The sequence below is a fragment of the Dysidea avara genome, chromosome 1 (assembly GCF_963678975.1).
Source record: "Dysidea avara chromosome 1, odDysAvar1.4, whole genome shotgun sequence".
NCBI lineage: Eukaryota > Metazoa > Porifera > Demospongiae > Dictyoceratida > Dysideidae > Dysidea > Dysidea avara.
In genome coordinates this window covers 45,500,146-45,987,732 of record NC_089272.1, presented here as the reverse complement: position 1 = coordinate 45,987,732, position 487,587 = coordinate 45,500,146, and the positions used below count along the sequence as shown (strand labels likewise).

General features: G+C 37.0%; 6 protein-coding genes and 1 long non-coding RNA gene across 10 annotated transcripts; 3 read left to right on the top strand and 4 right to left on the bottom strand.

Moving 5' to 3' along the window:
- Window positions 1-3,624: 3,624 nt before the first annotated feature.
- Window positions 3,625-7,074, bottom strand: LOC136265756 (uncharacterized). Of its 4 annotated transcripts, none has more exons than XR_010705719.1 (8): window positions 6,949-7,074; window positions 4,783-4,885; window positions 4,523-4,691; window positions 4,324-4,416; window positions 4,153-4,267; window positions 3,989-4,097; window positions 3,878-3,935; window positions 3,625-3,824 (listed from the first exon to the last, which is right to left on the bottom strand). It is a non-coding gene; the product is annotated as an uncharacterized lncRNA (long non-coding RNA). The 4 variants fall into 4 exon arrangements; XR_010705717.1 differs by lacking the exon at window positions 6,949-7,074 and adding an exon at window positions 6,211-6,653; XR_010705716.1 differs by lacking the exon at window positions 6,949-7,074 and having other exon boundaries at window positions 4,783-6,165.
- Window positions 7,075-12,000: 4,926 nt separating this feature from the next.
- LOC136247072 (uncharacterized) lies at window positions 12,001-132,280 on the top strand. Its single transcript, XM_066038688.1, has 22 exons — window positions 12,001-12,189; window positions 38,128-38,593; window positions 40,725-40,825; window positions 44,963-45,060; window positions 45,592-45,679; window positions 46,874-46,959; window positions 47,030-47,086; window positions 47,148-47,263; window positions 47,835-47,944; window positions 48,005-48,100; window positions 48,155-48,326; window positions 48,379-48,522; window positions 48,641-48,673; window positions 48,728-49,969; window positions 54,564-54,818; window positions 54,868-54,986; window positions 64,600-64,722; window positions 85,200-85,487; window positions 87,221-87,473; window positions 123,052-123,089; window positions 127,436-127,561; window positions 132,266-132,280. The coding sequence occupies exons 1-22, from the start codon at window positions 12,043-12,045 to the stop codon at window positions 132,278-132,280; spliced, it is 4,173 nt and encodes a 1,390-aa protein (XP_065894760.1). The 5' UTR covers window positions 12,001-12,042.
- LOC136265732 (uncharacterized) lies at window positions 23,922-25,496 on the bottom strand. The gene is made up of 2 exons (XM_066060641.1): window positions 25,275-25,496; window positions 23,922-25,210 (listed from the first exon to the last, which is right to left on the bottom strand). Exon 2 carries the CDS (start codon window positions 25,168-25,170, stop codon window positions 24,118-24,120), a length of 1,053 nt encoding a protein of 350 aa, XP_065916713.1. The 5' UTR covers window positions 25,171-25,210; window positions 25,275-25,496; the 3' UTR covers window positions 23,922-24,117.
- A 5,572-nt stretch (window positions 132,281-137,852) lies between the features above and the next one.
- Window positions 137,853-350,380, top strand: LOC136265747 (uncharacterized). The gene is made up of 44 exons (XM_066060660.1): window positions 137,853-138,131; window positions 145,071-145,338; window positions 150,226-150,269; window positions 162,849-162,983; window positions 175,683-175,967; window positions 186,220-186,484; window positions 187,596-187,639; window positions 189,497-189,616; window positions 213,710-214,003; window positions 215,246-215,513; window positions 238,553-238,596; window positions 238,706-238,825; window positions 255,551-255,835; window positions 259,323-259,590; window positions 264,564-264,601; window positions 265,117-265,242; window positions 269,165-269,452; window positions 282,778-283,045; window positions 287,582-287,622; window positions 289,583-289,696; window positions 290,160-290,444; window positions 293,352-293,619; window positions 295,604-295,641; window positions 296,902-297,036; window positions 297,623-297,922; window positions 300,393-300,660; window positions 302,958-302,995; window positions 303,134-303,262; window positions 305,488-305,772; window positions 308,695-308,962; window positions 313,192-313,235; window positions 313,671-313,799; window positions 316,583-316,867; window positions 317,315-317,588; window positions 322,718-322,854; window positions 323,667-323,811; window positions 323,870-324,042; window positions 329,972-330,095; window positions 333,896-334,090; window positions 334,600-334,980; window positions 336,342-336,495; window positions 345,126-345,174; window positions 346,295-346,352; window positions 350,107-350,380. Exons 1-44 carry the CDS (start codon window positions 137,862-137,864, stop codon window positions 350,199-350,201), a joined length of 7,842 nt encoding a protein of 2,613 aa, XP_065916732.1. The 5' UTR covers window positions 137,853-137,861; the 3' UTR covers window positions 350,202-350,380.
- A 16,245-nt stretch (window positions 350,381-366,625) lies between these two features.
- On the top strand, window positions 366,626-367,081 carry LOC136247064 (uncharacterized). Its single transcript, XM_066038680.1, has one exon. It carries the CDS (start codon window positions 366,626-366,628, stop codon window positions 367,079-367,081), a length of 456 nt encoding a protein of 151 aa, XP_065894752.1.
- Window positions 367,082-378,960: 11,879 nt separating this feature from the next.
- On the bottom strand, window positions 378,961-430,773 carry LOC136265723 (uncharacterized). The gene is made up of 56 exons (XM_066060631.1): window positions 430,457-430,773; window positions 428,436-428,904; window positions 424,451-424,551; window positions 421,920-422,017; window positions 421,776-421,863; window positions 421,635-421,720; window positions 421,515-421,571; window positions 421,345-421,460; window positions 420,617-420,726; window positions 420,473-420,568; window positions 420,216-420,387; window positions 420,014-420,157; window positions 419,923-419,961; window positions 418,617-419,861; window positions 418,299-418,553; window positions 418,112-418,245; window positions 417,298-417,420; window positions 416,641-416,922; window positions 412,123-412,348; window positions 411,366-411,403; window positions 411,120-411,239; window positions 409,057-409,341; window positions 408,426-408,687; window positions 408,334-408,377; window positions 406,559-406,687; window positions 406,195-406,491; window positions 405,505-405,766; window positions 404,974-405,011; window positions 403,308-403,433; window positions 402,969-403,253; window positions 402,509-402,776; window positions 401,209-401,499; window positions 400,180-400,479; window positions 399,352-399,669; window positions 399,032-399,069; window positions 397,667-397,789; window positions 396,304-396,579; window positions 395,219-395,486; window positions 391,786-391,823; window positions 391,604-391,726; window positions 390,821-391,108; window positions 390,015-390,282; window positions 389,805-389,959; window positions 387,603-387,747; window positions 387,379-387,551; window positions 387,193-387,316; window positions 385,550-385,716; window positions 385,370-385,493; window positions 385,142-385,311; window positions 384,962-385,085; window positions 384,728-384,897; window positions 384,548-384,671; window positions 382,406-382,600; window positions 381,958-382,347; window positions 379,762-379,912; window positions 378,961-379,343 (listed from the first exon to the last, which is right to left on the bottom strand). Exons 1-56 carry the CDS (start codon window positions 430,589-430,591, stop codon window positions 379,217-379,219), a joined length of 10,800 nt encoding a protein of 3,599 aa, XP_065916703.1. The 5' UTR covers window positions 430,592-430,773; the 3' UTR covers window positions 378,961-379,216.
- A 10,032-nt stretch (window positions 430,774-440,805) lies between these two features.
- Window positions 440,806-481,661, bottom strand: LOC136265713 (uncharacterized). Its single transcript, XM_066060627.1, has 17 exons — window positions 481,410-481,661; window positions 468,505-468,976; window positions 464,844-464,941; window positions 464,115-464,203; window positions 463,974-464,052; window positions 463,842-463,927; window positions 463,727-463,783; window positions 461,192-461,307; window positions 458,589-458,698; window positions 458,434-458,529; window positions 458,215-458,377; window positions 458,016-458,159; window positions 455,280-455,311; window positions 455,074-455,193; window positions 443,548-443,832; window positions 441,719-441,977; window positions 440,806-441,265 (listed from the first exon to the last, which is right to left on the bottom strand). The coding sequence occupies exons 1-17, from the start codon at window positions 481,569-481,571 to the stop codon at window positions 441,030-441,032; spliced, it is 2,604 nt and encodes an 867-aa protein (XP_065916699.1). The 5' UTR covers window positions 481,572-481,661; the 3' UTR covers window positions 440,806-441,029.
- Between the last annotated feature and the right edge of the window lie 5,926 nt (window positions 481,662-487,587).

Below are 487,587 nucleotides of genomic sequence, written 5' to 3'. Positions count from 1 at the left end.
GATATCACAGAATTAGGATTAGTAGTAAAGCATAAGTCTAAAACATTTTGAGCTCTTGTAGGGAAGGTGACTAACTGAGACAGTTGGTAGTTGTGTGATAAGTCAATATGTTTTTCACGAAAGTGACCACTGCTTGAAGTTTCTTAGTTTACTACAGCGGTATATCCCCAGTATATGGAACAGTTAATTGTTTGGTATTTCAGTAGTTTTTCAGTAAACCCACATTCACTGATGTTTTACTGAGAGTTTAAAACTTAGTAAAACAATTATGTTCCATATACTTAAAGTTACTGACATTTTACTAACAGTATAACTGGGTACAACTACAGTAAAGCAGCTTAACAAATTAGTAAACTAAGAACCTTCAAGCAGTGGACATGATACATAGGAATTTATTAGTGTACTGTTTTCCCAGTCAATACCTGGACAATTAAAGTCACCTCCAAGAATGATTTGAGTGTGGGGATACTTTTGCTTAATCGTGTCTATGGAAGACTGCAAGTTGTCAAGTATTGTATCACTTGAGTGAGGAGGACAGTAAAAGGAGCCAACGATAAAGTCATTGTTCTTGTCAAGATGAACGTGAGCCCACACTATTTCAATAGTTGAATTGTCATTAATTTGTGTACATGGTATAGAGCTCTTTATGGAAATAAACACACCACCACCAGAAGTTTTTCTGTCTTTTCTGTATGTTTGATAATTATTTGGGAAAACCTCAGAGTTTAGAATAGATTCATTCAAATGTGATTCTGTCCCTATAATGATGTCAATTGCATAGGTAACCAGAAAAACTTCAAGTTGGGTTCGTTTGTTAGTAACACTACAGAAATTTACAATAGACAGTTTCAAATCACTTAATACATTATTTGAGTTTGGGTTATTAGTAGAGTTATTAAATACCTGTGAATTTGAGTCAGGATTTGAGTTAGTTATAGTGGAAATAGGGAGTCAGGATGACTCCATGCTTGTGGCAGAGGTATTATTAAGTGGCTGTGCTGATACAGTTACATACTCTAATTTGTTACCATCTGTATTCACTTTGCAGTGAAGCTTGTTGTTGAGGTATAAGGAATCATTTCTTATTTTGATGTATCTCCGTTTGGTACCATTGTCAATTAGGGATCTCCTTTCCTTCAATAATAAGCATTCCTTTTTGACGCTCCTGGGGAGTTAGATCAGGTTTTATGTAGATTGGAGCTTCAAGCTTAGACTTAGAACTTAGGATATCAATTGCTGTGTTTGAATGAAGGAACTTCACCAGAAGGGGTCTGGGACGCTCACTCTTTTGGTCATACTTGCCGAGACGATACAAATCTTTTATATCACTAGGTTCAATGTCAATATCAGTTGCAGACAGAGCCTCCATCACGTTTTCCATGTCCTTTTTCATTCGGAGTTGTCTGTTGGTATTTTGGGGATTTTCTGCTACACCATACACAACGATGTTGAATTTCCTATCAATGTTGGTGGAATTTTGATAAACAGTGTTTGAAACTTTGTCAACAACTGGAGCACGAACAGTTTGAGTAGAAGTCTGCTGTGGTTGATTAACAAGGTCTAGTTTGCGTTTAAGATCATTTAGAGAAGTTTGAAGTGTAGTAATGGTCGACATTAAGCTGTCTATTTCTGCCTTCTGTGCTTGGATCTCACAGTATAGACAAAAGAACGTGTGTTCTTCGCCAGCATCTCTTAATGTCGCGAAGTTCGTTGCTGATAACCCAGTGCATCTATGATGTACCCACGCGTCACAGTAGCCTTCACAATAGATTGCATCATCACCTTTCCTGTGCTTTGTAGCTTCTTTAATTACTTCATCGCATATTGGGCAAGTACTGTTTCTTTTGGATTTCTTCTAGCGCTAGTTTGAGCTGTCTTTAGATCTCGGTCGTTTCAACGGCAGTATAAACCTGGACTGGGAGTTGAAATTGCGTTCAACGACATTTCTGTTCACGAAGGGTAGGAAAGCACAACTTTTCTTCAGGAATATCTTCTTGGCAGCTTACTTTCAAGGAGACGACCTATATCGTTAACATCCATTTGTGCTAAGACTATGGAACACATTATTTACCACTCCATTATGAACCATCTTAACCAACATAACGTTTTAATTGAAAATCAATATGGCTTTCGATCACAGCACTCCTGTGTCACTCAACTCATCACTTTGACTGAAGACATATCCTACGCTCTTGACCATCAAAAGCAAATTGATATAATCCTTCTAGACTTTTCTAAAGCATTTGATACAGTTCCACATCAACGACTTCTGACTAAATTAAAGCATTATGGAATTGGCGACAGTACTCTTGCATGGATTGGATCCTGGCTCACTAGACGTTCACAATGTGTAGTTTTGGATGGTGAAACCTCAAACCCTGTACCTGTTTTGTCAGGAGTCCCTCAAGGAACTGTCCTGGGTCCCCTGATGTTTTTACTGTATATAAACGACATAGCAAATGATATTGATTCTCCTCTTCGGATGTTCGCAGATGATTGTCTACTTTACAGAATAATCAATAGCAGAGAAGACACCATCCAGCTCCAACAAGATCTGAACAAGTTATCTGAATGGGCTAACACCTGGCAACTGAACTTTAATGTCATCAAATGTGCTGTAGTGCAATGCACAAGGAATACTTCACCTATCACACATAATTACATACTGAACGGCCATATATTAGAAACATCTGAGCAACACTCTTATCTGGGCATCTTAATTAACAAATCATTATCCTGGTCTTCACACATATCTACCATAGCAGCAAAGGCGACAAAAACCCTTAACTTTTTGAAACGTAACCTTAGTAGTTGCTCACAAAGAGTTAAGAAATCTGCATACATCACAATGGTGAGGCCACAAATGGAATATGCATCAGCTGTGTGGGATCCATACTGCAATTCACAAATTCAGCAATTAGAGAAGGTACAACGTCGTGCAGCCAGATGGATTTATAATGACTATAGTAGATTTAGCTCAGTTTCAGCAATGTTAAATGAATTATCCCTGCCATCTCTTGAGACTCGTCGCAAGATATCTAGATTACAAGTCCTGCACAAGGCACTCCATCACCTGCTTGCCATCTGCATACCATCATATTACCTACCACCAACGAGAGAAACTAGATCATACCATCCATTGCATCTTATAATTCCATCATCATCCACCAGATCATACCAGAGCAGCTACTTCTCAAGAACTGTTAAAGAATGGAACACCTTGCCTGTTAACATCATTGAAACGTCTGATCCAGATTCGTTCACATCACTTTTACAATCATATTACCACACTAGTACTTAGTCGAACAATTGGTTTACTGTATGTTAAGTTAGAACTGTTTTTTGTTGTTTTTTTTTCCTGAGCATACCAGCAGGGCTGACTGCTCAGTACAAATAAATAAATAAATAAATAGACGACAAAAGTAGCTGCATACCACAATCGAAGGTACATGGTGTCCGAGAATACATAATTTACTCTACAATCATATTATAGACCCACACAGAGTCACACATACCTCAATACGGCTGCATACTATCCTCTATACGGCTGTATACGCTTCTGCTAGACCCACGCCTTGCCCTCAAGACGGCCCAGATCCCTTCCGAAATACCCAATTAATGACGTCACTTTCGATTTATTGTTGCTATTTCACGTGAGCCAAAACAAAGTACAGTTGTACAATAATGAAACTGAAAAAAGGTAAAACAACCTCATAGTCAATGAGTTTTCAGTTATAACTGTTCTGCCTGATCATCACTGAGCTGTGTAGCAAGAACCTACAACACTACCCAATCCTTGCTTTCTTCATACTGAGAACAATCATCTGCAAATAGTTAACATTAATGTTCATACTTCGCATGTTGTAAATATACTTACCAATGCCAGTTTCAAGGTGAGTAGGTACACTGAACTTGTGGAGTCATTGATGGGACTGCTGTAGTGCATGAGATAAAAATTAGCAAAACCATACAGTATAACTTTACTCACATCGATATCTCTCAAACTAGCTGCTCTTGGAGTGCTCTATATAAAAACATACATGTGACCCCCATCTTGCATGCCACGTACCACGCTGGGATATTCAGCACTTGTGCACCTTGAAGATTCAAGATTGTTAGAAACACAGGGTCAATGCAGCACAAATAACTTACTGAATCACCCAAGCAGGTACATCATACAGAGTTTACAAAGGAGTAGACAATATCCACTTTCCTTCAATGCTTTATTCAATGTTCCAACATTTCAAAAATGTAGGCAATCCAACGTCTATATTGCATAAGTGTACAGTCACCAATTATTATAGGGTACACATATACACATACTGTCAGATCTCCACAGTGGTTAGTAGGACGTGTAACACCTGATTACTTTCATCGTCCCTCTTCTCGTAGGTACATGTCCTGCATGTAATTCTTCTATGAAAGGACATATGCAGTCAACATAATACAGCTTGCATATTACAGTATCTGACTATCTAGTTTATGTGCACCTCTTTTTTAACTGTTTGAGCGATTCACTCACTCCTTCATGGTTGACGCTGTAAACGCTGGTGTCATAGTGTCGATGTGCCGCTCTGTGAACAGAATTAGAGATATAAGACAAAATTACAACTTAAGAAAATAGTCATCAGCTTTCTTTCTCATCTTGAGTAAATTCGTTAGCAAGTAATTGAATATAACAGTCAAAAAACCTATAATATTTATGAAGTTGTTGTAAATTTAAAAAATTGTGATAATTATAACATTGATTGGTAATGGCTCACTGCATGGATTTTCCCTTACTGCAATTTCATGTTGGTCATCTGACTTCACAGCTCACCAATGTCCTTCCTAAGAGTTAAAATTGCCTGTGTCATCATTTGGCGTTCTTGAGACCCACATGCAGCTATATAAGTAGAGGATATTGTACACAGGACATGGTATACACAAGTAAAATTCATACCAATACCTACAGTAAATTATTATTTATTCTTGCCAATACTATTAGCACACAAAGCTAAGGGGTATATATGGCCACATGTTGTCTTGGGCTTGGGCTAGGCCAGTCACATGCATCACACCCAAGAGAGATGAGACAAAGATGTAACAGTTACACTTTTGTCTGTAACCGTAGTTATTGCTGGGTACTTTATAATAACATGGTACAGAGATTTAAAATAAAGCACACTACAGGAATATCACAATAATTAATATTTGTATGGGACTCATCTGATACAGATGGGTCTCTTAATATATTGCACCAGCTCCCACAGATGCAGAGCATCCCACAGAATTCCCACGCAAGAGACCAGACAAGTATAACTGGTAAGTAAAGCGTGTCGACAGTTTTATGAGTACGTGTAAAGAATGATCCCTTACAATCCCACACTCAAGCAATCCCGTGCATACTACTGCATGTGTAAAAGCTTCTGTTATTCTTTTTGAGGGGTAAGCATTGCCAGACTGACTCAACAAAATTTAATTCTGCCATGGATTCACCTTCATTGACCCACTCAGAATTTTACACCTTTGTTCCAGGACCACAGAAATCAGGCCAGCCCAGATTCTATGCTGGGACCATTGGATTGACTCTACTAGTCTGTTGTGGCCATGCCACTTTCTCTTCAGACAACAGATGAAGTGTGCTGCCATATATGGATTGGCGGTGAACAACTAGTCTACAGCCAGAGCACTGTTTTGTCATTGGGTCAGCAAAGAAACAGATGTTTTACTAAGTGAAGCGGTGTTGGGCCACTACTAAATATCTACCATCAAGAATCTGCTAACGTTTGCTCCTTGAATCAAATTTACTAATAACATGATGCTGATATTTCGTACATCACAAAGAATCTCTCTGGCTAAAGTTTGTAAAGAGTGGCTAGGAATTCATATTGTCTAACCAAATTCATATAAACTGAAAATAATTATAACTAATATACAATCTGTAGCATTTAAGTCTGTTCCATGTCCACCGAGACTGTAGCTACATGACGGCAGCGTGTTACCCAAAGACTTTTTCTTCCTGAGTGTAGCTAGCCGCATGATTTTTCATCCGTTGTTCATTCTCTTTTCCGACCCATTGACAAAAGAATAAAAGGGACAAGCGAACAAGGGCGCCTGAGTTACCCAAGAGTGGACAAAACCAGTTCTTCCTTCTCGTTGGGCCGCTGGTAGCTCAACAAGGACGGCAGCTAACTGCTGTTATATTTGTACATACAAACTAGTACTCACTCGAAACATCTGAGTCACTTCTACCATCTGTGCTTCGGCTGCACGATACTGCCACTCGAGCGTCAGTCAGTCAGTAGCTGCGGCTGGTTCTTTGTCACAGTAGCGATTCGCCCCTGACGACGTTTCACACAATGCAGTCAGTCTTGACCACAATTATATGAACAGAAAAAGGCGTTCACGTATATGTAACGTCGTTCATTGGCAAGCTATACACCTGTACACGGCCTGCCATCTTGTTCCGTCTCTGTATTTGTCTGTATATTCTCCGTATACGTCTGAAAATGACTGTTTTGTATATATCCGTATATGCTTCCAGTTGCGCTGTGACACCTTCCTTACACGTGATAAATGCCAACTGTCAACACACGTGATACGTACTGTACGTATAACCATAGATACTTAAAAGGAATAGGAAACGTGACGTCACAAAATACGTACATTTCTATTGGAATTCCGTGCATTACGTCACGAACATACTCGTTACGCTTGCTGCGCTTGTATCAAAGAGAAACAAATTGTTGTAACGACAGAATTTTGTAACCAACGACTGTGAAACTTCGCTACAGTGAACTCAAGTATGTAATCGAGTGAACTAGGATGGTACCAACCCTCAAGGAAGTTATACGCAAAATTAAAGGAGATTGAAAGTGAAAAAACGGCCCAAAAATTACTTTAAATCACTTAACTTTCTTCGTAAATATATTCTATCCTTTTAACTGTGATAAACCTATTCCTTACCATTTAACAGAGGGAACCAGAGGAAATATCGGAGCAAAACAGGAACTGTTGCTTGAAGAAACGACTAAGTAGCTATCCTCCATTTTTTACCAAAAGTTTAAACCACCTTGCAGTACAACGCAACGGTAAAAGACTTTGTTGGTGACACGCCTAGCTTACCACAAGATTCGAAAGTGGAACCGGCTATAAAAGAATCGATATCGACGAGGCATGAAGGTACTATGAGCGAAAGTATGACAGCGTGTAACAATCAAGGTTAACGCGATACGGTTTGTTACAAAATCTACGGTCTGAATCCTCTCGCCAAAATCTCTCACATAGGCCTAAATACTTGCTGTAGTCTGTTGGATTACTATTTACGCTGCTTAGAACACTAATTCCCATGCTTGGGCACAAAACTGTCTTGTCCTTTCAAGTACTCGTAACGGAAATCAAACCGGAAATCGCTTGCGTTTCCTATCCCTTTACTCTATTATCTATGGTATAACCCACAATCATTTCTGTACAAAACGATACGAATGCTATGCTGTACTGTAAGGTAATTGGAGGTACTATACATGTAGTTCTGTGCTTTAGTTAGGCTGAGAAACTAGGTAACTACTCGTGTCATGCATTTTAACATTTGTGAAATGTACGTAGCTACATGTGAAGTGATCGTCCAAAGATTGCATGAGAGTAATATAGTTCGAGCTGGTCAGCTAGTTGGTTCAATCCAGATTATTGGTCCGGCTCAGGCCTGACCAACCGGACCGTCTCCTCCGGCCTTGCTAGGTTAACCAGTGTGTTTGTGTTGGTGAGTAACTCTGCTTGTGAGTACAGTGTATGTCATGAGCTGTGTAATCACCACTCCCCCCTCCATACAGCCAGCTACAAGGGGTACAGTTAATGGACAATCACTAGTAGTAGCTATTGGTAGAAGTACTGGACCGTTAATAGGAGCTCCATTATTTGCCTGGAGTGAGGGGAATGATAAGATAATATGTGTGTTCTATTAGAGTAGTTTAGTAAGGAGAGTGGGGAGAATTTCCACTGCAAATAAAAGAAATACCCCTTACTAATCACTACCATACCATATAGTACAACTGCAGTATAATTGCAATTATGCATGATGCTTTATAGGCAACTGAGAAACAGTTACAAGAACAAAAATACACATGCAATACAAAACTAATGCACAACACACGAAATTATATAAAATTACTAATTAGAACAAAGAAAACTCTACAACAGTTGCCTAAATGAGGCATGATGAGAAGTAGATAAAACATCCAAAAAAGATACAACAAACGAATACATATACGAATTTATAGATGATTGCATGTTTACATAAAAGAGAGAGCATGAATGTGACCTTAACCTTGTCGCAGCAGTAGACATAAAATGATTATTAAAAGATAAGGAGATATGTCGATGGAGCATATCACAATTTTCAAACACACATATTTACAGCGGGTTGACAGTGATGGCCAACGCAACTCATTACAGCATTCTTCTGAGGACTTGGACCATTTGTAAGTGTGAGGATTTAATCTGCTACCACAAATCCAACAGGCACCATGATTCTGTATCCTTTCTGATGCAGAAAATTTTAATATTTTTGTTGGTATGGGCATTCTATACAACACTAGCATCATAACTCAGGATAGGAAACACAAGTGCATGCTCTAAAGGCCTTGTGTTTTGAGGAAGCACAACAGGTGTACATGTGACAATGCATAAGGTTTAAACTTTGGTAGCTTTATCAGAAACATGTGAAATGTGATTGTTCCATGATAGTTTGCTATCAACAAAAACACCCAAGTATTTCACAGATAAAATCCATTGGAGATTATGGTTATTGATGTAATACACAATGGCATAACAGATGAATATTTATTGGATATACACAGAGGCTCACATCTAGAAAGATTCAAACCCATCTGCCATTTGGAGCACCAAGCAGCAATTAAGTCCAAGTCATGTTGGAAGACACTACAATCACTATTAGATTGAACTGAACAATGCATAGCTACATCATCAGCAAAAATCTTAATGGGAGAGCAGATAGCAGAAGGCAAATCGTTGATGTATAGGATGAAAAGTAAGGGCCCCAGGATAGAGCCTTGCATGTGGGACCCCTGATAGCGCTGGAGACCAATTAGAGGAATACCCATTGTTTATTTATTTATTCATTTGCAAATATGCCAAGGGCCTGCAAACGACTGGTGTTTGCAGCCCAAAATACAATTTTAATTAACAACTAGCTAAAGTGTCTGAAAGTTTGATGTTGGTGGTATTGTGATATTTGCTGCACAGACAAAGAAAATGGTAGGTACAGACAACTTGCTGTCTTCTGTTAGTAATGAATGAACAAAACCATTGAAGCATTGATCCACAAAATACCATACGCTTTAACTTCAAAAGATAGTGAGGTACAGAATCAAAGTCACCATGTAGAGAGTTCAGTTACAATTAAGTCATCATAAAGTCCAGTTTTAAATTTATAATTAACACATTTTTTTAACAAAATAGTGGTCTTTGTCTTGTGTTGATGATTACTGTAGTAAAGAAAAAAGTTTACCTCAAAACTGGCAATATAGGCTGGTTTTAACTTGCAATTACAAAACAAATACCACAGTTTGGCTGTTTGGTATAGACTTATAATAACAATAATTTTATAATTACTTTCAATGTGTATTTAAAAAAACCATATCAAAATTGAAAATAAGTCTAGTTATGCAAACAAATATACTTTCAACTTGCACACCCAGCTTTCAGTTTAAAGAAAGATCTAAGGTAATGTTAGTTTGGTTCTGGCATAGCTAGAATCTTGTAGAAACATAACATTTATACTTTGTGATACGTATCAAATGATTGTAGGATTTCGGATTTGTTAATTATAGCTATATTAGCTAATTTATACATTAGTTAATAGTAATAAAAAAATTGTGTTAAGTTTGATAAAATTAATTAATTATATGTAATATACAGAACTCGACAAGCGAGTGTAAACGTACATAAAAGGTGGGGTGTGTGTGTGTGTGTGTGTGTGCAAATACGTATCATTAATTGTTATAATTAGATCTTTGTGGTCAGCCGGAAACGAAATTATTATTGGTAGCCACGTAAGTCGGTGACACAGCCGAACCATTTACAATAGCTAGGTACCACCAAAAAATAATACTGTGTAGGTTTATAAAACACGTAGCGATAGCTATTTATGTATTTAATATTGCTTCCAGATAGCTAACTAGCTAGCTTTAAGGTTACAGTAATGGTTATGTACAAAACTAGTATATGTGGCTATTCGAAACAATAGCATGATTAAATTGTTTTGTTCTGTGCATTAATAATAACACAAATTATAGGTCTAGTCATCGTTGCCGTAAGTCCGACCGATCCACCTCTTTTGGAATGCATGCGCATTTAATTATAGTCGAGCTACTGCATGTAAGTACAGCAATTGGGTTTCTTCACTCGATCTTACCGAGTAATTAATTATTTGCTAAGGGTACGTATCTTCTTTACTGCAGCATTCGGTTGAAGCGAGCTAGCTATAATCTCCAGGCGTCCAAGGCCCAAGGGTGTTAAATCCTCCCTACACTGGGAACCCTTTAGAGTGTTGGTTACTCTTCATTTTTATAATATTGTACGTTCGCCAAGACGGAGTTAGCGTCTATACAGTAGCTACACTTGTAGTTATGCATTTGTCACCTTATTTCTAATGTAAGAGAAACATTAACTTTGTGAAGATCAAGCTATAGCTACTGGCTCCTTAGCTCTTCTCTACGGTACAACTATTACTTATATGCCAAATGACTTGTCTTGGTCCACACATATTACTAGCATCACATCCAAAACTCTATCAGTCAAAGCATTCCTACAGAGAAATCTTAAGTCCTGCCCAACACAAATTAAATTGAAATGTTATAATGCCATGATAAGACCAATCTTAGAGTATACCAATCCTGTCTGGTCCCCTCACATTAGAAGAGATATTGATAAGCTTGAAAGAGTACAGAGGCAATCTGCCAGATTCATTATGGCTGACTTCTCAAGTTTCAGCAGCATATCCAACATGCTCATTGACCTTAAAATTCCCAGTTTAGAACACCGCAGACAAGTATCTAGTATCACCCTCCTCTACAAAATTGTTCATGATCTCATTGATATATCTCCTGTTGATTTAATCCCTGTCACTTCTAACACCAGAGGACATGACCAAGGATTTCATCACATCTATGCAAGGACCAATCAGTACAGTAATTCATTCTTTTCTAGATCAATAAGACTGGAATTCACTCCCACCTGACCTAATCCAACAACAATCATTAAAAATTTTTAAGCACCACCTGAAATTATTATTACTTTCCCCTACAAATCAGCAATCCCATAATCAATCACATTGTAAACCATTTTGTATGCATGTTCCATATGTGCATTAATCCTCAAACTGAGGCTGCACATTTCTTAGAAAATATTTATAAAATTAATATGGCAATTGTACATTACATAGCTAACTAGCTTTTGCTACTGTAGCTATATGTAGCTAAATATTACACTTCAGTGGCTGCATACTGAAGAAAGACGGAAAGCCAGCAGATTGACACTCTTATCTAGAATTGTTCACCATCAAGAGCCAGCCATACAAATGCCACAATATTTTTTGCCACAGACCTCCACCACCAGATAATTCCACCAATTACATTTTATATTACCACCATCACACACCCAACATTATCAAGAATGCTTTTTTTACAGAACTACTAAAGAATGGAATGAGCTGCCACAATCTAGTTATGACAAACTCCTGGACCAACATTTATAAGTCAATTTATATTATTGGATGTATATCAGCACATTGCTGTCTTTCCATAATATAATCATAATCATACTGCATAACCTAAAAAACAAGCTTTCGTTGTTGCTAGTTGGATGCAGACTGACGATGTGTATAATAGCTAGCTATAATGTTACTGCATGCAAGCATATTAAAATTTATTGCGCACACCACAGTAATACTTGGTAGCATAAAATGTGCATAAATTTTATACAAGCTTGAGGCAAATTTGAATATGCATTAATGGAACAGCTAGTATATTGAAAGTGGATAAAATGTTCTGGGAAATCAAGTTTTGGTGCGTCCTTACACTCTGTGTGCAGTTGATTAATGTTTGCTCGGTAACTGGAAGTGCACAAGACAAAAGAACAGTAAAGCAAGTGCCAAGAATCGACAAAATGCCACCATGTGTTCATGATGAGGTAATTAAATAAAAGCATGCCTTAGCTAAATAAAAGGCAGTGGATATTCGTCCGGAAGCCGGACACGATTTTTTCACTATTTGTACGGCATAAAAAACTTAGCTAGCTACACACTAAGAAGTCAATAAAAAGAAGAAAAAAATCCAAGAGCGGAACCGAGCCTGGGAGCTTTCACACTCAAGTCCAGTGCTCTAACCTCTAAGCTACTGCGCTGGCAGCTACCTACCTTAGCTAGCTAGCTAGTTTCTATCATGTGTCATTCAAGAAACCTATAGCTAGCTATAAGAAAAGGAAGTAAGTGGTTACTGAAACGAAAGGTTTTTATTTTCTCGTCTAGTAGTTCCCCGAGCATTCTACTTCAGGGGACGCGTCTAGTAGTTTCCCCCAGCATTCGACTTTAGGGAATGCGAAAAGTAGTATTAGCGTTAGTCGGTTTCAGCTTTGGTTTCTTCTTCACCTTTAGGTTACGTTCTTTTTACTGTACTATAGTTAGGGTCCGCAACGCGAAAAATCGATATCCTCCAATCAACTATCTAACTATTGTCATGTGTTAGGCTAAATGTAACTTGAATAACACCAGCGTGGCAGCCAAGTTTGTCACTTTCTTCTGGTAGAAAACGATACAAATGTCTTAAAATCACGTGATTTTTCGTTCCAGCAGTTCGTAGGGTTCTTCGTATACCACGATATTCACTCTCAACATTGTTCAAGTAGTCTATTATCAACTCAAAGTATTGGTGGTTTGATTTTATTGGTCAGTTTCCGGTGGCAGCATGATCTATGCAGCTTTTTGGCGACAGACAAAATGTTTCTTGCTCTGGAGCACAGGACAAGCAGAGCAGCAACTGTGCCGTGGGTCAGCAATGACCAGTACTAGGTAAAGTACCTGCATGCGGAGTATGGTTATAATTGAAGCTTGTTAGCCATCTGGCTGAACCATCTATATGCTGAAATTCGGTCAAAATGACGCGATTTTTGCAAAAAAAATACCAGAATGGTTGATACATCAGTGAGACAGTCTCCAACAGCAAGGATACGAAGCTTATAAACACCTAACAATACGGCTATCTCGCCCAGTAAACGCATAGAGCAATCCAATGCATGAAATAGGCAATCACGTGATCGAAATTCAAATCGCGGAAATACCCATGAAATCACTTTTATTTCTGAATAGGAACCATGCAGTGTGTTCCTTCTGTAAATATTTGTGTTAATTGTTCACTCAGGCGTGGTCTGGGCCAGTGCGGGTGTTTCATGCTGTGATATGGCATCATAGGGAGTTTCAGACTGCTGGGCTAATCGAGATGTTGAACCTAATGCACACAAACTGATTGTCACTTGATTCCAAGTGATTTAATGTCATTGGAATAGATTATGATTGTATTTTTCGAGATTTGAATATTAATCACGTGAGTGCCTATTTCATCCATTGGATTGCTCTATGCATTTACTGGGCGAGATAGCCGTATTGTTAGGTGTGTATAAGCTTCGTATCCTTGCTGTTGGAGACTGTCTCACTGATGTATCAACCATTCTGGTATTTGTTTGCAAAAATCGTGTCATTTTGGCCGAATTTCAGCATATAGATGGTTCAGCCAGATGGCTAACAAGCTTCAATTATAACCATACTCCGCATGCAGGTACTTTACCTAGTACTGGTCATTGCTGACCCACGGCGCAGTTGCTGTTCTGCTTGTCCTGTGCTCCAGAGCAAGAAACATTTTGTCTGTCACCAAAAAGCTGCATAGATCGTGCTGCCACCGGAAACTGACCAATAAAATCAAACCACCAATAGTTTGAGTTGATGATAGACTACTTTACTATTATTATTATTACTATTGTTATTATTATTTGTTAATTGGTATAAGGAAGACAAAGTCTTATAAAAACCAATCTCAAATACATCTAAATAAAATCAAACCGTCGGTAATATAAAAATACATCTAATTAAGTTAGTCTTAAAGATCAGTGCATTAATAGGTGCAGATACAATTTCGTGGGGTGAGGTGTTCCAATCATTGACGATTCTCTGTGAAAAACTATGACCTTTAATAGAAGTGTTTTTGGAAAAAGACAACAGCAAGTAGTTCTGAATGGTGTAACTAGTGAGGAGTGTGAAGTTCAGGGGCGGATCTAGGGGGGGGGGGGGGGGGGGGCACAGGGGGCACGTGCCCCCCTCCCTTAAAAGAATGTATATAAGATCGAGATACTCTAATAGAGCATTCAATCACCAATCACTCTAATAAAGCAGTCACAGTGTTCATGGGGAAGTGTAGCTTATTTAGGAAGCTATAAATAGGATTTTATTTTACATAACATACGTGATATAATATATTTGGTAAAGGATAACTAGCTATTATTGTTGTGACCTTTTTTTTTTTTTGCTCTTCAACTTTATTTCAGCAAGGTGCCCCCCTCTTTCCAGACTCTGGATCCGCCCCTGAAGTTATCTCTGGCGTACCACAAGGTACAGTACTTGGCCCTTTACTATTTACTTGTTTTATTAACGACCTACCAGCTCTAGTGAACTCTCAGATACGACTCTACGCTGATGATATACTTATTTTTAGACCAATTTATTCAAATGAAGACACTTTGGTATTGCAGAGAGACTTTGGTGCCATAGTGAGGTGGAGTGAAGACTGGCAAATGTTTTTCAACCTTAGCAAATGTGTACGCCTCAAGATCACTAACAGGATATTAATAACTAACTCAACATATTTTCTGAAACAACATCAAATTTGTAGATCTAGCAGTGCCACTTACCTGGGAGTAACAATAGATGAACACCTGAAATGGACAAACCATATCCAACATGTTACCTGTAAAGCAAACTCAGCCAATGCCTTTTTGCGACGTAATATTAGCTCTTGCACTCAACAAACTAAGAAGCTGTTTATCTAGCAATGGTACGTCCTATCTTAGAGTATGCATCAACTGTCTGGTCTCCATACACTAACAGTAGCATCTACAAGTTAGAAATGGTCCAACGAAGAGCTGCAAGGTTTATTACAAACAACTATTCACCCTGGGCTAGTGTAACTAAGATACTAGATCACCTGAATCTACCAACTCTTGAACAGCGACGGAACAATTTGAAGCTAGTTATGATGTATAAAATGGTGCATAGACAAGTTCACATCGATAATGGAACCTATTTAATCCCAACAGCAAGCCAAACACGAGGTCACGATCAACGATTTTTGCAGCCACACTCCAGAATTGATTCTTACCTTTACTCTTATTACCCCTCTACAATTAAATTATGGAATAATCTATCTAGCAGTACTGTGGAATCACCTACCTTAAGCACATTTAAACAATGTATTAATTATACTTATAGCTAAGTAAAATCACTACAATTTATTCTTAATTTAATCTGTTATACTATATACTCCATATGGAGGTTTCTGTACAGTAAACAAATAATAATAATAATAGTGTTGAAGCGATTTTTGCACAATGTTGAGAGTGAATATCGTGGCATACGAAGAATCCTACGAACTGCCGGAACGAAAAATCACGTGATTTTAAGACATTTATATCGATTTCTACCAGAAGAAAGTAACAAACTTGGCTGCCACGCTGGTGTTATTCAAGTTACACTTAGCCTAACACATGACAATAGTTAGATAGCTGATTGGAGGATATCGATTTTTCTCGTTGCGGACCCTACTATATAGTGCATATAGTGAGACCAATTACTACGTGAGTAGCATAATAAGGTAGAAATGTGGGGGTAACGTGTAGTTAGCAACGATAGCACAGTGCCTAGTGCCTACAGTTTGACTGCCCACTACCTACAGTTTCAGTAGTCCAGGGTTCTAGCCCAGGTTGAGTTTTGTGTTGGTTTTTTTTTTTGCGTTTAGCGGCCTCTTTTTTGCCCTACATTTTTAAAATACACTATAGAAAGGATTGTCTGCAAGAAGTGAATAGCTACGTATTCTCAAGTGGATGTGGCTTCACGTACGTATTTTCAAGTGGGTGTGGCTCCACGTACGTACTATCAAGTGGGTGTGGCTCCACGTAAGTTACATGGCAAGTAGCAACACGGATCTGGTGGTGCCATGCATGCCCACAGGGTACAGCTGATACAATTTCGATAAGTGGGCGTGGCTCTACATACCCCGCACAGACAGCAAAACATATTCCTGAATGGTTTCTTGGGTGTTTACAACTGCATTTCCACCAATACAATAGAGCTTGTTAACTTATCGTCACCCGTTATCGCATCCGGATATTCAGTGAAGTGGATAACACCCACTTGATCCGGACAAAATGTGACCCAAATGATTCAGATAATGCGGATGACCCGGCCCACTTACAACGTTGTTCGGCTTATTCAACCGACTTTATGTTCAGTAACCACTACCATAAGAAATATACCTAGTGAAGAAGAATCCAAATCTGAACCGAACCGAGTCCTAACCTTAACGCTAACTTGAAGTTTAACTATTAAGCATAAATGATGCATGGATTTTACTGCCTGTACGAAGGTAAGTTTTTGGGTAAGTTCGAGGCAGGCTAGGGTTATATATATATATTTGTTAATGTACAAACTCAATCATGAGTATATTCGTACATATGTAGTTAGCTACTTATTTTTTGGTTGGATCGAGCAAAGCGAGTCTCCCAGCAACTGAAGCCATCTCATCTCAACTCACCCCAAAACTTAGCTTCATACAACTTGTGTGCTTGAACTCGAGTTATGGATGACGGTGTGACGCTTTCGGATGAATAGAAAAAAAAGTTGTGTTCGGCTGCTGGAAGAATATCTACTGCGTAAATACAACTCGTTGTGATGCGCATTAATTTACACAGTAAATTGATGGTATGACTCCTGCGGTTGCTTATAGTATGATAATCATGCATACTTTAAAGTGTGATGCTCGTACTTTTGAAGTATGATGATCATACTATTATTTATTTATTTATTGTTAATCAGCAGGACCCTCCAGGGGTATAATGCTGATGTGCAATTACATGTGTACAATTTCCATTAGTTACTTAACTATATAAGTATGTACAATTACGACAAGTTACTTAATTATATACATATGTACAATTACAATAATAAACTATAAAAATATATACAATTACGATAAGTTACTTAACAATATACATAGAAGGGGCTAATTTTTGCTTAAATTCTTCAACACAGTCAGTCTCAATAATCTCATCATCTAATCTATTCCATTCTGGTACAGTTCTTGGGAGGAAGGAATATTTATATACATCAATTCTTGGTTGGTAAGGTACTAGTTTAAAGTTGTGTGAGTGTCGGGTCTGTAATACAGTAGATTTAAATGGGAGATAACAGTTCGGTATAATTAATAAATCATGTAGTACTTTATATAGTAAAACTAGTCTAGCTGATTTGCGACGTTCTTGTAGTGTAGGCCATTGCAAGTTTTCAAGGATGTTAGTGATGCTGTCTCTATTATTTCGTCTCCATGGTTGACCTGTGACAAAACGAGCAGCTCTATGTTGGACCATCTCTACTTGATTTATGTTGGTTTGGTGATATGGATCCCATATTGGGGAACAATACTCTAAAATAGGCAAGACAAATTGTTTATATGCTAGCTCACGTAGATGGCTAGGACAATGCTGAAGATTTCGTCGCAGAAAACCAACAGCTCTGTTTGCCTTATTGCAGATGTAATCTATATGTGGCTTCCATGAAAGTCTGTGATGTAACTTTACTCCAAGATACAAATGTTGTTCTGTAACTGCCAGTGAGGTGCCATTCATTACATACGAAAATAAACTTTTGTTATGGTGATTAGAAATTTGCATTATCTTACATTTGCTGATGTTAAAAGCCATTTGCCATTTATCTGCCCACTTTGACAGTATTGTCAAGTCTTGTTGGAGTGTTTGATGGTCTGTTGAACTGTGAATAACTTTGTATATTAAGCAATCATCTGCAAAGAGTTTCATTTGGCTACTAATACCCTCAGTTATATCATTTATGTACAGTAAGAACAAGGTAGGACCCAAAACTGAGCCTTGTGGTACTCCCGATGTGACTTTACAATAATTAGAAAAGGAACCATCTACGACAACTTGTTGGTAGCGATTGCTCAAGAAAGACTCTAGCCATTGTAAAATCTTGCCTCTAATGCCATAGAATTCAATTTTGCTTAGCAGTCTTTTATGTGGAACTTTATCAAATGCTTTGGACAGGTCTAGTATACCAACATCTACTTGGAGTTTATTATTCAATGCTTTTGCAAAGTCATCAGTAACAGTAAGCAACTGCGATTCACAGGAATGCCTTGATCTAAAGCCGAATTGACAGGGGACTAAGATATCATGAGCTTCCAAGTGTTTCATAATTTGACTTGTGAGTATATGTTCCATTGCTTTGCAAATGATTGATGTCAGAGATACTGGTCGGTAGTTTTGTGGGATAGATCTTTTGCCAGATTTGAAAATGGGAGTGACATGTGCTAGTTTCCATTGTCTAGGGACCACACCAGCGGACAAAGATTGTTGAAAGAGATGGGTCAGCATCGGAGTAATTTCAGCAGCAGTTTGTTTTACTAAATGTCCAGAGATAGCATCAGGGCCAGGGGATTTATAGGGATCCAACTCAGATAGTATTTTGAAAACCCCATTTGGTGATATATCAATGTTGTTTATAGATGGATATGAGGATGCTGGCATTTCAGGGATGCTTTCCAAGTCCTCTACTGTAAAGACCGATTTAAACTGGTTATTTAAAGTTTCTGCAATTTCTTTGGGTGTAGTTACTTGATCAGTAGGTGTCTGTAATGTGCTAATGCCAGTTGTATCCTGCTTTTGAGACTTAATAAACCTCCAAAATGTTTTTCTTCTGTTATTGTCACAATCTGAGTTTAAACTACTAGTAAGATATTTAAGACGCTGTTGCTTTAAAGCAGATCGTACTTGGGATTGCATGTCTTTATATGCTTTCCAATCAGAAGGGCGTTTAAATCTTTTAGCTCGCTTATACAAACGTTGTTTTCTTTTAATCAGCCTTTTGAGTTGAGAGGTCATCCATGGTAAGCGACTTGATGTAGATATTTGCTTAGCTGGAATATGGTCTTTAACGATTTGTAGAATACTTTCATGAATAAAGTTCCAATTTTGTTCCACAGTTCTAGAGCTATTTTCATTCAAAGTTAAATACATGTCTGAAACTGTAGAGACCTCTTCCCTAATTATATCCCAGTTTGCTCTATTATAAAGGTATATTTTCTTCTGAACATTCTTGTGACCAACTTGAAGATTGGCCAGTTCTACAATAACTGTCTCATGGTCACTGAAGCCTGATACTGTTATACACTGGTGGATATAGTCAGGGTGGGTGGTAAAGCACAAATCTAAAATGTTATTACCTCTGGTTGGCAAATTAACAGTTTGCTCCAACATAAAATCATGAGCTAGTGTTATCAAGGATTCTCGGAAAGTTGATGTTACGTAAGAGTCCATAAGTGAACCAGACGACCAATCCACCCCAGGGCAATTAAAGTCACCTCCCAATACGATCATTGTGGTTGGAAATTTTTGCCTTACTTGTGTTAAGCTTTCAGAAAGCTCATCCCATACAGATGATGGAGAATTTGGAGGAGCATAGAAAGCTCCCAGGATGATGTCATGAGAATGTTGGAGATGTAAAAGGACCCAGATAACTTCACAAGTTGAGTCTATCTCTAGAATTGATGATGGTATGGAACCACAGGAGTCATACCATCAGTAGCTAGCTATAAACTTTACACTTCTGAATTTACACTGTATCTCCGCATGGTCATAAGTCCGTTTAGCTATGTTATTTGTGTCACAATCAGGGGCGGAGGAGGTAGTTGATACGAGGGGGGGGGCTGGGCTGACCCAGACTTAGTCTCTGGTTTTTATGGTGAGACCAAAAAAAAAAAAAGTCGCAACTAGCTGACAGTAGCTGCCCACCTCACCAGCTACGCATTAATAGCTGATAAACTACACTGAAAAATCCTTACATAGCTCGCTACACACTGCTCTAATTCTGTGACTGCTTTATTAGAGTGACTGCTCTATTAGAGTATCTCGATCTTCATCGCGGTTTTCAGCTTCACTCCAAGAAGGATAACTTGGGCATGGTATCATTCTGAGGGGGGGCGTAGTTACGCTCCCCCTCAGCAGACAAAGGAGGGCTTTAGCCCCCTGGCCTCCACTTTCCGCCACCTATGGTCAGAATGACGAATCATAAACTGCTAGTATTTTTTCTACAATGTCACAGGTATCGGACGGGATTACTTGAGCTACAACAGGAATTTTTTGACAACTCATATGTCTTTGGATAGTTCATGGCTGTGGGATTTTGGACACCAATTATCAGCTTTCTCGGCTTCTTTGTCTGGTGGCAGCAGCCCTGCAAAGTCATTTCCGATTAATACGTATATCCTGGAAAAACAGTTGATTCACGGACACCCACAGTTTATAAATAACACTTACATCCAATCAACAGTTTTACATATTCACTTGTTAGATGAACTCATCTACTTTCTAAATATTCCCAGTTTATTTTATCAAATCCTTTTAATAACGAATTACAAATCAAATAAAACGAGACGTCACTGGAATAATAATCGCACCATAAATTTAAGTATACGGAAACTTGATTAAGCATACGTTGTTTGAGAAACACTTACGGGAAAGGTACACCGTATACTTTTACAGACAACGTTCACTTCCGTATACTTAAATTCATAGAGCGATTATTACTCCAGTGACGTCTCATTTCATTTGGTTTGTAATTCGTGATTCAAACGATTTGATTAAATAAACTAGTGATGTTTAGAAAGTAGATGAGTTGATCTAACAGGTGAACATGTAAAACTGTTGATTGGACGTAAGTGTTATTTGTAAACTGTGGGTGTCCGTGAATCGACTTTTTCCGGAATATACGTAGAGTAAAGTATCAATTATTGGACAATATTATTATTATTGTTACTGAGCAGACAGCACAGCTGATATGCTCAGGAAAAGAAAAGCAATCATAAAATGAATTTAGCTACGTAGTTACAAAGATTACAGTTATTGAGTTCTATACAATGTTTGCAGTTCCGCTGAAAAAGAGTCAATATTGTTGCTCTCAATGGTGGAAGATGGTAAGTTGTTCCAATCCTTAATTGATCTGGAGAAAAAGCTCTGTTGGTATGAATAGGTGGATGAGTTTGGTAGAATAAAACAATGTGGGTGATATAGTCTGGTGGATCTTGTCATTGAAATAAAATGAGGAGGAATTGACAGTAAATAATATTGATGTATAATTTTAAAAAGTGCTTGTAATCTGGATATTTTACGTCTCAGCTGAAGGCTTGGCCAAGAAAGATGCTGTAACATAGCTGTGACTGAGCTGATTCGATTGAAATTATTTAGGACCCATCTAGCTGCCCTACGCTGTACTTTCTCTAGCTGTTGAATATTGTTATGGTGGTATGGGTCCCAGATGACTGCAGTGTATTCCATTGACGGTCGTACTATCATAAGGTAGGCTGTTGCTTTGATGTTAGACGAGCAGCAACTCAGATTGCGTTTCAAAAAGTTTAATGTTCTATTGGCCTTAGCAGCTATATTACTAATATGTGGAGACCATGATAGTTTGTTGTCCAATATAACACCAAGGTAGGAGTGTTGGTTTGATGTACCCAAGTTGTGATTGTTTAGCTTGTAGTTGAAAATGATTGGTGATAATGATCTGGTAAACCGCATAATAGTACATTTGGTTACATTGAATCTTAATTGCCACTTAGTTGCCCATTCGTGTAGTTGATCAAGATCATGCTGAAGTTGAATGGCATCCTCCTTGGTGGTGATAATTCTGTAAAGTAAACAGTCATCAGCAAATAACCGTAGTGGCGAATTTACATGTTCTGTTATATCATTAATGTATAGAAGAAACATCAAAGGCCGAGGACCGTCCCTTGAGGGACTCCTGAGTGAACAGCTATCGAGTCAGAAAAAGTACCATCCAAAGCTACTTGCTGTGACCTTCTGGTCAGCCAAGTATTGACCCACTGACAGATGTGATCGTTGATACCATAGTGTCTTAATTTAACTAATAGTCTTTGATGTGGGACACTATCAAACGCTTTAGCAAAGTCAAGGAGAATGACATCGGTTTGTTTCTGTTGGTCTAGAGCATGTGACAAGTCTTCTATCAGTGAAATAAGTTGGGTAACACAAGAGTGCTGGGATCTGAAGCCGTGCTGGGTATCAATGAGAATGCTATTAGAGTTTAAATGATTCATTATGGAATGATATATAATATGTTCCATAGTTTTGGAGCATACAGAAGTCAATGATATTGGTCGGTAGTTTGCGGTACTAGTACGGTTTCCTTTCTTGAAAACAGGACATACATTGGCCATGAGCCAATCGGAAGGTAGTATACCTGTGTCTAGTGATTGAGTGAATATAACTTGCAGTATAGGAGATATTTCGTTTGCACAATTCTTCAAGATATATGGATGAATGTTGTCTGGCCCACTGGCTTTGTTGGTATCTAATAGGGATAATTGATGGTGGATACCAGCCACTGAAAATGTAATACTTGGCATAGTAGGCTGAGCATTCACAGGGTTGTTGCAACCATTCATGGAAGGGATATTAGATAAGTTTTCTTTAGTGAAGACTGACTCAAAATAGTTGTTTAATGCATTGGCTTTACTCTTTGTATCTGAGATAGATTCACCATCTACAATTAGGGTGGAGATATTATGGTAGTCCTTACGTTTTGCTCTAATATACTTCCAAAATTGTCTACGATTTCCATTAAATGAGTTGTCAAACATTCTATTAAAATAATTATTGTGTGCTACTTTAATCTTGCTATTTATAGAGTTTTTAATCTTGCGATAGGCATTCCAGTCATTACTAGATTTGGTTCTTTTAGCTATGTTGTATAATTGTTTGCGTCTCTTCATATCCCTCTTTATTTCTCTGTTTATCCATGGTAATTTGGAGTTGGAACGTATAGTTTTGTATGGCACGTGCTTTGCAACACTGTCATTGATTACACCTTTTAGATCAGTCCAGTTTTGTTCGACAGTTTTACAGTAAGGATCATTCCCAAGAAAATAAGTTTGAAATTCAAGTAGGTCTCTTTTAATATTCTCAAGATTAGCTCGGTGGTATAAAGCAACTTTGTGTTCAGATTTAGTATTAGTATTTGTGTTATCTATATTATGATGGAAGACAACGGCCTCATGATCCGACATTCCTGGTGCAGTAGTTAAGTCCAAAATGGTAGATGAGGTAGAAAGTACAAGATCAAGTATGTTGTTGTTTCTAGTCAGAGTATTGACAAATTGATTAAGGCCAATATCATTAATTTGATCAAGAAATATATTATTTAGTTCTACTCCATAGCTAGGATTAGAGATAACCTGACCACTTCCATCTAACCAATTAATACCTGGAAGGTTGAAATCACCCATTACTATTATATTAGGTAGTTCAGTAAACCTACGTGTAAGAGTGTTCAAAGATAATCCCAATTGCAGTATGGGGTCAATGGACAGGTCTGGTGGACGATAAAATGAGCAAACATAAATGGGGGTCCTTTTAGAAGGAGTCACTTTTGCCCAAATGATTTCAGCATTTACATCCAATTCAGGTTCTTCAGATACATCTAGGCCTTCCTTAATGCATAAGAATACACCTCCAGCACCGTCTACTCGATCCTTTCTTAATACAGTATATGTAGGACGAAAAATTTCAGCGTTGTAATAAGAACTATCAAGATGTGATTCACAGCCACAAATAATATGAGGGTTGTGTTCATCAATTAAGGCTTGGAAATGAGCTCTTTTTCCGGAACTGCGTAAACTACAACAATTTAGACTCAAGATTTTTAGTTTAGTATGATTGTGATTTTGAAAATTTGAAGCATTGTAACTACTTGTAGCTGAGCAGTCATCAGGAAGACTGCTCCTGTGAGCGCGGTTGTTTCGTGTGTGTTATGTCCATTGGTTGAGCTGACGAATTCGAAGCTGTAGATGAAGAGTATTTAAAAACTGCATTAATAACCTCTCCATGAAGTTGGTTGTTGACAAAAATACGATTGTTGCTAAGTTTGATTTGTTTACGGTTATGACCAGCCTTGATTAGGGACCACCTTTCCTTTAGTAAAACTGACTCTATTGCTCTTTCTTGTGGTGACATATCAGGTTTGATAATCAATGGGGAAGGTAAGGAACTTTTGTTTGCTAAAATTGTATTTACGTCCATGGTACGTTGGAGTTTAATTAAGATGGGCCGTGGCCTAGATTGATTCTGTTTGAATTTCCCAAGACGAAAACAGTCGATTATGTGATCAGGGTTTATCTGAACTTTTATACTACTAAGGGTTTCTAAAACGGCTTTAACATCATTCTGTTGTCTTTCGTGTCTAGATGTTCTTGAAGAGCATTCATCGATACCATACAAAACAACATTGGATTTGCGATCAGGCACTTGTTGAGTAGGATTGGCTGTATGTCTATCAAGGGCATTTGACGTTGTTTGGATTTGGTCAACCAGCTTTGTCTCCTGCAACTGCAAGGTTTCTATTTTATTAGACAAATCGGACACAGCCTTTTCGATTTTGCAGTGTGCTGAAGCCAGTTGCTCAAGATCTGCTGATAAGGTTGAGACAGTTAGATCTGGTTGGGGTAGCCCAGCCTGGTGGATCATCCAATCATTAATGATACTTTTGAGACAAGTTAGACAATCATTAATATTGCAGTAGTACACACAGTTGTTGATTTCAGATAGAGTGTTAATTGCTTTGTACTGTTCTTGAGAAACATTATCACAATTAGTATGTACCCACATACGACATAAATCACATTGTATGGCATCATCATCTTCCTCACATTTCTTATTACATTTCCCACATACATCTAATTGCTTATTTAACACATAGTGGCACTTATCTGGTGAATCATCAAGTCCAGCTTTTCTCTTCTTGCTTCCAGCATTATCAGCCATTTCAGTGTATTAGGACTAGAAAACTCTAATTAAAGCCCACCTGCCAATGAAAAAAGGAAAATGCGTCAAAGTTGACTGCAATTAAATGGATAAAACCGACTGGCCTGTTAAGTGTACCGTTAAGGAAGAAGCACAGCCACGGTACCACAACTGGGTCGCTTCAGGGGTTGCTTCAGGATACTCCACTTCAGGAAATGCGTACTCACTACGCGGGAGACCTTGTAAATATCCAGTGGGAGCAATAGCAGACACTTGAAGTCTAAAACAAGCCCCAAATGAAGAGGACGTACGGAGCGAAAAGGAATCATCCACACGCGAACCGCAAATTTTTTATTTATTTTTTATTTATTTTTTAATATGATGTTCGGACAGCTGCCATTCACTTCCTGGGAATCCTGCAGCTTTGGTTATTGTACCAAAAGGTAGGCTACAATAAGCAATAATTATCCTCCAATAATCAGCTTTGCATGATTAAAAGTTTAAGAGTTACAGCCAATAGTATGCTTAGTCCGATAAAATCTATGGTCGGATAAAACTATCAGTTGTCGGACTTTGATTTTTACTACCAGTAAACAATCTCCAATTTATTTCAAATTTGTAGGCAATGTACCTGTACTCATTAGCTATTAATGGCCAAAAAATGGTTTCGTTATCTTTAGAATAGAGGGATTACGAGCCCCCCAATTTTTATCGGTATTGTTGGACGCCCTCCGCTTTAATTTAGCCATGCCCACCAACAGAGTTCATGCTTTTTGCAACAAATGCACCAGTGCTAAACCACAGAAGAAGGTAAATAAATATCTTTCAAGAGTAGAGGTGTGTTTTAAAGTTGATATTCAGGATATTTCTATTGGAACGCAGTATTTTTGGCTCCTAAATTAAGGAGATGCACGCTAGGTGGAAAAATGAAATTACGAGGCACAACTTCCTGACCAACCACATTTGTTAGTCTTGGTGCCTCAATCGCGAATACCACCTAGAAATGAAAAGATATTCCATTTTCTACCTTCTATGGATGCACAAAGTAACATTTTCGTCCTTTTTGTTTCACCCATATAAGGTAAAGAAAGAAAAGCCTTTCAATTTTCGTGACAGTATTTGTGATAGGACACCAAGACTAGCATATGTAGGTGGTCAGAAGGTGGTTTTGCATAACTTCATTTTTCCACCTTGCGCGCATCTCCTTCATTTAGGAGTCAAAAATACTGCGTTCCAATGGAAAATCCTGAATATCAACTTTAAAACACACCTCTACTCTTGAGAGATATTTATTACCTTCTTCTGTGGTTTAGCACTGGTGTATTTGTTGCAAAGCATACAAACTCTGTTGGTGGGCATGGCTAAATTAAAGCGGAGGGCGTCCGACAATACCGCTACAAATTGGGGGGCTCGTACTCCCTCTATGCTAAAGATAACGAAACCATTTTTTGGTCATTAATAGCTAATGAGTTCAGGTATATTGCATATAAATTTGAAATAAATTGGACATTGTTTACTGGTAGTAAAAATCAAAGTCCGACAACTGATAGTTTTATCCGAGCATAGATTTTATCGGACTAAGCATACTATTGGCTGTAACTCTTAAGCTTTTAATCACACAAAGCTGATTGTTGGAGGATAATTATTGCTTATTGTAGCCTACCTTTTGGTACAATAACCTAAACTGCACGATTTCCAGGAAGTGGGTGGCAGCTGTCCGAACATCATATTGTCCGATAATTGATACTTCATTCTATTAATCGGAAATGACTTCACAGGGCTGCTGCCACCAGACAAAAAGCCGAGAAAGCTGATACTTGGTGTCCAAAGTCCCACAGCCTTGAATTATCAGAATACATATGAGTTGTACAAAAATTCCTGTTGTAGCTCGAGTAATAGCGTCCGATTTTGGAGCCCGTCCGATATTATTATTATTATTATTATTATTGTTAATTAGCAAAGCCCACTAGGGGCAACACGCTAATGAGCATTACAATTACATATTATATTACTTACAGCGTTCTTAAATGTTTCGAGATCTATTGTGTCGATGTTAGGAATTTGAATAGAGTTCCATTGAATAATTGTTCGTGGGAGGAAGGAGTATTTGTACACATCAATTTTTGTTTGCAATTGAGTTAGCTTGAGAGGATGTTGAGCACGGGTGTAGGACACTGCAGTTGGTGACGGTAAACAATGATCAGGCGTTGCTAGTAAGTTCCTGATAATCTTGAATAGGAAGGTGAGACTAGCAATTGTTCTTCTGTTTTGAAGTGTAGACCATTCAAGACTGGTTAACATGTCTGTGATGCTATCATGGTTTTGGTTAGATCTTATTGTAACTTAGCCCTCACTGTAATTTAGTATTCATTGTAATTCTAGCACTTATTGTAACTTACCACTTACTGTAATTTAGCACTAGTTGTAACCTAGCACCTATTGTAACTTAGCACTTATTGTAACTTAGTACTAATCATTATTGTAACCTAAATTATAGGCACTTATGTTATTGTAACTTAAACTAGGCACTTATGTGTACGTACCTTGTACATTAGCGTAAAAACCCTGTTGGGTGTTTGCTAATCAATAAATAAAAAAATAAAATAAGATCTGTGCCAGGGTTTGTTTAAAACGAAACGAGAAGCGCAGCGTTGAATCATTTCTAGTTTACTAATACTAGTGTGATAATAGGGGTCCCAGATGGCTGAGCAGTATTCTAATGATGGTAAGAGCAATACTATTGTTTGTAGACGTGTTCTTTAATTTCTGATGGCGCATTGTATTAGATGAGTTACTCTATAACCCAAAAACCTGCCGAAATTTTTCCTCACAACGACGTGACAGTATTGGTTGGGTAAAACCAAGCCCAAAGTGTCTTCAGATCGACCCGAAACGTTTTCGTCAAGTTGTTACAGAATTAAAAAAAAATTCTAGTCAATGGAATTTTCTACTGCCTGCCTGCCTGCCTGACGTATTCATTCAAGCGTAGCAGAAAACTGGTTACAGCTACAGCCCTAATTCTTTCGCAGAAACGTTTCTAGATTGCTTAAGAAAAAACCTTTGGTATATTGATAAACATACAATGCTTGCGCTATTGTAGGGTCCGCAACGCGAAAAATCGATATCCTCCAATCAACTACCTAACTATTGTCATGTGTTAGGCTAAGTGTAACTTGAATAACACCAGCGTGGCAGCCAAGTTTGCCACTTTCTTCTGGTAGAAAACGATACAAATGTCTTAAAATCACGTGATTTTTCGTTCCAGCAGTTCGTAGGGTTCTTCGTATGCCACGATATTCACTCTCAACATTGTTCAAGTAGTCTACCATCAACTCAAAGTATTGGTGATTTGACTATATTGGTCAGTTTCCGGTGGCAGCACGATATGTGCAGCTTTTTAGCGACAGACAAAATGTTTCTTGCTCTGGAGCACAGGACAAGCAGAGCAGCAACTGCGTCGTGGGTCAGCAATGACCAGTACTAGGTAAAGTACCTGCATGCAGAGTATGGTTATAATTGAAGCTTGTTAGCCATCTGGCTGAGCCATCTACAGAGTAGTTAATTTGTGGAATTCTCTTCCAGCAGATGTTATTTCTGCACCAACCGTGGCATTGTTTAAGAAGAATCTTGATGATTTATGGAGAACAACAAGATATGGGCACTCTCAAAGGCCTGCGGCCTAGCTTGACAGTCTTGTACTGCCAAGCAATTTTTGTCCATTAATAATAATAATAATAATAATAATCTATATGTTGAAATTCGGCCAAAACGACGCGATTTTTGCAAACAAATACCAGAATGGTTGATACATCAGTGAGACAGTCTTCAGCAGCAAGGATACGAAGATTATAAACACCTAACTATATGGCCATCTCGCCCAGTAGACATATAAAGCGATCTAATGCATGAAATAGGCACTCACGTGATCGAAATTCAAATCGCCGAAATACCCATGAAATCGCTTTCATTTCTGAATAGGAACCATGCAGTGTACTCCTTTCGTAAATATTTGTGTTAATTGTTCACTCGGGCGTGGTCTGGGCCAGTGCAGGTATATTTTATGCTGTGATGGCATAATAGGGAGAGTCTCAGACTGCTGGGCTAATCGAGATGCTGAACCTAATGCACACAAACTGATTGCCACTTGATTCCAAGTGATTTTAAGGTCATTGGAATAGATTATGGTTGTATTTTCCGCGATTTGAATTTCGATTACGTGGGTACTTATTTCATGCAATGGATTACTCTATGCGTTTACTGGACGAGATTGCCGTATTGTTAGGTGTTTATAAGCTTCACATCCTTGCTGTTGAAGACTATCTTACTGATGTATCAACCATTCTAGTATTTGTTTGCAAAAATCGTGTCGTTTTGGCTGAATTTCAGCATATAGATGGCTCAGCCAGATGGCTAACAAGCTTCAATTATAACCATACTCTGCATGCAGGTACTTTACCTAGTACTGGTCATTGCTGACTCACGGCGTAGTTGCTGCTCTGCTTGTCCTGTGCTCCAGAGTAAGAAACATTTTGTCTGTCGCCAAAAAGCTGCAACATAGATCGTGCTGCCACCGGAAACTGACAAATATAATCAAACCACCAATACTTTTAGTTGATGATAGAGTACTTCAACAATGTTGAGAGTGAATATCGTGGCATACGAAGAACCCTACGAACTGCTGTAACGAAAAATCACTTGATTTTAAGACATTTGTATCGTTTTCTACCAGAAGAAAGTTACAAACTTGGCTGCCACGCTGGTGTTATTCAAGTTACACTTAGCCTAACATATGACAATAGTTAAGTAGTTGATTGGAGGATATCGATTTTTTGCGTTGCGGACCCTAGCTATTGTCTTACCTTTTATCCTTCATTACCATGGCCATCAGCCAAGGTTCTACCGCTGAGTGTTAATAGACTAGAGTACGGCTTCCATCTACCAGTGTATATTGCAGTAAATTATTCGAATACACGGTCGTCAGGTGTACCAAACTATTTTGAACACACACGTACGTGACTTGCTGTTGACATCGATCAGTGAGAGCAACTCGTGGCGAACTATATAGAGAGTTTGCAAGGGGTGTGTCGACCTTACGCAATTATCACGTGAATATTGACGAAGCCATGTTTGAGTGGATGAGTGGTCTAGAATCCAGACCACTCAGGCTTTTTGTGTCTTGCTTTTCGTGTCCCGTTTATTGTGTACAGTGATGGTGAAGAACTGTTGTGTAGTTGGCTGCCACAATGTATTCATAAAGGGGAAATTTTCATTCTATCGATTTCCTTCAGCCATAAAGTATCCTGTAAAGCGAAGTAAATGGATTTATTTATTTTTATTTATTTTATTTATTTATTGATTAGCAAACACCCAACAGGGCTTTTACGCTAATGTACAAGGTACGTACACATAAGTGCCTAGTTTAAGTTACAATAACATAAGTGCCTATAATTTAAGTTACAGTAATGATTAGTACTAAGTTACAATAAGTGCTAAGTTACAATAGGTGCTAGGTTACAACTAGTGCTAAATTACAGTAAGTAGTAAGTTACAATAAGTGCTAGAATTACAATGAGTACTAAATTACAGTGAGTGCTAAGTTACAATAAATACAATAAGTGCCAAGTTACAGTTATAAAGTAGGAGTAGTTGATTGTTTAAATGTTTCAAGATCAATGGATAGTGGCTGTAAAACGTGAAAACTGGGTTCCCAATCGTAATACTTGGATTTGCAGTGAGCACTTTGTGACAGGCCAGAAAAGCAATGATGCTTTGGCACCCAACTACACTGTTAAAATGAAGAGTAACCACAACTCTCAAGGAGTTCCCAGAGTAGGGAGGATTTAACACCTCTGGAGAGTAACCATTACTCTAAAGGAGTAACTGGGGAGTAACACATGCTCTGAAGGTGGTGTCAATTACTCCTCAGAGTAATAGTTATTCTCTTCAGAGTGTTGGCTACTCTCCATGGAGTGTTAAATCCTCCCTACACTGGGAACTCTCAGAGTGGTGGTTACTCTTTATTTTTAACAGTGTATATCCCTACAATATTTCCACAGGTTAAATCACCTGCAAAGCGAAAACTGGAGAATAGTGCTGCTGTATTTGAACGAAGACAGGCGACCAAACGCAAACGGCTCTATGTTGTGCAGCAACAAGCGTTGTCCAGTAGGGAAGAGAATGAAGGAGAAGCTGAAGATGGTAATGAAAGCGATGATGATGATGATGAAAGTAACACTGACCCTGATAATGCCTCAGACATTGCTGATGACCAAGTAGTTGCTGATGAAATAGTAGATGACACTTCTGATGACCTTGAGGAGGAGGAAGATGACAAAGCAATCATGATGCCTTTTTCTGAAGATGCTACAGATCATGAACCAGTTTTCAGATGTGATTTTTGTAAAGACCTGGAAGATGAGCTTTCAACAGCCAAGAAACATTGTAAACATCTTGAATTGGTCAATGAAAAGCTAACAGCAAAGGTGGTCAGCAGAGAAAGCTTGCGTAATGATGATATAAAAGTTCAATATTATACAGGTTTGCCATCATACGAGATACTGGAAATTGTATTTAAGTTTGTAACTGTTGGATTGCCTGATTCTTTTGCAACAAGCTCTTGTAGTGTTTTTTACCAATTTCTTATGGTTCTAATGCGTCTTCGACTAAATGCAGGAATACAAGACTTGGGATATCGATTTGATGTTCACCCCTCAACAGTGTGCCGATACTTTAGCAAGTGGCTTGATGTGCTGTACACAAAGTTGCATGTTTTTATAAATTGGCCAGACAGAGACAACTTGCTGAAAACTATGCCCATGGTGTTTCGAAAAGCTTTTCGAAGTTGTGCTGTCATCATAGATTGTTTTGAGGTTTTCATTGAAAGGCCAATCTCACTAAAGGCACGAGCCCAGACATGGTCAAACTACAAAAAACACACACACCGCTAAGTTCTTAATTGGCATCACTCCACAAGGTTCTGTTTCCTTTATTTCAAAGGGTTGGGGTGGGAGAGTGTCTGATGTACATCTGACAGAAAATAGTGGCCTTCTATGCCGCCTTTTGCCAGGTGATATTGTACTTGCAGACAGAGGGTTTACCATTGAGGAAAGTGTAGGTTTGCTGTGTGCAGAAGTTAAGCATCCTCCTTTCACACGAGGAAAGCCTCAGCTTAGTAAATTGGAAGTTGATACCTCAAGACAGCTCTCCCAAGTAAGAATATATGTGGAGAGAGTTATCGGTGCTGTTAGGCAGAAGTACATGATTTTACAGTCGACACTTCCCATTAGTATGATTACATGTACTGGAGATGACAATTTGTCACCAATTGATAAAGCAGTTACAATATGTTGCGCTTTATATAACTACTGTAATTCTGTAGTACCATTTAATTGAAATTAATTGTCAAAATAATTGCTGTAAATAGTGACAACAATTCATAGTAACACTGTAAATGACACTAGTAATTACCAAAGCCTATTATACAATTTACTGTAATCTATGTAAATTATGTAATTAATTAACAAAATGACACTTAACTCATTGATTAGCACAGTCAGGACAATACCATTCACCAGTGGGAACAGTTTCTTCTGTCAAGTCCACACAGCCCCAATGAAACCATTCAATGGCACAGTCCTTACCATCACATACTGTCATTTGATCATAATCCTCATTTTGTCGGCAATAGCACCACAGTCTGTCATCTTCGTCCTCTTCAACATCAGCAGTACTATTACTTGTACTACTGGTAGATTGATTTGCAGTATTATCATCCAGTGGTGGTAACTGGTCACCTTCACTCTCTTCATGTTGTTCTTCATTGGATTCAACTACAGGAGGATCAGGTGTTATCATTCCACTGGTGAAACAGCGACTTAGTAGTTCTGGCAGTAGACACATTTTCACAAAGTTTTTCACTTGTTTCAATGCATCATTGATGCATTCTGCATTATAATCAACTCGCTGCTTCAAAGCACCATCTTTTCCCCAAACCACAAAGTCACAAAACTTTGCCTGACACAGCTTCATTTGTAGCTGCACTTGAAAATAGTATGGATGATCTTGTTTAAGCAAGAAAGTATCTTCTTCCAAACAAAACTCCCTGTGTTTGACAGCTTCATCAAAAGACTTATCCCTGCATGAGAATGGGCACTTCACCTCTACAACCCCTTTGCCACAGCATGAACAGGAAATAATCCCATCTGGTGAAGCTCCAATAAAAGGATTCTCCCTGTCAAGAACTAGCCCACACTTTTTAAGCTCAAAAAATGCATGTGCAGCTTACATGCTATCTTTGTATATACGCAATGCATCAGCTTCATGGGTAAGTCCATAGTCACAAGCCTTGCTATAAAACTTTGTAGACTCGGGATAGCAAATGGTCTTTACCAATGACACTGAAGGTTTTAAAAAATCTGTATGAAGGACTCTACGTAAATTTGATGCAGTAACACGGCCAGCTCATTGTTCATACCACAGCTTACATTTGGATTGCTCCCTGGTTTTCAGTTCTACCATGTGGGCCTGCTCTGGAGTTATAGATACCATGTCATAAAAAGCATCACATGCCTTTACCAAATCTTGAAATGGTACTTCTTGATTATCTTTATGAAATAATGATGTCAGTGGTTCAGGAAGCAATCCCCTCACATACAATGGCACAAAATCATCATTAAAACCACTTACCAAGGATAACAAAAGTGGCTTGTGCTTAGCTTTAGAAAGCTTTGAATAATGCTCTTCCAACATTGCCTGTGTAGGCTTTTGAATTGTCATACTTTTCTTTGGAGCAGGTACAGCAGGCTCTAGAAAGCTTTTTCTCTTTTGTCTTGGTGTTCTAAAGTCAATTTCTGCTAATGGCAAGAAAAGCACAGTTCTAAATGCTGGTGGAAGCCATGTACAAGGCAGGGATGTGCAAGAGAACCGTTGCTTTACTAGGGTATTGGCTTCAGCAGCAAACAGGATGGCAGCAATGTGCGAGCAAGCTTCTCCACACCCTGCCATGCAGGTACAGTGTGCTGCCATCACTTCTCCATCTGATTTACAACACATCCATACCTTTAAAGGTGGAGCTGACAGCGTCTGTGAATGTTTCACTGTAGCAGTGTAGATGTATCTGTTGCTACCATCCATCGCAGTTACAAGAATGTTGTTGATCCAACCATTCATGAAGAAATTATAGCCATCCATGCTCTTGTAAGCCTTTAGCATTTCATGGGTATATTCGCTAGGCGTACTGATCAAATAATTGTAAACGTCGCCATAACAAACACTCGGCCAATCTACCCACTCTACGCTTCGAGTGCAGCCGCCTTTTCGTTCCATTCGACAGTAAGGATCTTCCTGACAACCCAGTAGCGATACTTTTTCTTGGTATCGTCTTTTATCATCGTCATTCTTTAGATCGGCGAAGTACTTCGAAAACGTCAGACAACTCATTTCACTACAATCCACTCAAAAATGGCTTCACTGTATTCACGTGATATTTGCGTAAGGCTGACACACCCCCTGCAAACTCTCTATAGCAATGTGTAAGCCAATATAGTTTATTTAGTAACAATGTTAAACCGAGTCGGGTCATCCAGGTCCCACTTTACAGATTATTCAGGTCTGACCCCACTTGCTAAACTAAATGTAGACGTGTTACTACACGTCATAGCGTAGCCCTACTTTTCGTGAGTCACGCCCACTTATGTAAATAACTGTCTGTAGACAAATGGTAGCCACGCCCATTCATCAGTCTGTAGGTATGCACGAATTCATGTCCATTATTGCCTGCAGGCTTATGTAGAGCCACGCCCACTGATTAGTTGTTATTGTATGAGTCATAATCTAGTAAAATAGTGCTGTGATTAACTCTTAAAGTATTGTGACTGGTTTTGTGAAAGCAGGTTGTTTTGTAGTCACGAGCTTGCAAATAAACTTCACAACCAAGTATAAGAAAAATAGGAATTTTAAATTAGAGTAGGGACAGTGTATAGTGCTGCAATAAAAAATACTGAAACGAGCTGGATCGGGCTGACTTGTTTGTAGCTAAACACCCTGTAGAGAGTTCAGCTACAAACAAGTCACCCTGTAGAGGGTTCAGCTACAAACAAGTCACCCTGTAGAGAGTTCAGCTAGAAGAAGTTACATTGTAGAGAGTTTAGCTACAAACAAACTACCATGTAGAGAGTTCAGCAGCAAACAAATTGCCCTTTAGAGAATTCAGCTACAGACAAATCACCTTGTAGAAAGATCAGCTAGAAGAAGTTACCTTGTAGAGAGTTCAGCTACAAACAAATCACCTTGTAGAGAGTTCAGCTAGAAACAAGTCACCCTGTAGAGAGATCAGCTAGAAACAAGTCACCCTGTAGAGAGTTCAGCTAGAAGAAGTTGCATTGTAGAGAGTTCAGCTACAAAGAAACTACCATGTAGGGAGTTCAGCTGCAAACAAATTGCCCTGTAGAGAATTCAGCTACAAACAAATCACCCTATAGAAAGATCAGCTAGAAGAAGTTACCTTGTAGAGAGTTCAGCTAGAAACAAGCCACCTGTAGAGAGTTCAGCTAGAAGAAGTTACATTGTAGAGAGTTCAGCAGTTTAGCTGCAAACAAATCGATCTGTAGAGAATTCAGCTACAAACAAATCACCCTGTAGAAAGATCAGCTAGAAGAAGTTACCTTGTAGAGAGTTCAGCTACAAACAAATCACCCTGTAGAGAGTTCAGCTACAAACAAGTCATCCGGTAGAGAGATCAGCTAGAAGGATCACCTTGCAGAGAGGTCAGCTACAAAGAAATCACCCTGCTTCATCTTTTCTTCTTCCTGTAGTAAAGAAAAAATGACAAGTTAAAAAGCCCTAAAGCCGGCCATAGGCCGGCTTTGGGGTATACAAATACAAAAAGAAGTGAAATCTAATCCAAAACAGCCAAGTTGTAAAAAAAGAGTGCGGCCCTGAGAAAGGCTATGATGAAAAAAGATGTGAAATCCAAGGTGGCGGCCAAGAAATGGCTGTGATGGTAGGTTAGTGGTAAAAAGTTTAATAACAATTCAGGTGAATTTGGTGCCGCTTGGTCTTGGCACAAAATTCACCTGAATTGTCGTTATTAAAATTTTTACCATTAACCTACCATCACAGCCATTTCTTGGCCGCCACCTTGGATTTCACATCTTTTTCACCATAGTCTTTCTCAGGGCCGCACTCTTTTTTTACAGCTTGGCTGTTTTGGATTAGATTTCATTTGCACTCTCAAAGGCACGAACTTTTTATTACTGTGAAGCATGTGATGCTAGACCTCGTGCTAGACTTGTTTTCACAAAGCAAGGAAAACCCCCACAATACTACTCTCATGTAGCTATTCTTTTGCTTCACTTACAAATTATGGACACTCATTATGATGTGGCGAAGCTGTTGAGCACTTCTAGAACTTTGCTAAACCCCCACACTATAGTTCATAAACACAAACGTCACATTCTTTCCTTCTCACCTTCGGTTGTATGAAAATTAATGACTAACCTTCAGTCACAAACAAATCAATAGCTGAATCTTTTAGCAATAATTTAATGCTTTATAAAGCCTGTAATAACAGTCTCAGTATTACTGCATTTTGTACACCTGGTAACATTGCCATGAGATGCAGTATGCATGGGTTCACCAGTCATAATAGATGTTACAAAAAAGTAGACAAACCAGGGGAAGGAAAAATAGGAATTTTAAGTTCAATTAAGGATCATAGAAAAAAGTAAGGAAACAAGGGAGGTCGCCTACATCTGCAAATATACTAGATCCCTAATACAGTCATGGGTATACACTGAAGGAAGGGTTAAATGTCAACTAGTATATCTGTAGGAATAGTCAGCCTCCCTTGTTTTTCCTACTTTATTTATTGAACTTAACATTCCTAATTTTCCTTTTACTTGTATTTATTACCCACACCACAAAAGCTGGTATATTTTGGGCATCAGAAACTTATACATCCTTATAATGATAGTTAATAGCATAATAGATGAATACTTGGTGCAAATTTAGTTTATACAGCTTTAGGCACTATGATGTTACTTCATATAATGATTACTTAAAAATTGCCATGTACAAACTAACAAAGCTTTGTGCATCAAAGCCAGTTTTTGTCAAACTTAGTCATATTAGATTCACTTTAAATATCTAATTATTACGATATAAGTAGGGACCCGCCGATTATGCTGGCATGATTATGAGCATAATAGGTGTCTGAAAGCATTGAGCATAATGCTAGCATAATAGGTAGAATATTTGTGTAATAGTATGAATTCTTGCTTATCAAAATAGCTATCACAGAAAGATCGATATACTCTAACAGAACAGTCAGTAACTCTAATAGAAAAATCACATAGCTGACTGTTCTATTAGAGTATATCGATCTTTTCTGTGATATGCATTTTGACAAGTAAGTTTGTGCTTCAGCCACTTATTATTTATCCATAAATTGGAAATTATTAGCAGAGCATGAGAACTGAGGCATAAATAATTGGGCATAATTTAAGCATAATAGGTAAATTTTTGAGCAGTGCAGCATAGCATAATAGGTAAAATTATGAGCATAATCGGCGGGTCCCTAGATATAAGTTTTCCTCCCTATACATGGTTTTCATTTGTACTTTATAGTAACCAAGATAATGGATCTTTCGAACCTTTATTTAATGAAACCCACGAAGCACAGGCAAATGGTTATACAACATGCTATTTTCTCTAATTGAATGATCCTTTTATTATTATTTAGCATCAACCGTATGTTCTTACTGTACATGGATATATAACAAAGGACTATAGTGTCTATAAGAACCCATTTATCTAGTTGCACAAAACATCCTAGTTGGTGCATACAGCTATCCTAAAGGAATGAGAATAATTGAACACCATTACTCTGAACAGGGACTACAGAGTTTATGTTACAGTATATAAATACACTGTCAAGTCTAGCTAAGAGGTATGAATTTTATGCATGTTTCTCTTATATAGATTGCTGAAATAAATCCTCACATAGTTGACCTTTCTAGTCAAAATAAAGGAGCAGAAAAGAGGCAGGCTCCATTGAGCTATTCCAATATCAGAATACAGCCTGTGTTTGCAAATGTGTCCTCTACTGCTGATCCATTTCTACGGGGAGTTGACAGTCCCTTGTCCCATGCTATTAAGATTCTTGAAAGTGTTCTTATGGTTCATCCAGTACAGGGTAATCTTCGCATACCACCAATGTGTAGTGAATACACTTATGGAGTCAATGAGGGTAAATGTAGATCACCTCTACCATCTCAGAGTAACTATGATTGTGGAGACTTTGGGACAATTCCCTTATCATACATTGGTGTTAGAGAAGTGTGTACTACATCTTATCTAAGCTCATCATGCACTCTACAAGGTCCAAATGGAGTTGGACTCCCTAATGCTGACTATTTGCTGTTTGTATCAGCATCATCTACTACTTGTAAGTTCAATTGACTTTATATTAATGTATTTGGAAATTATTAATTAAAATGACAAATTATCAGAAGGGATTCAAGTTTAAACAACAGCACTAGCAATGGGTCTAGGCTTTTGCTCAAGGAGCAAGAAAGTATTCTTTGGACTCCAACCAAGCTAGTGAACCAAATCATTTATTGTGACCAAACTTAACAAAACAAGGCTTCCACACACATGCTATTTTCTGAATGTAACCAATTGTAACTTGACTACCCAATAAGCTATTGGCCTAAAGTTTTCACACAGTTCTTCCATAACATTGTAAAATTCCAGGTCAAATTTGAAACTAATGGCATGTTCCTACATTGAGTTATGGCGCTCCAAAGTCATAAAAGTGGATGTGTGTAGAAGCCTTGTTTAATCAAATTCAGTCACTATCTTTCTTTTTATACAATTTCTATTTATGGCGATCAATATATTCCAATGAAAACTTCTGTTTAGTATCATTTTGATCCTCTACCACTTTTTGTAATTGACTAGACAAAGTAATGCATGTGTGGTTTCCTTCACAGACTATGATCTCACTCTGATCTGATACCTTCTCTATATACAACATGCTGATGTATGCTATCTATGCATGACATTCGCATTCTGTCAGTATACCCATGGTATGGCATGTTGGCTTCTTGGGCACACTATTACGTGTCTTAATCTAGGAAGTCTGCAAGCACCCTTTAAAAATCTATGAACGGTAGTATTAAAATTTCGCTGCCAAAGCCACAAACTGTGTTTTCAGTGTTATACAAAAATTGTTTAGACATTTTAAAAACTATCCAAAACCAGTGTTAGCCTATCAAACTTCTTTAAGAAAGCAATGAGTATAACAGTTCATAAATTGTAGCTGATTGCTCTTTAAATATTTTAATTTTAACTGTTTCAGTTTAAGCCATAATGCTTACAATGTAATTTAATCAACTTCTTTATTGACATTATAAAAGAACCTAACACTTCTCATTGCTTTTTTAAATTCCTTCATAGCCTAGCAATGTTAAAACAAAAGTGCTGTGATAAAACTTGGAGGTGCTTTTTGAAAGAAGCAGTCAACATTTAGCACTTTGAGGTGCTGACAACAAATAGGTACTACCATAGCACAGTTTTTTTAATGTGTATTGCATGTGCATAGCATACACCTGTACAATTACACCTGTAGCAATACTAGAACATCTGTCCTTCATTATGAAAATCGAGGAGGTGTTTCAGCACTCCAAGTACACTGCCTAATCCATCCCTGCAGTCAATGCATATGTTTACATTATTTCTTGGGTGTGATTCTTAGCAAACAGCAAGTCTTCCTGAAATATGCAATATTCATATAGATGATTAGAATTTTTTAGTGAATTGTAATACTTACTTGTAGCAATTTACTCTACTACTTATTTAAATTATTTCACCATATTTGTGTCTCTGTTGAATAGTATTTACCTTGTGATTTGAAATAGACAAGTGCAGTAGATACTGTATATCCGATTATCGAGACTTATCAAGACAAGGAAGATAGGCTCATTTATCAATAGTAAACTTCCGTAAATTACATGTATACCAAAGAATATGTGATGGTGTAGGCAATTAGACACCCCCAACTCTCCCACCTTTTAATGGGCACAATGCTGAACTAACATTTTTTCACATTTATATACTTTTCAGATTGTAATTTGCTGAGTTAACTAAACTACATATTTGATTTGATTATTCAAAATATGTAAGATAATCATGGTAAGTTCAAAAGGAAATATGTTATCCTACACCTCTAGTTTTCAATACATAAACAAAACATACCAAATTTGTCAAGCCTATAGCAATTACTTAGAGGTATGGTAACTACTAAGTAGTTTAGTGTACAGTGAAGCTTGTGTAATGTGATGTAGCATGGACTGTATGGTATCTCAAGTAATTATGGCAAATGTGCGATGTGGTATGACATCTGCTGTCAAACACCAAGAAATTGATTTTAGAAGTGCAGGCATTTATAGTATTAATTTAGCAGCAAAATGCTTTGGATATTAAGTACATAATATGTTCTCTTTTAAAATTAATGTTAACTTCATATGTTTTATGCATGAAGACTAATAGAATACCTGTATGTGCTATTTGTGTAGCATCATGTGTGAGGGGTTCATTGGCTCATGCCTTACATTGTGTACTGGACAGCAGTGATAACAACAGACCAGTGGCAGGACGTATTAATATATGTCCCTCGGTAAGATATGTTACTGTAATCTTTTATCTAATCCAAAACAGCCAAGCTGTAAAAAAAGAGTGCAGCCCTCAAAAAGGCTATGGTGAAAAAAGACGTGAAATCCAAAGTGGCAGCCAAGAAATGGCTGTGATGGTAGTTTAATGGTGAAAATTTTAATAATGACAATTCAGGTGAATTTTGGTGTAATTTGGTTTTGGCACAAAATTCACCTGAATTGTCATTATTAAAATTTTTACCAATAACCTACCATTACAGCCATTTCTTGGCCGCCACCTTGGATTTCACATCTTTTTTCATTATAGCCTTTTTGAGGGCTGCACTCTTTTTTTACAGCTTGGCTGTTTTGGATTAGATTTCACTTCCTTTTGTATTTGTATACCCCAAAGCGACCTATATGGCCAGCTTTGGGGCTTTTATAGCCTATTTTTTTCTTTACCACAGGAAGAAGAAAAGATGAAGCAGACGTTAAATACTTTAAATATTTCTGATTTTATCAGTAAATGTACAAATTATATATAATACATATACTTATTACAGAACTCTCTACATGGTGGTTTCTTTGTAACTGAACACTCTACAAGGTGACTTATTCTAGCTGATCTCTCTACAGGGTGAATTATTTGTAGCTGAACTAGATACAAGGTAACTTCTTCTAGCTGATCTCTCTACAGGGTGATTTGTTTGTAGCTGAACTCTCCACAAGGTAATTTCTTCTAGCTGATCTCTGTACAGGGTGAATTGTTTGTATAGGACTCACTACAAGGTAACTTCTTCTAGCTGATCTCTCTACAGGGTGATTTGTTTGTAGCTGAACTCTCTACAGGTGATTTTGTTTGCAGCTGATCTTTCTACATGATGGTTTCTTTGTAGCTGAACTCTCTACAAGGTAACTTCTTCTAGCTGATCTCTCTACAGGGTGATTTGCTTGTAGCTGAACTCTCTATAGGTGATTTGTTTGCAGCTGAACTCTCTACATGATGGTTTCTTTATAGCTGAACTCCCTACAAGGTAACTTCTTCTTCTAGCTGATTTCTCTACAGGGCAATTTTTTGTAGCTGAACTCTCTACATGGTGGTTTCTTTGTAGCTGAACTCTCTACAAGGTGACTTCTTCTAGCTGATCACTGTACAGGGAGAATTGTTTGTAGCTGAACTATGTACAAGGTAACTTCTTCTAGCTGATCTCTCTACAGGGTGAATTATTTGTAGCTGAACTCTCTAACTATTACTTAGCAACTAATAACATGAGATAGTTTAGTGCATCACGACCTCAGCAAGATCAAGGCAGAAGGGTCCACACATTTGTGATTATCACAGTATACTGTGTACTGTTTACAGACTTGTTTTACTTACTGGGAGTAACTTAGGATATACATATATATCACCATCAGACAGGCACCATATCTAACAAGTCCAAATAGAGACCTCTCTGTAACTGTTTCATATGTTAGACCTTGAAGGACAAATTTGAAACAGTCTCTTGTCCTCCTTCCGGGCCCTGCCACCCACCTTTTTTGGAACTTGCCTGATATAGTCAACCTTGGTTTACAACAATCTACGATGATGGGAAACCTAGCTGTTGGTGAATTCTCTGGAAGGTAAGAAATTGGTGTGAATGTGCTAAAATCTAGCACACATAGCTTTGAGCTACTACACACTATATACTTAAAACCGGCATTTCTCGGTACTTTTTAATAGGCGATAAGACTGGTGGGTCACATACAACTACAAATTTATAGCCAGATATATACTCCGGAACAGCTAATGTACCAATCTCAGCCATGAAGCATGTCCAGAAGTAGTGTTAGTCACTTAGAACAGCCACAGCTGCAAGGTTACAGTTTGGTATTATTGGGTGGATTACGTGATCTCATGTGACAAGTTGTATTAACTGGATCTGGGAAAACCATGTCAACAGATTTGATCTTTTACTAAGAACATAAAGCTACATGAATAAACTATCAAATTCCACAATCAAAATCAGCTAGACTTAACTTGAGTGGTCATGTATATGTTAATGAACCACTACTAGTAAAATCAACAGCTAACTACCAGGAAACAATTGCTGTAATGCTTATCTGTTACTCTTCGGAAATATAATGCCAGAATGATTCTCAGGCACTATGTTTTGTGTCTAGAGAATGGTGTAGTCTTTGATTAAGTTTTGTAGTTACTACCATGTAAGTAGTTAATGTAGTTTTAGTTGCTTATATGTAAGAAGTTTAGTTCTTGCACGTAAGGTAACTTTTGAGATAGACCATTTTAACAGTGGTACAGTCAGCCAGGGGTGGTTCTAGAACATTTGCTGACTGATTTCCAACTCAAAGGCAGAAAAGCCCATCAGGAGTGGGGTCCATTTTGAGACAGTTCATTTACAGCTATTTTAGCTAAATATGAATGAAATCACCCCAATAAATCATGTCACAGTTAAATCTTACCACACTAGCAGATTGATGCATTATGAAAGAGTTGCAGAAGTAAGCAATAATTATTTTTTAAGGCACTTAACATGTTTAAGGTTTGGGAGAAGTATTTTGTGCTGCAAAGAGCAGTTTACACAGTTCGATCACTAGAAGTTACAATATTTAATGCACCTTGTTTTACACTTAAATTTTGCTTACTGCTTTAACTTAATTTTTTTTCAATTAAAAAAACTGACTGGTTTCTGAAAATCGGTGAAACCTGAGCCTGCAGTCAGCGATAGTAGATAAGGCAAAAGATAACCAAACACCAAATGACTCGCAAACCAGGATAATAAAAGATTGTTCACAGTATGTAAATAGTGGAAGTCCTTAACCTCCTCACCGGAAAAAAGCAGCCACCCCAGCCTTAGAAGTAGCAGAGGAAATTAAAAGGCTGAGTAGTACATCTAAAAGAGAGATCAAAGTATGCTGGTTGAACTAGAGAGAAATCCAGGTTTAAAAATATCCTTGGATGGTCAGAATCTTTGATACTTTGCTCCCAGAGAATACCAGGGTGATATTGGAGTAGAGCATGATGTAATACTGTAGTAGAGTATCATTACGTTGGATACGCGATGGACCACGTATACAACCAAGGAGATGGTCACTGAATTGATCAATGGTACTGTAGATAAGCAAGTACAAAGTGATGACAAGGGAAACAAAGGGACGCCCAATTCACTGCATTGACAAAGTCATGTGGAGAAAAGGCTAAGCCTAAAGATGTTTGTGGGATTGCCTTCAGCCAGCCAGTGCTGGTATATATAACAGAAGAACACAAAGATGTGCTTGATCACGAATGGTTGAGGTATTTAAAATCTGTGCAAATAACCAGAGCTTCATTGTCGAGCTACAAAAAGCTAAATACTTAAAACCAGCATTTCTTGATACTTTAAAATAGGTGATAAAGCCAGACTGGATCACATCTATTCTTACCACTCTCCAAATTTGAATATAACATGCATTTTTTCATGTGTTGCAAACAGTACAAGATAAATAGGGACCAGCCTATTGTACTTATTTTTTAACCTATTGTGGCATGCTGCACCTCTAAAATTTTCCCCTATTATGCTCAATATTATGCTCACAATAACTTATGAAAAGTACTTAAAAATTAATGGCTTTGAAACCTGGCAATGGCAGCCAGTTAAAGTTACTACTAGGTTGCAGAATTTGCAAAATTGTTTTATGCACTGAAGGCATTCGGTTGCTGTATTAGAAAGAATGACTATTGTAATGGACTATATTGAACACTAAATGCATGCATACTTGAAAATTTGTTGTGGAAAATTGAAATTATTTAGCCTATTATGCTAGCATTATGCTTGGTGATTCCTGGTACCTAATATTCTCTAGCATAATAGAGTGGTCCTTAAAGATAAAGAAAACATGAAATTTAAAGGTGCATTATCTTTGTATGACTAAGCTGGAACTTGGAATAGGAGGTCCCCTACCCTGCACAGCACATAACTGTTAGCTTCTGTTTAGGCATGGATGCAGCATTACTTGCTTCTTGTATAATGCACACTAGTCTATCATACACCTGCACTGGCTATACTTAGCTGCATGACATATTGTATTTTGATTACAATGTTAGTATGTTTGTACTATACTATATTTCCAGATACTTTGTGCTATATACGTATTAATTTTATGCACCTTTATTCTTTACACAGTTTTTTGAAGACTATGGAGGTCAAACAAGTGTTGTTCTTGGATTATTGATGCATGAGATCATTCATGTCCTAGGATTTTCACGTCATTTATTTGATCGGTCAGTTTAATTTGTTAGTATATGTAGAATGGCTGGCTGTTGTAATTAGGATTATTAGTGCAAGCATTGCAAACAGGAAGGAAAAAGTAGTGCAAGACAAAGTTAAGCATTATTTCCTTCTTGTTTACAATGTGAGAACTATTACTTCTATATAAATACCACAACCACAGCCATCCTATTACGAACTAATCTGACAACCATAGCAACTGTTGCTTATTCAAACATAATTTTGCCGCATAAACATTGTTAAGTAACCCTATTTTTACTATTCTACAAGATATCTTTCAGTATGGTAACACTGGTTATCAAATCGGGCATGTGCTTCCAATAGAAACACACAATGCTATTTTACCCAGTCAAATTAGTCGTATTTTTGTCAAGGGATATTGACATGATACAAAATCTACTAGCTAATTGTTAGGTATATTACAGCAACTTTAAGCTGGTATTGAGGGCATCATATTGCAGCACATTCACTTGATAGATTATGTACTGTATTTACTGTACTTCATTGTGCTGCACACGTCACAGATTTGTCACAGAGAATGGGACTAGCTATAATCCTAGAACTGTAATTACTGGACCTTATGGATCAACAAGTATCTTTACCGGTCCAAAAGTAAGTTATATTCTAACCTTCAGTGTCACTTACATGATGTTGTATGTACTTACTCATTTACATTCTACTTACTGTGCAGTGTACCTATACCACTGTACTTTGTTCCATACTTACATGCCTGCCCGCCTATATACCTACATAATTGAGGTGTATGTATCTACTGTTGCAGTTACAGACTGTTCATGTCAACCTGGGTCTTTTATTCTCCATTGTGACTTTTGTACTAACAGCCATTTAACAGGTCACCTGCCATTTAATATTAAGCATTTATAACAGAATCCCATAGTAACTAGTACATAGTTACTGTAACTATAAGATGTTATGTAGAATATCAGAGTCCACCAACGTTCAGAAGCAGACAGAGGGGCTAAGCACTTTCAGATACATTTTGACAGGGATATAGCCCCAGTATTCTCCACTCAACTGTTTATAGAGGCAAATGTGTTATAGACAATCCAGGCACAGAACACATGACTGAAGGCATACAGTGGGGCCTCATTTATCCAAACCTGCTGGGGCCAAGCCCTGTTCATAACTTTGGATAATCCGTAACTTTGAATCATCCATTAATGCATGCGTAAATGCAGTTACTTATTCACTATAGACCTGTTAAATGATGGTACTCAATGCTACTAATGGTCAACAGCATAATAAGAGCACTTAGTACTTCAATACAAGTAGTGTGTTAAACCTTTTAAACGCCTTGTCGTTTTCTTATATGTGACCGAATTTTGGGAAATCACCCATATGGGTGCATTTGACACTTAAAATATTTAATGACCAAATAACAAACTTTATAGTGCAAAACTACTTCTTGAAGGTTCTAAGCCATTCTCAATACCTTAAATTACTAGAATATTCTAGAAATATTTTTATAACTCTCCTCTGCTCATAATAGTAACCTACTAAATATGAAAATTCTAATTATTTCACATGCACCCATATGGGTGATTTTCCAAAATTCAGTCACATATATGTTATCCACAATCAAAATTTACATGATCCAATATAAATACATTCATGAAGCATGCCTGCAGTCTCCCACACTTGCAGATGAGTCACCCAAATTGAATAAGACATATATGAGGATTCAAGCCTGTGGCCCTCATGCTTATGAGTATGTGTATATGTATATCAGAAAAATCGCCCATGTCCGTGTTACAACTATTAAAATCTTTTCTATATCATATACAGACCATTGAGGTTGCTAAGGCATACTACTCTTGTGATGATATTGAAGGAATTTTGTTGGAAAATGAAGGAGGTTCTGGTACACTGAGGTACATGCCTACAGACATAGAAAGTGTATATTGCATATCTTCATATAACTTGCTTTATTATATGCTGTAGTTCTCACTGGGATAAACGGACTCTACATCATGAAGTAATGAATGGCTTTATATCCAAGTATGAGTTGGTCTGATATTAAGACATTAGTTTTATAATTGTTGTAATATTTGCTATTCAGTGATTATTCAGTTTTGAGTGAGTTTACAATTGCATTACTTGAAGACAGTGGATGGTATAAGGGAAACTACACTGCACTGTCTGCATTAAACCAACATCCACTAGAATGGGGAAAAGGTATGTACATTTCAACCATAGGCATTATGTGTAATTTGGGAGACCAGAAGTCCTGCTATGTTTTTAGTAATGCTAATCTATACAACTTGCAAGTGAAGGATGCAGGCAATATAGTTTGAAATATGAAAGTTGCAAGCCTATTCTTGATTTGCTTTTATAGGTTAGGAACCTATGTACTTTAGTCAAAGTTTCTTCGAGATTTTAGAAACCAAGGTGAAACCAAGTTTTCTAAAATTTTTAGAGCATGGCATGCATATAGTACACTTTGATCTTTGATTTTAATGAGGTCTCTAATATCACTAATAAACCTCCTGACATATTAGAAACCACCTTGAGTTGGTTAAAACCTGCTGAGTAATTCATTTAGACTTCAAACACATTGAGTTTCACTACTAGTAGAATTCACTATAATTCACTTTGTAGTAGAGCTGTGTGTAGTAGTAGAATTCCATAATTAATTTTGTAGAATTGTAATGACTTACAGGATTCCTGACACTCAACTGGTCTCCCTGCAATATTATTGTGTAGTACTTCTACATACAAACAAATCACTTTTATTCTTTACATGTAGGGTTAGGCTGTGCATTTCTGACTGAACAATGTACAAATCATAGTGTTTACCCTTATTTGTGTAATCCAAATCCAAGCGAAATGATGTGCACTTATGATCACTTGAGTAAGGTATGCTTACTGCAAAATCTTTTTTATGAATGTAAAATAAGTATTATCACATTATTACAGGGTACCTGCTCTACTCGTTGGAGTGGTTTTGATGATTGTCCTGTTGCAATTGCTGATGAACCAGAACATTATTGTCGTACTGAACTGGAAATTCCAGTTAGTTTTTTTTTGTGTTATACACATAATTATTATGTTCAAATAATATTACAGGTACAAAGAGATATAGAGAGTTATACTAATAATTCCATTTGTATTGATGGTCGCACATCACTGTCCTCCCACTCCTGTGGTACATACATAACAGAAACTGATATACCTCTTTGTGTGGTGCAAGAATCATATGTGGTGAATGGCTCAAATTCATATGCAGTTTATTTAAATGGTAAAATATCCTACATTTTAAAACCAAATATCATTGTAGATAATTTGTGTAGGGAGACCATTTAGGTGCAAAGATGATGTTGCTCTTGTCACTGCTGACAATTGGGTAGTGCCCTGTCCTCCAACTGAGGATGTTCTATCACGATCTACAGCAATACTACCTGAGACTCCTGTATTATTACCAGTGAATGAAACAAGTGAATATATTCATTTGTATGTTTACTATTGCTGTATGTACAGCAGCTCATAATTCAGCTCTGTATAAATAGTAATGTTATTATTACAATTATATGTATATTACAATTATGTTTTTAGGGTTTGATGATGCATACAGGAATGTTCTGCCATGTAAGTTGCACCAAGCGTGTTGATAATTTTGTCAAGTGAAATCTTTATGCACAGCAAATAATCAAGAGCTTGTAACGTTTGGAGGTTTAATGTTGGATGGCAGCTTCAACTTTAATGTAGTGCTACAAGTCAACTCATTTTATAATGCCACAGTTCCATTGTGTCATCTTTATGGATGCAGAACTTGTACTGTTCCTGATATGGTATACAGTAATGCAACAATGCTGTTTGATGCTGATAAAGTATACTTGGCAAATAGTAGACTACTGGTAGCAATCTCAGTTTTTTCAAATACAAGAATACAATCAACTGATGTTAGTTTAGTGTTAATGCTAGATCCACATGCCACGTACTCCTTCGTACATTATGCAATCTCTATTGACTTTGTGAGTGATCATTTGCGAACACTACATTCAAATGACCATAGCATTTTTATAATATCTGCTTTATCAAATAATACTGAAGTCAGAATAGCTCCAAGCAGAGATGTTATTATCAATGGGTTTATAGAGAACTATGGAGAGGAATGCATATTGATTTTACATATTGGAGAGTCAATGATGGTTACCAGTAGTGAAGATCTTACTGGTTCTAGAGTAACTGCTAATAAAGCAATATCATTTTATTCTGGTCACTATTGTGCTACAGGTAGTACTGACAATTGTTCAGTTCTCATTGAGCAAATTCCTCCATTCAATTCATGGGGGAACAGTTTCATATTACACACCAATGTCAGTGGGTTGATAGGAAACATGTTCAAGTTGATGTCATCTGATATTGGTGCTAGTGTGTCAATTAACTGTACTACTGATGGAATCAACTATGAGAGTAACAACTACCATCTTGGCTTTAGACAACACCTTGTTTTATCCATTACTCATCATCACTGCATAGTTGATGGTGATGAAAGAATATTAGTTGTCCAGTTCAGCAATGGCAGTCAAATTCCATCAGATACATTCATGACCATTTTACAGACACCTGAACAGTTTGAGCATCATTATGTGTTCAATATGTATAATAACTTTTCCAACTATGTTGCCCTCACAGTTAAAGCTAGTAATCCAAGTTTCAATCATATCTTACTCAACAACAGTGCAGTTGGTGTTACATGGGAGAGGATTAGTCTAAATGGAAATATCTATTATTTTGGAGTTATAACATTATCTGCTGGCAAGCATATACTTGAAGCCAACTTTAAATTTGGTGCTATTTTATATGGATCAAATACAGATTATACATATGCACTTCCAGCTGGAATGATACTTAATATCACTGCAAAACCACCATCACAAGGTATAAATTACATATATACTTCAAAATTTAAAACCCAAAATGGTGTTTTAATGCATCTGTAACTGCTGTACATGGTGCCTGAATATAGTTAAACATTTTGCTGTAGAAATTTCTTAATGGTGGGGGAGGGCTGTGGTGGATCTAGGGTTTCTAAAAGAGGATTTCTGAAAGTTCATAAGGTATCTAGGAATAAGTCATTTGAGGAGATTTCTGCAGAATCTCAGAGATCAGATTTTAGGCTATGATTAATTGACAATTACAATAAATCCAATAATTTAAACTACAAATATTTCAAGACACACGATAGTGTGTCGTGCGGCCCAAGAAGCCGGCGCGCCACACCACGAGTATATTAACAGGAAGAAAGAAAACGCAATTTTCACACCTATGTAGCTCTGTGATCCCTTATCCGATTGGAACCAAATTTGCTAGAGACGTGCCGCCCAGTTAGGGGAGTCTACAATCCAAATTTAAAGAAAATCGCTCCAGCCATTTCCGAGATACGAGCGAACAAAATTTCGTTTTAATTTCTTCGTTTTTTTCTTCATCTTCATTTCGCACACTTGGCAAAATTCGCCATAAAACACGAATTCGTGCTCGGATTGGGCTGAAATTTGGCACACTTCAAGGGCTCATTAAGGCGGATCTCCGTACCAACTTTGGTAGAAATCCGATGAACATTCACCGAGTTATTACCGATTATTTGCGTAAAATAAGGTTGAAGGTCTGTCACGCCTACAGGGTAAACCCCTTGGAGGAATCAGTTGAACATTGATATGTAGATGGAGCAACCATCGTAGGAGTGTCTTTTTGTGGTTTTAAAGGAATCGGGGTAAATACCATGGAGATATGACACAAAACCCAACCTGTGTCAAAATTACGCGATCGATTTTTATGAATAAAAAAACTATTAGATTTCATGTCTACCAGGCAAACCGCTTAGAGCAATGAACTGAAAATCAGTATGTAGCTGGAATAATCATCATAGAAAGTTCTTGCAGTAGTACAGAAGAATCGGATTACAAATCACTGAGTTATGATTCGAAAGGCAACTACGTGCAGCAAATGCAAGATCGAGATACTCTAATAGAACAGTCACCCTAATAAAGCATTCAGCTGCATGTATAATTTACACAGTTATATTACATTGCAAGTTATTCTGTAGGGAATTCAGCTACAAACATATCACCCTGTAGTCAGATCAGCTAGAAGAAGGTACCTAATAGAGAGTTCAGCTACAAAGAAGCCATCTGGTAGAGAGTTCAGCTCAAATAAATCACCCTGTAGAGAATTCAGCTACAAACAAATTGCCCTGTAGAGAGATCAGCTAGAAGAAGTTACCTTGTAGAGAGTTCAGTTACAAAGAAACAATCATGCAAAGAGTTTAGCTGCAAACAAATCACCCAGTAGAAAGTTCCGCTATGAACAGATCACACTGTAGAGAGTTCAGTTAGAAACAAGTCATCCTGTAGAGAGATTAGCTAGAAGAAGTTACCTTGTAGAGAGTTCAGTTACAAAGAAGCAATCATGCAAAGAGTTTAGCTGCAAACAAATCACCCAGTAGAAAGTTCCGCTATGAACAGATCACACTATAGAGAGTTCAGTTAGAAACAAGTCATCCTGTAGAGAGATCAGCTAGAAGAAGTCACATTGTAGAGAGTTCAGTTACAAAGAAACAATCATGCAAAGAGTTCAGCTACAAACAAATCACCCTGTAGAGAGTTCAGCTAGAAACAAGTCACCCTGTAGAGAGATCAGCTAGAAACAAGTCACCCTGTAGAGAGTTCAGCTAGAAGAAGTTACATTGTAGAGAGTTCAGCTACAAAGAAACTACCATGTACAGAGTTCAGCTGCAAACAAATTGCCCTGTAGAGAATTCAGCTACAAACAAATCACCCTGTAGAAAGATCATCTAGAAGAAGTTACCTTGTAGAGAGTTTAGCTACAAACAAATCACCCTGTAGAGGATTCAGCTACAAACAAGTCACACTGTAGAGGGTTCAGCTAGAAGAAGTTACATTGTAGAGAGTTCAGCTACAAAGAAACTACCATGTAGAGAGTTCAGCTGCAAACAAATTTCCCTGTAGAGTATTCAGCTACAAACAAATCACCCTTTAGAAAGATCATCTAGAAGAAGTTACCTTGTAGAGAGTTCAGCTACAAACAAATCACCCGGTAGAGAGTTCAGCTAGAAACAAGTTACCCTGTAGAGAGTTCAGCTGGAAGAAGGTACATTGTAGAGAGTTCAGCTACAAACAAATCAACCTGTAGAGAGTTCAGCTAGAAACAAATTACACTGTAGAGAGATCAGCTAGAAACAAGTCACCCTGTAGAGAGTTCAGCTACAAAGAAACTACCATATAGAGAGTTCAGCTACAAACAAATTGCCCTGTAGAGACAAACAAATCATCCTGTAGAAAGATCAGCTAGAAGAAGTTACCTTGTAGAGAGTTCAGCTACAAACAAATCACACTGTAGAGGGTTCAACTACAAACAAGTCACCCTGTAGAGAGTTCAGCTGGAAGAAGGTACATTGTAGAGAGTTCAGCTACAAACAAATCAACCTGTAGAGAGTTCAGCTAGAAACAAATTACACTGTAGAGAGATCAGCTAGAAACGAGTCACCCTGTAGAGAGTTCAGCTACAAAGAAACTACCATATAGAGAGTTCAGCTACAAACAAATTGCCCTGTAGAGACAAACAAATCATCCTGTAGAAAGATCAGCTAGAAGAAGTTACCTTGTAGAGAGTTCAGCTACAAACAAATCACCCTGTAGAGGGTTCAACTACAAACAAGTCACCCTGTAGAGAGTTCAGCTGGAAGAAGGTACATTGTAGAGAGTTCAGCTACAAACAAATCAACCTGTAGAGAGTTCAGCTAGAAACAAGTTACACTGTAGAGAGATCAGCTAGAAACAAGTCACCCTGTAGAGAGTTCAGCTAGAAGAAGTCACACTGTAGAGAGTTCAGCTACAAAGAAACTACCATGTAGAGAGTTCAGCTGCAAACAAATTGCCCTGTAGAGAATTCAGCTACAAACAAATCACCCTGTAGAAAGATCAGCTAGAAGAAGTTACCTTGTAGAGAGTTCAGCTACAAACAAATCACCCTGTAGAGAGTTCAGCTAGAACAAGTTACACTGTAGAGAGTTCAGCTAGAAGAAGTTACCCTGTAGAGAGTTCAGCTAGAAGAAGTTACATTGTAGAGAGTTCAGCTACAAAGAAACTACCATGTAGAGAGTTCAGCTGCAAACAAATTGCCCTGTAGAGACAAACAAATCACCCTGTAGAAAGATCAGCTAGAAGAAGTTACCTTGTAGAAAGTTCAGCTACAAACAAATCACCCTGTAGAGAGTTCAGCTACAAGCAAGTCATCCGGTAGAGAGATCAGCTAGAAGGATCACCTTGCAGAGAGGTCAGCTACAAAGAAATCATCCTGCTTCATCTTTTCTTCTTCCTGTAGTAAAGAAAAAATGACAGGTTAAAAAGCCCTAAAGCCAGCCATAGGCCGGCTTTGGGGTATACAAATACAAAAAGAAGTGAAATCTAATCCAAAACAGCCAAGCTGTAAAAAAAGAGTGCGGCCCTGAGAAAGGCTATGATGAAAAAAGATGTGAAATCCAAGGTGGCGGCCAAGAAATGGCTGTGATGGTAGGTTAATGGTAAAAATTTTAATAACAACAATTCAGGTGAATTTGGTGCCGCTTGGTCTTGGCACAAAATTCACCTGAATTGTCGTTATTAAAATTTTTACCATTAACCTACCATCACAGCCATTTCTTGGCCGCCACCTTGGATTTCACATCTTTTTTCACCATAGCCTTTCTCAGGGCCGCACTCTTTTTTTACAGTTTGGCTGTTTTGGATTAGATAGTAAATTATAGGGCAAATGTTGTGACTAAGCTGTAGCTTTGATTGCTCTATTAGAGTAGTTACTTGATGGCTCTACTAGATTATCTCGATTGCTTTTAATGCAGTGGAAAGTGAGTGTTGCTGAGGGTTTAAAATAGCTATAAATGGTGTTAGTTAACTAAAGTGTAACTGTATGCATGCTGCTGAAATACATTGGTATATAGTTGTTTGCTATAACAAATTGTCAATACAACAATAATGAAGCCAGTTGGACTTCCGCTGAGCTAAATTTAAAAGGGGGTTCTGTTAAAACCACAGAAACCCATCTAGATCCACCACTTAGGGGGTATCTCTGAGTTAACCCAGCCATCAACTTTATGGAAGTCCATCTTGATTTCTTCATATTTTTCTACTTAATCTTTTTTTTCTTACTGCAACACTGACTTGCATGTACAAAATAATACATCTATCTAAAGCAGCTTAGGAATGTGGTCTTCCAAAAAATATGCTAGTATGAAAAGGATGGGATATCAAAGGGTGATACTGTATTAAAACAATTGCTGCAATGATATTAATGCTACATATTAACATTACAAATTTATTGACATTAATACTATAATGATTGTAGCCATATTAAATAAGCTTTTTATACAACCTATTAATTTTTTGGAAATGCACACTCTTTTTCACAGCTTGGCTGTTGTATTTTGTACCAATTTACATTCTTGTGCATTATTCTCCAGCTCCTTTGCCGGTTCAAGATGCAGTACTAACACTAGTTGACGGAATGATCAATGTCACATGGACACCTCCAGTTGTTCCTAATGGAATCATTTGCCAGTACATTGTACAGAGAGTCAACTCTAGTGGGAAATTTTATCATTATGTTCCAGCTAACCAAAACACAATATCACTACCGTATATCAATGATGGTCTTGTTTTTGTAGCTGCGGTTAACCTTTATGGGCAGAGTGATTTTGTGCATGCCAAGTCACCAGGTAGATACTTGTGTGAAATTCATTTGTAGCATACTTTATTTTTATGTAGTGCCTTGTCAGCCCTCTCCTTGCATTAATCATGGGATTTGTAATGTAGTAAATGGTAGCTCATTTAACTGCACTTGCTCTGACCCTTTTTTTGGTTTGTTCTGTGAAAAGATTTCAAAAGTAAGAAAAGTAATAAAAGTGCATACATGATATACAGTAATTGTAGGATTAAACTACATGTATGTAAGTGTAACGGCAACAAGAAGTTTCAAACTCCTAAGTATTCTTACACTTGTTTGTCAACTGCTTTTAAGCATAATTTATGATTCAACTCACACATACACATAACATTATAGTTAGAGTCCACAATCTGAAAAATCAACTTTTACAAATTGATTCCCCAACCATAGTGGCCATGAAAATGGAGGCACAATTGTTGTCTTCACAGAAATATTGATTTTAGTATCACATGAGCTACAATATTCATTTTTAAAATTTGTGCTCCATACAAAGGACCGGATGAAACTTGCTACTTAGCTAGACGTTATATTATTGTTGTTAAAAGTATGTACAGTAAAAAAATAAGCATGGGTTCCTGGCAGAGGGTTGCTTTAATTTAAACTTCAGGAAATTAAACATGAATTTTTAAATTCAAGCTACCCTACCTGCCAAGACAAAAAAGTCAACTCATCTTCATAGTAATGTGATAAGGTTGGATGCATAGTCTGTCTATGCTGTTAGTCTGGAAAGAACTGAGATCTCTCACCATCTGGGTGAAGAACGTCAAAGTTTTCATGCGTCATTCCCTCAATGGTGCCAAAGTCCATTCCAGTACTTCTGATGCAACACTGGTCACTTAATTGTGTTTAGAATGATTAATGATGATCCAAAATGTTTGGTAGTAGTAGCAGTTGGTGTTTTTGTGATTACATGTGATGCACTATACTAGCAGCTCGCCAAGGCTTCTACCTACATAGATTGAGATCTAACTTGAATCAAAAATAAAATAAATTACCTGCTCTTTTTTGGTTTGTTTGCAACATGTGTTATAATAGGGTCATCTAGTAAAGATTTGAAGTTGCTGTGGTGCATGAGACTGAGGTTATTGGATGATTTAGCTGCCTCCCATGATGCAGAGTGTAGAATGGCATGTGGAAGCTGTGAATGAAAAATATGATTTACAACCACTGGCACCAAATGTCCAGGGACATCTATTGACATAATTCTAGTCAATAATTGTGACCCAGTCTGACAAAACTGGGCTTATCGCCTATTTAAAAGTATTGAGAAATGCCGGTTTTAAGTATTTAGTGTGTTGTAGCTCGCCAATGGTTGAAGCTATGTGTACCAAATTTTCACACGTTTTACACCAATTCCTTACCTTCCAGAGCATCCACTGTGCAAGTAGCCAACAACTAAGTTTCCCACCATTTTAGATAGTTTTTAAACCAAGGTTAACTGTATCAGGCGAGCTGCAAATTGGGTGGGAGGTGGGGCCCTGGAAGGCGGGAAAGATGGTGTTCAAAAATTGAAAAGGAAGGCCAAGGGATGAATTAGGCCAACGGATGAATTAGGCCAAGTTTTGAGCCATTGAAGTCTCAAAACTGGCTAAAATGAAAGGAAATTAGTTATTCAACACCACAGAGCTGTACAGCCACATACAGTCATTCCCAGGCTGACCAGAACTCCATTAAGGCCCCACACCACACGTATGGATCACCACTGGGCTCGGGAAAAGCAGCCAGCAAAACCAGACCACTCAAGTCTAGCTGATTTTAAATGTGGAATTAGATAGGTTATTCATGTAGCTGTGTGTCCTGGGTGAAAAATCGAATATGCTGACATTGGCAATTAGACCGGTTTTCTCAGACTGGGTCACAATTGATGATTTTTTTAGCTGCAGAAACACTGGAAAAGGGCTTTTAACCACAATATAATTGCTTAATGCTGTTTTGACGCTTATCACCCAGATGGTGAGAAGTCTCAGGTCTTTCCAGAATAATAGCATATTGTAGATAGATTATGCATCCAACCATATTGAAACACTATGAGGAAGAGTTGGCTTCTCTTGCCCTGGATAGTTGAAATCAAAAAATTATATTTCTTTGTCTATTTTTTTAAAAGTAACCTTGTTCTGGGCACCAAGCCAATCATTTGTTTATTACTGTGCGTACTTTTTAACTAAAACGTAATCTGGCAATGTACAGTAGCAAGTTTCATCTGGTCCTTTGTGTGAGCACAAAATGTGAAAAATATTTTTCATCTTGAGACATACTGAAACATTCTTTTTGGGAAGACAACAATCACGCCTCCAGTTTCATGGTGGATCTAACAGTAGGATACTACAATAAACATCCCACAATGTTAGGGAGGTCAATTTGTAAAAGTTGATGTTTTTGGATTGCAGATTCTAACAGTATACAAATACAGTGTACACGTATCATACAGTACAGATAATGCTGTAAGGTAGAGATAATAGTGTTGCACCGTATCCCACTTTTAAGGGAAAACCAATATCCGATATATTTTTACCCTGTTTTACCGATAGTTATCCAATACCTGATTGTAGGTCTCTACAAGTTATGCTTGTGCATACTCCACTAAAAGTAGAGCTAGTAAAGCCAATGCTGTGAGATTGTACACTTACCTCAACTCAAAGTTGCTAGTCAGACAAGTGGGCTAGGGCCTGAACCATCACTGTTTATCTTTGTGGTTACTACAAAACATAAACAAATTACCTAAGTATATGCCAGAGCCTTTGACACCAGCCCTTCAGTAGTACTGCAGCTGCTGAAGCTGGGCATCTGGATTCAATGGAATGGAATGGTGGACTGGAATGGTGGAATGGAACGGTAATTAGGTAATTTCACTTAGTGAACACCTCTTTATAAAGACCACCTTTGACCACCTCTTTATAAAGACCATTTTACTTTAATGTCTAAATTGCTGTTTTAAAGTGTATATACCCCTATAGGACAGCCATATATATGAATTATGCGCCCACATGTTATGCCTAGAAAAGCCAGGGTGATATCTGATTTATAATACAATAATACATCCATACAAAAACAGCCCAGCTGCACAAAAAGACGTGTCCACAACTAAAAGTAAATAACCACAAAAACTAAGAGCTAATATCTGGTGAGGTCAAGAAATGAATGTTAATACTGGCAGCAAACTATAATGTACAATAATCTATATAACATTGATCCTTTATCATTGACTTGTGCAGTTTAACTGCATTCCTGATTAATTCACTGTAAAAATCTAATTGGCTAGTAAATTGGTACCTTTTCCAATAGTCATTGTAGAGGAGAAAAATGGTAGCCAAATTACTAGCCAATTAGAGTTATAAGGAATTAATTAGGAATGCAGCAAGACTGCATGAGTCAGTAATAAAGGATCAGATTGTTATAAATTATAGTTAGTTGCCGGTATTGACGTTCATTTCTTGGCCTCAACAGATATTAGCTCATCTAGTCATCAGTTACTTTTAGTTTCATGGACATGTCATTTTTGTACAGCCAAGCTTTTTTGCATAGGGTATTGCTGCATTACAAATCATATATCACTCTGAATTTTTCATAGGCATGTTAAAGACCAATCTGTGGGGATATACTCTAAAACAACAAGATAACAGCAATATAAACATTAAAGTATAATTAGCATAACTGCTAACTAGCTAACCAACTGATGCCTTCAGCTCGACTTGTAGTTTACTTGCAGTTTGCCATATGGTTTACAGTAGGTATAGAACAGTTATGTTCTACACCCTTACATTTAACAAGCTGTAAATAATGACTGACAGTATTAGCAGCATTATTAATTTTTTTTTAAATTGATGATGATAAATGAGCACTTTGTTTGAAACAAAAGTCACTTTGATGCATGCAAAAGCTGGTGAGAATAGTGGATAAGTGAAGAAAAAGGTGCATACTAAGGGGTAGGTACACTGTATAACAGTGGACCCAAGGACCTGTGGGGATCCAACTTTTCTGCAGCTTATAATGTTAAAACAGTAAAGCTATGAAAAATGGTGTGGACTGGATGAAAAGTAAAGGTGGTGGCCAAGAAATGGCTGCAATGATATTTAATTTTAATAATGACTGTGTACATTGTTAAAATTTATTAGCATTAACATGCAGCCATTTCTTGGCTGCCACATTTGATTTCACAGCTTTTCTCCCAGGCTTTTTTCAGGCCACACTATTTTTTCTTAGCTTGGATGTTTTGTGTGATTATACTTTACAATGTTTATACATTTGTACTTATACTAGATACCACTACAAATCGAAATGCGTAGTCTTGTATGACCAATGGCCAATCCACTCTTTCTTTGTCACAATGCCCCATATGTTGCCAACATCAATTAGAAATCAAGACACATGGTAGTGTGTCGTGTAGCCCAAGAAGCCGACGCGCCACACCGTGAGTATATTAACAGGAAGAAAGTAAACGCGATTTTCACACCTTTGTAGCTCCGTGATTCCTTATCCGATTGTAACCAAAGTTCCTACAGAAGTGCTGGCTAGGAAGGGGAGTCCACATTCCAAATTTGAAGAAAATCGCTCCGGCCATTTCCGAGATACGAGAGGCCAAAATTTAGGGTTTTTTTCTTTTACTTCTTTCGCACACTTTGCAAAATCCGCCATACAACACGAATGCGTGTTCTAATCGGGCTGAAATTTGGCACACTTAAGGGTTCATTAAGGCAAATCTCAGTATCACGTTTGGTAGAAATCCGATGAACATTCACGGAGTTATGACCGATTATTTGCGTAAAATAAGGTCGAAGGTCTGTCACGCCCACAGGGTAAACCACTTAAAGGAATGAGCTGAAAATTGCTATGTAGTTGGAATAACTATCGTAGGAGTGCCTTTTTGTGTTTTGAAAGGAATCCAGTTAAAGGCCATCGAGATATGACACAAAACCCAACCTGTGTCACAATTACGCGATCAATTTTTATGAATAAAAAACTTTTAGTTTTCACGCCTACCAGGCAAACCGCTTAGAGCAGTGAGCTGAAAATCGGTGTGTAGCTGGAATAATTATAATAGAAAGTCCTTGCAGTAGTACAGAAGAATCGGATTACAAACCACTGAGTTATGATTCGAAAGCCAACTACGTGTAACAAATGCGAGATCGAGATACTCTAATAGAACAGTCACCCTAATAGAGCATTCAGCCACGTTTATAACTTACTCCATTATAGAATTATATTGCATTGCAAGTTATTCTGTAGGGAGTTCAGCTACAAACAGTTAATCTTATAGACAATTCAGCTACAAGCAAGTCACCCTGTAGAGAGTTCAGTGACAAATATGTTGCTGTAGAGATTCAGATCATTATAAGTCACACTGAAGAGAATTCAGCTATAAACAAGTCGCCTTGTAGAGAGTTCAGCTACAACAAGTCACACTGAAGAGAATTCAGCTATAAACAAGTCGCATTGTAGAGAGTTCAGCTACAACAAGTCACTCTGTAGAGAATTCAGCTACAAACAAGTCACTGCATAGATGGTTCAGCTACAAAAAAGCTACCCAGTAGAGAGTTCATCTAGATCAGCTACAAACAAGTTACTTTATGCAATGTTCAGCTACAAACAAGTCACTCTGTAGAGAGTTCAGCTACAAACAAGTCACTCTGTAGTACAAACAAGTCACCATGTAGCTGGAGAGTTCAGCAACCAATAAAAAAAACCACTCTGTAAAGAGTTCAGCTATACAAACATGTTATAACTCTATAGAGAAAGTTATAACTCTATAGAGAGATCAGCTAGAAACAATTAGTCATCCAGTAGAGAGATCAGCTGCAAGACATCACCTTATAGAGAGTTCAGTTACAAAGAAACCACCATGTAGAGAGTTCAGCTGCAAACAAATCACCCTATAGAGAGTTCAGCTAAGAACAGATCACCCTGTAGAGAGTTCAGCTAGAAAAAAGTCATCCTGTAGAAAGATCAGCTAGAAGGAACACCTCGTAGAGAGTTCAACTACAAACAAATCACCCTGCAGATAGTTCAGCTACAAACAGGTCACCCATTAGAGAGATCAGCTAGAAGAAGTTACCTTATACAGAGTTCAGCTACAAAGAAACCATCATATAAAAAGTTCAGCTGCAAACAAATCACCCTGTAGAGAGTTCAGCTATGAATAGATAACCCTGTAGAGAGATTAGCTAGAAGAAATCACCTGGTAGAGAGTTTAGCTACAAAGAAAACGCCATGTAGAGAGTTCAGCTGCAAACAAATCATCTGTAGAGAGTTCAGCCTTCACACTGTAGAGAGATCAGCTAGAAACAAGTCACTCCTTAGAGAGAACAGCTTCAAAGAAACCATCCTGTAGAGAGTTCAATTGCAAACAGAAACTATAGAGAGTTCAGTTAGAAACAAGTCACCGTGTAGAGAGATCAGCTAGAAACAAGTCATCCAGAGATCAGCTAGAAACAAGTCACCCTGTAGAGAGATCAGCTACAAAGAAACCATCCTGTAGAGAGTTCAATTGCAAACAGAAAACCCTATTATAATAGAGAGTATAGCTAGAAACAATACACCGTGTAGAGAGATCAGCTAGAAACAAGTCATCCAGAGATCAGCTAGAAACAAGTCACCCTGCAGAGAGATCAGCTAGAAACAAGTCACCCTGTAGAGAGATCAGCTACAAAGAAACCATCCTGTAGAGAGTTCAGCTACAATCAAGTTACACTATAGAGAGATAAGCTAGAAACAAATCATCTCGTAGAGAGTTCAGTTGCAAACAAATCACCCTGTAGAGACCCTGTAGAGAGTTCAGCTACAAAGAAATCACCATGTAGAGAGTTCAGCTGCAAACAAATCATCCTGTAGAGTTCAGCTAGAAACAAATCACCCTGAAAAGAGTTCAGCTACAAACAATGAGAGTTTCAGGTAAAGTTCAGTTATGTAAGAAGTCACCTTATTAACTACAGTATGTGATAATCATCATTCAATGTTAAATATACAAATATTTCATCAGACAAAAGCTATACACACAATTACTTCCTTTGTTCCACAATTCCTGCAGTATAATAAAAAACAAAAAAAAACAAACAAACAAAAAAAAACAAGTTAAAGGGAAGCATCAAAGCCATATGACCAGCTTTGTGGCTTGCAATACAAAAAGAAGTGATATCTAAACCAAAACAGCCAAGCTGTAAAAAAAGAGTGCGGCCCCCAAAATGGCTAAGGTGAAAAAAGATGTGAAATCCAAGGTGGCGGCCAAGAAATGGTGTGATGGTACACTGTTAAAAATAGGGTGTAATCCAATCACCTTTGGGGGAGTTCTAACTGCTGTTTAAATTAAACTCCTTTGAAGGGAGTTGTAGTACTCCCCAGGGGTGCTCTAGGAGCAACTAAAAGGTGTTACAAGGGCATTGCAACACTCCCTAAGGGTGTTCTAGAATAGCTATAAAGGTGTTCTAGTGCTCTCCATGGTGGCATTTTGTTGAAAAGAAATGTAGGCTTGCTATAGCATTCCAGTAACCTTCATGTTGATTTCAATTTATACTCAATGACTACCAACAACAAAGCACATTAGCAGTACGCAATAATATATTTGCAACACCTTATACTTACCACATAGTTGTTTCCAAGTCACTCTTATAGAAGTTAGCAAACTGTACTTATAACCTAATTTTCAATAGAAGCATCCAATTGTGGGTTTCAATATACCTAGGTGTAGGCAAACACCCTTACAGTGGCTTAGCTATTATTGGGGAGTAAAATGACATTTGTGGTGTTCAACAACACCCCAAGTGCTACAATACTCCCCTAGGGTGTTGTAAATACCATGGGTGTACATGAACACCTTTACGATGGGTGTACCTGTAACACCTTGTTTTAACAGTGTAGGTTAATGGCAAAAATTTTAATTACGACAATTCAGGTGAAATTGTGTTGCCTCCTTCGGCACCAAATTCACCTGAATTGTCATAATTAAAATTTTTGTCATTAACCTACCATCGCAGCCATTTCTTGGCCGCCACCTTGGATTTCACATCTTTTTTCACCTTGACCTTTTTGGGGGCCGCACTCTTTTTTTTACAGTTTGGCTGTTTTGGTTTAGATATAAGCACCTACTCTGAAAAAGTCTGGACTAGTACTGCTTAGCATTCTTCAATATCTCAAGCAACTAGGGGTATTAATCAAGAGCTTGGTATTAATGAATTCTTGTAAATTCTAAATAGTCTTTGTCTTTGTGCATCACATAATGCAGGAAGTTTGGTTGTCAAGCTACTGGATGTATAACTTGTAGTGTTTGCTTCACTGAAGCTGTTTTCCTGGAATGTTTGTCTGTGCAAAGTTTCTGAATTTCAGTAGCTAGGTGACATAATAGAATGGTGTGCTCATCATGCAACATAAGTGGCCTGCTGAAGTCAGCTGCTGACCCTTTTCAGGATTGCTTATAATTTTTAATTGATACAAACATCATGTGAGACAACATGACAGCTAGAATAAAAAAATTATTGGTCATGTTAGACTATGCACTTTGACTTGCAGAGGTATCTAGTACAAGTATAGATTGTATAAAAATGTGACCTAATTTTAGAAAACCGTCGATATCCGCACAATTTTCAAAATGCATTTTATTTATTCTTTGTTTTCTACAAGGATAGAGGAATAGACTAGCCAAGTTTTAGCTTCCTAAGTTAAGCAGCGTTGGAAATACAGCACTAGACAGCCGGACGGGCAAATAATTTGATATGTACAGGAGCTATCGAGAAAAGAATCTACAGGCGCTTACATAAACCATCATAACTTACTGATACAATGACGTACGGACTTGAATCTTGGCTCATTGTATTCGCCATGAATTTGTGCATCCACCAAGGTGTAGTTTTTTCCCCAGGCATGTTTCTTGGTTCGAGAAGGAAGGCAAATTCACTGAAAAACGATTGTCGGTAAATTCTTTCGTCGCCGCAATGTAAACAAACGTCTGTAACTTTGGAATCTTATTGTGTATGGAGGTGAAACAAAGATTCTTGTACTCCCTATGGACAGGCGAACACGATGATTCCCAGGATTTATTCTTTGGCAGCTTAATTCGCCCACCAGCAAGGCGATAAAAACTAGCGTAATTTGTTTTCTAGAACTTGCGTTTTTTACCCATAGTTTTCGTTTTATTACAAAAGTACTGTTGTGCGTATATCGACGGTTTTCCAAAATTCGGTCACGAATTGTGAAGTATCGAGATCTTTACAGGTCTCCAAATCTTTTCTCCTTGCTCCCTGAATCCACTGTATAAAAACTTATGCCACACTAAGCTATAAGGTGGCAATTGCCTGGTCTTCGTAGAATGCTTAACCTCATTTTTACATAAGTATGTAACTGACAGAAAGTACACTCCCTGTCCCTTTAAAGTTATTTTTGTCTGCTCCTGTTACAGTATTTCACAATTTCCTCAGTTGTGAGAAGAGTCATATCCACAAAAGCTGTAAAGAAGTGATTTATAGTACCGTATAGCCTAAATATTTCGAGGGGGAAAATTTTCGCTGATTTCGCGGTTTTGGGGCTTATCAGCAAAAATTTTAGCCTTGAAATATTTAGATCTCCATGTAGTCTAATACATTTTGGGAGTGTTTGCAAATCCGCGAAAATTTTATTTTTAGCAACATTACTCAACCTCAAAATATTTGCCCCTCAAAATATTTAGGCTATACGGTATTTGTACTCTCAAATTGTGTCGCATACTGTACAACCACAACTTTGTTGTATATACAGTAGAGGATTAGAAACTATGCATGTATGCATCACTTTTGTATTTCTTTTTCATAAAGCTTTACCCATATGGCTACACCAACAATGATACTTCATTGTCCAGCTATTCCTTCAGAAGTTCAACATCCGTGAATTTATCTCACAACTTTATCTTCTATGGTCACCGCTACAGGAAAGTTTATGTATGTACATATGCCAATTTTGTATGCTTTTGTTGTGTATCAATGAATGCTGTCCAAATAAAAATCTAATCAAATCATTTCTACCACACTGTTCATTTTCAACTGCATTATACTTCATCACTATAATTATACAGTATGTGTATGTATATATAATCCAACACTGCCAAGCTGTAAAAAAGAGTGCGGCCCTCAAAAAAGCCATGGTGAAAAATGATATGAAATCCAAGGTGGAATAACAACAACTCAGGTAAATTTGGTGCTGCTAGTTTTTCACCATGGTCTTTCTTGGGGCAGCACCTTTTTTTACAGCTTAGCTGTTTTGGATCAGATATCACTTCATTTTGCATTTGTATACCCCAAAGCCACCTTATGGCTGCTTTGGGAACCTGTCTTTTTTTTTTGCTACAGAGAAAGAAGAAAGACATATAACTTTTTAATATAATAGTTTTATCAGTACTTACACAAATTTTGAATTTATTGTCTGCCATTTCTTTTCTACCAGATAACTTTATTCACTGGGTGAGCTGAATTCTCTACATGGTGACATTAAAATGTAGCCAAACTCTTTATGGGATTATTTGTTTGTAGCTGAACTCTCTACATAGTGACTTGTTTCTAGCTGATTTCTCTACAGGATGACTTATTTAAAGCTGAACTCTCTACAGGGCGATTTGTATGTAGCTGAACTCTCTACAGGGTAAATTGTTTCTAGCTGATCTCTCTACAGGGTCACTAGTTTGTAGCTGAATTCTTTACAGAGTAATTTTTTTGTAGCTGAACTCTCTACAGGGTAGGGGCGGACCCCCATAGTTATTTATGATAACTAATAATACAAATACTTATTTTACCCATCTTTCCAAAGTATCATCACTAGATGTATGCTAAAGGTTATGTAGTAAGGAGGTGGATCAGCATTGGAGGTGTACAAGATTGAGGTACTCTAATGGAGCATTCAGCTGAAATATAAAAGTTGGTTCTGCTACAGAATTTGTCAAATCTGTCTTCACCTATAGATGTATCTATACATACAATGAAGTGCATAAGTCTGTTTAAATGGCCTGATTCATCTACTTGTGTGTTGTCATCACATATGGCAATACTTAATTCAAGTACACATGTGCCACTGAAAATACTCTCAGATTCAATCCCGTATCATTCAAATTTCAAAAATTTTAATTACAATATTAATCTAAAATGTAGCTATTTTTGTGAAATTGTAAGAGGATGTATCATGTATGTATGTGCTTGGTTGTCTGAACCTACTGAAACCTTTCCATAAATACTTATGCTGTAGAGCTATACCTAATCTAAAAGGTAGTATATAAAATTATATATATATGTGGAATATAAGTATTTATGTGGAAATGTCTCCAAATTGCAGTATCTTGGCATCTATATTTTCAAAATTTTCCTGAGGGGGGCCTACTCCCAGACCCCCAGTTCCAACATGCTTTGCATGCTTTTAGGTGTGCTTTGCATGCCTCCAGCTGAGATATTAGTACCTTGAGTTACTGTAGCCCCCTTTTATAATTCCTAGATCTGTCACTGCAGGGTGACCTGATCTCTCCTCATGGTGACTTGTTTCTAGCTGATCTCTCTACACGTTGATTTGTTTTTAGCTAAACTCTCCACTGGGTAACTTCACTAACTTGTTTGTAGCAGATCTCTCTAAAGGGTGCACGTGTGTGTGTGTGTGTGTGTGTGTGTGTGTGTGTGTGTGTGTGTGTGTGTGTGTGTGTGTGTGTGTGTGTGTGTGTGTGTGTGTGTGTGTGTACCTACAGTGTACCTATCTATCTACCTATCTATGTTTGTCCATATGCACCCACGAGAGCAAAATCGTTAAATGGTAAAAGCAGCTTTTATGTAAGAACTGAAAGCAAAATGAAGGCTGTACTAAACTTCTGCACAGGTAAACTTTATTTTGAGGTGGTTTCTTTTTGGCAGTCTGAAATATGGGTGTTGCGACTCTCCTCGGACATTGTGAATTACCTTCCCTTCAGGTTTTACAGGTGCTTAACAATTGAGAAACAACAGTGGTAGCCTCGTAGACTACCAGGAATAGCCTATCCCTTCAAGTTGGGAAGAGGGCGTATCCCCTGCATACGTGAACAAAAATGAAGAAGAGCTCTGAGGCTTTATCGAGAGAATTTGTGAGAAAAAACACAATAGTCAAACTTTAAAACAGTTTAGAAGATACTTCTGTGTGCAATGCATTGTTAAAAACGGTTTGTTTAACAAGTACTTCCTTAGCAGTGCATAGCAATGTAATTGAAGAATTACATGAATTACAAAATCCAAGAATTACAATAAATTAATTATGTATTATTGCACAACCAAAATCCTATTGGTTAATTCCAAATGAGTTAGCTAGCTGCATGGTGCCTGGTTTTAGAAGTAGCACAACATCAACTTGTTTTTAGCTGATCTTTATACAGAGTGACTTGTTTGTAGCTGATCTCTCTACAGGGTGACTTGTTTCTAATAGGGGTGGGCAGTATAGATCAATACCATACCACGGTCCAAGGTATTTTTAATTTTTTTTAAATTTTTTTATCGTGAATCTCATACTCAACAACTACATACATGCAGGCGTACAGTCATTATTATTAAAAATGTCTTTGTACATCTTTAAGTATAGTTCTCCAACAGTCCCTCTCTCCACATAATAATAAATCTGCAGGAAATTTATTCCAAAATGCTACAGTTATAACCTGCCAGCTACGTATGAAAAGGACCTAAAGTCACAAGGGTTCTGAAATCTTAAATAGTTAGCAGGGTCATAATCATGAAGTCTCTGTGATCTTCTTGTGGTAGTGGTGACAAATTTAGGACAAAAGGTCAATAGATTATCTCGTTCTTCACCAACTAACAGGTGACATGCATACAAGGCCCATTATTGCAGCATTTCTACAGTTGCATAAGGATGGAAATTTAGAGGAGCTCATATGTTCAACGTGTGTCTGTAAGGCATCAAGATGATGTAAATTAGATGGTGCTGCACGAGAGTACAAAACATATCTATATTCAATTGTTGGTCTTACCCATGACTTGTAAAGGATGGATAAGTCACAAGAGTTCAAAAAGTGATGACATCGATGTCGCTGACCAAGTTGTTGTTTTCCATGAGTCAGCACCTTCACAATATGATCTTGCCATGTAAAGGTAGAGTCAAAAGTAAAACCAAGAATATTAGTTGAGTTAACTTCAGAAATATTGTTACCATTAAGACACAAAGGTGGATGTTCCGAAATATCTTTATTTAAAGAAATTATTAATGAAAATGTCTTGTATGGGGAAAATTCTATATTCTGAGGGTGGCCAAATTGATATAAAGCATTTAGATCAGCATTTAATTGAGCAAATATTGTGGTGTTACTAATTACCCACTAAATATCTATAAGCTTCCACTGCAACAATAGCCTCATTGTAGACTACGCAGTGCTTACCTTTCAAGTGGGAAAACAAATTGGAGGCATTAGCCAACAAACCTTTTAGAGAGAGCCAACAAACTTTCTACATAGATGTAACAAAAAGCACTCTCATATATTTGACTGGTGTCCCATTAGTATGTTACTAGTAGTCCCATGTTATGCTCTGCGCTCCACTCTTGCTAACAATTTCTACTGTAATACTTTTGAAAACTGGTAATTTCCGGTATTCTCCCAGTATTTTCGGTATTTCGGTATGCAATATTACTAAATGTTACATATTTGTGACCGGGCCTTCGAAAACAGGGAATGTGGGCACAAACTACACCCCAACACAAAAAATCTCATATCTCATTAATCGGAAGGAATATTTTTACTCTGTAACTTGTACGCTAAAGCCAACTAATTGTTTAATATATGCTGAAAATTTCAAGGCCAAGCAATAATGGAATACAAAGTTATGACAAATAAAGTTTGAAAAAGTAATCAATATTTTATGTGCCCACATGCCCTATTTTTGCAAGCCCGGTTACATTTAGTGATTCAGTTATAAAAAAAAATATTGTACAACAACTAAAAATTAGCATATTGCCCAATCCTAGTTTCTAGCTGATCTAACACAGTAATTTGTTTGTACCTTACAGTGTAGCTCTCTACATGGTGACTTGATCTCTCTACAGGGTTAATTATTTCTAGTTGATCTCTCTACAGGGTGATTTGATTGTAGCTGAACTCTCTACAGGGTAATTTGTTTATTACTGAACTCTCTAGAGTGAGTTGTTTATTGCTGAACTATCTAGAGGGTGAATTTTTAGCTAATCTCTATACATGGTGGCTTGGTTCTAGCTAATCTCTCTACCGTGTGACTTATTTCTAGCAGTTCTCTCTACAGGGTGGCTTGTTTCTAGCTGACCTATCCACAGGGTGATAGGTTTGTAGCTGAACTATCTACAGGGTGATTTGTTTCAAGCTGTTCTCACTACAGAGTGACTTGCTTCCAGCTGATCTCTCTACAGGGTGATTTGTTTGTTACTGAACTCTCTACAAGGTGAAGCTTGTTTTTAGTTGAACTCGCTACAGGGTTACTTTAAGTGTAGTTGAACTCTGTATAGGGTGACTTGTTTCTAGCTGATCTGTCTAGTTTGTGGCTGAACTCTCTACAGGGTTGCTTAATTGTGTAGCTGAATTCTTTAAAGGGTGATTTCTTTTTAGCTGAACTCTCTACAGGGTAACCTTTTTGTAGCTGATCTTTCTACAGGGTCACTTGTTTCTAGCTGATCTAAAAGGGTGGTTTGTTTTTAGCTGAACTCTTTACTTAGTTCTAGCTGATGTCTCTACAGAGTAAGTTATTTCTAGCTGATCTCTCTATAAAGTGACTTGTTTCTAGCTGACCCATCCACAGGGTGATTGGTTTTTAGCTGAACTCTCTACAGGTAACTTGTTTGTAGTTGAACACTTTCCAGGATGATTTGTTTGCGGCTGAACTCTCTAGGGTGATGTAGGTGTAGCTGAACTGTGGTTTGTTTCTAACCGAGCTCTCTACAGGGTAACTTGCTAGTAGCTGAACTGTGTACAGGGTGATTATTTGTGGTTAAACTCTCTACAGAGTGATTTGTTTCAAGCTGTCCTCCCTACATGGTGACTTGTTTCTAGCTGATTTCTGTACAGGGTGACTTGTTTCTAGCTGAACTCTCTACAGGGTGACTTTAATGGTCTGAATCTCTAGAATGATTTATTTGTAGCTGTACTCTCTACAGGTGACTGTTCTATTAAGATTATCTCTACAGCTGATTGTTGCATTAGGGTGACTGTTCTATTAGAGTATCTCAATCTTGCATTTGCTACACATAGTTGGCCTTCAAACCATAACTCAGTGGTTTGTAATCTGATTCTTCTGTACTACTGAAAGGACCTTCTATGATGGCTATTCCAGCTACATACTGAATTGTTTTAACCAGTAGGCATGAAAATTAATGATATTTACTCGATTGCTCAATTGTTACACACCTTCAATTTCGAGTCATATCTCCATGAGATTTACTTTGATTCATTTCAAACCACTAAAATACACTCCTACAATGGTTGATCTATCCACAAACCGATTTTCAACTCATTTGGTGAAGCAGTTTACACTGCAAGCATGACAACAAGTGAAATCTTATTTTATGCAAATGATTAGTCATAGCTCCTGAATCGTTTATCAGACTTGCACCAAACTTGGTTGTAGAATTTACCTTTGCACTCCCTTTATGTGTACCACATTTCATGGCAATCGAATAATTTGTTTGTATTTTATAGCAATTTTTGCAAAGCGTGTTAAAAGATGAAGAAGAAAACAAAACAAAGAAAAAATCTAAACTTTGTCCACTCGTATCTCGGAAATGGCTGGAGTGATTTTCTTTAAATTTGGTATGTGGACTCCCTATCTGGTGAGCAACTCTGCTGCAACTTTGGTTCCAATTGGATAATGGATTCATGTGCTACAAATATGTGAAAATTGCATTTATCTTCCAGCCAATATACCCATGGTGTGGTGTGCCAGCGTCTTGGACCACACAACACACTATCATGTCTGTCTGGATATTGATAAGTTGAGAGTAAGTAAAAAAAGCCAAGGAGAATTATTAAAAAAATTAAGAACAATGTATAATTTAGGAAAATGATGAAAGTTTGGAGTGAGTATAGTTTGGTGAATTTATGGAAATTTGCAAAACTTTATTTTCCAATCAGTTATCAAGACTCACAGTAGTGAGTCCCGAGGCCAAGAAGCACAAAACGCGTGCCCACAAAATAATAAACACGCGACCACTACTGTGAGTCATTTACATGAGGGATCGATTACACAATCTTTTAAAATCCGCATGGCGAAATCTCAGGCTTACTAAAAGATTCCACCTCGAAACCAGGGGCATGTAACCTTTGTATAATGAGTAACTACCACACGAAAAGTCAGGCGAATTGTTGGAGTAGTTTGTTCCATCGCCCACCCATTTACCATGCATTAATGAAATTATTTATTCAAATGTGCATCGTTCTTTTTTTCATTTTCTTCATCATCGCATCCCATTGAAGCGATTTTCTTTCAACCATGAAGTCGTATTGTAAAAAGTCCGCGGCTATCAGGGGCTTTTTACACAATGTATCTGTACATTTAATTTCGCTAAAAGTCGTTTGTTAGTTTATGAGATCGCTTTTGTGCTCTTTGAAGATTCAAACTTGCCGCCATGACGTCGAGGTGTGAGGCGCCGGCCTTAATTCCCAAACCCAAACAGTGTGGAAGTGGGCAAGGTCACTCATTAACCATAGCGAGCTGGCTGATTTGATAGACGCTGTGCTGTCAACTCTTGGTTTAATTGTGAGCAGTCACTGATTTGTTTTAATTTCGCCACGGTATGCCTCCACTGACTCGTCAGCGTGGCTCCGGCCCATGCAGGGCCGTACATAGCTATAGCCAGCTGTTGCATACCCGCTGTAGTGATACAGTTGAAGTAATTTACTGCTACATTACCCGTGCACGTCTCTTATCCCGCCCCAGCCCTTCAGTGCCTGTGAAACTTCAGTGTTGATTTAAAAAGCCAGCATCAGCACATCACCTTTCAGTCACAGCACTTTGTAGACCCTCATGCAACCACCCATAATTATAGATACTCTTTAATGATAGCATGATATATTGTAATAGTAAACATTTACATTATGATGATCCCATAAAATTTTTTTAAAAATGACTACAATAGCACAAGAAGCCAGATACACTAGCGTTTGGCTATGAAGTACCACCAAGAGTTCATAATATAGTAGTGGGGTCTTGGTACCACATATTATTCTTTCTTCACCATTTGTGTGATTTGTCCATTGACCATAAACTCACCCACCAACAGTCACAACATCAGTATCCACCCTGCATATACAGAAAGGGATACAGTATATGGTAAGGTACAGCTAACTAAAAACATGAAATCGTATAGTCAGACTAACATGTCAAATGTGTATAGTGTGTGTGTAGCATATGTGTGTACATATTGTTATTCAAGCTGAGTATGTGTCTAGGCCAGTTCTTAAAATCCAGAACCCTGCCATTGTCCCACAACTAATATGCACTACACACATACACCAACACTCCAATTATACTCATCACATGTTGTAGTTGGACTTCAACCAGTGTACTTTACAACAGTCTTTATGGTCAGGAGGTCCTACGTAGGTTCCTTGGGTTGATCAGATCGAGGCAGGTCTCGTGTGGGAGGAGATAGCAGATAAAACAGTGTGACTAACACCTATACAACATGAGCATTACATCATTTTATATACATTAAAGTGGGCATCCCATATAGCCATTCCCAGATGTATTATTCAGCATACTGAAGCTGGTAGCAGTTGATGACCAATTTTGTAATATTATATTACTTGACTTGTTTTGTGGTTCTCACCTATGCTACATTGTTGAAATAACAATTTTTGAAAAATAACTTTTATTGCCTGGCCCTAACTGGAGTTTGCCTGACACCTTCAGCAACACAAAAAGCTATCTAAAATGGTTAATTTAGCTTCAACCATTGGCAAACTATAACACTCAACAATTACATATCAGAGTATACATAACTCTATATATCTGTCCAGTTACTATATAGTAGGGTCCACGGTTGTCTGAGATCTGCACATATTATCATCACATCCATCGATTGATGCATAGTAATTATGGTATACTGTATGTACGCATTGAGCTGAACCCTCAAAAATATTAACTTATTAGTTATGTAGTATCGACTTACTTGATAAAATCATTCAAATGCCTGACACATTATTTATAGCCTAAGATTTCACCATACATTAGAGGAAGCCATAAATATAGCCTTATAGTCTTTCCTGAACTGTTGATGGAAGCATAGTTTGCTCTTGACAACTTCATTGTCATCATCACCAACCATCTGGTAGTCTGGCGGCGCCCGCCCCTTCGCATAGAGTAAGGGTCTGGTATGCTCAGTATAGTGGAGTTGTACCGGATTACCAAAAACTGGTACAACCAATCAGGATGCTCCACGTTTAATCAGCGCATTTTTGTTTATGTTACGTCAAAAGAATGTATCAAATGCCCTAACAGTACTGAAAGAAACAAAAGGAGTCAGCTAATAAAGAACAAAGAGAAGAAAGTGTTATTTCAGGAAGGGCTTTTCGCCTTGTTTGATACGCGAAAAGCCCGGGTTATGCTCTGATTTCCTAGGTGGGGAGACATGTGTATTCTATAAAAGTAGACCAATCTACTTTCGCCTGTGTAAAGGCAAAGAAAGGTCAATATCACTGCCACAGTTTTGGGTGAGGCACTTCCATTAAGACCATTTTTTTTACGTCATTATATTCAAATTAAATTCCTCCAGAACAACTCGGTGATACTAAGGCCATACCTATTTGAAAAGTTGTTGCTCAGACCCGACCAATCCTCTTTTTATAAAAGACCAAAAAAAATAAAATTCACGTGATTGTTATATTGGCGGGCTTGTAGCCGAAATGGCGGCTAATGCGTGGTTATCTGTTATAGCAAAGAAAGGAGCTGTTGTTGTGTACCCTCGTACAATTTGTTGTCAACAATGGAATGACACATTTGGAATGGTTTTTTTTTCTTTTTTTTCCCGACCTGCCGACCCTAACTTTTCCTTAAAAAATCCGAGCAACAATTTTTCAAATAGGTATGGCCTAAGCATACCAGACCCTTACTCCATGCGAAGGGGCGGGCGCTGCCAGACTAACCATCTATCTGGTTGGTTGAAATGTTGAGAAAAATCTTCTTTCATTTTTAGTTGTTTTCTCTCTAGGGTTCAGTGACCCACACAGCTGCTAGAACAAGCCAGCTGCAAGGATCTGGCCTACAAAAGCATAGATATATAATATCCCAGGAAGCTACTATGGCATGGGGGATTCCTGTCTAAAATTATGACGGTAGTTATATATCCGTTTACAATAACTTATACACGAACTTACTCGGCAATTTACTGGGAGGATAGTGTGATGCATTTAGCGCCTTCATGTCCATTCCGAGGCATACATTCAGCAACAACTCGCAGCCGATTCGCCCCCACTTGTTACGCACAAAGACTAGTTATATCACCAACCCACCGCTTCAGGAAGAACCATTAAGATGGTAGCCTCGACTTTGTCACTATGCCCGGTTCTTATTTTCACGTGAAACAATGATCACACAAAATATCACGTGAGTTCTTGAGAGAAATTTGAACGGTTTGAACGAGTTTTCTCTTAGCAAGTCACTTTTAGTAGCGCTTCTAAACACTGAACTTGAAGCTTTTGCTACTGATTTAGCTAGCTAATCTGATACTGAATCTGTTTTTATGCATGCATGCATGCAGTGTCTCCTATGTAATATAATAACCAATCTTCAGCCGGTAACTGTATGTTCTCCATTCAACAAAAAGTAGTGATATCCTGTGCCAAAAACAGCCCAGCTGTAAAAAAAGGCGAGGCCAAGAATGCACAAGTACATGTTCATGGTTAAACTACAACCAAAAGACATGATATCAAAATCTGGCCAAGAAAGCATTTACAGTATAGGCACTTTTATGCATTCGTTTTCTATATGCTTCACATTATCACATCCAGCCAGCTGTACATGTGTAATTGCAATATAAACAATACTACTGAGACGATAAAAGATGATTACACTACATTGTTACCAAAATTAATTTAACTAAAAATTTACAATTGGTTTCTACTTGGCCATCTTTTTGCACTGTATATTAAAATAAAAAGATGGCCAAGTAGAAACCAATTGTAAATTTTTAGTTAAATTAATTTTGGTAACAATGCAGTGTAGTCATCTTTTATCGTCTCAGTAGTATTGTTTATATTGCAATTACACATGTACAGCTAGCTGGATGTGATAATGTGAAGCATATAGAAAATGAATGCATAAAAGTGCCTATACTGTAAATGCTTTCTTGGCCAGATTTTGATATCATGTCTTTTGGTTGTAGTTACTCCATGAAAATGTACTTGTGCATTCTTGGCCTTGCCTTTTTTTACAGCTGGGCTGTTTTTAGCACAGGATTCAGTATAATACTTCCACATTAGCTGCATTGTAAATTAACCAAACTTTTGTCTGCCAACCTGCTTCACATGCTGGTTCATCAACCTTAAGTCTCACCAAACTTTCATCCTTTATGTTGGAGAAATGTGAAAAAAATAATGATGAAAAGTGTGATCATAACTCCCTGGAAAAGTTTAGTGACTATTTCATTATTGCTTCTCAAAAATTATTTAATAGATGAAATTGTGGCTGTAGACCTCTAAATATAATGCATTATGAATATACTGACTAGTGTTGGGCAATATTACATTTTTAATAATCTGGATATTTGTTGCAAAAAAATATTAGATTTTCGATTTAATTCCAATATTTGTAACTTTATATAAATGATTGTTGTAGCGTGGTATGTAAAAACAGTAATGTAACATTAATCTTAAAAATTAGTAATAAGGTTAACATGTTGACCTTCTCAAAGTTTAGTAAGGGTCGTTTGTCAATAAGAAACTATCAGTCAGATTGACAGCTGGTGCCATAAATGTGTAGATATTTCCTTGCTAACACTGACAGGGTAGGGAATGAAACAAAATGTCTTCTCCACCACTTTAATAGGTTTGAATCTACATCTGGCTTTAGAGTCTGCAAATAGGATTCAATTTTTTTTATGGTACCACTCAAATGTAATGTCATCTCGCGAGAGTTTGAGCAATTAAAAAGCTCACCAATGAAAAGATGTGGCATCTGTTTCACTTGCAACTATTCATTACAAACAAAACTGGATGAATACACCTGTACTTGCATAATAAATGGATGCCATGCCTTTTAATTAGCAAGTTTTTTTAATTGCTTGCACTTTTGCAATACAATGTTGCATTTGAGCGGTACATACTGTACCTTGTCTTCCAAAACTTGTCATACTACCAGTATCAGCATTTCTGTTTTCTGTAAGGATATTCCCCAGAGTAACAATTTTCTTTTTTTCTGGAGGCTCATGTGTCTCATCTTTGGCAATTATCAAGTCTACTCTACCATCTCTAGCATACAATACGCATCTATCTTCTCTTTCTTTTGTAGCTATTGGCATAGCTTCAACAGTCTAGTTATGCTATTCATGATTGTGCCCAAGTATTCATTGTCAATAAAATTGGTTTTAAAGCGTGGGTCTCTACAAAGTGTATTATACTGTATCAAGTAGTTTGTTAACCTCGGGATCAGTATATTTGTCCTCTAAGTAAGTCATGACTTTATACTTGATAACCTTCTTAAGCTGAACATCCTCTTCCTTGACAGATGAAAATGTCTCTATGGAAGTGATCTAGTGTTGGTTTAATAGCTGACACTGTCACATGCTTTTCAGCAGATAAAACGTCAGTAAAGTTCTTTAAGACTGACAAATCATTGCTAACACCATTCCAAACTTCTTTGTTGTGCCAGGTAAGAACTAAATAACATTTCTTTGTATTTGCTTAGTACTTGACGTATAGTATCTTCTTGTTCTATTACACGTTCCACCATCATTTGGTTAGATACCCATCTTGTTGGACAATTCGTAACAAGTGTATGTTTTGGCAGGTTCAGGATTGTTTGAATGGCAGATACTCTTTTAAGTTATGAGAAAAGGTCGAGGCCATTTTTTAACATAATCCAAATGCTCTTGCGATGCAATCATCTCCTTTTGTTAAATTTGTCGCTTATAAATTCAGATGGTGTCCAAAACAGGAGAGGTGTACCCAAATTAACATGCTCACTGCAGAAAGGATATTGGATCCATTATCAGTGGTGATGCAACCTTGTTGGGGTTCCTTAAGTCCCCATGATTTCAGTGCCCTCAGACAAGTTTTTTACCTGTGTGTGATTCAGCGTTTTAAGGCATTTACTTCAAATTTCCCAGGCCTCATCAATGTAGTGAACAGTGTAGGGATTACTAGTGTTTCTGGACCTTAAATCTGTAATTGATGAAAAATTCAGTTCCATGTATACCTTTCAGTACTTTATCTTTGATAGTATTTTATAATATGTGACCGTCTCAGCAAAAACCCGACTTGTTCGCACAAGCATGCGTAGGGTCCGCAATGTGAAAATGAAGTTGCAAGAAACAAATCCCTGACTATCGTAGTATGTTACCTTTAGTGCCCCATCACTAATACCACCCTTGGTTTGGAACTGAGTTCCCTTGTTGGAGAGACACACGGATTTTAATATCTCATGTGATTGATCTTTATTTTGTGCACTCTAAAGAAGACGTCCAGAGCTCCCAGATTCCGAGTGTGATTTCAAGTATTGTTGGCCTACCAAACCATGCATAGAAGTGAGTAAAAATTTGCCCGTGATTTCCACAAAGGCTGATTTTCTGCTGATGGGTCGAGAAAATTTTTCGTTCAAGGTGCTCTACCAGCCAAGAGAAGAGAAGCCAATCCTATCACATAAGATGGTAATGAAGTTGAATGTATAAATATTCTACACACCAAGTTTGAAAGAGCTGCAACCTTTCTAACCATCTGGCTGACAGAGATGAAATTTTCAGTGCAATGATTTTCGATGATTTTGGTGGGTTTCCTCCTTCCTACTGTTACAAACTGTCTTCCTAGGAGTTTTAAATCAAGGGAAGAACCAGAAGAACATCTGATGTTTCTAAGAAGTGGTAAAATCCTTGACTTTTAAAGTTAAAAGGTCATTGGAAACTACTACTCTAATAGAACATTCAGTATTTTATCAGAATAACCATGTAGTCACTATACACTTACCATCTGCTTTTGGTTGTGCCAATTGAACAGCTGTATAGATTGCTGGCAAGTGTGCATTTATGGAGATTTAAATCTTGATATTTTAACCTTGTGATGATGCATTCCAGTTCCTGCATCCATTTCCCACATCCTATTAAGCTATATATTATAGTGAGGCATACCATATATACTTGTACATTAACCTACTCGCATACTAGGTCACTTCAAAAACAATTGTGTGATTAGTCTGTTACATTACACACATGTAGTTTACAGATAGCATCACCATATGCTTAAATAAATTATATAGGTCACATAAACTCAATCATCAGTTTTTCATACATCAATACCGTTGCACAAGCTTATTTCTTTACAGACTAGTTAGCTGAATTGATACCCCAAATGATTTGTAATGTTACTTTTTAGTCTGCTTTAGCCATGCATTTATTAACTTTGATGATGACTTCTTACAGCTGCACTTGACAATCAAACAATCAATGGACCAAAAAATCATTGATATGGTATGGGAAACAATGACATAGGCAGAGATGCAAAATTAATAGATCTAGATGAACAGAAATTTGGCTTTATTAAAGCAGATAACATTGCAGATTGATGAGTATTTTCAAGATAAGTTTGTTATTATGAATGGGTATTGTTACACAGAGTAGTCCAATGTATATGAACCTGTGACAAGCAGAAATCAGTACAACATGCAGGTTAAATGTATTCTTTGGACAATATACAGGGTGTATGCACTAATGTGTTCAAGGAATTATTCAACCATACATATATCCTTAAATATCAAGTACTTGTAATTGAATGTAAAAAGTTACATTTTAATTAGCCCATACAGGCACAGATTCCATCTGGATGCATGCCCCAGGGATCTGAGACAGTACTTTGGGTGGCCATTTTCACTTCAAAAATTAAGCAGCTACTAACACTGGTGATTGCTCTATTAGAATGAATAAGAGCACATTGATCTTTTGCTACAAGAATTGACCAGCAAAACTGGCCATGAGGACCATGGCCTTGTGATTCCCTGCCCTATTTTCACTACCTGTGCAAAACATGATAAGAGGACACTGTAAAAAAAGTGTATAGGTCTACTACACCTATAAGGTGATAAACTACTCTAATAGAATGATCACATTGAAAGATAAAACTTTGAAGCTTTTCCTCTACCTTAGTCATGAATCAATAATTTCACAAACTCATAGGACATATAGCTACACAGCAGAATTAGGGTACTATGGCTATATTGCATTACTAAGTTGTTATTTATTTAGGCAGTTGCACAAGATACATAGCTAATTATTATAGTTAATTTTCATATAGAAAACCAGGTATGTAAAATGTGAGGTTACAAGCTGGTCCTGCAATAGAGTGCTCCAGCTGATACAAAATGATTGATTTCAAATACTATTATACTCTCCAGCATCCTGGACACTGCATTGCTTGCATCATCACAAGGTTAAAATATCAAGATTTAAATGTCCATAAAATGCACACTTGCCAGCAATCTATACAGCTGTTCAATTGACACAACCAAAAGCAGATGGTAAATGTAGTAACTACATGGTTATTTTGATAAAATACTGAATGTTCTATTAGAGTAGTATATAGTTTCCAATGACCTTTTAACTTTAAGTCAAGGATTTTACTACTTCTTAGAAACCTTAGATGTTCTTCTGGATCTTCTCCTGATTCAAAGCTCCTAGGAAGACAGTTTGTAACAGTAGGAAGGAGGAAACCCACCAAAATCATCGAAGATCATTGTACTGAAAATTTCATCTCTGCCAGCCAGATGGTTAGAAAGGTCGCAGCTCTTTCAAACTTGGTGTGTAGAATATTTATACATCCAACTTCATTACCATCTTATGTGATAGGATTGGCTTCTCTTCTCTTGGCTGGTAGAGCGCCTTGAACGAAAAATTTTCTCGACCCATCAGCAGAAAATCAGCCTTTGTGGAAATCACGGGCAAATTTTTACTCACTTCTATGCATGGTTTGGTAGGCCAACAATACTTGAAATCACACTCGGAATCTGGGAGCTCTGAACGTCTTCTTTAGAGCGCACGAAATAAAGATCAATCACTTGAGATATTAAAATCCGCGTGTCTCTCCAACAAAGGAACGCAGTTCCAAACCAAGGGTGGTATTAGTGATGGGGCACTAAAGGTAACATACTACGATAGTCAGGGATTTGTTTCTTGCAACTTCATTTTTCACGTTGCAGACCCTAGCATGCGTATTGAGAAAATTGAAAGTTAAAAATAATTCGTAAAAATTACGCATGCTACAAAAAAAAACTACGCAGGTTTTTATCGAGCGAGTACTCGAAGAAGGAAGACTCAAATCTATTAAAACTATATACCATCTTATTCGCCTGTTCATGCAGAGGCCGAAAAGCTTTGTTTCGTTTCCCTAGTTTCAACGGTATGCGTGTCACGTGCGTTTGTTTACGATGCGGTAAACGTAAACAAGATTGTCATCGTTTCTTCTACGAAACCGCCTTCATATCCATTTGCGCAAGTATCTACAGGGCTAATACTATACCTTGGCTGATGTGCTGATCCATGGTAAACGTTTAAAGCCAAATTACAACGTTGTAGACCAATCCAAACGGAGGTTATGGCTGCGAATGTAAGCGCCTGTAGTTTATTTTCAGTATAGACGGGTTGCCTTTTTAAGGCGTGGTCGTTTTACCGTAAATTTTCCACATACTTTCCGAGTTCGCTAAGTCAAAAATGTATTACGGCTATTGGAGAAAATGAACGTTTCGGTTAACTTTAGCAAGCAAGAGTTAGCCAGCCTTCAGAACAGAAAGTATGTTATAGAGAAAGGTTCGAGCTATAACATATCCAACGTGTAAGGTGAAGGCTGAACGAGAAGATGATTTTCTCTCAATCTTGGGTTTTTGGAAAGCGATAAAACTCGCTGAAAACATTCTTTGTAAGACTTTGCTACTACTTAGAATCATAGAATGGATGATTTTAACTCATCTTGTACCTTTGAAGAACCAAAAACGTTTGTTAAACTATTTTTAAAAATGGTTTTTTTGTTGACTTCTTGACCAACATTGTAATCATGCGTAAAACGGAAAGTCGCGTTTTCTCGCGTTACACAAGGGACACGCCCTAAATAGGCAACCTGTCTATAGTCGCTGTACAAATCGATTACCTTGCTCTTCCTACTGTCTAGCGCTATAATTCCAAAACTACACACCACAGAAGGTTGAAACTTTGGTGGTCCATTTCTTGGACACTGCTGATATTGCTGAGTGAATAAAAAAGATTTTTTTAAATTGTGCGAACAAGTCAGGTTTTTGCTGAGACGGTCACATATGGATATGGCAACACTAGACATGTATGTAGTTGTGGCTTGGTGGCTCATAATGTGGATCAAACATATGTAACAAGTGCTTAAATCTAGGTTTCTCGAACGAGTATATGGGCATCATGTCCTTTGTGATGCAATAAGTGGCAGCTTCTGTTAACTTCTGCCATTTTTTTGCCATTATGGGGATAACTCGAGAATTTGGGCACACTTTCATGTATTGTCATCTGCCTTGTTTCTTTAGAACATTTCTCTTTATTATCATGGGACTTAGATGCTGAATCATTCTGAAGATATCTTACTGCCTTGAAAATGATCAGGTGGTGTAATTTGAGATGCTAAAATAAATAAGTGTTGGAACCCTTAGTTGCTACTATACTATAAGACAGGCTTCTGTATGTAGATCCTTGGGCTTACCATCACTGCCAGGAATAAAACCAAAATAAGACCCGACAGGTGATTTAGTTTTCTCTGGCTTTCAAAAATCAAGACACACAGTAGTGTGTCATGCGGTCCAAGAAGCTGGTGCGACACACCGTGAGTATATTGACAGGAAGAAAGTAAACACAATTTTCATGCATATGTAGCTCCGTGTGATCTCTTATCTGATTGGAACCAAATTTGGTGCAGAAGTGTCCGAGCGGTAGGGGAGTCTACTATGAAATTTGAAGAAAATCGCCCAGCCATTTCCAAGATATGAGTGGCCAAAGTTTTGGGATTTTTTCTTAATTTTTTTCTTCTACTTCTTTCGCATACTTTGCAAAATCTGCCATAAAATACGAATGCGTACTCTGATCAAGCTGACCTTTGGTACACTTAAAGGGCTCATTAAAGCAAACCTCAGTACCAAGTTTGGTGGGAATCCGATAAAGAATCACAGAGATATGACCAATTATTCATGTAAAATAATGTCGAACTTCTGTCACTCCCACAGGGTAAACCCCTTGAAGGAATGAGCTGAAAATTGCTATGTACAGGGTAGATGGAGTAACCATCATAGGAGTGCTTGAAAGGAATCCAGATAAAGGCTATCAAGATATGACATGAAATCCATCCTAAGTCACAATTATGCGATAGAATTTTATGAATAAAAAGAAAATTATTAGTTTTCACGCCTACCAGGAAACCTGCATTGAGCAATGAGCTGAAAATCAGTATGTAGCTGGAATAATTCTCATAGAAAGTCTTGCAGTAGTACAGATGAATCGAATTACAAAACACTTAGTTATGATCCGAAAGCCAACTATGTGTAGCAAAAGTGAGATCAAGATACTCTAATAGAATAGTCACCCTAATAGAGCATTCGGCTGCCGAGACAGTCTAATAGAACAGCCACCCTATAGAGAGTACGCTATAAATAATTTGCTCTAGCGATTCAGACCATTACAAGTCACCTCGTAGGGAGATAAGCTTGGAACCAAACACCCTATAGAGAGTTCAGCCACAAACAAATCACCTCGTACAGAGTTCAGCTACAAGCAAGTCACCCGTAGAGAGCTCAGCTACGGTAAAAATAAATCACCATGTAGAGAGTTCAGCTAGAAAAAACTCATCCTGTAGGAAGTTCAGCTACAAACAAATGACCCTAGTGATACCAGCTAGAAACAACTCACCCTGTAGAAAGGTCAACTACAAACAGGTCACGCTGTGGAGAGTTCAGCTATAAAGAAACCACCATGTAGAGAATTCAGCTGCAAACAAACACCCTGTAAAGAAGTCAGCTACAAACAAATCACCCTGTAGAAAGATCAGCTAGAAGAAGTTACCTTGTAGGGATTTCAGCTACAAACAAATCACCCTGTAGAGAGTTCAGCTACAAAGAAATCATCATGTAGAGAGTTCAGCTGCAAACAAATCATCCTGTAGAGAGTTCAGCTATGAAAAGATCACGCTGTAGAGAGTTCAGCTAGAAGAAGTCACCTTTTAGAGAGTTCAGCTACGAAGCAACCACCATGTAGAGAGTTCAGCTGCAAACACATCACCCTGTAGAGAATTCAGCTACAAACAAATCGTCCTGTAGAGAGACCAGCTAGAAACAAGTCACCCTGTAGACAGATCAGCTAGAAGAAGTTACCTTGTAGAGAGTTCAGCTGCAAGCAAATCACCCTGTAGAGAATTCAACTACAAACAGATAACCCTGCAGAGAGTTCAGCTAGAGTCAAGTCACCCTGTAGAGAGAATCCTGTAAAGAGTTCATCTACGTACAAGCAGATCACCCTGTAGAAAGTTCAGCTACATTTCAAGTCACCCAGTAGAGAGATCAGCTGCAAATTATCGTGTAGGGATTAATTGACATGTAATAAATATATGCTCTCTTTTTATATTATGAACTCTTGCATTATATATATATAATTTGTAGATTTACTGATAAAATCAGAATGAGTTAAAGTATTTATAAAATCTGCTTCATCTTTTTCTTTTTCCTGTGGTAAAGAAAAATATATAGGTTAAAAAGCCCCAAAGCTGGCCATAGGCCGGCTTTGGGTATACAAATACAAAAAGAAGTGAAATCTAATCAAAAACAGCCAAGCTGTAAAAAAAAGGAGTGCGGCCCTTGAAAAGGCTATGGTGAAAAAAGATGTGAAATCCAAGGTGGCGGCCAAGAAATGGCTGTGACGGTAGGTTAATGGTAAAAATTTTAATAACGACAATTCAGGTGAATTTTGTGCCAATTGACCAAGCGGCACCAAATTCACCTGAATTGTTGTTATTAAAATTTTTACCATTAACCTACCATCACAGCCATTTCTTGGCCGCCACCTTGGATTTCACATCTTTTTTCACCATAGCCTTTCTCAGGGCCGCACTACTTTTTTTACAGCTTGGCTGTTTTTAATTAGATTAAATTAACAGGAATGTGGTAGCACTGTCTCCATCACGCTTGCTTTTGCTACTGGCCATATCACCTGCCACACACTTACTACTGTCCATTACACCTGCCATGCTCACACTCACTCCTGGCTTTTACACCTGCCACATGCTTACTACCAGCCATTACACCTGCCACATGTGCACAACACAACAGTGCTTTAATTGAAGCACAATGTGAAAACCAAATAATATTATGTTGTTGGTGTCCCATCTGGACATTAAAACATCAATGTTGACTACATGACAAGATCTTTAATCAAATAGTGACAAATATCCAGATTAATTGATTAATTGCCCTACTGTACCTTTAAGCATAACAGATAACTACTACAAGGGTAGTTGGAAAGGGGGGGATACAATCTGACGTAGACACAGATGCGGACATTTTCAAAAAGCACTTTTACATTTATATAACAGTTATTTTTCATACCTAACGTTGTTTTTACAGCAGTCTTCGCTTCCAGAGACGGGCATCGATCTTGTCATAGCGCTTATCCATTTATAAGTGCACATGCAAAGGACTGGACCAGCACTCCACAGAATGCCAAGGACCATAATTATAGTGTTGTACACATGCTCTAAAGTCTAATACAGAGTTATATAATTGCTTGTATGCCTCATGCAACTTAGGTTAGCTGGCTAAATCCACAATCTTACGCCTTTTAGTATAAGGCACAGGTGCTTATACCAAGAGTTAAGGGTTACAAGGATCTAGCCTACAAGATTAGGTTGGGACATGCCAGTTTAATCTCTATGATGCTGAATTAGATTTTTAGAGCATGTGTACAACACTGTATGGTCTTTAGAGTGCTAGTCTATCCTTCACACATGTACTTATAAATGGATAAGCACTATTTACAAGATTGCCGCCTGGGTCTGGAAGAGAATGCTGCTGTAAAAACAAGTGAAAAATAATTGTTTTTTTGTAAATGTATAAGTGTATTTTAAAAATATCCGTGTACGTGTCTTCATCCATGCCCAACCGTATCCGCCTTTTCCAACTACCCCTGCAACAATAAGCTTTCCCCAAAGATAATTAACATTGACAAATTTTGTACAAATATTGTTATTGTAATTATATAGGTGAACAGCAATGGAGTTGTTAGCCTTTCAAGCAGACTCTCAAATTTTTATAGTACTCCCAGACTACCACTCTCAGATAATCAAAAGATCATTGCACCATACTGGTCTGAAGTTGATACCAGAGGAACTGGACAAGTGTTCTATCGCCAGACCACTGATCCTAACCTCCTTGCCAGAGCAACCAGTGAAATAAGAGCAGCTTTTCCTATGTCTAAAAATGTGACTATTGTCGATTTATTTATTGCAACATGGGATAGTGTTGGCTACTACTATAGGAACACTGATAAAGTAAGCAGCATGTAATTGTTATGTACTTCATTTAACCTTCATCATAATATTTTATCATTGTGTAATAAAAATCTCAGGTGCCCACCATTAAAAAAAACATTCTCCATGACACAAAGTACCTTTAGAGAAGAGTATTAGTGTAGTGTCAAATATGGCAAACAAGGAAACTTTTTTTAAAATAGTAATTTTTATAAGTCTTCAAATTCCAAAATTTGGTTTGCCAGCTTGACTACAGTTACAAGGATAGAGACTAAGTTGACATATCACATAGCTTACATTTACAACACAACCCTTTGTACCTTGCTTTTTCCTTTAGCTCTCCTTGAGGAGTAGATGCCACAAAATGTGCTTACATTACTATAAGAAGTATTAAACAACTAGTAGTACCTGTAGCTGCACAATAAGTTCATCACTGAAAACCCAAGTATGATAACTGCACACCTCAACTACAAGCTACAGAAAGGAAATCACTGGACATAATTAATCAACACACTTAGGAATAATTATATTACATGCAAAACCAATAATGATTGAACTTAACAACTTATTGATCTAACCACATTTGTGACTGGATTTTGGAAAAACGATCCAAATCGCACATTAGAAGTTTCGAGATAAACGGTTTTAAAGAATTGAAGCCAGCATAACTCTCCAAGGATAACAAGCACGCGTATGAAATTTACACAAAAGATGCATCAATCTGTTACCTTTCAAGCCACTTCCAGTACTTGTAGCTGCTTGTACAGTTTCCCGCCAAATAAGATAGAAAATCTGAGCAGTTGGACGAGCGAAGTAGTATCACGAGTGCTCACAAAGGGGTGGAGGCTGGGGGGTGGAGGCTGGGGGGTGGAGGCTGGGGGGTGGAGGCTGGGGGGTGGCGGGGAGGGCAAAAGATAGGCCTCAAAATGGAGGCAGACCGCGATTGGAGTCCAGACACGAGATTACAGGGCTGTGCTGGCTCCTTAGTGGCTGATACGTAGCAAAATCTACAGAGAACACGTCTGGCCAACATTATAAGGCTGTCCACCAGTAAACCACTGATTCTTGCCAAGCCAGGTCCTTCACAAGGCCTGAAACCGCCATTTGGGCACTCCACACCACCCAGAAAAGACGTCTATTAAAACCAGCCTCGTGTAGTTTGAGTAGTGCTGAGGGTCAAAACTTATAGTACGATAGTGTAGCTATCCACTGGTGGTGTTAGTTTGATTTTGCCTGATGTGCGATTTGGTTCGGTTCTGTAAAATCTGGTCACATTTGTATTTAATAATCAAACATGTTGACATGCCTTACGGTGATTGAACACATTGACCATATCCCTTAATAAATGCATATATTTGAGGAGTGGTACACATGCTGTCTAGCTACACTTAGGTTATTAAGCACAGCCACTTTACTCCCTTATTGATCTTCTGTAGCTACCTTTAATGAATACTGTCACTTAAGTGCATAGTAACCACACTCATTGGAATGTATCACATACTTTATAAAAATGCTCAATGCAAAAACTTTAATAAAACTATCACACTAATGCAGAAGCCATTTCCATACTCACAGAACCCTGGAATAGAAATGTGCATGAAATATTTTAAACTATCATTGTCTCCAATGAGGCCAGTTTTTTATCTCCCTTCCAATAATTACTTCCATGCCTGAGTGTTATTAATTACCCAACCACCACTTTATGGATATTATACTGTTGCTGCTGCTGTATGACTTTTTAATTATATTGCTAGACCAACACATTCCAGTGTATACTAGCCACTAGTGGAGTTGAGTCATTTGTAATGTTCATTTATCCTGATGGTGGAATACAATGGACTACTACTAGTTACTACTATTATAGATCTAATGCTCTAGCAGGAATTAATGCTGGTGATGGTCGTAACTTTATAATTGTTCCTGGATCACGAACCCCAGATATCATTAATGTTGCTGTAACAAGTAATGTAGGTGATCGAGGAGTTTGGATGTTTCGAGTTGATGAAGGTAAATTGTGTACAAATTTAGCATGTATGTGCAACTACTGTAGATGAGTATACCAGATAGAGATACTGCCATTTTAGTATCACAATTGATACTAAAGCCACTATTCATGATACTGAATAGTTCACGATACTTACAAATAAGTCTATCATACCTGGTGCTATTGCTCAGCATTCATGCAGGAAGTCTTTAAATATAATACCAAACTAGTCACTATCATCCATGTTTACAGCAACAGTTATTGTAACACATGCTTTGAGGTTATGTTATGGTGTTCACACCTTTCTGCAAGGGTAACCAGGTGGGTGGGTTTTATCACTTACAAGGATTCTTAGCCAAGTATTTCATAACAAATGGATTTGTAATGACAGCAATGTACATAAATGGTATCACGATAGTCATCAACAAAAAATCGCGATAATGATTCTCTCAAATATCACGATCTATTGTTAAAACGATAATATCTCTCAGCCCTAATACTAGATCCAAATCTAATGTACTTTGTTTGTATTTAGTAGTGATGCATGCACTGTATGATTCCTTCATAAGTACAAGTACAAGCAAACTGAGACATTTTTAATTTGAGTAGGCTTATGGAGTTGAAAAGAAATAACAACCTGGGAGGTTGCTTACACTAGCAGTGCTTACACTTGCAGTGATGTACTAGTGTACAGTATGTTTAATCCCCCTATTGTAACCATCCATTATGATGAAGTGATAAAATGCTTCTTCGTACCAGGTTTTCCATAACTGATAAATGCAGAGGTGCACTATTGTCCTCTTGGTGAGCAATTTGCATAACAGATTTGCTGAGTTGTCATGTGTTCTAGCAATGCCACTGCTTGCCTCAGCCTAGCAAATCTGATACATATTTGGTACATTCTTTCTGGTACCTGGTGTTTGACCCAAGAGTGTGGCTTGTATCCATAGGTACAGTAGGTAATGGTACTACTAGATGTAAATTAAATGTATCTAAAATGGACACCCAATGCTTATACTGTATAATCATACAGTATGTTAGTACTGTATAGTAGGGGACCACAAAGGATTAGGTGTGGCCCACGAAATAATGTCACCCAAAAAAACAGCCTCAATTTCTCCTGACAACGATGACGCAGTACTGGTTAGATAAAACTAAGCCCAAACAAACTTTTAGATCAACCCAATACGCTTTTGACAAGTTCTATGGGTTTTAAAAAAATTATTTATTGGAATTTTCTAGTGATTGACTGACTGATGTCTTCAGACAAATGTAACTCAATAACGGCTAAGGCTACGGGCTTGATTTTTTCACTGTTTGAAATTGCTTCGGCCTGATAGGTGCCTTTTGGCATACCGCAGTATGTACAATGCATTCTTCATGGACTTAATTACCAGTGTCCTCCTTTGTGTCCCATTCATCTTTGCTGACGCGAAAAATGTTGATTTGACAATAGCATGTGATGGCTTCCCTTCATAACAGAAACTGTCTTTATTTGTCATAGTTGCTATTTTGATAGCAGAGGTTTTGTTCAAACAGTTCTTGATTTGTACTGCTGTGTAACGGGTTGAACATAGCCAACAATGAAGCACAATGGATACTTCACTTTTCAGATGATAATTGATATAACTGGGGTACGCGGCACTATTTCTTTCTTTCTTTCAGTATGCGTGGATTGAAGAGGTGCTTTTCGAACAATTGTTGATTCAAAATGCTGCATAATGGGTTGAACATAGCTGACAACGAAGTGTAATAGATACCTCACTTTTCAGACAATAATTGATATAACTGGGGTACGCGGCACTATTTCTTTCTTTCTTTCAGTATGCGTGGATTGCAGAGGTGCTTTTCAAACAGTTCTTGATTCAAAATGCTGTGTACGTAACAGGTTGAACATAACTGACAACAAAACATAATGGGTACTTCACTTTTCAGACAATAATTGGGGTTTGGATTGCTATTTCAGATGCGGTATACGTGGGTTCACCAGCCATAATAATTATTTACAACAAGTTGATGTAATGCTACTTCTAAAAACCAGGCACCCATCAGTTAATACTATCCCTTTCTAGCCAAATGGGCAATTAATCAACCATGTATATAATTATAGTTTATAATCATGCTATTGTTATTATTAATTCAACTAGACAATTAGACTTATAAATACTGTAATTTAGCGTATTTCATGATTCATGAATCATTTTGTAATTCAGTAATTACATTGCTATGCACTGCTAAGGAAGTGTAACTATAACAAACTACTTTAAACAGCAAATTACACACAGAAGTATCTTCTCAACTATTTTTATAGTGTGTCTATCATGTTTTCTCATGTAAATTGTATAGATAAATCCTCGAGGCTGCCCTTCATGTTTTCTCATGTAAATTGTATAGATAAATCCTCGAGGCTGCCCTTCATTTTCATTCGCGTAAGTACGGGTAATGCCACCCTGTCAACTCTAAGATACATTATCTCTGGTAGCCTAAGAGACTTTTAATGTTGTTTTAAAGGTGTGAAATGTCTACAAAACCAAAAAGGAGACCGTTTACGAAGTATATGAAGGGCGACCATACCTGTTTTTCAGACCACTGAGAAGAAACCACCTCAGAGCAAAGTTTACATGTGTGGAAGTGTAATACAGACTTCATTTCACTTTTACTTCTTACGTGCAAGTTGCTTTTACCATTTAATGATTTTGCTCATGTGGCTACATACAGACAAACATAGGTAGATAGGTAGGTACACATGTACACTCACACTTTTACAAAAACAATTTCAGTAAATCAGGTGCACGCCCACAGCTGGCCTTTGGCCAGTTGTGGGCATGCGCCTGGTTGTGCACGCCCACAGCTGGCCTTTGGCCAGTTGTGGGCATGTGCCTGGTTTAAAAAAGTTAACAAACAAGTACACAGAAATATTAGGAATTTTCAACTAGAGTAGGCAGGGGCGGATCTAGGATTTCAGAAGGGGGGGTGCTAACATGGACATTTATATAGGTAGCAAGATAGTCGATACAACTAGTGTGAGAAGCACACTCAGCATGCGGAGCGTACTCTATCTAGGGGGGTCTGGGGGCATGCCCCACAGAAAATTTTGCAAATTTTGCCTATTGAGATTGAATTTGGTAGTAATTTTGAGTGAAAAATGATGTCACTTTGTTTATGAGATACTATTATTCCCCTACAGCTTGTCAATATAACTAAAGGGTGCAGCCATGTAGCTAAAATTCAATCTTAGACTAACATCTTAAAGAACTAGTAGTGGAAACATATGGGTATCAGCAGCTACACATGATCAAATTTAGTGTTTTGAAGTATAGTGTAATTTACAGTCTCATGGCTCAAACTACACATAGCTGTCCAAACAGTAAAGAGGATAAGTGGGAGTGGAGAGGGCAAGTAGACTGACTCACCAGTGTATGGAGTGTATGTGCACTCAGCTATATATAATTCTCCAGCTAGGGGGGGCTCTAGATCTGGTGGCATATATACTCCCAGACCCCCTGTAAATTTTTGGAAAATGGCTATCACAAGATTGAATCTAGAAACTATTTTTAACCAAATCTGGGTACAAGATAAATGAGTTCAGGTGGAAGTAATTTTAATTAAAAAACACTATTTCTTGTTATTGGATTTTAAGAAAATGTATAAAAGTGGATTGTCAACGAGAATAAAGAGTGTAAAGTTAATTGAATGTAAGGTCAAGGAGAATATTTAAAACACAGGATTGGATCTACTTCATATGTAGCCATGCACTGTTCTGTAGTGTAGGTTGCTATTTCAATCTAACTTTTAAAATGATGGATCCATCCATCATTATAATTGTTTTACAACTAGTCTACAAATACAACTAGTTTTTGGCCACAACTAACTCTCTTTTAACACACAATGATCATGACAACATAAATGCTGCAGTATCATTTAAGCTTAAAGTTGAGCTTCAAGGGATTTGATAGTGCAAACTCCAAAGCTGCTAGATTTATATAAATGTAGCATGGGATTTGATCAAGCAAGGGAAACAAAAATGAACAGTTCTCAGATGTTGCAGCCTTGTGAACTTTCTAAAAGCTAAGAAATTAACTATTATTATAATACTATTGTTTTACTTGCAAGAGAAGCATTTCAACCCAAGAATCAAGTTTGTAGAGGAGACTAAATAACTTAAACTATTTGACAGAAAAGGTTATTTTCAGAATAGATTTTCAATTAATGATGTTTTATACAATTTATAGTACATTAAAGGTATAAATCTTTTACCTGAAGTGATTGGTATATGGCAGGATGTTTGGTACAATGGTGAGGGTAGCAGTGCACAGGTCTAGAAGAATAGGTTTAATTTCAGCTTACACTCTGGTAACTTCTTGAAAATTATAGTTTTAATGTTGGGTGTTCTATTAGAGTAGTTGACTGTTCTATTAGAGTATTTTGGATTTAGCAACTTCTAAGGTAAGACTTACACCAAAAGTATAATTTTGAACCCCTCATAGTAATTCTTGGATAAAATTAGCTATTCCCCTTGCTCTTTCAATTCTTTCATTGCCCATACATGTGTATAAAATGCAACTGCATCTGTACTACAGTTTCTAGAAGCTTCCTAGCTTGCTCATTGTAAAATTTTGGAGGGGCAGGGACGGATCCAGGGGGGGGGGGGGGGGGGGGGCTTTGGGGGCTGAAGGCCCCCCCCCTTCACTTTTAGACTTTACTTGATCAATATACTGAGTATTATAATAAAATTTTGTCTTAGCATAATTATATGATCACTAATAATACAAATACTCATAAAACTACCTTATAAACATCTTTCCAAGGTATTATCAGTGGATTTATGCTAAAGTGTATGCAACAAGGACCCGGATCAGCATTGGAGGTGTACAAGATCGGGATACTCTAATAGAGCAGTCAGCTAACTACTCTAATAGAACATTCACTGGAAGCATATAGTTAGTTCTGTTATGGAATTTTTCCAAATCTGCCTGCACCTATACATACACTGAGGTATACATTGGTCTGTTTAAAGGGCTTCATTCATCTACTTGTGTAGTTAATATGTATGTCAATACTTAATTCAGGTACACAATTTCCATTGAAAAGGCTCTCAGATTCAATCTTGTATTGTTCAAATTTCAAATTTTTTCACTTTCAGCATTACAATTCTAACTTGCACATGCATATTCAGTGTTGTGCAATTGTGAGAGGGTGCATCATGTACTTGGTTGTCTGTACCTACCCAAACATTTCCATTAACAAAATGCTTCAGAGAGCCATACCTATAATCTAAAGGCAGTATATACAATATCTACAGGCAGAAAATATTATGAATTTTATGTGGAAATGTCTCCAAATTGCAGTATTTTAGCATCTGTTTTTCAAAAATTTCCTGGGGGACATGCCCCCAGACCCCCCTAGTTCCAGCATGCTTTGCATGCTGGGAAGTATGCTTTGCACACCTCTACCCAAGAGATTAGTACCTTGAGTTAGCCCCCCCCCCCCCCCCCTTATAAATCCTAGATCCGCCCCTGAGGGGGGTGCTTCAGCGTCCCAAGCACCCCCCTAAATCCACCCTTGGTAGGGACCATAGCACATTAGTGAAAAGTATTGAACTGTGCTCAAGATACCATAATGGAAATGCACAGTAGGGATATAACACTTCTTATTGTTTTACTGTGATTCAATATCGTGCACTACTCCAGTCTCCAGCTTGTTTCGATACTTTTCACTAATGTGCTATGGTCCCTACTCTAGTTGAAAATTCCAAATTTTTCTGTGTACTTTTTTATAGGGAATATTTGACTGGGACTGTGAAAACGGGGCATGTGGGCACATGTCAAATATCTTAATACTGGAATAGAATATTATTAATTTAGTATATACAGGCAATTAAATGTTTGATAAATGCTGAGATTGCATTACAATGATCACAACAACATAAATGTTATGGGTGGTGAAAGTTTGAAAAAGCAGGGAAATTTTATGTGCTCACATACCCTATTTTCTCAAACCCAGTCTTAATGATTCTGGTTACCCTCTGAACCCTATGCTATGTAGCAGTTAGCCAGATTACTTATCGTATGTTGCACAATATAGAGAGTATATTTGTAAGTGTGTGTGCAAGGCAAGATCACATTTATTGGCGTTGTTCCAATGAAATTTGGCACAAACATGGACCATATCAAGACACACGGTAGTATGTCGTGCGGCCCAAGAAGTCGGCGCGCCACACCGTGAGTATATTAGCAGGAAGAAAGAAAACGCAATTTTCACACCTATGTAGCTCTGTGATCCCTTATCCGATTGGAACCAAATTTGCTAGAGACGTGCCGCCCAGTTAGGGGAGTCTACATACCAAATTTGAAGAAAATCGCTCCTGCCATTTCCGAGATACGAGCGAACAAAATTTCGTTTTAATTTCTTCGTTTTTTTCTTCTTCATTTCGCACACTTCGCAAAATTCACCATAAAACACGAATGCGTGCTCGGATTGGGCTGAAATTTGGCACACTTAAAGGGCTCGTTAAGGCGGATTCCCGTACCAACTTTGGTAGGCATCCGATGAACATTCACGGAGTTATTACCGATTATTTGCGTAAAATAAGGTCGAAGGTCTGTCACGCCTACGGGGTAAACCCCTTGAAGGAATCAGTTGAAAATTGATATGTAGATGGAGCAACCATCGTAGGAGTGCCTTTTTGTAGTTTGGAAGGAATCGGGATAAAGACCATGGAGACAGCAGCGGAGCAAGTAGTTGATATGAGGGGGGCTGGGCTGACCCAGACTTATTTCTATAGTTTGGTAAGGTGAGACCAAAAATAAAAAATAAAAAATAAAAAAAAGGTCACAACCAACTGACAAGAGCTTTCCACCTCACCAGCTACCATTTTTAGCTGATAAACTACATAAAAATCCTTACATAGCTTGCTACACACTGACTACTTTATTAGAGTGACTGCTCTATTAGAGTATCTCGATCTTTATCACGGTTTTCAGCCCCACTCCAAGAAAGATAATTTCGGTGTGATATCATTCTGAGGGGGGCTTCAGCCCCCTAGCTTCCCCCCTTTCCGCCGCCTATGCATGGAGATATGACACAAAACCCAACCTGTGTCAAAATTACGCGATCGATTTTTATAAATAAACAAACTATTAGTTTTCGTGTCTACCAGGCAAACCGCTTAGAGCAACGAGCTGAAATTCAGTATGTAGCTGGAATAATCATCATAGAAAGTCCTTGCAGTAGTACAGAAGAATCGGATTACAAACCATTGAGTTATGATTCGAAAGGCAACTACGTGCAGCAAATGCGAGATCGTGATACTCTAATAGAACAGTCACCCTAATAAAGCATTCAGCTGCATTTATAATTTACTCAGTTATATTACATTGCAAGTTATTCTGTAGGGAATTCAGCTACAAACAAGTCACCCTGTAGTCAGATCAGCTAGAAGAAGGTACCTAATAGAGAGTTCAGCTACAAAGAAGCCATCATGTAGAGAGTTCAGCTCAAATAAATCACCTGTAGAGAATTCAGCTACAAACAAATTGCCCTGTAGAGAGATCAGCTAGAAGAAGTTACCTTGTAGGGAGTTCAGTTACAAAGAAACAATCATGCAAAGAGTTTAGTTGCAAACAAATCACCCAGTAGAAAGTTCCACTATGAACAGATCACACTGTAGAGTGTTCAGTTAGAAAAAAGTCATCCTGTAGAAAGATCAGCTAGAAGAAGTTACCTTGTAGAGAGTTCTGTTACAAAGAAACAATCATGCAAAGAGTTTAGCTGCAAACAAATCACCCAGTAGAAAGTTCCGCTATGAACAGATCACACTGTAGAGAGTTCAGTTAGAAACAAGTCATCCTGTAGAGAGATCAGCTAGAAGAAGTAACCTTGTAGTGAGTTCAGCTACAAAGAAACCACCATGTAAGAGAGTTCAGCTGCAAGCAGATCACCTGTAGAGAGTTCAGCTAGGAACAAGCCACCCTGTACAGAGATCAGCTAAAAACAAGTCATCCTGTAGAGAGTTCAGCTAGAAGAAGTTACACTGTAGAGAGTTAAGTTACAAAGACACTACCATGTAGAGAGTTCAGCTGCAAACAAATCACCCTGTAGAAAATTCAGCTACAAATAAATTGCCCTGTAGAAAGATCAGCTGAAAGAAGTTACCTTGTAGATAGTTCAGCTACAAACAAATCACCCTGCAGTTAGATCAGCTAGAAGAAATTACCTTGTAGATAGTTGAGCTACAAACAATTCACCCTGTAGAGAGATCAGCTAGAAGAAGTCACCTTGTAGAGTGTTCAGTTATAAAGAAACCACCGTGTAGAGTGTTCTGTAATAAATATCTAATCAAAAACAGCCAGGCTGTAAAAAAAGGTGCGGCTCCCAAAAAGGCCATGGTGAAAAAAGATGTGAAATCCAAGGTGGCAGCCAAGAAATGGCTGTGATGGTAGGTTAATGGTAAAAATTTTAATAACGACAATTCAGGTGAATTTGATGCCAAGACCAAGTGGCGCAAAATTCACCTGAATTGTCGTTATTAAAATTTTTACCATTAACCTACCATCACAGCCATTTCTTGGCCGCCACCTTGGATTTCACATCTTTTTTCACCATGGCCTTTTTGGGGGCCGCACCTTTTTTTACAGCTTGGCTGTTTTTGATTAGATATCACTTCTTTTTGTATTTGTATACTGCAAAGCCAGCCTATGGCTGGCTTTGGGGCTTTTTTAACCCATGTGTTTTTTTTTATTTACCACAGGAAGAAGAAAAGAACTTATAGAAGATTTTTAATACTTCAATTATTTTTGATTTTATTAGTAATTATACAAATTATATACATATATTTATTACATGCCCATTATTCCCCACAGTATATTTTTTAGCAGCTGATCTCTCTACTGGGTGACTTAAAATATAGCTGAACTATATACAGGATGGTTTCTTTGTAGCTGAACTCTCTACAAGATAAATTCTTCTAGCTGATTTCTCTACAGGGTGATTTGTTTCTAGCTGAACTCTCTACAGGTAATTTGTTTGCAGCTAAACTTTCTACATCCATGGTGGTTTCTTTGTAGCTGAACTCTCTACATGATGATTTCTTTGTAGCTGAACTCTCTACAAGGTGACTTCTTCTAGCTGAACTCTCTACAGGGTGATTTGTTTGTAGCTGAACTCTCCACATGATGGTTTCTTTGTAGCTGAACTCTCTTCAAGGTGACCTCTTCTAGCTGATCTCTCTACAGGGTGATTTGTTTCTAGCTGAACTCTCTACAGGTGATTTGTTTGCAGCTAAACTCTCTACATGGTGTTTTCTTTGTAGCTGAACTCTCTACACGATGGTTTCTTTGTAGCTGAACTCTCTACAAAGTGACTTCTTTTAGCTGAACTCTCTACAGGTGATTTGTTTGCAGCTAAAATCTCTACATGGTGCTTTCTTTGTAGCTGAACTCTCTACATGACGGTTTCTTTGTGGCTGAACTCTCTACAAGGTGACTTCTTCTAGCTGAACTCTCTACAGGTGATTAGTTTGTAGCTAAACTCTCTACATGGTGCTTTCTTTGTAGCTGAACTCTCTACATAACGGTTTCTTTGTAGCTGAACTCTCTACAAGGTGACCTCTTCTAGCTGATTTCTCTACAGGGTGATGTGTTTCTAGCTGAACTCTCTACAGGTTATTTGTTTGCAGCTAAACTCTCTACATCCATGGTGGTTTCTTTGTAACTGAACTCTCTACATGATGGTTTCTTTGTAGCTGAACTCTCTACAAGGTGACTTCTTCTAGCTGAACTCTCTACAAGGTGATTTCTTTGTAGCTGAACTCTCCACATGATGGTTTCTTTGTAGCTGAACTCTCTACAAGGTGACTTCTTTTAGCTGATCCCTCTACAGGGTGATTTGTTTGCAGCTGAACTCTTTAGGTGGTGATTTCTTTGTAGCTAAACTCTCTACAAGGTGACCTCTTCTAACTGATCTCTCTACAAGGTGATTTGTTTCTAGCCGAACTCTCTACAGGTGATTTTTTTGCAGCTAAACTCTCTACATGGTGGTTTCTTTGTAGCTGAACTCTCTACAAGGTAACTTCTTCTAGCTGATCCCTCTACAGGGCGATTTGTTTGTTGTCCAATTCTCTACACGGTAATTTGTTTGAGGCTGAACTCTTTACATGGCGGTTTCTTTGTAGCTGAACTCTCTACAAGGTGACTTTTTCTGGCTGAACTCTATACAGAGTGATTTGTTTGCAGCTGAACTCTCTACATGATGGTTTCTTTGTAGCTGAACTCTCTACAAGGTAACTTCTTCTAGCTGATCCCTCTACAGGGCGCTTTGTTTGTTGTTGAATTCTCTACACAGTAATTTGTTTGAGGCTGAACTCTCTACATGGCAGTTTCTTTGTAGCTGAACTCTCTACAAGGTGACTTTTTCTAGCTGAACTCTATACAGAGTAATTTGTTTGCAGCTGAACTCTCTACATTCTACATGATGGTTTCTTTGTAGCTGAACTCTCTATAAGGTGACCTCTTCTATAGCTGAACTCTTTACATGGTGTCTAGTTTCTACCTGATCTCTCTACAGGGTGATTTGTTTGCAGCTGAAATCTCTACAGGGTGATTTGCTTGTAGCTGAACTCCTTACATTGTGTCTAGTTTCTAGCTGATCTCCACAGTGTGATTTGTTTGTAGCTGATCTCTCTACAAGTTGATTTGTGTGTAGCTGATCTCTCTGCAGGTTGATTTGTTTGTAACTGATCTCTCTACAAGGCAATTTGTTTGTAGCTGAACTCTCTATAAGGTGATTGATCTCTCTGCAGGTTGATTTGTTTGTAGCTGAACTCTCTAAAGGGTGATTTGCTTGTAGCTGAACTCCTTACATTGTGTCTAGTCTCTAGCTGATCTCTCTACAGGGTGATTTGTTTGTAGCTGATCTCTCCGCAGGTTGATTTATTTGTAGCTGAAGTCTCTACAGGGTGATTTGTTTCTAGCTAATCTCTCTACAGGATGATTTTTTGTAGCTGATCTCTCTGCAAGTTGATTTGTTTGTAGTCGATCTCTCTACAGGGTAATCTGTTTGTAGCTGAACTGTCTATAAGGTGATTTGTTTGTAGCTGATCTCTCTACAAGTTGATTTGTTTTAGCTGAACTCTCTACAGGGTGATTTGTTTCTAGCTGATCTCTCTACAGGGTGATTTTTTGTAGCTGACCTCTCTTCAGGGTGATTTGTTTCTAGCTGATCGCTCTACAGGTTGATTTGTTTGGAGCTGAAATCTCAACAGGGTGTATTGCTTGTAGCTGAACTCCTTACATTGTGTCTAGTTCCTAGATGATCTCTCTACAGGGTGATTTGTTTGTAGTTGATCTCTCTGCACATTGATTTGTTTGTAGCTGAACTCTCTACAGGGTGATTTGTTTCTAGCTGATCTCTCTACAAGTTGATTTGTGTGTAGCTGATCTCTCTGCAAGTTGATTTGTTTGTAGTCGATCTCTCTACAGGGTAATTTGTTTGTAGCTGAACTGTCTATAAGGTGATTTGTTTGTAGCTGATCTCTCTGCAGGTTGATTTGTTTTAGCTGAACTCTCTACAGGGTGATTTGTTTCTAGCTTATCTCTCTACAGGTTGATTTGTGTGTAACTGATCTCTCTACAAGCTGATTTGTTTGTAGCTGATCTCTCTGCAGGTTGATTTGTTTCTAGCTGATCTCTCTACAAGTTGATTTGTTTGTTGCTGATCACTCTAAAAATTGATTTCTTTGTAGCTGAACTCTCTGCAAAGTGTTTTGTTTGTAGCTGATCTCTCTACAGGATAATTTGTTTGTAGCTGAACTCTCTGCACAGTGATTTGTGTGTAGCTGAATTCTCTAGAGAGTGATTTAATTGTAGGTGAACTCTCTACAGGGTGCATGACTTGTTTATAGCTGAACTCTGCTCCATCTACATAGCAATTTTCACCTCATTCCATGAAGCGGTTTACCCTGTAGGCGTGACAACAAATCGATCTTGTTTTACGCGAATAATCGGTCATAACTCCTGAACCATTCATCGGATTTGCGCCAAATCTGAAGCTAGGATGCGCCTTTGGACTCCCTTTCTGTGTGCCAAATTTCAAGGCGATTGGAGCACGTGTTTGCGTTTTATAGCAATTTTTGCAAGTGTGCGAAAAGACGAAGAAGAAAAAAAAAAAACGAAGAAGAAAAAAAACGAAACTTTGGCCGCTCATATCTCGGAAATGGCTTGAGTTATTTCCTTCAAATTTGGAATGTAGACTCTCCTAGCGGGCAGGCAACTCTGTAGCAAATTTGGTTTCAATCGGATAAGCTATCACCGAGATACAAAAGTGTGAAAATGACGTTTTCTTTCTTCCTGTCAATACACTCACGGTGTGGCGCCGGCTTCTTGGTCCGCTCGGCACACTATCGTGTGTCTTGATATGTATTATATATGTGACCAAATTTTGAAAAATCACCCTTATGGGCACATTTGACACATTAAATATTTAGCTCTGAAACACAGCATTATAAGTTAAATTCCTACCCATTTAAGGGTAGAATAAACCATATATACCTTGAATTACAAGAAATTTTTTAGAAATATTTAAAAAGTCTTTTCTGCTATTAACAGCATCATGCTATTTTCAAAAATTCTAATTGTTTCAGGTGCAACTATAAGGGTGATTTTCCAAAATTCAGTCACATATATATAATTTGTACATTTACTGATAAAATCAGTAATATTTTAAGTATTTAACATCTGCTTCATCTTTTCTTCTTCCTGTGGTAAAGAAAAAAAGATAGGTTAAAAAATTTCCAAAGCTGGCCTATGGCCGGCTTTGGGATATACAAATACAAAAAGAAGTGAAATCTAATCAAAAACAGCTAAGCTGTAAAAGAAGATGCGGCCCCCAAAAAGGCCATGGTGAAAAAAGATGTGAAATCCAAGGTGGCGGCCAAGAAATGGCTATGATGGTAGGTTAATGGTAAAAATTTTAATAACAACAATTCAGGTGAATTTGGTGCCAACACCAAGCGGCACAAAATTCACCTGAATTGTCGGTATTAAAATTTTTACCATTAACCTACCATCACAGCCATTTCTTGGCCGCCACCTTGGATTTCACATCTTTTTTCACCATGGCCTTTTTGGGGGCCTCACCTTTTTGTACAGCTTAGCTGTTTTTGATTAGATATATATATCAAGAAATCTTCTCACACCAAATTTGGCTTTTGTCATCATTCTCCCTTTAAGTTATGGCCACCCAAAGTTTTCTGTTTAAAATTTCAACTAGCTTATACTTCTATAATGAAATACTTATATGTGTAACTTTTCTTGTGAAATTTTGAATATTTGAAATTCTTATTAAATTCTCTTTTGGATGATCTATAATATAATTACTCAAAAGAAAGTCAAACAAAAAAAATGTCACTGTTTCCACATTTTATTTTTGTTTTTTTTTGTTTACATGCCAGTATAATGCTCTTCATTCACCACTGTGAGTTTAATGTTGGGAACAATAGTAGATCATGAGTTATAAGTGTTAATGTGTAACTTTGTAAGTGCTGCTAATGGTATGGTGCATAATAGTACTGATTGGTAATAATGGCAAGTAGCCATATATTACAAATCATTTTTATGTAGTTGGTTGTAAGTAAGGTTAGTTCATACACATATTCAGTATTGTAACAAAACCTTACTACAATAGCAACAATACATAAACTATGACTGAAAGTACTCAATTTTATTCATTATCAACCTTGTATGTGACCTAGTCTGGGAAAACTGGTCTTATAGCCTATTAAAAAGTTTCAAGAAATTTGGTTTAAAGTATTCAACATGTAGTAGCTTTCTACTGGTTGAAGCTACCTGTACGTGTATCACATGTCCTTATTCAGCACCACGGAGTTGTACACATATAGCCTTCCCCAAGCTGGCCAGGGCTCCATAAGGGCTGCAGACTGCTCATATAAATCACCTTTGTGCTTGGAAAAAATAGGCCATCAAAAGCAAATCACTAAAGTCTAGCTGATTTTGATTGTGAAACTGATAGTTTATTCATGTAGCTTTGTGTTCTTGGTGAAAAATCAAATCTGTTGTCATGGGCGTTAAGACCAGTTTTTCCATGTATATGGTCACTGGTTATGATGTTTTAATGTTACAGTTATTACTACTTTTACATCATGTAGTGTTCAATGCTGATTATCTGTAGTTTGGAATGCTTACAAATAAAAGTGTGATGTTGCACAGCTGCATTTTGTATGAAAACAAGCATGTTCATAGGTGGCAGAAAGGGGGGTGGGACTCACTCGATCTGCTGAGGGACTAAATGATATTTTGTCAAAATAATTACATTATCTTTTTTGGAGAGGGGGTGAGAACCATTGATATACTCTAATAGAACATTCAAATACCCTAATAAAACAGTTAAAGTGCTTCATAGCAATGTGTTCCTAAAAGTGGTGTAAAAACAAAAACAATATTCCTACAGCAGGAATCAAACCACTGACCTTCTACTTTGAGAGCTGGTGTTTTACCACTGTACCAAATGTTTCCCAGAATGTAAGGCTGTTTTGTACAGCTATTAAATGCTATACGTTATTAATCTTGTAGTCAACAGCTAAAACTTTGCAAAAGAGATTATTATTGTTGACAGCAAATAACCTGTTTTAAATACTTTTGACTAAAATAGTTGCTATTTTAGTTGAAATGCTTTAAAAATTTTACCTAGAAATTAATTTTGCTAAACTTTGAACATATGAATGCTAAAATGGCTGCAGCTTCTGGGAGTCTGCAACTCCTGCCAGAGATCAAGACACATGATGTGTGTCGTGCAGCCAAGTGCAGGCATGCAACAGACAAGTGTATTTTACAAGAACCAAGAAAACACCATTTTCACCATCAGTAGCTTTAAAATGGCTGGATGGAAATTAACCATTTTTGCTGTAGAAACTCCTTTGGGGTGGGGCACCTCCCATTTTAATTTGAGCTGAATCTGCCAGGCCATCACTGAGATATGGGCCTTCAAAGTTCATCTTAGTTTCTTTGTATTTTTCTTCTTCTTTTCACACCACTTAGAAAAATTGCTATAACTCGTGCATGCTTTAGTCAAATTTCTTCAAAGTTGGAGGGCTGTAAGAACATAATGTAGCATGTTTACAGTCCAAATTTGTACACTTTGTATGAAGAATAAGGTAAGTATATGCGATTTTTGAAAAATTTGATAGCGAATTTTTGTCACGGCCACAGAGTAAACCGTTTGAAGGGATGACTTGAAAATCGGTCTGTACATGGAGTAATCATCATAGTGCAAACCTTTTGTAGTTTGAAAGAAATCGCACTAACAGTCATGGAACTATAACAAAAATGCTAACCATATGTAAAATGCACACAATCAAGTTTTGCTAATACTTGCCACACCTACCAGAAAAATTATTTAACGGAATCAGCCGAAATCAGATAGAAAGGTAGATAAATCATTTTGGAGCAATCTTTCAGTGGTTTACAAGGAATCAGTTTAAAATCCACTGAGCTACACTATGAAAGTGAACTATGTGTAATAAGTGCACGATCAAGATACTGTAATAGTACAATCAACCTAATAGAACATTCAGCTGTACAATAAGTCACTCTATTAGAACGTTCAGCTACAATCAAGTCACCACGTAGAGAGTTCAGCTAACAACAAGTTTCCCAATAGGGAGTTTAACTACAATCAAGACACCTTTCAACTAGCATCAAAAACAAATAACCCTGTAGAGAGTTCAGTTACAAACAAGTCACCCTGTAGAGTGTTCAAATACAAACAAGTCACCCTGAAGACAGTTCAGCAGCAAACAAATCACTCTTTAGAGAGTTCAGCTATGTTTCAAGTCACCCTGTAAAGAGCTCAGTAGAGATCAGCTAGAAACAATTCACCCTGTAGAGGTTAACTAGAAACAAGTCACCCTGTAGAGAGTTCAGCTGGAAACCGTAGAGAAATCGACTAGAAATAATTCACCCTGTAGAGATCAGCTAGACACAATTCACCCTGTAGGGTGATCAGCTCAACACAATTCATCCTGTAGAGAAATCTGGTAGAAACAAGTCACCCGTAGAGAAATCAGCTAGAAACAATTCACCCTGTAGAAATCAGCTAGAAACAAATCATTCTGTAGAGAGATCAGCTAGTAATAAGTTACCCTGTAGACAGTTCAACTGGAAACAAGTCTCCTGTATAGAGATCAGCTATAAACAAACCACTTAGAGAGAATACAGCTACATTCTGTAGGGTGATTTAGCTAGAAATAAGAGCCTGTAGAAAGTTCAGCTACAAACGAACTCTTTTACTAAAAAACAAACCAGTTAGAGAGAATTCAGCTAAATTTCGTAGAGTGATTCAGCTAGAAATAAGCAAGCCTGTAGAGAGTTCGGTTACAAACAAACTCTTTCAGTAGAGAAATCAGCTAGAAGCAAGTTATCCTGCAAATAATCCAATTACATTTGAAATCACCCTGTAGATAGAACAGCTGGAAACAAGTATAAGATGAGCTATGTTTCAAATCACCCTGTAGAGAGGAGAGATCAGCTCGAAACAAATCACCCTGTCGAATGATCTGGTAGAAACAAGTCACCCTGTAGAGAGTTTAGCCTGTAAGAAGTCACCCTTTAGAGAAATCAGCTTGAACAAATCACCCTATAGAAGGATCAGTTAGAAACAAGTCACCCTATAGAGAGATCAGCTAGAAACTAATCACCCTGCAGAAAGATCAACTTGAAATAAATCACTCTGTTGAAAGATTAGTCAGAAACAAGTCACCCTGTAGAGAGATCAGATAGAATGAAGTCTGCACTGTACAGCACTACCAGAGAACAGTGCCATGAAACACCTATGGATTATCCATGAACAGTAAAATAATCCCCATAAAGTGCCATGAAAGTCATTTCATTGATATTTCATTGTAATATCCTTGCCATGAAATACTCATGAAAAGTGGAGATTTCATAGTAATTTTATAGCATTGACAAATTATTTCATGGAACAAGAAAATTTCATGGTTGCAGTGGCCATGAATTGTCAAATTTGCATAGGCAGTGTCCATAAATTTTATTAGGTAGTGTCCTTGAAAATTACATGAAATTTCATGGTTTATCATCATAATTATTTTCATAGGGTTTTCTTTGGGAGTTTAGCTAGAAATAAGTCAGATCAGCTAGAAACAAATCATGCTGTAGAGAGATCAGCTAGAAAAACTCACTCTATAAAGAGATCAGCTAGAAAAACTCACTCTATAAAGAGATCAGCTAGAAACAATGCACCCTATAGAGAGATCATTGTGATCAGGTTACCCTGTAAGAACCCAACTACTTTTCAAGTCACCCCACGGAGAATCCAGCTTTGAACAAATCTCTCAGTATAAAGATCAGCTAGAAATAAGTCACCCTGCACAGTATTCAGTTAGAAGAAACAGATCCCTCAGTAGAGAGATCAGTTAGGCAAGTTAGCCTGTTACCTGCAAAGAGTTCAACTAATTTTCAAGTCACTCTGTAGAGAGCTCAGTAGAAACAAGCAGCTCTGTAGAGAGATCAGCTAGAAACAAATAATCCTGTAGAGAAATCAGCTGGATTAAGTCACCCAGTAGGGTGTTCAGCTACATTTCAAGTCACCCTGTAAAGAGTGTAGCTAGAAACAAGTCACCCTGTAGAGAGATCAGCTAGAAAAAGTCACCCAGTAGAGAGTTCAGCTGGAAACAAGTCACCCTGTATAAAGCTCAACTAGAAACAATTCACCCTGTAGAGATCGGCTAGAAACATATCACCCTGTAGAGAGATCAGCCAGAGACAAGTCACCCTGTAGAGAGATCAGCTGGAAACAGGAGAGAATTCAGCTACATTTTGTAGAGTTCTTCAGTTAGAAATAAGCCACCATGTGGTGAGTTCATCTACAAACCATTCACCATGTAGTCAAAGAGTACAGTTACATTATAAGGCTCCCTGTAGAACTACATACACATTTCCCTGTAGAGTATTCAGCTGCAAACAATTAAACCTGTGTGACTTATTTTTATGATCTATCAACACAATTGTAAATTATTGACTAAATGTACATGTAGCTAAACAAATCATTAAAATCTTCTTCATAATAGCCTTCTTTCTAGATCTGTGGTAAAGAAAAAGACAAGTTAAAAGAATGCTTAAAGTTGGCCATAGGCTAGCTTTAGATATTAAATTACAAAAAGAACTGATATCTACTCAAAAACAGCCAAACTGTAAAAAAAGAGTGGGGCCTCCAAAAAAGCCAGGATGAAAAAAGATGTGAAATCAAAGGTGGCAGCCAAGAAATGGCTGTGATGGTAGGTTAATGGCAAAAAAATTAATAACGACAATTCAGGTGAATTTGGTGCCGAATCCTAGTGAAACTTGGAGAAGGCAACACAAATTCACCTGAATTGTTGTTATTAAATTTTTCGTCATTAACCTACCATCACAGCCATTTTTTGGCCACCACCTTTGATTCACATCTTTTTTTCATTCTGGCTTTTTTGGAGGCTGCACTTTTTTACAGTTTGGCTGTTTTTGATTAGATTCTATATTCTGGTCACCCCCTTCATGCCAACTACTTCCTCTGCCAATGATAGGTCTGAGCCTAATATGCTCAAAATTTTACCTATTATTCTTTCCAGAATTTCTCAAAATATTCTCCTATTATTTTTTAATTCTTGTATCTCGCCTATTATTCCATAATAATTCTCCTTCAGTTTCTGTGGCTGGTTGCTTAGTTTCAAGATGCTCATAAACAGCTTTGATTAGTAACCATTATATTATGAAGCATTTCATCTTACACATGATTTTTGTAACCATATAAGTAATTATAGTAGACTTGAATAGCTATGTGTAGTAGCAAGAGTTAATATCAAACGGTATGGTCGTACCATTTAAGTAGGGATTGCGGTGAAACTTTCGGTGAAACTTTTGCCTTCAAAAATCACCCTAGAGACCTGTTATGTGACAAAAATCACCTTTACGGGATAGTACTAGTCCATATAATACATACTACAGCATTAACTATAACAAAACACTTACAGATGGCCGGATATAAAATTTAAAAAAATCGCCAAAATTCGAATTTTACCTCACTGACTGCCTGACTGCCTCACTGACCACAGTCGCAAGGTTAGAGGCCAAATGAAGCAGTGCACGGCCACCATTCTATGCCACAATAACAAACTCACCAGTGGGATGTGCCTTTTGGGGTTCCGACAAATGTAGGCCCTCTGCGCCTTGTCTTTTCTTTCATCTTCAATCAGGCTGCTTGTGTTCTTCTTCATCCAACGAAACCATATCGAGACATTGATTTTCTGCATTAATGCTTTCTTTTAGCAGCATATTTAGATGCTACAGAACTATTTTAGAGCTGGATTTCAGAAGCGCTTCAGTCCCCGTGCTACTATAAGAGTTACACTTGCTAGACATCTGCAACTTCACGATTGGGATCCCCGGTTTGCGATAGGTTTGCGACCACGCCTTCAAATAAAGATAATAGCAAAAGAGTAGCTGACTTCTTAATCTAGCTGTTTACTTAACTATAAACAATCACTCCTTATTGGTCTAGCTAGCTGCACACCCTTTGGCTGACTGCAGATATACTCTAATACAACAGTCACTCTAATACACACAGTCATGTATGATGGAACAGTTACAAGTTATATTGTTCTGGAAGACATAGTTATTTTTATAAGAAAAAGAAGCAAGCACAATATAAAATTAGTTTAATATAATTCTAAATGAGACAGGTAGCTACCCCTCAGCAACAGCAAGGTCGACGGCTGGAGGCATACAGGGACGCTTGCATCTAGAATGGGCGATCTCCTGATACTCATTATTGATCATGAAGAGTGCAACAAGGAGAACCTCAAACTACAGCATAACCACAGAATATGAGGAACTCCACTTCTCATTGAGCAAATGGGCAAGTTGTTTATAAGTTCTGCCTTTCCCATACCTACAGATGTGGAGTACAAGTGGACTGATACAAGTTACACTGTGGCTAGCTGTGCCATAGCAAAAAAAAACTAAACAAACTAGTATTTAAAAATTGTTAATTAAAAAATGAAGTAGGGATCCAGTGCAATAAACAGTAGTGAAACAAGAGATGAATGATGGTGTTACAGCATAGCTCAGTGGGAAAGTCCCTACTTTGGCACTTTAGCTATTACTATTTTGTTCAATGCCAAAGTAGGGATTTCCCACTGAGCTATGCTGTAACACCACCATTCATCTCTTGTTTCACTACTTTTATTGCACTGGATCCCTACTTCATATTTAAATTAACAATTTTTAAAGTACTATTCATAATAATACAACTGGCAGAAATAAAGTGCTTTCAAATATAAGTGTATTAAGGCTGCTAGTGTATTTAAGCTGTAGTTATAGCTACATACTAAGTTAGGTGGATAATGATACCAATCTCAATATATTCAAAGGCTTGAAGAAGATACACTGGTATAAAATGTACAAGTTTCAGACTTGTAGATAATCATGCAGTTAAATCCCTGATACTGGCTGCAAATTTCAACTTTAAATGATCTGACTGCTCTATTAGAATATTTGAGCGTTCTATTAGAGTTTATTGTTCTTTTAGAAGCTTTTCAGCCTCTTTTCAGCTAGCACTCTGCAGCACTCCTATAATAATGTCAGCTATATCATTCTTAGTAGCTTAACTTTTCCTTCTAGCTATCCAAGGAGAGACACGCCCTTTAATTCCACAAATTATTCCCATGAAAGTCTGTTAATTCTAAAATTGTGACCGGATTTGCGAAAAGGGGTCTTCCACACACATCCAATTCTATGAACTTGGAAGACCATAACTTTGTGTTCAAGTAACATATAAGCCTGAACTTTTCTCCATCCATTAAGCTATGTTGGTACTCACTGCTGACCAAAGTTAAAGCCATTATCTTTTTTCCAATCTGAAGTTATGGATAGACAAAGTTGGTAAATTGGATGTGTGTGGAAGACCCCTTTTCGCAAATCCGGTCACAATTATGCTTGTAACAATCCTATAATTCTGGAACCATTCTCACAAAATTGGTGACCTATTATTTTGTAAATTATGCCAGGATATTAGGTGCAGACATAGCCAATGACCATATTTAATTCAAATTTTGATAATCTGTAAGTACAGTAGAACTTGTCTCAATTATCCCTGCGCTGATTATGCCAGCATAATTTGAGGTACAGTAGGTAGCCAAATGCATTGAGTATAATGCCAGCATAATAGGTACAATTTTTGTGTATTGGTTATCTGAGAAGCTGAACCTCTGACTATTTTGTATAATGCAGAATGGGATAGTGTGCAAACTCAGTAAAAATAAGATTTACAGCTACGTTGTGAAGAAAAGATTAGTTAAAGATTGATATACTCTAATAGAGCATTCAAGACACAATTTTATATCAAGACACACGGTAGTGTGTCGTGCGGCCCAAGAAGCCGGCGCGTAACACCCGTGAGTATATTGACAGGAAGAAAGAAAACGCAATTTTCGCACCTCCGTAGCTCTGTGCTTCCTTGATGAAACAAGACGATTTTTGCTGTGGACATGCCCCCCAACTGCAGCACTCTACATTCCAAATTTGAGCGAAATCGCTTCGCGCGTTCCCGAGATATGCGACTTCAAAAATTGGCTGAGTTTCTTCGTTTTTTTTCTTCTTCTTCTTCTTCTTCTTCTTCTTCTTATTTTTCTTTTTCTTGTCGCACACTTACAAAAACTGCTATAAAACTCGAACGCGTTATCCGATTGCCTTGAAATTTGGCACACAGAAGGGGGGTATAAAGGCGCATCTTGGTACCAACTTTGGCTGGAATACCATAAACAGACAAAGAGTTATGAGCGATTATGCACGAAAAATAACACCAATATGTTGTCACGCCTACAGGGTAAACCGCGTATGGGAAGAAGCTGAAAATCGGTGGGTGAATAGGTTAACTATTGAACCTCAAACCTTTTGTGGTTTGAAAGAAATCGAGCTAAAAACCAGGAAGATACAGCGAAAAAATCAACAGTGTGTAACAATTACGCAATCGAGATTAGCTAATTTTTAATATTTTTATTTTATTATTATTATTATTATTATGCTTGCCACGCTTACCAGGTAAACCGCTTGGGGTAATGCTTTCAAAATCGCTGTACAGATGGAGTTATCATCTTAGAAAGGCTCTTCAATGGTGTAGAAGAATCAGACTTAAATCCACGGAGTTATAACACGAAATCCAACTTGGTGTAGCAAGTGCGAGATCGAGATACTCTAATAGAGCAGTCATCCTAATAGAGCAGTCACCCTGAACAGAATTAAAGAGATCAGTTAGAAATAAGTAACCTGTATAGAGATCAGCTACAAACAAATCACCCTGTAGAGAGTTCAGCTACAAACAATTCACCCTGTTAAAACATCAGTTAGAAGAAGATTTCTTGTAGAGAGTTCAAATACAAACAAATCACCCTGTTGAAAGATCAGCTAGAAGATGTCACCTTGTAGATAGTTCAGTTACAAAGAAACCACCATGTAGAGAATTCAGCTACAAACTAGTGACCCTGTAGATACATCAGCTAGAAGAAGTTACCTTGTAGAGAGTTCAGCTACAAAGAAACCATTCTGTAAAGAGCTCAGCTGCAAACAAATCACCTATACAGAATTCAGCTACAAACAAATCACCCTGTAGAGAGATCAGCTAGAAGAAGTTACCTTGTAGATAGTTCAGCTACAAACAAATCATCCTGTAGAGAGATCAGCTAGAAGAAGTTACCTTGTAGATAGTTCAGCTACAAACAATTCACCCTGTACAGAGCTCAGTTAAAAGAGGTTTCCTTGTAAAAAGTTCAGCTACAAACAAATCACCCTGTAGAGAGATAAGTAAGAAAAAGTTACCTTGTAGATCGTTCTGCTACAAACAATTCACCCTGTAAAGAGATCAGCTAGAAGAAGTTACCTTGTAGAGAGTTCAGCTACAAAGAAACCATCATGTAGAGAATTCAGCCGCAAACAAATCATGTATAGAGAGTTCAGCTACAAACAAATCTCCCTGTAGAGAGATCAGCTAGAAGAAGTTTCCTTGTAGAGAGTTCTGCTACAAACAAATCACCCTGTAGAAAGATCAGCTAGAAGAAATCACCTCGTAGAGAGTTCAGCTTCAAAGAAACAATCATGTGAGAGTTCAGGTACAAACAAATTGTCCTGTAGAGAGATCAGCTAGAAGAAGTTACCTTGTAGAGAGTTCAGCTACAAAGAAACCATCATGTAGATAGTTCAGGTACAAACAAATCACCCTGTAGAAAGATCAGCTATAGAAGAAATCACCTTGTAGAGAGTTCAGCTACAAAGAATCTATCGTGTAGAGAGTTTAACTACAAACAAATCACCCTGTAGAAAGATCAGCTATAGAAGAAATCACCTTGTAGAGAGTTCAGCTACAAAGAAACCATCATGTAGAGAGTTCAGCTACAAACAAATCGGCCTGTAGAGAGATCAGCTAGAAGAAATTACCTTGTAGAGAGTTCAGCTACAAAGAAACAATCATGTAGAGAGTTCAGCTGCAAACAAATCACCTGTAGAGAGTTCAGCTAGAAACAAGTCACCCTGTAGAGAGATCAGCTAGAAACAAGTCACCTTGTAGAGAGTTCAGCTAGAAGAAGTAACATTGTAGAGCTACAAAGAAGCTACCATGTAGAGTTCAGCTGCAAACAAATCACCCTGTAGAGAACTCAGCTACAAACAAATCGCCCTGTAGAAAGATTAGCTAGAAGAAGTTACTTTATAGGGAGTTCAGCTATGAACAGATCACCCTGTAGAAAGTTCAGCTACAAACAAATCACCCTGTAGAGAGTTAAGTTACAAAGAAACCACCATGTAGAGAGTTCAGCTGCAAAAAAAATCAATCACTCTGTAGAGAGTTCAGCTAGAAGAAGTCACCTTGTAGAGAGTTAAGCTGCAAATAAATCACCCTGTAGAGAATTCAGCTACAAACAAATCACCCTGTAGAAAGATCAGCTAGAAGAAGTTACCTTGTAGAGAGTTCAGCTACAAAGAAACCACCATGTAGAGAGTTCAGCTGCAAACAAATCACCTGTAGAGAATTCAGCTAGAAACAAGTCACCCTGTAGAGAGATCAGCTAGAAACAAGTCACCCTGTAGAGAGTTCAGCTAGAAGAAGTCACATTGTAGAGAGTTCAGCTACAAAGAAACTACCACGTAGAGAATCCAGCTGCAAACAAATCATCCTGTAGAGAGTTCAGCTAGAAGAAGTCACCTTTTAGAGAGTTCAGCTACAAAGCAACCACCATGTAAAGAGTTCAGCTGCAAAAAACTCAATCACCTTGTACAAAGATCGGCTAGAAGAAGTTACCTTGTAGAGAGTTCAGCTACAAAGAAACCACCATGTAGAGAGTTCAGCTGCAAACAAATCACCTGTAGAGAGTTCAGCTAGAAACAAGTCACCCTGTAGAGAGTTCAGCTAGAAGAAGTCACATTGTAGAGAGTTCAGCTACAATGAAACTCCCATGTAGAGAGTTCAGCTGCAAACAAATCACCCTGTAGAGAACTCAGCTACAAACAAATATGCAGTGAAAAAGATCAGCTAGAAGAAGTTACCTTGTAGAGAGTTCAGCTACAACGAAACCACCATGTAGAGAGTTCAGCTACAAACAAATCACCTGTAGAGAGTTCAGCTAGAAACAAGTCACCCTGTAGAGAGATCAGCTAGAAACAAGTCACCTTGTAGAGAGTTCAGCTAGAAGAAGTCACATTGTAGAGAGTTCAGCTACAAAGAAACCACCATTTAGAGAGTTCAGCTGCAAACAAATCACCCAGTAGAAAGTTCAGCTATGAACAGATCACCCTGTTGAGAGTTCAGTTAGAAACAAGGAATCCTGTAGAGAAATCACCTAGAAGTATCGCCTTGTAGAGTTCAGCTACAAACAAATCACCTGTAGAGAGTTCAGCTACAAACAAATCACCCTGTAGAGAGATCAGCTAGAAGAAGTTACCTTGTAGGGATTTCAGCTACAAACAAATCACCCTGTAGAGAGTTCAGCTACAAAGAAACTATTCAGTAAAGAGCTCAGCTGCAAACAAATCACTTGTACAGAATTCAGCTACAAACAAATCGCCCTGTAGAGAGATCAGCTAGAAGAAATTACCTTGTAGATAGTTCAGCTACAAACAAATCACCCTGTAGAGAGTTCAGCTACAAAGAAACTATTCTGTAAAGAGCTCAGCTGCAAACAAATCACTTGTACAGAATTCAGCTACAAACAAATCGCCCTGTAGAGAGATCAGCTAGAAGAAATTACCTTGTAGATAGTTCAGCTACAAACAAATCACCCTGTAGAAAGATCAGTTAGAAGAACTTACCTTGGAGAAAGTTCAGCTACAAAGAAACCATTTTGTAAAGAGCTCAGCTGCAAACAAATCACCTGTACAGAATTCAACTACGAACAAATCACCCTGTAGAGATCAGCTATAAGAAGTTACCTTGTAGATAGTTCAGCTACAAACAAATCTCCCTGTAGAGAGATCAGCTAGAAGAAATTACCTTGTAGAGAGTTCAGCTACAAAGAAACCACCATGTAGAGAGTTCAGCTGCAAAGAAATCACCCTGTAGAAAATTCTGCCAGAAACAAATTGCCCTGTAGAAAGATCAGTTAGAAGAAGTTACCTTTTAGAGAGTTCAGCTACAAAGAAACCATTCTGTAAAGAGCTCAGCTGCAAACAAATCACCTATACAAAATTCAGCTACAAACACATCACCTGTAGAGAGATCAGCTAGAAGAAGTTACCTTGTAGATCGTTCAGCTACAAACAATTCACCCTGTAGAGAGAGCAATTAGAAGAAGTCACCTTGTAGAGTGTTCAGTTACAAAGAAACCACCATGGAGATTTCTGTAATCAATATATGTGACCGGATTTGCGAAAAGGGGTCTTCCACACACATCCAATTCCGTAAATGTTGGAGACCATAACTCAGTGTTCAAGTAACATAATTATTAACCTGAACATTTCACCATGTATTCAGCTATAGTGGTGCTCACCACTGCCCAAATATCAAGGCAATAGCTCTTTCCAATCTGAAGTTATCAATTGTCAAAGTTGGCAAATTGGACCCCTTTTCGCAAATCCGGTCACATATGTATTATACAGTATATATAATTTGTACATTTACTGATAAAATATTTAAAGTACATCTACTTCATCTTTTCTTCTTCCTGTAGTAAAGAAAAAAACATAGGTTAAAAAAGTCCCAAAGCTGGCCATAGGCCGGCTTTGGGGTATACAAATACAAAAAGAAATGAAATCTAATCCAAAACAGCCAAGCTGTAAAAAAAGTGTGCGGCCCTCAGAAAGGCTATGGTGAAAAAAGATGTGAAATCCAAGGTGGCGGCCAAGAAATGGCTGTGATGGTAGGTTAGTGGTAAAAATTTTAATAACGACAATTCAGGTGAATTTTTGTGAAGCGGCACAAAAATTCACCTGAATTGTCATTATTAAAATTTTTACCACTAACCTACCATCACAGCCATTTCTTGGCCGCCACCTTGGATTTCACATCTTTTTTCACCATAGCCTTTCTGAGGGCCGCACACTTTTTTTACAGCTTGGCTGTTTTGGATTAGATAAGCATATTTGGAGCATATTTGGGGCATAATGGGACACAACTGGGTATAATATGAGCATAATAGGGGAAATTTTTGAGCATTGCTCAAAAGCATAATAAGCAATTTCAAAAGCATAATAGGCTAAGGCCTAGTCTCAATGATCAGAAAAATTACCTTTCAAACCAATTATGATAATCACCTGTTAATTTAGCCAGCTGCTAAAGAGATAACTGACAAAGGTCACCTGTTTGTCAACCTTCATTTAGATTTGAAAGAATTGTTCTGTAATGGCTGAATTGTATGACTACACAATAATATTCAAAAAGATTAATATCCTGTTTTTATAAGAATTTGCATGTAAACTGCTACTGTAGGAACTCCAAAGCGATCAGATTTTGCTACATATCACAGTTACATGCATATGCAATATGCAAGACTCTTTCATTAGCTGCTTAAGAGAAGAACTGCAATATTAATACCTTCATTACATGATCTATCTTTGAGTTGATTACCTATAGCCTTCCTTTAATCAACTATTAATGCAATGACAATGAATAAAGTTTTAGATATGTACATATAATTATTCGCTGTAAGAATTGTTCTCAAAATTTAATGAGCACATAACAATTTGTATAGAACAATTTCCAAACAACTATACATCATTTCTAAAATTAATATATTAGCATCCACAATTGAAAAAAATAAAAACTGACTTTCACCAAATTACTTCCTACATGTTAGGTATATTGTAAAGTTATTATACATATGATCAAACCGAATCTCTTCTTTTTTGCATGACAGGAATCAAAATTATTTTCCACATGCAATTAAACAAAGTTGCACATGCTCCACTTAAAGCACACATATCCTCCCATTCTTGGTATATAAATTCCAGGTCCTTAGTTGGTTCAAACACACTGCAGAAATAAATAAGATTGTAGCTCTGGATTTGGTGCCAAGCTGCTCTTCATAGTCAAAATGCCGAAATTTACAAAATTTTGAATTTCAAGTAATCTACTGTAGCAGCCATGCCAACAAACCTTCAATAAATGGCAGGGGGTTTAGGTATTGCTTTGTGCACAGCACAAGTTCTATTAAGATCTGCACTTTCCTTTCATCAAACTAAGTGGGTGGAAGTTCTTAATCACGCATATGAGTGGAAATAGGAGGTGTGGCTGTAGTTTTATTGCATATAGCATACATAAAATTGGCTGATCCATGCACTTTGTTACTTTGTTACATGTATGCATGCATTGGTGCATATAAATCACCGCTGGGGGTAGCTAGCACTTTGAAATCTCTATAGCTTAAGGTCAGAAATCCAAAAAATGGAACTTTCACAAATCAATCCCCCTATCTCTGTGGGATGTTCACCATAGCATACCATTGCTAGATCCACCATGCAACCTGAGGCACAATTGTTGTCTTTACAGAAATATCGCTTTCAGTGTGGGCTGGCATGTGCCCCGTGGGCATTCACCAAGGTACCTACAATGTCTAGGGTTTATCCTCAGCACCAAGAAATTAGGGATCGATGACTCCAACTCAGAAGATAAAATTCTTGGGCATGAGGATGAACACCAATACCGTGCTGATCAGTCTCCCAGCAGACAAGGTGAAGCAGATTTGGGCAGAGGTGGTCAGAATAGCCAACATGACCTTATTGACAGCCCAACTCCTGTCTCATTTTCTGGGAAATCTCAGCATGGCTATCCAAACTATTCCCCAAGCCACACTGTTCTACTGTTGCTTACATAGAGGCTTACATAATAACAGTCAGAACTATGAGCCCTTTTTATCCCTTTCACAAGCCTTCCTGGCACAACTGTCCTGGTGGAGAGAACATCTATGCAGATTAAATGGGAAACCTCTCAGGCAGAAAACAAAGTCAACTCCGATGCTTCCTAGCTGCGCTGGATAGCAGCCTGTGCAGAGACATGTACAAGGGATGCCTGGTTGGTCTGTGCAGGCCCACCAACTACTTGGAGTTGCTAGTAGCCAGACTTGCAGTGAATGCTTTCCTGAAAGATGCCTCAGGGATCTCAACAGTTGGGCAATACCATGGCGGTGGCTAACATCAACAACATGGGGGGCAGTGTTGAGCCAGCTGACAGAGCTTATCAAGGAACTGTGGGTGTGGGCTCTAGACAGGCAGATAGCCCCAACACATTCCAGGTGTGTCCAACACTATAGCAGACATACATGTAGAATCCCAGGATAGATCAGATTGGATACTCTGTCCATGTATTTTTCAAGTCATCAAGGAAGTACTCAGCCCACTGGATGTGGACCTGTTTTCCTCCAGACTGACATACAATGGACCAGTTACCGTCCTTCTTTAGCTGGAGATCAAATACTCTAGCAGAGGCAGTGGATGCATTCCAGCAGGACTGGGGCTTACTGAGGGGATTCACCAACCCACCTTAGTGCAGAATCCTGAACCAAGCTGGCCACCAGCAAACTCAACTGGTGCTAGTGGTACCACAGTGGAAGGATCAGAGTTGGTACCCAGTACTTCTGGATATGTTTAACCAGTCCCAGCCTAATCCAGGCTCTTCTCGGATGGAGATAGCCGCTTGTGTGGTCTGTCTCCAGGAAAATATACGTAGCTACCTTTTAGAAGATGCTACTGAGTACCTGCTACAATCATGGAGAACCAAGTCTGCCCAGTCTTAAGACACACACTTCCAAAAGTGGGCTGCCTGGTATGCTGAACAAAGTCACAATCCTGTTTCAGGACCTACCTCTGACATAGCAAACTTCTGGCAGAACTACACAGACAGGGCTACTAGTAAAGTTTACTGAATGCCTTCAGGTCTGCTATCTCTTCTGTTCAAGACCATGGAGATATGATAGGCAAGCATCCCATGATTTTCAGGGTGCTCAAAGGAGTATTTAATGCCAAACCACACACGCCACATTATACAGCCACCTGGAAGTACAGACAGTCCTACAGTCCTAGAGAGCATGGCATCTCTATCAGTCAAGTTTCTCACCATCAAGCTGGCAATGCTATTAGCAATAACATTTGGCTGCCTTGCAGCTAGATCATCCCCTACTGGAGTAGTGTTCCAGGGAAATTCCTCTCAAAGAATTTTCCCATCCTGCCCTCATAACTTGGAGCTCTGTCCAGTAAAGACCCTCAAACAATACAAGTCTGTGACCTCTGCACTTAGACCATGCAGCATTAGGAACTTGTTTGTTTCACTGGTCAAACCTCACAAATTAATGTCCTCACTAATTTTAACCCACTGGTGGTAAAAAGTGCTGTAGCTGGCCACTCAGTCTGAGGCGTCTCAACTTCAGCTCAGCTGGAGCTGGAATTACCACCAATGATATTGTCAGGGCAGTGGACTGGAGTCTGTTTTCAGTAGATTTTACTGGCGTCTGGTAAATAATCCAACTTTAGGAAGATCAATACTAGCCTCTGGTACCACCAAAAGATAGAAGCTATGGTCAGCAGCTCTGCTTCACTTATAAGGTAGCTTGGAAGCTACAATCAACACCATTAATATGTGATACTTTCGTAGCCTTCTAAAAATATAGTTTCCAAATGGCTCAGATCATGCAATGATTGCATGTTATATGAAGAAGGTTAAGTCAAGCATATCATTGGTCAAACCTACCCATTTACATTTTGGGTGCGCTTTCAAAGGTCAAAGTGTAACTGTGCTGTTGGCTACATATATGGTGGTTTTACACTTGCACAAACTGTTTCCGGTGTGCACTTTATAAATTGTACTACCAGACAAGCTGTAAATGTTATGATGCCAAGCCAACAACATTAATATGCTTGACTTCACCTCTTCATATAATTCTAATTATACAATCATTGCATGATCTGAGCCATTTTGAAACTATGAAAGGTCATAACTTAAATGGAGACCAATGAAATGAGCCAAGTTTTGGTGTGAGAAAGCTTTATGAAAGGGCCAATATTGTGACAAATTTCATGCAAGTCAAAAGCGTTCAGTTTTTTTGTTGATTTGGCATAGAAGTAGTATAGGTCCACTGGAAAATGTGAATTCAAAAGGAACCAATGAAAGTACTTGTTTATGATATGCCATTTTGTTAATATTATTATTATTTTCAATGATCTGCAGAAATATGCTCTGTTGTTATCCATGGACAGCCTTCAAAATGGTAAAAAAAGTTGTGAAATCAAAGGTGGCAGCCATTTAATAGCTGCAATCATGTTAATGATAATAAATTTTAATTATAGCTTTGTGCATTATTATTATTAACATCATTGGAGCTATTTCATGGCTGCCACCTTTAATTCCACAACTTGACCTTTTTGAAGGCTACACCCCTTTTATACAGCTTGTCATGGATTTCACTTCCTTTTTGTATTGCAAATATAATCACAAAGCAATCATAAACTGGCTTTGAGGTTTGCTGTCTCTTTGAAATTATAAATTTTTACTATTGAATAGATTTTAGTTAGAGTTTTCATTGATAAAGTAAAAATTAAGTGAAGTGAACAAACGTGATAGCAGTGGCTCAGTGTTTAAGGATTTGGGTGTTTAGTATGAAGGGCCTGGCAAATGCTGGTAAGTTTTTTTTGACAATTTCCTGCATCTTTTTAACTGTCCTATTAGAGTATTTCGACCCTACGATTTACAGTTGATTGAGTTTTACCTTGTAATAGCTGGCTGACAATGTGATTTCTTTCAAATAACAAAAGGTTTGGCTATGATGGTTAACCTATATGTATAGCATTTTAAAAGTTATTCTCCCACAAGCAGTTTACCCTGTAGGCTGATAACTGGTCAACCTTTTCAATGTAAATAATTGTCCATTGCTCTATTACTATTAATCAGATTTGCACCAAACTTGGTTTGTGATTGTGCTGCAATACATTCTTAAAGTGTACCACAGCTCAAGAAAACTGAGCGATGCATTTGCATTTTATAATAGTTTTTGTAAAGTGTGTGAAACTAAGTACAACCCCCCCCCCCCCCCCCCCAAATTCCCCCTAAACAAAGAAAGAAAAAATAGGCTCTTATTTCATGATTGCGTTATGCAAAATTTGGTATGTGGGGTGCTGAAGATGAAGAACATTTACAGTGTAAAAATGATTCCAACTGGAGAAGAGAGCACGGAGCTATGTATGCATGAATATTGCATTCTGTAAATATTGTATACTTCATGGTGTGGTGCACAAGCTTTCTTGGCTGCACGACACACTCTTGTTTCTATTAATCTCTATTTCCCATATTTTAATTTTTAAGGGTTACAGTTGTCTACATAATTAAGCACTGTAATGCTATGGTAACAATGGTATATTTGAACAGTCAACATTGGGATAATTTTGTAACTATTGAAACATAAATTTTGAAGCTTTTGAAGCAATGCTCGAAAGAATAACAGCCTGAAATAATAAAGTAAATACATAGTAAATACAGGATTAATCAGTCGCATACTTTTACTGCCTTTTGTGTTAAGCCAATAAAGTTTGCAGGTAATGCTATCTAATCAAAAACAGCCAAGCTGTAAAAAAAGGAGTGCGGCCCTTGAAAAGGCTATGGTGAAAAAAGATGTGAAATCCAAGGTGGCGGCCAAGAATTGGCTGTGATGGTAGGTTAATGGTAAAAATTTTAATAATGACAATTCAGATGAATTTGGTGCCGCTAGGTCAATTGGCACAAAATTCACCTGAATTGTCTGTAATTAAAATTTTTACCATTAACCTACCATCACAGCCATTTCTTGGCCGCCACCTTGGATTTCACATCTTTTTTCACCATAGCCTTTTCAAGGGCCGCACTCCTTTTTTTACAGCTTGGCTGTTTTTGATTAGATTTCACTTCTTTTTGTATTTGTATATCCCAAAGCCGGCCTATGGCCAGCTTTGGGGCTTTTTAACCTATATATTTTTCTTTACCACAAGAAAAAGAAAAAGATGAATCAGATTTTATAAATGCTTTAACTTATTCTGATTTTATCAGTAAATGTACAAATTATATATATAATGCATATATCAAGAGTTCATTATATTATGAACTCTTGCATATATTTATTACATGTCAATTAATCCCCACAGGATAATTTGCAGCTGATCTCTCTACTGGGTGACTTGAAATTTAGCTGAACTCTCTACAGGTGATCTACTTGTACGTAGATGAACTCTTTACAGGATTCTCTCTACAGGGTGACTTGACTCTAGCTGAACTCTCTGCAGGATTATCTGTTTGTAGTTGAATTCTCTACAGGGTGATTTGTTTGCAGCTGAACTCTCTACAAGGTAACTTCTTCTAGCTGATCTGTCTACAGGGTGACTTGTTTCTAGCTGGTCTCTCTACAGGGAGATTTGTTCGTAGCTGAATTCTCTACAGGGTGATTTGTTTGCAGCTGAACTCTCTACATGGTGGTTGCTTTGTAGCTGAACTCTCTAAAAGGTGACTTCTTATAGCTGAACTCTCTACAGGGTGATCTTTTCATAGCTGAACTCTCTACATGATGATTTCTTTGTAGCTATACTCTCTACAGGGTGATTTGTTTGTAGCTGAAATCCCTACAGGTGATTTGTTTGTAGCTGAACTCTCTGCAAGGTGATACTTCTAGGTGATCTCTCTACAGGATGACTTGTTTCTAACTGAACTCTCAACAGGGTGATCTGTTCATAGCTGAACTTTCTACTGGGTGATTTGTTTGCAGCTGAACTATCTACATGGTGGTTTCTTTGTAGCTGAACTCTCTACAAGGTAACTTCTTCTAGCTGATCTCTCTACAGGATGACCTTGTTTGTAGCTGAACTCTCTACAAGGTGATACTTCTAGGTGATCTCTCTACAGGATGACTTGTTTCTAACTGAACGCACAACAGGGTGATCAGTTCATAGCTGAACTTTCTACTGGGTGATTTGTTTGCAGCTGAACTCTCTACATGGTGGTTTCTTTCTAGCTGAACTCTCTACAAGGTAACTTCCTCTAGCTGAACTCTCTACAGGGTGACTTGTTTCTAGTTTATCTCTCTACAGGGTGATCTGTTCATAGCTGAACTTTCTACAGGGTGATTTGTTTGCAGCTGAACTCTCTACATGGTGGTTTCTTTCTAGCTGAACTCTCTACAAGGTAACTTCCTCTAGCTGAACTCTCTACAGGGTGACTTGTTTCTAGTTTATCTCTCTACAGGGTGATCTGTTCATAGCTGAACTTTCTACAGGGTGATTTGTTTGCAGCTGAACTCTCTGCATGGTAGTTTCTTTGTAGCTGAACTCTCTACAATGTGACTTCTTCTAGCTGAACTCTCTACAGGGTGACTTGTTTCTAGCTGATCTCTCTACAGGGTGACTTGTTTCTAGCTGAACTCTCTACAGGTGATTTGTTTGCAGCTGAACTCTCTACATGGTAGTTTCTTTGTAGCTGAACTCTCTACAAGGTAACTTCTTCTATAGTAGCTGATATTTTTACAGGGCATATTTGTTTGTAGCTGAGTTCTCTACAGGGTGATTTGTTTGCAGCTGAACTCTCTACATGGTAGTTTCTTTGTAGCTGAACTCTCTACAATGTGACTTCTTCTAGCTGATCTCTCTACAAGATGACTTGTTTCTAACTGAACTCTCTACAGTATGATCTGTTCATAGCGGAACTTTCTACTGGGTGATTTGTTTACAGCTGAACTCTTTGCACGATTGTTTCTTTGTAACTGAACTCTCTACAAGGTAACTTCTTCTAGCTGATCTCTCTACAGGGCAATTTGTTTGAGCTGAACTCTCTACATGATGGTTTCTTTGTAGCTGAACTCTCTATTAGGTACCTTCTTCTGGCTGATCTGACTACAGGGTGTCTTTTTTGTAGCTGAATTCCCTACAGAATAACTTGCAATGTAATATAATTGAGTAAATTATAAATGCAGCTGAATACTTTATTAGGGTGACTGTTCTATTAGAGTATCTCGATCTCGCATTTGTTACACGTAGTTGTCTTTCGAATCATAACTCAGTGGTTTGTACTCCGATTCTTCTGTACTACTGCAAGGACTTTCTATGATGATTATTCCAGCTACATTCTGATTTTCAGCTCGTTGTTCTAAGCGGTTTGCCTGGTAGACACGAAAACTAATAGTTTTTGTATTCATAAAAATCGATCGCGTAATTTTGACACAGGTCGGGTTTTGTGTCATATCTCCATGGTCTTTATCCCGATTCCTTTCAAACCACAAAAAGGCACTCTACGATGGTTGCTCCATCTACATATCAATTTTCAACTGATTCCTCAAAGGAGTTTACCCTGTAGGCGTGACAGACCTTCGACCTTATTTTACGCAAATAATCGGTCATAACTCCGTGAATGTTCATCGGATTCCTACCAAAGTTGGTACAGAGATCCGCCTTAATAAACCCTTTAAGTGTGCCAAATTTCAGCACGATCCGAGCACGAATTCGTGTTTTATGGCGGATTTTGCGAAGTGTGCGAAATGAAGAAGTAGAAGAAAAAACGAAGAAATTAAAACGAAATTTTGTCCGCTCGTATCTCGGAAATGGCTGGAGCGATTTTCTTCAAATTTGGTGTGTAGACTCCCCTAGCTGGCCGGCACGTCTGTAGCTAATTTGGTTCCAATCGGATAAGGGATCACAGAGCTACATAGGTGTGAAAATTGCGTTTTCTTTCTTCCTGTTAATATACTCACGGGTGGCACGCCGGCTTCTTGGGCCGCACGACACACTACCGTGTGTCTTGATACAACAGTATTCACATTCTGTTTTAATGTATGTCTAAAGGTACTGCCATTCATAAGATACTGCACTACTCTAAATGTACAGTCACATACATGTATGTATGTGTTTACAAAATAATAGTAATACATGTGTGTTATCATATGCATGCTGATAACACATGAGTACATAGCTATGAATGCCCGGTGTGTTGAAGTACATTCATGCATGGCATGGACTGTACAATATACAGTACGTATCCACATATCACATTTACCATGTTATGATATTTGTGGTATGTATATTAATTAGATTAACCATCATTTTTGTATTCATACTATAGAGATGTGTGATGCAGATGCTTACACTTGTATATCTGAGGTAAGTTCCATATACGTACACATTAAATACAGTTCCATAGTATGTCAGAGCTACTTTATGTGTGTCTTTGGTTGTAAATAAAAAAATGTAATAACAAACTAGAGAAATAATGCAACATATAAGAAACACAGTGATGGTTTTAGCAGACAAGAAAGCTAGTATAACAAATTGATGTTGTGCTACTTCTAAAAGCCAGACGCCATGAAGCTAGCTAACTCATCTGGAATTTACCAACTATGTATTACTATTTTATTATTTTAGTCAATATGTTTTTGGTTTTTGCAATATAATAATACATAATTTATTTATTGTAACTTTGGGTTTTGTAATTTAGGAGATTTTTATAATTCTTCAATTATGTTGCTATGCACTACTGAGGAATCACTTGTTAACAAATCGCATTTTAAACAACATATTACACACAGAAGTATCTTCTAAACTGTTTCATAGTTTGACTATCATGTTTTTCCTGAAAATAAAGCCTCAAAGCTGCTCTTCATTTCCATTTGTATACATAGAGGATACACCCCCTTTCAACAACTCAAGCCATTCCTGGTAGTTTATGATGCCTGCACCATTGTTTTTCAGTTGTTAAATACCTGTAAAACCCAAAGGTCACTAATCTGAGGAGATTTGCCATGTCCATATTGTATTTCAGACTGCCAAAAAAAGATAATCAATTGTCAAATGGAAGTTCTATCTATCTCACTAACATCAATGTCATCAGTTACCAGAGGTCATTCACAACGTTTCAGAACCCCACAAGCAAGAATCAACTCATACTTATTTTCCTTTTTACCATCCACTATTGAATTATGGAACACTTTGCCAGAAGATGTGGTCAATCAGCCATCTATAAACTGCTTTAAGGACGTTTTGTTAAACCATCTGAATTTACTTTGATTTTGTTTTGTATCTGTGTGTTATACTCCTTGATGGAGTCCTACACAGTAATAAATAAATAAATAAATAAAAAGAAACTAAAGTTTCCCCGTGCAGAAGTTTAGTACAGACTTCAGGTAACTTTTATTTTGACGATTTTGTTCACGTGGGTGCATACAGACAAATATAGGTAGATAAGTAGGTACACACTCACATTTTTATGAAAACAATGATGGTAAACCAGGCTGGTGCCCACTGCTGGCCTTTGGATGGCTGTGGGCATGTGCCTGATTTAAAAAGCAAGAAAAATAAGAAGGTCACCTACAACATAGGGTTTGTTGTAGTTACCATACCTTCTTGGTAAAATTCCGGAATGACATACTTGATTATAGTGCATAAATGAACATCTTGAACTTTAAAGGTTCATTCACTTAGAATGTACTGTAACATCCTAGCATTGGTATTCTGGTGGCAGGCACCCAATGTCTACAATAAGCCATATACAGCTGAAATCACTACAGGACATGACACACTGCAGTTGTCAAGCTGTTCTCAGAGGTGTGGTACCTTGGCAGCATTGTTTAGGTATAACCAAGCCCAAAAGCAGTCCCACCCTAATTTAAAATGGTTACCAAATTTAAAACAATTATTCAATGGAATTTTCTACTGCCTGCCTGCCTGCCTGCTTGCTGTACTGCGGTATGCCAAATGCACATGTCAGGACGAAGTGACATTAAACAGTGAAATAATCAAGCCGATAGCCTTAGCTGATATTGAGTTATGCTTGCCTGAAGGTATCAAACAGGCAGGTAGGCAGGCAGTGTGTGGATTTATTAATACTCATGTGATTAGAATGTACAACTTGGATTTGCCATGAAAAGCATTTTGTTACAGTATCTTGTTATATGTATATCCTACGAGTTGGAAAATGTTGAGCTAAGGTGAGAACTAGTGCTATAGCTTATTCACCAATTATTGTTTCCATACATTTCTTAATATGGACCATTATCAAAGTAACTACTCTGCATGAAGTGACCACTCTGCACAAAGTAAACACTCTACAAGCAAGCTTACATATCTAGGGTTTTAGTAAACTCTGTAATTATTCCATAAACAATTCAATAGCACTGATTTAATCATTAAACTAGCATACCCGAAATTCTCTGTGATATTTCTAGGATTTGTCCATTTATCATAACCAAAGATGGATTTCAGTTTAACATCTATTTAAGTGCTCTTCAGTTGTAGCCCTGTTTACATTCAGATGTAGCCCGGCCAGCTGGGCTTATATACGAAATGTAACCCAGGCGGCTCCTTTCATCTGCATTATGAAAGTGGCAATTACATTAATAAGTTTAACATTAATTATTCCATCTAAACAACAATAATTGATACCAGTAGCGAATCCAACAGGAAGAATGTGTCCCCCCAGGGGCAGGTCCAGTGGTGTTCAAATGGTTCCATGAAACCCCTTTTGAAAGGAGCCTTAGATTACTTGATAAGCTGTTGACAATTTTATTCTTAAACTCACTATACTATTAATTCAGCTTGTTTGCGTAATGCTTATAGTGGTAAAACACTTATTTTGTTGCAAATCACTTTTTATCCCAGTATCTACATACGGAATATGCGCCTATAAAATTAATTATCATTTTACACTAAATGCATTTCTAAAAGGTCATTTTACCAATGAAACTTTGTTCATGAGTGATGAATGATTATTACTAGGTAGCTACAACTATCAGGTTCCAGAGTGACACCCCTTTTAAAAGTCTGAAAGCAAAATTGAGATACTCTGATAAAGTATTCAGTCAGGTATTCTAATAGAACAATCACCACATGTAACACCATTCAGAATTCTCCACAGTTGCTTGTTTTTCAGCTTTTGTAACATACTTTTTATGATTGTTTTGCTCAGGTATGCATCAGAAAGAAAAGAAGAGAACATGAAGTACATATGTGCACTCAAAATTATGATAGCGTGGCCATTTCAGATCTGTTTGAATTATTGCTATATGTATCTGATACTCAAACTGAATCATGAAAAACAGTACACTGAATAATGTGGTTGTAGTATATACATGTATATATTATGTACAAGTACACAGAAAAATTTGGAATTTTCAACTAGAGTAGGGACCATAGCACATCGATAAAAAGTAAGTTGGAATATAGTGCACGATATTAAATCACAGTAAAACAATAAGGAGTGTTATATCCCTACTGTACTCAAGATACCCAAAATGCACAGTAGGAATATAACACTTCTTATTGCTTTACTGTGATTTATTATCATGCACTATTATACCCCAACTTACTTTTTATTGATGTGCTATGGTCCCTACTCTAGTTGAAAATTCCAAATCTTTCTGTGTACTTGTTTGTTAACTTTTTTTGTAAATAATTATGACTGGTGAACTCACGCATACCACATCTGAATGGTGCCACGCACCCCAGCTATGTTAATTATCGTCTGAAAAGTGAAGCATCCATTATGCTTTGTTGTCTGCTATGTTCAACCCGTTACACAGCAGTATGATCAAGAACTGTTCAAAAAACTCCTCTGCAATCAAATATCCACTATGAAAAATACGGATGATTTCTATTACGAAGGGAAGTCATCACATGCTACCACCAAATCGACACTTTTCACTGTCAGCAAAGATGAATGGGACACAAAGGAAGACACTAGTAAGTCAATGAAGAATGCATTGTACATACTACAGTATGCCAAAAGGCACCTGTTGGGCAGAAGCGACGTCGAACAGTGAAAAAAATCAAGCCCGTAGCCTTAGCCGTTATCGAGTTACGCTTATCTAAAGGCATCAGTCAGTCAGTAGAAAATTCCATTAAATAGATAATTTTAAAATTCTGTAGCAACTTGTTGAAAGTGTTTCGGGTCAATCTGAAAGCTTTTTTGGACTTAGTTTTACCTAACCAATACTGCCTCATTGTCGTCAGGGAAAATTGAGGCTATTTTTGTGTGATATTATTCTGTGGGCCATGCCCACTCCTTTGTGGTCCCTACTATACAGTTACTATCGTACTGTATGATATTATATATATATATATATATATATATTTGGTACAAATACTGAAATGTGTTTGCTTTCAAACCATGATTAGTGTAGTTACATTGTTACTATTGTAACTTAGTTACAAGTTACTAGTTACAAAGCATGTAACTAGTTATATTACTAATTACTTTTGCAGTAACTATTTATATTACTTAGTTACAAAAGTAACTACTGTAGTTATCTCCAACTTTGTATGTTTGTGGCACTTTCTTTCTGCATTTAATTTTCTGTGCTTGAAACTTGTTAAAGTATTGTATTTACCAAGTATAATAATAGATTGTAACTAGAGTATGGATGGTGAAAGAACTACATACATATAAGCATTATTAGCCTGTATAAATTATGTAATACTACAGTACCTATGTATGCATATATCTGTTTATCTAGTTTTACCCATTTGGATTCTTGGAAAATGATACAACATTGCTATCATTAGATGGTGAAGGAAGTTCACCACCAATTGCTTTGTCTGAAGACCTACATTTTTATAATAATGTAGTTAGGACTGCTTATGTAAGTTTCCTGTTGCATACATATTTTTCATCCCATGCATCTAATCCAAAACAGCCAAGCTGTAAAAAAAGAGAGCAGCCCTCAAAAAGGCTATGGTGAAAAAAGATGTGAAATCCAAGGTGGCGGCCAAGAAATGGCTGTGATGGTAGGTTAATGGTAAAAATTTTAATAACGACAATTCAGATGAATTTGGTGCCGCTTGGTCTTGGCACAAAATTTACCTGAATTGTCGTTCTTAAAATGTTTACTATTAACTTACCATCACAGCCATTTCTTGGCCGCCACCTTGGATTTCACATCTTTTTTCACCATAGCCTTTTTGAGGGCCGCACTCTTTTTTTACAGCTTGGCTGTTTTGGATTAGATTTCACTTCTTTTTGTATTTGTATACCCCAAAGCCGGCCTATGGCCGGCTTTGGGACTTTTTTATCCTATCTTTTTTTCTTTGCCACAGGAAGAAGAAAAGATGGAGCAGATGTACTTTAAATATTTCTGATTTTATCAGTAAATGTATAATTATATATATAATACATATATTTATCACAGAACTCTCCATGGTGGTTTCTTTGTAACTGAACACTCTACAAGGTGACTTCTTCTAGCTGCTCTCTCTACAGGGTGAATTGTTTGTAGCTGAACGATCTACAAGGTAACTTCTTCTAACTGATCTCTTTACAGGGTGATTTGTTTGTAGCTGAATTATCTACAAGGTAACTTCTTCTAGCTGATCTTTCTACAGGGTGATTTGTTTGTAGCTGAATTCTGTACAGGTGATTTATTTGCAGCTGAGCTCTTTACAGAATGATTTCTTTGTAGCTGAACTCTCTACAAGGTAACTTCTGCTAACTGATCTTTCTACAGGGCAATTTGTTTGTGGCTGAACTATCTACAAGGTAATTTCTTCTAGCTGATCTCTCTACAGGGTGACTTGTTTGTAGCTGATTTCTATACAGGTTACTTGTTTCTAGCTGATATCTTGAATTCTCTTCAGGGTGACTGCTCTATTAGGATGACTGCTCTATTAGGATGACTGCTCTATTAGGATGACTGCTCTATTAGAGTATCTCGATCTCGCACTTGCTGCACTAAGTTGGATTTTGTGTTATAACTCCGTGGCTTTAAGTCTGATTCTTTTACACCATTGAAGATCTTTCTAAGATGATTACTCCATCTGTAAAGCGATTTTCAAAGCATTACCCCAAGCGGTTTATCTGGTAGGCGTGGCAAACAGTGGTTTTTTTTATTAGCTAATCTCGATTGCATAATTGTTACACACTGTTGGTTTTGTTTGTTGTATCTTCCTGGTTTTTAGCTCAATTTCTTTCAAATCACAAAAGATTTGAAGCTCAATAGAAAACCTATTCACCCACCGATTTTCAGCTTCTTCCCATACGCGGTTTACCCTGTAGGCATGACAACATATTGGTGTTATTTTTCGTGAATAATCGCTCATAACTCTTTGCCTGTTTACTGTATTCCAGACAAATTTGGTACAGAGATGCGCCTTTATAACCCCCTTCTGTGTGACAAATTTCAAGGCAATTGGATATGGCGTTTGCGTTTTATAGCAGTTTTTGTAAGTGTGCGAAAAGAGGAAGAAAAGTAAGAAGAAAAAAATGAAGAAACTAAGCCAATTTTTGAAGTCTCATATCTCGGGCATGCTTGAAGCAATTACGCTCAAATTTGGAATGTGGAGTGCTGAAGGTGGAGGGAGTGTCCACAGCAAAACTCGTCTTGTTTCATCAAGGCAGCACAGAGCTATGGAGGTGCGAAAATTGCATTTTCTTCCTTCCTGTCAATATACTCACGGGTGTTGCGCACCAGCTTCTTGGGCCTCACGACACACTACCGTGTGTCTTGATCCTTATCTTTTAAATGTTTAGTTGCTTGAAAATTGTGAAAATATGATAAGTAAACAGCTTAGCTGTGAAAAAGATGTGGTTTTCAGCTAAAATAAAGGCTGTGAAATTAAAAATTACAGCAAAGAAATACAGTGGCTAAAAATGATGTTATACTGTATCTAATCATAAACAGCCAATCTGTAAAAAAAGAGTGCGGCCCTGAGAAAGGCTATGGTGAAAAAAGATGTGAAATCCAAGGTGGCGGCCAAGAAATGGCTGTGATGGTAGGTTAATGGTAAAAATTTTAATAACGAAAATTCAGGTGAATTTGGTGCCGCTTGATCTTGGCACAAAATTCACTGGAATTGTCGTTATTAAAATTTTTACCATTAATCTACCACCACAACCATTTCTTGGCCGCCACCTTGGATTTCACATCTTTTTTCACCATAGCCTTTCTCAGGGCCGCACTCTTTTTTTACAGCTTGGCTGTTTTTGATTAGATTTCACTTCTTTTTGTATTTGTATACCCCAAAGCCGGCCTATGGCCAGCTTTAGGGCTTTTTAACCTATCAATTTTTGTTTACCACAGGAAGAAGAAAAGATGAAGCAGGGTGATTTCTTTGTAGCTGAACTGTCTACAAGGTGATCCTTCTAGCTGATCTCTCTACCGGATGACTTGTTTGTAGCTGAACTATCTACAAGGTAACTTCTTCTAGCTGATCTTTCTACAGGGTGATTTGTCTGTAGCTTAATTCTCTACAGGGGGATTTGTTTGCAGCTGAACTCTCTACATGGTAGTTTCTTTGTAGCTGAACTCTCTACAGTGTAATTCTTCTAGCTGAACTCTCTACAAGTTGAATTGTTTCTAGCTGATCTCTCTACAGGGTGAATTCTTTCTAGCTGATCTCTCTACAGGGCAATTTGTTTGTAGCTGAACTCTCACATGATTGTTTCTTTGAAGCTGAACTCTCTACAAGGTGATTTCTTCTAGCTGATCTTTCTACAGGGTGATTTGTTTGTAGCTGAACCCTCTACAAGGAAACTTCTTCTAGCTGATCTCTCTATAGGGAGATTTGTTCATAGCTGAACTCTCTACAGGTGATTTGTTTGCGGCTGAATTCTCTACATTATGGTTTCTTTGTAGCTGAACTCTCTACAAAGTAACTTCTTCTAGCTGATTTCTCTACAGGGGGATTTGTTTGTAGCTGAACTCTCTACATGGTGGTTTCTTTGTAGCTGAACTCTACAAGGTGATTTCTTCTAGCTGAACTATCTTTTTCCTTAGTTGAACTCCCTACAAAGTTGAACTCCCTACAAGGTAATTTCTTCTAGCTGATCTCTCTACAGGGTGAATTGTTTGTAGCTGAACTCTCTACAGGGTGATTTGTTTGTAGCTGATCTCTATACGGGTTACTTGTTTCTAACTGATCTCTTGAATTCTGTTCAGGGTGACTGCTCTATTAGGATGACTGCTCTATTAGGATGACTGCTCTATTAGAGTATCTCGATCTCGCACTTGTTACACCAAGTTGGATTTCGTGTTATAACTCCGTGACTTTAAGTCTGATTCTTCTACACCATTGAAGAGCTTTTCTAAGATGAATGCTCCATCTGTACAGCGAATTTCAAAGCATTATCCCAAGCGGTTTATCTGGTAGGCATGGCAAGTAGTCGTTTTTTATTAGCTAATCTCGATTGCGTAATTGTTACACACTGTTGGTTTTTTCGTTGTATCTTCCTGCTTTTTAGCTCGATTTCTTTCAAACCACAAAAGGTTTGAGGTTCAACAGTTAACCTATTCGCCCACCGATTTTCAGCTTCTTCCCATACGCGGTTTACCCTGTAGGCGTGACAACATATTGGTGTTATTTTTCGTGAATAATCGCTCATAACTCTTTGCCTGTTTATGATATTCCAGCCACAGTTGGTACCGAGATGCACCTTATTAGCCCCCTTCTGTGTGCCAAATTTCAAGGCAATCGGATAAGGCGTTCGCGTTTTATAGCAGATTTTGTAAGTGTGCGAAAAGAGGAAGAAAAATAAGATGAAGAAGAAAAAAAAACAAACGAAGAAACTAAGCCAATTTTTGAAGTCGCATATCTCGGGAACGCCTGACGCGATTTCGCTCAAATTTGAATTTGGAGTACTGAAGTTGGAGGGAGTGTCCACTGCAAAAATCGTCTTGTTTCACCAAGGCAGCACGGAGCTACGGAGGTGCGAAAATTGCGTTTTCTTTCTTCCTGTCAATATACTCACGGGTGTCGCGCGCCGGCTTCTTAAGCCGCACGACACACTTACGTGTGTCTTGATCATCATGGCATTGTATAACTTTAATTTCACAACTTTTAAAACTCTTGCTCTTTTTTAAGGCTGCAACCTTTTTATCACAGCTATGTAGCATGTATATGCTTTTCTGTTTGCTTTCTGTACAAACATAATAGTGATTTAAGACAGAATAGTGTATATATAATCCTAAAACAAAAACAGCCTTGGGGCTGTAAAAAAGGGTGCTGCCAAGCAAAGTAAGATCAATCAAACCAGCTTATTCAATATGACTGGTAAGAGCAAGGACTGATACTTGTCAAGTTGCGGCCAAGAAGATTGGAATATTGCCTTGATCAATCTGTTAATCAGTTGGTAAGAGTAAGGACTGATATCAAGTTGCAGCCAAGTGAATGCAGTATTACCCATTCTCTTTGTATATAGCTATAGCTACTATAATAAAACTAGAGCAAATGCACATGCAACTGTTATTAAATTGTCATTTGTCCACTTTTTATTGTAGTGTGTGATTTTAAAAGCAGCCAAATGACAATTTAATAACAGTTGCATGTGTATTTGTTCTAGTTTTATTATACAGGTACAAAGAGAATAGGTAATACTGCATTCACTTGGCCACAACTTGATATCAGTCCTTGTTCTTACCAGTCATGTTGTTTGATTGATCCTACTTTGCTTGGCAGCATCCTTATTTACAGCCCTAAGGCTGTTTTTGTTTTAGAATGTCACACATTTTTGTCACTGAGCAAGACATAAACCTAATAGTTTCATCTTTGGTTATCACAACAGCTTCAACAGTTATTGTGTGTGCTGCATCATAGCTGGCAAAACCAAAGAATGTAGTTTGGTACTTGTAGGCAGGTACTTGTCAATGTTTCAACCACAATAGGATATGGCCTCTAGGCACCATTAAAACTATCAGTGAACAGATTGAGTAAAGGCCATTTCCTGGCAGGTGAGAATGTGTCCCAAAGTTCTTATTATATTGGATTGTCCCTTGAAATTCCTAGACTACATGTTGCTGGGGATCAAGTCACTACTGGGTCTGGGATTTTTTTCTGCATTCTTCAATGCTTCAGTTACATGTTTCTGACTCCTGTATTCACAGGCTTTGGCCTTCTCACAGGTCCCTAGTGGGATAGCATTTAATAAATACACAAAAAAAGCTGTATTGTGGGCTGCGTTAGCCACTTCATACCCATTATTAAACAACAACTGAATGACAAATACTTACGAGAATACCATGTGATAGCAAGTTCATTGAGTTCACCACAATGATCATGTTCACCTAGCATTGATGCTTACGGCCATATTTGCACCGAGTTCACCGACTGTAAATAAATGCTACTGTAGTCAAGGGTGTATTAAATTTTAGATACTGTAGGGTTCTAAAAGACTGCAAAATAAATCAACAATTAGTATAGGTGACGTTATTATCCTATGAGCACACTTATGGAAATTAAATCACCACTTTCCAGAAAAACGAATCGAGTGAAACTACTCCATATGTTTAATTACATATCAAAGATTGTCCCATATGAAGCACAAGAGTGAATGAATCAAACTTTGAGAAAATTGCTTATGGTGGCTCTTGCAAGAGAGGTGGAATTCCAAGATTTGTACTGAAGAAACTTAACTAGCCTAAGAACTTGTGATAGTAAATCTAAGGCTGTGGAACTATCACAGTCTAAGATATAACTCACGGTGGTCATGTGTCCCACTTTCCTTGACCATGTGACTCACTACCATTACTTGATTTAATATTATGCATATGTAAATGTGTTTAAATAACGTAAGTGCTACACTACAGTATACAGAAAGTAAAACACAATGCAAATGGCCAAGATGCTTATTGACTACTAAAATTTGGATGACTACAGTACCTTATAAAATAGCTAAAATTATTTTTTATCAAAATAGATATATTTCTACCCACTGAAGCCCTACATCAAAGTAAAACTCTGGGTTTGTATGGTAATTAAACCTCAGGAATGGTAGTTAAACCCCAGTGCATATATGGAAGACCATATCTATTTACATATTCAGTTGAAAGAAGTACAATCAAAGTAAATTGAAGTTATACACATTATAAAACTACAAGTTCAGCAAAAATTGAAGCCATATGCTTATCAAGCCTTATTGACATGTTGTTTGTGAACTTGACTGCTTCAAAGTATGGGATAGAAGCCATTTAAACCCCAAATTCACTTGTAGGATATCTAGTTCTCAACCTCTCGGCCTTCTGAGTTGATAACAGCAATATCCTACCCGTAGTGTGGTAAACTATAACTTACATATATCAAAAATTGTTTTATTGAGAGCTAATTGTGGCATGCAAATATCTTTTAGTGAATAACCAGTTTCCTATACAGTACGCTACTGCAAATTATAAATTATATTCATAAGGTAATTTATGGCAGTGAGTTTTAAATTTCCAATTATTAAAGTAAATTCATTAGCTCATACAATGTAGATAATAATGGTATAAACTTCAAACCCTATAATACAGGTGAGCCAAATAGAGGTTGGCATTTTTTAGTAGTGATGTCATTATGGAAAAGGCTTATTATTAACTGCTTGCTGTAGCAAAATCATATCCAAACCTGGTTGGCTGCTTTATAGAGAAGTTTGAAATATGTAACACAATCATTATTGTAAAACAGAAACAGTTTTGCTTAAAATCAAGTGCTGTATATTGGTATCTTTAGTGGTCAGTTGGTTGTTTAACATCATATTATGAAATCTTTATATTCAACTATAAAATATCACCACATGTGACAGATATTGTTTCGTCAATACTATATTAATTTTCTTCTGTCTGTATGACGTACACTGTATTTACATAGCACTTTGCAGTGTGATGCATTGTTCCATATGCGTACCAATGAAATTCATGTAAAGCTGTATTTACACTCTTTTACTGTAAGTAATTACTATATTTTTTGTATAGCAGTGAATTTGAGCTCAGTACATAAACACTCTAACATAGTTGAATTTACGTACAGGCTATATTGGTTGTACACTTAATGTGTTAATACCATACCTGTTTCACTGTCCATACAAAAGTCTCAATAGTAGCAGTGAAATTTATCCCGTATTTCACTGACAGCAGTGAAAAAGTTGTAATTGTAATTTCATTGGCTAGAATTTATGTTAACAATGTAGTGCCAATTAGTGTCGACGCATGTTTAGTACATAGTGACAAATTGCGTACATAGCAATGCTAATACACAGCATGCGTATATGCAGCGAGTATGGTATTAACTGGGAATAGCATGGGTAGCAGTGAAATTTGGGATAAATACCACTCTTGTTGTATTGGAAATGGTAAATTTCACTCGGCTTCGCCTCGTGAAATTTATCCCCATTTCCAATACAACACTCGTGATATTTATCCCAAATTTCACTGCTACCCATGCTATTACTAGTACAAATAGGACTAGTCCAGTGCATGCTAACCCTATAGTAAGTTCACATTCACATAAGCCGCCACCAAATATAGTAAATTTTGTAATATCAAATAGGTGAACATGTGTTCACTCCCCATGGCTTTTTAGCACATTTTCATGTGTTAAATATGCATGCTTGCACACCTGAGCTGTCTATACTAAATGTATGGAATATTTTTATAACCTCATAACTCACTTATTGCCCATATAAAGCACTTTTTGATAAACAGTTCTGGTGTTTAAATGGCTTCACAGTACTACTAAAGTTTAGGAAGGTGGTGCATGTAACAAGAGTTATTAGTGAATGCAGACCAACTATAGTGTTGCAGCCTCCTTGTAGTGTACAATAAGCCTGTAATCTTTATAATTTTCTGTCAGCTTAGCTGGTGATTACCGTGTTGCAGTAATGTATTGGTGACTCCAGCTGTCCTGAGGTTATTGATGTAACCCACCAACTGAAGTTATTTTTATGAGGCTTCAATGCTTAAGAAAGCAAAGTTTTGACAGTATATAATTCAACCTTTGTTGTACGGTGTAGTTAGTAGTCTACAATGTACAGTTTACAACTCAACTGTATTAAAGTAAATTATGAGGAAAGTAAATTACACTTTAACATTCAATCTCACCAATGCAATATTCTATAAGTTTGTAATACTTTACAAATGTTATCACTCTAATTATACAGGTGTAGAACAGATATTTATTTATGTACACTCCAACACAATAAAAGCTTTTTGTACCTATTTAAAGTGAAATGTTCTAGAGAATTACTGGAACTTCTGTTGCTAGTTGGCTTTAGAGGTTGTTATTACCTGCATTTCTTCACAAGTGCACAAAAAAAAAGTGGAATCTTTGACTAGAGTAAGGACCATAGCACATCAATAAGTAAAAAGAACCAAAACCAGCTGGTTTAGTGCACGATATTAAATATCACAGTACAACAATAACAAGTGTTATATCCTACTGTACATTTCCATCATGGTCTCTTGAGCACAGTAAGAATACAACACATGGCGCTGTGCATCCCAGCTACCAATTAATTGTCTGAACAGTGAAGTAAAGCCATTACACTTCTTTGTCAGCTATGTTCAACCTGTTACACAGCATTACAAATCAAGAACTGTTCAAAAAGCACCTCTGCAATCAAAGTAGCTTCTGTGAAAAATACAGATAATTTCCATTATGAAGAGAAGCCATTATGTGCTACCGCCAAATTGACACTTTTCACTGTCAGCAAAGATAAATAGGATGCAAAGGAGGACACTGGTAAGTCCATGAAGAATGCATTGTATGCTCTGTGGTAGTATGCCAAGAGACATGTGTCCGGCTGAAGCAATGTTGAACAGTGAAAAAATAAAACCCATAGCTTTAGTCGTTATCGAGTTACGCTTGCTGAAGGTATCAGTCAGTTACTTAGTCAATCAGTAAAAAAATAAATAAAAATTCCATTCAATGTGCATATACATATATATATATATATATTTAAATTCCATAGCAACTTGTTGAAAGCATTTCAGGTCAATCTGAAAGCTTGTTTGGGCTTAGATTTACCTAACTAATACTGCCTCATCGTCATCAGGGAAAGTAAGGCTGGTTTTGGTTGTTTTTTCATGAGCTATACCCACACTTTTGTGGTCCCTACTATGTACATCAGGGGTGGATCTAGGATTTATAAAATGGGGGGGCTAATGCAAGGTACTAATCTCTTGGGTGGAGTTCGCATGCTGGAACTAGGGGGGTCTGGGGGCATGCCCCCTAGGAAATTTTTAAAATAGATGCTAATTAATACTACAATTTGGAGACATTTCCACATAAAATGCATATTTCTGCCTATAGATAATATATACTACCTTTAGTTATATATGGCTCTCTGCAGCATTTGCCAATGGAAAGGTTTGGGTAGGTTCAGACAACCAAGCACATGATGCACCCTTTCACAATTGCATGCATGATAGAATAATAATATTGCAACTGGAAAATTTTGAAATTTGAAGGATAAGAGATTGAATCTGAGAGCATTTTCAATGGAAATTGTGTACCTGAATTAAGTATACCAGTACCAGTAATAACTACACAAGTAGATGAACAAGCCTTTTAAACAGACCAATGCACTTCATTGTATGTATAGGCACAGGAAGATTTGGAAAAATTCCATAACAAAACCAACTTTTATGCTTACACTGAATGTTCTATTAGAGTATCTCGATCTTGTACACCTCCAATGCTGATCCGGGTCCTTGTTGCATAACCTTTAGCATAAATCCACTAATAATGTCTTGCAAAGATGTTTATAAGGTGGTTTATGAGTATTTGTATTATTAGTGATCATATAATTATGCTAGACAAAATTTCATTATAATCCTCAGCATATTGATCAAGTAAAACCTAAAAGTGAAGGGGGGGCTTCAGCCCCCATAGATCCGCCCCTGTACATAGTACTTATTCGCAAAATGATGACGTAGTATTGAAGGTGGATGTTACATTTGCATTATTTGTTTGAGTAATTGTTCACGTTTCATGCAATACTTTACAGAGAACACATTTTGGAAGATTTTGCAACCCACATAAAATAAATTTATTGGTTGATCTATGAAATTATAAGTGTTTATTCTATTATTACTGTATTAAGTAAGGAGCTCATTAAAATATTGTTTTCTTTCTTCCTGCATTATGATTATTATGTATGAATGAGTGTATTTTTGAATTTATCAGGTTTTTGATAATGGAATGATTAGTTTTGATAACAATTACACTGCTCATACACCTCGACCATTCCCACTTAATGATACTAACATGATTGTTGCACCATTCTGGGCTGATGTTGACACCAGAGGAATCGGACAAGTATTCTATCGACAGACAACTGATCCTAATCTCCTTGCTAGAGCAACCAGTGAAATAAGAGAATTTTTTCCTGATTCTCAAAATGTTACAATGCAGAATTTGTTAATTGCCACTTGGGATAATGTTGGCTACTACAATTTCAGAACCAATAAAGTATGAATATTTGACTTACCAGTTGTAACTAGGTTATTATAGGGATGTTCCTTACATATCGTGTTGAATTTTGCTCAATAAAATAATTATATAATAGTGTATAATAAAACCACAACTATTCAATTGCACAAAATTAAATGTATGTGTGGAAGACCCCATTAGTGTGATTAATTTTTTGTTGATCTAACAATACAGCATTTATATTTACAAAAGATGGCAGCAAGAAATAAAGAAAATGTTTTCCGTACTCATGCACTGTTCTATTGCTGTCCAATATAGAACCATTGGAGGCAGTTATTGTCATATCTGAAAGTGTTTCCTTTAATTCCTTTGGACAGCAGTTGAAAATGTTGATATCCATTCCTCCACTACATAGAGTGTTCAATCAATGTATGCTCCATTTACTTGGCACACATTTAAAATAATTGGAGCTGCTTTTAATAACTGTATGTGCAGGCTTATGTACTTTGTTTGCAAAATGTGCGTAAAGGATGGAAATACATAAGCAGAGGTGACTTTAAATGTTTAAAGTTGATGGAAGAGTACCTCCATCAGTTTTTTCATATACGTTCCATGCGCATGCTGTATTACAGAAAAAAATATGACTATAATTGTAGTGCTGTTGAGGGCATGTACAAAAGTTTATGGATGGTTTATGTAAAAGACCACTATATTTCTAATAAAACAATCAGACTTTCATAACATGGTCAGCTTGATACTCTTTAATAGCTAGCTTAATAGGTTGGTCTGCTAGTGGAGATTAATTATAAACAGTGCCAATAACACAGGAAACCCATGCTTCCTTGATAAGCCCCCATGATTGCATAATTATTGTGTATTTCAAGATTCACCAAAGGCATTTGCACTAAACTTCTTATAAAAATATGTACTGTACTATCATTTCTACTATATGTACTGTATGTTGGTATTCTAAAGTTCAGCCTGAGTGTGTGCAATCGAAAACCTATATCATGTATGTTTTGTTTGTTGGTTTCTTTTGCTGCAATATGTAGCTGCTCTGGTCATTAATTTGTGCTTCCTAATGGTTGACAGTTTCCCGGAAGTCATCCAGTTATCTTAATCTGTGCTTGCCTTTTTGCATGTTTATTTTTACATGTACATAAACCTAAATGTGACTGGATTTGCGAAAAGGGGTCTTCCACACACATTCAATTTATGAACTATATCTTTAGATCAGAAACGTTATTTGCTTGAAATTTGGTTAGTAGTTAGCACCAGCATAACTTATTAGATGGAAAAAAATTCTGAATGATATGTTTCTTTACCACTAAGTTATGGTTTTCTAAGTTCATAGACTTTGATGTGTGGGGAAGATCCCTTTTGCAAATCCGGTCACAAATTGCATAATTAATCAGAGCAGGAAATATGTAACCATATTTTGGAAAACCATACATTTGGGCACATTCAAAATCTGTGGGAATGCTCAATTGAAAATTTCAGAGATTTTTTAGTTTAATGTTTTGTACAATTTGATAAAACGATTATTAAGCCTACTTACTATGAAATTTTGCACCCATATTTCTAGGAGATATATTCAGTTATAGTAGACCATGTAGTAGTTCACAATGCATGGGATACCTATTAACTTATACTTTGGGTGATTTGTTCATTCCTAAAACCAAACATTCTCTTGTCTTTAGATAATAATACACGTGATATAATTGAGAAAAAGCAAAAAGAACACATGATTAAATTCTCAAAAATTTCTTTTTATTCATTTTGGATTGTCAGAGTAGAAATATTTGTCAACAAAATGAATTGCCATCAATTTATCTACCCTGATCACTATACAGTACTATAAACTGATACGAAAAGTTAGTTTTATGTAATCAGCCATATCTTTGGAATGCTTCAATGTGTCATCACAAAATTTTAAATAACCACTCAGTGCTTCAGTGTAGCTATAAAAAAGAAACTTGACTGATGTGCCAAAATGTATGGTTTTCCAAAGTACAGCGTCACACACGCACACGCACACACACACACATATGTACAGTGGACCATCGCAAATCCGACCCTCTCTAATCCGGATCCTCAGATAATCCAAACAAGTCATGAAGTTAACAAAAAAAAAAAAAAAAAAATTATGCCCAGCAATAAATGCATTTTTAGCGAGGTTAAAAAGTTGAGGATATGGCTGAAGAAAAGCAAAAACGTGTGACCTTGTCAATTGAACAAAAGGTTACTATATTGAAAAGGATTACTGGAGGAGCAAGTTTAAGCAACGTTGCTAAAGAATATGGCATTGGCAAATCAACTGTAAGTGACATTAAAAAGAATGAAGATAAGGTAAAGTGAAGAAGTGACTAGACTTATGGACAAGTGTTTCACTTGGTATGAATGTCAAGATGAGTGCACTATCTCATCACTTTCAGTAATGCTAAGCAACTTACTCTTGACAAATACTTTCAAGTTAACTCCAAAAACGTATACACTGTACTGTAAAACTTGATGTATGTGAAGACCTCTTATATACTTATTTAGTCAATAAAAACTTAAAACACAGTGTTAATTGATGATTCACAAATCCGAACATTTCAGTAATCTGAACAGCCTTTGGTCCCAGGGGAGGTCGGATTTGTGAGGGTCCACTGTACTATAGTTGGGGTAAAATTGACTCTAACCTTTTTTGCTGAAGTCAATGCATTTGCGATCAACAATTTGCTATAGAAGTGTGGATATTTTTGGATCATAGATAATTATATAGGTACATGAGAAAAGGCAAATGCCTGTGAATCCTGCTTATTACAAAATCACACAACACTAGATTTTAAATACAAAACAACTATGCTATTAAATCATTTAACCACATAGTAATTTAGTTTGCCATATGTTAATTGGAGTGCATTTAATACCAAATTGCATGGTTTATTTCTGTGATTGCACTGTAAAGTAGCCAATAAAGTAACAGAATCGCAAAAACATTTTCAGTGCAACAAGAAAATGATATAATGAATAGCCAATTAGATAACCTGACAATAGAAACCTGTTAAGTGCAACAAATGTTGATATTTAGGATAGTCAACCAGAATTGCTGTCACATGAAGCCTTTTAAATGCAACAGTAAAATAATAATAAAAAAAAACTATCGGATTAAAAAAAACCTTAATGTACTAGAACAATGATGCTATCACTTGTTAGAAATTAATGCCCATACAGAACTAGATAGATGTGTACTACAACCATGAAGGGTGATTAGTAGGAAATCACACATATTTTGTGCAATTATGGAATAATTGTATTCATAAAATTGCACTATTGTAAAGTAGGGACTTTCCCAACAAGCTATGCTGTAATACCATCATTCATCTCTTGTTTCACTACTTTTTATTGAATAGATCCCTACTTCATTAATTTTTAGATTAAACATTTTTTTGTTGCGAAATACTAGTTTGTTTAGTTTTTTGTTGTAGCACAACTAGCTAGTTACAGCTTATTAAAGTACATACTGTGCCCAAATTGGAAGCATATAGGCCCGTAGTAGCGTGCATGCATAGTTTACCTTTGATCGTAGTACAGTGGCGCTCCGAGATCTATGACCTGTCTCAGTATGATGGTCCGTGTTCTATTCACCTTGGCCAGAAGTTGTTCGAACGATAGGCCCTTTTGATTGTCTGGAGCTCAGTCTCGACTAACAGGATGAACTAATACAATTTCCACTCGAGTACTATCCAATCACATGAATCACTTGCTGATCTCACCATCTGGCACTGAGTGGCGAAGTCAGTGTGTTCAGAGGAACAAGCTGTTGAGTATCAGTAATCATAATCATAATCAGTCCGTCTCAAATCTCTTGCAGTCCAGGCATTGGCAAAAGTCGAAGACAACTCAGCAGCCTTAATGTTTGACGTGCAACACTTGAAATTATAAGTGTGCCGCTCTTTCAGCAACATAAGCGCTTTCTGAAATAATTTTGTGGTGTCTGCAGAAAAGCGTTGATACGGAAAATTAACGCCTCTGTAGGGTTTCAATGCTTGAAGAAGAAGACAACCAACCTAATTGAAGATAAAAGGAAAGACAAGGCGCACAGGGCGTACACTCATCAGAACCCCAAAAGGCACATTCCACTGGTGAGTTTGTTGTTGTGGCGTAAAATGGTGGCCATGTGCTGCTTCGTTTGGGCTCTAGGCTTGCAACTGTGGTCAGGCAGTGAGTAAGGCAGTGAGTGAGGCAGTGAGTGAGGCAGTGAGACTAAAATTCAAGTTTTTGGCAAATTTTTATATTTGGCCACCTGTAAGTGTTTTGTTGTATTTATATGTATTATATGGACTAGTACTATCCCATAAAGGTGATTGTCATCACATAAAAAGTCTGTAGGATGATTAAGGCAGAATTTTGGGTAGCGCACGAAGCATTCACCATGATCCCTACTTAAACAGTACGACCATACCATTTGATTTAACCCTTTAATACCATACCTGTTTCACTGCCCATACAAAAGTCTCAATAGTAGCAGTGAAATTTATCCCGTATTTCACTGGTAGCAATGAAAAAGTTCTAATTGCAATTTCATTGGCTAGAATTTATGTTAACAATGTAGCGCCAATTAGTGTGGACGCGTGTTTAGTACATAGTGACAAATTGCGTATATAGCAACGCTAATGCACAGCATGCGTATATGCAGCGAGTATGGTATTAACTAGGAATAGCATGCATTGGATAGCAGTGAAATTTGGGATAAATACCACTCGTGTTGTATTGGAAATGGCAAATTTCACTCAGCTTCGCCTCGTGAAATTTATCTCCATTTCCAATACAACACTCGTGGTATTTATCCCAAATTTCACTGCTACCCATGCTATTACTGGTACAAACCCGCTGGATTTACACTTAATAAATTCGCATGCTTTGCACAAAGTGCTGCAACTTTCGAAGCGTCCATCCCACGGCTATACAATTTATGTCATTCTACTCGCGATGAAGCAAGGATCAAAATGATACCTAGGGTTTTTACCCTAACGCTAAATGGTGAAGCCAAAACTAGCCGTAAAAATAACTTTTCGGTAAGCAAACACGCAAACCCTTTACATACCTTTATAAAATGGTCGATAACTCGATGGTAGTTGATCCTATCGCTCTGCAACAACTTTCATTCAACTCTTCGTGAAATTCTGCATCAGGCCATATATGACTCACGTGAGTAAACCCACAATCGAAATTAAACACGTAGCAAGAATTTAGAAACACGGAGAAGTGACTTGTCGCTGTTCACCACTTCATAACAAGTGAGCCACTGTAGTTACAGTGTTCATTTAACCTTCTCCAAATAGCCCAATAAACACTTTTAATCTATGTGTATTTGTAGGCTGTAAGAATTAAGTTACCCCACCTAGTGTCGCCATGCATGTCCATATTGTGTAAACACGCATTTCCGAAAAGTTTTCTGCAGGTTTAAGGGTTAAATGTAATTATAATGAAATTGGGATCTAAGTGATAAAAAGAAGTGAAACAAGAGATGGATGATAGTATTACAGTATAGCTATTTCTTTTGTATAACAAATATTTTACTGAATGCCGAAGCAGGGATTTTCCCACCAACCTATGCTGTAATACCTTCATTCATCTCTCTTTTATTATTTGATTCCCTATTATTTTAAAATTAAACTAGGTTGTTCACTTCTTTTGTTATAACATACAATTACACAAGTATGACTGTTTTATTGAGGCGACTACTGTATTAGAGTATCTCAAGTCAACCAAGACTGATCATTAGGCATGGTCACTATTTCTTAGTTTCAATGTGCTATTTTTATAATCACAAAATGATAAGCTCATCCTGTTCCAGTAAATAGATTATTGTTAAGAGGTGTGGTCTCTGCACTCAATTGGTATTAATCACCCAAGATCGTTAATGGGTGTGCTGAAGTTACAGGCATCTACCAGGTGTCCAGTATCTTTTACAATAGTGCAAGTACTTTAAGTAAGTTTGTGGCATCTAAGTATGCTGTTTGAAGGAAAATGTTAATATGGAAATTAACAGCTTTATATGGTCTTATTGCATGAAGAAGACAACAACTACCTATTTGAAGATTAAAGGAAAGACAGGACAAGGCAGTACTCATTGGAAACCCAAAAGGTACATCTGACTGGTGATTTTATTGTGGCCATACACTGCTTCATTTGCTTCCAACCTTTAAGCAGATGGGTAGGCATGCAGGAAGATAAAAATTCTAAGTTGAACTCTTTTTTTTTAAATTCTATATACAGCTGCTCATAAGTATTTTGTTTTGAATGCTGTATTTGAAGTTGGATGAGTTAATATGTAGGGACCCGCCGATTATGCTCATAATTTTACCTATTATGCTATGCTGCACTGCTCAAAAATTTACCTATTATGCTAAAATTTATGCTCAATACTTACCTATTATGCTCAAAGTATGCCCAATTATTTAAGCCTCAGTTCTCATGCTCTGCTAATAATTTCCAGTTTATGGATAAATAATAAGTGGCTGAAGGACAACCTTACTTGTCAAAATGCATATCACAGAAAAGATCGATATACTCTAATAGAACAGTCAACTTTGTGATTGTTCTATTAGAGTTACTGACTGTTCTATTAGAGTATATCGATCTTTCTGTGATAGCTATTTTTATAAGCAAGAATTCGTACTGTTACAAAATATTCTACCTATTATGCTAGCATTATGCTCAATGCTTTCAGGTACCTATTATGCTCATAATTATGCCAGCATAATCGGTGGGTCCCTATTAATATGATTCTGTAAAGGTAATTTTCATCACTTAATATATTTCTAGAATGATATTTAAAGGTGGCATTTTAGGTGGTGTGCATCATTTTAGACGGTTCTCTACTTAACAGTACAGTGTACTGTACTGTTTGATATGCATATGACGTGTATGAGTATTTGTGGTACAATTATTTGTATTTGGACTGTACTACTTGGTTATTGCACATAGGCAAATACTTTTCAGTGTGTGATAGCTCATGGTGGAAATGAATCGTTTGCAATATTTTTGTATGCTGATGGGAGGATGCATTGGACTACTGGTGATAGATCTGGTGGATATAATGGACTTGGTGGAACTGAAGCTCTAGCAGGAATTAATGCTGGTGATGGTTTCAATTCATATACCATTCCTAGGTCACTAACATCAAGTATCATTTATATTGATGGGACAAGCAATGTAGGGATTCCTGGTGTGTGGATGTTTCGGATTAGTAAAGGTTTGTAAATAACAACATACGTATCTGCCACAAAAATTATTTAATTCTTGCTTTCCTAACAACTTCTACCCACTATTATCATTAAGTACTTTATATCAGCGATCTATCTAATAAAAGGTGACCCATAATATATGCATCTATAAATCTATTCCAGACTAACAATATGTGTCTTTAACAACAATAAGATTGGTGCAGTTGTATGTTGGTAAACTTATGTTGAACATTAGCAATGTTAAAACACCGCAACAAGGAACATAGTCAAATAGGAGTTGCTTACAGTAGTACTAAGCAGGGATCTAAAGCCTCCAGCTACTGAGAGACTATGAATATTTAAGTTGTAATTATAAATTGACATAGTTTCTTATTTTCTTATTTTATGTAAGAAATTGCCCTGAATTGTTACAGTAATGTACATTAGTGTTATACTGTAATAAAACTTGTTTAATACCTATATCTGTACATTAGCTAGTGGAGCTACACATGCAATTGCATGCTGATAAATCAGCAATCAAAAATAAATATTTTACTACTAAATATGACTGTCAAGAATGCACTTGCATACCAAGGTTATAGAAATCAAATATAAATCTATCTATTGTATGTCAAAAGCCTAGTAGTAGAAACTCACATTCAGTTTTTGCATGGCTTACATTTACAATGTTACAACAAATGGTCTATAAGCATTCTTTTCCCATTGAAACTGAAATTCAGAATTTATAACTCTTTCCAACAATAGAATTCCTTTAATAAATCTGTTACAGTAGTTATTCATGGATATTTATATGAATGTTTAATTGGTGATGTCATACTGCAACCCCAGTTAACATGCTGATTGGTGTGGAAACACCCCAGGGTGGTATGCACTCGGCATATTCAAGCAGTGCACACTCCCGGGTGGAATCACCACTTACCATGTATTTAGCATGTGTGCATACAAAATAGACATGACTATATAATTTTTTCCTAGCTATACACACCACCCTTCCACTGCACCTAGCTCTAGTGCCTTTTTTTCTAGTTCTAACCACAATAATGTTTCCCACGAAACCATAAAGTGTATGCAACAACACCAAACAAACACTCATGCAAATATCTACCACATAACTTTGCACAATTGTGACCCAGTCTCTGAGAAAACCGGTCTTATCGCCCATGTCAGCAGATTCAATTTTTCACCTAGGATACACAGCTACATAAATAAATTATCTAATTCCACATTTAAAATCAGCTAGACTTGAGTGGTCTGGTTTTGCTGGCTGCTTTTCCCGAGCCCAGTGGCGAAATGTACGTGTGGTGTGGGGCCTTAATGGAGCTCTGGTCAGCCTGGGAATGTCTGTATGTGGCTGTACAGCTCTGTGGTGTTGAATAAGTACTTCTGCTGTGAATTTCCTTTCATTTTAGCCAGTTTTGATACCTCACTGGCTCAAAATTTGGCCTAATTCATCCCTTGGCCTTCCTTTTCAATTTTTGAACACCATCTTGCCCACCTTCCAGGGCCTCCACCTCCCACCCAATTTGCAACTTGCGTGATACTGTCAACCTCGGTTTAAGAACTATCTAAAATGGCGGGAAACTTAGTTGTTGGCTACTTACACAGTGGATGCTCTGGAAGGTAAAAAATTGGTGTAAAACGTGAGAAAATTTGGTACACATAGCTTCAACCATTGGCGAGCTACAACACACTAAATACTTAAAACCGGCATTTCTCGATACTTTTAAATAGGCAATAATCCCAGTTTTGTCAGACTGGGTCACAATTAGTATAGCAACGTAGCCCCCAAAATTGGCAATATTGTGCACTTTTTCATAAAACCATGAAACTTTCCGCATAAATAGTACTCCTCATGACATGCATTTTTAGCCATCGCTAAGTTAACCTTTGGTGACCTTTCCAGCTATTTTTGTACAGAACATTTATCATTTTTGTCTTTGAGGCATTAAATAACTTGTTAAAACATGGTACCAAAATAAAGATCTTGTTGATAGAAACAACTTGGTTTTTATTTGACCTAATTCATTACAAAGTTATGATCATTTTTACTAGCTACAAAATCTGATAAATTTATGCAAAATTATCTGTCCATGGGTAATTCACACCTAAAGGGCAGGTAAATTTATCAGATTTTGCAGCTAGTAAAATTGATCATAGCTTTGTAATTAATCCACCTATTGACTTCAAATAAAAACCAAGTTGTTTTTATCAACAAGATTTTTATTTTGGTACCATGTTTTAACAAGTTATTTAATGCCTCAGAGAGTTAAAGACAAAAATGATAAATTTTCTGTATAAAAATGGCTGTAAAGGTCACCAAAGGTCAAATCAGCAATGGCACTATATCTAAAAATACATGTATTAAGGAGTACTATTTATGTGGAAAGTTTCATGGTTTTATGAAAAAGTGCACAATTTTTTGGTTGTGCCGCTGTACTAAATTGCCATAAAATATACATAACAGCACAAAGCACAAATAACATTCATACAGATATCTATACACAAGTACTTTGGGGAAAGGGCAACTAAGAAAATTGTTGGAGTAGGTGTAATAAAGTTTTGCACAAGCCACGCAGACAAGCATTGTGGAAATGGCATAACTGGATTTACAGTTGACTATGAAGCAAATATGTCTTCCAATTAGTACAAGATTGCAGCAACGTACCATATATGCATAGCAACACAACGTGATAGCAGCAACCAATGAAGAATCATATAAGTTAAATTTAGCATAATTGGTTTGGTTTGGCCATGCATAGATAATTATCACTTCATCCACCTGCCCTTGGTCTTCAGTTGCCGTTTGAACTATATATGTGTATCCAAGTTCAATATCAGTAAGTGGACACCAAGTTCAATATCAGTAATTGGACACACAATAACTAAGCAAACAATGTAACTAAGTTATACATACAAAGGTTCAAATTTTTATATTATGTGGGCACCATACAAAGCATGTACAACAATATATGCACTGGTAGGAAAGAGGGAAAAAGTTTTCTGTCCGTGAACATGCCATGCACTATGGCATGATCTTGTGATCTCAAACCTGTCAAGCCAGTTTATTACAATGAATCATTATGATGTCATGTATTCTACAAGAGTGGTTCAAGTTTTACCTGAAACAAGTGCATTGATTTCAGTTTGTGGCGCTAGCACTGGGCCACTTTGCTAATGTTCAATACCGCTTTAATGGACCTTACAGTCATCTCATGGATTCTGTGTTGCTGAATTTAATTACTTTACCCGAAAGGCTAGTTTATCACTAAAGGATGCTGGCTTCATTTACTATGGTACGGTACGTAGTATCCATTCTATGCCCACACCAAGGTATGTTAACTTCAATTTATTACATTGCAATAAATTACATCTAAATCCTCAGCGTATGATCAACAACTACAGTATGCCCAGTTGCCATCATTATCCAGGGTACCAACCCATTGTCTTTAACAGATCATTACCACCACCTGTAACACCATGTATCCAAGACAAAATCCATAAAGAGGTGACTTAGCTGCACTCACACCAAAGGCAATGTTTGGTGCACCAAAGTCAACATGTTTCAGCTGTCTGCAGAAAAATATCCTTTTGGATAAACTGTTACTGGCAGTCCCTTCCAACTGAAGTCATCAAAATGTTAATTGACTCTCTAGTCCTGCGTAATCTATGCTCTGCCTGTTTGGGGTACAATGTTACCTTCAGCACATCAGCAATGATTACAATGGTTGCACAACTGGGGTGTGTGCATTGTTGCCTCCTTACAAAAGTTTGACCATGTGTTGCATCATCGACGTAACTTTAACTGGTTATTAGTCTCATCCCTGGTCAAATATCACTCCTTGTGTGCTATGCAACAGATATATCATTTGGCACTTCTCCGGATCCACCAATAGTGTTTTGCTCTAATCATCATTATATACCCAGCTGTTGAGTAGACATATACGACCAAAATGTTGTAGACTGTCGGCCACCCAGAAATCATTTCGGCACATTTGTGCATATTGGTGGAATGACTTTCCAAATGACATTGTTACTGCTTCTGCCTTGTGTGGTACTTTATATGATTATATTTTATGTAATGATATTTAATATATTAATTATTTTGTGTAGTTAATGAATTTTGTATCATTACTGTGCCACATATTGCATGTCCTTGTGTCTGTGTCTGTTATTGTATAGTAATTGTATGCACTTGTATTTATGCTCCTGTATGGAAGAACAGCTTATAGCTGAATACAAGATCTTAAATAAAAATCAACCAATCAATCAATAAATCAACTTTCAGACAATTTCCTGTAAGCTTTCCAATCAAATAAGATAGAAAGTTTGATTACAGGGTTGTACTGGCTCCTTAATGGCTGATATGCAGCAAAAACCACATAGAAATGTTCATCCAACTATATGAGTCCATCCACATGTGCACCACTCTTCACAAGGCCAGAAACCGCCATTCAAGTTTGTCACAACACCCAGAAAAAGATGTCTGTTAAAACTAGCCTTGTGTAGTTTGAGTTTTGCTGACAATCAAAGCCAATAAACTCGTAGTGTAGCTATCCACTGGACATGGCGTTAGTTTGATTTTGCTTGATGTGAGATTTGGATCAGTTTTGTAAAATTTGGTCACATACATTATGTTATTAAGAATCACTTGTATTCCATAGTAAATGGACATACAGTACGTACATAAGGGACATTGTATTCTCTCTTTATACATATCTCTCACACAGCTGCAATCTGGCATCATTGCTTTTTATTCCACTTTACAAGTGCTTTTCACTGTCAATCTAATCTACTATGGAATGCAAATTAAATAATCATGTCAACTAAGGGTAGTTATTAAAATTAATGTATAAAGCATTTTATGTGTTGTAACAATTGTTTGTGTTCTATTACAGAAAAAGATTATTGCCAACCAGAAATTAGCACATGTTTGTCAGAAGTGAGTAGTACACAAAATGTGCCTTTTCATAAACTACAAAATATTATACATTACCGATATGCATACTGTAGATGATAACAGTGTAGACAGTACTTACAACAAAAGATTCTCGCACGTGTACATGCTGTGTATGGGATGCTGTGGGTGTATGTATGTAATATATATAATTATATGTACCACTTTCACACCTCAGATCAAAGGAAAGCCAGTGCATATATATCACATATTGAACTGGTTCAGAAAAGTTAATGAGATATATGCACTATTAGCAGTGTTTGTATCTTGTTTAGGCTGTGCACATATCTCATTATCTCAAGATGTTGTATAGTTTGGTGTGCATATATCATGTTATCCCATTCCAAGAAATCCTCTGATGTCCTCTTGTAGCAGAAAAAAGATTGCATTAAAAAGGGTGCCAGAGTAAAAAAAGAGAAAAAAAGAAATAGCCTATTGCTGAATTTGAACTCTGGACTTTGTATTCATGAAACATGTGCCCTAACAACTAAGCTAATTTTCTAATGTCAACAGTTATGCTTAATAGCCATCTTATAAAGGCATGCGTAAGTTGATTGGCATAGGTGTTTACTTGCGGTTTGCATGCGGTTTACAGACAAAAAGTTTTTACCGAGGGGTAGCCAACGTCTTGGGACTCTCATACACTATCTGAGAAATCCAATTAGAAATCTATTAAATATTTAGAAATCCCAAATCCCAATTCACGTGCAAAATAGGTTATTCTCATTTTCGTCCATTCATGAGTTCAATTATGGTCGCCGCTCTATGCAACATTTCAAATTGACAGTGCAAAGTACACCTGTGTCTCATCTGAAGTTCCCAGCTACTCTCTCAAGTGTTCCTTTGCAAAAACTTGAGGTAAAAATGTCACCGTAAAAATCGAAAATAGAATTATATTGTATTAACAAATATACTGTAGTTTAAATACAGAAATATTTTTGAAATACTTAAATATTGGGACTCTCGTACACCATATAGGGTTTTTGTGTGGGTGTTGGCTACCCCCCGGTTTTTACTCTACTCTCTTGCACTAAATGTCCTGTAAACAACAAACGACGCCTGTTAGAAACTTCATTTAAACGTTGGCTTATTCCTAGATGATGAGTGCTTTATTTGGTGCCAAAACTGCTTTGATACATACAGCAGCTGGCTAGAAAATACATGAACTCAAATGGAATGCAAGACGAGCAAACAGACGGCTTTTTGGCTTTATACACATACTGTACAGTATGTAGATAATCAATGGATGCCTAAAATACACATATGTTTGAATCAGCAATCAGTATCGTGTGTCGTGCGGCCCAAGAAGCAGTCGCACCACACCGTGGGTATACTGACAGGAAGAAAGAAAACATCATTTTCACACCTTTGTACCTCAGTGATACCTTATCTGATTGGAACCAAATTTGCTGTATAGTTGCCTGCCAGCTAGGGGAGTCCACATTCCAAATTTGAAGGAAATTGCTCAAGCCATTTCCGAGTTACAAGCAGCCAAAGGTTCAGTTTTTTTCTTAGTTTTTTTCTGCTTCATGTTTTTGCACACTTGCAAATATTGCTATAAAATGCAAACACGTACTCCAATCACCTTGAAATTTGGTACACAGAAAGCAGTACAAAGGTGAAGTATAGTATCAAATTTGGTGCAAATCCGATGAACAGTTAAGGATGTATGACCAATTATTCACATAGAACAAAATCAATTTGTCACACCTACAGGGTAACCGCTTCATGAAATGAGTTGAAAATCATTTTGTGGATAGATCAACCATTGTAGGAGTGCCTTTTGGTGGTTTGAAAGTAATCGAAATAAAGATCATGGAGATATGACATGAAACTGAAGGTGTGTAACAATTGTGCAATTGAGATTCGTAAATAAAAATACCAATAATTTTCACGCCTACCAAGCAAACCGCTTAGAGAGTGAGCTGAAAATGGGTATATAACTGGAATAGTCACCGTAGAAAGTCCTTGCAGTAGTACAGATCAATTGGATTGCAAACCACTGAGTTATGATTCCAAAGTCTAGTTTAATGCCAGTTGCTCGTGGGCTACGTATTGTGCATTTAAACTGTCGAAGCCTTTTTCCACATAAGGATGAAATATTTAACTTGCTGTATAGTTTTCATCTTGATGTTCTAACACTTTCTGAAACATAACTTGATGATACAATACCAGATAGTGAGATTCTTCCTGGTGGATGTGATTATTCCCTTATTCGTCAGGATAGAAATCGTCATGGTGGAAGTGTTGCTATTTTTATTTTTAACCACTTTTGTCATTGTCAGAAACTTGATTTTTCAACTGGTGAAATTGAATCATTGTGGGTGGAGCTTTATCCCACGAGTAACTGATCTTTACTGTTGTGTTGTGCCTGTTCTAAGTTGGACTTCTATGAGTACCTCGCTTTGGAGTGTAAAAAGGGATTTTCACATGCCTCAAAAGTTTTGATAGTTGAAGACTTAAACTCTAACATCTTGTCTCCTCAGTTGCCCGAGTGTAAGCTATTGGATAGTTTTATTGATGGTTTTGACTTGTGTGCGATGTTTAAGGGGCCTACTAAAATTACAGAGTCTACATCTACTCATCTAGATGTGTTTTTGACAAATTGTTCATTTTCTTTTACTGATGTACTAGTGAAACCTATTGGATTTAGTGATCATCATATTGTTATGGGGACCTACCTTGCTCGAAGGATACATCCACCTCGTACCCACAAAGTGATTTCTGCTAGAAACTACAAAAAGCTTGATTCCAACTTACTTTGTGATTTATTTACTGATACAGCCTGGGATGTTGTTTTTTCCTTCGACAATGTCAGTGATACTGTGCAGTGTTTTACTGCTGTGCTGCTGTGATTGTTAAATTTCTTAGTACCTGCACGTAACTTTCATGTCAAGTCCTTGGGCTGCTGGTGCTGATGATACTGCTGCCCATCATCAGAGAGATAGGCTCCATCACAAGGCTTTTGTTACTTGTGACTCAACAATCTGGCAGCAGTATCGTGCGTTACATAACAGAATAAACAAACTGTTAAGCACTGCGATGTGTGCATATTTATCTCAGACTGCTTCTTTGGCACAGGGACGAGCTTCTAAATTTTGTTCTTATTTTTGCCATTTGTCATGTCGAAAGGCTTAGACGCCTATTTCTTTGGAGAACTTGAATTTTACACTTGATGATTTAAATCAACATTTCCTGACTGTTGCTGATAAGGTTGTATGAGGAATTCTCCTACATCTGTTTCCCCACTTTCATTTGTTACTGCAACTGAATCAACATTAACATGCTACCTACACGACACAACATGGCACTTTACAGCATGCCCTACACAAACCACCCTTCCACCGCACTGAGCTCTATTCACATTACTTCACATGATAACTACATAGAAACATCACTTCACTTGATCAACATACATGTATATACATACATACAACTCTTTGGGGGAGGTAGGGCAACCGAGGTGAGGTGTATATTGCTTGAAAAGGGAGGCAACGTGTGTTATCACTGTCGCAGTTGCGCTTGCAAACCATATTTAGTACCATCTTTGAAGTAAATTAATATCGACATTAATAACGCCCAACAGTACCTACACCCAACAGTGCTTACGCCCAACAGTACCAATGCCCAAAGGTGCCTATGCCTAATTGTAACCACACCCAGCGGTACCTATACCCAACAATACTTACAGCCCACAGTACCTACACCCAACATAACAACACTTTAGCATTACCAACATTCAGTCGCAACAAACCTTACAAACATTCAGTCGCAACAAACATTACAAACATTTAATCGCAACAAACACTACAAACATTTAGTCGCAACAAACATTACGAACATTCAGTCGCAACAAACATTACCAACATTTAATCACAACAAACACTACAAACATTTAATCGCAACAAACACTACAAACATTTAGTCGCAACAAACATTACGAACATTCAGTCGCAACAAACATTACCAACATTTAATCACAACAAACACTACAAACATTTAATCACAACAAACACTACAAAAATTTATTCAGTCACAACAAACATTACAAACATTCAGTCGCAACAAACATTACCAACATTTAATCGCAACAAACACTACAAACATTTAGTCGCAACAAACATTACGAACATTCAGTCGCAACAAACATTACGAACATTCAGTCGCAACAAACATTACGAACATTCAGTCGCAACAAACATTACCAAAATTCAGTCGCAACAAACATTACAAACATTCAGTCGCAACAAACATTACCAACATTTAATCGCAACAAACACTACAAACATTTAGTCGCAACAAACATTACGAACATTCAGTCGCAACAAACGTTATGCACATCGCCACAAATAACCACATGTAATTGCAACACATAACCACATTTAGTTGCCACAAACACCGTACATATAATTGCAACATATAAGCACATATAATCGCAACATATAAGCACATATAATCGCAACACATAACCCCATTTAGGCACATTTAGTCACAGCAACCATAACCATAGTTTGAACATGGTATTTAATGGTGGATTGCAATAGTAATAACACACGCATCTTTGGACTATATTACTGGATAGCTGAAGCCTAGTTAACGGATTGAACCTTCGTGCTGAGAATAGTGGTCCAGTTTGGTGATGTAAAGGGATCATAGTTACAAACTGTTGGAATGCCTTGACAGGACAAGTTGATGTTCCTGTTGGTGAGAAGTTTAGAATATGGCCTTTGCGAAAGGGATCTGTTTTGGATTGCCTGATGGTTACTGAGATATTTTGAGGGTTGAATTGGATGTCTGACCACTGTAGTGATGAACTAGTAAACTCACTCACACAGAGGAAGCCATTACAGGCTATTGTAAATGCTGCCCAGAGAAGGCGCTGTTCCAGAAATGGAAGGTTGCTGGTACGGAGTTAATGTTTAAGTGAGTGAAGCACTGTAATAATAATGGGTAAACAATGGTGGGATGATTCACCTTGTAGACGACATACACCTCTAATTAGCAACCGAAGAGGTTCATTATCAGTTGGATCTGGATGCCCTCTTTCTAGATGAGCCAAACGTATTCTCGCTAAATACACTTTGATAGTTTTATAGGATACATGAGTTGCTAAGTGAGCACAAAAGAATTGGAGTGTTAAGAGGGAAGCAGAGTAAGGAGGGATGTTGTAGGTGGTACAAAAATTGAGGAAAGAGGTTTCTCCAGATTTGTAAGTGTATCTAGTCAATGGTGCTACGCTGAGGTAAACAAGTTGATGGAGGGTTGAACAAAGGATGGGGTTGGCCATGCAGGGATGTGATCTGGATTCTGGTGAGCAGATGGTGCCAGTGCTCGGAATCTGTTGACCTGGAAATGAGAGAGGGAGTCAGCTATACAGTTGTTAGTACCAGATATGTGTGTGATTACGATGTTGATGTGGTGATGTGCTGCCCTTAAATATAGCATGCACACCAATGCCATTGTCTCCAAGTCACGTGTTGAGCCTTTACGGTAGATGTCGACCACTGCTGCATTGTCACAGTGGAATAGGATCTTTTGTTTGGTCCAGAGGTGACCCCAAGAGTGGACTGCACATACAATGGCATAAAGCTCCTTCCAAACAGTGGGCATAGTGGATTGGGATTTGGTCCACTGGGGTTGCAACCAGCGGCCATTCCAGAAGGCATCCCAGCCTTGTGTACCTGAAGCATCAGTGAAGAGTTCCATTTCTGGATTTGGTGTCCAGTGGTCATCTAAGATTAGGGATGTACCTGACCAAGTGGGTAGGAACTCCTGCCACCAGGCCAGGTCTCGCCGGGTTTCTTGTGTGATTAGTAACCGGTGGTGAAGGTGCTGAACTGTCATGCTGAGGTCGATCAGACGACATAAGAAAATTTGTCCAGCAGGGACAACCTTGCAGGCAAATGATAATTTGCCAATTAGTAACAGCAGTTGGCATTTTTTTCTCTTGCGTTTTTTGGAATCAGTGAAGGATTGAAGTTCAGTCAAAATGGCAGATTTTTGCTCCTCAGAAATGCTAGCAGTCATGGATGACGTGTCTATAACGATGCCTAAAAATGTTATCTGTGTGGTAGGGCATACCACCTTTTCCAGCTTAATGGGAACGTTGATGCGGTGGCACAGCTGGAGAATGGAGTCTAGGTTTTGTTGGCATTCAGGGGATCCTGGGGATCCAGCTGTTGGAAAATCATCTAAATAATGGAGGAGATGTCTAACATTGTAGTTATTCTGTAAAATCCGATGTATGGCAGATGCTAATCGATTAAATATGGATGGGGCGGAGTGCAAGCCAAATGGTAAGCAAGTATCCACATAGTAGTTACCGCGCCAAAAAATACCTAGTAGATTCCAATCTGCTGGTCTGACTGGAATTAGCCTAAAGGCATTTTTAAAGTCTATTTTACTCAATAAGGTACCTGGTCCAAGCTTATTAACTATGGAATATGCATCATCGACTGCACAGTAATTAAGAGTGTATGCAGAAGGATTTATGAAATCGTTAATACTGAAACCTACAGGTGCGGACAGGTGGTAGATGGTTCGCCACCGACCATCGTGCTTTGGCACAATGCCTAACCCTGAGCAGTGCAGATTAGGTAAGGGTGGAGCACTGAAAGGTCCTAGTATTCTAGTTTGAGTGCACTCTAAGTGGAGGGCATCATCCAAAATGGATGGGTTTACGAATGCTGATTGTAAATTGTTTGCGGTGTATGCAAAGTGTGGGCCCGTGTAACCAATGTTACACCCCTGTTGAATGTCAGATAAAAGCAGCAGTACAAAAGCCTTATCAGGGTGATGGCATAATTCGCACTCGAGAGTGAGTGGTCGTAGTGGGGTGCATGGACCCCACTTATGTATGGTGGGTAGAGGAATTCCCCACAAATAAGGTTGGGAAAGTGCACCGTGGGTGTGCACCTTTGCATTGTTCACAACTGTGGAGGTATTGACAGTTGGCACGTTGGCAAGTTCCTCAGTTGTTGAAATAATGGCAGAATCTTGCGAGTGATGGTGGTGGGAAGAGTGATTGTGGCTGGGAGGAAGTAGGATTGACTGGTTGGGAGTAAGTTGGATTGACTGTCCAGGGGGTAGTTGGGACAGTTCCGGGGTTTTGGAAGAGGGTTAGCTCTCCATCAAGAGGAGCTGAAGATGTACCAGGATGAAAGGGGCAACGGTCAGGGAAATGGTACATGCTGCCGCAATGCGGGCAAGGCCAGCATTCTGGTTGAGATTTGGGTATGGATAAGCATTCTACCCATGTATCCAGGTGACGTACATCCCAGCATAGCATGGGATAACTGGCAGCCAGGGTGCGGAATTTGATATCATAGGTCATCCAAGCTGCGAGGGGGAGGTGTAGGTTTAAAGAGGTTATGATGCGTTGGTAGCCAAACATTTCTAGTACTTGGGATGGCTTAGCTGAAAGAATGGTGGAGACATGCAAGTTCCAAGCCACCATCCATAAGGCAAAGGAATTGATTTTTTTGGAGTGGGTGGGGGTTGGGGCTAGATGAAGCTCACCGCTTTGAGATGACAACTGCAGTGTAAATGTTTGCATATGCTGCTGAGCATTGGGTGGATCACGCATGGAGAATATGGCATGGCTATTAAAATCTATGTACTCACCTGCTAGGATTCTAGTGCGTAGGCGTGCTGGTACAGGAGGGATTAGAGGAGGGGGATGTGTAGTTCCAAGAACAGCTGGTTCTTGAGTGTGTGGTTCTACCTGCTGGTTAAGGCTACCCAAAGACAGCTGGATCGGCGGGACATGATCTGAAGCTTCAGAAAGTCTATCCTCTTGTTCACTGATAGGTAAGTTGAGGTTGTATGTTGTGCCGGGAGTTGGGATTGTTACAGAAGTAGGGATTGTTATTTGTGAATGAGCAACTGGTGGTGCTGGGCTAGGGATGGTGACATGTGATTGAGTCAGTTGTGTGCCACTGGAAATTGTTCGAATTAGCATGTTGGTAAGTTGTTGTTGATGGAGGAGCTCTTGGTTGTTGACTGAGGACTGAGGAGATGAGTTGGAGCCTGCTGCTGGTTGAGAGGTGGGGTTCACTGTTGTTCCGGAAGTAGGGATGACGAGTTGTGCATGGAGGGCTGGTGGAGTAGTGCTAGCAATGGTAACTTGTGGCTGAGGTATTTGGGTGCCACCGGAGATCGCTTGAAGTAACAAGTTTGTAAGCTGTGGTTGTGGGAGCTGCTGTAATTGTGATGAAAGTAGACGAAGCGACTCAGCATTGGTCGTTGCAGCCGTGGTGTCATTGTGACTGGCGGTTGTGTTGGAATGTTGGGATGTCACTGTGGGAGTCACATTGGAAGCCTAACCAGTGACGGTTGGAGAGCCATCAGCGATCTGTGTTGACGCGGTAGCCTGCAGTTTAAAAGCATCATGGAGGCATTGTGATAACACGGCCTTATTTCCCGTATGGCGTAGGTTTCTGGAGTTCAATTCTTGTTGTATCGCTGCCATGGTGAGGGATCTGAGTTGCGCCAACAAAGCTGACAGCCAAGTTGATGGGGTATTGGGGTCAAAGGTTGCCTGAGAGTCAGCTCTAGTGATTCGACGAGTTTTTGGCATGATCAGTAGTTTGTGTAAGTAATTGTTTATAGCACTGTCGGGATCGTTGCTGAGTTACTGCAAGTTGATTGGTATAGCTATAGATTTAGGACAAGCAGAGTTGATATAGCTAGCGGGCTCACTAGTGTTACCGTCACGCCAAGTTGATAGTTAAATAGTGCAATATAATATCAATAATTAAAACAGTTAACTACACAGTGTTTGTGACTTAGCTGGTTTTGTATAGGAGCGGTAGATTCCAAGTTGATGATGAGAGGTTCCGCTGGCGTGGCTGATCGTTCACAGTCGACTGCTAAACTTTCTAGTTAGATCTCTAAGAGCTGAGGAACTGAAATTGAGCCCCAAACGCACAGATGACACAAGTGGACAAATTATGGTAAACACAACTCAGTTCCACTAATGTATGGGGAATGTGGAATTTAATTATGATGTGCACTTATGCAACCAGATGACAGATGGTGCTATAACTTGATCTCTGCTCCTGACCCACCACTCCAGGAAACTAGCCTGTTAACTTTTGTTTGTTGTTGATGGAACAAACTCCATTTTTAGCTTGAAACTATCTCTGAAGCACTGGTCATTTCCATTATTTCTAGTTTGGATGCTAAAAAGGCATCTGGTGTTGACGATATTCCTGTAAGGTTTGTTAAGACTCATCTACTTTCATGTGGAAGACTTGTTACTAGGGTTATTAACTACAGTATTATTTCTGGAACTTTTCCTGAATTTTGGAAATACGCGATAATTACTCCAATACAAAAGCCCAAAGATAATATGGAACTAACAAAATTTCAGTTTACCGGTGCTATCAAGGGTTTTGAAGTGGGTTGTTCATGATCAATTGGTTTCTTATCTGTTGAAGTTTAACTTATTGTCAGACAGACAGTCTGGTTTTTGCCCACAACACTCTACTCAGGATGTTTTAGTGCATGTCACTGACTGTTGGTGCAAGGCCATTGATGAGAGTAAATTTACTGCTGCTGCTTTCTTAGATGTGTCTAAATCTTTTGATTGTGTAAATCATTACATTCTACTGTCAAAGTTGGCTTGCTATGGAGTACTGGATGATTCTCTTGTGTGGTTTGCTAGTTATGTCATGCCATAGGCAGCGGGTGTGTTTTCAGGGATTAGTTTCTAACTGGGGTACGTTTCATGCTGGTGTGCCCCAGGGGTCCATTTTGGGCTCGTTGTTGTTCAGTATATATATGGACGATCTACCATCTGTTGTTCATGGCTCTCAACTAAATATGTATTGTGATGATATGGAGCTATATTGCTCTAGTGGTGACTTGCTCTCAGCACAATATGGTTTGCAGAGTGATACGGATTCTGCTGACTTTTGGTTGTGGACCAACCAGTTAAGTCTTAGTGTCGGGAAATCTCATGTAAGCTGATTGGCTCTCAACAGAAATTACGGGATAGTGATTTGCGTATTAATATCAGCAGAAAACAGTTTTCTCGAGTACCGTTTCTTAAATATCTTGGAGTTTACATTGATGAAAATTTAACTTGGCAGAAGCATACTCAATATGTTTATCAGAGGGTGCAGTCTAGGCTGCACTGTCTTTATCATTTGTGTCCCTTATCTAACGAGCTGCTGGGCAAGTTGTATTGTGCTTTTGTCCTTCCTTTACTGGACTATTGTGATGCTGTGTGGTCACCTTCGTCTATACAGTAAATTAAGAAGTTTGAATGTATTCATTCTAAGTTTTGTTCATTAATTCCAGCTACACAAAGTTTTTTGTGTCATACTTTGGCTGAACAAAGAAGATTTCATACTGCCATCATTGTTTATAGAACTCTTCATCAGCTCTCACCAGCTCAGAGAAACATTTAAGTACACTACAACCATTACCTCCCATGTTGGAAGAAACAGTTATCGCCTTTTTGTACCAAGAGTCAGACTTCATATGGAAGAATAGTTTTCACTATAAAGGGACACAGATTTGGAACTTATTGAACACCTCAATTTACACTGCAGCTACTCTTGGGACAATTTAAACACTTATATAAATCTCATTTTAGCTAATTTTTACTTGCATGTATGTTAATACGTATGTAATTATATTGTATGTTACAGTATGTATGGGCACTGCTGAAAAGCAGTAGTTTTCTACTGATGCAGTCTCCCCCCCCCCCCCCCCCCAAAAAAAAACAACCAACTCCATGTAGCAAATGCGAGATCGAGATACTCTAATAGAACAGTCACCCTAATAGAGCATTCAGTTTGTTTATGACTTACTCCATTATAGATTTCTATTACATTGCAAGCTATGCTGTATGGAGTCCAGCAGCAACCAGTTAATATTGTAGACAGTTAAGCTACAAGCATGTCACCCTGTAGAGAGATCAGCTAGAAGAAGTTACCTTGTAGAGAGTTCAGTTACAAAGAAACCACCATGTACAGAGTTCAGCTGTAAACAAATCACCTGTAGAGAGTTCAGCTACAAACAAGACACCATGTAGAGAGATCAGCTAGAAGAAGTTACTTTGTAGAGATGTCAGCTACAAAGAAACCACCATGCACAGAGTTCAGCAGCAAACAAATCACCTGTAGAGAGTTCAGCTAGAAACAAGTCAACCTGTAGAGAGATCAGCTAGAAACAAGTCACCCTGTAGAGAGATCAGCTAGAAGAGGTCATTTGTAGAGAGTTCAGCTACAAAGAAACCACCATGTAGAGAGTTCAGCTGCAAACAAATCACCTGTAGAGAGTTCAGCTACAAGCAAGACACCATGTAGAGAGATCAGCTAGAAGAAGTTACTTTGTAGAGAGTTTAGCTACAAAGAAATCATCATGTAGAGGATTCAGCTGCAAACAAATCACCCTGTAGAGAATTCAGCTACAAACAAATCACCCTGTAGAGAGTTCAGCTAGAAACAATCATCCTGTAGTGAGATCAGCTAGAAGGATCACCCTGTAGAGAGTTCAACTACAAACAAATCACCCTGCAGATAGTTCAGGTACAAACAAGTCACCCTGTAGAGAGATCAGCTAGAAACCAGTGACCTGGAAAGAGTTCAGCTACAAAACAAATTATCCTTTAGAGAGATAAGCCAGACAAAGTAACATTGTAGAGAGATCAGCTAGAAACCAGTGACCTGTAGAGAGTTCAGCTACAAAAACAAATTACCCTTTAGAGAGATAAGCCAGACAAAGTAACATTGTAGAGAGATCAGATAGAAACAAATCACACTGTAGAGAGTTGAGCTACAAAGAAACCACGCTGTTCATCTACAAGCAAATCACCCTGTAGAGACTTCAGTTACATATCAAGTCACCTAGCATAGAGAACAGCTGCGAATAAGTTATCCGTAGGGAATAATTGATATGTAATAAACGTATGTGTTATATATGTATAATTTGTATATTTACTGATAAAATTAGAAATAGTTAAAGGATTTAAAATCTTCTTCATCTTTTTCTTCTTCCTGTGATAAAGATAAAAGATAGGTTAAAAAAGTCCCAAAGCCAGCCATAGGCCAGCTTTGGGATATACAAATACAAAATGAAGTGAAATCTAATCCAAAACAGCCAAACTGTAAAAAAAAAAAAAAACCTACAGCCCTCAAAAAAGCTATGGTGAAAAAAGATGTGAAATCCAAGGTGGAGGCCAAGAAATGGCTGTGCTGAGAGGTTAATGGCAAAAAATTTAATAATGACAATTCAGGAGAATTTTGTGCCAAAACCAAGTGGCACCAAATTCACCTGAATTACCATTAATACAATTTTTACCATTAACCTACCATCACAGCCATTTCTTGGCCACCACCTTGGATTTCACGTATTTTTTTCACCATAGCCTTTTTGAGGGCCGCACTCTTTTTTTATGGCTTGGCTGTTTTGGATTAGATACAAAATTACACATTGGTAAATATATGTAACCATGTACATGCAGTCCTTTTTAAAGTGTAGGTGAATTTTAAAATGTATGTATAAATAAGTTGACTAGTATTTAATTAATGTATATGCTGTGTCTCACTTTAGTTCTACCCATTTGGTGTTTTGGAAAATGATACTACCTTTCCACAATTAAGCTACTATTATCAGTCTAGAAGATCTCCACCTATTGTATTAACTGAAACTGTTTTTATCTATGATCAGCCAACAAGGATAGTTTATGTATGTTGTATTTGTGTTAATTAAATGTAACAGGTTTGTAGTAACCTTCTTTGCAGGTCTGTAGTCGGATAGTGACTAATAATCATATTTTTTGACCAGTAATGTATAGCTGCATGCATAGTATACACATAATAGACTCTATATACATCATGTATAATTAAGTTCAAGATAAGTATGTAATGAAGACACATGATAGTGTGTTGTGTGGCCCAAGAAGCCAGCACACCACACTGTGGATATATCAAGACACAATAGTGTGTCGTGCAGCCCAAGAAGCTGATGCACCATACCGTGGGTACATTGACAGGAAGAAAGAAAATGTCATTTTCACATTTTTGTATCTCGGTGATCCCTTATTCCATTGGAACCAAAGTTGCTGCAGAGTAGCCTGCCAGTTAGGTAAGTTCACATTCTAAATGTGAAGGAAATCCCCCCAGCCATTTCAGAGATACGAGCAGCCAAAATTTTGAATTTTTTATCAGTATTTTTTCTTCTTTTTGCATGCTTTACAAAAATTGCTATAAAACACAAATGCATTATTCGATCACCTTACAATTTGGTATATACAAAAAGAGTCCAAAGGCGAATTCTAGTATCAAATTTGGTGTAACTCCGATAGAGAACAGAGTTCAGGATTTAAGATCAATTATTTGCATCAAACAAAATCGATTTGTTTTCAAGCCTACAGGGTAAACCACTTCATGGAATGAGTTGGAAATCAATTTGTGGATAGATCAACCATTGTAGGAGTGCCTTTTGGTGGTATGAAAGTAGGCTGTTGCTATTATTTTGGTAGTCAAGTGAATAAAAATAAAACTTAGACAAAAGGGGTCCTCAAACGAAAACTTAAAATAAAATAATAAAACACAATATCCTTGATCAGGAATTGAAACTAGGACCTCTGGTGTGTGAGCCCAGAGTCATAACCATTGTGCTACATGGCTCCCAGCTACCCAACTCCCTTAGTTTCCACCTTATATGTCTCTGAGTGGACTAACTTCTATAATTTCAGTATATTGAAGACAAAGGTGAAGAAGAAACCAAAGCTGAACCCAACCCTAGCCCTAACATTAATACTACTTGTCGCATCCCCTAAAATTGAATGCTCAGGGCAACCTACTAGATGCTTTCCCTAAAGTCCAATGACTACTAGACACATGCCCTAAAATTGAATACTCAGAAAAACTACTAGATGAGTGTCCTACATTGAATACCTGGAGCATAGCATACAACTAGTGTGCTTGATAGTGAGAGAAATCTAGTGGACTGTTGGGGAACAATAACCCTGACAATACTTTTTGGCTCCCAGAACATGCAATAGTAACTTTGTTGAAAGTAATCAAAGTAAGAGATACCACTTGAAAATGAAAGTGTGTAACAATTGTGTGATCAAGATTCATAAATAAAAATACCAATAATTTTCATACCTTCAAGGCAAACTGTTTAGAGCAATGATCTGAAAACCGGAATGTAACTGGAATAATCATCGTAGAACGTCCTCGCGGTAGTACAGAAGAATCAGATTACAAACCACAGAGTTATAATTCGAAAGCCAACTAAGTATGTATAGCTAATGCGAGATCAAGATACTCTTGCTAATAGAAAAGTCACCCTAATAGAGTATTCAGCTATGTTTATAACTTACTCCATTATAAAATTCTATTATCTTGCAAGTTATTCTGTAGAGAGTTCAGCTACAAACAGTTAATCTTATAGACAGCTCAGCTACAAGCAAATCACCCTATAGAGAGTTCAGCTACAAATATGTCACTGTAGAGATTCAGAACATTACAAGTCACTCTGAAGAGAGTTCGGCTATAAACAAGTCACCCTGTAGAGTATTCAGAAGTCACTCTGTAGAGAATGAAACAAATCACTGTGTAGAGACTAGAGAGTTGCGCTACAAAGAAACTACCCTGTAGATAGTTCATCTATACAAACAAGTTACCCTGTTGAGATCAGCTACAAACAAGTAACCCTGTAGAGAGTTCAAGCTACAAATAAGCTACAAGTAAGTCACTCTGTAGAGCGTTCAGCTATAAACAAGACACTCTGTAGAGAATTCTTCTGCAAACAAGTGACCATGTAGAGAGTTAAGCAACCAAAACACCATTGTGTAAGGAATTCAGCTATATGAACAAGTTTTAATTCTATAGAGAGATCAGCTAGAAACAAGAGAGAGCTCAGCTACAAACAGATCACCCTGTAGAAAGTTCAGCTAGAAGAAGTCACCTTGTAGAGAGTTCAGTTACAAAGAAACCACCCTATAGAGAGATCAGCTAAAAACAAATCACCCTGTAAAGAGATCAGCTAGAAGACATCACCTTGTAGAAAATTCAGCCACAAACGAATTACCCTGCAGAGAGTTCAGCTACAAAAATCACCCTGTAGAGAGATCACCTAGAAGAAGTCACCTTGTAGAGAGTTCAGCTACAAAGAAACCACCCTGTAGAAAGTTTAGCTAGCTACAAAGAATTTATCCTGTGGAAACAAGTTACCCTATACATAGATCAGTTAGAAATAGGTCACCCTGTAGAGAACTCAGTTGCAAACAAATCACCCTGTAGAGAGTTCAACTATGAACAGATCACCCTGTAAAGAGTTCAGCTAAAAAAAGTCATGCTGTAGAGAAATCAGAGAGAAACAAGTAACCTTGTAGAGAGATCAGCTAGAAGAAGTTACTTTGTAGAGAGTTCAGACACAAAAAAAGTTACCCTATAGAGAGATCAGCTACAAACAAATCACCCTGTGGAGAATTCAGCTGCAAATAAATCACCCTATAGAGATTTCAGTTACAAACAGATAGAGAGTTTAGCTAGAAGCAAGTCACACTGTACAGAAATCAGCTTCTTTGTAGTAGAGCCGCACAATTATATTGATTATACAATTAATCGATTGCACACACAATCACAATATGTAATAATTGCTTACTGATAAAACTATACCTGCAATGTACAACAGTCCAAGGAATGATTGTGTTAGGCCACTTGTTTCCTCAGCCACCAGCTTTGCTTTGACAACTGACTGCTGGACTAGTTGTGCCACTCAGTCATTTATTGGCATCACAATTCACTTCATTACTGACAATTTTCAGCTAAAATCTTTTGCACTGGTCAACGAAGAACTTCAGTCAACCACAATGCTGTAAACGTAGCAGCTACACTTGAAAAGGTGCTAGAAGAATGGAGAATAATGTGGCCTGTGTCACAACAGATAATGCTGTAAATATTGCTAATGCTGTTTGTGATGTACTTAGCTGGCTACATTTGGGATGCTTTGGTTATATCGCTGTTAAAAGCTGGCCTTAAGATTGGACAGGTGTAAGATGCTGTAGCAAGGTGCTCTCATTTGGTAACTTATTTCCATAAGTCTTCATGAGCTACTTATTTGCTAGAGGTAAAACACCAAGCCCTTGGTTTGGAGTTTTCTTCAAGAAGTTGAAACCAGATGGAACCCAACCCTTGTTGTGATTGGACAAGTGTTTGAACAGCAAAGTGCCATCTGTGCTACACTCATAGATAAAAAAGACTTGATTTGATGCCTCAAGATTCCAAGTTCAAGATTCTTGAAGGAGTTGCTACAATTATTAAGCCTTTCTGTCTTATGCATATCACCAGTCAAGTTTCTGGAGAAGAGTACGTGACCGTTTCTGCTGTTAAGCCATTGCTACATTATCTGATTAACACATTAAAAGAAGATCAATCTTCAAGTGATACTAGCACTAAAACAACTACCTTAGGAAATACCCAAGCAGGCACAAGTAATTGTGTGGTAGATGTTACCAAAAGTGCACAAAAAGCCATCTTGGAAAACCTTTCCATTAGATACCGAGGTTCTTTAGTCAACATGTTGCTGTATAGTGCTTCTTTTATGGATCCAAGATTTAAATCCTTACCTTTTGTTTCCATTGACTACAAAAGAGATTCACGCAAATGTAAAGCAACAGGCTATTGATTTGATGAGAAGTTCTAAGAGAAACTTGGAAACTAGTGACAAGGAAGATAGCTCAGGTACTGGCCCACCATGCAGGAAAAGCAAGCATCCTGATGAGACATGGAGCGTGATCTTAGGGCCAATGTTTAAGAAGGGAAGTGAGGATACTTGTAGTACATCTACTGATGATCAAGAAGTAGATAAAGAATTTCAAAAGTATTTACAGTAGCTGAAGAGCTGATCTTGATTAACGACAACCTATTGGAATGGTGGAAGGATAACCAGTTACATTACCCAGTGCTTTCAAAGATTTCTCAACAACTGCTGTGCATTCCAGCAACCAGTGTGCCATGCGAGAGGCTATTCTCCACGTCAGGAAACATTATAACACCAACGAGAGCTTCACTGGACCCTAACAATGCAAACATGTTGTGTTTCTTGGGACAAAACGTACCTGACAAGTAGTTTGTAGTTAAAACTCAACTATAGTGCTGTGTAAAAAAGTTTCACAAATTACAATGATTCTTAAACGTTTCGTTGTAAACACAGCTTCATCTTGTTATCTCTTCAGCTTGTGTACCTGTATGAAATAAAACATGTAAAGTAACAAAAGTTCACAATAATTCAAATTTTAAATGGCATGGCAATTAATTGCATTATCATGATTGTATAATTATTGACAATCACTGGCAATTGCAATCGTACCCACAATCGCACAGCTCTACTTTGCAGCTACTGTACAAAGAAGCTACCGAGTTCAGCTACAAGAAAGTCACCCAGTAGAGAATTCAGCTACACAGAAGTTACCTGTACAGTTCAGCTGCAAGCAAATTACAAGTTCAGTTGCAAACAGGCCATCCTGTAGAGAATTCAGCTATAAGCAAGTCACCCAGTAGAGAATTCAGCTTGAAACAAGTTACCTGTAGAGAGTTCATCTACAAACAAGTCCTCAGTAGGGAGTCCAGCTACAAAAAGTCACCTGTAGTGAGTTCAGCTACAAACAAGTCATCCAGTAAATTCAGCTACAAACACGTCACCTGTACATAGTGTAGATAGTTCAGCTACAAATACAGTAGGTCACCCAGTTGAGAGTTCAGTAGTCATTCAGTAGAGAATTCAGCTGCAGTACAAACAATTAAGTCGCCTGTACAGAGTTCAGCTACAAACAGGTCACCCCCATATAGAGTTCACCTATATACTATACAAACAAATCACCATCTAGAGAGCCATCTGCAAACAAGTCACACAGTAGAAAGTTCAGCAACAAACCACCCTGTAAAGTATTCAGTTAGAAACAAATCGCACTGTAGAGAAATCAGTTAGTAAAAACAAGAAACCCTGTAGAGAGATCAGCTCAAAACAAATTACTCTGCATAGAGATCAGGTATAGAAACAAGTCACCCTGTAGAGAGCTCAGCTCACAGGTCCAGCAACCAGAAGGGATGCACAAATCCAAGTGTGTTACTTTCTGCAGCTGACAACACCATGCCAGCTAATTAATAGTTATAACACAAGTCACAGCCTACTATTCTTATAGTAGACTGACTTCTTTGTGAGCTACATCTATTAATTGAAAGGCGTGAGATTGTTCACAGGCATGCGCAAGCCATGCTAGTTGTTCACTACGAAGGTTGTAGGCTTGCGTAAAGCCATGCCTCTTATAGAAACTATATAGGCATTGATCTGGTTTTAATATTGTTCAACAGTTGTTATCAGCCTATGACCACTCATGCAAATTCAAAACGTACTCAGAAGCTTGCCAAATGGATAAAGAATTATATCAACTGTTCAACAGTATTGCATTGCATTACAAAAGACCAACTAGCTAAGCATTTTAGTTTGTTTTAATGGAGGGAACCACCTTCACTAGGTTCACCAGCAATGGTTTCCCTGGCCTCAGACCCAAATGTAGCTGTGCCGCTGTTCCTCGTTATGTTGCTCTGCCATCACCACTACCAATAATATTAGTGTCCATCATGCAGGTAGCCAGTTAGTTTTGTACTGTATGAAGGAAACTGCACAATATAAACACATCTACACTCAACGTTCAACATAATAATACATACTCCATTGTGCTGCCGATGTTGGTGGTGGCTCATTGCTTGGGGTGCGCACTTGCTTTTGTGTGTGCTTATTACTGCAGCGGATACTGTACAATATGAACACATCTGCACTCAACATTGTTTTCCCAACATATATGTACTTGAAGTTACATCTGTTATGATGGTGTGCGTGGTCAGGGGTCTGGCCAGTGCATGCTTTGGGTGATGGATCATTGCTGGCATTGGTGGCATTGCGGAGCTCACTGTGTGATACTTACACTAGTAATTAATATTATGAAGATGAAGGGCAAAACTTTTATTGAGAATATCAATTGTGACAATGATTGGCATATCTTCTTGTGCTTGCTGCCATGCATTCTGCACTCTTATTGCTTCTCATTGCGCTGCCATTCTGTTATCTTATGGTTGATCACTACTATTCTATTTGTTTGTATGCACAAGCATTTGGGTCATTCCATGTCAAATCAACAAGTAATTTAGGGTCACCTCTCGGATTTTGATGAAACTCAGTATGTTTGTAGTACCTGTGATGCTTATAACTCATGCAAATTTTTAGTTCTATAAACCCCGTAGTTTCTGATTTATGACCACAAATATTTTGAATATTTCATGAAAAATTGGTCCATCTCTAGTTACAAAATCGACTGTAACTTCACACTGTGTAAATATTTTTAAACACAACTTTCACTGATGGAAGACTGTTGATCGACCTCCAGTGATCCCTAAATTATGGGATGTCTACTTATTTATGGTTCAAAAATACTTTATTGAAAACTTTAATCCTTTATATTTCAAAAAGGCTGTTTAAATTTCTTCGAATTTTTTGAATAATGATTGGGTCATGGTCTATGTTTGAGAAATTTTTTGTGGTGGGACCAGAATGGGCTGAAGGGATATAATGAATTGTGTTGTAGTGTGCAGTGGAATTTGTAGTCTATTGTTGCTGTATGGGAATGTACACCTCCAATAACCATTCATAACAAGGCCATGCCAAGTCTTCCTTACAGAGTGAAGGTGTCTAGGTACAGTGCAACCTGTATTAGTGGCCACCTGTATTGAAAGAACACATATGTGCTGAAGTTAATTTATATTTATTTAATTGGACATTAATGTATAGCACTAAAGCTTTGACCCTTTCTTGCAAATCAAAAAATGGTCCTTATTAGACAGGTGGACTTTAAATTACAAATCTGACCACCACACATCATGTGAATGTTGTACCATCTCTTCAGAAATATCTTTTTTATCAAGTTGAATCCCACTGTAGTGGAATTACCCCTATTTAAGTTGCATATGTGACTGCATAGTTATGTATAACAGAACTCCTCAAAAGGGATACCTGCACACATTGATAACCAAGACGTCTGTTTATATTCCCACTCTAGTGGTGCATATGCCTTTGAGCCAAGATACTTCTGTGGCCTCTGTAATATGAGCACTTTATTATGGTCCTAGAATGGAGGGCTTTTACCATATACATGCATTACTTGCACCTCAATATGTGAAATTAATTTATAATTACTTTATATTTGTGACCACTTTGAAGATCAAGACAAAAATTCATGCACATGCTCACGCAATAGGTAAACATGTTGACCACATTTTCATGTGTATTTAACACTTTCCTGTACTGATCTTCAAAGCGTAAATGCAACATAATTTGAAAAATCATTAATTTTAGTGATTGCAGTACTATAAATCATACATGAGGTGCAAGCAAGTGTTAATTATATAAAAAACGCTTGAATGCATCTACTGTACTGTATACAGTGTGACTCTTCTATTCCCTGGACCATTGATAAAGTGTTCATTTTTAAGAAACCACAGACTGAATTCTGTCATTTCTGAAGAGATGGTACCGCATTCACGTGTTGATGGATACATGGTGATCTCATTTTAAAGTCCACCTTCCAACAAGGACCATTTTTGGATTTGCTAGAAAGAATTGATGCTTTCGTGTTATACATCGATATCCAATTAAAGAAGTATAGATTAATTGCAGCACATAGGTGGTCTTTCAATACAGGTGGTCACTAATACAGGTTGCACTGTACCTAGACATTTTAACTCTGTAATACAAACTTGGAATGGCCTTGTTGTAAGTGGTTATTGGAGGTGTACACTCCCATACAGCATATACCTTATAGTAAAAACTTTGGCGGTAAAACTTTTTAGCTAATTTGGCAAATGGCATTCAATTCGCCAAAGTGCTTTTGCCAATTATTTGAGATGATTAAATGAGCACATTGAGTAACTAGATCTTGAGATGAAGGTCAGACAGCTCATACTACCATGCAATAAATATCGAGCTGAATTTGGAGATTTTCCTAGCAATGTGTTCCACTGTTGTAAGCACTCCTTGGAATAGCATTTCCAATCAGCTTCTCGTTCGCACATCAGCTAGTTACGAGTGGCTAGTTCATTTTCTCGCAATGGATTTGGCCAAATTTTTTGATATACATGATAGCCTCTGTTACTGGAGTTCACTGAAAAAGTAAATATGGTCGCTCTTGGCATTGCAGGAGATGGCGAAGCACGCCTTTGCTACCATGTTGTTAGATCAGTAGCTACAAAAGTACTGCTGCAACAACACTAGCTACCTATACACTTACTACACTACTTAACTGATGAGTTGACATCTTGTTGTTATCATTATGTACCATATAGCTACAGCAAAAAACTTTGACGGTAAAATCTTTGGCAAATATTATTTCAATTGCCAAAGTTTTTTCCATCATTTTTTTCAACAGAGGAGTTTTGTCACACTTTTTTACTGCCAAAGTTTTTTACTATACGGTAGGCTACAAATTCAACTGCACACCACAATATAATTCATTATATCTCTTTAGCCTATTCTGGTGCCACCACAACAATTTTATCAAACATAGACCATGACCCAATCATTATTCACAAAAAAATTCAAAGAATTTCAAACAGCCTTTTTGAAATATAAAGGATTAAAGTTTTCAATAAAGTATTTTTGAACCATAAATAAGTAGATATCCCATAATTTAGGGATCACTGGAAAGGTCAATCAACAGTCTTCCATCAGTGAAAGTTGTGTTTAAAAATATTTACACAGTGTGAAGTTACAGTCGATTTTGTAACTAGAGATGGACCAATTTTTCATGAAATATTCAAAATATTTGTGGTCATAAATCAGAAACTACGGGGTTTATAGAACTAAAATTTACATGAGTTATAAGCACCAAAGGTACTACAAACACACCAAGTTTTGTCAAAGTCCGAGAGGTGACCCTAAATTCCTTGTTGATTTGACATGGAATGACCCATTTGTAAGTGCCTTCATATACTCCCATTGTGCATCATGTAATAGTTGTATCATGTACCCAAGTGATTTGCCTGATATGTACACCCAAGCTCGAGGGCCGTTAGGCCCGAGAGTGTGGGTGTACATATCAGGCAAATCACGAGGGCACGTGATACAACTGATATGTACCATGTAGGCTAATAGCCTACTGTGGTGGGCAACTAATCACCCAAGCCAATACGAGGCAACCTACTGGATTTATTATATAGAGAGTCTTTTAAAATTCGATTATGGGTCAGCAGCAAGTAACGTTGCAGTTACGTTTGTTAACATAAATGGAAAAATCCTATGAATATCACGGAAACACTCAATTTTGTGATTTAACAAGTATTTCAAAGTTGCTACATCGTTTAACCACTGTTTACAATGTTTTCTAAACATCCAGAGGGGTAAGCTTTGCTGTAGAGTGGTTACCTCGTGATATAAAAAAAGTGGGCGTGGTATGTAATCAAACACGTGGACACGCGATTGTAAATTAACCATGACACTAGTTCTCACCTTAAACTTCCGTTTGTCAACTCATAGGGTGGTAAGGGTGTCGAATTGTCTTCGTATGAGTGCTGTAGAATGCAAAATCAGGTTCATGGTTTTTATCCCGTGAGTAATAATAAACTGCCACAATCGAATACTGCCAGGATTCTTATAAAAACAAACAATGTTACCTCATCAGATATATCAAGGCCATGGTACATTTAAATGTATCATGGCCAGCCATGGTTTATTTTAAATGTACCATAGCCAGCCATGGTTTAACTTAAATGTACCATGGCCAGCCAGGGTTTATAAGATATGTACCCTGAAATTTGGCTTTGAAGTTAGGTGGTTTCATGGTACATTCATAGTTAACCACCTATACGCTATGTTACATTGTACACAATAAGCAATGTTACATTGTCTTACTGATTATTGATTTAATATCATTGTGTATACTATACACTTGTTACTGATACTTTGCAGTGCTGTCACCATAGCAATTAGTGTATGCTTGCTACATATACATTTATACTTTAGTTATTTTTGCATATTTTATCATTTTCTTTCTGTGTGTATGCATTATAAAGTGTTTATCCAACTACTTTGGGGGAAATTGGGAGCATATTGCTGAATAATTAAAGTAAATATATACCCAGTCCATAATAACTGTAAGTATTATCACTGACTGCTAAATGTCATTAAAATTGATGTGTCGCGACTAAATGTGCTGATCTTTGTTGCAATTTTGCTGCTGAATGTTACTGTTGCTGAATGTCATAAAGTTTGTACGTGGTAAAGTCTGTGTAGTGATTGTTGCAATGTTTAGGTGTTTGTAATGTTGCTTACAGCTGAATGTGCGTGAAGCAGAGGGCAGTTATACATGTGCGCAAGTGTTTGCAATGAGCATATGCAGTGTTGTAATGTCGAGTGCTAGTAATGTTGGGTGTCAGTACTGTTGGGTGTAAGTAATGCTGGATGTACTATGTAGTAAGTAATGTTAACTATGACAGTGATAACACATTTACATTTTCTACCCGAGCTGATGTGTCCTACCTCAGCTGCCTTACCTCCCCCAAAGAGTTGTACGTATATGTACATATGTATGCGTGTCTGTATAGTGATGTGTTGTTGTAATATGTTGTGGTCGCATGCCGTAATGTTATAGAGCTTGGTGCAGTGGAAGGGTGGTATGTGTAGGAAAGCAGTAATCTGTCGTTGTATGCATATCTGTATGTACTCAACGTAGCATGTTAATACATAATAATGTAAGAACTTGAATGTGGTAATCCAGTGATCATTTGGGCAATGCATAAACTGAATACCATTTGAATACCCTTTGACTAATATTTTAAACTGTAAAGTGTTGGTTGTAGGCCAGATACTTCCTTTTTAAAACTAGTATTTAAAAAAAAGTTAATTTAAAAATGAAGTTGGGACCTATGCAATAAAAAGTAGTGAAACAAGAGATGAATGATGGTATTACAGCATAGCTCGGTTTGGAAAGTCCCTATTTTGGCCTTGAGCAAAATTATAGCTAATGTGCCAAAGTAGGGACTTTCCCATCAAACTATGCTGTAATACCATCATTCATCTCTTGTTTCACTACTTTTATTGCATAGATCCTTACTTCATTTTTAAATTAACAAATTTTTAAAATACTAGTTTGTTTAGTTTTTTTGCTGTATCACAGCTAGCTAGTTACAGCTTATTAAAGTACATGTACATACTGTGCCAAAATTGGAAGCACATAGGCCCAGTGTGCATAGCTTACCTTTGATCGTAGTAGCAGTGGTGCTCAGATCTATGACCTGTCTCAGTGCAATGATCCACGTTCTATTCACCCTGGCTGGAAGTTGTTCGAATGAACAGGCCCTTTCAGTTGTCTGGAGCTTAGTCTCAACTAACATAATACAATTTCCACTTGAGTACTATCCAATCACATAAATCACTCGCTGATCTCGCTGTCTGACACTGAGTCAGTGTGTTCAGAGGAGTAAGCCGTCGAGTATCAGTTCGTCTCAAATCTCTTCGTCGATTGCAGTCCAGGTGTTGGCAAAAGTCGAAGTGATAACTCAGCAGCCTTAATGTTTTTCACGTGCAACACTTGAAATTATAAGCGCCCCATTCTTTCAGCAGCATAAGTGCTTTCTAGAATAATTTTGAGGTGTCTACAGAAAAGTGTTGATACAAAAAAATAATGCCTCGGTATGGTTTCGATGCTTGAAGAAGAAGACAACCAACCTGATTGAAGATAAAAGGAAAGACAAGGCGCACAGGGTGTACACTTGTCGGAACCCCAAAAGGCACATTCCACTGGTGAGTTTGTTGTTGTGTCGTAAAACGGTGACCGTGCGCTACTTCATTTGGACTCTAGGCTTGCGACTGTGGTCAGGCATTGAGTGAAGCAGTGAAACTAAAATTGGAGTTTTTGCGATTATGTACTATACTAGTACTATTCTGTAAAGGTGACTTTCACCATGTAAAATGTCTGTAGGATGATTTTTAAAGGCAGAATTTTGGGTGGCGTGCAAAACATTCATCGTGATCCCTACTTTAATGGTACGACCGTACCATTTAATATTTTGTGCCAGGTTAATGCTTTTATCATTCATGGTATGTTTTGTGGTCACCCGTAAGCAATCAACAAACTACTTACGTAGAAATAATAAGTATTACTGTATTATTACCCACAGCAGTAGTGTGATGTGATGTCTTTTGGATAAATTTGATTAGATGTATTTAATACTGGCCAGAAAGTATCCGGATTCACAAAACTGCATGACATAGTAAAGTCTTACAAATTTATATAAACCATAAAATTGTTTATTTCAAATCTTTTAACTATAGATTACTGTAAGTTTATACATTTTATGTTGTAAACAATTATCTTGCACTTAGATAAATGAAAATGGAGTTCTTAGCTTTGACAGCCACTATTATGTGCAAACTCCACTTCAGTTTCCATTGAGAGGAGATGAAAAAATCATTGCACCATTCTGGGCTGCTGTTGACATCAGAGGAAGTGGCCAAGTTTTTTATCGGCAAAGTGTTGAACCAAGTTTGCTGTCTAGAGCAAATAGTGAGATAAGATCAGCTTTTCCTATGTATCAGAATGTGACAGTATGGAGTATTTTAATTGCTACGTGGTATAAAGTTGGATACTACTATCAGAACTTTCAAAAGGTAAGTACAGTATGCTAGTAAATTACACCTATGTATATATGTACATAAGGTTGCATGTGTAGCTATTAAGCAATAAGAGTATAAGAAGTAATTACGCTGTATGTACGTAAAAGCTGTTGTTAAAAGTTCAACCATAACATTAAAGTAACTATGTTAAACAAATTAGATCCTGTAGTTATTGTTTAATTCCATTTATAATAGTTAGACGTCAAGAGCCAGGGTTCTACGGGATTTAGAAAAGTTGAAGGCCCTGGGCTGTAGCGCCTGAGTGAAGTGAGGGTGCTACTAAAGACCTGAGGGTTTTCTAAATCCCGTAGAAACCAGTGGTTCTTGGTAGGGACCCGCCGATTATGCTCATTATTTTACCTATTATGCTATGCTGCACTGCTCAAAAATTTACCTATTATGTTTAAATTAATGCTCAATATTTACCTATTATGCTCAAATTATGCTCAATATTTTTACCTCAGTTCCCATGTTTTTCTAATAATTTTGCACTTTATGGAAAAGCAGTAAGTGGTTGAAGCACAGACTGTAAATCCTTGCTTGTCAAAATGCATATCACAGAAAAGATCGATATACTCTAATAGAACAGTCAGCTACCTGATAATTTTATTAGAGTTACTGACTGTTCTATTAGAGTATATCGATCTTTTTGTCGGATATGCATTTTGATAAGCAAGAATTTATAGCATTGCACAAATTTTCTCCCTATTATGCTAGCATTATGCTCAATGCTTCCAGGCACCTATTATGCTCATTATTATGCCAGCATAATCGGCGGGTCCCTAGTTCTTGGTGTCTAACTTATTTAAACTACAACTCGTTAGTGTATTTTGAGTTGACAGTTGCTTGTAAATGAGAAATGTATCGCTAAGTACTATAAACAAGTGCTCTATACCTCCCTACATGGCAAGACCTCAGCGTGGCTGTTGCTACTCATGTAAATACTCATGCATTGCCAATGTTACAGGCACGTGCTATGTCTCGAAGTACTGGACTATTACAACTCATTGTTGCTGTTGTTTTGCCTTGACAGCTGCTTGTAAACAAGAAATGTAGTGTTGATTAGTACAAAAAAGCCTGTTATACCTCCCAGCACGGCTGTTACTAGCCATTTAAATACCCATGCATTTCCAATGTTACAGACATGTAATTATCGTGTTTCATATAACCTCAGAGCGTGACATCTATCGGACATGAGCGTGACACTATGGGATTTAGAGACCACATTTTCAGCCAATCAAATTTCAGTATCAAACTTGTTGTAGTCTAATCTGTAGTAAAATTCAATTTAATGTGGTTCAATTACATTATATTGAGTAATATGAAATATGCAATTTGGCTGGCATGAAATTAATAATCTATACCAAAACAGCCAAGCTGTGAAAAAGGATGCAGCCCCCAAAAATGACAGGGTGATAAAATATGTAAAATCCAAGGTGTTAGCCAACAAATGGCTATGATGGTAGGTCAATGGCAAATATTTAATAGCACAATTCAGGTGAATTTGTGTTGCCTTTTCCTTCAGTTGAATTGAACCAACCATCACAGCCATTTCTTGGCTGCCACCTTGTATTTCACATCTTTTTTTACCCAGAAGCTGCATCCTTTTTCACAGCTTGGTTGTTTTGGTATAGACTATAGATATCACTTTATTTTGTATTTGTATATAGGGACACGTCTATCATGCTGGAATAATTTCAGGAATAATAGGTACATGTAGTTGAAAGAATTTAGGAATGTTCCAGATAATTGGATGGGTTCTAGGAATAATTAGTGCAAAATTATAAGTTTTTCTTCTAGTATAATGTAAAAATCTTTTGGATGCAACACTGAAACAGTGCTAGCATAATAACGGTTGAAAAAATCGAGATATTCTAATAGAGCAGTCACTTACTCTAATAGAGCAATCAACTACCAGTGCATAATTCTAATATAGCAGTCATTTGTATAAAAACTCTCACTAATATGCAAGTTTTTGCACAAATTCCAGTAATAATTTTGGGAATAATTGGTAAATTTAAAAGAATTGCCAGAAAGAATAATTGGAAGCTCAAAATGCACAATAGACTTGTACCTATTTGTATATACCAAAGCTGGCCTGTAGCCAGCTTTGGAACTTCCATTAAAGTTTTTTGCTATTAACCTATATACCACCACAGCCATTTCTTGGCTACCACCTTGAATTTCACATCTTTTTCACCTGGCTTTTTTTCTAGGCCTGCACCCTTTATTCACAGCTTGGCTGTTTTGGTACAGATATCACCGCTGTTTGTATTTGTGGCAAACTTTGGCGCTTCCTTTACTTAACTGTCTTTTTCTTTACTACAGAAAGCAGGAAGAGATCAAGAGCTGAATTTCCTCTGACGTTGTGCTTATAACCATGCAATTAAAAAAATTAATACTGTATTAACACACTCTCTCCTTCAGGTTGGCTGGCTTGCAGCAGAAATCTCTACAAGATAACTTGTTTGTGGCTTTGTAGCTGATCTCTTTACAGGGTGACTTGTTTGAAGTTGACCTCCTGACAGGATGACTTCTAATGCAACTGAAATCTCTACAGGTTGATTTGTTTGTAGTTGAACTCTCTACAAGGAGACTTCTAATGTATTTTAAGGGTGACTTGTTGTAACTGAACTCTTTACATGGAGACTTTTATGTAATGAATTATCTACTGGGTGAATTGTTTGTAGCTGAACTCTCTGCAAGGTGATTTGTTTGTAACTGAACTATCTACATGGTGACTACAGGTAGATTGTAGCAGAGCTCTCTACAGGGTGACTTCTAACGTAGCTGAACTCTCTACAGAGTGAATTTTTTGCAGCTGAACTCTCTACATCTAGCTGAACTCTCTACATGGTGACTAGATTGTACAGTAGCTGAACTATCTACATGGTGACTGGATTGTAGCAGAACTCTCTATAGGGTGACTATTTCTGTATCTAAAATCTAAGCAGGGTGGCTTGCAACAGACTAAGATTCTGTGCAAGGTAACTTGCGATATAGACATGTTGCTATCTGCTTTAAGGCATGCATGGTATTCTATAAAACCATGTGTGCACATTTAAGAGCAAAACAATGTATATGTTCTATGTTAGGAAATTTTAAAATACTATCACAAAGGAATTGTACTGAAAGATAAAAGTATTGGTACTACAAAGTAAGTTAGTTCAGTACATCACATACTTGTAGGTTTTTGCAATAGAACACTTGATACTTTTGCCCTACAAAACTGACTTTAGAACACATTTTTACTCACTTTTCTTCCTATGTATCTATACAAATGCAATGATGATTACTGATGACAGACTTGTAAATGTATTGTATTGCATGTTTTATCAAACAGTACAGTTTGCATCAAAAGTGACACGTACCGCCAAAAATACTGCCTTTAAAAACCAGCTTAGAAACTTCTTATGTGACGAAAATCACCTTTACGGAATAATATTAGTCCATCTAACATCAAATGTAGCATTAAAAATAAGAAAATGCTTACTGGCAGCCAGATATAGAATTTTTAAAAGACCTCCAAACCTTGAAATTTTGCCTCACTCACTCACTCACTGCCTGACCACAGTTGCAAGCCTAGAGCCTAAACGAAGCAGCACACGGTCACCATTTTACCCCACAACAACAAACTTACCAGTGGGATGTGCCTTTTGGGGTTCCGACAAGTGTACTCCTTGTACGCCTTGTCTTTTCTTTTATCTTCAATCAGGCTACTTGTCTTCTTCATCCAATGAAACCATATCAAGGCGTGTATCAACACTTTCTTTAACCAGCATTATAATAGACACCACAAAATTATTTAAGGCACTTAGACTACACTACTGTACGGAGGTTCCGGTACTCCACGATAGGTCACAAGATCACGCCCATTCTTTATTCTAGTACGTATTATCAATCTATCGATTGAGACCACGATGACACACCCCTTTTATGCTGTATTTGTGACCACAAACCTTCAAGTTGGTAGGCTGATTCGAGATACTCTAGTCTAATAATCAATTGAAAACACGATGACCACACCCCTTTTGGGCAAGCACACATGACTCGAGATACTCTAATACAGCAGTCGCCCTAATAGAACAGTCACATGTTTATAGCTAGCTATATGCTTTAACAAAAAAACTAAACAAACTAGTTTATTAAAAATATTATAAATTTAAAAATGAAGCAGGACACAAGTGATAAAAGTAGTGAAACAAGAGATGAACAATGGTAGCTACTACAGCATAGCTAAGTGGAAAATCCCTACTTTGGCATTGAACACAAAATAATTGTTATACCATGCCAAAGTAGGTATTTCCCACTGAGCTACACTGTAATAGCTACCATTGTTCATCTCTTGTTTCACTACTTTTTATCGCTTGGATCCCTACTTCATTTTTAAATTTATAATGTTTGATATACTAGTTCAACGTAATTTTGGTAATACTCTAATAGAGCATACATTTTTGAGGACTTCTAATAAAACACACATACAGTAGAATGTCCTTGAAACTCCTCATTGAAATTATAAACTTTTACTAGTAAGCAGATTTAAATTAAAATTTTCATCTGTAAGTAAAAATTAAATAAAATGAACAATGAACAGCCACAATACCAGTGACTTAGTAGCTAAGGATGTGGGCTTGTACCTAGGAATGTGCAATTCTACTGCAGCTTACATCACAAATACCAAAGAATCTAATCACAACAATGGTACTTTGGCAATTCCACTGAGTTACTGTCTATAGGCAATTGATTTTAGGCTCAACTATGGAGATGATATTTCTACAGGCATATACAGTATTAGAGACAAATGTTAACTATAAAATTGTCCCTTGTTTATACACCCTGATTCAAAAAGAATTAATGCTGCTTTCATTTCAACTCTGTAGTTGTGCACCAATGATTTATTTAATTGGAAATGCTGCAATTAGATTTTTTTCAGTGACGGTGGCATAAACCCTTAATTTCTAGACGGAACAGACTCTTTTTCATGGTGCTTATATATAGATTCCTAAATGGAGGTCAATAACACCAGACTAACTGTGGTCAGGCGAGCAGTCTGACAAGCAGGAGGCAGACTAAAAGTCAAATTTTAACATTTTTAAAGTCTGTATTCAGCCACCAAAGTCTGTATTCATTTTTAAAGTCTGTATTCAGTCTGTCTATAAATTAAATCCAATGGTTTTGCTCTTACTGGTTGGGTTGACTGGTCAGCCAGAGCAGTCAGGCTATCAGGCTTGTTTGATTGGTTGTACTACTGGCCAGAATGAGCGATTACTCACTCAAAGTACATAGGCTATCAGCCTGCAAAATAGGCCTGGCAGTTCTATAGCTACCTGATATAGAACTGTGGTCTATTAAAGTGTTCTATAACTGTCCAATCAAGACTCACGGTAGTGAGTCGCGTGGTCAAGAAACTACAAAGCGCACGCCCATATAAAAGACGCGCGGCCACTACTGTGAGTTATTTACGTGTAGGGTCGGTTTTGCAATATTACTCCAATATCTCTCAATAGATTTGTATGGGGTTACACAATAAAACAAAATTTAAGAGTCATCATCATCATTGTCTTGCGACCTCGCTAAAATATGAATAGGCGTATTTACGCATATTTCACTTTTTTTTCTCTACCCTATGTTACACCTACCGTCACGTTATACCTGCCAACTTACCCTTCTTTGTGCAGTCCATCCAGCACTGACACTATCTAATTCTGGTTTGTCCATACGCGTATTTTCTTCGATCAAACCTCTAAACCCTACAATAACTTTTAAAGACATGATGTGGACATAAGCCCTAATGTCTGATAAACAAGTTGTAAAAGCATGTAGAACCGTAAGTTCCCTAGGGAAGGTGCTTTAAGCAGAAATCTTTTAAACTCCATTTAGTGCCACGTCTCATGCATGCGTTGGTAATTGGCAGATGTCTTATAAACAAAGTGTGAAAGCGTCAAGAATGTAGCGTCACTAGAGAAGGGTTCCAAGCATTCTTGTTGCCACACCACACATGGTGTATTAAAATAACTTGTGTGTTCTGGTGGTGCTCAAGCCAGCTTGTTACATAGTATTACCCACCCTAACAGCAAGTAGTCACTCCCATTGTGGCTTTCATCATGCATGTCACTTAATTAATACACATGTTACATAATAAAATATATCACATTAATTGTTTGTGACATTAACAATAAAATTCTGACAATAAAATGGGTTAGTTAGTCCCATCACAACTGTACTCTTCATCCTGGAAATTCAGAAGATAATAATCAACTGAGATATAATGCCAAGATCTTACCAGGCCTCATTGTCCACGTACACTTGACAATTGAGAACTAAAGAACACACATAATATTATATAATTCCTCTGTCTATATAAACTTACTCCCCGAACTTTGATCTTAGTTGTCCAGTAATGTATGTACTGCTAGTGAGAGAACTGCATGCTGTGACCAAGTACCCTGTACCTGTAAAATTGACAGGGCAATAAATACAATACAGCTAAAAATCTGTCACTTTTTATGCAAATGACAGATTTGAGGATCTGAAAATTCATCACACCCTTGAGGTAATACAAAAATTTCTTAGTATACACAGACTGACCTGAAGATCCACAACATCCTTGATGTTACTACAGTCCACATACACTTGGTACAGTCCACGTACACTTGACAATTGAGAACTATAGAACACACATAATATTGTAAAATTCCTTTGTCTACTTACCCCTCAAACCTTGATCTTAGTTGCCAAGTTTAGAGGTCTAGCCAAGTTACATATGTAGCACTGCTAGTAAGAGAACTGCATGCTATGACCAAGTACCCTGTACCTATAAAATTGACAGGCGGGCATTAAATACAATACAGCTAAAAATCTGTCACTTTTTACGTAAATGACAGAATTGGGGAACTGAAAATTCATCACACTCTTGAGGTAATACAAAATTTGAGGACCTGAAAATTCATCACACCCTTGAGGTATTACATTTGAGGATTCACAAGTTAGCCCAGCAGTGACCTTACTATACAGTGTCCTGGTTTCACTGTACATAAAGACCAGTATGCAATGTGAAAAGAGTATTTTATTTTGTACAAGCATCATGTAGATTACCTTACTTCTTCCACCTAGTTCCGGGACTTCTAAATAAGCACTACAGTGCCAATACTAAAAGCTGTTTGGTCTGTACGAGAACACCTTGTTGACAACCCATCCATGAGATAATTTCAAGTGGGATAATATTGGTATTTGCTGCTACTCAAGTTGGTACCATCACAGAAGTTTTCAGCTTGGTCTCAGTGAATTTGAAGTCCGACAGTCTAAAAACCAATCACATACACGCGGTTAATCAGTGTGAATAGATGTGGCAATTTGTACACTAGCCTCATTTTTTTCACTCCTCGTTTCGTTACTGAACCTCCACTCCTCGTTTCGTTACTGAACCTCCACTCCTCTTTTCATTACTGAACCTCCATGAAGAGCTGAGTACCGCATCAGTATTCTCGCAACTCATTAATAGCCATTCGACTTCTTCAAGAGGTGTATGTATCTTAGTTTCAAATCAGTTATAGTTCGCTTCACCACTCCATTGAAATCTAGTTACAATATAACAAATATTTAGTAGTATTCAGTCCTCTCAAGACATGGACTTTCATCAATAATTAATGGAAACCGCGTATCACGTGTATTCACTTGAGGTGTTACAGGGACTTTCCAAGAGACTTTCCCTAAATAGGCCACGTGATCATTGTCAGTCAAGTGGGACTTGTTCTTGGTTATGGCTCTACAATGCGGTACTCGTACTTTAATGTATATTATTGTTTAATAATATTATACTTCCCTCTCAAGACATGGACTGCCATCAATAATAATATAAATAGCATATCAAGTGTGTTCACTTTTCACTTGAAGTGTTACTGCGCAGGGACTTTCCAAGGGATATCCCCTAAATGTAGGTCACATGATAATTGTCAGTCAGGTGGAACTTATTTATTTCCATTAATGCACCATGGAGCTTGTGTTGTGGCTTTCATTAATCGATCATTATGCACATACCATAGTGCAATAAAGTTTGTAACAAATTGCTGGAATGTGGAAGGTTCATGGTTTGCCGGTATGTATGAGCTTGTATTGTGGCTTTCAACCTTTGTAACAGATTGCTTGAATGTACATATGCATGTGGTTCTTGGTTTGTCAATGATTGTGTATATGAGTTGGGGTTGTTCCACACAGCTTGTACAACATTCAGATGTCTGCATGACGACAAAAGATTAAGTGAGACCTGTAAAAGAACAAGCAGGCACTGAACTTAACCTTAAATTAAACACACATGCAACTAACCTGGAACATCGGTTGCAACACCAAAGACACTTGCTTGGGTATCCTCATGGCTTAGCTATGGAGTGACATGTGTAATTAATCGGCACTAAACAGTATCTACAACACAATTTTCTTTTCTGCAAGAACTTTTTAACACCAAGGAAAGGCACTACCATCTCTCCTACAAGAGCATTTCACAAGAGATGTAATAATAACTTGAGTACAACCAATATGTGGTGTATGTTTGTGAACATGTGTGTATAGTATTTGCACATTTTGTGTTCGTCTTGTGCTTGTATATGATGTAAGCGTGTGTTTGTATGTAGTGAAATAAAAATAATAGTATGATGTTTGTGATCTCTTGCATAACCCTTAGCAAAGCGTCTAGCTCTACAAGTGGCAAACCAAGTTGTCCTCAGGACACTATGGCAGTGGCCATAGCAGGTTTTATTCATTGATAGGTACAGAATGATCGATATACTCCAACAGAACAGTCAAGCTATAAATATTCTAATAGAACAGTCAGGAAAAATACTCTAATAGAACAATCATTGAACAATGTAGCTGAATATTTACATCTCTGCCTGAAAACACTTTCAGATTCCAGATGCAATCTCAGAGTTGCTATTTCAAGATGGTGGCATTCCCCAAGATCATCTAGAAAAGCATGCTTTGCAAATAAGTACTTTACACACATCTTTGGTAACCCTGACTGTAGCGATTATTGCTTGGCATGACCAGTAATTTCCACTGGCCCTTGTCCTAATAAAAAATTAACAGCTACTATAGGAATGTATGTTATATGCTCACCACCTATCAGCAGATTTGATTTTGGTTGCAACACCTCTACAAGGCAGAATTCATCATACACTCCAGCCCCATGGTTTAAACATTGGGTCTGTAAATTATATAACTGACAAAAATTAGTGATATTCCCCAAAAACACCTTTGCTATAAAAAAAGGTGCGTCCAAGAAACTACAAGTATCTGTAACCCCATGTAAAACAGATAAGCTGTAGAAAAACACTCCATGAAATTAATGAGTAACTGAAAGAGCTGATATCTAGAGCGGCCAAGAATAATATTAATAATGATGTTACTACAACTGACTATGATTACCAAAGAATACCTTGGCTGTAGAACAGGTAAATAAAAGTAACTGGCAACCAAAACAGCTGACATCTGAAGTGGCCAAGAATAAAAGTTAAGTTGATACAACTTACTACAATTATTAACTTGCAACATTGAATCTTAATCATTCAACTGTGTTCTATACATCCGCCCTTGCTACATCCTAAATTAATTCTTTGTAACTCTAATTGGCTGGTAATTTGGCTGCCTTTTTCAATAGTCAAAGTAAAGAAAAAAAAGGCGGCCAAATTACCAGCCAATTAGAGTTACAAAGAATTAATTTAGGATGTAGCAAGGGCGGATGTATAGAACACAGTTGAATGATTAAGATTCAATGTTGCAAGTTAATAATTGTAGTAAGTTGTATCAACTTAACTTTTATTCTTGGCCACTTCAGATGTCAGCTGTTTTGGTTGCCAGTTACTTTTATTTGCCTGTTTTACAGCCAAGGTATTCTTTGGTAATCATAGTCAGTTGTAGTAACATCATTGATTCTTAGCCGCTCTATATATCAGCTCTTTCAGTTACCCATTAATTTCATGGAGTGTTTTTCTACAGCTTATCTGTTTTACATGGGGTTACAGATACTTGTAGTTTCTTGGACGCGCCTTTTTTTTTACAGCAAAGGTGTTTTGGGGGGATATAGAACACTTGTGCTTGTATGGCAAATAATATATAGAACACTTTTTGCTTCAATCCACCATGCAAAGTTCTTTAATATATAATATTCAAATGTGATACAATTGTATATTACCTAAATCAGTATGTTTAATCTCTACACACTCATTTCCATGCTATTCTTTGGTGATATTAGACAAACACCTTCCAAAGTGTACTGGCTACCACCAATGTTGGGTCATTTGCAATGTTCCTATATGCTGATGGGAGAATACAATGGACTACTGGTGATATATCTGGTGGAGATGATGGACTTGGCGGAACTGAAGCTTTAGCAGGAATTAATGCTGGTGATGGTTTTAATTTTGTTACCATTCCTGGATCACGAACTTCAGAAATCATCAATGTAACTAAGACCAGTAACATAGGAATCACAGGAGTTTGGATGTTTCACCTGCAATGTATGTATACATGTATTCATATTACCTTACATATCTTGACAACAGCATTTCGTCTTAATAGAGAGATGAAATACATAGTTATTACTGGTTGAATTCTTGTTATATTCTACCACAGTAATTAAAAATTTAACATCCTGTAGGTACTTATGATTCACCATAGTTTAGATGAAGGTCACTAGTCTTTTCAAAACTGCTCCTTGTTGTACAATCAGATGCACACTGATCAAAGCCACTACCAAAACTACCACTGGGTAGCTATACAAATGATTAGACTACACATCTATACTGTGGCAAATCTAAACTTTTCAGAGGAGTTTCAAGCAATTACACCAGGAACATAATTTAACATGTAGGAATTTGTTTAGGGTACAAGTGGAAGTCTCTACATGGTGTGCAAACTGAGTGTGCATAGCGTGCTCTATTTAAGTAGATCTGATGGCATACCCTAAAGAAAAATTGCTTTCTGAGATACATAAAATTAGGTAGTAATTTTGTGTTTAATAAGTCAATCATTGCATGTTTAATGAATGTGATTAAAATGATCAGTCTCTAGAATCAGTAAATATAAAGCTCAGCTGCATGTTAAAGTGTGGTAAAACTTAGATGTTACATTGTGGTTTGGTGTAGTGTGTAAAATTTGTGAAATACAGTAAATACTGTAGGTGGTGACGTCAATACACAATGATATTAAGTCATGAAAGTTTCAAACTTCAAAATATGGGCCACGTTTTGTTTGTGAAAGAGGTACTTTTTCGCAAATGAGGTTACAATTTTATCTTGATAGCCCATTCTTGATAATGAGGTGTACTGTATTCAATGTCTTAGCACTATTGAAGTACTATATGTAGTGCTTGTATTGTTGGTAGTTTTCATGCTGCATGCCCCAACTACTGTGACATGTTTCTTCATCCACCTGCTGTTGATATACTTAACACACCATAATGTAGTTTAACAAGATTTACTATATATGTTCTTGATAGGTAAAACCATTATCTTCATACATTAAATTAATTAAGTATAAAAACTTTTTTCTAAATTATCACCCAGAACTACAGTATAATTCTACTTGTATATGTGTGTATAATCTCATTGTTATATGGATTTTTTGCAGCGGTTGACTATTGTGATTCAGGTGATTGCACTTGTGTGTCAGAGGTATGTAATATTCACTTACATATTATTATTGCAGTGTTTTTTCTATGAATTTATTATTTCATTTATTTGTTAAGGCTTTACAGCACATGCAAGTGTTGAAGGTCTGTAGGACACCTGATCCTACAGCCTGTTTAAAGTTTTTACGTACATAATATGAGTAATATAAATTCAAGCAAGTGCATATTACATTTATCTTATCATCTGAACAATTGACTCAATGGGATGGTTGCCTGTTTGCAATTACAGTGGAGAGTCAATTATCCAAACCCCAATTATCTGAATGTTTGATTAACCAAACACCAAAATGACTGCTCAGTTAGAAAAAGGGCGTGCTTTATGAGACTAGTTGAACAAAGCTATAAATATAAATCAATGGATGTTGATTTCACATACTATTCAACTATACAACACACCTACTCCTATATTAGTTCAGTGGATCGACTCTCCACTGTACTGCTTGAACAGCTAGTGTTGTTCATTTAGAATTGGAATTGACTGGAAACACACTACTATCATACCTTCTCTTTTAATATATTTCACTCTGTTCTAACTTACTGCTTGATATATGTACAGTGTAGAAGGCGAACACAAATGCTTGCAGATTAGGTGTTCACTGATTGTATGTAAACCAAAAAGGCTGAACTAAAGAGAGAAAGTGTGCAGACTTCATAAAATGCAATAAGTGTCAAAATATATGACAATGTACCAAAGGAGGCAGCATAAAATGGTTGTAATGACATTTATGCACAGAAGAAATAGATTATTATCAGGAAGATGCTACCTGCCAATAAGGGCACATCCATTTACATGCACACACAGACATTTTATCTTCCTAATCTGTGATTATAGCACATAGATTACTTGCCTTGATATATGTGTGTGTGTGTGTGTGTGTGTGTGTGTGTGTGTGTGTGTGTGTGTGTGTGTGTGTGTGTGTGTGTGTGTGTGTGTGTGTGTGTGTGTGTGTGTGTGTGTGTGTGTGTGTGTGTGTGTGTGTGTGTGTGTGTGTGTGTGTGTGTGTGTGTGTGTGTGTGTTAAAGATTGGCTGTATAAAGCTTTAAGGTCATTCTTCATTTTCATGCACATTACAAATGTGTGACAAGCCTTCCTTCGACTCAAAGGAATTTGCTCTAATTCCTGGTAGCCTACTAGGTCCCCAGTGTACCTATTCTGTTGTTATGATAATATGATAAAGCCCAGTAAGAAAAATTTACCTTTGTTCACATGACATTACATCCCTACTTCATTTAAGAGTGGCATTAATAAACACTTCATCATAAACCTTACACAGATGTTTACAAATTCACACAGCCACAAAACTGACACAGACACAAATTGAAACAGGTGTACAGCCTGAAAAAGTTGCTATACTTTTGAACAATTTATCACTTCATACAAGGTTTGTTAAAAATGTGGACTGAATATTAACTGCAATAAAAAGATTATGCAAATTATAATGGTAACAGAACAAAAATGTATCAGACACTTAGTGCTGTAATTTAAAAAGAAGGAATCCATGTCCTAAAAAGGCAGTCAAAAAAGAGATTTGATGATATAAAACTTTGTGGAATAACCCTTGCTTTGCTGCTGAATAAATTGTAACCACAAGACAAAGTATGGATATCCCATCTAATGTACTATTATAGTATACATCTGTTCACATTCATTAATTTTAAGCATGATTCTCAACTCTACTTCATAAAACAATTAATGTTTAAAATACACGTTAGACCAATGTTCTAGTAATTAATATACCCTCTGGTGGATCTTGAGGATCCCTTCTAGTAATACAGCTGCTGTGATACAGTATGCTATGCATAAGTGGTTAATATCATTGAATTATTGTGTTTGTTTCAGTTTTACCCCTTTGGATATACACATGGTGATGCCGCCTTGTCAGGCTATTATCATAGTTCAGGAAGGATTAATTTGTTAGAAAATTATTACTTTCAAAATGAAATTATCAGGACAGCATACGTATGTTGACTATTACAGTAAAAGTGTATCCTGTGTGTACATAACATTATATACAGTAGTTAACAGTGTGTATTTGGCATTTTCAAAAGCATGAATATAATACGTACAGCTATGGTGTTTGTTGAAATCACACTGTACTAAAATAATGCATGCATACCGTATGTATACAGATGTACATATGTATTGCCAGTCTGCCTATATTTCATCAATAATAGTATTACGTACATCTGTATTTGGTTCATCATGGGATTGTAATTGCTGTATCTTTCATTGATATCACAGCTTCAATCAAGACACACAATAGTGTGTCATGCAGCCCAAGAATCCAGCAAGCCATACTGTTACTATATTGACAAGATAAAAGGAGATGTGACTTTCATGCATATGTAGCTCTGTGATCTCCTGATTAGAACTAAATTTGCTACAGATGTGCTTGCCAGGTAGAGGAGTCTACATACATGTACTAATTCGAAGAAAATTGCCCCAGCTATTTTTTGAGACATGAGCATGCAGCCAAATTTTAATTTCTTCATTTCACACACTTTGTAAAATCTACCATAAAATATAAATGCTTGCTCCAATCAAGCTGACATTTGGCACGCTTATAGGGCTCATTAAGGTGAATCTCAGTACCAAGTTTGGTGGGAATTTGATGAACATTCATGGCATTCTGAATGATTATTCGCATAGAATAAAATCAAATTTCAATCGTCACCCACAGGGTAAACTCTTGTAGAGAGTTCAGCTACTAAAGGTCACCCAGTAGCGAGTTCAGCTAAAAAAGTCAAAATGTAGAGAGCTCAGCTACAAACTTGACAGAAAATTTAGCTGCAAACAAATCACCCTGTGGAGAGTTCAGCTACAAACAAGTCACCCTGTACAGTGTTCAGCCACGAGCTAGTCACTTTGTAGAGAATTCAGCTATAATTTATTTACCTATAGAGAATTCAGCTACAATCAAGACACACGGTAGTGTGTTATGCGGCCCAAGAAGCCGGCGCGCAACACCCGTGACTGGCGTGAGTATATTGACAGGAAGAACGAAAATGCAAATTTTGCACATCTGTAACGTAAGTCATCATAATATATCGGCTGACATCTATTATTGGCCAACTCGTAATCAATTATCATCTCATAGAATCCGGATTCAAACACGAAACTTTGCAATACTAAGTGACCTCGTGCTTCCTTCTTCATTGTTCTACCACCTTCAATCAACTGTGATAACGCAGGATTGTTGGTGACTGACAAGAGGTATGGTTATAACTTTGTTTGTGTATGCCAGTCTGTTATTCTTGACGCAAAAGACTATGTGTAGAGTATTGTACTTTATCCGTATTGTTTTTCACGCTTTCAGAACACACAGAACCTTTACATACGACGTCAGAACTAACAAGAAACAGGCTGCAGTTATTTAGAAGAGACTAGTGCTTTGTTGTACTGGAAGAATCATCCCTCCCAGCGGACCACTGCCAAGTTACAATCGTACAGATTTGCCTTAGAAGAAAGTCCTCACCACGGTCTCAATGGGATTGGACTTTAGAATTTGTACTGCCGGCCCAGACTGTTTGAGGTAGTTTAAACTGATGGCTGCATAATGACAGGTATTATTTATTATTTTCTGGACAAGAAAGGCAAGTATAATTTTTGTAAATCGAGCTACCTAAGAGAAAATAGCTTACAAGGCAAGGTTAACCAAAGGAAATTCTTGTCAGGTTATTGGAGCAACAGGACAATTGACAACTGTAGCAGTTTATAGTTGGAAGAATGTATATGTAACTAAGGAACACTAATTTACAGGCTCCCATCAACCAACGTACAGTGTTTTCAGAAGTTTGGAGGCTAATAAGATGCTGTCAAGTGTTTAATATATTATGTTACATTACTCAAGAGTTATGGATAAGAGACTAATCAAAGTGGAAGTTATTGGTTTTTGATAAACAGCTCTTTTACGATGTTGTCAATGTTCTCATTTGCAGCTGGGCAAAAGGAAACAAAATTAGCTACAAATGCTATCAGTCCCACCAGGATTACTATGCTGACCTTTGTAACATCCTTGATGAAACAATTGTCCATTTTGAAATGTATTTAAAGCCCAATCTATCAACAATTTTAAAAACCTACTGGATCAACACTTCTCACAAATGTTTACTATCGATCATGACTGGTAGCTAATTTAAATTATGTTTGATTTTATTTTGCTAGCTATAGAATAGGATCATATACAGGCATTGCCTATGTATCCTAAATCACTAATACTAATACTAATAAATTACTGTGGTGTTTGTTTTATTAGAAATTGATTTGAGCGTATTTCGAAAATCGCGCATTAGAATTTCTTGAAATTTTGGTGTAATTACAATTAGTACTAGCAGATCATTGTGTACTATTGGCAAGATTTAGTTTTAATTTGTTTGAGAATGCCAGACAAAATACGTTAAAGGAGACGATAATTGATGCACGCAAGTTATCGAGTGGACGATAAAAGACGTCGACGGGCGATAATTGATCCCGTGCACCCTTACCTTTAGCCGGTTGTTGCTGAAGAATGCCACTGCCTGGGAACCTTATACATTGTTACAGTATATACCTACACTATTAAATAGTCTATCAGTGGGTATGAAAAGTTTGTGCATGGGTTGTTCTAAACAAGAGTCACGTTGGTTGGCGCAAACCCCGGCAGATATATGATGACTTACGCTAGCTCTTTGCTGCCTTGATGAAACAACACGATTTTTCTGTGGACACGCCCGCCATCTTCAGTACTCCACATGCCAAATTTGAGCAAAATCGCTTCAAGCATTCCCGAGATGTGCGACTTCAAAAATTGGCTTAGTTTCTTCGGGTTTTTTCTTATTTTCCTTCCTCTTTTCGCACACTTACAAAAACTGCTATAAAACGCGAAGGCCATATCCTATCAAGGGGCAGTCACTTCCATACCGCCAGTTGATACACTTGCGACCAGGATCAAGAATTTTTCGTCGAAATTTCTCCTTGATCGCTTGATTGCACTTGTAAAAGTGCCTTGATTCTTGATAGTCTACCGTAAAATACTAGTAAATTACCGTGTTGCTAAAGTTAGCTTTGAAAGGTGCTTGATCGTCACTTTTGCGGACGTATTGATCGCTTGATTCATGTACAAAAGCCCCTTGATCGCTTGATTAAATCTTGATCCCGGTCGTAAGTGTTTCAACAGACGGTATTGAAGTGACTACCCCTTGCCGATTGCCTTGAAATTTGGCACACAGAAGGGGGGTATAAAGTACCAACTTTGGCTGGAATATGATAAACAGGCAAAGAGTTATTAGCGATTATTCACGAAAAATAATACCAATATATTGTCACGCCTACAGGCAGCGGCGGAGGAAGTAGTTGATATGAGGGGGGGCTGGGCTGACCCAGACTTGTTTCTATAGTTTGGTAAGGTGAGACCAAAAAAAAGAGGTCACAACCAACTGACAAGGGCTTTCCACCTCACCAGCTACCATTTCTAGCTGATAAACTACATAAAAATCCTTACATAGCTCGCTACACACTGACTACTTTATTAGAGTGACCACTCTATTAGAGTATCTCGGTCTTTATCACGGTTTTCAGCCCCCACTCTAAGAAAGATAATTTTGGTGTGATATCATTCTGAGGGGGGCTAAGCCCCCCCCCCCCCCCCCCCCCCCCCTTTCCGCCGCCTATGCCTACAGGGTAAACCGCTTATAGGAATAAGCTGAAAATCGTTGGATGGATAGGTTACCTATTGAACCTCAAACCTTTTGTGGTTTGAAAGAAATCGAGTTAAAAACCAGGAAGATACAATGAAAAAACCATCAGTGTGTAACAACTACACAATGCCAATGGAGATTAGCTAATAAAGAACGACTACTTGCCACGCCTACCAGAAAAACTGCTTGGGGTAATGCTTTGAAAGTCGCTGTACAGGTGGAGTAATCAGTGGCGTAGCCAAGGGGGGACAAGGGGAGGCATTTTAAAACTTCCGTCACAAGCTTTCCTGGAGGGTCCTGCTGATTAACAATAAATAAATTATAAATAAATAAAACGATGCGCTAAAAATAAGGTATGCCTGAATCCCCAGGGGAACCCCCGTGTAGGCACTACAATATTCCTTCACCGAACGAAAATATTAGACACAATTATATATTCTATTTTACCCTACACTACTCACGTGATAGTGCATTTTTCGAATCTAAAGTGCTCAAAGTGACTTCGCAAGAGTCGCAACTCAGACGTGACAAGTGATTTGCAATGATGTTACAAACCTACGAGGTGATAAAGTGTTAAATGGACCAACTTTATTTTCCCGAGTTCGTCACACTGGGTCTTCGTAATGTAGTGATCTATTGACTATATAGAAGCCATGTGCAGTACACTTGAAAGCATTATCTTATCCTCTCCGAATGATATCATCTGGATTGCCGGCGACTTCAACCTCCCTGATATAAACTGGACTGATTCTAATATAATTGGTTCCAACTACCCTCTATCAGTAAATAGCACATTTTTGGATTTTGTGAATACTTTTGGACTCACTCAGACTGTTGACTTCCAAACCAGATTAAGCAACACACTAGATATCTTTTTAACCAATAGACCCTCTTTAATTAATACACCTATAGCTGGCATTTCTGACCACGAAGCTGTACTGACTGAATCCAACATTAGTATCTTTGTGCAAAAACAACCAAGAAGAAAAATTTACCTGTGGAATAGAGCAGACTCTAGCTTAATAAGAAACTTCTTTTATGACTTTAGCAATGAATATCTGCATTCCAACACCACTGACACACCAATCAACCAGTTGTGGACTGACTTTAAATCTGCTTGTCACTTCTGTCTGGACACTTCGGTTCCTAGCAAGTTATCTTCGAACAAGACATCAAACCGACTATGGATCACCACCTACATTAAAAGAATTTGTAGACGAAAGAAGCGAGCTTATGCTCAGTATCGCCGAACACACTCACCTGCCGCCTGGCAATATTATAAAACTCTCAAAAATTTAGCTCAAAAAGAATGCCGTCAAGCCTATAATGACTACTTTTCGAAGCTCATTGACTCCAGTTCCACAGCTAATTAAAAAAAACTATGGTCATATATCAAAAAGCAAAAATTGGATCACGTTGGAATACCCCCACTGTCACATAATGGTCATACCATCACTGATTCCACCCACAAAGCTAATATCCTCAACGATTATTTTAGCTCAGTGTTTACCACCGAAGACACCCAGTGTACTCTCACACCAGATGAAAGCCCTTATCTTGATATACAACCTATTTCCATTACTTATGCTGATGTCTCCCAGCTCCTAACAACTTTGGATGTTCATAAAGCACCAGGACCAGACAAAATCCCATCACACTTATTACAATTAGCCTCTCAAGAAATTGCTCCAGTACTAACTCTGATCATCAATTCATCACTTCATCAAAGAGAACTTCCCATGGACTGGAAAAGTGCTAATATTGTACCTGTATTCAAAAAAGGAGACAAAACACTTGCATTCAATTACAGACCAATATCGCTAATCAGTATCAGCTGCAAGATCATGGAGCGCCTAATTCACACTCATCTCTTCTCTCACCTAGAATTAATAAATATCCTCTGCGACCAACAACATGGTTTCCGACCTAGAAGATCATGTGAATCACAACTTATTACTACCGTAAACAACATTTCTAAATCTCTTGACTCTGGCTTTCAAATTAACATCATTTTTCTAGATCTATCTAAGGCATTTGATAAAGTCCCCCATCACCGTTTATGTAACAAATTATCCTACTATGGTATCAGAGGGGAACTACTAACATGGCTACAAAACTTCCTCATCGGAAGGCATCAACAAGTAACTCTTGACGGTTCAACCAGTGAGTCACATGCAGTTAACTCGGGTGTCCCCCAAGGAACAATCTTAGCCCCTCTATTATTTTTATGTTATATTAATGACCTCCCATTATCAATCAATGCCAACATTGGTCTGTATGCTGATGATACCATACTTTATACTGTTATTCACTCTACATCCGACTGTTTATCACTTCAAAATGATCTCAACTCCTTATCACAATGGGGCACTAGATCTGGTATGTTTTTTAATCCTGATAAAAGTGTATTCATGAGAATCACTCGTAAACACAATCCGATCACATACAACTACACCATTAATGACATCTCTATCCAAGAAGTTTCATCTACTAAATATTTAGGAGTTACAATCACCAATGACTTGTCTTGGTCCACACACATTACTAACATCACATCCAAAGCTCTATCAGTCAAAGCATTCCTACAGAGAAATCTTAAGTCCTGCCCAACTCAAATCAAATTGAAATGTTATAATGCCATGATAAGACCAATCTTAGAATACGCCAATCCTGTCTGGTCCCCTCTCATAAGAAGAGACATTGATAGGCTTGAATGAGTACAGAGGCAATCTGCCAGATTCATTATGGCTGACTTCTCGCGTTTCAGCAGCGTAACTAACATGCTCATTGACCTTAACATTCCCAGCTTAGAACACCGCAGACAAGTATCTAGTATCACCCTCCTCTACAAAATTGTTCACAATCTCATTGATATATCCCCAGTTGATTTAATCCCTGTCACGTCTAACACCAGAGGACATGATCAAAGATTTCATCATATCTATGCAAGGACCAATCAGTACAGTAATTCATTCTTCCCTAGATCAATTAGACTGTGGAATTCACTCCCACCTGACCTAATCCAACAACAATCATTACAAATTTTTAAGTACCAACTGAAATTATTATTACTTTCCCCTACCAATCAGTAATCCCTTAATCAATCATATTGTAAAACATTTTGTATGCATGTTTCATATGTGCATTAATCCTCAAACTGAGGCTGCACATTTTTGGAAAATAAAATAAAAAAATAAATAAAAAATGTAGTGGAATGCCGGCCAGTTTAATTATTTTTCACTTTGTCAGTCAGTCAGATGATCCGTCACAAAGCTTACAAATACTGCTAACAGGAAAGGTATAGAGTTGGGATTTCGTGCCAATACATGGAGTTTTAGTGAATTTCGCCGGCTGAAGTGAGTGAGCTCGTCATACTATGCCAGTGCGCTAGGACTGCAACACAGACTGTGGCTGACGTAAGTAACTGTGAAACATTGTATTTGTACTGGACAAATTTGTTGGAGTACAGTTGTGGCACGTGCGATGAGGCTCGGCGAAAATATTTCCATTGATAAGTGATAACTGGAGCAATCAGTAATGAAGTAGTTATGTAGCTGGTTACATAAGCTGTAATAATACAACACCGTATGTTGGCTAGCCCATCATTGGGTCATTAGCCTTTTGTGCAATTATGAACGATGTCGAGTGTTTGTGGGGGATGCCTGCCCCCCCACCACCGTCTGGCTAGCTACGCCCCTGGGAGTAATCATCTTAGAAAAGCTCTTCAATGGTGTAGGAGAATCAGACTTAAAGCCACGGAGTTAGCTATAACACGAAATCCAGCTTCAGGTGTAGCAAATATGAGATACTCTAATAGAGCAGTCACCCTGAAGAGAATTCAAGAGATCAGCTAGAAACAAGTAACCTGTATAGAGATCAGCTGAAAAAAATCACCCTGTAGAGAGTTCAGCTACAAACAGTTCAACCAGTAGAGAGATCAGCTGGAAGAAGTTACCTTATATAGAGTTCAGCTAAAAACAATTCACCCTGTACAGAGATCAGCTAGAAGAAGTTACCTTGTAGAGAGTTCAGCTACAAACAAATCACCCTGTAGAAAGATAAGTTAGAAGAAGTCACCTTGTAGAGAGTTCAGTTACAAAGAAACCACCATGTAAGGAGTTCAGCTACAAACTAGTGACCCTGTAGAGACATCAGCTAGAAGAAGTTACCTTGTAGGGAGTTCAGCTACAAACAAATCACCCTGTAGAGAGATCAGCTAGAAGAAGTTACATTGTAATAGTTCAGCCACAAACAATTCACCCTGTAGAGAGATTAGCTAGAAGAAGCCACCTTGTAGAGTGTTCAGTTTGTAGAAGAAACCACCATGTAGAGAGTTCTGTAATAAATATCTAATCCAAAACAGACAAGTTGTAACAAGTTGATGTTGTGCTACTTCTAAAAACCAGGCGTCATGCAGCTAGCTAACTCATCTGGAATTAACTATAGACAGTATATGCTACTATGAAATAACCAACTATGTACTACTATTTTACAATAAGGTAGTTTGGGTTGTGCAATAATATCATTAGCTAATTCTCGTATTTCGTATTCATGAAATTTTCATAATTCATTCAATTACGTTGCTATGCACTGCTATTTATTTTATTTATTTGTACTGAGCAGTCAGCCCTGCTGGTATGCTCAGGAAAAAAAACAAAAAAAAAACAACAACAACAACAACAAAAAACAGTTCTAACTTAACATACAGTAAACCAATTGTTCAGCTAATTACAAGCTAGTACTAGTGTGGTAACATGATTGTAAAAGTGATGTGAACGAATCTGGATCAGACGTTTCAATGATGTTAACAGGCAAGGTGTTCCATTCTTTAACAGTTCTTGAGAAGTAGCTGCTCTGATATGATCTGGTGGATGATGATGGAATTATGAGATGCAATGGATGGTATGATCTAGTTTCTCTCGTTGATGGTAAGTAATATGATGGTATGCAGATGGAAAACTGGTGATGGAGTGCCTTGTGCAGGACTTGTAATCTAGATATCTTGCAACGAGTCTCAAGAGATGGCAGGGATAATTCGTTTAACATTGCTGAAACTGAGCTAAATCTACTATAGTCATTATAAATCCATCTGGCTGCACGACGTTGTACCTTCTCTAATTGCTGAATTTGTGAATTGTAGTATGGATCCCACACAGCTGATGCATATTCCATTTGTGGCCTCACCATTGTGATGTATGCAGATTTCTTAACTCTTTGTGAGCAACTACTAAGATTACGTTTCAAAAAGTTGAGGGTTTTTGTCGCCTTTGCTGCTATGGTAGATATGTGTGAAGACCAGGATAATGACTTGTTAATTAAGATGCCCAGATAAGAGTGTTGCTCAGATGTTTCTAATATATGGCCGTTCAGTATGTAATTATGTGTGATGGGTGAAGTATTCCTTGTGCATTGCACTACAGCACATTTGATGACATTAAAGTTCAGTTGCCAGGTGTTAGCCCATTCAGATAACTTGTTCAGATCTTGTTGGAGCTGGATGGTGTCTTCTCTGCAGCTATTGATTATTCTGTAAAGTAAACAATCATCTGCGAACATCCGAAGAGGAGAATCAATATCATTTGCTATGTCGTTTATATACAGTAAAAACATCAGGGGACCCAGGACAGTTCCTTGAGGGACTCCTGACAAAACAGGTACAGGGTTTGAGGTTTCACCATCCAAAACTACACATTGTGAACGTCTAGTGAGCCAGGATTCAATCCATGCGAGAGTACTGTTGCTAATTCCATTATGCCTTAATTTAGTCAGAAGTCGTTGATGTGGAACTGTATCAAATGCTTTAGAAAAGTCTAGAAGGATTATATCAATTTGCTTTTGATGGTCAAGAGCGTAGGATATATCACTGCTAAGGAAGCGTTTGTTAAACAAACTGCTTTTACCAACATATTACGCACAGAAGTATCTTCTAAACTGTTTTATAGTGTGACTAACGTGTTTTTTTCCACATTCTCTTGACAAAGCCTCAAAGCTGCTCTTCATTTTTGCTCGCGTACGTAAGGGATACGCCCCCTTTCAACTCGAAGCGATAGGCTATTCCTGGTAGTGTACGATGCCTGCACCGTTGTTTTTCAGTTGCTAAACGCCTGAAAACCTCAAGGGGAAGGTAGTCTGAGAAAAGTCGCAACATCCGTATTTCAGTCCGCGAAAAGAAACCACCTCAGAGCAAAGTTCACCTGTGCAGAAGTTTAATACAGTCTTCATTTCGCTTTTAGTTCTTACGTAAAAGCTGCTTTTACCATTATTTAACGATTTTGCTCACGTGGTTGCGTACGGACAAACATAGGTATAGATAGGTAGTTTAGGTACACACACACTTTTATGAAAACAATAATAATTATTTCAGTTAACCAGACGCGCGTCCACAGCCAAGTAAAACAGGCGCGCCGGCTGTAAGCGTGTGCCTGGTTAAAAAAAATAATAAGAGTGCGGCCCTTAAAAAAGGCTATGGTGGATAAAGATGTGAAATCCAAGGTGGGAGCCAAGAAATGACTATGATGGCAGGTTAACGGTAAAATTTTAATAATGACAATTCAGGTGAATTTTGGTGCCGCTTGGTCTTGGCACAACATACACATGAATTGTTGTTATTAAATTTTTTACCATTAACCTACCATCATAGCCATTTCTTGGCCGCCACCTTAGATTTCACATCTTTTTTCACCTTAGCCTTTTTGAAGGCCACACTCTTTCTTTACAGCTATTGTAGGCTGTTTTGAATTAGATTTCACTTCTTTTTGTATGCCACAAAGCCGGCCTATGGGTTTTTAAACCTATCTTTTTTCTTTACCACTGGAAGAAAAAAGATAAAGCAGATGTTACATACTTTAAATTTTCTGACTTTAGGGATGATCTCTGTACATGGTGAATTGTTTGTAGCTGAACTCTCTACAAGGTAACTTCTTCTAGCTGATGTCTCTACACTGTCTCTTATTTGTAGTTGAACTCTCTACGTGATGGTTTCTATGTAGCTGAACACTCTGCAAGGTAACTTCTTCTAGCTGATGTCTCTATACTGTCTCTTATTTGTAGTTGAACTCTCTACGTGATGGTTTCTTTGTAGCTGACTCTTTACAAGGTGACTTCTTCTAGCTGAACTATCTCTTTCCGTAGATGAACTCGTAACTTCTTCTAGCTGAACTCTCTACAGGGTGATTTGTTTGTAGTTGATCTCTATACAGGTTACTAGTTTCTAGCTGATCTCTTGAATTCTCTTCAGGGTGACTGCTCTATTAGGATGACTGCCCTATTAGAGTACCTCGATCTCGCACTTGATACACCAAGTTGGATTTCGTGTTGTAACTCCGTGGTTTTAAGTCTGATTCTTTTACACCATTGAAGAGCCTTTCTAAGATGATTGCTCCATCTGTAGAGTGATTTTCAAAGCATTACCCCAGCGGTTATTCTGGTAGGCGTGACAAGTAGTTAAAAAGGCCTACTGGATTCTAGGTCTCATCTGTAAATCATTTGAGTGTAAGGACTCTGATGTCATGGTAAAACTATATAAAACACTTGTCCGCCCAATTGTTGAATATAACAATGTCATATGGGGACCTTCTTACATACTTGACAATCAAAAACTAATCTTGAAAGAATGCAGCGTAAAGCAACCAGAATGATTCCATCTATCAACCATTTATCATACTACGACAGATTAAGATATCTAAACATACCATCTTTACAACACCGTAGACGAAGGGGTGATTTGATATATTTGTATCAAGTTCTCAAAGGCAGTTATGATAGAAAATCATTTATTTACCCCATCCACTTCTACAGTAACAAGAGGTCACACAAGGAAATTATTCAAACATCACACTAATTCGTATACAAGATCTAATTTTTATAGTAACAGAGTAATCAATGACTGGAATTCATTACCCCAATCTATTGTTGATTCTCCCTCTGTCAATGATTTTAAAACACTGCTGGACAGACACTACAGTAATTGCTTATTTGATTTTGTATAGTAATTAAAATAGTTAAGTACATAATAATTATTAATTTTGTTTATGGATGTACAGGCATAAGCCTTTATCCTTAAAATACAAATACAAATACAAAAGTAGTCGTTTTTTATTAGCTTATCTCGATTGCATAATTGTTACACACTGTTGGTTTTTTCGTTGTAACTTCATGGTTTTTAGCTCGATTTCTTTCAAACCACAAAAGGTTTGAGGTTCAATAGTTACCCTATTCACCCAACGATTTTCAGCTTCTTCCCATACCGTAGGCGGGGAAAGTTACGCATGGGAAAAGTTTTGCCAATTGCACTCTACTTTGTATACCGGCGTAAAAGTTTCGCGATGCTGATTTTGCATACTAATTTACAACTGTACAAATACAAGCATGTAGAAGCTAACCGATGTAAAAGTTTCGCGATGGCTACTGTAATCGCGAAATTCGCAAAACTTTTCCCACGCGTAACTTTCCCCGCCTACGGTAAGCGGTTTACCCTGTAGGCGTGACAACATATTGGTGTTATTTTTCATGAATAATCGCTAATAACTCTTTACCTGTTTATTGTATCTAATCCAAAACAGCCAAGCTGTAAAAAAAAGAGTGCGGCCTTCAAAAAGGCTATGGTGAAAAAAGATGTGAAATCCAAGGTGGCGGCCAAGAAATGGCTGTGATGGTAGGTTAATGGTAAAAATTTTAATAATGACAATTCAGGTGAATTTTTGTGCCACTTGGTCTTGGCACAAAATTCACCTGAATTGTCATTATTAAAATTTTTATCATTAACCTACCATCACAGCCATTTCTTGGCCGCCACCTTGGATTTCACATCTTTTTCACCATAGCCTTTTTGAAGGCCGCACTCTTTTTTTTACAGCTTGGCTGTTTTGGATTAGATTTCACTTCTTTTTATATTTGTATACCCTATGGCCGGCTTTGGGGCTTTTAACCTATCTTTATTTCTTTACCACAGGAATTTGAAGAAGAAAAGATGAAGCAGATGTTAAATATTTTAAATATTTCTGATTTTATCAGTAAATGTACAGATTATATAATACTACAAAACTCTCTACATGGAAGTTTCTTTGTAACTGAACACTCTACAAGGTAACTTCTTCTAGCTGATCTCTCTACAGGGTGAATTGTTTATAACTGAACTATCTACAAGGTAACTTCTTCTAGCTGATCTCTCTACAGGATGATCTTTTTGTAGCTAAACTCTCTATAGGTAATTTGTTTGCAGCTGAACTCTCTACATGGTGGTTTCTTTGTAACTAAACTCTCTACAAGGTGACTTCTTCTAGCTGATCTCTCTCTACAAGGTAATTTGTTTGTAGCTGAACTCTCTACAAGGTAACTTCTTTTAGCTGATGTCTCTACAGGGTCACTAGTTTGTTGCTGAGCTCTCTACATGGTGGTTTCTTTGTAACTGATCTCTCTACAAGGTGACTTCTTCTAGCTGATCTTTCTACAGGGTGATTTGTTTGTAGCTGAACTCTCCATAGGTGGTTTTTTTGAAGCTGAGCTCTCTACATGATGGTTTCTTTGTAGCTGAACTCTCTACAAGGTAACTTCTTCTAGCTGATCCCTCTACAGGGCAATTTGTTTGTAGCTGAACTCTCTACATGGTGGTTTCTTTGTAGCTGAACTCTCTACAAGGTGACTTCTTCTAGCTGAACTACATAGTTTAACTCCCTACAAGGTAACTTCTTCTAGCTGAACTCTCTACAGGGCGATTTTTTTGTAGCTGATCTCTATACAGGTTACTTGTTTCTAGCTGATCTCTTGAATTCTTTTCAGGGTGACTGCTCTATTAAGATGACTGCTCTATTAGAGTATCTTGGTCTCGCACTTGCTACACCAAGTTGGATTTTGTGTTATAACTCTGTGGCTTTAAGTCTGATTCTTCTACTCCATTGAAGAGTCTTTCTAAGATGATTGCTCCATCTGTACAGCGATTTTCAAGCATTACTCCAAGCAGTTTTTCTGGTAGACGTGGAAAGTAGTAGTTTTTTTTATTAGCTAATCTCGATTGCATAATTGTTACATATTGTTGGTTTTTTCATTGTATCTTCCTGGTTTTTAGCTCGATTTCTTTCAAACCACAAACGGTTTGAGGTTCAATAGTTCACCTATTCACCCACCGATTTTCAGCTTCTTTCCATAAGCGGTTTACCCTGTAGGCGTGACCACATATTGGTGTTATTTTTTGTGAATAATCGCTCATAACTCTTTGCCTGTTTATCACATTCCAGCCAAAGTTGGTACAGAAATGCGCCTTTATACCTCCTTTCTGTGTGCCAAAGTTCAAGGCAATCGGATATTGCATACGCGCTTTATAACAGTTTTTGTAAGTGTGCGAGTAAAGGAAGAAAAAAAACTAAGAAACTAAGCCAATTTGTGAAGTCGCGTAATTCGGGAACGCTTGAAATGATTTGCTCAAATTTTGAATGTGGAATACTGAAGTTGGAGGATGTGTCCACAGCAAAAATCATCTTGTTTCATCAAGGCAGCACAGAGCTCGAGATGCGCCTTTATACCCCCTTCTGTGTGCCAAATTTTAAGGCAATCAGATAGTGTTCGTGTTTTATAGCAGTTTTTACAAGTGTGCGAAAATAAGAAGAAAAATAAGAAGAAAACGAACAAACTAATCCAATTTTTGAAGTCGCATATCTCGGGTACGCTTGAAGAGATTTTGCTCAAAGTGGGTATGTGGAGTGCTGAAGTTGACAGGCGTGTCCACAGCAAAAATCGTCTTGTTTCATCAAGGAAGCACAGAGCTACGGAGGTGTGAAAATTGCATTTTAGTTCTTCCTGTCAGTATATTCACGTGTGTTGCACGCCAGCTTCTTGGGCTACATGACACACTACCTTGTGTCTTGATATATATATATAATTTGTACATTTAATGATAAAATTAGAAATATTTAAAGTATTTAACATCTGCTTCATCTTTTTTTCTTCCTGTGGTAAAGAAAAAAAAGATAGGTTTAAAAATCCAAAAGAAAAAAGAAGTGAATCCTAATCCAAAACAGTCAAGCTGTAAAAAAGGAGTGTGACCCTCAAAAAAGTTACGGTGAAAAAAGATGTGAAATCCAAGGTGGCAGCCAAGAAATGGCTGTGATGGTAGGTTAATGGTAAAAATTTTAATAACGACAATTCAGGTGAATTTTGTGCCAAGACCAAGCGGCACAAAAATTCATCTGAATTGTCGTTATTAAATTTTTTACCATTAACCTACCATCATAGCCATTTCTTGGCCACCACCTTGGATTTCACATCTTTTTTACTATAGCCTTTTTGAGGGCCGCACTCTTTTTTTACAGCTTGGCTGTTTTGGTTTAGATTAATTTAACCAGTAGATAATTCAACTATAAACAATTCACCCTGTAGAGAGTTCAGCTACAAAAAGTCACAATGTAGAGAGCTCAGCTAGAAACAAACCACCCTAATAGTGTATTCAGCTAGAAACAAGTCACCCTGTAAAGAGTTCAGCCACAAGTTAGTCACCTAGTAGAAAATTCAGCTACAATTAATTTTACCTGGTAGATAATTCAGCTACAGTATAAACATGTCACCTGTAGCTAGTGAGTTCAGCTACAAGCAAATCATCCTGTAGAGATTTCAGCTACAAACTAGTCGTCCTGTAACAAATATGTCACCCAGTAGAGAGTTCAGCTCCAAAAGAGTCACTCTGTAGAAAACTCAGCTACAAACAAATCACCCTGTGGAGAGGTTAGCTACAAAGAGGTCATCCTGTAGAGAGTTTACAAGTCACCTTTTAGGCAGTTCAGCTACAAGCAAGTCACAGAGTTCAGCTACACGTATAAGCAAATCACCCTGTAGAGAGATCAGCTAGATACAAATCAACAGCTCAGCTTCGAACATATCGCCCTGTAGAGAATTCAGGTACAAAAATGTCACCCTGTAGATAATTCAGCTACAAACTAGTCACCCGGTAGAGAATTACAGATTCCCCGAGTATTGCAAATCCAATATGAAGAGGATGAATTGTATGACGAGATGAAGGATACATGGAAACACCATAATCCAGATACCATGCAGTTAGATAACTCATCTGGAATTAACCAACTATGCACAACTATCTAGCTTCTGAATCAGTATAATAGATCAATTAATCAAGTTAATGTAATTTTGGATGTTGTTAAAATTTTTTCTCCTTACGCTTGATTGTTTATTCTTCTGTAAACACATAATTTATTACTGGTGAACCATAGCTTACTGCATCAAAGGAAAAATGGCATCAGGTGAGTGAATAAACATATGTCTTAACTTGGATTTGAAGGGTCATTCCACACTGCAATCAGTACTTCTGTAGTGTTTCAATCAGTATTGAATCACTATGGCAATCAGTCCAGTAGCAATGGAAATTTTAGTTAAATGCGCCCCCCTACTATCAGTTGCTGAAGTGCAAAGGGACAATCCACTTATTTCCATCAATGTTCCACCAGTTGCATGTGTCAAATTTAGAACAGTATGAGAAGCAGCTCTCTACAATCAATCCAAAAAAGTAAAGTACTGAAGCCACCATGGCACATTACACAGCTTATGTGGTAGTTGAGAGTTGATGAACACAAAGGAGAAGAAAGGGTATGTAAGTCCATGATTATTATTATTATTGTTACTGAGCAGACAGCACAGCTGATATGCTCAGGAAAAAAAGCAATCATAAAATGAATTTAGCTACGTAGTTACAAAGATTTCAGTTATTATGATGCATGCATTAAAGCTGCTGCAGTTGACAAAAAGACACGTCCCAGGATGAAGCAAAGTCGAATGCTTGGCTGCAATCAGATAGTCAGACAGTCAGTTAGTTAGTTGAAAATTCAATGTATTTTTCAAAATTTCATAGAAACTTGGTTCAGAGTCAATCTGAAAACATATATGCCAGCGTTGTAAGTGGGCCGGGTCATCCAGATTATCTGGGTCATATTTTGTCCGGGTCAAGTGGGTCTTATCCACTTCACTGAATATCTGGGTGTGACCCGGATGAGATCACATGTGACTATAAGTTAACAAGCTTGATTGTATTCATGAAAATTCAGTTGTAAACACTAAAGAAACTTACGTGGAGCCACACCCACCATTCAGGAATATGCTTTGCTGTCTGTTCAGGGTATGTAGAGCCACACTCACTTATTGGAATTGTACCGGCTGTGCTCTGTGGGCATGCATGCATCACCAGATTCGTGTTGCTACTTGAAATGTAGGTAATTAACTTCTGGAAATTCTGTAGCTGCATGTAAACTTACGTGGAACCACCCCCACCAGATAATACATATGTAGAGCCACACCCACTTGATAATACGTAGCTACTCACTTCTTGCAGACAATTTTCGTATAGTATAAAAATGTAGGGCTGGCTAGTGGAACTTGTGGACTTTTAATCTAGCTCTTGGGGCACGCCTTTATTTTAATTAAACCGGGTCACATGTGGGTCAGATCCGGATTACTATTTGGGTCAGTGGGTCAAATAGGTCAACAGTACTGACCCATTTACAACACTGATTTATGCTATAAAACGTAAACATTGAATTTGATTGCTGTGGTCTTTGGCACAAATGAAGAGCGTATAAAGGTAAATTGACCTACCAAGTTTGCTGTGAATCTGATAAAGTTATGAACATTTGTTTATTCGCATAAAAGGTCAAATATTGTCACAGCTACAGGGTAAACTGAGTATGGAAATATAGGTAACTTGAAAACTGATTTGTACATAGGCTGCAGTACTTTTGATAGTTTGAATAGCAATAGAGCTACAGCTACAAAGTTATAAAGCAAAAACCAAACTGACAGGTGTGAAATCAAGGGATTGAGATTCTCTAATAGATCAGTGAAAAAAGTTACAAATATGTCTAAAAACATACCAGAGGGTCCTCCATACTTAACACCTACATCCTTAACCACTAATCCACTGCTATCCTGGCTGATCACCTCACTTTTTCTACTTGTAAATGAGAATTCAAGTTTAAAGGGCAGTATATCAAGCCATACAAGTGCAGAAACATACAAGTGTAAGAAGATTTGACATTGATTTACGTAATTACTGAATAATTGTGGTAGGGAAATGTACAACAATTCTCACTTCCATACAGCCTGCTACAACGACTTGGAATTATTTTGTTGTGGAATTACATACATGTCTAGACAGGTTATGTAAGCCAAGTAGAAGATTGTAAACAGAGTGTATGCTCAAAGGTAATCCAATGGCACAGACACAGAAAAAAAAAGTGACATTTCCAGACCAAAATCAGAATGGAAATGTCCAGTACATGTCATTTTTGAATTTACTATATCAAGCCTGGAGTAAATCAGTACACCGTAAATGTCACATTTTGTGACATTTTTTAAAACATTGGAAATTTCATCTATCTGAACATTTCATCTACCAAAAAATTTGACATGTGTTAGATTTCCTGCATGTATATACTCAGAAATTTGACACTTACATAAGATTTCCTTAGTCAAGGACACATGGCATGAAGTGAGATTTCCTACACTAAGAAATTTCCCATATAGAAATCTGACATTTTCCTTAGTCAAGTACACATGGCATGTAGTGAGATTTCCTATACCATTCAAAAATTTGATATTCACATAAGTCAAGGACACATGGCATGCAGTGAGATTTCCCAAATTTGCATTCATTCTACTCTGAGATTGTCATTCCATCTGCTGTCATACCTGGCTACTGTAACACTTTACAGATTAGGATAAAGTCTCTGTGTAACCTGTGTATTTGAAAATACAATAATTTTTATATATGGTACATTATAGAGGCCAAGGACACGTCATGTAAATTTCAAGAAATGTCATATTTACTGGACATTTCCTACAGTAACAGGAAACATGATAACTAGGGACCCGCCGATTATGCTCATAATTTTACCTATTATGCTATGCTGCACTGCTCAAAAATTTACCTATTATGCTTACATTTATGTTCAATACTTACCTATTATGCTCAAATTATGCCCAACTATTTATGTCTCAGTTCTCATGCTCTGCTAATAATTTCCAGTTTATGGATAAATAATAAGTACCTGAAGCACAAACTTACTTGTCAAAATGCATATCACAGAAAAGATCGATATACTCTAATAGAACAACAGTCAGCTATGTGATTGCTCTATTAGAGTTACTGACTGTTCTATTAGAGATATCGATCTTTCTGTGATACTTATTTTTATAAGCAAGAATTCATACTGTTACAAAATATTCTACCTATTATGCTAGCATTATGCTCAATGCTTTCAGGTACCTATTATGCTCATAATTATGCCAGCATAATCGGCCGGTCCCTAATGATAACCCAAAGCCACAATGAAATACTATCTTGATAGTATAGGTTTCTTATACATTTTGCAAACTCTATTACAGTAGGTAAGCTAGCTAGCTGTAATGTACACTTACCCTGCTATTAGGAAATGTCATGGAAATTGCACCCTATACTAGTAATACCAAGAGTATAATAAACTATGAACAGATCTGCAAGAACATATGTTAGCACATATTTTGAATTCCATTTTATTTTATCTAGATAGCCAAAGGAATGATCAACCAAAGTTTCAGCTCTAGAAGCGAAGAAATTTAGTAGTTACAGTGCTACAAATTGACAACAGCATAAAAAATTGATTTGTACAGTGATGATACGGAAAACAAGCTACAAGCACTTAAATAAACGGTTACAGTTTTCGAATGCAGTCTTCTACCAAGATGCAACTTTCACCATTGGATTCTCCATTAACAAGTGAATCCATTACTGGGTATGTTTTGTCTTCCAGACCTTTCCTACAAGTTGGGTGAAGGCGAAAATGTGAGAAAAATGATGATGAACGCTTGTCCAATGTAAGGTAAACTAATGCACCTATCAATGTAAAGCCCCACCTCCCAACCTCCAGGGGTCCCACACACCTACTGGGGATTTGACATCCATACTTGCCCCACCCCTTGGGCTTTTGATGGCAGCAGTTTGCTGAATTAAAAAACTATTCTAATAGGTGAATCAAATCCCCTATAGAAACCCCTGTCTTGAGGTTGGGGTTTTGACAAGCTTCTTGGCCCCAGTACTGGGGAACTTGACACTAGACTTTGTCAAATCTCCTAAATTCCTCTACCTTACCCAGGGGTTGGGGGTGGGGCATGACATTGATAGGTGTATAATGCTTGTATCTTCTCTCTCCTCAAAGGTGTATCCAGGGCCGCCCAGAGAAATTAAGGGGCCCAGGGCAAAGAGTTAAAGTGGGGCGACCCAAGTTGTAAGGTGAAGACCAAAAAAAAAAAAAAAAAAAAAAAAAAGGTCACAACCTGCTGGAAATGACAATAACTACCCATCACCAACCATATCTCCTTATCTATAAGCTTGCTATACTGCTCCTCTGAAGAATACTTGACTGCTCTATTAGAGTATTTAGATCTGACTGCTCTATTGGAGTATATCGATCTTTTAAACAGGTATTCAGGGGGACCTTCATGGGGCCTCCTGGGGCCCCTTTCAGGCTGGGGCCCGGGGCAAAATGCCCCAGTTGCCCCCCCCCCCCCTGTGGGCGGCCCTGGGTGTATCATGTATGTACATGCTGTAGGTAGATCTTCAACCAAGGTCAAAGTCTGGACCAGCCGAAGACTGTTTCCTTTGCATGAATTTGGTGGCCTTGATCTTTGACTTAGACTTTGACCATGGTCACAGATCTACCTACAGTGAGTGCCTTTGTGTCACCCCTTTTCTCCTTAGGAGTACTAACATGAAACAAAGATTTTCAAACTCCTCTTGCTTTGGGGATCATGATGCTATCATAGTTTTTGCTGTTATCACCTTGAATCATGTGCTCAAAAAATTTACGGGATTTTTTTGATTTCGTAAAATTAATATTTTACCCATCGCGTTTATTGCATTTTACTGTAAAATTAGGCTTGCACTAACATATAAGATTCTTGCAGATGCAGTCACAAATAGTAAGAGATATTTTATATTATGAACTCTTGGTAATGCTACTTCATGAAATGTCAAAGAAATGTACAAATTTCATGTACACCAGAAATGTACAGAAATGTGGTATTTCTGTACATTTACTGGGGATTTCTGAATACCTGAAATTGAGAGCGCTTGAAAATGTAGCCACAAGAGCAGCAGTGCTATAGCCCATTGTAGACTGTTAATTAACTCAACAGGCTTGTTTACTTGTCAGTGGAACAATCATGACAACATTGCAAATGTGTACCAGCTGCTAGAGCCTGGCCAAAGCAGCTTCGCATGGGGTGAAACTTTACAGAGTGGTTCTTTTTCAGCTACCAAACACCGATGTGAACTGCAGGAGAGATACCTTACAAATGAAAAAGTACAAGTTTATATCATTACAATCACTTTGTTTACAATTATCCCATTGGAAGCTCAATACAAGTTCGCCATTTTGTGGCATGATGTTATGAACCACAATAAGTTATTACATCATGAACACATTTACAGGATGTGAAATTAGCACATGTATGGTTTGGTGTTCTGTCCCTATAAATCTGTTTATAAAGAAACGTTTGTGATTTCATACATCTACATACCATAGGAGGGAGTACTAGATTGTTCTAAAATATTCTAGAAGTCCTCAAAAATGTACACTCTATTAGAGTGTTACAATAATAATGCCAAATGTGACTTGCTCTGGGAAAACTGGTCTTATATCCCATTTAAAAGCATTGAAAACCAGCAGTTTTAAATATTCATAGTGCTGTAGCTTGCCAATGGTGGTAGTTACGCATACCAAATTTTCACACATTTTACAACAATTTATTACCTTCCAGATCATCATCCGTAGTCAACAGTTAAGTTTCTGGTTGACTGTACTGGGTAAGCTCCAAAAGGGGTGGGAGGCGTGCGCCTGGAAGGCGGGAAAGATACTGTTTTAAAAAAATTGAAGAGGGACATGTTGGGATGAATTTGGCCAAGTTATGGGCCACCTAGGGCTCAAAACTGGCTAAAATTAAAGGAAATTTACAGCAAAGATCATTATCCAATACCCCGGAGCTGTACAGCCACACAGCCATCTCCTGGTTGGCCAGGGCTCCATCAAGACCCCAGACCACTCGTACAGCTTGCCACTGTGCTTGAAAGAAGCAGTTAGCAAAAGCAGACCACTTTACTCTGGTCAACTGTGGCAGTGAAATTTAATAGTGCATTCATAAAGTTTTGTGTTTCCGTGGAAAAATCAAATTTCCTATCTTGGGCGATAAGACTGGTTTTGCAGATCCAGTCACAAATATTGAAGTAAATCATACATTTATAATTCTGTCTTCAATAATCATCATTGTGTCTGTATAGAAAAGAAGAAATGTGAGTAAAAACAAACCCCAAAGCGTCAGCCATTTGTAGGCTAGTTTTGGGGTCTTTTACAGTAAAGCACAAAAATAAGTGAAATCCACACAAAAACAACCAAGCAGTGAAAAATTGTATGGCCTTATAAAAAAGTTGTGAAATCAAAGGTGGCAGTCAAGAAATGGCTGCATTTAGGAACGAGTCTATTTTGCCACCTATTTTTTCTTTCCAGCATTTCTTTTATTATTTTAACTATTATGTATGCTTCATATTTTGCACAAGAATTATATATATTTTAATTGGACAGCTATCCCTCTAGGGACCTGCAAGGAAGCTAACAGTAAGTCTGTGAAGCAGTGAATCAGAAACCTGTACCTGAAAACTATATGGTGGATGCAGAAAATAATTCCAGGCTAAGAGGTGGCTTGATCCTCAGACAGCTTGCAGTCTAGGCATGTGCCTGAGGAGCCACACAACCTGGTTGTTATTGTCCATTTCCAAGTGCAAAACTACAATTTCACCTTAAAGTAGTGATATCCAACCTTGTATTTTTTAGTACAGGGCTGTATATATAGTCTTCTTTAACAACCAATACTTACTTTCAACAAGTTATTACTAAGCGAAATTTCGTTCCTGTATGCTTTTGCTTCTAAATAAAGTTTAATTGAACTTATTTCATTTTGTAATTACGAAGTTATCGTATTTCAAAGTCAAAAATACATTAAAATCTAGGTTTCGGATAATTAGAGACAAAATGTATTACGGTTATGGCACTAGCTAGTTGTTTCAGTTTGATGGTGTTTCTGCGACATTACAGCTGGATTTGAGGGGCCTTCATGGTTTTGTAGGTTTTCAATAGTGCTGATTTCAAATCTGATAAGCGTACAAGCCACAAAGGTACGGTTAGTATAGCAGGTATTTATAACCTATTTTACTGTTTGTATGCAATATAACACTAGATTTTTCTAATGTACGCACTTCAGTCGAGTGTATTAAGTTGTTTTAAATATATCTGTAACGTAGTTGAGCTGAGCAATGTGAATACTAGCTCCGCAATCCATTATGTGCTTGGTAGTGTCATTGAATGGATGGAATATTGGCATTGAACAGCTGTGTGATAAGATAGGGCTGTATACTGAAATGATACAATAGATTTTAATGGACATTATTGGTCTAAATGGGATTACTGAAGGCATTGCCCTAGAATTAAGCAAATGTTTCAGAAACAGCAATTTTCCCTGTTGTAAGTTTGATACATGGTTGAAAGCACTATGTCCAATTTCTTACCTGTAGATTTGTTAAGAATGGTTTTAGTGGCTTATACAAACAATTTGAGTCAGTCTAGTTTTATTAAAATGTAGAAATCACTGTAGCTAATTTTCCCTTTTGGTGCCATTTTTTCCTATGTAAACTTGGTCTAATTTTCGATGACATTGTAATAGCTGTAACTTCACTATAGAATACAGCATTGATCTAAAATTTTCAGTAGAAGTTGCATGTTAGTAGTGCTTTATATGGGGTGTGTCATATGTGTTAATCGAGAGGTGTCAGCTTTTTGTAGGACATCACTACTTAAAGTGACTTTTCTATTAGAGTATCTTGATCTGCACTCGCTCTTACCATATACTGTATACAGCAACAAGCTAGTTAATATTACAATTATGTGACTGTTCTATAAGGGTTTTTGATTGTCACTTGTTCCTCCTGTAACAATTAGCTACAGTATGTATTATTCATATTATATCGTGTGTGACTGCTCTGTCTCAATCTTTTGTGCAATATTTATATCCACTTCACAAAAAATGCATCTATAATATGCCACTGCTTTAGCTCACTCATGCCAAAAATTTTGCTGGTGAATTTGACGTTCCCCTAGCTGCAACGATGTTAATACTAATAAATTTTAATAATGTCTTTGTGCATTTTTAAAATTTATTAACATCATATTGCAACCAATTATTGGTCGTCACCTTTGACAACACAACTTTTTTTTCACACAAGCTTTTTGAAGCATGCACTATTTTTCACAGCTTGGCTTTTTTGTGTGGATATATACATATTGTTTATTTTATATAGGTAATTGAAAATGGAATAATTAGTTTATCTGGTGACTATTATTCTTCTACTCCACAACCATTCCCTCTGAGTGGAACTGATAAGATCATTGCACCATACTGGGCTGATGTTGACACCACAGAAGTTGGACAAGTTTTCTATCGTCAAACCACTGATCCTAGTCTACTTGAAAGAGCAACCAGAGAAATATGGTCAGCCTATCCTAATGCTCAAAATACAACTATCACAAGTCTGTTAATTGTAACATGGTCCAGAGTTGGGTACAGGAATTACCAAGAAGATACAGATTACAAGGTATATATACATATACATACAGTACATAATAGTTTTTTAACTAATGCAAATACAAACTGTATGTTATCAAATCTTGGAAAATGAGTGCATTTGACACATCAAATATTTTAGTTCACAGTTAACTTAATGTTGAATATCTGCAGTATTTAAGCGTACAATCAATCATACATACTTTGAATTAATAGAAATAATTTGAAAAGTGTTTTCAGCTTTAACAGTACCTCATTCTAATTAGTCTGTGTACTACAATGTGAGTCCAAAGACACTATATGTTTGAGACGTCTTCAGGAAAGTACACTCTATTGATATTATTAACAAATTGTCAAAATGCAATCTTTATACTTCTACTTTTAATAATCATCACTGTATCTGTAGACATGAAGAAATGCAAGGTAGCTTACAAACACACAGTTGTAAAATCAAAGGTGGCTGCCAACAAATAGCTCTGAACCCTCTACAAGGTGACTTGAAATGCTGTTAAACTCTGTACAGGGTGACTTGTTTCTAGCTGATTTCTCTGCAGGGTAACTTGTTTCTTGCTGATCTCTCTATACAGTGACTTGTTTTTAGATGAACCCACTAATGAATTCAGAAGAGGCAGGGTAGAAGGTGATGAAGTCAGATAATGAGAACTACAGTATAAATTAGCTTTGCCTGGCTATAACAATCTAGGTTGACTAAACCAAGCATGGAGACCACCCTCTTCACAATCTATTTACTCAAACACAATGAACACATCCCTTTCTTGGTTTAGCTGTGTTTAGCTCAGTGAAAATAAGGAATAGTGACCATACATCTTGGTAAGTTAGAGGCTGATTTGGGATACTCTAATACAGCAGTCACCCTAATAGAACATTCACACATGCTAAGCATCTTTGTATTAAAAAATATTTAAAAGTGAAGTAGGGATCTAAGCAATAAAAATAGGAGATGAATGATGGCTTTGTAGGATTACTTAGCCTACAGCTGTACTTTGGTATTGAACAAAATAATGGTTATAACATGCCAGTGCAGGAATTTTTGCACAGATCTACAGTATGCTGTACATCCTTCATTAATCTCTTGTTTCACTACTTATATCACTTGGATCCCTACTTCATTTTTATAATTAAAATTAATATGCTGTGAATTATGCATATCATGCACATTTTTAAAAATATTAATTTCAGAAAATAGACTACACTTTCGCTAAATTTTTATACATAATTATGTAATACTTACATTTCTACTTTGCATCCTTAGACCAATACATTCCAGTGTGTACTGGCAACTAGTGGAGTTGAGTCATTTGTAATATTCCTATATGCTGATGGGGAAATGCAGTGGACTACTGGTGATAGTTCTGGTGGAGATGATGGACTTGGTGGAACTGAAGCTCTAGCAGGAATCAATGCTGGTGATGGTACTACATCGGTTACCATTCCTGGATCATTAACCCCTAGTATTATCAATATAACGCAAACCAGTAATGTAGGCATTCCAGGAGTGTGGATGTTTAAAGTTGGTAATGGTAAGGCATGTTATTTAATTATTGCATCAAAGTTAAGTATGTGCTATTATTATTATTGTTATATTGCCAAATTTATACATAGTTCATTCACATTGAATTAGTAGCACTAAGGTATCAACAGTTACATACTTAAATGAGTTTGAGAATAAGAAATTTAAAGTTTTCAATTTATACTGTAGTCCATCACACTGGAAGTTTGTGATCACAAATTTAAGAATATATCTCAATAATTATTTCCTTTTAAACTTATCTCAATTACAACAAATTTGTATGTATTTTGTAAATACTGTAACTAGCAAACTGAATGAATTGAAATTAATGGAGAGCAAAGAAGGATAATTGTTTTAGTTCTAGCATTGTGCCCAAACATTTGGGTGAGTTGGAGCCGTATTAGGGTGTAATGAAAAATCTATACGTTTGACCATGCCTATCAAATGTTATATTGCATAAGGCTGACCTACTGTCTTTTTTTTATGACCTGGAATATATATAATTTTATATATATATATATCTGTATCTGTGATAGTCATGTGATATAGGATCATGTGTGCCAAGATGGTATCATGGCTTTGAGCTCATCTTTATGATTGAAAAACAGCTTTTCAAGTGGAAATGGGAAAATTCCTCTGGGGATAAAAAGTAAAAAAAGATGAGCTTTAAATGTGAATATCTACCATATAAATCAATTCTTAGCAATCAAGATGTTTGTTTAAGAATAAGTTAAGAGCCCATCCCAAGGTTCTTCATAGTTTTAGAAACTGAGGCAAAGCTGAGGTATCTAAAATGTAGTTATGAAGAGTCAAGGCTCTAGTTCCTACCTGACGTAGTGGCTCAGTGTTCAATTTTGACCACTTTATATATTTAGGTACCCACAATCAAAAACAAGTTCTCATAACTAGATTTTGAGCACCTTTTGCTAAATACTATTGTAAATTAAGAAAAATTTGTCATGAAAAAAATTTTATCGCTGGATGTATTGACAAAAATTAAAACAACTTTTTTAAAAGCTGTATGAATAATTTGCACATACATAAATATTAATTTATTGCCATTCTGTCAAAAAATTATTGTTAATTATGCCAGTGACAAAAATAGGTTGTGTTGAAATGTTAATAGACTTTCTTTATGCTGAAATTTTCCTGATTTATAGTATGCAGTAAATATACTTGAAGTCTAAATAAATTACTCGGCAGGTTTCTAACTAATTTAAGGAGGTTTCTAATATGCCAGGAGGTTTCTTAGTGATATTAGAGATCTCATTAAAATCAAAGATCAAAGCATACTATGCACGTATGCCATATTCTAATAGTAGAGTGGCATCGCACCAAAAAATGGGAATTTCATGCACTTTGTGATACAATTCTGAAACTTTCCACACAAATTGTGCTCCTCTTGACATATATTTTTGTGATCCAATAACTGAATGTGTTACAATAATAGCACCTTGACGTATTATATTGAAAATACATCAAACAATTAGCCAATACAATTAGTATTACACTTGTTTGTCAAGATCCTTTGACAAAAGTCTGTAATACTAATTTGATTGGCTAAAATAGTGTGGTGTGTTCCTATTAGAAGCAAATGTCCGACTTGACAACTAGTGCTACCATAGTGACAGACGCCCCATGGCATAGCAATATTATGGTTACTTAGCAATGGTTGCTAGGTAACCGTTGCTAAGGTAACTATCATTTTGATACCATAGCTACAGTTGCTAGCTAGGCAACAGTTGTTAAGTGTGATTGGTATATTACAGTGGTTATTTTTGGATTTCTGTTGCCTAATAACAGTTGCTATGGTTGTCAGACTAATTTGCAATAGGACAGATGGCTGTGGTATTCAGGATTAATAGTTCTCACATTGTAAACAGGAAGGAAATAGTGCTTGGCTTTGCCCTGCACTATTTTACACCTTCCTGTTTACAATGCTTGCACTATTAATCCCGAATACCACAGCCATACGTCCTATTATGTACATATGTGGCCTGATTTTAGAAAACCGTCAATATCCGCACAATTTTCAAAATGCATTTTATTTGTTTTTTGTTTTCTACAGGGACAGAGGAATGTGCTAGTTAGATTTCAGCTTCATAAGTTAAACAGTGTTGGAAATACAGCACTATAGACAGTTGGACGAGCAAATCAATTGATTTGTACAGAAACTATTGAGAAAAGAATCTACAGGTGCTTAAATAAACCATCATAACTTACTGATACAACAGCATACACTGAAAAACAATCGTCAGTAAATTCTTTTGTCACTGCAACATAAACAAACATCTGTAACTTTGAAATCCTTCTGTGTATGGTGATGAAACAAAGATTTTTGTACTCCCTATGGACAGGCGAACACGATGCTTTCCAGGATTTATCCATTGCAGGCTTAATCTTCCCACCAGTGAGGTGATAAAAACTTGCATAATTTTTTTTCTGGAGCTTGTGTTTTTTACCCATAGTTTTAAATGCGTTTTATTACAAAAGTACTATTGTGTGTATATCGACGGTTTTCCAAAATTCGGTCACATATACATATAGAACCATCACAGATTTGACCTTTGGTGACCTTTAGAGCCATTTTTACACTGAAAATTAATCATTTTTGTCTTTATCTCCCTGAGGCATTATTTTACACTATTAAAACTCAAATTAAAGGTGTTGATCTAAGAACTATATTGACTTTTGTTTGAAGTTTATATCCCACTCCACTACAAAATTATGATCACTTTTGTAAGTCATGAAATTTGTTGCCCTTGGGGTGCAAACTACTAATGGGCAAGTAATTCATAGAATTCGTGGTTAATATAAATGATCATAACTTTGGAATGCAATCACCTATTTACTTCAAATAAAAGCCGAGTAGTTCATTTTAGCAGCACCTTTAATTTGAAACTGTGCAAAATGATGCCTCAGGGAGATAAAGACAAAAACAATGAATTTTCAATACAAAAATGGCTGTAAAGGTCACCAAAGGTCAAATATACAATGGCTCTATATCCAAAATAATATATATGTCGCAAGGAGTACAACCTATTTGGAAAGTTTCATAATTGTATCAAAAGTTGCACTATGCCACTCTACTATAAGACAATATGGTACTGCAGAAGACACTTCTACTGTTTGCTTCATGTAAAGCTTTTTAAACCAGGCGCATGCCCACAGCCGGCCAAAGGCCAGCTGTGGGCGCACACCTGGTTTACTGAAATTGTTTTCATAAAAGTGTGTGTGTGTGTGTGTACCTATCTACCTATGTTTGTCCGTACGCACCCACATGAGCAAAATCGTTTAATGATGGTAAAAGCGGTTTTTACATAAGAAGTAAAAATGAAATGAAGCCTGTATAAAACTTCTGCACAGGTGAACTTTGCTCTGAGGTGGTTTCTTTTCGGTGGACTGAAATATGGGTGTGGCAACATTCCTCAGACTACCTTCCCCTTGAGGTTTTCAGGCATTTAGCAACTGAAAAACAATGGTGCAGGCCTCGTACACTACCAGGAATAGCCTATCGCTTCGAGTTGAAAGGAGGTGTATCTCTTACATATGCAAACGAAAATGAAGAGCAGCTTTGAGGCTTTGTTGAGAGAATTTGCGAGAAAAAACACATTAGTCACACTATAAAACAGTTTAGAAGATACTTATGTGCGTAATATGCTGGTAAAAGCAGTTTGTTTAACAAACGCTTCCTTAGCAGTGCATATCAACATGTTTGAACAAATTACGAATATTTCATGAATTACAAAATACGAGAATTAGGTAATAGTGTTATTGCACAACCCAAAACTACCCTACTGTAAAGTAGTAATACATAGTTCGTTAATTCACAGTAGGGAATACTGTCTATAGTTAATTCCAGATGAGTTAGCTAGCTGCACGGCACCTGGCTTTTAGAAGTAGCACAACATCAACTTGTTGTAGCTGTAGTTCTATTCTGTGTGATAAATTTTACTTTTATTGCTTGAATTCTCATATTACATCATTATAAAACTGACCTACCAGATTTTTAAGAGTTTGCCTACACAACAAAGGATTTAATAGGAATAGCCCTAATACAGAACATTACAAGAAAGTACTTAATCCTTAAAATCGCATAGGCCTATAATAAATTACATTGGCCACTTTTTTACAATGCACATGAACCACATGTCAAGTAATGCATGGGTTTTAAACTGCCAGCATAGATTATTCCAATGTTATTAGCGCTGCAAACCATATTTCAATATTAAGTTAATCCGTTGGGTTACTTACACAAGTATGAATAATCATTACAAATATAAGGAATAATTAGGAATTTTAAGTTCGATTAGTGATCATAGAAAGAATTTGGTAAACAAAGGAGGTAGCCTACACCTGCACATATGCTAGTGATCATTTAATCCCTAATTCAGCCTATACCTAAGACCAAGACTGAATTAGGGGTTAAATGTCCACTAGTATACAGTACTGTATCTGCAAGTGTAGGTGACCTCCCTTGTTTGCCTACATTTTTTTCTGTGATCCCTAATTGAACTTAAAACTCCTTGTACTTGTTCACTTTTCTGCAACATTATTATGACTGGTGAACTCACACATACGTACTGCACAAAAAGAAAGGATGTTTTCATCTGAATGCATGCCCCAGACTATCAAATTTAGCTTCGAAACTGCAGTGGCCATTACACTCTTCTTTCAGCTATGTTCAGCCATTTACACAGCGCTACAAATGTAAAATAGTAGAAGAAGCACCTCTGCAATCAATCCACTGAGTCACCACAAAAAATACAATGATTTGCATGCCTCAATTATTAATAATTGTCAATCACTGTCTTGAAAGTGCAAAGGCCATTATGCTTTGCTTTCAGCTATGTTCAGTCCCATTACACAGTGTTACAAACAAAGAAAGTATTAGAATCGTCTCTACAATTAATCCAGTCACCACCTTGGGCTGTCAATATTTCTCTGATTCTCATATTGTGCCTCTTGGTACGGTAGTGAAAATATGCAAAAACAACCAATCTATGTAAAAGGGTGCAGCCTTCAAAATCATGGGTGAAAAATGAAATCAAAGTAATACATTGTAATAATGCACAAAACCATTATTAAAATTGATAATGATTAACATTGCAGCGATTTCATAGGTGCCACCTTTGACTTCATTTTTCACCCAGGTTTTGAAGGTTGTACCCTTTTTATACAACTTGGCATTTTTCGCAATTCTTTTATATTTTAAATACCCCAAAGCCCACCATAAACCTGGATTTGTGGCTTTTTTTTTACATACACACATCAATGTTCCTATTATCTACAGATAGAATGATGATGATATACTGTAAGACAAACTACTGCTCTACAAATACCCACTGATCTGATACCAAAGCCAAAGGATCTAGTTATATACAATATATTAGCCAATTAGCTAATACTGATAAATGCTGTTTAATTTTGTGATTGCTTGTTCATGGCTATGGGTATTGTGGAGCTGTACTGTAGTGCTTATATTAATTTTGCAGTGACTGTTCTATTAGAGTATCTAGATTTTTCATGAAAAACGCAATAAGTTACATTTGCTCAAATTTTACCAAAGCAAATCCTGTATCTTTTGTGCTAGAATATGATTTCCAGCCTTTTGACGCTGGTTTTGATAGCATAAAACACCTGGTAGTGTGTTGTGTGGCCAAGAAGCCGGTGCACCACACCATGAGTGCATGTACACTGTATATTGATAGGAAAAAAAGAAAATGTGATTTTCACACATACATAGTTCTGTGATCCCTTATCAGATTGAAGCCACATTTGCTACAGAAGTGCCCGCCAGGAAAGGGAGTCTACATGCCATATTGCAAGAAACTCTCCCCAGCCAATTCTGAGATATGAGTAGCCAAAGTTTTTTCTAAGTTCATCATTTTTCTTCTTCATTTGGCACATTTTGTAAAATCTGCCATAAGGCATCAATGTGTGCTCCAATTGTTCTGAAATTAGGCACACTTAAAGAGCACATTAAAGCAGATTTTAGTACCATGTTTGGTAGGAATCTGATGAACATTCACAGAGTTATGACCGATTATTTGCATAAAATAAGGTAAAACTTCTGTCTTGCCCACAGGGTAAACCCCTTGGAGAAATGAGTTTAAAAATGCTATGTAGATGGAGTAACCATCGTTAGAGTGCCTTTTTGAGGTTTAAAAGAAATCTAGATAAAGACTATGGAGATATGACACAGATAACAGTTGTAGCACACCCATGAGGTTTGTATCTGATTTGTAAACACGACACTCGAGGGCCGCAGGCTCGAGAGTGGAGTTGTTTACAAATCAGATACAAACTGAATGGGTGTGTTCTAACTGATCTGTGGTATAGGATGTGCACAGATCAAAGGCACCCATTTGTAACATGGAAGGGACAAGAACACAAGGCTAATATTGGCTTCCACTGAGTGCTGTGCATAAGGAACTTTTTTACTTACTAATTACCGATTAGTTAATTCATTGTTAGCTAGTTTATTCATTGGTAGCGCATTCATTGTGCATGAGTGTGAGGTGCCATAATCAATGCCAATCACTCCAGCCTTTGTACTGCTTTGCATCATTTAGAAGGGTGTAGCTGAAGTGTCTGATATTCATTGTTGAGTGGTGCAGCACTATAATGGCTTTGGTTAGCTTAATATGTACCACTCTGCTTGGGCAGTTCAAAGGTCCCACCAGTGCCATAATTTGTATATGGCACTCTTGCTGACCACAGCGAGTGCATTATATCTTATAACGCACTGGTTGCGGTTTTGCAGACTGCAACAAGTGCATTATAAGTTATAATGCACCGACCACAATGCAATATACAGATATTGTACTGGCTGTGGTTTTGTGCAGCAATGCACAAGTGCTGGCAGCCGAGACCACTACGACACCTCACCTATTAGGTGGAAAGACACCTCACAGATCACTCAAATTCTTTTATAACCTAATATGTAAAGGTTGATTGTGCGCCATAATGTTACCAATATGTATAATGTTTACCAAGCAGCCAATGGCGATTGAAAAAGCCAACACGGGTGGCCACAACTCTAGTCTACATATATATATATATATAAACGTACTTATACACCTTACTAGTCTGGTACCATCTGAGCCCAGATTAAACTGTAGTCCACGTCAACAATTACTCAATAAAAGTTTTTGTCATGCCACCAGATTCGAGTTTAGCCAGTGTGAATAGTAAGAATTAGACTAGTATCATTTAGTAGTTTGGTTTTGTTTACTTAAACCATCTATTATGTGCTTTTCTTTTACTCGAGAGATCACTATGGTGATTATTCTGGCACTTAGTCTATATGGCGATTGAGTGATCACACTGGCATGCTGAAAGTCAAGGTTAGTGATATAACCCATAGCGTAGTAGCTTTCAATATCTCAGGTGGCTGCAGTACTGTAGAGGGAACGTCATCGCAATGTACGACTTGGTTACCTACAATCAATGTTAGAAACCTGGCCTTTATAAGTGTTACAGCTGTCTTGTGAGACTCTCCCCACCTATTAGGTGAGTGGTACATAAAGTTATACAATGTGCACTCGTGCTCTACCTGTATAAACGCACTTGCCTTCAGGCCTAACGGTCCTCAGGCTCATGTGTTTATATCAAGCAGAGCACTCATGCCCGTTGTATAACTATACATTATTGGCGAACGAGCGTGTGGTATAGATACCAACTCAGCCTAGTGGTTGTACTGCTTCCCATTCATTCAGACGAGTGCAGTGTTGTGTGTTCATTTGTTTCAGAGTGATTTACTTCCTTGTCAATGTCAGTCCTTGATATTATTAGCCTTGCATTGTGACCTCCTATGTTGGTCTGGTGTTTGGTTTCATTTGAAGTCTTTGAACTAATTAGTGGCCAGACTGTGTGGCCAAAAGGAGGTACTTAGCTATGCTATAATCATTTTGTAAACCAGTTTACAACTGATTTGTAACACTGACAGCAACCTTTGGTCTGCCCATGTACCATACTACAAAACCCAACCTGTGTCACAATTACATGATCAAGTTTCATGAATTTAAAAAAAATAAAAAATAAAACTTAGTATACATGCCTACCACGTAGACTGGTAAGAAGAGTGCACTGAAAAAACCAGTATGTAGATGGAGTAATCATAGAAAATCCATGGAGTAATATAGAAGAATCTGAGTGAAAGCCACCAAGTTATAATGCGAGATCCAACTACGTTTAGATTGAGCAATCAAAACACTCTAGTAGTACAATCACTCTATTAGAGAATTCAGTTTGTATGAGTTTACAGTGTAACTTACTTGCATAAATTATGTAGTTACTTCATTGTATTCTATTATTACAATAATGATATAATTTTTATTCATTTGATGCTGTTTTGGTTTTATTCATTTGATGCTGTTTTGGTTGTTACAGTAAAAAGCACAGGACTTAATAGCTACCAGCAACTGTATACACTGTAGATAAAGTAGATGCTGCCCAAACAAGTCACCCAATATATAGAGTTGAGCTACTGTGCAAACAAACTACTCTGTGGAAAATTTAACTACAGACGGTCACCCGTAAAGAGTTCAGCTACATAATATAAACGGTAGAGAGTTCAACTACAAACAAGTTAGCTGTGGAGAGTTCAACTACAAACAAGTTATCCAGTAGAGAATTCAGCCACATAAAGTTATACTTTAGAAAGTTTAGCTACAAACTAGTCACCCTGTGGAGAGTTTAATTACAAATAAGTTACCTTGTAAAGAGTTCAGCACATGTATCTTGCTATTGTTTAATAGAGAATTCAGGTAGAAACAAAGTTACCTGTAGAGAGTTCAGCTCCAAACAAGTCATACAGTAGTAAGTTTGGCTACAGAAGGTACACTGTAGAGAGTTCAGCTACCATTAAGTCATTCTGTATGGAGTTCTCTACAAACAAATCCCTCTCTAGAGAGTTCAACTTCTATCAGTAGAGAGATCAGCTACAAACAAGTCATCCAGTAGAGTGTTTAGCTATATACGAAAAATGTCACATGAAGAGAGCTCAGCTACGAACAGGTCACCGATGCAGTAGAAAGTTCAGCTTTAAATAAGCCACCCAGTAGACAGTTCAGCTACAAGCTAGTCACCTGGTAGAAAATTCAGCTTCAAACAAGTCACCTATAGAGAGTTAGGTTACCCAGAGAGAGTTCAGCTACAAACAAGCCACCCATTACAGAGTTCAACTACAAACAAATCACCCTTTAGAAAATTCATTTACAAGCAAGTCACCGAGTAGAGAATTCAACTGCAAATTTTAAGTATAGAGAGTTCTGCTACAAACAGCTACTCAGTAGAGAGTTAAGCTAAAAACAAATCATCCTGTGTAGAGTTCAGCTACAAACAAATCACCCTGTAGCAAGTCCAACTATAAGCTATATAGTCACCTGGCAGAGAATTCAGCTCCAGTGCATGTAAAATCAAGTGATATGGTAGAGAGTTCAGATACTTCTGTAACTAAGTTATGCAGTAGATTAAAGTATAACTACTGTATTGTAATATTATAACTACAGGTAGTTACATAGTAATTTGTAACTAGAACTAACTGTCCAAAATTGCAACATGTTCGATACTTTACATTCTGTTGACCTGTTGAGAAAAGTTCATTATATTAAATGTAAAATTATGTATAAAAATGTGACTGGGTCTGCAAAAACAGGGCGTGTGGGCACAAACTACACTCTGTCACTCTACAGGTCATATATCAGTACTGGAACGAACTATCTGCATTTTGTAACTTGTATCATAAAGCCAATTACATGTGCAACAAGAGCTGAAACTTTCACTGTAATAGCATAATAAAATAAAAAGTTATGGGTGATGTAAGTTTAAAAAAGTAGGGCAAAAATCATGTGCTCACATGCCCTTATTTCGCTGGCTCGGTCACAAATGTATGTTCAACTCTACAACTACTTCATATCTTTTTTCGTCTTCCTGTAGTAAAGAAAAGACAGGTAAAAGAAGCCTCAAAGCTGGCCATAGTAGCTAGGCCAGCTTTGGAGTATTAGAGTATACAAATACAAAAAAGTAATATCTAATCCAAAACAGCTAAGCTGTAGCATAGGTGTGGCCCCCAAAATGCAATGGTGGAAAAAGATGTGAAATCCAAGTTGGTGGCCAAGAAATGGTTGTGATGATAGGTAAATGGCAAACATTTTAATAACAACAATTCAGGTGAATTTGTTGCCTAGTCCTTGGAGGAGGCACTACAAATTCACCTGAATTGTTGTTATTAATTTTTTGTCATTTGCCTACAGTAGGCTGCAAAAAAAAAGTTTACGTTTTGTAATTTTAATTATGCTGTAGTAGCGTAATTACAAAAGTGTGATTATGAATTATGCTCTTTTGGTAATTATAAATATATTGTAAATATGGCTGGTGAAAAATCACTTTTTTGCATAATTATTAGAGGTGCACCGATATGGCATTTAGCCGATATTCTGATAACCGATATAAAATAATATTATCAAGCCGATAAACAAAGCCGATCCGATATGGTAGCATGGACATTTCTCTAAAAATTTGCTTTCTAAATGTGGTAAATAAGTGACAGAGTGGTACTGTAATCAATAGTCAACACTACATAATCATGCGCTGCTAGGATATTACTAGAGCATGAGTGCCCATAAATAGATGTTTATGTATATCTGTATCTGCTGCTTTTTTATGCATGTTACCGATCCGATACCGATATGCAAAAACAAGGCCGATATAGCCAATAACCAATAGCCAATCTGATTATCGGTGCACCTCTAATAATTATGGATTATGGTCAAAATGTAATTACAGTACAAACATGCATAAGTACTTAGTAATCACACCATAATTACAATTACGAAACGTAAACTTTTTTTTGCAACCTACTGTACCATTATAGCCATTTCTTGGCTGCATGCTAACTTGGTTTTCAAATCATGGCTTTTTGAGGCTGCACACTTTTTTTACTGTTTGACTGTTTTTGATTAGATAGCATTTATAATGATGATTATAATTATGACAGTTGGCATGAGTGAGTCTTGATGGTGATGTACTATCCCAGCAATCGGTACCACAATGGTTATAATATCAGCTTTGATTCAGTGGAATGCTAGAGAAGTTACAGTAGTATTGTACTGCAGAGTACTTTTAATAAAGAGCACATTTTTTTCAAGAATTTCTAATAGAACACAAATAAAATATGTTGCTTTAGAATAATCTAGATCTTACATTGATAGATCTTTGAAATTATAAACTTTTACTATTAAGTATATAGATTTTGGCTAGAATTTTCATTTATAAGATATAAATTAAGTGAGATGAACTACCATGATAGCAGCAGCTTAGTACAGTGGTTAAGGATTTGGGAGTTCAGTGTCTAGTTTGAATGCTAATAAGTTTTTGACATTTTGATGCACCCTTTCTTTCACCCTGTGGTGACTGATCTATTAGAGTATTTCAACTTCACTGTTTGTTTTTTGTTTTTTTCTTGTAACTCTATAGCCATAAAAGGTTTGAGTTAACCTATACACTTACTGATTATTAAGTTATTCCCATAAGTGATTTACCCTGTAGGCGTGACAACAAGTAGGCCTTTTTATTGTAAATAATTGACCATATCTCTATAATGACTATTAATCAGATATGCACCAAGCTTGGACTGCTTGGTAGCCTATGTGATTGTGTTGCAATACACTCTCAAAGTGTACCAAAGCTTGAGCTACACATTTGCATTTTACAATAGTTTTGTAAAGTGTGCAAAAAGAATAATTAAGCTCCTGAACCCTCTAAAGTAAAAACAAAGGTGAAATTTTGAAAACTCATATTTTGCAATTGTGTTAGGCAGTTTGGTATGTACATATGTGGTCACAGTTTTCTTATGACTTTGCATGTCCCTAGTCCATATAGTTGCATCAGTGTATAAATTCTACGTATATCTCAACTGTCTTCTGTTCAAAGAATTGATAGAATACATCCCTTAGGGGCTTGGGATCTCATCACTATTGGACCAATACACTGTAATATCAAGTAGAAGACCTTTTTCTTATTGCTCTTGTATTTTTTAGCTTGCTGGTTAGCAGTACCAGTTACAAATCCCATTGCATCCAGCATGTGTTGTACCTACACCATCCAGTCTGTTTCATTCGCAACCTGTAGAATATTTGCAATATCATCTCAAGAAAATGAACCCATGTTTCTCTGATAGACCCCTTATAGGATTATTACACTGGCTGTCTGCCAAGCAATACAAAGCCTCGATTAGTCTTCATGCTGTTGTTGGAATCCCTTCTAGGGCTGTCACGGTACAGACAACATGCTCAACACTGAATAATGCCCACTATGCACCTAGGGCCATGCACATTTATTATACGTAATTATACCATCACATATATACTCCTCATGAAAGAAGGATTGGTACAACCAGAAAAATGGCCTAGATACAAACCAAAAGAAAGAAAATGTTACATAAAAACTATACCCAAGTGAAAATAGTGCACAAGTTAGTGAAGTTACAACAGTGATACAAAGTTCCCTTGATAAAGCTTCTGCCACAACATTTCACTCTCCTGGAATGTGGTGTATATTGAGGGTATACTCATCAGAACCAATGCCTCTTTCTCACTGGTGGAGTAGTTCCTCTGGGACTGTTAAATTTCTTTGAGAAATAACAGATTGGGTGCTCTAACTTGTACACGTGTTCCTGCATGAGGACAGCTCCCATTCCCAAATCACTGGCATACACGTGTACGATGAATGGTTTGTAAAAATCTGGCATGACCAACACTGGGGCAGTGGTGAGTAACCTCTTGATCTTAGAAAAGCTTGCTGTTGATTATCCATCCAAGTAAAGCTGTGTTTCTTCTGAAGGAGTCTTGTCAGACGTTCAGCCACAACTGCAAAGTTCTTGCAGAACTTACGATAGAAACCCACCATCCCCAAGAAGCTCAGTAGATGGCTCTTGCTTGTGGATATAGGGAAATCCTCTACCTTATAGGACTGATGCTCCTACAAGTCAGTTGGACTTGTCTGAGACTTGTCAAAAACTGATTTATCCTCTGTATATTTATACTAATTCCACCTTTCACACAAAAAACAATATCATCAATATACTCCTCGTATCCTTTTAGGCCCACAAGAAACTGGTGAATCATACGTTGAAAAGTTGTGGGGTCACAAATGCTGTTATTTCCCTAGCTTGAGATGTTAAGGAAACTTGCCAATATCCCTTTAAATATCAAATTTGCTCATCTGTACAGAGTCTGGACCTTTTATCAACCTTTGGGACCAGCACACACGGAGAAATCCATTTGCGTTTGCTGGGCTCAATAATATCATTAACCAACATAATTATAGTCTGTTTCCTTCTTATGGTACGGGTACTGCTTGATGGGGTAGGATACCCAACCTTCACATCATGTGATGCAGTAGTGGTCTGGCGTGACACATCAGGAAATATATCAGTAAACTCCATTTTCAGTAAAGAAAGCTGCATTTGCTGTGTACAGGTTAGATGGCTCAACCTTGCTCCCAAATTACAGTAGCTAATATCTCAGAATTCATCAGTTTCATATTGTCACTTGTGATTTCACTTACTGATGGCACTTCCACAGGATTTTACAAGCCCCTTCCTAATAACCAGAACTGGAGGCTGTTTAGCTGTTTGTCTGCTACTCTCTGATCTCTCAACATATGGATTCATCATAATCACATGACACAACGCTGAGTCTTCTGCCTATCAGGAATGTTAATGACATAGTCCACGTCATTGACTTTCTTAGCTACTGAATAAAGACCAAAGTATCTTGTCTGAAGAGGGTGGTTCTGAATGGGCATAATTTAATTGCAGTAACACAAGGACCTTGTCTCTGACCCTAATGATGTTGCTTGGTATTCCTGTCATACCATCTCTTCATCTTAGACTGCGCTGGCTTCATGCTCTTCTGTGCTAACTCACAAGCAACAGTTAGTGTCTTACAGAGAGTAGATACCTGGTCTAGTAATTTGTAAGGGGGTTCCTCTATTAGTCAGCCTTCCTTCAATACTTTAAGTGGCCCACAAGCAGTATGTCCAAAAACTAATTCATATGGGCAAAAGTCCAGTGATTCCTGTATCACAAAAGTAGTAAACTAGTTCACTCACAATTTGACCATCTCTGCCAAACAAGCCTTGTGATGAGGTCTTGAGACTTCTCATTCCATATATGAAAACCTTCAGATGCCTTTGCCTTGATACAAGAGAGGCCCTCCTTCATTCTACCTCATTTCCCTAGTGGAATCCCTGGTCCCATTGTTTCTCATACTGAAAGCAGTAAGCAGGGATCATGTTTTTCAGAATTTTATGAAGCATTCAAGTGCCCTTGGGACTCAGGGTGACATGCTGCTGATTTACACTGTTTGATCCCTAATTGATAAGTGACTTGTTGCATGACACTGGACATAAAATTCGAACCTTGATGTGATAGTACACCAGAGGGATTATTCTTCTTCTGTTCTAAAGTCCAACATTCTGAAATCACATGACCTCGATGTTTATAATAGTTACATACAGGTCTCCTAGAACCACTTCTATACTGCATGGTCTCTGACTATCTGCTGTGTTACCAGCTGACTTGGGTTTACTAGGTGTATCATTATGGTTACTGCTGCTGGATGGGTCATCTAGTGATGCGCTACCATGAGGGCTATTGGGAACTACAAAAAAGCTGCAGTGGGTTAGCGAATAATCATCAGTAAGGATAGCAGCTTGCTGGAGACTGTCCGCTTTCTTCTCTTTAATGTAAGTCTTGATAAATTATTATTATTAGGTAAACAACTCTTGTATTCTGCTAAGACCATCTGACGAAGCTTCTCATAGTCCTTTGCTACGTACATCTTTCGATGTGTACCAGCAATCAAATACGTAGAGCTTCCTTTGTGTGGGAAAATTTGGTGTTTGTCTACTTCTCTTCCTTTCTGCACTTCCTGAAGTTTTGCTTGTATGCTTCTGGTACAACTTCGTATGCTTTCAAAATAGCTTGATCATACTATGAGCTTTGCTCAGCACTTAAAGTGGAATATGCCTCCATGGCTTTGCCAGTTAGTACACTTTGCTGTAACACCATCTACACTTCCTTTGTCCATGCTAGACTTGTTGCTACTTTCTCAAAATGGTGGAAGTACTTGTCTATTCTTTCTCTTGAAACTGTGGTACTGTACAAACTGTATGTGTTTTATGACATCAATTTTGTGGATACTTCAGAGGATTTAGTTGGTGTAGCTGCAGCTTTCTCTAATTCTTTCATCTTAAACTGCACAGACAATATCTTCTCTCATATCTCAAGTTCACATAGAATCAGTTGGCTTTCTCGTTCCCACTCACAATCCTGCAATTCTAGGTGTTTAAGCTCTAGTGCGCTGTTATCCACAGTGCACAAAGGTAAGCCTCACTATTTTCCTCAGGAACTAGCTCTTCGTCAACTGAATATTCCATAACCATATTACAATGTTTGTCCTTTCTAGTCAATGTAGTCATTGATAGCTTAAAATGCATGGTGATTGGTTGAAGGTGTGACTTCTTCAAAGTTTGGACAACTTGGAGTGAAGGTTCATTGGCAAAAGTTCTCAGATTAAATTCTGTGAACATCTTATATGAAATACAGTAATAGAACACAATAAATAGTTTGACTTCGCTGAAAACCTGTCAAAAGGAAACTAAAGAAAAGAAAAGGAACAACAAAGTAATGATGGAATACCTTGTGGGTACCATTATCCTGGTACCAAGGACTTTAGCGGTTGTTTAAAATAATGGCAGACACCTTGGTAAAGTCTACATTTAAAGCAAAGGTAATACTGACTTCTAAACGGTCTTGAAGACAACGACAGCTGCAACAATAGTTTCTTTTGTTGTCCATGTCAATTAGGAGGTTGGTTTTTTGACAAGTTGGCTCCCAGACAAACCCCCAGATTTGTTACGGTACAGACAACAGGCTCAACTTTGAATAACACCTACTATGCACCCAGGCACATGCATATTTATTAGAATTATACCATCACAGGGCTGATACACAGACCAAACATTCTTCATACCGTTACTGGGCTAGTGCACTAGAAAACATAGAATACCACTGGAGTACCACCTTGCTAGAAAACATAGAATACCACTGGAGTGACACAACAACAACTTCAAGGAACTGACTTACGTATTGCTCAATGAATAGCACAGACACAATTTTGTAGTGCGATTAATTATTTAAATGTTCTAGATTGTGCTGGATCAGCTGCAAGTGTTACAATAAATATTACAATAAACAATTGTATCATTGTGTACTTATTACAATAGTTATCAATAATTGTATGCAGCTTTAAGGGTTAAGCTGGGAGAATCACATCATCTAAAGTGTAAATTAATTTTAATCCTTATGCTTTAGCTACAGTGTATGCTGATTACTGCTACTGTAATGGTATTGCCTAAAAAGAAGTGATTAAATTTGCACTTCAGATCAAGACACACGGTAGTGTGTCGTGCGGCCCAAGAAGCCGGCGCGTAACACCCGTGAGTATATTGACAGGAAGAAAGAAAACGCAATTTTCGCACCTCCGTAGCTCTGTGCTTCCTTGATGAAACAAGACGATTTTTGCTGTGGACATGCCCCCCAACTGCAGCACTCTACATTCCAAATTTGAGCGAAATCGCTTCGCGCGTTCCCGAGATATGCGACTTCAAAAATTGGCTGAGTTTCTTCGTTTTTTTTTTCTTCTTCTTCTTCTTCTTCTTCTTATTTTTCTTTTTCTTGTCGCACACTTACAAAAACTGCTATAAAACTCGAACGCGTTATCCGATTGCCTTGAAATTTGGCACACAGAAGGGGGGTATAAAGGCGCATCTCGGTACCAAGTTTGGCTGGAATACCATAAACAGACAAAGAGTTATGAGCGATTATGCACGAAAAATAACACCAATATGTTGTCACGCCTACAGGGTAAACCGCGTATGGGAAGAAGCTGAAAATCGGTGGGTGAATAGGTTAACTATTGAACCTCAAACCTTTTGTGGTTTGAAAGAAATCGAGCTAAAAACCAGGAAGATACAGCGAAAAAATCAACAGTGTGTAACAATTACGCTATCGAGATTAGCTAATTTTTAATATTTTTATTTTATTATTATTATTATGCTTGCCACGCCTACCAGGTAAACCGCTTGGGGTAATGCTTTCAAAATCGCTGTACAGATGGAGTTATCATCTTAGAAAGGCTCTTCAATGGTGTAGAAGAATCAGACTTAAAGCCACGGAGTTATAACACGAAATCCAACTTGGTGTAGCAAGTGCGAGATCGAGATACTCTAATAGAGCAGTCATCCTAATAGAGCAGTCACCCTGAACAGAATTCAAGAGATCAGTTAGAAATAAGTAACCTGTATAGAGATCAGCTACAAACAAATCACCCTGTAGAGAGTTCAGCTACAAACAATTCACCCTGTTAAAACATCAGTTAGAAGAAGATTTCTTGTAGAGAGTTCAGATACAAACAAATCACCCTGTTGAAAGATCAGCTAGAAGATGTCACCTTGTAGATACTTCAGTTACAAAGAAACCACCATGTAGAGAATTCAGCTACAAACTAGTGACCCTGTAGATACATCAGCTAGAAGAAGTTACCTTGTAGAGAGTTCAGCTACAAAGAAACCATTCTGTAAAGAGCTCAGCTGCAAACAAATCACCTATACAGAATTCAGCTACAAACAAATCACCCTGTAGAGAGATCAGCTAGAAGAAGTTACCTTGTAGATAGTTCAGCTACAAACAAATCATCCTGTAGAGAGATCAGCTAGAAGAAGTTACCTTGTAGATAGTTCAGCTACAAACAATTCACCCTGTACAGAGCTCAGTTAAAAGAGGTTTCCTTGTAAAAAGTTCAGCTACAAACAAATCACCCTGTAGAGAGATAAGTAAGAAGAAGTTACCTTGTAGATCGTTCTGCTACAAACAATTCACCCTGTAAAGAGATCAGCTAGAAGAAGTTACCTTGTAGAGAGTTCAGCTACAAAGAAACCATCATGTAGAGAATTCAGCCGCAAACAAATCATGTATAGAGAGTTCAGCTACGAACAAATCTCCCTGTAGAGAGATCAGCTAGAAGAAGTTTCCTTGTAGAGAGTTCTGCTACAAACAAATCACCCTGTAGAAAGATCAGCTAGAAGAAATCACCTCGTAGAGAGTTCAGCTTCAAAGAAACAATCATGTGAGAGTTCAGGTACAAACAAATTGTCCTGTAGAGAGATCAGCTAGAAGAAGTTACCTTGTAGAGAGTTCAGCTACAAAGAAACCATCATGTAGATAGTTCAGGTACAAACAAATCACCCTGTAGAAAGATCAGCTATAGAAGAAATCACCTTGTAGAGAGTTCAGCTACAAAGAATCTATTGTGTAGAGAGTTTAACTACAAACAAATCACCCTGTAGAAAGATCAGCTATAGAAGAAATCACCTTGTAGAGAGTTCAGCTACAAAGAAACCATCATGTAGAGAGTTCAGCTACAAACAAATCGGCCTGTAGAGAGATCAGCTAGAAGAAATTACCTTGTAGAGAGTTCAGCTATAAAGAAACAATCATGTAGAGAATTCAGCTGCAAACAAATCACCTGTAGAGAGTTCAGCTAGAAACAAGTCACCCTGTAGAGAGATCAGCTAGAAACAAGTCACCTTGTAGAGAGTTCAGCTAGAAGAAGTAACATTGTAGAGCTACAAAGAAGCTACCATGTAGAGTTCAGCTGCAAACAAATCACCCTGTAGAGAACTCAGCTACAAACAAATCGCCCTGTAGAAAGATTAGCTAGAAGAAGTTACCTTATAGGGAGTTCAGCTATGAACAGATCACCCTGTAGAGAGTTCAGCTACAAACAAATCACCCTGTAGAGAGTTAAGTTACAAAGAAACCACCATGTAGAGAGTTCAGCTGCAAAAAAAATCAATCACTCTGTAGAGAGTTCAGCTAGAAGAAGTCACCTTGTAGAGAGTTAAGCTGCAAATAAATCACCCTGTAGAGAATTCAGCTACAAACAAATCACCCTGTAGAAAGATCAGCTAGAAGAAGTTACCTTGTAGAGAGTTCAGCTACAAAGAAACCACCATGTAGAGAGTTCAGCTGCAAACAAATCACCTGTAGAGAGTTCAGCTAGAAACAAGTCACCCTGTAGAGAGATCAGCTAAAAACAAGTCACCCTGTAGAGAGATCAGCTAAAAACAAGTCACCCTGTAGAGAGTTCAGCTAGAAGAAGTCACATTGTAGAGAGTTCAGCTACAAAGAAACTACCACGTAGAGAATCCAGCTGCAAACAAATCATCCTGTAGAGAGTTCAGCTAGAAGAAGTCACCTTTTAGAGAGTTCAGCTACAGAGCAACCACCATGTAAAGGGTTCAGCTGCAAAAAACTCAATCACCTTGTGGAAAGATCGGCTAGAAGAAGTTACCTTGTAGAGAGTTCAGCTACAAAGAAACCACCATGTAGAGAGTTCAGCTGCAAACAAATCACCTGTAGAGAGTTCAGCTAGAAACAAGTCACCCTGTAGAGAGTTCAGCTAGAAGAAGTCACATTGTAGAGAGTTCAGCTACAATGAAACTCCCATGTAGAGAGTTCAGCTGCAAACAAATCACCCTGTAGAGAACTCAGCTACAAACAAATATGCAGTGAAAAAGATCAGCTAGAAGAAGTTACCTTGTAGAGAGTTCAGCTACAACGAAACCACCATGTAGAGAGTTCAGCTACAAACAAATCACCTGTAGAGAGTTCAGCTATGAACAGATCACCCTGTTGAGAGTTCAGTTAGAAACAAGGAATCCTGTAGAGAGATCACCTAGAAGTATCGCCTTGTAGAGTTCAGCTACAAACAAATCACCTGTAGAGAGTTCAGCTACAAACAAATCACCCTGTAGAGAGATCAGCTAGAAGAAGTTACCTTGTAGGGATTTCAGCTACAAACAAATTACCCTGTAGAGAGTTCAGCTACAAAGAAACTATTCTGTAAAGAGCTCAGCTGCAAACAAATCACTTGTACAGAATTCAGCTACAAACAAATCGCCCTGTAGAGAGATCAGCTAGAAGAAATTACCTTGTAGATAGTTCAGCTACAAACAAATCACCCTGTAGAAAGATCAGTTAGAAGAAGTTACCTTGGAGAAAGTTCAGCTACAAAGAAACCATTTTGTAAAGAGCTCAGCTGCAAACAAATCACCTGTACAGAATTCAACTACGAACAAATCACCCTGTAGAGATCAGCTATAAGAAGTTACCTTGTAGATAGTTCAGCTACAAACAAATCTCCCTGTAGAGAGATCAGCTAGAAGAAATTACCTTGTACATAGTTCAGCTACAAAGAAACCACCATGTAGAGAGTTCAGCTGCAAAGAAATCACCCTGTAGAAAATTCTGCCAGAAACAAATTGCCCTGTAGAAAGATCAGTTAGAAGAAGTTACCTTTTAGAGAGTTCAGCTACAAAGAAACCATTCTGTAAAGAGCTCAGCTGCAAACAAATCACCTATACAAAATTCAGCTACAAACACATCACCCTGTAGAGAGATCAGCTAGAAGAAGTTACCTTGTAGATCGTTCAGCTACAAACAATTCACCCTGTAGAGAGAGCAATTAGAAGAAGTCACCTTGTAGAGTGTTCAGTTACAAAGAAACCACCATGGAGATTTCTGTAATCAATATATGTGACCGGATTTGCGAAAAGGGGTCTTCCACACACATCCAATTCCGTAAATGTTGGAGACCATAACTCAGTGTTCAAGTAACATATTAACCTGAACATTTCACCATGTATTCAGCTATAGTGGTGCTCACCACTGCCCAAATATCAAGGCAATAGCTCTTTCCAATCTGAAGTTATCAATTGTCAAAGTTGGCAAATTGGACCCCTTTTCGCAAATCCGGTCACATATGTATTATACAGTATATATAATTTGTACATTTACTGATAAAATATTTAAAGTACATCTACTTCATCTTTTCTTCTTCCTGTAGTAAAGAAAAAAACATAGGTTAAAAAAGTCCCAAAGCTGGCCATAGGCCGGCTTTGGGGTATACAAATACAAAAAGAAATGAAATCTAATCCAAAACAGCCAAGCTGTAAAAAAAGTGTGCGGCCCTCAGAAAGGCTGTGGTGAAAAAAGATGTGAAATCCAAGGTGGCGGCCAAGAAATGGCTGTGATGGTAGGTTAGTGGTAAAAATTTTAATAACGACAATTCAGGTGAATTTTTGTGAAGCGGCACAAAAATTCACCTGAATTGTCATTATTAAAATTTTTACCACTAACCTACCATCACAGCCATTTCTTGGCCGCCACCTTGGATTTCACATCTTTTTTCACCACAGCCTTTCTGAGGGCCGCACACTTTTTTTACAGCTTGGCTGTTTTGGATTAGATAATAATTCCCTTTATATTTATTGTAATGATCCCGTAAATCCAAAATTTTGTTACACTTGTCTGTCAATATAGTAGTATGTAGGAAATCCTCTAAAGACAGTTGCAAGTAGAGACACTCAATGTGTATTTAGAGAAGCATGCTAGTATTGTGCTACTTTTGCAAACCACATTACATGTATTATCCTTTGTAGGCTTGCGCCTATTATGCTCAAAATTTTACCTATTATTCCTTCCAGAATTTCCCAAAATTTTCACCTATTATTCTTTTTTTATTCTTGTGTCTAGCCTATTATTCCAAACTTATTCTCATTTAGTTTCTGTAGCTAGTCACAATCTGACTGCTCTATTAGAGTATTTGAACGTTCTATTAGAGTATATCGATCTTTCACCTCCTTTTCAGCCAGCACTCGTATAACATTGTCAGGTATATATCACTCTTAGTAGCTTAACTCTTTCTTCTAGCCAATCAAGAATAGACACGCCCCTTAATTCCACAGATTAATCCCATGGACATCCGATAATTCTAAAATTATTCATTTAACCATCCTATTATTCCGGAATTATTCTCACGAAATTGGTGGCCTATTGCTCTCAAAATTATGCCAGCACAATAGGTGCAAGCCTAATCCCTTGGTACTACAGATTGGGAAATTAATTTAAGCTAGGTTAGCATTTGAGATTTAATTTGTGGACAATTTTTACTGTAATTTATCATAGATTGTGAATCACTGCTTGTTGAATAAAAGCAGGAGTTCATGATAATATACTGAGGAGAGTATCTTACTCTCATATGCCCCTGTAGAAAGGCGTATTGTGAAGTTATGATGTAGCACTTTTGAGTTTGCCCAATTTTCTTGAAGAAAATATCAGTATTTTCTACTACCCTAATAGAACAGTCACTACTCTAATAGAGCAGTCATTTCCGTGGTTCGATTAACCGATAATCTGGATAAGTGGGATCCGGATAACGGAGATTCCACTGTATAATTAATGATTTCATTAGTTGAACATGGTATCAATTGAACACATGCCTAAGAATGTTGCTAGCAACCAAAGTAACTCCAGCTATAAGTGTTTCTCACTGAACCACAATCGTTCCTTCATGGGTTAAGATTGCTTCATAGGTGTTTCTTGCTAGGCCATTCAGGAATACGGCTATCCTAAACATCGTGAGTGTGAAATATTACTAAAGATTCTTGCACTTTTATGGCTGCTCATACATCACAAACTACAACATCTTGTCATTATGTCATAGCTTCACAATTATGTCATAGCTTCACAATATACCCTTCTACAGTGGTATATGAGAATAGGATATTCTCTCCGGTATATATTATGAAATCTTGATAAAAGTGGTTATTATCAGTTTTTCTAGAAGTGAATGGTAATTCAAAACATTACATGTCAAAGCATAGAAGTTGCTGTGTGGTTTTAAGTATGATTTTCAGGTGATTTGTTGGTGCAATCTTAGATTAATATGCTGCTACAAATATAATCTATGTTGCAGCAGTGTTCTAAATGACATCATACCATCCACTAATTTCAGAACTATTAATGTGCAATTCAAAATGGTTTTACTAAACCCAGTCATAAATATGATTTACAGTAGCTATTTATTATTTTCAGTACAGTACCTATGAGCTTAACGTTTACTTTTATTCCTTAAGGAATCGATCACTGTCAACCAGAACTCAGAACATGTTTGTCAGAGGTAAGCACTAATCAAGTGATTTGTATATATGTATGCAACTCCTATAATACTACACATGTACTGTATATGACTGTACATTAATATAGCATTACTTTTTCATGATATTTAGTTTTTTCCATTTGGATATTCACACAATGATACAACCTTGCAGTCATATTATTTTGGTTCATATCTGATTACTTTGCTTGATGATTTCTACTTTTATAATGAAAGAGTGACTTCATTATATGTAAGTACATCAGTCAATAATAAAATCAATCATTAAAAATTATACAGGTATCTTAGACTATGTATTTGTATGGTAAATAATTATATCCAATTGTTCACTGTAGTTGCCACTTTGCTTAACTATCTAATCATTCTGTCGTCACTACTACATAGTGATAAGATCAGCATTTCCTTATAAATAATTTAAAGGCTGGTAAGATGCAGTGGCGTATGTACACCCGGGCATACCCGGGCATTTGCCAGGCATCAGCTCACCTTGCCCGGACATCAGAAAATCTTCTGGCGTGGCAGCCGCGTATGAAAATGCATTGCTCACAATTCAGTAATTACGATTCTATCCACCATTGACTATAGCGAACGTTTGCAGCGAATTCTTGCATGGAAAATAAGCGCTGCACATTTAATTAAGAGTCTGACTTCTAATAATAGCCCCATGGATTACGAGTTACTATATTTAAATCTAAAATACCGGGGATGTGCCCGCCTAAAATCTAATGAATAGTGCCAATTTGTAGTCTCATCTAAGTGATAATAGTTTGGAGTTTGCCTGTATATAGACCACGTGAAGTGGAAAAACGACTAGCTGTTTGGCTACTTGATTTCAGCAGGTAGCGGTCTAATTCTGAATAATCAGTACCCGGATTTATTGTGATACAACTACGATGAAGGAATGTCAAGGGAATAACGTGAGAGAACTACTGACGATACTTTGTAGGACCACTCAGCAGAGTTGGCAGGTGGTTGCAGGGAATGGATGCCCCTAATGAGTACGTAGATGAACCGGTGTCATGACAGTTTTGTGATCCACACAAGTACGAGTCAGTGTAGGAAATCTACCGGTTCAGTAGTATTATTCATTATGAGTTGGTAGTATCCTTTTGTGTGGCATGTCATGCTGCAGTCCCACAATCGATTACATGCATCATAGCTAGAGACTAGTATGGAGTGATTGCAGACTGATGAGCAATTATATATGCATACAGATAAGAGTTAATAACTGTAGCTAGCCATGCCATGCACTTGAAAACAACAATTTGATGAATGCACGTATGAACCCACACAGATTGTTCACTGGACTAGGTGTACAGGTAAATGGGCTTGCCCGAGCATCATGTTTGGGCTAGATACAGCCCTGGTAAGATGGCTGGTAAGATAATACAATTATATACCATGCCAAAGTAGGGATTTACCACCGAGCTATGCTGTAATAGCTACCATCGTTCATCTCTTGTTTCACTACTTTTTATCGCTTGGAATCCTACTTCATTTTTAAATTTATAATTTTTAATGTACTAGTTTGTTTAGTTTTTTTGTTAAGGCATACAGCTAGCTATAAACATGTGACTGTTCTGTTAGGGTGACTGCTGTATTAGAGTATCTCCAGTCAGCCTGCAAAGATGTGCGCTTGCCAAAAGGGGGCGTGGTCATTGTGGTTTTGATTGTTATTGTTATCAAGGCTCACGGTAGTGAGTCGTGAGGCCAAGAAGCACAATGATTAACTACCACACGAAAAGTCAGGCGAATTGTTGGAGTAGTTTGTTCCATCGCCCACCCATTTACCATGCATTAATTAAATTATTTATTCAAATGTGCATCGTTCTTTTTTTCATTTTCTTCGTCATCGCATCCCATTGAAGCAATTTTCTTTCAACCATGAAGTCATATTGTAAAAAGGCTGCGGCTATCTGGGGCTTTTTACACAATGTATCTGTACATTTAATTTCGCTAAAAGTTGTTTGTTAGTTTATGAGATTGCTTTTGTGCTCTTTGATAGGGTCCGCAATCCGAAAAATCAACTTTTACAAATCGATCCCCTACCATTGTGGGTTGTTCATTGTAGTATCCCATTGCTAGATCCACCATGAAACCGGAGGCACGATTGTTGTTTTCACAGAAATATCGATTTTAGTATTTCGTGAGATGCAAAAATTATTTTTAAAATTTCGTGCTCCATACAAAGAACAGGATAGAACTTGTTACTTAGCTAGGTATTATCTAGAGTTAATGTAGTTAAAAAGTACGCACAGTAATAAGCAAATGGTTCACTGGGTTCCCGGCACAGGGTTGCTTTCTCTCAAAAAGCAGAAAACGAAACACAAATTTTCGAATTCAACTGCCCTGCCAGCCAAGACAAGAAAAGCCAACTCTTCCTCATAGTGATGTGATAAGGTTGGATGTATAGTCTGTCTATGCTGTTAGTCTGGAAAGGATCTGAGACTTCTCACCATCTGGGTGAAGAACGTCAAAATTTTCGTGCGTCATTTCAAGGGATTCTCTCAATGGTACCAAAGTGCTTTCCAGTACTTCTGATGACACACTGGTCACTTAATTTTGTTTAGAATGATGATAAATGATGGATCAAAACGTTTGGTAGTAGTAGTTGGTGTTTCTGTGATTTCATATGGTGCAGTATACCAGCAGCTCACCAGGAGCTCCACCCAGCTCGAATCAAAAATGAAAGATTTTGTGCTTTTTTCGGTTTGTTTTTGGATGTTTTGCAGCATAATGGTGATGTAGGGTGATCTAGTGAAAACTTGAAGCTGCTGTGGAGCGTGAGGGGTGAAGTCAAATTTGGACGATTTTGCTGCCTCCCTGGATGCATAGCTTAGAGCGAGGCGTGGAAGCCGTGGATGAAATAATAATTGACAACCGCTGCTACCAAACATTCAGGGACATCTTTTGCCATAGTTTTAGTTTATAATTGATGATTGTTGTGGCTGCATAAGCGCTGGAAATGGCTAGAAAGCGCGACACAATTCTTTGATGCTGCAGAAAATTTTGACGCTCGTCACCCAAATGGTGAGAAGTATCAGATCTTTTCCAAACTAACAGCATAGACAGACTATGCACCCAACCGTATCGAAACACTATGAGGAAGAGTTGGCTTCTCTTGCCCTGGGTGGTAGGGCAGTTTGAATCTGAAACTTCGTATCTCTTTGTCTGTTTTTTCAAAGAAAACAACCCTGTGCCGGGCACCCAGCAGATCATTTACTTATTTCTGTGCGTACTTTTCAACTACAACAACTCTGGATACAATTTGGCTAAGTAGCAAGTTTCATCCGGTCCTTTGTGTGGAGCACGAAATTTTAAAAATAAATTTTGCATCTTGCGAGATACTGAAAACGATATTTCTGTGAAGACAACAATCGTGCCTCCGGTTTCATGGTGGATCAAGCAATAGGATACTACAATGAACATCCCACAATGGTAGGGGGATTGATTTGTAGAAGTTGATTTTTCGGATTGCGGACGCTATCTTTGAAGATTCAAACTTGCCGCCATGACGTCGAGGTGTGAGGCGCCCGCCTCAATTCCCAAACCCAAACAGTGTGGAAGTGGGCAAGGTCATTAGCCATAGCAAGCTGGCTGATTTGATAGACACTGTGCTGTCAACTCTTGGTTTAATTATGAGCAGTCACTGATTTGTTTTAATTACGGTATGCCTCCACTGACTCGTCAGTGTGACTCTCACCTATGAGGGCCGTACATAGCTATAGCCAGCTGTTTCGTACCCGCTGTAGTGATACATTTGAAGTAATTTACTGCTACATTACCCGTGCACGTCTCTAACCCTGCCCACAGCCCTTCAGTGCCTGTGAAACTTCAGTGTTGACTTAAAAAGCCAGCATCAGCGCATCTCCTTTCAGTCACAGCACTTCGTAGAACCTCATGCAACCACCCACAATTATAGTAACTCTTTAATGATAGCATGATATATTGTAATAGTAAACATTTACATTGTGATGACCCCATAAAATTTTTTAAAAAAATGACTACAATATCACAAGAAGCCAGATACACTAGTGTTTGGCTATGAAGTACCACCAAGAGCTCATAATGTAGTAGTGGGGTCTTGGTGCCACATATTATTTTTTCTTCAGCATTTGCGTGATTTGTCCATTGACCATAAACTCACCCGCTAACAGTCACAACGTCAGTATCCACCCTGCATATACAGAAAGGGATACAGTACGGTAAGGCGCAGCTAACTAAAAACATGTAATCATAGTCAGACTAAGATGTCAACAAACACTTACTTCCACTATTATGATTATTGTTAAAGTGAGCATCCAACATAGTCATTCCCAAGATGTATTCAGCATACTGCAGCAGTTGATGACCAATTTTGGAGTATATTACTTGACTTCTTTTGTGGTTCTCACCTACATTGTTGACATAACAATTTTTGTTGCTAGGAGGCATATAAACTAGGAGGGATTAATGGTTATAATATAATGGTAAACAAGTTACAACAGCAAAGGAAATTTTAATAAACTAGCAGTGATTGGATAGTTGATAGATAAAAGTAGAAGACAATTTGTAGTTTTTCCAGTCCTGATTGTTTGAGGATAAGCACATTAGCTGCTATATATAAGCATGAAAAAAGCAAGACAGACTAAATTTCAACACAAGGTTTATGATGCAAACTCATTAAGTACCTACCAATGTGTTACCCCACCACTCCCCTTGGATGTAAGTGAGGCTTTACAAGGCAAATTGACATGAAACAGCTGCTTCACTATGGGGCATTTGACAATCATTCAATAAGCACCCAAGTATTTTTCTACGCTATGTCAAATCCCCCACGTTGTAACTGGAACCAATCGTGGGGATTTGACACAATAACAATAGGTTTGTCCTACCATGGGGCATTTAACATTTGGTTGTGCCCACTATAGCCCCATATATGTCCGGGGGGGGGGGTAGTAGGGCAATACATTGATACGTGCATTATGTACAATATGGCTCATCTACAAGGGTAAGTAGATTAAGCCCGTACCTTGCGGGCCTAAGCATGTTCCTCTCCTGTTTTAAAAACTAATCTTTTATTGCCTGCCCCTAACTGGAGTTTGCCTGACACCTTCAACATCACAAAAAGGTATCTAAAATGGTTAATTTAGCTTTGACCATTGGCAAACTATATACAACACTCAACAATCATATCAGAGTATACATAACTGTATATATCTGCCCAGTTACTATATAGTAGGGTCCATGGTTGTCTCAGATCTGCTCATATTATTATCACATCAATCAATTGATGCATAGTAATTATGGTATACTGTATGTATGCATTGAGCTGAGCCCTCAAAAATATTAACTCATTTGTAGTATTGACTTACCCGCTAATCATTCAAATGCCTGACACGTTATTTATAGCTAAAGTTTTCACCATACATTATAGGAAGCCATAAAAGTATATAGTGTAAGCGATCGATTGTCGACCGCTTTTCGATTATATTCCACCAAGCCAACACCATTCAACGCATGCCAAAGCTTATTAGTTTAGCAACATCTTAAGTACAAGCAGATTCCGTGTATGTACTTAACTAACCCTCATTGCATGTTAAGGAGTAGTAAAGATGATTCCCCTTTCATCCCATCCATATCGTAAGTTGACCATACGTATTCTAACTCGACTGCAATACATTCTTCAATATGTTAAAGTCAACCACCCTCGGTTTTTCCCTTTGCCATGGTAATTACATTTAGGGAGTAGAGTAGTAATGTATACTATCAGATGCCACAATCGTAAGGTTAATATCCATATATGGTAATGTTTATACGATGCCATGGTAACACTGTATTCTATAATTTTCGTATAATGCGAGTGAAATGGAGGACAAATAAGACTTGTTTAGTGTTTTAGCTGACCCAAGTATTATTGCTTGATACAATTTCTTTACTTTCGCGTCCAGAGTGTGATTTCAGGTTCGTTCTGAGTGTTGTTGTCTTCTCAGTCTCCATTTGCCTTATTTGGATATACAGGTATTCCTGAGGGCTTGTCACACTTCTTGGGTTTCTTCTTGGAGCTCTTCTCACCAACTATCCTTACCGTAGTAATTATCCAGACAATTTCTTTTAATTCCAGTATTCAACTTTAGATACACCTGTGGTCGACATAAGATACCAGTCGACATTTGATCGCTTACGCTAGCCTATTAACCTTTCCTGAACTGTTGGTGGAAGCACTTGTCTGCTCTTGACATCTTTGTTGTCATCACCAACCATCTTGGTTGGTTGAAACGTTGAGAAAAAATCCTCTTTCGTTTTTAGCTGTTTTCTCAGGGTTCAGCTCAACTTGTTCGTTGTCTGACCCACACAGCTAGAACAAGCCAGCTAGCTACGAGGCTCTGGCCTACACAAGCATAGTATATAATCCCAGGAAGCTACTATGGCATAGGAGATTCCTGTCTAAAATTACGACGGTAGTTAAACCGTTTACAATGACTTAGCTATACACGAACTTACCCGGCAATTTGAGTGTGATGCCGGCATTCAGTGCCGTCAGGCGGCATGTCCATTCTGAGGCATACACTCAGCAACAACTCGCAGCTGATTCAGCTCCACTTGTCATGCACAGATTTCGACTAGACTAATAATATCTCCAACCCACTGCTTCAGCAAGACCAGTAGCCTCAACTTTGCCGGTTCTTTTTTACGTGAAACATCACGCGAGATATCACATGAGTCCTTGCGGGAATTTGAACATTATTTTCACAGTTTGAATGAATTTTCTCTTAGCAAGTCACTTTTAGTAGCGCTCCTAAACACTGAACTTGGAAGCTTTTGCTACTAATTTAGCTAGCTAATCTGTTGCTGAAGCTGTTATTATGCATGCATGCATGCAGTGTCTCCTATGTAATATAATACCTAACTGTATGTTCTCTATTCAATACAAAGTAGTGATATCCTGTGCCAAAAACAGCCCAGCTGTAAAAAAAGGCGAGGCCAAGAATGCACAAATACATGTTCATGGAGTAACTACAACCAAAAGACATGATATCAAAATCTGGCCAAGAAAGCATTTACAGTATAGGTACTTTTGTGCATTCATTTTCTATATGCTTCACATTATCACATTCCAGCTAGTTGTACATGTGTGCTTGCAATATAAACAATACTACTGAGACGATAAAAGATATTACACTGCATTGTTACCAAAATTAAAAATTTACAATTGGTTTCTACTTGGCCATCTTTTTATTTTAATATATACAGTGCAAAAAGATGGCCAAGTAGAAACCAATTATAAATTTTTAGTTAAATTAATTTTGGTAACAATGCAGTGTAATATCTTTTATCGTCTCAGTAGTATTGTTTATATTGCAAGCACACATGTACAACTAGCTGGATGCGATAATGTGAAGCATATAGAAAACGAATGCACAAAAGTGCCTATACTGTAAATGCTTTCTTGGCCAGATTTTGATATTATGTCTTTTGGTTGTAGTTACTCCATGAACATGTACTTATGCATTCTTGGCCTCGCCTTTTTTTACAGGTGGGCTGTTTTTGGCACAGGTTAACGATTACAGTGACCAGCACTGAAGGTCTGACAGCAACATGTGCTGATTGTTAGAGTATCTCGAGTCAGCCTTTCAACTTGAAGGTGTGTAGTCACGGAAATACAGCTAGCGTTAAAGGGGTGTGTCTCAATCGATAGTGTGGAGAGTAAAGAATGGGCGTGATCTTGTGACCTATTGTGAAAGCTATCTAGTACCGGTACCTCCTTACAGTAGCGCGTAGTCTAATCGCTTTAAATATTCTTGTGGCGTCTATTATGCTGCTTAAAGAAAGTGTTGATACGGAAAATAACGCCTTGATATGGTTTCGTTGGATGAAGAAGAGACAAGCAACCTAATTGAAGATAAAAGAAAAGACAAGGCGCAGAGGGAACACACTCGTCGGAACCCCAAAAGACACATCCCACTGGTGAGTTTGCTATTGTAGCATAAAATGGTGGCCGTACACTGCTTCGTTTGGCTTCTAGGCTTGTGACTGTGATCAGTCAGGCGGTTAGGCAGTCAGTCTAAAATTCAAGTTTTGGTGATTTTAAAATTCTATATCCGGCCATCTGTAAGTGTTTTGTTTTATTTTATGGATTATATGGACAGTACTATTCCATAAAGGTAGGGTTGGCAATAAAAAATCAACCTCTACAGTTTCTCCTCCAACTTGGAGTGATCAATCCTACCAAGGTCTACATCAAAACCATAGAATAATAATACAGTGTTTCTCCTTGCCGTGTTTGTAGTGCACATTTTAATTTTTCATGATTTTTCAGGTTTTTAAATAAAAATGGGCAGCAGCATCAACAATGCTGTTTAGAGCACTTCATTGTTTCCATGAATAGTGCAGTACATGGTAGTCACTATACTATAGAAAACGGATGTGTATTCTTGGTGAAACGGATACTGCAAGTTTCTAAATCATAGTGTGAGCAAGGGAATCAGTTTGCATTGGCACATAAATGCTGTAAATCTCCACTTAATAAGTTCCAAAAAGGTGACTGGGAGTTAGTGAACCAACTTTGGACTTTGTTAAGTGAGTTTCAGTTGGTTTATTTTTCATTGCAGACCCGTCAAGCGCTGTTTTAACAAAAATTGAAGTACAGTGAATCACCTTTTAAACAAGTGTATTTTGTAGAGCACCTCACCCAATAACCTAAAATAGCAATGGACAACGTTCTAGATGTTCTTGCCAATTTTAATGAAAATAAGCCAAAATTCTTCAAACTTTATGACATGGCTATATCCAAAATGGAAGGCATTTGGTCGCTACCAAATCCACCATTTAAAACTAGACCATCGGTAGGCTCCATCCCCTGAGTTACAAGTTGATCCAAAGAGAGTCAATTTTTTCATTGCCAACCCTAGTAAAGGTGATTTTCATTTCATAAGATATCTGTAAGATGCTTTTTTTAAGACGAGATTTTTGGCGGCGTGCGACAATTTCACCAGGATCCCTACTTAAAGGGTACAACCGTACCATTTGATAAGCAGTTAGATAATAGTGCACGCATAATGCACTTTGATTTTTGGAAGATAATGAGATCTTTAAAATACATACACTAAGCAACCTGCTAGCAAATCTTTAAATGATTAGAGACCTGCTAGTGGAAAGACCTCAAACATTACAAATCTCAATTGTGATCACTGATTGGCTCATGTTAATGACTTGCAGTGGGCGACCAGTCACCCAAGCCAACATGAGTTTAACCACTTCATTTGTTTCGCACACGTAAAGGAATTCGTGATGGAAGGTAAAGTCTAATGTTGTAGCTATGTACAATGATTGCAATGAATTCACAAGTTCTGAGAAAATTCTGTTTGCATACATCTCGTCTAGAGTGTTCTTCTATCTTCCACCAAACTATAGGAGTACTTTACCAAGGATCTAAGTGGGTAGAGTTATTGTGCGTTAGTGTGGTCCATACTTGCACTTAATGTTGTGCCTAGTCTTCAAATTGTATACGTTGTGGCACCATATGAAACAATACGTCACCATTGTAATCAGCTCAAGCTGCATCTTCAAACTGATTTTGTACACCTACTGTATTCTATAGGTAGCACTAATTTCCTTGTTAGCATATCTGCATTACCACTGTGGTCCTTGAGCAAGGAAACAGTGATAAGGTGCTATTAGTTTCTTCAACTCTTCGACAAAGCATGTTTAGTCTTCCACATATATTAACATAGTGTGATTGTTTTGAAATGACAAAAAATCCTGTCCTGCAATGACTTCACCTATAGTATATGCCCATACAAAATTCCCTATATAAAATGCCCCCATTATTTAAGTCTGTTAGAGCCCACACCATTGGATCTTTGTATTTTAGCAACTTCAGTGGTTTTCAAATCCATGAAGATTCTTGTGCTCTCTATTTGACACATAGTTAGCTACAAATCCAGTGGAGTAATTATATGAGTCTTCTAATTTTAATTGAATAACATGGTTGCATGCAAAACCACAATGTTCATGTAGCTAAGTGGGTATCATTATGTGCATGTACATGCACTTACATATATACCTCTTCTTTGTGGTAAAGTAATAATGACATGCAGTATGTATAATTGCCTTGTTTGCATAGAAATGTGGTTGCTTGATTATAAGCAGTTGAAAGATCAATATCTTTTGATTTTACTAGTAAATTGAAATTGTTAAATAATGAAGTAGGGATCCAAGTGATAAAAGGTAGTGAAACAAAAGATGAATGATGATATTACAGCATACTGTAGTTCTGTGGGAAAATCCCACATTGCCATGTTATAACAATGATTTCATTCAATGCCAATGTAAGGATTTTCCCCCAAGCTTTAATACATTTATCATCATTCATTTCTTGTTTCACTATTTTTTATTGCTTGGATTCCTATTTCATTTTTAAATTAATAATTTGTAATATGCTAGTTTGTTTGGATTTTTTTTTGTTATAGCATACAGCTATACATGTGTGACTGTTCTATTAGTTGTATTAGAGTATCTCAAGTCAGCCTTTCACCTAAAAGGAGGGAAGTGTGTCACTATTTCAGATTTTCATTGTGCTAGCATTATGAACACACCTAAACCAACAATAATTGGGTGTGTCATCATGATACAGTGTTCATTGTTAAGAGGTGTGGTCTTGGTTCTCGATTGTTATTAATCAACCAAGATTGCATTAATCAGCATGACATTCAACCTTATGTGAAGTTACAGGTATTTACTGAGCGCAAGTGCTTATATAAGTGTGCAGTATCTAAATCTGCCCAAGGAAAGTGTTGATAGGTAAAATTAACATATTGATATACTTTCATTGCATCTAGAAGAAAACAACTAGCTTGACTGAAAAGAAAAGGAAAGACAAGGCGCAGAAGACACACACTTGTCAGAACCCCAAAAGTCACATCCCATTGATGAGTTTGTTATTGTGGAGTAAAATGGTGGCTGTGTTTGGCCTACAGCTTTGCTACTGTAGTCAGGCAGGTGAGTGGGCGGGAAGGCAGGCAGGCAGGCAGGCAGGCAGGCAGGCAGGCAGGCAGGCAGGCAGGCAGGCAGGCAGGCAGGCAGGCAGGCAGGCAGGCAGGCAGGCAGGCAGGCAGGCAGGCAGGCAGGCAGGCAGGCAGGCAGGCAGGCAGGCAGGCAGGCAGGCAGGCAGGCAGGCAGGCAGGCAGGCAGGCAAATGAAAAAGTTTCAGTGTTTTTTAATTTTTTTTAATTTACATTCAGCTGCATATATAAGTGTTTTCTTGTTTTAATGCTGTTAGATGGACTAATGTTATTCCATAAAGGTGATGTTTATTATATAAGATGTTTTAGGATGATTTTAAAGGTAGTATTTAGGCAGGACATGTCATTTTTGGGATGATCCCTACTCAAACAGTACTGTACTGCTTGGTACAGTACATTTGGCCCCTGGCTTAAAGCATTATGTTAGTTTCATGTGAATCTGCTCAAAATCTATCAACCTATGACAAAGCATTGCTGTAAGGTTATAACTTTGGTGGTACCTGTTTATGCAACCTATGTCAAAAAATTCATGTACATAAAGTCAGGATGACTGTTAAAAGCTTATAGACGATCTCAGAGTTATTATACGTAGTGATTTGCATTATTTCATTTGTTCTCAACAGTAGTACACATTTAAACAGTAGCATAAAATGTGTATAATAATCTATACCAAAACAGTCAAGCTGTAAAGAAAGGTTGCAGCTCCCAGGTGAAAAAAATATGAAATCCAAAGTGGCAACCAAAAAATTACTCTGATGGTACAGTATGTTAATAGCAAAACATTTAATAGTGACAATCAGGTGAAGTTTAATGCTGCCTGCTCTTGGGACCAATTCACCTGAACTGTTGTTAATAAAGTTTTGCCATTAACTTGTCCACCATCTTGGATTTCACATTTATTATCACCCTGGCTTTTTGGGGTCCACACTTTTTGTAAACTTTTGGCTGTTTTTGTGTACGCTGTAGATATCACTTTTTTAGTATGTATAATCTAAAGTCAATCTTGGGTCAGATTTGAAGCTTTTTTAAAATTGTTTTTCTTTACTGCAGAAAAGGGGAAGAGATCAAATCAAAAGCTGAATATTTGTCTGTGGATATTTCCAATTCAACTATTTTACTGCATTTTAAAGATTTATTTTATCAAACAAGCTCTCTCGTAAAGGGTTGGCTTGCTTGTAGCTACAGTACAAGATGACTTACAATGTAGCTGAACTCTCTACAAGGTTACTTATTGTAGCTGAACTCTCCACAGGGAGACTTCTAATGTAATTGAACTCTCTACAGGGAGATAGGCCTGGGTCAAATATTCCAGAATAATAAAGCACATAAAAGGCTGGAGTGCTATGCCAGTGTAATGCTAGCATAATTATTAAGTGGGTATTTCAAAGTAGAGCTTAATTCCATGAAAATAGACCAACACTCCCTAATAGAGTACTGTACATAGCTACTTAAATTGACACTCTCTAATAGAACAGTCACTTTGTAGTGAAATATTTTAACAGAGCATCCACTGATTAAAATATTCAATGATAAAATTGTAAGAAACGTTAGCAAAAGAGCATTCGAATGCACTGTACATACTGTAGCTCCTTAGATCGATACTTTCTAATAGAACAATCACTTTATTTTTAATCTATCAACAATGTACAAACTCAACATGAGTATCACATACATATTACAATAATTATTACAGTTTACTTATTTATGTAGTGATTGCAAAACAATGATTTAGTCTGTATTTGAAATTTCAGGTGATAAAAAAATAAAGCATTCCAGAGTACTGTAGACGAGAAGAAAAATGACAGTCTGTGTGTTTTTAATCTGGCTGATAGAGCTTTGAAGTGATGAATACAGTGGCTGCGTATTAGATAAGGTGGTATAGATTGGATTAAAATTTTGTGGGCTGGAATATCGCTTATGATTTTGTATAGAGTCATTAGCTTAGCTTGAGTATGGTGTTGTGCCAGTGTGGCCCAGTGGAGGCTCCCAAGTATACAAGTAACACTAATAGTTTGTGAAAAGTCATTTAAGACAAATCTATCCATATGGTGTTGAACTGATTTAAGTTTATAATTCTCTGAGATGTGTGGGCGCCCCACACAGTGGAGCAGTATTCTAAAATAGGACATACATTCGACTCATAACATTAAATTTGATCTTGACTGGTGGAAGACAGTGTTTTAGATTTCTTTGCAAGAAGGCTCTGACATTGTTTAAATTTGCTTTTTGAGCAATGTACAGTAGGTGACATGATCAGACCAGGTAAGACTACCGTTGATTATCACACCAAGGTATTTTGTAGTAATAGATTATTTACCAATTAAAATGTTCCAAGGTTATTTGTAAGAAACATTGTTAATCTGGGAGCATAATGTATAATAGGAACACCGAAGAGTATAATAGGTGGAACTACTTAAAGCATTTTGGGGAAAAATTGAGCATATTTGACTCAGGCCTACAGGGAGACTTAATGAAAGCTTAACTTTCTACAGGGTTATTTTTTTGCGACTGAATACTGTATGGGTGACTTGTTGCCAAACTCTTTCTATGGTGCCTTGTAACATAGCTAAATGCTCTAATAGAGTTATTTATTACATAACTGACTGCTCTATTAGGGTGACTGCAGTATTAGAGTATCACGATTTTGCACTTGCTACACATAGTTGGGTTTTGTATTATAGCTCAATGGTATTAAATCCAATTTTTAAGTCTACTACAGCATAATTGATATACAAATACTGCCTGTATTTGTTCCATTTGCGTTGAAATTACTGGCACAAATATTAGTTCTTACTTAGGCTCAAACAAAAAAGCAGATTATAGGTGCAATACTGAATAGCATTGGAGTCATTTATAGATTTTTGGCCTGTTTTGCTTCTAAATAATCAGTTTTTGGAATTGGTTGTTTCACCATGTTTCATCACAACAGGCAATTAAAATTTAATGTTTCCAAATAATAGCATCTTTACTTTAGTCCAATGGTCCTTACTATCTTAATGGGACACTGATTGAACTCGATACATCCCACAGTGACCTTGGTATTCTTCTTGACAAACAGCTTAAATTTCATTACCACACTACTCAAGTTACCACCGAGTACTTGGAATGATTAAAAATCTTTTGATTGTCTTGACCCTATCATGCTAACACAATTGTTTACTACATTAGTTTGACCCATCTTAGAATACAGTAATGCTATTTGTGGACCTCATTACACTCTTGATCAAAGAAAGATAGAGAAGGCATAATGAAGAGCTACTCGTCTTCTATCACAACTACAGGGATAAATCCTACACTGAGAAGTTGACACAATTATCATTACCATCACTCCAATACAGACATCTGGGAAGTGACCTAGTTGTCCTTTACAAAATTCTTAATAATAATCAACACAGATTTTACTGATTTATATACATGCAGTTTCTCTACTATGTATTACTACTAGGGAGCATCAACTCTGGAAAAGTCAAGATTATAATGTATAGATCAAATTACTTTATTAATAGGATCACCATGATTGGAATAGCTTACCTACTTAAATTGTAAATAGTACCTCAATTAAAGGGGCAGTGCGCCAAGCCATACAGGTGTTGAAACCATACAAGTGTGACAAGCATTTGACGCTGTTTTACGTAATTACTGAGTGATTGTAGTTTGTAAATGAACAACAATTCTCACTTCCATACAACCAGCTACAATGATTTGGAATCATTTTGCTGTGAAACTACATGTCTAGACTGGTTATTTAAACCAAGTAGAAGATTGTTAACGGTGTGAATGCTCGAAGGTAATGCAATGGCATGGAGTACTTGGAAATGTAGCCACAAGAACAGCAGCGCCAGCCCATTGTAGACCGTTAAATAACTCAAAAGACTTTTTTACTACAAGTTCTTGTCAGTGCAACAATCGTGACAGCATTACAAGCTTGTACCAGCTGCTAGAGCCTGGCTGAAGTAGCTGTTTGCAATCAGCATGGGGCGAGGCTTTACGGAGCAGTTATATTCACTACCAAACAATGATGTGAACTACAGGGAATATGCCTTATGAGTTAAACAGTACAAATTTAAACCATTACCATCACTTTGTTTACAATTATCCCATTAGAAGATCACCACAAGTTTGCTATTTCATGGTGTGATGTAATAAAATGTGACAATTTATCATGTCATGAACATAATTATTTTATGGGATGTGAAATTAGCACTTGTATGGCTTGGCATACTGTCCCTTTAATACTTTGTTGTAAAATCATTGTTAGATAGTTACTTACTAGATTCAAGATTTAGATTTATTTTTTGTATAAGACATCGGGTGTACAGGTTGTGTGTTTACCCATATTTGTGACTGGGCCTGTGAAAACAGGGCATCTGGGCACAAACTACACTCCATCACTATACAGGTCATTTCTCAATATTGGAACAGAATATTTGCATTCTGTAACTTGCATCATAAAGCCAATTAAATGCTTACTAAGAGTGGAAATTGCATTGCCATAGCATGATGGTACAAAAAGTTATGAGTGATGAAAGTTTGAAAAGGTAAGTAAAAATCATGTGCCTACATGCCCTATTTTCGCAGGCCCAGTTCACATTCAATTTTAACCACAATACTAACTAAAGATGGAATTAATATAGCTAGTGTTAGAACACTAATCATGCTGTGTACTTAAAGGCCTTTCAAAGATGCTTAATCCATCTGTATACCAATTTTCAACTCCATACTTTGAGCAATTTGTCTGGTAGGTGTGGTAAGTGATTGATTTTAAATTAAAAAAACTTTGATTGTGTGGTTGCTACAGTAGCTACACTAGAAGTGTTAGTTTTTTGCGATGTATCTTCATAGTTTTTAATTTGATTACTTTTAAGCCACAAAAAGTTTAAGTTTCAATAGTTGACCTATCCACATGCTGATTTTCAGTTTCTTGCTAGCTATAAGAGGTTTGCCCTGTGGGCGTGACATAATATTGGTATCATTTTGTGAATAACTGTTAATGCTGTAACTGTGTGATCTTTAATCGCAATCAACTTGGTGTTAAAATTTGCATACAAAATTTTGGACATGACCAAACAAAAGTACGGTCGCTAATCCGATTTGAGAATTTCTCTGAAGTCGAGTATGTATTCTATAATGTTTCATGCAACTAGAACTCACTTTTTTTTCCTTTTGTCATCCGACTTATTTACTGTCTTTGAATTTTCTGTACAGTACCATTATTCAGCTTATGCAGTGATTCATCATTGAATCAAGCTCTTGTATTGTGATAATTGTTTTTATTGCTTAGCACCACACCCCTGTGGTCTTGGATGAGACTAACCTACCTTATATATGCAAAATTTCAAGACAATCAAACAAGGTGTTTGTGAGTTATAGCAGGTTTTGTAAATGTGCAAAAATATGAAGAAAAATTTGTAGAAAAATGAAGAAGTTAAGCCAGTCTCATGTCTTGAGAATGCTTGTCTAATGAAGTAATGTCCCTCAAATTTGCTACAAGTATGTGGACTCCTGAAGGTGGAGGATATTTCCACACAGCAGAACTTGTCTAGTTTCGTAAATGCAACACTGAGCTACTAATTAAATTAAATGCCTGAAACTAATAATTTTCTTTCTTCCTGTCAGTGTGGCATGCCAGCTTCTTTTGCTGCACGACACACTACTGTGTGTCTTGATTACAAAACTTACCTTTGCTGATACATAGATACTTTGTCAGTTATAGAAATCCAAAAACATTAAAGTTCTCTTAGAACTTTATCGTACAAAGAATGAAAAGTATGGGCCTCTCCTATTACCTGTCAGGAGTGAAGGCTCTCAAATACTGTGTATTACACAGACATCCACAAACTGATCCAAACACCTGTATAAAATCTAGCAAAATGCAACTCTTAGACTACTTATAAACTATTTCTTTACTAATTGTGTACTGCATTACATTTTATTTCTTTTCATTTGCAATACAGATTAATGAAAATGGAGTTATTAGCTTCGGCAGTATTTATAATGTTCGTACTCCTCTATCATTACCACTTAATGGTACTGACAAGATCATTGCACCATACTGGGCTGATGTTGACATCAGAGGAACTGGACGAGTGTTCTATCGTCAGACCACTGATCCTAGTCTTCTTGCTAAAGCAACCAGTGCAATAAGAGCAGCATTTCATGTGTCTCAAGATTTGATGATAAAAAGTTTGTTAATTGCAACATGGGATCACGTTGGCTATTATTATGCACAAAGTGATAAGGTATGATTCTAGGATTACTATGATACATTAGAGTTATGTATATGAGAAAGTTTATGTACTTATTTATGCACTTCATATCATAAAATTAATCGTAAAAGTGTTGTGCTACGTATATTAATGTTTATTTTAATTCATTTTCATATGCTAGAGCACTTCCAAATTGTTTTGAAATTGAAAATGGCACATATTGTGCAGAACTGCAATGCTACTTGCATACAGTATCACTGCAGCATTTCAGCCATCATTAGCTATAATGAATAACAATTTGGACAGCGAATGAATTTACTTAGGTTGGTGTCAGAGCACCAAAAAGGTGGAGTGGGTGGTGGAGAGGGGGATCAAGAGCACAAGCATTTTTCTAGAAGTGCTCCAGTAGTTAACATGCCTCTTAGGAAAAAAATTGACAAAGGTACTTTTAAAATTCAATCTTACAGTAGTACAATATTTTTAAATAACTAATAAATATTATTTATAAAACATCCAAATACTTTATTAGCAAATGCGACTTCCTATAACCCAATATTTATCAGCTGTTTCTAAAGCACGTAAGACTCACAATTATTACTAGTGACACATGCTTAAACAGCAGGCTGCCAGTTTATTCAAGCCATGTTTAATGTTATTAGCTGGCAACCATACCTCAATAGAAAGTTTATTATGTTAGACAAGTATGAATAATACGTAGTTGTGACAGTAATTGCTTATTTGTAATGACACCAATTTGTATTTCTGTTATTTCACATGTATTGTGTCAGTAGACATTTGCAACCCAGATTTTGTAAATATCAGTCTTAATGTCATGTTTAAAATTAATTTACACATCTATATTGGAATATTTCACCCTTTTTGATGTAATTAAAAGGACTGACTTTAAAAGGTTCTGATGACTGTAACCTGATTGAAAGTTTATAGTGCCTAATTATGGTTAAAGTACTTGGTAAAGGCAGAGCCTGTATACCAGAAGGCCTTACAAAGGCCTAAGATGTTTATATTAGCTTCACTAAGTATGTTTGAAAAGTAGGAGAAAGAAGAAAAAATCCATGACTGGACCTGGGCAGCCTTGAACCTGCAGCCATCCAATTAACGCTCGAACACTTACAGGAGTCTGCCAGGCGGTCAGGATATTTTCTTCTTACTATTTCCATGTATTGTATCCATAGAAATCCTAGAGAGTGACTTATTATCTCTAAGTACCCCAAGTGGAACCAATTGGACATGTTTTATTATGATTAAAGTACAATTTGATGAAGCTTACTTGTTACACAAAACTTAATGGAGGAAGACTATTTGTGCGTACTTGTATAGTAGCATTGCAGCTGTCATGCATTTTAGAGAATATTTAAACACAATGTACTATGTAGAACACCTGCATCACAGCACTAGAGGTAGTATAAAACAGTAGGTATTAATTGGTCAATGTTATGAATGCATGTGCAGGAAAATACTGCATATAAAGGTTATATCAACCATATGGCTGGTGTATGGAATAAAAAGGCCAGTTGAGTACTTAAGCAAAGGTAGTCTTGCATGGTCAGATTACTTTTTCTCCACATAGCATTTTATTGATTGGAAATCATAAATTCCTGCTCTGAAAAAGTGTCTGGAATAGTTAGCATAGGCAAATCATTTCTAACATGCCCAATCATCATGTACACGTTTGCAGCCTTATACAATAGTCATCTGGGAAAGCAGACATGCAGTGCTAGTGCAAAGCAAGAGAAGTATAGAAATTTGTACTGTATGAATGTTGCTGTAAGTTGTGGCACATCTCAGAATCATTGTTTGAAGATGTTTAACCAACATGTGGAGTTAAGTTTGATACAGTCACAAAATTAATGTACTAGGCTGTCAAAACTTACTTCACACATTCCATCACTTGTACATGTAATGGTATGTGTCAATCATCTGGTGGGCTTTATACAGATAAAAGTATAAGCAGACAATAATAATAATAATGATTGTGCCATCCTAAGCATTCAGAATAGTGCCAAATTAATGAGACATATGTAATATGATACAAGAGATATGTTTGCTAATTATTTGAAAGCAGCTGATGTGTTAACAGTTGGCAATTTTGAAGCCAGGAATCAATAGTTTCTTAATGAAAGAATAGGGATAGCTACAAATATACATATTTTTTCCTTGGTGAGTGAATGAACTCTTGTTGCAAATCTGAGGAGCTGTAAGATTAGCTATTGTGGTACATGAGTCAAGTTTGCCTCAGTCTGTTAGCAAATCAGTTTCCATTCTGTTGTATATTAGGGCTGGGCGGTATTGGAGTTTCGCTTCACGATATATTGTACAGAAATATATCACGATATTACTATTTATCGCGGTTATTAAAGATGACTGCTATATTAGAGTAGCTGACTGCTTTATTAGGGTATCTCGATCCTAGCTGACTGTTCTATTAGAGTATCTCGATCTTTGTAAAAAAAATTGACTAGCTAGTACTAGGTCCTTGTTTGCAGTAGTATCACGTGATTATTTGAGGTGCATTATAACAACCTTAAGGACTTAATAAGCTGTCACAAACACTAAAAATCGTAATAATATCGATGTCGTGATATTATCGTTTCACCGAAATCTACGCGATACAGATATCATTTCATTGCAATACCGCGGTATTGCTATAATACCGAGAAACCGCCCAGCCCTATTGTATATAGATATCTCCTTGCAAACTTAAAATATTATCATAATTATATTTAGTGTAACAGTAGTGTAGTTATATTAAAGGGGTAATGCATCGTGAATTATTTATACATGAAACCATTAAAGTTTATGATGTAGTCATAAACAAAACATGTCATTGTTAAGGAGAACGTGTGAGATTAAAGTGGCAGTCTTTGTATATCTGTCCTTGTCTGACGATTGTAAGCCAGGTGAGCTAGCTTGAAATGCCCCCTAGGCTGTCTGACATTGTAACAAAGGTATTGCATTATAGTAGAAGGCATGATTATCTTTTTCGAGATGAAGTGCTTTGTTTTGTACAATAACATTATTGTTACAACCCGCCTGGTTGTCGTACATGAACACAAGTTGTTGTGTAGCATAACTTACTCCTCAGTTGCTTGTTTATTCCTTTTATAACCATCGAATAAAATCTGTGGATAGTTTTTAAGATTGTTCTCCCACCCACTAACACACACGTGATTTTATTGTACACAAAAATGTAATAATAATCACGTGTTTATGCAATCTTGAATGGTTTCACAATAAAACAAATTCACAATACAATGCCACTTTAATTGTGCTTAAAAAACAACACTATGGTTAATTTTAGTTTTAAAATGCTACCCTGTACATAATACGTACTATTCGTAAAATGACCTTAAAATAATTCTTGTGCAGTTTTATCAAAGGTGGCCTATCAAGTGGAACTGTGTGGCTTTTATTTGTAGCTGCACAGATGTATCTACACATTCAATTGTATTCCAACTTTCTAAATTTAATTGGACCTGATACATTTACCTGTATTCTTTAGACCAACACATTTCAGTGTGTACTAGCCACTAGTGGAGTTGAGTCATTTGTAATATTCCTATATGCTGATGGAAGAATACAGTGGACTACTGGTGATAGATCTGGTGGGTATAGAGGACTTAATGGAACTGAAGCTCTAGCTGGAATTAATGCTGGTGATGGTGTTAACTCTATTACTATTCCTGGATCACTAACCCCTATCATCCTCAATATTACACAAACTAGTAATATAGGTATTCCAGGAGTATGGATGTTTAAAGTTGGCAGAGGTACTGTGCATGTATGTATGTATGTATATATGTATGTATGTATGTATGTATGTATGTACATAATGCACTTATATAAATTATAACGTGTTAATGTAGCAATGAGCATTGGTACAATGAATTGAGGCACTAAAACATTAACGCTGAATAAGAGAAACCAATCATGTACTGTATTGGTCTTCATCAGGCATAATTTTGTATCATTAACATATAACTAAATTTGACCAGATTTTACAAAATGATCCAAACTACACATCAGGCAAAACACCACCAGTGGATAGCTACACCATCATTCTACCTATTTTGACCTTCAGCATTTTTCAAACAAATAGAGGCTAGTTTTAGCAGGGGTGGATAAAACCTGGACCGGATGGGACAGGACCAAATTTCAAGTCTCAAAGTAAGCGGATTCAACAATAAACTAACAATATACACTAATCACCTTGTAGCAACTCTGCTAAGGATGCCATTGCAATGGGGCTAGCCCAGAGGAGGTTGGTCATGCATCATCAAACATCTCGTGATCTCAAAGAAAGGGTTGAACTTCACACCTCTTAATATTCAAAAGACAGATTTCATATCCATACCAGAGCACCCCAGCACCCTTAAAAACCTTCTCAATACAATGCACTGCTTTCCTAGCTCTTAACACCAAGAACAACGTAATATTACATCATGGGATTATGACGCGTGACCAACCTCCTCTGGTGCTAGCCTTTAATGGAATCTGCACAAAACAGTATCAACTATTTTAAACAATGTAACTACGCTGCATTGCTTTTAAATACATTTCACTACACAGTCGCTACAAAACCAATTATTCTTCCTGCTGTTCTTGCACATAATGAACTCCCTGACATCATTGACTGTTCGAATTTATAAGAATCATGTAGTATAGACAAGCTAATGGTAGTCTTTTAAATTAAAAGGTAATTATACATACTGTAGTTAACCTTTCTCTGCCTTAGTCATTCCATCACCATAGTTTATTTCAATGTGAACTAGCTACATGATTCTAATACATTCAAGCAGTTGATCATGTCAGGGAGTTCATTATATGTAAGAATAGCAGGAAGAACACTTGGTTTTGTAGCAACTGTGTAGTAAAATGTATTTAAAAGCAATGTAGTGTAGTTACATTGTTTAAAAGAGTTGAAATTGTTTTGTGCAGATTCCATTAAAGGCTAGTTAGCCCCATCGCGATAGCATTCTTGGCAGAGTTGCTACAAGGTGAGTAATTTATATTGTTAGTTTATTGTGTGAATCGGCTTACTTTGAGACTTGAAAATTGGTCTGGTCCGGTCAGGTTTAGGTTTTATCCATCCCCAGTTTTAGCACACACCTTTTCTGGGTGGTGTGTAAAATTTGAATGGTGGTTTCTGGTTTTGTGAAGGGCCTGGTGTGACAGGAGTTTGTGGTTTATGGTAAATGGCCTGATATTTTTGACCAAACGTTTTTTGTTTCTGTTGATTTTGTTGCTTATATACCACTAAGAAGCCAGCATAGCCCTGTAATCTTGTATCTAGACTTCAATCACGGTCTTGCTTTATTTTGAAATCTATCTCTTGCTCACTCTGCCGCCCTCCGCCCATTTGTGAGGAGTTGTGATATTACTTTGGTAATCCAGCTGCTCAGATTTTCTATCTTATTTGGTGGGAATCTCTGCAAGCAGCTACAAGTACTGGAAATGGTCTAAAATATAATAGATTGATGCATCACTTGTGTAAGTTTCGTACATGTGCTTGCTATCCTTCTCAAGTTATGCTGACTTTAAATTCTTTAAAACTGTTTATCTCGAAACTTCTAATGTGTGATTTGGATCATTTTTCCAAAATCCAGTCACAAATGAATGTGACATTTCCCTTCATAATGTTCTACAATTGAGGTACGTACTGATTCCAAAAGCATGAAATGTTTATTTGTTACAGCCCATGCATGATGATGTCTTATATTCTGCATATAGGTTACAGTATAAAGTGTACATAATCAATTACCCATATCTGAGGTATTGAAACCTATCGGGACCATGAAATCCAGTATAATTTGTGATCGAATCTGCGAAAGGGGTCTAATAGCCTTCCCAATTGCATGTAATTCACAATCTATAACTTAAATTGTGAGCATCGTGCCAACTTAAATGAGTCACCTTACACTCTTAATATAGCACTATTTCTGAATTTAATTGTAAGACAATAAGTTAAAGACATGATGAGTGATACTGTAACTCGTCAAACATGTAATATTAGAAAAGCTATAAAATCTCTTTCAGCAGATTTGGTCACATTTGTATGCTAAAATCACACCAGTGAGTTTGGAAACCTCTTAATAGGAATTGGAAAGTAAAGAGAGTCTGTTTTACATTTCACAGCACCAACAGCAACATAGACACACAGAAATGACAGTTATTATTATAATAATTTCTAGCAGTTCCTATACATGTTCCTATACACTGTACATGTAGATTTAAGGGGTAGGGACATTATTCTACTGAACACCTGGCTTACATGCTAGACAACTTATCAGATTTAATAATCAGGTGGACAAAAACTGCATTGGTAGGTCATCACCTGTAACTACTACTCTGTTGGCAGAGTAGTAAACTCTGCCCAATCATATATCTGTAGAATGGTCACTATAATTAAATATGTGGTGATACATAATCCTATTTCTGATTTGGTTTGTTCAAGTAATAGATCAAAGATTTGTAGCTATCATTTACCATTAACAAATACACAAAAATTTTGGAATTTTCAACTAGAGTATAAACAAGCTGGAGTAGTGCATGATATTAAAATTTGCATATTCTACACATGTGTAGCAATATCATTTCTTTTATAGCAGTATAGCTAAGTTCAATATCTCAAAGGCATGGATCATCCTTGCATTGTTGCCTTATGGACTTACAATGCAAGGATGATCCTTAGATATTGGGCTCTACAGAGGTCTGATGATGACAATCTCCTTTACCCTTAGTTAGTAGTAGTTGTAGTGCTACTGTAATTGTATTAGTAGAGTTAATTTTGTATTTAGTTACCATTTTACTTGTAATTTGTGTTATGTGTTGTATTCAATACTTCATTACCCTAAAAAAAAGCATGGAAGTTAAAAACCAAAATTGTCCTCAGAAGCAAGATAGAATTAACTCTAACAATGTAATGGTTTCTCCAAGCCTGAATATTTATATAAGGCATGAGTCCAGTTGTCCAGTCCTCCAGTCTAGCCAGTGTTTCTAGCTATATAACCTTTTGCATCATTCCATTGAATACTTATCAGTTCTTGCTTTTATCAGCACACTAACTGTAGTCATGTAATGTGCATCATATTTGCTATTTTTATTGATAATAACTAAATGATTATGACCAATTTCAGTTCCGGTATTAGTTCCAGTACTTGATAAATTTTCATTTTAGTTCCAGCTCTAGTTCCAGTATTTAGGAAAATTAATTATTGTTCTAGTTCCAGTTCCAGTATTGAGAAAAGCAAAATTATTGTTCCAGTTCCAGTTCTAGTTCTAGAACTGGAACTAAAATAAAATTGCTAGTACTGGAATTACTTTTAGTTCCAGTACTGAGAACTGGAACACGCCTACCAGGCAAAGTAACTAATGGAAATAGTTAGAGAGGTAGGATAATTATATTAGAATGATCTTTCAGTAGTTTACAAGGAATCAGATTAAAAACGAGTTACACTACGAAAGTCAACTAGGTGTAACAAGTGCACAATCAAGATCAGGTAGTGGGGTCCTAGTGATTGCAGGTAACATGGCATTGGACAAGGTGGTGGTAATTGATGTTACAACAGGTAATGAAGTTACCACTTGTACTGGAACTGAGACAGTGGTGTGAGTTGGCCCCAATGCAACAGACAGGTTGTCATCATTATTTTGTAATATTTCTGCTGTTACTGGCCTGGATTCCTACTGGTGGGGTTCGATACTGTTGGAGGTAAGCAGTCAGCTGGTCTACAAGTTGTTGTGGCAGAGCGATTTGCTGACTGTGTTGTGGAATGTGTTGATTGGGAACTGGAAGTCGTTAATTGGGTAGTAGAATTTCCTGCTTGAGAGCCATGCGTGCTAGTAATAGGGTTACTTCCAGCAGCTCCTTCAGAAAGTGAACATATGTGGTTGTAGAGACGGTCTACTAATGCAGCATTTTTTCCTGTTGTGGGCAAGCGTAATGCTAAAGATGGGATTTCAATGCTGTCACTGTTAAAGCTGCTAGTTGGGATTTGGGCGCGCCTACGAGGCTGTAAGATTTGGCTGTTGGACTTTCAGATGCGTGACGAGTGGCTGGCATTACAATAATTATTGCGGGTGTAAACAACATACATTTAAAACAACAAAATGTACATAAAATAACTAATGCACGTCAGAATGATAGCAGTGTTAGGACGACGGTAGTATCAGCACAATGGCAGTATTGAATCCCACTTGGGGGTGGTGGTGCTATTGAGTGGTTCACGATCAAATTTGACGAGTCAGCAGCAGTACACTCGTTCACGGTAGCAACAATGACGGGTCACCTCTTCAGTGAAGATAGAACGTTTAGTATCAGGATATGGACCTTTTTTACAGCTGGAGATAATATCACACTTTGAACGGCAGGTTGACTCACGAGACACAGTATAGCACGTTATAGCACGTGAGCTTCCAGAACTTACTTAACAGGTATTATTGCCTCAATATTTTATTATTGAATCTTCGCCACGCGCTATGACTACCGAGCACGTTAACTTCAATTTATTGGCAAGCAATAAATTACATTTTTAACTTAGCCTATCTGCTTGAGTATATAACTGCATGTAATTATACAATGGTAGAATGTATAATCTATTATGCAACCCTGGTATCCACAACAACGATTGATTGTAAAATTATATTGCTAGTAATAGTATGCATGCAATACAGTATATTGCATTAATTGATTTTTATCTCAGTATGTTACTGTAGTTACTGTGTAATTTATGTACATAAACAGATAACTGCCAGCCAAGTATTGCAACATGTTCATCAGAGGTATGTGAGTGATACATATTCTACTACTAGACAGTATACATTGTACTTTAGTTGGCTGATCCAGATTTTAGGTTCTAATCAGAGCTAGCTATGATAATTACAGTCTAGTTACATATAGTAGATACAGTATGGAAAACCAAAAATTTTGTCAGCATTGTTTCACTGTTGACTACACCATTTAAGCCTTTGCAAAAATTTAGCTTGGTACACCAATTTAGGCCTTAGCTAATAGTTGCTTAGTTTATTCAGGGGAGGCACTTCTAGATAAAGACATCTATCTTGTCATTAATTAAAAAGAAACCAATTCAACTACTTTATTTGATATTGGATTTAAGATAATGCAATTTGTGAGAATCCTGTCTACAAAAATTTAAACCCTCCTCCTGGATCACCAATGCTGTATACAATTTTACATACACAATCAATACTATTGTATTTTAACACTTTTTATGGAAGTTCTATACTGACTATTTTAAATTAGATTGCTGTTATATTATGTGTTTTATGCCATTTAGTTTTATCCTTTTGGATACACTCATAATGATGCTACCTTGCCATATTACTACTATGGTACCTCATCCGGTTTGGTTACTCTGACTGGTGACTTTTTCTTTTATAATTCAACAATCAGATCAGTATATGTAAGGATTAATACTGTACTAGACGTATGTATGTATGATCTCATGTACACATAATCTTATTTGTTATTATGGTGTCATTGTGTTCTTGTTGCATGATTGTTGTGTATTGTCACGTACACTATTGGCTTTGTGGAAAAATTGTTTATGTGATTAGCATTAGGAAAAAGTGTAGGCAATGTAGGGCTTGGTGCGGTGGAAGGGTGGATAGCTAGGTAAATAAATGTATATATATATATGAGCACATATGTGTTTTTAATCCTCAATAGATGGTGGCTTTTGCCACTATTTCCAGGGGAGGGCCCCAGCAACCAACATGTTAACAAAAACCTATAAAATCATTAAGTTTCACTACAAAGCCACACAACAGAGTACATAAGCATTCTATGGCTTCATAATTAATTGTTAGTTTAACTAATTATCATATATTCATATCCTGGAATATTTAATCAGTTTGTTGTATTATGTTGAAGTAGTGAAAACTTCAAAATATTTGTGTAAATGTGGATGGTAAAAGAGTGTTAATCACTAGTAGTGTTTGCTTGGAGTATAGTACTTGACTGATAAACTGATTTTAGCATATATACTGAATTAGAGAAAAACTTGGCAGAAGCTCATTCAGTAATATTGTGGCTCCTCATAAAAGGGGGTTGCATGGAACCCTTTGAACCCCCCCGGATACCTGATAGGTTATATTTGAGACAATGCCCATTTATTAATAATGATCGAGCATGGGGACATAATGATCATACCCAATTATTATTTGTACAATGAAATAATTATGAAATAGTGACACACCTCTTTGGTAGATGAAAGGCTGACTCAAGACTAGGGCCCAAACGAACTTGGATTGTCAGGGTTCAACTAAAGTTCACGAATCTTTCGAACTTTTAAATGGAGCTGGTTCCTGTTTACAATTTATAAATCACAGCATATTAAGTGTTAAATGCATGTCTCAAAAGTTTCAATACACACATGCAGTTGTACTGACTCAACAGTTTTACTGAGAAAACTTGAAAATGAATAGCACAAGTAAAAATGCTTGTGGTTACTAGGTTTTAAATACATTTTACTACTGCTATACATGTACAGGTTAGACAAGTGACTGGCACCACATAGACACCTTAAAACCTTATAGGGGCATGGCCTTGTGACCACCACTAAACCATCAACACATAATTTAATTAAATGTCAAATACTATCTGTCTAGCTTCCCCCACATCATTATGGATGGATAGCTAAACTGTATCTAATTAGTAGCTATAGTTCGACTGTTCAACCTGCATTCAAATGTTCGTTCGTTCGAACGAACCTTCGAATTCACCTAAGTTGGTTTGGGCCCTACTCGAGACATTCTAATACAGCAGCCACCCGAATAGAACAGTCATACATTTATAGCTGCACACTATAACAAAAACAAACAAACAAACTAGAATATAATTTAAAGGGATCCAAGTGATAAAAGATAGTGAAACAAAACAAGAGATGAATGATGATACATGTATCACATCACAGCTAGATGGGAAAATCCCAACTTTGGTGTTGAACAAAATCATTGTTATAACATGCAATTTTCCCACCATGTGATATCATCATTCATATCTTGTTTCACTATTAATTGTTTTTATTGCTTGGATCCCTACTTCATTTTAGTAATAATGAGAATTTTGTGTGTATTACATGTATCATATGTACACAAAAGGAAGCACATCAGCGTTTAGAATGTTATGTTACAACACCTTTTAATCAGAGTACTCTGTTTCACAAAATTCTAGGTTAGATGAATTTTGTCTCTTTTATTTATCATTCTCCTCTAACCCATTCCCCTCTCACTCACCTTTTAAACTGCCCCTGGCTTAAAGACAAAGGTAACACAGTTATGTTAAAGAGTTTGCATAAAATGCAATCAGACAATCTGCATCCGCAGCAAAAATGAAGTACCGATTCTACCTATATTGTTCCTCTTTACATCAGTATTGGCACTAGTAATTCAAAATATTAAAGCAAAATAACCGACTACTGATCATTATAATACATACATACTATACAGTATTGTATAGTATGTGATGTTTATAGATCAGTGGTCTGTTTTGCCTTGGTTTAGGCATTTTATGTGGTGCTACTAGTTCCAGTGCTGATGACTGACAGTCATGTGAGAGTTAACATAAGTAGCATTGGCATATGATTTGCTGAGATCTAGATGAAAATACATATATGAATGACTTCTTATTATCACAACTCTGAACTATACTTATGCAGTGTGCATACATGTACATGTAGATCACATTTTCATGTGATTATAAACAACTAATCTGTGATACCTTCCTCAAAGTCAACAAACTTCAGAGGTTTCTTTGGTCTGTGCTGCAATACTCCATGTGTATACCAATGACTTGTAATCAGAGTTTGTATTACAGCCAGCAATATGATGAAGCTGCACAGTGCAGCTGCCATTACTGTACCTCAGATATCAAACTGTCATTAGCTACTTGTGTCGTGGAGAGTTATTCTATTTAGGGATAGATTTTGCAATATAGCACTTAACAATACACTGCAATATTTTGCCCTTACTTTTCCTGTAAAATCATTAAATCTGAAGTAATAGCAGCTATTTGCCAGACCACAACAAAAATCACACATTGTCTATATGATAATGTACCTTAAATTTTCTTTGACATTAATATCTATTAGAGATAGGACTTACAGTGCATGTACAGTACAGTAGCTCAGGTTTTCTGACAAATTTTAATACAAGTATAGGTATTTTAAGCTAGAGTAGGGACAATAGTACCCCAATAAAAGGTACTGAAACACACTGGATTGAATTAGTACATAATGTCCAATTGCTGTAATTCAATTATGAAGTCTCCACAACATGGTAGGAATATCTTCTTGTTCTTTTGAAGTACTGTAATTGGACATTGCATACTACTCCAATCCAGCTGGTTGAGCACTTTTTATTAGGGTACTACTGTCCCCCACTCTAGTTTAATTTTCCTTAACATGTTTGCAAATTTTTTTAAATTAATTCATGACCATTAATGTCACTTTCAGAGCTATGCAATCTATACTAATACCTTCGTATACCAGAAAAATAATTGGTCACAGCAAACATTGCATCTAGGAATGCAAGCAGTCAGCCATGTCCTAGTTGATAGTACTTTGTGCATACCATTAGACAAACAATCCATTCCCTGGTGGCAAGTGAGATCGCATCCACAATGGAGAACACTTCAAAAGATGTGTATTCCAATATGTCGGTGCATTCATATCGTGTAACATGTATGCACATAGATGGAAACCCTGCTGTGCTTGGCTGATGGGTATGGTAAAAAAAGATAAAGCATAAGGCAACAGCACACGCAATCTATGTTTATCAATATGCCAAAGGTTTCTTCTTAAATGACTTTGAAGCACTTCTGTGAAAGAAGTAAAGCTGTAGCTGCAGCCAGTTTTCTGCTACACTTGACTGGATGCATCACTTAGGTAGACAGTAGAAATGCTATCGAAAAAAATCCTATATTTTAGCAAATTATGTCTCAGGTTGATCTGAATGCACTTTTGGGCTTATTTCTACAGTGCATAATCAATACTGTCGCATCATTGTGAGAGGAATTGAGGCAGATATTTTATCGTGTGCCATGCACGAACCTTGTTCATCCCCACTATACAGTACTATCAGTGTATGTACATGGTCTAAAGTATACTGTTTTCTGTGTTTATTCTTAGTTTATGGCATAATGGTAGAAGGATAAGATTAAAAGTAACATAATTGTGACAGGCATGTGTATTTTGTAGCTTAGAACATAATAAACATTACCCTACAGTAGCTGGTTTATATGAAGTGCATACATACTGTATATGAAATGCATTATGTTACTACATGTAATTGTTTTACTATAGTTATACTGTATTTTCCATGTAGATTAATGAAAATGGAGTAATTAGTATTGAAAGTCGATATACCACTAGTACACCTCGTTCATTTCCATTGAGTGGAACTATTAAACTTATTGCACCTTACTGGGCTGATGCTGACACAAGAGGAAGTGGACAAGTGTTCTATCGTCAGACCACTGATCCTAGTCTCCTTGTAAGAGCAACAAGAGAAATAAGAACAGCTTTACATTTGTCTCAAAATGTGACTATCACAAACTTATTAATAGCAACATGGAGAGATGTGGATCATTATTATTACAGAAACAGTAATAAGGTAAAACAACAAATGCAATTTTAGTCCTGTACATGATATTATTAAACACTTGTATCCATAATATTTACAGTGATATTCTGCAAATTCCAAGAGATGCTAGGTATTAGTATAGCGACACAATGTAAAAATTGTGTACCTTTTCATAAAATAATGCAACTTTTCAGATAAGTAGTACTTCTCAATCATAACATGCATGCATTTTTTTGATATAGTGCTATGACGGATTTCATCATTAGTGACCTACGTATATGGCCATTTTGCACAAACATTAAATTTTATGTCTTGTCTCCCTGAGATATTATTAAGTGTAATACAATGGCAAGGCAAAAATATTGTTAATGTTGGTAGTAGGACTAATGGTCCTTGGATACAACCCCCGTCCTAGGATGGTGGTTGGGTTTTGTAAATGTACAGGTTCCCAGCATCCTACTGCAGCACTTCCATTATTCACAAAAGTCCTTTCGCCCTTTCTACTGGTATAATACTACAAACTAAAGTACATGTACCACACAGATCTCATTTACTGACCAACCTAATGGCTTGGGGATGACCTGTCCATATTTAATAGTGCAAACAAACACACAGATTGTAGGAGGATTGCAGCAGAAAGACCCTATTGGGATCCCGTACTGTCGCATTCCACAAGGGAAGGGACAAGTTTGCAGCTACAGTATGTTGCCATTCAGCTGTGGACCTACTACATCCTCATGGATGACCATATGACTGCATTCTTGTTTTACTCTACTGGTCACGCCTCGTGCAGCTATGTTGCCATGCAGCTGTGGTCCTATGTATCACAGCTACACACAGTTTTATTTATTTTAATTTTATTTTTTGTGTAGCTGGTAGTTAGTTTATACATTATTCTAAGGGCCAAACAAGTACACAGCCATTTGTAGCTATGTTGCCATGCAGCTGCGGACCTACATACTATATACAATTTGTTTTGTAAAGTTCATACAATTCACAATTCTATGGGCCAAGTTAGCAAACAATTATGAATGTAATTTGCAGCTAGATTGCCATGCAGCTGCGGACTCACATATACAATTTGTTTTGCAAAATTCGCTCAATCCACATTTAAAAAAAAAAAAAATTCTTCAATTGTTTATTTGTGTATTTATGTATTTATTATTATTTTTTTTTAATGGGCCAGGTTAGCACACAATTGTGAATCCATTTACAGCTAGGTTGCCAAACAGCTGCATAGGTATAGAAGTTCTTTCATTCTCTCATTGCTAATCCTCCAATAGCAGTAGGCCCTGCTCACGATTTTACCCATTATGTTTTTGAGCAATGCTCAAAAATCAAGCCTATTATGCTCAAAATTAAAATCAAGATTATACTTGAGTACTGACTGTTTTATTAGACAAATTATTAGTGTTTCCTTACTGCTGTACTAAAGTGAGTGACTGCTCTATTAGAGTATCTTAACCTTATTCTGAAATGTGTGAATAACCAACCAAGCAATAGTTAATTAAATTATATTACATGTTGTTTTTAATATGAAATGCACTAATAATATATACCAGCTGTGATCGTTGGCTTTCTTTTAAGCATGCGCATTGTGCTATAATTGAATTTTAAAATATTGTCGGTATTATACTAGCATTATGTTTGATCCTTTTGGTTATTTAAATAATGCTGGCCAGGGCCTAAATAGCAGCAAATGACACTCATGCATAACTGCAGCTAGGTTACCATGCAGCTGCATAGGTATAGAAGTTCTTTCCTTCTCTCATTGCAAATCCTGCAATGGCAGCAAATAACACACACATACACACACACATATCTGGGTAACATTGCAGCAAACAATGAACAACAACAAGCAGCCCCATGCAGCAGTAGCATTAACATTAATATATGTATATATTTGTGCCTGTATACATACAGGTGTGGTGTCATGCACATTTGTATGTGTAGCTATATAATACCATTCTACCATTGATAAGAAACAGACGCTTATACATAAAACACATACTCTGATAGTGGCAAGCAATGAACAGTAACATCACAAAACAAAATTCCGTATATATTAGTCCAATTATTCACATGTTATCTACCCATTATAATCAAGCATGTCATTTGTACCTGCTTACGGGCATATATGTTTATAAATTTATAACTGTTATTACAATAATATGTGTGGTGTGTCATCTGATGTCATCATGGAATCCGTCTTATGACAAGGAAAAACAATAGCCTCATGCCAACAGACAAACAAAAAAAATTCACGCTTTTCTTGGTAAAGCCAATCACATGTTCCTAATACACACATTTAATAATTGTTATCATTAAAATTTTAATAATGACAATTCAGGTGAATTTTGTGCCAAGACCAAGCGGCACAAAAATTCACCTGAATTGTCGTTATTAAAATTTTTACCACTAACCTACCATCACAGCCATTTCTTGGCCGCCACCTTTGGATTTCACATCTTTTTTCACCATAGCCTTTTTGAGGGCCGCACACTTTTTTACAGCTTGGCTGTTTTGGATTAGATTTCATTTCTTTTTGTATTTGTATACCTCAAAGCCGGCCTTGGGACTTTTAACCTATCTTTTTTTTTACCACAGGAAGAAGAAAAGATGAAGTAGATGTACTTTAAATATTTTATCAGTAAATGTACAAATTATATATATAATACATATATTGATTACAGAAATCTCCATGGTGGTTTCTTTGTAACTGAACACTCTACAAGGTGACTTCTTCTAGATGCTCTCTCTACAGGGTGAATTGTTTGTAGTTGAACGATCTACAAGGTAACTTCTTCTAGCTGATCTCTCTACAGGGTGATTTGTTTGTAAATGAATTCTGTACAGGTGATTTGTTTACAGCTGAGCTCTTTACAGAATGGTTTCTTTGTAGCTGAACTCTCTACAAGGTAACTTCTTCTAACTGATCTTTCTACAGGGCAATTTGTTTGTGGCTGAATTTTCTACAGGGTGATTTCTTTGCAGCTGAACTTTCTACATTGTGGTTTCTTTGTAGCTGAACTATCTACAAGGTAATTTCTTCTAGCTGACCTCTCTACAGGGTGATTTGTTTGTAGCTGAATTCTGTACAGGGTGATTTGTTTGTAGCTGAATTCTGTACAGGTGATTTGTTTGCAGCTGAGCTCTTTACAGAATGGTTTCTTTGTAGCTGAACTCTCTACAAGGTAACTTCTTCTAACTGATCTTTCTACAGGGCAATTTGTTTGTGGCTGAATTTTCTACAGGGTGATTTCTTTGCAACTGAACTTTCTACATGGTGGTTTCTTTGTAGCTGAACTATCTACAAGGTAATTTCTTCTAGCTGACCTCTCTACAGGGTGATTTGTTTGTAGCTGAATTCTGTACAGGGTGATTTGTTTGTAGCTGAATTCTGTACAGGTGATTTGTTTGCAGCTGAGCTCTTTACAGAATGGTTTCTTTGTAGCTGAATTCTCTACAAGGTAACTTTTCTAGCTGATGTCTCTACGAGGTCACTAGTTTGTAGCTGAACTCTCTACATGGTGGTTTCTTTGTAACTGAACTTTCTACAAGGTGACTTCTTCTAGCTGATCTTTCTACAGGGTGATTTGTTTGTAGCTGAACTCTCTACAAGGTAATTTCTTCTAGCTGATCTCTCTACAGAGAGATTTGCTTGTAGCTGAACTCTCTACAAGGTGATTTGTTTGAAGCTGAACTCTCTAAATGATGGTTTCTTTGTAGCTGAACTCTCTACAAGTTAACTTCTTCTAGCTGATCTCTCTACAGGGTGATTTGTTTGTAGCTGAACCCTCTACAAGGATACTTTTTCTAGCTGATCTCTCTACAGGGAGATTTGTTTGTAGCTGAACTCTCTACAGGTAATTTGTTTGTAGCTGAACTCTCTACATGATGGTTTCTTTGTAACTGAACTCTCTACAAGGTAACTTCTTCTAGCTGATCTCTCTACAGGGAGATTTGTTTGTAGCTGAACTCTCTACAGGTGATTTGTTTGCAGCTGAACTCTCTACATGATGGTTCTTTGTAGCTGAACTCTGTACAAGGTAATTTATTTTAGCCGATGTCTCTACAAGGTCACTAGTTTGTAGTTGAACTCTCTACATGATGGTTTCTTTGTAACTGAACTCTCTACAAGGTGACTCCTTCTAGCTGATCTTTCTGCAGGGTGATTTGTTTGTAGCTGAACTCTCTACAAGGAATCTTCTTCTAGCTGATCTCTCTACAGGGAGATTTGTTTGTAGCTGAACTTTCTACAGGTGATTTGTTTGCAGCTGAACTCTCTACATGATGGTTTCTTTGTAACTGAACTCTCCACAAGGTAACTTCTTCTAGCTGATCTTTCTACAGGGTGATTTGTTTGTAGCTGAACTCTCTACAAGGAAACTTCTTCTAGCTGATCTCTCTACAGGGAGACTTGTTTGTAGCTGAACTCTCTACAGGTGACTTGTTTGCAGCTGAACTCTCTACATGATGGTTTCTTTGTAACTGAACTCTCTACAATGTAACTGATGTCTCTACAAGGTCACTAGTTTGTAGCTGAACTCTCTATATGGTGGTTTCTTTGTAACTTAACTCTCTGCAAGGTGACTTCTTCCAGCTGATCTTTCTAGAGGGTGATTTGTTTGTAGCTGAACTCTCTACAAGGAAACTTCTTCTAGCTGATCTCTCTACAGGGAGATTTGTTTGTAACTGAACTCTCTACAGGTGATTTGTTTGCAGCTGAACTCTCTACATGATGGTTTCTTTGAAGCTGAACTCTCCACAAGGTAACTTCTTCTAGCTGATCTCTCTACAGGGAGATTTGTTTGTAGCTGAACTCTCTACATGATGGTTCTTTGTAGCTGAACTCTGTACAAGGTAATTTATTTTAGCCGATGTCTCTACAAGGTCACTAGTTTGTAGCTGAACTCTCTACATGATGGTTTCTTTGTAACTGAACTCTCTACAAGGTGACTCCTTCTAGCTGATCTTTCTGCAGGGTGATTTGTTTGTAGCTGAACTCTCTACAAGGAAACTTCTTCTAGCTGATCTCTCTACAGGGAGATTTGTTTGTAGCTGAACTCTCTACAGGTGTTTTGTTTGCAGCTGAACTCTCTACATGATGGTTTCTTTGTAGCTGATCTCTCTACAGGGTAACTTGTTTCTAGCTGATCTCTATACAGGTTACTTGTTTCTAGCTGATCTCTTGAATTCTCTTCAGGGTGACTGCTCTATTAGGGTGACTGCTCTATTAGAGTATCTCGATCTCGCACTTGCTGCACCAAGTTGGATTTCGTGTTATAACTCCGTGGATTTAAGTCTGATTCTTCTACACCATTGAAGAGCCTTTCTAAGATGATTACTCCTTCTATACAGCGATTTTCAAAACATTTGCCCTAGCGGTTTATCTGGTAGGCGTGGCAAGTAGTCGTTTTTTATTAGCTAATCTCGATTGCGTAATTGTTACACACTGTTGGTTTTTTGTTGTATCTTCCTGGTTTTTAGCTCGATTTCTTTCAAACCACAAAAGGTTTGAGGTTCAATAGTTAACCTATTCACCCACCGATTTTCAGCTTCCCATACGCGGTTTACCCTGTAGGCGTGACAACATATTGGTGTTATTTTTCCTGAATAATCGATCATAACTCTTTTCCTGTGTATCGTATCCTAGCAAAAGTTGGTACAGAGATGCGCCTTTATACCCCCCTTCTGTGTGCCAAATTTCAATGCAATCGGATATGGCGTTCGCGTTTTATAGCAGTTTTTGTAAGTGTGCGAAAAGAGGAAGAAAAATAAGAAGAAACTAAGCCAATTTTTGAAGTCGCATATCTCGGGAACGCTTGAAGCGATTTCGCTCAAATTTGGAATGTGGAGTGCTGTAGGTGGAGGGAGTGTCCACAGCAAAAATCGTCTTGTTTTATCAAGGCAACACAGAGCTATGGAGGTGCGAAAATTGCGTTTTCTTTCTTCCTGTCAATATACTCACGGGTGTTACGCGCCGGCTTCTTGGGCCGCACGACACACTACCGTGTGTCTTGATATGGGTGCTACTCAAAGGTGGGTACACAAAGATCCAGTTTGAGTACACTTGTGTACAGATATGATCAGTGTACACGTATTAATCACAGTGATAAAATGTATATTTTATGGTAGGAGCTCTAAAGAATGGACAATCAACCCGGACTGTTTTTAATCTGTATATAATTTAAGCTGTAACTTTAGTTTTGTACTTAAATATAATTTTTTTTTTCCTTGCCATGCCCACTGCTGTCCACTGTTGGTCAGACATGTGGTCGCATGTTGTCCGAGGACACATAACACATAATATATAATTTGTTTGTAATCATGCATGTTTTCTCATCAATTATTAGTGATGGTTCTCTCCCTCTCCTCTCCATAATAAAAGTATCTCTCACAGTGATTTTCACTATAGCTGTTTATATGTGACTGGATCTACGAAAACCGTTCTTATCGCCCAAGACAGGAAATTTGATTTTTTCACACAAACACAAAGCTTAATGAATGCACTATCAAGTTTCACTGCCACAGTCCACCAGAGTAAAGTGGTCTGCTTTTGCTGGCTGCTTTTCTAGAGCACAGTGGCGAGCCGTACGAGTGGTCTGGGGTCTTGATGGAGCCCTGGCCAACCAGGATATGGCTGTGTGTGGCTGTACGGTGGGGACTATTCTACGGAACGGAACGGAACGGAACGGAATGATGGACTAAACTGCGGAACGGAATGCTTTCTCAGATTGAAGCTTGCAGCTTACCATTGCTGTACAAGTTATCAGTGGCACTTCCAGCAGGTAATCAAACGTACCCCAAGAAAGATAAAACGAATTTAAGGATCGATTGTGGGTTCTTGTTGGTTGTCATTAGTAACGAAGTACTAATTGTGGGAATAGCTGACTCAGTGATTTCATCTTCGGATATATCAAGTAGGGGAACTTAATGCATGACTTTTTTTTTACTAGTATGTGAGTTATTTTACTTTAGAATGTACAGTCTGAGGCCCAGCCTTTCTAATCGGCATAAATCAGTATGTGTATAGCTACACTACAAAGGAAACAAGTATGGTGACAAGCTGAATCAACTCAGTCTAAGTAGAATCTAAAGGAATTTTGTGCAGTGTGTGAGGAGCAAACATTCAGATACCTCAAGGAGGCTATATTGTGTGAACATCAATGATTCATTAACAGAGTAGTGGACTATTGTCAGATATCTCAGCCTGAGTACTGAGTTGAATTCTGGATGGGGTCTATTTTACAGAATGGAGTGCTTTCTGAATCAACTTGCAGCTTGGCTAGCTGCTATCATTGCTGAAATTGCATTTTATCAGTGGAACCTCCAGGAAAATAGAATAGGATAATTATAAAACATTAATTAAGTGATTGTTTAGGTAATCATGACTATTCAGTCTAATAAACAGAATATATGGTTGATTGAGTGAGGTATCACTTTCAGAATGTTCAGACGACCAGTGGTGAGATGCATGGATTCATCGAATTTTTGTTGTGGTTGGAGACATTAAATATCCAAAAGCAAACTGACTGTATAATATTAATTCACTTTCTTTATATTTTCTCAATTTTGAGCCTGTATACAAATAATTGAATTTTCCTTGTCAATAGAAATCCTAGAATAAGATGGGAGAGAAACTTATCTTTGTTTACCTATACTGTACAACCAAGAGTTCGTAATACTGATTTGTATGGGGGAGAGTGTCTAACTCTCAGTATGGCCTGTACAAACACCCTTTGTAAAGTCCACCTTTCATCAAATCAACACCTTTACTGGGGGATAGAAAACTGTTGATTAGAGTTGCTGAAGAAGGTAAAGCCTTTGTTCTGAAATAAGGCCGAGGTGTTACTTTAAGCAGGGTGTTTGGTGAATGCATTCAAGTTAGACTCTCCCCACCTTATTATGAACTCTTGGTACAACTTCAAAGGAAATGAAGAAAGCATACAGATGAATCAATAAAATCACTACAGTAAGGTGAATTACAGACTAGTGAGATCTTGGTTAATTAATGACAGTGGTTGGAGATTAAGTGTGGTAGCTTCTTGCTCTTGAATATGTTGCAAAGTGGAAGTACAAATCAAAATGGGATATCAATTTCATTATGAAAAATTTGTATACATAAATAATCTAGCATTACTATTTCATTTGTCCTCCACTTAAACATGCTACAACAGTACTAGTGTCAGTAAATTGGCAGTGAGTCTACCTTGAAATCTCAACTCTAGAGTAGATCCAACACAGGACAGCCCGCACTGTAACAAATACACGTGATCCCATTGTAATTTCATGGACCAGCTGGACTGGGAATCACTTGAAAATAGACGAACAAATTTAACCTGTTTTGTTTGAAGTGAAGCATGTGAAATGTTACACTTAAGAAATCCTAGGATTCTTAGGTGGTATGTAATTAATGTAAGTGTTCCATTTCAGGTCTGACTAGATACATTGAAATTACACACACATCCTGGTCCAAATCACGTTTGCCTGGTGGCTACGGGCATGGTTTCACATGCGGCTTATAATAGAGATTTGGCTGATCTTGGAGTTTTGACATTTAGCCTGATTCAAGGCTAGCAGTCAGACACATCCTTGAATTGTGCAACAGATAAAATCAGCTCACTATTGAATACGGCATTAGTCCACTGCACCAGCTGTTAATATATAATTAACTCCATGCATACACTTCAGTGATGTTTGCAGAATATACCCTCCTTGCGGTCTGCCAAAATATTTGCTCCTCACACACTGCACAAAATTCTTCAAGTTTTAATTCAGCTGGCTCTTTCCTGTTACCAGTATCTTCCTGCTTGCTTTATTTATACACTGACTTATGACTTGAAAGACCGGCCCAGACTGTTTTGTAAAGTCTAAATAAGAAAAACAGCCCACATAAAGTTCCCTTCCGTATAGATGAACATCACTGATACAGCTCATCCCACAATAATACTTCGTTACTAATAACAACCAACAAAAACCCACAATCGATCCGTTAATTCTTTTTATCTTATGTTTAACCACCCACTGGAGATGCCACTGCTAACTTATAAGGGAAGTTTCAGCAATGGTAAGTTGCAAGCTTTAGTTTGAGAAAGCGTTCCGTTCCGTGGTTTAGTCCATCATTCCGTTCTGTTCCGTTCCGTTCCGTTCCGTTCCGTAGAATAGTCCCCACCTGGCTGTACAGCTCTGTGGTGTTGGACAATGACCTGTGCTGTAAAGTTCCTTTCATTTTAGCCAGTTCTGAGCCCTGAATGGCCTATAACTTGGCCTAATTCATCCCAGCACGTCTCTTTTCAATTTTTGAACACCATCTTGCCCGCCTTCCAGGGCCCCCGCCTCCCACCCTTCTGGAGCTCGCCTGATACAGACAACCTCGGTTTAAAAACTATCTAAAATGGCGGGAAACTTAGCTGTTGACTACTTATTCAGTGGATGACCAGGAAGGTAAGAAATTGTTGTGAAACGTGTGAAAATTTGGTATGCGTAGCTACCACCATTGGCCAGCTACAACACACAGAATATTTAAAACCGACGTTTCTCGATACTTTTAAATGGGTGATAAGACCGGTTTTCCCAGAGACAGTCACATATATTGTTTGCTGTTACTACAATATGATGTATGGTGTGTCATTTGCTGTCATCATGGCATCTGCCTTATGACAAAAAAAACAAAAAAACCAATAGCCTCATGCCAACCGACAAGCTGCACGCTTTCCTTGGTTTGGCCTTTAAAGTCGATTACATGTTCCTTACCGATAGTAGATTTACAGCTCTGTATGACAACATAGCTGTACATAGTTGCAGTTGTAAATTTATATACATACATACATATATATATATATATATATATATATGATGCCTGTAAGCAGGTATGAATGACATGCTTTGATCATAATGGGTAGATAACATGTGTGAATAATTGGACTATCATGTATGGAATTTTGTTTTGTGATGTTACTGTTCATTGCTTGCCACTATGGGCGTGTGTTTTTATGCATGTGTGTATATCTGATATCTCTTGTCGATGGTAGATCTGCAGCTGCATGATAACATAGTAACACAGATCTTGTATACCTATATGTACCTGCAAATGATATATACATTGTTATTGAATTGCTGTGTATATTACTTTCCGCTGTTTATTGTTTGCTGCTTCCAGATTCTGTGTGCGCTCTACTACTGTCAGTTTCTTTCCAAAAAAAAACACAACCTACTCAGCTGCAATGTGCATGACACCACACCTGTATGTATACAGGCACCAATACGTCAATGCTACTGCTGCATAAGGCTGCTTGCTGTTGTTCATTGTTTGCTGCAATGTTACCCAGATGTGTGTGTGTGTGTGTGTGTGTGTGTGTGTGTGTGCGTATGTGTGTGTGTGTGTGTGTGTGTGTGTGTGTGTGTGTGTGTGTGTGTGTGTGTGTGTGTGTTATTTGCAACTATTTCAGGATTCGCAATGAGAGAATGAAAGACCTTTTATACCTATGCAGCTACATAGCAACCTAGCTGCAGTTATGCGTGTGTGATTTTTGCTGCTATTTAGGTCCTAGCCGACATTATTTAAAGCATAATAGGTGGCCAAAAGCATCAAGAATTATGCTAGTATAATACCGACAATATTTTTAACTTTGATTATACAGTGCAATGCGCATGCTTAAAAGAAAGCCAATTATCACAGCTGGTACATATTATTAGTGCATTTCATTTCATATTAAAGGATAAAATTAAAGAAAAAAATGCATAATATAACTTAATTAATATTACTTGTTTGGTGCAGAAATAAGATCAAGATACTCTAATAGAGCAGTCACTTACTCTAAATACAGCAATCAGACAACACTATAATAATTTACTCTAATAAAGCAGTCAGTATTCGTGCATAATCTTGATTCTGAACACATAATTTTGAGCATTGCTCAAAAGCATAGTAGGTAAAATTATGAGCAGGGCTTACTGCTATTGCAGGATTATCAATGAGGGAATGAAAGAACTTCTATACCTATACAACTGCATGGCAACCTAGCTGCAGTTATGCGTGCGTATTATTTGCTGCTATTGCAAGATTATCAATGAGAGAATGAAAGAACTTCTTCACCTATGCAGCTACATGGCAACCTAGCTGCAATTATGTGTGTGTGTGATTTATAATGAGAGAATGAAGGATCTTCATGCCTATGCAGCTGCATGGCAACCTAGCTGCAAACGATTGTTCATAATTGTTTGCTAACCTGGCCCATTAAAAAATAGAAATCAAATATAAATATAAAATAAAGTAAAATACCAAATAAACAAATAAAAATTAAAAAACTAAAAAAAAATATAAAGAAATAAAAGTTAAGGATTGAACAAACTTTACAAAACAAATTGATTGAGTGAGTCCACAGCTGCATGGCAACCTAGCTGCAAATTACATTCATAACTGTATGCTAACTTGGCCCATAGAATTGTGAATTGAACCTTTACAAAACAAAACATTGTATATAGTTGATAGGTCCGCAGGTGCATGGCAACCCAGCTGCAAATGGCTTGCATAATTGTGTGCTAACCTGGCCCATAGAATTGTGAATTGAAAAAACTTTACAAAACAAATTGTGACCGGATTTGCGAAAAGGTACCTTTTCCACACATTTTACATACCAGCAAACAAAATGTCATAACTGTTTACTTCTTATACTGATTAAGTTGCTCTTTGCATCAAAATGCAGCCAGATACTTTAGCTACACCCATGGAGACTTTCAGATGATTACATGAAATGATTAAAAAGTTATGAAGCTATAAAGTTCAAAAACTGGGTCAGATTTTGTGTGTGAAAAAGGTACCTTTTCGCAAATCCGGTCACAATTGTATATAGCATGTAGGTCTGCAGCTGCTTGGCATCATCGTTGCAAATGGTTGTGCACTTGTTTGGCCCTTAGAATAATGTACAAACTAGCTACCAGCTACACAAAAAATGAAAATAAAACTGTGTGTAGCTGTGATACATAGGACCGCAGCTGCATGGTAACATAGCTGCACAAGCGTGGCCAGTAGAGTAAAGCAAGAATACAGTCATATGGTCACCCATGCAGCTGTAGTAGGTCCGCAGCTGCATGGCAACATAGCTGCAAACTCGTCCATTCCCTTGTGGAATGTGACAGTACGGGATCCTAATAGGGTCTTACTGCAGCAATCCTCCTACAATCTATTTGTTTGTTTGCACTAGTAAAATTAATATGGACAGGTCATCCCCGAGCTGTTAAGTTGGTTGGTAAAATGAGACCAGTGTGGTGCTTAGGTTTGTAGTATTATACCAGTAGAAAGGGAGAAAGGACTTTGCGAATACTGGAAGTGTTACAGTGGGACTCTGGGAACCTGTACATTTACCTAACCCAACCACCATCCTAGGACGGGGGTTGTATCCAAGGACCATTAGTCCTACTACCAACATTAATTGCAGCTAAATAATGATACCAGTTAAGTTTCTTGTAAATGCTAGTAGATAGTCTCAGAGTAGAATTCAGTATGAGAATTGACTGAGCAGTTTCAGTAGCTTTTGTATCATATAGCTTTTACGACTGTGAAAATGATAAATGCAAAGAACTTCTAGCCCTTTACCTGCTTCCTCCATCCAGTAACTCGAGAATCAACACTCCCATCATGCTCGATGAAGCACTGTATCACACTATACACGATACTTCACAAGGCACGTGTCCAACAATGTTTCCATTGCTAATAACGCTAATAGCAAAAGAATCTTTGGAATGTTCTTGATCAGCCATGTTCTTGATCACATGTACATGTAAGTATTCACCAATCACTGGCATCCAAATTTCTTTATAAATGTGGTGGCCATGAATAATGCTCTCCCAGCTGAAACATAATCATTTTATAGTGTATGAGCTTAGCAAGCATGGTAGCTAAACCTCAATATTGTAATTTTCTCCAAAATGTATAAGCGCATGTGGTTAATAACCAGAGTCTATGGTACAGATGTAACAACTCTCTGTAAATTTTGTGAATTACCTTTCCATTGGGCTCTTCAGGTACTGTATTTAATTATCACAAAACACTGTAGCAGACCTTGAAGAAAATGTTGTTTCTCTTCAACTTCAAAAGGGGCATGTGAAGGGGTTTTGTAGAGAGAATTAATTTTGTGGAAAAAACATGATAGACAAACTAACAAAACAGTTGAACATGTGTATATTACATCAAATTTCTCATGTTGCTTAAAGTGGTTTGTTCAATATCATTGTAATAAATTTTGGCTACAGTTACAGGTGGCTACATGATGCTCAGTTTTTAGAAGTGCATAACATCAACTTGTTCATGCTAAAATAATCACTAATGTGCATGTACCGTACATTATTTATAGACCAACACATTCCAGTGTGTACTAGCCACTAGTGGAGTTGAGTCATTTGTAATATTTCTATATGCTGATGGGAGAATGCAATGGACTACTGGTGATGTCTCTGGTGGAGTTAATGGATTTGGTGGAACTGAAGCTCTAGCAGGAATTAATGTTGGTGATGGTGTTAACTCTATAACTATTCCTGGATCACTGACTCCTAGTATCATCAATGTAACTTACACCAGTAATGTGGGTATTCCAGGAGTTTGGATGTATAAAGTTGGTGAAGGTACGTACAACAGAATATTTAATGTTCACAAATAATTCTATTATTACACCTACACATCAATGCTTGTTCATGAATGATATGTCCGAAGTACATAGTTTTTGACACAAATCTGAGAGGACAAGTACAGGTGTACAGGTATCAGTAGCTAAGATAGGGTCTGCAAACCAAAAAATCAATGTCCTCTGATCAACTATCTAACTATTTTCATGTGTTAGGCTAAGTGTAACTTGAACAACACCAGCATGGCATCCAAGTTTGTCGCTTTCTTCTGGTAGAAAACGATAGAAATGTCTGAAAATCATGTGATTTTTCTTTGCAGCATTTGGTAGGGTTCCTTAAATGCCGCGATATTCACTCTCAACATTGTTCAAGTAGTCTATCATCAACTCAAAGTATTGGTGGTTTGATTTTATCGATCAATTTCTAGTAACAGCATGATTTGTGTGGCTATTTGGTGACGAAAAAATGTTTCTTCCTCTGGAGCACAGGACAGCAACTGTGCCATGGATCAGCAATGACCAGTACTAGGTAAAGTGCTTACATGCAGAGTATGATTAAAATTGAAGCTTTTTAGCCATCTGGCTGAGCCATCTATATGCTGAAATTTGGCCAAATCAATGCGAGTTTTGCAAACAAATACCAGAATGGTTGATAAATCAGTGAAACAATCTCCAACAGCAAGGATACGATGCTTATAAACACCTAACAATACAGCAATCTCGCCCAGTAAACACATAGAGTAATCCAATGCATGAAATAGGCACTTACTCAAATTGTGAAAAATACAACCATAACCTATTCCAAAGACCTTAAAATCACTTGAAATCAAGTTTGTGTGCATTAGGTTTCGCATCTCAATTAGCTCAGTAGTCTAAGTCTCTTCCTATGATGTCATCACAATATAAGACATACCTGCACTTGCCCAGACCATAAATTCAAGGCGCTTAGACTATGCTACTGTACGGAGGAATAGATTATATTCCTTACTTATATAATCTATGACAGAGGATACTGTACGGAGGTACCGGTACTACATAGCTTTCATGATAGATCACGACCTATCAATCTATCAATTGAAACCACGATGACACACCCCTTTTGCACTAACTGTATTTCAGTGACCACACACCTTCAATTTGGAAGGCTGACTCAAAACCACGCCCCTTTTTGGGCTAGCACGCATCTTTGCAGGCTGACTCAAGATACTCTAACACTGCAGTCACTCTAATAGAACATTCACATGTTTATAGCTGGCTGTATGCCTTAACAAAAAACTAAACAAACTAGTATCTTAAAATTTATTAATTTAAAAATGAAGTAGGGATCCAAGTGATAAAAAGTAGTGAAACAAGAGATGAACAATGGTAGCTATTATAGCATAGCTCAGTGGGAAATCCCTACTTTGGCATTGAACACAAAATAATTGTTATACCATGCAAAAGTAGGGATTTCCCACTGAGCTATGCTGTAATAGCTACCATCGTTCATCTCTTGTTTAACTACTTTTTTATCGCTTGGATTCCTACTATATAGTAAAAAACTTTGATGGTAAAAAAGTGTGACAAAACCACTCTGTTGAAAAAATTGGCGGAAAAACTTTGGCCACTGAAATAACATTTGCCAAAGTTTTTCACCACCAAAGTTTTTACTGTATGGTGCGTAAAGATCTTGGTTAGGATATAATGATAAGGTGTCAACTTATCAGTTAAGTAGTGTAGTAAGTGTATAGGTAGCTAGCTTTGTTGTTGTAGTAGTACTTTTGTAGCTACTGATCTGGCGACATGCTAGCAAAGGCGTGCTTCTCTATCTCCTGCGATGCCAAGAGCGACCGTAGCTATTTGCTTCTCAGTCAACTCCAGTAGCAGAGATTATCACGTATATCAAAGTATTTGGCCAAATCCATCACGAGACGACGAACTACTTGAACTAACGTGCAAACGGGAGTCGACTGGAAATGTTATTCCAAGGCCTGAGTGCTTACAACTGTGGGACACATTCCTAGGCTGGAAGATCAAGATCTCCAAAATCAGCTCGATCTTTATTGTGTGGTGGTACAAACTCACCTTCATCTCAAGTTCTATTTACCATATAGCTGGTAATTTTCGAAAGGTTTTTATTTTCGAATATTTTGAAGAGGCCCTTTTCTTCGAAAATAAATTCCCACGTCCGGTTGTTCTTCGAAAATAAATTCCCACAAGTGAAAGCAACGATCCAACCTCGGATCCAACTTTTGGCGACTCACTCAGTGTGTATTCCTCGGGTTTTAGCTCAGTATTACTGATGATAATGGGTAAACTGTATCATTGCTGTACCAATAACCAGAAAACAGATGATCCAGAATGGGAATTGATGCTGTCTGCTCTAGAATCTATGGTAGTAGCTACGATCGAGCATGATCGAGCCAGTGAATTTACTCCACTTGAGACTCCCTCAGTCTTCTCTCCAATGCATAGGGATGGGGATTATTCCATCAGTAGGTCAGTTTTTGGCAAACATTCACACATCCTCATATTTTGTGACACGAATTTCTGTTTATTTGAAATCCATCTGGACTTTGAAATATGCACTCTTCAAAATTAAAATCCTTCGAAATTCAGATATTGTTTTTTGTGCAAAATTTTCTTTTCAAAAATAACCCACTATACGGTACTCAATGCAAGACTCAATGTGCTCGTGTGATCATTTAAAATAATTGGCAAAAAACCTTTGGCAAATTGAACGCTATTTGCCAAATTTGTCAAAGATTTTTACCGCTAAAGTTTTTTACTATACGGTACTTTATTTTTTAATTAATAATTTTTAATATACTAGCTAATTGTAGTACATACTGTGTACTACCTAGCAAACAAAATTTGTGAGAACTTGGTGACAATTTGCCACATAATTATAGTTCCACATTACAACTTCAATGTACATGTACAGTAACTGTAGGTACAACTTCACTATCTAAGTCTTATGATAACCAGATATTTACTTTTACGCACTATTGTTTTTACAAAGAGTGTGACTAACTCATTTTTTTTAAACATGTGAGCTTCTCATTTATAGCAGGATAAGGTGTAGCATAGATGTCAACATCACCTGGCCTTGCAGAAACTCAACATGGTGTTGAACCAAAATAATACATACGTACACGTAGTATAAATTAACTCAAATCAGTGTAGCTTCACACTTTCAGAATGAGCTGTGAAACCAATCATGACATTGCAGTCACCGAATCTTACAGTAGGTTAAATCCAATAATGCTGTACAAATGAGCTGACTTAAAGCATCTAATATAATATCATGTAGAAGTTTCACTGCTGAAACTTTCAGCTGCATTCATATCTTCACACACGCATGGCATTTTTGGTGTGGCACCACACAATTTTTTCCCATGGCAAAAGCAAAAGTTGCGCATGGGACTGGTCATTGCCGCGCCATGGCACAAGGCATTACCACATGTGGAAAAAGAGATTGCCACGCGGGAGTCCTCTGATTGCCACATGTGGTCATGAGAGGAGAACACGCAATTAAGAGGCTAAACTACATTTACTTCACTGTGCATTGCATTCTTAAAACTCAATTATTAACCAACACTTCGTATTACAGGTCACGGCAGGCCTCTTCTTCACACCACCATGGGATCTTGCACAAGGTGAACTGGATTAACCCATTTAGCTCACGTGCCAATTTTCTTTGAGTTTAAATTTTATTTGTAGCTGTACATATTTTTTCTCTGTTGCAATGTCATGGCATGGCAATCTCTTTTTTGACGTGTGGTAATGCCTTGTGCCACGGCATAACAATGTCCAGTCCCACGTGTAATTTTTTTTCTTTTGTCATGGAAAAAGTTGCATGGTGCTACGTCAAAAATGCCACATGTGTGTGAAGTTATAAATGGACTGTATTGTATGTATGTATGTATGTATGTATGTATGTATGTATGTATGTATGTATGTATGTATGTATGTATGTATGTATGTATGTATGTATGTATGTATGTATGTATGTATGTATGTATGTATGTATGTATGTATGTATGTATGTATGTATGTATGTATGTATGTATGTACGTACATATGTATGTATGTATGTATGCATGTACATACAGTATGTATGTAGGTATGTATGCATGTATATATTCACGTTACAGTAGATAGATCACTGCATTGTTGTAGTGTAGACATCTGTGGTTCAATAATGAATTCTATATGTTTTAATGCTGTAGCATTGGTGTACAAGTATCCTTTAAATCTGTGACTGGTCTGCTGAAAAGTAGTACATGTGGGCACCCATTTCTATGGGAATAGAATTTCTGCATTCTGTAACTCAGATGCACTATAAAGCCAAATAAGTGCTTAGTCAACATTGAAATTTATGTAGCCATAGCATGATGGCATAAAAGTTTATAAACCATGAAAGTTTGAAAAAGTAGACAAATTTAATATGCCTACTTACACTATTTTTCAAAGGCCCAGTGACGTTTACATTGCACATTGGTTTTATGAAAGCCACTACTTTGTTCTGTTATTTGAGTCAATATTGTTACAATAGGTAAAAGCTGTGAGCAAGAGTCCAGAACATGTGTGTCAGAGGTAATCATCATCATCTTTCCATTTGTCATAAATACTATTTGTAATGAACAAGTGAACTTTTATAAGCTACTAAGAATCATTTCAATCAAAAGTGCTACAAGAAATCTAAAGTGTAAAGTTAACTCATAAAATTTGCAGTAAACCAGCATGGTTAAAGTAGCAATTAAAAACAGGTGTATACATTTCAATTCTGGTAACAGCACTTTTTGATGTAGTGATCACTACTGCAATGTACTTGCTTGTAAAACTCCTGATTTTTCTATAACTACAGTAGGACATACAGGTACTGTGTACTATGCTGTAATTACATGTAAACAGCAAGTGTGCAACCCCAATATTATTGTAGTATTATTTATTTTCCCAAAAATAAGGAAAAAGCCCTGTGAATAGTACTACACTTTTGGTATTACTTGACGGTGTGCTACTACTATTTTTAACCTGCCATTACAAGTTATTCTTTAGCATTATACACTGTCACAACATGTTGCTACTGTACTTATTTATTCAATACAAAACCTTTCTTTTTCCTTTCACCCAAGTCATTGTAGCACAACTGCATACATATCACACCTCATGTTATGTGGTCAATTTACTGCAGTATGCAACTAATATCCAGAATTCTAATTGTGTGACAAACATATAAATTTTTAGGGCAATGCCTTTTTAAAATTGTGATGGAGTATTGTTTGAGAGAACTAGTAATGAGTATTTGAAAAAGTGTAGTGCAGTACTATTCGAGGGTGTGGCACAACTAAAGTAAATATATGTGGTAATCAGCAAAAAAGCCATTTTACTTTTAGTTTTCAACCATGCTCTGTTCATTACAATACCCTACATAACCCTATACCACCCTACAGTACTTACGAGGCCCACCTGCAATCATTTGGCAGGTGGTATACTGTAGCTACACAATGCATGAAGCTGTTAACATGCTATCCACAAATTGACACCTTAATGTTACAAACAATAAAGAAAAAATGTGTCAGTTCATGATGCAAGTGTTGTACCTCCTGCGGTGCACATGTCAAGACAACATAGTATCTAATTGTCAAAAATCAAACCTGTACATAGCATTACAGTAATTGTTATGTTTACCTGAAGGCATCAGTCAGTCAGTCAGTTAGTTAATCAGTCAGTAGAAAAATCCATAACATGTAAACAAAAATCTTTTCAATTGTTAAGTATCACATGATGTAATGCAGTAGTATGCACAGCTTGGATTTTCACCTTGATCGTTCAGTTTGTTAGCTATCACTATTCTACAATATATCTGTATGAGTTGGGCAATGTCTGGTTAAGGTGAGAACTAGTGCTATTACTTATTCACAAGCATTAGCAAAGGGTCAGCAACAAGCTTAAGATTTCGTAATATTCAATTTTGAAGTTTTATAGTATCTAAAATCTCAAAATCTGAACTCTTTTTTTATAGATTTCTCCTGATTTGTCAGATTTTGTTTCTGCAAAAAATTTTAAGCATAATTATTTTTGTATTGTAGTCACTATAAAGGTGTTTGCAACCAACATCTTACTTGTCATATGCAGCCACTTGGGAACACTTTGATGGTTCAGTTGATTAATACTGCATAGTAAGCTCCAGCTGCTGTATAGGTTTCCTTCATGACTTTCACTTCACTGGAGCAGCTACAATTTTGAGACTGCATCGAGTCCTTATAGCTACTCACATTTAATAATCAGAACTCAAGTGAATAAGATTGCGAATTAGGTTCATTGCAAGTTCTGATTCTGAGTCCATTCAGTTTTCACCATCTATCACAGAACATTCCAAAAAATCTTGGAACTGTGAATCATTTTATTTATTATATTTTTTTAGCTACAAGCGGTCATTACAGTATTGTGTAGTAAGATGTTCCTAATCGTATTGTCATGTTCAACTTGTATTTTAATTTTGTTACACTTGTGACATAAATGAATGTATGTGACAGATATGTTTGTCTTGTAGTTCTATCCATTTGGATACTCCCACAACGATAATTCCTTTAGCAGCTATTCTTCTTATCGGTACTATTCTTTTGATTACTTTTACTTTTCCAATGAAACCTTCAGATCAGTATATGTAAGTAAAAAGTATTTGTATGTTATACTTAAATACTGTACTATGTACATTATACTGTATAGTACCACTGGTATGATGTATATTTAAATGGATGATACATTAATAAAATATTAACAGTCAATATAGTTCAGATTTTTCTTTAGTTTAGAAATTTTGTACTTCATAATATGTAACAGTCAATATAATTGTCATTCTGCATTTTTATTTACTGGAAGTCAAAAGATTATATATAATCTATATTATATAGTGCCAAGTGTACTATAATTTCCGTTTAACATTTTTATGGCATATATATATAATGGTAGATGAAAGAGAATAAGAGCTAAAATAATCATTCAAGTATATGACAAGCATGGTTGGAACACAGAGTATATAAAATTGCCATACAGTAGTTGGTTTATGTAAAGTGCACATATATAATTGCATTAATTTACTATATAATTTTCCATGTTCGTACATGTAGATTAATGAAAATGGAGTGATTAGTTTTGGAAGTCGGTATTCTAGTAGTACACCTCGTTCATTTCCATTGAGTGGAACTTATAAAATTATTGCACCATACTGGGCTAATGTTGACCTCAGTGGAACTGGACGAGTGTTCTATCGTCAGACCACTGATCCTAGTCTCCTTGCTAGAGCAACCAGTGAAATAAGAGCAGCTTTACTTATGTCTCATGATATATCCATTAAACGTTTGTTAATTGCAACATGGGAAGATGTTGGATATTACAATAGAAAAACTGATAAGGTACGCAAAATATATTTGCTATTTTAATTGTTATATTATTATTATTATTATTAATATTAGTATGTTGTCCCTAACCATCCACCATGCTAAAACTGCATGTTAAGATGTTCTATAAGGACATACTGTACCTAAACCTACAGAACTACAAACAGAGCTTAGCAATAAAGAATTAGTATAAAACACAGCACAACAGTACAAAAACAAAAGGGAAAGACAACAGCACAAGCACAACTAAATGTACATGTGATTATTATTATTGTTGTTCATTATAATACTCACAAAAAAGATCTGGTACAGATGGTCCAAAGAAATAGGTAAATAATAAAATTCTACCACAAAACCTTTAAAACAAATAGTGTCTCAGAATTCTAGAAGTACAGTGAAACCTCAGCTATCCGAACCCCTTGGGACCAGGAGTGGTCCATAAGTCTGAAAAGTCCATATCTCTGAAACTGTGTATAAATAACCTTAAAATAGTGTGAAGAAAAATTTTTAAATATCAACATTTTAACTATTCTAATAGAGCAGTCATTTCCGTGGTTCGCTTAACCGAGAATCCGGATAAGTGGGGTCCGGATAACTGAGGTTCCATTGTACAGATTTCTGTATTACAGATGATGGTGGACCAATCTGAGAGATTAATTAGTTGGAATTAATCCAAGAGCTCAAAAAATAACTGAAACAGCAGATGTAGAGGTGTTCTACAACCTGCTCACTATCAAAATCAAGTCACAGTACATGTCTGTCTTCTCTATATAGACTTCTGAATGAAAATCCATGAGTCCCCTGATATTGCAACATCGATAAACTTTGTTTCAGCCTTTTGCTTATCAATAAAATTGATGTCAGGCCAAATTTGCAACATCTTTTTGATACTACAGGGCAGCCTGTTGTTGAGACTGCACCTTTTTCACCACTCTGTTATTGTGGATTAGATTAATATATATATAGCTAGGAGGAAATCTGCGATAATATGTGACCGGATCTGCAAAACAGGACATAGCTAATCGCATTTTTTCTGAATTCCTGTTTATTGAATTTTTATAATCTATGTAGACAAGTGTACCCACTGGCAAAAATTCAGCTTCATATTCCAAACACTCTGAGAGTTACAGCCCTACAAAGTAGCAACAACAGAAAAATCGATTTGTACAGCAGGTATAGGGAGAATAAATTACAGGCGCTTACAAAAACGGTTGTAACTTACCAACGGATCGAGGTAGAGCTAAACTTTTCACCATCGTGTTCGCCATGAACAGCAGAATGAATTACTGGGTAAGGTTTTCCTTTACTCACCCTTCTTCACTGCATACAAAGGCGAAATTCGTGGAGAAAATCGATTGCGTACGATCGCTTTTACATGACGTAAACAAGCGCTCATAACTTACGTGTCCTTGGGTCTACTGCAATGAAACAAAGATTGTCCAACTCCTCTTGAGCAGGCGAATAAGATGATATCTAGGTTTTTATTTTTAGTCCCTTCCTTCACTACAAGAGGGATTTAAAAAATTTATCAATAATATGCAAGTATTTTACCCACTGTATTCAATGCTTTATACTGTAAATTTAGGCTTATGCGATTATGTCCCTTTTTCACAGATCCGGTCACATATTTTTATTGTTTGATTGTTATGTATAGTACAATGCCTACCCTAGTTGGCTAGCAATACTAGTATATTACTACAGTCAAACTGTTAGTCCAATCAGTCTAGTGAATCTTGTTGCCATGGCAATGAAATAAAATTTGTTCCATATAATTGTGATGTAGGAAAATTATGTTTTCTTAGTGTAAAATAAATTTCATATGCACAGATTACAAGAAATAATATTACCCATTTTTAAAACAGCTTGTCATTACTTATACAGTAAGTACTAGTAAACTTTGTGGCACACTGCCTTTAACCCTGTAGCTGTTGCCTGTAGGGACCCGCCGATTATGCTCATAATTTTACCTATTATGCTATGCTGCACTGCTCAAAACTTTACCTATTATGCTTAAACATATGCTCAATACTTACCCATTATGCTCAAATTATGCCCAATTATTTATGCTTCAGTTCCCATGCTCTAGTAATAATTTCAAATTTATGGATAAATAATAAGTGCCTGAAGCACAAACTTACTTGTCAATATGTATATCACAGAAAAGATCGATATACTCTAATAGAACAGTCAGTTGTATGATTGTTCTATTAGAGTTACTGACTGTTCTATTAGAGTATATCGATCTTTTTGTGATAGCTATTTTGATAAGCAAGAATTCATACTATTACACAAATATTCTACCTAGTATGCTAGCATTATGCTCAATGCTTTCAGACACCTATTATGCTCATAATTATGCCAGCATAATCGGCGGGTCCCTAGTTGCCTTTCAACAAGAGTTTATAATAATATATGACCTTCTGCTTTCAACCGAGATACAATAAGCATTGAAGAACATTATTAACGGTCTCTTTACGACAGTGCTGCAACTTAATTACTCTAATTGAGCAGTCATGTACTGTGAAATGTTATTCATTGTAATTGTACATATTAAATAAGTGTTTTAATCAGGAGCAGTGGAGCATGCCAAAGAGTGAGGGTATCAGGCCAGCTACCTGTATAAGCCAAAGACCCAAAAAAAGTTAACACTACCTGCTAACAATAGCTGTTCTCCACCAACTATATATCCTTATTTGTAGCTACACATACATGGTTAACTAGCTTGTTACACTGCTTCTCTGAATACTGTGACTGCTCTATTAGAGTATCTAGATCCTGACTGTTTTATTAGAGTATCTCCATCTTTCCTTACAATAAAAGTGGGGATCCATGGCCCTCCCCCCACCACCTATGGTTTTAATACTATATAGATGCACATTACAGTATGTGCAATTAATGGAAGATACATGTATTGCTTTTTAGACCAACACCTTTCAGTGTGTATTAGCCACCAGTGAAGTTGAGTCATTTGTAATATTCCTATATGCTGATGGAAAAATTCAGTGGACTACTGGTGATAACTCTGGTGGATTTAGAGGACTTGGTGGAACTGAAGCTCTAGCAGGAATCAATTATGGTGATGGTGTTAGTTTTGTGACTATTCCTGGATCACTAACACCTAGTATCATCAATATTACACAGACCAGTAATGTAGGCATTTCAGGAATGTGGATGTTTAAAGTTGGTGAAGGTATGTATATAAAATACTCTGTATATTATCACGATAATTGAACATCTTATAGTAAGAAACTAGGATAAATTGTCTTTTGAAAGATATTTTTTTGCCTAAACTACTGTGTTCTCTTTTGGGAGAGTGGGAGGGAAACCAGATGTGTCCACAGCTGACCACTGGCAAGGGAGGATATGCACCTGATTTCCTGAGATAAATGCTTATAATGTATGTCACTGTCTGTGTGTCTTTTCACTCCCACATGCGTAAAGCATCTCATATTAAAAGTAACTAGTAGCAGTAATAAAGGCAATGGTAAGCCCTGTGGTTTCTTCATTGTCAGTTTGAAATGTAGGTAAAGCAAAGGCTTTCTGAACACCTTTTCTAATAGATTCTACGGGCATTAAATGCCTGAAAATAGTGTTGTTAGCCTATCAAGGTAAAAGTAGTACAGAGTTCCTATAAGAAGCATGTCTTTCCATTATAATCATAAAAAAAATGAAGAGCAGCCTTAAAGTTCTTTTGTTTAATGCTTGTCATAACAATTAGGAGCTCATCAAATCCTATGGACAAGGGAGCATGTACCTACATACACTACCAGTACTACAGGCGAAATTTAAACATGGTGTCCAGTGTTACTATATATGTATATAGTTGGTTACATCTTTCTTACAAGCAACAGGGATACACTGAATGGGCTGCTACTCCATTGCCTTATGTAAAGCTGCTTCAATAGGAAGATTGTTGAGTCCAAGGTAGAGCTTGGGATAGTCAAGTGGAGTAATTTAGCATGATTTCATGTGATTAGTGATTGTAGAAAGACTGTCCTGCTAAGCCTGTGCTACTATTCCTGTCATACTATTGGACTTTGTTTCCATAGCTCACTCGTCGCAGTGGAAATGTGACGTATTTGAGCAGGTGCCTCTGCATAATATCCTAATTTTAAAAGTTACTTATTATAGTACACAGCAGCCATGTTCGAATTTCACTGCTTATGGAGTTACGTGCTCCCTTGTCAATGCACTCCTATAACAATACATCAGTAATAAAAGTAATAGGTATAGACCTACAGTACCACAAGGATTTTTGTGATTTTAAAAACCCAAGGCAAAGCCAAAGGTTTTTAAAGTCACAAAGATCTGTGTTGGCAGTGTCTAACTGACTTAGAAATGGCAGTGTATATTTATACTAGTAGATAGATAGATTGATGGTGGGTTGAGTATAACATCATCATTATTTTCACCACATCTTGCATAGAATGTAAACCCACATCACTTTCCACATCATTATCCATAAAAGGAAGTTCACTGATATGCTGTACCTTTCTGAAGAAGGCATAGCAGATCAGTATTCAACTGTGAGATTTGCAATGCTACTCAGTACATCAGTGATTTATTAGTGAGGTGTATTTTGTGTTGACTCCCTTGACTAGAGATGTGCAGATACCTATCATTTTAGGAAACCTCTCCAGAGGTTTCTTAGTGATTATTACTATCAGATTTTATGCATACTATTTTCTAACAATTGAGAAGGTACTTTATGTGGGTTTCTATTAGTTATGCTTCCTTTTGTGAATCACAAAATTGCCACATAGAATAATAACAATGAATTAATTATTCAAGGTATATGTGCATTCATGGACCGTATTCATGAGCATAATATGAACATGTTCAATTGTATTTATTTGTGGTATCAATTTAAAATGTGCACAGTAGTAGGGAGGTTTTATGAATAGATACCAATACTGATTATAAAAAAAAACTGTCATTCAATTGGTTTTTGGTCACATGTGTGATTACTTAATTAAAGATGATATGGCTTGCATTGTTTCTAATGTGTATGTAAAAGGGTATTTTGTTTTAAACTTGAAAAATGGTTATTCTGTACAAAAATACATCTTATTAAGCACTTTATTCTTCATGTCTACAAATGTACACTACTGTACAATGCAGAAGTAATTGCATTTATTGTGTATTTACTTGTGCCATATTTTATATATCAATAGAAACCTGTCAACAAGAATCCAGTACTTGTTTATTAGAGGTATGCAAATTTTAAGCACCATTAAAATCAATAGATACACATATAACTATGGAAATGATTATGACTATATTTGACTGGGTCTGGAAAAGCCAGTCTTGTTGCCAATGTCAGAAAATTAGATTTTTTTACCAAGAACACAAAGCTACATGAATAAAATATCTAATTTCACAATCATAATCAGCTAGACTTGAGTGGTCTGCTTTTGCTGGCTGCTTTTCACAAGCTCAGTGGTGATCTGTACATGTGGTGTGGGGCCTTAATGAAGCTCAAGACAGCCCTGGGGATGGCTATATGTGGCTGCACAGCTTTGTGGTGTTGAATAAAAATATGTTCTGTGAACTTCCTTTCATTTAAGCCAGTTTTGACCCATAACTTGGTCTAATTCAACACTTTTCTTTCCAATTTTTAAAACAGTCTCTTGCCCTTCTTCTGGGGCTCCACTTCCCTCCCTTTTTGAAGCTTGCTTAATACAGTCAACCTCAGTTTAGAAACTATCTAAAATGGCAGGAAATATAACATTTGGCTACTTACACAGTGAGTTATATAACATATCACACTGTAGAGAGTTCAGATACACAATAAACCACCCTATAAAGTGTTCAGTCACAAACACATCACCCTGTAGAGAGTACAGCTCCAAAAGATGGTCTAGGCCCACTTTGGGACTTACATTAACAAAAACATGATATTTGTACCATAACAGCCAAACTATGACCCCAAAAAAGGCCAGGGTCAAAGGTTTGAAATCATAGTTGGTGCCAAGAATGTCTGCAATAATACTAATGCCAATGATCGCACTCATCATTGGTATTAGCAACATTGCAGCCATTTCTTGGCTGCCACCTTTGATTTCATAATTTTGTCACCCTAAGTTTTTTGGGAGGCCACACCCTTTTTCATGGCTTGGCTGTTTTAGCATTGATCAATAATAAAATAAATGTATAATAGATGTACCATTAAGTCACTCTCTAGAGTTCTTATATATGGATACAAATATGTGAAATTCACACGGAGAAAGCATCCATACCATCTGGCAGACTCCTGTAAGCATTCAAGCGTAAATCAGATGGCTGAAAGTTCAAGACTACTCAGATCCAGTCATGGTTTGCACCTTTTCAAACATGTAAAGCCTTAAAAATGAAATCCTCCTAACATTTCGTGTATGTAGCTGTGATGAAATTTGTCTCTGTAATTATGCACAAAATTATTTTTTGTGTGTTGGGTAATTACTAACTAATACATGATTTCTCTATCATTTAGCTATATCCCTTTGGGTTGTCACACAATGACACTATCTTGCCAACAGCTAATACATATACTGATGAAGAAATTTCAAGTCGGATTACTTTGTCTGAGTACTTCTTCTTTTATGATGAAACATTCAGATCTGTTTATGTATGTGTCAAATATTGAATAAGTGTGCATTTTAAATGTTTTTGACATGGAGGCAATTTTAATTTGGATAGCTATCAATTTTAGCACAAAAGAAAAGGGTTAAATGTAGTAGAGTTTAGTACATAATACACTTCCTGGGGGCGATATGTGTTAGAAATGCCATACACCCTGTATTGTATAGTTAATCACTGCTGTAATTTTGCATATGTATATAAAGGCTGTAATGAATATCAAATTTACTGTAGTATCAGGATATCTGAATGTCTTAATGAATGAATACCGAACTACAGTACTTTGATTAATAGAACAGTGCTAGAATTCACTCGACAGCTGTACCACTTTGTTCCTACAGTACGTATGTAAACATAATAGTAGTTGTTTTTTAATCGTTTTAAAATAGCAGCTTCTTGAAATGTAGCTGGTAATCAAAGTCATTTCCTCTCTACACACTTGTAATTTACTAGTATTAAAATGAATTATCCAATGATTATGGTAAATTTAGTATCCAGATACCAAATTCTAATGAATATCATATGTTTATTGTATATGTATATATGTACATGCTACACTTTGCTGTATATACAAGGTGAATGATAATGGAGTTCTTAGTTTTGATGGCCAATTCACACCTTATACTCCACAATCGTTGCCACTGAGAGGAACTGATAAGATTATTGCACCATACTGGGCTGATGTTGACACTAGAGGAACTGGAGATATTTTCTATCGCCAGACCACTGATCCTAGTCTCCTTGCTAGAGCCACCAGTGAAATAAGAGGAGCCTTTTCTTTCCATCAAGATGAAACAATTCAGAACTTGCTAATTGTAACATGGAGTAAAGTTAGCCACTACCTAAACACTGGCTATTATCAAAGCACTTACAAGGTATAGTTAATAAAGAAATAGACCTACAGTAGATCTGTACACACTCACATACTTACAGTAGTAAATATTCACAATATACAGTAAGAACTAATAGTTGACTATTGACATTGTACAGCAGTTGGTGTACATGCAACATAGATGGGTAATTTTCCCTCTTCCTATGTACTACATACTTGCAAAATAGTAAATTTAACTTCTGTAATGGCGTTGTCTATTGTTGTCACCATCATCATGACTGTTACTATTGGTGTTTATCATTACTAACAGACAGAAACAAGGATTTATCACTGTAAAAATAGAGGCGTTTAATTATTACACCTACACCTTTAAGGGTGGTTCTCTGCACCATTAGGGTGTTTTTGGTGGAAACCCACAATCAAAAGTTATTCTTGGTTGTGAGATTATTAATACAAAATACTAACCATTATAAGCAAGGTATAAATAAAAGCATGTAGCTGTGTTATGTATTGTACATGTGCTTTGATTCTATTTCAATAGGTAGACTTCCTTTGACATTAGAAATGGTAATCCTGTTAGCAACCTGTGACACCTATCCCAATACCCTTCCTTCAAAGGGTCAGACTTTTTAGTATTTGGTGTTATTTAACACCCTAGTGGGAGTTTTGTAACACCCTGATGAAGTGTAATAAAACACCTGCAAGGGAGCCCCACAGACATAGTAGTTAGGACACCCAACAGGTGTTTCGAACACCTTTGTTTTTACAGTATAAAGGAGGTTTCCTTGGGTTTTAGAAACTCCTCTGAATTTTTAACTCAGTTGTTGTGGGTACATCAAACTATCTTAGTTTAGTAGTACATATGTTCAGATTAAAGGGGAAAAGGGCATAGCTGTAGTGCATTGGGAAACTTATACATTGATTCTTCAAAAGTGAAAATTAAGGTAGAACAAGGCCAAGAGTATCCCTCTATAGAGATCAAGATGCTCTATCAGAGCAGTTCCATGTATTCTTAAAGAGCAGTCTAACTATTCTAATGAAACATTCATTAGAGAATGCAATTTTTACATGGGCATTAAAGAATTACATAAATACAAGTCTAACTTGAATAAGTCACCTGCTAAATTTCATTTACTTGTATATTTGGGTCAATACAATATCTGACCAGTCACAAATTATAATTGACATTTGTGACTTTAAGGGAACAAAACATGTATTAGAAAATGGTATGCATAATATGCTTTGATCTTTGGAGGATAATGAGATCTTTATAGTAACTTGTACTACCCATGAAATCATGAACCTGGTACATTTTGAAGCATTTTAATGTTTAAAATATGTCAGTGACTGGGGGCCACACACCCCAAACCCTTGCACCTATGACCCATTACCAAATCTGGAAAATCACCTTCAAGAAAATTCCTGGATACACTTCTGGAAAACAATCTGGCAATCATTAATGTTCAATCCAGCTCAGGAGCCACCCCAGCTCCAGAGATATGAAGAATGATAATTCGTTCTGACCCTAGAACTGATTTTAAACTGCAACCTATACCTGTTTACCATAGAAACAACTAAATGTATAACAAAGTTTGCCAGAAACAACCCAAGATGCCAATAATCACTGGTACTACACCAGCTATGATTCTTAATAGCTGCTCCAATTCTATTCACAGGTCTCAATAGTTGTTGATTTTCTGTGTTCTTTTCTTTAATCTGATGGGATAGCTACTCCAATTAACTTGACAATATGTAAATGTTTATCAACCACTACTAAATCAAGTCTCCTTGCAGAAATGATGTGATCAGCGGTAGGGATGCGGCAGTTATGCCAGCATAATTTAGAGCATAATAGGTGTGTGTGGGAATCAGGAATTATGCTAGCATTTTGAGGTGATTATAAAGCTTTAACAGTAGGAAAATCTGCAGATTACACAATACCATTAAAAAGGAATGAAATACTCTAATAGAGCAGTCAGAAACTCTAATAGAGCAGTCACTGAATATTATTTACTCTAATAAAGCAGTCACATTGAAATGAAATACTCAAATACAGCAACCAGCTAAAGAATTCAAGACTATTTGGAGCTTAAACATGAGTGAAAATGGCCTGATACAGCAATGAACTGGAATTATTAGCCAATTACGGTGGCATAATTTGGGAATAATGGGCAATTCTCAAAAGCATAATAAGTGATTTTTTGAGCACTGCTCAAAGCATAATGCTTAATTTTTGGAGCATAATAGCCTCATGCCTAATCAGCAGACAGTAAAAAATTAATATTAAATCCCAAAGGTGTTTTGCAATATTGCTGATGAAGCTGTTTTAGTTAATATTTTATTAGAGAAACACCACAAACTTTACCCCTACTACACAGTACTACTGCATTTTGTATGTTATATTATTGCTATTAGTGCTAATGTGCATTATTAAAATATATACACGTGTTTGTTTCACAGTATCTTTCTTTTAGCAGTACCACAATGTGTCTATATGTCTTCCTTTCTTTTAGACCAGTACTTTTCAGTGTGTTCTAGCAAGTAGTGGATTTGAGTCATTTGTAATGTTCCTATATCCTGATGAAAGAATACAATGGACTACTGGTGACAGGTCTGGTGGAGTTAGTGGACTTAATGGCACTGAAGCTCTAGCAGGAATTAATGCTGGTGATGGTGTTAACTCAGTTACCATTCCTGGATCACTAACTCCTAGTATCATCAATGTTACCCAAACCAGTAATGTAGACATTCCAGGAGTGTGGATGTTTAAAGTTGGTGAAGGTGTGTAGCCATATAGTGTACATACTGCCACTGGGTGTGATAAAAGAAAAAGTTATAAGACTTACATAGCTATCTGCGCAACGCTCATGCATACACTGTATCTATAGTATACTGGGTGTTCAAAGTACTGTACATATAGATCTGATACATACCACTATGCTCCCTCAGAAAATTTCAAAATTTTAGAGACTACGATAGTTTTTCAGTGTGATGCTAGCAATTTGTGTGTTGGGACATTTTTGCACAAATATTATTACTTGCTTTTACTGTAAACTCACCTGAAACCAAAGTGAAACTGTTGTTGTGCATAGTACATGTAAGTACCTCAAAAGTTTGTCATGTTACATATGTTTAGAGCATTGAAAGCTTTAATTTGTAACAGCTTTCATGACTTTGCAACATTCTGTATACAAAGGCCTAAATGGTGAAATCCTAAAGTGAAATCCTACTGAGAGGTGATGGTTTTCTCTTACATGTGACTGTGCTATTATGGTTATTGACTGCTTAAAATGTACCTTAATTGATTCTTTTGTAGTTACCTGGTTAAGAGGCTGTATAGGAAAGATTTTACTACTCTGAAAAGCATACATTGTACATGTAGGTGGTCTGCCATATACTATATACATAGCTGGTTATTTTCGAACCAGAAAAATTTTCGTAGGAACAGTAAAATCTGAATTTAGAAGATTTTAATTTTGAAGAATGCATAATTATTTCAAAGTACAAGTGGATTTCAACCAAATGAAAATTCGTATCACAAATTACAAAAACACATAGTCTGAATGTGTTCACCTTACTGATGGAATTGAAGACAAAGTAATCCCCACTGGAAAGAAGGCTGAGTTATAAGTGGAGCCACTAGCAAGGCAATCGGATCGATCAGGGTATAACAACAGACGGCATGGATTCCCAACAATGGCCATTCTGAACAGTTTACTGGCTATTGATGCAGTATAGATACTGTTCAACTACTATTAATAGTACTGAGCTTAAACTTGTAACGAGTGAATACGTGTTGTTTGATAATGTTAAAACATGTTATTTTTCCTTGTATGAATTTATTTTCGAAGAGAAGGGCCTCTTCAAAACATCTGAAAATAAAAACTCTTCAAAAATAACCATTACGTCCATAGGACTTCCTCCTATGGATGTAATGTAGTTGATGGTGTACTGCACAGTGCATGAGGTGGAAATTTTAGTTTAACTTACTTTACTGCCTTAGAAAGTGACATATGTGAATACTTTGAGTTGACCACTCAGAGATACAACAGCATTAGAATTATCGTTTTGAATCGAGTACATTAGCTAGAGTGTATAACAAGTGAGAATTGTTCTCTCTGATCACCTACAACTATGTAAGCTTGCTTGCTTCCCTCCCCTGTAAACTCTTGGATGTGCCCCTAAACAGACTATCCCCTGGTACAGTGTACTTATTTTGCGTAGTACCATGCATGGATAATATGTTAAAGAACTTTAACTATGTTGTGGAGGAAGCATTTGCCTAAATTTCCTATGCATGCTGGATCCATCATTGGTGAAAGATATTTACGTACTTTGAAATAAAGTATTTTCAGGCCAATAATATTATAACAGTTACAAAGTTTGTAATAAAGACTTAGAGTTTAGAGTATACATAAGTCAGCTGTTACATATAAAACTAAATGAATGTTATGTGTTAAATTTTGAATTTATTGAAATACAATAAATTGGAAGTTAACATGTGTTGGTGTAGAATAAATACAGTACAAACCTACATACCATACCACAGTAAATGAGGCCAACACACTCGTGATAAGATAAGACTATAGTATCATGAATTACAGTAAAATCAATATGCAATTTGAAGTGAAACGTGATGATATCATAATAATTCATTGTTTGTTTGTAAACTAGTTTAGCAAGTTTAAGATCATGAAATCCATCCAAAATGCATGCTGTGTTTTGCAGGACAAAAGTAGGCAATAGAGCTAGGAAGGGCGGTTTGTATAGCTAGGAAAATGTTATAAATTTTATACTGTAATAATGTGTAATTTGTATATATGCACATATATGAAATCCATGCTAATTAGGTGGTGATTGCACCCCAGAGGTGTACACTGCTCAAATCTTCCAGGTGCACACTACCTGGAATGTTGCCATTCCAATCAGCACGTAAATGGGCAGTTATATATCTGAACACAATACATAATATTAATCAGTCATTTGTACTATAATCAACATTATAAATGACATTGCAATTTACTGCATTTTGTTAACTTTGTTTATTATTATTATACTGTATATATCTGGCCAAATAGATCTTTGCCAGCCAGAACTCAGTACATGTTTACTAGAAGTAAGTTTGTAGAATGCATAATTTACTATAATGTAAACCTATGTGGGCAATCCTACATAGGTTACAGTAATAGCATTTGTTGCTAAATTTATGTGTTGATATGTTTATATACTGTATCTAGTATTACATTTTCCTTAGCTATATCCTTATGGACTTGCACATAATGATGTTGCATTGCCACACCTATCATTTGGAGAAGGAAGTTCACCAATGATTTTCTTACTAGAAGATTTTATCTTTTATGGTGAAGCAGTCAGGACAGCATATGTACGTAATTATGTACATGTACACAAATATGCAATTATAAACATTGGAATATCAACCATGCATATAATGATTCTAATACTTAATTTTTTTTTAATTTAGAGGTGATTCAAGGATCTGCATCATATTTCCACATTGGTGGACAGGTATTGGTGACAGTGTTAGGTTGAGCTCAACTATACTGTGGAATAAGACTGATATTGATTGTAACTGCTTGTCAAAAGCCAAAAATTACATAAGTGTCTATGCATTAACATCTGCACTACTCTGCTGGATTGACATAATTATGCATGAAATCACTTTTAGCTTCCCTTGTGCCTTCTCAGTTATGTAGATACATTTGAAAGCTTACAAAGATGCAGCTACCAGAAAGTTGACCTAAGGAATGGCCAGTGACAGAATTGTTGGTTTTATAGAATAACAACGTTATGTGCAGATGTAATTTTAAGCTTAAATATGGATGATTTTTACAATCTGTTACCACACATACTGTATAATAAATACTATTTGGAGAACTATGGTGAGTGCAGTACAGATGTAGGATGAAGGTGTGGCCTAGAGACAAATATAACATAAGGTGAAACTAAGTGCTATAGTTGGCTTGAGACCAAACCCAAGTGCTCATAAGTGGTTTGCCCCATAAATGTGACGACATACTAGTTGTTAATAACTCATGACTGTTTATTATATTCAAACCAAACCTGGTATCAAGGTTTTCCTTTAAACTCACTTATGTGTGTCAAATTTCAAGGAAAAAAATATCACATATGTGTTTTATAGCAACTTTTGTGTGTGAAAAAGAGAACAGATGAAGGAAGATAAAAACAAAGCAATTAAGGTTTGCATCAAATCTGTAGACATTATGCTCAAATTGGTATGTGAAGTACTGAAGGTGGAGAAAATGTCCCTAACGAACTTCATCTTGTTTTGTAAAGGCAGCATGGAGTTATATGTGCATTAATACTGCATTATTGTTCTTTCTGTCAATAACACACTGTGTGGCATGCCAGCTTCTTGGACTACATGACACACAACCCTGTGTACATGTAAATATTGAACTAGTATTTAAAAAATATTAATTTAAAAATGAAGTAGAGATCTATGCAATAAAAAGTAGTGAAACAAGAGATGAATGATGGTATTACAGCATAGCTCAGTAGGAAGTCCCTACTTTGGCAATGAGCAAAATTATGTATATAGCTAATGTGTATGCGAAATTAGGGACTTCCCACTGAGCTATGCTATAATATCATCATTCATCTCTTGTTTCACTACTTTTTATTTCATAGATCCCTACTTCATTTTTAGATTGATATTTTATTAACATTCTAGCTTGTTTAATTTTTGTTGTAGCACAGCTAGCTACAGTGTAACTTGTGACTGTTCTATTACAATTTACAATACAACATGTGATTGTTGTATTAGAGTGACTGTTGTATTAGAGTATATATCTCAAGCCAGCCAAGGGGTGTGCAGCTAGACCAATAAGGGGTGAGGTCATCTTGTTTACTGTTAAGTAAACAGCTAGATTGTTAAGAAGGTGTAATCCCTCTGCTCTATCGCTATTAGACCATCTAGATCTTTAATTGATTGGTGTGGTTGTGAACAGGATACCAATCACAAACTTGCAGATATCTAGCTAGCATATCTCTTAAGGTAGTGCCTGGACTGAAGCGCTTCTCTGAAATCCAGCTCTGAAATAATTCTGTGGCATCTATATATGCTGTTGAAAGAAAATGTTGATACAGAAAAGTAATGCCTTAGTATAGCTTTGTGGATGAAAAAGACAAGCAGCCTGATTGAAGATAAAAGAAAAGATACAGCACAGAAGGCCTACACTCATCAGAACCCCAAAAGGCACATCCCACTGGTGATTTTATTATTGTGGCGTAAATTTATGGCCGTGCACTGCTTTGTTTGGCCTCTAGGCTTGCGAATGTGGTCAGGCACTGAGGCAGTGAGGCAGACAAAATTTTGAGTTTTGGCAATTTAAAAAAAATCTTTATCTGGTCACTGGTTAGTGTTTTCTTGTTCTCAATGCTGTATTTCATGTGACTAATATTATTCCGCAAAGGCGATTTTTGTTCTGTAATATTTCTCTCAATGATTTTTAAAGGCAGAAATATTGGCAGTGCTCGTCACTTTTGGGCGATCCCTACATAAACAGTACTACTGTACTGTTTGATATATCATTGCTAATGTGCATTGCTTAATTATAATACCTACAGATCAATGATAATGGAGTTATCAGTTTTAGCAAACGTTATAATGTTCATACTCCACTTCCTCTACCACTGAGTGGAACTGATAAGATCATAGCACCATACTGGGCTGATGTTGACACAAGGGCATTTGGAAATATTTACTATCGTCAGACCACTGATCCTAGTCTCCTTGCTAGAGCAACCAATGAAATAAGAGCAGCTTATCCTTCATCTCACACTGTCACAATTACAAGATTGCTAATTGCAACATGGGATCATGTTGGCTATTACTATCAAAGTTCTGAAAAGGTACAGGTGCATATGATATTCAGTAGAATATTTTAATGTGCATATTTCAGTACACTCATACTATATTATTAAGTCATGTAAATAATGACCATGTTTATACTGAACTATGGCCAAATATCCCTAATAGAATTTATTTAATATAGTTATGCAAGGACTATTACATTGGTATAGTGCATTATGCTAACTTGGGTTTATATTTCCATTCCTTTAAATATAATAATGAAAGAAAAATATTATTGTATAAAGTAATAAATATTGCTCATATCAAGACACACAGTAGTGTGTCTTGCAGCTCAAGAAGCTGGCACGCCACACCGTGAGTACTGTATATTGACAGGAAGAAAGAAAACATGATTTTCACACCTTTGTAGCTCTATGATCTCTCATCTGATTGGAACCAGTTTCACTGCAGAGGTGCCCGCCAGGTAGGCTACCACACATACCAAATGTGAAGAAAATTGCCTCAGCCAGTTCCGATATATGAGTGGCCAAACGTTTGTTTTATTTCTTCCTTTTTTTGTTTGTTTTTCTTCGTCGTTTGCACACTTTGAAAAATTGCTATAAACACAAACACATTAACCAATCAACCTGAAACTTAGCACACTCAATGGCAGTCTAAGGGCAAATTCTAGTACCAAGATTGGTGCAAATTCAATGAAAAGCACATGAATTATGACCAATTATTTGCGTAAAGTAAGATTGATTTGTTGTCATGTCTGCAGAGTAAATTTCTTTGAGGAATGAGTTGAAAATTGATATGTGGATAGACCAACCATCATAGGATTGCCTTTTATTGGTTTGAAAGGAATTTAAATAATCATCATGGATATATGACTCAAAATCGAAGGTGTGTAATAATTGTGTGATCGAGCTTCGTAATTAATTTTCACTCCTACCAGGCAAACCGCTTACAGCAATAAACTTAAAATCAGTGTGTAGCTGCAATAATCATCATAGAAGGTCCTTGCAGTAGAACAGAAGAATCAAGTTACAAACCACTGAGTTGTCAACTACGTGTAGCCAAATGCGAGATTGAGATACTCTAATAGAACAGTCATCCTAATGGAGCATTTAGCTACGTTTATAAGTTTCTCCATTATAGAATTCTACTACATTGCAAGTTATTCTGCAGGGAGTTCAGATACAAACATAAACAGTTTCGCTACAAACTAGTTACCATGTATAGAGTTCAGCTACAAATAGAGATTCAGAACATTACAAGTCACACTGAAGTGAGTTCAGCTGCAAACAAGTCACTGTGTAGAGACTTAAGCTACAAAAAAACCATCATGTAGAGAGTTCACAAGCTACCCTATAGAGTGATCTGCTAGAAACAAGTCACCCTGAAGAGAGCTCAGCTAAAAAACAAATCAACCAGTAGAGAGTTCCTGGAGAGAGTTACAAACAAATCACCGTGTAGAGAGATCGGCTAGACAAAGTAACCCTGTACAGAGTTCAGGTACAAAGAAATAATACTGTAGAGAGTTCAGCTACAAACAAGCTACCTTATAAGGAGTTCAGCTATAAACAAATCACCCTGTATAGAGTTCAGCTACAACCAAATCATCCTGTATAGAGTTCAGCTGCAACCAAATCATCCTGTAGAGAGATCAGCTACCTTGTAGAGAGTTCAGCTGCATACAAGCTACCTTATAGAAAAATCAGTTAAAAACAAGTCACCGTGTAGAGAGATCTCAGATAGAAACAAGTCACTCTGTAGAGAGATCAATCACCCAGTAGAGAGTTTAGCTACAAATGAATCACTTTGTAGAAAGTTCAGCTACAACCAAGTCATCATGTAGAGAGCAGCTAGACAAATCAACCCAGAGTTCAGCTACAAAGAAATAACACTGTAGTGAGTCCAAGTTACCCTGTTGAGAGATTAGCTACAAACAAATCACTCTGCAGAGAGATCAGCTAGCAACAAATCACCCTGTAGAGAGTTTGGCTTCAGCCAATAAAGAGATCAGCTGCAAACCAGTTATCCTGCAGAGAAGAATTGGCATGTAATAAATATTATATAAATTTATATAATTAATAAAATCAAGGTATTAAAAATCTACTTTAACTCTTTTTTCTTTCAGTTGCAATGGAAAAAAAAGACAGCCCACAGTTTGATGTATACAAATACAAAAAGATGTGAAATCCAATGTGGTGACCAAGAAATGGCTGTGATGGTAGGTTAACGGTAAAAAATTTAATAACGACAATTCAGGTGAAATTGGTGCCAAGATCAAGCGGCACCAAATTAACCTGAATTGTCGTTATTAAAATGTTTACCATTAACCTGCCATCACAGTCATTTCTTGGCCACCACGTTGGATGTCACATCTTTTTTCACCATGGCTTCTTTGGGGCTGCACTTTTTTACAGCTTGGCTGTTTTGGATTAGATATAACTATATCCCATAATTTGCATCTAAAGCCCTGCCAAGTAGTTAATAGTTTCCAACAACTGTGTCTGACAAAATCATTTTTTATTGATCTTTGTATCCCACAATTATTGATCTTCCTTTTCTGATTTTATGTATCTACATAGTACAGTACTACAACAACAACTGAACTGATGAGATTAGCATTAGATGGATTAAAAAATTAAATAATAAAAGAATTAGTAGTTATTAACAATTACATATGTTACTTCAGAATTTAAGCTCAACTAGAATGTTACTGTACCATTGTAGCTGGCCAGCCTGGATTTTCTAGAGAATGCTCAGTTTTGAAATGAATCTTCCTCTGTTTGCCTATCCTTACAAGTGCTTCATTCTGAACAGTGAACATGGTTGTTTCAGAATAATATTTGTTGGTATAATGTATGCATGTATCTGCAAACACATAATAAAATGCAAATAAAACTAAACTTTGTAGGAAGTTATTAATTCATGGCATTGTGTGATGTTATTTTACTATTGTACTGTATTAGACCAACACATTCCAGTGTGTACTAGCCACTAATGGAGTTGAGTCATTTGTAATGTTCCTATATGCTGATGGGAGAATGCAATGGACTACTGGTGATTTGTCTGGTGGAGATGATGGAGTTGGTGGAACTGAAGCTCTAGCAGGAATTAATGCTGGTGATGGGATTAATTTTGTAACCATTCCTGGATCTCGAACATCTAATATTGTAAACATTGCAAAAACAAGCAATGTGGGCATCCCAGGTATTTGGATATTTAAGCCTACACAAGGTAAAATATGTGAAGTAGTACAGAATATATACATATGAAGTTTTACATGCAGTACTATAGTACTGCAACTATTTTTGCAGCATACAGTACAGTAAAGTATATGATATGTGACCAGATTTGTGAAAAGGGTTTTCCACACACTTCCAATTCTATGAACTTGGGAGACCATACTTTAGTGATTTGCTACCATATAAACCTGAAATTTTGTCCACTTGTTAAGCTAAGTTGGCACTCACTACTGACCAAATTTCAAGTAAATAGATTTTTCCAATTTTAAGTTATTGATCATCCAATTTGGTAATTTGAATGTGTTTGGTAGACCCTTTTTGCAAATCCGGTCACATTTTTTTGTGTGTTACTAAATAAGAATGTTGTCATTTGATTTATGATTAAAGGCTTAGCAAATTAGTCACTGTTGGCTATAGCATTTAATAAAAGCCAAAAGAATGTTGCAAGGGGAAATCTGTATTATGAGGTCTATGCCAGTGTTTGTAACAGACAACTGAGACAAGCACTGGAATCAAAATAATACAAGCTGATGTTATGCTACTTCTAAAAACCAGGCACCCATGTAGTTAATACTATCCCATTCTGACTAAATAAGCAATAAATCAAGTACGTTATAATGAAACTTTTCAGCTAGATAATTAGCTTTGTAAATACTGTAACTTAGTGTATTTCGTACTTCATGAATTATTTTTAATTCAGTAATTATGTTGCTATCCATTATAAGGAAGCCAGAGACCTCAACCTGTAAGGTCCACTAGAGGTAGACCTAAGGCTAAAACAAGTGAGATTGGCCCATGTATGAGTGAGGTCCCTCTTAGTGGAATTTTGTTTTACTTTCTCTGCAAAATTTGTCACCGTTCTTGTGCTATTTAAGTTATTCTTCCAAGTTTTCAGCTATCAGAGCACTGTTTTGTGCCTTTCTGAGATGTTTTAAATGAAATTAAATTACATAAGAGCTCAGAAATTGCAATGTGTAAGATGGAAAACCATGCTCAAGATATCAATCAATCCAACGAGTGTATTTTGCACATAAGGTATGAGAGTTGAGGTGTTTGGAAAGCATATCTCCATCAAACCACTTTAAACTGTAAATTACATACAGAAGTATCTTCTCAACAGCTTTATAGTGTATCTATTGTGTTTTCTTACAAATATTGTTTGGAGGAATTCTTGAGGCTGCCCTTAGACTTGAGTCTATTATGCTCCAAATTTAATTATTATATTTCCCCAATTGTCTGCCTATTATGCTTGTGTTTATGCTTTTCAGGAATATTTTTTTGTGTTTTTATTTTTGTGTAAAGAAAGAAGTTCTTTTTATGATAGAATGTAATACAAGTTTAACAGCAGGTTAAACAGGGTTAACTGGCAGGTCAACAGCACTACACATCCATCCCTGCTAAGATGCTTCCAACACAGCACATTCCCTTATGAGGTGTCCATCTGGTCGTTATGGCAGCATTCAACATTGCGCATTCCTTAAAGCATTTGTCCCAGAGAGGACAGCTTGGTTGAGAAGGTAAACTAGGGTTTGGACTCCAGAAGAGGTGTCAAGTTGCTAAGGTAAACACATTCCTAGACAGGGTATAAAGGGACTCACCAGCATCTCTCACTCCATTGTGTTACTCGGCAAGTGCAAAAAGTTTCTGGAGTTTGTGTCTCTCCCATACCCCACCTCCCTCTAAAGACTCCCTTAGCTCTAGGGACATGTCACTGCCTTAGGCCAGCTAAGGTGACATGGGAAGTCATTGCCTCTTAATTTGTTGGTTTTTTTTTTTTTGGTTTTTTTTCAATTGCAGCATTTGCACTGGTATCCCTGTTTGTGGTTTCAGTGGTATCACGTGACCTGTCAAGAGGTAGGACATCAATGCAGTCTATATTGAAAGCCAATCAGCAAAGTCATGTGATTAAACAGGTCTCCAACCCTATGGCAATAACACCAAACTTCCCATATATCCATCATACTTACAACTGTTATGGAGACCGATAACCAGTTAATACAAGTTTAACAGCAGGTTAAACAGGGTTAACTGGCAGGTCAACAGCACTACACATCCATCCCTGCTAAGATGCTTCCAACACAGCACATTCCCTTATGAGGTGTCCATCTGGTCGTTATGGCAGCATTCAACATTGCACATTCCTTAAAGCATTTGTCCCAGAGAGGACAGCTTGGTTGAGAAGGTAAACAAGTTATGGGTAGGGTTTGGACTCCAGAGGAGGTGTCAAGTTGCTAAGGTAAACACATTCCTAGACAGGGTATAAAGGGACTCACCAGTATCTCTCACTCCATTGTGTTACTCGGCAAGTGCAAGAAGTTTCAGGAGTTCGTGTCTCTCCCATACCCCACCTCCCTCTAAAGACTCCCTTAGCTCTAGGGACATGTCACTGCCTTAGGCCAGCTAAGGTGACATGGGAAGTCATTGCCTCTTAATTTGTTGGGTTTTTTTTTTTGGTTTTTTTTCAATTGCAGCATTTGCACTGGTATCCCTGTTTGTGGTTTCGGTGGTATCACGTGACCTGTCAAGAGGTAGGACATCAATGCAGTCTATATTGAAAGCCAATCAGCAAAGTCATGTGATTAAACAGATCTCCAACCCTATGGCAATAACACCAAACTTCCCATATATCCATCATACTTACAACTGTTATGGAGACCGATAACCAGTTAAATGGAAATTAAGTATAGTTTCAACTGTAACAAAAATAATATGAATAGCTTGAAAATTAATTGGGATGTACTCCAGACTTAGTAGGTATATTAGAGCAAAGGGTTTTTGGGACATACCTATAGCCCCTCAAAAGCTATAGACATTTTATTGCCTATAGTTTCTTTGCAGTTTTGTATGCAAATAATTATAATGTATGAAATTATTATGCATGGTTTCTGATTGATATTCTGATTGTTGTAACAATTGGTATTCAAAGGGCAGCAACTGCTAAGCATACAGTATCATGTCAAGAACATTATTAGCCTCCTGGTGATAAACACCTAAATGGTTCTCATCACACTAATGGCCAAATCAATTAAGCGCTACACCCAGTGTCTGAGGGACATCGCCACGTGACTATTGAATGTAACATGTTCAATATAAACTAACCTGTGACCTTCTTCATTCAGTAAAATAATGAACTATCTTCTTCCCCAAGTCCATGATCTATGCCTTGGCTCACTTTACAAAAACTAAAACCCACTATCGATCCTGTGAAGTGTTGCTATATTAAAGGAGAGGAGATCACACAGTTTCATCAAAGAAATCAAATGCTTTCTGAGAATGCTGGGAATGCATTAATGAGAATAGGAGGTAGTATATACAAGTTATATCACTCCTAGGAGGGATATAACTTGTATATACTACCTCCTATTCTCATTACTGCATTCCTGAGCACTGCTAGCAGTGCTATTATACCACTTATACACCTTCTCTTCCCTTTGAAATGAGGTGTGAAAGTGGTATATATATATATATATACTGACAAGGCTTTTGTGTATCAAAGCAGGTTTTGTCAAATTTAGTCAATTATGTGACCGGATCTGCGAAAAGGAGTCATTATAGCCTTTCCAGTTTGAAAAGTTATAACTCATCATGTGATCTTATTATATTGTCCTAAAATTACATCCAGGAATAGTGCTATGTTAGGGGTGTAAAGCGACCAAACTTCAGCCTGGCACCATACTCACAAGTCAAGTTATGGATTACCAAGTAAATGCAATTGGAAGGGCTATAAGACCTCTCTTCGCAGATCCAGTAAAATATTATATATATGATCTATAATATAAGCTAATCATACAAGTTGCTAATGTTTTTAAAAAATTGCCATTGGAAGAATTAATATACTGTATAAACAAGGAATTAAAAAATGATAATCTGGTAACAGCAAAAAAATGGTAGAACAAAGAATGAAATTGTATGGCTATATATAAAACAAATCTTGTAATAAAATAATGCCTAATAATCAGGGTGTGCTCAACAGCAAAATTTGTCCATGCTTCATAGTGGGTGACTTAAAAGAATCTTTTGTCTACGTCTACATGACGATGTTTAAAATGACAATTTGAATTTGTCAAATTAGTGTACTACATACAAATCACTTATAGTAGTGGTCATAGTTCCTGATTTGAAATGTGCACAATCATTTTCTTGGCCACACAACAAACTAACAAGAGTCTTGATTAGTCCAGTTTCTACAAAGTGTAACTATGTTTCCTTATATTTATACAGAAACAGATACGTGTCAGCCAGAAATTAACACGTGTGCTTCAGAGGTAAGTGTCCAGTAAATTATAAATGCTATATGTATATATAACTAATCCAACAGAAATACTAAAAAAAGTATTTGTTACCCTACCTGTATATACATATGTATATTAGTTTATGTTTGTACTTGTAATTTAATACTTTCTCTATTATCCTGAAGTATTAAATTTGTAGCTTAAGCTCTCACACATGGCACAGTATACAATCAAATATTAATGTAGGTATGTGGTATAGACATTTTCACTTTGAAATAAAACTAAATTCTTTGTGTATTAGAAAATTTGATGTTTGTACATATACAAAAATATGCATGCTTTGATTTACAGCCATATGGTATCACCATTACACATAGGCTGTATAATCAGAATACTCAGGTACATACGTATACACTCACTGTATTAATGCATTTATGGATGCATACTATATATTTGGTTGTCTTGTAGTTTTATCCATATGGAGTAGTACAAAATGATACAACATTACCAATGTCTATTTGCGGAAAGGGGAGCTCATCAGAAATACACCTGTCTGAAAGTTTTACACTCTATGGTGAAATTTTCAGCACCGTTTATGTAAGTACTTGTTTGTACTATAAAAGTTACTATTCTTCAAATTATTATGTAGAATAGAGATTTGTGCAACCAAAAATATAAAAACTATACTGGGTATATGTACTTATATGATGTACTGTATGACCATATTAACACCTGCAAAGATGATTCTTATAGCAAGCAAAAGTGCATGTACTTGACAGAACTGTTAACTTACTTGTGAATATGATACTACCATGAAATATGGTCACAATAAATCCCTAACATACGTACTTCTATTGCATGGTGTAATTTTAAGGTGACAGGTTAAACACATCAGGAGTTATCATTAGTCAAATGAAAAAGCTATAGGATCCCTTCATGCAAATCTGGGCACATAAATGGTGCACAGAGATTTAATATTACATATACCACTTTCACACCTCACTTCAAAGGGAAGAGAAGGTGTATAAGTGGTATAATAGCACTGCTATCAGTACTCAGGAATGCATTAACGATAATAGGAGGTAGTATATACAAGTTATATCCCTCCTAAGAGGGATATAACTTGTATATACTACCTCCTATTCTCATTAATGCATTCCCAGCATTCTCAGAAATCATTTGATTTCTTTGATGAAACTGTGTGATCTCCTCTACTTTAATATAGTGACACTTAACAGGATCGATAGTGGGTTTTAATTTTTGTAAAGTGATCAGTGTAAAGTGATCATGGACTTGGGGAAGAAGATAGTTCATTGTTTTACTGAATGAAGAAGATCACAGGTTAGTTTATATTGAACATGTTGCATTCAATAGTCACGTGGCGATGTCCAGACACTGAGTGTAGCGCTTAATTGATTTGGCCATTAGTGTTAATAGTATTCACTACTTTAGTTTATTCATGGCTAGTAAAGTAAGTACTTTAGTGCAGTTGAATCGTCTTTACATTGCTGTTTTGACATCTGGCGCGATGTCACAACCGCATAGTGACTGGGCATGGCGCTTAATTGTCTAGGCCATTATAGCGCTGTAAACATATTCACTGCTTTAGTTTATTCATGGCTAGTATAGTAAGTACTTTGAGCTTCATTATGAGTTGATTTGGGCTTCCTGTGTTTAATTTCATACCCACAATCGAAGCGATCTGCATGCTCGTGATGATACACTTACGTTAGGCCTCTCAGCAGTGCCTTTTCGTTGCTCTTACAACGTTATCCACAATTGAAATTCACATGGTCCCATATAAATACACTCGCAAAGCATTCCTACAGTTTCCATGCACACTTGCAGGTGATTAACCCAAGTGGAATATATTAGTTGTAACATGGGCACTTGTGATTTTCCTGAAATATACACACTTGCACTCGGGCTGTACCCTCATGCTCGTGTGTATATTTCAGGCAAATCACTCGTGCCCATGTTACAACTACTACATACAGTTATCAAATATCTGTCAATTTAAATTACTGTATGCTATAGCATTCATAATTCAATAACACATACATAATTATGTAAAGTAGGGCTGTAAAAGTGGTAATGTTGCTAATATTTTTATAATTTGTATTAATTAAAAGTTACAAAAGATTTAGTTTAGATGTGCATTGAATTTACTGGAATATATATATGTGCCACTTTCACACCTCAGATTAAAACATATATATCACATATCGCACTGACTCAAAATGTTAACGAGATATATGCACTGCTACCAGTGAATACATCTCGTTAAGGCAGTGCATATATCTCGTTACACACTGCCTTAATGAGATATACACACTGCCACCAGTGCGTATATCTCGTTAACTTGAGACATTGCACACCTAATAGGAGTGCACACTATATCCAGAAATCATCAGATTTCTTTGATGTTATACTGTTATCCTCTTCTTTTATATAGGGAATCAAGCAAGCTGTGATTGTGGGATTGAATTCTGCCAAACAACCTGTGATTGTGAGATTGAATTTTAATACATCAACAGTAGTTTTATTTACTTTTGTAAATGTAGCACATAATTAACACTAGTCTTTTGAAATTGCTATATTAACAAAAAATAAAATCAAACTACTGTTTGATGTATTAAAATTGAATCCCACAATCACAGTTTGTTTGGCAAAATTCAATCCCACAATCACAGCATACTTGGTTCTCTATATAAGATAAGGGTATATAGCAAATAAAGATTTTGCCTATATATACACGCTTGCACTTGGGCCTGTGGCCTTTGTGCTTGTGTGTATATATCAGGCAGAGCACTCGTGCCTGTGGTATAACTATTACATGGTGTATGAAATAGAAAAACAAAAGCAAGGAGCAAAATACTGGCATAGTTGGGCAAAATAACATAAAATGCACTTGTACTTGAGAAAAATTAAAGCAAACAAAACTTTAAATACAATGATGCAGCCAAAACATGTGTAATTTTATCAGAATTTTGCAATAAGAATGTCACAAAAGATCAAGATATAATTAGTGGAATTTACTGTTGTATAGAACAGTCAATCCACAAGTACTGAGCATAGTTCAACATAGAACTTGCTTGTGATATGTTAATAATTCTAAGAATAAAATAGATCTGGAAAATTACTGAGCATAATAGACTAAAAGGTAAAGAAAGAAAAATAGGAGAAAAATAAAACGAACTATATAATATTATATTAAGTTTGGATGATTTCAAAAATGCTTGCAAACTACTTATTTACAAAACTCTTTTACCTAAATATCTACAATCACATTTTAAATTATACAAGAAAATAGTGCACCAAAAGTACACTACTGTATTTAAATGAAAAGTGATCATTTTATTCTATCCAAATAAATGCAGGTAAACGACCATGGAATTATTAGCTTCAATGAAAGTTATAATGTCCGTACTCCTCGGTCATTCCCACTGATTGGAAGTCCACTGATCATAGCACCATACTGGGCTGATGTTGATAACAGGGGAACTGGACAAGTGTTCTATCGTCAAACCACTGATCCTAGTCTCCTTGCTAGAGCAACCAGTGAAATAAGTACAGCTTTCTCTATACTGCCAGGCATAACAATGCAGAATTTGTTAATTGTCACATGGAGTGGTGTTGGCTATTACAACCAAAATACAGAAAAAGTAATGATCATTTTAATAAGCTGGTTATTGCTGTATTATTGCTATATGACAATTAATTTTGCTCACACATTGCAAAGATAATTCCTTCCTAAATACCACAAATGCACAAATGCTAATCTTGTCCACTGTATAATATTATGTCTATTGTGGTGAAATTAGAAATACAGGTACATAGCAATAATAATTTTTATAATGCACAAATATGCACGCACATATTATTATGTAGGTTACAAAATCAGGGAATACTTTACAAGGAATGCAAAACATAAACAGCTAGATGAGACCCTGATTGACAGTCTTAGTGCTTACTTTACCATATATCACCCCATTACCTTTAATGTGCAATTTGATTAAGAGAGGATGATATGCATTTTTAATTTATCAAAAGTACAATTATGCATGTGATTTTGTTAATCCTAAATAAAATTTTATTAATTCTAATTATAGACCAACACATTCCAGTGTGTACTAGCCACTAGTGGAGTTGAGTCATTTGTAATATTCCTATATGCTGATGGGAGAATGCAATGGACTACTGGTGATGACTCTGGTGGATCTAGCGGACTTTATGGGACTGAAGCTCTAGCAGGAATTAATGCTGGTGATGGTGTCAATTTTACTGTGATTCCTGAATCACTAACTCCTAGTATCATCAACATTACAAGGACCAGTAATGTGGGTATACCAGGAATGTGGATGTTTAGAACTGGCAATGTGCAAGGTAATTGGATGATATGCATACAGATTGATTTTAAAATTATTAGTGTATAGTTATCAGTTGTTATTTTGGCAATATTTCTGGCACAAGTGATGGCTAAATCATAGAGCATAATGATCAACACACAAAACTTAATAACTTTGCATACTTTTATAGTATAATATGCAAAACCCAGAGGGATTAACGATTTTTATCAGGGGTGTTAAATAATAGTTAGACTCCAAGACCAAGGGAACTAAGTGATTTAGTAACCCCAATGGCCAGAGGCTGTAGCGTCCCGAGCCGGTGCAGCGAGGGCACTACTAAGGGCCAGAGGGGTTACTAAATTGCTTAGTTCCCGTTGGTCGCAGTGTCTAACTTATTTAGACTATGGTTTAAAGTACATACCTTTATAGCCAGACTATTAGGGTGGGGTGAAAGAGCAATGCAGAATGGCAGAACGGTTTCTTGCTGAAGTCCTTACAGCGCCCACAAAAATAATTATTCGACCGGTAACCAGAGCAACAGCTAGAGCTACAGTAGATACGTCGCTTAGTCTACTATTTGTCCAGAATTATTTGCAGAACACAGAGAAGAATTGTATTACAATATTATCAAGTACTCCAGTGCACCTTTCGTGTTATAATTATTTTTCACGTAAAAAATTGCCTGAGGGTGGGTTACTAAATGAACATGTGTAGGTGACTAAATGAGCATGTCAGGTGACTATGTGATTTAGTAACCCTGTAAATGAGCTGTACCATAGTCTAAATTACAATAGTATATTCCAGATTCAAGGTATAGAAACATGGCATGCTTGATGTGGATAAAGAGGTTTCAAGTATAAAATCTTTGAAAGCAGGTTTTTGGGGTGCAAATCCTGAAATGCCAAACCTTGCTAATTCATAAAAATCAATCGCGTAATTGTTACACAGGTTGGATTTTGTGTCATATCTCGATGGCCCTTAACTGGATTCCTTTCAAACCACAAAAAGGCACTCCTACGATAGTTACTCCATCTACATAGCAATTTTCAGCTCATTCCTTCAAGCGGTTTACCCTGTGGGCGTGACAGACCTTCGACCTTATTTTACGCAAATAATCGGTTACAACTCCATCAATATTCATCGGATTCCTACCAAACTTGGTACTGAGATTCGCCTTAATGAGCCTTTTACGTATGCCAAATTTCAGCCCGATTGCAGCATGCATTCGTGTTTTATGGTGGCTTTTGCAAAGTGTGCAAAAAAAAGTAGAAGAAAAAAACGAAGAAAAAAAACCCAAACTTTGGCCGCTCGTATTGCGGAAATGACTGGAGCAATTTTCTTCAAATTTAGAATGTGGACTCCCCTACCTAGACGGCACTTCTGTAGCAACTTTGGTTTCAATCGGATAAGGAATCACGGAGCTGCAAAAGTGTGAAAATCACGTTTACTTTCTTCCTGTAAATATATTCACGGTGTGGTGTGCCGGCTTCTTGGGCCGCACAACACACTACTGTGTGTCTTGATATATGTATGTGTATGTATGTTATATGTGTGTGTATGTATTTGTATAAGCAACGTGTATGTGTATTATATATATATATGCATGCACTTGTGTAGATGTAATTACGCATGTTTGTAGTTTCATATGCAGTGTAGATACAGTCATTGTTGTACATGTATGTATTCATAATAACATAAATTGTTACTGAGGTGACAATATAGACAATATATGTTTTGCGATCTGCGGCACTTAAAAATAAATTAAAGAAACAAACTTTTTTAAATGGCATGGCACATGTTGCCCATTCGTGTGATGATATTTGGTTAGGAGAAACTAATCACCAATTCTCTAACCTGTTGGCCATTTCAAGGATCCCGATCCTTTAGATATTATTCATACCAAAGATACAATGAAGACTATGACTGATACCATCCAAGCTGATTGAGAGAATATAAGAGAGAGAATTGACAAAGACAAAACCGAGCATATCACACCTGGGATGAGGCCAGCAAGCCCAGCCATTCCAAACAACAGCCAGCGAGTTTGATCCCTTGAATGTGAATGACCCCAATGCTTTACCTGCTATCTCGCAACTTATAAACAAGCTCAACTGGAAAGAATGTCCAACCTTCCGGGTAGGAACCATCTAGTCTTGGAAACACACTCTATATAGATAAAATTGTTTTAAGACTGTTGCTTTCACTGGATTTCTCCTTCCTGCTCACACACCACCTCGACCCATTAAGGTGATAGTTTAACATGGCTATGGTACTTTGCTGGCATAATTGATTTTATACATATATCACCCCATATCAAATATTTTTAGGTATATGCTTGTCATGCCCTCATACTTCAATATTCTATTGAACTTCTACCTTGGACTATCAAGAGCAGCCCTAATGTATGGTCCCCAATAAAAAAAATTGACTTTCACTATACAATTTCTTTACTACTGCAGGGTACTTAGCTTGTTGTGCTGATATTTGAACCACTACAAATCAGAAGCCACGAGTCTTTTAGATTGAGAAATCGGCACATCGTATTTTCGCCGATTTCGTGAGTTGCAGTAAAAGCATGGAATTGTAAGTGCAGCTTCTTGCAAAGGACTGAGTCGAACTTTCTTATTAGCTGTATGTTATCTTAAGTCGTTGTGCTGTGCAAAGTTTAAACTGATCTGTGTTGGTGGCAAACCTTAGCTGATCAGAATGGATTGAGTCTACTTTTGTTGGAACAATTTTGTTGGGACAACAATTCCCAGACTCCCAATCATCTGATTCAAACAGATGTGACAGATTGTGGTGTCTTGGCAGGAAAAAAATTCAATTGTTTGAGCTTTGGGGAGGAAGTCAGGTATGATTTGAGTTTTACCATTCCAGAGTTGTCACTGCTGTGAATAGACACTATAAACTGCCACGTACTTGTAATGCAGCCCGTGGTCCTTTGTTGTCGTTATCTTTTTTAATTAGGCGCACCCACAGCCGGCCGAAGGCCAGCTGTGGGCGCGCACCTGGTTTACTGAAATTGTTTTCGTAAAAGTGTGTATGTGTACCTATCTACATATTATTATTATTATTATTTGTTTACTGTACAGAAACCTCCATATGGAGTATATAGTACAACAGATTAAATTAAGAATAAAGTGTAGTGATTGTACTTAGCTATAATTAATACATTGTTTAAATGTGCTTAAGGTAGGTGATTCCACAGTACTGCTAGATAGGTTATTCCATGATTTAATTGTAGAGGGGTAATAAGAGTAAAGGTAAGAGTCAATTCTGGAGTGTGGCTGCAAAAATCATTGATCGTGACCTCGTGTTTGGCTTGCTGTTGGGATTAAATAGGTTCCATTATCGATGTGAACTTGTCTATGCACCATTTTATACATCATAACTAGCTTCAAATTGTTCCGTCACTGTTCAAGAGTTGGTAGATTCAGGTGATCTAGTATCTCAGTTACACTAGCCCAGGGTGAATAATTGTTTGTAATAAACCTTGCAGCTCTTCGTTGGACCATTTCTAACTTGCAGATGTTACTGTTAGTGTATGGAGACCAGACAGTTGATGCATACTCTAAGATAGGATGTACCATTGCTAGATAACACAGCTTCTTAGTTTGTTGAGTGCAAAAGCTAATATTACGTCGCAAAAAGGCATTGGCTGAGTTTGCTTTACAGGTAACATTTTGGATATGGTTTGTCCATTTCAGGTGTTCATCTATTGTTACTCCCAGGTAAGTGGCACTGTTAGATCTACAAATTTGATGTTGTTTCAGAAAATATGTTGAGTTAGTTGTTAATATCCTGTTAGTAATCTTGAGGTGTACACATTTGCTAAGGTTGAAAACATTTGCCAGTCTTCACTCCACCTCACTATGGCATCAAGGTCTCTCTGCAATACCAAAGTGTCTTCATTTGAATAAATCGGTCTAAAATAAGTATATCATCAGCGTAGAGTCGTATCTGAGAATTCACTAGAGCTGGTAGGTCGTTAATAAAACAAGTAAATAGTAAAGGGCCAAGTACTGTACCTTGCGGTATGCCAGAGATAACTTCACACTGCTCACTAGTTACACCATTCAGAACTACTTGCTCAGGGGCGGATCTAGGATTTACAAAAGGGGGGGGGGGGGGGGGGGGGGGGCTAATTCAAGGTACTAATCTCTTGGGTAGAGGTGTGCAAAGCACACTTCCCTGCATGCTTCGCATGCTGGACCTAGGAGGTCTGGGGGCATGCCCCCCCCCCCCCCCCCCAGGAAAATTTTGAAAAATAGATGCTAAAATACTGCAATTTGGAGACATTTCCCACATAAAATTCATACCTGTAGATATTTTATACACTGCCTTTAGATTATAGGTATGGCTCTCTGAAGCATTTTTCTAATGGAAAAGTTTTGGTAGGTACAGACAACCAAGTACATGATGCACCCCTCTCACAATTGCACAACACTGAATAGGTGCATGTTAGAATAAGAATGTTGAAAGTGGAAAATTTTGAAATTTGAACAATACAAGATTGAATCTGAGAGCATTTTCAATGGAAATTGTGTACCTGAATTAAGTATTGCCATACATATTAACTACACAAGTAGATGAACAAAGCCCTTTAACCAATGCACTTCATTGTATGCATAGGTGCAGGAAGTTTTGGAAAAATTCCATAAGTCCATAACAGAACCAAATACATGTTTCCAGTGAATGTTCTATTAGAGTAGTCAGCTGATTGCTCTATTAGAGTATCTCGATCTTGTACACCTCCAATGCTGATCCAGGTCCTTGTTGCATAAGCGGCACCAAATACATGCTGCTTGGCATATATGCCGCTTGGCATATAGTGCCGGCCAAGCGGCACCAACTTCACCTGGATTGTCGTTATTAAAATTTTTACCATTAACCTACCATCACAGCCATTTCTTGGCCACCACCTTGGATTTCACATCTTTTTTCATCATAGCCTTTTTGAGGGCCGCACACTTTTTTTGCAGCTTGGCTGTATTGGATTAGATAATTTTTATGGGCAACATTTTGGGGGTACATACGTACGTCATTTTTGGAGATCCTATACTATACAATTCCGATAACTGTATGATACATAATAATAATAATAATGTACTTTGCTAGAACTGATATGAATCATTAATAAATAGTTGTCTTATTATTTGTATACAGAAATTTTGACAACCAACTTCACAGTTGTTTCCACTATGGCAACTACAATCACATTTAGTTGGGATGTTTTAAATGAACAACGCCGATTTAATGTTAGGTGGTACATTATTAAATGTTCAGATGGAAACAGCAATATAGTGAGTACTGCTTAAGTGTTATAACAAGTGACTAATCTGAAGTATGGCAACATGAAATGCAAACACACAAAAAAAATATGAAATGAAATAGATTTGTAATCCTGATTCTGTGCTCTCTCTCTATATATGCACATGGTTGATTGACCACAAAAGATCAAACAATGTCTACAGTAGTAATAACAATTATCAGATCTTTATGTTTTTATCAAATTACAATGCAACAAATATTGCTAGGTTGTTTTTACTCTGTAGGCTTTCAAAATATATATCTACCATGATGATTTGTTACCACTGCTATGTATTTGCAGTATATGTGACTGGATCTGCAAAAAGAGATCTTATAGCCTTTCCAATTGTGTATACTTGGCAGCTCATAACTTGATTTGTAAATATGGTAGCACTCTGAACTTTGGTCACATTAAACCCCTACCTATTGCTGGGTGAAATTTGAACGTAATAGGCCAAACACATGAGTAGTCACAATTGGGATTTTGGAAGGGCTATAAGACTCATTTTGGCAGATCTGGTTGCACAATATATGTGACCGGATTTGCGAAAAGGTACCTTTTTCACACATAAAATTTGACCCATTTTTTCAACTTCCAAACATTGTAACCTTTATATCATTGCATGCATGTGTCTGCAATTTTCCATGGATATGCCTACATTAGTTGGTTACAATTTGATACAAACAGAAAGTAAATCAGTGCAAGGAGTCAGCAGTTATGACATTTTGTTTGCTGGTATGTCAAATGTGTGGAAAAGGTACCTTTTCACAAATCCGGTCACATATGTTGTGTAATCTTCTTTAGCATCAAGCCGCTATCACTGGAAATACTACAGTAGGAGCCATTACTGGCCTAAGTCCATACACTACTTATGATTGTACAGTAAATGCTGTAACCAGTATTAATGGAGCTTTGAGTGATCCTATCACAGTGACAACCTCTCAACAAAGTATGATTGCCTGTGTGATACTGTACATGTACATTGTTCATGAAATTTTCCTCAACAGGATCTAATCCTCCAGCAATACTATCACTCACTACAATTGATAGTCACTCAGTTCAAGTAATCTGGAGAACTCCAACACAACCTAATGGAGTATTGATCAGTTACACTGTCACATATAAACTTGATTCCAGTGTTTCTAGCATTTCAATAACAATCCCATATAATGGAGAAATGGTGAGTAAAATATTGTTCACTTACTTCAAGCCAGAAATGCCCACAGCCATCTGCACCAGACAGCCTACCCTGTATTCTGAACATTACTCTTTGAAGAATAAGTATGCGTGTATCCATCTACATACGTACATATTACATGTATGTATGTGTGTGCTTGTCTGTCACACATACACCTGTATTAGTTAATTGGTGTGGCAACAGCCTGGACCATGTGCAGTTGGCAGGTACGAACATTGCACACTCCAGGATGTAATCACTAGTGGCTTGCCATGGATTTCACATATGTGCACACATATGTACAGAAACAGACTATATGTACATATATAATAGTTTCTTATCTATGCATTCCACCCTTCCACCACACCTACAGTAGCTCTACTGTCTACTTTCGGTCTAATTCTAACCTTATCCCCAAAGCCATGAAGCATACATAAAAAAATAAACACTCATGCAAATATCTACATGTAAATTACTTTCATGATACTTTCTTTTGAGGGAATTCCTCTGCCACAGTTAACAAGAACAGTTTTGGTAGATTTGAAGGAAAATTAATAGACTAGGAAGAAAGAACTATAGATTAATAGATAACAATGACTGTCAAATTTAAAAGCTTGAATAAGGTTTCAATTGTCAACAATATAGCGGATACATCTTGGTCTGTCTTACATACATAGGATAAGAGCTGTGCATACATATCTCTATGTTGGACTTACATCTACTGAACAACTTTGTTAAGTAGGAGTTCCAAAATATACACATTATTTCAGAATATAATAAACTCACAATTAAGATTGTGTGTGTAACACTAGAGTGACAATAATTTATAATTGTATTAGGCCATAATTGTGTATCACGTGATAGTGTCAACACGTGTGAGTGTGCAATATTAAGATCGAGTTGCTGTGACTACACTGGTAGCAGAGGACAGTTTAGTCAGTATGGCAGAACAGCATATAAGTTTACCTAAGCCCTTTTCGGGTGATGATACGGCAGATTGGTTTCAACGATTCGAGATCTGTTTGAGAGCCAACGGATAGAACGCAGCGGTGAAAGCAGCGAAGCTACCAACCTTGCTAGAAGGGGAGGCACTGGCTGTTTGGCCGGAACTCACGACAGAACAACAAGACGACTACACTATTGCTAAGTAGGAGATACAGTCGGCAGTGATGCCCATGGGGTTCATATCACTTGATGAGTTTCACCAAAGAAAGTTACGCCCAGGCGAAGCAATATCGGTATTCGTACATGACCTCAAAAAGCTGCTAGAAATGGCCGTTCCGTCACTGAATAAAGAAGCTAAAGGCCCACTTTTGTTGCACCAGTTTGTAGCTGGCTTGCCAGAAGCTATAACTCGGCAGTTAAGAGCGTCCGGAGAAATAAGGACCCTCGAAGCAGCAGTCACACGTGCAAGGCTTTTGATGGCGGTGGATTCTCAACCTGCTGCTGCTATTGAAGAACCAACCAATGAACCATCAGAGGTACGACAGCTAAAGGATAAGGTGGCAGTTTTGTCAGAGCAAGTAGCATTGTTGTCAACACGTCAGAGGAGTACTAACCAACCACTACCCAGGAACAGACCACACTGTTTTAGTTGCAACCAGTTTGGACATGTACAACATGATTGCCCTGCCAGGAGTCATCTGTGTTTTACCTGTGGCCAGCCAGGGTACCTATCAAGAAATTGCTGGTATCAGGGAAACGAGCAAGGGCGCCTGCACTGGGCAACAGGCGTCCCCGTCAATAAGCCCTCACACTGACCTGATGGATGTTATGATTGTTACAGTAGCTGTAGTTAAATCTCAAGCGACCATAGTAAAGGGACAGTTAGGTGGTGGTACAGTGGATCTTATGCTTGACTCAGGTTCGTCAGTATCTTTGGTGCAGTGTGATACACTATCAAACATACAGAACATTGTTGATACACCCCAAGCTAGGCCACTGCGTCTTGTGACAGCCTCGGGAGATCAGTTGCCAATCCTCAAACACATAAGGGCAAAAGTACGGCTGGGTGAGTTTGATGTGTTCCATGATTTTGTGGTTGTTAAGAAACTTGTCACAGCTGTGATTCTGGGGATAGACTTTTTACAACAAAATGGACTAATTCTGGATTTCAGTCAAACCCCAGTTGCTGTCCGTAAGAAATCCCCTGACCCTCTCCCATCTACAGATCCTGTTGCATTGTCCCAAGTTATTCCAATATATGAAGATGTTTGCCAAAATCAAGCCCATGTGTGCATGTTACAATCCCTTATTATTGAGCCAGAAGTTGACGTTGTAGATGAGTGTGCCATCCCCGATTATAAAAAGTCATCTCAGTTTGAGCTTCCAAAATGTACTAACTCCCAGCTTAAATGTATGTTGGAAGGTTATAAAGAACTGTTTTGCACCACCCCTGGCATGACAGATAGTACACACCACTACATACCTACTGTAGGCAATTCAGTGAGGATCCCACCCAGGCGTGTCCCAGCACATTATCGTAGTGAAGTAACCCAGCAAATTCAGACCATGCTAGAGTAAGGTATTATTGTTCGTAGCAAAAGTCCCTGGATGGCTCCAGCTGTTTTTGTGCCCAAAAAGTCAGGCCAGTTGAGAATATGTGTGGATTACAGAGAGTTGAATAAATGCACTACCAAGGATTCGTACCCCTTGCCACTTTCTGATTAAGTGCAAGACTGACTTACTGGGTTCACCATATTTTCGACGCTTGACTTACAGAGCGGGTATTGGCAGCTGCCTGTTAATGTTGCTGATAGGGAGAAAACAGCTTTCTGCCCGGGCCCTGGTATGGGACTATACGAGTTCTGCAGGATGCCCTTTGGATTGACAGGTACCCCTAGCTCATTCCAACGTCTTATGGACAAGACCTTGCATGGGTTGCCCTTTGTTACTATATATCTCGACGACATTTTAATCCACTCAAATAATGTTCAGGTACATGCCCAGCACTTAAAGGTTGTATTTCAACGCTTAAAAAATGCTGGCTTAACACTTCGGGGTATGAAATGCCACATTGGATTACCCAGTTTGCGCTATCTAGGGCACATTGTTTCAGCCAAGTGAATGTTGCCTGACCCCAGTAAGGTTCAAGATATCACAGATTGGCCAACTCTAACAAATCCATCAGAAGTCCGCCAGTTCCTTGGTCTAGCTTCTTATTATAGACGTTACATTCTTAATTTTTCAAATATTGCTGGACCCCTTTACTCTCTTACACACAAGAATGTACCCTTTACTTGGGATCTAGCATGTAATGAAGCCTTTGACACCCTAAAGTCTCATTTGGTACAAAGCCCTGTTCTTCCATACCCCTGTTTTCACCAAGAAGCTGAACCATTTGTTCTACAAACGGATGCCAGGCCATAGGATTAGGAGCTGTCTTAGAGCAGTATGGGCATGTGATAGCGTATGCTAGCCGGTCTCTTACATTCTCAGAGCGTAACTATAGAGTCATACAACATGAATGTCTTGCTATTGTCTTTGCCCTTAAACAATTTCGTCACTATCTCCTGGGAAGGTCATTTCAGATTCACACTGATCATGAACCCTTACAATGGTTGACCCTAGCAATGCAAGAATATGACTTCACTATAGTGCATCGGAAGGGCTCGGCCAACACCAATGCTGACGCACTTTCACGGTTGCCACCACCTTCGTGTGCACTTACTGTAGCTTTACCACATTACTCACTACCAGAATTTAAGAAAGCTAAAATGCTGGACCCCATCATATCTGTTGTTCACAAAGCACGACTTCAATCCTCTGATGTACCTCTTTATATCACGTTCAATCGAGGTATCTTACGTAGGTACAAACAGTTGTGGAAACAGCTGGCAATTGCAGATGGTGTATTGTGTCCAACATACTCCCTTGAGCCTTTGGAAGGAGCTGTAATATTGCCTATTCTTCCACCTTCATTCCAGCAAGAGGCGTTGACCCTAAGCCATGATATACCCACTGCTGGCCATCTAGGCATAGACAAAACCTTAGATAGGCTGCGTAGGAATGCCTACTGGGTTAGCATGGCAAGGGATGTAGAGCGCTATTGCAGGAACTGCACTATTTGTCAGAAATCCAAACTTAGCCTACCTCCAAGTCCACTACAGAATATGCCGATTGGCCAACCATGGCAAATGGTTGCTGTTGATATATTGCAGGTCCCGCTCTCAACCACCAATAATCTATATCTGCTTATCCTGCAAGACTATTTCACTAAATGGGCTGATGCTATACCCCTTCCGGACAAAACAGCTAATCGTATTGCTACAGAAATGGTAAAATTTTTCTGCACATATGGACCACCACTATCCATTCACTCTGATCAAGGTCGCAATTTTGAGAGTACCATTTAGCACAGGTATCAGTACATGTATTAGCATCCTCAGCTCCATGTGTTGCACATTCTTTCACGTCTGGAATATAACGGTGTCTCAGTCTGTTAGTGTGCACGACCTTAGTTCGTTTACTATCATATATTTCAATACTGACAGGACTCTTCACAGATTTTACAACCCATTTCCCCTCCCATCGAGGATCCAATTTGCCTGCAGTTGGGACAGAGAGCCACACAGGGTCTCCTTGTTTAAAGGATGGGGTACTTGTGTATTGATCATAATGTAATTTTTGGTTACGGGCTGCCAGGGCAATGTTGGTGTGGACAAAATCAAACGCAAGCTGCTTTTCTCTTTGGAAGGTCGGTGGGTCCCTACCATAGAGCAATAAGTAAGGAGAAGCTCCTGTTGTGGTGTGGCATGATGTTCAATATGCATACAGCACATGGGGAAGGTACACCTCCCAGTCACTATTTGAGGTAACATATGCCTGAAGCAACTGGAGTAATGTTCGATTAAAATGCTCAACCATACCATCCTCACTTCTTGGTTCTCTCTTGGATGAGACTGATAAAACAGTCATCAAAGTTCTTGTGCTATGAGCTAGTTATGAAGGGTGCATATTATACTGCTAAAGGGTTCATCCTTCACAATGTAGACAAGACTGGTCCTGAGGTGTTCATGGTACTCGACACCATGCAATCCAGAACAGCTGACAATAAACCTGACAATCAGAATAACTGGAATTCTCATGTAATCCAGAATAGCTGACAATTACTCTGTGAGTCATTCCGGTATTATTATCCACACAAAAACAGCTAAGCTGTGAAAAAATGGTGGGCCTTAAAATTTATACAATTATTTAGAAGCTGCTGATACAATGTTCAAATTTACTATATATCTAGCAGGAAAAACTGTATTGAATGCATCAGAATATAACATCTACATATTCTATAGCCATCATCCAAAGGTGCTTTCCACACGCTAAATGTTTAAGTAAGTTAGTTAGGCAGGATCTATATTAAGATAAACTACTGTATGCTGATGAATGGACATAGAGCACTATAGGGAGTGGTACAGTATATGTGCACTTCATTTTTTATAACAAAATTATACAAAAATATATGATCTTATCACTACTAAGTTTGAGAACCCACAGTCCTAGATTTTTTAGTCTGTTTTTGTAAAAATCATGAAATATTCCCCTTTGACAGTAGAATGTGGAGTTTGATGTTAGGTACATCTGCTTAATAAAACTTCACAAAATTATTATAATTAACATATTATTTTTAAAGCTCATACATTTAATAAAAAGCCTCCTAGTATGTGAAGCATGAGTTCCATACTACAAAAGACCATTTCACTTGGTAAGTGTCCGTATTGATTACTAACCATCTGCAATTTTGAAAATAGGTACAGTAGATGTTCCTTAATACAAAGGGTTGATGATGATAAAATGAGTCTCTTTGGGTTCTCTTAACTCTTGGACCAATGGTGATCGATTCTACCCCAGCTTACATTAAAACATAGTATTATATACTGTACATGATTCTCTTTGCATTACCCTTGTATTCATGATTGTTTTTGTGTGCTTACAGACACAATCTTATAGTATTACTGAATTGGCTCCTCATCAATTAGTCATAGTGACCATCACTGCTACTAATGGAGCAGGAACAAGCAACTCAAGTAGTGCAGCACAAATTAGAACAGGAGAGTCAGGTATAGAGTGTACTACACTGTACATGTCTTTACGTAATCTATTGGTAAGCAATTCATCTAAAATCATCTCTAGGATCAAAACACACTGGAGTGCATTGTGCATCCAAGGAGAGCATGTACTTAGTAAAATCCTTTAATAACATCTGTTAACCATGCCTTTTACTAATTAGACACTATGCTAGTTTTTAGTAGGGTTTTCCCCTAACAAAATGACATCCACCAAATTAGAGGTCCAGGAATTATTCCTGCATAGTTTTGAGCATAACAATGGGGTAAAAGAATTGGAAATTATTGAGGCATTTTGAAGTAATTAAGAGCATAAATTGGCATAATAAACAATTTCAAATAAGTTGAGATAGAGATATTCTAATAGAGCAATCAACTACTCTAATAGAACAGTCAGCAGAATGATCTTTACTCTATTGCAACAATGACTAACCATTTTGCCAGTTAAATCATAGCTTTCCTGTTTATTATTACAGGATGATTACTACTCCAAAATCTTTCTAAACATTATAAATTGCAAAATATTTTTTTATTAAAATTGGGAATAATTTTGAGAATAATGAGTTCATTTTGGTAATAATGATAACTTTTTTGGAGAAATTTGGAATAGAATAATGATGAAAATTTTGAGCATAATTCCCTGAGGCCTACACCAAAATGTTATCTTTAAAACACCATAACAAATCATACATGATGAAAAGCACCCTCATGGAATAGTCCCAGTGTGTTTATAAATCCAACAATAAAATATCTAAACTCAATTTTTTTGGTCTGCCAGCCTACCTGCTGCCAGCTATGCCTGAGTACACTGCCACCATCTCATGCCACAATTACAAACTCACTTATATATAGTATGTACCTTTTCTGATTCCAACAAGTGTCTGCTTCCTATGGTATATGCTTTCTTTTTATCTTCAATTACATACATAGTTTTCTCCTTCACGCAGCAAGATTATAATGAAGGTGCTCTTTTCCATATCAACACCTTCTTTAGATGAGTGTATTTAGATACTTGAAGCACTCAAGCTACTGTAAAAAGGAGTAAAGACCTGCAGCTTTAATTGTCACCTGTTTTGCCTGGGTACAACAATCTAAAAATTCCACACCCATACATGATCAGAGCATGGCAACCCATGTTTCTCACCATGGCTCTTTAGTGATCTAGCTACAATCAGTACAGTTTTGTTATACAAAACAATACAGGGCACCGAACCATACCCCTTGGTCTATTGCAGAGCTCACTCACCAAAAACAGTTAAATTGAGGTACTCTTATAAAGTGGTCTAATGAGTATGCTATAATGAAAAAGTTAACAAACTAGTGCAATAAAAATATTAGTATCTACAAATGTAGTAAGGTTCCAGCAATACAAAGTAGTGAAACAAGAGATATGGATGGTGGTAGCATCACTGTAGCTATGTGGGAAAGTTCCTACTGTGGCATGAACAGACTATGGTAGCTATGTACTGTAACATGCCAATGTAGAGACTTTCCCAAATACAGCTGTAGCTTTATGATGTTGTTTCACTACTTTTTATTGCTGGAACCCTACTTCATTTTTAAATTAAAAACTTTATTTGAACTAATGCATAAAATCTATATGTAGTATGCACCCAATATATTAGTAACAGGCATAAAAAGATTGGAATTTTAAGAATTAGGACTTTAAATTCGATTAGGGATCATAGAAAAAGGTAGAGAAACAAGGTAGGTTCCTACACCTGCAGATATACTAGTGGACATTTAATCTCTACTGTACAGATTAAATGTCCACTAGTATATCTGCAGGTGTGTACCTTGTTTCCCTACCTTTTTTCTATTATCCCTAATAAAATTTCTAATTTTTCCTTACATACTTGACTGTTTGTTTACTTTTTTGTAATATTATTACATATGACTGGTGAACCTGTGCATACTACATCTAAAGAAAGGATGGCACCAGAGTTAATGTTTTCATCGGAGCTATCAGTTACTGAATTAAATGTGAAGTGGCCATTACACTTCACTTTCAACTATTCTCAGGCTATTACACAGTGCTAAAGAAGAAGAACAGCAGGAGAAGTGTCTCTGCAATCAATTATTCCATGCAACTGTAAATTGACACCTTGGGCTATCATCAAAAGGAAATGGGATACAAAGGAGGACAAAAGTTAAGTCCATGATGCGTGCATTGTATGTATTATGGTATGCCTGCAGGCTCAAGGCTGCCTAGGTCCAGTAATGGATTTTTCTCCTCTCTGTATATAACTTTTTGAACCTACTTATTTAATTAATATAGCATCTTTAAACAAGCACCAATCCAGTGTCAGATCTAGGAATTTATAAAGGGGGTTTCCAGTTTAGAAGGTGGAGATATATACTGACATGAGATACGCAAAAGCTTGCACTACATCGTCGGGTTTGGTAAGGTGAGACCAAAAAAAAAAAAAAAAGGTCACAGCCTAGTAACAGTATATAAAATATATTAAATAACTTCCTACACACTACTTTAGTAGCTACTGTGACTGCTCTATTAGAGTATCTCGATCGAGACACACGCCGCAATAATTAAAACATTTAATTGTTATGCAATCATTTTTCAAAGGGGTTTCCGTGGAAACCTTGAAACCCCCCTAAATCTGCCACTGCAATCCTACAGACCTACAGCACTTGTGCTGTAAAGCCGAAATGAATAAATAAATAATTTAATAAGTATGCAAAAAGGCACCTCTCAGGCTAAAGTGACATTGAACAGTGCAAAATTAAGTTAGTACAGTAGTTGTCATGTTGCACTTGTCTGAAAGCATCAGGCAGGCGGGTGGGCGGGCGGGCGGGCGGGCAGGCAGGCAGTCAGTCAGTCAGTCAGTTCTGCTATATAAAAATGTTTGAGATTCTGTAGCAGCATTCTAAACTGCTTTGTAGACACTTTTAGGCTTGCATATGCCTCACCAATACTACCAAGGTACCATGAAGGCATTGTGAGGCTGGTTTTGGGGTGATACGTTTAGCCAGAAAGGTGCAAACCTTCATGATCCCTAATATACAGTACTATTGTACTTAGTAGAAATCTATTCCCTAGTATAGTATTTGATGGGACCAGAAAATTTATATGGCAGTGCAGTCCCCAGCAGCATGCAATTTGGTCCAGAGCTCACTATTATGATACTTGTAGATTTTGAACCCCACTGTACCACCCCACCTTCACCCCTTTGTGAGGTCCAACAACACTCATGAAGCAAGATAATGTTACTGTGTGCTAATACCATAAAAACAAAATGTTGCAGCATAAAACTTTAGTGAATTGCAAAAAATTTTCATTGGCCAAAATACTTTGGCAAATGCTCCACTGTCAAGTGTGAAACATTGGTGAAAATGTTTGTCCAGTTGCAGCATGCTAACAAACTGTAGAATGGAAATTACTGAGAACATAAATACCATAAATTTTATTGTGCATAGTAGTTGGTGGGAAATGATACACTTTATTTCACATTAGTGTACCTTTTCAACCCATTCCAAGACATTATTATCATCTTAAGTCTCTTCGTTGGGCTGATAGAACAATGTATAGGCTTAATACGTATATGTATGTCTACAGACGTTTGTCTCACAAAAGTAGACCCAAGACGCAGTCTAGTGTGAAGATTGTTAGCCAGATAGTGTAATCATGTCATGCTGGTGTAGGTTTTCCAAACTTTTGTCACATTTAATGTCACAGATTTCATTGACATGTCCTAGAGACTGTATAGGTATTTTAATAGTTATACGTATTAAATACCAGTTATCATACTTGTATACATTTGTTATTTATTGTACAGTTCCAGGAGTTGTAGAATTTGATGTGTCCAGAAGTTCACTCAGCAATGAAATGCTCATTACTTGGAATGAACCTGCACAACCTAATGGAGTTATTTTAGCATATCAAGTCATTTATTCCATATACAACAACGGTACTACATCTGTCAGTAATATTCTAAGCAACAGTACCAGGGAATATGTCATAACACACTTAAGTAAGTGCATCAGTAAGATTGTGATGACAACTATGAATTGTATAAGGAATAAAATTTTACATATGTATCTTGGTAAAAGTACAATTACAATGTGATTAATGGTAGTAGTTCAGTAATTGCATAAATATTTATTTATAACTTGTATGCATGCAGATCTATACACATCAACAGTATTTGCTTAAAGAATGCATACAGATAGCAGATAATGGAGTTATAACTACTCTACTCAACAAAAGTAGTTGCTAAAGCTGTTTTAGATAACAGTGCGTGAGCAAACAAAAATCACAACCAAAGTATTTGAGGTTATAAGTATTTCAACCATTTGAGCTTTAAAAAGTTGATATATCAAATAAATAGGCCTCTATATTGTATAGAATACAGTCAGTATACCAAGTGTGAAGTTTGTTGATGCCCTCTATTACAAAGCAATTACCAATAAACTTTGTGTTTCATATGCTATCAGTGTGATAACATCTAAACATGTTTTTATTGTTCTTCTTCTAAATTAGAACCCGGTGTACCATATCAAGTAACTGTAGTGTCGTTTACGTCTACGGGAAGAGGAGAACTGGGAGATTATGTTACATTTTTCACAAGAGAACTTCCTCCAACTAATTTACCGGATAATATTCAAGCCCATCGAATAAATCCTACTTCTATTAATGTGACTTGGACACCATTAAGTCTTAATGAAGCTCATGGATTTCCTTACTATATGGTAGTTCTCACTTCAGTGAATGCTAACAGCCACCAATCCATTCCTGCTCCTGTGACAACTAGCAGTAGCTTTGTCGTTTTCAGTGATTTAGATGAAAATGCTGAATACTATATTGAAGTTCACGTGACTAACAGTCAGTTCAATTCTTACATAAATAGTGATCGCATTAAAGGTACTTGATGCTTTTTGATGTATTTATACTGTATAAATGTTGTGGATTGTGAGAAGTTCACCTTAGTAATTAAAAATACGTATGAATTAAACTTTGCAATAACACAACACTAGTTGATCTCTACCCCAGTTCAGATGCTAGCAAGCACATTCTAATATACAGCAATTAAAAAAAGGTTGGATTGCAATACAAGGATACCACAGAGTAGGTAATATTCAAAAGGTTTTCATTATTTTTGGATTCATGCAGTATTTCAAAGAGGCTATTCCAAAACATCCTGTTGTTCTACAACAATAAATCCCCATGATTAAATTTTTCTCTTGATCCAATATTTATAACCATTTCAGCAAAATCCACATAATGTACTTTGTAGTCAATGCACTACACATTGGAAATCGATAGGAGATGCATATTATTTAAAAAATTTAAATGTACTAATTTTAATTGCATTGCTGTACTCACCAAAGCTTGTTTCAGACTGTACGCTATCTTGTTTGCCTGTTAGACAAATATTCACTCCATATTCTTTGAATTTTGCTCCATATTAGGGTGATTGTAATGCATCATTATTAGCTTTAAGTCAATAATGACATGTGTATACCCCGTAATTTCTGACACTAAGATTCATTGATTTAAATGAAAAATTATAATTAAGAATGACAAAATTAGATTGTAAGAAGCCAGGTGTTAATTAATGTTTAACTATTGCAGAATTGCATGAACATGTACATCAGGGGCGGATCCAAGAACTGGCAAGGGGAGGGGCACAAGCAGGCTAAGTTGTAGGTGGTAGGGGAGAGCCAGATTCTCTTGTTAGTTGCTACATTTTTGAAGCAACAAATAATCACCTGTTGTGTCTCACTGTTGGTTTTTACCATTGTAGATGGTTGTGAAGTCTTAAAAGGCTGAAAACAACAACACAATAATTATTTTTAGAGGCGCTTAGTACGCACGAAGGTGCTGGGTGACAATTTCTCAGTTATTTTGGCTTTGGTTCACTTTGTTTTCAAGTGAATTTGTAACTGCTAGTAAAATGTGTATATTTTAATGAAGTTTATAAAGTGATCTTGGCCTAACATAAAGTTTTAATAATATTTGAATTAGAAGTAGCTATGGCTGGCTCCTCCACTTACAAGGTGAGGGGGGGGGGGGGGGCATTTGCCCCAAATGTCCCATCCTGGATCCGCCATTGTACATATATGTACCCTGTACATGTGCAATGATGTTTTCATCATGGTTTTGCAGCTCACTATGATAGAAGTATAGTTTGCTGTATCCTGTCATTATATATATATTGTAAATATTACAGTATGTTGCTACAGTAGTTTCTGCATGTAATTCTAAAAAATAATTTGCTGTAGTGTCAAGATTTTCCAATGATGCTGGTGATGATGTTGATGATATTGTTCATGATACTGTATCAATTAGTCGATTACATGCTGCAATCATTGTAGGAGTGGTATTACTTCTTTTATCTCTGGCATGTATCACTATAGTTGCATGCTGCTGTTGCAGGTGTGTATCTATAAAGAATGATACAAATGTATGTTTAGCATAAACATATGTGACTGGATCTGGGAAAACTGGTCTTATCGCCCATGCCAGCAGATTCACTTTTTCGCCAAGAACACAAAGCTGCATGAATAAACTATTAAATTTCACAATCAGAATCAGCTAGACTTGAGTGGTCTGCTTTTGTTGGCTGCTTTTCCCAAGCCCAGTGGTGATCCATACATGTGGTGTGGGGCCTTAATGGAGCTGTGGTCAGCCTAGGCATGGTTGTATGTAGCTGTACAGCTCTGTGCTATTGACTAAAGACCTGTGCTGTGAATTTCCTTTCATTTAAGCCAGTTTTGTGGCCTGAGTGGCCCATAACTTGGCCTAATTCATCCCAACACTTTCTTCTTCAAATCTTTGAACAGCCTCTGGCCCTCCTTCAGTCCCCCACCTCCCACCCCATTTGGAGCTTGCCTGATACAGCCAACCTCTGTTCAAAAACTACCTAAAATGGTGGGAAATTTAACTGCTAGTTACTTGTACAGTGGATTTTCTGGTAGGTAGGGAATTGGTGTAAAACGTGTAAAGAGTTGGTACAGGTAGCTTCAACCATTGGCAAGCTACAACACACTAAATACTTAAAACCAACATTTCTTGATACTTTAAAATAGACAATAAGCCCAGTTTTCCCAGACTGGGTCACATACAGTATGTACAATATCGTAATAGATTAGATATAGTCAGTTCACCTTCACTTGAGCACTCATTTCTTGTTAACAACTTTTGTTACATGGGACAGCTGCCCAAATGTTTAGTAGCTCTGTAAAGCCCTTTAAACACTGAAATTGTTTATCAATGTGCCTTGATATGAGCAAGTGCAAGTGAGTTATGAGGTTTAAAAGTATTCCATACATTTTATGGTACGTATGTATGTGTTGAGCTGGATGCTCAAAAATATTTAATAACTCGTGGATGCAATTACACACAACCTTGAAATTTGGTTCATTTATAGTACTGCTTGACCTGCTAAAAATATTTCAAAATAATTTTGTTCAAATCAGACATGGGTCAAGCCTTAAGCACGTGTGCTTATTAGCACTTTAAGCACTTTTTCTGAAGTGCTTTGTAATACTTACAAGCATTTGTTACTGTGAAGCATTTGTGCTTGTGCTGGTACTTAATTACTTACGTTTAAGCACTTTTACAGCCCTTTTAAAGCACAAAAACTGCCAGCTCTTACCAAAAGTCTTTGATTCAATGAGCATGAGCTGCTCATTTAACAGCCAAAAGGTGCTATCACACACAGCCTAGCAGACATGGTATTTTATTCTTTTGTTGCTATGGCTTCTTGCATTATATATATAAGGTAAGGCAACAACCATTTTCCATTGTACTGAAGACAGAATGGCAGAGAAGAAACTACCTTCTGTATTTAATCACTTTGACTTACCAGTTTGTTTGGATGGGATTTTCACGGCCAGATGTAAACACTGCATCAAGCCAATATCTGGATCGACCAGGGTTAAAACAATAAATACTTAAAACAATAGATACATGACTGCATGCACCATTACATATGTTGACATTTGTTAATGAAATGAATTTAAGTAATTATATCAAGCGCTTTTATAATACTTTATTTTGTACTTGAAGTATTTACTTAATTGCAGCACTTGTGCTTGAGCTTGTACTTAAGCACTTTTACTGGTGTTTGAAAACTGCTTCAAGCCCTTGAACTAAGTGCTTGACCCATGTCTGGTTCAAATGTCTGACATAATTCTTACACCCAATCAAAACTTTCACCATAAATTTCCCATAAAGGTGCACTATCCATTACATCATTTTCCCAAACTTGTAATGGGGTCAACCACACATGTCTGTTTTTGACACCTTTGCTGTCACCACTAATCATCTGGTGGCTGAAATGTTAACTCTCTTGAGAAAATACACTTTTAATTTTTAGGATCCAGCTCAACTTATACATACTATAGTATGGACAATTCAGCATGTTTACAACATGAAAACATGCTTGTTCCTGTACAAAACCATTAGAAGTGATACATGTTCACTTCTTTGATGTACTGTCTCAAGTGAATGTGAACCAACTATAGTGAGTGTGGTTACTATAAATAAGAACTAATGAGTGATTATTAGAAATTAAACTATAATATATCTTTACATTAAATTTATAGGGTCACAAATGTTATTAAAGTTGAAAGACTGATGATCAATATTAGTGTTTTCTGACTGTGCATGGTATAATCCATACAAGATTTGAATGTTTACACAAAGGACACCATCCAAATGTGGTGTATCAGTCTATAGTTCCTGTGCTCAGCTCATCACAATTTGCTTTTGTTTTGTCAAGCCACAATCAGCTTATTACTGAAAGCCTCCTACCTAATTTTCAGTAATTTCAGAACCTAAAATCCTTTCTATAATTTTCAAAATAAATCTTCTTCCAATATTAAAAAATTAAAAATGATGATTTCATAAGTGATAATTAATTCTTGTAATAGTTTTCTACTTCAATCCTTTTGTATAAGCCCCCAAACATTATAAAATTTGCTGGAATGGTAGTACATGTGTGTATATATGAATATAATGTTCTAAGATTAGATACTGGCCTTAAATTACCTTCCAGAAACCTAGGAAAATTACTAAATTTATTATCATAACACAATTTTTTAACTTACACAAATGGTCTTTCATGAGTATACATTTTCATATTGAATTTCTATTACACTGTGTATTTTACAGTGAATATCTCCAAAATGCTTGTTATCAATGAAAAATAAATAAAATTTTGCATACAAATAATGTATATTCATAGTATTAGTACAAGTACACAGAAAAATTTGGAATTTTCAACTAGAGTAGGGACCATAACACATCGATAAAAAGTACTGAAACAAGCTGGAGTAGTGCACGATATTAAATCACAGTAAAACAATAAGAAGTGTTATATCCCTACTGTGCTCAAGAAGGAAAATTCCAATTTTTTCTGTCTACTTGTTTGTTAACCTTTTTTGTAAATAATTATTATGAGTGGTAAACCCACACGTTTCGCATCTGAAATGGCACCATGTGCCTCAATTATCGTCTGAATAGTGAAGTATACATTACGCTTCGTTGTCAGCTTTGTTCAACCCATCATGCAGCATTTCGAATCGAGAACTGTTTGAAAGGCACCTATGCAATCCACACATATTGAAAGAAATGGCGCCACACACGCCCTGGTTATATCAATTATCGAAGTATCCATTAAGCTTCATTGTCGGCTGTGTTCAACCCGTTGCACAGCAGTACGAATCACAAACTGTTTGAAAAGCACCTCTGCTATCAAAATAGCCGCTATGACAAATACGGACGATTTCCATTCTTATTTCCATTACGAAGGAAAGCCATCATGTGCTAATGCCAAATCGACATTTTTCTCTGTCAGCAAAGATGAATGGGACACAAAGGAGGACACTGGTAAGTCCATGAAGAATGCATTGTACATACTGTGGTATGCCTAAAGGCACCTGTCGGGCTGAAGCGACATTGAACAGTGAAAAAATCAAGCCCATAGCCTTAACCATTATCGAGTTACGCTTGTATGAAGGCATCAGTCAGTTACTTAGTCAGTCAGTAGAAAATTCTGTTAAATAATTTTTTTTTAATTCCGTAGTAGCTTGTTGAAAGCATTTCAGGTCAATCTGAAAGCTTATTTGGGCTTAGTTTTACCTAACCAATACTGCCTCATTGTCATCAGGGAAAATTGAGGCTGGTTTTTGGGTGATCTTATCCCGTGGGCCATGCTCACTCCATTGTGGTCCCTACTATACACTACTGTTGTAGTGTATAATAGACAGTAGTGTATAATATGTACAGCTCCCTCAATAGGGACCCAGTGATTATAGTGTAAGGCATAATAAAAACCGGACATGCTGTATAACTTGATCGATTGCTATGCATACTTGTTAAACAAAGCACTTTAATTATTAAAGACATTTTTTTCCAAAAGAATGTAAACAAAATGCAAAATTAACTACAACTACAAAGCAAACTACTCTACAACTAAACTACAAGAATAATTACAACTGGGTTTGGTGAAAGGAAAATTAGTGTCCTCACACTGCAAAGCCCAGTACCGTAAAATCATACGGACATTATTCATCCGTAACAAAACTAAACGTTGCTGTAGTAAATGTTTACAAGTCTGTTTGGTTGACACACCACTTCTGGCTGTGGTGCGGTTAATGATGATACGAAGGATTTGAAGTGCAAATAGTACCGAACACCAAAAATTTCTGCAACAAGTGAGATAAAGTTACACCCTGCCTATTCTACGACATCTTTATGTCTCTGGTCCTTGGCTAACTCACCAGCTGCAGCAGCTATCCCAGCACAAGAAGAAGATGAAGAAATGTGAGAAGGTTGGGTAGTGCTACGAACTGACACATCAAAATAAACCGGACAACCATACTGAAAATCTGGATGGTGCACATCACCCGAGCGAGAATGATCTTCATAAGAAACACATTGCTCCTTTAAAACTCCAGGATAACTCTGGGACAGAGCATGTCAGACAACATCAATTAGAGCATCATGGCAACAACTTCTCATAGGACCATGAGAACATTCCAGAAGGGGATCACCAAACTAGCTAATGGAGGTAAGGCACATGCATAATGGGTGGGGATGCGGCGATTATGCCGGCATGATTTCAGACATAATTATAGTTATGTGTGGGAATCAGGAATTATGCTAGCATTTTGAGATGATTATAAAGCTTTAACAGTAGGAAAATCTGCAGATTGCACAATTCCGTTAAAAAAGATCGAGATACTCTAATAGAGCAGTCACTGAATATGATTTACTCTAATAAAGCAGTCACATTGAAATACTCTAATATAGCAACCAGATAAAGAATTCAAGATTATTTGAAGCTTAAACATCAACAAAAATAGCCTGATGCAGCAATAAACTGGCATTATTAACCAATTATGGTGGAATAATTTTGGGAATAAAGGGCAATTCTCAAAAGCATAATAAGTGATTTTTTTGAGCACTGCTCAAAAGCATAATGCTCAATTATTGGAGCATAATAGCCTCATGCCTAATAATAGGAAAGTGAGGAATTCCAAGCCACAAACGAAGGCCAACAACAAACTCAGGACCAGGAAATCTACTGCTAGCACCAGATGAGTCAGAGAGAGACCTGTGAGTCAAGCTCGGTGTCAGATGTTGAAAAAAACAAAGAACTGGTCATACTGATTTTGTTCTAAAATAGCTTATAGTCCTGCTGGGTAGCAGGGGGGATTAAGAGATCAAACAAAACCCTTCAAAGGTAGTAACAGCATGTTTGTCATTTGGAAACACTAAATCATGAAGGTTCTGGGATAGAAGATGAGAAGCCAGGAGACAAACACTATTACATGAACCCAAAAAGGCTGTGGCAGCAGAACAAGACAAGTGCAGACCCAGACCTTCCAAGTGAAATGGTAAAGTTGCTTGGCATCATGAATCATTAGGAAGACTACATTGTAGAATGTAGCCTAAGCAATTAGAATCAAACTCTTCTAAAAAGGAGTGCAATATAAAGAATGGTACTCTGTGCAGAAGATGAATGATCTTAGCTTCCACCGATGAAGCTCAACTTGAGGGTCTTCCAAAATGACAATGCTATCTTGAGCAGCCACAACCTTGACTAGATGAGAGGACAAGAACTGATCCAAAAAGTTGTCTGTTCCCCAAATAGGGGATCCCAAAAGCTCCAACCTTCACTAGCTCAGTTGATACTGGAGGGAAATTCAAGGAAAGAGTCTCTGGAGGCCAGAATAGTTCACACTTGAACAGTTTTTAAAGTAATTATCCAATGGTTACGCAATCAACATCATTTTATTTGTAATGCAATAAGGATTTAAATGATAGCTACTGTACCTGGGGATTCACCCTACAACTAAAGCATGAGGATTAAAACAAGCCATGAAAATACATTTTAGTTTATGAAACACACAAATCCTTTGCATACCTTTAGACCATTATTTGTTGCCAATTGCTTCTATTTACTCTGAATAACCGTTGGCTGACTCACCATTCAAAAGTGAGTAAAGCCATATACAACTCACGTGAGTCAAGTCATCATTAACGTGGCAGACGAAGCGTCAAATGTGGTGTTGCAAAAAACCAGTTGTTGTTCTTCATTGCTTTATAACAAGTAAGCCTCTGCTGTTACAGTGATGATTTAGTCTTCCCTTGTAGTAGCCCAATAAACAAACTTTCTTTTACTAATATATAGTTTTAGGCCAATGGAGTTAGGAAAGCCACTAGAAGTGATTTGACCATATAGCTAAACCTGTTTGGTACCAACACACATTCCACAAACATTTTGTATGGTATTAAAGGTTAAGGCCGGTTCCAAAAGCTATAACTCTTAACTAGACTTTTTTTTTAAATCTGTCTTGTATATTTTTTGTACGTGTTACAATCTGTGTGTACGCCAAATTTCATAACTATTGATGACTGTTTAGTCGAGAAAAGGTAGCTTTTGTGTTTCACTTTCATTCACAATAACATAGAAATATCAAAAAATTCTCTTGTATAAAGTTGGAGCTATTACCGAACTCCTTTCCCACCAAGATTCAGCTTTGTTGTTCATACACCTACATGGAGAAAAAGTGAAGTATGTGATATGCTGGTTTTAACCAGTTATTACATCATTGTGCAAACATGGTATGGCTTCAACTTCCGTTTGTGTAATCACAATCATTATATACTCCACTTGTCCAACTGTCAATGAAATAGACCAAACCTACATGAAGTTATGACACCAAAAGCACATTACACTACTTTTTCTGGAAAGTTGTGATGTCCTATATGCTGTCATAATTTATGAGTAAAAAGGTGCCTGAAAGCATTGAGCATGATGCTAACATAAAAGGCAGAATACTTATGCAATGCTATAAATTCTTGCTTGTCAAAATACACATCACAGAAAACGATCGATTTACTCTAATAGAATAGTCAGTAACTTTAATAGAACAATCAGGCAGCTGACTATTCTATTAGAATATAAAAAGATTATAGATCTTTTCTTTGAAATGCATTTTGACAAGCAAAGATTTAGTCTCTACTTCAGCCACTTATTATTTACTATTTATTAGCAGAACATGGTAACTGAGGGTCTGAGACAAAAATGTTGAGCTTTGAGCATAGTAGGCAAAACTTGAGCTGTGCTTAAAACATAGGACGTAAAATAAAAAGCATAAACAGCACGTCCCTATCCCTCAAACTACATACATCCATCACTGGTGCATTGTAATTGTTAACATATGGACAATCTTGTGATTGTATGTACTAAAGCTAGAAGTATGACAAATCTAAGAAAGTTACTACATGTTTATTCACTAAGTTATATGAAATATAATTGCATGTGATGTTTTATTTATTTATTGAGGCTTTACAGTACTAGGCACGGTTCTAAGGGGGTTTCACTGGTTTCCAGAAACCAAGAGTACATAATAATAGAAGAAGGAGGAGAGTGTCTAACTCTCAATATAGTCCATACAAACACACTGCGCTCAAACCCTCCTACTTCAATCCATAAAACTTCTAGCAATAAATCAATACCTTTAAGTGAACAGAAGACCATTGATACTTCCTAATTGAAGCAGTAGAAGTGCTATAACCTCCTTCATAGAGCAAGCCATTTGTCACCTTTGGTGGCTATAGTTGATTGCGCAAGGTCTGAGCGCAGTGAGTTTGGTGAATCCACTGAAGTTAGACACTCTTCTCCCTACTCTATTATTATGTACTCTTGCAGAAACCAGTCAGCTTTTTCAGATCGAAAAAAATTAAAACACTTACAAACTTAAAGCCTAAAATAGCGTAATAAACTACTTGGGGATAGTTTATGAAAGTAACTGTTAGTAATCAAATTACTTTCTCCATCACAAAACAGTCCAAAATGCTTTTTTGCAACTTCAAGTGCAGTAAGTGTCTCTGAAAAATAATTATCATTCTTGATTTCATAATCTCTGTAACTGCTCGATATTAGTTGATAAATTATTAAACATCTCTGTATAGCCTTAGAATGAGCAGATTTTACATTTTAAGATGATTTGCACTTGTGTTTAACTAAATAGCCTATATAGCAGGTTCTAATTTCAATACCACTGTATGGATCCTCCCCCTACCCTGTAGGTAAAGTTGGAAACTAATCAGTAATTTTTCCAGAACTGCTCCTGTACAGTACAGCTGTTGAAGGTCTGTTGGACACATAGTCCTACAGCCTGTTTAAACATCGTACAATGTGTATTAAATATGTGCAGAAAGGAGAAAAATCCATGACTGGACCTTGGCAACCTCAAGCCTCCATCCATCCAATTTACACTCGAATGCTTACAAGAGTCTGCCAGGTGGTCAGGATGTTTTTTCCTTGTTAGTTTATGTATTTGTATCCATAGGAACTGTAAAGAGTGCTAATTAGTATTGCAAAAATGCATCATGCATGGCTGGTATTTATAGGCTGCATATTACATATGCATTCAGCATGACCAGTAACTACTTACTAGTAATTACTGCAGCTCACACCATAGTTCAATGAATTAATCCCAAAATTGATGCATAATATATTATGTGTTTTCTCCTATGTGTAACAGATGTAGAAAAAAGCTATCATCGAGACGGAAAAGGAATGACCACCGTGAGGTACATACCTATATACGAACATATATTATGTATGTAGTGATTTATTTGATATGTGCACCCAACACTGATGGTCGTAGGCCCAAGGAGAGTACATGATACAACTGATATGTACTTTGTCAATTGCAGACTAAAATAGCCTGTGGGTAGGCGACTAATCAGCCACTGGATTTGTAAATTAATTTGCAGCAACTAATGTTGTGACTATGCTTGTTGATGCACAATAATACTGACCAATTACGTGCTTTTAAAATTCATTTTGTACAAAGTTATAAGGCACTATTTTTGTCCTAGACATACATGCACTCTGTATAACAGGTTAATTGTGAAACAGAAAATTTCATAATAAGTAAAAGTTGAATTTTATAAGATAACACTTTAAAGTACATAGTGCAAAATTTCCACAATTCTAAAATTGCAATAATAATAATGAACAAATGGTAGTGACATAAAAAAGTAGAGATTTTCCACATAGCTGTATTGTAATAGCTACTGTCATTCATATTCACTATATTTTATTACTGTACTTCATTAATAATTTTTAATTGTACTAGTATACATAATCAGAAACCATGATACCTGAGATATAAATCAATAATAACAAGAGTCCATATCAATGCCAACAACATAAAGGACAGGGTACACAATATAATTGTGTAATACCACAGATTGCTTTATTTAAAGTTTTATGATAAAAACTTTCATGTACAGTGTATATATCCATATAATTAATACACCTTTAGTTTACATTGATCAAATTTTTATACATGACTGCTGTGTTAGAATGCCACAATCTTTGCAGCAATGGTAGTAATATAGATTGTCAACTATGTATATTGATGTTTGATGAGCCTTAGTTGAAAGCCTACAGCTACACTATCAAAGGTAGTAAGTGAAGTATGTAGTAGCTATATATAGCTAAGATTAGAAATTGGATTAAAATGGCTAAAATTTTGACTCTGCTTTGGCCAAAAATGTTCAAGTAAAAAAAATCAAATATTTTACAGTGAAAAAAAAACAAGTTACAGTAATATTTAGACTGATACTTTGTATAGTGTCAACTCTATTTGTATGTATCTTTAGTAATAAATTTTTTCATCTTTCATGTATGTACGTATTATAGGATTTTGCACTGAACCAGAATTTCCTGTTACAACGTAGAGCAGTGAACAAAAGAAATGGTATGTCTGTAAACAATTGCTTTTTTGATAATTGGAGCATCATTCATACACCCAAGTACCTCTTTGTTTCAGTTCTTTAATACGTGCTCCTGAGGTCTTCCAATGTCTTTTGTCCAGGTGCTAACAAAAGGGAGTTTTGTAGTAAGCTATTGCAAATAATATTGTCATGGGGTATAGTCTAGTTCCTTGTGGTCTTCATTGTAATTCCGTGGACCAAAGCACCAAATTTGGCACAGTAGTTCTTTAGGGTAAACAAAATGATTTCAGAAGTGGTGCCACCATAAATCATCCTGTATACTTTCTAATTAGGTAAGCTTTTCTTATTAACCACGAAATTAAAAACTTTTAGTTCAAAATGAATGATATTTATTTTTATCATATTAGGGATCATAGAGATTTGGGTTTTCCTAGGCAAAAACTTCACCCAAAAACCAGCTACACAACTCCATCCTGGCACCTTAACAGTATTGGTTAGGTATAACCAAGCCCAAAAGTGCCTTCAGTACTATTGTAAAGGCTTCCAATAAATTGTTACGCAATTTAAAAAAATTATCCAATGGAATTTTCTACTGCCCGCCCGCCCGCCCGCCCGCCTGCCTGCCTATTTACAATTTATATTGCAAATCAACAACATGTTCAAATGGACTGTTGAAGTTTCAGCCATTTCTGGTGAGCGGTTTTGGAGTTATAGCAATAGACAGCAACAAGAGCAAATGATCGATTTGTACAGTGCTTATATGTAAAAAAATTACAGGCACTAGTTTAATTGATTATAACTCTCGAGTGCATTAGGCTACAGAGTTGGGACTTGTGTACATGGTAATTCTATTCACCATGAATTGGAGCATTTATCAATGTATATATTTTTGACTTGAATACACCCATGCTATCATGCAAGAAGACTGTTCAAGCTTAAAAACAGCGACGATAAAGTTATGTTTTACTGCAACGTAAATAAATACACGTAACTCACGTTTGCTTCATGGTACAGAAATAGTCCAGGCTATATACTTCAGATGACCTTGTTTTATAGTATAAAATAATTGTTGAAACTTTTTCTAGACTAATTTTTTGTGCTAATTCCAAATCTGGTGAGTGCCAGATGTGAAACATTGAGCATTTAAAGAAAATCTAATGTGACACTCAAAAATCTATGCAATTATAGATGCATCGGTATTTTAAACAATACCATGTTTGCAAAGGTAATGCAGAAGCCATGATGATTACATCACAAATGAAATCTGGGGGCGAAGACATGTCAGCAGCCTTCCACATGCTATTTGGAAATGGGTACATTGGCAGGGGAGTTTGAATGTGGCCATAGTGGGTGGCAGGCTACTCAGCTTCGGTGGTATATTGTGTTGCCAAATTTTGCTTTTGAAGATGTCTGCACACATTTTGACATGTTTAATGATGTTCCTTGTTCCTTGCCATATAGTACAGTTACAAATCTAAGACATGAGTCTTTGACTTCATTTAGTGATGTCGATAGGTCACCTATACAAAGATTATCTGCGAATGTCATCAGCCTTTTCAATACGATCCTTCTGTTAACTTGTAAACACAACTTAATCCTTTCTGTCGTGTTGTCCAACACCCTGACTTTGTAATCATGTTGTAGTATCTTTCAAAAACCATATGTAAAATTGTTGTGATTTCTATTTTTCCATGATACTGGTCACTGTTGCATTGATGAAGGCAGACACTTTTGCTGGTGAAGCTGGCCAGGAACAGTCCAAAGCAAAGCACAGCTATACAGGATTACTACCTTTGGAAGTTACCTATTCTGCATTCCACCACACATCACCTGCAACTTGGCCTTTAACACATATTTGCTAGTCTTTCTCATTTCGCCATTATCATCAATGAGAGCTGTTGGGTGTGAAGCTAATTCATGAGAGAATAAAGTCTCTATAGAACCAGTCTCTTTTGACAATTCCATAATTCCAATGCCACGTGCATAAATGAATTCAGTACCCACAGTATGCATGTCCTTTCCAAGTTTAGTAATCTGTCTTGTTGCTGCTTCCATGATCTTCACTGTTTTGGTCAGCCATTTGTGGAATCCAGCTGGCCACTGTCTCTCATATTCTAACCACCGGTATTTCCATGTAATTATAAACATTCACTGCTGCATCATCAACAAACAACTCTACCAGAAAATATGTCAATATGACCGTTGACTGGATACTTGTCACTTTCAAATATGTCAATGCATGTTGATACTGCTTCATGTATTTTCATTATATCTGTAGCATTAGCTTTGATGTATGCCTTTCCTCCTTGTGAGAAGTCACAACATACTGTTCTTCACCATCTTTCATTGCTTCCAAGTCATTCATCAGCTGAGCACAAGTGCTTTGGGAAAGTGCCCAAATGGCCAGAGTAAGTTCATTCACTGTAGAGCCAACAGTGCCTGTTGGTTGATGACCATATCGCATGTAAGTTGCTCAATAAAGAGATCTGACCAAATGGCATTCTAAAAGCCAATCTGGTGATGCATGACATGCTCATCAGCCATGAACAGTGTTGGATGAAATCGCTGCATAGATTGAAGGTAGTATAGACCATGTTGACATGACTAGATGGAAAGAAATTTGGTAACATTTCTTCAACAGCACACAAATGGAGTGACCAATCTCCTTCCTTTTCTGCTCAAACAAACACAATAATATGCATGTATATGCAGCAATGATGTCATTAATTACCTTATAAGGGAAACTGAAACTGATATTTATTTTAGGAGCTAGTAGGTCCTATTCTACCTATTTATAGCTATAAATACTAATGTGAAAGGATTGATGTGGATGGCTTGCTCTATAGTTATGGAAAAATCAGTAGGGTTATCTTTTGATTCTATTTACAGAAAAATGCTCAAGGTTTAGCAACTGGCACTCATCAGATTTGGATTCAGCAGATACAAATTGACTTAGAACAATTTAAACAATTACTTTATATTGAAAAACAAGGTTGACCTGAAAACCTAAGTATCTAGCCTGGATTAAAACACTAAAGTACCTGAATAAATAATGTGTGATAAAAGAAACAAAGATACAGGTGTGTGTATTCCTACACTCCATGAAGTGGTGAATCCACTACTATATCGGATTATTCAATTTGAGTCTTCTTTCACTGTTTACTGAAGTGATTAAAATAATTATTGCATATAATATTTATGTACGTAGCACACGTTTTTACCCAATGTATGTCAATGGCATTTATCTCTTAAACAGAATTATGCAAACAAGTTGGGTTTTTGCTCAGAAGGTCATTTATTATACTTGAAAAATTCCTATACCAATGTACTATGTATGATAATGCTTGAAATATGGAGTACTAACACATAGGTTGGGCATACATATACTATTGTAGCATATTATATAATGCAATGCTACAAAGTTTTTGCCTTCTTGATCATCAAGATCGTGGACACTTCATGCAATTACAGTATGTTTCATTTTTTTTTTCAATTATTCCCAGAAGTATTACAGATTTTTGTGATCTACTTACCATATAGTTATTCATTATTCATGCATATATAGCACTTAGGTAAATTGAAAGTAGAAGGGGAAGATTTGTCCCAAATACCCCATACTGAACCTGTTGGTAACCTTTATGTGTTTTAAACCACCAGTACCCTACCCATTATGTGCATTCAAGATGTACCATTTATTACAGTCAATATACCTTGTTTGATTTATTAACTGTAGTTGTTATTAATCGTATATACTTATTAATTACATATACTCTATAGTGCTTGTGAATCAACCATCATTTTTGGTTCAAAATCAAGCTTTTGAAAATGAAGCTTTTGAAGATGATGATAAAAGACTGGATGCAATATACTAGTTGCTGAATTTAGCTGTTTTGCATAAACTGCGATTTTGTGTTAGCAATTAAACCTTTGAATGTGTTTATTATAGGCACTTACAATATTTTGTTAGGTACTTTAATATACTTTTTTCCTTAATTGATTGCATTTCTATACAGAGTGTAACTTTATAATGTTGGGTTAGTTCCTGGTGCTACTTACCATGTGCAAATATATACAGTAGTACTATATGTAATTTGTTTAGTTTGTTTGCCTAGTAATTACATATGTGACTGGATTTGCAAAAAGATATTTTTCACACACAAAAATTGATACATTTTGTGAACTTTAAAGATTCATAACTTTTTGATCATAGCATAATAATAATTTTCCATGAGTATAGCTACAGTATCTGGCTGGATTTTGATACTAAGAACAAGTTAATCAGGAAAAGGAGTCAGGTGTTATGTAATTTTTTCAGCATGTAAAATGTGTGGGAAAGGTACCTTTCCCAAATCTGGTCTCATTTAGTGTCCACTCTTCATGCTTTGTAGTGCACATGTACATAAAAGGAAATAAATGCAAAACAAATGTGTTCTTTGGTCACATGTAACCATGGAGCAGATAAACACCCATGTGGACATGGCAAGGATGAAATATTTTCTTTTTATTGCTTAATCATGAGGTACAGGATGCGACAATGTCTATAGATGCCACCAAGGGTACATAATAATGAAAAATAAGAGAGAGTGTCCAACTCTCAATATGGTGCTTACAAACTCACTGAGTCAAGTTATCAGTAAACTTTAGAATATTCTTGTTTTATTTTAACACTTTATTTTGCAGTCAAGCGAAAGGCTTGCTGATTGGTGTCAATGGGACTGCACATCAGTGACTTCTGCTGAGAAAAATATTTTTGTCTCTTGAGTTGTTGTAGATCAAGTACATTGGGTGAATACAGCTAAGTGCCTTTTGGATATCTATTCCAGTAGGACACTCTCAGTTATTTTTTAATGTTATGTACACCTGTACTCTTGGTGCCATCTACAAACAATGTATGAATACGCAAAGACAAATTATTAGGCCTGATGCCAGAGTCAAATTTTGCCCATACTGAATTTCCCAAATTTTTACCTATATTATGCTCATTAGTGTTTCTATTATGCTTGTATTATGCTCTTAGGTTAGCAACATTTTTTTACAAATGTTTTAATCAGTGAATGCTCTATTAGAGTATTTCACTACAAGTGATTATGAATACCGTAATTCACTTCATTTTTGTGCAAAAAATTTTCATAATAAAATTTTTCATGCAAAACATATTTTCATATAATTTACATGAATGACTGCACTAGCCTATTATTTGATGCAGACCTAGTCTATACACATGAGTTTTAATTGCATTGGTCAACAGAGCTTGTTCCTGATCATGAGCTGCAAAAAGCAAATCTTCTATTTCTCTTGTAAATTAGTAGACTGTAAGCAGTGTCATTGGGCTCTCTCACATGCCTGTTCAACAGTGTCCCTCGTAAACTGACCATAAAGAGCCTTAGCTTTTCAATTTGCTAGGCACTGGTTTATTATACCAGCATAATTTAAAGCATGTTAAGTGACTAAAAGCATTAAGCATAATAGGAATGATAATTATTCAAAAATTTACAAATGCAATATAATTATGTGCATAATTGACCACAATATACAATGTTGTTACTGTATTTTTATGCTTAAAAACATGTAATTATATATATAAATTAATTACTGTTTTTTTTTTTTGGTTGGTTATTCATGCTTTACAGAAAATGAATGCTCCATCACTTGCAGTCAGGAAATACTAATATAACATTCAATCCTTGAGCATAATCTTGGTTTTCAAAGTATAATTTTAAGGCTTGATTTTTTTAGCACTGCTCAAAGTATACCATAATTTGCTTTTATCATTGTAAAATCATTTTTGTATGCAAAATTTGCACGAAAATTTCTTTCACAAGAATTTTATACAAGATTGAACTACTCTAATAGAGTAGTGATTTACTAAATCTCATGAAAATATTTTTAGAAAAAATGTTTGCACAAAAATAAAGTGAATTACAATAATATTGAACACGTAATATTAGGTTGGTAGCTACCAATTATTGCTCTCTATCTCTGCTTGTTATATTTACTTTTTACTCTGCTCCTAACTGCACATGTTAACACGGATAGGGAGAAACCAAAACAATAATTTGGGAATAATAGGTAAATTTAAAAGAATTGTCAGAAAGAATAATTTGAACCTCAAAAAACATATAGACTCCTGCCTAGACATGGATATGTATATGTGACAGGTTTGACAAAACCAGGTTTCCACACACACCCAGATTTGTGACCTTAAAGGACCATAACTACATGAAAGAGTAAGCTATCACTTTCAAATTTTGGCCAGTGCAATGAAAACAGTTTGTGAAAATTCTAGGTCATAACATATTGACTGGTCAAGTTACAAGCAGCTAAAGTTGATTCAGAAGAATTGGATGTGTGTGGAATCATGGTTTTGTCAAATCCAGTCACATTTAGTAGTTGACATTACTTGAATAAGACATTCAGGAAACTGGTGTATGTAGTATCACTGCTTTACAGTGTTAGAAAGCCTCTTCCTCCAAGTTTTGAGGAACCTACAACCAATCCACATCACAGTGACACTGTTTCTGTTGAATGTACCATGTATGATTGGTAGATGTAATTGAGATAAAGACTTAACATTTAATGGGATATATGGGGTAAATCCCCCCTCCCCTCCCTCATGTGGAGGAGCCATATACATTTGATTGAAATAGCAAATATGTCAGACCATAATCAATATAATAATTATACGTAGCTTATAACATTAATTTTTTTCCCAAATATTTAGTCAGGGAAAACAGCATCAGCAACGGAAGGCTTATTAATATGCATAGATATAGCTACCATTTATTACAACTCTAGATCTCCTAAAGTCAGCAGCTGTCAAACTGTCACCCAGCACCTTCGTGCATAGTAAACACCTCCAAAAATAATTATCATGTTGCTACTGTAGTATTAAAACTTTATTAAGACTTTACAAAGACCAGAATTGAAAAATAAGCAGTGAGACTACACTAAGAGGTGATGATTATTCACTGCTTCAAAATACAAATGAATCTGCTCTCCCCAGCCATCTATAATACAACTTAACTTTTTTGCCCCTCCCATTTGCCAGATTCTGGATCCACCTCTATGTTGATAAGAGGATGTTGCAATTAAATGTCAGATATATCATAATGGATGAAAATTTCCTGTAGATGAAGACTATATAGTCAATTATTCCACCTGAATAATTATATCGAATCAAAGGAACAGAAAAATGGAACAAGTTAAATTCTTGTTATTTAATTTTAACAACTTCCAAGAACAACACTTTTACTCGAGCCTCCTTCATGATGTTGCTTTTGATAATATCAGCTTGCAAAATTCCCGGAACCAGTGTTAGATAACTGCTCGATTGCTTCCCATGAAATCTGCAATCCTTCTTGGAATAATAAGTGTATTACATTTGGATACAAAAACACCAAAGGACATAATATCATCAGAATAAATATGAAGGGTGTGTACCACAGACTCTAATTCATTTAATATCACCTAGGTACTAGAGTAGGTGGTTGTGTCATTTGTTACGATTGTCATATCTATAATATTATGTGACTGTCTCTGGGAAAACCGATCTTATCGCCCATTTAAAAGTATCGAGAAACGTCGGTTTTAAATATTCAGTGTGTTGTAGCTGGCCAATGGTGGTAGCTTAGTACGCATACCAAATTTTCACACGTTTCAAATTTCTTACCTTCCTGATCATCCACTGAAGAAGTAGTCAACAGCTAAGTTTCCCGCCATTTTAGATAGTTTTTAAACTGAGGTTGTCTGTATCAGGCGAGCTCCAGAAGGGTGGGAGGTGGGGGCCCTGGAAGGTGAGCTCCAGAAGGGTGGAAGGCGAGCTCCAGAAGGGTGGGAGGCGAGGGCCCCGGAAGGCGAGTTCCAGAAGGGTGGGAGGCGAGGGCCCTGGAAGGCGGGCAAGATGGTGTTCAAACATTGCAAAGAAACGTGCTGGGATGAATCAGGCCAAGTTATAGGCTATTCAGTTCAGAACTGGCTAAAATGAAAGGAAATTTACAGCACAGGTCATTGTCCAACACCACGGAGCTGTACAACCACACACAGCCATCTCCAGGTTGGCCAGGGCTAGGGTGGGAGGCGGGGGCTGGCCAGGGCTAGGGTGAGAGGCGGGGGCTGGCCAGGGCTAGGGTGGGAGGCGGGGGCTGGCCAGGGCTAGGGTGGAAGGCGGGCAAGATGGTGTTCAAACATTGCAAAGAAACGTGCTGGGATGAATCAGGCCAATTGCAAGTTATAGGCTATTCAGTTCAGAACTGGAGGAAATTTACAGCACAGGTCATTGTCCAACACCACAGAGCTGTACAGCCACACACAGCCATCTCTAGGTTGGCCAGGGCTCCATCAAGACCCCAGACCACTCGTACGGCTCGCCACTGTGCTCTAAAAAAGCAGCCAGCAAAAGCAGACCACTTTACTCTGGTCGACTGTGGCAGTAAAACTTGATAGTGCATTCATTAAGCTTTGTGTTTGTGTGAAAAAATCAAACTTCCTGTCTTGGGCGATAAGAACGGTTTTCGTAGATCCAGTCACATATGTTGTGTGGCCAAGTACAGCCAGTGCAGGCATGCAACAGACAAGTGCAAGAGGTAGCTGACAAGCTTTAAAAATCCAAAATTGTGACCAAATTTTGGAAAAATTACTCATGTGGGCATATTTGACACCTAAAATATTTAATGATCACACAAAAACTTTATAGTGCAAATCTACTTGTTAATGGTTGTAAGCCATTCTCAATACCTTAAATTACAAGAAAAGTTTTGAAATATTTTTAAAACTGTGTCCTACTCTTATTAGCAACCCACTAAACATAAAAATTCTAATTATTTCACGCACGTCCATTTGGGTGATTTTCCAAAATTCAGTCACAATTGTGTACTACAGTACCAATATTCAAGTATTTCAAAATATTTAATAAGTATGTATAAATACACTGTAAAACTTTAATCTACTTTCTAAAGATGTTTCACTCGCATTCTCACTACTACTATATACTTGTTTAGGAAACAGGGACAGTAGACAAGAGGGTCCAAAGAAGCCTCAACAGGAGGACAATTGTGCTTTGAAATGTTTTTTTTTTTGTTTCTTTTTTTTGTTTTTTTTAATGGGCATAATAGAACTATATATATGTTGGTACTATACATTTACAAACTCTGCAAACTACAACATGAAAATACAAAAAGAGAAAGAAAGATATAACAAGCACAGAAAAGCAAAATTAACTCTAGCTACTACTACAATTACATTACTACTACATCTACTAATACTACTACTACTAACTAAAAGTAAAGGGGATTGTCATCATCAGACCCCTGCAGAGCCTAATGTCTGATTGGTGAGGATCATTCTTGCACTGTTAGTCCATATGGCAACAGACAGTTGCTGGAAGAGATTTTTTCTTGCTAACTTGAGAGGGACACCACTACAAGGGGGGGGGAATTTGGTCAGCAATGATGTTTAACGTTTGCAAAGCAAATGAAGTCCAGACACCAAAAGCTTCCACTATTAAGGGAATAAAATCTGCTCCCTCCTTCACTACAGCTGCCAAATGTTTCTCATCCTTGGCCAACTCTCCAGTTACAACAGCCGCCCCTGCACAAGAAGTACGTAGATGAGTAAATATAAGCAGGCTGACTCTGGCTGAGTAGTAATGCATATGAAAGCATCAAAATAGGCAGAGCGACCATGCGGGAAGTCAGGATGGAAGATATCACCCAGACGTAAGCCACCACTATAGGAAGCATGCTGCTCCTTAAGAACACCAGGGTAATTTTGTGATAGAGCATTATAAAGGATGTCAATCAGGGAATCATGGTGACGGATTCTCATCAGAGCATGAGAACAGCCTAACAGAAATTCACCAAACCAATCTATAGGTGAGAGGAACATACACAGTGGAGAATGAGGAAATAAAGCATCTCCTAGCCACAGACGCAAGCCCACAACAAATTCAGGTCCAGGGATGACTAATCCAAGACAGGATCGAGGAATAGCCTTAAGCCAACCACTACTGGTACCAGAGGAATGTGCCAGGGCAGTCAAATGAGCCTGATTCCGAATACTGAAAGACGCATACAAGTCAACAAATGATGTTGATTAAATATGCTTGCAAATCTTGCTGAGATGCTGATGAGATGGAACAATCACTGAGAAAGTGTGAGAAAACAGCAGCAGTAGTCCCTTCATAAGGAAAACTAAGCTGGTCTGCATCAATAGAAAGAAGGATTGAAGCTAAATCATGGTTACTATTACATGAGCCAAAAAGGCAGCTAAAGCAGAAAGGACAGATTCGTGCAAACCTAACCCGCCTAAGCAAAAAGGTAGAGTGGCTTGGCACCAAGAGTGATCAGAGCACCAAGAGTGATCAGAAAGACTACACTGCATGATATGACTAAGACATGTACAAGTGCAAAGATTATGGTCAAATTGACAAAGAAAAGGCCTCAGAACAGACAGTGGTACAGTTCGGAGCAAGTGAATAATTTTGCAGCTACTGAGGCAACTACGTAAGAAATGGAGTTCTACTTGAGGGTAATCTAACATAGCCAGTTTATCCTGAGTTACAGCCACCATATCTAAATGAGAAGAAAGAAGCTACTTGAAGAAGTTGTCATCACTCCAAAGTGGAGAAAGCAATGGTTCTAAGCCAGTAACAAGCTTAATATTGGGAGTAAATTCAGGAAAGGAAGGTCACCTGAAGGCCAAAATAGCTCACATTTGGATAGATTCAAATGTAAAGATGCCAACCTCTTTACAATTTTAGAAGTGAGACCTGAAGTACTACCAGCAACTATAAGGCCAATGAAACTTGATTAGCAGTTTCGCGTCATCGCCCGCATGCTTTTGATACACCCGCATGGAATTTCATTATTGGTATTTCAGATTGAAATACTCTAATAGAACGGTCACTTTTACTCTAATAGAGCAATCAGCTATACTATAATGGAAAAATCACTTGTTATAGATTAGTAACGTACCTTAGCTATTTAATGCAAGAGTAATCAGTGTAGATCTCACTGTTTTTTGGCAGGAATCTTCATGTTTGGATGTGTGTTGTGCTTTTGGAAAAATAATGAATAATAACCGCCCGCCCGCATCAAATTTTCAAAAATCTGAGCGAGAAACTGGTAATCAAGTTTCATTGGCCTAAACTCAGGATGCCTCCAGGGTTTTTGCGAAGATCAAAAAAAACCCACATAAATAGTGTGAATATAACTATCCTAATAACATAAGGCACAACAGTGTACGATGCAGCTCAATCTATACCTGAAGAAACAAAGTGCATGATACTTCTTTCCAACAATCTTATTTCAAGCGCAGGGCTTGTCCAACTTTAAGCACAGGGCTAATTATGAAGACAGATTAGGCGTGAGCTGAAAGAGTGAGAAAAAGAAGGTAAGCAGTGAGGTTACTAGCCGAAGAGTGAGACTCACGCCTAGTGCGTGAGAGTAATCTGGCGCCGCCCGCCCCTTCGCAAAAAGTAATTGAATTCCTTTTGAAATGATTTGGTATTGTATTTCACCAGATCCTTACCGGGACGGGCGGCTCCAGACTAGCATGAGAGTTGACACGTCTGCAAATGAAGCTCAAAATCAGGTCCATGAGATGCGAAGAGAGCCAAAAGGGAACAGGGGCGTAGCTAGCCAGAAGGTGATGGAGGGGCAGGCATGCCCCCACGAAACATTCAAAATCGTTCATGATTGCAAAAAGGCTAATGACCCAATGGTGGGCTATCCAACATACGGTGTTGTATATAACAACTTAAATAACTAGCTAAGAAACTTTGTATTCCAGTACTGATTCCAATGGAGGTATAGTCGTCCAGCATCATCGCACGTGCCACAAGTGTACTGCAACAAATTCATCCACAGTCCGATATTTTAGTGCAAATACAACTTATTTTATGTTAGCCACAGGTCCACATCCTGTGCTGCAGTCCTAGCACACTGCATGCTGACAGGATGACGTGTTCACTCACTTCACTCGGGGAAATTCAAATACCACGTATTGCACGAAATCCCACCTGTCTTCCTAGCAGAATTGTAAGCTTGTAACTGATCCGCCTGACTGACTGACAAAGAAAATAGACTGCACTGCCGTACAAAGGTCCAGTGTGATCGACTCGAGAAAATAAACTTGGTACATTTAGCTAACACTTTATCACCTCGTAGGCAGTAGGTTCGTAGCGTCATCTGGTCTCCTTTGTCACTTGTGACTCCTGCTGCGGAGAAGTCACTTGAGCGGGTCATTCATTTTAGATTCAAAAATGCTCTATCATGCGAGTAATCTAGGCTATATCAGAGGAGGGTGCAGAGAGAAGAAATGAATCAAAATTGATATATTTGTACAAGATTGTTAATAATTTAGTAGAAATAAACACAGATGATATCCTTTTCCCCCAACCACCTATATATCAAGACTCACGGTAGTGAGTCGCGCGGCCAGTAAAGCAGAAACGCGCGCCGCAGACAATAAATGACGCGACCACTACGTGAGGATTTTACAGGAACGAACGTTGTCAAATTTGGCCGTCCTGTAACTCACCCGCCACTTACGCTATCCCTCTGAAACTCTAGAGTTGAACTCACCGTGTCACTAGTAACTACCACACAAGCAGTGAAGCAAATCCATGCCGATTGTTTCGTGATCGAGATTGCCGACATCAAAGGGAAAGTTTCATTTTTTTTTTTTTTATCGCATGCGGTTAGACGCAACCGCAGGTGTATGCCTTGCGTTCCTTTGTGCATTCCAAACATTGATTGCCCTGCTATCGCTTCAGTATTCACTCAATCGCCTCAAGATTCACATCATCGATTTCACTATACATGATTATCCTACAGTCGTAATTTCAGCACCAAACGAAGTTTCAGTCGTCCTCAGTCGACCTAGAGGCCAAATACAAAACCCAGATTGTTGTTTTCCGCAATACTCGCTTGGCATGTAGGGCAATGTGCCTTTAAACTGTTCTAAAAGTTTCGTTTAGATTGAAACATATGTTTTCGAGAATGGCTAGTTTGAAATTTGAATTTAGTCGCCCCCACGTAATTTGCTCTCTCTAAGAATTTTACTCGGAATTTAAAGAATGACGCAGAGCACAACTGCGGTCACTGGGTATTGATGAACTGGCGCTCTATGTAGTTAATCAGTGCATAAAGCTACAAAGAAGTGTGCTGCCATAGATTATAGCCCACAGATATAATCGATGGTGCTGCATACCATTGTTCGTTTTTTTCGCCCCCATCGTGACGTAATTTGTCCTCTAAGGGCGCGGCTTAAAGAATGACACAGAGTACAACTGCAGTTACCAGTTGTTGTTGACAGAAGCTGCGAGTAATTAGCACATGTAGCTAGCCAATTGTCACCATGCATTATTGCATTTTATAGCACCCCCGATCCATACAAAAATTATACATGTAATTACAACATACAGAGGACACATGAATGCCAACCACTTTTCACAACAATAATGTAAGAATTGTACAATAATGACTGTAATATAACAGCTATGAAATGTTTTCCAGTGGCCCGCCATGGTAACAAGTCTCACATGACAGCATGTATATTCATCCAATCCAACCACAATGGGAGTAACACGTAAGTATGCTGACAAGTTGGTATGACTCCATTTGTAGAATCCAGATGAGTGGGTGTGGCTCCAGTATGTCTAAACAGTTAACAAACATTCCTGTTATAAATACGTGCTAGAGTTGCAATATAATAGCATAGTATTTAAATGCAACAATACATAGTCTCCATTGCATCACTATCAAACGACACTAAGTGGAGGATATTGTTGCATCTCTAGTATGTACACTATCAGTACAACCTGTCTTAATGGCCACCAGTATAGAAAGACAACCTCTCTTGAAAAGCTAATTCCAATTGAGAATTTATACACTGTTACCTGCTTATTGAGTGAAGGTGGCAATAAACAAGTTCCACCGTAATTTATACACATGATCTGATCTGCATATTCTGTCAGTGGATGAGATCCACTTGGCCAGGACAAAATGTGACCCAAATGTCCTGGATGATCCATACTCAACCCACTTATGACCCAGTGGCATAATGGAACTGAGTATAGAGAATACATTTATATTTATTTCTAAGATGTGTGGATGTGTGGACACATTACAACTAGGGCTGAGCAATAGTGCGATATTAAATCACTATCGTTATCGCGATAGTAGGGATATCACTATCGTGATAGTTATGATAAGCTCAGATCTGAATTAAAATGGTATTAACAACCCTTCTATACTGTTTTACAGTTGGTATTATCAGCTTTCCTACAAAGGAGTGGCCTGTAAAAGCTTTACCAAAAGTCCATATTCATCGGCCGCCCACGCAATTAATTAACAAATGTCCTGTGCATGCAAAATAACTTTCTATATGACTGCAAATCATAGCTATACCACTAAGACTTTGTAAAGAGCAAAGTGTTTCACAAACTATCGGGATAGTATTCACTATCGTGACATTTAATGAGGAACTAACGTGATAGTAAAGCTTTTACTATCGCTCAGCACTAATTACAACACATTACATGTACATACAAGACATGCTATGTACTGTTTTAGCATTTCAAGTCACCACATTATGTACGGACCAGTCAACAATGCTTCATAGTGCCCATCAGTAAACCTGAAGAAAAGTTATGAAAAATAAAAATTCACATAAGTACAATGAAACCTCATTAATATGGCCAGCTGTGGAACCAAAAATTTGGCCTGAATAACAAGGTGGCCTTATGAATGAGGTCATAAAGTACTGCTTAGCTATATTTGGGATCTACTAGAGGTGGCCAATATAATGAGGTGGTCTTATTAAAGAGGTGGCCGCTAAATGAGGTTTCACTGTACATACAGTTCACAATGGTGAACAATATTAATGGTTAACAATATACACTGAAACCTGCAGGTCACGTGTGGAAGATTGCTCTCTACACAAAATGACACATTCAGAGATGGATGATACAGTAATTTACAAATGAGAATTTTGCTAAAGAAGAAATTTCTAAACTTACAAATAACAAAAAGAGGAGCTTAAGAGGAAAGCCAAGCAAAAGCATGTGTAGATTACCATCGAAATTGGTAGGGATTTCAGTTATATTAAGTTGAGAGGAGATTGTAATGATGTTGCTGATTTGAAGGTTGACATACAACAGGTTTTAGGTAAAATTCGTGCCACTGAGTCAAGGCTAAGGGAAGCAAAGTTGCTGCATGATAAAGTTAAATGGAGTTGGCTGAATGAAGATAATGAATATGAGGAGTATGATGTACTCATGAACTATCACATTGAAGATGCTTATAAGAAAAACAAAGATAAACCATTCACTTACAAGGCTGAAGATATCAAAGAGAAATTTGACTTTAAGAAGATGGAAGCCTGCAGAAAACAACGAAATATGAATATAATGAGGAAGGAAAGGTATTAAATAACCATGCCAAGCAGTTGTAGGACCTACTGTATCAAGAAACGTGACATTTAACGTGCGTGGGCGGACGGAGAATTAATCTTATAGTCCGCGAATCACTAATGCAGGCTGATTGAACAATAAATACATGCACCATTAGTTGAGCTATTTCATAAAGTTTCAATGCTACTTAAATTAACAACGTGGACGTTAACCCCACCCACCTACCCCATGGTCAACACTCCCTATATTGAGAAGTAAAAATAAAACTATAAAATAAAGGATTTTTATATTAACTGTTGTGATGAACAAAATAGTATGGATGCAAACACATACTCACACGCACGAACGCACGCACGCACGCACGCACGCACGCACGCACGCACGCACGCACGCACGCACGCACGCACGCACGCACGCACACACACGCACGCACACACACACACAAACAGTACAACACAGTGGTTGCTACTTATAGTACTTTAATAGTGTGAATAGCCTGTGCTTCTTCCTATAGCTAGCAAGAGTTCATAATAAACTAGTGTTTTTAAGAATTGGTATTCTCAGTAAAATGATCCAAGCTATAAAAAGTACAGTACTGTAGCGAGAGATGAGTGATGGTATTACAGCATATAGCTTTATGAGAAAATCCTTACGTTGGTTTTCTCACCAAGCTAAGTGTATACTGCAATATTCTACGGAACGGAATGATGGACTAAACTACGGAACGGAACGCTTTCTCAAATTGAAGCCTGCAGTTTACCGTTGCTGAAACTGCTCTTACATGTTATCGACGGACCTTCAGAGGGTAATTAAACATGCTCTCAAGAAAGATAGAAACAATTAAAGGACTGATTGTGGGTTCTTGTTGGTTGTCATTAGTAACGAAGTACTTATTGTGAGATTAACTGTCTCAGTGATGAATTTATCATGAAGGGTATTTAATTCATTGCTTGTTTCATCAAGGCTAATAGTAGGCATTCCAGCCCGATTTTTAAATTTTGGAAAAATGGGCTTTTTATATGCTCAATAGATAGAGTATTGATTGCTGATCTCAGAAATATATAGTTTGTTGGGTTGGAATTAGCTACTTTGGCATGCACAGTGCTTAAAAACTGAAAAAAGGTACATTTTTTCTCCGGGGCTCCCCATACATTTTAAAGGGAAAAACGGCACAATTGAATCAGGAAGTCATCAGCAATCTGGACTATCTTGAAACTATAGTTGCTTCTAGCTGCAAGTTTGTACATGTAATGAGAGTAACTTCAGATAGTATCGGATCTCAGTGATCTTTGTATGCTTTGTGGTGAGCAAATATGTTTCACCCACTGCACACTTCTCAATACAATGGTGTATACCCATAGGCAAGTGGCTATCTCAAGTTGGTAAAAACATCAAGTTAACAACTTATAAAGGTAAACAACTAAAGTGGAGGTGCCACAATGATGCAACAATACCTAAGGTGGAGTTGTGGTTTCAATTATGGCATTGTTGGCCGACTTTGAAGTGGTTTATACTTTTGAGCTGGTAACACAGCCATCAGAAAATTGTTCTGGAGCTGAAAATTGCTAACCCGAGCGAAGTAACTACGCACTTTAAAGTAAGCACTAGTGACTACCTTCCACCCAACAGTACGTTTTTAAAAGTTTTAAAGTATTCTACATACATTGCATGGCTTGAAAAGATTACAAAACAACGCAAAACTTACTTATATGTAACACGCACGATAAAATTAAGATTTTCATGATGATCAGCATGTGGACAAACCCCACAGCGATTTTCATTCTCATTGGAGCTCGGACGACGGAGCAATCCCAAGTTAAACACGAGTTGTTACTTTGTGCCAGGGTTCTATTGGGGAATATACGGAGAATTTTTTTATTTAAAAATCTCGGATACTGGAATGTCTACTAATAGTATGTGAGTTGTTTATGCTTACTTATACACTCTGGGGCCTGGGCCGGTGTTTCAATTATGCATCTGTACACTGGAGGTACACTACATAGAATGCAAGGAGACAAGAAAGAGTCAGTGGAATTAACTCAGTCAAAAAGTTAAGGAATTTCATGCAGTGTGTGGAGCAATGATACTGACAGACTGGGCCGTGTGCCCAAGGAGGCTATATTCTGTGAGCATCAATAAAGTGGCATGCCTGAATCCATTAACTACTGCATTGGACTAAAGCCAGCAGTGAGTTGAAAAGTTTCTGTTTTCAATTGCTAGCCTTTAATCAGTACTCGAGACCAACCATATCTCCTAAGACTCCCATGTATGTATGCTATGTTGATAGCCACCACAGGGATTTCTGTAGTGTAACATTTCACATACTTCTCTGCACATGTACGAAGAAGCTAACATGCATAGAGAGCAGGACAAATACATGAACTTATGAACCCATTGGACCAGCTGGACTGGGAATCACTCGAAAATATGTACACAAATTTAAAAATTATGTGTGTTGCCCACATCATGATGAATTTGATATAATATTTGATTTGTTACACTCCCATTCAAGAGAAGATAGAGTAGATTATTATGACAGTCAGTATGGTTTTGGATAGTTATTGAATCATCTTTGACAGTGCTGTCTAAAAGGTCCTTGGTTTTAGCTATAATATGTCAGAAACACTAACTTCAAGTGTATTTGTAATTAGTATACCTACTTTATGATAGCACATATATATTAATTATATTTAGTACATAGCTACTTGTATGTGAGGCTAGAATTTTTGCAATTAAAGATGCAGTAAGATTTCATTTTACTTAGAGAAAAATTCAGCTCGTCATTAAAACTGGATTTATTTGTTTACTGTGCAGAAGTCACACAAGATTATAATTCACATGTACTTAAGTTATTACAAAACAAAATGAAGGAGGGAGAATTAATTACATAAGGGGGAGTGGGTTCCAAAGCTTAATTACTGAAGAGAAAAAATTTATATGAATCAATGTTCTGTTTGTCATTAGTTGAAAATATCCATTCCTTTAACCGAGGGTCACAATGGATAAAGAAATCTTTAGTGATATCAATGTGGTCATTAATAGTCTTGTACATCATTGTGAGTTTAGCTCTGACTCTTCCCTGTTGTAGTGTAGGTAGATCAGCATATCAGAACATTGGAGTATCTCAAAAAAATCATTTTGACAGAGTCTGGTAGCTCTCTTCTGGATGGCTTCAGCTTTGTTTTTGTGGGGATCCCAAACAGGTGATGCATATTCCACAATAGGTCTAACCATGCTTCTGTAACAATTGCACTTACACAACTTGGGGACACAGTGATGTAAAATTCTGTGTATATAGAAGGTGTTGATTTGGTTGGCTCTTCTGAATATGATATTCAAAGTCAGCTTGCTATCAAAACCCCTAGATAGGTAGCAGACAAAACTTCCTTGATTAGTGTGTTCTCAATGTAGAAAGTATGTACGATGGGACTTCTCATTTGTCACTTTAAAAACTCATATTTTTGAGGATTGACTGACATCATCCAAGTGTGAGACCATTGGACTAGCAAGTCCAGATCTTGTTGCAAGGCAACACAGTCATCTGTATTGTGTATAAAAGAGTACAAGCAAAAACATCACCATCATAGTCCATTGCAACTAAAATTTGATGAATCCAATATCATAAATCTTCACATGTGGTCTGAAACTCTGAAAGTGATACTTCACTCACTCAGCCATGTAGCTATTATGCTGAAGTTAGACTGAATCAAGTTGTGATCAACTAACCTTTTCCTGTCACCAGTACCTTTCTGGTTTCTGGAAGATGTGGCTAGTTTATTATGACAGTGCTCCGAAACTGATGAAATTGATTAGCCTTCTGAATAGCTTGTCAATACCAGCAGAAACAATTAACTGACTTCCAATCCGGCATCTGAGCCACTGCAACAAACTCGACTCAGTCATCAATAAATGAATTAAAGAGCGCTGCTTGGTATATTAGGGAGGAGAACAGTCACTGAGACAGCTAATACCACAATTACAAATTCGTTGCTAATAACGACTAACACGAACCCACAATCAATCCTTTAATCATCTCTATCTTTCTTGGAGGTATGTTTGATCACCAACTAGAAGTCCGTTGATAACTTGTAAGGCCAGTTTTATAGCAATGGTAAGCTGCAGGCTTCAATTTGGGAAAGCGTTCCGTTCCGTAGTTTAACCCATCATTCCGTTCCGTAGAATAGACCCTACCCAATACCATCATTATCAACACGTGTGACTGTTCTATTAGGGTGTGTGCTGTATTAGAGTGTTTCGTGTCAGTTTCTAGCCTACCAAGGTGTGGTCATTATGGTACAGCCAGACCATGGTATGGCATCCATGTTTGAGTAAATAGATTGTTAAGATGTATAGTGTATGCTCTCGACTGTTATGAGCCAACCTACTGTGAAGTTACAGGAATCCGGGTGTCCAGTACCTCTACAGTAGCGCAAGCACTTTAAATAATGTTGTGGTGTCTAAATATGCTGCTCAAGGAAAGTGTTGATACAGAAAATTAATGCCTCGAGTCAATGTGGTTTCATTGCATGAAGAAGATGAAGAATAGCCTGAATGAAGATAAAAGGAAAGACAGGGTGAGCACTCATCAGAATCCCAAAAGGCACATCCTAGCTGGTAGGCCTGCGCCAATTATGCTGGCATAATTTCGAGCATAATAGGCTAGCAAAAGCATCAAGCATTATGCCAGCATAATAGGACGATATTCAAGAATTTTAATTAAAACGTGCAATGCGTACGCCAAAATACTGGGTGAAGAATTTTCTTGTGGGAAGGAAGTAGAAAGTTGTACTGAACAGTCATGCATCAGATTGGTCAAGTGTCAGTAGTGGAGTGCCTCAAGGCTTTGTTTTGGGCCCTATTTTATTTAATATATATGTTAGTGACATGCCCTTAATAGTTAATAGTCCCATTTTACAATTTGCAGATGACAAGAAGATGTTCAGAACTATCAGGACTGTGGACGACTTTTGCCAACTTCAACAAGATATAAATTTGCTTTTTGCATGGTCTAAGAAATGGCAACTGAAGTTCAACATTAGTAAGAGTAATTGGTTACACTTAAGTAAACCTCACGGATTTGGTGAATATGTAATTGATGGCACTGCTATTACATCTTGTGATGTTGTAAGGGACTTGGGAATAATGATTGACAATCAGTTAAAGTTTCACGATCATACCACCACAGTTGCCAAGAAAGCTAACAGACTACTAGCAGTTATTCACAAGACTTTTCAGAATTTCGACCATGCTACATTCATCAACTTGTATAAATCATATATCCGCCCAGTGTTAGAGTATGGTAACATCAGTAATGTCAGTAATGTAGACAAAACTATATAAAGTGTTATGGTTCTATTATTTGGCAGGTAACCAAGTTGGTTACCAGTAAAGTATGCAGAAATAAAGTTTTTTGCATCTAGTCCTGTAGGTTATCAAGTTACCTGTAGTATAGAGAAATATTTAATAATTATACTATGGTCACTCAGGATTTGCCTGATATATATGGCCACGCCCTCAGGCTTGGGAATATATATCAGGCAAATCCCTCGTGGCCATTGTATAAGTAATGTATACCACCTACCTAATAGGTGAGAGAAGACAAACCTGTATTCACCACCTTGCTTAATAGGTTTGCAAGCATCGATTGTGGGTTTAAATTGTAGGCACAAAAAGAAATGATTGTGGGTTTCACTGGTTGTAGTGATACCATTTTAAACCAAATAACTACTTTGTGGATGGATAAAGTAACCTAAGGTGCTAAAATAAACACTTAAACATGCAGGTTGGGAATGTTTGAGACATCTTTTCATGCAGTTGAAATGTAATGTGTAGAAAACAATCCCGACATTGCAAAAATGATTGTTTAGTGATGCCTAGTAACTGAACTATACAATGCTGACTCACTCAAATTTTTTTTGCTTCACAACAATGCCACTAATTAAAACATGTTAAACTCAAACCCACAATGCAAATTTTTAAGTAGCTCTACTCAACCTACAATGCAAACCTTTAAGCTGCTCTACATAAATAATCAAAGGGAACTGATGCTTTGTAACTGCCTCAGTATCAAAGACAGTTGAGGCCAGGGCAATATGTGAAATATAACCTTGTGGTTCCTTTGATCTGAGATGTCAAAGCGGTATAATGTTTTATAGTACTATTATTCAGCAGGTTACCAAATCGGTTACCAGTAAAATAAAACTATGCAGAAATATAAAGTTGTTTTGTATCTAGTCCTGTAGGTTACCAAGTTGCCAAATTATCAGTATTATAAAGTGCTATGGTATATAAAGTGCTATGGTTCTATTATTCAGCAGGTTACCAAGTCGGTTACCAGTAAAGTATCAGAAATATAAATTTTTTTTTGCATCCAGTCCTGTAGGTTACCATACATGTACCAGGTTACCAGTAATACAGAGAAATAATGATTTATGGTAACCAGATAACTTGGTAACCTATATGCAATGACCGAATTTGACAAAACAAGGCTTCCACACATATCCAATTTTCTAACTTTAACCAGTTGTAACTTGACTACTCAGCAAGCTATAGGCCTATAATTTTCACAAAGTCCTTCCATAGCGTGTAGTACAATACCAGGTCAAAATGTGAAGCTAATGGCGCACTCCTACATTGAGTTATGGTACTTCAAAGTCAAAAAAGTGGATGTGTGTGGAAGCTTTGTTTTGTCAAATTCGGTCACTTATATTTTTGGTTATTTTGCTAGTAACCAACTTGGTAACCTGCTGAATAAGTGAACCATAAAAATTTGTATTTTTGTCCACATTACTGGTAACCTGGTAACTTGGTAACTTACAGGACTAGATGCAGAAACCTATATTTTTCCATACTTTACTGGTAACGAACTTGGTTATATTACCTGCTGAATAATAGTCTAAGAACCATAACACTTCATATTTTTGTCTACATTACTAGTGACTTGGCAACTTACAGGACTACATGTAGATGCAAATTTTTGTCTATTTTGCTGGTAACCAACCTGCTGAATAATAGAACTACAAAACTTTAAATTTTGTCTACATTACTGGTAACCAGGTAACTTGATAACCTACAGATCTAGATGCAAAAATGTTATTTTGTCTATTTTGTTGGTAACCAACTTGGCAACCTGCTGAATAATAGAACTGTAAAACTTGACAGAATCAGGTGCATTTTGTACCAATTGACCAAGCGGCACCAAATTCACCTGAATTGTTGTTATTAAAATTTTTACCATTAACCTACCATCACAGCCATTTCTTGGCCGCCACCTTGGATTTCACATCTTTTTTCACCATAGCCTTTTCAAGGGCCGCACTCCTTTTTTTACAGCTTGGCTGTTTTTGATTAGATATTATTTACTCTAATAAAGCAGTCACATTGAAATGAAATACTCTAATACAGCAACCAGCTAAAGAATTCAGGACTATTTGAAGCTTAAACATCAATGAAAATGGCCTGATACAGCAATGAATTGGCATTATTAACCAATTATGGTGGCACAATGTTGGGAATAATGGACAATTCTCTAAAGCATAATAGGTGATCTTTTGAGCACTGCTCAAAAGCATAATAGGTGATCTTTTGAGCACTGCTCAAAAGCACAATGCTCAATTTTTGGAGTATAATAGCCTCATGCCTAATAGAGACTGATGTTCTGCCACAGTTGGGAATCTCACTAATTATGCATAGTAGCACCTGTGAAAATGTGGACCTACTTAGTTGCTGCAACTAGAGGAGAGAATTAAGGCTACTGAAGCCGAAAGTAAGTTTCAGACTGTAAATAGAATTGCAACCGTAGGAAAGAAGGCTACTGAAGCCAAGAGTTTTATTGCAAAATCAACCAAAATGTCACAAAAGTTAAAGTAGAGATAACACTAGTACAGTAATTAATTAGGCATACATGTACAAACATACAGAGTAGCTAGGATGGTTGTAAGTTAACTCCACCTCAACTTTCTGACTAGTAAAGTGCATCATCATAATAATACAGCTATACTTACACTTTAATTAATCATAAACCACAGTAGTGGTTCATATTAGGGATCATGAAGAATTGTGTTTTCTGGCCAAAAAAATCACCCCAAAACTAGCACCACAATACCTTCAAGGCGATTTGGCAGTATTTGTGAGATATAATCAAGCCCAAAAGTGTCTTCAGAGCGGCTGAAAGCACTTCCAATAAGTTGCTATGGAATTTGTATTAGGCCAAACCAAGTTGATTCCTAGATTCCTGCATGCTTTTGTGGAAGTGCCAGCAAATTCAGTCATGGTTATAAACTGAAGTATAGTAATTAAATGTCCACTAGTATATCTGCAGGTATAGGCATACAACCTCTCTTGATTTAACTATTCCCTTGTTTCTCTACTTTTAGCTATTCCATTTCAACTGTAGTTCTGCTAACACCAAATCTGGTACCAATAACCTCGCCAATAACAAACTGATTATTCCTCAATTGTCATTTAAATAATGTGTCAAGACATTCTTATTTTCATAGATTACCAACTCTCTGGAATGCCATGCCCATCCTTAATTTGGGCTTATCATTTCATTTGCTAAAATCAAAACTGAAAACATTTCTCTAGGATCCTTTTCTAACTAAATTTGATGATAATAACAATTGCACTATCTGTGCCCTTGTTCAAGATGCTATCAGTCACGTCCACCCACCTCAAATCTCAACTACGTATATCTGTAGAAACTGTATATATGTATATACATATTAAGTAAATAAGTATAGTAATGTAATGTACAAAATGACTGTTGGTACATGTTACCATCAGACCTTTGGTGTGTAATTACCACCATAAAGCAATAAATAAATGTATAAATATCTACATACAACCTCTCGTGTTTCACTACTTTTTAGCTATTCCCTTGTTTCAGTACTTTTTTTGATCTCTATGATCCAACATACATGTACGTCATACTCAATTCTGAGTTTTGTACATTATAAATAAATTAATTAATTAAGTAATTAATTAATTAAAATGCATAATTTTTCCTTCTACATGTGTTTATAAGCACACATTTGCTACAATTGATATATACAGGGTAATGTATCAGTATACTACTGTGTGGATGTGCATGCCTTTAATATGTGCAGCCAAAATTATTATAATTATGCTTAAAAATCTTGAAGTAAGGATTCTTGAAACTCATGGTAAATACTCTTTTCTGGTACTACACTTGTTAGTTCAAAATTATGAACCTGTGTTTTCTTAGCTTTGCAAAGTAGCTTGCAATTTGAAGGAAAGATGTTCATCAGTTTTTGAGCCTTATCCTTTGGCAAATTTACTGTAATTTGTTTTACAAGTATTATTCCAAACTGCAACAGTGACAGAGTAACAAATATGTTCACTGGAATGCTGCATTTCTCTGTAAAAGCTTTTAGTAAAAACAATCCTTGCAAGTTTAATAAGAATAAAACTTCTTGAGTATTCTTTTCTTTCCTTGCATATGGATGCAGCAAGCCATACATGCTAGCAATAATACAAAGTAACATTCCTCCAAGGATTAAAGCAATATTTCTATCCAAAGCTGATAGTCCAAAAAACATGACTCTGGTTACAAGTTGTAAACCAGTCCAGAAATAAAATTTGTCCTTGTATGGACCTTGATAAGCATCCAACAGAGGTTTGAAGTGATTAATGAACTTAAAACGAGACAAATATCTGGTGAATAGAAGAACTACATTGAACATCATCAGTAGTAGGAAAAGGATAAGACATACTACGAACAGTAAAATAAATTTTGTTTCAAAAATTTTAATGCTTGTATCAACTGACCACATTACAGTGGTGTGTTTACTAGGAAGGTGAGTCACTGAACTGTAGAAGAACAAGGCTGTGCAGACAGTCTGTAAGATCTTTGTGTAGGACAGTATAAACAGAGTAGCTAGTACTGGCAATGCTCTGCGTGCAGTCAACCTTTGTATTTTAGTGGAGTACCGACTTGCTACTATGAGCAAGATGGCTATTGAAAGCAGATAGAAAGGAAATACTAATTGCAGAAATAATTTAGCATATCCAGTCATGCCATGATAAAAACATGTTTCAATCCCCAAGTCAAGGTTTGCAATTGACACAAAAACATATGTAAACTGAGTAAACAGTGTATGATATTCAGAAAAAAACACAGCACTGTTAATGCTGATAATGTTTGCATAGTAAATAAATGGAGTAATAGAGCCATCAGTTACAGTGAGGTTGAGAAGAAAGAGTAGAAACACTAGAACAATTCCTGTTATTGCAATGGGAATGATAATCAACAAGTAGACATTTGAACAATGTTTACACTGTGATGAACCAAACACGGCACTGTGACCTGGTGGACAATGTCCACACAACACACCGCATCGATTAAACTGACACTGCAAGTTAGGAGTGGCCAAGTTGCTGTATGACTGGTGAGGTTTACAATAGTCAAATGGACATTCCAGTGACACATCATATGCGTATGAGTCATTGACAGTATCACCAGATATCCAACTGTTAGCAGGACGTAGTATAGTCTGATCATTAATGTTGCAGTCAGTAATAAATACTACATTTCCCTTCAACAAGGGATCACACTGACAAAATCCTTCTACATTATTTAAGATAAACCCAACAGGGCATGGAATCATTGATATATGATATACATCAACCAACTCATCATATGCATGTCTCAATGTATTAAATTCATTGATGTCTATAGATGTTGATACTCTACCCCGTATAAATAATTCACAACTTCTTCGATTCTTAAATTGGATATTGATCTCAACTGTAGTACAGGAGTTCCAAAATATATTATATCTTTTAAATTCAGTTTGAGTTTTACATGATGTAAGCGGTGATTCATCAATTTGAAAGTCTAAAATCGTTGAGGACACACTTTCCACTATTAGTCTTAGTGAATATTTTTGGCCAGGATAAATAGGCTCTAATTTATCAACCAAGCAGTCAAAATTCATTGCATCTGTGCAAAGACACATTCGATTACTGATATTATTCATATCAAACGAGTTGTTATAATATTCAATGAACTGCTGATTGATCACCTTAGGGTTGGATGTTAGAAAAACTGAGTCTTCTATCCAGTCACAATGTGATGTACAGTGTCTTTTAGAGAATAGCTTACCCCCTGAATTATTTTTAAATATGATCAAATAATCACTCTTATTATAACTTTTACTTACACTATTGGGAGTATTCAGCGTATCAATGTAATGAAATGCACAGAGCAAATAATGATATCTTTGTACTTTTGGGAAACATTATTCCTTCTTCAAACTTATTTGATGTGAAGTTAACGACTGTGTTCCATTCAAGTATAATGTATTCGACATTTAAGAAAACATTTGATTTGATGAAAGAAAATTCTATGTAATTTTGAAACCTAATAATCCCTTTAGTTGTTTTAATACAAGAACTGCTTGTAATGTCATCATTAATAGTACTACATCTAATTTTGGTGAAATAAGTTGGTCCTTGAATTATCACAGGCATTTCTATCAAATCCATTAAACAAATTGTATTAATTTCTTTAAATGTTGAGTTTCTAAAAAATAATATAATTCGTGGTTTTCTTTTACTGGGTATCAATATTCTACTATACACAACGTGAGAATTAGTTAAATTGTGAAAGTTTGAATTGATAATGTAAATCAAAATTGGATATTGTGAAGCAGTACTTTGTTTGGTATAGATGCAGACCAAATTATATGTGTGTAAGTGTGTAAATTCACAGCTATCAAATTCAATGTGTGTACTAAGGTTACCATGCTTTGGAATTGATGAACAAAAGATCATGAATTGCAAAAAAATTGCAGCATTTTTACTTTTTACTGGCCAACCACTACCTTTCACATTAAGCTGGTAAATTCTAATGACATTAGCACCTGTGCAAGTACGGCTTTCAAGACTAATAGCTTGGTAGTTACTTATTGTCACTTGAGACATAATAATATTAATTTTTCTTGAGTGATTATCAAGAATAAATGACACTACATATCTATCAGCAGGAGGAATATCACGAAAATCAATTATCGTTAAGTTGATATTGTTGGTCACAGTGTGGATGTCAATTAAAATTGCATTTGAACTAACTTGAAGCAAATTTGAACAGCCAATGGGATCATGTATTGACAAACCAAACTTTGATTTGGAATAAAATGTTGAATTCTGAATAACAAGGTTTCCACACATTACAATCATTAGGTTACTTATTACAGGTCTTGATTTCCATTTGTAAAATTTACTATATATATATCCGCAATGTTTGATCGCCACATTCTCTATTTTGATAGCATTACTGTAAGTTAGTAAAACACCCGCCTTGCTGTTGTTGCAAAATATAGTTGTCTGACCACTTGAGCTGCCAATAAGTGAAAAATTTGTAACATTGTTTATGATTAGCGGTGTCCATAATTTGAATGACCCCGGAACAAAATGCAGTTGTGTGTTAGAAGATAACTTTCCAGTACGCTGGTAATATTGTAGTGTATTGTGACCTTCATTATTCTCAGAATCAGGTTTCACATAGTAGACAGTAGAGACAGCTACTTGTAACAGTGATGTCAGAATAAATAGCAACTTGAAATGTGACAATGAAATCATTACCTGTGTGTATAATGATGATTCATATAGATCTGCACATGCATATAAAAATTATTAACATAAAGAGTAAGATTGTTGACTTTATAACACATGTACACACACACACACGCATTCATACATACATTTGTATTTGTGCTTACTTAAAACCTACCATACAGTTTTCACTTCTTTTTCCTTATACTGTAGCTGTAAAATGTTATGCAGTTAACTATAATATGGTGTAAATAGTAAAAATTTGTAGTAAACATGAAACTGAAGCTGAAAGATAACTTTGAAGGCATATAAACAAAACAATTGTGCACTACAATAGCTGTTGTGGTTTAGCCCTCAAGATGTTTAGTGTTTCAAGTTAATTTAACTATGTTATGTTATCTCAGAAATCACACAAATAGCTTGAATCACACAAGACATAATTATCATCCATATATATATACAGTATGTAATAAACTTTGATATATAGAGAAATTTTCTTTATTATTGCAAAGATATTTAGAAGCACCAGATTAACATTTTATACACAGTGTAATAAAAATATTATGAAGAGTATGAATGGTAGGAATCATGAAGGATGGTTAAAAAACCAACAATTAAAGACTGAATTTCTGTCATGATGACTAGGTAAACTAAGTAGTATTATTAGGGTACAGTCTGGCATAAACATGTAACTGCATAGTGACTGACTAACTTTCTAAAATATTATGTACATGTACATGTACCCTCAAAATGACCTAAAAACATATTTTTCAATGACAATCCAATAACTAACTTTCTAAAATACGTATTAAACATGGTTGATCATGCCTCAGACAAGTGCAGAGGAAAGCTTTCTACAGCTACAATTTTTCAGAAAAGCTTCACACATATTATAGAGGTTTTGGTGTAGTCTTTAACAAGGATCAAACTGTTTGAGCAGGCTGCTCGCATTGCTGTCTCTTGCTCATACAGAATTTTGAATTCTAGAGCCTCCCCTTCCCGGACTGGGATTTATCAGTTTGCCTAAACTGAACTTTTCTGCATGCCATAATTATTATTTCTGTATTGTAATTTAATAGTGTAAGTCTTGCCAGAGCTCCTGTACTGTCCATCCAGTGCTTGGTACCCCTGAGTCTAGACCCCTGAGTCTAGACCCCTGTACTTATTAGTTGTATTTTGTCTTAACAAAACAAGGCATCTCTCTCTCATAACTCTTGGTGATTTTATCACCCACACAAATTGTTAATACACTGTATGTAAGTTTGGGGTGTGTGAATTACTTTCAGAGGGGGTTCCAGCTGAAACCATTGCAACCTCCCTGTATCTGCCACTGCAGTACGCAGCAGTAGAAATTAGCAGTATATCATCTTTTCTTGACTGCTGTATTAAATTAAGTGAATTTCCACAAAATGTAAATAATCAGCCAAGAAACTGCTAAGTGTAACATTAAAAGTTGAAATTGTTATGCACATATTAATTAATTTTAAAATCTTGAAAATTGTCCTATTATGCTGGCTTTTGCTAGCCTATTATACTGAAAGTTATATAATATATGCCAGGATAATTTGCACAAGCTAACACTGCTGAAAGTTTCTTAGTTTACTAGAGTGGTACAGTATGTAGCTAACAGTTAATAATTTACACTTTTAGTAGCTTTTTAGTACACCCGCATTCACTAATGTTTTACTGAGAGTTTAAAACTTAGTAAAACAATTATTTTCCATATATGTACTAAAAGTTACTGATATTATTTTACTATCAGTATAACTGGGTACAACTACAGCTTAGCAAAGTAGTAAACTAAGAACCTTTAAGCAGTGTAAGCCTTATTCACTTCGATAAGTTAGTCAAATTTTTTCCTCTATGATAGTGTCATATCTATGCATGTTAACCAAATTAAACTGGGAATCTTTAGAACAGAGACCAGGAGCAGTCCTCATTATGTTTTACAAAATCACTATATAGTTTCGATTGATTTCTCATAACATATCTAACTCACCCTCATGTACACAAGGCCATCCTAACCGGTTCATCATCCTACATGCAAGATTAAACTGCTATGATCACTCTTGTCTCCCAAGCTCAATTAGACTGCTGAACTTCCTACCTAATGATTTGTACTTAACATCAGATAAACTTAATATTATTGTAGTATCACACTGTATAGCTAGTGGGGTAGCTTAGCATTGAATTTTGAGGAAATCATTACGAAGCAGATAAAAGCACCAATTTTTCCTGAAGGTTTGTTGAAGCATTTGGACTATTTTTAGAAGGGGTGTCATGCCCCCATTATTATTAGTCACTGCTTATAGCAAAATATCTAAATACTCTAATAGAGCAATCAACCACTAACAGATATATTGCATATATATCTCCTTTAATTAAAAGCTATAGCTAATAATTTGTCGGTAAAAGCACAGTAAGTACAGCTTAACATGCTATAACAGACCTCCATAATCTAAAATATTCCTGGCATACACCAGAATGGCATCCAAATCTGCTGTATATTGTGCAAACTTCGCTGCATGCGCAACTCTATTTCCAAAGCTACCCTATTCCCCACTCACTGGATTGTAGCATGTTAAGCAGTATGCAGTTAGTTTAATTTTTGCCTTTAAACTTGCAAGGACCATGAAAGTCTCATGGTAACACAGCATAGTGAAAATATCGTAACAGTTTGCATCTTTGGTGTACTTCCAACTAACATTTATATGCGACATAATTATGTTGATGATCTAGAAGCCTATCATGTTGGGGATGTCTAGTTTGTAAGCATTTTTTGAGTTTTTATAAGTACAGTCGGCTACTGCATGTCATGGATAGTGCTGTAATTGATTAAAACCTCTTGGAGTTGGTCCCCCTGTACATGTTATGACTACACAAAACGCAATTTTGCCACCATGCAATTAGATGAACAATAAGAGTGTCACATGAACAGACAGTATGAAAGGAAACTCATTTACAGTCAGTATACAGGTACCTGGTTATAAATGGAGGTACTTAAAATGCAAAACAGAAAACAGTCTACAGACTGCATTGTCCATGTGGTTACTTCAGAGCTTATGATCCTCCATGCAAACTATAGTTTACTACTGAACATTGTATCACGACTAAAGTGGTGGTGGCTCTGTGGCTAAACATGTCACATGGTGATAATACAACATGCAGATATGCTTACCCAGGAAATTTTTGTAGACAATACAAAGCAAATGCTTGAAAATTCCATAGTCATCTTGTTGTAGTATAGTGTGTATCTTATGAGCTATAGCCACTTGTGGCTCAAACATTGATATAGATTATTAGTTTGTTTAGGCGCTAGTGGTAAATGCATTTTCTAAAATATTGAGGCAATTTCAAAAAGAAGACCTATGTTGCAGTATTAGAACCTAACCTTTTTCTTTCAAGGAAAAAATGCAAGAATGAGTGTTTGGTGGCAAGTGTACACTGTGAAAAATGAGTGATATAAGATGGCATTTCCAGTGGCTTACAAAAAAGCTTGATACAACCTGTAGTATACTAACAATTAATGTGTTGAATATACTGAAACCACATATGTGATGGTAAGTGTGGGCATTATATTAGATATAAGCTATTTCAGGTAATGTGGTAAATAAACTGAAATGGATTATACTAAAGTATAAGATGAGTACAATACAGGATTTACAGATGTATATTAAGGCTTATTTGTATTCAATAAGCCACTGGAAATACCATCTTATATCCCACCTTTTTCACAGTGGTAGTTATAATAGCCATCCAAGAAAGCTGTCTAGATTCTAAATAATTTTTATACATATTTCCCAGCTACTATTGAAGTTTCCAGCAATGTGAAAGATTTAGTATTGAAGATGTTAAGGTAGGTTTTTCTGAACAACCTATCCTTGCATCTTTAAACTAGATTGTCAAAGACAACACTATAAATCTTTCACATTGGTGAAACTTTAAAAGGTGCTGGGAAAATGTATAAAACCTAATTATGTGTGGGATAAAAACAAAATGGCCATAATATATATGTAGCCCCAGTATAGTATTGTATTGTATTGTATTAATGCTTTACAGTGACCAGCACTGAAGGTCTGCAGCAACATGTGCTGCAGCCTTAGGATTACCTAACCTAATTTCAAGTATGTTTACGGTATATAATACACTTGAATATGGAGCGAAATGCACTTATTTTTCCTAAATTTTAATTGAATTATACCTGTATTTGGCATTCAAAATGTACAAACTTGTCAACTGAATCAGTAACTGGTACTGTAAGTTAACTTTTACATGTAGCTATGCCAGTAATTTGGAAAGTCTTCTTTATGGGCCTAATGTTAACAGTCATTACCAAACTGTGTGATGTGCATGAGCTATACAGCTTAAACCAAAATTTGTGTATTGTTAACTAGTCCAAATGCCTGTTGATGCATTAACCAAAGCACATGTACAGTTGTGAACATATATACATCTTATTTCACTCCATATTCAAGTGTATGACATACCATGAATGTACTACACTGTATACGGGGGCTACTTGATGGCTATTTTGTTTTCAGCCCACACATAATTCGGTTTGGTGGCAGGCAACCCTTCTAATATTGATAAGTACACCATAAAGAGCTTGTGTACCAAAAATGGTGCTTTTATCCATCCTGTGACAATAATTTTGCTAATCTACTGTACCTCACTAGTAGTATTTTGATGTACTTGACAAACACACATATCCTCAATTTGAGATTGTGCATAATTAAATAAATAAAATATTTCTAAGGTATGGCCATGAATGCATTACAAGGATATGAGTGTAAACAGTTCACAGAAGTTTACAATAAAGTAACAATATTAATGTACTGTATAACACATGTTAAAGGTTACTGTAACTCTATGTAGAATGACTGTCACAGGTTCAGAACCTCATGACAAAGTGTAATCATTCTCTTTGCTTTGCAGAGTTTTCATCTTGTAATTCTCCTGTCGATTTGCTTGCATATGAGTAAGCTTGTTGGCAAATGTTATGGGAGATGAACAACTCTTTCTACTCCTAAATGTTATAAAAACCACACATTTAATAATTATTAGTCAATAATATGGATAATATAAAGTCTTGTTAATACTGTATGTGCAAATTTTCACAAATTCATGCACCTAACAAAAGTCCTATAAGGTGTATTACTGTTTGCATGTATGTATGTGTGCATGTTTTCACTTGCATTACCGTGTATGCATTCATGTACAGTGTGTGTGTGTGTGTGTGTGTTTGTGTGTGTGTGTGTGTGTGTGTGTGTGTGTGTGTGTGTGTGTGTGTGTGTGTGTGTGTGTGTGTGTGTGTGTGTGTGTGTGTGTACAGTATAATATGGTTGTACATAATTATAATATTATGTAGGTATGTATGGATGTGTGTATGGATGTACATTATACACATACAGTATCAGATACAGTAATGTATGTAACTTATCTACCTGCAATAGCACACAACTAGCACGGTAACTGTTATCAGAACTGCAATTATCAATACTCCTCCAACTACTCCAACAGTTATGATGACAGCGTTGTTACCATCATCATCACCACCATCATCATCATCTCCATCACTGACTGTACCAACTGAAACTGTGACAAAACATTTATAAAATGTATTAATGTGGTAATTTGCATTAATCACTTAGTATTAATGGGTACTATACGAAGTACACCATAATATATGTGACTGGGCCTGTGATAATAGGGCATGTGGGCACATAAAAAGTGCCTACTTTTTAAAACTTTGGTGTGTCATAACTTTGTATTCCATGACTCTGTAGACATGAAATTTTCAGCACTTACATATATTAAACATTCAGGTGGCTTTACAATACAAGTTACAGAATGAAAATATTCTATCCCACTAATAAGATATGACATGTTATGTGATGGGGTGTAGTTTGTGCCCATATATGCCCCATGTTTGCAGGCCCAGTCACATATTATTGCAACTTAATTCTGCAGAACTGGCCTTTTGGGCACAATGTATACTGTATTATGATGTTTGTGACTATCTGTAGGAAAACCAGTTTCATTATTTGCTTTTATAAAGAAATGCTGTTCAAAGTGTTATTACATTTCACCAATGGTTTAGGCTAAGCATTCCAAATTGTTACAATATTCTATGAGACTACTTTAATATAACTAAAGTTTCTGACTCTGGCTGATTATGCTGCATAGTAGTTTGTGTCTTTCCTTACAGTTGATACTTAACAACCAACTGGACACTATGGCAATTGCTGGCCAGGCACTGCACAGATCCTGTAAATCCATTGAAGCAGACGCATTAATGGAACACAGAACTTAATATTCTTTATTTAAGTTCCAGAATCTTTGTAGCTATTTCCCAGAGTACAATCCAGGAAGGTGTTGATATAAGCACAAAGGAGTTTCCTATATCAATCTTTTTTGTGCACAGTCAAGGTTTTATAGTAGTATAGCGCAATTATATTGTTATCCCTGTTATGCTAACATTATATACTTAACGTTACAGTCATTTACTATGTTGAAAATTATGCAAGCATAATCAGCAGGTGCCTAACCAAATGCTGGTGATAAATTATTGTTTTTATCCCATTATGGCTGGCTTCTTGTGCCAGGATTAATAGAACAGTTAGTAAACTCTAATAAAGTAGTCAAGTAGATTATATGAACAAATTGTTTTATTACAGTACACTGTACCAAGACTTCATAATATTAGTGTAGAGGGACTTTTGACTGTACGCATATTAATCAGATGTTTCTCAGAGCAGCCAAATCGATTTCCAATACTTTGTTACAGTTGCTTTGCTCGCAAGCCAAAAATTATTACCATCTATGCAGAAAGTGCAAAATTAGTACCATAAATATGGAGACTAAGACACAAAAAATTGAGCATAACAATAACAATAATAATAATAATAGGTGAAGATTTGACTACTGCAGCATAGCATAATAGAAAGCATAGTAGGCTGGTATCTACACTTGGCATTGGCTTTTCCCCATGCTCTTGTCAACAACTGAGATATACATGTCAAAGCAGCTGAACTTTATGAAACAATGCATTGTCAAAAAGCCAGGTTTTTAAGTGATGAAATTATAAGTGGAAGCCAAAAAATAGCTGTGATGATTTTAATTCCAACAATTACCTGCAATGTTATAATTATAATTGAGTTTTAACATCATAATTTTAGCCATTTCTGCTGTCATTTCCTTCCGGTTTCACAATGTTTTGATTTGTTAAACTCTAATAGAGCATGCACTTTTTGGACATGACTATAACACATATATGTTCTGGAACTTACATTGCTGGATGAATGAAATTATAAAGCTTTATTTATGTAACAGATTTAAAATAAAATTTGCAATTATATAGTACAAATTAAGGGAGCTTGACAACTGGCAGGTTTAAAGTATTAAAATGTGCAGGCCCTGGTTTGAATTCAGGAAACTTTTTTCAATGTTTTTGCACATTACAAAATTCTTTGTGATAGTTCTTTTAGAGTGTTTTGATACTGCGATTGTTACAGCTTTTTGGATTTCACTCTGTAACTTGAAAAAAAATTTCTTGTATTGTTTAGAATTATGCACAATGATTTAACTAACGATGTTAAGTTTACAAAAACCTACTGTAGAATTTAACAACAGGAACTTACTATTAATAGGTGGACTACTCATTACAGAAACTGATCTGCCACCAGTTGTTACACTCACTGACACAGAATAGTCAGCATCCAACTGAGTGAACACTGCAAAACTGTTTGGTGTAATAATGGTTGGATTTGCTTGTCTTCTTCTACGACCTTCTGTATTAGTAGTCAGTGGAGACAGTGACACTATGTACTGTGGAAACCCTTGAGCCTCAAAGAGTGTCAGTTGAGTCCAGGTGATATTGACTGAAGTAGCATTTAATTGTGTGGCTTGAATATTCTCTGGTGCCTTAGTTGGAGTGAGTTCTTCACTGAAGAATATTTTGTTATCACCCAATACTCCCCTACCAGCACTATTATATGCCACCACTCTCACTTGATAAGGAGTACCTGGTGCTGTGTAGTGTATATGAATTAAACACAGATACACTTTATGCAATTCAAGTGTCCTCACTTAAATTTCTTATAGTATAGTTCCTGTCATTGCCGTTTAGCACTACACTTTGCTCAGTAGTGGTTGATTCATATACAGAATATAGCACTTGGTAGGATGTGATGAGACCATTAGGTTGTTCAGGTGGAGTCCATGTCACTTTTACTTCAGTGTCACTTAGTGAATTGTTAACATCAATCTGTACCATGCCTGGAGCTGTAACACATGTGTACATAAATAAATGCTACAATATGTAACATCTGCAACTAGTGATATGGTTACTTAATTATGAATGCCTTATTAAAATCTGTAGCAAAAATTATTAGTGGTATTTGCTTAACTGAGTCAACAACTTTTACATATGTATACATGTAACTGTAACTACCCCAAACACGTTTGCTGTAAAAAGGCGTGTCCAAGAAACTACAAGTACCTGTAAAACAGCTCAGTTGTAGAGAAAGACTTCATTAAAGTAAAAGTAACTGCTAACTTAAAGAGCTGATATCAGGAGCGGCCAAGAATCAATCTTAAACCAACTTACTATGTATTACTAAAGTTTTTTAATCCATGCAAGAACACCTTGGCTGTTCAGCAAGTGCACCCATGAAAGTAAAAGTACCATGCAGAGAATAATAGTTCGGCTACACAGACTTGTGCATATCAAGGATCAATATGTGGCTTTTCAAACTTCTAAATGCTTCACTATTGTTGTCTGCAGCAGTGAAACCAATTAAACACAGAGCTAAATTATCGAATAAGATCGTTTTAGCTATCTATTTCTTCCATATGGTCCAATTCTTAGACTAGTTTGTAGCATTTCTGAAAGTAAAATTCTTGTTTGTAGGATTAAATGCATATAATTATAAGGATGCAACAACTTTTATTGTTATTTCAGGACTAATAGATATGTACTGTATGAGAATTGGGAATAATGCTGACATTTTGAAACTTTTATAAAGCTAAACTCTAATCAGTCTAATGAAACTGTCAGGTATCCTAATAGAACAGTCACACAATTGTAGTAGTTTGACAAGGCAGTCTTATAGAATTATGAAACACTTTAATATAGCAACCAGCAGAAAGAATGGAAGATAATTTGAAGCTGAAACATCATGTAACTGTAATTGATCTTCATGTATGCGTGACACTTTGCCATTTACAACATCATTGCCTCAAAAAGAAACGTGTATACAAAAAAGCCTCAGCAGTTATATGTGCAATGCAACAAATACTACACATACACTGTAAGTACTGTATTTTATGCACTACAAATTAACAGTATTTAAAAGCAAACTTAGTGAAATCAAAAATACAATATTCATCTCAAACAGGTAATGTTGAATTGCAAGCTCAAGGGCAGATACAGGATTTAGCTGGGAGGACCGCTAGTGTACTCACCATGCAAGGTAGTAGGTACATAAATAGAGCATAGAGACTGCAGATTTTATACACTGTCAAATTTGTTATGAAAAATTATCCAAATATCCAAATATCCTTACTGAGTGGTCTTCTTTAATAAGCATGAATTGCACTGGTCAGTTCCAGTGGTGATTTCCATGTCTGTTGTATGATTTATAAATGTAATTTTGTAGTTTACAAATAGCAATGGTATGCATGCAATGATAGATCAGTCATCACTGAGTTAGCAGGGGCGTACGCAGGAATTTTGAAAAGGGGTTTCCACTACAGCTAAGTGACTGTTATATTAGAGTAGTTTATATTGCCTGACTGCTCTATTAGAGTATCTCGATCTTTTCACCAAAATCATAGTTCAGAACAATGCTATAAGCGTTGTTATCACGTTAGAAACTATTATTTAACTAAGATAAAAGTTTAAAATGTGTCCTGTTCCATGACAGATTCCAGATTCGGGAAACCTGAAGTGTCAATTTCTTAATGTTTCGAGCACTGTGTAAATCCAAAGGGGTTTCCTGAAACCCCTGGAAACCCTCCTCCTGACATTTTAATACAATAATTGTAGCATCATGCCATAGGAATTTGTAATTGCACTTGAAGGATTTTTAATATTGCTCTTTTGAGATAATTCTGTTGGAATAACTGTCTTGTTTTTTTCTAAATTAGAGGATGGGGTGCACATGCCCTCTGATCCATCTCTCAATCTGTCACTGCAGCTATTACGTTATAATAATAGTTATGTATTACCTGTTCCACTAGTTATGCCAGTCACTTGATTACTGTTCCCACTTGTTCCTCCTCCATTAGTAGCAGTGATGGTCACTGTGACAAACTGATATGGAGCCAGTCCAGTAATATCATAAGATTGTGTCTGAGTTTAAAGATGAACATGAGAACTGCTCAATACACATATGTATTGCAACTTACTACACTTCCATTATAAGGAACATTAACATTAATAAAAGAGCCTCCATTAATATTATATGTGATAGTGTAACTGATCAATACTCCATTAGGTTGTGTCGGTGCTCTCCAGGTTACATAAACTGACTGACTATCATTTGTAGTGACTGATAAAATCACTGGAGGATTGGGAGCTGAAAAGGTTTACAGTTGAAAATAATGGAGGATGAAATAGACAAGGTTTAGCAACAGCAATACCTGCTTCAAGAGTTCTGGCAGTCATTCCGTTACTGTTCCCACTTGTTCCTCCTCCATTAGTAGCAGTGATGGTCACTGTGACTAACTGATATGGAACCAGTCCAGTAATATTGTAAGACTGTGTCTGAGTTTAAAGATGCACTATCATAACTGCTTAATACAATATGCATCACAACTTACTACACTTCCATCATAAGGAACGCTAACATTAATAAAAGAGCCTCCATCACTATTATATGTGATAGTGTAACTGATCAATACTCCATTAGGTTGTGTTGGTGCTCTCCAGGTTACATGAACTGACTGACTATCAATTGTAGAGACTGATAGTATCACTGGAGGATTGGGAGCTGAAAATGTTTTAAAACTTTAATGGTAACAAGGTTTAACTATTATACATAGTAATACCTGCTTCAAACGTTCTTCTGGCTACTTCATTACTGTTCCCACTTGTTCCTCCTCCATTAGTAGCAGTGATAGTCACTGTGACTAACTGATATGGAGCCAGTCCAGTAATATTATAAGATTGTGTCTGATAAAATTACAGACATGGATGTATACTGTACACTTGGTGGTCATGCTACTCACCATTTCTCCATTAAAGGGAACAACTACATTATTGCTGCCACTATCAGTTATGTATGCAATGTTATAACTTGTTATAATTCCATTAGGTTGTGTTGGTGCTATCCAGATCACATGAATCGACTGTGCATTCAGTACGGTGAGTGTTTTAATCATTGGAGGATTGGGAGCTGAAACAATTTTATGATATTTATAATGAACAAAGTTACATACTTATGTACTACAACGATGTAGGTATATAATCAGCCATATAATTTAAAAAGAAAAATAATGCATTACATTATAGAAGAGTAGTTGTAACTATGGACACTTTGAATTGACTCTTCACTACTTAAAAGTGTATATCTTAATTATTTGTTGTTCCCTTACTGTATGTGCATATTTATGCACAAATTTGTTTGTCGAGGCCACAAGACTGCTTCCCACTTCAATCGAGCTTGAAGTCACCATGCCTTACCGGATGTGCAAACTAAGCAAGGAATTGTTATGTCAGTATTGATAGGTGCAGCCATACAGTGTTGTTTTAGAAACTGACCACACACTTATGTACCTAAAAAGTCATAAAAAATAAAGTCCACAAATTACCAGTTTGGCTATTGCAATTCCAATCTTCATTTCACAAACTTTACATGGGCACTGATAGATAGGGACCCGCCGATTATGCTGGCATAATTATGAGCATAATAGGTACCTGAAAGCATTGAGCATAATGCTAGCATAATAGGTAGAATATTTTGTAACAGTATGAACTCTTGCTTATAAAAATAAGTATCACAGAAAGATCGATATATTCTAATAGAACAGTCAGTAACTCTAATAGAGCAATCACATAGCTGACTGTTCTATTAGAGTATATCGATCTTTTCTGTGATATGCATTTTGACAAGTAAGTTTGTGCTTCAGGCACTTATTATTTACCCATAAACTGGAAATTATTAGCAGAGCATGAGAACTGAGGCATAAATAATTGGGCATAATTTGAGCATAACAGGTAAGTATTGAGCATAAATTTAAGCATAATAGGTAAATTTTTGAGCAGTGCAGCATAGCATAATAGGTAAAATTTTGAGCATAATCGGCGGGTTCCTACTGATAGATATGCACACTTATGAACACAAATTTCAAAGTTTGCTCTTCACAGACAGTTGCATGCACTCAATGTATAAAATAAGGTACTGTAATAGGGTAGATACAAGTGGGGAATATGAGACTAAAGCCCCTTCCTTACCAAAAGGTTATCAATGCACTATCCTCTCTGTGGGAAGCTATTCTTGCCTCACAGAACTTTCAATGAACAGTTTTATATATGTACCATAGCTTTGCTGCAGCTTTAAATTACACACATGGCAAAGTATACTATACTGTACATAACTAACTAGTGATAAATAACATGATAACACAATGTTAACAGTGACTTGTACACTACTTTTGGGGATTGCATCTGTTTGTTCTACACTGTATTGTAACGTACTGTCAGGGAAATTAAGATAGCAGTAATATCTTAGTAATTTGATATAATTTCATAGCACTGTCTATGCTTTGAACTTAATTATCCTTCAGCTCTCAGGGGCTGCCCCTATCAGGCCATCTGAAGTACATGTACAGTTAACCCCTCTCAACAGGCTCTATATTCACTCGTAAAGTACCTGCTTCATTAGTTTTTACAGTGACTTTATTACTGTTCCCACTTGTTCCTCCTCCATTAGTAGCAGTGATGGTCACTGTGACTAACTGATATGGAGCCAATCCAGTAATATTATAAGATTGTATCTGTGTTTAAAGATGAACATGAGAACTCTTAATAGCTATTAAATGTATGTATGGATACTTACCACTCTTTCATTATAAGGAACACTAATATTGATAAAAGAACCTCCATCAATGTTATATGTGATAGTGTAACTGATCAATACTCCATTAGGTTCTGTTGGTGCTCTCCAGGTTACAAGAACTGAATAAGTACCAATAGTAACTGAAGTAGGTATCACACGAGGAGGATTGGAAGCTGAAATATTTTAACCATTACTCTGTACATTGAATAGAGACAATTTCTAACCTTTCTGAGCAGTTGTTACAGTAATAGGGTCACTGGTAGGTCCAGTAGTGCTAGTAACTGCATGGACTGTACACATGTAGGTGGTATGTGGCCTTAGACCAGTAATAGTCCCCACTGTACTAGGGGCAACTGTAGAATTTTGTACCTGCATAAAAATAAAGGAAACAAAAAGTGGAATCGTCTATGCATAGTATGCCTCTATCTTCAATATCAGATAGAGATTGCTTGTGTTATTTGTGAAAATATTAATAAAATACTTACAAGATAACACCTTAGAAAGCATTCTCAATTGCAGAAGAAGCCTTAAAAGTTTTGTGTAGGGATGAGTCTATTTTGCTTTTTTCTACCTACTGTATTTTGCTTTCCAGCAATTCATTGCTCTATATTTTGCTCAGTACATTGCACCTTAAAATGTTAGAGAATCTTGATCTCAACTTTATATACACCCTGTAACAAGAAGTGTATATTGCTTAACATACGTGCCTGTTCTATTAGAATATCTCGATTGCCTCTTGCCCTTCTTGTAACAATTAGTTATGAATTGCTGATATTACGTGTGACTGTTCTATTAGACTATCTCAATCTATTGTGCAAAATTTATGTTTCCAAGTGTCCACTTCATGAAGTATTTATTACATCAGAATTTTGCTCTTTTATTCTATCCACTTATTATAAATTTTGCTGGCAGCATGAACACATCCCTAGTTATGTGTAAAAATAAAGGTCTGATCTATTAGTGATCATGAAGTCAGTACAGTAATTGTACTAACTGAATATTCAATATTCCACCTTATTTTTATTTTTTCACTGGTTTACAAGGAACTGTGAACTTTTCAGGAATAAAACTGTACAGGCTTCCTTGCTAAGTCCTTCTTCCATGTCCATAACCTATTTACAAAATGCATAATTATGATAACTGATAGTCGTCACTTAGTAGTCGTACTTGTGAGAAACAATGCAAGTAAGAATTCATCTTTACTTATATGATTATATGTTGATTGGAAATGCTTAGTCTGAGGCTATATTTTAACCACAGTATACTAAGTTCATGAAAACAGTCTTGTTGCCTACCACTGCCTGTTTGATTTAGTGATCGCTCACTGATCAGAACAGCATACGTGTACGGTAACTTGTGTGTTTTCATTATTATTAATCGAGTCATAATCCATAAATGGATTATATAAAAAGTTTCAACCTACAGTATGATGTTTACAGTTAAAGATTAATCATATCACTATCATACTAACAGTATGTACATGTATGTACAGAGTGTGTAGCATATCAGGATGACACTTTCATGTGTTAGGTTTTAGACGGATTTTACGTACACTATTGCAATGTATATTAGGACAGTAAAACATACCCTGCATAATAGAGATCACAATAATGAAGAATAGAATGATTAAGTCAGTATTATAAATATGCAAGCAAATCTTTGTTGCATTTATTTACATCTAGGTTCTATTCAGATTCTTTTTGGTAGGTCATAATTATTCTTCATATGCTCTACCCTGTTTTGTAATATATTCCATGAATTTTCAGCACAATATAACAAATGCACAAAATATATGTATATTTTAATAGTTGGGAAATTCAAAAATGAAGGCACTTAATGAGTCATGAGATAATGAATAGCGCTAGCATTATTATGAGAGATTCAGCTGCTCTGTCAACACCGCAACAGAAGCAACCATGAACAAGGTACCTGTCTGTAATGAATTTAAGGGTAGTGTAAATGGAGTCTAAAGTAGTTATACGGGCACAACATGGATGTAGCTTGTATAGATTTTATTAACCCTCAGGCCCTTAGTCAGTGTTTTTGCTATACTTGTGCTAGTGCTATATATATGGCCTTATAATAAGGTTTATAAAATGTGTAGATTACACATTGTAACTGTATTACTATTATAACAATATAAAGTATGTGACCTTTTTCACTACTGCATTCATGTATACATGTCATTTCAAAATATCAATTTAGGATAACGTTTTTCACAATATACTTACGCATGTAATTGATGAAAGTAGGTGTAAGTTATACATGGTGAAAGGGCAATGAATATAACGGAGAGTTAGAAATTGAACTTTCAAAACCTTCAAATCCTAGGTATGCAAAGATGTTACATATTTGTCCAGAATATAGAGACTTAATATCATTTCAGTATTGTAGTGCAGCAATTAAGTATACTACATTCTACTTACCCTGATGTTACTATTTCTTTCAGAGCATATAATCACATATTGTCTCACGACGATACCATTAGCTTGCTGATTGCTTAAAATATTCCACTGGAATGTAACAGAAGTTGCTGCAATAACTAATGCTGTAAAATTTCTTGGAGCCATGTTTGGAGAGCCTGTGTAAATGACATGCATGGTTAAATGAAATATTTTATAAACATGCATGCATACTTTGATCAACTTTAAACATCCAAATTCCTGGAATTCCAACATTACTGGTCTGGGAAACAGTAAGAATTCTTGAAGTAAGTGATCCAGGAATGGTTACAAAATTAACACCATCACCAGCATTAATTCCTGCTAGAGCTTCAGTCCCATTAAGTCCATCAACTCCACCAGACAAATCACCAGTAGTCCACTGTATTCTCCCATCAGCATATAGGAACATTACAAATGACTCAACTCCACTAGTGGCTAGTACACACTGGAATGTGTTGGTCTAAAATTATATGAATTAAGCAAACTGTGTATTCATTGAGATATAATTATTAAATGATAAAACAGAGGGTTTACTCCAAGGAAGTTTTTGAAGGTTCCAAAAATTGGTCGAGTATTATACCCTAATAGAGAAGTCACCCTAATAGAGAAGACACCCCAATACAACCATCAAGCATTATAGTATGTGATAAATTACTGGAATTGTTCTCAAACTCAGTCTGTTAAAAATTTGGAGGCATGCAGTGCACCCTGTCCCTCTAGAATGGAATGCTTTTGCATAAGGCTATGTAGCTAGGCCTTGGCATCACAAGAAGTATGGATTGGAAACCAGCCATGAAATTTCAAAATTTCTGGAGCTGCTCATGGAGCATTAAACCTTCTCACTACACTGCACATACAGTAGCTTGCCAGTGGAATATGTACATACTCTGGCATTATAACAATAATTGTGCTTTAAAATTAAATAATTTAATGATCTGTGTCACTATAGCTGTTACACTTATTTACATAGTTAATAATGAATTATTTTATGTTATTACTTTATCACTTCTTTGAAAATAATATCCAACATGATCCCATGTAGCTATTAATAAATTCCTGATTGTGACATTTTGAGCATTAGGAAAAGCTTCTCTTATTTCACTGGTTGCTCTAGCAAGAAGACTAGGATCAGTGGTCTGACGATAGAACACTTGTCCAGTTCCTCTGATGTCAACATCAGCCCAGTATGGTGCAACGATCCTTCTATAACTTCTACTCAGTGGCAACGACTGTGGAGTACGGGTATTGTAGAAACTGCCAATACTAATAATTCCATTATCACTGATCTGAGTGAATGAAAGTGTAACAGTGAAGATGTACGTATTAGAACACTGTCTCCCCTACCCACATGAAAAATAAATTTTGGATTCTTTAGTATGGTCACAATTGGATATTTTTAAGTATTTTTAGCAAATCAAGATAGGTTATTAAAAGCATTTAAATCCTACAGCTTCTGGGCAGTTGCACATCCAGACTGCTTTAAAATTTCACTAATATATATATATATATACACAGTATGTAAATTAAGTAGTTATAGTACATGTGGCAGTGTAAGAAATGCTACTAACTACCTACAGTACCAATTGAGAAAATAGTACTTAAGAGTTGTTAACGGTTATTGCTTAAGATCTGCATCACACTGTATAGAAGGACAAGACAAATTAATATTATTATGATAAAGTCATACTGCTATATACATTTATGCTGTGCCCCTGTATATGAACTCAAAAGCTGCCACTGAGGGCATTTGTGTGCATATAACTACAACACATGTAACATACATATACAGTGCTGACAACATTATCATAAAAGAAGAAATTTTCAGTCATCACTTTTGAGGTTCGTTCTCCAGTTTGAGATGACACCACCATGCTATCATTATGTAAAAATCCAAAGGGGTAAAACTGTATAAATTGCAAAATTTTACATGTCATTATAATGAATCATGCTTGTGATGACTTACTTCTGACACACACGTGTTTATGTCAGGCTGACAGTCATCTATGATAATCAATAATAATATAAATTAAACTAGATTTCTAGGTTATCTCCATGTACATTATACCCTGTATATCCATGTAAAAAAATTTCATATACAACCAATAACATATACATCAAGACACACGGTAGTGTGTTGTGTGTCCCAAGAAGCTGGTGTGCCACACTGTGGGTATATTGATAGGAAGAAAGAAAACATGATTTTCACACATAGTTATGTAGTTCTGTGATCCCTTAACAATTTTTTGCTGTAGAGTTGCCCACCAGGTAGGGTGTCTACATACTAAATTTGAAGGAAATTTCCCTAGCCATTTCCAAGATACAAGTGGCCAAAAAAGCCAAATTTTTGCATTTTTCTTAGCTCCACACTTTGCAAAATTCTCCATAAAAACACAAATACTCCAATCCACTTAAAGTGGTTATTAAACCAAATCTCAGCACCACATTTTGTGGGAATCCAATCTATATTGACAGAGTTATGACCAATTATTTGTGTAAAAAAAGTGATAAATCAAACTTTTGTAGAATAAACTACTTCGAAACATCAGTTGAAAATAGGTCTGTAGTTAGTGTAACCACCATAGTTTAGCTGCTTGAAAAACATCAAGATTAAGACCATAAAGACACAATGCAAAAACTAGCAGTGTGTAATGCTCACACAATAGAGCGTTCAGCTATGAACAAGTCACCCTGTAGAGTGTTCAGCAATGTTACAAGTCACCTTGTAGAGAGGTCTGCTAAAAAACCAATCAACCTGTAGAACTCAGCTATATTACAAGTCACCCTATAGAGAGAACAGCTACAATCAAGTCACCATGTAGTGAGTTCAGCTACTAAAAGTTACCCTGTAGAGGGATCAGCTACTGTACAGTCAAGTCAGTTTAGTCACAAAAAAGTCACCCTATAAAAATTTCACCTATTGATAAGTCACCCTGTACAGACTACAAAGAGATATCAGCTGCAATCAAGTCACCATGGAGAGAGTTCAGTCACAAACAAGTCACCCTGTAAAGAGCTCAGTTACAAATCAGCTACCCTGTAGAGAGTTCAGCCACAAAAAATCACCCTAGTAATTCAGCTATGAATAAGTGATCATGTAGAGTTCAACTATGCTACAAGTCACCCTGTAGAGAGATCAATTACAATCCAGTCACCATGTAGAGACATGTAGAGAATTCAACTACAAACAAAAGTCAACCTGTGGAGTGTTAAGTAAGCCATGTAAAATGTCACCATGTAGATAGTTCAGCTACACACAACATCCTGTACAGGATTCAGCTGTGTAGCAATTCACTCTAATGGCTACATGATAATCATTTTACAAGTATAAGAAAAGATTAGGAATTTTAAACTAGAGTAGGGATCAACTAGATTAATTATAGTGCACCAATCTTGAGTTAGTATATTACTACAGTAAATTTTTGTAACACACAAAAAAGTGAATATCCATACTGAGCTGTGGAGTTTCTGTAATTGAAATGCACAGTAGAGATATTCACTTCTTTTTGTGCTACAGTAATTGGCTGTCATAATATACCAACTCAAGCTTGTTTCAGTACTTTTTATTGGTGCACTACATGTATATTCTAGTTGATCCCTACACTAGTTTAAAATTCTAAATCTATTCTTACTTGTTCTGTTCTTTTTATAGAACTGGTGATCAATCTACATAACTAGTATTCATAAAGATAATTTGATGGTCTGAAGGAATCAGGTAGACAGGCAGTCAGTTAATTAAAAAAATTATTTTAAAAACATAATTCTGTAGCAACTTACAGTATTGTAAACAATTTGGCCACTCTGATGACACTTTTGGGTTTGAGTCTACCTAGCCAAGAATGAAGGCATTGTGTGGCTGGTTTCTGGCCAGTATATTTTTTTGAGAAAGTGCAAATAAACCTCCGCACAATGACTAAGGCTATGGGCATGATATTTTCACTGTTAGACATTGCTTCAGCCCAAAATGTGCCTTTCAGTATAGCATGTACGTATATATGCGCACCATACACTTACTGTCCTGTTTCTTCTCACTGACAATGCAAGATGTCAATTCATGGTACGGTGTAGCAGCATGTGATGGCTTCCCTACATTTGTAATGGAAATCATCCATATTTTCTGTAGTGACTGGATTGATTACAGACTGAGGCACTTCTCATAATTCGAGCGTTAATTGGATGACTGCAGGTTCAAGGTTGCCAAGGTACAGTCATGGATTTTTTTTCTCCTTTCTCCACCTTTTCAAACATATTTTCTGCAGCAACTTTAATGTTCTTTGTATGTAATGATGTGTGATGGGGCTGAAAACATAGCATAATGGCTACTTTTGTTTTAAGTAATTGATAGTTGGGGTGTACACTCAGATGAAAACATTAAGTTGGATGCCATCCTTTCTTTTGATACAGTATGCACTGGTTCACCAGTGATAATTATGTTACAAAAAGAAGTAGCGGAGGAAGTAGTTGATGGGAGGGGACTGACCAGAGTACAGAATCTCTGGCAGCAGGGAGTCTTGGGAGGCTGTCTGGGGCACAGCCCCCCCAGAAGCTGTAGTCATTTTAGCTTTTATGATGTCTCAAAGTTCACCATAAGTAATTTGTATGTATTAGGTATAATTTGAAGCATTTCAACTAAGACACTAACTTTTTAAGTCAAAGATATATACAGCAAGCTATTTTACAGTCAATGCAAAGTTTTTAGCTGTTGACTACAGGGTTAATAAACATAGCTACAGCATTTATGTATATGCAGTACAAAACAGCATTTAGGTACTTGGAAGCACTTGGTACAGTGGTAAGATACTAACTCTCAAAATAAAAGGTCAGTGGTTCGATTCTTACTGTAGGCAAATTTTTGTTTTGTTTTTAGACTACTTTTAGGAACATATTGCTATGAAGCCTACGACTGCTCTATTAGGTAAAATTATCTATTTTTAAACATTATTCAGCCCCACTCCAAGAAGGATAATTTGGTGAGATATCATTCTGGAGGGCTTCAGCTCCCCCCCTTCCTCCACCAATGACTGAAAGTAAAATTAGGAATTTTAAATTCAATTAGGGATCAGGTGGACATTTAATCCCTAATTCAGTGATGGGGTATAAACTGAATTAGGAATTAAATTTCTACTAATATATCTGCAGGACTTTCCTTGTTTACTATGTATTTTTATACCTATGATCCCTAATTGAACTTAAAATTCCTAATGTTTCCTTATACTTAAAATTGATGAACAACTGCAACTGTGGTCAGTGAATAACATTGTAAACAATTACTCACAGTATAAATACAAATCAAATAAACTGCTACATTTATCACATAAACAAGCAGGAGGTCCCTGAATCATATATATTTTAGCCATAGCAGTATTGTAAATAAATAAATATTATGTAGTGTAATTTACCTTGACCAGCTTTAAGCACCCAAATTCCTGGGACATTTATATTGGTGGTTTGAGCAATATCACTGATATTTGGTGTCTGTGATCCAGGAATAATTACAAAATTAACACCATCACCAGCATTAATTCCTGCTAGAGCTTCAGTTCCACCAAGTCCATATTCTCCACCAGATCTGTCACCAGTAGTCCATTGTATTTCCCAATTAGCATATAGGAATATTGCAAATGACTCAACTTTGTTAGTGGCCAGTACACACTGAAATGTATTGGTCTAAAAAGCATATAAAAATATCAGCTACAGCTAAAGTTACAATTAATTTACTCTAAGAAAGAATTGCTTAGTAATATAGATGAAGTGATGTAGCCATATGCTTACTCTTTATTAGTTAACTCACTATTTTTCATAAAGTAGAGATACATAATAGGATAGTGCGTACTGAATGTTTATGATGCATACTTTTGAGAAACACCAACTGATTTGTTAGGAAGTATCAAAAATTACACCCCATAGTATGAACACATATATGCACCTCCTGTATTATGTGTGCTTAAATTAAGATAGATGCATGAAGCTGTGGATGAGTGTGCTTTGGGATTCTATTACGTTACAGGATTCATTTAAGTTAACAATGTGACATCTTTTATTAGCAGCTGAGTGAATTACATGTGACAGAAGTCAATTTTGTTGAAGAGAGTTGATGAAGTGGGAAATGCAGCAGGTATTCTCTGAGTCAAACTAAAGTGTAAAGAGCTTTGCACAAATACAGAAAGGGAGAAAGGGCTAGTATAGTACACTATATGTAGTGCTTTATATAAAGCTTCAATATAATTCATACAATAGCTCACTGCATAAAATAGCAGAGAATTAGCTACTGGAGATTCTGCACTTTAAATCTCAATATGTATGCAGAGTAGACCAGAGATGGACTTGTATTTTGTGCTATAGTAGTTAGTAGCATGGGGTGAAACCTGTGGGTAGCCATCACCAAAGGTTTGACTGTGATAACCCAAATTCTATTCATAATCATACCAAATAAACACTGACAATGATACAAAAATATACCATGCACTGCCATGTTGCTGTGTACCTTTTCTGTGTGTTGAAAATAATAACCAACCCTGTTCCATGTGGCTATTAATAAACTAGATATATTGAGAGACTCAGGAAAAGCTGCTCTTATTTCACTGTTTGCTCTGGTAAGAAGACTAGGATCAGTGGTCTGGCGATAGTAAATATTTCCAGTTCCAATGATGTCAACATCAGCCCAGTATGGTGCAATGATTTTATGTTCACTCAGTGGTAGTGAAAGTGGAGTAACCATAGAAAAACGGCTACCAAAGCTGATAACTCCGTTTTCATTGACCTACACAATGTAAATTACACATAAACCTTGCACAATTCACGATTGCAGGTAACCACATTATATGCATTATCAATACAGTACTCACTAACACACACGGTTAACCACCATGGGGTTACTAATAGTTAGGCCCATTTCAATCCTAAAAGCACTTCCAGATGGAGTGATATACATACATACTGTACTGTAATGCTATAGCATATAAAGTGGATATCTGGTAATATTATGGAATTATATTGTCTAATAGAACAGTTAATAGATACAATAGAGCAGTAAAAATTCTATAGCAACTTTAAGGCAGAATACCGTATTTTTAAGGTGGCATTATCAGTGTATTCATTGTACATAGTAAAATTTCACGATTGACAGGCCTTAACTCAATATTAGCAGCTGTCATTAAATAATGTACATACAATGTATGTGTATTTCTGTCCAGTGTACAGGCAAATCAAAAGAAAAAAAAACAAGTAATAGCTACAGCTGGTACTGGGTAATTAAACACAAGCAGTGAAAATTTAATCCTTAAGACAGTAGTACTTTGAAAGAAAGAATTTGAATTCCTAGTCAAGAAACTAGATTGACCAGGTTGCACAAATTTGCAGAAATTTGGCAGTTTATGAGTGCAACAATCCAGTTGTGGTGGTATTAAAATCGAGTTTAATTTTGTGCACATAAAAGCCAAATTTCTGCAGAACTAGTCACATAATCAGCTTTATTCACATATTTCCAACCATCTTTATAGGTTAAAATATACCCGGATAATACCCCACTTGCACAAACAGGATACTTTGACACCAAAGTTTGGCATTGTCCTATCCCATCCTTATGCTTACATGTACAACAACAAAAGTAACTATATGGATTAAACTTAATTTATGTACATAGTTTACAAAGAAATGACTAAACTTTTGTCTTGACAAGCTTTTGTGGTTGATAACTACACATGCAATGTGTGTGTGTGTGTGTGTGTGTGTGTGTGTGTGTGTGTGTGTGTGTGTGTGTGTGTGTGTGTGTGTGTGTGTGTGTGTGTGTGTGTGTGTGTGTAAATTTTATCCATGTAGAATATTTGTACGATTGTAAAACAACGTACATATGCTGTCTTCACAACGTCATCATAAAAATGGAACTCTTCATATATATTGATCAGTGATGAACGTGCTTCAAAGGTTCTTGACAACTCAGTATCACCATGTGTTAATCCAAATGGATACAACTACAGCGCAAATTTTAATACTATTCATATATGCATTAATGGCTGCTATATTTTATACATTACACATTACATACATATTATACAGTATATATTGACTATGCAAAAACAGCCAAGCTGTATAAAAAGGTGCGGCCTCCAAATACCTAGGTGGAAAAAGTTTTGAAATCAAAGGTGGCAGCCATGAAATGGTTGTAATCATGTTAATGATAATACATAAAGTATATATTATGTACACAAATTGTGTGTGTGTGTGTGTGTGTGTGTGTGTGTGTGTGTGTGTGTGTGTGTGTGTGCGTGCGTGCGTGCGTGCGTGCGTGCGTGCGTGCGTGCGTGCGTGCGTGCGTGCGTGCGTGCGTGCGTGCGTGCGTGCGTGCGTGCGTGCGTGCGTGCGTGCGTGCGTGCGTGCGTGCGTGCGTGCGTGCGTGCGTGCGTGCGTGCGTGCGTGTGTGTGTGTGTGCCACTTTCACACCTCATATCTAGGCTAGGGTAAAGCCAGTATATATATATCACGCATAGCACCAGTTCTGGAATGTTAATGTGATATATGCACGCATAACTGTGTACATATCTCGTGAATGCAAGAAATTGCACAGTTAGGTGCACAGTCATATATCACATTAAATCATTCTTAGACATCAGATTTCTTTGATGTCCTTTACTATATCTCTCGATGTTACATAACACATGCTTAGCTAATAAATTATAGTGATAAAAACATTATATTCATTTTGAAGGGGTTAGTAGAAAAAGGGATTTGAAAATTTTGGTGACCATGTGGTGGGAATTAAACAGAACTTTAGGACATAATTGAATTATTGTAAAAGTAATTTGATACTACCATGAACTTTTAATTTCTGTTATTTACTTAGTGACAGCATTAATCAGTAATTACTGGCTGCCTAGCAAGAGCAACAAATAAATAAACATTCACGTGGCCAAAACAAGCTATTCCATTTTTTTTAAAATTAAGCACGTATCCCCTTTTTTCACTAACTCGTTCAGTTTATTCATGACTATATATACATGTAATTTATAATTTATTCATGATTATTATTGGAAAACATTGATTTCGCATTGTTATCCTTGGGCTTGTGCATATGCAGGCATATAAATTATACATGTGTGTGTATGTAATAAATAATTATTATTGCGCATGTGTACAGTTACTGTGTAAACATGCTACAGTATTACAACTTATGTATAAAAAACACATTGCATGTATTCATCTCCACAATGACTCACTTCTGATACACAAGTACTGATCTCTGGCTGGCAAGTATCTAAATACAAATACATGTAAATACAAATGTAAATACACAACTACACTTAGTGATACTATTCACTTAGTAGCTCATAAACCTCTTTGTGTGTTAAAACCATTTTCGCTATGACTAGGAAGTATTGCATGGGCACTATATAAATAAAACTGTGAATGATTTTCAGTGCATAATGTAATGGGCATGTTTCCACTGTATCATTTGCAGTACCTATGTGTATATCAACTATTATTGTGCACAACTGATGAACTAGCTGAGAGATGCAGTCAATACACGCTTACTTACATGTGACATTAAGTGTTAGATTATGTGAGACAACAAGTAGCGGAGTGGCATGTATGAGTGCCTGACAAGTATATGATCTGTTATTATGAGTTATGGTCAATGATGGGATTGTTAAGGAATCTGAATACACTGTTGTGTTATCGGTGATAGTTGCAGCTGTAATATTGCTCATTCTTCTTACTGTGGTAGAACCATCTAACCAAATAACTTCCACTCTGCTAGTAATACCCCTTACAGCAGTTATGTTACACTGCAGTGTTAGTGGTTGTCCACCCGTTTGATTAGATGGGGCAGTAACTTGAATATTAGGAGTTGGAACTAAAGAAAATACAATTTTAAGCACAAGTAGTATGTATGAATATACAGTATATCACCAAGACACATGGTATTGTGTTGTGCAGCCCACTGGTTGTTATTTAGTGGAGCAACAATATTATGATTAATATGACCTCATTACCTCATCATTTCTAACAGGGAGATATACAGTGGAATTTTTCATACGGGGTTTGAGTGACACCTCTGCAGCTATTTCAGAGATATGCACTCACAAATTTAGGTACAAAAATCTTACTTTGTTTCTTTGTCTTTATTTTAAAAGAACTGCTATAAACTAAATTAGTGCATAACCTGATAACATGAAATTTTCCATACTTAATAATATGAAACATCCAAGGTACACAAACATCTGATAAACATTCAAGGAGTCATGTATGGTCAAAGTTTGATTAAATAGTTCACCCTTGACAAAGCCAGGTAGTAGTTTTAATCTGTGCTTTCCTCCCCAAAAAAAGAAACACAACAACATATAATATATGTATGCTTGCTTACCAATTAAATTCTGCAGTACTGTAGAAGCTGATTCAATATTGCCATCAATAATTACATTGCATGTGTAAGTTATTTCATCTCTTTCCATTAGATAGTCAAAGTGAAGAATCATTACAATGGTTTTACTCCAAACAGTGCGGTTAACAGATATCCTGTCATTCTCGACAATAGTGCCATTGGCAGTTGACCAGTAAGTTGTTACTGAGGTGAAGTTATTGATGGTTTCAGCTGAGCAAATTATGTCTTGTGCTGCACCAACAGTGCCTTCAGCTGGTTCCAGTGATATTCTTGTAATAGTATCTACAATTTATAATTTATCAACTATTTAGCAGTATATCATGTAGCATTTTCCTATTATGTGACAAATATATAGTACAGTAACTGAATGTTTAGCTAGAATTTTAAATATCACTTTCCATGGAAATAAGCATAAGAAGATAACCATATAAAAGGAAAGGCAAAGTGCAGAAGGCAGACACTCATCACAACCAAAAAAGGCAGATGCCACAGGTGAGCTTGTTATTGTGATATGAAATGGTGGCTGTGCACTGCTTCATTTGGTCTTGGACTGTGGCCAGGCAGACAGGGAAGGACAGACAGATCAAAAATAGGGTTTTGTCATTTATTTGAACATCCAGCCTTTTGTAAAATACTTTCTTGTTTTTAACACTGCATCAGATTTTAGATGCACTAACTGCTCTTCGATAAATTTGTGAAGCACAGTAGCGGTTTCCCACACATATCCAACACCTTAAGTGCATTAGCACCTTTAATAATACTTATCATTTTACTAATTTAGTTGTGAAGGCTTCTGCTTTTCTACATACTGGGAGATCTTCAATAGTCAGATGTAACTATGAAACAATATTGAAATGTGATTTTTACTATTACATGCCATGGTCACTGTAGCTAACTATGTACATATAGTAGTCAGGGTGGAACCCCATCTTCCACCCATCTGGATCCACCATGACTAAAATGCAATTCTTTTAATAGAAAACAGAAAAATGAACACGCATAATCCCTTACCAAGTACTTGTAAATTAAATGGTTCACTTTCATATCGGAGTCCATCAAACATGACAGAACAAGCAATTTCTCCTATATCTGATTCAGTTAACATTTTGATAGTAATAGTACTTCTCATCTCCATATCAGCAAAGCATCCGGTGGAACAGCTCCAGTTGAAAACACTGTGAGAAGGTGGAGTAGGAGTGACTGCACAAGTCAAGTTAAAATCAGATCCAATGAGATACTTTAAAGTGTTGTTACTGAAAATATCAGAAGGAGAGCTGCTGATGATAGTGATATTAAATTGAACTGTAGCGGAAAGAATGTAATGATAATGAATGTAAATAAATGGCCTACATATATACCAGCATCTAATCTAAAATGGTCAAATTGTGCAAAATGTTTGCCTATCAACATCACGATAGTCTGAAAATGATGCAATATCAAGAAGTGGCTACAGTGAAATTAATGTCAATTGTTTTGTAATGACATCGTTGTAGCCATTACTTGGCCACCACCCTTTGACATTTCATCATTTTCAAACTAACCTACTGTTGATGGTCGCACCCTTTTTCACAGTTATCGGCTATTTTGGATTAGATATCATTTCTTTTTGAAAATTTATTACATTTTTGCTTGTCTTTGTTAACAATTTCCTCAGGAATACCTGAAGACTATTCAATGCTTTCCGTGTGTTTTGAAAACAATAAATATTACTACAACTTTAATTTTTATTACATAACAGTGCTAGAAAACACTCTTATCTAGTATGATCATTCTATTAGGATTGATTTATTAACTAAACTCTAATAGATTTTATTACCTAGCTGAACTCTCTGTTACAGTAAAGGTTTATTACATATTTCAATGCACTAATAGGGTGACTACACTATTAGAGTATCTTTATCATGCACTTTTTACATGCTGCAGTTTTGAAGTGTTCTGTATAGCAACAAAATCCACAATGACCATATTCACTAACTCTAATACCAAGTTTACAAAATGGTTGATTATATTATATCTATACAACTTGAAATCTTCCATAATAGATTGCATGGCCATATAATAATGGAATCAAAACATATAATCCATTAAAACTTTAATGAGTAGGTAATTTATGTGCCTATATATATCCCAGTATTCACAAGCTTGATCACAAAATACAATTTTACTCAGATAATGCACTGTAAAGTCAAAAGTATGAATTTCATACTGAAGGGATGACCCATGTGGCAACTGAGTATGACCCTCATACTCAAGTTGCCACAGGAGGCACCCCCTTGGTATGAAACTCACAATACACATACACTAGACATACACTGGCCAACTCTGAACATCCATACTCCAGGATTATGTACGTTGCTTGTTTGTGTAATATTAATAATGCTGGGAGTTTGTGATCCAGGAATGGTCACAAATTTATTACCATCACCAGCATTAATTCCTGCTAGAGCTTCAGTTCCACCAAGTCCATCATCTCCACCAGAACCATCACCAGTAGTCCATTGTATTCTCCCATCAGCATATAGGAATATTACAAAAGACTGGAACTCACTGATAGCCAGAACACATTGAAAAGTGTTTGCCTAAGAAAAAATAATAGCATAATTAAATTTTAGCATATTGATGTGCACATTCTATTTAAGTTACTGTAGTATTGTAATGCAACTTAAAGCTTTAAAAAATTGTAAAATTCCAGATGTATAATAACGATATGACCTGATCTATTAAGAAACAAATACAGTGTGGCATTTCTAATTGTGATTACTAATCATTACTTTGTCAGTGTTATTAAAATAATAGCCAACTCTATCCCATGTTGCAATTAGTAAATGTTTAATTGTGACATTTTGCGACATAGGAAAAGCTGCTCTTATTTCACTGGCAGCTCTAGCAAGGAGACTAGGATCAGTGGTCTGACGATAGAACACTTGTCCAGTTCCTCTGATGTCAACATCAGCCCAGTATGGTGCAATAATTTTATCAGTTCCACTCAGTGGTAGGCTAACAGGAGTACGAACATTATAGCCACTACCAAAGCTGATAACTCCATTTTCATTGATCTATAATACATAAAGAAATTGATAACATAACATCATGATGTTAAGTGAACATACATAAGCTTCTCTGACTACGTCATCATAAAAGAAGACATCTTCATATACAAATATTGATGAGCTTCCATCACCACGAGTAGATGCTGGTATAGCACTATCATTTTGTGATAATCCAAACGGATAAAACTACATAAAACAACAAACACCAAAAGTTATTACACTTCTTTAAACATGCAAAAGCATCATTTCTAAATACACTTATAACTCCCTCAATGTATGTTCCACATACAGTTAAACTCTGGTTGCAGAATTGAACATACCATAAAATAAGTGGGAAGAGACTAGCAGCAATTTAATTCATACTATATTATCTATAATGCTCATAATTTCACTACACTCATTGGGCATGTGAATGGTCATTGATATAACAGTAGTAAGTGGTAGTTGGTGGGAAAGAAATAATAAAATTGAAGTTATTGCTAACTTACCTAAGAAAACTTTAAAGAAGTTGTGTAGATTCTAATCCAACATGATAATAATAATAATACTAATAACAATATTTGTGGGATATTTATTTATGTAAACTGTATTATTTGTGGGATATTTTATGATCACTACAGTGGAGTAGTATATGACAACTGTCTTAACATGAGACAAATACTGTAAACTGCATGCAGTAATGACAAGAAAAACAGGACTTGAGTTAATATTTAGGCATTCATCATGGGTCATTGTGGTAGAAGTTACAGTTAGCTATTGCTTCTAAGTACGTAGTTATTGTTATTTTTTCTAATTAATGACAATAGTAAAGGACATTTCAAGAGAAAAGAAAACTGTGACTGAGTCTGGGAAAACCAGTCTTATTTCCCATAATAATATCATGTGACTGGATTTTAGAAAATGATCCAAATTACACATTAGAAGTTTCAAAATAAAAATGATTTTAAATATTTATCGTAACTGACAAAGGGAAGTCAGCATGTGGATGAAGTTTACAAATGAGATGCATCAATTTATTAACTTTCAGACTACTTCCAGTATTTGTAGCTGCATATTAAAGTTTCCCGCTAAATAAGATGCAGTTGGACAAGCAAAGTAGTATCACAAGTGCTAACAGAGGGGTGGGAGGCAGGGGCAGAGCGGTGGGCAAGAGGTTAGACTTCAAAATGGAGGTAGACAATGATTGAAGTCCAGATACAAGATTACAGGGCTGTGCTATCCACTGGTGGTACTAGTTTGCCTGATTTGTGATTTTGATTGGTGTTGTAAAAACTGGTCACATAATTATGATATCACATTGGATTTTTCACTATAAACACAAATTTACATTAACAGAGTATAATGGCCTCAACAGCTCAAAACCTGGTTTAATTCATCCCTATGCATTCCTCTTCCATTTTGTAAACAGCCTGTTTCCTTCCACTCCACCCCCACTCATGAACCCAATTAGAGCTCACTTGATAGTTAACATCAACTTTGAGAAAATGGCAGGAGGAATTGGTGTAAAACTTGGTACACATAATTTTAACCCTGCAACACTTTGAATATTTCTAACTGGCATTTCTTGATACTTGTAAATGGGCTATAAAGGCCAGTTTTCCCAGAGACAGTCACAATTAATGGATAATACAGCACAATAATAGAGAACATTTCAAGAAAAAGCAAAATTTGCATACTTGTTTTGCTATAGATGTAAATAGAACAGAGGTGCCTACTAAAAACTAACCTCAGATAAACATGTGCTGATCACTGGATTACAGATATCTACAGGTAATACACACAAAACAATGCTTAATACCTGCACATAATCAATGTAAAATAAGACATATTTTAACAATGATTTTAGGAAAAACATTCACCAATAAGCCTTTCATAACTTCATGATGTCTTAACCAAATCTTCACTTTACATTTGGGGCTAGTATATAAAAATATTGAAGTACATATTTGCTTAACAGCACATATAGCTAACCAAAGCTTATAGTCAGAACTTAGTTATTGATACAAAAGTCTAACAGGATAGATGAGAAATGTGGTCGAAGAAACTTGCTAGCTAGCTAAGTATGACCATATTTTGTAGTAAACCTTTTTGTGAATTGTAATACGTATAATGTAATTGTGACTTGTGAACTATGCAGGAAATACATAATTCAAGAGTTAATTTAAGACCATACATGATACTTGTCAAAATTTCCCCTCCTCTGATCTTTAAAACAGTGATAAACATTTACTTTCATTCATACAGTTTACATGTGTACCTTGACCAACTTTGAATATCCATACTCCCGGTATCCCTACATTGCTTGTTTGGGTGATATTAATGATATTAGGTGTTCGTGACCCAGGAATGGTTATAGAATTGATACCATCACCAGCGTTAATTCCTGCTAGAGCTGCATATCTATAAAATCCTTGAAATCTCTCATCAGTAGTAGTCCATTGTATTCTCCCATCAGCATATAGGAATATTACAAATGACTCAACTCCACTGGTGGCTAGTATACACTGGAATGTGTTGGTCTAAAGTACATGTGTATAATATGCATAGTTATGTTATGTTAATTCTGCTGATAGAAAAAAATTAGATGATCATTTTGAAACACAAGACAAGTGTAGTAATATGTGACTGAGCCTGCGAAAATAGGGCATGTGGGCACATGATTTTTTCCTACTTTTTAAACCTTCCATTACTCATAACTTTTTATACCATTATGCAATGGAAATGCAATTTTCAGCTTTTGTTAAGCATTTAATTCACTTTATGATGCAAGTTACATAATGAAAATATTCATCTGTAGTGTGGCAGGGTGTAGTTTGTGCCCACGTGCCCTGTTTTCGCAGGCCTGGTCACATATAGTTTATATCATCAGCACACACAAGTAGCTATTGTATGTAACAAATGAATTGTTTAAGGCAGCAACATGATGATCACGTTTATATTTGTGTACCTTGTCAGTATTTCGAAGATAATACCCTACTCTGCTCCAAGTTGCAATTAACAAGTTTATAATTGTCACATTACTAGATGTAGGAAAAGCTGCTCTTATTTCACTGGTTGTTCTAGCAAGGAGACTAGGATCAGTGGTCTGACGATAGAACACTTGTCCAGTTCCTCTGATATCAACATCAGCCCAGTATGGTGCGATAATCTTATTAGTTCTAGCAGATCCTCTCAGTGGTAATGATGCAGTAGCAAGAACATTAATAAAGGGACTACCAAAACTGATAACACCATTATCATTGATCTGTGAAATTAAGAAAGTGACAGCAGGTAATTAACAAAAAGAATACATGTTTAGCCAACTGACGCACATATGCCATCCTGAGAATGTTATCATAAAAGAAAAATTCATCATTGAGAGCAATGGTTGGTGAACTTTCCTCGCCAACACTAGGAGATGGTAATGTCGTATCATTGTGAGCACGTCCAAAGGGATAAAACTAAACAATAGTAAAAGCATAAATTATTGCCCGAATATCAACTTGTACCTGGATAGCTTAGTACAAAATGTAGTACTGTAACATGGTTACATACTGTAGATTCAAAGTAGAATATTCTGCTAACCGATGCAGATTTTTCATATTTTGATATAATGTAATTCCTCATATGCTAAGAGAACAGTATCTTTATTTTATAGGGGAAATACACCAAGCCATGCAAGTACTGATAGTGCAACAAACCTTTAACATGGATTTATGCTGTTGCTCAGAGTTGGGTTGTGAACAGTAATATGCATATGCTTACAGTGACTTGGAAATGGAATTGCATACCAGGGAAACCACTGTATGTACAGATGATGGTATTATCCTGGACATAAGCGTAGCAACCTGATTTCAGAGAAGCAGTGTAGCTAACTATGAAGTTGTAAAATTAGGTGTGCTTCATCAGTGATACAATGTATAATTGGTAGAGGGCAGCCATTCTTAGCTGGTATTGACATTTTTTTCTTGCTGTGCCCTACAAACCAAGAGTCTAGAACCAAATATCTTGCTACACCTATGATCCTGGATGTGGACTACAACGAATCAAAGCACTGGAACACATGTATTTAAGCCATGTATAGGCCTGAGTCAAATATGCTCAAAATTTTGCCCAAAATCCTTTAAGGAATTTCCTCAAATATTTACCTATTTATATGCTCTTGCATTATGCTCCTACATTTCTTACAATTATCTTGGAACATTTTAATCAGTGATTGCTCTATTAGAGTATTTCACTACATATATGTAGTATTGATTTAAGGAGCTGCATATGTACAATGCATTTGAGTGCTCTATTGCAGTTTGCAGGCTGTTGCAGTTCCACTGACTGCTCTATTAGGGAGTATCAATCTATTTTCATGGGAGTAAGCTCCATACATTGAAATATCCACCCAAAATACTAGTATTATGTTGGCATAGCACTCCAGCCTTTATGCTGACATATGTGACACAGGCCTAGCTATGTAGAATATACATTGTTGTAAATGGCTTGATTGCTGAAATGGCACTAAGCAAACAAAACGTAGACACAAGAACTAAGGCAAGCACTGGAAAGAATGAAATTTTAAGTGCATCTTTTACCAATACAAAATGATGATGTGAACTGCAGGGAAGGCAACTTATGTTTACAATGATACTGATCAAAAAATCACTAGACATTTTTGTCAATTTATGGCATGATCCAATTACGTAAGTACAGTATAATAATATACTATGTCATGAACAGGTTTTTGGGATGATGTAAAATTAACGCTTGTATGGTTGGGCACATTTCAAAACAGACAGTTTCAGTATTTGTAACTTTTGACCTAATTTGGTACATTTCCAGTGCATATAACAGGAACAGGTACACTATAAAATTAAAAGGAAAAAATCAAAAATTGGAACACGCAATGTACAGTGCATACATATGTGTCATTCGCACAAATGTGGGTACTGGAACAAGTGGTAATGCAGAAAAGAGAAACTATTATATTTTGACCTAAGTACTGTTCATTACATAATTATCATGTATGCAATCACGCATGTTGATGCTATTTTATTGACTCTTTGTTCCTACAATTTCTGCAATAATATACACTGTACAGTACTGCATGTGTACATACCTCTGATACACAGGTGCTGTTTTCCGGGATGCAAAAATCATTTTCTGTGAGCAATAATTAAATGAGCATTACACGTATAGCATGTATTGTACCTCCGACTTGAAACATCCATATTCCTGGAATACCAATGTTACTTCTTCTAACAATGTTAATAATGGCTGGATTTCGTGACCCAGGAACAGTGAAAGATGTGTCATCACTAGCACTAAATCCTGCTACAGCTCCAGTCCCATAAAGTCCCCTTATTCCACCAGACAAATCACCAGTGGTCCATAGCATCTCACCATCAGCATATAGGAATATTACAAAGGATCCAACAGTACTAGTAGCCAGAACACACTGGAATGAGTTTGTCTATTGACATTATACAAAACATGATAACAACTGACATTAACTACTATTTACTAGACATACGTATTACTCTCTATTATCTATAGTGTACCAAATCTTTCCACTATACTACAAGTACAGTAGCTACAGCACTTGGAAAATGAAAATATTATATATAAAAGAGAATCTCCAAATCAATAAAGTTTGAATAAAAGGTGCTATATACAATAACGGTTTTATAGCCGTACAATGCCACATCATTTTGTTAGAGTTATATTGTGTGCCTGTGATCCCTAATAGAACTTTAAATTTCTAATCATTCCTTGTAAAAATACACATGCAGCATACACATTACTGTCAAACATTCTAAAGAGTCATCTTAAAATTACATACCCTATCAGTTTTCTGAAAGTAGTAGCCAACTCGACTCCAGGTTGCAACAATTAAATTTGTGATTGAGACATTTTGAGACTGAGGTAGAGCTGCTCTTATTTCACTAGTTGCTCTAGCAAGGAGACTAGGATCAGTGGTCTGACGATAGAACACTTGTCCAGTTCCACTGATATCAACATCAGCCCAGTATGGTGCAATGATGGCTCGGCCTTCAGTCAGTGGTAGTGATAAAGGAGTACGGACATTGTAACTGCTGCCAAAGCTAATAACTCCATTTTCATTAATCTGTGCATGACAAAAAAGGTTAAAAGTTAGTAATAAATGTGGAATTTATAGTTTTTAAGAGTAAGGTATATCTCGATATCAGTAATACTGTTATAGTAGGTATCATGAAGGTCTGGGTTGTCTTATCCAAAAATGTCACCCAAAAACCAGCCTCACATTTCCTTCATAATACACTTGTAAGCCCATAAATGCTTTCAGAGTGATCCCAAGCCCTTCCAACAAGTTTCTATAAAATTTTATATAACTGTATTTTCTGCTAACTAACTGACTGTCTTACTGCTTGACTGACTGATACCTCCAGCCAAGCATAACTCTATTATGGATAAAGCTATGTGCTTGTGCTTGGTTTCTTTACTGTAGGACAACACTTTGGCCAGTAGAACAGTAGTAGAAGTGCCACTGGAATCAATCCAGTCACCACAGAAAGTACAGACAATTCCCATTTACAAATGTAGCAAAGCCACTGTGTTAACACGAATCGACACCTTGGGCTGTCAGCAAGAAGACGTTTGATATAAAGGAGGGCAAAGGTACGTAATTCCATGATGTGGGCATTGTATGTACTGCACATCTTGGGATGAAATGACATCAAACAGTGAAAAAATCAAGCCTGTAGCCTTAACTGTTATCGAGTTAATCTTGCCTGAGGGAATCAGGCAGGCAGTTAGTCAGTAGAAAATTCCATTAAATATACAAATAACTTTAAAAAAAATGCATTGTAACATTTAGGGTCGAACTGAAGGCACTTTTGGGCTTGGTGATACCTACTAATACTGCCAAGGTAGGTATTGTGAAACTGGTTTTTTGGTGATAATTTTGGCCAGAAAACTCAAAACACCCTACTGTACAGTACCATAGTTTTCTTGTAACTGGGGAGAAGAGTTTAGAGCATACAGTGAATAATCCAAAACACAAATTATTTTGAACACACTTTTCAGGTCTGATTATTTAATTATCAATCATTATAGTGATATTGTAGCACCTTTAAAACTTGTTAGGCTATATACTGCGAAAGCACCTGAGGCTGCCATTCTTAATATGGCAGGTTGTTTAATGTAATGGTGAGATAACAGTGCATGCAAAGGTCAATAGGGAAGAGAAACATTTCAAACCGTACATTGCTCCTTTATATACTTTTGTTTTTAAAAGTAGTTGTATACTCTATAAGAGGATTTTTATTGTAACAGCTTTTTGATTTATAAAGTAGGCAGCTTAACAGGTATAAGAGCTTTCAAACACACTTAATACAATGTCTTTAAACAAGTTGTAGAACCAGGTGTACTACAGACCTTCAGCACTTGTGCTGTAAAGCCTTAAAAATAAAATGTTCAAAAGTTGAGCTTGGCTGTGCATTTACTATTACCGGTAGATGTTTGAGGAAGCTGTTAGTAGAGACTGTACGTTGAACCCAATTCACAGCAAATAATTGGGATTTCATTAATTTACGTGATTGTACTGTACAATTCACAAATTAATATCTTGCTCTTACAACATAGGGTGTCCTCTAATAGAGTAGATGGACCAAATGCAGGGCGTAAATAATAGCAATCAGGCAATGAACAAACAAATCACAAGCTTGTATTACTGTCTGGTAGACAGCTATACTGCCATAAGTAGAAGTTTCAATTGCCATGGTGACATATTGTAAGACATGATGTGATAAATTAAGAGCGATTTGCAGTTTTCTTTCACAGCTGCTTAATTTCTGTAATTATACTACTAGTAGTCTGAGCACATATGCAAACAGCAATAACAATTGAGCATTCTTTATCACTTACATAAACTGATCTAATAACTTCATTACCAATGTAGAAATCTTCAGATAATGTAACGAGTGCAGAGCTTCCATCTTGAGTTGGCAGTGCAGTATCATTCTCAGCAAATCCAAAAGGATAGAACTAAAGTACATATTACAGAGATGTGCGTGGATGGATACATTAAGAACATAGGTATAAAACAAACTGCAAACTGAATTCAAACTGGAAATGTTATTAATAATAATAACAAAGAAGTCACATATTTACCTCTGACAAACACGTACGTGCTGTTGGTTGGCATATAACTACAGAAAATACAACATTCCTCCAATAAACAATATACACTTAATCATAGCTAAGCAATACATTATCATTAATTTTTACCATAGAAATTAACTACAAGTGTGAAAATACATTAACTTAACAGCTACTCTTGTGAAAGTTTGAGTTAAATATTTGCTATAATTTATAAAGTACATGGCTTTTTGATAAACAGTTAAAGTCTGACATAAAGCTCAGTGAATCAGCATATAGCTAAAGTTGTGGATTACTGCAAAAGTTGTAGTTTTGTGAAAATTTTAGTGCGTGTGTGTGTAGTAATTTGTGTATGTGTATGTGTGTCTATGTGTAACTGTCCTTGTCTCACTTAGCAGTGTTGAGGTCATTGTGGAACTTTGGGTTCCATGACCTCTCTCCATGAGTCCTGATAGTCCCCTTATGGGTTACTAGTCCTGCCCTAGAAGGATTTGCCTGCCCTAGACTTGAGTGCCTAAGTGGTGTACAGGCATCCCAGTGCTAGTTCACTGCATGTGTGTTTACAAAGCTGCTGGAGTGTGTGTTGTGTGTGTGTGTGTGCGTGCGTGCGTGCATGTGTGTGTGTGTGTGTGTGTGTGTGTGTGTGTGTGTGTGTGTGTGTGTGTGTGTGTGTGTGTGTGTGTGTGTGTGTGTGTGTGTGTGTGTGTGTGTGTGTGTGTGTGTGTGTGTGTGATACATATAAGACATGCTCATATTTACTGTACAGTACCTCTGTCAACTTGAAACACCCAAACTCCAGGAACTCCGATATTGCTGGTTTGATCAATATTGATAATGTTTTGAGTTAGTGATCCAGGGACTGTGACAGAATTGAGATCATCACCAGCATTGATTCCTGCTAGACCAATTCCCCACTCTATCCCATCATTATCATATATGAATATTACAAAGGACTCAGCTTCACTGTAGGCTAGTACACACTGGAATGTGTTGGTCTAGTAGGTGATCAAACATAAGCATGATGTCAAATTTCAGTTCTATGACAAAGTTTCTTAAATAAAATTAATACAAATATTTAATATGACTGTCGAATAATAATATGCTGCATATGCACAAAGTTTTACGGGGTATGCAAAAGCAGAAGTACAAACTACACTTTGACCAGATTCTAAACATATAGATGTCGAGTAATTTCGACCTACTTACATAATAAATATTTACAGTTTGTCAGTTGCTTACATAACATTGAATCATTGCTGAAAGAAACTACAATAACATGCCATGAAAATTTTATGTTAACATTTGCATTCCTACAGTAGCAACAAAAAAGAAAATATCATAATGTTGCATATGTGGCATAAGTTGTATATAAAAGCTATTACATATGTGTACCAAGAGCCCATAGTAAAGAGGGCTCTTGTGTGGACTCTTGCGTTCATCCTATAGGAATTTATGTACAAGTAAAAGAAAAATCAGAACTGATATATTTGAGTTGGGACCATAAAAATAAAAGGCCATAAAACAACTTAAAGCTTGCATACACCTGCAGCTACACTAGTAGGCATTTAATATATGCTTTAATCATGTACAGCCTTTCAATAGTATAGCCGTGACTGAAGAAGTCCACTAGTGTGTATAGCTGCTGCAGGTGAAGGCAACTTCATGTATTTTTAAACCAGGCTCACGCTCATCCAGCTGAAGGGCAACTGTGGGTGTGCATCTGGTTTACTGAAATTATTTTCATAAAAGTGACTCGTGTGTGTGTGTGTGCACGTGTGAGTGTGTGTGTGTGTGCGTGCGTGCGTGCGTGCGTGCGTGCGTGCATGCGTGCGTGCGTGCAGGGGTGGATCTAGGATTTATAAAGGGGGGGGCTAAGTCAAGGTAATAATCTCTTGGGTAGAGGTGTTTTTCGCATGCTGGAACTAGGGGGGTCTGGGGGCATGCCCCCCCAGGAAAATTTTGAAAAATTGATGCTAAAATACTGCAATTTGGAGACATTTCCACATAAAATCCCTAATATTTTTTGCCTGTAGATATTTTATATACTGCCTTTAGATTATAGGTATGGCTCTCTGAAGCATTTTGCCAATGGAAAAGTTTGGGTAGGTATGGACAACCAAGAATAGGTGCATGTTAGAATAATAATGGTGAAAGTAGAAAATTTTGAAATTTGAACAATACAAGATTGAATGTGAGAGCATTTTCAATGGTAATTGTGTACTTGAATTAAGTATTGCCATACATATTAACTAGACAAGTAGATGAATGAAGCCCTTTAAACATGCAGACCAATGCACTTCATTGTATGTAGCTATAGGTACAGGCAGATTTGGAAAAATTCCATAACAGAACCAACTACATGTTTCCAGTGAATGTTCTATTAGAGTAGTTAGCTGACTGCTCTATTAGAGTATCTCGATCTTTTACGCCTCCAATGCTGATTCTGGTCCTTGTTGCATAAACTTTAGCATAAATCCACTGATAATACCTTGGAAAGATGTTTATAAGGTGGTTTTATGAGTATTTGTATTATTAGTGATCATATAATTATGCTTAGACAAAATTTCATTATAATACTCAGTATATTGATCAAGTAAAGCCTAAATATGAAGGGGGGGGCTTCAGTCCCCAAAGCCCCCCCCCCCCCCCCCCCCCCGGATCCGTCCCTGGAGTGTGTGTGTGTGTGTGTGTGTGTGTGTGTGTGTGTGTGTGTGTGTGTGTGTGTGTGTGTGTGTGTGTGTGTGTGTGTACCTATCTATACATGTTTGTCTGTATGCACCACATGAGCAAAATCATTAAAGGGCAACAGCAGTTGTTACATAATAAGTAAAAGTGAAACGAAGTCTGTATTATACTTGTATACAGGTAAACTTTTCTCTGAGGTGGTTTCTTGTTGGCAGTCTGAAATATATATGGGTATAATGACTTTCCTCAGACTTTGTGAATTATGGATTTACAGGTGTTTAACAACTGGAAAACAATAGTGCAGGCATTGTAGACTACCAAGAATAACCTATCCTTTTGAGGTTTGAAAGGGATGTCTCCCCTAATGAAAATAAAGAACAGCTTTAAGGCTTTGTTTAGAGAACTTTCGACAAAATCATAACAGAGTCACTAAAACAGTTTAGAAGATAAGGGGTTTGTTTAACAAGCACTTCCTTAGCAGTGCAAAGTAATGTAATTGAAAATTCCATGAATTACAAAATCTGAAATTACATTAACTTAATCAATTTGAATAAAAATGAAGAGTAGCTTTGAGGCTTTGTCAAGAGAATTTGTGGGAAAAACATGATAGTCAAACTATAAAACAGTTTCTGTGCATAATTATGTTACTAACAGCAGTTCGTTTAACAAGCACTTCCTTAGCAGTGCATTGCAACGTAATTAAAGAATTATGAAAATTTCGTGAATTATGAAATCTGAGAATTACAACAATGTATTATTGCACAGCCACAAACCTATTGATCAAAATAATAAAATAGCAATACATGAGTTACATAGCTAACTGCATGGTGCCTGGTTTTAGAAGTAGCATAGCAACAACTTATTATGACTATGATCCCTATTCAAATCTAAAATTTCTAGACATTTCTTATACTTGCATGTTTACTTTTTTATGGCTAGTAACCAACACATGCCACATCAAATGAAAGGAATGTCACCAAACTTACAACATTACTTGCATAACTAAACATGTGCTCCTACTAATAACAACTGATAGTTGACATGGAATTATTATTATTTTAATCCAACAAGTGAATGTGTTGCAATAATGATGCTCTCAATAGCACCTTGATGTATTATTCTGAAACACATCAAGTGATTAGCCAAGGTATTACACTAGGTCCATGCACAAAAATTTGTAATACTAAATCTGATTGGCTATCTGATTGGCTATAAAAAGTGTGGTGTGTTTCTATTGGAAGTACATGTCCGATATGACTAGTGTTACCATAATGATAGATCCCCATTTCAACATTGTGGTTACTTAGCAATGGTTGCTTCTAAGTTGCTTAGCAATGGTTGCTAGGTAGCCATTATTAAGATAAAGGTCACCATAACAAAAGTTGCTAGGTAATGGTTGCTAAGTGTAATAGTCTTTTGCAGTGGTTATTATTGAATTTCTGTTGCTTAGTAACAGTTGCAGATAAATTTGTAACAGGCTATTGTATTTGGAATTAATCATTGTTAACAAGAAGGAAATAGTACTCGGCTTTGCCTTGCACTATTTTACTCCTTCCTATTTACAATGTTAGTGCTATTGGTACCAAATACCACAGACATTCATCCTAATACATATACGAATATGTACAAGCTTCAATTATAAGTTCTGTTTCATTTTTGGCTACTGTGTGTTCTGTCTTTACAAAGAAAGAGCAGAGTGAGAAGCACCTTTTCAGCTAATTAAATTTAATTTGCTTAATACATAAATTATGGGAAATTCTCATGATAACCAGCAAGATTCCACTACCACACTACCTATTATTGCAGTAACAGAGAAAGAAGTAAAAAATTGGTTCTGTTGTTAGAACAGTAGCATCATAGTAAACTTATTATTTATTTGTGGTATCAAGAAGTATCATTCATTGGCATCCATAATAGCATAAAGTGCAAATTTTGAAATGTGTACGTATTTATGAATAACCCAAGTACATCAGTCACTGGCTAAATATTATACCAGTTAAGTAAAAGAAAAGGCACTATTGGCTTGATCAACCAGCACCTAGTCTATAACCAATACTACCAAGGCTCCATGAAATTATTGTAAGGCAATAGGAATGTGGCGATTATGCTGGCATAATTTCGGGAATAATAGGTATGTGTGGGAATCAGGAATTATGCTAGCATTTTGAGGTGATTATAAAGCTTTAACAGCAGAAAATCTGCAGATTGCACAATTCCATTAAAAAGATCGAGATACTCTAATAGAGCAGTCAGAAACTATAATTGAACAGTCACTGAATATTATTTACTCTAATAAAGCAGTCACATTGAAATGAAATACTCTAATACAGCAACCAGATAAAGAATTCAAGATTATTTGAAACTTAAACATCAATGAAAATGGTGTGGTACAGCAATAAACTGGCATTATTAGCCAATTATGGTGGCATAATTTTGGAAAATAATGGGTAATTCTCAATAGCATCATAGGTGATTTTTTGAGCACTGCTCAAAAGCATAATGCTTAATTTTTGGAGCATAATAGCCTCATGCCTATTATGTTTTGTGAGAAAGTGCAAACCTCCTACACAGTACTCTATGATTATCAGTGCTATTGGCTAACCTTGTCAGTTTGTTGATCATAATAACCAACAGCATTCCATGTAGCAATGAATAAGTTAGTAAGAGTTTGAGATAAAGGTAAAGTTGCTCTTATTTGACTAGTTGCTCTAGCAAGGAGACTAGGATCAGTGCTTTGACGATAGTAAATATTTCCAGTTCCTGTGGTGTCAACATCAGCCCAGTATGGTGCAATGATCTTATCAGTTGCTACAAACAGAGGTAATGATCTGGTATTACGTGAAGTGAAGCTTCTGTCAAGACTGACAACTCCATTGCTGTTTACCTATATAAAAGTTGCAAAGACATTAAAATTAGCACATTAGTTATTATGTAAGCAGCATATTAATACTAAAAATTGTAATGATAGCTATAAAGATGACTTTTTCTACAATAAGGGATCATATCTTGTAGAAATGCTCTACAACTGCTTACAATGATTCAATTGATTTAAACAGTTCAGCCATACTAAAACTTTCTGTGAATAAGCTTCGGTACCTATAGTACCTACAAGTACAAGGAAAGCTAGAGTGCAGTAGTGATTAAATGTCCACTAGTATATTGGCTCATAGTATTTAATTACTGAACAATTGGAATTTTTTGAAATCTCCTTAAAGACCCTTTCTATTTTCCATGGCTCAAATAATTAAACTCAACATACATAAACAGTTCTGCTAGTTTGCCTGTAGAATAGAAAACTTCTGGACAAGCTAATTGCTGATGAGCTCCCCCTAGACAATGGTGGCAGCTGAATGTCATCTTGAGCAGTTCCAAAAGGGTAGAGCTATACAAAAAGCAAAAGTGACATGTGATAGGTACAAACCTTCAATTTACAGTAAAACAATTTGTCAAGTTCATTCTTATCACAGTTTGTACAATACATGTTAATGACTGTGAGACTGTAGCATACATTGGCATTCAGATTATGATTTAACCATTATTAATAAATTAAAATTATATCAATATTATTATTAATTTTGATGCTACATGTAGCTGTGTATGTTTGCATGATTATTTCAAGTGCTTGAAGGGTGCCGGGTGGGAGATACAGTGCATTTAGGTGATGGATATATGCAATACTCTTTAAGGAATAAGCCAGCAACAAATAAAACAAAGAACATTGCTCGTTCAGTTTTGTTCATGTACCAACAAATAAGATTATGTAATGCTAATATAGGCTAAAAAATGAAAATTTGCTACTGCATATGATTTGGCAATACTTCAGTGGTTATTTCCCTAATACAGTATATAGATGTACATGAACTACATATTTGCTATAGGGTTACACAATTAGTATGAATTCATTCATAATTATAACACTTGTCATACATGCATATCATTAGTATTTGATGGCTATTAAAACATTTGCAGAGAATAAAAGCTCTACTATTCAATGAATCTAATAATGTACTATGTACACACGTTTGGTGTTATGCATATTACAATAATAATGTATACAATACTTGTAAAATTACCCTCTCAGTTAATTCACAATATTTTCCAAGAAAAGATCTGCTACAATCACAGGTAGATGCAAGTGCCATTTCAGGGCCTACATCTCTTACAATGCAAGTGCCATCGTTAATACAGGGTGATGGATGGCAGGGAACTACATATGGTATGATAGTATTCGACATGTATATACACTGTAAATATGCATACCCTGGGGCTCCACATGTTCAAACACACTCTGACCATACAGGTTAACAACAGCTACAAAAACAAGAGCATCATTGAAGTAGGGTAGTGATAATGAGTGTTGATTAGCTGGAACATGATGATAAAATTTCCCACTAGAGTTGACTCTCTGTACAATGTACTGGTAAATGATTCCATTAGGAACAACTGGAGGTGTCCATGTGACATTGATCATTCCATCAACTAGTGTTAGTACTGCATCTTGAACTGGTGAAGGAGCTGGAATTCAAATACACACAGCATTACACAGTAAATTTTGCAACTGATTACTTGCTTCCTTACCTTGTAACGGTAGAAATCTAGACACATTAAAAACCATTCCAGCTGGAAGTGAATAAGAATCATTAACACCAGATCCATATACGATAGCTCCAAATGTGATGTCAGTTCCTGAGAAAGTAAGTGTGTGTCTTCCTGGTGATGGATTTAGCACACCATAATAATATGTTTCTTCATTTAAATTAAGCAACTCCCATCTTACAGTTGTATGGTTATTATCAAGCAGTAAGATATTGAGGTTTGGATTACTAGAGGTTACAGAAAGAGCAATATAATTGTTAAAATTGGTATGAGTATTAAGCACATAGAAGTCATCAAATTGGTCGATTGCTGGTAGGATGGTCATGAAGGTATCCATAAGTTCATTGCCACTGTCTTTGAATTGTATGATCAGAATATTCTCATCAGAGTTAACTATGCAGTGATGATGAGTAATGGATAAAACAAGGTGTTGTCTAAAGCCAAGATGGTAGTTGTTACTGTCATAGTTGATTCCATCACTAGTACAGTTAATTGACACACTAGCACCAATATCAGATGATATCAACTTGAACATGTTTCCTATCAACCCACTGACATTGGTGTGTAATATGAAACTGTTCCCCCATGAATTGAATGGAGGAATTTGCTCAATGAGAACTGAACAATTGTCAGTACTACCTATAGCACAATAGTGACCAGAATAAAATGATATTGCTTTATTAGCAGTTACTCTAGAACCAGTAAGATCTTCACTACTGGTAACCATCACTGACTCTCCTATTTCTAATACCATAACATGTTCTTCTCCAAAATGAACTATCATTCCACTGATGTTCACATCTCTATTTGGAGCTATTCTGACCTCTGTGTTATTGGCAAGTGCAACTACTCTGAAAACACTATCATCATTTGAGTGTAGTGCCTGTAAGTGATCACCCACAAAGTCAACAGAGGCTGCATAGTACACAAAAGAATGATTTGCAAATGGATCCAACATTAGACTGAGACTGTAATCAGTTGATTGCGTTCTAAAGTCTCTGGAAACTATACTAGCTGTAAATAACCCACCAGCTCCAAGGTACAAAATACTAGCAGTTAATGTTGATGTTCTAAGATTGCTAACAATAACTGGAGAAGTACATGATGAGCAACCAAACAAGTGGCAGAGTGGAGCTGTGGTGATGTTCCTTACATTAACATTCAACTGTATAGAGACACTGCTAGCAAAACTTGATAATCCAAAAGCCTCAAGACCTTGATCATTGGCTACAATAAACATCAGCAAAAGTAATCAATATTACATTTTGATATGACCGGTGTGACTTACAAGCTATAAGATTCCCAAAGTCATCTAACTCATTAACAACTAAAGATAAACATCACCATGCAAATTGTGTACATAAAATACTTTAAAATACCAATTCTTGTTGCATCTGATAGAGTAGGCAGATTTTCTGAAATTGCTGGAGATCTTAATGCTACTTCTTCAGCTGGAGGACACAGTACAGCCCAGTTATCATCAGTTAGTAGAGTATGTTCATCTTGGCACCCATATGGTGTATCTACTTAAAATAATTTCACCAAGTAATCACTGTTGTCCTTATCAATCTATTCACATACCGTCTAGATATATGACAGATTTGTTGTTGCCATTTACAGTGTATGTCTCGTGTGTGACACAAAGTGGTAAAATAGATCCATTGACATATGTACCACATGAATGGGAAGATAATGATCTAACTCCTGAAATACAAATAGAACTGTTGCCATAATTTTCCACCTCTTGTATTCCCTAAAAAGCGCACACAAATTACAATGACTGTATAAGATCACAGCTATTGTGGTAAAAGATATCATTGTATCTTTTCAAGGCTTACCGATACACCCAGGTTAGTTCTGCAGTGGTGCTCTATTTCACTAGCAACAGCAACTGGACAGTTATCAAAGCCACCCCATCTTGTAGAACACGTTCCCTGTAGTTTACTGTAGTATAATGTGATGACGTTTAAGCATATATGTACCTTAGTCAAATGATCATATGTACACGTCAATTGGCTAGTGCTCGTGTCACACAAGTAAGGGTAAACACTCTGATCATTACATGGTTGATTTAGAAATGAGCAACCTAAACCTGTGAATTTATGCATACAAATCAAGGCAAGTGCTCATAGTAAGAATATGTGATACATATATGCAGACAGTTTTCATGCACTTTCAATTAAATAACCACAGCACCCGAAACTCCCAAAAGACAGCATTCAGCCCTTTTTTTGATGCAACTGCCATAAACTAAAAATATTAATATTAATGCTGAACTTTACAAGATTTCATAATTATTTTCTGCAAATGCACTCTGAGGGCTCCACTGAACAAGCTTATATATACACTTTAGAAGAACAACAATTACTTTTCAACGTACAGCATCCTAATACTGTACATACTGTACTGTATGTTGTAGGGAACCATACGAATAGTCAGGTATGCATGTTATAGTGCTTTTAACACCACTCACTAAAATTATGCCACATGCAATTAAGCAGATGTAATGCAATGTTTTCTGCTAAAGCAGACACTGTATTTGTTCGCTTTCACAAACTTTCTTTTCTTTACTCAGTGTATGTAAATTAGAGTAATTGAAACCACACACTTGACAGCTACAGTGTGTATATTCATAACAGTAAACAACATTAAATATCAGGATTTAAATAGTGTGTAATAACACTACATTTATATTAATACTTTTAATTACCTTTGCCCCACTGTAGTGGATGTTGATTAACCTCACGTAATGCAGTGTAGTTAGCTTTGTACCAACCACTGTCCTCAAACAATGCAATAGTGAACTCACTGAGCACTAAATAATCACTAAATAAATGTGTAAGAATTACCACCATTACAACATTCTGTGCCTAGACTAACGTAGATATGTATCCGTTCATTAATTCATGATGTAGAGTTCGTTTTTCCCAGTGAGAGCTGTGTAAAAAAATTGATAAAGAATCTTCTCCACTCATATAAACTGTTATCACTGTGATTTACCTTGCTGTACCAGAACCTCCTTGATTCTCTAGATAAACACCTTCAATACTATCACATGAATAGTATGATCTTGCAAGTGCAAGTGTCTGAAATGGAAGAACATTAAATGGTGAAGGCTTTCTAATATATGAATTAGGATACCTTTGGACCTGTGAATGCACTGGTTGATCCGTATGGGCTAGAGATAGTCCTTCTTGGATTATAAGGAGCACCGTCGTCATTGACATATCTAATTCATGAGGAGATATCTGCTGTAAGCATCACATTTTATATGCTTATACTTACCGACTAAACAATCGACTTGAAAATCCAATTGCATGAATTATCTCATGCATGAGTAAGCCAAGCACAACATTTTCATTGTTGGCTAGGCTAGTGAGAGCCTGTCAGGTAGAAAGCAATACCCATAAATATCCAGTAACAGTTCATATCATGATGGTTACAGTATTACACACAGAATAAAACATGCACTAAAAATAATTATTCTCTATACTCTTACAGTGGATATTGTTTAGTCCTGAGCAATATACAAATTATTAAGCTAAATCAAATATCTATTTTTTGAAACTGTCTAGTTTCTTAACACCACAAAGCTGTGAATTGACAAGTCTTCTAAAGCTTTCCAATTGTATTTATATGAAAGGTATATGGATATGGACTGGTGTACTGCAATCTATCTTGAGTAAAAATGTTTAGAAACTGTACTCTTGTATCTGGATCTAGTAGTAGAAGTATAAAATTGCTTCTAACTAGGACATGCCAATAATATAGTTACACTACAATGCTACAGAAGTATTGTAATATCTATGAAATCAAAACTGCTCAGCACTAGTATCAATGCTAGTACGGTATTTAGCACTAATGAAATAATTAACAAAATGACTACATTTCTTGCTCTAAATATTTGTAATGTTGTTCTATTGAGTCTAGCAATGATCACATCACACTATCTATTAATTGCAAATTTAACATGAAATGATCAAAACACAGCAATGGACTTTAATATAGCAATCAATTATCTAATAAGTATTCAAACACTTTCAACTGTTAAGATGCACCATATGAAAATAGTATGAAACTGTATATCACATGAAACCATATTAATTTATAATACCATTCATGCCATAGGTGGCAGAAAGGGTTGGAGGAGGGAGGCTAGGGGTCTGAAGCCCATTCTTGACTTGTTAAGGAGGAAGGTCTAGTCTCCCTCAGAATGATATATCACCAAAACTCCCTCTTAGTGTGGGGTTGAAAACTGTTAAAAATATCAATATATTCTAATAGAATGCTCAAATATCTTAGAGCAGTCAAAGCACTTCATAAAAACGTGTTCCTAAAAGTAGTGTAATCATGAAAAAAATTTCTTCCTACAGCGGGTATCGACCCTAGACCTGAGTCAAATATGCCCAAAATGCTTACAGTGATTTCCGAAAATTTTCACCTATTATGCTCCTCAGTGTTTCCACTACATTAGCAACATTTCTTACAATTATCTTAGAACATTTTAATCAGTGAATGCTCTATTAGATTATTTCATTACAAAGTAACTGTTCTATTAGAGAGTATAAATCTAAGGAGCTATGTACAATGTATTTGAGTGCTCTGTTGCTGTTTGCAGTTTCCACTGACTACTTTATAGCCTGGAGTTTGATTGTGGGTTTTATTTCACTCAACTGAGGCTACCTTAAGATATGTATGGGCCCCCACCGATCATCAGTATACAAATTTTTCATCTCTCTATTGTTGACTGGATTAATCTAATGGAAATTCTATGAGTTAATATTAATCAAGAGTAAATTTACTCTTGGTTAATGCAAATTGGTTACTTTATTGATACAAACATACCAGCTTTGTTCACCAACTTAAACTGTCACTACAATAAAATGTGTATTTGTGCATATCACACACACATCACATACTCCACCCATCACATACTTTGGTGGAGTATGTGATGTGTAGGAGATGATGATTCACATTTGCTAACTAATGGACAAATGGGTTCACATTTGCTAACTAATGGACAAATGTGAACAATCATCTCCTCCACATCACATACACCACAGGAGTGCATGCTATGTACAACACATTTAGAACATACCACATATGCACAAATATACATTTTATTGTAGTGTGTCTGTGTAGTGGCTTAGCACAAATTGAGTTTATTTATAGTACTTAAATTCAATAAAATTGATGCTTTTCTATACATCCTACTACATACCTCTAAATGATAAAGGATGCCAAAGAATACCTAATTTTTAACACTAGAATAGCAGAAAATAGTTTTTCATATACAAATGTTAGTGTCATGAACACCAATATACGGTCACACTGCTTGTCTTGTGCACTTCACACACTATATCCTGAATGTGTACCTGCACCCGAAGGGTGTGCTGCTGGTTAAGTGTGCTATGACCACCTCAATTTTAACAGTGTATGACTACAGCTTTTAGTTCGAAGTGTTTCAATATACTATGGTGGAACTTCTTATTGTGAAAATGAGAAATTGGCCTAACTATGCCATTCCATTTTTTTCAGAGAGAGCTAGGTAAAATGTATGGGGTATTTGTACCAGAATTTCTGTTCTTTGTGTGGTTTTCCTTTGTAATGGGCACTTATTTCAAGGCTTACTATACATAATTATTGAGATGATTGAGAGGTATATATTCCATTACTGGAACTCTGTGTATATACACACTTTTGCTATGAGAGTTAAGCAATTGCAATTAAAATTTGTGACCACTGAAACATAATATCATATCAAAAGTAAACAACTTCCATTAAAAGTACAAAGAGTGTATGCATAACAAACTTACTGATGGACAAATATTGATGTATCCTGCTACTGGTCTGTAATTATGACTCATATCCAACATGCAGTGGGAAGCATACGCCAGAGTCCCCCTCCTGCAATTATCTAAAAGACAAGGCTAGTTGTAATAACAGATTGAATGATAAACTTTATATATACATACATACATACATACATACATACATACATACACTGCATGTACTTACGTAGAATTAATACATGCTTAGTAAGTGGAGAGAGGGTGATGGAGCCCTCTATTGATTTTTTGCAAAAAAAAAAAATTGTTATTTTAACAGCACAGTTCTAATGTGACAGTCAGTGCATAAAATTGCCCTCGGAATAATTGAAAAGCTGAAGTTTCAGAATTTTGTGTGGGGTGTATATACATATGTCCTCCTAAGACCCTGCTAGAGAAAACATGTTTTACATACTGAGTGTGCTATAGGCCTGAGTCTATTATGCTTTTGAAATTGCCTATTATGCTTTTGAGCATTGCTCCAAAATTTCTCCTATTATGCTCCAATTATACCCAGTTGTGTCCCATTCTGCTCCAAATATGCTCATATTAAATTGTGCTTGACTGCTCTATTAGAGTACCTAATGAATTGTGAGCATTCTATTAGGATATTTCATTATGCGGTGACTGTTCTATTAGAGTATATCGATCTTTAACCAATCTTGTTTCACAACGTAGCTGTAAATCTGATTTTTACCATGTTTGCACACTATCCCATTCTGCATCATGCAAAATAGGCAGAGTTTCAGCTTCTCTGATAACCAATGCACAAAAAATTGCCTATTATGCTGGCATTATGTTGATGCTTTTGGCTACCTATTATGCCCCAAATTATGCTGGCATAATCGGCGCAGGCCTAGAGTGCTACCAATATGCAGCTTGAGAATGTCCTGCCTGCATCAGTGCTTCCAGTAATGTTGACATAGACAATACACTATACATGTGATATGTACAAGTCCTCAGGACTTGGTAGTCCTGCAGCCTGTTTAAAGTACAGTACTACTGGTTGCTGTATGATTCATAAACGCAAGCATGGCGATGATGTAAGTGGTATATTGTCCTGTACTTCCTGGCTTGGAGTGCTCATCTTGTAGTTTAGACCAGCTTTCTTTTTTTGGTTGGCTGGGAAAAAAATGTGGTCTGGTATGCTTAAAACAGAATTTTTGTGTATAGCATCCCACTAGCTCTACAGAGGGAGCTGATTGGCAAAGCCATTCACTACTGAGCAACATGCTTTATGTATATTTTTGCCAAGTGTTTTATTAACATTGAGGCCAAGCACTGAGGTTTTGCTTAAGCATGTCAACCCAAGCATCAAGTTTGTAGCAACAACTGAAAGTCCTCGCTATGATATTAAACAATTTGACATTCAATCTCTATTATGGCAGGATGTTTGGAGTAATGGTAAAATAGCGATGCACAGGTTAAGAAGACAGTGTTTTTTTCAATAAGTTTCCAGTGTGTGACATACTGGTAACTTTTTGAAAAACATAATTTCACGATGGATGTTCTATTAAAGTAGTTGACTGTTCTATTAGAGTATTTCGATTTTTAGCAGCTTTTAGTCTTATACCAAAGTATACATCCAATATATCCAGACAGGTCACCTTCACAGGTACCATTAATATAATCATAGTAGCATGATTTGTTAATTGGTTTTGGTTAGCGGCTATCCCGCTGACTATATATGCAAGTGCTATATGGCTTTATCTAGCAATCCATAGAGTAGTAATCAGTTACTTAAATAACAACAACAGTTACATACAGCAATGACCAAAAGACTGACTTATATTACATGCATGCTAGGTGTCAACTGTTTTCCTATTTACACTTATCTATGTACATAGTTCAAAGCAGCATATTACTACACTACAAAGTATACAATACATTACTACATTATGGTATCAAGAGTTAATAATAGTACTCCCCACTATTATTAACTCTTGATGGTATGCTATATGATGAAAAGGGAAATACTTCTGTTATTGTAAAGCCATACAAAATGTAAACTACTTAGACAATGAAAAAATCTATACACACACACACACACACACACACACACACACACACACACACACACACACACACACACACACACACACACACACACACACACACACACACCCACACATACACATACACACACATTATGAACATGAACTTCATGCCATTCTTTGAATTTGCAAATAAAACACAGCAGCATAAATAACACAAGAATGCTTTTATTATAATTAATGCATACACTGAAAACAGCATAATCACTTTAGTATGATCTCCCGTAAATTATTATACTACGAAATTTCTTGACACAATATTATTATTACTTTATTAATACTTTACAGTGGACAGAACGGAATGTCTGACAGCAACTTGTGCCAACTGCTGCAGCCTTTGGATTACCTAATACTGAAGTTTGGACAAATAAGGTGAAACAAAAAATAGGCCAAAGAAAGGAAAACAAATCCCTCCAACCCTAGGATTCAAACTTCAGATGACCTGATGTCTAGTCAGGCACCACACTCAGGATCAAGGGATGGATTTTTTAACCTAAGTATTTATTATTATTATTATTATTACTTTACAGTGGCCAGCACTGAAGAGGTAGTGAGCTATATCCTAATAGTATTTATATATAGGAAACAATTTAACTCACATGAAAACATTACAAGAAAAATTCTGTCCAATATAATCAGGTCCCTTAAAGCCATCACAATTAAATTTGAACTAAATCGTCAGTCGCTGATTGTTCATACTAGTCAGATGATATGTGATACATTCCCATGCAAAAAGCAATAACTTATATGGATAAAACCTGAATCTATGCTAGTACACCTGTATGTATACGTACATTCATGTGAGTATGTACTGCAGTTGTCAACTTTGAATTTTCCATTTAAAAGTTTTATCATGTACTGATTATTGTTATTATAGGATAACTCCATACATTTTGTTATCAACTACAACAATGGCTACGGGCCTACAGCACTATTAGTATTGACAGTTGCAGTAGGCATGCATGTACAGTAGCATGTAGTATTGAGTTTAGTTAGTAACATTTCAACATATGTTTGAAATATAAACCCAAGAGGGATTTTTTGGGACTTTGGGTATGTTTTTTCCATGAGAAAATGATGCCAAACTTTCTTTTATAACTTTTTTTCCAGATACAATCATCTACCAGACTAGTCCGGTAATCAGATGCAAAAAAGGCTACATATTCTCAAATGAATACATTGCTTCTGCATAATACATAATACTAAGTGTCACATTTTTCTCCCACCTGTCACTTAAAATAATATTGTTTGGTTTTTATGTGTGACCATGCATGACATTAAATCATTTCCTTATCACAACTGATACGACCAAACTGACCAAGAATTAATAATATTGTAATATGGCCTCTTTTAAATCATGTCATCACCCACAAAACTGTAACCATTATGACTTATACGTTTTCCTATGAGTGGGCTTGAGTGGGTTGTCACATGATTTGTAATGAATCATATTTGCAATGATGCCACTATGGACATAAATAAACTTTGTAACCAAGTTTTCATTTAATTAAAAACAATACAAACCAAATACCTATTGGGCTAGCAATAACAGATGTATGCTTGAACTTTATACAAACCTTCTGCTATATAATAAATGACTGTAACTTCGATTCAGTAACAAAATATATTCTCATTGTATACTGCGTGCAGTAGCTACAGTATGTACAGTGAGTGACAAAAAATTAAAAACGATTTTTCTTTCAAGGACATAATAATATAAGATTATCATTTGTATAGCTATGATCTGTAATATGATCAGTGCTTATTACACAAAATGCAGACATCACTATAAACCTACTACTGTACTATTGTATACAACTTGCATTAAATGCGGCCTTGTACATACTGTACATGCATGCAATACTTTATGATAATAATGATGTGTTTTCCAAATGAATATGTATATATAGTAAACTTACTGGTAGATGATGCTGATACAAACAGCAAATAGTCAGCATTAGGGAGTCCAGCACCATTTGGACCTTGTAGAGTACATGATGAGTTAAGAAAAGATGATGTGCAGACTTCTCTGACACCAATGTATGACAGTGGGATTGTTCCAAATTCTCCACAGTCATAGCCACTCTGAGATGGTAAAGGTGATCTACATTTACCCCGATTGACTCCAGAAGTGTATTCATGATCAGTACACATTGGTGGTATGAGAAGATTACCGTCAACAGGATGAACCATTAGAATACTCTCCAGGGTTTTAATACCACGTGTCAGCAAACTGTCTTCTCCTTGTACAAAATGCATAGCCGAAGAAGCAACATTTGTAAATATAGGATGTAATCTAATGTTGGAGTATTCTAATGAAGTTTCCCCCTTATGTATTCCTTCATCCTGAGTGGAAAGGTCCACAATGTATGGATCTGTTTCAACAATCTGCACAAAAAATAATCATTATTACTAGTGTAGCAGCACCATCTGATCATAACTACACAGCACTAAATACAAGCCTAGCAACTACTAGACAACCATAGAAGCCATCATTGTGATAAAGGAAGCCATCCAAGCAGGAAGTCATTCAATATTATTACATGAACTCAGTGCACACATCATTTTAGGTCATTTTAGGTCATTTTAGTATTGTGTTGCTTAGTAACCTGTTCTGTATAAATATGTTGTACCCTTGAGTGTCCAGTGATCGAACATGCTCCTTGAATGGTGATAGTTGCTGCCCATGTGGCCTCTTTGCCACATGCACTAGCAATGAAAACATCCATTAAGTAGTTCTGTCTAGTAAACATGTTTGACTAAAAGTGTCAATATAATATAACATAATTTCATTGCTTTGCATGCATGCTTGCAGTTAAAATGACTTATAAGAACATTTACCAATAGCATAATTTTATCTGGCTCTCTTACTAAATCATATAATAATTATTCTTTATAATTACAGTACATAGGATTACCCCATATTTGTGTCACTTAATATTAATGAATCATAGTGAGCATGTCCGCACTGCCACAGTATAGTTTCACTTACATCTCACAAGTGCAGCTGCTAGTGCTGTGTGTATATATACCTATATACATACTGTAGGTTAGAATAGATGCACATATCACCTACATATGCACAAGCACCAATGGTTTGTAAAAAATGCTCTGCATTCATTCAAAATCAGCAATGCACTGCCACATCATAAAGCAATACCCATATGGAAAAGCAACTGTAAATGCATTAACTATGCATCTTACTTCAGTATCCACAGACTCCTATAGTTGTGCATACATTGGTGCATTTTAGGTTCAGTTCCATTGTGATGGTAATTATTGTCTGCTGACGCCAACCAACTATAATAAGCTGCATGCACGTATGCACTGTGAAAGAACGTAATTTAGTTACAAGCTGCTATATATATAGCTAGCTTCGGGTGAAGTGGCCTATACATTACCTGGTGACCATCACAACTTCTTTACAACAATTTCTGCATGGTGCAGCTATATGATGTCACCATGATGTTCACTAAAAACTTCTACAAATACAAGTACTAAGGGATGATACAAGGGATGATGATACAAGGATACAAGGTACTAAGGGATGATGTATTAACCTTTAGTACTTGTACTAAAGGTTAATACAAGTACTAACCTTTGCACTAAACCAATTAATTTTATAAGTAGTTAGTTAAATTAGCTAATTAAAGAAGGGAAATGTAATTGTGAAATTTAAACCCTAGCTGTCAGAGATATAGCTATACAAGACAATTTAGAACAGATATAGACTAAGTACATGGAGGTGCATGTAGAGTAAAGAAATGCTATGGTTAAAGTACCGTTATGGTAGCTACGTGTAGATAACTACACAACATAGCTCGAATCTGATCTCAATAATAACTAGCTAGCTAGCTAGTCATTATCACTGCATGCAGCTGTAGAATCATACAATTTAAAATGCATCATTAAGTTTTAGCTACCTGCCTATAAACTGTACCTCATCATGTATACAAGGTGAGATCTTGTCTAGAAGTTCCTCTTCATCAGGTAGTTCACGTTTTAACTCAGAGCTCAGTGACAGCGTCACAGTGAGTCCACTGATAATGATCAGCAGCTGTAGCATTGGTAGCATTTCTGGACACGCGCAGTATGTATGTAGGCTACAGACCGACAGTAACTAATGTGAGTGGCAGACCGAGCGTCGCAGACTGCCAGTTTTTGAGATCGATTCGATTATATGTGTAGCTATTATATTGGTTGTACTTCCGGAGTAGTCAGTAGTAGTCAGTAGGGAGCGATATTAAAATAATTTGCTAACTCGTAAGTTACTCATGTTATATAGGCATTAATCCACTAAAATCTCCAACGTGTAAGTCATGTACGGTACGTAGCTGAGCCTAAGCCAATGCGTAGAACTGAGCTACTGCGTATAGAACGTGTGATCATCACGTTGTAGTAGATAGATAGATATAGATGGACAGATTATCAATTTTTGTCAAGACGTTGGTACACAGTAGACTATAGTCTGCAAACGTGCTCCCCACACACATAAAGACAACATACGTACACACAGGACAACTAACCACACAGTTGCAAAATACAAAACAGAACAGTCAAAAATACAATTAAACAGTGTTACAGTATTAAAGAAAGCGATGAAGAGCAGACCTAAACTCAGTCCGATTTGACAGTTGTAAAATGTGTGAATGGGAATAGTGTTCCAAAGAAAAGGAGTGTTAACAAAGAAAGAGTATCGATAAGGATTATCTAATAGTCGAGGATGGATTTGATAGGGTCATTGTATGCGATCTAGTGACAGTGAATGAAAATTGGAAATGTCTTGAAAATGGAATAGAAACTCTTTTGTGCAAAATATCATGCTTCAGGCAAATAGAAGAGAAAGACCTTCTTAGACTAGTATGGAGAGAAGACCATTTAAGTTCATGAATACATGAGTCTGAAGACTTATTCCACATATGGCTGGTAGAGTGCCATCTGCTACCACAGATCCATCGTGCTGCCTGTTGTTGGACTGATTCTAAATGAGAGACATCCTTTGCTATTTGCTAAGTGTAAACACCAAACAGGTAGCATCAACAGAAGATAAAGGCTGCATGCTAACTGGAGCCTGCTTTTGGGCAAAGAAAGTCACCTATGTCTCGCCCACATCTACGTGGGTGATAAATATTGCAGTCACTCATTGCGTGATGGTGCATTAGGCAGCAAAATTGCTGTAGCAATATTGTCTACATGAAGTATGACAATGGGAGACCATTTTTTCAAGTTAACTTTTGCATTAATTATAACCTATTTTGTGCTTGGCTGCAAGTTAGCTGCCATGGCTATATTGTTGTAGCTAGGTACAAGGTGTGTATATAGTTAGCTATATTTTCGTGTGTGTGTATGTGTGTGTGTGTGTGTATCGGTATGCGTGCGTGCGTGCGTGCGTGCGTGCGTGCGTGCGTGCGTGCGTGCGTGCGTGCGTGCGTGCGTGCGTGCGTGTGTGTGGGTGCATGTGTGTGTGGGTGCATGTGTGTGTGGATGCATGTGTGTGGGTGCATGTGTGTGTGTGGGGAGGGGGTGTGAGTGCATGTGTGGGTGTATGTGTGGGTGCATGTGTGTGTGTGTGTGGGGGGGGGGGGGGATGAGGGCGTGTGTGAGTGTGTGTGGGTGCATGTGTGTGTATGTGTGTGTGTGTGTGTCAGTGGATGCATGTGTGGTGTGTATATATCCATACGTATGTCATGTCACAGAAGCACAAATATGCACTGTTCTTAAGTATTTTCATCATGCATGTTTGAAATTAATATTATTCTAGACACATGCATCCACATGCACCCACACACACACACACAATAAGTGCTACAGCTGCATAATTTTTGGTTCATAATCAGTACACATGTATTGAAATGTTATACTTAAAATAGCACTGTAAGAATATACATTTTAAAGATGGATAGCTAGGATTAAGAACCACTCTTCTAAATGCTAAACTTAAGGTCCCTATTTGGCAATTATTAGTTTCTCATTCAGTCTTTCTAATTATTATGATGCGGGCGGGAGGGCATTACCATTAGGCCATTATAATATTAACTAGTAGCTACACTGATGTACAGCAGTCTTTAGTTGCTCAATCGACTTCAGGATTTCAATTGACTGTTGAAAAAAAGTCGAAGTAGAATCCACTACAGTGACTTGCCATAGAAAACAACAGTTCTCCTAGCGATGGCATAGTGGTAATTTAAAAATGCCATTGTGTTTCATTACAAATTATGACGGGTTGGTACCGCGTGTTCTTCTGAGCATGCACAGAGTACCTAATGGCTTACCATATGGGTGGCCTTTGAAGGATGTGGGCGGTGGATGAGAAACTAATAATCACCAAATATGGGCCTAAAGTTGTTCCATATGTTATTGTAGTAGCTACTGTAGCTACCACAATTCTAGCTAGTATAGATAAACACCTTGAAAATAAGTAAAAAGAGAACTAATGGCAATTACAGGTATACAAATTGATGAATGAAACTAATCCCACGAAGTAATAATATAGTTACCCTGAATTATTGAACAATGGTTTACATTTTGCACTAATCATACAGTATGGTAGTACTGTATAATGAGGATCATGAAGAGGTGTAATAAATGGAGTACTCCTTTTAATGCCCACTGCAAAGAGGTTGTGAATTAGTGAGCTGATAGTGATGCTAATTGTAATTGGAGATGGGACCAGGCTACTATGCATTTCTTTTGATGCCCGCTATAGTTTAGCAGATCTCCAACACTGCAGTACTGATGTGTGGCATGTTCTAGCTGATTAAAAGTTGGATCATCAAGAGTTAATCCGTGAGAGCTGTCGAAGAAGAAATTAGGTAAAATTGCATGCTGATTGAGCAATAGCGTAGGTTTATTATCATTATTTTATTATTTATTTATGGATGCGCATACATAATAATTCAAAAATAAAGGTTTAGGCTCCAGGCCTTTGTTCATATCCATGTCCTGTAACTTCCCAGAACTCATCAAGTTTTTGTTTAAATGAAGATATAGTAGGTGCTGAGACTACATTGAATGGTAAGGAAATCCACTCATTAACAACTCTCTGACTAAAGAAGTTTGCTCTCAATTGCAGTCTGGTTGGTTTTTTAAAAAGTTTCAAATAATGGTCTCTTGTGTGGTGTACAGTGCTTAGTGTAAAGAAATCGGGACCAGTCAATATTGTAGTAGCCGTTCAATAGTTTATAAGTCTCAATGAGGTCTCCATGTTTCCTTCAATAATACAGGGAGTAGATTCTAAGCTCTCTTAATCTGGATTCATACGGAAGTTTGGATAGTCTGGGGACAAGTCTAGTCACTCTTCTCTGCACTCTCTGCAAGGTGTCGATATCTCTGGCTAGGTATGGACACCAAAGTTGAACACTGTACTCCAGGTGGGGTCTTACATAGGTCTTATACAAAAAGATAAACAACCCTTTAGAAATCATTGTAAAAATCCTTTTAAGCATTCCTAGTACTCTTGTTGCACTTGCAGCAGCTTTATCACAATGTAAAGAAGGCTTCAAAGAAGAGGTAGTCCATATACCGAGGTCTTTCTCAAAGTTAACTTTACTCAGTTCTACCTGTGACCTGGGAGAAGCAGATGTTTCCATGGTATAACTTGTATGTAGAGTTTTACCAATATACATAACCTTACACTTCTCCAGATTGAGGTTGAGAAGCCAAAATGTAGACCATTCTTGTGCCTTGCTTAGGTCCCTTTGTAGTTGTGCCAATTAGTTGTAGAAACAGCAGTGTAGCAGTATATTTAGCTAGCTAGGCACAACCATGCACGCACTTTAATAAGATTTCTATATAAATGTGTATATAGGAGTCCACAGTGAGATGGACTCGTATGTCGTGTATTTATAATTGCATGGGTGGACATGATGCGAAGGTGTGCCCTACCATCACAAAGTCTAGCTACACCACTGAAAACCAGCCTCACTTTCCTTTACGCCAGCTTAGCAGTTTTGCTTAGATATAATCAAGCTAGAGCATGGATGTCTTCAACCAAACCCTCAACAAGGCTCTATGGGTGTTTTATTAACTGAACTCTCTAGTAGCTAAATAACTGCCTACCTACTGTAACTGCTAATACCACGGGCTTGATTTCTTCACTGTTCAACTAAAAGTAGGTGTATTAACATCAATATGTAATCTAATAGAAGCCATCAACTGTAACAACAGAAGCCTGATACCATATAGAACTACTATACATACAAATTTTTGAGTTAACGTAACTTTTATGGATTGACAAACTACAGGATTTTTGCAGTTATATTTTTGAGGATCACTCATTTTCACTGAGGTTACTTATTAGAAAGCATCGAGGTAATCCTATCATTAAATTTTGAGATAAAAATTTTGTGGAAAACCAAGCACTCACAAAATTTTCAAGAAATTACAGCCCTCAAAATTTTGAATGCATATGGTATGTAGTCAAAGCCATATTTGCAGAAAACGTATTAAACTCGTGTACACATTAAGTAGCATTTAAGTTTAGCAATGTGCCATTTTCATCACTTCCAGTAAATTGTATAGTTATCCTATTTGAAAGTGACCTTTTTAGCTAACTAACACTATATGTATAGCTAAATATTTTGTAATGTAGCTACGTACTTCCCAGTATTGTCTGACTCAGTGTGTACATGGTGTTAAGAAAACTATCTGAGTAGTAAAGCTCTACACTTGTATCATTCCTTACCTTTGCATAGCTTTAAGTTCTGTTTATATTTCTCCACTACACACAACCACATATTGATTCACAATGGCTAATGCACTGTAATGCACCATGGCTTCAATGCATAGTGCTCATTCTGAAATTCAATTATTCTGTAATGCTACATATTAATGGGTGGAACATATACGTAGCTGAAACTGAAGTGGAATGGTTATTCATTATCAGGGCAGGTTTAGTCATAATTTCTGCAAAAAGGAATGGCCACTTTGGTTAGTAGGGGAGTGTGTTTATTTATTCATTTGATATGATATTTCCCAGGGGACTAGCTTGTCCCAGACAATTACAAAGAAAATGTAAGAGATACGTAAGTACAAATACTAATATCTAATTTGATCATAAAATATCATAAAATAAATCAATTGACATTGATTCTATAACATTTGGAGGTAGGGGAATTCCATTCCCATGAAAAAAAAACTGTTCATGTAGGAATCTGTTTTAATATTGGCAATATTATATGTCTGTAGTGGTGAATCCTTATGTTTAGACATGCAATTCATTTTTTATAATGTGTTTGTCACCATTTGTTTCTTTGATACAGTATATGCAATAATATATGCACCGGTTCACCAGTCATAAATTATGTTGCAATAACAGTAAACAAACAGATGCAAGTAAAAATTAGTAACTTTACATTTGAGTAAGAATCATAGCAATAAAAAGCAAGTGAAATCTAGATCCGTGCAAGTTTCAATTTCACCACAGTGAATGTTGATTTATTCAAAATTCTAACTAAATTGATAATTAACTAGTACTTCTGCATTTGCTGTGCAGCTGAAGAACAGGGAGCATCAAGTGTCACATAAATGCTGGACTGGCCAACTCTAGAAACCAACTAAAATTTAATATCACTAATTATTATGTCTAATTACAAAATAGTCAACAATTCAATCCCAGTCCCTCGGCTCCATCTAACCCAATCATTAGCACCCACAGCATGAAATGTGTTCAGGATCTAATGCTTATTTACATTTTCCTCCACCATCAGACTGTGGAACACCCTCCTTATTGATTTATTAATCTTCAGTATTGTAGTGTACAGTATTTGCTTTGTTAAGACTTCAAATCTTTCTGTATGGCCTTAAATGGTAAGATTCATATGTGATCAATGTTGAGGAGTGATTTTACTAACACATAGTATGACATAACATCTATATCATGCAGTAAGATAGTACTGTATAGTAGGGACCACAAAAGTTTGGGTGTGGCCCATGATAAAGCATCACCCAAAAAATAGCCTCACTTTTCCCTGATGATGATGAGGCAGTATTGGTTAGGTAAAACTAAGCCCAAACAAGCCTTCAAATTGACCCGAAATGCTTTCAACAAGTTGCTATGGAAGTTTTAAAAATATTATTAAACGGAATTTTCTACTGACTAACTGAGTAGCTATGTCACTGACTGATACATTCAGACAAGCATAACTCGATAACGGCTATAGCTACGGGCTTCACTTTTTGACATTGCTTCAGCCGAACACGTGACTTTTGACATACCACAGTATGTACAATGCAGTCTTCATGGACTTACCAGTGTCCTCCTTTGTGTCCCATTCATCCTTGCTGAGGTGTCGATTTGGGGGTAGCATGTGACTGCTTTTCTTCGCAGCAAAAATTGTCCATATTTTTCATAATGGCTACATTGATTGCAGAGGTGCTTTTCGAACAGTTCTTTATTTGTAATGCTGGGCTGAAGATACAGTAGCTGTAGGCACCGGCCTATTATGCCCGAAATTTTACCTATTATGCTTTTTATGCTCAAAATTATGCTTTCAAAACCAAAATTATGCTCTAGAAGTGACTGTTTTATTAGAGTATATCAGCCTTTCCTGACTGCTCTATTAGAGTAAGTGACTGTTCTATTAGAGTATCTCGATCTTATTTCTGCAAAGTGTGAATAACCAACAAAGAAACGGTTTAATAAGTTGTATTACGTGTTATTGATTATAAAATGCACTAATAATACTATTGGCAGTGAATATTTGCTTTCTTTCAGGCGCGCGTATTGCGCATTTAATTAATTTTTCAAACATCGTCCCTATTATGCTGGCATTATGCTTGATGCTTTTGGCCACCTATTATGCTTTAAATCATGCCAGCATAATCGGCCGGTGCCTAAGTAGCTGACAATGAAGTGTAATGGATACTTCACTTTTCAGACGATAATTGATAGCTGGAGAGCATGGCGCCATTTCTTTCTTTTGATGCGGTATGCATAAGTGTTCACAAGTGATAATTTTATTTTATAAAAAAGTTTACAAACAGGTACACAACAATTTTGAGGTTTCAACTAGAGTAGGGACCACAGCACATTGGTAAAAAGTACTGAAACAAGCTAGAGTACTGCACGATATTAAGGTAGAGTCAACCCTAGAATGCTAAAATTTTGAAACTTGTTTTATATGAAGATTATGTAAAAAAATCATGTACTAGAACAATTAGTTATGCATAAATATACAACGGGTGAAGCTCGATAGTGCAGATGTACTCATCAGAATGTTAAATTTCTACTATCTTCAGCTTAATTAAACAATGATAAAACATATACTGCTACCATTGTTTTAGTGAATAGCCACAGGCATGATGAAAGAGCCTGCAATTAAAAAACAAAAACAAAAAAAAAAACAACAACAACAAGATAATTGTTTAAAATACACTTATATATTTTAAGCTGAAGATAGTAGAAATGTAACATTCTGATGAGTGTATCTGCACTATGGAGCCCCACCCACAATGTAACTAATTGTTCTAGTACATATTCTTACATAATCTTCATATAAAACAAATTTCTAAATTTTAGTATTCTAGGGTTGACTCTACCTTATTAATAAGTCACAGTAAAACAATAAGAAATTGTACTGTGCATTTCCATTATGGTATCTTGAGCACAGTAGGGATATATATATATATATTTATATATAACACTTCTTATTGTTTTACCCTGATTTATATCATGCATGTTTGAACTTTCAGTACTTTTTATCAATGTGCTTATGGTCCCTACTCTAGTTGAAAATTTTAATTTTTTGTGTACTTGTAAGGCTAAGCTGTGGTTACAATTAGCCAGCTAGGTCTCACAGTGAAGTCAAAGTGTCTCCCTTTGACTGATAGATAAGTGATTGGTCATTGTACAATTATAATTTTGTATTTTACCTATATACATATTCCATGCATGGTTATGTACTCACTGAAAATTAAAAACTGCAGGATATGCCACAATCCCATGCTGTACAGTAGGTGGTTCAATAAAACTATAACCTGATGAAATTCAGCAACATCCAGCTCTGCTAAAGTACTGAACCACAATAGCATCCAGCAGACTACCATAGGTAGGGATCACTTCCTCAAATGGGAGTGTTGAAACGCTACTCATTTTTGGCAGGTGCCAGTCCCTTAACTCAAAGAGAGCATCAGTATGCTGACAAGTGGTATTCTCACATGGTACGGTTGACATGTGGCTCTAGATCTTTTGCAGGTTAGTGCTGATTTTAATGGGAGTGTGGACAAGCAGCTCCTTGTGGTGAATGTCAGTTTTTCAAATGAGAATGCTCCCATGTTGCTCCTTCACAATTCCACATTTGATAGGTGCACATGCCATCACAGCCATTCCAAGTTTATCATGCTACTGTGATGTAGAGCATTTAAAAATTTCTGGCTGGCATAGCAGCATCTCCGTTTCTTATAAAGATATGTGATCGTTAGATTGGCAGCCTGATTAGATACAGTATTATGCAGAGTTTAACTGGAAGGAATTTCAGCAATGGAGCTGGCCTCAAAGTACCTTCCAAACCGAAATGCAACATTGAAACTTGCATGGTATGGTTAGTATATCATTTCATCTAGTTTGAGAAGCTTACGGTAGTGTTTTATATTCCAAGCACATTAAATTTAAAGTCTTGGGAATGCTTCATAAAATCTATTGAAAATCTCCATAGTATACAAGCATCTTTGACTTTCTCAAGATAAAGGAAGGAAGGAAGGGCACTAATCATTATAGCTATTTTGTACTCCTATAATATTATTTTATTTATTTACATTAATCATCCTAGTGGCTGGTCCTGTGAACTGCCACAAGTGTGATGTATAGGTCTCAGTAATACAGTATAATGTGTAGTACAGTACAGTGGTAAGTTTAATATAATTGACATACTGTTACATGGAATTGAGCCAAAAATTTCTGCAGAAAGTATATACAGTACTTAATACTAACTGACTGATACCTTCAAACTAGGAAGCCAACAATTGTATATACATGCAGGCATAATTTTAGAACACAGTAGCTGTTAAAACTACATTATACAGCATATGTGTGTTCTGTCAATTATACTATTTTACTTCCCAATGTCAAGGAATGGAGATTTAGCATGCATTAAAAAACAATAATTGGCTAGACATCATCAAGTACACTAATTAACTTCCTATTATTGCAATGGAAAACTTTTCTGACTTCAAGAAATCAACAAGTACCTATCTAATATGCTGACAATGTACATTAGCTACAAATGCACAGTGTATGTAGCTACAAATGCACAGTGTATGTACTGTAGCTACATTCTAGCAAATTACTTATTTTTATAAGGACAATCTTGACTCTAGCAGCCTGATCTAAACATTAATGTCAGGTTATTCATTTTGAAATTCTCAAGTGCTTCTCTATACACTGAATACCATCCTCATGAGGGATGCAGGTATAGAGTAACCTAACATCAAGGGTGACTAGAATTATGGTAATGCCTTTATCATTGGTTGAAGCCAATAGTCTACAAATTTTGTGGAACTCTCACACGAATAAATGATGGGATGATCTGACATTGGTTACTTGTGTATTGTCTTCAAAAAGTGTAGTCTAGCAAGTTGGACTGATGTTAACTAGTGCTACAATTGGATGAAGTTTAATTATCATCTGAGGGAGTGTTGAGGAGTAGAGTGGTGGCTACTGGTAACACTTTAAGGACTCGATCAGTTTTTAAGCAAACAGTTTAAACTTCTCTACTGTGCACTGATTGTCTCTAATGTATACTGCATTTGGTAGTAAAGTCACTTTAACAGTTATTTACTGTTAAAACCAGTCTTTTTACTCCTTGAATGCAATTATACAGTATAGATAGTTTTTGCATAGGAGGTTACTACATATGGCATTCTGGTTGTGACTGGTTTAATACAGTTGCATTTATGCACATGGTGCAGCTACACCCGGAGCATACCCAGGCTACTATTGCTGGTGCTTGTCACTAACTGCTACCATAGAGATTGATTTGATTTATTATTTTATACTTACAACAATCGGCACAGTGCTGTTCCTCCTTGTTGGAGTGATACAAAAATACAAAAAACAACAACAACTAACTAAGCATACAAGAATATACAAGATAAACACAAAGCAAGACAATAGCATACATTACACCACCCACACATACAAGTACACAAATAACACTGAATTACATAGAGAAAGAGTTTGGCAAGAAAAGTAGCAAAATTAAAGTACATAATAAGAGTTCACTTTTACAAAATGATACTGCTCATTCAATACCAAACAAACTTTTCTGTACAGTGTACTGTATGTAATGGTACAAGGAATAGACAAATTGCTTTATTTAATTTTTCACGTGGCTGAATTTTAATGATCTTTTCAAAAATCTTAAACACAAATTATAGCTAAAGGTGCATACAGTGTTATACTGTTTCATAACTGCATGTCACAAAATGTATCAAACAAAAATAGTCTTTAATGGCCTATGACAACATACTACCTTAATTGTTTAACAATCTAACAGTTACAGTAGTTGAGCAGTTATTCAGCACTTTTTATTATAAGCTTCTCGCAGATTCTTCAGCATTGTTGTTTGATTTCCACAATGCCAAATAGCATTTCCAACTGGATCCTTCAAAAATTTCTTGACTGCTGCAGCACAGGGTTGCAAACAATCAGATTTTTTGTTCAGTATCTCTTTACAGGACTTTGTAACTTTCCTATACCGTCTTTTACACTTCCCCGTGCATATGGTCTCCAGATAATCACAATCATCACATACTATTCGCAAACAAACATACATAATGTACATTACCAAATAGTTAAAATTAACTCGTCTACTGTATACGTACACATCAAAAATTACTGGAAGGCATTTCCATGCAAAAATTGTTTTGCTTTATAAAGCTCTGCATGATGCCATAAGCCACCTCTTGGACTAAAGTGGCATCTAAAGTGAAATATCAAGTTGATAGCCTTAGGTGGGTTATGCATGTCTGAAGGCATCAGGTATGTACTGTATCAGTAGAAAATTCTGTTAAATAATTATAATTCTGCAGCAATTTATTGGAACTGTTCTGGTCATTGTAACGGCACTTTGGTCATGATTCTACTTAACCAATACTGCCGAGGTACAGTATAGTGAGACAGTGAGATTGGTTACTGGCCAATGTTTTTTTGTAAACACCATGGTCCCTGATATGACGTGCTGTTGTAGAAGTGTATGGCACTTACTTTTAAAAATCCATACTCCTGGTATCCCTACATTGCTTGTTTGGGCAATATTAATGATACTAGAAGTTAGTGATCCAGGAATGGTGTTAGAATTAATACCATCACCAGCATTAATTCCTGCTAGAGCTTCAGTTCCATAAAATCCTCTATACCCACCAGAGGCATCACCAGTAGTCCATTGTATCCCCCCATCAGCATATAGGAATATTACAAATGACTGAACTCTACTAGTGGCTAATACACACTGGAACGTGTTAGTCTAAACAAGAATTGATAATGAAAATGATTGTGTACTACTCATACTGTACAATCAAGCACACATGTAACATGTAATTCTAACTAGACCACAGTACCTTACACTGTACAATATATTTATTAGAGCCGGGCTCAAAAATCAGTTAATAATAAACACTGAGTCCTACATCAATGAAGGCCAGGGTGAGCTACTTTAAAGGAAGGTAACACAATGTCTTGATTTGCAGAACAAGGCTTGCTACATGTCACCTAATGAAACCCGTGACTTGTCACAAGGATGTCAACTGCAGCTGCTACAAAGAGCAACAAGATTTTTTGGCTGGCTTAATTACAAAGTGGATTATAAGGAAGAAATTCCTGGGAATTTAAATGGGCTAATATTGATAAATGTGGGAAAGGTCTGCATAAATAGGGCATGTTGACACACTACATTTTCAAACTTTATGGTTGCAATTTTCAGCACTTTTACTTGGCTGTAATGAATGCAAAATTCAACATTCTTACTCAGATTATGATCTGTTGTCCTGGGCAGATCCAGGATTTGGAAAGGGGTGCATCATGGTAGCAGATATATGGATCAGGGGGTCTGGGGAAAACAGCCCCCCCAGAAGCTAAAGCTACATGTATTTCATATGTCTCAGGAGTGAAAATTTGATGTAGAGTTATTTTATGCACAAATATCTAAATCATACTGCTTTCTAAGTGAACTACATTGATCAAGAGTTGTATAGGGATAAGTGACAGTCGTGAGTGGTTCAGCTAGCTATATACAGTATGTAGCCTAAAGAATGGCAAACACAAGACCATGTGCATTTCATTTGCAATATTCTTAGCAGGCTAAGCATGCCCATGCATGGGATAGTGCTGTAGATGCTACTTTCATATTCAGCAATGATGTAGGATTCTCAATAGTCAATAAGCGCTATGTGGTGACTGTTCTATTAAAATATTTGACTGACTGCTCTATTAGAGTATCTTGTATACGTATATAAATATTTTTTTTTGGTGGTGTGGGGGGGGGGGCTCATGCCCCCCATGCTCCCCTTGGATCTGCCACTGGTTGTGTGATGAAGTGTAACTTTGCCAACATGCCCCATTTTACAGGCCTGGTCACATGGTATATAGCGCACTAAACAAAAACTGTACATACCAGATTACCAGCTTTGGATGATCACAGAGTAAAAAACTTGCTAAGTTTGTCTAGTTACAATTTCCATGGCTTGTCCAGTACTATCACTGACTAAGCATTTTATAGGATATACACGATAAAGAGTATCAGACACCCAATGTTTACTATGGTGCTCAAGCATGTAGCTATACACTTGTACAGAATGTTATTCTGGAGGGAAGGAGCATGCCCTCAAGAAAAAAATTCTAAGATATAGAAACCCTGATAGTGCAGTCTATTTTACTGTGTCAATTACTAAAGGTACATTGATGCATTTACAACTTAAATTTAATAAATGACTGCGCTATTAGAGTCTGTCAATCCATTATTACAAATGTGGCTAAAATGAATAGGAAGGGGCTACCCCACCCCTCTTAATACCATCTATGATACAAATGTATCTTACTTTGTCATAGTTTAAAAAGTAATAGCCAACCCTGTGCCATGTAGCAATTAGTAAATTTTGGATTGTAACATTTCCATTCGAAGGAAAAGCTGCTCTTATTTCTCTGGTTGCTCTGGCAAGAAGACTAGGATCAGTGGTCTGACGATAGTAAATATTTCCAGCGAATACGGTGTCAACATCAGCCCAGTATGGTGCAATGATCTCATCAGTTCCATTCAGTGGTAATGACAGGGGAGTATAAGCATCAAAATGACTGCCAAAACTGATTACTCCATTCTCATTGATCTGTATAAATTGGTAAGATACAGTATGGTAGTACACTATACTACATGTAGTAGGGATCAATAAGGTTTTGGGTTTTCATGCCCAAAAATATCACCCAAAAACTAGCCTCAGTTTTCTTTCTCAACAGCTTGGTGTATAGTAGTTCATCCATTAACAAACCTGCTCATCTATGCCACCTGATTTGGTATGTATACTAAAGGACATGTGTGCATCTGTTAAAGTCTACATTTTCCATTATTTATAACTTTACTGTTACTTATAACTTACCAATTTTATTACAGCAGCTATATAAGTAGGGATTAGGCATCATAATGAAACCCAAAAATGCCTAAAAAGTGGCCCCAAACCCTTTCAAGATGTTATTTAACCAAATGTTCGGCTAACTGACTGACTACTGCCAGATTGATGCCTCCAGCTATAGTAAGTATATGGTTAAAGCTATGGGTTTGATCTCTTAACTGTTTGGGTAGTGCTAAAAGCCGGAACGGAATGGAACGGAACGGAACCAATTAGGGCGCGCGCCAAGTTAATAAATCGTTTTTGCAGATTGTACACCGTTTCTTACCATTACGTAGTGACTAGAATTGTGCTGAAGTTAGTTTTCTTCTACTTGTAGGCATGCTAGAAATCGCTCGCTCGAAGTTTCTATTTAATGCCCACTACACAAAAGCGTTTTGCAATTACCTACGCTGAAAAACTATCATTTAACCTGCTAAACTATTGTTTTGTAAGCACTATAAGCATATGATTCACAGCCACTAACATGCACTGTGGTTAACTCTCGTAAATATTTGCCCATGCTGTCAGACTTCAGAAAACCATCCTCGCTGTTACTAAAGAGTTTGACACGACTATAACATGAAAATACTACAGTAGTTTACCTTTTACAATGATAAGGAAGCAATTCTACATCAGGATTAAACAGAATTTGATGGATTGGTAAGAGCACAACATGCCACGTGGCGGGCATTAAATAGAAACTTAGAGAGCGCGATTTCTAGCTTGCATATAAGTAGAAGGAAATGAACTCTAGAACAATTCTAGTTACTGTGTGGCAGTTGGAAACGATGCAAAATCCGTCTTAAACGACTTTTCTACTTGGCGCGCGCCCTAATTGGTTCCGTTCCATTCCATTCCGTTCCGGCTTTTAGCACTACCCTTGTTTTCGTACTGTTCTTTATTTATAACATACCAAGGGTAACACACCTGGAAATGAAGCAGAATGGCTACCATACCTTCCAGTTAATTGATTATAGAGACGCATACTCACTTGTATGTAGTTTCTGCATTCACTGGATTTAATAATATTGCAGATGTTCTTCTCACACTGCTCCTCATTTATAGCTTTTTGTAACAAATGGAACATAGCTGAAAACAAAGAGAGAATGGTCACTTCACTTTTCAATAATTGATAGTTTAAATATGTCTGGTGGTGTTCTTTTCTTTGATGTGGTATGTGCTGATTCCAGTGGCGGATCTAGAAATTTTTAGAGGGGGTTTCAGGTTTAGACATCTGGGATATTCTTACTTAGGCATTAGCGGAGGTCGCTCAACAAGTTTGCAAAGCACACTCAGCATGCAAAGCATGTTCCAACTAAGGCGGAGTCTCTGGGAATGTTTCCACAGGAAAATTTGGAAAAATCAGTTTTGTGAGATTGAATTTGGCAACACTTTTGATTGAATAATCCTTCAACGTTTCAGTTACATGTTTCCAACTCCCTGTATTCACAGGCTTTAGCTTTCTCACAGGTCCCTAGTGGGATAGCATAAACACTATATGTGACTGTCTCTGGGAAAACCGGTCTTATCGCCTTTAAAAGTATCGAGAAACGTCGGTTTTAAATATTAAGTGTGTTGTAGCTGGCCAATGGTGGTAGCTACGCATACCAAATTTTCACACATTTCACAACAATTTCTTACCTTCCTGATCATCCACTGAAGAAGTAGTCAACAGCTAAGTTTCCCGCCATTTTAGATAGTTTTTAAACCGAGGTTGTCTGTATCAGGCGAACCCCAGAAGGGTGGGAGGCGGGGGGCCCTGGAAGGCGGGGGGCCCTGGAAGGCGGGGGGCCCTGGAAGGCGGGCAAGATGGTGTTCAAAATTTGAAAAGAAAAGTGCTGGGATGAATTAGGCCAAGTTATAGGCCATTCAGGGCTCAGAACTGGCTAAAATGAAAGGACATTTACAGCACAGGTCATTGTCCAACACCACGGAGCTGTACAGCCACACACAGCTATCACCTGGTTGGCCAGGGCTCCATCAAGACCCCAGACTACTCGTACGGCTCGCCACTGTGCTCTAAAAAGCAGCCAGCAAAAGCAGACCACTTTACTCTGGTCAACTGTGGCAGTGAAACTTGATAGTGCATTCATTAAGCTTTGTGTTTGTGAGCAAAAATCAAACTTCCTGTCTTGGGCGATAAGAACGGTTTTCGTAGATCCAGTCACATATGAATTACTGCATGTGTTATTTTATTGTTAAACTCTAGCAGTGGCAATTCTAAAAGCTGACATTCAAAGGGCACAGCAAACCAACTAAATGCCCCTACAGGAACATTTTATACCTTATTTGGTGTTGAACTTGTTGAATAAACATTATTATTTAGTTTTGTTTATTTATTAAGGCTTTACAGCACAAGTACTGAAGGTCTGTAGGACACCTGTTCCTACAACCTGTTTAAAGTCATTACGAAAAGTGTGTTTGAAAAGGTGGAGAAAGGAGAAAAAAAATGACTGGACCTGGGAAACCTCGAACCTGCAGCCATTTGATTAAAGCTTGAACGCTTACAGGAGTCTGCCAGGCGGTCAGGATGTTTTCTCCTTGTCAATTTCATGTAGATGTATATGTATCCATAGGAACTCTAGAGAGTCACTTATTGCCTCAAAGTACCCCACGTGGAACCATATGGATATTAGTTTATTTATTGAGGCTTTACAGCACAAGTGCTGAAGGTATTTGTAAGTGATCATGTTGAAAGAAAGCTCAATATTCAATACCAGTCTCTAGAAGTGGCAAGTTATAAATCTGTAGTATATGCAATGCATGGGGCACAACATAATGATAGTAATAAGACTATGATAGGAAACTCCTGATTTCATTCTACAGACATATAGATTCTCCTAGGCCTACCAATAGAAATAAGTTTGGGAGAAATTTTCAGAATACAATAGTTACTCAGGGGCGGATCCAGATTTTTAAAAGTGGGGTTCCACTCTGGAATATGGCAATTGCTGGTAGCTTTAATCTAGCTACAGAAACTATATAGCTACCTCTGAGTCAGTAGTTGCTAGCTAGCTAGTAAAAAAAAAATTAAAAATCACTCTCCAGGAATGTTTCACTGTTTAATCTTGCCATGCAAGCAGTAATCAGCTTTAAAACCATTAAAACGATAATTAATTTGGAGGTGCTTAGTACGTATGAAGAGCCCACCTGATAGGATAGCATAACTAGTGTCGGAGATTGTAGCTGAACACTAACTGTATACACACACGCATGCGCACATATAATATGGTAATGCTGCACTATATCTAGAGTTTATCATGTGATGAATAGTGATGGAGTCATAGAGTAATATTGTATCCGTGTGCATCACAAAGAGCACGTTCATCCAGTCCCCGAACCTTGTACTATACTGTCATTTTCTCTGTCATTTCTGGTGCTGTGACCTGAGACTACTGGATGGACGATCTCAAGAAGCTTACTTGCTCATGCCGTGGCCACAAGGCCCATTTGGCAAAACTACTCTCCGCCACAGAAGAGATATTAAGGAAGCTCTCATCCGCTAGGGAAATCAATCCTGATTTGACACAAACAGACTCCGATGCCATTATTTTGACCAAAAATTTGAAGCAGCTTTGTCTTAAGGCAGACATGTTTAAAGCATTAGACGACAAGATTATTGACAACACTGAGGACAAAGAGAAACTGGAAGCGGTGGTGTACGAAGCAGCCGATCTACAAGCAATGTTGTCCGAGAGAATGGCTCTGATCGCTCATACATTAACGACCAGTTCTCAGCCAAAGGTGACTGATCCGGCAGCCACCAACACACAGGCAACTAGCCCTCCCCCTCAACCCCTGACAAGTGAAACCCAGCCAGTGCAGCAGACGTCTGAGACTCACGTGAGTGGTACTAATACAAGCACACATCAGCCTGTGGCTGACCCCATAAACACTGATCATTCAGATAGAGTACCACTACCACCAGTTAACACACAGAGCCATGCAATGCACAATGAACTCCCTCATGCACATCATTTTGGTGCCCGCCTCCCTAAACTTGAGATCCCAGTGTTTACTGGGGAACCACTTGATTGGCAGCCATTTTGGGACTGCTTCCAAGCTGCCAACCAAACTCTAACAGGTGTCCAGAAGCTGAGCTACTTGAGGGCCCGGCTGCGAGGCAAGGCATCAAGAGTGATTACTGGGCTTCCCCTAACCAACACCAAATACCAAACATCAGTGATCCTATTGAAAGATCGCTACAGGCAGTCACATCGGATTATTAGTGCCCATGTTCAAGCCCTGCTAGATCTCCCTAAACCATCTAACATATTGGCCAATCTCAGACTTTTCTACGACACCATCGAGACCCATGTCCGCTGCCAACAATCTCTAGGCAAATCACCTGAGTCACTTGACACACTGCTGGTTCCTATGATACTGACTAAGTTGCCTAAAAGAAACATGGCCAGAAATCACACCAGTGCTAAATGGACTGTATTGGAACTTCAGGCTGCCATTCGCAATGAGATCCGAATATTTGAGACAAACCAGCAAACATCTCCTCTGTCTAGCCAACAAGGGAATCCCACTGCCTCCTTTTACACTACATTACACCGTAAACCACAAGGCAGAAAGGACTCTGACAACAAGTTAAGTTGTGTGTTCTGTAAGAGCAATCATACCGTACTGAATTGTGAAGTCCACAAGGATGTGTCATCTCGTGTGGAGATAATTAAGCAACAACGGCTGCGTTACAACTGTCTTTCTCATCACCATGTAGCTCAATGCCATTCAAAGAACCGTTGTTGCAAGTGCGGTAACAAACACCATACAAGCATCTGCAATGACTCAACCAAAGGAGATACTAGTAACACCATCCAGATTACCAGCGAAACAGCTCCACCATCAACCACTACTGTTGACACTGCCTCTCTTACCACCCTAGCACCACATAAGGTTCCCAAGAACACCACCTGTCTACTGAAGACTGCTATCGCCACTGTTGTTGGAACTAACCTGCAGATGGAAGCTAATATACTATTTGATGAAGTATCACAGCGATCTTTCCTCACAGAGAAACTAGTAAAGGAGTTGGCATTAACACCGTACAAATTTGAATCCATCAGCTTATCATCCTTTGGTGCTGAGAAGCCTTTACACAGACAAATGGACACAGTCTTTATCCGAATCAGGACCACTACAGGAGAACTAGTATCACTGTCAGTACTTGTAGTGCCTACCGTTGCCCCCCTATCTCCAATCCCCTGGATACAGATGTCTTACAGCTACCTTACTTGAAGGGGCTACCACTAGCACACCCAATCACAGCATCAGAGAATTTTGAGATATCCTTGCTCATTGGCGCAGACCATTATTGGGACCTAGTTGGGGACCACATTGTCAGAGGAGCTGGCCCAACAGCCATGAGCTCAAAGCTTGGGTATCTACTCTCAGGGCCTCCTCAACCAGTAAGTGCTAGTGTTAACTCTCTGCATATTATTACAGGCCATCACCAGAAGGAATGCGATCTGATGAGATTCTGGCAGATATAGAGGACACTGCAATTACACCAAATGAATCCGACAAACTAGGTCACCAATTTCTGGCATCATACACCACATGTCATATCTCAAGGCAGAGTGACGTGACCTATTGTGCTAGTTTCCCTTGGAAAAGGGAACACCCCCACTACCAGACAACTTTAAAGTGTGTCAGAAATGCACCAGATCCTTAGCTAACAGACCTGCCCAATCACCAGGCTTGCTGCAGTCATACAACAAGATCCTTAAGGAGCAGTTGAGTAGGGTTTCATTGAACTTGTTACTGAGCCCAGTGAGAGTGGTGCATCCCACTACATCCCACATCACCCGGTGAGGAAGAACTCACCTACAACTCCTATAAGGATTGTATATGACTGCAGCTGCCACCAGTCTCGTGAACACCCTAGTTTAAATGACTGCCTTTTGACAGGTCTCCTATTCCTCAATGACCTTACAGTACCTTAATAATTCTAAGTTTCTGCACCCAACACTATGGCATTTCTACTGATATAGAGAAAGCCTTCCTCCATATTGTCTTGCATGAGAAGGACCGCAACTTCACTTGATTCCTTTGGCTCTCGGTTCCTACCAACCCAAACAGCAAGTTTGCTATGTATACATTTCGTACAGTCTTATTTGGATCCGTGAGTCCACCATTTATGTTGTTTGCTGTGCTTAACCACCAATTGCTGCAGTACAACACATACACTTCACACATAATTTGCTCTAACCTGTATGTTGATAATGTTGTTACAGGGTGTGACACAGAGAAGGAAGCTCTTCGATTCTATGAGCAAGCTTGCTCTATGTTATGTGAGGCAAAGTTCAACTTGAGAGCCTGGGCTTCCAACAGCAAGCTACTGATGAACGCTGCACAGCTAGATGGGACATCAGATGAGAGCAATCCAATTAATGTACTTGGGATACGTTGGGCTATTACCACTGGCCACCTGCCACTATCATAGAATAGTCTACACCACAGTACTAGCACACTGACAACCAAGCGAGAGGTATTCAAAGATGCCTCAAAGTTGTTTGACCCCATAGGTATCACTAGCCCTGTATCTGTACGTGCCAAATTGTTCATGCAGAAGCTGTGGTAACTTAATGTTGATTGGGATGAGCCCCAAGATGCTACTGTCAGAGAAGAGTGGAACACTGTTATGGATGACATCCAGAGGCTGTCTGAATTAGCCATTGACAGACACTACTTCAAGAAGGGTTTCTCCAGAGCCGATGTCTCACTACACGTATTTGCAGATGCTAGCACTAAGGCGTACGGAGCAGTGGCTTTCCTTACCTATTGTAGTGAAGTGACCTTTGTGCTTGCAAAGAACCGTGTAGCCCTTTGAAGAATCTGACTTTACTGAAGCTGGAACTGATGGCTGCAATCATTGCCTCAAGCAATGCTCTACAGCTGCAGGCTACCCCCACATATTATTGGGGAGACAGACAGATTGTTCTTCACTGGCTTGCAAGCACTAAGGCTTTGCCACAATTTGTGCAATGCAGAGTTCTGGAGATCAAGGGAGCTATCCCTGGTGCAACCTGGCACTTCTGTCCCACAGCTAACAACCTGGCTGACCTGTTGACATGAGGAATCAGCTCTGAACTTCTCTGCTCACCATAAACCCTTTGGTGGAAGGGTCCACCTTGGTTGACTATGCCCCAGAATTGGCCAACATGGCAGCCAGAGCCAGCAATCCACTTACATGCAGCTGCAGCCATTGTCGAGGAATTCATTCCTCAACCTCCTGCCAGTTCAGACATTGGCCTACACCAGGTCATCAAGCTGAGCAACTATAGCTCACTGTCCAAGCTACTGGCTGTTGCAGCATACACACTTAGATTAATCAACAACCTGTGCAGATCACGGCCAAAGCTGAATGGCCCTCTAACAGCTGTAGAACTCAGCTCTGCACAGATCAGATGGGTCCAAGCTTGCCAAGAGCTTCCATACCCAAGGGAGTTGGCTAGTGCCAAATCCCAGTGTGTCCGCCCTGAAGTGAAGAGGCCACCACTTGTCAGACAACCCCGGTTGTTTGTTGATGACAAGGGTCTCTTGCGGTGCGGGGGATGGATTCACAATGCTCCGCTCAGTGAGCTGGCCAGGTTTCCTTACCTGCTGCCACAGAACAACCACCTCACCACACTTATTGTTAATCATGTACATGTTCTTCTCTCTCATGTAGATGTTGGTTCTACCCTGACAGTGCTCCAATAATCTTTCTGGATACCATGAGGACATCAATATGTAAAGAAACTGTTACGCCGCTGCACTGTTTGTAGAAGGCATAGTGGAAGACCATATGCTGCCCCGGATTCACCACCACTTCCGAAGATTAGAGTTCAAGACGTCCCACCATTCTCCATCACTGGTGTGGATTTCACAGGAGCCCTCTATGTAAAACAGAACAATGAGGAAGTCAAGGTCTATGTATGTTTATTTACTTGTGCCACTTCCAGGGCTGTGCACCTAGAAGTAGTGACTGACCTTACCACAGCAACATTCCTGCTTGCTTTCCATCGTTTTGCTGCCCAGAGATCGTTACCAATTGAATCATATGATCACACAATGGCAGAATATAAATATAACATTGGTTCATTGCTTCATAATACAGCATTACTCTTTATAGTGTTATGTGTAAAACTGTCACACATATAAATACAAGTATACACAGAAATAAATTATTTGGAATTTTCAACTAGAGTAGGGACCATAGCACATCGATAAAAAGTGCTGAAACAAGTTGGAGTAGGCACGATATTAAATCACAGTAAAACAATTAAAGGTGGACTGAAACCGATACCAGTATCGGTATTGGTATCGGTAATACAAGGTACAGATACCACAGTAGACACTCACCATTTTTATTTAACCATCTCTAAGCTAAATTTCCAGTAGCTAATAACTTAGTTGAGCTAATAAAGTAGCGAAACAAAGCCTTTGTTACTCTTTTCCAAGTATTGCTGCAATTGCTCCGTGTGTATTCTAATATATTAGAACACGTGAATCCTTTGCAATTAAATGGTAGTGCAGTTGTTCCTCAAGAAATAAGTTTATGACTACTTGGCTTGCTTTTTCATGAAAAAGTTTGGTTGAAAAGTTGTAACAAACATTGTACAATTATCGTCCGCCCACGAAATTAATTGCCTTATCAATAAGATTACAAGAAAACTACCTCGAATCAAGAAATTAGTAATCTACCATGATGTTTATCATGTTTAGCTGTTATACAATGAATATTTTAAAATTTGATTGAACTGAGATCAATCAATTACTGTGATATTTTAATAGCTAGCTATGTATCACAACAATGAAATTTCTATAATAAACTTGTCTAGGCTTCAATGTATAGTATCGGTATCGGTATCGGCAAATAATTTCAGTACAAATGCTTGTATCGGAAATATTGGTAAAAAGTGGTATCGGTCCATCTCTAAAAACAATAAGAAGTGTTATATCCCTACTGTGCATTTCCATTATGGTATCTTGAGCACAGTAGGGATATAACACTTCTTAAACCCCAGTGCGTGGGAGTGTCAAAGCGCCGCGCTGGGTTATAACTACCATACAGCTAGACAGAGCGGCGCTGCTACTGTTCGATATATGAGTTATCACCCAGTGATAACTAACTTATCACCCTGTTGCGGAGCCACTCAGTCTCTTTGGTGACATCATAATAACCGCGAATGGCATTGTTTACCGATGGAACAATGAGCCAAATAAGGAAATATTGATACAAAACACCAATATAGCACTTAAAACTAGCTAAATCTTACAAGAAAACTGTTAATCCTTTACACAATAACACTACAAGTTACCAATACGATAGTTTAACAAATGTCAAGAATAGTACGTGACGATTTTTGCTCCAGCAATCATTCCCAACGGTCACTATAGTGAAGAACTAACTTCCTCTAGCTTCATCGTTCTATCTTGGACTATGGTAGCCACTTGTTGGTCTTTATTTTTCTCTTGCACACCATGCGACAACACTATACCAATTTCTGACGAAGGCGAATCGTACCTGGAACCGCTACTCCATAACACCGCCCTTCGCTACAGTTTGTAGGCAGTATGTAAGATCTCTCTTGTGGCTACGAAGTAGAATCTCCACACAATTCAGACGAAATCTTGAGCACAGTGACAGGAATTTACTATCCGTAAACTTCTGCGCAGTCCCGCGCACTGGGATATAAAACAGTTATATCCCGTATACTCGGATGATATCATTGTTATTACACTCGTCCTCGGCTCCGCCACGGACTCGTGTAATAACAATGATATCACCCTTGTACCGGGATATAACTATAACTTATTGTTTTACTGTGATTTAATATCATGCGCCTACTCCAACTTGTTTCAATAAATTTTTATCGATGTGCTATGGTTCCTACTCTAGTTGAAAATTCCAAATTTTTCTGTGTACTTGTTTGTTAACATTTTTTGTAAATAATTATTATGACTGGTGAACCCACGCATACCACATCTGAAATGGCGCCGCGCACCCCAGCTATATCAATTATCATCTAAAAAGTAAAGTATCTATACTATGCTTCGTTGTCAGCTATGTTCAACTGGTTACACAGCATTTCAGATCAAGAACTCTTCGAAAAGCACCTCTGCAATCCACGCATATACTAAAAGAAAGAAATGGTGCCGTGCGCCCCAGTTATATTAATTATTGTCTGAAAAGTGAAGTATCCATTACACTTTGTTGTCTGCTACAGTATATGTGCAACCCGTTACACAGCAGTACGAATCAAAAACTGTTCGAAAAGCACCTCTACAATCAAAATAGTCACTACAAAAAATACGCATGATTTCTGTTACAAAGAGAAGCAATCACGTGCTACCACCAAATCAATATTTTTCGCTGTCAGCAAAGATGAATGGGACACGAAGGAGGACACTAGTAAGTCCATGAAGAATGCATTGTATGTACTGTGGTATGCCAAAAGGCACCAGTCAGGCTGAAGCGTTGTCGAACAGTGAAAAATTTAAGCCCATAGCCTTAGCCGTTATCAAGTTACGTTTGTCTGAAGGCATCAGGCAGTCAGTCAGTCAATCAGTCAGTAGAAAATTCTGTGAAATAAATTATTTTAAAAATTCTGTAGCAACTTGTTGAAAGCATTTCAGGTCAATCTGAAAGCTTGTTTGAGCTTAGTTTTACCTAACCAATACTGCCTCATTTTCATCAGGGAAAATTGAGGCTGGTTTTGGGTGATAATATTCTTTTTAGCCATGCCTACTCCTTTGTGGTCCCTACTATACAGTAACTAATAATACTAACTATCGTACTGTATGATACTGTATTGAACAAGCTTTCATTTCATGTGTGCTAATACTACTGTACATGTATGCATGCATAATTAATTTGGATTTTCTCATAAAGCCTAAAGTGACTTATGGAATTTGAAGGGATATCATCTGTTGAAAAGTCAATAATAATAACAATAGATAAGTACTCACATAAACTGTCCTGTTAGCTTTATCACATATTTCTGCTAGAATAACAGGTGGTGAACTGAAATCACCTTGAATAAGGCGTGGTAAAGTAGAGTCATTATGCTCCAATCCAAATGGATAAAACTACAGGAGGCAAATGGTAGGTTTACATTTAACTGATTTTTCATTTCAATACACGGCTGTATGGAATACATGAGGAACTATCTTACCTCAGATGAACATGTTCTGCTTTGTGGCCCAGCTACAAAAAATATGTTGCAATAATTCATAGACCAAATATTTCATTGATGTGAACACACTGTAGTGTGTCTTGATACTGGTATGGAGTACCAGCTTCTTGAACCAGTTTCAAAGATAAATTCTGCACGTACACAGTAAAGTATAGTGTGTATAAAGCTGTTGTGCAGTTTATTTCAAAACATTTTAAATTTAATCCCATCCAACCCCCATTACTTCCTGTCTGTGTTTAAGGTTCAACTCTATGTCCAAATGTTTGGTGTTATTGGTAAGCCTGCTACTTTGTATTAAATTGCTCATCACCAAAATTGACACACAGAGACCAATGCCTCCACCCCCCTCTTCTGGTTGGCCCGGTTGTAAGTATCTAAGCAATAATGTCCTTCTCCCATTATTTTTCTGTGATTGCATATACCAGTGACAAGTTCCTGTTTGACAGTGAATGTCCTTAATTTTTTCTTGGCAGTCATCATCAATCATGCAAGTACAGTGTATACAGTAGGTGCTTTACTTCCTTCACTACTACAATGTGGGGAATGACCATTTGCCTGACTGCAATCAATTATTATTAATGAGGGGATGAGTTCCCACAGGTGATGCCCATGATATTCACCATACTGTATGTGACCATATTTTTGAAAACCATCCTTCAATACACATGCAAAAGTTGTAGGAAAACTCAATCGTAAACAATTATTCATGTTTTGCACATTTGGATAAGGCAACTATATACCATTGACCAGTTATACTATGTTTTTTTTCTAAAGCATCACAAAATATTTGTTGAGGTGATGCACTGATGTGTATTTCTGTACAACACACATCAATCAATGCGCAGATCATGGAACAAGATACACTCTATCACTTAACTAACCATATCTCAGTACTAAGCCGGGTATAAAATGACTGCATTCTGTAACTTTTATTACAAAAACAATTATTTGTTTGTGCCTAAAAGTTGTGTAGCCATAGCATAATAGCTTTAAAAGGGGTCCTAGTCATGAAAGTGTTTGCAAATTTTAATGTTTCCAGATACAGGTCCAGTGACATATCAACTAAAACTGAATCCCGCAATCTTTTGTATGTGATCATCGTGTATTGCAATGTAATAATGTATTGAACATGTTCTAATAATTATAATTCCACTTTTTTACAACCACAATTTGTCATACTGTATATGTGACCGGGCCTGCGAAAACAGGGCATGTGGGCACAAACTACACCATGTCACTCTACAGATCATATCTCAGTACTGAAACAGAATATTTGTATTCTGTAACTTGCATCATACAGCCAATTACATTCTTACTACGTAGATGCTCAAAATTGCATTGCGATAGCATAATGGTACAAAAAGGTATGAGTAATGAAAGTTTGAAAAAATAGGCAAAAATCAAGTGCCCACATGCCCTATTTTCACAGGCCCAATCACATATAGCAAATGGGATGAGTATTATAGCTACGCAGTTCTTTCATTGATAAGGTGAGTACCCTGAGTGGTACTGTACATATCACTTATACCATAGCTGCAAAGGATTTGCTGAGAGCAAAGGGTGTATCTATCAGCAAATCCCAAGCAGCCATGATATAACCATATGTATTAGATAAATATCCAAATATTCTTCAGGTGGACATGGTTCATAACAAATTGATGTACTGTGAATCAGTCCACCTACTTTCTCTCAAAATTTGTCTTATTTTCATTGCATTTTCTTAGCTATGGTTTTCTTTTTGCACAGCGATTTTGCACAGCTCAAGAAGTTGGAATTTACACATGCTTAACCATTTTTGTACTATTAAAAAGGTGTGAAAAGCCTATGTAGTGCACCAAATGTTCAATTTTATGTTAAAAATGGATGAACTACTGTACTAAGTTATGAGTATTTTTCAAAAAAGTTACAAGTGCATTTTCAATCACTTTATATTCATGCAAAAAAACTTTTGTGATAAAAATTTTCGTGTAAAATATTTTCGTATGATTTATGTAAATGACTGCTCTATTAGAGTAGTTCAATCTTGTACTATAAAAGTTTTGTGCAAGAAATTTTCATACAAATTTTGCATACGAAAATTATTTTACAATGAAAAAAAAGCTAATTACAGTATACCTATAGTTCATCACATGTATGCAGATAGGCTAACCATCATAGCTTAAACCTCTTCTGGTTTGAAATAAACAGAAGTAGTAATTACAGAGTGTTGTACTAGAGTGCAGAAATATGTCTTATTAGAGTAACAAATAAAAGCTTTTTAAACAAGGCTAATATAAAGAAAAATGTATGTATGATGTGATAGTGTGAGAATTCCTTTGGAGAGATTTTAGTTGAGGAATAAGATGGACATGATGGATGAACACATGCCAGTAGCATGGTGCCAGCAACAATTATGAATGGCATTGCGGCTGGTAAATAAAAAGAACCTGTATCTAAACCTAATTATAAACAGCCAAGCTGTGAAAACAGGATGCCACCTTCTGTGATTGAAGTCAAAGGTCACAACTAAGAAATACGTAGCTGCAGTATTGTTAATGACAATCAATATTGATGAAAGTTGATTACCATTTTGAAGCCATTAATCTTGTCTGCTCTTTTTAAATCACAACTTTTTATGACCTTGGCTTTTTGAAAGGCTTGCTTTTTCTGCAGCTTGGCTGTCTCAGTATTGATACATGCTACAGTAACTACACATAACATTTGTATTATGTTTACCAATTTTAGTAGTAGGTGACAGACCAGGTGACTTAGTTTTGATCACTGGCGATCGTGATACTATATCTTCAGTTGGGGGACATGATACTACCCAGTTGTCAGCAGTAGCCAAATTACAATCATCTTCACAGCGATAACGATCATCTACTTGGAATAAGGCAATTCATGAGTACCGTGCAATAAGTAATTTCTACATTACCTCTTAGATACACCACATACTGATTAGTACCATTGATTGTAAATGATTCTTGTTCTACACAAAGTGGCAATGTTGATCCCGTGGTATTACACGAAGCAGGAAAGGATTGTATTGTATCCACACAAATGGAATTACCACCATAACTTTCCAAATCTCTTTTCAGCTGAAATATATGCTGACTTAATATCCCTGACACACACACACAAGATTACAACTAACTGTTACATTCGTTTCAGTACGACAATAATCTTGTGGTCCAACAGCAACAGCAACAGGACAACCATCAAAACCAGGTCTACCGGTAGAGCAGGTACCCTGTACCATAATTGGAGCTGATACATACATGATCACTAATATTCACAATATGACAGTACCTTAGACAAGTGATCAAAAGTACACACTTCTTTATCTGAACTTGGATCACACAAGTAAGGGTACACACTCTCATTTACACATCGTTCAGTTAGGAAAGAGCAGCCTAAACCTGCATATAGTATATATTTATAGTATGTAATGAATCAATACACTACTCAATTATGTAGTAAGAGTTTCAATTCACTTAAGTTCCTAGATCTGGCAAAAACATAATGTAACCATGCAAGCCTTAATGTTGCAGTATAAAGCATTGATAAAACAACTTGCACACTATTTTAAAAATCCATACATTTTAAAGGCTTTGTTCTAAGGGTCTAACAGGTTATTCACCTACTCAAGAGCAGGTAGAAACTCTTTGTTTCAGTGCAGTGGACCAATGGAAAAATAAATTATAATATAGAAATTTATTTATGCCATGCTCCTTCACTGATTTTGTTTTTGTCTGTGGTGAAGAAAGGACCCAGCAATGACTGTACATGGTACTTGCTGTACAAATTAATTCTTCTATTGTTGCTATTTTTTGTAGGGCTGTATCTCCAAAAGTTCTTAGCATATGAATCTGAAACTTCACCAGAGCATATACACTTAGGCTACATCAATGCAGTAGGTTATACATATTTATACAGAATTCGAAAATGTGCTGTTATGTTGGGCTTTTGCAGATCCTGACCAGTCTATTATACTGTAGTATAGCTAAATTTCCCAATCACATTCCACTTACATGTAATATATGCATGACCTAAAAATATTTTGTACAACCCTATTATGCAGTTTGCTGCATATACACAATTGTGAATGCAACTGTGAAACTGTATTATGCTATCATATTATGCAGCCAGTCATGCATTGTGCCTGATATATGGTGCCTTTTGATAGGGTGGACCTACTGGTGAGAAGGGACATGGTGGTGAAGAGGACTGACTAATGTTAGATCGAGTCCAGAATATGAATATCTCATGATTAAGAGGCAAGAGTAGAGGACAAGAATAGAATTGCACATTTGATGGTGGAGTTTTAAATAATGCATTGAATTATGAAGAACCAAGTCTTTAGTCGTGTTCATGACATGACAGACTAGATAATTATTAATACTCATATTCTACACACAGGGTTTGGACTAAACTGTACACAGGTGAGTCCTTAATTTAAGTTGAGAAGGTTTGGTAGAATTGGTGAACCCATTTATGAGTTACATGTAAGGCAAAACAGAGTTTGTGGGAAGCTACATCTGAATAATAACTTAAAGCACTCTACCTTACAATTACAATCTTTAACTCATAATTTAGGCACATTTTTCACAGGTATGGTCATCTGATTCTTTACAGTGAAATCCATTAATTACCACTGTCGCAGCAAGAGTACATAATAATTATATGGGGGAGAGTGTCTTACTTGAATGTATTCACCAAACACCTTGGGTAAAGTAACAGCTAAGCGTTTTGTGAGAACAAAGGCTTTGCCCTCATCGACATAAATCAATACCAATCAACAGTTCTCTATTTCCAGTGAAGGTGATGATTTGATGAAAGGTGAACTTTGGTGAACTTCTACTGTTTTTGTACAGGCCATACTGAGAGTTAGATACCTCATATAAGTATTATGCACTCTTGGTCACAGTGTATAATACTTTTGTATTCCTGCAAAGGACTTTTATCTTAAGGCTTCAATGTAACTTTTATAATCACCTCTCAGTTGTGTTTGATTCTGTTTTATGTGCAGTTGTATGGTTACTTATGTGCTTTTAAACCAAGCATGTGCCCATAGTTATCCAAAGGTCAGCTGTGTGAGCTTGCCTGGTTACTAATGTTTTTGCAAAATCATGCATGCATACCTACTGTATCTACTTACTGTATGCATGCACCCACGTGAGCAAAACCTTAAAGCAGCCAGTGTGTGACAAATAAAGGCTAAATAAAACCTGTAATACTTGGTTCTAGGGTGGTTTTTTTTAGATACTGGTGTAGTGACTCCAATTGGCTTTACGAATGACCCAAAAAAACACCACAGCAAGCCTCATAGACTACTGTATATGTACTGTACTGCAATTAGGGTGTTGCTAGTTAACATTGAATACTTCTAAGCAATGAAGCTATAAGTAGATTATCATTGAAAGGCAGGAAATGTAATAGTTGTGTGCCAATTGAAATGGTGCCGATTGTCTATCTCACATAGCCATATTGTTTGTAGGTAAATTATTGGTTGGCTATTATACATCTTAACGCAGACCACAATAATATATTATGTAAATTTAAATGTGACCTGATCTGCAAAAAGTGGTCTTATAGCCTTTCCGATTACATGTACTTGGCAACCCATAACTTTATTTGTAAATATTCTACCACCCTGAAATTTGGTCGCTTTATACCCTAACATAGCACTATTGCTTGGTGTAATTTGAAGGTGATATATAACTTTTAAACACATTAGGAATTAAGATAAGTCAAATGAAGGAAGGCTATAAGGCCTCTTATCGCAGATCCAGTCACAAATATTCATGAGATCTTAACCGCAAAACTGATTTCTTAGTTCATGTGACCATTACCACAGGGTTTCTTGTAGTTTGTTCCCTAATTTGTTCATGCTCAGTCACACATTTACATACCTTTTCCCCATTCTAGTGAACATTGGTTTAACGCAGACAATGCAGTGTAATTTCCCTTATACCATCCACTATCTTCCAGTAATGCAAGTGTGAATTCACTGAATATTATACAGTCACTGAAAATGAAATAAAAGACACATTATAAATAGTACTAGACATACTTACACATGTCAACTAACAAGTGAACCTTTAAATTAAATTGCGGGCTCTAGCTAAAAAGTGGTTCTAATTGATTTATGTGACTGCATGCATGTTTAATATTGCTACAGCTTCTATCATCCTCTACCACAGAGCATGCACACTGAGCGGTCACTGGAGGATGTAAGCACCCAGTCAATGATTGCAATTGGATGGTGGTTTGGTGTATGCACAGAAGGCTCCAGCTCCAAGGAATCCAAGTGAATAGGGAAACCAGGAAAACAGGGTTTTTGAATGGAGTCTACAGAGGGCAAGGTCTAGCTTGGCTGGGCGTAACAAAACATGGTACATACAATGAAACGAAGAGAAAAACTCAGCCATCAAGGTTAATACATCAAATAAATATTATTTTAGTATTCTGTACACTGGTTGGAATTGTAACACCTATAAACAACTAAAAATCAGACCATTTCATGTAGATAACCCACAATTCCAGCTGTTAATAATTCTTGGACATGTGATATATCAAGACACATGGTAGTGTGTCATCCAAGAAAGTTGGCATGTCATCTGGAAGAAACAAAGCGATACTTGTTAGTTCAGTGATCCTTTCTCCAAAGCACACAATTTTCATATCATAGCTTTACACTCCACCTTTCAAATTCCACTTAAGAACTGAAATATAAGCACTGAAAGTTAGGCTTAATTTCTTTGTTTTTTTGTGGGGGCATAATCCTTTTCTTCTTCTTTCTCACAGTTTACAAAAGCAGTATATGCAAAATGCAACTTCGTGACTTGATTTCTGTGAAAATTGGCATGCATAAGGGTGTATTATGTTCTTCATTTTGAACACTGTATTAATAACATAGCTGAAATGAAACAGAACGGCTGTTTTAGTAATTGATAGATAGGGCATGCATTTAATCAAGTAACTTATGTTTATAATGCGTTTATTACTGTTCTTTCCTTTGATGTAGTATGCAATGACTCATAATGAATGATGTAACAGCTTTACAAAAAAGCTAGAAAAGTTAGAAATTACATAGAAATAAAAACAATTAAAACAAGAGAGGTCATTTACACTTGCAGTTATACTGGTTAAGATATGGTATAATACCTACTTCAGTCATGGCTATTATATATACCATTGAAAAGCTGTACATGACTGAAGTAGTCCACTAGTACAGCTGTGGGCGTAAGTCACCTCCCAACAATTTTTACTGCTTTTTATTTCTATGATATAGTATACTCATTGCCAAGTAGTAAAATTCTCCCTCTCAGTTGTATATACCTGTATATAATACTGTATACCAGTGGTTAAGATCAAAAGTGCCATGCTGTGGTATATAAATGATGTACCATGGTCATGCTTGTCACTTAATATGGTGTAACTTCACACATTCCTCAAAGTCTTAGCAATAATGGTAAATACCTACTGTCACAAGTGCCTAAATTAATCTACTATTGCCGTATTTCTATATTTATAAACCGTTAAAAATATTTCGTCGAAGCTAGCATCCGACGAAAATTTATTACGCGAAAAATTTTTACCAATGTAATATTCGAGAAGTTGAATGAATTCGGTTAACTGCTTTCTGGCCACCTGGATCGAGGTTGCTGCGGTCTTTTAAAAACAAAGGCCTCCCTCATCCTAGCTAGGAGAGAAGGGAGCTGCCAGTCTATTTCGTCACACATTGGTAATGATGCCATCTGATTCCGTGATAGACAACTACTACAGGACACATTAAATGGAGTATATATGCACAAATATGCAAGTTGATGAAATGAGCTTCTAGCTACAGCCATTTCACTCCAGTCCATTGCTTGACTTGTGACAGACAACTTCTGAATCTGGGGTGTAGCCTCCATGGCCGGAACGGAGACGCCACAATTCAGTTTTGCTGCTTGTCATTCTGCTTCTCCTGTATACAAAAAAGGCCTCGAAAAAGGCTGTATAGAATTAATAAAGTTACGTAATGCATTGTTAAAAATTTTTCGTCGCTTGAGGACACAGGTGAAAATTTTTTAACTCGAAAATTTAACTCATGAAAATTTCTCGCGGCTAATATTTATAGAAATACGGTATATCCTCTTAATATATCATATACAGTACCTGCAAACATCACTCAATGTCTCCTTTCTCCTACATTTCTCCTACACTGAATAATATTGCTGATTTAATGCACTGTATGGCTACCAAATTGTGGGGTGCAATTAAAGGGACTGATCTGAATCGCAGCATGGTTAAGGCACTCATATTAAGTGCAAGAAATTCAAGAACTTCTTTATCCAGTGATACCTAGTGTCTAGTTTAAACTTATTTCAAATGCATGAAATGCTTCACATGGTTGCTTTTGCCATCAGCTGCTATCATGCTTAATGCTAATCACACTGTACCTTGATATGTAGCCATTCAGCAACTCGTTGTTGAGTGTCCTTCTCTCCCAGTGAGAACTACATACAGATACAACATTATGAAAGCCTATGCAGCATATTATTAATAGGTACGTACGTTGCTACACTAGAAGTTCCTTCATTTTCCAGTGCCACACCCTCAATGTCATTACAAGAGTAGTATGACTTTGCTACCTCCACTGCCTGAATCAGCACATTAATTTTTATATTGTGATGCTGAAAATCAAACCTTTGGGCCTTTAAATATGCCATATCGTCCATATGGTCCATAACGTACCCTCCCTGGATTACTACTCACACCAACATAACTATGTAAGCATACATGCATATTATATGCATCAGCATGTACTTTTATAAGTACACAACTTACTGTTGAAATAATCGAATTGAAAATCCCAGTGCATGGATTATCTCATGCAATATTGTGGAATAAATATCATAATTTGAGTCTATAAGGTACTGTGTGTAAAATATAGAACATAACAATAAACTCATGCTGATGTGGAATGCAAGGATATACATACAGTAGATATAAATGTACATAGGTGGGGGAAAGATCCCTTCCCCTCCACCTTCTCTATGAATTTTTATATGTTAGCAGAAAAACTAAAATTTAAAATTTCCCTTAGATTTGCTCTCAGGAAGCTAAAATTTCTAAATTTTCCAGCGGGGGGGGGGGGGGGGATGCCTCCAGAACCCACAGAGAGATCACATTTCTCATGCTGAGTGTATACAAAGCACATTTAGTCTACTGTACAGTGTACCTATGATTTGGAACAGAGTCCCTCTATCTAAAAATATCTTACCATTCCTATGATGTGATTAACGGCATCTACATGTAATGTGAACATATCAGCAAAAGTATAGGAGCCAGCTCACAGTATACAGTGACTCAAATGTGGTGTTTGCATTATGCATAAACTGCAATTTACAATTTTATTTTACAGTAAAAAATTATATGCAAACTTTTAACCTGTATACAGTGGTCCCTTTATTATCAAAGGCCCTCAGTGCATTCAGATAATCCAAGAGTTCTGCCACATTTTATATAGACAGTATACAAAGCACTTGTACCTACAATAATAATATGCTGTTTTACCGGGCATATATTGATGTGTCCAACCACAGGTCTGTTGTTGTCACTGCTATCCAATACACAGTAGGAAGCATGAGCCAAAACGGTACCTCTGCAATATGCTAAAATTATAAATACACACGTTTACTCACATAGCTACAACATAATTTCTGTATGGAACTTTAAAAACTTATAATAATGATAACATTTTGTAATTATTGTTCATGTTATTGACAAGATTCATGTAAATTTGCAAGTTTAATGTTCTATTTAAGAATATTATAACAATTTTTAATGTTTGTCAAAAAACCTAAGAATAAACCATGACTGAAGTCCAGACACAAGTTGCTGGCTTCTTACACTACTTGAAGTATCTTAGTTTACTACAGTGGTATATCCCCAGTACATGGAACAGTTAATTGTTTGTTATTTTAGTAGTTTTTCAGTAAACCCGCATTCACTGATGTTTTACTGAGAGTTTAAAACTTAGTAAAATAATTATGTTCCATATACTTAAGTCTACTGACACTTTACTATCAGTATATCTACAGTAAGGCATCTTAACAAATTAGTAAACTAAGAACCTTCAAGCAGTGTTAGTGACTGATATGCAACAAATTCGACACAGAAAATGTTTGGCCAACTATGTCAGTTCACCCACAAGTACACCACTGATTCTTGTCAAGCCAGGTCCTACCAAAGGTTAGAAACTGCCATCCGAGCTTGCTACACTACCCTGAAAAACATATCTTGAAATCAGCTTTAAGTAGTTTGAGTAATCTGAGAGTCAAACCAACAGTAGAGTGGCTATCCACTGGTAGTGTTGGTTTTTCTGATGTGTGATTTGGATTAGTTTTACAAAATCCAATCACATTATTTTAATGTTCATTCTATGTGGTTACATTCAAATTGTTTAAAGCCACATTCGTAATAGCACAACATACATATATGTGACTGTCTATGGGAAAACCGGTCTTATCGCCCATTTAAAAGTATCGGTTTTAAATATTCAGATGTTGTAGCTGGCCAATGGTGGTAGCTACGCATACCAAATTTTCGCACGTTTCACAACAATTTCTTACCTTCCTGATCATCCACTGAAGAAGTAGTCAACAGCTAGGTTTCCCGCCGTTTTAGATAGTTTTTAAACCGAGGTTGTCTGTATCAGGCGAGCTCCAGAAGGGTGGGAGGCAGGGGCCCTGGAAGGGAGGCAGGGGCCCTGGAAGGAAGGGAGGCAGGGTCCCCGAAAGGCAGGCAAGATGGTGTTCAAAAATTGAAAAGAAACATGTTGGGATGAATTAGGCCAAGTTATGGGCCATTCAGACCTCAGAACTGACTAAAATGAAAGGAAATTTACAGCACAGGTCATTGTCCAGCACCACGGAGCTGTACAGCCACACACAGCCATCTCCTAGTTGGCCAGAGCTCCATCAAGACTCCAGACCAATCGTACGACTCGCCACTGTGCTTTAAAAAAGCAGCCAGCAAAAGCAGACCACTTTACTCTGGTCGACTGTGGCAGTGAAACTTGATAGTGCATTCATTAAGCATTGTGTTTGTGAGAAAAAAATCAAACTTCCTGTTTTGGGCGATAAGAGCGGTTTTCGTAGATCCAGTCACATATGGATTTACATGTAGGTGACAAGGTGAGCTAAATTTGGCAGGGACACAAATGTTGCATGATGGAGATGATATCTTTAAACTAGTTTACATCATACTAACAGAGCTATAGCCGGAACCTAGGCTGAACATCAATATCATAAACTATTTTATTACTTTGAATTATGGCCAGTCCCATAATTATTAAGTTTACATTCCTAGACCTGTTAGTCATTGGGGGAACAGAGCATTGTTATAATAACTAAAATAAACGCCAGGTTTTAATAAATGCCTGCAGGTATCAAATGAATGTCTAGTGTTTCTAACAATTCCATGTAATGTTAAGTGAAGAACATTTTATACAGCTATTTTTTATAAGCTTGAACTTGTGAAATATGAAAAACATTTAGGAGAGTGTAACACTGAGGCATATTAACTTGATTTATTAATGATGGTCATTTACCAGTCTCATATAATCACCAGTCCATTTAGTAACAAGGTATAAAGTTGCTTGAAAAAAATGCCTCAGGAAGTCACCCTAATACAGCAGTCAAAAAATCAACATAGTGAAATAAACATTATGACCTAATCTGATATAAAACTTCCTGGAAATAGGGACATTCCCCAGACCCCCTAGTTTGCCTGCTTCACATGCTAGTTTGTGAATAGCTACTGTATGCCTTTCCTATTACTTAGTTATCAAACAGTACAGTAGTACTGTTTAAGTAGGGTCCCCCCCCCCTTCCTAAATGACGCACGCCGCCAAATATACCGCCTGCTTAGAAACGTATAGCCGGTGTTAAAAACAAGAAAACGCTTAGCTAATGGTGGCCGGATATAGAATTTTTTTTAAAAAACGTCAAATCTCGAAATTTCGCCTCACTCCGCGGTATTCACTGCCTGACCACAGTCGCAAGCTAGTCTCGCGTGGCCAGACCTTTTCCGCGCAGCCGCTTATCGATTGGAGATTATAAGCGGCGCGCTTATAATCTCCAATCGATAAGCTGGCCACGCGAGACTAGTCGCAAGCCTAGAGCCCAAACGAAGCAGCGCACGGTCACAATTTTACGCCACAACAACAAACTCACCGGTGTGATGTGCCATTTGGGGCTCCGAAGAGCGAAGCTCGCCGAAGAGTGTACGCCCTGTGCACCTTGTCTTTTCTTTTATCTTCAATCAGGCTGCTTGTCTTCTTCATCCAACGAAACCATATCGAGGCGTTAATTTTCCATATCAACGCTTTCTTTAAGCAGCTGCACAATAGATGCCGCAAAATTATTTAAGGCGCTTAGACTACGCTACTGTGTACCGGTATTCCACGATAGGTCACAAGATCACGCCCATTCTTTACTATCGATCTATCGATCAAGACCACGATGACCACGCCCCTTTTACGCTAGCTGTATTTGTGACCACACACCTCCAAGTAGGTAGGCTGATTCGAGATACTCTAGTCTAATAATCGATCGAAACCACGAAGACCACACCCCTCTTTGGGAAAGCACACATCTTTGCAGGCTGACTCGAGATACTCTAATACAGCAGTCATCCTAATAGAACAGTCACATGTTTACAGCTAGCTGTATGCTTTAACAAAAAAACTAAACAAACTACAGTACTATATTAAAACTTATCAATTTAAAAACTAAGTAGAGATCCAAGCGATAAAAAGTAGTGAAACAAAAGATGAACAATGGTAGCTATTGAGATGAACAATGGAAGCTATGCTATGAACTTATCATAGATAGCTCAGTGTTAAATCCCTACTTTGGCATGGTATAACAATTATTTTGTGTTCAATGCCAAAGTAGGGATTTCCCACTGAGCTATGCTATGATAGCTACCATTGTTCATCTCTTTCACTACTTTTTATCGCTTGGATCCATACTTCATTCTACATTTATAATTTTTAATATACTAGTAGGTAGATAGGCCCTGGGATTGCCAAAGTCTGCCTTACACTAAAATGTACAACAGTGTCTGCACAACTAAACCAGATGCTTCAGCAATGTAAATGAATGTCTAGACATAATGATGATTACTACAGTATGTGGGTGATGTAATACTAAAATAATAGTCAACTTACGAGTACTGGATGATGCTGATACAAACAGTAAATAGTCAGTATTAGGGATTCCAATACCATTTGGACCTTGTAGAGTGCAAGATGAGCTTCGATAATATGAAGTACACACTTCTCTAACACCAATGTACGATAAAGGAATTGTGCCAAACTCTCCACAGTCATAGTCACTCTGAGATGGTAGAGGTGATCTACATTTACCCTGATTGACTCCAGAAGTGTATTCAGTACAGTTTGGTGGGACACGAAGGTTACCTTGTACTGGATGTACCTGCAGAACACTCTCTAGTGTCTTAATGGCCTGGGATAGAATGCTGTTAGGCTCTTTTACATACGGTTTAACTTCATCAGTAATATTAAAAAATTTAGGGTGTATTCTGATGTTGGCATAGGTTGGTGAAGTTTGTCTTTTTTCTTCCCCTGTATCTACATTCTGACTTGCAAGATCAACTATGTGAGGGTTCCTCTTTGCAATCTACATGTATGTAAGTACACAATTGTAAAGAAAGTAAATGTGACCATATTAATACAAATCTAGGCAATAAATTTATAAGGATCATTACAACTAAAAGTGCTTAAACTAGGGAGACCATTTGAAGTGCAAAAATCTATACCTTAGCTACGCTACAGAAGTTTGTTGCTTACACATTTACATTGGCTCATGTAGGGATTACACTTCAAGTGATGATCCCTTCTTTTAAGCACTGCTCGTTGTAACGGTCTAGTAACATGTGTTAATTTGTTTTGTAGTAAAATTAACTTCAAATGTATGAGGTCATGATTGCAAAACTAAAACATACTCCATACTAATTATCAAAGAAATTTTTGCTAAAACTACCACTTAATTCAACTCTTGCAAACATGGTATGGTGATAATTCCTATCACGTTATGTGATAGACAGCACATGCACATATACGTGCTATGCATGCACTGACACCTATTTAAAAAAGGGAAGGCAAGGCCATGGTTCATGCATCCTACTTACTGCAGTATGCCAAAAGGTACATGACAGATCAAAGTCATGTCTAACAGGGGTGTATTCACTAGACTAGGCTACTGGACTGGACTACTGCACTCAAGGTGTTTCTGCCTTTTATGGTCAGATTTAACTACAGAACCATTTTATAAATTTAGACCACTCACCATGATACATAAAACTTGCACACGTTATACAGTATTATTCACAATACCTCACTGCATAGTTCACCATCAAAGATGATATGCCTACTGTCAACAATAATGTAAGCACAGTGCAATATTGGTCTGCTTTCTTTTGTAATATAGCATATTTGTAAGAGCGTGCCTGCGTGTAAGCACATGAGTTCCTTGTAGGATTGTGTGACACAGTTACATTGTTACATGATTACTGCCAATAATATACTGTTGTTGTTTGTTAATACAAATCTATCACTATGACTAGGGGTGCTACATTTACTGTACACATATACAGTGGAGTTGTTTCTTAATGTATTCTCCATAATAGAGAAAAACACAATAATGGAGTTGAATGATAATCAACAACAGGCTGAGTCAGATTTTAAAATTCAAAAAGGGACTATAAGAGTAAGTATATGTATGTAGGAAACCACACAACGTGTTGGATAGTTATAAGAATGACAGCACGAGCTGTAATACATGGATTGGCTATTAGTGTATTACAATACAGCTAGTACTTTTTAAAAATTGGAGATAAATCAGTAGAATGAAATTGCAAAATATTTGATAATATGTGACCAAGGTAATGATGAATATTTGGGTCTGTAAAAACAGTGCATGTGGGCACATAAAATTTGTTTTCGCTTTCACCGCTCACCCTTTTATGCTAGCTATGCTATGAAATGACTGGTACAAGATACATAATACGGTAGCATTGCCTATATAGCCTTTAACAGTCTGCATATTCACTTGTCCCAGTTCCTCAGTTTACAATACTTGTAAACTGCAATTTGTATGTTTTGTACAGCCATTATTTGGATAGCGTGTGCTTTGGGAAGTATTTCTCTGCCCAACTTGAGGGTTAACTGTTAACATGTGGCTTTAATGACAATGAGAGATACTTTTCTGGGGTCTATAACTTACTGTTATAGTTGATTTTGGTTTAAATTGCTATCCTTTGTGGTCTGTGGCAATGCTAATGTGAGTGTCAGTAGTAATAAAGGTTGGATTCTATCAAAAGTCATAGTGTAAGATGAACTACAGGTACTCGATGACTATAGTTTTCATATCAAAATGATCACAGTGTAGCAAACATTATGACTACACTGCTGTTATGTGCTTAATGGTTTCCCTTACTAATGGTTTCCCTTACTAATGGTGCTTAATGGTTTCCCTTGTAAGTTATCCCTAGACCATAACTGCAACTAGTTTCATAGACTTGTGGCAAAGCATAGGCCAGATAATAGCATTTTTCAAGAAGGTACTCCAGCGATTATGCAATAGCTAATTCATTATCCAATTAACATTCCATGGCTTCTGGTAAAGTGGTCTATTGACTGAGAAAAAATTAATTGGTTCTATACAAGCTCAATATTGAGAAGATAAAAAGAGAGAATTAAGTAATTATGATATACACAGTCAGTTTGCTTTGGATGTTAATGTCTTGCAACCCAAAACCTAGGTTCACACATTAATAAATCATCTTTGACAGTACACATTGATAAATCATCTTTGACAGTGCTGTCTAAAAGATTTCTGGTTATACTAATAAATTTTCTGTAACTTTTATTGTTTGCGTGTGTGTTTCTTTGATTTTGCTTGTTTGGTATAGTTGTATGTTGTGTGTAATTTTTGTGGGGAAGGACCCTGTACAGGCTTATGTCTTTTGTGTGACCCCTGTCATTGACAAAAATTGATAATAAATAAATAAAATACTAGGAAAGGGAAGCTTTTAGTCAGTCAGAAACACCAACAAGATCATCAAACTCAAATGTATTTGTAATTAGTGCATACTTTATGATAATTAAGTAGCACATATATTAATTAGTTCATAATTATAATTACTGCATAAGGCTAGAATTTTTTCAGTTAAAAACTCAGTAAGATTTTCCTTTTACCGAGAGAACAATCCATTTCACCATTAAAATTTTAAAATTCGATGAATCAATGCATCTCATATTGGTGGTCCGAACATTTTGAAAGTGATACTTCACTCACTCAATCACATGGCTATTATGCTTCTTAGACTGAATAAAGTCGTGATCAACTAGCTTTTTGCTGTCATCAGTGTCTTACTGGTTTCTTGGAGATAACTTCTTTGTGACATTTAATGTGATTGTGCTCTGAAACTGATGAAATTGATTGGCCTTCTACTGTATATATGTGACCAGATTTTACAGAACCGATCCAAATCGCACATCAGGCAAAATCAAACTAACACCACCAGTGGATAGCTACACTATCGTACTACAAGTTTTGACCCTCAGCACTACTCAAACTACACGAGGCTGGTTTTTGCACACGTCTTTTCTGGGTGGTGTGGAGTGCTCAAATGGCGGTTTCAGGCCTTGTGAAGGACCTGGCTTGGCAAGAGTCAGTGGTTTACTGGTGGACAGCCTTATAATGTTGGCCAGACGTGTTCTCTGTTGATTTTGCTACATATCAGCCACTAAGGAGCCAGCACAGCCCTGTAATCTCGTGTCTGGACTCCAATCGTGGTCTGCCTCCATTTTGAGGTCTAACTTTTGCCCTCCCCGCCACCCCCCAACCTCCACCCCTTTGTGAGCACTTGTGATACTACTTCGCTCGTCCAACTGCTCAGATTTTCTATCTTATTTGGCGGGAAACTGTACAAGCAGCTACAAGTACTGGAAGTGACTTGAAAGGTAACAGATTGATGCATCTTTTGTGTAAATTTCATACGCGTGCTTGCTATCCTTGGAGAGTTATGCTGGCTTCAATTCTTTAAAACCGTTTATCTCGGAACTTCCAATGTGCGATTTGGATCGTTTTTCCAAAATCCAGTCACATATCTTATTAGCTTGTCAATATCAGCAGAAACAATTTTACTGACATCCAAGTAGCTACATTATATTGCAGTAACAAACTTGCCTCAGTCATGAATTGAAGTGCACTGCTTGGTATATCAGGGAGGAGAACAATCACTGAGACAGTAATCCCACAGTTACTATTTTGTTGCTAATGACAACTAACAAGAACCCACAATCAGGTATTTATTTGTTTCTATCTTTCTTGAGGGTATGTTTAATCACCCGCTGGAGGTCCACTGATAACTTGTAAGGGCAGTTTCAGCAATGGTAAGCTGCAGGCTTCAATATGAGAAAGTGTTCCTTTCTGTAGTATAGTCCATAATTCCGTTCCCTTCTGTTCCGTAGAATACTACTATTAGACCCCACCAACATAAAAACATTAAATATGAAGGGATTTGTGTCCACTTTAAACCTTTCACACTGCTAGACTCAGTAAATGGTCTTCTCAAGAAGTATCGATAGGCATTCACAATTTTGAATGAATTCCCATGATTATACTGTAACCTTAAGGATGTGAGGTTTGGCCAGAAACAAATTGATACATTATGTTTAATAGTTGCTTAATTATTACAGTTAAATCTACATCTATACATGCTTGTACATTGTCATTCAGTAAATCAAGACACACGGTAGTGTATCGTGCGGCCCAAGAAGCCGGCGCGCCACACCGTGAGTATATTAACAGGAAGAAAGAAAACGCAATTTTCACACCTTTGTAGCTCCGTGATCCTTTATCCGATTGAAACCAAATTTGCTATAGAAGTGCCGGCTAGGTGGGGGAGTCCACATTCCAAATTAATGAAGAAAAGCGATCCGGCCATTTCCGAGATACGAGCGGCCAAAGTTTGGTTCTTTTTTATTCGTTTTTTTCCCTTCTACTTCTTTTAACACACTTTACAAAATCTGCCATAAAATGCGAACGCGCACTCCGATCAAGCTGAACTTTGGCACACTTAAAGGGCTCATTAAGGCGGAATTCAGTACCACGTTTGGTAGCAATCGGAAGAACATTCACAGAGTTATTACCAAGTATTTGTGTAAAATAAGGTCGAAGGTCTGTCACGCCCACAGGGTAAACTCCTTGAAGGAATGAGCTGAAAAGTGCTATGTAAATGGAGTACCTATCGTAGGAGTGCCTTTTTGTGGTTTGAAAGGAATCTAGATAAAGGCCACCGAAATATAACACAAAACCCAACCTGTGTCATAATTACGCGATCGATTTAATATGAATTTTTAAAAAAACTATTAGTTTTCACGCCTACCAGAAAAACCGCTTAGAGCAATGAGCTGAAAATCGGTTTTTAGCTGGAATAATCATCATAGAAAGTCTTTGCAGTAGTACAGAAGAATCGGATTACAAACCACTGAGTTATGATTCCAAAGCCAACTACGTGTAGCAAATGCGAGATCGAGATACTCTAATAGAACAGTCACCCTAATAGAGCATTCAGCTACGTTTATAACTTACTCCATTATAGAATTGTATTACATTGCAAGTTATTCTGTAGGGAGTTCAGCTACAAAAAGTTAATTTTATACACAATTCAGCTACAAATATATCGCTGTAGAGATTCAGAACATTACAAGTCACACTGAAGAGAGTTCAACTATAAACAAGTCACCCTGTAGAGAGTTCAGCTAAAAAGAAACTACCCAGTAGAGAGTTAATCTACATAAACAAGTTAGCTACCCTATAGAGATCAGCTACAATGTTCAGCTACAAGTAAGTAACTCTGTAAAGAGTTCAGCTACAAACAAATCACCGCATAGAGAGTTCAGCAACCAATAAAAAAACCACCCTGTAAAGAGTTCAGCTATACAAACAAGTTATAACTCTATAGAGAGATCAGCTAGAAACAAGAGAGAGCTCAGCTACAAACTTAACAGATCACACTCTAGAGATTTCAGCTAGAAACAAGTCACCCTGTAGATAGATCAGCTAGAAACAAGTCATCCATTAGACAGATCAGCTAGAAGACATCACCTTGTAGAGAGTTTGGGTACAAACAAATCACCCTACAGGTAGTTCAGCTACAAATAAATCACCCTGTAGAGAGATCAGCTAGAAGAAATCACCTTGTAGAGAGTTCGGTCACAAAGAAACGACCACGTAGAGAGTTCAGTTGCAAACAAGTCACCCTGTAGAGAGATAGCTAGAAGATGTCACCTTGTAGAGAGTTTAGTTACAAAGAAACCACCATGTAGAGATTTCAACTGCAAACAAGTTACCCTGTACAGAGATCACATCATCTTGTAGAGAATTCAGCTACAAACAAATCACCCTGTAGAGAGTTCAATTACAAACAGATAACCCTAAGAGAGTTCAGCTAGAAATAAGTCACCCTTTAGAGAAATCAGCTAGAAACAAGTCGTCCAGAGATCAGCTAGAAACAAGTCATCATGTAGAGAGATCAGCTAGAAGAAGTTACCTTGTAGAGAGTTCAGCTACAAAGAAATCATCATGTAAAGAGTTCAGCTGCAAACAAATCACCCTGTAGAGAATTCAGCTAAAAACAAATTGCCCTATAGACAGATTAGCTAGAAGAAGTTACCTTGTAGAGAGTTCAGCTGAAAAGAAACTATCATGCAGAGAATTCAGTTGCATACAAATCACCCTGTAGAAACTTCAGCTACGAATAGATCACCCTGTAGAGAGTTCAGCTAGAATAAAGTCATCCTGTAGAGAGATCAGCTAGAATGATCCCCTTGTAGAGAGTTCAGCTACAAACAAATCACCCTTCAGATAGTTCATCTACACACAAGTCACCCTGTAGAGAGATCAGATAGAAGAAATTACCTTGTAAAGAGTTCAGCTACAAACAAATCACCCTTCAGATAGTTCATCTACACACAAGTCACCCTGTAGAGAGATCAGATAGAAGAAATTACCTTGTAGAGAGTTCAGCTACAAAGTAATCATCATGTAGAGAGTTCAGCTGCAAACAAGTCACCCAGTAGAGAGATCAGCTAGAAACACATCATCTTGTAGAGAATTCAGCTACAAACAAATCACCCTGTATAGAGTTCAATTACAAACAGATAACCCTATAGAGAGTTCAGCTAGAAATAAGTTACCCTGTAGAGAGATCAGCTGGAAGAAGTTACCTTGTAGAGAGTTTAGCTACAAAGAAACCATCATGTAGAGAGTTCAGCTGCAAACAAATCACCCTGTAGAGAATTCAGCTACAAACAAATCACCCTGTAGAGAGTTCAATTACAAACAGATAACCTTATAGAGAGTTCAGCTAGAAATAAGTCACCCTGTAGAGAAATCAGCTAGAAACAAGTCATCCAGAGATCAGCTAAAAACAAGTCACCCTGTAGAGAGATCAGCTAGAAGAAGTTACCTTGTAGAGAGTTCAGCTACAAAGAAACCATCATGTAGAAAGTTCAGCTGCAAACAAATCACCCTGTAGAGAATTCAGCTACAAACAAATCACCCTCTACACAGATCAGCTATGAACAAGTCACCCTGTAGAGATATCAGCTAGATACAAGTTACCCTATAGGGATCAGCTACAAATAAATCACCCTGTAGAAATATGTGTTGGAAACAAATCACCATGTAGTGAGTTCAGCTAGAAACAAGTCAGTTTGAAAAGAGTTCAGCTACAGTTCAGTTCTTTATAAGAAGTTACCTTATTACCTACAGTATGATTATCATTCATTGTTAAATATACAAATATTTTTAATCAGAGAAAAAGCTGTACACAAAATTCCTTCCTTTGTTCCACAATTCTTGCAGAAAAGAAAAAGAAACAAGTTAAAAGGAAGCACCAAATATAAGCCAGTTTATGGCCAGCCTTGTGGCTTGTAAAACAAAAAGAAGTGATATCTAAACCAAAACAGCCAAGTTGTCAAAAAGTGTGGCCCTCAAAAAGGCCAGGATGAAAAAAGATGTGAAATCCAAGGTGGCGGCCAAGAAATGGCTGTGATGGTAAATTAATGGCAAAAAATTTAATCACAACAATTCAGGTGAATTTGGTGCCAAATCCTAATGGAGGATGCAACACAAATTCACCTGAACTGTCGTAATTAAAATTTTTGCCATTAACCTACCATCACATCCATTTCTTGGCTGCCACCTTGGATTTCACATCTTTTTTCATCCTGGCCTTTTTGAGGGCCACACTCTTTTTTACAGCTTGGCTGTTATGGTTTAGATATTATCTACCACAGCAAAAATGAAGTGTCAATATTTAGCAAATGGCTGCAATGATGCTATTGATAACCATTGCATCTGATGAGAAATCTGTTGTTTGAATCTTGTTTTGTTTGTTTTTGTTTTCAGCAATCTTTATTTCCCATATTTTACTTTTATATTTTACACTAGTTAAAAATGACTAGTATTAACATTATTGCAGACTTATCTTGGCTGCTATCTTTGATTTTCACCCAGCTTGAAGACTGCACCCTTTTTATACAGTTTTTCTGTTTTGTATGGATACAGTATGTGCCCATCAAAATACGATCTTACAGACTTTCATTTCCTTTACAAGGAATTTGAAATTCATGCACTTTGATTAATTCATTAAACTGTGCATGAAACTGTTATTTTATTATTATTATTATTATTTAATGGACAATTAAAATACAAAATTGATTAATAGGCCAAGGGCCTTTGACAATGTCCATGTCCAGTTTCTCTCCAATATTGGTCTAGTGAGTGTTTGAAAGAAGATATTGTTTTTGCCAGAACTACTTCGTCAGATAAGTCATTCCATTGTTGGATTATTCTAAAGTTGAAAAAGTGTTGACCAATGCTTCTGCAAATTCTTTGTTTAAAAAGTTTCATTGGATGGCCCCTGGTAACACTGTCTTGTTGTAATGTAAAGATATCTTTTGGGTCAATTTGATAGTATGAGTTTAGTATCTTAAACACTTCAATTAGATCTCCTCTTTGTCGTCTACAAAAAAGTGAGTGCAAATCTAGTTCTTGAAGTCTACCTTCATAAGATAGTGTAGAGATAGATGGTATCAGCTTAGTAGCCCTTCTTTGAACCTTTTCTAGTACGTCAATGTCCTTTGCTAAATGAGGGCTCCAGATTGGGGCACAATACTCTAGGTGCGGTCAAACTAAAGTTTTGTACAGCAGTGTAAATGATTTTGTTCTACTCCTCAGTATATAGTACTAAATGAATATGCATTTCCAAGCAAACTCCTTATCCCTGACCACATTGTTTCCTTTCCCACCCACGACCACCTTGAATTTCATTATAATTGTTAGATGCTGCATTGTATAGTACTCTTGCTGTTAGCCATTTTTTTGTTATAGCTGTAGAATTTCAAAGCTGAGACAATTGTGCTTTAATTTTACAAAAAAAAAACATCTCTTGATGCTTAACTAGCTGAAGGTAGTAATAATTATAGAGATAGATTAATTAGCTATAGTTCTCAGCTTTGTTGGGTGTTAGCAAAGGGTTCAATGTCAAGACTGTATGCTACAGTAGCTAAGCAGTTCATCAAATTTACAGTAAAAGACAACAAAACACCGGGGGTTACTATTCAGTGGACTGGACTACTGGACTGGAACACTGGACTACTGGACTACTGGACTGACATATTTTGTTTTTGCACATTCTGTGGTTGGATTTACGGAACCTTGCTAGTAAGCACACTTAGGGCACCTGCAGCCCACTTCTAAATGCTGAAGACGAACAGTGGAATACGCGAAAACTGTCTCTTAATAATTTCGCTGCTGTTTATTATGCCACTATACAACACTTATTCCTTACCCTGGTGTGTAGTAATTGAATGTGACAGCAATAGTTAACCAGCAATCAACTAGCCAGTAGACAATAACTTTCAAGATATCCTTAGAGCAAGCTTGAGGAGTAAGCTAGTCTCGCCAGCATGGCCAGACCTCTAGACTTGCCTCTAGTTCGGTACAGGGGCTTACCAATTAGAGATTTTTCAGTATGGGCACTTATAATCTTTAATAGATAAGCCCCTGCACTGAGACAGAAGTCTGGCAGCGAGACTAGCTTGCTTGCTCCTCAAGCTTGCTCTAAAGATATAACTCGAAGGATACCGTCTACTGGCTAGTTGATTGCTGATTAACTCTTGCTGTCACAATCAATTCCCTGCACTGCCTGCAGCATTACTACACACCAGGGTAAGAAATAAGTGTTGTATAGTGGCATAATGAACAGTAACGAAATTATTAAGATAAGAGACAGTTTTCGCATATTCCGTTGTTCGTCTTCAGCGTTTAGAAGTGGGCTGCAGGTCCCCCAAGGGTGCTTACTAGCAAGACTCCATAAATCCAACCATATAATGTGCAAAAATCAAAAATATGTCAGTCCAGTAGTCCAGTCCACTGAATAGTAACCCCCACAAAACACCTGTACAGTATTCATAACCACAAAACATGCAGCATACATAGTTTCATCATATGAAAATTACCTGCATGTCCTGTGGTAGACCGCATGTTACTGAGTCATCAGTAAAATGTAAGCATTATAGCTTTCTGAAGGCTTCAGCTAACCTTTGTACTAACAGATGGCCTGCGGTTGCAGTGGTTTTGAAGCATTTTTGCTTAAAATGAATGATCATGCAGATGATCAGTGACCTCACACCCCATGCCCACCTACATGAAATTCCAAATTTGTTCCCCTTTTTACATCTGAGAGGTCGGAATAACAGGGGTATCATGATTTTTCCACAGCTGCTACTAACATGTTTTCTGTTGCTCATGTTTTTGTACAACTGTCACTATCATGGTTTCTGTAGCTGTCACTACCATGTTTAAACACAGCCATTGCTAACATATGTTTTGCAGCTATCACTAACATGTTGCCCTATTGTCAACCAGTGAGGGCCCTAACTGTAAATTTCAACCACCCAGACTAAGTCTGTACTAATGGTACAAGTACAACCAAGAGTTCAAGAGTTAACTATTATTATATTCATGGATCCTGGGGTGTAAAGGATCTATGAGTATAAATTTCTGGCTAACCTACACAATAAAAATGGAACTGAACATCACAACTTAAATATAGTGAGACACTATTGCGGCAAAAATTAGTAATGAAATACTAAATTTTTACTGTGTACAGTATAATACAATCATACAGGGTAAGTCACAACTGAGTAGCTGACTGACCTTCCTTGTGAAACCATCATACATGTGTGAATGCTTACATGTGACACCTTAGTTACAGTATGTTGTATCATAATCACCTACACGGTGTGATGCCACATAGCTAAAAATATCACGTGCATCACACACATGTACAGTTGACATCACAGGCTAGCACTTTAACATCTATTGCTAAAGGGATGCTGGATAGCTACCCCGGGAATAAAAAAAATAATAAAAAAGATAGGACACTGGGAAAGTACTGACCTCCACTTGTGACTAACCATATAGTCTATAATTACCACGAGGGGACTCCGGAAAAGATGATTGTTCAACTTCCATCGGCCATATTTTAGCTAGCTAAATTAAGTTTTGAAAATAGCGAATCCATATCCTGCAAGTTCCTTCGTCCGGTATGTTAGAATGATAGCTAACTGTATAGTAAGTATAGCTAGTGTATCTAAGTGCCAGTGCATAAGTTCTGTGTTTAAAAGGTAGCTAGCTAAATCCATAGAACTTTGTTTTCTATAAAACTCCATTGCATCTTTCCATTGCAACTAGCTATTATCTTTCAAACCATAAACATACAAATTTTCAAGCCATCTGCTGTTACTTGCAAGCTAGAAAGAAAACCATCAATTACGAAAACATGAAAGTACATAAAGTACAGAATGTATGATAGTCCTTGGTCACACGTGACCACGTGTATGGTCCTAAGGAAGAACCTGCATGGGCATGGCAGAAATATGAATATAAAAATAAAATAATTACAGAAGAAGCAATATAAATTAGCTAGTCACATCCATTCACCCTTTATATTACTTCTAGCCAGAAATATCATCTCGGAGGCTAGGATACTATGGTAGGGAGCATCATCTAAACATTTCCTTACAGTAGATTTGGAGATACAGTAGTTATGGTATAGTGTTGGAAAATTTGATGACATTAAGATAGTTTCCAATGGAGGCTGATTGGTAATGGCCAAGTGTTGAAATTTCGAGTTTCATAATAACTGGAGATATTTAATCTATCAAATTCTGCCAATAATTGTAAAATTAATATTCAACTTTCGTTTGTTTTAGAGTCTAGTGGACAGGTCAATTCCAACCAACCGATTCCAACATACGTGGCTAGCTAGCAACGGAATGGACTCAGTTGCGAATTGTTCACAACAATATCAGCGATATGGAGCCTTATTATGTTCTCATTTGCTATAAGTAATTCAAAGCTAGCTAATTGTGCCTAGGTAAGCTATAGCTACACTGTATAGCTGCTGCAAAGAAAATAGCCACAGTCGTCTTATATAATACATAGTGGATATTGTGTACCGGTTAACAAGTACGAACGGCTATTGTGCCGGCATAGTAGTCATGATGCCCGGAGTACTCGACTTTAGGGCACGAGACCAGTAGTTTGCCTGGAGTCTTGTACTTTAGGGCACGCGACAAGTAGTATTAGCGTTAGGCTTAGGGTCGGGTTCAGCTTTGGTTTCTTCTTCACTTCAGTTGGACATTTATAAGGTAGAAACTAATGCAGGTTGGTAGCTGCAGCACCAGTGCATGGTACAATGGTTACGAGTATGGACCATGAGTGCGGATGCCAGGGTTCTATAGCCCCACTGGCTGAGGTAACTTTTTTTTCGCTTTCTTAGGTTTTTTGTCCAAGTTTTTTAAATTTTATTTTAATGCACGTAACTTCTCAGTAGCCGGGTTCCAAGTAGCCGCCACTGCTGGCATAATATCCGGCGAAACAGTGCAACCGGTATCGGCTCTATATAGCTAACCCGAGACAAAACCTGCCTATATAACAACTACAGCTATATGGCGAGCTAATACTGTACCTCATCGTGTACACATGATGGCATCTTGTTGATACGCCGCTCCTTAGGTCCCACAACATCCTTTCTGTACCGAAATTGTTGATCCCTATCGATCCTTCCGCTCATTGCCGTCTCACTAGCAAAAACCAGCAACAGCAAGCAAAAGCAGAGATACTGCCGCATGGTTTAGAGTGCCAACAGAAAATAGACAGTGCAGGTCAAGCTGGTTTACTGATTCCACTATTCCAGCAAGTCACTGTGAGGCCGTTTTAAATAGACTATTCACTAATGAATATAATACGAGGTAAAATCCTAGTCTGGCGTACGACCCGCGCGCCGCGGAGTGCGTGCAATCAAATCGCTTGGAGCTAGAGGTCAATGATAATGTAATGAAATACTGAATGGCAAGAACTCGCTACATTTCTCGGTTTAATAATGACCGTGAAAATGTTTGCTACTTACTAAATTTCCTTCAGCTGCAAAAAAAGGAGAAGAAGAAGAAGCGATCACGTGCTGACGGTAGCGAAATTCAAGCCAGTCACTAGCTACTACAAATCAACCAAATCTTCCAGCTGTGGTACCGTGGCTCCCTCTATTAACGGTACCTGTAAAGGTTTGTTCCCATTTTTATCACGTTGGTGTTGTTTGCCTTTCCGTTTCGACGTAGCTGTGTGCATCTTTTGGAATCATCATCATTGTGATGGCTGGTGGAGATAACAAGTGCAAGGAATTAGCAAGCTCTGTGTCACCGGAAGTCAATCGATCGAAGAAATATCAGGGAGGTGACATATGTGGTGTTTGTAATGCTATAGTTATGGATGAAGATGAGTGTAGCATACAGTGTCAGTGGTGCAGTCCATGGGAACACAGTGAGTATGCCAAAATAAGTATCAAAGAGTGTGCTATTCTTGCTAAGTCAAGCATAAGGATAGTGTTCCTCTGTACCTCTTGTGCTCCAAACTTAGACGAGGCCCTTGAGTATTTTGGTGACAAGGACAATCACCCACCGCAAAAATCAATGGATAGCTTACCTGAAAAGCAAGGTCAACTTGAAAATAAATTGTCAGTTGTTGAGTCTAAATTGCATGAAATTAAGGAAGAACTAACGCTTCAACTTTCCAAGTGTCGTGAAATGCTTGGAACTCCTGAAACTAATTCTGCCAAACCACCTGCTGGTCTTGCACTTTTGCAGACACGGTTTTTACTGCGATAAATGAAGAGATAGATAGAGAGAAAAGACAGCTCAATCTTATAATCCATAATCTTGCAGAATCGAATTCTGATCGTGGGGAAACCCGAAAGAGTGAAGATATAAAGCACACCACTGACATTTTTAACTACTTGCGGGCAAAGGCTACTGTAACCAAGGCTATTAGGCTTGAAAAGAAATCTGAAAAACCTAGGTTACTCAAAGTTGCTGTCAACACTGTTGAACCAAAAGCATTTATTCTCCGCAACTGTACAAGTTTACGAAAAGCCGATCCTTCTAGCTTCTATCATAAAATTTACATAACACCTGACCTAACCCCTGCAGAAAGAGAAGCAAACCACCAATTACGCATGAAACTCAAAGAAATGAATAAGGATGGGAGGTTATACAAAAGAAAAAAATGGGAAGATAGTGCAGAGGAGGGAGTAGATCTCCCTCATGCACTTATAATATTTTTAACCCTATAATTACTCAAACCTTACCTGATAATTCGCCGCATAATGTTGCTTTTAAATTCCCTTGTCTACTGATTAATACTCAAAGTATTGTGAATAAAATGGATGAATTTACAAGTCTGGTGAACTCTTTTGGACCCAAGATAATTGCTATAACTGAATCATGGTGTAACGAGTCTATTGGTGATGCTGAGATATGTTTACATGACTATGTTTTGTATAGATGTGACAGGTGTAACACCACTGGTTGTGGCATTCTGTTATATGTTCACAACTCATTACAGTCTAAATCATGTACCCCACTTAACGACTTAAATATAAATGAAACTATATGGTGTACCGTCCAATTGAGAAACAATGACCAGATGCTTGTAGGTGTTGTTTATCGCTCACCAAACTCTAATTTTGAAAACAGCTCTAAAATAATCAACCTCATTCCAAAGATTTCAGAGTATGTTGGATATTCTCATTGCTTGTTAATGGGAAATTTCAATTTTTCTAATATAAACTGGGCCACAATAACATCTCTCAAAGGTGACCAGTCACTAAAAGCCAGCTTTTTAAATACATAATTATGAGGATGGATTTTAAACTCAATACATCACCAAACCAACCAGGCACAGACATGGCCAGAATTCTTCCTTACTAGATCTTGTATTTACATCAGACCCAGAAATGATAGAAGATAGTATTATCAACCACTTATCTCCCCATAGGTAGTAGTGACCATGAAGGTTTGTTGTGGAATGTTATCTGCTATCTTGATGCAACCAATGTCAATCCTGTAAGGAAGAAATGGAATTATCACCAGACTAATATAATGAGTTCCCTACTGACATCAATTGGGCAAATGTTCTATCTAGTGACAATGTTAACGATAATTGGCTTACTTTCAAGAACATCATATTGGATGCCCAAAGTAAATTTGTTCCCCTTCAACCTAATAAGTCAAACAATAAACCACCATGGCTCAAGAAGAGTATTCATAAAGAAATTAAGAAAAAACAAGCAGCCTTTAAACAATACCTTAGTACCAATTCACATAATGACCTTCACAGTTATCAGTTATAGAGAAACAAGACTAAACAAGTTATTCGCAAAGCCAAGATTTATCATGAATCATCTATTATATCTGAACTTAAATCTAATCCAAAACGGCTGCATAAATATATTAGGCAAACGCAAAAGGTAAAACATTCTATTGGTACGCTTAAAAATCCTGATGGGTCAACAGCTACAACAAATGAAGAATCTACAGAAGCTCTAGCCTCCTTTTTTAAGACAGTTTTTATTCATGAAGATCTCCAGGAACTCCCCAATTTTTCTAGGAGAGTCAATGAAGACATCCCTAATTTTGTCATTACTGAAGAACTGGTATATCATAAACTTTAAAACTCAACACCACCAAAGCCCAAGGCCCCGATGAGATACATCCATACATACTTGCTTCTTTTTGTGAACACTAATGTAAGCCCCTTTGTTTGATTTACAACCAGCCATTGCAGTCAGGACAACTTTGCGAGGATTGGAAACAGTTAAATGTAACTCCCGTTTTCAAAAATGGGCAAAGAAACTTACCTAGCAACTATCGCCCAATCAGTCTAACTTCTCAAGCTTGTAAAGTATTAGAGTCAATCATTCGAGACCAAATGATTGATTTTTTATCTGGAAAAAACATTTTTTCCATCCAACAACATGGATTCATTTACCGGAAATCCTGTTTCACCAACCTATTTGAAATATTTGAATATTGGACAACATCTATTGACCTAGGTTATAATGTTGATGTAACATTTCTTGACTTTAAAAAAGCCTTTGACAGTGCTGCCCATCAAAAGTTGTTAATCAAATTAAGGGGTTATGGTATAACAAATGATTGTTTAAATTGGATCAGTAGTTTTCTGTGCATCCGACACCAAAGAGTTGTTGTGAATGGCAAGACATCTAAGTGGTACCCTGTTGACAGTGGTGTTCCTCAAGACTCAGTGCTTGGACCTCTATTGCATAATATCTTATATGTTAATGATATCCCTGACTTAGTGGAATCTAAGATCAAAATGTTTGTCGACGATATAAAGATCTATAAGTAGATAACAAGTTTTGGTGATGCACTATCTCTTCAGAATGATCTGGACAAACTCTGTGATTGGGCAAATGAATGGTTATTGCGTTTCAATGTTGTTAAGTGTATAAGCACTATATGAATGACGAAGGGACAAATACTAAACTTAGTATAGCATTATCAGAAAAGGACCTGAGATTGTGGATAACATCTAAGCCAAACTTCACACTACAATGTGACAAAGTGTCAGCTAAAGCTATGCAATCCCTTGGATTAATAAAGAGAACATTTACCCACCTGACTAAAGAATCATTCTTGATACTCTATAAGACGTACATTAGCGCACACCTAGAATATTGCGTCCCAATTTAGAACCCATTTTTAGCACAAAACATTGACAAACTAGAACAGATAAAGTAGAGAGCCACTAAGTTAGTTCCAGAATTAGCACAACTACAATATGAAACAAGATTACAACACCTTGACTTACTTTCTTTGTATTGTAGAAGACAAAGAGGCAATTTAATAGATGTATATAAAATAGTTAACCATTTGTATAGAGTTTCACTAGATCCATTCTTCACCATTGTTGATAGCATTACTAGAGGACATCATCAGAAAATATTTAAGCACCACTCCAGGATCAACCCAAGATTAAATTTCTTTACTAACCGAATTGTAAATCAGTGGAATTCCCTCCCCCTATATGTGATCGTGTCAGATAGTTTAAATAAGTATAAGAACAATTTAGATAATTACTGGCACCAAATTGGATATGGACAGACTAAAAGGCCCTTGGCCTATTAACTTTAAGTTACCTGTAATGCTTGTACATTGTCCATAATTTAATACTAATACTAACCAACCACCTAGCTACACATAGCTATTGTTGACCACGTTTGTCCGCAAGAAACTGAGCTATGAATATTACACAGGAAATGACTAACTTTTGGGAAAGCTAAACTTTTTAATGTCATTACAAAGTTTAGCTTTCCCAAAAGTTAGTCATTACAAAGTTTAGCTTTCCCAAAAGTTTCTACAGTTAGCAAGCTCAGAGCAAATTGCTTCATAGCAGCCAAACTGTAGCATTAAGCTTGCTAACTGAAGCTGCATACTAGCGAACAGACTAACTTAAGGGCTACGGTCAGTTCAGTTCAGGTTGCTTATTTATGTTGCATGCGCTGGTGAACATGCTTGAGGAATAACTGCATAGGAATATAAACAGTTATCTACTGTAGGTAGCTTGGTAAATAAAGGAGTGGATAAAAATAATTACCAAAGCTTTTGCATGGGATTTCTTTAGCAGTTATAAAATGTTTTTTAGCCTTGGAGCTCTTCTAGCACATGCCCCTATAATAAAAAAATCAAACACATGCAATTGTTATACACTATCATTTGCAGTTGTAAAATATCATACAGTACAATAATAGCTAAATGGGTATTAGGGATAATAGAGGTTTGCACCAGAACCCAGCTTGTACTTTTCACAAAAGGTAACCAACCTCACAATACCTTCATGATGTCTTGGCAGTATTGGTTAGGTTAAATCAAACCCAAAACAACCATGCCCAAACCACTGCATGAAAACTTGAATTCTCTGCTTGTGTCCACACATAGAAATTTATCTCTGATGATTTTCTGTAGAAATTCCTGTGTTAGCATGCAGGCATGCAGAAAATGTCTTTGTCATGAGCATTTTTCTATAAAGAAATGTATACAAATGAATACTTTGATTTTCACCACATTTAGTCTTTTTGGTTTACATAATGTTCGTTTAAGTATGCAGCTGATGCATACAGAAACACTAGATAAATGTAGTAATTACCCCTATGAGGTCTAAAATATCCACCACCGATTAGTGCTGTTCTCTCCCTCAATTCTGTAGTGACTAAATCCAACAGGTGTAGGTCTTTTTGTCACTGATGGGCACTTTCTGACAGTGCGTCACACTAAAAGGTAAGCACAGCCCGTATATGGTGATTACCACTAGCCTAAGAGCCTAAACGAAAATCTCTGAGCAAAGTATCTTAAGACAGCATTCACTTGCACATGCACAATATTTGGTTGATCGGTACCAAATAATAGTCATATTGTTAATAATGGGGAATTATGTGTGGCAGTAAAAATGCATGCGGGCACTGATGTACAATAGAAAATAATGATGCAGAAAATTAAGGCTTGAAAATAATCCTGCTATAGTTGTATTTTGGAAAGTACAGTAGTCAATAATGGATAATGCCACGGATAATGACCCGCCTGCCTGCACTATTTTTCTGATGAAAAACAGAAAATCACCAAATAGTGGCCTAGTATTTAAGTGGCTTATTGGTTGTAATGTTGGTTTACAGTTAAATGGCCTACAAGCAAAAGGATAGGATCACAGATGGCACCAGCAGTAATATCACATTTTGTGTTGACCAATAAGAGTTGAAAGATTTACTTGAAGTTTGAGGACCTGCAATCCTATATTAA

What these genes read in the sequence shown, in the direction of transcription:
- LOC136247072 (XM_066038688.1), top strand. Translation starts at nt 12,043, where the DNA reads ATGTTCTGGGAAATCAAGTTTTGGTGCGTCCTTACACTCTGTGTGCAG. An exon ending in TGCAAAACCACCATCACAAG is followed by an intron (nt 49,970 to 54,563) that starts GTATAAATTACA and finishes ATTATTCTCCAG; the next exon opens with CTCCTTTGCCGGTTCAAGAT. An exon ending in ACTATAGGAACACTGATAAA is followed by an intron (nt 85,488 to 87,220) that starts GTAAGCAGCATG and finishes TTATATTGCTAG; the next exon opens with ACCAACACATTCCAGTGTAT.
- LOC136265732 (XM_066060641.1), bottom strand. Translation starts at nt 25,170, where the DNA reads ATGGCTGATAATGCTGGAAGCAAGAAGAGAAAAGCTGGACTTGATGAT.
- LOC136265747 (XM_066060660.1), top strand. Translation starts at nt 137,862, where the DNA reads ATGATTAGTTTTGATAACAATTACACTGCTCATACACCTCGACCATTC. An exon ending in AAGCAGTCAGGACAGCATAT is followed by an intron (nt 303,263 to 305,487) that starts GTACGTAATTAT and finishes TAATACCTACAG; the next exon opens with ATCAATGATAATGGAGTTAT. An exon ending in GTTGCATGCTGCTGTTGCAG is followed by an intron (nt 336,496 to 345,125) that starts GTGTGTATCTAT and finishes TATGTGTAACAG; the next exon opens with ATGTAGAAAAAAGCTATCAT.
- LOC136247064 (XM_066038680.1), top strand. Translation starts at nt 366,626, where the DNA reads ATGCCCTTAATAGTTAATAGTCCCATTTTACAATTTGCAGATGACAAG.
- LOC136265723 (XM_066060631.1), bottom strand. Translation starts at nt 430,591, where the DNA reads ATGCTACCAATGCTACAGCTGCTGATCATTATCAGTGGACTCACTGTG. An exon ending in ATCTGTCATATATCTAGACG is followed by an intron (nt 420,158 to 420,215) that starts GTATGTGAATAG and finishes TATTTTAAGTAG; the next exon opens with ATACACCATATGGGTGCCAA. An exon ending in CTATACTATAAGAAATTTAA is followed by an intron (nt 382,348 to 382,405) that starts GTGAGGACACTT and finishes TACACTACACAG; the next exon opens with CACCAGGTACTCCTTATCAA.
- LOC136265713 (XM_066060627.1), bottom strand. Translation starts at nt 481,571, where the DNA reads ATGCGGCAGTATCTCTGCTTTTGCTTGCTGTTGCTGGTTTTTGCTAGT. An exon ending in TCAATTCGATTATTTCAACA is followed by an intron (nt 464,053 to 464,114) that starts GTAAGTTGTGTA and finishes ATGCTTACATAG; the next exon opens with TTATGTTGGTGTGAGTAGTA. An exon ending in AGGAGTATGGATTTTTAAAA is followed by an intron (nt 441,266 to 441,718) that starts GTAAGTGCCATA and finishes GTTTGCGAATAG; the next exon opens with TATGTGATGATTGTGATTAT.